Source organism: Oreochromis aureus, linkage group 13 (genome assembly GCF_013358895.1).
Source record: "Oreochromis aureus strain Israel breed Guangdong linkage group 13, ZZ_aureus, whole genome shotgun sequence".
NCBI classification, from domain to species: Eukaryota; Metazoa; Chordata; class Actinopteri; order Cichliformes; family Cichlidae; genus Oreochromis; species Oreochromis aureus.
Genome location: NC_052954.1, coordinates 10,739,212 through 11,315,927, shown reverse-complemented (window position 1 = coordinate 11,315,927; position 576,716 = coordinate 10,739,212). Strand labels below are relative to the sequence as shown.

The 576,716-nt window shown below is 41.5% G+C and overlaps 15 protein-coding genes across 47 annotated transcripts; 11 read left to right on the top strand and 4 right to left on the bottom strand.

The window, feature by feature from the left end:
• Positions 1 to 1,964: 1,964 nt before the first annotated feature.
• klhdc3 (kelch domain containing 3) lies at positions 1,965 to 29,790 on the top strand. 4 transcript variants are annotated; one of them, XM_031737580.2, is made up of 11 exons: positions 1,972 to 2,202; positions 3,766 to 3,990; positions 5,012 to 5,188; positions 8,172 to 8,287; positions 8,375 to 8,446; positions 9,742 to 9,955; positions 10,274 to 10,360; positions 11,715 to 11,823; positions 23,032 to 23,105; positions 24,775 to 24,853; positions 27,130 to 29,790. In XM_031737580.2, exons 2-11 carry the CDS (start codon positions 3,837 to 3,839, stop codon positions 27,194 to 27,196), a joined length of 1,149 nt encoding a protein of 382 aa, XP_031593440.1. In that variant the 5' UTR covers positions 1,972 to 2,202; positions 3,766 to 3,836; the 3' UTR covers positions 27,197 to 29,790. The 4 variants fall into 4 exon arrangements, with proteins under 4 accessions (XP_031593441.1, XP_031593440.1, XP_031593439.1 ...); XM_031737579.2 differs by having other exon boundaries at positions 3,735 to 3,990; XM_031737577.2 differs by having other exon boundaries at positions 1,973 to 2,202; positions 3,732 to 3,990.
• A 4,799-nt stretch (positions 29,791 to 34,589) lies between these two features.
• npas4l (neuronal PAS domain protein 4 like) lies at positions 34,590 to 44,507 on the top strand. The gene is made up of 18 exons (XM_039621472.1): positions 34,590 to 34,705; positions 35,673 to 35,836; positions 36,028 to 36,173; positions 36,277 to 36,376; positions 36,721 to 36,982; positions 37,062 to 37,171; positions 37,465 to 37,603; positions 37,693 to 39,127; positions 39,231 to 39,328; positions 39,618 to 39,849; positions 39,929 to 40,038; positions 40,332 to 40,470; positions 40,560 to 41,476; positions 41,582 to 41,687; positions 42,258 to 42,415; positions 42,607 to 42,752; positions 42,857 to 43,625; positions 43,731 to 44,507. Exons 1-8 carry the CDS (start codon positions 34,605 to 34,607, stop codon positions 38,909 to 38,911), a joined length of 2,241 nt encoding a protein of 746 aa, XP_039477406.1. The 5' UTR covers positions 34,590 to 34,604; the 3' UTR covers positions 38,912 to 39,127; positions 39,231 to 39,328; positions 39,618 to 39,849; positions 39,929 to 40,038; positions 40,332 to 40,470; positions 40,560 to 41,476; positions 41,582 to 41,687; positions 42,258 to 42,415; positions 42,607 to 42,752; positions 42,857 to 43,625; positions 43,731 to 44,507.
• A 118,342-nt stretch (positions 44,508 to 162,849) lies between these two features.
• LOC116318519 (transmembrane protein 121) lies at positions 162,850 to 164,580 on the bottom strand. Its single transcript, XM_031737534.2, has 2 exons — positions 164,497 to 164,580; positions 162,850 to 164,213 (listed from the first exon to the last, which is right to left on the bottom strand). Exon 2 carries the CDS (start codon positions 164,005 to 164,007, stop codon positions 163,057 to 163,059), a length of 951 nt encoding a protein of 316 aa, XP_031593394.2. The 5' UTR covers positions 164,008 to 164,213; positions 164,497 to 164,580; the 3' UTR covers positions 162,850 to 163,056.
• Positions 164,581 to 251,894: 87,314 nt separating this feature from the next.
• zmp:0000000755 (phosphofurin acidic cluster sorting protein 2) lies at positions 251,895 to 298,293 on the top strand. 3 transcript variants are annotated; one of them, XM_031737552.2, is made up of 24 exons: positions 251,895 to 252,229; positions 270,011 to 270,098; positions 277,508 to 277,597; positions 278,314 to 278,439; positions 280,146 to 280,308; positions 281,567 to 281,658; positions 281,846 to 281,926; positions 282,263 to 282,322; positions 283,692 to 283,843; positions 284,890 to 284,983; positions 285,888 to 285,971; positions 287,550 to 287,716; positions 287,863 to 287,995; positions 288,121 to 288,225; positions 288,494 to 288,600; positions 289,705 to 289,859; positions 289,944 to 290,054; positions 291,251 to 291,353; positions 293,608 to 293,650; positions 293,755 to 293,797; positions 293,991 to 294,129; positions 294,267 to 294,490; positions 295,228 to 295,341; positions 295,460 to 298,293. In XM_031737552.2, exons 1-24 carry the CDS (start codon positions 252,018 to 252,020, stop codon positions 295,573 to 295,575), a joined length of 2,802 nt encoding a protein of 933 aa, XP_031593412.1. In that variant the 5' UTR covers positions 251,895 to 252,017; the 3' UTR covers positions 295,576 to 298,293. The 3 variants fall into 3 exon arrangements, with proteins under 3 accessions (XP_031593412.1, XP_031593414.1, XP_031593415.1); XM_031737554.2 differs by having other exon boundaries at positions 251,896 to 252,229; positions 287,589 to 287,716; XM_031737555.2 differs by lacking the exons at positions 251,895 to 252,229; positions 270,011 to 270,098 and adding an exon at positions 277,305 to 277,423.
• On the bottom strand, positions 298,262 to 300,963 carry mrpl2 (mitochondrial ribosomal protein L2). The gene is made up of 8 exons (XM_031737557.2): positions 300,830 to 300,963; positions 300,407 to 300,497; positions 300,141 to 300,312; positions 299,257 to 299,398; positions 299,062 to 299,177; positions 298,870 to 298,980; positions 298,696 to 298,769; positions 298,262 to 298,613 (listed from the first exon to the last, which is right to left on the bottom strand). The coding sequence occupies exons 2-8, from the start codon at positions 300,476 to 300,478 to the stop codon at positions 298,404 to 298,406; spliced, it is 897 nt and encodes a 298-aa protein (XP_031593417.1). The 5' UTR covers positions 300,479 to 300,497; positions 300,830 to 300,963; the 3' UTR covers positions 298,262 to 298,403.
• A 1,926-nt stretch (positions 300,964 to 302,889) lies between these two features.
• On the top strand, positions 302,890 to 323,986 carry klc1b (kinesin light chain 1b). Of its 10 annotated transcripts, none has more exons than XM_031737599.2 (17): positions 302,890 to 302,987; positions 309,001 to 309,268; positions 309,625 to 309,855; positions 310,689 to 310,767; positions 310,991 to 311,219; positions 311,312 to 311,399; positions 311,976 to 312,077; positions 312,617 to 312,790; positions 313,412 to 313,511; positions 314,993 to 315,042; positions 315,302 to 315,369; positions 315,576 to 315,684; positions 315,787 to 315,795; positions 316,058 to 316,210; positions 322,144 to 322,268; positions 322,575 to 322,632; positions 322,725 to 323,986. In XM_031737599.2, exons 2-17 carry the CDS (start codon positions 309,020 to 309,022, stop codon positions 322,797 to 322,799), a joined length of 1,899 nt encoding a protein of 632 aa, XP_031593459.1. In that variant the 5' UTR covers positions 302,890 to 302,987; positions 309,001 to 309,019; the 3' UTR covers positions 322,800 to 323,986. The 10 variants fall into 10 exon arrangements, with proteins under 10 accessions (XP_031593459.1, XP_031593456.1, XP_031593461.1 ...); XM_031737596.2 differs by having other exon boundaries at positions 310,686 to 310,767; XM_031737598.2 differs by lacking the exon at positions 302,890 to 302,987 and adding an exon at positions 303,004 to 303,221 and having other exon boundaries at positions 310,686 to 310,767.
• Positions 323,987 to 325,502: 1,516 nt separating this feature from the next.
• Positions 325,503 to 398,797, top strand: ptk7b (protein tyrosine kinase 7b). Its single transcript, XM_031737590.2, has 20 exons — positions 325,503 to 326,114; positions 375,776 to 376,072; positions 382,244 to 382,346; positions 382,450 to 382,634; positions 384,180 to 384,327; positions 387,160 to 387,290; positions 388,920 to 389,186; positions 391,606 to 391,742; positions 391,861 to 391,996; positions 392,460 to 392,579; positions 392,896 to 393,045; positions 393,424 to 393,571; positions 394,031 to 394,158; positions 394,872 to 395,072; positions 395,365 to 395,526; positions 395,621 to 395,853; positions 395,948 to 396,028; positions 396,357 to 396,508; positions 396,605 to 396,783; positions 396,872 to 398,797. Exons 1-20 carry the CDS (start codon positions 325,994 to 325,996, stop codon positions 397,030 to 397,032), a joined length of 3,240 nt encoding a protein of 1,079 aa, XP_031593450.1. The 5' UTR covers positions 325,503 to 325,993; the 3' UTR covers positions 397,033 to 398,797.
• Positions 398,798 to 400,630: 1,833 nt separating this feature from the next.
• srfb (serum response factor b) lies at positions 400,631 to 425,091 on the top strand. 4 transcript variants are annotated; one of them, XM_031737585.2, is made up of 8 exons: positions 400,634 to 401,724; positions 408,580 to 408,846; positions 418,468 to 418,708; positions 420,965 to 421,129; positions 421,410 to 421,520; positions 421,970 to 422,167; positions 422,293 to 422,394; positions 422,909 to 425,091. In XM_031737585.2, exons 1-8 carry the CDS (start codon positions 401,074 to 401,076, stop codon positions 422,944 to 422,946), a joined length of 1,773 nt encoding a protein of 590 aa, XP_031593445.1. In that variant the 5' UTR covers positions 400,634 to 401,073; the 3' UTR covers positions 422,947 to 425,091. The 4 variants fall into 4 exon arrangements, with proteins under 4 accessions (XP_039477658.1, XP_031593445.1, XP_031593444.1 ...); XM_031737584.2 differs by having other exon boundaries at positions 400,635 to 401,724; positions 422,293 to 422,369; XM_039621724.1 differs by lacking the exon at positions 408,580 to 408,846 and having other exon boundaries at positions 400,631 to 401,724; positions 422,293 to 422,369.
• On the bottom strand, positions 425,030 to 437,278 carry fhip2a (FHF complex subunit HOOK interacting protein 2). Its single transcript, XM_031737583.2, has 18 exons — positions 437,211 to 437,278; positions 436,934 to 437,088; positions 435,868 to 435,946; positions 435,146 to 435,315; positions 433,481 to 433,585; positions 433,247 to 433,369; positions 432,911 to 433,120; positions 432,605 to 432,801; positions 432,320 to 432,434; positions 432,087 to 432,163; positions 431,794 to 431,986; positions 431,263 to 431,426; positions 430,524 to 430,670; positions 430,358 to 430,448; positions 430,059 to 430,202; positions 429,038 to 429,178; positions 427,991 to 428,094; positions 425,030 to 427,904 (listed from the first exon to the last, which is right to left on the bottom strand). Exons 1-18 carry the CDS (start codon positions 437,248 to 437,250, stop codon positions 427,793 to 427,795), a joined length of 2,367 nt encoding a protein of 788 aa, XP_031593443.2. The 5' UTR covers positions 437,251 to 437,278; the 3' UTR covers positions 425,030 to 427,792.
• A 430-nt stretch (positions 437,279 to 437,708) lies between these two features.
• ablim1a (actin binding LIM protein 1a) lies at positions 437,709 to 480,043 on the top strand. 12 transcript variants are annotated; one of them, XM_039621718.1, is made up of 24 exons: positions 437,709 to 437,749; positions 438,047 to 438,122; positions 459,218 to 459,355; positions 462,410 to 462,593; positions 463,202 to 463,311; positions 466,151 to 466,277; positions 466,401 to 466,494; positions 468,297 to 468,384; positions 469,676 to 469,740; positions 470,798 to 470,875; positions 471,073 to 471,231; positions 471,493 to 471,537; positions 471,642 to 471,677; positions 471,790 to 471,919; positions 473,333 to 473,437; positions 473,683 to 473,730; positions 475,695 to 475,780; positions 475,898 to 476,021; positions 476,185 to 476,246; positions 476,784 to 476,844; positions 477,093 to 477,100; positions 477,626 to 477,700; positions 478,661 to 478,741; positions 478,963 to 480,043. In XM_039621718.1, the coding sequence occupies exons 2-24, from the start codon at positions 438,110 to 438,112 to the stop codon at positions 479,074 to 479,076; spliced, it is 2,031 nt and encodes a 676-aa protein (XP_039477652.1). In that variant the 5' UTR covers positions 437,709 to 437,749; positions 438,047 to 438,109; the 3' UTR covers positions 479,077 to 480,043. The 12 variants fall into 12 exon arrangements, with proteins under 12 accessions (XP_039477652.1, XP_039477653.1, XP_031593467.1 ...); XM_039621719.1 differs by lacking the exon at positions 437,709 to 437,749 and adding an exon at positions 454,086 to 454,216 and having other exon boundaries at positions 437,887 to 438,122; XM_039621722.1 differs by lacking the exons at positions 437,709 to 437,749; positions 438,047 to 438,122 and adding exons at positions 450,148 to 450,371; positions 474,793 to 474,933.
• Positions 480,044 to 480,190: 147 nt separating this feature from the next.
• LOC116318518 (zinc-binding protein A33-like) lies at positions 480,191 to 484,561 on the top strand. The gene is made up of 5 exons (XM_039621725.1): positions 480,191 to 483,091; positions 483,178 to 483,411; positions 483,543 to 483,589; positions 483,690 to 483,832; positions 483,922 to 484,561. Exons 2-5 carry the CDS (start codon positions 483,277 to 483,279, stop codon positions 484,491 to 484,493), a joined length of 897 nt encoding a protein of 298 aa, XP_039477659.1. The 5' UTR covers positions 480,191 to 483,091; positions 483,178 to 483,276; the 3' UTR covers positions 484,494 to 484,561.
• Positions 484,562 to 485,640: 1,079 nt separating this feature from the next.
• Positions 485,641 to 489,851, top strand: habp2 (hyaluronan binding protein 2). Its single transcript, XM_031737595.2, has 13 exons — positions 485,641 to 485,793; positions 486,027 to 486,309; positions 486,487 to 486,573; positions 486,685 to 486,795; positions 486,914 to 487,030; positions 487,144 to 487,254; positions 487,338 to 487,509; positions 487,589 to 487,686; positions 487,773 to 488,250; positions 488,344 to 488,486; positions 488,579 to 488,713; positions 488,988 to 489,133; positions 489,251 to 489,851. Exons 1-13 carry the CDS (start codon positions 485,653 to 485,655, stop codon positions 489,416 to 489,418), a joined length of 2,190 nt encoding a protein of 729 aa, XP_031593455.2. The 5' UTR covers positions 485,641 to 485,652; the 3' UTR covers positions 489,419 to 489,851.
• Positions 489,852 to 489,969: 118 nt separating this feature from the next.
• Positions 489,970 to 493,241, bottom strand: LOC120443313 (E3 ubiquitin-protein ligase TRIM39-like). Of its 2 annotated transcripts, none has more exons than XM_039621659.1 (6): positions 492,342 to 493,241; positions 492,100 to 492,195; positions 491,771 to 492,004; positions 491,669 to 491,691; positions 491,423 to 491,556; positions 489,970 to 491,335 (listed from the first exon to the last, which is right to left on the bottom strand). In XM_039621659.1, the coding sequence occupies exons 1-6, from the start codon at positions 492,936 to 492,938 to the stop codon at positions 490,725 to 490,727; spliced, it is 1,695 nt and encodes a 564-aa protein (XP_039477593.1). In that variant the 5' UTR covers positions 492,939 to 493,241; the 3' UTR covers positions 489,970 to 490,724. The 2 variants fall into 2 exon arrangements, with proteins under 2 accessions (XP_039477593.1, XP_039477594.1); XM_039621660.1 differs by having other exon boundaries at positions 489,970 to 491,314; positions 492,342 to 493,208.
• A 71-nt stretch (positions 493,242 to 493,312) lies between these two features.
• On the top strand, positions 493,313 to 499,311 carry LOC116318572 (delta-1-pyrroline-5-carboxylate synthase-like). 2 transcript variants are annotated; one of them, XM_031737620.2, is made up of 17 exons: positions 493,313 to 493,351; positions 494,453 to 494,570; positions 494,701 to 494,852; positions 494,944 to 495,093; positions 495,217 to 495,321; positions 495,413 to 495,571; positions 495,719 to 495,809; positions 496,241 to 496,365; positions 496,466 to 496,610; positions 496,703 to 496,776; positions 496,907 to 497,006; positions 497,208 to 497,428; positions 497,521 to 497,658; positions 497,748 to 497,943; positions 498,041 to 498,162; positions 498,314 to 498,596; positions 498,683 to 499,311. In XM_031737620.2, exons 2-17 carry the CDS (start codon positions 494,474 to 494,476, stop codon positions 498,862 to 498,864), a joined length of 2,340 nt encoding a protein of 779 aa, XP_031593480.2. In that variant the 5' UTR covers positions 493,313 to 493,351; positions 494,453 to 494,473; the 3' UTR covers positions 498,865 to 499,311. The 2 variants fall into 2 exon arrangements, with proteins under 2 accessions (XP_031593480.2, XP_031593479.2); XM_031737619.2 differs by lacking the exon at positions 493,313 to 493,351 and adding an exon at positions 493,542 to 493,964.
• Positions 499,312 to 500,149: 838 nt separating this feature from the next.
• On the top strand, positions 500,150 to 554,319 carry LOC116318582 (arginyl-tRNA--protein transferase 1). Of its 3 annotated transcripts, none has more exons than XM_039621897.1 (12): positions 500,150 to 500,322; positions 507,093 to 507,156; positions 507,327 to 507,389; positions 507,571 to 507,680; positions 508,285 to 508,512; positions 512,924 to 513,138; positions 515,890 to 516,018; positions 524,289 to 524,321; positions 528,041 to 528,222; positions 531,713 to 531,812; positions 543,782 to 543,953; positions 552,931 to 553,068. In XM_039621897.1, the coding sequence occupies exons 1-11, from the start codon at positions 500,223 to 500,225 to the stop codon at positions 543,950 to 543,952; spliced, it is 1,395 nt and encodes a 464-aa protein (XP_039477831.1). In that variant the 5' UTR covers positions 500,150 to 500,222; the 3' UTR covers position 543,953; positions 552,931 to 553,068. The 3 variants fall into 3 exon arrangements, with proteins under 3 accessions (XP_039477831.1, XP_031593489.1, XP_031593490.1); XM_031737629.2 differs by lacking the exon at positions 515,890 to 516,018 and adding an exon at positions 517,156 to 517,284 and having other exon boundaries at positions 500,151 to 500,322; positions 543,782 to 543,902; positions 552,931 to 554,319; XM_031737630.2 differs by having other exon boundaries at positions 500,151 to 500,322; positions 543,782 to 543,902; positions 552,931 to 554,319.
• The last annotated feature ends 22,397 nt before the right edge of the window (positions 554,320 to 576,716 follow it).

Below are 576,716 nucleotides of genomic sequence, written 5' to 3'. Positions count from 1 at the left end.
CCAAGAGCTTCTCAACCAGACCCAATGAATAAGCTGGTCACAATATATGACCAATAATACTGGGGTAGGAACTGTACACTAGGGTATGACAGGGATTCACAATCTTTTGGGCAGGAGGCTGTGTGATGGGTATCTGTTAACCTTTGCAATTCAACAGTGCCATCTACTGCTCTAGTCACGCTACTGTGCATGTCACATAAATACTCGTCTGGGTCGCAACAGTATCAAAAACATTGGCGTTTCATCACTTTGCTAGTTCAATTTCAGTTGCCGTGTTATATTTGTTTAAAACAGCAATTCCACATCATTTGTATTTAGGACGCCTTAAATTATGAGCTAAGAGCATTTAAACAAAAATCATTCAGAATTTGAAAATTGTTCAATTACAAGGATTTCTAGAAGCCTTTTTATGAAAGGACAGATACTTGCTTAAAAGTTAAAAACAGTCTGTGACATAAATTTACAGTACTGTAGAAAGGTCTTAACACACCTCATTTCTTTATATATTGCTAGGAAAATGGGAACTAGATGCAGTATTTATCAAAATATGTGTAAGCATGCCGGGGTGTGAAAAAGTATCTGACCTGTTCCTGACGTCCTTTTAAAAAAAATAAATATTTGTAGCACTTACATGTTTGTGGCATGATGCGATGCTTGTTGTGATTTTGAACTTGCTTTACTTTGTCAGACAGGTTCTATTTAAGCAATTGCTAATCAGGCCTGGGTGTGGCTAGTGAACCTATTCACTTCAATTCAGTTTTATTTAAATAATAATTAAATCACAACAGCAATCTGTATATCATAAGACCTCATAAGACCTTATAATGCTACAGACAAAACCCCAAGAATCAAACGATCTCCTATGAGCAAGCACTTGGTGACAGTGGGAAGGAAAACCCCCTTTTAACAGAAAGAAACCTTCAGCAGAGTCATGTGGTTCAGGGATGGGCAGCTATCTGCCACAACCAGTTGGAGCAGAAGACAGGACAAAGGACACACTGTAGAAGAGCTTTCGGTCTGGCTCTTCTTTTGTCCTCCATTTTCAATTCCCTCAAAGTTTTAAGGACACACTGCATTAGTTTTTTTTAATTAAGTTATGTGTAGCCACTGCAGTGGTTCATCCCTTCAGGCTCCTTGGAAGTAAAATGTAAAGAATTGAGGGTTGTTTAGCATATTAGGAAGGTACTTCGTGATAAACAGTGATATGAAATTGTTTTTCAACCATCCTTGTTTGGACACAGTAATACAAGCCACAAAACATAGTTTCAGGAAGGTCTTGATTGTTTTGTTATTAGTGTTCAAATGTCAGTATGACTTTAAAGGAAGTTTTCTTACTTCTGACAGAGAACTTGCCAGTAGCAGGTTGAGTTTTGCTCGTTTGTTTTTCTTTTTCTTGTTTAAATTATTTCTCCAGCTTCCCTCTGTTGCACTGGGAGAATGGCCTAGATTTGTTTTAGCCCAAAAAAGGCCCATACTTTTACTGTTGGACCATCAGACTGAAAAACACAGTGAGTTATTAGTCAATACACATATCCATTGCTGTTAACGGGTATAGTAGATGGATACACATGAAAAAAATCCAGTAACTGTTTTACTGTTTGAATAGGAAGACTGCCTTTGCTGAATATATTTTATATTTCCGCATTGATGTAAATTTTAGAATGGTGTGTGTCAAACAGATATCCAACAGATAGTTTATCTTGACGAGAGAGCCTTTAAGCAGTGACTGCAATGAACCCTTAAAAAAAAGAAAATCAGCTTTCCTGGATGACATTGTGATTGCAATCTTGGCACATTTTAATTTACATGTTAAAAATGTTCATTGTTATAGTAACTGGTGACATTATTATGTGATCACGCCACGTGGATAGATGACAAAAACGTTAAGCTTCTGGGTCACCTAACAGGTTAATCCGGCCATTCTGCATAACATCACAGTTACAGCAAGACACTCAACTCTAACTTCTCTCTGTGCTGTGCAAAAACGGTGTCGAAAAATGCAGCCGCTGACCTATTTTGCACTTAGCACGGCAGTTAGTAAATCCATCTGTTTTTAAAGCAGAAAGACTCACGTGCGTGTTTTCCCAGGTATAAAACAGCCGACAGGGGGTGCTCGCGGTAACTTCTCATTCCATCACGCTTGGTAGGGGCTCTCGGGGGATAGCCCTGCCTGGCTGCCTGTCAACCACAACCGGCTCGAAGGTAGCAAAATTGAACATATATGAATGTTATTCTGTTTCAGTTGACTAACTCGTAACTTTGCCAAAGCTGGGAGTGAATGTCTTTGTGTTACAAGTTGTCTGTCGTTTGTTTAGAGTTTACGTTAGCTTGCTAACAGCTAAATAGTTAGCTTCGACTGTTTAGCTTTAGCCTAGCCTCTCAAAGCCTAGCATCTTGGCTGTCAAACAGCTGTTTGCAGTAGCACCATATTCGTTACTGTGGTGGTGATGTTGAGAGATAAGCGACCGCGGCGGCTAGTCAGTGCGCCTCAAAAGGTTGTTGTTATGCCTGTTAACGTTAGCTAAAGAGCAAAGCTAGCTAGTGTGTGAGGCGTCCACTGGGTGTTATAACTGTTACAGCTCAATGTCACCAGCTTTAGATTAGCTTCATCTATCAACAGTTTGTGCTTCAGTCAATCGAGATCTGTGCAGAAGTCTGCACCCATTTCCAAACAAGTCTTATTTACTTGATAGCCGCTGTGTACTTTGAAGCACCGTTGTTAGTCATCTGATGTCAACAGTACACTGTTCAATAGGACAGGGGGAAAGAAGGTGCTTTCTTTCTCAGCTCGGCTCTTGCAAAATGTTCATGTTGTCTAATTGTATAGCAAATTATTCGAGATGAGTATTAAGTATGTATAAAGGAAACTGTGTGCACTTATACTGCTAACTTTGAATAACCTGGGAAAGGCTAAATGGTTTAACTGTATTTGCATGTTGAGGTGTCAATTTGCCCATAGTGCACATAGTGCAGTCATCGAAAATATTCGCTCCAGTTAAGGTTCACATGCCTGGTGACTAGATTTGTGCTTGTGTTGCTCCTCATAGATATGTGGGCTTGAAATAGGTCTATGTTAAATGGTGCTCTAGGGGGTTTTATTTTTAACGGTAAACAAAGGTTGGAGGTCAGTGGTAAAGTGTGTCACAGGGACAGAATAAGCAAGAGGAGAGGGGAGGGGGTCAGTGAGGCAGGGTTACTTGTGTTTAACAAGTAGCGTTTTATATCACTTAAATTTCACTGTTCAGAGCTGAAAATGTCGCTTTGGAAATGTTTAATTTCCCATTGAGCTAAGAGCTGCAGGCGTACTTCAGTTTTGTCAGTCGTTACTGATAAAATAGGCAAATTATGGTTGTATTTGTTTTTAAGAAAAAAAAAAACAATAGAAACACTCACAAATATTAAATTGGCAAGATTTCAATAGTGTGTATAGATTGCTCAATCTCCTTGAGTAGTGTGGCACTGCTTTGTGTTCCTATAGTACTGCCTAAATGAGGCACATGTTTACTCTGACTTTTAACTCATTGTAGTGCAGTGGGTGGGCACAAAGTGAAGAGTGAATAGAAAGGCGTGGTAAGTGTAGGTCTAATCACCTCTTAAAATACCCTACAAGCTTAGATACAGGGGCTTGTACCCGTCAGCAACAGCAGAGCTGAGGTTAGCCCAAGGGAACAACAGTTACCCTTTGTTGTCCTTGATTGCCCCCTCACAACTTGCCCTGTTGTTCTCTTTAGCAGAGTGCTGCTACTACCCTTGTTGTGGTCACAGGTTTTAATGGCCTTGGTTTGATGGGAGCATCAGAGTGATGGTCTAAGCGCTCACAGTCACAGAAGTGGGGAATGTTGCGCTGGACTGTGCACCTAGAAGGAGGGCCACGGAGAGTCAACCATGCTGCTGTGGCAGTGGGTCACAAGGTGTACTCCTTTGGAGGCTACTGCTCCGGGGAGGACTATGAGACACTTCGTCAGATTGATGTGCACGTCTTCAACACAGGTATGTGGTAAATGTGTGCATTTATTTATTTATTTATGTATACATATATATATTTAGAGATCCATTGTTAGATTTCTAAAAGTTAAAAAAAAAAAATGAAATGAGATTCTGGAAAAAGACTATATTAGTGTTTATGTAAAATTGATTCATGTACTTATTTTTGTATCTTAAATGGGTGGAAAAAAATCTATTTGACAGGCAGGACAACACTTCTTTTTTTCCCCAGTTTATTGAGAAAGGTTAAGAAACTGTTGTAATTTGTTGAATGTGCACAACTTTACTGAAAACTCACTCCAGTTGGCAGTTAAACCCCAGCTTTTCATCGCGGTTTGCAACAATTTTTTTTTCCAGTTGTTGTTTTTCAGTTGCTATCAGACAAGCACAGCTGTTTTCTTTAAATGGGTTAAGAGAAACACCCTTAACTCATTTTGGATGGTTTTTCCCCATTGTGTGGTCAGCCACCTGTTTTAGGGTTTTACGACTTCCCAAAGTAGATGGAGCATACCTGCTATTGGTGTATCATGAAAAGATCTGTGGAACTAATGCTTTGAGTGTAATGGAGATGGGACCTCTTTAACTATAGTTTCCTGTCATCTTGCTTTGTCCTCCTTCCCCCCCCTTTGACCCATTTATTGCAAAGACTGATTCTAACTTTTTTCCTTTCTTGATGGTACTTTTTATTATTAAAGTGATGTTAACTCTACTGAAAGCTCACTGTGAGAGAGTTGTAGGCATGTTAACAAATTTTACATTTTTAGCATTTTAACCTCTCAGGGCAAGAAAGATAATAAAATAAATTACTGACTACCAACCTAATTTCCATTTTTAAAAAAAATATATGCGAATAACCGAATATGTAGAACTTCCTTTGTAACACAGTAAGTATCAAGTAAAACTTGGTGGGCAGCATTGTTTTTGTGTTTGTTTGTTTTTTAATTGAATTTTTAAAAAATGTTCTTTAAGTTTTTATATTTTATTTATTTTTTAATAAAAGGAAAATGTTTACTTTCTGTGTTTTTAGTGTCATTGCGCTGGATGAAGCTGCCTCCAGTGAGGATTACAGGACACGAACGTGCCCGTGAAGTGCCATACATGCGTTATGGCCACACAGCTGTGCTGCTGGATGATACTATCTACCTCTGGGGCGGGCGTAACGACACAGAGGGGGCCTGCAATGTTCTCTATGCTTTTGATGTCAGTAAGTAGACCCTTTCTTTTTTTTTTTTTTTTTCCATGGCCTCTCCGAACTCCTCCCACACCCGAGTTTTTGCTTCAGCCACTGCCTGAGCCGCATTCCGCTTGGCCTGTCGATACCTGTCAGCTGCCTCTGGAGTCCCACAGGCTAACCAAGCCCGATAGGACTCCTTCTTCAGCCTGGTGGCTCCCTTCACCTCTGGTGTCCACCATTTGGTTCGGGATTACCACCACGGCAGGCACCAACCACCTTGCGGCCGCAGCTCAATGCAGCAGCCGGCAATGGAGACGCTGAACATGGTCCATTCGGACTCAATGTCCCCAGTCTCCCTCGGAATGTTGTTGAAGCTCTGCCGGAGGTGTGCGTTGAAGATCTCGCGGACTGGGGCCTCTGCTAGACGTTCCCAGCACACCCTCACCACGCGTTTAGGTGCACCGGGTCTGTCCAGCGTCCTCCCCGCCACCTGATCCAACTCACCACCAGGTGGTGATCAGTTGACAGCTCAGCCCCTCTCTTTACCCGAGTGTCCAGAACATATGGTCGCAGGTCTGGTGATACGATTACAAAATCGATCATCGACCTGCGGCCTAGAGCATCCTGGTGCCACGTGCACTTATGGACACTCTTATGTTTGAACAAGGTGTTCGTTATGGCCAAACTGTGATTTGCACAGAAGTCCAATAACAAAACACCACTCGGGTTCAGATCAGGGAGGCCGTTCCTCCCAATCACGCCTCCAGGTCTCGCTGTCGTTACCCACGTGAGCATTGAAGTCTCCCAGTAGGACAACAGAGTCTCCAGGTGGGGCACCTTCCAGCACCCCCCAGGGACTCTAAGAAGGCTGGGTACTCTGAACTGCCACTCGGGCGCATAAGCGCAGATGACAGTCAGGACCCGTTCCTGACCCTGAGGCGCAGGGAACAAACCCTCTCATCCACCGGGAAAAACCCCAACGTGCCGGCAGCAAGCCGGGGGATATTAGAATACCCACCCCAGCCCGCCGCCTCTCACCAGGGGCAACTCCAGACTGAGACAGAGTCCAGCCCCTCTCCAGGAGACTAGTTCCAGAGCCCAAGCCATGCGAGAGGTGAGCCCGACTATATCTAGCCGGTACTTCTCAACCTCACGCACTAACTCAGGCTCCTTCCCCACCAGAGAGGTGACATTCCATGTCCCTATTGCCAGTCTTGGCAGCCGGGATCGGTCCGCCAGGGCCTCCGCTCCTGGCCGCCCCCGACACACATTGCACCCGACCCCTATGGCGCCTCCCTGCGGGTGGTGGGCCTGCGGGAGGATGGGCCCATGTCTCCTCTTCGGGCTGTGCCCGGCCGGGCCCCATGGACTAAGGCCCGGCCACCAGACGCCGCCCTCGGGCACCCTCCCGGGCCTGGCTCCAGGGCGGGCCCCGTAACCCTATCCCGGCAGGGTAAACTGTTCCCTCGATGTTCTTTTCATACGGGTCTTCTGAATCGCTCTTTGTCTGGTCCCTCACCCAGGACCAGGAGTGTGCTGGGAGAGTGCTGGAAAGGAGAGTTCGTCCGTTAGTCGAACCTCGGATACAGGAGGAACAATGCGGTTTTCGTCCTGGTCGCGGAACACTGGACCAGCTCTTTATCCTCTCGAGGATACTTGAGGGTGCATGGGAGTTTGCCCAACCAGTCTACATGTGTTTTGTGGACTTGGAGAAGGCATTCGACCGTGTCCCTCGGGGTGTCCTGTGGGAGGTGTTGCGGGAGTATGGGGTGTCTGGCCCACTGTTACGGGCCATTCGATCCCTATACAACCGTTGCAAGAGTTTGGTTCGCATTGCCGGCAATAAGTCGGACTTGTTTCCGGTGGGTGATGGGCTCCGCCAGGGCTGCCCTTTGTCACCGATTCTGTTCATAATTTTTATGGACAGGATTTCTAGGCGCAGCCAAGTGGCGGAGGGCTTTCACCGGTGGCCTCAGAATCTCATCTCTGCTTTTTGCGGATGATGTGGTTCTGATGGCTTCATCGGTGGGGGCCTCCAGCTCGCACTGGAACGGTTCGCAGCCGAGTGTGAAGCAGCGGAATGAGGATCAGCACCTCCAAATCTGAGGCCATGGTTCTCAGCCGGAAAAGGGTGGAGTGCCCACTCCGGTCGGGATGAGTTCCTGCCCCAAGTGGAGGAGTTCAAGTATCTTGGGGTCTTGTTCGCGAGTGATGGGAGAAGGGAGCCGGAGATCGACAGACGGATTGGTGCTGCGGCTGCAGTGATGCGGACGCTGCACCGGTCCGTCGTGGTGAAGAGGGAGCTGAGTGTAAAAGCGAAGCTCTCAATTTACCGGTCGATCTACGTCCCGACCTCACCTATGGCCACGAGCTGTGGGTAGTGACCGAAAGAACGAGATCGCGGGTACAAGCGGCAGAAATGAGCTTCCTCCGAAGGGTGGCTGGCCTCTCCCTTAGAGATAGGGTGAGAAGTTCGGCCATCCGGGAGGGGCTCAGAGTAGAGCCGCTGCTCCTCCACATCGAAAGGAGCCAGTTGAGGTGGTTCGGGCATCTGACAAGGATGCCCCCTGGGCGCCTCCTGGGTGAGGTGTTCGGGCATGTCCCACCGGGGAGGAGGCCCCGGGCAGACCCAGGACGCGCTGGAGAGATTATATCTCGGCTGGCCTGGGAACGCCTTGGTGTTCCCCGGATGAGCTGGAGGAGGTGGCTGGGGAGAGGGAGGTCTGGGCTTCTCTGCTTAGGCTGCTGCCCCCGCGACCCGACTTCGGATAAAGCGGATGAGGATGGATGGATGGATGGATAAGTAGACCCTCATCTAACTCGTGCTGCTGAGAGTTTCAGGGTGTATTTCCTTTGAGATGAACCTGTTTGAAGTTAAAATTGTGACAACAAAAAGTAGAGGAACTGTTTTATATTAAGAAAGCTGTAGCACCTGCATGCGTGTGATAGTTTTCCATTGCATGTAACGCAAGTGCTCTGATCTCAATATTGAACAACTGCGACTGCCTCACAGATACTCACAGATGGTACACACCCAGGACTTCAGGGACTGTTCCAGGGGCGAGGGACGGCCACTCTGCCTGTGTCCTGGGAAAGGCAATGTATATATTTGGAGGATATGAGCAGCTGGTGAGTTTGATTTTTGATTTATTTTTGCTTACACAAACTTTCACTGTGAACATTAAAAATGAATCATTTTTTATTTATTTATTTTAGGCTGACTGTTTCTCCAATGACATCCACAAACTGGATACCACTACCATGGTTTGGTCACTAATTAATGCCAGAGTGAGTTAAAAGTCACTAGCTGTTGCTTTTCAGCCGTTGTTGGTTATTCCTTGACAGTGTTTCTGTATTGAGCATTCAGAATAATTCTCCTAACAAACAAACAGGAAACCCTCTCTTAAAAAAACAAAAATGACACAGCTGAACATCAGCAACATAAGTTCCCTGTGGGTATATTGGCATGTTATAAAAGCACCGCAGTGTGGAATTTCAAAGCTTCTTCCTGCTAGGCAAGTTCAAAAAGCCTCACGCTGGATTATATACGGTCTCCTTTTGGCAAATACTATTTGTGTTTATGCAGTCAACATGCTCATGTGATTAAACGCTTGTAAAGTATATTTTAGTCATGATATGATGGAGTTACTGTGGAGGAAGTCAATCCATTCAGTTTTAGTTACAGCCATGTTGTCAGAAAGGAGATTGGACTGTGGTGCTTACAGATTTAGCGGTGCATGTGACTGAATAATACTTAGGATTGCATGCCTCTTTAGGAAAATGAAAGCTTCTGTGCTGTTACTCACTTGCTTTTTTCCCCTTTGAACTTTGGGATCATTTAACATTTTTATTTTTACATTTGCATCTGTAAAACTCACTTTTCAGTAATGATTCTGCTATTCTTTCAACCATGTTAAAGATTTAAAAAGCCCCCCTGTCTGCATAAAGTTCATGGTTAGACAATGGCAGCACATTCCTGAAAGGAAAGCTTGTGAAAGACTTTTGCATGACTACAGGGCAGTGACATGTAAAGTGAGTCGAGGTTTGCCTCTGTTAGAGTTGGTTGCAGTATGTGAGAGCAGGTCCCATTTCAGTCGTATTTCTGGTAAAGTTCATATATCTTGATTATGACTCTGTGTCTTGCTCCCATTAAATTGTTTACACTATCCCTATGACTGGACTGCGTTCTTTGAAAAGGGATGGTGGTGCCTGGGGAAGGTTTGGGATTCACTGTGGTTTTATAGTTGGAAAACTGATCCACTAGATGGCAGTGTTTACCTGAAATTGCTCTTTTTTCCTGGGTGAAAGGCCTGAGATGGTTGATCATTTATATGGAATGAATGAGCTTCAACACTGTCTGTTCTTATCCCAGGGAATAAGATCTGGAATATTTTAGGAAGATGAATTCCATACCAAGGCTTATGATCAACATAACTTGATGAAATGTTAGATGTAATAAAGACAGTAAATTAAGTTTTACCAAAAATGTTCTCAATAGCTATAACTGCTCTGTTCTCTCTTCACTAAAACTTTGAGTATGGAAGAGTGTAACAGTAACATCGTGTGTTGTCTTTGCTCTGCAGGGAACTCCAGCACGCTGGAGAGACTTCCACTCGGCTACCATCATTGGGACAAAAATGTTCGTGTTTGGGGGAAGAGCAGATCGTCTTGGTCCCTTCCACTCCAACAATGAGGTCTACTGCAACAAGATCAGAGTGTTTGACACAGAGACTAACTGCTGGCTGACCACCCCTTCAACACAGCCACTACCGGAGGGACGCAGGAGTCATTCAGCCTGTAAGGCACAAAAATACACACAAAATCGACTGTTATTAGACCAGTATCTGATTAAGTTCTTTTAATTTGAGTTCTTTGTTCCAGTATATTTACAGGCCAGTTGCTAATGTTTTATATACATCTAGATGTTAGATTAGTGAAGTTGTGAGTGCTGAAGGTTGGTACTGATGGGTTGATGTTGTAAGAACAGTGTTGTCAAATATTAATCTGCCAATGTAATTCGATTAAACAAATCCAGGTACTTTATCTGGGTCAAGTGGTTCCTTATAGTATACTTCAAATATCATTAATCTGGACTTTTTATTTATTTTTGTGAAGTTTCCTACAATGGAGAGCTGTACATATTTGGAGGATACAATTCTCATATGGAACGACACTTCAACGACCTTTGGAAATTCAATCCAGGTAAGTCTATATTTACATCATTTAGATTTGGAAAGCCTGTCCTGTTGCTGTAGAGCACTGCTACTAGAGGGTTTAATTCCTGGTAGCTTTTTTTTAAAGAGTTCTTTAAATTCCACCCTGACTATTTACCTCAATACAAGAAGTGCAGGACTAGCTTGTGTTGACCTACTTTTCTCATTTCTTCATAAATAACCTGTCCTCCTCCGCTGCATAATTGACATTTGCGTAATGGTGATTGGCTGCTTCCTTTTTCACCACAAAGTTGCTTTCTGTGTTTCATGTTTTGCAACACAGATGCTGGAATGACAGCCCATTCAGTTGCTGATGAATGTTACCTGATTGCATTTCAAATTGGTTTAGGAGTTTTTCTGGAAGAACGCCTCAGGCTCTTGTTACATGCTAAACATAGTCATTGATGAAACAACACACCTGTGGTAAACTCATTGATAATTTGGTGTCCTAAATGGTGTTAAATAGCACTATATTATCTGATGCTATCTTTGTGTCAGGAAATAAATGACAAAGGTAATACCAGGCACTAGCTAAAAGTCCATTGTTTTAATTAATTTATGTTTAATTGTCTCCCAACTCCCATTTCTAGTTGTAACTAGAGAAAACCATTGTGACAGCAGTTGCACATGGTGTTGAATCATATTAAAAGTAGATCATTAATGTAGTGATGTCTTGGAAAACATTGGCAGGGAATTTGGGCAAGGACAGCCATAACTGTTTTCTAAACTCTTCTCTAGTTTATTTGAGGATTTGGTCTTTTTTGTAGTGGATATGATCTTATGTGCCTGTGCTATTTAAAGCTGATTTCTTCAGTTACCATCTAAATGTGCTCTGCAGTCCGCTAGGTGGCAGCACTTTAATTTTAGTCATAATTATCTAAGGGTAGGAATGGCCTGTTGCTATAGAGATGCAGTGATGCTGTTTGGGTCTGAGACAGTTCATCCTTATATGGAACAAGTGAGTGAGCTTCAACATCGTCGCTTACGTTGCATGCACTTCATAGAGGATTTGTTTCTATTTTTGAAATGTAAGATTCTGTGTTGAAGGTTAACCCCCCTGTCTCTTTTTATTTTTATTTCTTTATAAATATTCCTTTATCTTACAGCCTTGTGGTTTAATATTTTTAGGAAGCTGAATAAAAAGCAGGCATAGTGAGAAACTCTTCTAGTTTAGCTGGTATGACGTAACCTCTTGTAGTCTAGATTTATTGTGCTGCAGATACATTTCCAAAGAAATCTGTCATTGTATCTATGCTCATTCTTTTTATCCATTCTTGTTTTTTTATATAAAATATAACTTTTAATATATTCAAATGTATTTTTGCCTTATGTGTATACACTAGAAAACTTCACATGGAAGAAAGTTGAACCTAAAGGGAAAGGCCCATGCCCTCGGAGGCGTCAGTGCTGTTGTATGGTTGGAGATCGAATCATCCTCTTTGGAGGAACCAGGTGAGGCACAAAATATTAGTACTTGACCTAGATTTGAACTTCAAGTATTTATTTATTTTTCAATTAAATGTTTTTTTAGTTAATTCATTGGTATATTCACATCGCTGCCAAACATTTCGTGTGTGCTGCACTCATTAACTCATTCCCTAACTCAGAAAGAAATGCATGTTCTCAAAGTTAGCCCAGACATTCATGTAATGACACAATTTAATAGACACATGCATGTCAGAGTTAATATGATGTAAACTTTGTATCGGTGTTAAGATTTTGAACATTTACAAAAAATCCCCCCCAAAAAACATAATGGTTATCTTTCAGTTTACCTGGTTCACCTGATAAACTCTGAGTTCACAAAAAGGCAAAAATCTGGGCCGGTAGCCTAGTATCTGAGAAATCCTTAATAATGATGTTTACACCATCTGCGCTGGTGAAGGTTTCCAGGCAAGGAGAGTCTTAAAAAAAACAAAAAAAACACATCTTACCTCTACTTCTCAGGTTCATTTCAGAAAATATACAAAAGGACATGAAATTAAGCATGGCTGGATGGATGGATAACTTCAGTCGCTCAAATTTCAGTTGTTCTTTCAGGAAAAATCACAATGGTTCCTCATTGCACTAAAGATGACTGCTTAACTGTTCTTTTGTGTCCTTGCCTTCACAGCTCTCATAAAAAACACTAAATATGGGCTCTTTGCACTCAGTTTTTTCAGTGATTGTCTTTGGGTGGGTGGAGGGGGGTGGCAACTTTTTGTGCATCTGACCATTTCAGGACAGACGACTGTCTTCTCTTTTCAATATGCCAAACACAGTCTGGATCCTGTAGATTGCTGTCTACAGTAGTGATAACCAGGGGCTTCGTAGCTGGTTAGGTGCCGCTGAGGTGGTGACGTTCTTGTGATAGGCCAGTAGCCGCTGGAGTAATGAGGTAGCTTACAGCATCGTCCAGGGTAGTGCATGTCCTGGGGTACTGTTATCAGCAAGACCCTGTTATCAGGAGAACTCCACTGGGATAACCTGATGGTGGGGATCACAAGGCTGTGGATAAGGCTACTTTCAGACCCTCTACGTCTACGTGCCCTGTAGTTTTTGAGCCACTGACTGTTGCTGGATGTGTTTTGTAAAGCTTCACTTGCTATCACATTGTGCTGTGCATCACACCCCAAAACGTGTACGCATGACACACATTTCAACTAATATGCAAAGGCATAATACAGAAGAGTTGTCTCTCTAAATTTGTAATCATTAGATATTCATGTAGTACTGAGAAGCTTATAATGAAAATGACAAGCTCGGGATGAGTCTTAATTTTTGAAGGTTATCCTTTGTTTAGGTACTCACTGGGATTAGTCCAGAATGGAGTCATGATTTCCTGTTCTGAGCAGATAGGGCTGGAAAAGGGAGTGTCACTGAGCTGATGAAGGGTGCAGAGGAAGAAATCAAACACCACATAATATCTCTGACATCCTGTTTAAAAGCCCAAGGGCACAGAGGTTAACATATTCATGAATCTATCTTTAGAGAAAAACTGCTTTGTCTATTATGTGCTTGGTGGTTGCTGTGTTCCAAGTCTGGAGAGGGGTTTTCTGTTACTGTAAAAATTGGAGCATGATCCTCACAGGCTCCAAGTAAGTTGGCCACACAGGTTCTCTTGGCCAGCATTGCTCATTATTTTGTTTTTGTTATTTTAGAGCACATTTAAGCCTCTTACACGCAGGAACTCCCATAAGCATTTGCACACAAACACCATCCAAGCAGACCTAAATTCTTTTTCGTCTTTTGACCTAATAAAGTTGTAATTTTAAGATTTGATCAGTGTTTAAGCTTTGTCTTGACTTGGATTGATAAAGACTAGCCTGATCCAGTTTCATTAACTAATTAAAGCTGCAAGCAGCGATATGAGGGCCCTCGCACCCCCGGCGCATCGAGCCAAGCCCAACACCTAAAACCAGCGCTTCCGATCTGATGTCACATTGATGGAATTCATGCATTTAACCACCAGCTAAAATTTCATCTCATTCAACCATTATTATAGTCGTCCCACTAGGTGGCGCTCTAACCATTACTGACAAATGGCATAACAAACATTTCCGAGCTCGAGTCTCATCACGCCTGCGACCTTTGGGAGAGATTGGACATTGTGTTTTTGAGCGACAGCAGGTTACTGCTTTTTGGCGAGGGATTGAAACTCCACGTGCCGCCATGACCACCCCGTTTCCCTGAACGTAAAAAGCTTCGCAATTTAACATCACAAAGGTCTTTAGATTCCACACACTGGAGATCGCGTAAATCTAATGAAATCCCTTGGAGGAGTTCGTCAAAGTATGAGGCCTGAAAGAGGGAAAATGTCACCAAATTTACACATTAATTTTAAAATGGCTGACTTCCTGTTGGATTTGGGATATTGCTCCAAGAGACTTTTTGTACATCTTGATATCTCCAATAAGCTTGCCAGGTTTCAAACTCATACATAAAACACAGAGCAGGGGCTGTTGTTTTGAAATTTTGTAGGGGCGCTGTGGAGCCTTTTTGCGCTGTTCAAGGAAAATGAACATATAAAAAGAAATCCTCATCACATTAGAGGTGTGCGCCAAATTTCAAGACTTTTTAAACTTTTCAAGCCCCTCAAAAGCCACTTCATCTTTCATGGTGAACTGCGTTGCCACCAGGGTGCGCCGTTCAGTTTATAGTCACAATTTTCTCACTGAAGCATCAAGAGGGACTGATGGTGATATTCACCGCTTTTGAGGTGGCCACGATGAACCTGTGAAAATCAGTACAACAAAATGAAAGACATGACATTTCCTGGTGCCACTAGGTGGCGCTCTACGTATTCCTGACAATGGGCATATCAATCTGTTCAGGGCGGGTCTGACATCATCCCTGTAAAATCTGGTACTGATCATACTGGATTTCATTGAGTTATACTAATTTGTTTCTTTATGGCGAGACATCAAAGTTCGCCATGCTGCAGGGCTCACACCTCTCGCGAAAACTCACAGTTTTCACTGTAACCCAAGACCAACTCCTTAAGGCTTTCCTGGAGAAATTTGAGGCTGCAGATGTCACCGATCACAATACTGTACCCCAAAGTGTAAAACATGACATTTCCTGCTTCCACTAGGTGGCGCTCTCCCTGATGTCAAATATGGCAGTTGAAATATGTTCAGGGTGGAGCCTTATCATATGTGTGCTCTTTGGTCCATGTCGGACAATGTATGAGGGAATGAGAGACAATAAGATTTTCATGGCGAGTCATCGAAGTCGCCGTGGCGCCACGTCCTCACCGTATCGCGAAAACTCAAAAGCTCCGCAATTTAACATGGCCCAGGTGTGTAGTTGGCACTGTCCAAATATGAAGTTTCTATGACAAAATCCCAAGGAGGAGTTCGAAAAAGTTCGAGGCATGGAAATGGCAAAATTGGAGCCAAAATGTCACCTTCACTTGAAATGGCGGACTTCCTGTTGGGTCTGCGTCAATGGTCCCATTGACTTTTTTTGTTCGTCTTGGCATGACACACATGTGTGCCAAATTTCATACATGTAGCTCAAAAGATGTGTTCGTAGGGCTGCATTTAACAACGCATAGGTGGCGCTACAGAGCCATTTCCCAGTGCTCATATATAAAACCATTAAAATACAAAATTTTTCACCAGACCTGGCATGTGTGCAAAATTTCATGAGTTTTTGAGCATGTTAAAGCCCTCAAAAAGGCAATTCATTTCAATGAAAAATAATAATAATAATAATAATAATAATAATAATAATAATAATAAACAGAGCAGATACAATAGGGCCTTCGCACTCTCGGTGCTCGGGCCCTAATTATGTTTGAACAGTCCCTTTAAAACCAGCACCTCTTGTGTTTATTTTTGCACGGCCTAACAACATGAGGGCCGTTAACAGGGCTAGAAAGTTATTAGTGTCTGTCTCAATGCAGTTGACGAATGCTTGCACAGGCTGCCATGAATTATTTGCTGGACACCTTGCTTGTGTTTGTTGTGGGGCTCCTCATTTCGGTAGATCTTCTGAGGAAATTGTGTTGAAATTTATAGTCCAAATGTTGTTTTCCTGAGTTGGTTGTCCTTGCAGGTTGATCTTAAACAGAACCCCTCTGATATTTATTCCCAGTTTATTTTACCTGCAGGAATTTGTTCAGAATAATTTATCACTTTAGTGAAGGACTGTTAAACCATTAGTTCAAGCATGACTGCTCTGCTTTCCAAAGGGTTGTGCTTCAGTCTTCTTGCAATATGCTAAAATGCATTTGTAAAATAAAATGTAGGAACAGCTGAATGAGACACACTGGTGTTAGCAGAACATGAAATTCCAAGTTTAAGTAAGATTTGCAGCCAACAAGCCTGGTTTACTCTAATTTGGTACTGTTAAATTTGGATTCAGATAATCCTTTTTAAGTGGAGGATACCTCTATTTTCATACACGCTTTCACTTTGAAGGTAAATGAGCAGACTGTGTGTGTGAAAGACAGGCTGGGCGTTAGTGGCAGTGTGTTGAGTACCACTTGCGTCAGTGTAAACAGGACTGCTGAGCTGCAGAAAGGCGCGAAAGTCTGCCCCGTCTCTGATTTATGACCTTAGGGAGCATTCTTTCTCACAGAGTGCAATTTGATATACCCCCAGTGCCTCTGCTACACTCATTTACTGAGTCCTGCTCACTGCCCCACGAAGGACGACCCGTGCATGACCAACTCCACCTGTACCGACCTTCACCTATGCATACAAGCAATGTATCTTTCTTTTTTTTTTCTTTTTTTTTCTTTTTTTTTTTTCTTGTTGCCCAAGGAGTGAAACGCAGCTCAAGTTGAGTTGCGTATGAAGGCAGTGCCACACAGTGCTAATGTTGTCATTGTTGGCTCTCTTCTCACTGTGTGTTTAATTTCTTACGACAAACCCAGGTTGAGCTAAATCAGGAAGCATTTTAAGCCTGGGAACAGGGCATCCTATGAGGGGCAGGAAGTGAACAAGGACATGACAGCTTGGCATGCTGGGAGCAGACAGCTCGGAATCTATGAAGGGAAATCTGGCACAGGCCTCTGAACTACTTGGACCTGATGTGCATTCATTCCATCAGTGCTTTTAGGGAATGCATTTTTACCATGACGGCATTCATTCATCTCTGAATGATGACCGACTTAAATCATCTGTGTGTTCAAATGTTAATCTGTGATTGAAGGCTTTTTGTAATTGCTTGATCCTTGTTGTCCTGTGCGCCTTTTCTGGTCCTTCAGCACCTTTTTGTGTATACTGCTGATAATTATTTTTTTCAAAAGCAGATATAGTTGGTATCATTTTCATACACCTAGGATGATATTACTGCACATAAGTAAGAGCAGGTAATATCTGACTCTTACATATTTCAGAGATTACAGAAACCTACTTATAATCTGTATTTACATTTACAAATCAAATACATGATGATAAATATAGTGTGAGTGCAACTCAAATGGTTAATAAAAACTAATACCAGCATCAATATGATATCTAATAAGATGAAAGTGAGGTTTTTGTTTTGTTTTTCTTCAAAAATAACTCCTTCATTAAATGAACTCTTTTGTGTTGATTGAGGAGAATCATGCAACTCCTGTCTTGAAACTGCTGGTCGTGTCTCCACAGTTGGGTAATATTGAGCAACTTGGGATATTTTAAGACCTTCAAAATCTCATTTTCCCATTAATTTACTTACTTATTTGCATCTGAATGTCAATGCTTAGATATTCTACTGGCTTATGTATTTGGACACTTGGTGCCTTTTCTGGTGGTGTTTGCATTTGTCTGGATGTCTTCACATGACTTAGTGAGTCACAGCTCTTGTTGGGCTTACGTCAGCATGGTACACAGACTCTGCTGTGCCAACCTTAACACATTTGTTCCATTTTGGCAATATGCAGAGTCACTTAGTACATTTAGTAAAGATGGAAAGCATGCTGACGCCATTTCTAACATTAGATGGAAAAAACAAACATTTTTAATATTTCTGGCTCTTCTGTCGAGTCATTGCACTGGATGAGTGGGTTGAAAGCTCTAAATATAAGACTCTGGGCTTGAATTACTTGATTGTAAAACTCAAACAAATCTGAGTCGTCTGATCTCCACTGAGAGTGAATTGCTTCTTTACGTAATTAGCAAGCGGGAGACCACATAGCAGGTAATCTCGCTGGTAGCCAAAACATTCCAGCTCCAAACCTCTAGTTTAAGCTACCAAAATCTCACCGGGATATTTAATCTGTGTGGAATTTAACAGCTCATTATAAAACTGCAATTTGCTGAGCCAGAAAACTTCTGCAAAGTCCAGGGGTTTTTGTTTAGCAGTCCAGGAAGGTCAGAAGCCTGGTGCCTCTATATCTCGCACACGGCTGAATTGCGCCTTTATCAATAGCTGAAGTGGCAGCTGTTACAATAGACCATCTGGTTAAAACGTGACTTGTTATCACCCTGGAACCTGCCTGCCTAAATGTTAGACTCAACACAGCATGGGACTGAGAAATGATAGTCCTCTCTTGCTGGGTATTGTCCCAAAAGCAAAAAACTCTGCTTGCAACTTTGATATTTTTAGCTTCATTAGGCTTGCTACAACGCTAACATAATGTCTTAAATCTGCCACAGTGGAAATCGGCTCTATAGATGCACGCCTGTCAGCACAACAGATTTTGATACCACACATGTTGTCTTTTGGCCTTTGGTGTCAAAGGGTACCCTGCAGAAGTTTCCTTTATTATTTGTCTGTGTGTGTTTAGTATTCCTGAGATAAAACCTGTCAAACAGCGAAGGTGACCCCATCAGGATATGGGGCATCCCGCGCGTGGCGGGACAAAACCTTGGGGGAGCTCAGCTACACTGTGATTTACTCTTCAAAGACAAGCTCATGATAGTATTTCATCTGCATCTTAACCCTCCTTAACCTGCTAACGGTCTGTATACATTATGGTGTCGTAGGGGTTGAGTGTTGCACAGCAGCTCAAATAAACAGCCTCACACAGATGATGCATTGTGATGCTGTTCTCCATGTCAGTTGACATTTCTAAATAGTAGTAGTTTAACTTTTGATTTAGTGCTGTCATTACAACTAAAACACCTCTGTGCTTTTTGGATTAGTAGAATAATGCAAGACTAGCCGATTTCACGCATGTACAACAACCCTTAAATTTAGACATTAGAAGACGAGCTTGCACGTATGTCTGCATCTGAAATTTAAATGGTCTAACTCTCTGCAGCCTAGTACAATGTCTGTTTGACAACACTGATTTGCACTCATGTGAGAGTGGTGCTGGGAGGAGGCCAGGGAATTCACTCGACAAGTGTTACTTGCCTCCTGCACGCTCTACTCGGGGAGGTCTGAAGCAGGGTATCTACTGCCATGTGCTACGTGTGAGGGGAAAAGACGACTCTGGACTGTGATCCTCCTTACATTGTCTGGAGTTTGTGCTGAAGCTGTTTAAAGTAGTAAATTACAAGAAAAGCCCACCAGTCAACTTATGTAGGTAGGATAATGTCTGATGTTTTAATCAGCAAGTCGTGTTTTAAACAGTGCTGCTTTACATTAAAATTTATATTTCCGGAAAATGGAGTACTCTTATAGCAGTACTATAAGAACTAATTGCTCAAGCAGTGCACTCATGGAAAGTTAACCAATGAGCTAATACATGTTAAAATGATCTATGAGAACTGTTTATTAGTATGTAAATGGCAGTGTATCAAAATCAACCAAATAACCTATTTTTCCAAAATGAATCTGGCAGTTAAACATTTGACAAACCCTTTGAGAACCAGTTATGTTGAGAGCTGTGAGAAATGTTTTTTATCAACCTAATTTTTCTAGGTAGCTAGGTTGATAAGAACCAAATTACCAAATTGACCAAATTACTAACCACTCTGGCTTTGCAGTGCCTTTAAGTATTATCACTAAGTGCAATTATATTTTATCTAGAGAGACTGAAATTTGAGTTGCATGCTTCATTAGGGGTTGGCATCTCTTCTTTCTAATCTAAAGTCAGTTATTTGTCTCACTGGGAGCCAACTACAGGTTGTATCTCACCCTCTGCATGGGGTATAGGTCTGGGCAGCTCTATGTCTTAATCCACTGTCCAGCCACTGCCCAGGAGGGGTCACAGATAGCTGGGTAAGACGAGTTGAGACAGCAGAGATTAAGCCAAAAGCATTGAATAGGAATCTATTGAGCAGTGATAACCAAAACCATTGCAAACTCTTGCTGGAATCTTAACAATCCTTTAAATTCCTGTTGGATAATGTCTATATAGATTGTTTCATTACATTTTAAATACTTTTGCTTACCTTGGGTAAGGTTAATAGACATGACCAAGCATTGTGTCTATACTCTAATATATTGAATTTTAATATTTTTTTAGCTTGTTATGTCGTCTGAATGACAGTAACAGTTAAAGCTTCTTTTTTTTCAATTTTTTTTAAACAAATATACCTACCAGTCAGGACCTGGGCTGCCCATCATATCAGAAGTAATTTGAAAATGTTTAAAGCGCATCACAAACTGTTCTCGCCGCTTTCATGTGTTTTCAGTCAAGGTGCTTCAGCAATAATGTGTATGTCTGGCTATCCTGATAAAGTCCTCTACAGGAAGTTGTAGTGCATGATGAGTTCCTGTGAGTTGGATGGTTCTGATGGACCAAAGTTCAATAGGAAGTGGAGAAAGGAAAGGGATGCAGATCATATCATTCCCAAGAATGAGGATATGCCCAATGAAGCCACTTAAAACATGCTTACGACAGGTCAGGTTCCAGGTATATTGTTGACTCTATTTGTTTTCAGATAGCAGAGGTGTCATGAATAGAATTTGTATCAGATCCAAATCTTTTCTTCGCCACTTCGTTTTCAGCGTTGGTTCTGAAAGTAAGTTGCAAAAATTGTGGGCAATTAACTTCTTCGACACTTTGAAATGGTCCTCGGCTCTTTGGTGTCTCTTCATTAGTTTTAGGATTGCAGCTCAACTCTTTGTTCTACACTTTTGAAACCTTGGTGTGTAAGGTAATGAAGTGGAGCAGGTAGTGCATTGCTAGAGAGGACCGGCAATTAGGTGATTAGACGCCCTCATTGAGTGTTGTTTGAAATAGCAGTCAGTGTTGTTTTAGTGGGGGGGGGGGGCGGCATCACTCAGGCCTCATTCAGACTGGGAACCACTACGCTCTAGGGGGAGGAGCACTTTCACACATAGTGATACTTTGCTGATCAAGTAACAAAGTGGCCCATCAAACACCAGGATGCCACATAAAGTCACACACTGTGACTTTCCCGTTTCTGAATAGTGCGTCAGACAGCCATTATTGCCGCTGCCTCCATAGTCTGCTTCAGCCCTTTTTCTCTTTGTTGTGACCCATAAAGTATTACCATTCCCTAATTTTCTGCTGAATTTCACACCCTGACTTGCATTATCCACGACTAACCAAAGAAGCCTTATCCCAGTGGATGCAATCTTCATCTCTGTGGTTGCTCGTGTTAAAACATTGCCTTATCTGTACCCTTTCACGCGTCCGCATCCAAGGCCGATACCCTCCCTACGGGTTTACACAGTAGTTCACAGCTACTGCAGGGTGCTCTTTAGATAGAGATGTTGCTTTTCATTACTTCCGTTGTGTAGCCAGGTTGCTGACATTTGTCCATTCCACACATGTGGTACCTAAAACTCCCAAGTAGCTGAATTTTTCTATATCATACAAATTTTTTTTATTTTTTTTATTTTATTTTTTTTTAAGTTAAACAACTGCTGTTAGCTGGCTTAATTTGAGAATGATGCACTTATGCCGATGCCACCCAACAGCATGGTTGGCTTTTTTTTAGGATGATTGAAAAAAACCAAAACAGCTGTATGACTGATTTAATGAGTCATATTGAAGCCATTTGTTTGGTTAAAATTAATCATCAATATTAATTCTCACATGAGGGATATTTGTGCTAATTTAATTCCTGTGGTAATTTTAAAGTTTCAGGTAACTCACATGTGTGTCATACATTAAAGAGTGAGTGTTTCTCACAACTATTGAAATGTACCCTTTCAATCACCACAGTAATGTTAGAACTTGGGTGAGTATTCTGATAAAGGCTCCCACTTTAAGCCCGGGTGGGTCACCTCCTGGGGGGCGGGGGGCGTAATGACTTCCCCAGCTGGCCCCCTGGGACGACGGAGCTCGTGCTCTGCATCTCTCCTGGCCGCTTTAAGCCACCGCCGTGTTTGTTTAGGGAAGATTAGCAACGTAAAACCCTTACAACATCCTGAACACGGAGCGAAAGGAAGATGCGATGGAGAAGACAGCAGGAAAGGGTGAGAGAGATTGATGGGTGGTGGCGAGATGGTGCATTGAGATCAGCAAGAGGATGGTTCAGGGCAAGATTGAAAGATGAAGAGACTGATGAAAATCGTAAATGCAAAAAACTGCAACAAATCTGTTGCCAACAATGTTTTTGTTTTTTTTCTTCCTGTGGTAATGTCTGGGTTGGTTGGACACATGCCAATAACTAGCTGGTCCAAAAAGCATCTTGATTTTACTCTTAAAACTTGGCTTTTGCATTTGTCACACTTTCTCCTTAATGGTTCCATAGAATGCAAATGGCTTGGTGAATTTAACTGTAAAGTGTAGTTTTGTCTTCTACATGGGTTTTATTGTTACATTATGAATATAAAGCAGTTGTGTGCAGAGTGCATTTGGGATATATATACTACCTTGCTATATGTGCGAATAAATCTGTACTGACAGCCTACATTACCTAAAAAAGGTAATTAAAAGAATGGTTTAACAGGTATATAGTTGGGGCTTCTTAAGCTGTGGTGCACCAGGTGTCACAGGTGTATGTGCTTAACTGTGGCAGGAAACAGATGTGCAATGATATCTATGGCTGTTCAGGTCTGGGAGACTATCAGCATTGGCCAGTCGGTCTTACAAGACTGCTCCACTTCCTGTGGACCTAAATCATGCAACCCATGATAAGGAGAACTGTGTGATAGCTCTTATTTAGGACAGTCTGTGGCTCCCTGATTATGGTCCCAACTGATTCAAGTAATGAGATAAATAACTGAGAGTCCAATGCTGGAATTCTGTGAAGTGTGTGTGTGTGTCGCATTAAGTAGTTGAGTAATGCTTACGGTCTTTGTAAGCTGTGTGAATTGTGCTCATGAAAACAGGAAGTTTATAGAATCGCTCTAACCCTATTACTTTTCTCTTTACAGCCCCTGTCCAGAGCAAGGAATGGGGGATGAATTTAACCTCATGGATCATTCAGACCTGTATATCTTAGACTTCAGTAAGTACTCTTGTCTTTATTGGTGTCTCTCTTAGGATTCTGTGTTGTTGCAGATATTACACCCCCCAAGCAATTTTTGACTCAATGACATAAAGAAAACATTAGGATGATGTCAAAGGAGTCACCGGAATGGATGAACTCTGTTATAATCTGAACCTGCACCTTCATGGTTTAGATGTCATATCTATTTTACTGCTTTAGTTCAGTCCTGCTGCTTTAATAGTGAATTATCTCACAAAATCCACTGTACTGCTTCTCAACAAAGGAGTTGGCAGCAACCGGCTGGTAAAGTGCAGGTTCTGCAGCTAAAAAGACAGTAGGTGGTCTCCACTAACTGTTACGAGAGTTAAATTTACTAGCCTGGCTGCGCACTTCCAGAGCCTTTACCATTATGAGTACTTACTCAGCTAAGGGTTTGTGAATTTTATTCATTTACTTAAACAAAAATCCTACAAACATATTTTGACATTTTTTTTTATTATACATATCAAAGCAGCTCAACAAAATAAAAGTTTAAAAAAAGGCAGATGTTGTAATTAAAACTGTTTTACCTGTTCAACTGATATTCATCCATTTATTTCAGCTAATTATAGATTAATTAAACCAAGATACGGTTTGTCATATGTGAATGAGATATGATGAAGAGTTAAGGACCTAAAATCCCGGGTTTTCTCTCATTACCCACTCTCGTGTGTACAGGGACATCTCTGCCAGACAGCTGTTTGGATCGATTTGTGATGCATTAATTAAGTACAACATTAATTAGAGCCCTACGGTTTTTGCCAGTTGAAGCTGCTGCAGTTAACATCTTTTCTGGCATAAACTTTGCCATATGGCCAGAAACTCAAATTCAAAATTGAGTAGAAACAGAAGCCAGTGCTGCTCCATAACTGTTGTGAATTGTACAGCAAATGTTTGTCAGGCAGCCCACCGATAACTTAAAAGGGAATCATATTGACTTTTCTATTAAGATGTCAGAAAAGCAAGCTAAACAAATGATTGTTTTTAAAATAAAATTTGGGATGGGCTTTTTTTCCCCTTCCCTGTAATAAATTATGAAATCCTTACACGACTGCTTTATTTCTGACCAGACCTAGTATGCTTGGCCTTGGCCCTGCACGGTGCTGTCAAATGCGGCACTTCCGTCTCTTGGACTACCAAATATGGCAATATCCTGCCTGCACTGGGGTAGCCTGTAATGCTGTCAGGTCACAGTTAGGGTTTGTGTAGGTGGGCTTACACAGGGACCTTATGGGGACTGGCAGTACCCAATGACAACCCCCGTGGCCTACGCTTCCTCGTGCCAGTCACGTGTGCCTTCACACTGTTTATCACTGAACATATGGTGGAACAGCCTTTGCCGATGATAGTAAATGAGAGGGAGTTTGTACGTATTATTAGAAATCTGGCTTTTAATAAGATGATTTGTGTACTGAAGTGACTTCCACACTCACGTCATCATGTCCTGCTTGTTCTCATACGTGAACACTTGCTTTATTTTTTTTATTTTTTCCAGCTATTGATTATTTTTGCACCCTTCCATCTACAGATTCTTTAGATCTGACCTGCCTGGCTCAATTTTGAATTCCCACAGCTGAAATTGATATTAATAGCTTGAGTATGATTAGTGCCACTGATCATCCTATGACTCACTGCACTCTCTTTTCAGGCCCTAATTTGAAGACTTTATGCAAAATAGCTGTCATTCAGTACAGTCTGGAGCAGTCGGGACTCCCACATGATATCAGGTCAGACGAGCATCCTCCTCTCAAACATTAGCACTGTTTTGTCATAGAGCTGACATATTGTTGTTCGTGCTGTTTTTATTATGCCAGTCATTGTTGCCACTACTCAGTCTCTCTCTAATTAGGTTGTTTTTCAAAAGAGGCAAATTATGATTCATTATCCTTCATTTAACTAGTGGCAAGTTTTACTCGGGCTTTTGTCCGACTTGGCTTAGGTCCTCGCATGTAGAAATCATAATTATAGATCTAAATGCATAAAGGTTTGGGTACAGAAGTCAGACAGCCAGGAACCATTTGTATAGTGCTGCTTTCAGTTGCTTCATTGTCTGTGATCACATGTACAGCTTTTATAAGATCCTGCCCTGTGATGCAGAAGAAAGGCCAAAATAAGATATGTTCCTCAGTTTAGTAGTTTAAGTAACAAATACAAATGCAGTACATGGTGTGCAGAGAGTACATATTCAGCCTTTAAAGAACTGAAATTAACCCTAAAGTGGACTACAAAAAGTATTTTAACTATTTTATCCTTGGAAATGAAATAAAACAAAATCTTAATGCTAAAACTTTATATCTTTGAGATGATTAACAGTTATTAAACAATTTCAGGTGTGGTTACAAAGTAGCCACATAAACTAATCAAGTGACAAGTTGGCTTTGACTTAAATTCTTGTCCGCCTGAAAGGTTTTGAAATGGTTTGGGATTGCTTAAAATTAATTTTAAAAAAAAGAAGAAGCTTAGACGGTTGTGCTTGATTATTTTAAAAAAAACAACATCCGACCGTCAAACAAGCTTCTGTGCCACTTCAGCCAGCCAGCATCCCAGTCACCTATGAGTCTAGTGCTGACTCGAGGTGAAATGATTGGCAATGTCCATAATCCTCACTGTGTAGAAAGAGATCTTTCTTATGAAAGACCCTAAATGGTTTAATTTAAATGAATAAAGCTTATGAGCCTTTGAGAAAATGTAGCGTCTGCTGAAAGTTTATTTTTGGTTCCCCCCTCCCACCGTATGTGCCCTGTTTGACTTGGTGATATATAGGAACGTCATAGTTACACCACATGTAGGTATTAGTTCTGGAATTATAAAATTTCTCTGTTCATGGAGATAATGACAGGATGAAATGCACTCGCAGTTCTTCTAGTTGAATATCCTGCACAGGAGTTGCCATACAAGTGTGTAAAAAGTCTTTTTTTTTTTTTTTTCCCCTCAGCATTTTGAATTAATAACGCATAATTTTCCCGTCTTGCTGACTGATATCAAATTGTTTTGACACATGACTAGCAAGAGACTCAATTTTGACAGCACGACTTTGATTTGTTGTGAGGTTGTAATGACAGGTTTGGGAAGTTTTGATAGCTACATTTAAGCCCATGTTTAATGCATATAAAGGTAAGATGCATTAAAATAGACTAGCTGTCAGAAAATGTGTATATATAAATTGCAGAAAAGCAATTTAAAGTACATTACTGTTCCCCTAAAACCTTAATTCGTAGATTCGGTCAAGCTGATGGAGATCATTAGGAAAGGTGTTTGTCTAAAATTGAGGACTTCCACTAAGGGGATTTTTGTTACACGTGGACCCCGTGCAACCTGATACTAATTACTCCTCTTAGCCTCTCATTTCTCTTGCACCGTCACTGCCACCTTGCATGCTCCCTACTTTGGTGTTTGCAGTTGTGTTTCTAACCTTTTAGAGGGTTTTCAGTTGGGGTCACAAGACTTTGGTTAACTCCTTTTGCCCCTCAGTGGCATCTCCAGGTCCTGTGCCAATCTCCCCTCTTAAACACACACGTGCACAACAAAAAAACGAACAAAGCCGTTTGATAGGGAGTGAGTGTGAAACCAGACCTAGTGATAACAATCTGGAGCTCAACCTCTGACCTGTCATCAGGTCAGCACTAGACCCTGTTGTCAGCTCCTGCTCCTGATGCTCATGTTACAGCGGGGGCCACGATGTAGCCCCTCACGTGGGTAAGGTGGGGTCAGGGGTCCAAATATAAACTACTTGATTTAAAATATAAAAGGATTCTGCAAATATAAAATTGTAGACAGCTTAGCATAAGGCTCAAAACTTCCCATTTCAGTTATTTTAATGACTGAACTATAAAATTGTGAGCTAAAGAGGCTTAAAAGCAAAAAATTAAATCCAGCATGAACATCATGCCTATTCATATTCTTCTAACTTTTGGTTTTGCACTGGTGCACTTTAGTAATCACCAGCAAACAATAAATTTGATTTTAAAGCTTTTTTGTGTTTTGTCTTTTTCTTTAACATCAGGTGGGAACTGGCAGCCATGACAACCAACAGCAACATCAGTAGGCCCATCTTCTCCTCCCATGGCTGAAGAAGCTTAAAAGTGAAGCAGAACCCAGACTCTGTTTCAGGACACTGGGCTTTTATCTTTCTAATCGAGGACGGTTTTTGTATAGTCTGGATCGGATTTATTTTACACATTCTACAAGTGGAAACTTTTACTGACCAAAACATCCCGCGTGAGACTCCCTTGGACACCATCGGCTTTGCCCTGTCTGGGGATATTTTAACCCTTAAGATGGAAATCGTTGATGCCTGTTCACCTTTTTTCTCTTCTTTCTAGCCTCTCTAGAAATTCAATCAGCCTATGATAATCATAGACTTCTAATCTTAAGCACAGGAAGAGACGAGAACTTCAGCCAAAGGTTTTGAGAGCTAACCTCTTTGAGGAATGTCATCCAGATGTCACACTCATACAAATGTGAACCTTCTGTTTCAAATGCAAATGGTTATTTCACTTGCAGCGTTCCCTTACTTAGCCATGTGCAACTATCAGGTTCATGGGCAGATAGAGCTGGTACATGCTGAAAGAAAGAAGATTCTTCACCACAATATTGGAATATGATCATTACAAAATAAGTTGGTTTTCAATGTTTTGCCATTTCCCTTCTTTGTAATTCTGTCAGTACCCTACTTAAGTGGCTAGAAGGTGATTTGCAAGGCAGCCAATGAAAATGTCCACTTGTACAGTGGAGTGCTTCTATCTCCCTGAACTGCATGCATCATTGGACCTTTAAGATTTCCCATACATTGAATCACTAAAGGAGGCGTTTTGCAGGGAGGTATTTGTGTTCTTCCAAGAAATGCTGTAGTTTCACTAAAGGGTTCACCTGCCACACCTCACCCATACCCCCTTGAATATGCTTTACAGTGCCAAACGTGGAAGGGACCCTTGTTGCAAAGTGTGAGTGTGCGTGTAAGCTAGTGGTCCTCGTCCACCTCATTTAGTTTACTTGTTGTTGAGGAGATCATCTGATAGGCATAATGTAGTTTCTTTTTAGAGACAATCCCATAGTTTAACGATGTGACCCTCTTATGTTTGCGCACAATGACAGGCAAAATTGCAGATGTTTTAAATGCACAAGGGCTGTTAACAGATTACATACCACACTGCTTGAAAATGACTTGGAAATCCTCAAATTGGACATTTATTTAGGTTGTGGGTTTTTACATTTTATCTGACTTTTCAAAACATGATTGGTGGTGGGCTTTTATTTCTTAAAAAAATAAATAAATAATCTCAGCTTCACCCACATTAGTGAATGAACAAGGCTGTTTCATTTTTTTTTAATATATATTGTCAACAAATTCCCTATAAAGACTAAACAAGCTGTGTGTCTGTGCGAAGCCTTTTCCACTGCATGCTCAGTAAACCCACATGGCTCTCATGGTTCTGTCACTGAGACACAAATATACATTTTGTAGGTTGGGTGATTTTTATTTTATTTTTTTGACAACAGTAGTGTCTCAGGCTTTGGATACACAGACAATCTTTGATTAAAATTGAATATATATTTTTGGTTTTGGCCTTTGTTGACAACATCAGACTTAATGAGCATAAATTCATAGGTGATAAAGGGTTAAGTTAGTTTAACCATGGTTTTACTTTAATCTGGTCCTGGGAAGGAAATGCCTGAGCTAAGGTGGGATTGGAAGCTGTGTAGCCACACACTCGTGAGGATGGTTTAAGTGCCGGTCCTTGGGACCAAGTGTTCTGTTGCTTTCAGTCTCTGATTAACTGGTTGACATTTAAAAACCAGCAGGGCTCTGGGTCCCAAATATTAGCGTTTAATAACCTACATCCTAAATATTTACAACTGTGTCATATAAAGCAGTGTTTTTAAAAAAAACGACAACAAAAAAACTCCCTAATCTTAAACATTTAAGTAGCCAGATAAGTGCACTATAGCCATGGCACGTTTGACCTGACAGAGAGGAGACATGTTGATGCTGCGTTTGCCTAAACAGACTTCAAAGTTTGGGGCATTTGGTTGCCCTAACCCCTTTACAGACCTGTGGTGCCACTGAGACTCGCTGACTCTTAGCCCCTGCACACACATGCATATTGACACACTCTTGATAGTCCTCAGATATTTCTTTTGTTTTGTGTAAAGTTTACGGGTGACATTTTTAGTAAGGACCTAAAATTAAATTGCACCATAGTCGGATTAAAAAAAAAAAAAAAAGTACCTGCATAACTTTCCTTGATAATAGCCACTCTCTTTCCTCCACATAATGAAGTGTCCTGCTCCACCACCCAAATATTTTAGCATCACATGTTTAATTGGTTACTTTGAGTTGGATTTACAAATGAGTGATAAGCTTCACGTGGTTACGCCTGCTTTACCATGATAACGAGATTGTATGCAGAAAATGTTTTCATACCAGTAAGTATGTCTTGAAAAGTTGTTTAATTCAAAAGCAACATGGTTTTAAAAACAGAACAAAATCTGGAGTGTGTTTGGATTCCTTTTACAACTGTGTGGGCTCCTGTTGCTAATTTGTTTTTATATATAATTTTTTTTTTTTTAAAGTGGGTCTCTGTATCTGGCAAGGTTGGTCAGGACTTCCTGTGCAATATGCTTTATAACTGTGTCAATAAATCTGAGACAGTCAAAGTGGTTACTCTTTGTATCCATTGATTTCTAAAAGTGTCCAGAGTTGTTGTCATTCATTCATATACTGTTCTGTGGCAAAGGTGTACTGTACACCCTTTTAATTCTAAGGTTTTACCCATGAGGACCCAACAAACCATTTGGTCCTTAGCAGGTCTTAAAATTAAGTAAATGCAACCTCAGATTAACAACAAAAAATGATGCATTATACTCCGTTCACCAAAAACTGAGCCAAAATGCCTCTCCATCACCGCGCTTGACAGCTGATAAGGTGTTTATGCTGATATGCCGTGTTTGGTGTTGGCCAAAACAGTTTCTGAGCATTGCCCGATCTGACCTTGGGGTAAATTTGCTAAGGTGTCCATTTCTTGGCAACTGAATGTTTTTCATTTGTGAAAACATTCACACTGATGTGCTGCTTTAATGCTGCAGACCAGCGAGCTATCAAAACATTTGCTTTTATTGAGGTGCTCACACTTCAGCGGCACCTGGCTGCTACATACTGTCTTAATTAAGGGTCCTGTTGATTTTTCAAACACTGCTTTGCATTTTGGCTTAGTTCTTGATGACCATCGCGTAGCACGTATAGTTGTTCACCTGAGACTGGTCTTTAGCAGGTTTTAGTTACATATGTTACATCTGTGTTTTTAAATGTCTTCCCTCATACAAATATTAGACTTAAGAGACGGTTACTTTCTTTTTCATATGACTGCACATATTGTGCCATGGGACTATAATAACGTACCCTTTATGCTTAAACTTTGTTACATCTCAAGGCCAGTATTTAGCATGTGGCAAGCTGCACGATGCAAACATGTGATCTAAGGCCCTCACCGCTCACCTTTGTTAAGCCAAGAGACTGATTTTTGGGGACCTGTTTCAGGCCGAGTGGACAATTTTGTCTTTTGAGATCATAGGATGAAGTGAATTTAAATTTACTGTTGAAACAAAACATAATCTTTTATGTTTGTGACCACTTCTCTGCACCAACAGTCCTTTGTCGAAGGAATGGACTTGATCACTAAATAATGAGCATTTCTACTCACTGGAAGGCAGAGCCATGTGTGTCCAGGTTCCACCTCTTTGTTCTACAGACTAATAACTCCCCTTTGAGCTACTGTATATGGTACTTAATAGTTAGCAGGACTTTGAAGCCTCCACTTCTATATTTTCTGTTTCCTGCTTAAAAACCATCCACATCTACCCCAGCCAGCCTGTCTGAGACCCCTCACCGTCTACTCGACTGGGTTACCACCTAACCCGCTCCCCCCGCACCGGTCTGCAGACTAATGGATTGTATGTGGTTGCTTTTTTGGTTTCCATAAAAAAAGCATCTTGCACTGAACCTCAGCACCAAGTTCTGCCCCTGCTACCAGTGGTGGCCTGGCAGTTTGTTCCTGTCTGTCACCAGCCCCCTGCTATAAAGCCAGTGTTATCTTCAGTGTTAAGTGCACGCCACAGACGGAGGGTCAGCTTAAAGTGAGGCAGCAGAGACACCCTGTCCCGCCTGGTCCCACCGCACACAGGAAGCAGTGCTTCGCTGGGTCCCCTTTGTCTGGCCCCGGAGCCTGCTTCGACCAGTGACGCAGGCGCTAATGCAAGGAGACACTCAGCCAAATTACGCTCTAATTTCCCCTCAGGACTCAGACGGTCCCACTGGCCCTTGAGAATTGGACTGAGGATTTGTTCAGAGTCATTTGTTTTGTCTTGTCCCTCCCATATCGATGTCCAGTTCGCTCACTCAAGTTCTAGTTCTCTGGTAAAGGCCACTAAATTGGGGATTTGAGAATAGAGGCATTCAAGGAGCATGAGTCCTTAGAGGATAGGAGGCATAGCTATTAAATACACCCAAAGAGAAACAAAAGCAGTCATTTCACTAATGAACACGAATAAACGTGCAAACTAATCTGCAGTTTCGTATGCAGGCATCACACTTGCCATCACTCTCATCTTAGATGAGTGTGAGGATTTGGTAGACTTCTAAGTTTCTAGTATGCTTTAGTCATGTTTTGTGATGCCCGTAATCTACTCATCTGCTTAAAGAACTAATTTTGTGTGAGCCGCTAAGACTGTGCGTCATATTTGCAGACCTGTAGCTTAGTTCTCTTCCAGCAGGGGTTTAATTGAGTGACTAATATGCACGCAGTCAAAGCCCTTTGAAGGCTGCCATAACTCACTTCCTCACAAGTCTGTTCACAGATTAAACAATGATGCACCAAACTGGTTTTCTGCTTCAGGTTTGAATGCCTTGTGACTTTGGGATTGTGCAAAAGTCTTAAGCCATTCCTCGTTTACATTGTGGTAGGAAAAATGAGAAATAGATGCAATGATTTATTGAAATGTACAAAGACACAAAAATACTGTATATGATGCACACACTATGATTTTAACAAGTCAATATTTAGTATGATCACCTTTGTTCTTCAACACAGGAAAGATTTCTTGTCATTTCATTCAAAGCTCTTCTTTGGATGTTGGCTGCCTTTTTTCTGTTTTCTGTCAAGATGATGCCACCGTGCTTCAATAATGTTGAGGTCCGGGCTCTGGGGAGGCCAATCCACGGCTGATATTTATCCAGGTGAGCTTTCACTGTGCTTGCAGTGTGTTTGGGGTCATTGTCGTGCTGAAAAATAAAGCTGTTGCCAATTAGACACTTTAATATTGTGTTGCATGTTGGATCAAAATCTGACTACTTTTCTGCGTTTATAATTCCAGCAAATTTGCCAAGATCTTCAACACCACTGGCTGAAATGCAGCTCAGAGCCTGCAGTGTGTTTTATAGATGGCTGGAGACGCTCACTGTTGTCCTACATACATACTGATGATCATTTGAAGCAAAAAAACACCCCCAAACAAATCAAATTTGGATTCATCACTGCATAAGACTCATCAACACTCATTTTCAGTCCAGTTCTTGTGTAATTTGGCATACCTCAACCTTTTCTCCCTGCTTCCCTTCCTTAAGAACGGCTTCATGACAGCTCCACTTCCACTGAGACCATTTCTGATGAGGCTTCAGTGAACAGTAGACGGATCAACTGAAGGGCCAAAGGGCATCTCTCAGGCCTTTTTTTGGATTCTCTCAATTTCTTAAAGACATGGCTTTCAGAAACCGTTCATCTGCTGTAGATAGTCCTCCATTTCCCAAGTTTCCTCAGTTTTTTTAGGACAGCACATTATGTTGAGAGGTGCCACGTTTTTGGTTAATACCTCTTTGAGAATCACCTTGATTGTGGAAAATTTCTTTTTTTGTTTGTTATCTCAGGTATTTTTTTTTTAAAGATTCAATGAAATGAGAACAACATGATGCGTTTTGTGACAGTAATACAAATATTACATTCTTAAGTGCTTTCTTTTATATTTCAGTGATTCATACGTCAGTGTTAACTGGCTGAATAAATAAATAAAGAAATTAAAATAAAGAAATAAAACGAAAATGGTCAGGTAAAAGGACTGAAAAAACAGCCCCCCCCCCAAATAAACCGTGGACGTTTCTAAAGTCTGAAGAATTATTGTTAAGGAGGACTTGATAAATAAATAAATAAATAAATAAATAATAGTTACAAGACAGTCTGATTCCTTGCAAGCAAAAGATTAAGAAATAAGGGTTGACCCAAGTCTTGTTTCATACTCTAAAGCAGCACACAAAACCATTAAATCCAATTTCTAATTGCATTTAATGCAAATGCTGGAGTGAGTTTGTAAAATCCAGCAGACTCAACCGCTGGTTCTTAATCTTTCTGTCCTGTGAGCGCCATCTGTAGTTGGGTCTCCTTTTAACCCTACAAAGCCCGAACCATGAAACAGTTCTCAGAAAATGATTTTTTGGGGGGCCTTTATTGAACCGTGTGACAAAAGTCAAAATGAAAAAACGAATCAATAAAAGTAAATTGCATATAAATGTACACGTATGACTCATTTTTGCGACAGTCGGTATTTTTGTGCATTTTATGGGGGACAAAAATCACGTTATACGGTTAACATAGCTGAGTTCCTGCAACACAGAAGCTAGATCAACACTAAATAATAATAGCCAATACTTTACAAAAAAACAAAAAACAAAAGTATTTTACAGTGTGGTGTTTTTATGTTCTGAATTTCAAAGCCATTTCAAAACACAAGTGCAGTGTCTGTGCCGTTAGACGTGTTCAGTGTGTGTTGCCTCACTCTGAATCAGTGTTTAATCAAAGCTGATCCAAGATAGATTATCAATTTTTCCCCTTCAAAAAAAACTAAAACAAACAAACAAACAAAAAAAACAACACACACACACACAAAAAAAACCCGGACTATTTTGTCCGGGTGCCAGGGGATGTCCTGATTGGCCAGAGAATAGCAGTTTTCTTAAAATACCACAGTGTCTGCACATGTAAGAGGAAAGTTTCAAACATTTTTTTTTTAATGATCGCCACTTTAATTCATCACAGCGCATCATGAGTCCAGTCTGACGAGTTATTTTTAGGGCTCTTTTCACCAAATATAACCCGCCTCGGTCGTTTGTCATCGCGTCACAACAGGTAACATTATCCCATTTAGTCTTTTCCTCTTCCTCATTGGCTGGGTCGGAGGAGAGGTGTGGGGTTTGGGGCTATAAAAGGAGGGACGGTCACAAGTGCCTGACACTCATCTTCGGTCTGCTGAGGTAAGAGATGAAGACGCCTTTTCTTTTCACCTCACAGGGGGCTGCTATAAATACTTAAGAGAAAACTTCTTTAAAACTTAAGAAAAAAGAACATTTTATTGCTTTTTTTTAAGAAAGCACGAGCAATGTCTGATCCTTTGCAACCAATGCTTATTCGTTAGGTGGAAACAAAGGCGACAAAAATGACTATTTGGTGCAACTTGTGTAAATGTCACGTCAGTACTCCTTGCACTTCCCACCATCTGCCCGCGGATCACGGGAGCCCAGTCTGCAGGAGGTTCAGGTCAGTGATAACTCTTCCTTTTCCCTCCTCTCTGCTCCACGTCCTCTAGTGGCTGAATCAGCGCACGGCTGCTGGGAAAATTTGGACTCAGTTGTGCGTTATAGTGCATGCACGACGGGGAGCACTTAATCCCCCCCATGTCTACAGCCTAGTAGCTTATTATTTGTGATGCATACTAATCCAGCCTTGCACATGATGCCGCCAAAATTATGCTGAATCAAAGAAAACTCTTTCAAAGTGATTTCTTTTATATACATATATAGTAAATATGACTCTGAATATCATATAATAATGGAAATTCATAGTGTGTCCATTTGAAAGGTTATAACACATAAGCTAAGTCCAGATAACTTGGTCTAATATGTGCAAAATGCCCTAAAAAGTCCAGTTGTGGATCTTCATGATTAACTCACTGGATACATTGTGATATAATTCTCCTTTTGTGGCACTTTCTGAGAGCTTGTGACGTGGGGCACCCCACTCAGAGGACACCCACTTTATAAGGCAATGAAGGGAGCATCAGAAGCCCAGCCTTCCCTGTGTGACGCCCACGCTGAAGCCTTGGCAGCTATAAAAACCCCAGGCTCTCTGTGGATGGGTCCAGACAGATACTGATCACGCAAAGTCTATCGAGAGCCCTCATTTCTGTTGGAGACGCACAACAGCCTCTCATATCAGCAGTTTCCATAGGAACCCTTGATATTCAAAGTCAGCTTTGGCTTGTGGGGAAGAGATATCAGGCAGGGTGAACTGTGGAAAAAAGAGGCAGGATCAGTTCAGAAAACTCTGTTAGATTTTTGTTTTTTTACTCTACACTTGCCACTTAGACATCTTTTTTTTTTTTTTTTTTTTTTTTTTTTTTGTTTGAAATGCAAGTGTGGAAATAGACAAAAGTTCAGGCTCACCGGATTTACTACTTTAGTTTTCAGTCCAGCCTTCTGACCTCAGTGACCATGGTCTCTCACAGATCCACCAAAGGGGCATCCAAAGCTCGACGGGACCACATCAATCATGAGATCAAGAACATGCGTGCTCTGCTGCCCATCACCCTGGAGGACCAGGAGCGACTCTCGTACCTTCACTCCATGGCCGTCATCTGCACCTACATCAGGAAGTCTGTTCTCTTCCAGGGTAAGTTTTCATACTGCAGTCATCCTTTAATGCCTTTGAACTTTTAATCTGCATTCAGCCTGCATCGCTGTCAAACAAAATGGGACTGAGCTTGAAGGCCTCTAGGGACCATATCAAAAAGTAACAGATGTGATAACCCGCAGAAATGCATGCTGTATAAGCAAGGCTGAACTCACTCTTTCCTCTCTAAGGGCTCCCAGCTGGAGAGCGATCACACTGCTCTCTGCCACATGAGGTCTTTCTTCAAGCCTTGCACGGCTTCATCCTCGTCTCCACCGCACAGGGCAGGCTGGTGTATGTGTCAGAAAATGTAGCCGAGTATCTCGGGGTTTCCATGGTGAGCCTTTTTGTTAGCAACATTGTGTTTTCAGGTGTAATGTTGCAGCCCTTTTACTTTCTGAATCTTTTCGTACTAATGGGAAATTGTGTAACTTGCCCAGGTAGATGTGCTGCAGGGAGACACGATATATGATATGGTGGAACACTCTGATGTCGACGTTGTTAAATCAAACCTGGACATTGAAAACAACTCAATGTCAGGTAAGAAAGATTTGGAATTCAGTTTAAAATGATATGTATGGCATTTGAAATGATTATAGTGTTATCACATGCTGGTTGCTGGTACTGTCACAGATATTTCTACTGTGAGGGGAAAAAAGTAAGCCGGTTTCCTTGGAAATTCAACTTGGTTTGATGCAAATCCAGTGAGAACACTAAAGAGGTTTCAGATCTGCAGAAAATGCCAAAATTGTGAAATGTGCTTCTGATGCAAAATGCCCCACAAAATCCTTATTTTAAGCCATTTTATTCATAGTGAGTTTTACATCTTGCCAACCTCTTTTTACAAACATGAAAGACTAAACTGTCGTGTTTTCTTTCCTCAGAGCGGAGCTTTATATGTTGCATGAAAACCTCCAAGACCTTTAAGTTGCAACATGGCAGCTGTTCCTCTATACTGGTCAGAGGAAGCTTCCAATTCTTCCCTCAACCCTATGCATGCTCCCCTACCACTACAACCACCGAGCCACTGTTCGTGGCTCTCTGCACCCCAACAGTGAACTGCCTGTGGAGCACCGACTCTCACTTCTGTCACAGCTTCAACAGCACACATGGACTGGATATGAGCTTTATGAAGCTGTCAGATAGGTACAATTGCACAACTCCCTCTGTGAGCAGGAATAATCAACGTTTTCCTGTTTATTGACATTTTGATTTTCCTTTTTAGTGTTTCTCCTTTGTTGGGGTATTCAGCAGAGGAAATGATTGGTCGATCATGGTACAGCCTCGTCCATCCTGAAGATCTGTCGCTGAGTGCAGATTCTCACAGAAGTTTGAGTAAGTGAACAACAGCCTTCAAGACAAAGACAGCTAAATGTTAAGATTTCAGTATTCACTGGCACATTAAATACCTGTTGTCATCTGTTCACAGCACACTGAGCACTTTAGCTTTCAGTTGTTGAATGATTGATGACTGATTATATGAAACCCTAAATATTAAGACTGTTTAGCATCATTCTCTTTGAAGACAGTTCTTTAGTTCAGCACGTTACATATTTATTCTGGTTTTGTTGTGTGCGATACATTTGAGATTTTGTGTGCACGGTTATAACCATGAACGTTTCCTCCAGTGCACTCGGATGACGGCTTCCAGGTGGAAATGGTGCTGAGACTCCAGCGCATGGATCTGTCGTGGTGCTGGATCTATAGTCGAGCCACCAAAGTCTCTGGGGAATGCCAGACCATCAGCTGCACCAACTTCATCGTCAGGTATTATGACCTCCTCTGGAAAAACTGGGCAAATGTTTCAGTGTTTTCCCAGTAAAGACACTGACTTGTTGCACGTTCTTTTCCTGCAGTGAAACTGAGGCCAGATTTCTTCAGAAGAAAATCAGCAGCACGGCCTTCAAACCAGCATTTCTGCCAAATTCCTACCACTGTGCTCAACACCCTCAAAGCTCCAACAATAAAAGGCAGAGGACATCCAACAGCCAGAGTGAGGAGCCTGGTGCCAGAGATACGATGGAGTCTGAGCACGACACAGACTGTGTGGTGAGCGGCTCTTCCCCGAGCTCACCTGCCCTCCTGGGTGATAGCCCTGCTGTCTTCATCCCTCCATACAGCCCCGCCTCCTCCAGCTCCTCTCTGCAGCAGGAGGAGCTCAGCCATGACATTCTGATGGATGTGCATGCATGCACAGATCAGTGGCTGTGCTCCCCTGAGGCCTCTCCCTCCCATTATTCCTACCCAGAGACCAGGCTCACCTGTCACCATTCACCCTCAGACTCCCTCCCTGCAGCCACTCAAACCTTTGACCAGCCATCCTTTGGCACGCTCAGTGGCCACACTCCACCCACCTCATCGCCATCCTGTGATTTCAGAGATTATACATCTGATGCTCGCTTAGTTCCAGACTGCCTCTCTGTGTCCGACATGTGTGAGAGCCCAGCGGACTGTGCTCTGCATCCAGATGATTTCGGCCTTCTGTTGCAGCCACAAGAGGGCAGCGTTGTCCAACTGCATCATGATGCTCCTGACTTATCCACACATACCAGTGTTTTTAATCCCAGCCAGTCTCCCACATCCCTAGAGCCTAACCAGTATAGCGAGAGTGAGCAGGTGGAGATCAGTATTCTGGCCCAGCAGATCTCCTCGCTAGCCAGCAGGTTTGACCAGCATCATACTGTGAATCCCTATCAGCATGTGGTCCAAACTACAGCCACCAACACGCTGCCCTCAGCCTGTGACTGGCCCCCTAATTCTCCTCCCCCCTCAGTTTGTCTTCCCAATCCTGCGCTGGTTCTTGATGTTGCCATGTTTGACAGCTTCATGAAAGATCTGAACATGTTCACAAGAAAAAGCAGCACATTGAGCGATACCAGTTACCAGCAGGGCCTAGTGTGCAGCAGGAACGGGCACCATCCCCATCAGGAGCAGCAGGAGCACATTGGCTTCATTGCAGAGGAGCTGCTGGCTGCAGAGCACTTCACCGTGGGCAGCATCGCCATAGATCCCATCAGCATGCAGCTGGGACGCCATGAGCAAACCACTGGGTTGCTTCAACATCATCTCTACTAAACAGTCCACCCTAATGAGATGGCACATGACAGTTGTTGGGTACAGATGGTGCTGAGACTCCAGTTCATGGATCTGTCATGGTGCCGGATCTATAGAGGAGACAAAGAGTGAGCGACAGATCAGCTGCCTTGCATGGCTTCACCCTCATCACCAGCACACAGAGGCAGGCTGGTCTGTGCTTCAGAAAGTGTAGCTGAATATCTCGGGCTTTCCACGGTGAGCCCTTTTGTGAAATACGTTGTCATTTTCAGGTGTAATGTTGCAGCAGTGATGGATTTTGAATCTGTTAGAGCTAACACCAACTATGTTACTTTCGCAGGTGTATGTACTGCAAGGAGACACGTTATGACATGGTGGAATGTTCCGATACTGAGATTGTTAAATCAAACCTGGACATTGAAAGCAACATATGATCAGGTAACTAAAATTTCAAATGATGGGTGGTATTTAAAATGATTGTGTAAAATTATCCCCCTCTTTTTGCTGTAATATTACTGAAATTGCTGCTGTAGGTGGAAAAAAATGAGCCAGTTTCCCCTGAAATCTGCTTATGAAATCCATTACTGATGCAGCATTGCGCCACAAAGCCCTTATTTTAAGTCAATTTCTTCCATTTAATTCATAGTTAGTTTTAAATTTCGGCAAAACTAGTCTTAAATGTTTTAACAAACATGAAAGACTAAACTGATGTGTTTTCTTTCCTCAGAGTGGAGCTTTATATGTTGCATGAAAACCTCCAAGACCTTTAAGTTGCAACATGGTAGCTGCTCCTCTATACTGGTCAGCGTTGAGGGAAGATCTGGGAGCTTCCTCTGTGTGCCCTCCCTTACCACCACCACTGAGCCACTGTTTGTCACTGTCTGCACCCCAGCAGTGAACTGCCTGAGGAGCACGGACTCTCATGGACTGGATATGAGCTTTATGAAGCTGTCAGATAGGTACAATTGCACAACTCCCTCTGTGAGCAGGAATAATCAACGTTTTTCTGTTTATTGACATTTTGATTTTCCTTTTTAGTGTTTCTCCTTTGTTGGGGTATTCGGCAGAGGAAATGATTGGTCGATCATGGTACAGCCTCGTCCATCCTGAAGATCTGTCGCTGAGTGCAGATTCTCACAGAAGTTTGAGTAAGTGAACAACAGCCTTCAAGACAAAGACAGCTAAATGTTAAGATTTCAGTATTCACTGGCACATTAAATACCTGTTGTCATCTGTTCACAGCACACCGAGCACTTTTGCTTTCAGCTGTTGAATGATTGATGACTGATTATATGAAACCCTAAATATTAAGACTGTTTAGCATCATTCTCTTTGAAGACAGTTCTTTAGTTCAGCACGTTACATATTTATTCTGGTTTTGTTGTGTGCGATACATTTGAGATTTTGTGTGCACGGTTATAACCATGAACGTTTCCTCCAGTGCACTCGGATGACGGCTTCCAGGTGGAAATAGTGCTGAGACTCCAGCGCATGGATCTGTCGTGGTGCTGGATCTATAGTCGAGCCACCAAAGTCTCTGGGGAATGCCAGACCATCAGCTGCACCAACTTCATCGTCAGGTATTATGACCTCCTCTGGAAAAACTGAGCAAATGTTTCAGTGTTTTCCCAGTAAAGACACTGACTTGTTGCACGTTCTTTTCCTGCAGTGAAACTGAGGCCAGATTTCTTCAGAAGAAAATCAGCAGCACGGCCTTCAAACCAGCATTTCTGCCAAATTCTTACCACTGTGCTCAACACCCTCAAAGCTCCAGCAATAAAAGGCAGAGGACATCCAACAGCCAGAGTGAGGAGCCTGGTGCCAGAGATACGATGGAGTCTGAGCACGACACAGACTGTGTGGTGAGCGGTTCTTCCCCGAGCTCACCTGCCCTCCTGGGTGATAGCCCTGCTGTCTTCATCCCTCCATACAGCCCTGCCTCCTCCAGCTCCTCTCTGCAGCAGGAGGAGCTCAGCCATGACATTCTGATGGATGTGCATGTATGCACAGATCAGCAGCTGTGCACCCCTGAGGCCTCTCCCTCCCATTATTCCTACCCAGACACAGAGCTCCCTGCAGACACTCAAACCTTTGGCATGCTCAGTGGCCACTCTCCATTTATCTCCTAATCTCAGACTAATTATTTCAGAGCGTGTACATTCTCAATTCTGATGCTCGCCTTGTTCCAGACTGCTTATTTGTATCCGACACGTGTTAGAGCCCAGTGGACAATTTTGACCTTCAGGTTAAGCCACAAGGAAGCAGCGTTGTCCAACTGCATTGTGAGTCATACATACCAGTCTCTTTAATCCCAACCAGTCTCTCACATCCATAGAGCCTGACAGCAGAGAAACCAGTATTCTGGCTTAGCAGCAGGGTTTAGTGTGCAAGATGTATGGGCACCATCCCCATCAGGAGCAGCAGGAGCACACTGGCTTCATTGCAGAGGAGCTGCTGGCTGCAGAGCACTTCACCGTGGACAGCATCTCCATAGATCCCATCAGTATGACGCTGGGACACCATGATCAAACCACTGGGTTGCATCAACTCAATTCACCAGCTATATGCAAAGCAGCATTCAGCAAGGTAATTTCTACTAAACCGTCCACCTATTTAACAATTTGCTGCTTTGGTATGTAAGCTTTAGAGATATTTAATTAATGCCTAATTTTATTTTCTGTCTCTCTTTAGGTGAAGCTTGCTGAAGAAAACCCGTCCTGAAATAAGTCTGAGACTTAACTGGACGACCACTTGTATGACATATTGTCATAAACCTCCACTGGATTTAAAGAAGAGTGTGAGTAAAGACAACTAAAGGACATCTTCTCAGATGTTATTTTCATATGCAACACTTTTCTATCCTGAAAAGCTTAGTTAAAGCTCATGTAGACATTCTTTTATTTTTCCATTCTGCAATTTTGTCAGCTGGGTTTTATGTTCCACTGATGTCTTAATTTGAGAAAAAGTACTTTTTAAGAATCTGACAGCATTTACACTGACATAGATCCATTCATCTTCTAATATTGTGACTACATTTTAATAATGAGCACCTACTGCCATCATCACTGCAAATATCAGCAGTTTCCATAGGAACCCTTGATATTCAAAGTCATCACCTTCCCACAAGCTAACGCTATAAGGCAGGCTGAGCTGTGAAAAAGAGGCTACATGAGTTCAGGCCAATTACTCTTTGTTCTTGCAATTTGATTTTCATTTAAAAAAAAAAAAGCACACTACACTTGGTACTTACACATCAGATTGATTTTTAAATGCAAGTGTGGAAATAGACAAAAGTTCAGGCTCACCGGATTTACTACTTTAGTTTTCAGTCCAGCCTTCTGACCTCAGTGACCATGGTCTCTCACAGATCCACCAAAGGGGCATCCAAAGCTCGACGGGACCACATCAATCATGAGATCAAGAACATGCGTGCTCTGCTGCCCATCACCCTGGAGGACCAGGAGCGACTCTCGTACCTTCACTCCATGGCCGTCATCTGCACCTACATCAGGAAGTCTGTCCGGGGTAAGTTTTCATACTGCAGTCATCCTTTAATGCCTTTGAACTTTTAATCTGCATTCAGCCTGCATCGCTGTCAAACAAAATGGGACTAAATCTTCAGTACCCTTGAGACCAAATCAAAAAGTAACAGATGTGATAACCCGCAGAGATGCATGCTGTATAAGCAAGGCTGAACTCACTCTTTCCTCTCTAAGGGCTCCCAGCTGGAGAGCGATCACACTGCTCTCTGCCACATGAGGTCTTTCTTCAAGCCTTGCACGGCTTCATCCTCGTCTCCACCGCACAGGGCAGGCTGGTGTATGTGTCAGAAAATGTAGCCGAGTATCTCGGGGTTTCCATGGTGAGCCTTTTTGTTAACTATTTGGCATTTTCAGGTGTAATGTTGCAGCACTTTTAGTTTCTGAATCTTTTTGTGCTAATGGGAAATTGTGTCTTTTTTCCCAGCTAGATGTGCTGCAGGGAGATACAGTATAAGACATGGACTCCAGTGCATGGATCTGTCATGGTGCTGGATCTATAGTTCAGCCATATGGAGAGTGCCAGCCCATCAGCAGGAGCAGGTCAGCCATGACATTCTGATGGATGTGCATGCATGCACAGATTAGGGGCTGTGCTCTACTCTCTGCTCAGAGACCGGGCTCGCCTGTCACCATTCACCATCAGACTCCCTCCCTGCAGCCACTCAAACCTTTGACCAGCCATCCTTTGGCACGCTCAGTGGCCACACTCCACCCACTTCATCCTCGCCATCCTGTGATTTCAGAGATTATGCATCTGATGCTCGCTTAGTTCCAGACTCTTTCTGTGTCTGACATGTGTGAGACCCCAGCGGACTGTGCTCTGCATCCAGATGATTTCGGCCTTCTGTTGCAGCCACTTTGAGGCAGCTTTGTCCAACTGCATCATGATGCTCCTGACTTATCCACACATACCAGTCTTCTACAGCCATGCTGTTGGCATGTTAGACAGCTTCATGAAAGATCTAAACATGTTCACAAGGAAAAGCAGCATATTGAGCAATACTAGCTACCATCTACCAGCAGTGTATAACAGGAATGGGGCCCATCTCCATCAGAAGCTGCTGGCTGCAGAGCACTTCACTGTGGACAGCATCACCATAGATCCCATCAGTATGACGCTGGGACACCATGATCAAACCACTGGGTTGCATCAACTCAATTCAACAGCTATATGCAAAGCATCATTCAGCAAGGTAATTTCTACTAAACCGTCCACCTATTTATTGATTTGTTGCTTTGGTATGTAAGCTTTAGAGATATTTAATTAATGTCTAATTTTATTTTCTGTCTCTCTTTAGGTGAAGCTTGCTGAAGAAAACCCGTCCTGAAATAAGTCTGAGACTTAACTGGACGACCACTTGTATGACATATTGTCATAAACCTCCACTGGATTTAAAGAAGAGTGTGAGTAAAGACAACTAAAGGACATCTTCTCAGATGTTATTTTTATAAGAAACTTATTCCTGAATGTAGAGCTAAAGCTCATGTAGATTTTGTTTTCCTTGGGCTTCACTCAAAGTATTGACAGGTGTCACAATCCTGTAGGTAGCAAACTGAAATGTCATATGTGCCACCAGCTACAGGCTGAGACATCCGTCATCTTCTATTCTTCTGATACATCAAGAAAAAAAAAAATCAGTAAAAGACATTTCAAGGAAACCTTCGCTAAAATGTCGTGTCTGCAAGCAACTTATGTGGGTTTTATACTGTCTCCAACACTATGGATAAAACCTGCTGTCAGCTGAGTTTTGTTTTGCTAAAGTCTTTTTTTTTTCCATGAAAATGTACTTGGAAAAAAATAAAATAAAAGTATGTGAGATCATTCACCCCGCTTTATCGCCATAGTTCTTAACACAAGTAGTTTTTTTTTTTCTTTGTATGCCATTAAAACTTTCATACTGTCATAGTTAAAGATGTTAGAGAAGATGAAGCTACCTCAGCGGTACAGCTAAATCCATTCAAAGTCTGAATTTTGTGCCTTAAATTGTGTTAATCCCTGCATATTCAGAACTCTGAGTCATTCCTGCGTTTTGCTTCAGAAATATTTGAAATGTAAATAAATCTAAAGAAAATCAGAGGCTTTGTTGTTTATTCATTATAACACAGAGTTAATACACAGGACTGCCCACGTTCTCAATAAAGTTTTCCTGAATGCAGTTAAGGGGCCTATATTACATATATAAAAACATTGAAGCTTTATTTTTAATGAGAGAAAGACGTTATATGCACATTATTGAGATGCCTTCTTACACATCACAGTTCGCCCGTCTTTATTACCAGAGCAGCCTGGTGTAGCTGGACGCTTGCAGTGGCCTGAGTGAACCAAAAGCTTTGTGTTGTGAAAGATACTGAAGCACCCTTTACAGCTGGAAAGACTGCTGATTTGGAAGTCCATCACTAGAAATGACCTTTCATACTACACTTTATTATGTAAGCCATCATTATAAAATATTGACTAGTGCAGGCACAAAACGCATCTTTATGGAATAACAGTTATTTATCACAAGAGGGCCTACTGAGTACTTTGTAGCCAATCAGACCACAGCACATTGTCTACTGGGCTCTTCAGGGCTCCATTGATTTTTACATCTCGTGGGCAGTGACACCAACAAGAGCACATAAACTGTGCACAGTGAAATCAGTTACAGATTTAGGTTGATGTGCAGAGTCGATGAATAAATGCGCATTTAGGTGACTGATGGATCGCGGAGGTTAAAAGCAGAAACGATTTGCATGGATGCACAAACGTGGGGGAGAAAGCTCGCGGGAGGCACTACAGGCATGCACCTAATACAGTGTTCATGTTTCTGTCATGAGACTTAGATTCACCACTAGATGGAGTGATAACTCCAACACCTTTGTCTTAACACAGATACTACGTGCTGTTGGTGTGACACTACTTAAATAAGCAAATAAAGAGGAGTGTGCGTGTCTCTGTGTGTGAGTGTGTATGGCAATGAGAGCACAAAAGGACATCAGTTCGGTCCATTCATGAGCAAAGAGTCCAGATGCCGAGCGTTATCCACGGAGACCCAATTAAGAGTGATGTCTGTTGAAGGGTACAATGGCAAATAAAGTTCCTAACAAGTCCCCACATCTGCTGTGCTCCAGTCTCCCCGCATCACTCAGCAGCACCTGAAACATCAGTGATTTCCCCGAGGCACGATGACACTAACATCGTGGCTTTGGCGCATTCGTCCACACCAAGGAGACTGCAAAAAATATAAACCCTTTTCATTTCACCGACACACACAATGAACACTCCAAGCACTCCCATGTCTCTGCAGATTACACAGCTCAGCAGTAAAGTCAGTTTGGCACTCTTCTGTCGCTGTGGTTACACACTTCCAATAAGCTCAGGCTGTGCGCTCTGTTATTTTTCCATCTGTAAAAATCAACACAAACAACATTATTATTAAAAAGGTAGATGCAGTTGTAATATTAGATTAGTGTCTCATTGTGTGAGGGGAAATAGCGATGCAAAGTAACGGCACACGCTGATGATGTCAAAGCAGAAGCGAGAGAGATGAAAAATCAAGACGCAAACACGCATATACAGACACGGGCTATAAGCAGGGACGCACTCACTTTATCTATAACTTTGATCACTTAATCACATAGGCCACCCTGCTATCTCTCTGATATTAAATTAAGATGAAGTGCGGTGAAATTAACAGAATCCATGCCTCACAGGAGTGGTGAAGTAATGTAGGTGTCTGGCAGTGGAAGTGAAAGATGAAACGCGTTCGGGTGATGCTGTGATTCATATCTAGGATCTGAGAGTGTTACTGAGGCTGGAGGTACCGCACGGTGGAACTGACAAAAGAGAAACGGAGGCAAAACTGTCATCTGCCTTACTTCAGTAGCTCATAAAGTGCTTTCTCAGGTGGATGGCTGGAGGGCGGATGCTTGGAGGCGGGAAGGCGCAGGGATGCATTTGAACAGAGCAGCGCATGGATGGGATTCGTCTCCAATCCGTGCCTCCCACAGAAAGCCAGTTTCTCATATCCCCCCTCACCCGTGCCTTCTCACAAATAATTGCCTCGTTTGCTTGCAAAAGAAAAAAAAAACTCTCCAAATTGAAACTCTAGCTGATTCCAGGAAACGGGGCCTCAGGTGGCACGGCCGTGTCTTCGTTTATTTACAGGCTTTATGCTTTTATTGTTGCTGCAACCAACACTCGAGAGCTCTGTATTGGAAGCTTATCTCTGGCTATACGTGTATTTTGAAATAGATGAGGATGTGGCGAGCCACCCAGCTACGATGATTTGTCCATTTTGCTCTGGGATTGTTTGGCAGATGGAAACGGTGACACAAACCGTAGCCACCAAGGTCACAGAGAGGTGCTGCAAGCTGTCTTGAGGGAGACCCGTGCCGTTATTGCGTGTTAACCCAAAACTGGCTTTTTATTCTCCACACTCTTTGCACAGTCTAATTTATTTTCTCTTCTCCTCCATGTACGAAGCAGCGCACTATTGTTTTGACTACATCACATTTTCATCTATAACAGTGTTGCCCCATATTTCAAAAAGAGGCAAAATCACCTGACTGGTCCTGGTTCAGTCACAGCACACTGACACTGTAACTGGGTTAAACAAAAATACTCAAAATAGACCGCAGCCTGTTCCTTCAGCACTCCCCTCCCGTTTGTCCTGTTGCTATGCCTGAAACCACAGCTCTGATTCAACACTGGATCCCAGTCATGAACAGTCAACATATCCTGCTGATATTCAACAGAGAAAGGCCAACCAACCGGGGAGCAGAATACAAATGGCGGCCTAATAGTGGATCCTACTTGCATATGAATGATTGTTTCAATTTCTACTGTTCTCTTTCAGGGAAGAGTTTGCTGCTCGAGGCAGAGCACCTGTCCTCAGAGGAGAGATAAGCATCCCACGGCGGCAAGATTTGATAAACATGTTATTCTTTGTTGATGGAAATTCTTGTGTACTAAAAAATAAAAATACTTCTCAAAAAAATTCCATTAGGGAATTTAGAGTACATGCATAGATAGTGTATAGTGCTTTACAGCAGTCCCAAACAGATTTTAACGGGTTTAAATTTAAGCTCTTTAGTGTGCAGAAGCAATACTACTGGTATTAGGCAGGTAAGGTCTCCTGGTATATTCTGTATTTACCTCCATAAACTCAGACTCAAGCATTCAGAAAAGCAATGATCTGTGCAGGAATTTCAATACACATTTGCTCATAGGTGGATCTCCACGATACAGTTTGATTTTCCTAGCAGCACTGTTGTCCTTGCAGTAATGTGGATGTTTGAAGTAAGCAATGAAGACGCTGGTAATGCTTGTAATTTTCCGCATGTGCACCACGCGGACTATATATGTACACAGGGCATGCATGATTAACGAGTTTATCCCTCTACCTCTTCACAATCTCAGGGGTCGAAGTAAATAAACATGAAAGGGTGCATTTTTTGCAGGGCTCACAGAAGCTTGAAAGATGATTTTAAAAGCAATTAAATGTGATGCAATTAGAGCCTTAACATGAGCTAGTTCATTTTTAATTGAGTTGAATGAAAAAAGGAGTCAAAGTAAAAAAAATAAAAAAAAATAACTCATGCATAGCTAAATGTATTTAATCCAATAATGCAAATCAGTTTCATAAAAGAGTTACTGTGGACAACTTTATATACTTAGAGTAAGGTGTGCTGATTAAGAGTAATCAGACTATTTTCAGTGACGTTGAATTTATTCATAAACAGGTGCAATGAGTTAGTATATTAAGCTGTACACAAAACCAGTGACTTTCCCAAGTTTGAGTAGCTCCTATGGCAGGTTAAGCTGTTGCAGAGATTGGGTGTAATCACTGTAAAATCTCAATTTTTGTGTCTGGGGTATCCAAGATAATCTGACTGATTAGATGTAGCTCTCTAACTAGGGAATGAAAATGCAAGAGTTGGGCCAAATATGGTAGTGTCATCACCTTTTTAAAAAGAAAAACACAGCCAGGGTTGATAATATAATTGCTGAAACACAAGTACAGGCTAGTTAATGAAGTCATATTGGGATGGATGGAAAAGACTGAAGTGGAAGCATGCTGGCAGCAGGAAAACTGATGGTGTGGATCGTGGGCAGAATGGGATCCAGGGACCTGGAAGTTAGACTACATTGGAGAAGCAGACGGGTACTAGAAGGACTGTGATTCAAGCAAACACAGGAGCAGAAGACAAAATGATAAGAGCTCAGATGATAGCAAGAAACGTGACAGACTGCACAAGCAGAGTCTATGTGCTGGTAGTGTGTAGGGGGAAGAGCAGAGTATTTGAAGCAGGCTTGATGATTGGGATGTAGTGCAGCTGCTGATTCTCTGCTCCAGCTCCAACACACCTGTCTTCACTCCTACAATCAAGCACACAGATGAGAGAGGAACTCTAAGCAAGCGTGGAGGAAGTGGAGGCAGAGGATGTAACAATAAAACCTTTAAATCAATCCTGAAACAGACAGGAAGCCAGCAGAGGGAGGATAGCACTTGTGTCTCATGGTCATACTCTTGTTGGAAAATGAGCAGCCATGTTTTGTGTCACCTGTAGACAGTAGGGAAATCGTTGCTTTGCACTCAAACATACAGAATTACAGCAGTCTTACTGAGATGTATTAAAGCAGGTGTAACTTTCTCAAAGTCACTGTGAGAGAAATGGGCGTTTACCTCTGTGAAAAGTCTTAACAGAAAAACAGCAGCGCTGACAAGTGATCGGATTTGTTCATTGACTTTGAAGGAGCTATTGCAAGATCATGCCAAGGATTTTCACAGAATATCGACTGCATGAGGCCAAAGGGCCAAAAATCAGACAATATATCAGATCAAATAAGGAAAAAGCTCTAGCTGTTGATGAACACAACACTAGTTTTAAAAAAGGTCATCTGGTTGTTTTCAGCTTATGTGTTTACTGCTTTAAAAGGCCATAAGCTAAAGCTGAAAACATCAGTGTTTGCGAAACAAAGCCCTCTTAGCTAATGTAGCTACAATAGTTAGAAGGTCCCAAGGCCCAAAAAAGCTGCACAGTGGTGCTAAAGTCAGCCTATCCTCAGTCTATACCCTATACTTTAACTTAAACTCTAAAACATTGATGGGTAAAGTTATTTTGTGCAGTTCACAAGAAGCATTAATACTGGCTCTTTCACCATCTCGATTTGCGCTCCTGTTTTTCTATCATAAGTCTCGCTTTCAGTCTCTTTCAGTCACGAGCTATAGCCTACCTCTTCCCTGACTCATGCTCTCAATCAGTTGCTCCTTTGGTTCTGGCTTGCTCAACTCTCATTTCCCATTATGTACTCATGTGTTTGTTGCAGTCATTATTCACTCCCATGTGTGGTTCAAAGAGGAAGCAGTTTTCAATTCGTATCTGACCATGGAAGTTAAAAAAAAGGAAAGAACTAATTTTTGCAGATAATATGTTAACAGATATGCTAACTCATTTGAAGAAATACTTATAAGCCCGTGGTGTTTTACCATTCATTTTTACACCCACATGTAACATTAACATTTTTATGATAAAACTGACCAATTTATTTAATCACGGTTTGTGTTTTGCTGTCCTTTGATAATTATTTTATGGTGTTTAAAATTTAGTTAATTGCCCCTGACTCAAGTTAGGGTGACCAACCGTGTGACATTTTTTCTTTCACCATTCATTAACCACACAGAGAAGGCATTGTTAAAGTTTTCTTTAGGCAACCAGTATTAATAAAGTTTTTTATATACTGCAGGGCTCTAGACTAACTTTTTGACATGGGCGCACCGGTACGCCTAACTTAAAAAATTTAGGCGTACCGGCACAAAAGTTAGGCGCACTCAAATTTTTCAACCGCTTCGCTTAACACCGCAGTTTTACATGTGCACCTTCTTTGGGGGGGAAGTCCATACAGACAATATTCATTTCTAAATTATTAACTAACAATCTTGTGCTTAAAGTGCTTTGTCAATATTGTAGAAAATGTTAAACTTAATCATCATCTTGGCCTCTGACGACCTGTTTGCTGTTGCATGCTGCTGAAAGGCAGTGGGGAGAGGGGACACTTGGGCAGTGCATTTATTGCAGCATAAAGTGTGTTTTCTGGATACACTGCTGCTTTTTCAGCATTCAAAGATTGATGGCACCATGTCAGAGCTGGCTATGAATTTCAGACGGATCAGTCCTTAACTTAACACAAAAGTTATCAATAGTTCTTTTCATCTTTTCTTATTACCCACAGCTACATCCACTTCTCTCAGGCCTAGGCTGCTCACTAGGGCTGGGTATCATCACTGATTTCTATAATCCATTTGATTCCGGTTCTCAAAGTCCTGATTCGATTCAGTTTAGCCTCAGACAGTCAGAAATATTATAATTCTGATCATTTATCAGTACTGACACTTGTGAGACTTCATCAGAATTGTGAACATCACAGCAGATGCCTTTGTGTCATAGTAACTGAGAATAAAACACAGAAAAACATGAAGGAGATTTTCCTGGTCTGGCTTTTTATAGCAGATAACCTTAAAAATATTCTGCAATATTCTGCAATTTTGCATAATTTTAAGAAGTTTAAATTTCTTCAGTATTGAACAGCAGAAATTAGGCTTTCTTGTCGGACGTCATTTACATGAAAAAGAAAAAGACAGCGCTGTAAACAACGGTAGACTGGTGGGTAATAAGCGAATGAATAATCCAGAAAACAGAGATTTGAGACGGAAACTGTTCTTGAAGTACACACAGGGAGCTGTGTAGGAAGTGTAATTTTATCGTGGTGGAAGCAAAACAGCAAAAGTCAGAGGGAATTCATGACGACATTGATCAAATGTGAAGCGCAGTTTGCTGCTTCTTTTTGGCTCGGCGAATTTTGGTTGGAGAGACAAAACCTGCAGCTCAGAATCAGCGCAAAAAGACGGAAAAACAGCGCAGACCCGACGCATCAGAATCGCTAAGCTCCGACAGCGTGTCCGTCTGCGGGCCGTCCGGTGAGAAAGCCGAGAAAGACAAAGCTGATTCTGATGCGTCAGGTCGCTCTGTGTTTACGTCTTTGTGTGGAATCCGTTAATGAATTGATATCGCCTTATTAAAGCTACTCACCTCCCTCTTCTACCTGCACTTTCCACTGGACCACGGCCAATCAGAGAGGTCCCGCCCCCGACTATCTCTGATTGGTTTAGTCCACGATAGGGGCATAATGTGTGTCTGTTGTTGACCACATGGAGAGTTGCAGAGATTTTTTTTTTGTTACCCAAACAGGTGCGACCAAATGTTGGTAACAGTTGGTCGCACCGGTGCGACCAAATGTTTTTTTTTAGTCGCACCACGGAAAAATTTGGTCGCATTTGCGACCAAATTGGTCGCACTCTAGAGCCCTGTACTGAGCCAAGTGTCCTGTTTTTTGGAAATCAAAATATGGTCACCCTACTTAAATGCACATATATTGTAGTTTCACACACAGTCTGTAAAAACAAACCGTCAAGAACTGCAGATCCCTAGGAGAAACCATTCCTTTCAATTTTTTCCTCCGGACTTCTGAGCAGTTTAAATATCTTCACAGTTTAAAGCTTTAATATAGGGATATGATGGTAGCATTCTGTCAGGACAAGAAAGACAACCAGAAAACGATCTCTCCTCTTTCATCTCAGACAGCGCTGCCATTCAACTTCTTGTCTGTTTGCCTTCATTCTTTACATTACTGCCATCTTGTGGCCACAGTCAGCTATTGTTGCTGAAAGCTGCACTTCTCTTGTGCTCATAGGAAACTGTAGCTGTCTCTGTTTTACAGGCGTGTCCTTTTCCCATTAACAATGAGCTGAGATGCTTTTTTTCCTGGTGGTTTGAGGATGTGCATCTCTGCTTGCCTTTCTTTAAAAGTCACCGCAGACCACTGGGATATAATGCTAAAGCAGCGTTAGCCTTTCTCAAGTAAGCCTTGTTATTATTTTTCATCTTTACTAGTTCTAAGACTATTTAGCCGCACAACTTGGGTTGCAGCTGAAATTCTATTGCATGACATATAAGCCCCCCCCCCACTTAAAAATGCATTAACATATATAAAATTGTAATCATAAGTCTTTATTTTAATGCTATAGCTTCCTCTTAATGAGAGAGATGTATTGTGAAGTCTGTTTGTATTCTTGCCAGTTTGCTTTGTTGTATTTGAGGAACCTACAGTAGCCTACAGTTTGTATTGTCATCTAGTAATTGTGTGACAGTGAATTCCATGTCAAAAAACACTTAAGTAGTGTAACGAGTAGTGCACTTACTTTCTCATGAGCGTAATTAACTAATATACTGCATTATTTTTAAGAAAAGTAACAAGTAATGTTTAATACATTACCCTTTAAAAATGACCCGATACTGCACGTTGTAAAGGTTTTTACTCGCACACTGATGCAGTTTTACAAGTCTAATCCTCCATGTTGCCGCTAGGCAGATTAGCCTATTTCAGCCTTTCTAAATAAAATGAGACACCCACATAATTAGTCAGTGTGCAGTGGGAGGGGAACTCAAATACTAACTGATGAAAACATTCACACAAAAAATCAATTTCACTTTCATTCAGATAATTATTTACAAATCAGTCACCATCACTGGGAAGTAAAGAAGTAGTTTCAAAAACTTTTCATGACACATCATCAAATATATTATAGGAAAGTACAAAAAATAAATAACCTGCATGTTACCTGGGGTAACATTGTGCTGTAATTGCAAAAGACCGTGGAAGAAGGGCACAAAGTTAGCATACAATGTAAAAATATATTGTATTTGTAAGGAAAAGTGCTGGAATTATCCAAAAGTATTTTGTAATGGATTTAAAATAATATTTAAATCCCATTCTCTACTCGCACATATTAGGAAATGGATCTGCACGTTATGGCTCTTCTGAAAGGTATAAAGACTGGCACTACCAGTTGATGAGAGTGATGATGAGATGCCATACAGTGATGAGGACAATAAGGTCACAGTGATCTGGCAGAGTGAGAGTGAAAGTGAAGATGGAAACGGAAGTACCACAATAGCAGGAAATCAACAGGAAGAAGTTCTGAATGAGAAAGAGGGAGAGATTCAGTACTAGAGTAAGATGATTGGAGACTTCATTGCATGTCATATTCAACTCTTTCTACATCATATTACTTTTTTTAAGTAGAATATTTTGTCCAGTACATTCAAACCAAGAATTTAAAAAAAAACAAGGGGTGGGGGGTGTTGGACACTAAAGAGGAACGGCTTGAAAAAGCATCCAAATATTGTATATCCAAACATTTAGAACTACAACAGTCAATTCTGGCTTGCTTTGATCAGAAATAGATAAATGATTAATATCCTCTGTTCACAGAAACTGCTTCCTGAACTTTTATAATCAGCGAGGAAGGTGATTTTTGTGTATATGCTCATGCAATTAAATGTTACTTTCATTAAATGTGAAATGTGCAGCACGTGAACAAACAGTGTGTCTAGTTTTTAATGTATTTGGTTAGAACAAAAAATGTTTTCAGTAAATAAAAATGTTTCTTCTGCATAAACAGATCAGATGTTTCAGTTTGCATATTATGGTATACTGTTGCCTTGAGGCAAGACATTTTAAATAAATGTAAATTTTTTTTTTTTTTTTTTTTTTAAATAGATAGATATTGTTATAATGTTATAGCTATTTTTACAACTATGTTTCCTACTGCTATTATTTGTATTGACAACATATAAGCAGGGAGCTGTGTGACTGCTATGTGATTGATATATGATACATAAGGAGTGATATATGGGGATTCTAAATATCGCGTTATTGTATTATGACTTTGTTATGTGCTTATGACCGTTTAAATACATAACAATTTGAATACATTCACAATGTTCCTGAATAACAAACAAATTGTGTTCCTTTTTCACAACTGTTTTCTTAACCTTTTATCTAATTGAAGGTCACTGTGGGCATGTCACGGGTGAGAGGTACATCCTGGGCTGGTTGTCAGTTTGTCCCAGGAGCAGAAGTGTAGATTTCCAGGGATGAAGCTAGCTCACAGAGTCACATTCACATTCCTGTGCTGTATTCCTGGTTTGCACCATCTCAAATGTCTGCTCCCTCTTTGCCATTAGTTTGTACTTTAAAGCACGTCTGGCATTTTATGAGTCATTGTCTCTGTTCTTAATCCGCCTTGACTGGCAAGAGCGTTCCTTTTTTTTTTGCCTTTCTTCTGTGTGACTCTGTGGGTGAGTGGATGATTCTTTGAAATTCATCACAAATCATGGGATCCCTTTCGACGCCCAGTTATCTTGGGTTTAGCTCTCATTAATAATTCTGACGGTGTATCTCACTCAAAGGGCACGAGGGCTCAGCTCATGCATAACGAGACAATATTCAAGTCAAATGTTTCCACATTCTTATTTTAGAATGAATTTTTGTGCATAATTCTTCTAGCTCCAGTCCTTTTAATCTTTTCCTTTGACTCTCTGGAAACCTTTTCATCTACACATTTGGATTTTTCTGAACTGGCACAAAATCTCTGACTTCTGTGTCCATCAGCTGAGGAGTTTTGTTATTATTGAAGACACACGGAGAAAAGAGAAATCCACGGGCTTTTCAGAAAACTGCATTCTCTGCAGGCTACTTTGAAGTTCCGGGAATTAACATAATGAATGTGTTGTGTAGATGTTAATATTTCTGAATGATTTCAGACAGTGCTCTGTAAAGTGTAGTGACAAGGTGAAACAAAAGGAGCCAAAGTCTTTCCATTACAGAGAAAAAAAGCCTCCCAGTGTGAGCGAGCTCGAATCAAACACGAGAAAAACTTTGGGTGGCAGTGGGGACAGAAGAAAGGTCGTGTGGTTTCAGCACTCTGCAAAACAAACTAAGCCTGGCGGGGGTCACTGTGTAACTGTGTGGGTGATCTGAGAGGTGCTGAGAAGACAACGTGGGGAAGAACGTCCCTGTACCATAATAGCACTCGTGCATTTTTTCCCCATTTTTTTCTTTTTTGCATCACTCGACCTTCTGCAGAACATGTAAAACTTCGCTCCACTGCTGCTCAGCAGGGCTTCATGCATCCATTTTTTATTTTCTCATTTTTCCTCTAAAACACACGCTGGGCGGCAGTGGATGAGAGACTCTCGTAGTGTTCCAGATGAACATTATTACCTTTTTACTGTATCACAATAAGGTATTTCATCATATTGCAATCACAAGTGTTCCTGAATTCAAACACAAAGAACATTGACAAATATTACCATGGAAACTGTAAAGCACTCAGACCACTGTATATACAGGTTCATAGACCTAGTCTTGGTAGCCTGGACAATAATTATTATTATAGATTATCCTTGATGTTATAAATAACCTGATTTTATTAAACAAGGGAAATAGAGAGGATGTTGACTGTTATTGCCTCTGAGCACTAAAGGTCATCTCTTGAGCCAGGACCTGCTATGAATTCTAACAGATAGTCTCTATAAAATGTGCACTACTACTTCGTCATCGGTCTTAAATCATAACTGCAGTTTTAATATGTACAGTAACCTTAATGTAACATGTAGAAGGATTTTAAAAGAAGAAGACCCGTCCATTTTGCTGATGAAGATTATGCTCACTCTGTCCCTCGCTAATGATGATAATTGGAAACAGCGCTGCCTGGGCGAGAGTTTGGCATTGTCCGCTCATTGATGCATTCATTTTACCCTCAGATTAATGCGCTGACTGTGACCCTGGTGACCTCTGGTCTGCAGGGAGCCCAGTCACCTGCTCAGGTCACGCACACCTCTTCTACGGTTCGTATAGTCGGCGGATAACTGTACTACAATCGAGGCTATGTGTAAAGAAAATAGAGTGAGTGATAATTTAGCTCAGGCCGGCTGCCAAATGGAAAATAAAGATGTAATTAGAAATTAAAACGAACATAGACTTGCTATAGTACGCATATTTTATTGTGCAGTCCCAGAGCGCACACTCACACACTCACACACACATGCACAAACGAATGGCTCCGTGATCTAACAAACAAAAATCAATAACTGTTTCACATAGCTAATCAAACACGATCTGTTTGGATTTTGGACAGCAAAGCAGTTGATTTAAATTGAGTAAAGCCTATCCAGTGTTAAAGCAGATGCGTTACCCTCCTCTCGCTTTCTGAGCTGCATCAGGATATCTAAAATGATTACAGAGGCTACCAGCCCGCTCACTTTTTAACATTCCTCCACGCCACCTTGTTGGTATGTTGTTGTCACTTTACTCCCTCCTTGTTCTCTTTCTAATCCGAGGTTTATGAGTGCGAACGCACCATTCGGACGTCTATTGGGAGTCATGATTATGAACACTGAGGCTTTGACACTAGGATGATTTATAGTACAGTAGTCAGTGAAGGTGTGCTCTGCTCGTGCCACCCGGGGAGATGCCTTCCATCACAGCTCATTTGCATTCACTCGATTTCTGCGGCGACGATGACTCATACCCACTAATGAGGCACCCACAGGACAGGAGAGTGCTCAACCTAGAGTTACACTATTGTTTCATCCTTCACTGAAAACCTGCACGCAGCTCCTCACCCTCCTCAACTCTCAGTTGTGGAAAAGCAGTCATAACCGTTCAGTTCAGTCTAACACCCCATAATACCTTTGCCTCTCTGTGAGGTGTGCTGACTGTTCCCAATAAAATTACAAAGCCCTGTGGCCCAAGATGCCTTGAAACGTTCCTTTGCCATATTTTGATGTCTCATTTCACCGCTCTACACGTGTAAAGTCACTGCACCTGATGTATTCTGTCACACTTTATTTATTTCCATTAAAAGGTGCAGGAGTATCCTTTCACTGTGCTAATTTATAACAATTTAATCCTCCAACCTTACAAGCATTAAAGTTCAACACAAATGAGAGGGGGATGTGTCGCCATCAGCGATCAAACCGTCCGCACTCTTTTAGAGTTGTCGACTCCAAAAACTATAATTGTGATGTGATTTTCTGCCTCCCAATGACTCGTGACCACGCCGGACACAAAGTTTTATTTTATAATAGTAAAAAAGCCACTTCCAGTGTAATGAAATAGAAAAGAAGTAATAGAGCAAAAGGAACACGCTTCTGTATATTGAGTATTGCTGGGCCAGTTAGAATTGAGTAACGTTTAAGTGTTTTTGCATTAAAAATCCCCCAAACTGTCAAATTTACACAAATTCTGTTGATTTTTTATTTTACTTTTTCGCACGTTCTGTTTGTGTGTTGGTAGACAGTCATATTCAGGCACTGGGTACACTTATTTCTTACTTTTCACTTGAAGGATGTCAAAATACATGCTGTAGATAATGAAAACACTGTACTGGCTGAGGTACATTTAATGGAGTCAGCGAGCTATGAGACCTGACTGAATAAGCGGTAAAGAGCTTGAATGTAATATTGTTCCCACACCAGAAAAATCTCTGTGCCGGCATTTTTCTTATAACTGTAACACCTTTGCAAAGAGGCAAAACTCTAAGTTTTTCTTTACTTTTCCAGAAAGAAAAATAAATATTTCTCTTTGTCATTTTTTTTTACAGGCACACAAACACTGATGCACGTCTAATTGTGTTTGTGTGAATGGAAAATATTTAATTGATTTTCAGCCACGTGTCTACGTGCAAATCTAATTGCAATATGATATTATCACTTTCAGTCCACCAAAGGCAAATTTATTAGTTTTAAATTCAATACGTTGGCTAAAAATAATTCATATGACGATGAGTGCTGAATTTGTGCGTCATTTTTTCTGGGAGTTGTATGTCACAAACAACACTATCAGTGATACATTATCTGCACAGCAGTGGCAGAATGAACAGTAGGAGACAAAAGCAGCGGTTTAATCACTAGAAACCTGTGCACTTTCCCTCTCCTTTGTTCTGTCTTTCTTTGAGCTTATTAAATTTCGCCCTAATTATCAACCAGCTCACAGCCATGAAAAAAACCCCACGAACTCAAAATGAGTGTGTAAATTTATATTTCCGAGTCTAATAACAATGCACTGCGTCATTTGAATAATTTCCTCCTCGTATTCTTTTTAGCAGTGATCCTCGGGTCATTCTTCACGGGGGAAATGATTGTCCTTCCTCTTTCTCTTTGAACAATAAACTCCAAAGGCGAGAGCACATTTTAAAGCCTCTCAGTGGGCATTACACATTTCCGTCAGTGATTTATCAGCTAATAAAAGTAATAAATCAAAGTGTTTAGAAGCATTTTGTTACAAAAAACACACACATGAACAACAGTCCAAACAAAAATGGATTTGCGAAGGCTTTTATGTTCTTAAAAAACCCCTCTCAATTTCTTCAAACTGTACATAGTTGGGTTGTCTTCCTAATTTAGACATCATGTACTGTATCTAAACTGATTTGTGCTCTCGTGCTGTGTGTGGCCTTTCAGTCACAGTGCCATTACTGGAGGAGAGCCGGCTGTGACTGACAGGTGTAGTGGGTGGTACAGATGTGTGTGTTCCCCCGAGTGAAAACTGCAGCAGTTGTCACCGCTCTCCCCCCCCTCTCTTCCATCGATCACAGGCAGTTAGAGCGTGTCTGTCCACACGAAAGGTCACAGGCTCCTGACAGTATTAGCTGCTTACATACATAAAAGCCTGAGGGGAAGCATGTGATGCTCTGGATGTTCACCTTTAGTGCTTTATACACCACCATAGGGACTGAGTGGAATGGCTTTGGATTGCCTCACCAACAGCGACTTATAAAAAGCAAATGGCTCCACTGAGAAAGGAAATACGGAGTTCATTTTACCCTGCCATGTTCTAGCGTTGATGAAATTACTCTGTCCCCTTCAGTTGGCAGCAAGAATCGAGTATTAATTACAGTTAATCAAACTTTGCAGATTATAGGGGAACGTAGAGAGGGTGAAAAATTGGACGGGTGCTCGCTGGCTTCGTTCGAGGCATGTTGGTGCATTTTAAAGTGCTGAACGGCCTTTTTTTGCTGAGGTTGAAATTTTGGAGTATTAGCAAGTTATTAACTTTCTCTAATAGGAAAATCCAGCTCTAGGAATGCAAATGAGGTGAAAGAGCAGTAAGGTGACAATGAGAGCACTGCTCAGCTGCTCATGGGATAATAATGATGTGTTCATTCATGCACAGGGCGAAATGGCCTCTGCGCCCTTCAGCGCCAGTCCAACACAGACTTGTCAAAAGTCAAACTAGAAACTTTTTCTTTCCCAATCAGTCTAGTTATATAATTGAATGTAACGGTCCATAAACAGTTGTTATTTATTGGGAAAACCACCAAGGGATTCCCATGTGAGGCTGACGGCAAGGAGATTAGATTTGGTGTCACCACCTGTATTTGTCTGATTCAGAGTAGTGCTTCTACTCATTTCTGCTTGCTTTATTATTAATGCTAATCAACTTGACTGTTCGGCTACCTGGATATGTCCCCGTACTCCGACTGTGTCTGTTTCAGGAGTTTGACCAGTGGTGGGTATACAACGTTATTGTAATCACATTACATTTTCTGTAACTCAGTAACGTAAGATGGATTCTTCAGCTATCTGCAGGCGGATAGAAAACCTGTTCACTTATATTACAGTCAGCTAACTTGAAGCCACGTGCAGAGAGAAGAAGAGAGCAATCTACAATTTTTGAGGAGTTGAAAGAACCCAGAGGGATGTTAAAGCTGAGTCAAGCCAGCCAAGAAGCCAGAGTAACAAAGGCAGTTATGAACAGCAAGTAGTACTGTAGTCTTCATTTCTATAGTAACATCACTGCAGGCTGGTTTTCAACATTGCTGTGGCTCTGTGTTAAAACCCAGACACATAAAGAAATATCCCGTGTCTGTGCGTGGGACTGTAGCCTAAGGTTTATATGGGTAAATACTAGGGGTGCAACAATACTCGTATCGATATTGAACCGTTTGATACAGTGCTTTCGGTTCGGTACGCATATGTATCGAACAATACAAATTTTTTTATTTATTTTATCAACTTTTCTTCTGACGATGCTGTCTGTGTTGAGTGCTCAGTGGATCTGCGTTCGACTACTCCGCCTAGGCTGCACTGTCGAGTGCAGATCCACTGAGCGCAGCGCAGGCTAGCAAGACAGAAGCTAAGCTCGTTGCAACATGGCAACTGCCTCAACGCTACCCGAAATTGAACCTCCCCCACCCTCATTCGGATCTGGCGTTTGGAACTATCTTGGTTTTCATGTGAAGCATGACCCTGATGTTAAGCGCGTCATGGAAAAAAGTAAAACAGTATGTCGGATGTGCCACGCAATGCTCAATTGGTGGGAACTAGTGCGTTAGCGCAGTTAGCTTGTTAACGTGTTGACGCCGTCCAGCCTCACGCACGGGGCGATCCGCGGTAACTTGTTAACCGAGATTTGCCGCGTTATGCCGTTAATGTCATTTTAACGAGATTAACGCTGACAGCACTAGTGGGAACACAACGAATATGACTGCACATTTACGCCGACATCATCCTAGTGCAAAGACAAGTGGAAGCAGACAAAAACAACAAGCACGCATGCTACAAACTTTACCCGAGTCATTTAGACAGCCGTCAGCACATGATTCTCCTTATGGGGACCTGAAATGTTTAATATGCTGCTGAGAATATACCCCAGAAGAAGCGTATAGTATAGCTTTTATTTTGGAAAGAGCCATTTCTCTGTAATAAACTCTTTTCCAAAGATGAGTGATTTCTCGATCTGATAGATTTATTTTTTATTATTATTTTGTTGTTTCAGCAACATTAAATTTAAAAACTGTACTTTTGAGTTAAAATATATATTTATAATTTTAATAAATGACAAATTAAAAAGGCATGAACATTTTTTTTTGTATCGAAAGAATATCGAACCGTGACACCAAAGTATCGAACCGAACCGAACTGTGAATTTTGTGTATCGTTGCACCCCTAGTAAATACATATAAAGCCAAGCTGTTAAATAGCACAAAAGTAATGTAACAAGTTACTTTTTCTAACTAACAACACTAACATGGGGTTTGCTGTATAGAACAAACTGAAACATCCTGCGTCTGTTTGGGGAATAAGTAAAAGTAAGAATATTAAATGAAGTCGCCACATCGATAAATTGCTTTGGATGCCCTCATATTTAGTCTGCTCCAGCAGCTGAAGCTGTAGATATTTAATAAAGTTAGAAGAAAGGCCTTTATGCACACAGCTAAAAGCACCAAATGCAACTTGATCTCTTGTTAACATTTAGTTAAAAACCCAGATCACACTCATTTGTGAGCTTCATTAATAACCTCTTGCAGACAGGTCTGTGTGTACTCCACATATTTTGTCTTTTACATGACCAGAATGTTTATTGTGTATATTATGCAATAATCTAATGGTGCCTATTGTAGTTGTGGTCCATTTTAAACTTAAATAATCCATCAATTGATGATTGATGATTAATGATCCTTAGCCCATTTTGGTTCCCCCCCTCCTTTGGGATCTGGTGCCCTACACACAGAAAATGGTGTGTGTGTTTGTAGCTGTGGCGTTGCTCATCAGGGTTGGGTCATCTTTATTCATGTTTTTATCGATTTTACAGGGATGATTTATTTTGTAATTGTGAAAATTTGCAGCGTCAGGTGCATAAATCACTTTCCTCCACACAAAAGACAAAAGCCACTTGACCAAAATACTTCTATTAGGCATCCAAAATCCTGCTGTCCTCTTGGTCCATTGTTTCATCTAAAAAAAAAAGACCCTTCTTAGAGGAGTTTAAGTGTTTTATATCTTTGTATCATACATGTAATTTCTTTTAAAGAAGCCCACCCTGAACCCCTCTTTCTACAGAGCCCTCAGGGTGTAATATATAGAAGCAGGTCGCTTTTTGTCTTGCTGCTCTGTGTTAGGCAAGAACTGTTAGTCAAGGCTGATTGCAAACAGTAAGCAGTAAAGAATAGCAACAGTACAGCTACTGTAGCTATACTCATAGTGTCAAAGTGTAGTGTAGATTCAACCACAAGTACAGCTATAGTCGTGCATCAACCACAAGCAGCTGTGCTTACAACATTGCTGCAGTTTGGTATTTTAAAAGGATGAGCAATAAACACTTTATGCAATGTGTGTCTCATTATCTCTTTCTATTGCATCTGCAGAGATTTTCCCTAAACTTAAAGTGCATTATAAATGGACCGGACCAAAGTGAGAACATTTCCTTTGGCTGAGGGAAATGCAATAAAAATACAGAACAGGAAAAAAACATAACATTGGATAAGGCAGCATTTATTAAAGTCGTAGAACATAAAAAGTTTTGTAAAGTAGTGCAGAGGTGTGTTGAGGTAAAATGTAGTGCCTGGGAACACGAGGTAATTTCACACTACACAGTGATTCTATGGGAAGTATCATCACTGATATTAACATTTATTTATGGTTTTCATCAGGTCAAAATGTTAAATTTAATAATCACTGTACCTTCGAAATTAAAGGTCTGTCATTTAATGTTAAATTACTCATATTGGTATGTTTATGCACTACGACTGTGAGTGTGGGAAATGCCAGTAAATGTTAACATGCTGAAATTAAGCACTTATATAGCTGCGGTATGGCGGATGATGGTTTTCTTTCAGATGTTTTATTCTGTGAATTTCAGTTTAGATAAAGAAGTTATAAGTCAGAGTTGCTGTATACTAGAGGTGGACGGATTGATCCAAATATCGATAGCATCAGTACCAATGCTGGTATCACTGTTGGATTTATCCTTTAAGTTCAGTATTAGCACACTAAACTGTGTTAAATTAATTATTCCTTGGAAATGAAAAAAGGGCATGTTTGCACTGTGAAAAATGACTGAACCTTTTTGTGTTGACTGTCATGCCTATTTTATTTATAGCCTAAAGCGCAATAAACAAAAGAAGTTGACCCAAAGTGCTTTGGAGACGGGCACATTTACATCCCAGGTCTCCAAAAAGCCCAGTTTCAAAATACACGAAAAGCTCAAAGGTGATTTAGTGGTTTTTAATAAAATATCTTTAAAATATCTTTGCAAACTGATGATTCATATCATAGTTCATGGGACACAGTTACCGGCAACACTGACGCTGTATTGACTTGGTATCAGATTGACACAAAGATTTTCAGCACTACTCTCTGCTGCTGAATATCTGCTGTTCAGTTGACAGAAATGTTCAAATAAAAGCATGTGAACAAATAACCTGACATGTTTTATTGACACCAAACACAGCATCCAAGACACTGAATTAATGAATCAGTTAATGCTGCAACTGGAAGCTCATCAAATCTGAAACAAAGCTGAGAAAATCAAGACCGTAATTAACGGGATTAGGAAACACTGTTCAGACATGATAAGGTGTCACTAAGTGTCTCTTTTACATGCCGCTTCAAATGTCTGGGAAATGAGGTGTATGACAAGAACAATGTGAGTGAGATACCAAACAAACACACAACAGATGGAAAGGGGGCGGCATCAATTAGCAGACATGTTCCAGTCCGCGTGCCGCGATGTTTTTCGAGCTTTCTGGCATGCTCGCCATGCATCAGTTGGCTCCATTACAAATCCTCTCAGAAATGTCATTAGAGTCAGTGACCTTTCAAATAGCAACCAGTGTGCTCGAACACAATCCTTTAAATGCTCAAAAGCCCAATTCACATACCTTTGCGACTGTAGATAGATGTTTTTTCCCTGCTCGACTACACTATACAGTAAATGATTTGCACTTCCAGTTATGCCGCCCTTTCGACTCAGCTAGGTCTACAAAGTGCTTTAGTGTGTTTTTTCATTCACCTATTCACACATGCAGTGTGTTCATCAGCCATCGGGAAAAACTTGGGGTTATTGCCCAAAGACCTGTCAGCAGGAGGGAGGCCAGGGGTGGGTGTGTGATGCAGTCACTGACCCTGGCTCAGTACACTGGGGTCAGAAAATAATCATCCCCCTTTTTGCACTCTTCATTGTGATGCATGCTGTGCTGGTTAACACACTATTGCTATATTGTGCAGTTTTTCACGGTGGCCCTGAGAGGCCAAACAGACTGCAACTTAAGAAAAAACGCTGCAAAAGCACACAAAGGAAATAGGAAAAACAAAAATAGAAAAAAAAACAGATTTCCAAAAGCACAAGGGAAGTGTTTCTGGGGAGACAATAACCCGACGGACCAGTTGCAGGAACCAAAATATGCTAGGTAAGCGTGTTTTAATCTCATGATTCATATAATACTGATGACGGATTTTTAGGCTAATAGTTAGGCTAACACACTTACCTCTCATCTTTTCTTTCCTCACAAAACCGATAGCTCCTCCACTTCTTTTAAGTGTCTCCCAGTGCAATTCTTAGGATATTTTGGTTCCTGCAACTGGTCCATCGGGTTATTGTCTCCCCAGAAACACTTCCCTTGTGCTTTTGGAAATCTGTTTTTTCCTATATCCGTTTTCGTTTTTCCTATTTCCGTTGTGTTTTGTGTGCTTTTGCAACGTTTTTCTTATTGCTGGTGTTTTCTTAAGTTGCAGTCCGTTTGGCCTCTCAGGGCCACTGTAGTTTTTGCTTAAACAGGAACTAGCTTTCTCATCTTTGCGGCCGCACTGTTTGCATCGTTAGTGACTGGAGTCCGCCTGTGCACATCTGAGTTGACTGAACATACAGCGTCACAGAAAGATACAAGCACACTTAAATATGAAACAGTAGTTAACACCTTGCTGTAGACCTCTGCAATAAAATGTGACTATCTAATTCTGGCTTTAATAAATGGTGTGCCAAACCAAGTGGATCTCTATTATTACCATGTGGGCATACGCCTGCGGTTTGGTAAACAACTAGAGTCTGCGTACCATTAATGGACATAACAACTGCAGTGCATGACTACTTCCTCTCCCATTTTAAGGCCCCAAAGCAGCATTTTTTAAGTCCTGATGCCACACGGGGGTGTTAATTTTATGAATAATTTGGTGTTAATGTGTTGCATGCTGGCTGTACATCCAGTTGCCTGCAGCAAATTACTCCTCTTCCATTTTGTCTGTGGGATTGCTTTTTAGTCAGCAGCTAATGTGTTAATAAACCTAGACTGCAATGACAAATAAATGCTTTGTTTAAAGTGATTCCTTTTCCTGCGGGCAAATGTTTTTATGAGGCGTGCGCCGCTCTCGCTGCTAGAGCTCACTGTTGCTGGCTTTTTCCCTGGAAAAGTAGCACATCCTCGGTTATGGTCTAGTCAAGGAAGTGACTAAGAACACAGCAGTCAGGTCTATGGTATCCCAGAGTGTGGCCAGAGTCAGAGGCTAAAAGAAGAAAATCTCTTAGATGGAAGCATACTTGAAATGTGACAACATTTCAAGGACTCTGAGAGCATGAAGAAAATATTTTCTCATCTGAACATACAAAATTTTAATCTTTTTTTTTACCTAACATTGTCAGCAGGGCTGGACTGGGACAAAAAATCGGCCCGGGCATTTTGACTAGAGACCGGCCCACCAGGATAGAGATTGAAAATGTGACGTCATTCAGGGGTAAAACCGCAAAGGATTCTGGGAACTTGAGGCAAGAGGTACTAGCTCACGCAGGCTTTCAATTGAACTCAGTTACACAGGGATAAAAGAAACCCAAAAATGGCAAGAAGCTGTTGTATTATTAACTGCAATAGCCGGTCGCATGACAGCCACGGGAAGCCGACGGGTAAAGAGATCGTTTTTTTTATCGGATTATGTCGTTGAAGAGAAATTTTTTAAGCCATGTTTCTGAAGTAAGAGCCGACGGATGGTCTGGATATACCAAATATAACGTCTCAGAACACTCCAGCTCACATGTTAGTCTGCTCCAAGCATTCCCACAAAGGTCAGTGTTTTGTAGTAGTTAATAAGTCACTTTTCTTAACATAATTGGTGATATAGGTTACAAGCAAGTCTGGCGCTGAACAGAAATTGTCGCGCTATGCTTCTTTGTTTAATGTGCATAAATAGTGAATTGTCCTGACACAATATTGCGTTTCGCTTCTGTTATTACCACGGCACATTGACAAAAACATATACTTTTATTCACAGGATAAAACAGTTGTTTTGTATCACTAATTGCCCAGTACGATTACAGCATACAATATTATTGTCACTGCTACATTTCTGTAATGCGTACCAGAGATTATTTCCACTACTAATTAATTACCGTTGAGCTCAAAGGTTATATTAATAAATGGTTAACGATTGTGTATTTATGACGACGATTTGTGAGACTGGTAAACTTACCTTTGTTTGTACGATGGTCTTTCGTTCTACACGGTGCATTTCAAGGTCCTGAACCCATCCGTCGGTAAACTGTACCTGGGCTTGTTGCAGTGACCTGAAGTTACTAAAAACTTCATGAGTGTATGCACTCACTCCAAGAACCGTATAATTATAAATCTGAGTGTGGTGAAAGTTGGGCAGCACGCTAACGTCTTTTGTCCACTCTGTGTGCTCCTAAGGGTCTGACCCTCTCACTCCTTTGATTTTTTCCTCGTATCTTTTCTTTGCCTTTTTGTCGAGTCTGTCTTTGTACGGTCCGGCATTGTTCTCCTTAGTTTTGTACATTCCTTTTTTGTGCGGCAAAGAAAAACCAAGAAGGTATTGGAACCGGAGAATGAACTTTTTGGTGCTGCAAATGCTTGCATTTGATGCGGTACTTGGATTGTTCTGCCTCGAGTTCCCGGCATGCAATGCGCGAAATCTGTCAATCGCTATAGGAAAAACCTTAAATTAAGACCAAGAACACTAGAGGTGAGACATGATCATTAATTAATATTAAAATTAATAAATGACAGATTTAGTGATATTTTCATAAACACCTCCTTTCCTTTTTTTGTTCTCCATTTTCTTTAGTTCGTCTATAAGTTTGCTAAACAAGGGGGAGGGTGCATCCGGCCTCCTCAGCTGTAATTGGTCCAGCCCAGAGTCGATCATGACCAATTGGCCAATCCAACACCTTTTCATTATATATACCCAAAAAAAAAAAAAAAAAAAAAAAAAAGTCCATCGGCCCATAAAAACAAAAAATCGCCAGCGGCCCACCGGGCAAATGCCCGGTATGCCCGATGGCCAGTCCAGCTCTGATTGTCAGGTATGGTGGTGACATGTAATTTGTAGAAACTGTGATCATTTACAATAACCTGAAAGTTATCGTTCAAAAACAGAATATATCCTAAAGCCAGGATGTCTTTGTTTCATCTTTTGGCAGAGGAGACAAAAATCAGATTTTGATGTCAAGAGACTGGTAACAGTTCCAGCAGAGTTAGCACAGTCTCATTCATTAATCTCTGCTGGCACTTGGTGTCCTCACCCTCAGCAGTACCTCAACCTGCATAATATTGTCTGTTCTCTCTCTGCCTGTGACTATTTCTCTCTGACCCATTGAAACTAGTCAAGAATAGCCCTAATTGGTCAGTAATTAGGTCACATCACTGCTTCATAGGCATGCAGACACACTGTCAAAAAGTGGCAGATCTTTTGAGCCTTAATTTCCCCCATCCTCAGACTTGCAGCGATTCTTTTGTATCACATGTTACTTTGGGGTTTCATGTTTTACCCAAGATACTAGCATTTTTATCCTTAACATCAAATGGAAAACTCAGGAAGCAGAGTTCATCATCTGTGTTTCAGTCTTAAAATGTGACATCTAAAGATGCTGAGAGCATGGAGAATCATTGTTGACCATGGGGACATACGCTCTCTTTGGTATTCCAAGCACAGAGTCTACTCACTTTGCTGCATCCAAACGTCCTAATGAGGACACACATGTGATCTTTCTTTTAGTATTTAGGTATGAACACAAAGCCAACTGCACAAAGCAAAGATGAAAACCAGCACAAAGACACTTTAAAGTGATCATCACTGTGATTCTACTGTAGAAACATGAACAATTAGAAATGAAGGCTGCAGCCTGACTGCTCATCACTGCTTTTGTTACCTGTTGAAGTTCAGGGTCTGGCTGCTGGGCCGGCGTTGGCACTTTGCACTCTCGTCCTTTTGTGCAATAAAAATAAAAGTAATGTCTATGAACACACTTGAGAATGCGCCACTGTTTTCCTCTTCCATCACATAAACTGAAATCAGCTAACTGTAGCGGTAGTGCAAGTGGAACCAATAAGAGGAATTTATGGCAAGCAGACGAACAATTCATCATCAAACCTCTCCTTTCTAACGTGCCAAAGGAGTTATTAAAGTTCCCGAGATCACCCACTGGCCCATATGTTTGGTTCCGTCCCACATCAAACACGAATCCCTACTTAGCCCCACTTCATGTCCTGCATTATGTTTAAAAAACAAGTATCTCAGTATCTAAGAGGAAACTGGCTCTATGTAGGTCAGTGTTTCACTCTCTGTGTTTAATATGGTAATTTTCCTTCACTGAATCTGGCAAAAGTTGATAAAGAGATAATAATGGTCTGTCCTCGTGTTAACGGCATATTTCACCCATGGATCAATTGATAGATTGCCTTGTAATTTCCATTCTTACCATGAGAAAGAAAGTGTGAAACAGAGAGGAGAGCCTCCTAATTTGCTCCAACGGGCTCCCTCCGGTGGCTTAGACAATGCTGATGTGTCTCTAATTGATTTCCATGGCATCCTTAGATGAGTTGCAGGAGAAGAGAAAGAAAAGCACACTGTCTGTTGCACATTTACAGGTTCCCACCATTAAAGGTATGATGATCAGGGACTGTACGTAAGTTGTCCTCTGTTCTCCTTCACATCTAATCAATCATACCAAAGAAAGAAAAAATAATAAATGCTATCATTAATTAACATTTTTTCCTTAAGCGTCTCCACATCAGCTTAGCACAAGAGTGTGAAAATCGAGCTTCAGTGGATACTGAAAAGAATAATGAGGGAATATAACCTTGTAATTTGCATGTCTCTAGGTTTTAAAACACACTGAGGCTGACTGATTGCACTTAGCAACTGAATCATCCTGCAATCATGCTCACCAATAGCAGATTAGATAGAACAAGTTATGACTTAATGATTGGAAAAGTTTATTTAGGACCAGGTTTTTAATGCTTCCAGTGTGCAAATGTTAAAATAAAACTGCAACATTTTTCAGCCTTATTTGTCGTCCCGCTTGACCATCCCCAGCCAAAGGACTGGGTAGACCTGGGTAGGTCCTCTTTAACCCTTACCAGTGTCATGCACACAGCATTTATCTCCATGTAGTGATTGTGGAGTGCAAAAGATTTAGGAAGGCTTTGCTCAATTCATCAAATTGCTAGAAGCTCTTTTTGAATATTAAAAAGGCTATTTCCTTGATCAAATGCTTGGGGTTTGAAACCTTGCCAGCATGACAGCAAGGGATGGATACTGTGTTATGTTTCATATGTCGGGTTGAGAAATGTATAGGAAAAATGAAAATATGCTCATGTGTAAGCTTGCCACATGTTCGCTATTTTTGTGTAGTAAGGCGAGGTCAAACACGTAAAGTCTTTTTTGTATTCAAAACGAACAGAAGGATTAACAACTAGCAGCTCTTTTTCATGTGGTTCATCAATAAAAGCATTAGCATGTTGTTGCCAATCAATAAGCACCAACAGACAAACCTTTTGGCAACGACAGCCGAATCAACAAGAGCCCAGGAGATTGCTGGAGTCTCACTTCAAATTAAACCTCTGAACTCTTCACCTTGCATTCAGCACGGGCCCAACATTTATCAAACATTTATAGCTGCAAAGCTATTTGCATCAGCACAACACTTACAATCAATTCTGAGCCTCGAGAGAGGCTTACCAACTGGAGGGCTGTCAGCTATTCAAAGGGTTCTGTGTGTAAGAATGTGGAGCAATTTTCATGAAGTAATTTATTTATTTTTTTGTATTGCTAGTGTGTAAAAGGATTGTCACATAACTTAAGAGAATAAGACTTTCTTAGTTGTAGACTCAGTGTCATCACCAGAAATTAAAGGGCAGTAGCTTAGAAATGGAGTCCACCGATTCAAATCAAGCAGACAGACATCTTGTTACGTATACTTTGATGGGTTGGACCTGGTTTAGCCTTTAAAACCGGCATCAGAGATTTTTCTCTATGTTGACATGATAGCTTCCCTGATTCATGATATGAATCCTGTTCCATCAAATCCCAAAAGTGAAATATTAGAGATCTGCTGATTGAGTTTTGTGGCATGGCGTGTTATCCTGCTGAAACCAGCCGTTAATGGACGGGCACACTGTGGTCATAAAGGGAGAGACATGTTTAGCAACAATACTCAGATGGGTTGTGGCTCAAAGTGTGCCAATATCCCACCAAACAATACACCACTGTTGGTTCAAGGCAGGATGGATGCATGCTTTCATATTGTTTACACCAAAGTCTGACCATACCATCTAAATGCCGCAGCAGAAATTTCCTGTTTCAAGCTCATAGGAGTGAATGGTGTGGTCTTTGGCTGCTATAGCCCACCTGCTTCAAGGTCCAACAGGTTGTATGTGCAGAGAGTCTGCATAGTTGAGATACAATTGCCTTCCCATCAGCTAATAGCAAGGCATGTCATGGTCTCCCTGTGCTTCTGGCTGGCTTGCTCATTTCACTCTTTCTTCCTCCTCTCTCTCTTGTGTTTGTGCATGTGTGCGTGTGTGTGTGTGTGTGTGTGTGGGGAGCTCACCTGGCTTCCTGCTCTTTTGCTCCACACCTGTGCGACATTGCTGATTACACATCTGATTGCTGTTGGGCTCATTACCGGTGTCCTACTTAGGATGGAAACCTTTGCCAGATTGTTGCAATGCTTGTGGTGAGAAGGGAACTGTGTTTTGGAGAGACGCTGAAGAGTGTGTTGTTTAGGAGCAAGAACAGAAAAGTGAAATTTGGGGAGTTGACGAAGAAGCCAGCTGGACACCACTCGCCTGCCTGCCCTGCCACAGCACCCCTTGGAAATCTATTATCATCCCTGCATTCTCTTATTACTCAATAAAGTGCCTAAACTTTTACTCCTGCATTCTGTGCTTGTGTCCAGGTTTCTCACTAGCGCGTGACAGAATGACTCCTCACTGGATATTCTCTCTCTCTCTCCTTAATCCTAAGGATGGTTTTGTGGGAAAATCCCAGCAGATCAGCAGTTTCTGAAACACTCAGTCCAATCCGTCTGGCGCCAAGAACCATGTCACGTTCAAAGTCACTTAAATCGCATTTCCTCCCCTTTCTGACACACACTGGCTGATTAGATTAGGCTTAACAAGCAGTTGAACAGGTGTACTTAACAAAGTGGCTGTCAGTGTATATTTTCAGTAAGATTTTAGACAGCATCCCAATAGTCTTTTGACAGTGGTTGTATATATAATTAATCTAGAGGGCTCTTAATTCTCCCCATTCAGTCTTGTAGCACTTCAATCTGTTCAGTGACATGTTTTTTCTCCTTTTTGTAAACATAATTGTTGTGTCATTCTTTCACCTCCCAGTGAAGAGCTACAGATTTATAGTCTCAGTGTATTTTTACAGCCCTTCTGCCATATTCATTATAATCATCCATAAATATACAGGGTGACACGCTGAGATGATGATTGTTTCATTACCTCTAAATAGCTATTACAGATAAATGGAGTAATTGCAAACTGGACAGTAACCACTTCACCACAAATAGGGTCATTGTATGTGTCCATGGGGCTTTTATTAGCCTAAATCCACTTTGTGTGCCTGATTCACATTTTGGCAGCCCTGAAGAATAGTTATATAGCCCACATACACCTATTATTCAGAGTGGTGCTCTTGCTGGCAGCGAAAAAACATGTAGGACAATCCCAAGAGTGGCATCAGCTGCAAAATGAAGGGATTCATTGAAGCAAATGGAATGAAAATGTTTGGCACTGACTGTACAATAACTCAGCTAGCATACAGTTAATTGTGAATAGCAATACATAACAGTGAGAGCCTGATGATTTTGGAAGAACACACACACAGATAAACCTACACAGTCACACACGAATCACTGTCATGGTCTCAGTGATGGAGAAGCTAGAGGGGGGGCGTCCTCAGTTAGGTGTGTGAGTCTGATACTGGTGTAGCTTCCATTTTTCTATTATTAAGACAATATTTCCAAAATACTGCAGACACACCGAGCTGTTTAATGACATTTGGTGAGAAAGTTCACAAAAAAGAAGGAAATAAAGACCCCAGAGCTCCGACTTTGAGAAGAATAAGTGCACTGATGTTAAATGCTGCAGCAGCTGCTGTAAAAGCCATCCTACTACACAAGGACTGAAATACATTAGTGTCATGAATGTTATGTGTTTCATTATTATCCTTTTTTTTTGTCAGGGACTGTTTGCAAATATCTCAGAGATGGGAGAGGAACAGTCTCTGTTCATCATCTGAACAGAGACTCGACCTGCAGGTCACTGATCGTCTGATGTAACCTCCAGTCTTGTCTCCATGTCTCAGCCATGGACATATTTTCTTTTACTAAATAATGACTAAAAACTAACTCCAAAAAAGTCAACTTTCTGGCAGTGTCCACTGGTCGACAACAGCTTTTGTTGCTAGGCAACAGGAGCGGCATTTTGGTGATGCATCATTTTGACATGCTAAAAACCTCAAAAAGGAATTGCTGACAAAACAGGAGGCAAGAAATGAGACTGAAAACACGAAGAAGGAATTGTTAGCAGCTCAGAAAGCACAGAGAGAAGAGAAAAGTAAGGAGGAGGCAACAAAAGACATGGAAAAAATAAAGAAGAAATTGCTTGAAGTCCAGAAAGCACTGGAAGAGGCAAAAAGGAGAAATTTTCAGGCAACAACTGAAACTAAAAATGTGAAGAATGAATTGCTAAAATTCCATGAAGCAATAGAAGAAGAGAAAAATGAAAAATGGGAGGCAACAAAAGAAACTGAAAATGTAAAGAAAAAAAAGAATTGCTCAAGGTCCAGAAAGTATTTGACAAAGAGAAGACTGAAGTGATGGTATTACAGACAGAAATGGTGCACTCAAACAACCAAAAAGGCAAGAAAAGGAAGCAAAGGAGATGCTTCAACAGAGAGTAAATCTGGTAAGGAAGAAGCTAAAAGGGCAAGAAAAAGATGCAGATGAGCAGCTGGAAAAGAAGCCAAAACATCTTAACCAAGTCTGGACTTTGACTCTGGACACTCCAAAACCTTTATTTTTGTTTTGTTTTGTGAGCTATTTGACACAGAGAGGAGATGATGTACATAAAGATACAAGAATAACAGAGAAGAAAAGGTTCCAGCAGGATGATGTCATGCAGTCAAAAGTCGTGAAGCAGGGTCTAGCGAGACCGAGCACACTTATGTTACACTGCTGTACTTCTACAGCCCAGCTCGCTCTCTCTGCGGACAGTTGGGGCTGGAAGCTAAAAGCAATTATATGCAAATTGGCTCATAACTTCATTGGGTGAACTTTAACAACTTTAACAGCTACACGCAGAGAAAAGCTGTGGAAGATAAAGAGACAAGAATAGCAGAGAAGGAGCAGGAGATGCACTCGGATCTCAAAGATGTTAACAGCCTCAATTTGATTGTTCCTTGCGATCATTTTGGTCATCAGGCCGGCGATCATGTTGAATTCGTGCAGTTCTATGAGATGTTACTCGGGCCTAATGGAACCAGCAGTCGTGCACCACAGAATTGAGTTTTGAATGTGCTGTGATGACAAACGGTCTAGTGAATGAATTATAGCCTGCTTTACTGTGATCTCAGTGAAGGATTTGTTGTCAGTTTAATGCACCACAAAACATCTTGTTGCTCTTGTAGAGGAGATCACATTTCAGCAATGAAAATCTCCACAGCATCGTTTCCCGTCTTTCCCCCGGAGATCGAGTTTAAATCAAATTTAACAAGGTCCGTTCTTTGAGGCCAACTTTTAATTAGTAGAGAGGGTCAGTGTGGCTGCCGGGAGTCGCTCCCTGAGATAAGCTCTCAACCAAGTCTGTATCATTATCCACTGTAAAAGTTCCTACCTTCCCTGGCTGGAGGGCTGCCAGCAGAAATGGAGCCGCTGTGTGTTTTTGGGATCTTCAGAGTTGTGCTGTTTAGAGGCAGAGCAAGTCTCTGGGGAAATGTGCTGTGTGCCTACATTGCAGATTCCATTTGTTACATTTTTATGGGTTTTATTTGGGCGTCTCCTTTGAAATGGACATACTGTGATTGAGTTTATGTATGAATGCGTTAAAGACACGTGGCAGAGAGGCAGAGAGCGAGATCACACAGGGATTTAGATGAAAAACAGAGAGAGGTGTCCCAGTCATCACCTCTGCTGCACGGTGCATATTTCCAGACGGCGCTGTCTATTAATTTTATGCTACTTTTATTTCAGAAGCTCTATAAATATGCAGAACAGTCAGATGATAAAATTCCTATCCCAGGAATTGCAAGGTAAGAGGAACCACGCAGTCATCCTGAGATGAAGACAAATCCTGATGGATTTTCTAATTGACCACGAGAGAACGGCAGGGAATCACCTCTAGCTTTTTAGATCCAGCCAAAGGGAATGAGGTGAAGCTCTTAGCTTGACAGTGTTAGTGTAATAGCAGATGACATGGACTACCTTAATACTACCACGGCATGCTCATCCATCCAATTATGTGTCTGCAGTGAATGAAACGGGTCGGCCATGTTTCATACAAATGTGCCTTCTTTTAATATTCATAATACAACACCCTCTGAAATTTCCCAGTGCTGTCTGAGAGTGCTGCTGAACAGCACTTAGATAAATATGCAAGAAGTTTCTCACTCCATAAGGAGGAGTCTAACCTTTACTTGACACATTTTTGCTCCGGAATCTTTCTTACAATATTGCAGCTCTTATGTCGCAGATTTCTGTGAACACTGTACATTTACTATGTCCAAATGCACTCACTCGGCTCCAATTTACTTTTTCCTTTTCGCCCAGAAAATGGTGTTTTATTCAGAGGCTTTTCCACAATAGAGAGGCTCGCCACCTTTACTCGTGCCTCAGATGACACTTAGGGCTGCGTATAAGTTTTCTTCGGTCGTTTGTGCATAAATTAATTAACAGTGACGCTAATTTCAGCAGCATTGCAGCAAATCCTCCTAAGGCGGGCAGCTCTCTTTCCATCTACTCAGCGGAAAGCGCATCAGAGTTGCTTCCCGGACTCAACTTCACAGCATAGGAGCCACAAATGTGATTCAATAACTTTGGGAAATTAAACATACATGTTTAAATCAAGTGAAAAAACAGACTCTTTCACTCTCTCTGAGATTCTCAAACCCACAGCAGTCGATATACTTCTAATGCTCTGTTTTCTCGACACCCTCTGAGGACAGCCTTTGCATGCCACTTGGTGTTTGCTGCAGGGATTAATATGGAACCTAATATGGTGATTTCAGCAGGGAATTTATACAAAGGCAGCACCATAAGCTTCCTAATACAAAGTGCAGGTGTACTAATCTCCTGGAAAATGCTAAGGCATGAAGCACAGAGATCTCTGCTTTGAATTGGCCCCTGTGAGTCACCATGGCACTCACGAAAACGTGGATTACACTCATGAAGGTTGCGTAACATCCCTGCAGTCTGTGTAAGCAGCTCTATAGAGCATAGTTTGCCCGAGTGCCTATAGATGTCTCTTAGGTAAGACGTAATTTCTCATTTTAATGTCATTTCCCAGCAGATTTGATTTAAACGCTGCAGATGCGTTCTACAGTTCTACAGCAATCTTTTGTGGCAGCAACAAAGTGCATGCAGTCTTTTGAATGCTAATTATCCTCTCAATCCCCCTTTCAAATCTTTGATCACAACATTTTTAATGAAAGAGCATAATGCAGGAATTTCCAGTTAATAAAGCACAATAGAAGGTTCAGAAGTCCCCGTTTCACTTTGCTGAAAACACAGAGGGCACAATGTAACCCAGAAAACTCTTTCTGCCTATTAGGAATGTGCTGCGCTTTTGTTTTTCGAATCACACCCAGTCTCACGCAGAGGATGTGCATAACAGCAACTGCAACAAAGAGTCTATTAAAGTCTGAATTCATGAACATTTAATTTCCACATTCCCTCAAATGCAAATCAATGCACGACACTCTTAAAACAGTGATATCATAAGGTTTATGGTTTCACTCCACCTTCTGGTGTCAGATACCCCTCTGGTGACAACAAAACATTATCCTTGTAAAGACAAGAGATGCATTTAACGTGTACTTAAACTTCCAGTGTTCAGGCTGAATGTCTCTGCTGATGAATAATATTGATTAGCAAATGGAGGCCTCCGGATTTTACATTCAGCTCATCATCGTGACTCATTTTGCTCTAATCGCTCATCAGTAAACGCTTCGGTCAAGATCCTCAAGCTTGAAAGAGAGGCAGGTCTGGGAATTCAGCAACACTCGCCTCCTCCCATAGAAAAGCGACACTTTTGTGGATTTTAGGAGTAAACAGTGTCTCCTCTGGCATATTAAGCCAAATGCGGCGAAAACTGAGGTCGGATCTTGATTTAATTATTGCCTGCAATTATTGCTGTCATCTTGCATTCACTCACTTTCAGCCTCATGAGGTGGGCGAGGAGGAGGCTGCGTGGGTAACCCATCTTTACAGAGTCATTTTTTAAACATTAAATGTTCTTGCCTGCTTCATATAATAAAGTCATTCATTATGAAATATTTAGCTAACTGTCTTCTTGAGGGCTTCTGGCTCTTTAGCTGAAGAGACCGTTATTGTGCTGTGCTTTTACACATCTTTAACAGAAATCACGCACGTTTAACACTTTAACAATAAACATGTTCAAACATTTTCTTTTACAGAACAATATGAAAATATTTATTAACTATCAAATATTCATACAATCTGTACATTTGTGTGTAGAATCTCAACATATACTGCTTACATGGATCAGTTATAACATTTTGACCACATGCCTAATATTGTGTTGGTCCTCCTTTTGCTGCCAAAACAGCCCTGATTCATTGAAGCATGGACTCCACCGGAGCCCTGAAGCTGCGCTGTGCTATCTTGCACCAAGATGGTAGCAACACATCCATCCATCCTTTAAGTCCTGTAAATTGGGAGGTGGGGCAACCATGGGCTTGACTTGTTTGTCCAGCACATCCCAAAGATGCTCAACTGGATTGAGATCTGGGGAATTTAGGGATCAAGTTAACATTTCAAACTCGTTGTTGTGCTTCTCAAACCATTCCTGAACCATGTTTACATTGTGGCAGGACACATTATACATGTAGTGGTGTGAATTTTTTTTTTTTGCCCCTTCCTGATTTCACATGGGGACATGTAGGTTTGGATTTTTTCTCCTTAATCATAAACACCTTCATTTAGAACCTGTATTTTGTGTTTACTTGTGTTATCTTTGTCTAAATTTTAATTTGATTGATGATCTGAAACATTTAAGTGTGACAAACATACACAAAATAGGAAATCAGGAAAGGGGGCAAACATTTTTTCACACCACTGTATATGACGAATGAGGCCACAGGGTTTCAATTACAGGGTCTACATAGTCCTCAACAATGCAAAGGTAGGTGGTACATCTCACGATAGATGACAGGGCCCAGTTTTTCTCAGCAGAACATTGAACAAAACCTCACATTGACTGGCTTGCTTTCTTCAAAGAGAGCATCCTGGTGCCAGGTGTTACCGTAGTAAGTGACACACATCTGGGATTCATCAGACCAGGCCACCTTCTTCCACTGCTGCATGGTCCATTTCTGATGCTCACATTCCCATTGCTGGTGCTTTCGCCAGTGGATAGGCGTCAACAAGGGTACTTTGACTGGTGACTAGTCTGTGGCTATGCAGCTCCAAACACAACAAACTGTAATGCACTGTGTATTCTGACACCTTTCTATCAGAGCCAGCATTAAACCTTCCAGCAATATGGGCTACAGTAGCTAATCTGTTGGATTGGATCCCATGAGCAAGCCTTTCTTCACCATGTGCATCAGTGAGCCTTGGACACCCATGATGCTGTCGCTGGTTCATCACTGTTTCTTCATCTGACCGCTGCTGACCAATGTAGACTTGTAAAACCCCTAAAGAAGTGCAGTTATGGAGATGCTCTGACACAGTCGTCTAGTTGGCCCTTGTAAAACCTGCTGAAACCCTTACGCCTGCCTATGTTTCCTGCTTGTAACACATTACATTTGAGGACAAAATTTTCACTTTCTCCACCAAAAAAACAACCCTTCATTCTTCAGGTGCTAACAGGTGCCATGATGAAGAGACAATCAGTGTTATTCACCTTACCGCTCAGTAGTCGTGATGTTATGCCTGATCAAGTATTTACCGATGCCATCATGACATGATCTAAGTTGCCAACATAAATTCCTCCTCTTTTAAAACTTGTTGCTTATTGCTCTTTTTTCCTCGGTAACTTAACATCATCTAATAAGTTATTATTATTGTTATTTTACTGAAGACTCAAGCTGCCCAAAAGCCTGTCTGTATTATTAAAGGACGAAGTTGACTGAAATCGATAAAAACAAATGAGAAAGTGACAAATGTATTCACTCCAAGCAGATGCAATTTACTTCTCTTCAGTTACAGGGTCAATAGAAAAAGTCACAAAAGGCAGAAATCAAGAATGTTGAACAAGTTTTGTCTACACCGAGTGTAGATCATCATAGAGTAACTGCAATAATGGATTTTGAGACATGATAAATACACCTATCAGCCACAATATTAAAACCTCCTGCCTGAGGCCTCCCTTTGTGTAGCCAGCGTGACCCAGCTGCCACTGGGCTGCTCACCAGTCGGCAGGGCTGACACAGAGAGACATCCACTCACCTGCAGCAAATTTAGAATCACCAATTAGCCTAACATGCATGTCTTTGGACTGAGGGAGGAAACGGGAACACCCAGAGAAAGCCAATTAGAAACAAATTCTTTTCTTTACAATGGCTGCCCAGCAAAGTCTCTTGAGGAAATGATGGGGTGAGGGCTAAAAGGAATTCTCAAAAATGAAATGAACAGCACATGTACACAAAAACATTTCAATCCACCCACTCCTGACACACCACCGCAACAAAAATAATGTGACAACAAACTACTGTAAAGGAATGACATGCAGTCTAAAACACAAAAGCAGCAGCAGCAGTAAGCAGGAAATGCATGGGATGTTAGTGAAAAGCAGGCAAAAGTAGAAAATGTAAGTGGGTCGTGTCATTACAGATGACATGGATTTTATTGTGTGCGTTGTGTTGTGTTGTTGGGCCATTACTGAGCAGTTTTTTAGGCTGCCAGGGAGTAATACTGTTGCAACGGGGGTGTGCGACAATGTTTATGTGTGTCGCATGTATAAGAGCCATACAAACTCCACAACTCCAATTTAATTTCAACAAGACAATCAATATTCAATTCATCTGTCATTTGTTTTAATGTCGTAGCTGATGTGTAATAAAAGAAAAAAACAACCCTTCATTCTTCACCCTGATTACATTAGCTGATCATGATGGACAGCTGACGAGATGTAAGGCTGCTCTCTCACTTCAGTGTCAACGTGTCAGACACACTAATTTCTATTCATTCATTCAACAAACGCAACTTCATCAATGTCTTAGAGTGCGATGGAGAGCAATCACAGAGCTTCTCTTATTCCACATTTTGCCATGTTACAGTTTTATTCCAAACTGATTCAAATTATTTTTCACCTCAAAATTGCACACACAGTACCCCAAAAGGACAAAATGAAAACATTTGCTTGAAATTCTTGTAAATTTATAAAAAATAAAAAAAAATATATAACATGGACATAGGTATGTACAGCCGTTGACATGACACTCAAAATTGAGCTCCTGAACATCCTGTTCCACTGGTCATCTGTCAGATGTTTCTACAACTTGACTGGAGTCCACCTGTGTTAAATTCAGTTGATGGGACATGATTTTCAAAGGCACACACCTGTCTATATAAGGTCACATCGTTAAAAAATCCATGAGCAGAGCAAAAAGCAAACCGTGATGTCTAATGAATTTTCTGTAGATGTCCAGGATGGGACATGTATTGAAGTGCAGATCTGGGGAAGGGTACAGTCTGAACAATTAGGGTAGACCGGGCTTAATCAGGTGGGTGACCAAGAATCCAGTGGTCACTTTGAGCTCCAGTTTTACTTTGTGGAGGGAGGAAACCCTTCCAGAAGGACAACCATTTTGGCAGCAATCCACCGATCAGCCCGTATAGTACAGTGTCCAGACGGAGGTGACTCCTCAGTAAAAGACGCATGACAGCTCACCTGCAGTTTCCCAAAAAGCAAATGAAAGACTTTCAGACCATGAGAAACCAAATTCTTTGGTCTGATGAAACAAATACTGAACTCTTTGGCCTGAATGCCAATCATCATGTCTGGAGGAAACCAGGCACCGCACATCACTTTGCCAATACCATCTCTACAGTAAAGCATGGTGGTGGCAGCATCTCCTGCCTAGGGGACGTCCTTTACCAGCAGGACCTGGGAGACTAGTGAGCGCCAAAGGATAGATGAATGCAGCAATGTCCAAAGACATCCTTCATGATAACCTGCTCTTGACCTCAGACTGGGGCAAAGGTTTATCTTCCAAAAGGACAACTACCCTAAACACACAGACAAGGTAACAAAGGAGTGGCTTTGGGAGCATCCTGTGAATGTTTCTGAGTGGCTCATCCAACCTGATGGAGCCAGAGAGATTCTGCAAAGAAATATCTGTGCCAAGGTTGTAGAGTCATACTCAGAAAGGCTGTAATTGCTGCCAAAGGTGCTTCAACAAATTCTTGAGCAAAGGCTGTGTATGTCTGCAGAAAGTTGCATGAACTCATACTAAATCTTATATTTTTATTTGGTCATCGAATACTCGTGGTTGTGTTTGTTTAAAAGAGGAATAGCATGTCACTATCAACCATTTTAAATGAATGTGTAGTGGTTTTAGCTCCAGTAGCTGCCTCTACATACCCCAAGACATTTTGTTTTGACGGGTTACACATGACCAAGCAAGCAAATCCTGCTTCTTGAACCATGTACATTTTTGCTGTATGATCCAGCAACTAATTGGCAAAGTTTGGGCCGTGCTGGAGAAAATCTGTAGTCAGAAACTGAGTATTTAGGCAGTGAAGTTAACATGATTCCAGTTTCCGCTAGAGTTAATTTATGCAGTGTTGTTTTCATTGCTGATGCTTCTTTTCAGGGTAGTTATAGTGTCATTCAAAGCTGGGAAATATGTAAGGACGCCATTTGCAGTGTGCCTTTCTTTTCTTTTCTTTTTCAGCCAGATTTCTGGGATATTCTGCACAGCTGTGCTTGCATGCTCCAGAAAGCATTAATATTATTGCGGTTCCAGTGATCCTACAGGTAGGGGTATACCTCGGAAGACTTCTCTGTTTAGTGAGCTGGAGGAGCAGATGTTTCATCTGCACACAAGGGGTATAAACACACATTAGTCTGAGCAGATGAGAAAATTGGTCACTTAAACATACTAATGGATTGATGTAATTAATTTGCCAGAGAGGAGGATAAATTTGCATCATTGTTGCCTTTTAATACTTTTTGAATTTGTAAAGTTAACGATCAGATGGATATTGATCCCAACCTTAAGTACTAGAATTAATAAAAGAAATCACCACAATGTAAGTATTTGTGGTGTAGATGATATTTTACTGTAGGTTTTCAGTGCAGTTTAATTGAAATCATCACTGCACCCAGTGCAAGGCAGAAATGTTTGAATCCCCATGATAATTCAGTCACACTGTCCATCTATTCAGTGATCCTTTAACTGCATGCTTTTTTTAAAAAAAGTGGAAGGGGACTGAACTGCAATCTGTTCATGGGCAGGCTGGTTTAATACGTTTCTGGTGGTTTCTGTAATTTTGTCTTCTTTCAACAAAAAGTCGCTTTTTTAGATTCATGGAAGGAATCGGGTTTTCTGACTGTAACCAGACAGCAGAGCGATTTTATCTGCAGCCTTTCTCGGGCTGCCTCATTAACAGAAGACACAAGCAGCTCTTTTAGTGTGTATCAGTAGAAATCATTCTCTTGGCTCCCGGTTTCATTTGTTTGTTTGTTTACTTGTATTCATTGATGTAATCCTGAGAGTGGATAGCAAAGAGTCTTCGTGAATGTTCATGGCCTGGATTATTTTCCTGATTTGAACTCTCTAACATATTCATTGCTACCATTTATAGCTCTGCACAGAAAAACCAAAGCCCTCTGAGGAAAGACTGGAAATGAAAGACACATCATTCATATCAGATGAATGGCAGTTTTAATCTTGTATGTGTGGATCTGTCTTCCAAGGAATCCAACAAGGTTTTTTTTTTTAAAATCTGCATATATGCATTAGTTCCCTCAAACTGGGAAACTGTATATTTGCTGCATGCAAAATACTATGTTCAGATTTTAAAAAATATAAAAACAAGCAGAAACATTTATTTAAAAAACAAACTTCATAGCTGCATGTTCATCAGAAAATCAAAAGATAGGACATGCAAAGTCAAAATATGCAAAGTCATCATCATAAAAATGACATATTCTGTCTTTCTACATTACTTTTACTCTTGTTGCAGAAGCAAAACACCACTGACCCTATGTGCACCTCTTCCAAAAGTATTGGAGAACTACTTTAAAAGAGTAAAGGAACAGAAGCAAGAAAGCTGATGGGGGAGAAAAGCTACATTGACTGACAAACAAGGAGAAGGGCAGAAGTAACTAACGAGGGTGGATCAAACTATCTGACGATAAGACAAAAACACTAAATCAGGACCTCAAAGCGAGGTGATAAACAAAAGAAAACGTCCAATAGCAGAAACTCAAAACCACTGAGTGTGAATGACCTTGCGACAGACTGACATGCAAAAGTTTCAGAAGCTCAACAAATCAAAGCTCACCAGAAGCTTTGCTTCAGTTGGCACCTTGGTTGAGAAGAAATGTTGAAACACAGTGAAAGTAATTCATGCCACTGCATGAAAACAGTATGCACCGTGCAATATTTATAATCTGTCCTCATCTTTCTGCGACTGATTCTGGATCATACATGTAAGGTTCACCAATACAGTACAGCCAAATTCACAAAATTAGTATATGGCATCATATTTCCTCTTTTAATGTGCCTACGTGTTTATATCATATTAATGTGTGGATTTTAAGAGACAGTTGACCTCATCATCAGTTATGTGAAAAATAGTTTTCACACAACTAGATGCAGTCCTGTGGAAAAAAATCTTACTGCTTCCATGCATATGAATGAAGAGGGCAGGTAGCAGCCAGGGCTGCTAATCAAATGCACCTGATTGACTGTTCATCAGCAAGTATGAGCAGCTATAAAAGTAGAAGTTTTGGCAGTTTGCTGATCTAGAACAATTAGTTGTATGATCTTAGAGAAACAACTGTTGCTGTCCATCAATCCAAACAATTCAAAGTCCATCATTCTACAATGAGAAAGATTAGATTAGGAGGCAAGTAGAAAACATACAAGATAATCGCCAATATTCCTAGGAGTGGGCCTCCTATCAAATTTACCCCAGACTGTGCAATGCTCAGAGAAAGTGCATTCAAGAGTTACATCCCCAACTCTACAGGCCTCAGGAGTTGCTAACCTCAGTTGCGAAATTTTAAAGTTGTTTAAAGTTGTTGGCTTGTTTGGAATGGTTACCAGGAGAAAGCCTCTTTTCTCTAAAAAGAAGATGCTAGCACTGCTTAAATTTATAAAAGTGCATCCAAGCAAACCACAAGACTTCAGGAGGAATGTCCTTTGGAGAGACCAGTAGAAGTTTGGCCATTATGCATCCACAGGACCTTGGTACCTTGCAGTCACTGAGTCAACCATGAACTCAAATATGAGCCATCTGTCAGGCAGCTAAAGCTTGGAAATTGGGTCATACAGGAGTACAACTGCCCTCATTTTTTATATATGTGTAGAAACCTTCTCACCCCGCACAAAAGCACAAGTGGCCAGGCAAAAAGTCCTGTCTGATTTAAGAAACCTGTAAACCAGCCTATTTTTTTCACATCTTCATGTTTAAGTCAGCAAGTCAGAATCATTCTGAACAGACAGGCTCAAGCAATCTACATACTCTCTGCATACATGCCACACTCCCATTACTCTATAAGGAAACACATTTGCCTCGACCTGAAGCTGAGAGAGTGAAGATGATGTTGCAAGAGTGAAGCCTGCACTTGTAAGACTGGCTGGCAGGAGAAAGCTCAACTGTGAAAGTCCAGACCTCAGCCTCACTGAAGTGCTGTGCTTCAGCAGAGCTGTGCATAAACAAATGCCCACAAACCTTAATGAACGGAAGCGACATAAAGGAAAGTGGGTCAAAATTCCACTACAACGATGTGAGAGACTGCTAAAGTCACACACAGAAAATGATAACTTGAAGTTGTTACTGTTAAAGTTTCTGATGGATGATAGGATGTGTTTAGTTTTTCCACACTGAATATATTTTTCTTTTGGTACATTTTTTTTTGTGTAGATTGTTTTGATGTAAACTGCTAAGTTTTCCTGAGGATGTTTGCCTTCTATTGCAGTTAATTAATATCGAAACTGTTTTCTCTCTACATGTATGTACATCTGTCAACCAAAAGAAGCGTGCAGCTAGCTCAGTTGATGAGGGCTGCATTACTAATTACATGCTGCTACTAGCAAAAGCCTCACATCTTGTTTATTTCTAGAACATTTCTACAGCGGATATCCAAATCTGGGCATGGGTACATCCAGGTCAGAGGACTTTTTTGGGCCTTTTGGTGACATGATGGTATATAACTTTGTAGGTTAGTTAGAAACAGGCTTCCACTTCTCCTGTTGGCCACATGGCATTCACTTGTCCACATCTAATGACTAAAAGGCAAATTAGCTCATTTCCATCAAATATCAAAAATATTGCTTCAAAAGCGTTAGGGAACCTGAATCTTTACTGTCATTTTTGTTGCTCTTTTCCTTTTCCGGCCTTTCATTCAGAGGTACACAGAATCCTAACCTGATCAGGATTCACACCAGGATGCCACGTCCAGAGTGTTGGGACACTCTGTAACAATAAATGGTTTAATTCATGCATCCAAATGATGTTTATTAACTTTCTCCCCACAGCAAAACACATGATCAACAAGGACATAAGCATGCTCAGTCTGAAATGAATTATCAATTAAAAATAAATACAATCCCAGGCTCCCGGTCGCAGTAATACATGTAATTGTCAGGGTCAGACAGGAGAACAGATTTGAGGAATGTGGAGGGACCTGATTCACGGTTATGAGGACAGAATGGAGAATGGACATGAGAAACAACGGTGAGCAAATGGGGAAATGTCAAGTTGGTAATTTTAGTTTCAGTCTTTAATAGCATCCTCTGTCTCAGTACAAATGAGAAGTGACAGGATGCCAGGCTTTTATTGACCAGTTGACATTTAAACCATTAGAGGATTCCCTGCCTTCTCCAATCATACCCTCTACAAACAAACGTTGCCATGCAATTCTCAAAACATTCGCCTCCCTCCTCCCACCCCTCGCCGAGCTGTCAGCCTTACCAAATATAAAGCGTTAGCACTGCTGACGTGCATGCACACTTTCTCAAGGGCAAGGACAAAAATTTGAATAAGGACACTTCTCCCTATATGCTGCAGGGCTTTAGTGGCATGCAACCCTGAGACGCACTACTCTACAATAGCGAGTGGGGGAAAAAATCATTGTAGACAAGAGAGATGGATTGTTTTGTAATGTTCGGGATAGACTGAATGTGCTCAAACAGGCGAAGATGCACTTTCCCCAGTCATTTCTTAAATGCAATCCAACACAGTGGTCTATCTCAAACTATGGGGCCTCAAATGGAGATTTGATTGCATGGCCACTGCAGTCATATTTATAATCACATGAAATGCATCACCACAAGATGAAGAATCTGCTGTTTACCAACCATACTGAGCAAGCTCCATATGGTTATGACGCATGAAGCAGGGATAAATTTGCAACATGCCGCGTGGCTCAAATTTCTAATAATGACAAAAACAGGAACTGTTGCCAGTATGCTGAAGTTTTACAAAGCTAAACAGATGGGCTTCAACAGACTGTTACGCCCTATATCTATGTCTTCACAACATTGCTAAACTTTCTTGCTCTTCAGTTATTACTGCTCGTAGTCTGTAAACATCTGTTTTTAAGCAACTACCCCCGAATACCTTGATTATGAAATACATATTTTTTTAAGAACTGTTTGTGATGAGAGTTTTGTTTAGCTTTAACAGGCAGCACAGAAGCATTTTGTAGTGTGTATCTCAGCTCCATACTAGACCTACTGAGCTCATCTGTTGCAGTCAGCAGACCACAGATTCATATCTTTTGGCAATATAAAATTAAGACGGAGCCACAGTTCATTTATCAGATTCCCTTGTCAATTTTTGGGCCTAACTTAATTCTGTTCCAACACACTTGTCATGTGGAGGAAGCAATCTTATTACTTTATGCTGTGTTTCATTTATTGTGTGACTTATCATTTTATTATATTATATATTTGCTTACTTTTATTTTGAAAGTTGCTTTAATTTTTAATTTGAGTGGTTATACTTCCTACCTGCCTCTTCCCTAATCAAGGAAATTAATCACATTTTCCGAGTGCACTCTTTTTTAAAAAGAGGCAGCAGCACGGGAATGCAGAGAAATGAATGGAGAACAATGGACAGCAAAGAAACATGGGACTGGGAGGCCATGGCAGATGTTTTCTCATACATGGCACAGAGGAGGAGCCAGATCCACCAGTAGCAGGCGACTTGGCAAGAGACAACTGAAGATGGAAAAGAGGACGAATACTGCTGCTCCTGCTGTTTGGACTGTTTCAGAGCGTTATGTTTTGCTTTAAGAGACTGCTGTGACCACAGGTTTTGTTTTTAGTTGCTCACATTTTTAAGGAATTTTAGGTATCTTACATATGTGGCATTTTCAATTTCACTGGAAACTATATTTTTAATTAATCCTCTGGTCTCTGTTGTCTTTGGTTACCATCCAGAAACTAGTGTTTATTCTCTTTTTAACCTCATTTTTAATTCTTCAGGCCATTACATACCACAAATTACCCATGCAATGGTTTTTCATGCCCAGAGGCACTTTAGACAAACCAGACTCATGCTGGATGTGCGTTTCACTGGTTAAAACTGGACTAACCATCATCTAATGAATGTAGTTGTGAATACAGCAACAACTACATTTTAAGAGGGTAACTTAGTGTTTCTGCACTCTTAGTTTGCAGCCAACAGCATGTGCTTATGAATCAGTTTGTTGCTTTTCTTAATTAGTTTTCTTTTTAAATTTTGAGTTTAAAAAAAAAAATCTTTCTCCATGTGTCTGTCTCCACTGTCTCAAGTTTCACTCTTACTTCTCTCTCCGCTTCAGCCTGGAATCACCAGACAAATGTGCGAATTAGTCTGAAAACTCTTAGTTCAGTTCAATTACCAAGAGCCGTTATCATCAAGCACAGACCAAAATACCTCTGGAGAAATTAGGGTAGAATACAAGCAATCAGAGAAAAAAAAGAAGAAAAAGAGGGGGGCTTAATCATGTGACTTGTGTTGCAAAAAAAAATGCAAGCAGGCTACAGAAATGTCTGTCACTGTATCGGACCTCACAGCTAATAAATAAATGGCGGTGATTGGCCTGGCAAGAGCAAGGGCACTTGGAAATGTTTGAATGGGAGCGGGAGGAAGGCCAGATGCATTCTACCACAGCAAATGAAACATGAGCCCTCAGATTTGTTTGGTTCCAAGGCTATCTTCGCTCTCCATGTCCACTCAGTCACATAGTGGGAAGCCTTAGGTTAAAAAAAATGCTCATTTTAACTGAGAAGTGGTTGGTGGGGTGATAGTTGGTACAGTGGTACTAATATGGGGACAAAGTTGTCCAGACATTGTGGACGAAATTAAACAAGAAAGCTAACTTGTATTGCATTAATTAAGTCTGCAAAAGAAAACTGTGTGAACGACGTAAACAACATCCAAGAACAGCAGAGAGAAATATTGCTGCATTAGTTCAACTGCTGCTCCAATTGATGGATCCATTTCAGTTTTTATCCACTAATATTTGTATAGATATTAAAAGACTGTGAAGTCTGTATATGGCACAACCACAGCAGAGATAATGAAGCCTACCCCACAGTTTACCTCTTACTGCTCTTACTCTTGTCCCCATTATGCTTGATCTAATGAGATACATAACCAACAGTGCTTTTCTACGCTAGTTCAATAAAAATTCAAAAAGGAAACCATTTAATCTTTTATCCAACCCTGACATCAGTCATGCAAGAGATGGGAGCAAATGCATTTTTCACTGTCAAACTGACTGACAGTCCTTTAAACACAGCGACTGTGTGTGACAGCTAATCATGTATTCTAAATTCACGTTACAGCTGTAAAGCATTTCAGTCTGCATTGTTTCAATTTCCCCTCTGGACAAAAAACCCATTTCTAACGCATCAAATATCACAAAATGTAAAAAGCATTTTCATCCCGACAAGCAGGATTAAAAGATAGAAAGAAATACAAATATTGGGGCTTTTAAGGTCATACGCGATATCGATTTTAAAGCTCAAGCCTTCCCAAATTGCACCCCCCTCCTGGCAGCATTTTCCACAAACTAAAATGAACCCAGCAAACAGCCAGGGCGGTCACCACTTTGTGGCTTTTTCTATTATTCCAAAATAGCATTAATTCTGAAAAAATACCGGCACCATATGGTGCATGAAAAGTGCAGAGACAAATGCTGCATGCCGTGACATTTTCCGAGCGAATGAATTAATAAATAAAAGAAAATATAGAGAATGCAGAATTTTAAGTTTTCCACGAGGTTAATAAATAATTCACCAGTACAATTCATGCTAAATTATGGCATGAGGCATGTAGGATATTTCATTTTTAAGAGCCTATTATTACAGCCTGTTGGTATTATAAAGGAAGCCATCAGCAGTTTCTAAACTCCTGTCCGTGCGATAACTAGATATCTTTCACATGAGCTATGAAACAACAGCCAGTGTTTCATACAAGCACACACAGATCGCTCTGTGATGCCTCAGGGATTTAGTTACTTTTTTTTTTAAAGAAAGACCCAAAGTATCAATTTATATGTGTGGCTTCTTGCCATATAAACTCTGGCTGTCACAACCTGTAAGCTTGGCGCATTTGAGATGCTGTTTCTTAAAGCCGCAGAAGCGCCTTTATTAGGCACTCTTGCTTTTTCTCTCCTGTCAAACAGTGTCACAGAAAAAAACACGGATGGCTGAGGGATTTTTGGCTTATTGAATCCAGCCATGGTAATTTGTCAAAACTGTAATTGGTGTTATAATGGGTGCATTAGATTTAGCTTTCTTTTTCCTTTTTTTTTAATACTGCAGGTGCAAGGCTGAGAAAATACCCCTTTTCTTTAGCTGCTTCTTTCTCAGTGACACACTCCCTTTGAAGTAAATACTAACCCACATGTTCGGGGTAAAGAAAAAGGGATCTCATGGGGAACGACAAACTTCACACTCGTTGGGGCTTATTAAAATGTCATCATTTTAATGAGGTGCGTTCGTACCAGCTCCAATAAGGCAAATATTGTCCACGTTTCCATCCACTTGTGGATCATTATGAGAGGATTACTGCCTGATGTTTGTTTCTTGCAACATCAAACATTCATTCTGACAGCGTCTGCAGCAATGTTAATACCAACAGCTTTACTACATCTGCATCCTGTACTTGTTTTTAACAAGGTTTTCTTTACAAGCTGATGGTGCTGGATCGGGATGCTCTTAGCACATGATGAAAACACACACCTTAAAAAGATTATGGTAGTCACTGTAGAAGCTCATTAGCTTAGAAAGTTTATTAAATGAACATTAAATGATCGTGCATTTTCTTGCATGCGATCAGTTTTGGCCACTTGGTCATAGTGGAGTATGCTTTAAATGTAATGTTGGAATATAAAGATGGCAAAAACATTTTCAGTGTGCTGTTTAAGTCTGTTAGTTGAAACGTGCTAAAAGGGTTTGCACTGAACACTGTCACTTGTGCATTAAGTTTCAGTTTGAATCTGCATTTTTGCTTTCAAACTTCTCAGTATGACTATAAATACCATGGGATGGTGGATTTTTGATCAGTGGCAATATGACATTAAAGTCACCAGGGGGTAAAATCAATATTTTCCCAATCTCGTAGCTAATTTTGCTTATGCTATACAGTATTACCTGACTTGACCCTCATATCAAAACAAATTCTTATGCAGTAACTTAAACTGTTCTTCACCAGCCGGTGAGTGTATTTTATGGAAAAATACAGTTGAGTTTGCACTTGGCTTTACCCCGTGTTTATAATGAGAAATCCATTCTCAGGAAAGTAAAACACAAAATTTGAATCTTTTCCCACAATGTGACAAACATCTTGAGCGTGAGGGAGTGCCAGTTAAAGATGAAAATATGACAGTATTCCTTCAGCCATTTTAAATGTACTCCAACTTCAGCAGAGTTTCTGAAAAGTGATAGATGCTAATGATCCCCTGGCAATGCTGAGATAAAATTGGGCCACTGTCTGTTGACATGTTCTGGCAGCTCCATTATGAAGCAGATGACTTGACTTTGTTGGAGGATTATACCGCGTGTATCCTGCAGCACCGAATGCTGTGCAGTGAAGATATCAATAAAGTGCAGCAGGCTACAGTTGGACTTGATACACAGAAATGTCGCTCTTTAGAAACTCGCGAGCGCCTTTACAAATCCAGTCGCCGCAGACTCGCTGTGCGCTGCTGATAAAATCTTACACTGATAAGAAACAGATGTATTTCATTGGACGAAACAGCTGAGCTGATATGGGCACTCACACTTTACTGACCCAATATTGCGACTGAGAAATAACCAGCCAGCGTAGCGTGTGTGGTGCAGGCAGTTTCATTTTTGTGGCTTATTTATCATAATCCATCTCTCTACACTTACTCTTCATCAATAACTCGAAAGACAAGTATGGCTTATTCTGTCTGTGAAGCTTCCTCGGGAAGGCTTGACAGGTTGTGTGAAATATCACGTCATGGGCCTTATAAAATATTGCCCTCTGATGAAACGTTGTCACCCTGTGAATCATTGGTTCTCCGTGCATTTGTGATGTGACCCCCAGCACACCAGTTACCCACGACTCACTGACCAAAGAGGAAAGAGCTTGCTGGCTCTCCGTGGTGTATGTGACAGCAGTGGCATGCATCATCTTGATCTGTTTTCCCTTTCAAAGGAAACTTGCACATTAGCAAGCTAGACCTTGCTTAGCTTGCATGGTCTGCCCATTTTTTCTGGTCATAAATAATAAATTGATTAAAATGAGTTGCATTATATGACTAAATGGCCGGTAAACAGTTTGAATGTAAACATCGGTTCCTGCTCCATTTATCCATTTATAAGTCTAGCAATAAAAAGCAAACACAACCCATGAGCACTCAGCTTAAAAAACAGTGCTGTGCTACAGAGTAATGCAGGCAAATATTCTGCAATGAACCAGCTACCAAAGCTTAAAGATGACAAGAGCTTTATAATTAGTTCAAGGCATAAAAACTGCATTACTGGTGTCTTGCGGTACGTTTCACATTACTTTGTAAATGCAAAACACTGAGGTGCAGGTCACACGGGAGCTCAAACAAGCTGCAGCAAATGCAGAAAACCATCCAGTGATTCATCTATTCTCCAGGAACATACAGTACATCAGGCTATTGTGGTACTTTTTGCACATGAAGATATTTTTATTGCAGCATCTTCAGGTGTCTGTCTGTAACGCGCATGTGGGCGGTTGAACTATGCTTAGGTCGCAGCAGCACTTAAACCCTCTGATGTATGAAGCATCAGCAACATGAGTCAATTATTTGCAGCACAATTTGAGGAGTGCAGGTGTTGACAGGAACTCCACTGCCTTCACTGTCCTCCCAGACATATTGCGTGCATCACTGTAAGATAAATATAATGACTTTATCTTTTTGTTGAAGAAAGACAGCAGTGTTTAGAGTCTGTGTATCTGCAAGGTCCTATTAAATGCCATCACTTGGGGTAAAAGGTTGAGAAGCTTGAAAGAGTTGTTCTTCTTTTTATATAGAGACATTTTTCAAAGTATGCTTCTTATATTAAAGCAATAATCTGACATTTGATTTTTTCAGTTCTGAAGGCAAAAGGGATCTAACTCGGTATTAGCAAGACATACATTTGCAGTCATATACTCATCATGGGCGTGAATGTCATGATAATTTGGGAAATTTTCATTATTTGTTTGAACTGCTCTCTTTCCAGGATGTTCCATCTTTAGTTACTTTAAAAAATTGGGTGCACTTGTTTCACTAATATTTGCCTAAATGTCCCTTAGCAAGTTACACTTTGACCAGGCACTTTTGGTAGCCATCAAGAAGCTTCTGGCATTATTTTAGCTGGATATCTGACCGCTCTTCTTGGTGTAATTGGTAGAGTTCATTTAAATTGGCTGGTTTTAAGACTTTTAAGCACAGTCCGCAAATTGTCCACAAATTTAGGGTTGAGGTCGGGGCTTTGGGAAGGGCACTTCAGAAGCTTAATGGGCCATTTTTAATTTACTGTGGAGTTCAAGTTATGTCATCATTCTGCCAACGCCTGGAAAAAGACCCTCTGGGAGCAAACTGGTTTAGGATGTTCTGGAAACAATCCAGGAACTACCAAGGCACTGAATCAGAACCCGCTGGAACCCCAGCGTCACTTTTTACAGTGACGTTTTATATTTTTACATCACCATGGATTGTGGATCAAGGAAGAAGTCCCTACTCCAAAACTGACACTTTCAAGCTCGATTGAGATTTGCAGCTGCCCACATGGACAAGCCAAGTGCCTTTTGGAGAAGTTTTATGGTCAGACGAGAGAAAGCTATTTGGTGAGGCTGTCAAAACCTAGTAACACTGTAACAACTGTAAAGCATAGCGTTGGTTACATCACGCTCTGGGGCCAGTGGTACTGGAACATTGTACAAAGCAGATGAAATAATGGAGACCTTAACCCTGTTGAATTTTCTGGACTGTGCTTAAAACCCATCTCTGTTGGAGTGCATGTATACTTTTGACCCTGTGTGGATTGGAGAAAATACAACATTATTTTAAACTTGTGCATCTAAATATTGTTTATTAAAGTAATTAAAGATGTATGCTGTACAATCGCTCCAAATCATTAAAAGCCAAAGATTACCGAGACAATCACGCCCATGATGAGGTATACAGACTCGAAAAACAGTTGAGTTTGTATAATCTTAAAACCTTTCCTTTAATAATCTTAACGTTTTGTAAGACTTATTATGATTATAAAATTTGTGAAAGTCTGCAGTATAGGTCATGGCCAATAACTGTGTGAACTTTTACAATAACATAATTTCTAAAGCTACCAAGCAGAGGTTCACAGGCACAATAATACATTCGTGACTATTTTGACGTGTACCAATTCACAGGTTTGGACCTTGAAGGTGGAAGGTGGAAGTTACAACCCACACGAATGTCTCTTATATGAAATATTTTAGTTGTTTTGGGGGAATGAAAAGGTGAAATCCCTGACACCGGTTCATATGACTAAGAACCGACTGAAGTGAATTTTTGTCTGAGTGGCAGCTCCTCTTGGCAACATGTTCCACTCCACCTACACATCTCAGAAACCACAGATCTGCTTTTGATAATTATCATGCATAAATAATCTGTAATTAGCAACCAGATATACTAATTACTGAAATCCCTCTATTTCCATTTCTCATTTAATTTCAATTCCCCAAACAAAAGCTTCATATCAGCCAGTGTGCGTATGACAGAAATGTTGCTGAGGTCCTTTGCTTCTAATCATGGGTTTACCAGTCGCAACAATAAGTAATGGAAGGTGGTTATGGTGCCGTGAGTGTGTGTTGGAGTGTATATGGATATAATTGACTGTTACAGCATGGCCCAAGGCTTCGCCTACCTCCTGAGGATTTGCTGCAGCGGTTAGTTATTCAGTACCACACCACAAACTGGCATCTAAGTCCATTTGACCATGAGGTGAAGGAATCTATGACTTAGTCCTGGCTGTTGCTTCTTCAGGTCCATGAATCTGTCAAACAAACATGTTTGGGCTAACATCAGGGGGGGTTTGGGGATCCACCTCTCTTGTATGCTTGCTGAAGTGCTCTCTCAGTTCCAGCAGCAGTGCTGACAAGTATGGCAATCTCTGAACTAAACAGCTAAGACAGGTTTGAGTAGCTGCACTCTGAAACACCCCAGGCTGTGTGTTGAACATCCTTCCTCATCCTAACTCTCTTTGGTGCTGAAGGGTGTGAGCAACAAACTTAAAACCTGAAATTAAGCGTGCTGCTGCTGCTGCTGCTGCTGTCGTACAGCTTGGCCAGGTAGCTTGCCTTATATGATATATCACAAGCTGTGCTTCTGTGCTGCAGTTTTTGGGTTTCTAGTGTCGCCAACAAAATCCCAAAGCTCGGGCAGACAAGAATAATTTATCCCAGACTGTCAGGGAGCATTTAGACCTTTAAGGCAGCTGCAGCATTCACTGTGAAGCAACGACTTCACTTCAGCACAGTAAAGCTGGGCAGGTTCTTTTGAGAATTCTGAGGTCGCTCTGAATTTCTATGCTGAGGTTGGTTGTTTGCTTTCTTATTTTCTTTTTATTGTGTGAGATGTCACAGTGTACACAGCAGCAGCAAAGAATGTAGGGCATCCTGCTGATGTCTCGATTACATTTGAGATTAAATTTAGCCCACCCAGCAGGGATGTGCTAGGGCCAAAGAGTTTGTACAATGTATTTATTCAGTGTTCATCTCACATAGTAAGACAAGAAACACTGAAATTTCTCCCATTGTGTTTTACTTCCAGTTCTGCCAACTAGGTGCGGCGTGCACAATTTTATAATAGTAATAAACAGTTTGGACTAAATGTTCACAGGTGGCGAATGTTAACTGTGGAGTTTTTCTTTTCAGTTGTTCGGCGAAGCTTTGAGAGCATTAGTACCTGTAACTGCAGCTGCTAAATTCAACGGAGCCATCATTAAATTCATTATTTACCCCTGTGCGTAGTTTGGCACTGATATGAAAGCTAGGAGAATCAGCTTGACGTAAAACAATTTAAAACTGACGCACAGCTGTCTCGGCTCGAGCAAAGAAATCAAAGGGAACACGCACGCAAAACAAGGCACACAACAGCATAAAGAAATTCTTACAGTGTCCAAGAAATGCAGGGAAAACAAAGAAAGGAGGCAAAACCAGGACACCATTCAGATGGAATCAATAACAGGCAGAGAAAACAAACAGGCTGTGGATGGAAGGCCAGACAGCACAAAGACAATCTGGTTGGATGGTAAAACTGTGGCGTAAGAATTCGTGAATCTAATTGAGGAAGCAGATGCATGGGACCAGACACTGGTCTGAAATAACAGGAGACTTACAAATGCCATGCAGACAACCATAATGAATAATGACAAAAAGCCAAACTGTGTCACAAACCACCTGAGAGATTCCAGGAGACCAACAGGGAAGCTGCTGCATTGTGCCAGAGACAATTCAACCAAGAGAGTTGTTTGATTTGTTGTTTTGGAGTATGCAGAAACTTGGGACCTTGCCATCCACTTTTTAATAAAACAAAAACAAAATCTGAAATAATTACATCAAAAGCAGAGTTGGAAAAGCCAGAGTGAAATGGAAACACTCGAACAATTATTATTAGTGTTTTAGGTGCAGGGCCTCTAACGATGACAGAATTTCTCTTAGCTGCTTGGATTTCATAGGGTTGGTGTTGCTCACACCACCATGGTTTCCTGGGAAACCAGTAGAAGATATTTTTCCTACTGTGGCATATCGAAATGTCTGTGGGTAAGTTTCATACTGAATTGCATTGGTGGCACAAATTTTGATGTAGTTTCAGTCCAGAGGGACATTACAGTGCACCTGATCCTGCCTGGTAACTTTAAAAAATGCCAGAAATAAAAGAAGAATAGAATAGCTCTTTATTGTCATTGTTCATGTACAATGGAATTATGGGAAAACGTTTACTAATTGAATTTCATTTAAGCTCTATTCACATAGTACCAACTCATAACAAAAGTAACTTCAATGCACTTTCTGTTTTTAAGTGCCTTTAAAAACCCCTAATCTTTCTGCCAGTTCTGCTGACAATTATTAGACTATTTCAAAATTGCCATTTATAAGCAAATTAATGGGGGAAAATTGTTGGAAGTCATATCCTTATTATGCAAATTACAGATTTCTGAACCTTTTCAATCTGGTTTTCAAAAGCAGCACTCCATTGGACCTGCTCTTTTAAAGCTCTATAATGATCTTTTAATGGCATGTGATTCAGAGAGCTGTTCTGTACACTGAGATCAAGTAAAATTGTTCATTTTACTTGATCTCATTGCAGCCTTTGATTCTGCTGACCCTAGTATGTTACTTAACAGGCTTAAGGTTTTGGCTGGTCTCAATAGCTCAGCATTAAACGGATTTTCCTATTATTTATGTAGCCCAGCCCATAAGAGACTATGGCAAATGAGCAAATAGTTTAAATGCTTAAATAGCTCAAAGTTGATTTTTAAAGTGATGCAAAGTTCATAAGTTGATTATATGTGTTAAAACAGTGGCTGACAAAATTATTTACAACATGTTAATAAAACAGATTACATCTTAGTTTATTTCTATGCACCTGAGAGTGATGTGCACAATTTATTACCTACCCTGCTGAGCATCAGACTGCCAGTCTTGATTTTGTTTATTGGTATTTCTTATCTGTGAATTTCAGACTAATTGGGGAATGTGAGGCAGGAGATGTGGAGAAAAAAACCCGACATATGCACGGCAAAGGTGCTGGGTGAAAACTGTTAAGAATACCAAAGAATAAGTGCCTACGATCTTGGTAAATGCAGAGTTTGCCACTTGGTTAAGGACTTTGAAGGCATCCGGAGGTAAAAAATTCAGAGATTTGTTTTGAACTGTTTCTATCAGATTCAGTGTATTAAGATGCTAACAGCGGATAGCATATTAGCAGCTAGAAATGTTAGCACATGTACCACCTGTAGCTGTGTATGTTACTATGTTACTGTGTGCCGATGTGGTAAGTCACAAAAAGCTCAAGAGAACTTGACATGAGTTTAAAAGGCTTTATTAAGTAAATGGACTGAGATGTTTCTGCATGCTCGCTAAAGTATAGGACCAGGAGGCCATCCCTGGACTTTTTTCCCCCCCTGGTTGGGAATAGAGGAAGTCAGATGTCTGCTTTCTCCCGTGGGATTTTGGTTGCATTTGTCTCATAGGACTTTCTCTGTTAGGGCAAGCCAGCTCTCTTCCACCACTGCTTCTCTAACCCTTGGGGTTCAGCAAGGTTCAGCCTTGGGCCCATTATTGTTTTCTTTCCTTTGCCTCTCCAACAATTACCTTGTTTAGGATTCCAACAAGACTGAAGCAATGATTATAGCTCCTCCAAGTCAAGCACTCGCTTCCTTCTCCTCATCTGCTAAATTCACTGTTTGTAATCATGGCATAATATTTGATTCTTCCCTAGGCTTTGACTCTCGTATAAAATCTGTTCCACATTCCTATTTCTTTCATTTAAGGTGTATTTCTAAATTGCACGCTATGGTATCCTCAACTGAACTGGAAAGAATTGTTCATGCATTTGTGCCATTTTGTCTAGATTACAGTAAAGCCCAGCATAGATAAATCATCTTTTTCACCCCTCCAAGCTGTAGAAAAATGTCGCTGCCAGACTGATAAGGCCTTCTACTAAGCAAGCTCACATTTCTCCTATTTTAAACTCTTTATATTAGTCTGTTGGATTTGTTTTAAAATCCTTGTGGTTGCTTGTAGAGCACTAAATGGACAACAAGATTAATTATCTCAGCTTCTTATTAGACGCTGCTGTTTGCAATCTTCAGTTAAAGGCTCTGAATTTGTTGGCTGTTCCTCCTATGAGTGTCACGGCTGGGGCAGCAGTCGTGTTGTGGAATGAAAAGGACCCAAAATGCAGGCAGCTGACTGATGAAGAGTGTGACGTTTATTTACAAGTGGCAGTGGCAGAAACAGGCAACGAAGCATGAGAAATACTAACGGAAACCTAAACTGGGAAAAACTAAAGAGCAAACTTGAAATCCTTGGGAAACGGGGTGAAAGGCAGAGAGACGCAGACCACGAATAGGACACCAAGAAACACAGAGGAACGCAGAGAAACGGAGACGAGCCGACAACGAGCACAGACCGACACCCACTAAATATACATACACAAGGTAATCGGGTAATCACACACAGGAGGGAAGAACAGCTGATCCTTTTTGATCACACGATGACTGGAGGACACAAGCTGAACACAATGACAACAGACACAGACCTTCAGAACAGAACAGGAAATCCAGAACACGAGCCTTCAAAGTAAAACAGGAAACACACAGACTGTTTTACAACGCAAACACGGGGACATGAACAGAGCACCGAGGACAGACACAGGCAGGGCTGATAAAACACTAAACTCCAGGTTCAACCCTCAGAATAAACACAAGGCACAAAATGAACTTCAAGGAAACACAAAACGCTGGGTCAAAATGACCCAGGATCATGACAATGAGACCGAGTACTAAGGGTGAACGAGCCTTTCAGTCTCTGGCCCCCGAACCTTGCAACAGTCTGCCACGCAAACTTCATTTAGCTGACTCTGTGGATTCCTTTAAAAATCAGTTCAAACCTTTTTTGTATAATGAGGCTTTGTATGGAGATTTTTTTCCCAGTTTTTCACCTTTTTAATTGTCTTCAGGAATAATTGACAGGTCTCCTTCTCTTGTAGATGAAACTGCCTCAGACTGAACCTCATATTCTTCTTATACATCATTAGACCTTTTTTTGTGTCTTTGCATGGGACCTTCACCGGACATCTTTGAAAGCTTAACTACATTTTAGCTAGGGTCTTCTTTCTGTCAGAGACGGCAAAACCTACATTCGCTGAAGCAAGAGAACAAAAAGGACAAAGACAAACAAAGATCAACGTGTAGTGTAACAAGCGTTATGTTGTGAAATTTCTTTCTTTTTTTTTAAAATTGCAAGCACGTGCATGTGACCTTCCCCAATCAAAACTAGTTTAGAGCTAATACCCTTTACCTTTCAAAGAGGGCAACATTTACCACAATGAAAACCCACAAACATTACATCCAAGTAGGGATGAAACATTATTAACAGGTAGTTGTGTGGTTTGTGTTATGAAGACACTTTCACCCTCATTAAAATCTCCCAAATCACCAGAGTTTAAATATCAAAACAAGGAGCGGTAATGAGAACCTATACGAGCTTAGAAATCCCAAGCGTGTTGAACCACAAACATGTAGGAAGGGATCAATCAGTGTTTGAGGTTCCTCTTCAGACAGCACATCCCACTCTCACCTAGGCATCACGGACACTGGGAAGCAAAGGCCACAACACCACAATAGCCATACAATCCCACTATTTCTTTCATTCTATTTTGTTCTGTGTTTAACTTGGTTTTATATTGCTGTTAACTGTATTTTAATTTTATATTATAGTATTTTGACTGCATGTCTGTGTATTTAGCACTTTTGTTGCAATTATCAAAAGTTACTAATGACTCTAACATTCATACAGTTTTCTCTCATCCATATCTGTCATTCAGTGATCAAATTGATCCATTATCAGATAAATGCTGGCACAACTCAGTATGCATTCTGCGGATTCATATGTATTTCTCCCTGTTTTAACTGAATGGCAGTTAATTTCAGGCCATCTGGCTTAAATGATTCTCACCAGCTGGTTCGAGCAATAAGACTTCAATCAAAAATCCATCTACGATCCTTCTAAGATGCATTTACATTTGGCTTTTTTGTGCTTAAATAGCTATGTGATCTGCGCGGTGACTAAGTGTAAATGGGTTCTAACCTGTTTCTCCCAGACATGGGAAACAAAATACAACCAGCTGATGAAACCGCATATTCTCACACCACATCTGCAACTCTCAGATTATTTGAACATTAATTCATACCAAAACTACACAATAGTGTTTGCAAAGAATTGGTCAGTTTTACACCATTTGGCTGTTGCAGCTGACTTAACATAACAATGGTGAGGTAAGCATAATGACAGTGAGTGCAATGACAACAAGTCAAACAATACAAGCCCAGTACAAACCACAGCTCTATAATGGTGTTTCTGAGCGAGATGGCTGCGCTCTGTTACAGTCCTAATGATTTGTTTCATTACTGGATCATCACTGGAATTACTGCATCGCATTGCTCCATCAGATTAGTTCTATCTATGATTGGAAAATAAAACATTTTGCTAAATTACACTAGCTTATGTAAGACTTAATGGTCAATTTCTTCCCAAATGTAATTGGAAGAGGCTTATAAGTTGCCACAGGCAGATTAACATAGAATATAATGAAGACAAGCGATGATGGCAAACTGTTCAAGGAGGTATTTTACAAACTGAATATCTGAGGCTGGAACAAGGAAGGTGCTTCATGCATTTACAGCTCTTAACACAATGCATTGGAATTCTGTTTGTTATTCCTTTTTATTTTACCCTCTCGTTCAGATCTTATGTTTTATGGATTTTTAAAGAACTTTCCCTCAGGTCTGCTTTTCTGTCTTTTAATGCAAGTCTGATCTACTGATCTAAAGATTTACTGTACAAAACTGGTATTTGCTTCTACAAATTTCCAAGAGTAGCTATGTTACATGAAACACATGTCAGCATAAATACAAATTCAAGTGGCTGGTTTATGTCTTGACTGTTTTGATTTTAGTCTATCCCCCAGGGCTTTACTTTTGCTCTCCTTCTTCCCTGATTTAGTAAACATAAAGCAGAGCTCTGTATCACCCTCAGCAGTGATAAATAAGATGGATTCAAGGAACTACTAGCAAGCTACAAAGAAGCAAGGCTTAAAGGGGCAGATAATAATGAAATGTTTAATGTTTGAGTTAAATGGCTCAGGATTTATTAGACCCGAGTGAACTTCTGCTTTTGTTTTTGTTTTTGTTGAACATCCAGAGGAAACCGCATGAAGGCTTTTAAGTATGGTCTCTAGAAATTTAGTGAAATGAGCACAGGGACTTGAAATGCAAATGCTTCTTGCACAAATGTTAACAAAAGACATTTGTTCCACCTCATAAAGGATTCATGAGCCAAAAAAAGTTTGCAGTCTGACAGTGAACTCATTTGAGAGAAAGTGTCATTCTTGAGATAATGTCCTGACCCCAACGACGAAGTTCTGTCCATTGATTTAAAACGTCCACAAAACAACGAATGAGACAGCGTGTATAGTTGACTTTTAATGAATGAGCATCCCTCAGGTAGACAGTCCTTCAGCGAAACAATCATATCAGCCTTTTGTTCCTACCATCTGCTACAATAAGTGTATTAAAAATATATGTGCAAGCATTTAACAAGGAAGAAAGTATGCATAACAATGTAGGAGAGGCAGACTGAGTACAAACTGAGCCAACTCTTGGCCGAAAGACTAGAGTTTGAATGTTATCTGGAGGAGAAGTGGTTCAAGTATTCTTGCTATGCTTTAAGCAGTGATGCCAGACTAGTTAAATAACCAGTTGGCATAAAATGTCTTTGAGGATTGTTCTGCCTCGAGCATCTCCTTTCTGTCCAGATTAGACCATCAGACATAAGCAACAAGACACAAAGCATGCACAGAGCCCAGGAGCTGTCAGGCTTGAGACAGCACTGCTGGAGTCCTTTGGACAAGGTGCACCGTTAACCAACAAAATGAAAGGAGGCGCCAGTCAATACCTTTAGCCTGAGGTGCAAAGACAAAAGGGATGTTAGGGAAGAGAAAGAGTGCAGCTTTTATTCATCATCTGCCTCCAGGTATTTCCTTGTTCTCCCTCCTTTTTTTAAAAGGTTAAACAAAACAGCTTCAGTGACTAAAGCTGTCATCAGTCATGGACTTTTGTGTTCACCATATTATGGATAATCAAAAGACAAGTTCTTTTTGGGCCAGACATGTTTTAGCAATGGCAGATCAAAATTATCTTGAAATGTAGAATTCAGCCTTGATTCAGTGATTCATTTCCATCTACCTGCTGGCTGTTGGCCCCTGTCACTCACAAAAATTGTCTACAAGGTAATATTATTGATATCTAGGTTGTCATGCCCTGTGGGAAGGAAATAACCCAATCAGACGTGGTATTTGCGACCAAAATGAAAAACACAATTTTCTCTCCGTAGAATCTCTGCACTGCATCACTGTGTTTTGAAGCCCTCGGGTAAACTTTACTAGATTGCTCAAATTGTCTTCAGCTGTTTCTTTCATTTGCATTCATAAGAGGGCATCTGATAGTTAAAGAGGAACTGATAATCTGAAAACTTAATTAATAAATCCATCTGCCTGTTAGAAACAGGATGTGTCTTGTAGTGCAGAGCTCAGAAACACATCAGTCATGTTTATGCCAATCTAAAATACCATATTACAAACATGAAGTATCTGACATTTTAAACTGGCTTCTCTTAATGTTAGAATATGTCCGGGCCTTTTTGTTTCTCCAAACCAAAACAGCCCAGAAAGTTTTGCAATTGACTTTCTGGTCACTCTACCAAATGCTTCTTTTTTGCTCTGTCATGGCCAAGGCATGCAAACAAAATATTAAATAAGATCAGCAGTGCTAAACAGTTTTAAAAGGTTTCTCAAAAACAATTGTATGGCATCCCATTAAGTTAAATGATGAAAACCTCTGATTTTTTACATGCTTTAAAACCAGGAACTACTCTAATACTCTTATTTTTGGCTGTATGGTTTCTCTAATTTCTCTAAAGATGGCAAAGTTTAGTTGTTGCTTGGTCAAATATTTTCATAGACTGAAATGTTTTAAAGAATTTCTTGTATAAACACAGCCTCCACAGAAGCAGGATTTGCAGTGATCACTGGCTTTTGGTGTGGTGCCGCCGTGAGACTGCCATGTGGTTTAAGTGAAATATCTCTATTTGGATTGCTAAGGGATTTGAAATATGCATCCCACTCATGTAGAATTCTAACTTATCGCCTGTCATTCAGTGCCATTATTGGCTCAAAACTGACGAATTCCTTCTTATTATGACAAAACACATTTATGAATTTAACATCAGCTGTACTTTAGACTCAGTGATTTTTAGCATTTCAGCATGTCAGTGTTAGGATTCACATGTCTGTGACTATGTCAGGGCTGTGTGTCGGACAGGGTTGTCTGCAGTACGGGGGCCCCACAGGGAACGGTTCTGGCTCCGTTCCTCTTCACCATCTACACTGCAGACTTCTCCCACAACTCCACCCAGTGCTTCCTGCAGAAGTTCTCTGATGACTCTTGTTACGGGTCCGAAATTGAGGACGAGAGTAAAACAATGATGGTCCAGAAGAGGTCGGTCAAACAATTGATTTTAATGAATACACGCAGCGTGGGGAGACGTAAACTGCAAAACATCAGTTGTAAATCCCCACCCAAAAATACACTTCAGATTGCTTTTATAACATCAGGGTATTATAACGCCCCCTCTTGCGTTTACAAGCACATAATTTGCATCTTAAGAACATTATTTGCCTCTTCTACAGATAATGATCAACTTTAAGAGATAAATGCAGACACAGAAGTTCCCCTTTCTGGCATCCTCTTCCAAATATGGTGATGAGGTCAGGCCTTTGAGGTCCCCATGGACTTGTCCTCCTTCTGTCACCTGTTGCTAGGCAAACTCAAATGCAATATGTTGCTGAATACACTGAGGCCTTTGCTCAGCTACTATTTTACTGTAACAATATACTCTGCATAAAAGCTTTTAAGATTATAGATTTAACTCAACGATTTAAGTGGTTGTAACTGCACCTGTAATAAACATGTTAATATTTGATTATGATAACCTCTGTAATGCAAATTATAACATAATGCCAGCAACTTCAATAAATGCTTGGATGAAATGATAATTAATACAATGATAAAAATGATGGTTATGTAAAATAATCCCTGTAATTCCACACTCTGCAATAGTCGGCCTCATCACTGATGGGGACGACAAGGAGTACAGAGGACTGACTCAAGACTTTGTGGACTGGTGCCAGCTGAACTACCTCCAGATCAATGCCAGTAAAACCAAGGAGCTGGTGGTAGACTTCCGCAGGCACAAACATCCTCCACTGCAACCACTGAACATCCAAGGTATGGACATCGAGGCTGTGGACAGCTACAGGTACCTTGGTGTTCATCTGAACAACAAACTGGACTGGACTCATAACTCAGACGCCCTCTACAGGAAAGGGCAGAGCAGGCTGTACCTGCTGCAGAGACTCAGGTCGTTTGGAGTGGAGGGCCCACTCCTGAAGACCTTCTATGACTCTGTGGTGGCCTCAGCCATCTTTTATGGTGTGGTCTGCTGGGGGCAGCATCTCTGCTGGGGACAGGAAGAGACTGAACAGGCTGATCCGAAGGGCCAGCTCTGTTCTAGGATGCCCTCTGGACCCAGTGGAGGTGGTGAGTGACAGGAGAATGGTGGCTAAGCTGTCATCCCTGATGGACAACATCTCCCACCCCATGCATGAGACTGTGTGACGGCACTGAGCAGCTCCTTCGGTGGGAGACTGCGGCACCCACGGTGTGGGACGGAGAGATTTCGCAGGTCTTTCCTCCCCACTGCTGTCAGACTCTACAATAAAGACTTTTGCAGCTGATCAAACACACAAACCCACACATGTGCAATAAGACTGCTATATGTGCAATTCTTCTTCTGACGAAGTTGTGTTTTTGTATTTTCCTACTCAGTTGTATATAGTATTTGTATTTCTATTTTATTCTATTGTATATATTATTCTATTCTATTTTATTCTATTGTATATAGTATTTTATTTTATTTTATTGTATTTTACTGCATTCCAGTGTTTTCTAATTTCTGCTACATAACTTTGCACTTTTGCTGTAACAAAACAAATTTCCCACCTGTGGGACTAATAAAGGCCATCTTATCTTATCTTATGATCATACTGGCATTCCCTTGAAGAAGTGAGAAGCTGGAAAAGACCGTCAGTAAGCTCTCTGTGCTTGACTACATAGTCACGGCTTTTGAAATAAACACTAAACAATGTTTAGAATTTAATCTGTTTCCCATCAAAAATACTTTGGTGGGAAATAGTAATAAGCAATAATAATGCGCTTATTCTGAAAATGTAGGAGAAAAACCAAATGACAAATAGAGACTGAGCAGAGGAGTAAAGCTTTACTGTATCTTGCAAGAGTCGAGATGAGAATTTTAAAAGTGCATTTTCACTGACATTGTGGTACTTATTAGCTGATATGCTTTCAGCATGTTGTCCACAAGCTCAGCATAATTCCCCCTTTTGTGATTGCCAAAAAATTCTGGACAGCTTAATTAATAAGCACGAATGTCTCTGATGCTGCAGATTCAATTGGCTTCAGTTTCCTTCTGAACTCATCAACAAGCATCAGGATTTCAGAACCAATAAAAACACCTTCTTTAATTTTGGCTTCACTTTCCTGGAGACCAGACTCTGAATGTGCTGTGGTCTGTGGCTTTTGTTTTAATTCTCAATTATGTATTTGAGTTTGAGTTTCTGTTGTTTTAACTCTTGAAGTTTTTGATTCTTAAGTTTTGGTATGTAGAATTTTTGAGTACCCTGTTCTTGTTTCGCCTGTTCCCTGTAGGGTTGCCACAATGCATCATCTGTCTCCATCTCGCACTAGCATCCTCTTCTGTCACGCCAACCCTGTGCATGTCTTATGGAAGTCTCATTCTTAATGATCCACATATTTGATATGGGAAAGATTCTACAGGATCACTGTAGAAATATCCAAACCTGGATTCCTTTATTGTTTTACACTCTGTTTGCTTCTTTGTAATATAATTAAGGCTCTGGTTCCTGTGCTTTCTATATTCTATTGATAGCTTTGGTTAATGTTTTTTCTTAATAATAATATTAATAATATTGTTATTATTACTATTAGCAGTCGTCATCATTTTCCCACTATTACTGAGTGTGCTTCCCCCATGTTCCCTTGCCCTGGCCTCTTCTATATTGTTTTACTTTGAGAGTTGTCAGTTGTGTCTGGGTGTGAATTTTACTTCCCTCCTTGTCATTGTCTTAATTATATTCAGATTTTGTTTGTTCTCCACCTGTTTCCACTTTCTTAATTAACCCTCAGTTTATGTATAAATGTCCTTCTTATGTCTGTTTGTCCTGGTTTTAATGCCTGACTGCAGATGCTGAATTCCACTTTTTGACTTCCTTACTGTGTTTCCTGGCATCATGTTTTCTGGAACTTTTATCAGCTATTAACAGCTCACTTTTTGTGGGACACTCCGTCTGCATCTTAGGTCGTCTCAACACAGTATCTGTGTATGACGGTCCACAAAACAGCTTCTTTTAAGATAAGTATGTTTAAAATTTGTCCCACTATTTGATGTGCCAATCTAAGGGATGGTGGCTGTGGAAAGTTTTATAGAAATGTTCTCAAGTTGCTAAAGAGAATGGGGCAGCTGTATCCACATACAGGTGCCGGATGACCTGAAAACAAAGAAATGGATACAGCCATGCCTATCACTTTTGTGCAATCAAAGAAAGACAAATAAAAGACCATTTGTGAGGAATAGAGGTTTATTTTTTCAGATAAGACAATAACTGTATAAAGTTTGAAATACTGTCAATTTAAAGTTTCTTACAACACAGTTACATACCCTTTGCCCCGCATACACACACGGTTTATTTGGAGAACTTTTGCTCTAGATCAATAAAAGTTCTTCCATATAAACATTTGGATTTCTGCTGTATGGTCTGTCTGCCCTCTTTCCAGAGGGGGGTGATGTTCTTTGGCTCATCTGTATTTCTGAGCAGCTTGTTATTTAGCACCATGTGGTCCAGTCTTACCCTTCTCCTGGATGTGGAGAAGCACTCTTCCTTCTCACTCCCCCCCCCCGTTCGCTCTTACCACAGATGGCTGGGAACAAAGGTTCAGTAGCGTGCACCTACAGCTGCCTTATGCTTATTGAGGATTTTATGGACGAGACACAGTTTTACCCAAGAAAATATTTCAAATTATCTGCTGTAGGTCACCAGCTTTACAGACGTTGTCATCGGTTCGTATCTGTGATAAAACAAAAGTAAGGGACTAGAGAAATTTTTAATGTTTCATATTTGTTTTGTTAAAAAAATGCATATTTTTAATAAGCAGAAAATGAGAAGATTTTTAATGCTGTTTTAAATTTGAAGTTGCACTCACTGGTAAGTGGATAAGGAATAAATAAACAGCAGCATGTTTGATTAAAACCACTGTTGGGGAAAAAAACATCAAATTTTTACCTAAATAATGTGCCAAGACTATGACAGCAAAATATCTTATTTCATATTATCTTGCAAAACATTAATGAATTAGTTTCTAGGATGAGATCTGATAATTCTACACTTAAAACGTTTTAATCTTTAACACACATCAATCAGAGAGTTGACAGTTTCTCATCTTAAGTATTGCCCATGCTCTAATGGTACATCTGACTAAATGAAAAATCTGAAGGTTGAATGGAGTTGAATGGAGTATCTGTATGTATCTGGTTATAGGGTGTGTGTGTGTGTGTGTGTGTGTGTGTTAGCAATTGTTTATGTTGAAATTTTGCTATGTACTGTACATTGATATGTTGTGTTGTAATGCAACGTCACAGGGCCCAGGAAGAATCACTGCTGATGTAGCTAATGGAGAACTAAAGTAAATACTGGAGGAGTGCTTAACACCATCTGCCAGGCATGGTTTGAAGATATGTGGTGGTGGTAAACTTTTTGTGTTGGTAAACTTCATTTTTGCAAGGCCCTAGCAAACCCAGTGCATGCTTATTTGGAGCCAGTGACACAAAAAGTAGCTCCACGCTATTCAGACAAGAAGCACCAGGCTTATATTCAGTCCATCCACTGACAGAATCTCAAACCTACTGAGCAGTCTGGGAAACAGCTTGACTGTATGATACATAAAAGTTTCCATCAAACCAATCCAACTTCCAAGAGGTGCCTCGGCAGGTACGGATTGAAATCAACAAATTCAGATAGAATGTCAAAGGTCTCCAAGGCTGTGATTGCTTTTCAAAAAACTGCAGCAAAGTTATTATTGTCTGACCACTCCAGTAACCACTCAGTTGCATGCATTCAGATAAGAATGACTTATGTCACCAGGCAGCTTCAAATGTTAATTAGATGATGTGTTAAAGAAAGAAATGAAAGATTGCAAAAGTAGTATTGAAAGCTTCGTATTAAGTGTGTTGTATTCCTCCGCTATCCTTTATACATTAAACCTTCACTAAACTAAATTATACACATTGTAATAGTATTCAGCCCGTTCTGTCTTTCATTATTTAAAGCATGTAAATTGAGTTCACTGCGAAGTACGCTCTCAAAGTTCCTCAGCAGGGTGTATAAAACTAACTCCAAAGAGCTAGAAAACCAGTTTGTAAAAGGTCACAGTCAACTTGCAAGAACACAGTGCTTTCACTGGAAATATGAAAAAAGGAAAGGTCATATTCTGTGACACCACAGATGAACTCTTCTGATTAATATGTTAAAAAAAATTTCCATAACAAAAGTGACAAAGTTAAGGTGTTTTTAATTTGATAGTTGCATATGGTATTTGCAATGTATTATAATACAGTCCCACTGAGGAGTTTGAGTATGTATACTGTTAGGAGGATTAATTATGTTGATTGTGCGCCAGAAAAGTAGCTAAGAGTGTCCAAATTAAAAAGTTTAAAATCCTGTGCAGCATATCTAATCTTCCAGACAGTGAGAGGATGCAGCAACACCTTAAATTATTGGTTTGTTCAAAATGTCATATGGTCATTTGTGCCATCTGCTACATGTCTACAAGATGCCTCAAACAGTATCGGCTACAGTCACAGTCCGACAGAAGGCAGATGGTACCAGCTTAGATTGCACTATCCACTCCATGTGTACTGCCCAGGCCTGATGTGCACATCTGCCCTTCTAGAAATGGTAACAAATCACATCTGTGTTGACTCACAGTACACCTCAGTATAGCTCATTCACATGTATAAGCCAGTGCATGCATTTGATAGATTTCTCTGTGTATACAATATGTCACCTGCATCTGTGCAGCCCAAACAAGTTATCTCCTGTTGCTTCCAGGACTTCAAAAACAAAATATTACCCTGAAGTTGATCTCAGAATATAATAAGATATTCTAATAGGGGAAAAAATCACAGCGAAGGAGTCATATATCCTACAGGTTAAAATCATTACCCGGTAGAACTGTGTTGCATGAAATAGCCTTGACATGCTTGCTATTAACGTCATTAATTCAGAAAATCTTTCATCCCAGCATTAGCTTAAGGAAGATGAATTCATGCGGTGATCATCTCTTTAAAATGAATCAAAACATTTCTAAAATTATCTTCGATATCAATTACGCATTATCAGTGTTAATATGATATGTGGGCACATGTTTTGAATCATAGATGTTGTGCTGCGAGGACCCCACCCGCTGCTACAGCTGCAGCATTCTTGCAAACCTTTTATATTATGCTGATGTTTTTTTGTTTGTTTGTATTGTGTCAGTTACTTCCATCCTATTGCCTTATACATTAATATATTATTGATATTATTCCATCAATGAACAGTGGATCAGGTGTACTTAAAAGAGGTGCCAGTTATTGTATTTTGTACAGAATGTGGTGTTTTTATTACAGCCAACTGACAATTCACTGTAATTGTAACACAAATGTTGCAAAATTATATAAAATTATCACCTGAAATGATAACACCTAGTCTATTGTGGTAAGTTAAATCTTTTCATTTTTCAAGCCTTATTCTAAAATGTAATTTTATGCCTGCCTTTAAGGAAAAGTTTACCTGGTGCTTTTGTTTTATCGTTCAAAAAATCAAATATGAAAACCCAACATTTCAAAGAGCCAAACATGGCTGTCTAGACACTATTTCTAAGGAAATATGTTTTAACTTTTTTATGGTACAAAATGGAATATTTTTAATAACTAGCACTGGAAGGCAACACGTTGCTTTGCCCTGATTTGGACGACTTTTAAGGAATAGCTGAAGAAATAAAAACAAATAGGAAAAATATACTTGGTTTAGCATGCTAAACAGCGGATCAGAGATATTTCAACTCACTGACTGCCTCCCACACAGATTCAGTAACCCAAAACAGCCAAAGCAATGTTTTCAGCCACAGGCAAGTCCGAAACCAAAACCGTTCTAAAACAATTCTAAAAGTTGGTTTTAAAACTTTCGCTGTGATCTGATGGTGTTACAGATTATAAATTTGCAATGTAACATCCCCTCTAATGGGATGTTGGGTTAGAAACGGGAATACTTGTTTTGTGAAAAATTGTTGTAATTATTTCTTTTTATTATATATTTTTTATGAACCCACTTTCTCTCTACTTGCCTTGTCCATTTCAATTCAGTGAGTGATTTTCTCTACCAGTATATGTCTTTAGAACAGCCACGGGGATGGAAAGGGAACTTAATCCATTTACAGTAGCTGTGACTGCAATATGAATGAACAGTGGTTGATTTTTAATGATTGTGAGGCTAATTCAGACTGCCTTCTATTTCTTTGGCACTGTCAAATGTATCATTCAGTATGTAATTTATATTGAAATTTGCTCAGTCATATAAGGAATGGAATCATTGGCAAAATAAATTCCTAATGGCTTGCCATTTCTAACAAAATCAAAAAGAATATGGATCAAATCTGAGAACAAGAACAATTACTCTCTCCACCTGCTCATATAACTCACAGCTTCAAGCAGCAAAATCCAGCTGTTCTCAGAGCACAAAAAAAAGCTAATGAAGTAGAAGTAAACCAGCCAGAGAGAACCTGACTGCATGAGTAGATGATATAAAAAGAAATAATAGAAGTCTTTGAAAGAGTCTCTGATTAGGTGTAGCATGTGGAGGTGAGCCAGTGACATGTCAGTGTCAGTGCAAAATACAGCAGAAATTTCTACGGTGATATCTGTCTTAAAAAGGTCTTTAAATTACACTGAGTCACTTTCTTCTCACTGTGCTTCATAAAAGATTAATGAATAACTGGCTGAATAATTACAGAGTACAGATGTAAGAAGCTCTACAATCAAAAATGGCAATGTAATGTAAAATGGCCTTCTTGGAGTCCCCAGGTGGGGCGCTTGAGAGTGCTCCGCCAAAGAAATTTGTCGTCTTACTGGGAGACTTTAACGCTCATGTGGAAAACAGGATTGAGACCTGGAGGGGTGAGATTGGGAGGAACGAGCTGCCAGATCTGATCCCAAGTGGCGTTTTCTTACTGGGCTTCTGTGCAAACCACAGTTTGTCCATAACAAACACCATGCTTGAACATAAGGGTGTCTATAGGTGCAGGTGGCACCAGGACAGCCTAGACTGCAGGTCGATGATCGATTTTTGTGATTGTGAAGGGAACCATCAGGCTGAAGAAGGAGTGCTATCAGGCTTGGTTAGCCTGTGGAAGTTTGGAGGCAGCTGATAGGTAGCAACAGGCCAAGTGGAACATGGCTTGGGCCGTGGCTGAAGCAAAAATTGGGTGTGGGAGGAGTTCAAAGAGGCAATGGATAAAGACTTTCGGACTACCTTAAAGAGATTCTGGGAAACCGTCAGGCAATTCAGGAAGCAAAAGCAGTGCTGCAAGATACTAACCCCAAGATGCTCTCTGATGCATCCATCAGAGTATGAATGTGTGTGAATGTTAGCTAGGAAGCACTTAAAAGCATAGAAGAAAGTGCTTGTGTGAATGTGTGTAAATCAACACGTTCTCACTTCCTAAGTGTAATATTTTACGCTAGGTGACAAATCGTCAACATTTTACGCTTTCGGGTACCCAACACGTTCCTAAATGACGACATCGGAAAAAGGATAACACATGAGAACCGTTTGGACATCTACACATGTTCGTTCATTTTCTTAAAATCGCTTTGGAAAACACTATTTTACGTCATTTAACTGCTGGTACGGTTAGGAATAAGGTTAGGTTTAGGGCTGAAATACATGGCTGGAACGTCTATTACCGCGGGACTGTCATTCCACTGGAATTCACCAATAACCCAGCCCGGACCATAGCAATGCGGAAGGTCACCTTTCGCGTTCCTCAGGAACACTGCGGGACGTGACAAAACTTTGGTATACTATACTACGAGTGAGAACGGGCTGGTGTAAATGGGTGAATGTGGCATGTTGTATAAATCGCTTTTGAATGCTCCTGGATTAGCAGACCTGGGTTAGTGGTTCCCATCTTTAAGAAGAGGGACCGGAAGGTGTGCTCCAATTATTGGGGGATCACAATTCTCAGCCTCCCTGAGAAAGTCTATGCCAGGGTGCTAGAAAGGGGAGTCCGTCAGTTAGTCGAACCTCGGATACAGGAGGAAGAATGCGTTTTTTGTCCTGGTCATGGAACACTGGACCAGCTCTTTACTCTCTGTAGGAAACCTGAGGGTGCATGGAAGTTTGCCCAACCAGTCTACATGTGTTTTGTGGACTTGGAGAAGGCATTCGACCATGTCCCTCAGAGTGTTCTGTGGGAGGTGCTTCGGGAGTATGGGGTGTCTGGCCAATTGCTATGAGCCATTCGATCATTATACAACTATAGCCTGGTTCACATATCCGGCAATAATAGGACTCGTTTCAGGTGGGTGTTGGACTCTGCTAGGGCTCCTCTTTGTCACTGATTCTGTTCATAATTTGTATGGACAGAATTTCTAGGTGTAACCAAGTGGCAGAAGGCTTTCACTTGGGTGGTCTCAAAATCTAAAAATAAGGCTGTGGATTTACCAGTGGATCTATGTCCCTACCCTCACCTATGATCATGAGCTTTGGGTCCTGACTAAAAGATCAAGATTGTGGATACAAGCGGCGGAAATGAGCTTTCTCCAAAGGGTTGCGGGCCTCTCGCTTAGAGATAGGGTGAGAAGTTCAGCCATCCTGGAGGGGCTCAGAGTAGAGCCGCTACTTCTCCAAAGGAGACAGTTTAGATGGTTTGGGCACCTGACATGGATGCCTCCTGGGTAAGGCATGTCCCACCAGGAGGAGGGCCTGGGGCAGACCCAGGACACGCTGGAGAGATTACATCTCTCAGGTGGCCAGCCTCGAGCTTGTCCGGTGTTCCCCTGGACAAGCTAGAGGAGGTGGCCTGGAAGAGGGAGGTCTGGGCTTCTCTATTGCCCTCAGACCTGGCCCCATATAAGCAGAAGAAAATGGATGGATGGACCTGAAATCAACAGCTTGACAGTTGGGTACTCCAACTTATTCCTTGGCTTCTTCTTTTCTGTTGGCTACAAACAATTTTACCATAATTTTATTGATCCATACTACAACGAGACACTATTTGTACAAGTGCCTTATGTGAAATTTGCAAGTACACTATGCCTACATTCAAATTCTGTTTTTAGATTTTTTTAGTTGCACTCAGATCAAACATCTGCCTTTTAAACATTAATTTCATTAAATACTTAATTATAATCCATCAGAGTCTTCCATGTTTTAATGATAGGGGTGCGATGCTGATAAGTATGGGCAGAACTTTGTGCCATCAGAAACTGAATTTGAAAAAGTTAAATGAATAACAAAATGTAAGGAAACTCAGATCCAAACTAATAACAGCCACATCAAGAACTTAACATGCCTTCAATATACCTAAGAAAAGAAATATGAGTCACAAACCCAGCCCCTGACATATTGACATATTGGTAACTCATTGAAGTGTTATTGGGTATTCATAACCAGCCACTTTGCACATACAGTGAGTGAAAGCAGTGGGTGAACTGCATCAGGCTAAATTAAAACAATAGAACTGAGTGGACTCGTACTGATCAGAGAGTTAAACAAATAAAAGAAACTTAGATTAATCTTAAAGGAACTAAAATAGGTTAACTTCTTCTTTTATTTAATTCCTTCTGGGATTTGGATCCAACAAGTATGTATATTATGCACGCACAGAACACACATGCAGCTATTACCCATACATATACAGTGGAACCCCGACTTACGAAATTAATTCGTTCCCGAGGGTCTTTCGTAAGTAGAAAATTTTCGTAAGTCCAAGCACCCGTCGCGCCTTTTGAGTGAACGATAGGCTATAGGCTAATTGCTAACTGCAACAACAATACGTCGTTCAAGTGGAACAGCGAAGCGCAAGTACGAAAGCCAAGGGGTTGTCACATGATTCGGAAGGCATTATGGGAACTGTGGGCGTTCTGGGCTCAGCCAATCAGGGCCAGCGGATTTCGTTACGCGGGCATTTTGCCGTAACACGGGCAGAAATATTGCCGTTAAGTGCCTTCGTAACTTGAATTTTTCGTTAAATGGGGTATTCGTAAGTCGGGGTTCCACTGTATACATATGGAGAGAGAGAGAGAGATAAATATAAAAGGGCCTTGACCTGAGCAATTCAAATTCAGTTTCTGATGGCACAAAGTTCTGCCCACAGATAAGTCTGTTAAAAATCACAATCAGCATTTTTTTTTTTTTACTGCATTAAACTTTATTTATATAGTAGGTTTTATCCAGTTTTTCTGAGTGAACACACATTAATACAGTGCTTTTAATACTAAACTACTGTGACTCTCACTCACACTCAAGCACTCCTGCTTTCAGTCTGTATTTAGCCTCTTCATATTTTTCTATATCCCTCCTCCCTCATCAAATCAGCCTCCCTGCTGCCAGCACATTTATCCATAACTGTGATTTCTCAGATGCTGCCAACACCAACCCTTTCACATGAACGTGCAGGAGAAACCTTGGGTTAACTTGACGAGGTCATATCAAGTTTTTTGTCAGTACTTATCTCAAATGTCAATGTTAGAGGAGGTGAATCCAGATATTAGCACAATATGCTGAATGTTTTGATAAGATAAGATAAGATGGCCTTTATTAGTCCCACAGGTGGGAAATTTGTTTTGTTACAGCAAAAGTGCAAAGTTATGTAGCAGAAATTAGAAAACACTGGAATGCAATAAAATACAATAAAATAAAATAAAATACTATATACAATAGAATAAAATAGAATAATATATACAATAGAATAAAATAGAAATACAAATACTATATACAACTGAGTAGGAAAATACAAAAACACAACTTCGTCAGAAGAAGAATTGCACATATAGCAGTCTTATTGCACATGTGTGGGTTTGTGTGTTTGATCAGCTGCAAAAGTCTTTATTGTAGAGTCTGACAGCAGTGGGGAGGAAAGACCTGCGAAATCTCTCCGTCCCACACCGTGGGTGCCGCAGTCTCCCACCGAAGGAGCTGCTCAGTGCCGTCACAGTCTCATGCATGGGGTGGGAGATGTTGTCCATCAGGGATGACAGCTTAGCCACCATTCTCCCTGTCACTCACCACCTCCACTGGGTCCAGAGGGCATCCTAGAACAGAGCTGGCCCTTCGGATCAGCCTGTTCAGTCTCTTCCTGTCCCCAGCAGAGATGCTGTCCCCCCAGCAGACCACACCATAAAAGATGGCTGAGGCCACCACAGAGTCATAGAAGGTCTTCAGGAGTGGGCCCTCCACTCCAAACGACCTGAGTCTCTGCAGCAGGTACAGCCTGCTCTGCCCTTTCCTGTAGAGGGCGTCTGAGTTATGAGTCCAGTCCAGTTTGTTGTTCAGATGAACACCAAGGTACCTGTAGCTGTCCACAGCCTCGATGTCCATACCTTGGATGTTCAGTGGTTGCAGTGGAGGATGTTTGTGCCTGCGGAAGTCTACCACCAGCTCCTTGGTTTTACTGGCATTGATCTGGAGGTAGTTCAGCTGGCACCAGTCCACAAAGTCTTGAGTCAGTCCTCTGTACTCCTTGTCGTCCCCATCCGTGATGAGGCCGACTATTGCAGAGTCATCAGAGAACTTCTGCAGGAAGCACTGGGTGGAGTTGTGGGAGAAGTCTGCAGTGTAGATGGTGAAGAGGAACGGAGCCAGAACCGCTCCCTGTGGGGCCCCCGCACTGCAGGCGACCCTGTCCGACACACAGCCCTGAGTCCTCACATACTGTGGTCGGTCGGTGAGGTAGTCCAAAATCCAGGTAGTGAGGTGATGGTCCACTCCAGAGTTCTCCAGCTTGTCCTTCAGAACCGTGGGAAGAATGGTGTTGAAGGCACTGGAGAAATCAAAGAACGTGATTCTCACAGTGCTCCCAGCGGTCTCCAGGTGAGCGAGGGAACGATGTAGGAGGTGAATGATGGCATCATCCGCCCAATGCCAGGCTGGTAGGCAAACTGAAGTGGGTCAAGTGATGAGCTCACAAGGCGCCGAAGCTGAGCCAGGACCAACCGCCCAGGGTCTTCATCAGGTGGGATGTCAGAGCCACCGGCCTGTAGCTGTTGAGGTCCTTGGGCGTGAAGTCTTTGGCACTGGAACAACACAGGAAGTTTTCCAGAGCTGTGGGACTCTTCCCAGCCTCAGGCTCAGGTTGAAGAGGTGCTCCATCACACCACACAGTTGGTCCGCGCAGGACCTGATGACCCTTGAGCTGATGCCATCTGGACCCGCTGCCTTCTTGGCTTTAATCCTCCTCAGTTCCGTCCGAACCTGGGTGGTTGAGAGAGACAGGCTGGAGCCTTGTGTTGAGTGTGTATTGGATGCTGTTGTTGGGGTGGGAGGAGTGAGCAGGGTGAATAGAGGAGGTGTGAAGTGTCTGAGGTGTCAGAGGTGGAACAGCAGCAGTGGGGGTGGGTGAGTCTGCAGCCGATGTTGGAGACTGCCTCATGGCTGAATCAAATCTGTTGAAGAAATGATTCAGTTCATTTGCCCACCTCACATCCCTCCCAGGCAGAGAGTTCTGATGTTTGTGGCCTGAGATGGTTCTGAGGCCTCTCCAGACTTCACCAACATTGTTTTGCTGAAGCTGGTTCTCCATCTTCTGCCTGTAGCTGTCCTTCCCATTCCTTATCAGTCCCCTCAGCTCTCTCTGCACCCTTTTCAACTCCTCTTTGTCTCTGGATTTGAAGGCCCTCCTCTTCTGCTTGAGGACAGCTTTAATTTCTGAAGTAATCCAGGGTTTGTTGTTGGAGAAACACCGTACAGTCCTGGTAGGTACGGTGTTATCCACACAGAAATTAATATAGTCAGTAATGCATGTAGTAAGGCTGTCGATGTCCTCTCCGTGGTCGTCACAGATCACCTCCCACACAGTCGACTCAAAACTGAGCTTGTAGTACAGGCCTCTGTTGCATCCATTTCATCCCAAATGAAAGATCCAGTCTCAGGATGTTAACAGAGATAAATGTAATGTTGAGAGAAACGAAACACAGAATAGGACTCAGTGACATTAAGTTACACAACAGTACTCCACAAAAGGTCCCTCAGCTACAAGCAGATGCTAGTGTTGCTGAGGATACAGGAACATTTGGACTAAAGTAAAAACTAAACCATCATTTATCCAATTTCTCGCACCAGAAAACTGGCTCCACGCCCATGTCCACGTTAATCACTAGGATTTGGGACCATAGGTACATTGTTAAAAACAACAGTTAAATGAACACATAATGGTAAGTTTTAGATAAACCCAAAGATAAGCTAAATTTTATTGGAAGGGAAACTGAAAGCACAACAGAGTTGTCTGTAATGTGCCCGTCTACTGTACACAACCTTCACTGTTTAGAGTGACTCTCAGATTTAATCTAGCATTCCTCTTGGCTATTCCTCAAAATAAAGACTCTCACAGTAATTTTCCATAACTCGAGACAATAAAGCCCTAAAAATGTCAAAGGTAATAGTGCTTTTTAAAAAATATTCATTCATAACATTTTACTAGATATTGAATTTATTTAATATGACATGACCTGACATGGCATCCTGAGCTTCCCACTAACACCTCACCTCTGCTGCAGAAAAGGTAGGAATGATTGAGTATTCGATGGCTGACATAGCTGTCTTGAGAAGAACAAATGGACGCTGGAAAGTGGGAAGATTATCACCTGAGGCACTCACAACAGTGTTCACAGCTGTGTGATGAAATTTGAGTGAATGATTGTTTTTGAGTAAAACCATGTGAAAGCTTTTCGGGTGGCAAACAAAGAGATTCAGATAACAAAGAGTGTGCCGGTTATTTGCACTCCAGTGGGTCCTACTGTGATAAGGCGGCACCCCAGACTCAAAGCAAAGACCAGCAGAGGGGATTTCAGTCAAAGCAAGAATGAACGGCACACTAATGAAGACTGAACAGAAGGTGATAAACTCCCTTTAGAATTAACTTCTTTTACTGGTACTGGTTCCAATTGAATTTTAAATTAGATGCTGTGTAGCTTTTATCCATTGTGATTAACAAAGTGGGATAACCCTGAGTATACAAGATTTTGACTGAATTCAACTATCTACTAGAGATGAAATAAAAAAAATATATTTTTTTTTTACTTGAGCAAAAGCAAACCCAAGAAATTCAGTGTGTTTTTAAGCATTTTTGAGAGTTTGATCTGAGAAAGACTATAAATACATCTAACTCTTGAAAAATTGATTGAAGTACTACTTCATTTAACACAATACCCTCATGTTAAATGGAGCTGGGAGGCAGTTAGAAAGAAACAGAGGAGAAGAGCAAGGATTGCGGTCTTCTAGACTCTGTTTAAGCTATCTAACATTTCTCAAAATCATGTTTATTTAACCAAAGAAAAGATGTTTTGGGGGAATTACAGCTGGCTGCTCTGCAATAAACTACCATTCACCAAAAAATGGCAGTGGAGTATTCCATAGTTCATCCCAAATAAGACACACAGTGTGGCAATAAAAAAAATAATCTTTTTAACTAATCATCAGCAATTAAATGTTGATTGCATGGTGTATTGGAATAATGATACAATCAATGTTTTGATTTGTTCGCTATGAGCCTTGATGTCACTGTGCTGGGTACAAAACCTCACAGGAAAACAGACGCTTGATTACATTTACCACAACTAGAGGAGGTTAGCAATTGTGTTTTTGGTAGCAGAAAAGATGGACAGTGGAACAGCCAGAGTGGCTAAACTATGTCCCACAAAAGAAAAGAGAGCTTGTTTTGGTTCCAGGAAAAGAAGGCGTGAAGTGAGAGTGAGGGAAACCAATAATAAACAACCCTTCAGAAATAAGTGCAAACCTTGAAGGAGAAGCCTCTGGGACAGGAAAGGGTTCAAAGGCAATATTTAGCTGGCATTATTTCTCCCACATCAGTAAGTAACTAAGCCTGCCTGCGTCCAGTCTTTTGCGACAGTGGCATGGTATAAGGCGGGTGCAGCTAGACTGCTTTTAATCTTAATGATTGCTTAATCGCTGCCTAATCTCCCAGCCCCATCTCAGACATGAAAGTGGGATCAGTCTTGTGAAGTCTTGGAAGTAAGTGTGTGTCAAAGTGTTTAAAAATTGTTTGATGGTAACAGTTAAAAAGATTTCATAATGAAAACTGTTTCTGCAGTTTAATGGGTGATTAAATGTGTTCTTTTTCATGCTTTCTTGTAGAGAGAGACAAAAAAACCTTGGAAAAAAAATAGTGTTTACAATAATAAACAGCAATTTAGCAGCACAGGCGATGCTTTTGTTACACCATGTCTAACTTATTTAGAGCACAGGCTCGGCTCAGTTTTCCAGGAGCACTTAAGCCTTATCTCTCTCACTGGAGAAAGCATTCATATCATCTACTTTTTCCTCCCTTGCTTCCTCTCTTTTTCGTCTTCGCCTCTGTCGTACTGTTTATTTACATCCCTCTACAAAGCCGTCTCAATATCCCCCTCTCTGTGCTCCACACGCTGGCGAAATGACTTCATTTTCTAGACCTCAGAAGCCAAAGGGAATCGATTGCATGACTCAGAATCTCTTTCAGCCGCAAAACTAACACAACTTAAGGTCCTTAATTTAATCAAGGGGACGGAGTGATTTTGTTATGTGTGAAATGCTGGGGTTTATCTTCTGAGATATTCATGGGCTTACAGTGTGTACTCTGCTGGGCTGGGCGTAGGGGTCATAAATAACCCATTTTCTTTTGTGTCATATTCCTCAATGTTACTGTGTAGTGCAGGACACCGAGGCAATTTTATCTATGACCTTAAAGCCTTACAGTGTCAGTTTCTAAGTAGTTTGAAATATTTTTTATCCTTTGTAGAGTCAGTGCTAAACACTTTAGGTGAGATCTACTCAAGGTTATTTATAAATTACTTGTTTTTGATCTGGAGGTAAGATGCTACTTAGCACCTGCACCATCAATGGCTAAATGCAATTAAATTGTCATAAACCGATAAAGTTTTGGACTCTGAGGCAGGACCCAAACCACAGTAAGTTTTTAAAGGGTTTATTTACAGGCACAAGAGTAAAAGTCTACAGAGTGAGAGAGTTTGGAGCTGTGAGTGCTTACAGGATTGCAGACGGTCTTCTGCCAGAGTGTAGAAACAAGGTTAATTTGGGGTCAGAGTTGCACAGTTGAATACTGACGCTGATTTTTTACTTTGAATTCATACTTGAGTCTTGTTTCCAGAACCAACAGAGGTGGCAGTGGAAGGCCAGAGTTTTACAAAAGGCTGATGCATTAAAGGGTGGCTTGCAGGTGAATGGCAGGTAAGTGTACATAAAGGAAAAGACCAGCTGGGAATTCCATGATCTTAAGTGACATCCCATTCTTAGTCCATAAGGTTTAATCTGACCTCGGCCCATTCTTTGCAGCTACGGCAGTTTCAACTCTTCAGTGAAGGCTTTCCACAAGGTTCAAGAATATGTTTATGAGAGTTTTTGACCATTATTCAAGAAGCTCATTTGTGAAGTCAGACACTAATGTTGGACTCCAGTGAACATGTCTCCACTGCTCCACTGGCAGTGTGCTTTGCACCGCTGCATCCAATGCTTTGTGTTGCACTTGGTGATGTAAGGCTTAGAAGCAGCTGCTCGGCCATAGAAACCAGTTCTATGAAATTCCACAACTGAACTTGTTGAACAGATGGGATCCTATCACGATGCCGCACTGGAATTCACTGAGCCCCTGAGAGCATGCAGAGAGCAGTCTGCATGCCTAGGTGCTTGATTTTATGCACTTGTGGCTATGGAAGTGATTGGAACACCTGAATTCAATGATTTGGATGAGTGAGTGAATACGTTTGGTAATATAGTTTCCTTCAGGAGAGTAGAGCTTCAGCCAACCAGAGAATGTGAGTGTTTCACAAAGGCAGGGGTGTCAAACTCCAGTCCTCGAGGGCTGGTGTCCTGAAACTTTTCATGAGTCCCTGCTGTAACACACCTGAATACAATTAGTAGGTCATTAGCAGGACTCAATAGAACTTGACTGCATGCTGAGGTTGCAACCCCTAACCCTTCTAAAAGTACTTTTATTGCACCGTGTTCATTCACTACTACTGTAACCTGAGTCAAATGGCTGAATTGCCACCGTAGCATGCCATCAAGTCTATAGAGTCTTCAGGACACCGGCCCTCAAGGACTGGAGTTTGACAGCTGTGCACTAATGCAACAATGATCTGACAGAGTGATAGGCTTGAGCTGGTTTTGTGTACAAAGAGGAGATGAGCTGATGGGAAAACGTGTGTAGGCGGAAGTGTGGGAAATTGACAGAGGGGCGGGCCTTCAAAAACTCCACCTGAGAGCAGAGCGAGGATCAGATTGGAGAGTGAGAGCAGAGGGAGAGAAATCCAGCCCTGCAACGGACCATGACGTAATTATTAAAGTTGTTAACCATATTAGTCTATGAGCTTCAATATTTAATTTCATTCAATTAGTCATAGATTTCATGAAACACGATCAAGGTCTTAACTGTCACCTTGTGTCTCTTGTACTTGTCGGCATCCCTTGCATTTAATCGGTTAATGGGGCTTCCAGTGCGTGCTGATTTAAATATCAGTGCAGAGTGTATGAACAGAAATAATAAGTCATTAAGCTTTCTTTATCATCTTGGATTAGACCTTGTTCTGATTGTCTTGCAGGAATGTTTTTGAAAGTAGAGCATAAATAAATTGGGTGATTAACATCAGCTTCCCAGGGTGCTACGTTACCAACAATGTGATTGCAGGAGGGAAAGAAATCGTGACGTGACACAGCACAATCTTGAATAATTAATCCGAAACAGAATTTATTCTTAAAAATCCATCCACATTTATGTACTCAAAGGGTAAATGGGAGCAATAATTACCTAAATGAAGTCTTAGTAGCTTTGATGTCAGTGTAAGTGGTGCAGGGTGTAATTGAATGTCAGCTACAAGCTTTGCCATAAGGTTCAGTTTGTATATTTCACTTTCTGTATCCATAATTTATGATGTCTAAATAGCTACTGGCTATTCTCATCAGGTGCCCGTATTTTTTTATTTTTTTATTTATTGTTCACGTGGCTGAGAAAAAATAATGTAATTATAACAGTTCAAGGCTGATATTTTCACCTCACAAAGAAAGGCTTCCTCATGCGATGATTAGATTTCTGAAACACACTAGAGGCTTGTGAAGGTGCATCTTTCTGAAGTGACTCGCTTGAATGAATTAATTTAAAACTTGTGAACTTTTTTTCCCCCTCAGGTTTGCTTTTGAATAACAGCTTGCATTTTGTTGTAGCCAAAAGTGTTGTTGCTGTGGCTTTAAATATGTTCAATAAATGAAGATGACACTTGCTTGACTTTATTAAAATAGTTTCTCATGTTCATGGCCAAACGCGCTGCTTGCCACCCAGCAAGGCAAGACGACTGCTCGGCTGGCTCGACAGCTCTTAAACTACGGCAATGGTGATGTCAACGTCGGGGAGACCTGACCTTCTTTAAGGAGGCCCCAACTGACTCCAGTCACTCCTGATGAAAAAGGTGTGCACGATTCTGCTTAAACAATCCGAATGCCGACAAAGACAGTGGTGAAATTAAATATAATGTTTAATAAGGACTTGCTACCAAAGATACATTTTAATAACATCATTTGCGCTAGTGTTACATAATTTCTAGTGTTTACTTTGATGTTTAATATTAGTTCCTTAGCTAGCAGAGCATTTTGTATCCAACTGTTTAATTTGATTCGAGTGTGCATGTTTTCTTTTTTGTATTGGTGTCAGATCACAAGACAATAGTGAATAGTAAATGCTGTTTGGAAGAACCCCCTGTGAATTTGTCCCCAGGGCCCCTGCTCATTGTGCAGATGTAAACTTTTTCTTTGCAGTTTGCAAAAATAGTTCCTATCATGCACCTACAGTACAAGAGCCTGATCGGAAGATGTGCTCAGTATCATGCTGAGCCCCCCTTAATTTTAGATTACGTTTCCTCAATAGTCACTCAGAAGCACATCCATATGTGCAGAGGTGCTGGAACACCTGGGATAAGTGGACAGCTTCTTTCTGGGGATAAGGAGCAGAAATGGCTGGAGACCTCACAGCTCGTGCACCTTTACAGGATCCCATCGATTGCGAAAAGGCGACCAATGCCCAAAATTGACGTTGAGCGATTGGAGCCATTCTAACTCAGCTGGCCCTCCAAATGGACCTCATAATGTCATACATCCCAGCAGGACACAATCACCTGGCAACACACTGATTGATAGCAGCAGGCGGCACTCCAGCCCATCAGCTCAGGCAGATTTATCCATCACCGAAATTTGGATTTGATAAGCTGGTTGATATGAGAAAATACCATTAGAGTGGCAGGAAATGCAGCTGGGTGGGTGGTTGGAGGGAAGGTCTCAAATGCAAAGAAAAAAAAGGAAAGGGGTTTGTAAAGAGCAGCTGATATTGATGAGTATCTAATGGGAAAAGGACAAGTGCGCATAGGAGTACATCGACATATTATCTGTAGAAGCTGACGATGTGTCGCGTACAGTCTGCAGTCCATTCAGGAGATTTTTCTTTTTGTCATACATTTATAATCTCACAATCATATTCACCAGCTTTATTGCAGAAGAAGAGGAGTGCTTACTGTGTTGAAATCTGCTGAGGTTTGTCTGCCTTCGAGGCTGTTTGCTGTGGAGGGTGACAACTTAAATGCCTGATATAAAACCTGACACAACTAATCTATCACACATCCCCTGCCTGTCTGCTTGAAATTCCTCTTTTTAAAAGATGGTTTATTGTACAGCCATAAGTCACGGTCTACAATATTGCTGGCTGCGGCCTTGTGTGTTTACAAGATTGCATGTGTCGTGTGGATTTAGACAGCACATGCAGCCTGGAACATGGACATATCGGATCCTATTTTGAAATGCAGTCTTTGTTTGGATAGCTAAAATAAAAGGAAATCATCATGCTGGGTTTATTTACAAAACAGATTATAATATTCAGTATTTTTGAGGCATAATTTCCAAAAGTCTAGTAAGAAGAAAATAAAACTTTAATATGTTAATTATACCATCATTATGGTTGGCAGCAAAAATGATCCTATTTAAACACACAAAAAATGTCTCCTTTAATTAGACGTAATGGTAATACTGACGCTAAAAATTCTTAAGCGCTTATAACGAAGAGCAGGGCACCCACATTCTGTTTAACAGCTTATCAGCAAGTTGAATAAAGCAAGCAAAGCTTTGTAGGAAGTCAGTACAATTCTATCAAAGGCAAGTCCTTATCTGTGAAAAAGCCCCCAAAATTGTCTTTAATTTAGTGCAAGCACTAAAGAAACTCTCTGCAACCCAAATGACACTTTAGGCTAGTTGTTTTTATTCCCCCCCTGCCTTTGACAAACCCATTAAAACAAGTTAATTGTCCATTTTTATTACACAAAACATCAATTAATCATCTTCCCCTCCAACTCCTTTAGAGCCCCATTAAAGCATAAATATGAACGTCCGTCACCAGAACACTTTCAAAGCAGTCCACAGACTTCAGCGAGAAGCAGGGAAAATGAGAGAGAGATGCTCATCTGGGTCATGTTCCAGCTTGATAAATTAAAAGCAGCAGAGTGTTGGGGTTACATAAACGTACCAAATCTTCCAAATCCAATCACAATGATTTTTCATTCTGCTGCTGCTATTGAACTCCAATTTGAAACTGAGTCAATTTGTGTTTTGCTCATTGGCGTGATGCGATGCTTTATCGTTACCGGAGCAAAATAGTTTTAGGAGTCTCGGCACCGCTTGTTACCACATACAGTTGCGAATGTAACGCCAGGTCATTAAAACGAACCGACAATCACACATCTGTGTTTCGCTTTATGTCCCGCAGCATTTGCAATTTACAGCGTGTATCAGCATTTACAGATCTGTGCTAGAAATAAGCCGGTACATCAGCTAGGATAGGAGTCCCATATTAAGACATCAGGGCAGCCACGGCCCTTCACTGTCACTCCCCTCAACACAACCGTCAGCAGAATGTTGAAGCCTCTGGTCTGCATAATGCAACACCCACCGCCCTGTCAAACACAACTAACCTTGTCAGGTAATGTGCATTGCCATGGTTACAGTGGTTTAATCCCGTTCGTGTGTCTGCTGTCCGTGTGAGCAGTAGAAGAAACCTTTGTTGCAACATCAATTAACATTTAAGATGTTCTATTTTTGCCCTCTAATGAGTTCATCTCAACAGTCTGCTTTGAAATGATAGCGAGGCTGTTTTCAGCACTGTAGAATACACTGTTTTCTCATTCCTTCTCTTCTCGTCTGGGAACCAAATGATGTATCGCGTCATCAGTCTGAGATTTGCTTTGACTTTTTCCTTCTAGGAGAACATTGCATTGGCAATGCAATGATTTAGTCTATCCCTGCCATTACACTCCAACTGAAATTTGAATTCGCTTCACTTTTTGTGTAATGAAAAACACAGAAATGACTAATGATAACTAATTATTATTCATGCATGCAATTTCTCAATACGTTTGTGCTTTTTTGAAGGGGTTGCCTGCATAATGTTATAGCTGGCCTTGCTGGTGCTGTGTTCTATAAAAACACATTTCTTACCTTTTTAAACATTTTTAAAGACATACTGTTGACTCCTGTTGGCCTTGGTTTAATATTTTTAGCAAGTAAAATTCCAACTGAACGGAAGTTTGCCCACCTTGCTAACATTACCAAAAAAACCCTTGTAAGTACCCTAACAGAGCGCGCTCTGTGTATAAGTACAAATGGCCCTGAGGCTGCATACCTCAGTGGAAAGTTTACATTGGTCAGGTGTAACTGACCATGAGATCAAATATTTTCCTGACAGTATGAATAGTTCATAATGCCATCTGTCTCCCCAGCCTCATCTCCATCTCTGCCTGTCCATCTGCAGACATGACATATTCCTTACATCTCACTGCTCTCCCTAGACGTGTCCTCTTTTCTTTCTCCCACCGAGTGGGATGGTTGCCCTTACTCTTTTTCTGATGCCCTCAGTCTTGCTTACTTATTCTCTGGTGTGATGAAATAACGTGTGAATTAGTAAAGATCTTAACGTTCCAGCTTTGCATATTCCACAAAATGTTTCTGCAAATGTCTTACTGTAAAAGCCTTGTTTAAAAATGAACAGTTTCTGACTTCTGAAATACATGAGTGCTTTTTATTTGAGACATATATACAATGTGAGTTTAACGAGAGATTTTCTTTTCTTTCCTAATGCAGCTGTGGCTCAGGAGTTGGAGCGGGTCATGTACTAATTGGAACGTTGGTGGCTTGATCCTCAGCTTCTCCAGTCCACTTGAAGTATCCTCCGGCTAGATACTGAACTCCAAGCGTCCACTGGAGAGTGAATGTGTGCTGGATAGAAAGTGCTGTATAAATGGACCTCAAATTCACAAATTTGTGCTTGGAAACATTCTTACCCCAAGCAAAAAAATGAGGCCACATCTAAAATTATGGTTGGATTTATGACACGTTTGCACTGGTCAACCGTGCTGTTAGTGTTGTGTGCATGTTAGTTAATTAGACTCATTCCAAACCCACAGGCTTGTGCTCACTCCATGCAATCTGCAAACTATCTGCATAACACTAAACCCCCATTTATGCATATATGGAAAGTTTACCTTCAAAATGAAGTGAAAAGAACAGTGACAAAAACAAGCCTAAACCACAAAGAGAAGGTAAGAGTCAGACTGAGGAAACTTAGTGTCTGAGAAGGAAGCCAGAGAAGATCCAACTTTCCAAAACCACCAATTATAATCAGGAGTCTCTTTCCTCAGTAGCTGAGGTAGTAGGACTATTCATTTTATAAATGTGTGTAAAAATGTTCTCAGACAGCCAGACCTTCACGGTTGTTTTGCATGCACGGTCGGAGGGACTCCTAAATTTGATTGTAAAGTACAAACAGATTCAAGTATAAAATATGGATGAATCAGTGATTTGTATATGAAACATCCTTCTGCAGGGTTTACATGCAGATTTGTGAGTAGGTTTTGTTTGTATGTGCGGTGGTTTGTAGCTTTGAGTGCTCAGAAAAGCTGAAAAGCGGTATATGAGTACCAATCCATTTCACCATCTATTAACTGGGCGGCACAGAGCTGCAGTGTTTGTGTGGAGTTTGCATTTTCACCCCGTGACTGTGTGAATTTCTATTTTAGTACTCCAGCACGTCAGGTTAACCAGCAATTCTAAATTGGCTGTAGGTGTAAATGTGAATATGTCCATCTCTCTGTGTTAACCCTGTCATGCGAATGGCTGCTAGTCTAGGGGGTACCCTCCCTCTCACCCAATGATTTCCTAGATGGGGTCTAGAACCTCCACCCACCCACACCGTTTAACTGTGTTGCTGTATGCTGCTCAGTGAAACCTTTGACAGTTAAGGCTGTTCTCGTAAATAGGGAAAAGCAGCAGCAGCAGACAAATGACAGTGTAAACAGGATGTATACTCCTTTCTTTGCACAGATCAATTTTATTATCAGCGTGATCTTAATGTGGCAACAGACAAGCTGTTGGAAGGAAGTGGAAGAGGAGCAGCTGCAGAGACCTCACCTGGTGAAAGAAAAAAAAATTTGGCTCAAAAGGTGCAGGAGGAAAAAAATAAAAAAGTAAGACAAGAGTGAGCCTTGGACAGACATTAACTCAATGAAGAGAGCTCTGAGACTTGAGAGTGTCAGGAGCCTTAGCTGACATCGGGCAAGAGGCGAGGTATACCTGCAGCCAGTGTAGAATCAGCAGTTAAACTCACACACATTTCTTTGGATGGTAGGACATACAGGCTCCACACTTGAACCCAGAACCTTCTTGCTGTGCCATATCGCTCCAATATCAGTAAATAACAACCAAAAAAGACAAAATTCCTGCCCGTTAATCAAATACTAGTAATCAAGGTTGGCAAGTTGAAAAGCCTCTATTGCAACTTTAACTGAGCAGTGCTTGGGCACCCATACATTTATTTTCTTCTTAGGAAAGCAAATTATATCTGAGAAGGTTGGAAATGAAAGTTTGGGATGGCATCAATTTCTGCTGAAGCCAAAAGCATGGCAGAGCATTTGATGAATCTCTAAAGCTCACAGCGGTCCCAAAGTTGAGCAGCAGCATATGATTTCTTCAATCTCTCAGTGCTCAGGTCAAATACATCTCACAATTTCTCCCTGCTCTTGCTGCCCTCTGTTGCTCTCTGAATTTCATACTTTTTTCCCCATTTCCCATGGTGCCTGTTTCCCTGTATTTCTCAAATATAGCCATTATGTTGTCTCATCCTCACATTCTGTCAGTCAAAGCCATGTGTAAAGCTTTTGTGTTGAAAGGAAATCTCACAGAAAAGCTGAGGTAGTGTGCAGACTTCAGGAGAACTTTGCATTCTTATTTACTCGTATGGGAGGAATCATAAGGATTCCCTACTCCAGCAGAAATTGCTTATATATATATGTCCCAAAAGAAATATATGGCTCATGCAATGATTTACTAATAAAATAGGCTGTTCTTGCAAAAAATATAATGTTTACTTGATTCATATTTTATTCTTATTCTCTCCTGTATTCTTGCAGTATATAGAAATCCAAAGTTTCTTTACAGAATATTAAATCTGAAAGCAAAATTTGTAGCTTGTTTTTTTATTGGACAGACCTGTGCTGCTTCTGGTTAAGCTCCGGTTATGGTCCATGGACTGATCACTGCTCATGCAAACTGTGTCATCAACACATTCTCCCAACCAGTAAAACCATTTACTGTTCATAAGTGACAAACTGAGCCTGTCTCTAATGGAATAGGGATAATAGGGAGTCAAAAAAACAAAGACAACGCAGGTACTTTTTCCAATTTTCTGCAGAACGTCTCAACTTGATGCTTGCAGAGATGAACCTGAGAGACTCGTGACTTCAGCTTGTCTTTGCCGACGGTGCTGCATAGTGCTCTAGCACTGACGTCACTATTGGCGCACGCTGACGTATGCACAGAAGACAAGGGGCCTGTTAGAGGTTGCATTGTGGAGGATTTCTGCAAAACTTGATCCCACCTAAGAATTGTGGTTGCATTTGCTCTCTTGTGTGCATATCAGTTACCAGCATCAGTCCAGATTGTGGTTTGCCCTTTATTCATTAATGCGGTGCTTTCAGACAAGTGGTTTAAAGGCTAAATATGAACCTACCGGAAACACACATACCATTTAATAGCTTTAATGTGAACAAATCTCCATGTCATACACGGTCTAGCCTCTTTGTAGTACGAGTTTACACAATCTACCATCTGTCACTCTCTTTGGAGGATTAGAGGTATTAGAGGTAAGAGAGTTTTGACTAGCTGTCTGCAGGCAGCTGAGGACTTGCTTTGTTTTCAGGAGCTATGAGCTCCAGTCTTAAATGTAGTTTGAGTCACATTCAGGATGAATTCAACCCACAAAGATGACACAGACGCATTTTTAAACAAAAGCGCGACTGATCCGAGCACGGAGATGACAGTAAAATGTATGAAACATCAACATAATCTACAACATCATTATAAACCTCTAATTTTAAAATATCGTGTCATTGCTAAAAGCGCTTCGGGCCTTTTGCGTCATGTGTTTTTCTCCATAATGGCTGAGTCCATTGTGCAGCACATTTGTTTCATTAAAAAGAATAAATCAAACACGGACTGCACAAACAGGCATATGAAATAACAAAAGCACCCAAGAAGAAATGTGTTCAGCACCACAGACGCAGCAGTATCTCATTCATCAGATCGGCACGGCTTATAACGCCGTACAAGCCGCTTCCTATTTATTTGTCCGTTTATACATCATGCATTGTTTATGTAATCTAATGCAATTTAAAATAGTTTCGCATTCATTTCAAGCTGCAAAATGAGTTTTCTGTAATTAAGTAATCAGCAGCAGTTTTATTGTTTGCGTTCTTTAAATGCAACTATGAGGCAAACAAATTGCCTCAGCACGCCATTCACCACTTTGTAGTTTTATTTGTAAGAAATCTTATTTCATTCACCATCTGCTGCGTGCTCTTTGTAAACCATCCAGAAACTTCCAAATGTCTGATGTAAATCCCCTCATTAAACCACTGCCTGCACTCGGTTTGTAATTTTATTTTATTATTTTCTTCTTCTTCTTCTTCTTCTTCTTTCTTCTTCTTCTTCTTCTTCTTCTTCTTCTTCTTCTTTTTTTTTTTTTTTTACAGTACATTACCTTATCATTATCATTAGAGCATTATTCTTACAACACTTTGGAGGCCTCAGAGCAAAAACTGTGCAGAGAGAGAGATGAGTGTGAAGCTACAGTGTTAGTGTGTGAGCATCGGTTTGGCTCGCAGCACTGATTCAGAACTTGGCACAGGACGTGTGCACAAACTTATCAATAAAAGGCTGCAGATTGCCAGCTCAGAACTTTCCCTGGCGAGTTTTTATATCAATAATTCAGTTTAGGCTTGTGATTTCTCTATAGCTCTGGCAGCTGAAGTCAAGGGAAGGCCAAGTGGGGTAATGGGTAACAAGCGAGGCTTTTGCTGTGGCTACCAAGTTATTACTTTAATTACTAGTCTGCCACGACCCTAAGCAGTGCAGCCTTTCTTTCTTTCTTGTGAAATTTAAAAAGTATACCCGCTTGGATATTCATAGAAATGTGTGTGACCTCTTCCATAAAAAACACACAGCATTTTTTTTTTCTTTTTGCTTGGTTTCATGTCTGTGTCTCTCTGGGACGTAGCCCCAACAGACACAGAGGGGCAGGCATGAACCTCAGAGGACATGCCCTTTAATGTCAGGGAGAGCTGGGGCTGGAGAGAAAGACATGGAGGGAGATGGGGAGCTACGCTACAGCAAGCCAAGCTAAATCTCCACCCTACTTTGTATGCATGCCGATGCTCCACGTCTATGCATAGTGCAGGAGGAAGGAAGAATTTGTCACCCGGCTCAGGAAATTATTCCGAATTAGACATGTTTGTTATTCTGGGATGCACCTGTCATTTATATGGTGTATTTACATAATGAAGTTGAAGACAGGTAAAAAAAAATTAAAAAAGAAAATCTGCAAAATATGTTTCTGAAATAAGTGTCATTAAAAAAACAAAAAATCGGTTAATTTGTTCAAATGTAAAAAACAGAGTATTTAATTTTGCTCCCATATTGCTGCCTTGTTGGTGCATGAAATATTGCGTGTTTCACTCAGATATATTAATAATAAAGAGTAGCTGGTTGCAAAACAAAGATTGCAAGCACAAAATTAACCTAAAGAGTTTTATGGACACTTGTTGCTCATGTAAAACATTTTTAAAGATCGTTTTCAGTAAATTCTTTCATCAGTTCCTATGAATGAGCCATATATTTGATATATATTCATGATACAGGGAGCAATTTACATGATTGCATCATCAGCACTGAGGTTCAGCCACTGGTTATGAATATTTATTAGGCTCTCTAAAAATACATAATTGTCAATGCAACTTACAGCACTAGCAGATCATTGGAATAGGTGTCTCTCTTTATTTAATTCAAAAGGTAGTGAAGGAGGGAGTTGCGGTATATAGTAATAAATATGTAGAACATTTGGTTAATGGTAAAAGTGGAGACCTTTTTTAATTATATAGATATGTTAGCAGCATCAGATAATGAAAAAAATACTTTGTAACCCACTGATGCGATGAAATGTGACTTTAAATCAAAGAAGAGCAGGAATAGGACATTGCAAGTGAGTCCCTAAACCAACCTACCTCTTAGCTGAGTCTGTGCACTGTGTTTTTATGAGGCGGCCTCTTTTTTCTTTCTTTTTTTCCCTCCTAAAAGGTCTGTGTTTATTTTTCACAGTGAAAATGTGTCCTTTAGAACTAACATGATAGACCAGTCATCCTGGACAATGGGCCCAACAGTCAGCAACGCCATCAAACGCTTTCTGCAATGACTTTCTGCAGCTCTTCAGCAGATAATGGGACACTAAGGGCAGCACCAGGGGTGAATTTCTGGTGATAAGCACACATTTGCTCCTTTAGAGCTGTTATCATGAAATACTCAAAGAAACATTTAGTCCAATAAATCAGACTCCTTTTTTCTATTATTGGTAATGTTGCAGAATCGAACATTTCATTTAAGTTATTTATTTATTCATTTAAACAATGACTGTTGTGTTTGTGGGGTTCCAAACATGTGTGTTACCGACAGGGGAGTTGCAGACCGCCCCGTTGTGTAGTTTGTGCCCGCTGGTGAACAAACTACAACATCAACACTCATAACATGTTTGAAATCTGTTTCTTACTTTTTAAATTTTATCCACTAATATAAATGTAGATAACGATGGATTGGCGAAAGGCTAATATCAGCTTGACTCTCATACAACCAACAGTGTATGTGAGGACTCCCCTAATAGAGATAAAGTTAGCCAAGCTTATTGGCAAAAAAGCTGTCAAATCATCATTTTTTCCTTCCATAAATTTACAGTTTGTAAAATATCAGCAATTAATCGAATTCTATTTTCTTATCCCTTCATTTTCAAGTGATTGATGTTAGCTATACTGGAGGACAAACATGCTTTAGTCAGCCAAGAGAGTTCAAAAAGATTACATTTAGACCATATTATCCCCCGAACAGCTTCAGCTAGCTGCTATGTGTTTTCCCACAACTGCGGACCCTACAATGACGTGTTTTTTCTACTGTTTGTGTAAAATTTTTGTGCATACTATGTTTCAACATATTTGAATAATAACAACACTTAGAAATCAATCGGACTGATTGTACCTTTATATACAGAACAGGGCAAATCAGGAAATGGACACATGGATTCAGCAACCACAAATGTTGCTGTCTAACACAGCCACCATGTAACAATAATATATGATAGTGCCGTTCAGGAAGCAACTGATTGCAACGATTGGCCAGTCTGTGTACTGTAGACAAAGAAATGGAGACAACATTGTGCAAGTACACTAGTGGCATTGCTATCTCCTCAGATAAGCAGCTGCAGAGAGATACTATATATACATCAGTGAAACCAGGCTGAGTCAAGAGCTAGAAAGGAAAAAGTCAGTGTTTGTGTGAAGACAGAGCAAACCTCTAAATCCTGTAATATTTTAAACAAAGAAAAATAAACATGATCATGAAGTTAACCCATCCAACCAATCAGATTGGTATTTGGTATAATTTTTCAGTAACTGAACCAAACAACAATCAGTGTCAAAAAATGCTAAAATTTCTCAAATTCTTTGGTGTTTTGAAAGAAAACTTTCAATTGAACACGAATGTGCAAACTTGTTGCCTAATCACCTTTCGTCCCTCGTGATCCAGAATTATAATTTGACTTTGAAAGTAACCTTAGAGCAAATCCATCTAGACTCGGTGTGCTGAAATTGTGTGCTTATAATGGACTGTAGCAGTACCAGTTTCTTGACTGACATGAAAATCTACCGTGCAATAATGAGATTATTTTTATATTGTACAAGCTTTCTGTGGTGAAATTGCCTCCCTTCACTGAACATGGAGGCTGTTTTTTCCCAGTATGCAGACTTATCAGGATGACGTGTTCCAACCCAGCAGTCTACTTAAATTTCAATTTGTCACAGACGTGATACACAAATTGTCCTAAAAGAGAAAGTTATATTTAAATTAAATATTATTTCATTTCCAGCAGATAAGACTTTTATTCCTTTGAGTGCTTAACACCCTTGTGCTTTTGTTTTTTAATTCAGTCTCACGATTCAGTATCATTCCTGTTGTATCAGTTTATATTACTAAATACCATTTTAAGTTGATAAGGGCTTGCTTGATAAACTTTATGTTCCATTATTTTTATATTATACCAATTAAAATGCGATCTGATACTATAACTGTTGCTCCATACAAAATTAATTCTTAGGGTCCTCTCCACTCTCCTACTTTAAATGACTGTTTTCATGCCCTCTGTGTACCAACATCATTATAAGGCAATTTATATAAAAGCTAAATAATCACAAATGTTTGCCATGCTTTAAAATAAATCTCCTCTTTGCTTTTGCTTACCAGAAACAAACCCAGCCTCGACTCATTTATTTTCTTAATGCTCAATTTGGCTGCAAAGCCTCAATTGTAATTACACAGGAAGTGCTGACAAATGTGACCATACCCTGTTGAATTGAGCAGTGTTTACTTTGGGCCGACTTCTAAAATACCTACAGCCAGCGAATATGAAAGCAGGAGACGTGTTCGTCTTTCTTGACACTGTGCGAGACGCACGGCACTGTAAAGACGTATCACTGAAGGGGGAAAACAAAGCAAGGTTATGGTCAAATGTAAAGTGGTGCAGGGTGCTTAATGTTGGGACATCAGTCTCTGTCAGAGTTTGGTTAGAGGGAGTTGTGTGCAAGGCCGCGCTACCTGGAGACGATCCAGCCATGTCAGCAGGGTGAGTACAGGCTCATTTACCTCCGGTCAGCTGCTGCATTACATCACAAGGCTTCACTTAAAGCTTTGGAGGACTTCAACTCTGATGACTCTTGTGTTTTTGAGGAAAAACGCAGACGCAGTCGACTAATGATATATGGTAAAAACCTTTTTACTTTTTAATCAAAGTTATATTTTCATGCGTATCAGAAGAATGTTGTGGATCAGACAAAGGATGTTGATTATGGAGCTGGCAGGAAGGAGGAAAAGAGAAAGACCACAGAGGCGTTTCATGGATGGAGTGAACGAGGACATGGTGTAACAGAGGGCGACGCCAAGGATAGGGAAGAGCTGAAAGATCACTCAAGAAGTGGCGTACGCTTTTTTTTCTTGACTTTCCATCTAATATTGCAAGATTTTGAAATGAAAGATTGGGATTAGGAGCGTGTTGCATCACACACTCAAGATGGATAATACATCTCTAAGATTTCTCTGAATTTATTTTCTATTCACATGTGATGTTTTATGTATGATATGGCTGTCACTTGTCAGCCAGAGTTCACCTCCTCTCAGACAGATTTATGCGCTGCACTGTTGGTGTGTTGCTTGAAGGGTTTCCACTGTTCTCACCCGAAAAATATGTTCTTGTGTCATGCAAATGTTCTGATTTACATCAACTGGAGGCCATAAACTGATGTACTCCTTAGTGTCAGGCTTCATACCTACGGTGGTGCTGCCTCATTCATTACAATCAGTTGTGCAATTGACTTCTTTATGTGTTTAACCTTAATGAAAAGTCACAAAGAGATGAAAGAGTGAAAAAGTAACACAGTATTGTTTCGTAATCAGCCTTTTATAATTATATAGTTATGTAATGAACAGTAATGTGTTTATCTCCCGAAACACTTCAAAAGCCTCAATGTAGGACATGTCCCCTCTATTCTAAAATAAACCAAGTGTTTGGATGTAAATTGAAGGTAATTTTGCTGTCCAAGACTTTGGTTATTTCTTCTATTTCTGTCTCTGCCCTAAAAGCACCTCAGTTATACCATCATAAGATGCACATTTATCTGAGGTATTCTGGAAAATGGAGACGACAGATCCAGTCAGGCAGTCCAGTTCTAGTTTCTGCTACGCTACACATTCAGAGCTGGTATGTTTGTTTATGTTGGACTCCAACACACCATTTTTCTGGCATTTGCTTTTCAGTCGTGGCCACTGTGAACACTCTATGAATCTTAATTTGCAAACTAACTAATTTTGTCTGTGCACTGGGAGCTTTTGCTTTAAAAAGTAGTTAAGAAGAAGGAAGCAAGTTTCCTGCACAATGCCTGTGTAATAATGGCCAGTTTGTCTTTGAGTGCCCACGGTCATAGTCTCTTTGTGGCCGGTGGTTTTACCCTTGCCACCTCTTGGGTGTCTATTTAGTGTGAATACAAATGAATAAAACATAATATTATAACATTTTGCTAAAATGGTGCTTAAATCTTTTTCTTCCAAATAGAGTCACACTCTTCTAATTAATGTTGTTGTTTTGGTGTTAGCGGATGAATTAATTATGGTAGAACTCTTGGGAAATTAAAAATTCCCAGTTACAACAGGAACTGTTTACATGCAATGCTGCCTTTTTGTTGAGAGCCACAGAGGCAAATACTGTGAAAATCTGTATTTTATTGGCACATTATTACTTTTCAGTCTGCTGGGAATATTTGAAAAGTACCACCTTGTCTCAAAAAAGCCAGGACAGACCTAATATTCTGTATGTACAGTACTGTGCAAAAGCCTTGAGCCACCCCTCGTGCCTTTATATTTTGTTAAGGAACTGGGAAATGTCTGCAGTAATCTACTGGAATGTGCAAACATAAATAGAAATACAGTATTGGAGGCAAAAACTGAGTTTGTAACCAGCTTCAAAGTCAATATTTGGTATGACCGCCTTTATTTTTCAAGACATCCTGAACGCTGTTGTAAGTTAAGTAGTCTTCAGGAATCATTATCCAAGCTTATAAAAAGGAGAAAAAAGCCTGGAGAATTCTTCAAAACCTTTCTTTGAATGTTGGCTGCCTGTTGTTCTGTTCTCTCACGCGGCTTCAATAATGTTGAGGTCCGTGCTCTGAGGAGGTCAATCCATGACTCATGGTGTTTCATTATGTGCTTTTCTATCCAGGTATGCTTTTACTGCATTGGCAGTGTGTTAGTGATCATTGTCATGCTGAAAAATGAAGCCTTTACCAATGAGATGCTTTACAGATTGTATTGCAATGTGGATCAAAATCTGATGGCACTCTTTTTTGTTCATAATTTATTCATAATTTGACAACATCTCACTACTGGCTGAAATTCTCCAAACCATGACAGAACCTCCACTGTGTTTCACAGATGTCTGTGGACACTGTTGTGCTGCTCTCCTGACCACCTCCATACATAATGATGTTTCACTGACACTGCTACTGTTCATGTCTCAGCTCCTGTGCCAGGTTTTACTGGATTTTGTTCATGTTTCAAAAGGACATGACTTTCAGATACTGTTCATTTGCTGCAGGTAGGTTTTCTGGCTAGCCACATTTTCTTTTGCCTCCCAATTTTTGTCCAGTTTCCTCATTTTTTTTAAGACACACTGCACGCCATTCCGAGATATGCCAGGTTTTCAGCCATACTAACCTACTCAAAGTCTCCACTGTTGCGCGGACCTTCATACATATTTTCATGCCGAGTCAGCAAGTAAAGTCAGCAATGAGGGGGAACAATTGGGAACCTCAGTTTTCATTTTTATAGTGCCTCGTCCTACCTTCTACACTTAAGTCCACAAATATTTAAACAATAACACAATTTTGGTCATTTTGCGTCTGTACAGCTCTACTTTTGGCCTTTAAACAAATAAAAGATCTGGACCTGTTTCCAAGTGCCGAACCTCTATTTAGTAGCTGTTCACTGGAACTCCCAATGTGAGGCCCAAAGAGATGATTGCAGAATTCTTTCCTTGGTTAATCAAGAGACTTAAATGAATGGAAATACAGAGGGTTTACAATAAGTAGCAAACTACTGGTTACACTCAAGAACAAGAAAGCCACATTAGACTTTGCCAGAAAGCATCTAAAAGAACCTGCACAGATCTGAAAAAACATCCTTTTTACAGATGATTTCTTTTAATGATGAGTGAAACATGTGGAGAAGCAGAGAAATCACTTTGAAGGATACCACAACATTTGTCAAACATGGTGAAGGCAATGTCATGGCATGGGCATGTATGGCTGCCAGTGGAACTGGGTCACGAGTGTGTATTGATGATGTGACTGCTGATAGATGCAGCAGGATGCATTGTGAAGTGTACAAGACTATGTTCTCTGCTCAGATTCAGCAAAATGCTGGAAAACTGATCAGACAGCACTTCACATTGCAAATGGATAATGACCCAAAGCAATTGCAAAAGCAATCCAAAGCAATGAGTATCTCAAGGAAAAGAAATTGGATATTACTCAAAGGGCAAGTCAATCACTAGATTTCGGTCCAACACAGCATACTTTTTAGTTATTGAAGACAAGACTCAAGGCAGAGAGACCCACAAACGAGCTGCACTGAAGGCAGCTGCAGTAACGGCCTGGCAGAGCATCTCAAGAGAGGAAACAGAGCAGCTGGTGATGTCAGTGGGTTCAAGACTTCAGGCTGTGACTGGCTGGATTTTCATCCAGCGATTAAAAACAGTCCTTGTATTTATTAATTATGGGCCTCTGAAAATATGGAACTATGTATAAAAATGGCTGTAATTCCTAAACAGTTAATGTCATAAAAGCTAAAAGTCTGCACTACAATCACATCATGTTTGATTTTACATTGTCGCCGTCAAAGTGTCGTTGTCCAAAGACTTGTGGGGTAAATTGTATGATTAACTCCTTGCAACCAAATGGAATTTGCAGCAATCGGTTTATTGGTGACTCTCGCTCTGTTAGAGTGCCGTCTAATTAGCTGACACAGGAGTCTTATCACAGCAGCTTCCCTGAGGTCAGTGTGCTGTCCTTGTCATTTGCACATACACTTTTGCTAATGTACATTGCACTTAGGTGTTGCCATGTGTGGGTGTGAGCATGAAAGCATGAAAATAGTCTTGAATTTTTTAATTTTTATTATTTTTTTTACCAGTAGTTGGAGATTTGAGCTATCACCATGAGTGCAAATAAGATACCTGTTATCCTTATAACTGCTTCAACACGTGGATTGTTAATTCAATTTGTAATTGATTCTTCGGCACTTCGTGTGGATAATGACTATTCCACTTGCTCATAATAGCTGTCATGCTGCACACCCACTGCTAATGTCTTCTTTTTTTTTTTTTTTAAATCATACTTAATAAGATTTTCTCATTCAGAGTCAGAATGTCTTCTTAAAGAGGTCCACTGCTTCCAGGCACTTAAGTGTACTTTATTTCTATAGATAGATTTAATTACTTTGTACACTTGATTCTTTTAAAGTGCCTATAATAACATGAATGGGCACGATACGATGATCTTAAAGAAGTAAATACCATCAGATTAGGTACAGCTTAAGTGCCCCCAAAAACGATTTAGAAGGCAAGCAGAGAGCAATCTTAGTATCACGGTGTAGTGATTTGCAGTACTATTGTAACTCCGCGTCCATCCCATCTGAATAAATCCATAACTGACCATTCATGGAAATGGGAAGCCCTCTATTAAAGCCATTTGACAAAGTGGATGCTTGCCTGAATTCATTAATTCCAGAGGTTGTTCCTTAAGAATACTGATGAACCCTGGCTTAATGTTTAGACTTTGTTAGTGGGCACAGAAAGCCACAGATATTTATTTATTTTTTGCTTAGGCTTATTAGAATTTAGCAGCCAACTGAGAATGTGTTTATTCCTCATAAATGTGCCTCTCTGCATTATTTAAATGATGTGCTTGTTTTTGGTCATTAATAAACTGCAGTGTTGTTAAAAATATTCCAGTCTAGACGCAAAGAAACGCCACACAGTATGATTCTGACATACTGCTGGTATTATGTTTTTAAATGTGGCATCTTCCTGGTATTGACCAGCCCCTTTGTGTGGCCGCTCTAGTGAAGTTAATTTCTTCAAAGCAGCTTTTATACCTCCATACGAGCTGTCAAAAGTGTTTGGCCTTCATAGTCTGTTTCCTCCCTGGGTGCTCATGTGGCTCTCTCTACAGAGCAGTGAATTAATCCGTTGGTAGTGAATCACCACGTTGCCCACTCCCTGGCATCAGTTCGCTCTAATACTTAGTTCAACATAGGTTGCCTGACGGGAAGAGATATGCTAATTCAATACCCTTTTTACACATCATAAATAAAAGTCTGAGTTTGTGAAAACTTTATAGCCGTTCTCTAGATAGTTTCTGATTCTGCAAGCATCCTATTCAAATATTGCTCCACCACTCATGCATTAGATTTGACCATCCCACAATGTGTGACGCTGCAAATGCACAAAACCACAGATGACTAGCCAAGCTGCACTTTAATGTTATCTGGCTCAACCATACAATATTTTCAGTGTCTCTTATGATGGATGTCAAATTTCAGCTCATCTACTTAATAAATGAAAGCATAAGAAAGAGTTGTGGAGGATGATTATTTTGGGGCGCCTTTATAGCTCTCCCCCTTCGCCTTGCCTGCGTGGTGTGATTTGTAGAGAGATTGAAATGAGGCTGGTTGGTCGAGCAGAGACTCGCTCTTGATTTACACACACTGTTAAATCACACAGACAGCTGGCTGCCGGCGCTGCCCACCACCCCGCCTCAGACACAGATCTATCTCCGTGCAGGAGCTCCTCTGGATGCTGAACCTTGTGGCAGCTTTAACACACAGCCCAGTGCAGAGTCCCAACTCCAGCCTGCTATTGACAATGGTGGATGCTGTGCAGCGACTGCCACTAAATGATTTCCAGCCAGGACTGCTTGAGAGGATATTGGACCAAACTTTAGAAGGCGAGGGAGAATTGGTGACAGGAATAAAAAGAGAGGTTCAGAAGGATGTGCTGGTCAGGTGGCCATTGTGGTGGGACGGATAAATCTGTGACTGAAAGCACAAAGATTCCCTGCAGTCCTCCAGGAGGACTATGGATGCATTTCTTGCATGTGGGAAAACAATTATTTGTTTAAATGCATCTGCTATTTGTTTTTGTGAACGTTTGGATGGACAATGCAGAGCGCTCTGTGCAGAAAATCACAAAACAGGAAATTTTCATATAAAACCATGAAGACAACGCTCTTATAAAATTCCATTATGTTGCAAATTCAGTCTTTATTCTCTGTCACAGTGTGCGTACCTTCTCAAATCATTTAAGATTTTTCAATAACTTGCTCATATTTAAAATGGAAAGGAGACTGGAGAGAGACATTGGGTAGACAATAAAGAATCAGGACACTGCATGAGACAATACTCGAGTAGTTAACAAGCACATCAATGTCAGTGATAATGAGTTGTACACACAAAACAGTCAGGGTGACTCAACTCGTTAAATTGCAATTTGGCACAGAATGCACGACCCATTAATTCCACTGCGCACACCGCCAAAGAGCACAAGATTAGCTCTTCAACTGTTTTTGTTTTATTCAAACGGGGAAAGCAACAACACTTGCGTCCAGAAACGGCAAACAGGAGGCAAGATTGTGTCTTCTGGCCAAAGATTTTTAGACTGACTCACCATGACTAAACTTCCCTTTGAATTTTTCCAAAAGTGTGGAATGAAAAGGTTCTTGCACTTAAAATGAACCACTACAGACATCCCTGTAATATCAAGTTGTGCTTGCATCATTTCCAGTGTTTAATTTGTAACTGCTTTAAGATGAAGCCCTACTGTATTTATAGCAGTGTAACGCACTTTAATCATTGTGCTCTCACTGTGCTGAAACATCTAACACAGGTTGTCTGCTTTGAACTAAGATGAAAATTTAATACACAGCGTAGTCACAGAGTAGTCACCAAATTATTCTTTAAAGTTTGCAGTATTCCCGTCTGATTCGCTCACGGCGCGGCTTAATTTTATGTAACGTGTTGAAATATAAGTGATAAAAACAGCTTAAAAAATAAAATTATTTTCCGTCTCCCTCGGCGATTAACACGTCTCATCAACCGCTGCACTCGAGTGAGGAAATAGGTCATCTATAAGGTAGCAGTATATAGACAGAAAAGGAGCTCAACCTGCCACTGAAATTCCCAGCAGTAAAAACACTTGTTTTTATGCCAGCGATGCCGAGGTTGTCACTGAAACAACAAAGCCCCCTTTCTACATTACAAAGCCGTGAAAATGCCCTTATTTACCAGATACCATATTGAGATCACTCGGCGCTCTCTTTATACACGTAATCACTGTTAAGCACAGTGAACCAAGGAGGAAATGAGTTTCTGTCCAAGAGCCAGCGTTTACATCCAAACATAGCTTCGCATCTCTTCTGCCAACATAATCATTCAGTACCTTATCAGAAGTATTCTGGCCTTTGACATGGGCTGAAATTTCATATTTGACATGCGTCTCAATCTGGACAATGATCTGTCACATCAAGGCTCATCTCTTATATCTGAAATGTTGCAGCCAGCCATATTTTTAATACAGGCTTAGTATTATGGTGGCTTATTACCTTATGTGCTGCATGGTTGGCATGAAGAAACTGCTGGCAGCTGTACTGAGGCTGCTGCTGCAGACTTGTCTGAGCTTAATCTCATTAGTGCAACAGGCCTCTTTTCTTGAGGCTACTCTATGTTTCCTAAATAATTCCATGTCAGCCCTGAGTGACAGTGCTTAATAGACTTTACTCAGAATGACAGCTACCTGTGTTAGTACACACAAGATATTTATTGCATGTGTCAAAACTCACTGCAGTTACTGCGGGGGGAAAGTTCTTTAAATATTATTTTCCTTATTGATGTTGATGTTCCGCACTTTTAAAGGGGGTCTATTCATGCTCATTTCCAACTCTATACATTTATTATTTGGCTCTTCTGGAGAAGCCTTGCATGAGTCTCCTTAACACAGCCCCCCCTTTCTTTAATGACACAGTCATTTTCAAGCCAACTTACAATATTAAGGATGGATTTTGTAGATTGCTTGCACATCTAATCGTTATTTTCGACTTTGGCCAATATTAGCATTTACCATTTTAACAGTACAGGAAATAATTAAGCATAACTGGTTGATTTGAGTTATTTGTTTGAAGAAATAGCTTAACATTTTGGAAAACCAGGGTAATTTGCCATCATACAGAGATTTGGAAGATGGAACGACACATTCGTGTGTAGTGGTCTGAAAACTAGAAATGGGGGTTATGCTAGCCAGCTCGTCTGAAAACTAAATATAGAGGGATATTAATTAACTGCGAAAATGTGTTACCATAGAGTAAAAATAACACATTGCTGTTTGGGGGGGAAGATGTTCAACTATTTCTTCACTGTGACTTATAAGCTCATTTACTGGTCTATATGTGTTACCTGGCAACTGCTAAAAGCCAAGAAGTAGTCAGTCACATAAGTAGTTTCACATTTTTAATGTATCAGACTATAATGTGCTAATTGGTGAGCCTCTGAAGAGCTGCTAGGCTCCTAACTCTGGATTGAAATAGGCGAGATTGTACTTTATGCAAAGCTAAGCTAGCATGATGTTAGCTAAAATCGTGTTTTTGCTGGACAGATTTGCATGTTACTCTGCAGCAGAATGCAAATAAGCAAACTCCAAAAATGTTGCAGTAATTCTCAGTCTCACATGAGGTCTGTATGGCATCCCGTTGCTCGACTGGCTCGAACAGAGATAGAAATATCATCAACAGCATTTCTAAAATCATCTGCATAAAATTTCCTTCTGGTTTCGATTTACATATGAGCTCTGAGGTTTTGGTCTCTGACCTTGCCTCTATCACATTATGTTGTCAACCCTTACCCTCTGATTCATCTTGATTTGCTACTTTACTTTCACTAATCAGGTTACGCAATCATGGGTTCATGGAGGAGTTGTCAAATAGAGCGATTCAATCTTACAAGGTCATGTTGGTGTCAAAGATAGAAGTGAATGACTTCTGGAGAAAAAGCAGTCGACTGCCTGCTAGGACTTCTACATAGCCTGCTGTGATCTGGAATATATATTGCTCATCAAAGCATGAGGTGCATGATTGCCTCCTTTTATCTACACTATTTTATCAGCTTGGCAACTTGGCAGCTTAATATATGCCTCCTACTCATTGTCCAACACTGTTTCAGAATTTATGGTTTAATAAGCTTATAAATAATCCCCCTTGTGTCCACAGACACAAAGAAGGTTACAGAATGTCAGTACATAGCCATCGATACCGAGGCAGGTTCAGCCGTGGCAGGCAAATGGCTCCTGCCCTTTCCCCGTCTTGGCTAAACTTTTTCCCAGGAGACATCTCGGCAAGTGGGGTCATTCCTGTTTTGGTAGCTCGTGACTCATCCTCCGTCTGTTCCCTTCATCCCGCTGGCCTGAAAAAGCTCTGCTTGCTGTCTCCATGTATACAAGTTCTTTGGTCTGCCTTCTGTGAACACCAGCAGCCATCATTCCCTTTTCTCTCAACTCCTGCACTGAGCTGCAAGCTGCCCATCTTCCTTTATCTCTCTCTAAGCTGTCCCAGCTCTCTCCTGAGGACACTTTATCTATACCACCCTGGCAGTCTGACGGTATATATTATAGCCATTTACAACTGGCTGATACACCTTTGACTGTTTCACCTCACATTAATAAAGCTCTGGTGATCAGCAGATCCCTCATCTCTTATACAGAGGTCAAAAATGGTGTTTACCATTAAAGGACCAAACCTTCCTTAATCTGTTTATAGTTACATATTTGTAGGTGTTTGTTACTACTTGATGACGGAAATAAGTTGTATGGAAACATAATTCAAAGGATGGCTTATAAGAGTTTTCTAAAATATTTATACTGTACAATTTTATTAGATTCTTACCCCTTTTCTTACATATCCAGTGCACTAAAGTTAAAAAAAAAAAAGTAATTTCTGAAGTTATTTAATAGAAAAAACTGCCATACTCAGAAATATACGTTAGTGTGTAATAACGTTTTCCAACATATTGATGCAATTATCATAAACTTAAAGTTAATGCATTATAAAATATGTAGGCGCGAGTGCTGATTCGTGGAAGCTGCCACGTTGCCCCACCATCTATAACAGGATGGCAGACTTGGATGTTGCTGTTCTACTTAATAACCAGCCACATATGTACTATGCCTTCTAGGTTACCTTTAGTTTTAGGATTAGAAATAGCTTTTTCAAACCAAAAGCCAACATTATATCAGCCAATGTTAGGGTTGAGTGCTCTAAAAATCACACTTTCCCTCTGATAAACAGCTGTTGCTGTCATTAGGCAGAAGTGAGCTTCACTGACTCAACAACACATATTGGACTCAAAGTTTTACAGCCTCCTCCGGAGTAAACAGACACGGACGCCCAACTGAGGCCAGACTACAAGTGAACAGTGGCAAGAGTTGTTGTCCCACAGCAGCTGCCGTACTGTAGATAGGTTCACGCACTTCAGTTGTGAGGATTAAGAAAACAGAATTCAGTATCCTGCAGTCTGCAATCTGCTGGTGGTGCGATTGTACACATTGTACCTTTTAAGGAGTTTTCAATCGTTGGGCAACAATTGGGACTTCCACTAAATATATTTGTTGGTTTATGGTAGTTTGCTCTTCTGAGCAACATGCCTCCACTTTCTCTCCTTAGTTTAGTTATAGTTTCATAAGTAGAAAGGTACAAAAAAGCTGTGTACAGTAACGTGTCACCAGCTAGCATCTCCACACTGATTTTCAGCTCCCTAAGCTTTGGTGTTTTCATCCCTGACACTGATTAAGGTAATTGGAGAGCTGCTGAGTATGCACCTCACACCCTGTATGTTTGAGACCTCCGGATATTGCGGTGAACCTCAACACAGCTTAGCCTCGCCACCTTTTCTCAGTGAAAGCCAACGAGTGTTTTAGCTGAAGAAAAAGGGAAGAGCCAGCCTGCAGCCTGGCAGTAGTCTTATTTAAAGAAGTATCTTCAGCAAGGAGCATTGCAGCAGATGGTACGATCCCCTGTGGAGTACTCAACTCAACATCATGGAAGAGTCCAGATGCTTTATTAGTATCCTGAAACATCACGGGCTTAGCCCAGCCCAGAAATCTTTAAGTTTTCACCCAATAATTTAACAATTTTCTCAACATGCTTCCTCATCACCTCGTGTTCCCATCTCCTTTCTATAGTCCTGGTCAATCAAACAACCAAACACACAAAAAAAGCTAAACTAGATGACAAATCTTATTGTTTTGTTTTGTTTGTTTCTAGAAGTTATTTGAAGACATTGGCCAGTATCAGATTATATGAAAGCATTTTTTTCCTTTTTTGCTATTTAATTCACCTGCAGTTGTCTTCATAACCTCATCCTCTCTTATTGTACAATTGTTGTTCAAGTTTTTATCCTTTGGAAAACATTCAATTGCTGTATCATTTGAAAAGATACCAATGATTCACATATGTGCTTCGATGAAACCAAATTATCACTTGAGGACCTGCAAATGAAATCCTACAAAGGGCAGTTTAAGGACACGCCACTTAAGCCTTATTCCACATTAACATCACAGTGAGTGCCACAGCGGTTCTCAGCCTGTGTGCTGTGCCCACTGGGATGGATGTTTTTTCTATTGATTCACACAGTTATAATCCTATGTAAAGGTGCACTTTGGAGATACCTATTTTCATAGATTGTGTTCACTTGATCAAAAACATCTGAGACCCACGAGCTAGCTAACTCACCAGCTCTTTTCTCACCAGCCTTCCTGCAGCTGAGACTGCGATAGCCGATTATCCAGTTCTGACTCATCTGCTGCTACAGCAACAAGAGGCAGTTCTTCCTCCACCTTCACTTCTCTGCCCACACCTTGTCGCCTTCATGCTTTTTTTAAAAACAAGATTTTCTTATATAGCCTTGCTACTGTCATATACCAACAGCGACAAGTCCTCTAATCCATGTGCTCCTTTCTTTCTTCTTATTTCTCGCATATAATTTGAGTGAACTTGAACCAAAGTCCTCAAAAGGGGAAGAGTTTCTCATTAAAGTAACCAAAGTTCAAAATGTTTTTTGTCAACTAAATTAGTTTTTTCTACTTTAATGCATGACAGGAATAGCTGATTATATACCTTCTTAAAACCCTGGATGACAAGCCTGAGAAATGTTTATGCCCAGGGCATCAACTCGGGGTGAAAACTTGCTTTTAGCTTCCTGTATCGCCCAGCCCCTCACTCACCAAACTAATTGCGTGGAGTCACTATGAAATTGCTTAAAGATAACTCCAGACAGCCGTACTATAACTGCACCAAGTTCTGCAACTTATTTGGAAGGCCAGCTGGAAGAAACCAAACTTGCAGTAACCTTGATAAATGTTTTTTATCCTGAAACTTTGCAAGTGCTAATATTTCCCATTAAAATATGTGGCTAATGATATGACAGGGGTCAGATGCCTTGTTAGGTTTGTGGATAATTCGAATCCAACCAAATTCAAAGTGCTATTTTCCTTCCTGTTTTGCAGTAAAACATGTCAGTGTGTTACATCTTTTAAATATACATCAAAAATAGTCTGTCAAATGCACTTTTTCCCTGTGCTAACAAACAGACACTTAAACAGGGAAGTGTACTGAGGTTTAAAAGAAAGAAAACATGAGTTTAGTTAACAGAGCTCTTGTGAGGTCCTGTGGGGCTTAGCGGTGCTGCTGCCGTAGGCCCCGATCTGGATGGGCCTGGGCTCCCTTGCCTTGGTGGGTACTAGAGGACGGGGTGCCTACTGGGGTCAGCCGGGAGTTGGCCCTAAGGAGGGCATCTTGCCCTCCTTCTTTTCCTCCCCATCCCCGGCTGCCTCCCTCTTCCCGCTCCACCACACCCACCCACACAGGTAGGGCCTTGGGGTGTGGGTGTGTCACCAGGGTGCAGGGGAGGCATTCCCCTCTGTCCCCTTCTGGCCACCTGTGCCTCAATTTTATTTCACAACTTAGACATCCACATTATTCACACTCTCATAACACACACACACATATACGTATATATATATATATATATATATAGGGCCTTGAGGGTGACCACGTTAACAGCGCCCAGAGGACGGTCTGTGTATTCAACCCTACCTCTGGCGCCGGTGCCCACCTCTCAATTTTAAATCCATGTAGACATTGAGGGTTCTCGGGAGGGGCCGTGCTAACACCTGCTGCTCTCTGGCAGCAGCACCATGCCCTCCCTTGTTTTAAATGCACTTTAGAACAACACGCAGCAACACTACACATGAGCGGGAGGAGGGAGGTATGGGGTCTTCACACACCCCGTTCTCTACTAGCCATCGGGGCGGGGGCTGGGAGGAGGTGTTGGCTGTCCGATTGGCCTCCTGCTGCTGCGTGCGGAGCCTGGGGCGGTCTGCTTGCCTCCACCCGGGGAAAGGGTCACATCTCTTGGGTCTGGTGCCATTTCCCCTCTGGGGGCGAGGGTACCTGGACCCAAGGCATAGAGTATGTTTGGGGAGTATGATTGTGTGTACATGTCTATGTATGTCTATCCCTACGTTGGGTGAGTGCTAAGTGTTTGTATATGTGTGCATGAGGGTGGGAAAGCATGTTTATGTCTGTGTGTGCCTGTTTGTCTGTGTCTATATGTCAGGTCGGGTCTTAGACTCCACCTCCCTGGGTACTCCCAGGCCCTCCAAGTGTGGAGGCCTATCTCCCCTCACCACACTCCCTGCTGGTAACTGATGCCCTCATTGGTGGTTCTTGGTGTCCGGGGCTGGGCGCTCAGGTATGCACCAGCTCACTCCCGGTGGCTACTTGGCGGGGCCCGGTGCCTGTCGCTCGGTCAGGCCTCTTCCGGGGCAAGGGGCCCTCGGCCTCCGGCCTCAGGGCCTGCAACTCGGTTCACTCTGGCACAGCTGGCTGCCGGCAGAGCCGGCGGGCACGCCGGTGCAGCCCCTCTGGCTTCTGCTCCGTGGCTGGCTGGGTGACCCCTCGTCTGGGGATCCCTCAGCCCTTCCCAGGAAGGTGGCACGGATGCCCCTCCGGTGGTACTCCTTGGGCTCTCGCACTCTGGGTCCTCTGGATGTCTGGAGCCTGGATCTCCTCCATGCCTGCTTCATGCCCTGGGGGACGGGGCTATGGGCCTCCACACCCTCTAGCAGACCGTTACATGGGGAAACCTTTTGTATACAAGCTGCGTTGATCCACACAGGTGTGCACACGGGTGTTCACTGTTCGAGACATAAACTACACCTTTCTTAGCTGCTACTTCAAAGCACATTGTGCGCTGTCTGTCCTGCGTGCTGCACAACAACTTTCAATATTTAGTATTTACTGCTGTTCACACTTAGCTAGATTAACGTGATGGTGTTATGTTTAGTATGTTGCTTTGTTTTTGTTTGGTTTTTTTTGCTTGTCTTTTCTTCTTTTTCTCTCAACAGGTGATCCAGGAGATTTTTGATTTTTGATTTTTTCTTTCTCTTTGTCTTTGTAAGTGCCCTTTCTCACTGTCCCTTTTCCCTTCTGTTTTTCTTTTCCTTCCTCTCTTTCTTTCTCCCTTTCCTATCCCCCCGTCATGTCTGTCCCATCTGTAACAACTGAAAATAAAATAAATAATAACAACAAAGTTTGATCAAATGGACCAATACGGCAATGCCACGATGATCCATTTGGCAAAATAAATCCATTTGGTATCCTTGTTGGTCTTCAGACAACAATTCTGATGGCTTAAGAACCAAATGGGACAGACAAAAAAAAACAAAAAAAACAGAGCTCTTGTGGAATAAAGACTGCCTGATATTAAACAGACTGACATTGACATCTGCAGCTGCATCTTTAAGCTGTTTAATTTTTCTAATTGATCACGTAGCCTGCAGATTGGTGTTGGTCCTATACATTTCTCCTGCTGGTGTTCCTTTTAGCACGACAAGGAAGACGAGGGCAGGCAAGAAGAAGACAAATTACTTTTAAGCCCTCCATTTACATGGGCAGTAGACCACTGACACAATAACCAATGAACCAATGGCTTCTGGGTGTGTGTGTGTGTGTGTGGCACATGGTATGGGATTCACAAAGCAAGTATGTGTACTATTGCAGAAAAATACTGTCACAAACTTTTATAGCGTGATACTTAACCTTTCAAAATCTACACAGAAATAAAAAACACTGTTAGACAATATTACTGTAAACTCAGTCGCCCACAAGAAGGGAATAAACACACTCCAGAAACAACAACCGATGTTTACAGTGATTGTGTCATTAGCCTCCAGCCATTATATAATGTTAAAATTAATTCGATAATAAAATTCAACAAATCACCCATTTTCATTTGCTCTGTTATTTCATAACTCTGCTCCAGGGTGGAAGAGGCATCACCACATCATTGTGGATTAATTGTAGAGGAGGATCAGACCAGTGAGAGCTGGAATCTGTTTTTAACAATTATTGGTTGAACCAGGCTTAAACATTTTGAATTACTACTCCATGATTTATTCATGACATATTTTCAGCCTGTAATTAGGGATTCGTGTGCTGTGCCAAACCTTTGTTAAAAAAGTAAAGTAGTTCTGCTGACTTTAAAAATGAGAAATGGTCTCTTCATAGTTCATGTAGTGAAGTGAAAATTAAGGGCACGGAGGTTTAGGTGCAGTCCAATATTCACTGACCTTTTAGTTCTGTTTTGGTCTTCACCAGAGAAAAATATCAGGGCCTGTAGATGGTGGACGTTTTTCCATCTGCCACTAGTATGCCTCAGCTATTCTGTTGTTCCACACAAGCGGTCTCGGCTTCTCAGTTCTGAAGAATTAGCTTGTAGAGTTCAAAAAGTCAACAAATAAATCAAAATACAAAGAAAAAAAGAAGACATTAAAACTCCACAGAGCTCCAATATTAAAGGGTTTTTCACTGCAGACACTTTGATAGCAGATAAGGAAAGGACTTTCAGAGATCACTTTAGTCCCTGTTGAATGGATGCTCCACACTTCACTCACTAATCAGTCAACATTTCTGACGCTACTTGTCATCAAAGCTGTAGATTTGTGTGTTTGTAAGGCCTGCATCTCACATAATACAGAGCATCATGCCAAGGACTATAAGGACTATAAGGACTATGCCTTTATTGTTCCAGTGTGGAACTTGGGAGAGCACTTTACACCAGATACATGCATCCAGTCGCAATTTTTTTGAATATCTGGAAACAGTGAAGAGTAAAGTGTCTGTTCTATGAGCAAAAGTAAGTCAGCGTAGTATTTAATTTAATATTTTGTGAAAAGATTAAGCAAGTTCCTGGTTATTACTTTCCATATTTGAAAACCAAACTGTCACCCACTACAGCACTTCCTGTAATTAATTGGAACCTTTCTCATTTTAACAATGTTGAACAAAAATAAATTTGGGAGCAGAGCAAAGCTACTAGGCCCATACAAATAGACTGTCTAGTTGTAATATATGAAATCTTACACATAAATTTCATCCTTCTGTCGAGATATGACGTTTAGTTTGTGAGTATTTTTAAAAGGCAGGAAAAAAACAACTATGCTCATCCAGATACAAAAAATGAGTCACAAAACACACGGTTGAGAACCACTCAAAGCAAGAGGCATGCACAGTTTAACTGATTTTTCTTTTCACTTTCAAGTTTGCCTGCGACACACCAAGTGGCAACCTCTGGAGCTGAAAAATGAATCAGTTCTTGGTTCAGTTTGTGTAGAGGCTACTTGAAGCTGATTCCAACAGTTAGACCTGTGTTAAAATGCCCAATTTTATAGTATTGAAAAGCATGTTAACAGCCTGCTACAAAACATATTTTTGGCCTTTATGAATATATTTCACATTCATAACAACTCTGGGGGAGCGAATTCTTTTTATCACTCCTCCATTTGGATACTGGACTTCGAGGCATAGCTTTTGATTGACAGGTAACCTGACATAGACAGCTGGAGCTGAGCTAGTGCAGCGGAAAGCCTCCCAAAATAATTTAATATCCCTTACCAAAGGTAGAACAAAGCACAACAATGGAATAATGGAAAACATGATGGAAGCTCTCATTCGTTTAAAATTGGATATCACAATGAATAGTACCTCTGCAGAATAGTACCTCCTTTGAATAAACAGAAGTTCACTGTTTTGATTAATTTAGTAGAAACACTACAATCAAATTAGCAAACTAGGCAGACATTTCAAATATGAATCTGTGATGACTGTATTCATATACTTTTCAACATTATTTATGCATGGATTGTTGCAGAAACATCAGACATGGTTTGTTGAAAAGGACTGACTGTGCTAAATCTAGCAATATATTTTACCGTGTTATTATGTTTATGTGATTATATCAGGTTTTGCCAGTATAATAGTAAGTGTACAACCTGTTCCAAGCAAAATAAAGACAAGGGTGTAGCTATCAATTATCCACACCCTACAAAGTAACTTGTGTATTAATAGTGTGAAATATATTTTACTCAACAAATGACTATATAATATTGGTCCAAAGTCTTTAACAAACTACATATTGTCATTGTATTGGCTATATAGACACAGTTATGGGCTAGAAAATGTTTGAACCTGTTTGGCCATTAAAACACTTTCAAATTCTGATCTGACCAATCAGCATGAGATATATACAAATATATAGACATTCAGAGACTTATGTCAAAGGTAAGTGTCTAAATAAATTATATAATTTTTAAAAAAATTTATTTGGAAAAGACAAGGAAACTCATGAGTTGGTTGCATTTATAGCAGGGGTTTGGAACTCCAGGCCTCAACGGCCGGTGTCCTGCAGGTTTTAGGTCTCACCCTGGGTCAACACACCTGAATCAGATGATTAGTTCATTACCAGGCCTCTGTAGAACTTCAAGACATGTTGACGATGTAATTTAGTGATATAAATCAGGTGTGTTGGATCAAGGACACATCTAAAACCTGCAGGACATCGGCCCTTGAGTCCTGGAGTTCCCCCACCCCTGATTTATAGGGATGCTGCTTCTTTGACTTCAGCTAACAGCAAATGACACTAACTTTAATCACCTGTTTTGTTCATGTTAAATAACTTTGTGTTTCTGATCTGTTAGCTATTTTCTTTTTCATCAAACGTCCTGCATTTTATTTCATGTGAGCTGAATTTGTATCCCTGATTAAAATAGACCAACGCGTGACAGCTGTTTAAACCATTTAAAACTTGTCCAAGTTCCAACTCTACCTATACCCCAAACAACAGTCTTCATGTATGTCTTCTTACCATCAGCTACTATAATGCAAATTACAGGCCATGAAAAGATCAATAATTACAGTGTATGATAAAAATAAATCCTGCAACACTTTTTCAAAGACCAGTTGTACAAAGTAGCAGTGCTCTCAATGTCAGATCTTAAACATGTATCAGCTGCAAGGTGCTGACAAATATGAAAATAAACAGTACAGACGGTGCACAGTACTGACTCCTGCTGCAACCAGATTTCAAGGTAAAGTATGTAATAGACACACTGGTCCACTGTGTGGATGTCACACTTTGCCTGGAAAAGCATAATTAAGTTGCAGTACCAGCAGAGGGAGACTACATTTAAAGCCAACAAGTCACTAGTGACCAAGTAAGTTATGAAGTACCTTCCAGGCTCCTTCTATGTCAAGTGAAATTAAGCTAGGTGGCTCATATGTATTTGCATGTAAATGTGTGAGTAATGTCTTTTTGAACATTTTTTTGCTTCACTGCTAATCACCTCAATGCCAGGTACTGTGTGCACTCTTGGTGCGTTGGAGCATTTTTAATGTAATTATATGACAAATAACATGAAGGCAGTACAGACCAACCAAGAAGTGCTTCAGTTTTTAGAGTAAAATTCTGGAGTTTTATTAGTTACTTAGAACATATCAACTGATGTCCGTGCCTGTGCATTGCAGTGTATTGCTAATAGAAAAAAATAGAAAAAAAATATGACAAAGAAGATCCAGGACTGTCGAGCAACTAAAATCCTCTATCAGACAAGAATGGCTCGGAAGCCCAGCATCTGGTCTCCCCACTTTACAGATGTTTATAAACCGGATGGAAAGGATGTTTTTTTTGCCAAAATCCAATTCTAAATGAGATATAAATTTTCATTTCACACATTTTCTGTGTCCTATTGGGAATAAAACATGATTTGCAAATCATTGCATTCGGGTTTTATTTACACCTTACACAGCATGACAACTTTTTGGGGGGGACTGAAGTTGTATTTCCTACTGTGAGATGGTAAATCATCTCATGCATTTTTGCATAAGATAACTTTTCAAAAACGTTTAAATGAGTATGATTCCAGTGAAAAACATGCTCCTTTTTGTGACACGGCGCTGCTCTACATCCTGGATGAATAAATATATCTGTCAGCAAACGATTTGTTGATGTTTTTTAAATGAATGCACAGTTATTAGATTCATGCAGTGTGTTTATGCGTGTAATTAAGTTTTCCTTCCATCTCGAAGGAATATTTCTGAGGTTTTAAACTAGGTGCTTTCTCACCAGTATGGCTCAGTAGATGATGATACAGTCTTTTGTAAAGCACGATGTAACATTGTTTTGAACGGTGCTGTGGGTATCAACTACAGTGCTGCTGTTATTACATTCATGAGTTGGCATTGTGCGCCTTTACAAATCAGTAAACAGTGTGTTATAACGACATGAATGAACAACAGTAGCACTTTATAAAAATGTCTCCATGCACCCAAAAGAACAATGTATTAATGACTTAAGCAGGCCACATGCACGAGACCGACATCCGATGTGACTAAAAGATTTAACCCTTTTTACTGCAGTTCTTTAGACCTCATCCTTTATTACTAATAGCTTCACCTTAACTGAGCACATTAACATTTTTAGTTCACACTTCGAATCGCCAGTTCTTTCATTATAAGTAAGATCCCACCTTCTCTGCGAGGCTCCATTTAATCTTTCGGGAGCCAGCTGAGAACTGCCCCCAACCAAAAATGAAAGCGCCGTCATAACTGCCTCGCTGCAGCTATCATTCCAGCTGCATGCTGTGAAAAAAATGCAGTGGCTGATTGGGCTTATTAGGATGAACATAATAGCAAATATGAGAAAACTCCCTTTAATTAAAATGCAGCTGGGCAACATGTATCACATGCTAACTAGCTCAGCTGACCTTCGTGCCAGAAACAGCCCTCTGAACAAAAACCCCTGTCTGCTTTGGGCTGAAAGCCATTTGCCGTGGGCTGCTTTGTGGCCATGTAGCACAGAGTGGTCACATCAGTGGTCGACTGAGGTAAATCATTGTTGTTACTCTTAAAACCTGCCCTCGCCATCTCACTCACCATCTGTTTCATTAAAGCCTGAGGTGACTTTTTGATGCCATTTTCCTCAGCCTTGGCCTGGATGCTGTTTCAAGGTAGACAGCTTATCAAAATGATTGACAGAGCAAGCTTTACCAACTGCAGGGGGTGGAACTGACAATATGCTTCCTGCCAGAACCAAGGTGGACACGGAATAAAAAGCCACTTCGGTGTTTTTGAACAGTATGTTCCCTTTGAAGCTCAGGTCAACGATAAATGTGTTCCAGTAGTTTACAGCAGTGTTTCCCAACCTTTTGGAGCCACGGTACATATTTCACATTAGAAAAATCACACGGCACACCACCAAACAAAACCACCACAAAAAGCATATTGATCATTTCACCAGGTATAGCGGAACTGGCTTGGTTTGTCCCCAGTATACCTTTTTTGCTTTCTTCTGACCACTACTCATGATAGGGCCTTCATCTGGATTGGAATTTTCTCCAAGACTCAGGTCAGATTGACTACTTTTTCTTTTCAAATATTTATCTATTGCTATTACGCGCTGCGTCGTCTCACAGCATGGCTATTAAGTAATTTCTTCTTTGTCTTCTTCTGTTTTACTGGCAGTTGGCAATCAATTTAATTAGAGCAGGTAGTTGTACTGCCCTCTAGTGGAAGAGAATGTAATTGTTCTGCCCGTCACTCCCGCCTATCGTTTAGAGCAGCGGTCCCCAACCCCCGGGCCTCGGACCGGTACCGGTCCGTGAGTCGTTTGGTACTGGGCCGCGAGAGTTGAGGCTCAGGTGTGAAATTTATGTTTTTCAGGGTTTTTATCGGTTTTCAGCGTTATTTTGTTATCGTTTTTATCGTTAACTCGGTTTTCCTGGGTCTTTTCACATGTGTTATGAATAAATCTTCTTTTTTTCGGTACCGGTACTAGTTTTATTTTGTTGTATTTATCCGCGACACCTTAAAGGCCGGTCCGTGAAAATATTGTCGGGCATAAACCGGTACGTGGCGCAAAAAAGGTTGTGGACCGCTGGTTTAGAGTACTAATCAGGTGGAACCAGATAATCTTCCACGGCACACCTGATCATTTGTGGTTGGGAAACACTGGTTTACAGAATAAAGAAATCCATTACAGATATGTGTATTACTTAATATTTACTTTAAAGGGACGGGTCACATCAACATTAAGTGTACAAGCCAAGTACCACTTGGCTTGTAAACAGGCATTTCTAGGGCCAATATATCTCACAGCAAAACAATATGGATGGATATATATCATCACTAATTCCTAGAAAAGAAATCAAAAATATTCTGTTAGCAACACAGAGAGCTGGGTTGAAATTCGAAAACTGCCAAGAAGTTGAAAAATACTGAAACAGCTTTTCATAATTCACATTTACATTCAGCACTTCACAGCGCTCGGAGCGACTGGCTCTCATTTCCGACACCTGGCTTCCCTGTTGGGTCGACTGAAAGTTGCTGGCAGTCCAGCAGAGTGACCTGATTATTAGAAAGATCATACTGTAGCTGCGAGTCACAAGCTTGATCCTCTGCTGGGTTCACACTTCACAGCTGTTGTTAATCCTCGCTGAACTGTGCACGAACAAGATAGCGAAACCTTCCCTGTTGCAGGGGCATTGCGAATAGCAACCGTGCCCTCGGATCTTCCCTCGTAAAATTCATGCATGCGTGGCTGAGGGGATGTGTGAGGAATCTGTTTTGTAATTACGCTGGCTGTAATCTGGTGATTGAATGTGCTGAAAAAGATAAGTTGCACGAGTGTGTCGAGTGAAGAGCAGGTAATTACGACTGTTCAGCAAAACTGTTGGAGGATGTTGCTGACAGCTAATGTGCATGAGCTCGGAAAATCAGAGCGCGCACATGTGTTTAGCGGGACTGGGATGAGTTCAGACTGCAGACTTTGTGACCTTTCTTTGCTTTGCTCATGTGCACAGCATCTAAATTTTAGATTAAAGCATCCATAATCACGTGAACTGACTGCACCACTGTTTGGTTGCAGCATCACAGAGAAGCTTTAAATACACACGGTATTGCAGCGCCTCAGTAAATCTCCTGCATCTAAATAACATCCCCGTTATTTGTTTTGGGAAAGTGGCCCTTTTTAAATCTAATATCAGTTACCCTCTGCACAGCATAATCAATACTCGATGACCATTCTTTTTCTGCGCCACTTTGTCCTCCTTGTGCTCAAACATGCATCCAATGGAAAAATACATTTGTTACCCGCCATCCAAGACTGACGAAGGTCAGGCTGTGAATTTACTGCAGCTGTTTGTCTTCCCCGCTCGCTCGCTTGGCATGGGCTGCTTTGTCAGTGTTAATGTAGTAAGTGTGGAGGTGCAGCCTTTCCAGTTTATTAACATTTGAGAGTGCAAAGCAAATCAAGAAAAAAACCCCACAGTCATCTGGATGAATGTAACGTTCATTCAGGAACTGGCAGTGCAGGACGGGTGATGCGCAGTGGTGTGTGGGGGTTGATTGGGTTGGGTGAATGCCCAAAGGGACAGCCGGGCTTTCAAGGTGTAGATAATCTTCATGCTTTTAAAAACATTTTAAGGTAATAAACCTAGGCATAAACACTAGTCTTAGTCTAATAGTAAGTGCTTTGCCGATGATTAGAAGAAGTTTAAAAAAAAAAGAATAAAAGCTTTTTTGTAATTTGCCAGATGTGCAATTATATAGTGATAGCAGAGGAATAGATATACTGTGCCGCCTGATATTCTATTTATGTTTGATTTAACACTCTACATGCTGTAAGCAAGTAGAGGCTTTTGGAGCGAGCCAAAATGAGCTCATTATCACTTCTCCAGCCATCTGGTTTTGCTGTGTGACTGTACTACATCATCTGGTCACACTGATGGCAACCCACCATTGACGATATGCATAATTTTAAATAAATAAAAAAATCACTTGTTATTGTGAAACAAAGCATAACCGTGTTAAACATGCCGCAGTTGGTCTGTGCATGAAGTTTATTTGGAAGGAAGGAGAGTGTGCTTTGCTGGGTGTCAGAAGGGTTCAGGTGTCACATCACAGCAAGAAGGACCTGAGTTTGAATCTTAGCATTAATTTGCATAACGTTCCTCAGCACAGTGTGTTCAGTTGTTTCTTCACACAGTCAAATGGCACGCAGGTCACATGAACTGGAACCTGGATAATGCAAATGAGTGCGCACATGCGCAGGTGTGGAGCCCTAAACTCTCCAGTTTCTCTGTTCTTTATACATTGCACTCATCTTTCATCCTTTCAAATTTGTGACTATACCTTCTCATTAGGAAGCAGGAGTCCTGAAATAATCTTGGTACTGCAGGATGAATGGAAGTTGCAGAATGCGTTCTCTCCGTTTACATTTTTCTTTTGTTTTTACATAAAAGAAAAATGAAATTAATTAAGTACATAGTGTTTGTAGCCTGTGTTTTCAAAATTGGCCAAGATAAGTGGTAAGCTTTTTGTTTACAGTACAATTCTAAAGTCAGTATTTGGTTTGACAACCTTTATTCTTCAACACAGCCTGAACTCTCTCAGGCAAGTTTTCATGTCATTTCTGACACAGTCTTCAGAAATAGTTCTCCAGGCTTCTTGAAGGACATTCAAAGCTCTTCTTTGGGTGTTGGCTGCCTTTTGCTCTGTCATTACTTATTACTCCATAAGGCCTGTTGTCACTGACAAGTCTAGTTCTTGTGTAATTTGGCATACCTCAGTCTTTTCTCCCTGTTTTTTCTTTCTTAAGAATAGCTTCTTGACAGCCACCCTTTCACTCAGACCATTTCTGATGGGTCCACAGTAGGTGGAGTTTTGTCCTCTTAAAAGGGAGTTTTTCCTTCCCACTGTCACCAAGTTCCAGTCATCTGTTTTGGGGTTTGTTTCTGACTTTGTAATATTGTAATAGTGAGTGTTGTTGTGAATTTGAGTGATAGAAATAAAACAGAATTGTATTGAATCAGCTCAAGGGTCAGATGTATCTGTGTATCTGTGCTGGATTTTTCCCCTATTTCTTAAGGACATGACTTTCAGATACTGTTCATCTGCCACTTCTTCTTTTGTCTTGTACTAGCCCAGTTTTCTCCATTTTTTTAAGGACATACTGTAGAACATACCAGCGTATTTTGTGCCTGTCAAATTGTGTTATCTTTGGCATTTTTCAGATTACATTCAACTAAAGAAATCAGAACAAATCATCTGTTTTTGTGACAGGCTGCAAGTAACAAAGTGCCTAAAGATAGAATTTAAATTTGGTTCTCTGCTAAGTTCTCTGTTATGTGTAGAAACAACACTGGTTCATTCCTTGAGTTAGATGTCTTTTTTTATCCTTGAGTGAGTCATAGGTCTGTGTTAAGTAGCTTAACAGGCCTCTAAAATGGTCAGAGACAATAGGTTTATAAAAAGTAGCCAGTGTCCAAAGAACATGTTTGAATAACATTCAGAAAGCTTATAGAAGCTTATTGCTCAAATGCACTTTAAAAAATTATAATAAATTCTGGCTCCTTGCAAGCAAATTTAAAGAAATAAGAGGTGGATCAAGATGTCTGAACAGTACTGTATTTTCTTTAACATATACACTCACTGGCCACTTTGTTAGATACACATTGGTAATACTGGGTTGCACCATCCTTTGTCTTCAGAACTGCTTTATTTCTTCATGGCATAGATTCACGGTGGCATTTCACAGATTTTGGACCATATTGACATGATAGCATCACACAGTTGCTGCAGATACCGAATGACCCCTGCTGTGGTCTTCTGCTGCTGTAGCCCTTCTGCTTCTGCATACCTTTATTTATAACAAGGTATGCAGAAGGGTTCATTTGAAATACTGTTGTTTTCCTATCAGCTTTCCTATCAGCTGACCATTCTCCTCTGACATCATCGAGTGATTTATTCTAAGTAGATATTTTTTGTTTTTCACGCCATTCTCTATAAAACCTTGATATCGATTGAATGAGCAGATTCTGGAAAAACTAAAATACTGAACTACTCAGGAAGTTATCTACTAATCAGAAGGTTGATGGTTCAATCCCTGGCTGCTCCCAGTCTGCATTCCAAACATCCTTGGGCAACACACTAACCCCAAGTTGCTCTCTGATGCATCTCTCAGAGTGTGATTGTTAGATAGAAAGTGCTTATGTAGAAAAAAGTGTTTGGGTGAATGGAAAATGTTGTATAAAGAACTTTTAGCGCTCAAATGGAGTAGAACAGCACTATATAAGTCCATTTATCATTTATTCAGTCCATCTGTTTGGTATCAACAACAATCCCATATTCAGAGTTGCTTAAATCACCTTCCTTTCCCATTCTGATGCTCAATTTGAACTTTCCCTTCCCTGTAATGTCTACATGCCTGAATCTGCTGAGCTGCTGTCATGTGACTGCCTGATTAGAGATTTGCATTAATGAGAACTGTAATAGCCCTGTGATAAATTTGCAATCTGTGCCCCACCCCTCATTCTAAAATAGCTGGGATGGGTTCCAGCCCAACTGCGAAACTTAATTGGATAAGTGGAAGAAAATGGATGGATGGATGGATGGATGGATGGATGGATGGATGGATGGATGGATGGATGGATGGATGGATGGATGGATGGATGGATGGATGGATGGATAGCTTGAACTGGTGTATCTAACAAACAGGCCGGTGAGTTTATCTCATGCAGTGGTGAATGTTTATATTTCAAATAAATACATCATAACTTTCAAATAAAGAGATTAATGTATGTAAAAATGCAGTTTTTCCTTCTCTCAAGTGTGTATGATGTTAATGAGGGGATCTCCTCATCCACCCGCTGCTCCAAACTTCTGTTTGAAAAGGGCAGAGAGTCAGAAGAAAGTAGTCCTAAAGGGAAGGGAATGGGGGGTAAAACTTCTGGTTTCAGAGAATGGATGAAGTGAGGGGCTGTGTAAGAAATAAGAATTATTTTTGACCTGTGACTTATGCAAAGCTACTGTACTGGAGTCAAAAGATGAAAATATGGAGCTGGACATGAACACAATGGCCCCCCTTAATATATGGAGTAGAAATAATTCAGTTTAAAATGATTTTCATGCTTTGATTTCTACAACAAACTATTTGCTTTGGGGTGTTTTTTGGTTTTTTGTGTGCAAAAATGGCAAAGTTTTCCTTTTGTTTGTAGAACACAATAGAATGGTATTTCAGCTGTTTTGTGGTCCTCCATACAGTGAGAGATGTAAGGCTGCCAGTTTCAGAAAACAACACTTGATCATTGTTTTAAATCACAAATACTATTTTAAAGGATGAATTCTTTCTTTTCATTGCTACAGTTCTGCAAAAACAATACAATTCAATAGTGTATTATAGTCCATATTGCTGATGCTGTAATTTTACAAGCCAACAACACTGACAAAATAATGCTGGCTGCAGCAGTCTTAATGCAACAGCCTGTTTTGTGCCACCAAACGCTGCTACCTTCCTGTAACTGAGCCTTGCATAGATTAAAAAACACTGGTTTCGATAATCAGTGTGCTTTTTACATTATGCACGCAGTGAGAAAGATTATGCAAAAAAATAAAATAAAATAAAAAGAACAAGAGCAGGAACCTGTTGCAAAAACATTGTTCACATTTTTGTGGCACCTCTGCCAGTGTCATTTGTGCACTGCATCAAATTAAAGCACCTGACCTTCAGTTTTATGTTTCGGATAGATAGCGAAGGCCCAGTAAAAAATATTCTTTGCAGCAAATATGTCATTCCTAACATTTTTTTCTGTCTTGGACATTCATATTGAGATTTAGGAAAATATTTAAGCGTGTCCATCACTGAAATTGGAAACAAGCTCCAGCTCTGACTCAACTGGTGGCGGAGAGCTGAGGGCCGAAAGAGATTTGTCATATTAGAAGACATGATGTTTTCTTGGCTTGTTGTGTGGATTCACATCACTGGACCGAGGTATCCATTTTGTCTTTTGTGTGAGGAAGAAAAAGACAGTGCTCAGAACTGCTGCCGCCACGAAGCGCAAGCACAGATAGTTACTGTTTGCCTGAGGAGGATATTAAACGGGCTTCCTTATTTGGGAATCATTTATCCATCTGCAGTGCCGGCCCTCGGCTGTGTACTTTATCCTGTGGCTAACTGCATCTCAGTGAGCCTTTTGCTGTGATAAAGCGGTTCATAACTGTGCGGATAATTCATTTCAAATGTCCCCCAAAATTGCCACCCTGGAATGTATGATCGCTCTCAAGATGAATGACACTGCAAAGGCACCACTTTGCCAATTAAGCAGCCTCTAATTGTGGATTGAACCAGAGTGAGAAAAGGGGGGGAAAATCATTGTCTGTCTTTCTTTGTATCCCAGGTTAATTAAAGAACATTTGCTGAATTTTAATTAAAAGGTGAAATATAGTCGATTGGTCCAGTAACTTTCAAATGCCTTTATGAAAAACCCCTTTTACAGCCAGTGAGAGCGCAGGAGAGCCTTTATCTTGTACACAATACTTTATCAAAGAATCACATATAAAAACACTTCTTTCCAGAGAAAGCTTTTAACTGTTTGATTCTCTCATTGGTTGCTCCCGCTAAATTGGACACGTTGAAGCCCTCGACTACAAGGAACATTCGAGCAACAGAAAATGCACACCACAGCACACAGACCCTTAAATTTAAGATTAGAATGCAACACACACAATTCAAAAATATATTCCTCTACTCTTGCAATAGTTGCAATAGCTTGTTTTTCTTTTTTCTTTCAGTTGTACAATTAGAAAAAATACACAGGTAACTGGATTTACTGGAGGAAACGCTTTAACAAAGTCACAAATAATACTGTATTTTGCACCAATGACAGCTTTGGATCCGACGCTCTATCCTCACTAAGTGTCTGCAGTGTTCTCTGTGCCGTGAAGCATCAGAGGAGATGTTGATCTCCCGTGTGTTCACATGAGTGTTCGCATGCCCTAAAAGGTGTGGAACACTGTGCCCCGCCAGCGTCCTGAGGGTCATATACACTTGTATTGACATTTCCAAGGTTCGCCCCGCTGTTTTGTCATGTGTGTTCACAAGTAGTCACCTCGGGGAGGGGTGTCTGGTCCTGCATTACCACTTGAGGAGGGGTGGGGGCAGGGCGAGCGTGGGCCACTGAGTTTTTCTGCAGCTCGACCCCGAAGGCGGGAGGAGCGTTCTGCAACTGTCTCCTGTACTGCACAAAGCTGCAGGTCTTTAGGATGATGGCCAAGATGTTCTTTCCTATTAGGATCCCAGATACCCTGGCGTCCCTGTACAAAAGCATGTTCCCCCCACGGATGAACAGAGTGATGATGTTAATGGTCACAAGGCTGAGGATGGGGTACAGGAGCATCTTGTGGGGGACAATGTTGATGCCCTGCATGCTGATCTCGCTCAAGGACACGCAGGGCAGCACGAGCAGGAGGATGTAGCAGTAGAAGAACATCAGGCCCTCGGCCCACAGAGGAAGCCCTTTCTTTTGTGGCTCCCACAGGTTGGCTTGGATGTCCAGTATGTCCAGCAAGTCCACCACCACCCAGAAGAGGCGGTTACGGATCTCTTCGCGCTTCTTGAAGGCTCGAACATACTCCATGTGGTCGATAGCCACCAGCACCACAAACAGCACTGGGATGCAAATAGACAGCAGCAAGGTCAAGGCTTTCCTCGCGAGAGCGTCCAAGCTCTTCCTGTCTGCTTTGTAGTTTTGATACACAAAGTAGACCTTGATCTCCAGCACGAAGATGTAAAGGAACCAGAGAATCATGGCGTAGCCTCGCTTCGCTGTGCGCACCTCGGCGCCCACCCACACTGCCACGTAACGCAAGACAATTAAGAAGCAGATGTCTCCCACCATCACCATGATGCAGATGCCGATCTTGCGGGGGCCGTGATTCTGCTCCACCAGGTAGGCATCAATCAGCGCCATGCTGCTCATGATCAGAATGGTGGACAAGCACACGTGGGGTTTGTTGGTGGGAGGCGGGGGTACCATCCTTGCCTGTCTGAGAAGAAGAGGAGGAGGAGTGTCGTTGAAGAGGGAGTGCAGAGGGTCCTCAGTTGTCCAGTGAGAAGCAGATCAGATAGCGCTGCTAGACAGCGGTGTTCCCCTCCATTGCTTCTTTCTTGGCCACAATCCAGGATGCATTAATAGGATTCACACAGATCACTTCAATCAATCTCCGCCTGTGCCCAAGCCACCTGCCGGGTAGACAGCACCCCTCATTTAGTAAATTATGTTAATTGGTAAATGGTCTGTAAACATACAGCTTCACTTGTCTGTGAATTAATATCTCAGGATGTGCCTACCTTTTTACGCTCTGATAATTATTCAGGGAACACAACAGTTTAATCAGCGAGTTACAGTTTCTCTTATTAAAAGAGAAAAGCTGCTGCGATGTGCTCTCGTTACAGATTCACTCTCGACACCCTTGTTTTCATGCAAGCTTAAGCTGGAGAGATAAAAATCCAGCTGAATACTCACTTGTGTCCCTCTTTGTACTTTATCCTAATGACTGGCAGCGAGCGATCATCCATGAGACTGCACTGGGAGATCACAAAGCCCATCTGTAATCCACAGGAGAAGAGAGGAGAAAAGGCAAGGGATCCTCTCCTTCTCTGACAGCCATAAATCCACCAATCATGGATAGGTTTCTGTCGCTCCTTCCTTCTTTCTTTCTTCAGGTGAAAGAAAAATCCCCAAATCTTGCCGTCATAATCCACTTACCGATCAGACCGAATCAGGAATAGACATCTTGATGGCCACAAAGACAGCTCTCAATTTCTGCCTCTAAGAATAGAGGTTGTTTAGTTGTTGTGCTTAGACGGAGGCTTTAAAATGCCCCAACTCCAAAAAGAAAAAAACAGGGTGGTGGTGACAAAAGTTGATTAAAAAAACAAAACCTCAGCAGTAAGTCCTGCTTCAAAGACAATTTCCTCTCCAGAAGTTTTCTCCTTCATCATCCACCATCCCTGGCCGAAGAAGATGAAATGTTTTGTGTTGTTTTCCTGTGCAAGTATGTGCGTTTCACAAGAAGAAGGATTTTTGTGGCTCTTTTGAAAGCACCGTGAGCGTCCCTTTCCGCTCACACTCGCTGTTTGCGTGTGTGTGTGTGCATGCGCGCGTGTGAGGGAGAGAGAGTGTGTCTGCGCGCAGGTTTCAGCTGTCTCCACGCTTCGTTGTCGCTGTAAAATGCTGCCCCCCTGGCGAGATCCTGGCTGCTGCACCGCTTTCTGTCTCCTGCTCAAGCAGTTTTTTTTGTTGTTGTTTCTTTCTTGCCAGGGACACCAGGATCAACAGCGCCGGTGGATTCCCCTGTGTCCACTCAGCGTGCTCTGCCAACACCACCAGCACTGTTATACTCCAACGCCGCTGCTTGTCTCTGCCCGTCAGTCTCTGTGCGCTCCTCAGCCCTCTCTGGAGTCAGAGGGATGCTCCTCTGGTGCGTTAAGACACACTCCTGAGATTTTTTTTTCCCCCTTTCTCTCCGTCCGTCTCTCTCACAGCTACGCTCCTTCTCCCTGTTCTGCCCAAGTAAAGGCACTTGCTGTGTGGAGGTGACGCTCAGCAGACCACAGCTGCAGAGAGGAGAGAGAAAAGAGGTAGAGGGAGCGAGAGAGAGAGACAGAACACTTTTCCAGGGGGTGGAGAAAAGCAGGGTGGGAAAGGGGTTGGGGAGGGAGCCAGCGTTCTGCAGCTTAGCTGAATGCACAACTTCTCTCTCTTTCTCTCATCCTGTTTTCCCTTGGCTTTTTCTTTACCTCTCTCACTTCCCTTTCTGCTTTTCACATTGTGTCTTGCGCTGATATCCTATTTTCTCGGGCTGTTTTCTGTTTGGCTCCCAGAAAAAGCCTCCGGTCTCCGTCTTCTTTAAAAAGCCCATTATGGCGCCGTGCAGTTCTACCTCTCCCAAGTTCGAGGTGAATGGAGATGAAAAGTGATCCGGAGAGGAGAGGGGGGGAGATGCTCTCCAGTATGGGATGTAGAAAGCCAGCTTCCCAGGAGGATGTGTGTCTGCAGTCATCTGGGGAGACATGGGGAGGTTGGGGTGGGGGTAGGAGGGGGATTGAAGAGAGGAAGATGGGGGTATTGGGGGGGTGGGGGTTTAGCGCCTCTCTTGACAGAGAGCCTTTCTATTGATCTACCAATGGAGCACTGAATCAGGAGACTAAGACAGGGCCAGTAACCCAAAGAGATGAGGGGTGAGAAGAGATGGGGAGGTACAGACGTAGAGAAAAAGAAAGGGAGCGAAAAGCGACGAGGAGGAAGAATGACACGAACTGAGGAGAGGAAAAAGGAACACCGGGAGATGTGCTGGGTGGGACCAAATGTCAAAGGAAACATTTTTATCCCCTGAGATGTAATAATGCCTGGCTTGGAGATAATACCTTTGCAAAAAAAAAAGTTAATTTTTTTAGAAAGGTAGGAATAGGTCGGTGCGTTTGCTTTGCCATGCAGTATGCTAACACCACCAGCTCTGTTTATCCAGCTGGGCCAATTAGGGATAATCCTCCCTCAGAGGAACCAAACTGCTTTCATTAGTACAGTATGAAGCCATTTACTGCTCACTTCATGAATTGCAGTTATTGAAGAGTCAAAAACTATTGGTTTTCTATGCAACCGTGGCTGCACTTTTCATCCGACTCTGGAATGACAACAAAACATAATTGCAATCAATCATGCTGATTTTTTTTTATTTGTTGTTTTTTATTTTTTTGCACTCAAATGGATATGGTTACAGAATTACCAGCTGCGGATCAGCTGACACCTGCAATCACGGCTGTTTATGACTTCTATCATGCCTTTATCATGGAAGCATATGGAGGTCTGAAAAAGAAGTCAAGTGCAGCAGCCATTTGCCTTTCAGCGGATTTCTTATTGACTATTTCCTCTGGATTTATCGACCATAATTGGGCCATGATGATGAATTATACCCTTCTTTGCAAACTGTAAAGTTGATGTTCCATCCACAACATTTTAATGCATTTTAACAATCACAATCAAACACATTGCAGTCATCAGTTTAATACCAGCTGGTATGAAATGCTACTGCAACATATTTAACTGATTATTAAAGATGTCTCCGGGTGGTTGTTTGAGAAAAAGGTCACAAGTCTGATCCCCACAACAGGCAGCAGACACACACTAACAGAAATGTGTCCTTGAGCAGGGCACTTAGAGTAGGTGCTACACCTGCTACACTCTTTCACTCAAAGTCACATGGGTATCAGTGTCGGCTAAACGCCTGAATTGTAATGTAAATTAGTAGATGGTTTGCCTATACCGCTCAGGAACAGCCCTGTGATCTTAATAGTTTCACTCCCCCTAGAATCAGTATGGAGATTGATACACCTCGTGTTCTCCTCTTTCTTATTCCTTCCACATCTCGTCCACTAATATATAATTTATATCTTCATTTACATGCCTTTTGTGATATATATAATGGAGTCCAAGACTATATAACTTCTCCATTAAACAGGGCAGTTAACCTGGGCTCGGAGTCACATCTGCTCTGTGTCTTCAGTTATAAATGCTCAGCATTTATGTATTGTCATCTTTAAATCTGTGAGGAAATCACATCACTGTCTCTTTTATGGAAAGCTGATTTACACACATGTTTATGCTGGAGGGGTTTTTTTGTTGTTGTTTTTTTTACTGTCAGCTGCTGTCAAAGATCTCAGTCTTGATTAATGTAATTATACTGTTATACAAGCACGATGCTATATTTGATGCCAAGAGTGCTTCAGAAGTCTTCTGTCCTCTTGTGCCCTCTCTCCTTCGTCCATCAGAGTCTGCTCAGCCTCTTGCAGAGGACTGTCCTTGGCTCTTGGACAGGGACACTGCATCATCACAGTTCAGCTCCAGGCAGGCTAACACACCAGATAGCAGACAATAAACCCCCAGTCACATTCTCCATAATATTGTCTAGCATCAGCGTTGACAATCAACTATCAGAGGACACAAAAAGAGAAAAGCAATGGAATGGCTACAGCAGGGGCCTTGTCATCTTGTCTTTTGGACCTGCAGTTCAATCTGTTTGTCTCTAAACATGGTATTTGGCTTTATGCAAATATTTGAGCATGCTTTCTCAGAGCATAACACTCCATTTTTCAGAAATGTTCCCTTGACAACTGAGTGCAGCAGCTTGAGAAACGTGTTTTCTCATCTTGTCAAAAGAGATATCATGGGAGGAATTCACCGCTGCACATTGTACCTTGAACTCAGCTTAAATAACACATAAAGTGTGTTTTCTAAACAGTGGAGGTATAAGAAAATGTGCTTTCAAGAGGAGACTCTCCTTATGGCTGGTTGCAATGTGTAGCTCAAGAAGCAGCTTTACTTTCTTTACTTTCCCATTTGTGGTCACTGTTTGCGGACCCCTCTCTCACCTAATTCCCCGACAGTCGATGGGCAATATTAGGATATTTTTGCAAGAAGAAAATATCTACAAGGTTTTTAATCAAAGTTATTACAAAGATACAGCACATACGTCCACTTGATTAAGGTTTTATTGTCCGACATTTAAACACAGTATGCCGTTTTCTCACACAATTCATATTTATTGCATCAATGTTCCCCCAGAGCAACACTGAAAGAGGGTATTAATGTGCACCTAAGTGCTGCAGGTAGTGGCATAATTACAAGGGTATGCATCACTGAATGAATAGGCTGATTAGATTTGCTTTGTGTTTCGACTGCAGATGATTTACTTAAGAGTCAAGAGTGGGGTATGATTAATTTCCCTGTGCTACTCTGCACCGAATCCAAATAGAAACACCTTCCCATTAACGTGAGGCTTAAAACGATGTTTCTGCAAGACGTGTGGGTGAAATCTTTGAAATTTTAGCTCATTGTACATAAAGATGAGTGATAAGGGGCGACTCAAGTTTCACTGTTACAGCATGTCATGATTTGCAGATTGTTTAAGTGGAAAAAAACGAAAGGACCTGGACACAAACATGGATTAATCGTTTGGGTTTGGCAGCCGGTATTCAGTGTCAGCAAGCTGGGAGAAGATTGGGGAATTTACTTCACCAAAGACAATTTGTACATGAAGCATAACAGTGGAAATAGGACACATAAATCACATTAGCTGTAACCCTGAGTCTGCCATCGATTACCTACAGGAAAACAAATGGGGACGTTAAGCCTTAAACACCCCCATCAGGGTTCTAACCACCAAATGGGAATCATGAAGTGGATAGCCTAAGCAGGTCCCTGTGGGGCGATTAAATCAGAAGGGGGGAAGATAGAGCAAACGGCCCCTGCCCCCTCGCTGCCCACTAGACATCCATACCGGAGCAGATACAGGTCACTTCAGCACCTCTAGCTATGATATAATGGCTGGTAGAGGAAATGCAGCAGCGTTTGCTGGCATCTTTGCGTTATTTGACATGACATCAGGTCAAATCTGAGACAAAGCAGAGTAGACAGAGAATTCATTACAACAAAGCAGACCTGGATCTAACAGTATTTGCATTTGATTGATCTCGCTCGCAATCCCATGTGGGTGGGCTTTACAGCCGAGAGGAAGAGAGTGATTGCCACATTATTACCACAATCAGGAAATCAACAGAAAGACGTTTTAATCAGCGCGTTCAAAAGCCTTGACTTACAAACCTGTCCACCTCACCTCTCCTCCACAGAGCAAAAACAAACATTGCAAATTATTTGCAATTTTCTTAACACATCCACGGAAGAGAGTCGAATCCAGACTGTAAGGGATATTATGCAGTGTAACAAGGTGGTTGTTTATATCTCTCTAAACGATGCCTGACACAGAAAACACAAGTGACAGGGCCTATCATCCCCGTTCATGAGCATAGATTTGTTTTTATGTGAGCCTCCCACCGTGTGAGAACAGGTGTGTGTGGGTGTGTGTGTGCATGGCAGAACAATGCATCATCATTCATGGCTCATAATGCCTTTAGTGTGAAGCACAGCTTGGGACATGTGAGATGAAACACATGCAAATAATATTTCCCGCTGCGACCCGTCCAGCACAAAGCCCCTAGACAAAGAAAAGAAAGAAGGATTCACTTGACATTAATAATGAATTAGATCTTAGAGGATAAATGTCAAGTTTTTTTTCTTTTCGCAGTTTGAATCAGCTTTCATCAGACATCCCTTTTTATTAAAAAGTAAAATTATAGATATGTTCTTGAGAGTTTTATCCCTGTACGAGGTGTTTTAAAATCTGCTGACACTTGGAACAGCAGCACAAATTTTCACCCTTCACTAATAATGACAAAGCTTGTGGTGGGCAGCATGTGACACAATCATCCGTCACATCCTCATATTATTACAGTAAAGATAAGTAAGTACGCTATCAGTGTCAAGGTCTGACATCATTTGTAAGTGAGTAGCTAATGTGATGCTGCTGAAAATAATAATGTATTAATAATAGTGTGTACAACATCTGGAGACCAAAATGTTGAAGGTGGGTGAAGGGATGAAAAAAAACACACACACAAAAAAAACTTGATGGACATAACCAGCAAACAATCACTGACATTTGCTACAGTTTTTAGTAAATATCTCTTTATTTGGTGCAGTCACTGAAATATTTGGAAAATCAGAATTTCAACTCTAGCATTATAGGAGGACATTAGAAGGTCAATGTGGTTAATATAAATGGTCCCTTAGATATTTAAGGCAAAATAATTAAATATGACATTAAAACAGATATTTGTTTATGTTCTGTAATGAATAATTCACCACTATGTGCACGCCTTTAGATCAAAAATGATATTTTCAATGCTGTACTGGCATTCCTGAACACAAAATTTGTTTTAAATGTTAAATGGACAGATACTAATATAGTGCTCTTCTACTCTAACTAAGCACTAAAAGCAATTTTCACAACAAGCCTCACTCGCCCAGTCACACACATATTCACACAAGTGCTTTTTTTATACTTAAGCACCTTGTCTAATATTCATACACACACATACACATGCTCTGTTGGATGCATTGGGAGCAACTCAACGCAATTCAGTATCTCGCCCGAGGATACTTCAACACGCAGACTGGAGGAGGCAGGGATCTTGCTCCCGATCCACTCCACACCTCCTGAGCTGCAGTGGTTGCTTCTCAGAGAATTCCATTGTATGCTTTTGGGTATGAAAATATGAAGTCAACTTGTTATTTGACTAACAAATAACAATATAATTTTATCTTTTTTAGGTTTTAACAAAGTTTTGAGAGATCTCTACAAAATCTGTATTTTCTTGTTTTTAAGACAGGTGGTTTAATAAATTTGTTAAGCACTCTGTGTCATATAAGTATAATATCAACTGCTGAGGTCATAAAATTAAGGAAAACAAATCACACATTTCAGTTTAAGGTCTCTATAAATGAATGTATTTCTTATTGGATCATTGTGTAATGAACGTTTAGTGTACTTTATAACTACATTATGATGAATGATGCAACCACTATTCTACCATATGTGTGTTTAATCAGCATACCATCGTTAATCACAATGTCATGACTGTAGGTGTCGTGATGTGAGTAGGTAGGGGTGCAAAATGAGATTTTGAAGTTTCAAAACAAGTTTGAAATGCTCCTGGCTACTGCTGATTGGCCAGATTCAATAAACTTGATCTTCACTTATTGGCTGGATAGAAATCCAGGTGTTCTACAACCTCACAGAGAGGTCAGTTTGGACGTCTGTTTAAGTTACCATATATAGCTCAGGATTTTATTGTGTTTTTAATGTCGATGCAACCTTCAACAGAATTTGTAACATTATGAATATTGTTTGTGTTTCCCCTACGAGCAATTTTCCTTATTTACAGCCGATGCTCGGATGATCGTGGCAGTAAAGTTTGTGTCACTCTGGGATGCTATGTTTTGATGAGCTAATTAGACCACACATTTTCCTAAAAGGCTTTTTGTTAACCTGTCTGCTCTGGAATAAATTTTGATGGACTCACACACGGGGTAATATTGAGCCACTAAAACAAAACAGATTGCAAGAAATAGAAAATAAAACTGCAGGAGGTTCTAAGTCAGCGTTAATGACTGTGATTCTTTCAGTAAAACGAATGAGGTTAGAGGTTCCCTCACTGAAAAAAAATCTATTTTTTAATAATGGAGCATAGAGCTGAGAAAGGAACATTGTATTATGATGAGTATGAAACTAAAGATCATACCGTTAGCCAGTGTAAAACACTCTGACTAGGACAGTGATTTGTCTTCACTCTTATTAGACTTGAAATTATTGATGGCTTTCTTTGTTCGCTCTTGCCTCTCTGTGGTTTCCTCGGTCTGAGTAATCGAGCACAGATATTACCCATATAAAATATTTCTATACCCCCTTGAGGTTACTTCTGTTTACAGAAACAAAAGCCATTAATTAAAGTGCTCACGGTCTTAACTAAAAGACAAGGTTTCGTATGCATTGTTCCCCTGTGAAGGTCGCTTTGTACGCAGCCCTCTTACTTATGAATTGTTCTGTGTTCATGCTTCTGTGTAGTTATCTTTGTAAATTGTTGCTTTTTTATACATGAGCTCTGAGATGATTACAAATAACTTTGTGAAGTGAGTATCGAAACTAAAGCAAAAGCATCACGCAAGTGAATAAGACGCCCTATCTGGGATCATTAGTACTGTTCTGAGGCCTGAGGGCGACTGCAGGTGTACAAGACAGTACAGTAATACAGTCTCCACAGTCGTCCGTTTCTTCCTTTTCAAAGACAGTGAGCTCGGTAGATTCTCCATCCACACATACAGTAAGTATCCAGTGCCATGCTTCCTCATTCTCCTCACAGGGGACCTGGCTAATTTGGGGAAGTCGTTTATAAATGGCAGAAACCGTACAGCCCTGACTCACCTTTCTTCGTGAGGACTGCTGCTTAGTTAGCTTAATGAGGTCGGATTGTGTGTGTGTGTGTGTGTGTGTGTGTGTGGGTGGGTGTGTGTGTGTGTGTGGGTGTCTGTTTATTTCTGTTTGCTGAGAATAGAGTGGTACAACTTGATGTGATAAAGTTTGCAGAGTCCACTGGGGAAAACTTTCTCTTGCATCCTGCTATTATTATAAAAGTATTATCAGCTATTATTTGGCAGGTAGTCTTCGCTCTAGTGCGTGTACAACAGCAATTTAAACAACTCGGAAACAAGATACTTGTGATATTTAAGTGCCTGACAGTACCTTACAGTGTGAGAGAGCCAAATAGCGTTAGCACCATGTGCCATCTTGTCTCAAGAGCTCTTAGGGAGAAACAAGCTCTTGGTAAATGGCTGCACTAATATTGCACCATGAGTGACAGCACCCATTAATCATTCAGTGTGCAGAGGATGGTTTTGTTTTATTATCATTACAGCTTTTACCATTGTACAAGTATTTCAAACCCTATGCATAGCAGTAATGAGCTGAGGTAGATGAGGAACATTAACAGGGTCGTAAATCAACTCTGACTGACTGGACATACAGAAATCTCGACCATCGAGGCTATCGAGATGTCCTCGGTAAGGAATTCCAGCGAGGACAACTATGAGAGCACTGGAGAAGATTCAGCTGTTTATTTTGCAGCTATTCTCTATGTGAATAATGAGTTTGATGAATTGCATACCGGTATGCAGAAGATAAGTGATTGTAATTCCAACCCACCAGTCTTTAGCAAGAAGGACAATTGATTGTTTGCCAACCCTGGCCTCCCATACTGATACTACACCTGTCAAGGTATGTTTATACTGATAAGAGGTGCAGATTTACCACCCAGGAATTTAAATCATTGAGACAATGTGTCACAGAGTTTAGACTAAAGAAGGTTTCTCATTTTCAAGCCAGCATCCATGGATTTTTCTACTCTCTTGATCCTGTTCTGGTTGACTTCTCACTTTCTTCCAGGTAGACTGATGCCGCTTTTGCTTTTGATCTTGTCCATGGTGAATGTCCCGCCAGCTCCTGTCTCCTCATGGATTGCCCAAAATCTTTTCAATCTCTGATTCAATCAACTCAAAAACTATTCCTGAGTCCAAATCATCTCATGTTGCCCCTGTTCTTGAAACTGTGTCTGAGTTGACCGACGTCTCTGTAGAACTGGCTGACTCCACATCTTTTTCTTCTTGGCCTATAGCTCTGTTGCCCCAGAATCGACTGCTGTCTGGTTGACCTCCTGCCAAATTCAAAGTCTTCCCTCCTGGTTGACCCCCTGCCGGCTCTGTCAGCCCAATCTGTTATTACCTGGCTGGTGTCTGACTGCTCTGATTTACAGCCTTGTGTCTGTGCTGCTTCCTTCCCGGCACTCCAGAGTCCTGATTTTCCACCTCTGCCGCTGCAAGGACTAACTAATGTGAGTGGTAAACAGTGCTGTGCATGAACGCTTTAAAAAGAGTTTTCAGTGAACTGTGAACTGAATAAATAGTGTTTGCAACCAAACCATTAACAAAGGCTAAGGCCATGAACAAACACCAGCAGCGTTTCTTTAGATCTGTATTACATTAGTACAATAATCTCCCATGAGTTGTCCTGCAATATGAGACACATTGTTTAAGTGGTAGAACATATACTCGCATTTCCCTGGCTTTTAAAAGTGGTCTGTCTCTGACCATTATGTATGCAGTTCATTAAATCTGCTTACTGTCGATGACTGCGGGCTGCAAAGATAGCTGGAGGAGGATCGACTGAAAATAGACCAGTTCAAAGCAGCTTTATTAAAAAAGAGCTAGCTCTTTCTAAGTGTGAACTTGCACAACAGTGGTAGTAAATACAATGCTATACTGGCATTCACAACACTTATATGTTGGAATTATTTGCCCCTTGGTCAAGAAATTGAGATATTAGTTATTTAACTTAAACATACTGTTCATTCCTTACACAGTTTCTCCAACAAGTATGGGTATTACTCCTAAATATGATGATTTATTGCAACATAGCCTCATACATAACACGTTAACATGCTGAGAAATGTGAACCTTCCCAGACCTTCCATGCCTACGAAGCTATGAGTTGACATAATCAATAGTGCTGCAAATTAAAACTGACTGTCTTAATTTCCTATCTTTCTAAAATAAACTGACTCAAATAATTCAGCAGTAAATATCTTCACCTCCTGCTGGGACATTACAGAAGAGGGTTCATTTAGTTTGGAGATTATCCCCTTGTCTTCATCTGTAATCTGCGATGGTTATCACCATCAATATCAACTGGGTTCCGGTTAGTGATGGTTAAAATAACAATGAATTTCTAATTTGACGTACAAGAGAAATGTGAGGTCATAATACTGTTGAGATATTTTCTCTTTCATGTGCTTTTTTGGCTGGAGAAAGAAGCTCGCTGGCTCGCGCTGCACCACTATCCTCCATCGTTAAGCTGAAGAAGATGCAAGATGGTTGATGTGTTTTTTTAGGGGGTGGGGTTGCAGCTCGGAGAGATTGAGAGCGCTTTGAAATTCCAATGGGCTGGGAGATTCAGTTCCAAAACAGTAGTAGTCAGGGGCTTTTTGAAAAAAGCTGAAATTTCTGTTGCATAAATCCAGCAAAGGAGAGAGGGAATACAGGAGAGAGGATTTGTTCCAAAATGAAGTACAGACTGGGGAGTGATATTTGAAAACCTAAGCAATATTAATCAAGTCTCAGCAGGTGGTTTCCAATGAAATGCCAATCATAGAAAAAGTTCAGAGGCCTATCAGATATATATCATGTTCATCTGTGAGCTGTGCGGTATGAAAATTACACTTGAAAGACCTCATAATAAGAATACAGTAAACATGAACGTTGTCCTAAATTAGCTTCACAAGTAAAACATCTAATTTGGCTCTTGATGCATGACTCACTTTTTCAGTGAGAAATGTGCTACCGCTACTCCAAACAATGTATTTGGGTCACTCAGTTCTGGCAGTCCTGCATGAGGCAGAGGGACGCCACCCAAAGGCACGAGCGCTCTGAGGCATCCATAAACATAAACAGTGTGTATTTTGGCTGCTGTACAGCTCTGGTGCATATTTAAATAAATTGAAAACAAGACGGGTGCCAGGCCAATGCAGTGATTTCGACCACCCATTGCAATCTCCATTGTCTTGCACTAGAGACTTTTGGTGCTGGTTAGGTGGGAGAAAACTGACAGATTCACATGGAGCCCCAGAGAAGGAGCAGTTGCACTGAGAGATTTTCTGTGTGAAGAAACCTGCCTTGAGTAGGTGTTTTTTAATCTATGTGCTATGAGTGACAAGAGATTTAAAGGAATTATTCACTAATACAATTTCTGCTTAAGCCCTCCTTTGCGAGAGAAAGATGCCATTGTTTCAGCTTTGTGTGTGTGTTTGAGTTTTGCATAGGCATTTAGTCCTGCTTTGCTAGGAGAGGAGGAGATACAGAGGAAAAGCCCGTCGTATTTCAACACCTCCTTTTAGTCCAAAAGATGCAGAAAGGGGGGAGGGTGGGTGGGATTGTAAAGGAGGTCTGTCTGCCCTACATTTCTGAGCCTAAAATGCTCAAAAAGGATGCTGAGAAGGAGCACAGGTTATTCTGCCCTGCATTTAGAAAAGAAACCATTTCCCAATTCCGTGATCCCTCCAGCACCAAAAAGAACCTAATTTTGGTCTCATTTTCTTGAAAATAAAGCTTTATCAAATCTTTATCATGAAAGAAATAGAGGCATCTGAGTGTCTACTCAATCCAAGTACCCTCAGGGCACTGCTCTACTAGCTGATACTTTGTAGTTTTTGTTGGATCAACTGCCCTCAAGGGAAGGATTCTCCCAGACCACAGAGCAGGCAGGCGCTCTGTGTCTTGCTGGACTCCCCGGCTTTTACATATTCTTTTTAATGAGTGAATTGATGGAGAAAAGTCAGTATAACCCCCCCCAAACTCTGGCATCACCTTGACTCTTAGACAGAGACAGAGCGTAAAGAGGCATGCTTATCGCGCAGCCAGTCGAGGAGAGCACTTATTAGATTTATTTCGAGGTCTTGTTTCTCTCTACAGAGCAGAAAGCTGGAACTAGTTTGGAGAAACTGTTTGCTTTTCACTCATACACTTGACTTACTGTCAACAGCATGAGATTTCCACCCAATAAAATCTATATGTTTCTCTATTTCACATAACGTTTAGCAGTTGTTTTATAAATTATTAAGACATCTTGTGTTATAGACCTCTTCAATTACTTTGGCAATGATATATTAAGACTAATATCTTCATGATTCATAGCAAGAGAGAGGTGTGATAAATTGACTGAAAGTTTTGAGTCAAAAACTTGAGCCCCTCCTGCTATGCATCATCTATAATGTGCTCACCTCTGCTCCGAAGAACTCCTTTTGCCAAGAGTGCATTATGCCTATCTAAATCACAAACCTTCACAGTGGCTTTTAGCCCTTTACCATCTGCTAATTCTCAAAGTGTTGCTAACAGCATTACATACAGGTGTATGTAATAGAATGACAGTTTATTTCACACAATTAAACACCAGATTGATTTTGAGCCTATATCTGGCATTTCTTTTCCAAGTAAAAAGTTTTTTCTTGCCATTAGCTCCAATTTCAGTGTCCTCATTTATCCCCACAACCTCTTCACTACATCTTAACCTTCTCAAGGGTAGTTCAACAAGCTCAGATTCATTCACTTCTTGGAATTAATCAGCTTGGTGCCACAGTTGCCTCCACAGTTATTTGCCCACCATCAGAGTAAATTATAATCTACCTTCATCAGGCTGCCAGCCAAGAAACCAAAATCAGGTTGTAGTTTTAAATAACAAAGTCTGGTCCTAAGTACTAATTTTTAAGGATTTATTTAAGCTGCTTGTAGATTGTTTTGTTTTTCAAATTTGATCTCTAGCTCCTGTAGATATGCTGTTGAAACCAAAATGTATTGTAAATGTTTTTACATCAGGCCAGTTAAGATTATTTATTATCTTCATAACAGTGTGCCTAAGAGTGGCAAGCAAGGCCAGTACTGCTTGTCCGTTAAAATTGAGTAATCTCTCTCCTTTAATCTCGGATAGCATTCTGTCATAAAGTGTCTCACCTGTTTGCATCCATTGTTTACGTTAATGCCATCTTGTGGGTGTAGTTAGCTACTGTCTCTGGAAGCAGGCTTAATACTGCTTGTCTTTGATTAGAGAAGTGTAGGACCACCACACCCATCGGCGTAACTTTGGCTGAACATTGGGGGGGTCAAGATCTCTGTCTAAATAAATAAATAAATCTGGGTAAATTCCCAGATGATTAAACATGCAACTATTTTGCTGGTAATACCTGAAATGAGTAAAGAAAATCAACAGCCTATTTATGCAAGATAATTCATAATTTTATTGGGGGGGCGGTTATATTGGTTGGGTCTGACTAACCCCTTGGAAATTACACCCCTGACCACACCAATGGTAGCTTAAGTCTCCATTAAGATGCATATGTGCATTTTGGCTTGCCTTTCTGCTAAGCGTGCTACTGGTATTTACGTCTGTGAAGGTTCTCAGTCATCCAGGTCATCGTAGTCTAAGGAGCTTGGAAAGAAAAGCGTCTGGACTTCTTTAAGTTGCTTGAAGATGTTTCACCTCTCATCCAAGAAGCTTCTTCAATTCTAGGGTCAAATGGTGGAGAGTCCAAGACTTAAGCCCTATAGGAGTGTCCCCCCAAGAGGGGCATGGACCCCCTAATGATCCTCTTCAACAACAAACAATCACAATCATACAGAGCACAACATGTAGGGAAATGCTTGTGTCCAAGCTACAGACAGGCTGCAGACAGCTCCTTAGACTACTGGAATGCCACGCCAATCCAGGGCTTGACTTTAGCATGGGGGTGTAGCCCAGACCCTTACTGGATACCGAGTGGGAATCAAACTTGCGACTCCCACTCCAAAGGTGTGTAGTCTTACCACTACACTATCTATCTACCTAATCACATGAGCCTAGGTGTGAAAATGGGTGGGACTCTCCACCATTTGACCTTAGAACTGAAGAAGCTTCTCGGATGAGAGATGAAACGTATTAAGGAACTTAAGTCCAGACGCTTTCCTTCCAAGCTCCTTAGACCACTGGTATTTACCCATACTACATCATACCACAGTTTTAGCATTTGCAAAGGCAACAGCTTACCTTATTTTCTATATTCCTCATGAACAGTGTTGGTCAAGTTACTTGAAAAAAGTAATCAGTTACTAATTACTGATTACTTCCCCCAAAAAGTAATCCCGTTACTTTACTGATTACTTATTTTCAAAAGTAATCGATTACTTAGTTACTTAGTTACTTTTTAAAAACACGATTTACAACCTGAATAGGTGATAAAGCGATAGATCTTTCAGCCCAATTCTACTTTTTCTGCATAATTCATCATACAAAATGTAATCAAATGGAAAAGTCTCTTTTTAAAACTTGTTTTATTAGTTTTAATCTTTTAACTTTATGCATCAAGCAAAAATTAAATTATATGCAACATTCTCTGACTGGAAGAAATTTGTTTAACATTTAAACCTATTTTCTGCACATTCCAGCACATAAAATAAAATATATTTTTTTGTGTTTACACTCACTCTTTCAAATAGATGCAAGTAAAACACAGCAGAAAATAAATAAAATCAAAGACTAGCGGTCCTGTTGCTCTATTTTCACCTGTAAAGCAGGACTGGGGTAGGCGGAGGAGGTTTACCCTGGTGCAGGTGTGCCGCAGCGGTCAGTGGAAGAATCCGCGAGTTTCTCTGTGAATTTCACATTACGTCGTAGTACACTCGGTGCTTGCTTGGAAGTTTAGGGGGTTTTTTCGCTGTAAAAGAAGTTTTCTTCCCACGCACAACGGACACTAATGTTTTTGTCACTTTTATGGAATCAAACTCAAAATAAGGTCAGTACTTCCACGCTTTAAACGCTGCATGCTACACTCTGTCCCGCACTCGATATATTATGATCTGCAGACAGCTGTTGTCACGAACGTCGCACTCGCTTACGTCACTGTCATGAGACGTTCTCGCAAAAAATCACGGTTTTAGTAACGCAGTAACGCAGCGTTCCTACGTGAAAGTAACGGTAATCTAATTACCGTTTTTGCAATAGTAATCCCTTACATTACTCGTTACTTGAAAAAAGTAATCAGATTACAGTAACGCGTTACAAGTAACGCGTTACTGCCCATCTCTGCTCATGAATACATAATAGCAGAGCTGCAAGCAAGGTATTAAAGTTAAGTCAAGTGATGCAAACACTACTGAACAAGGTGTCTAGCTGCTGGTGATTTCAGCTTGCTCTCCTACAGGTGGAGCCTTTTTCAAACTGTGAGAACTCAGTGGGCTGTGTTCTGCAAGATCTGTGGATGAAGAAACATGTTATAGCACACTGAAGCTCTTCCCATGGAAAACATGGTGTTTTCCAACTTAAAAAAACACTATTTCTAGTCATAGCAATATTATTATTATGCTACTAGTCAGTCTTGTCTCATTAAAATGTTTCCCTCAGTGTCTGAGAGAGCAGACAGTCTGGTTGAGCCAGTGTATTCCTTTAGAACTAAGACATGAAGTATTTGAATGACAACAATTATGCAGTATTTATGCGAAGGGCCTGCCAAAATTAATCCCCTCTTTTACAAGACTATAAATGCAGAGTCAGATTAAGGCCAGACAAATCTCCGCAGATGGGGGGTGAAAATTGACTCAGTTCACTGACAATAAATGTAGAGAGGTAAGTAGTTCATGGGAGTGCATCCAATTTGGCCAAACTTGTTGGATATTACAGCAGCCGCAAATGAAGTAGGGGCCCTTTCCACTCTGGGAACAAATAATGGAGCGTTACTTATTTTCATTAACGTTAGCATTATTGTTTACTGTCGTCTGTTGGGTGTATTAAATAGGAAACTAAATAGGAAATAAGCTACTGCACATGTCCAAGTCATGCATAAGCAATTTTTAAAAAATCTGCAATATGGAAAATCATTTCAAAGAAGAACTTCACTAAAGCAGAAACAAGAAGTGAAACTCTACTTGAAAACACGGGGACGCAGTGGGAAGATCAAAGTAAGAGTGCTCATTCATCTCATAATCCAGGAAGCATTCAGTACTCCACGTCAGGGTCAAGGAGTGCAAAGTTTGTTACTCCATCCCTGTTTTTAGCATGGATGTGCCAGCCACTGTTAACCTCTCCACTCGTGGTCCTGGTCTATTTACATTTTTCAGTTTATTTCTGCTCATTACCAGGATATATAGCCTCAGGCAGAAGCAACTGAAGCACCTATAATATAAAGCCCCCAAACTCATTTCCTGTCACACTGCTTTGGTTTTGAATTGATGCCATCAGCAATCAGGGGAAATTGAACATTTTGTTTTTGCTGTAGACACAAGCAAATATGGAAAAGTGATGAATAATATTATTGTACGATCTCTGTTTTTACTGACTAAGTGACAAATGATTAAACATGTGTAATTCTTTTGTCCAAAACAATTAAATATTCAAAATGCACTTCTTTGTCTACAGAAAAATGACAGATATGCATATGAATGGATGATTAGGGTTTGGATTAGTATTCCAAGTATTATGAGTCTGAGTAGAGGGATTTCAGTAATCACATTACATGCACTTATTTATTTTACTATATTTTGAATGTGAGTTTATAAAAAGGTTTGGCTAAAGCACACATACAGCGCATTTACACAGAGATACAGCTTCATTGTGATTCAGGCCATGATAATAGTGCTGTTAAAATTGTAGCTCAGGAGCACTGACAGAACCTGGCAAATGACTGAAGCATCTTAAAAGCAGAAGTGATGTCGACATTTACAAAACAAACAGTGAATGCGCAGCTGGTTTTCTTTATGGATGAAGAGCAAAAAGAGTCTGAGCCTAGTACTTGGATTTCTCTTGGAGTTCCTGTCAAAAGTCCTTTAGACAGATGAAAGCAGTTGATTAAGCGGCCTTGTCTTTGATCAAGGTCTACACCTTTTGAGCCAGCTGAAAAAAAACGGATAAAACTAACCTTGTGCAAGCAAAAATGTGCAACACAATAGCTAACGTGTTTACTGGCTTGATAGTGATGTGATATGTCAAAGAAATATTTACAAACAGAAAGTACAGCTTCCATGCAGAGGTGATTATGATGAGTCTATTGGAGCCATAGGCAAAGAGGTCATCACCATTATATTATAAATAGAATAGAATAGAATAGAATATAAATTTAAGCCTGAGTGTGATTTCATTTTATGATTTTGAAAAATGATTCTTATAACAGGAACATTTTAAAAACGTTAATTTCAAAATCTTTCACATTAGAGAATTAGAATTCCTGAAATTCAAGTCTGAAGGTTGCTCTTGGGTGCAGCTGTCACTAGACGGTATTTACTGTTTCATTTCATTCTTATTTTTTATTTTGTTTCAATTCATTTGATAGAAGCACTGTAATATTTCCAATACTGACAATTGATGTGCTGGCGCCTGCACTGGCACATATGGGAAATACAGCAAATTACACACCACATGGTGTTAATTTACACCTTAGAGAACTCGCCCAAACTGTCTTGCATCTACATTTCATAACTTAGCATTCACAGCTTGATAGCTATGGCTGTCAGACACAGCTTTTAACTACAGAAAACTGTTGTCAAAGGTAGAAGATTTCACCTCTGTTACCGCTGTTCTACAAGGTGAGACATATTATTTGATAACAATGCCCCAAACCAAGCTGGGTGGTTATGAAGTATTAATATTTTAACTACTAGCTTTTAGGCCCGTCTCACATTTGCCAAAAATCATCCCCAAGCTGTTGGGGAAATATTCTGTGGACTGACTAGAGAAAAGCTGAACTTTTTTGAAAGGTCTGAGTCCTGTTACATGTTGTGTAAAACTAACACAGCATTTTATAAAAAGAGCATAATGGTTGTGGTTGCGTGATAATCTGGGGCTTTGCTGCTTCAGGACCTGGACAACTTGCTGTAATTGCTGGAACCATGAATTCTGTTCTGTCTGTCCTGAAGGAGAATGTTCAGCCATCAGGTCCATCCTGATGCTCAGGAGCACTTGGGTCCTGCAGCATTGATCCAAAACACACCAGTAAGTCTACCTCTGAATGACTTAAAAATAAAGTGAAGGTTTTGGAGTCAAATTACAGACCAAACAGGTTGAGTTGCTTTGTTAAGCAGGTCGTTCGTGCTGGAAAACCCTCCAATGTGGCTGAAATAAAATATTTCTGCAAAGAATAGTGAGGCCAAATGTATCTCCAATAAAAATAAAAGACTCCTTGCTAAATATGCTTGATTGTAGTTCTTGCTGCCAAGAGTGGTGCAAACATTTATTACGTTTAGGAGACGATTAGTGAGGCCACGTAGGTTTGGATAGCTTTTTGCCCCTTTACAAATGAAATCATTATTTAAAAACTGCATTTTTTTATTTACTCGTGTTACACATTTGTTTTGATAATCATGCAACTGGAAAAATGATATAAACACACCCTACTCAATAAACTGATGTTAAACGTCAGTATACAAAAGAAATAATGTGATCCTGCTCGGAGTTACATTTACTCCAATTATTTAGCAGTTTTTTTAATCATTATTATACACGTAACTTATCACTGTCTTACTTTTTTCTCATGTTTCCATTTCTTTGTCTTTCTATTTTCAATCACAGGAGAATAATTCCTCTTCATTTTCATTTTCCCTCGATGTCACATTAGGGAGGTCAAGTCTCTCTGAATGTCACTGCAAATTTTGCCTTTGTTGAAGTTTAAAGTTTGCCAGCCCTCAGGCACCCAGCACGGGCCAGGAGCCCCAAGCAGTGGCCTGCCTTGCCCTGGTAGCATGCAGCCCGTCTTCTTCTGTGTGAAGCTATGTAACTTAAAAAGATGAATATCTAATGAGTCCATCCAGCTTTTTCACTTATCCAGTTCAGGTGAAGCCTATCCCAGCTGTCACAGGGGCAAGAGGTAAGGACAAGTCACCAGTCTGTCGCAGGGCTAACAAAGACAGACCACATTCACACTCATACCTACAGAGAATTTAAAGTCACCAGTTTAACTAACCCCATGTCCCAGAGAAAACCCACAAGAGCACACAGAGATCACACAAGCTCTACACTGGTGGATTCAAACCTAGGCTATACTGTCCATAACTAAAGTACATTTACGGCTCAAATCATACTTTTCTTATTTTTTTAATGCCATGTAAAATGAGCTGAATGTAACATAAATATGTATATCCTACATTTTCTCCATGGCATCTATCACCTGAAAACTTTGAATGGTCTTTTGAGAGTGTTTTAAGTGGCCCATTTTTAAGCTATTTCCTGGCACAGAAGGTAAATCTGTAAGTACTTTAAAGGAAATGAGACTAACTGCATGCCTCATGTAGCTTCGGCTGCAACAATTTCTCCCTTGGCTACAGATCTATTGAAAGTGTAAAACCGAGTGTCTTTCCCCCCAGCTTCTCTGTTGTCTGAAATTCCTTTTTTCCTTCCAGCCAAAAGCCAACTACTCCACCAGATAATAACCTGGACCAGCTATTCAGACAGTGCTAGGGGAGCTGATAATGGCCACTGTCACGGTCTGTCAGCAAGAGCAGGTAACGCCTGTGTGTCACCTTATTGTGATACTGGTCAGTTGGGGCTGAAGCCATTCCAGGGTGCGACAGATGGGCTGCGAGCAGACTGAAACTGAAATGGCCGGCTTTTTTTTTTGTTTATACTGAGAATAGCAATTACCAAACAACTCACCTGCCAACTCCTCCTTTTAAACATCTGCACCACAGAGGTAAATATTTGTACAGTGCTTTGAGTGTTTGACTGTTAAATAAAAAAAAATGTCAGTGCTTTCATAACAGGCAAACTGAAATGACTGCACTGCTTATCCTGCGTTATATTTTAAACCTCTTTTCCTTGCATGCACTCTTCTTCATGTACAACCTCTTGTTTTGAGGGGTTTTTTAACCCACACACCAGAGACAAACTGCTTTATATCAAAAGGAATTGCTTTAGAGTGCAGACATCGCTCTCAACTTGCAACCAGGCTCTGCGATACACATAACTTCTACATTTCACCCTGCCTCTGCTGCAGCCACACTGCATGAGTCCACGATGCCTGCTGGCTTCTGCCTAAATTGTAGTGACTGGATGTAGAGAAATATGAAGGCTTCTGTCAATCACGCAAAGAAAGCTCGCATTCCTCATGAAGTGTGGCTCTAAAAAAAGAAACACAAATACTTTTCCTCCCCATAACCCCTCAGTAAACACAGACTGACAGTGTTGGTTAATCCTGCATTTGCATTTATTATATCCTGTCTACATAATCTATATAGTGTCCAGTCATCTCCTTTTGCTATGGGAGGGAGACCTTCACAGGCGACCTCTAATCCATCTCATATGCTTCCGCAGCAACAAACCCGGCGGATCGTTTAAGACTTAAACGTACTGTAAAATTAAAAGAAATTGTTCTTGTGGGACAGCCTGAACAAAGTCTCATCGTCAGAAGGGAACAGAGTGCAGAGATGTACAGAGACAAAATGAGCAAGTTAACACCGAATGACCTGAAAGAAATGAGATGTTTTTTCAGCAGATTTGACATTCGCCCAAATTTCCTCCAGTCCTGCGAGCTCCAAATGGCCTGCGGAGGATTTTGGAAGCCAAAATGTACCGACTCTGCTTGATTTCAGTGGGCAGAAAAGGAGTTAACTAAAAGAGAAACACTGAAGAGTTACTATAATCTACACACATGCAGGTCACATGGCTCCCATGTAAGTAATGCCATAGATTTGCATATTTTGAAGCAGCGCTGGCTGAGCCCATAATCCCTGAGCAAGAATCCTCAACTGAGTAAACTCATCAGGAGTGGGCTACATATTCATGACACTTCACTTTTACTGGCCACCGTCAGCTACTGCTTTCGCTGTCTTTAAAGGGACAGTTCAATGCAAAAAGTAGATGTAAATATTCTACCTCTGGCCTGTAGTGCTATGTATTCATCTAGATTGTTTTGGTGTGGATCCAATGGCTGAGCTGGCAGAAGGGCTGAGTGGAAAGGCAGTGCATAATGAGCAAGCAGGCAGGAGTTTGAAGCTGAACATGGTCAGTGGAGCTGCAAAACAGGGTGGCGGTGAGCGTGACAGAAGGTCGGTTTGGTTGGCAAGCAGATGGCTGTAGAGTAGAGCAGGCTGGCGAGTCTGACGCGCGGGGAGAAGCGGCCTTAACACGAGGAAAAACACGAGGAACAACGCATAGATTTAATGCGGGCCCGAGAGTTTTACTACCTCTTTAAAGGAGCGAGCAATCTGGCGGCGTATGGGAGGAAAACTGGCTTGATACTCAGCGGAGCAGCGGCTGCACCCAGGCTGAGTGGCTAGGAATTGTGTTGATGCAAGCTAATAACACTTGGCTCCATATAAACACAAGTTATCAGCCTCCACTCTTCAACTCTGTTTCCACATCAACTTCTGGGCTTCGATACTTTCTAAACTCTGATCCTGGTCTGCTTTGGCACCATTTGCTCTTTGCCACTTTCTCTCGGTGATGGATTTTTTTTCCTCTCTACAATCAATTTCCACTTTCTGGGTCTGTTATTTAGTTTCTTTGAGGTTCACCTCAGCCAAGACCAAGGTCTGCATGACCCTGTTGTTTTCTTCTTACCTTACAACACCCCTCTGTGTTTTATCTGTTGCGCTTAAAGAGCTCCATTCCCTTAAAAACTAGATCCGGTTAACATTTCATCCTCTCCTTCTTTATAAATTGTTATGCCTGTCTCCTGTTGAAACCTTATTCCCTCTCTAGAGCAGTAGCACACTGTGAATTGTACCCTTAGACAAATACAAAGGCAAAAACTGATCATTCCATTGTGTGTCTTATGCATTATCAATGGTAACATCAATCTTACCTCTGCTTTGTAAAGCAAGTCTTTATATGCACTCCAAAGCTGCTATCACACCCAGTCTCAAACCTAAAGCTGCTCTTTATCTGTAATTTTCATGTTACCACTATTTTCTTTTGCAAAGATGAAACACCTTTACAGTTTTCTTTGTATTTCATTTTTTAATTGGTGCTGGAATGCGTATTCTTGCCAACCAGCACCTCCAAAGCACACTGATTAACACACTCATCTGCTTAATCTTTGTAAATGTATATGTAGAAGAGGGTGAATCCATCCAAATATAGATAGTATTGATTCAGTAGCAATGCTGGTATTGATATCAGCTCGATACCAGTGCTAATATCCAAGTTTGTTAAGTAGCGCACTGAGGTGTGTTAAAGAAATTGGGGGTTTTTCGTTTTGTTTTCATTTTGGAAATGAAAAATATACCTCACACATGCATTATATGAAATATCTGAATCTTTTTGTGGTAACTGTTGCGTGCACAGCACATTAAAACAAGAGAAGTTGACCCAAGGTCCTTTAGAGACTGTAGTGATTCATCTCATAAATCATGATATACTGCTCTCCCCTATATAAGCCTTTATAGGTTAAAAGTATCGGTATTGGTACCAGTAATACTGGCACTGAATTTACTTGGTATTGGATCGATAATATTTGCAGTATCACACAGGACTAATCTACAGTTTGCCAGAGGGGATACTGCAAATCCACAACTTGTGGTTTCTACACTTTAGGTTTTGTACTTGCTATGTAATCAAGTCTATATAATCTCAGTTAACAAGCTTTAGAGAATCTGAATGGCAGATTTTGTTTCAACTGGAAACACGAGTTAAAAAACCAAAATGAAACAAGCAAAAATCAACAGCTCATGCTCTGCGGGGCTCCAATGTTATCTATTCTTTGCACTGAGAAAACAGATTACTCAAGCACACCTGCTCTTCAGACTCTGATGTTTGGTCTGATGGACTGCAGATGTGCTTGGAATGTCAAAGTTGTCCTGGTTTGTTATTGGCCCAGCATCTGCATGCATTTTTGTCTGCCTCTGTTTCAGGGCATAGCGCTAAAATAATCAGTAGCTGACAGCTATGTCCTTAACTTAAAGAAATGGCTTTTAAAGAAAAACAAAAAAGAGCATTTTACCCGGTACGTTAAAGTAGCAATAACCCACTTTGATGTGTGTGTTTCCAGGTGGCTAGGCTGCACCCAAAGTTGCAATTCAACCTACCACAGTGGGGTGGATCAAGATGGATAGAATACACGGAAAGCGAAAACTGGAGCAGAGCTGACAGCGTGATACTAAAAACAAGGTTTAGGATCACAAGGAAAATAGGTCTGAATGAAAGATGATCCCATTTCTTTCCCATGTGTCCTCGTCCCCCTGTGCACTCTCAAACCCTTCGTGGGTTTGATACTCTTATACTATGCTGTTGTACTCATCGGCATCCAGGACCTGAAACTGGCACTTGGCTCGTGTTTGTTTGTTTATTAATGCAGGAAAAATGGAAATAAGCTAAAGATGTGTGATGAATATTTAGCAGGTTTGGGTTTTAAGCAACACATGCATATTCTTGTATATACATACATAAATTAGTATGTAAATGTTGAGCACTTTTGCTTATGTCTCACTTATCTGCTTCATTACCAGTTGTTCAGTATCTTCATTATCATACTAAACATTGTCCTCCAAATCCTTCAGAGGCATCTCTCAGTTTGGATGGAGTTTTGCTTCACAACCAACTATGAGTTTTGAAAGAAATGCCTCAAAACAAAGAAGTTCCATGTTATCTTATATATTTTATCATTTTTTATTTACTTTATTTATTTTTTTTATTTATATATGTATTTAGAATATGTATTTCGGCCAGGAGAAGTGTTTTTTTCTCTCCTGTTCAGCATTGTTGTCCATGCCATCATGTTGCAGGCATTCAAAGGTCAAAATGGCATAAAATCTGGCATCAACCAATTCATTACTGACCTCAAGGCCACTGACGACAGCATCATCTTCGATAAGTATTAAAATGAGATACAAGTGTGTATCAGCCACACAAAGTGAAACATGGCTGTCGCTAATTGCAAACATTTCAGTCATTTTCTCTCACTGACTTTCTCTGACAATTTACTCTTTGACAGCTTTAAAGGTAATAAAAATATGACATAGAGACATATTTCAATCAACTTCAACACCCTGGAGGACTGCAAAGAAGACTTGGACAGTTTGCAGAATTTTATTGCCGAGTGTTTTCGAGCGCATTGTTATGGTGATGAGAAACCCCTTCACAACAGCCAATCAAGTGAACAACACTCTCCGGGAGGTAGGCGTATCCAAGTCTACCAAAAAGAGAAAACTACATGAAAGTAAATACAAATGCTTCACTGCAAGGTGCAAGCCACTCATAAGCCTCAAGAATAGAAAAGCTAGATTGGACTGCACAGTTCTGGAAAAACATTCTTTGGATAGAAGAAACCAAGATCAACCTCCACCAGAATGAAGGCAAGAAAAAAGTATGAAGAAAGGGTTGGAACAGCTCATGATCCAAAACATACCACATCATCTGTAAGACACGGCGGAGGCAGTTTGATGGCTTGGGTGTGCTTGGCTGCCAGTGTCACTGGGACACTAGTGTTTATTGATGATGTGACGCAGGAAAGAAGCAGCCAAATTAATTCTGAGGTGTTCAGAAACATACTGCCTGCTCAAATGCAGTCAAATTGATTGGGTGGAGTTTCATATTACAGATGGACAATGACCCAAAACACACAGCCAAAGACACCGGGGAGTTTATTAAAGCAAAGTAGTGGAATATTGTTGAATGGCCAAGTCAGTCACCTGATCTTAACCCACTTGAGCATGCTTCAGGTGGGTTAAGATGGGTTATACTTGTTGAAGACTAAATTTCGGACAGAAAGGCCCGCAAACAAACAGCATCTGAAAGCCGGTGCAGTAAAGGCCGGGCAGAGCGTTAAAAAGGAGGAAACCAAGCATCTGGTGATGTCCATGAGCTCAAGACTTCAGGCTGTCATTGCCAGGAGGGTTTTCAACCATGTATTAGAAATAAACATTTTATTTTCAGTTATTAAATTCAACCAATTACTTTTGAGCCCCTGAAATGAAGAGATTGTGTAAAAAATAATGCTTTATTTTCTCACATTTTTTTTTTTCATCTCAATTAAAGCTGAAAGTCTGCACTTCAACTGCATCTGAGTTGTTTCATTTAAAATTCAATGTGGTGATGTACAAACCAAAATTAGAAAAAAAAGTTGTGTCTGTCCAAATATTTATGGACATAACCGTATGTCCTGTATGCCTGTTGAAACCCAAAACAAAGAGACATAGCCATATTAATTAGCAGAAAAATAAACTTTACTGTTGACAACACTATTTTCAGATCCAGAAGGCAGATTTATAATACTTAAATTATGTATTCAAAATATGGATCTGTGTATTGCTAGTATATACGGTCCAAATGTGGATGACTCCTCCTTTTTTCATTCCTCCTTTTCTTCCCTTTCGGATCACTCTGATACCACGCTTATAATAGGAGGAGACTTCAACCTAGTCTTTAATCCAGAACCTGACAGGCTCAATACAGCAGTGAGTCAAAGGAACTGGCAGTCTACAGATATTCTTAAACAATACATGAGTGATTTTGGTCTTTGCGATGCTTGGCGTTCAAAACACCCCACTCTCAGGGATTACACCTTTTCACCAGTACACCACTGACAATCTCACTTATACTACTTTTTAGTTATCGGCTCCATTATGAGGGATGACACAGACACTCAAATTTATCCTATCACTGTCAGCGATCATGCACCGGTACTGCCCCCTCCTGAGCCTGGTTCTCACTCACTATATGCGCAAAGTGGCTGGTTATGAATACCCAATAACACTTCAATGAGTTACCAATATGTCAGGGGCTGGGTCTGTGATCCAGCACTTTGAGTTTATTCTGTTGTTAGTTTGGATCTGAGTTTCCTTGTATTTATTTTATTTAATCTGAGCAATTCAAATTCAATTTTAACTTAATTTAACTTATTCAAATTCAGTGATGGCACAAAGTTCTGTCCATACATGATGCCTTAAAGCACAGAAGAACATGGATAGAGTCCAACATCCAGTGGCACCCACAGGAGTGTATTAGCTGTGAGGAAGATATTGCCCTCCCATTGGCAGCTAGCGTTAAAAAAAAAGTAGAGTGAATGAGGATTTTTTTTTATTGGCTTGTATAAAGATGCATCTGTAGTCTCTCCCTTTTTAAAACTTATTTAGCTCAGCCAAACAAGTGTTTAATCATTCAAAGGTATTTGAATTTTGCACCTACGGCATTTAACCTTGATCTGTTAAAATATAGGACTTTTGACATATTACAAAATCTAGCCATTTTTTCATTGGTGTTCGAATTGAATAAAGTCCATAAAGACCTCTGTTCATCACTGGTTTAAACGATGCAAACATTCTGATAACTTCATGTTATTTATATGTAGTCGCTGATGTCCCATGAGGTTTTTGTGCACAAGATTTAAATGGACAAACCTACCATGTAGTGAAAGGACGCAATGGATCCAGTTTTAGCTCCACCTATTTCTGTCATCATGCTCTTACATATAAATGATTTCAGTAAATGTAGCAAATTATGTCTATATACAGTATAAAAGCAGTGACGCTTTAACTATTACTTTATTAACTCTCCTTTGTCTTAAGTTGTTCAGCCATCCTAGTCAGATCCCCAAACAACCGCAGCTGGTTCCTTTTGATGCAGAGGACGAGTGGCTTTCCTCCATCTGACTGAGCTGAGGCCTAAGGACTGAGGTGAGGACTGAGCTGAGCTCCTCACCGCTTTGGTTGTGCTGTGCACGTCATTGCGACCCTGCCACTGTTTATTCAGATGCCTATCATTCAGGCTGTCCTGAATGATAGGTGCTGCCAGTAAGAGAATCAGTGTTGGTATAGGAGGAGAACAACTTAAAAGTTGAAACTAAAACTTGCTGAGGTTTCTCTTTTTTTTTAAGTTTTCTCCAGAAAGTCTCACCTGTAACCAAACTCTTGCAGCATTTCCTCCATAATCTGTAGATCTCTGACCTCTGTATGGTTGTATAATTGAAATGGTGGTAAAAGTCAATATGATCACATGCTTGCGTCTTCAACTCAGCCATGCCACAACAGCTGAGGTGCAAAAGTCAAGAGGTGTACAATTGTACTGCATACACCTTTAATGACTTAAAAAAAAAATGAAGCGCATTAAGTAGGTGATACAATGTCATTTAACTTGACAAGGTCTTGGTCAGTTAATTTTCTCAATGGTCATCATGATTTACTGCAGCTAGCAGTTTCTATTTGCCAGACTTGAAGAGGATCTGTTTGAAAGGAATCACTAGATTGACCAAAGCTCAGAACAACAGGACAGTCCAACGAACTCAGGATCTCAGAAGAAGAATTGTAGATGTAGATAAGTTGGTAAGTATCTTCATGAAGACATTTCTGAACAGTTAAAACAACTGTACATAAAGTAGACTTTATTCTGCTTTATCACCACTTTTCCAAAGTCTGAAAAAGACCCAAATTGTCACCCTTGGATTAGAGAAAACTGGTTGTGTTGTTCAGGAAGAACCCAGGAACCATCAAGGCTCCAGCCTGATATTTAAACAAAACTGCTGAAACACCAGTGTCACTGTCCATGCTAGAGAAGGAGGAGAAGGAAGACTACCTCTAACTTCCCAAAAGGTACTTACCTGGATGATTGAGCATGCATCAAGACATAGCTCTAACTTCCTTAACTTCATATCAAGTCAACTGCTAGATATTAAAATATGGACACAATTGGGCGTTCCAACAAGACAGTGATCCCAAACATACATGAAAACTGGTTCTGAATGGTTAAAACAGACTATTGAAAATTTGTGGACTACACTTAAAAACTGTGCTAGGACACCAACAAGTTTTAAAGATCTCTACCGATTCTCTCAAGAAGACAGATGCTTGTTGATGGCTAACATCTGGTTGAGGTGCAACTTGCTGAGGGATGTTTAACAGTGGTGATTGTAGGTTACCAAAATATAAAAAAACAAACTAAAATTTGCTCAGTCTTCTTTTACAAGGCCCACTGATTTGTTACACATTTACACCAGAAATGAAACCGTTAACTGATGTTGAAATTTTTATTCAATATCAGTACGAATGGTTGTTCTTAAATCTTTCTATTTATTTGTAGCAATTACTGTTTTATTATTAGTAGTAGTAATAGTAACAGTGCTGTTTTCTAACTGTGGGGGTATAAATTTGAGTCTTCAGTAGTTGTAGTCCATGTTTTCTAATTGCAAGAAGCCTAAAATCCTAATCAGGGACAAGGTCTGCATATACAAATACAACCAAAAATTAGTGTATTTTTGAGCCTTTATGTATACTTTTGATCCTGTGTGGATTTGAGAAAATCTCAAATAAATTCAGTGTGGACCCAATTCTTGTTTTTTTTTAATCATTAAAGATTTATGCTGTACACTCTTTCGGGGTTTGGGCAGGTGCAAGGATCCTCTGTGTTTTCTGTTCTTCCAGATCTTTTTCATCCTGTATCTTTGTCTGGACTTCAGGCACTCCGTACCTTTTTTTGTTTTTGTATTTTCTTTTGAAGTCTCCACACTTCAGCGCTCCTCAGTACACTAGACCAAACCCTCAACTAATGGTCAGGAACCAGTTGAGGTTTAGTTGTAGCCAACCCCACAAATCTAGTAAGAAAAAATGTCATACACTTGACCCAAAAGTAACAGCCTGCAAACAGAAGCTTTCATTATTTATATGCAGTGCGATTTGGACTAAAAAAGCAGGAGAAAGTGGTGAGTTTGGCCCTGGAGGGACAAGCGTGGTGTAGCTTTCTGAGCAGAAAAAGAGATGAGCGAACTTGAAGGCATAAAATTGAGAGAGGCTGTAAAACTGCACATATCAAAGATCAAATTTAATGGCTGTTAATATAAATTAATATCTACATATTTAATGAAGTTGATTTTGCATATCAAAGTTCAAGAGATAAATATTTAAAAAACCTTAAAATGTAGTACAGATTTAGGTCAAAAGAAAATCCTATTTTTGTTTAATTAGCCTACTTTTCTTTGCTATTACATTATTTTGCTACTACATTTTTAACTAAGGTAAATAGCGAGAACTTCATTAAGAATCCCAGTGTAATTTTATGCAATATTCATAACACATATTTTGACAACAAGTTGTAGTTAAATGCTGCTAGTAATTAAATTAATTAGGGCTCTGTATTTAAATCAACAAGAACCCTCGCTGATATCATTAGTATCACACCTTTAGTATCACACCAGCTGGGACATATATTCTACTTTTACAAAGCCTGCACATTTTTAGCTTATAACATCAGAAAGGTGATCATTCTGATATAAATGTTGTTATTAACATTGCTTTGGTGTTTGTATGGATTGCACTTTACTGAGACATGTTCCTATATTTTGCACAAGATCGGTAAAGCGTCTGCATCGCTGGTGTGTCCCTTGAACAATGTGGAACAGATTAAACAGAGTACAGAGCCGCCTGTGCACTGCATTCGCTCCTTTTTTCATCTGTCTTGAATCAATAATTTCAATCAGTGCCGTCAGTGTTTCTCCTGACAGTGATTCTTTGTGACCTTGACATAAGTTTAGCAGACAATTACAGTTTCACACGCTGTCCGGGGAGGAACGATCATTATCATTGACAGGCTGTACACACGAGTCGTGAAATGAACATTCACAAGGGCTTGCCTTTCCTAACAGCGACTCAATAATATCTGCAAGACAAAAGTATCCATTGTAGGCTATTTCGACCTAGTAAACACCCAGCCCCCTCTGTCTATCATATGAACCCACTTTAATTTACAGCTGTGCTTTTCAGCACAGTTACTGATCAGTATGCCCCAGGTGGCTCCACATAGCAGCGTACGGGGTTTTCGCTATATTGACCCTGTTGTAATGACACCGCTTAGAGCACATGGGAAGCTGGCTGCGCTGCGTAAAGGCAGGGAGGTGAAGCCGACACACTGAGCCTTTGCGCTGACTGGGAATCCAGCAGCTCCAATTTGACAGGCTTGATTTGGTTTGGTATGTGCGGGGTAGTGGCCTCCACAAAACTGCTTTGAGATGCAATTCTCAGAGACGACACGACTCAGCCCAGGCTCCTTTATGTCAAAGTTCTGGGAGAATGTAGAAGTCTGAAAAGCCTTTGTAAAAGTCTGCTCGGCTATACACGACATCCTAAGAAAGTTTAGACTTTTACAACTTGCAGTGCATCATCACTGGAGCCCACCAGCTTGGTAAGACACACACTGATATGAATCTGAAATATATCTTTTAAGGCACGGTTGCTGCTTTGTTCTTGGCCGATGGAGATACAATTTGTAAGAAATAATCAAAAACGAGACAACAGTTGAGCCATGGATCATAGCGCCCAGCGTGGATCGCTGCCAGTAACAAGCGGTCTGAGGCCATCTTGCTGAAAGTCTTAGAGAAGATTGCAGATAGTGTGAGAAGAGACTGGAGACCAAGGTGCAGCATTTTTAGCTGTATTAGGTGCCTGTGGGGTGTGTGTGTATGCGTGTGTGCATGTGTGTGTGTGTGTATTTCATTGCTAAGCTCTTACTTGCTACAACACTTGATGGCGAGCCAACACAGTTACTTTAGCCAAAAAGAGGATTTGTTGTTTCTGCTGTAGCTCCTTAAAGTATCTTAGTGGAATTTGAAGAGGAGTCATTGTTTGGGCACCCATTACATCAGTTTTCATATTTTCATATAAGCAATGACATGTCACATCACTGCAGATGTAACTTCTTGACGATTTTTGTAATTTATAAGCTGACAGAAAAGCTGCTTTCTTTTTTGGACAGTGGAAACTACTTCACCATTTTCATGACAGGCTGGATGTGTCATACACAAAATGTATGCAGTTCGTTTGCAAATGTATCCCTCCACCTTCTATTTGTGCAGGTAAATGACTTTCAGGATTGTCATGTCATTTGAAAGCAATTTTTGTTCCCAACCAACAGTAAAGTATTAGTCAGGGTCCACTGAGAGCAGCATTTTCAATGTGGATAAGAACATTTACTTACTTTGTGCTTTTTGATTCATTTTCTCCATTATGCCTATTTTTAAACTGTAATTTTACTTCACGCCTTGCTGCTTTTATTTACTTATCAAGTAGGAAAAATCATCTTCAGCAACGCAAGTGACTGAGACATCTTACCGATCTGCAGACTGAGCATCAACTCGATGTAGACTGATTTCAGGGCACATACTCTAGCCATCATACTGTGCATCTTATTCCAGCAGGATCAAATCAATCAATCAATCAATCTTTATTTATAAAGCACTTTTCATACAAAGTGTAGCACAAAGTGCTTTACATGGTTAAAAGCAGCCCACCCCACCCTCCCACTCATTCCCCGCACTGTCATTAACAGAAGCGGTCATGATACACACATTCCCCCCCACCCCCCACCCCCCCACCCCCACACACACATACACACACATACACACACACACATCTAAAGAGTAAAATTGGGCTGGGTACGTATTAGCCAAGTGAGGAAACACTATCACAGGAAGCTGTCTGCACCGGGAGCCGGTCACAGACCGCAGCCTCCAGGCTGGGCACACAGCAGGAGGGAGGCAAAGAAGCCCCCCAGCCAGGCTCAGAGGACCCACAGGGCCCCAGCAGCCACGGTCGATCACAGCCCCGGTGCAGAGAGCCCCCTCCGAGGAAACACTGGAGATATGACCTAATAAGGATATAAACAGGATAAAAAGATAAAATTAATAAGAGTGGGATATAATATAAATATAAGTATAAACAGAGTAAGAAGATAAAAAATGAATAAGAATACAATCAATAGGTATTAGGTAAAACTAAATGAATAATATAAATAGAATAACAGGATAGAATAAATAAGCATTAAATAAATAAGCATTAGTTAAAAGCTAAATTAAAAAGGTGGGTCTTGAGCCTGTTTTTAAAAACATGAACGTTCTCTGCGGCCCTGAGCATAAAGTGAGCATAAAGATTATTTAGTGCAAAAATGTCAGCGACAGCCAAGTTGGATTTCTTCCAGCAGGCTGAGGTAGTTGCAACATAAGCACAGAATTAAGAGTGATGACCTTTTTCCCGCCTTTTAAACTGTAAGTAGCAGCCCCTTGAGAATCTTAATGACTGCGCATACAAGTGCTAATCAGTGTGTCGTTTTCCTCACATTACTTTTCATGGCGATGCTTGTTAAATAATGAAAGGTAACATTGAAGAATTACACTTTGGAAGAAAATTGGACAAACATTTTTCACTTTAGACTATGACATTTCCATTTGGACAAGGTATGTTGCTTCTTGTCATCCCCTGCTTAATTATATATACTGTAACAGTTATGGAGCTTTTGTTGTTGTTGTTTTTTAATTGTCTCTTAACCTGAGTATAGCTACTGTATTTCTGGACATTTAAAAAAAAAGAAGAAAGAAATCCTGCAAGGATACGAAGAGTTATGCATTTAAGAGTTCCAGCTTTCCAGAAAAAAATCCTGGGAAATGATCTATGATTCCCTGATAGACTACATTATAAAACTTCTTAATTGACGCTCACGTTTGTTCTTTTCACAAATGCATTTAAAAGAACAAGACCATTGACCGTGTACTTATTGACGTTTTTCAGGCACGTAAGCACTAACCACAGGATGTAAACTTGTCCACCATTTTGGACATGCGATATTCATGGTGACAGTTTAAGGTCAAGTGATTATGGTAGTGAGTATAACTAGTCAGTCATATAGGCCTAGAGACCAGTCAGTGGCCATCTGGCAACCACCATATTGTAAGGGGTTAAACGTTTATTTCAACTAGTTCCTAAAAAATCCCTTGGACTCACGACTGGCCACCCATAGTTTTAATGGAGCCTAACACCTTGTCTACAAACACGCATCAACTACACTCAGAGGAGTAGTGAAACTGTAAAAACTCAAACTACAAATGGAGACTGTTCACTTTCAAAGTAAAAGTTTTTCCTTTTGGAACATGTTGGTTTCACTGCTGACGCACAACTTTTACTTTGAAGAAGAATATTCTTCGTTCAGTTTTACTATCGCTTAGCTAGCAGTTAGCAAGTATTAGCAGTAGCAAGTAGTATCATCCATGTAGACTACAGCTGACCATGGCAATCTATCAGCGCCCCCAACCAATGATGATGCCCAATATGACGGACAACTGATAAGCAATGTGTGTCTGACTTCATATGAGAACTCTCTATAAAGAAAGCTGAATATAATAATACCTCTCAGCCGTGCTGCCAGTTTTCCCAGTAGTCATTGGCAGTCCTGCAACAAGTAACCCCTTATGAATGGTGAGGCTACTTCCTGCTGCTAGCATTAGCATTAGCATTTTACTTTTACTCATTGCTTGTCACCAGGAGTCACTCCAGCAGGTCGCACCACAGATTTGGGGGAGTGTTATGCCGGATATCCTTCCCATCTCCAAGCTTATTTATGTCTAAGGACTGGAAATGAACCAGCTCACCAAGGAAATGTGTAAACCACTACTGAGTACTCTGGTCAAATTCCACAATGCGACATAAACTAGCTATCATTTCAATGATTCATTCAAATACAAGTTGCCCAAAGAAGTTTCTTTTTACTTCCTTTGTAACTCCACTTTTGACAATGATGTTTAGGAGCTCAGGTAGAACCTGTGCAATTCTCACCTGCTGTATAATACTGCCAAGCTTGATCTTTGGAAGAAAAATGAAAGCAAAATACTTCAAAGAGTGCCGCTGTCTGATGCTACTCGCATCCATAGGTTCCCTGGGCAGGAAGAGGCAAAAGATGTTTGCCAGAAGTAGATTACAATCTTTGGGCTGAGCCAAATGTGTGAGCATACCTAGAAACGCGCATTAGAAACACTAATGCATGCTCAGTGGGCCAAACAACAATCAAAAGCTGAAGTTCAAAAACTCTTTAAGCTTATGCAAAGTGCAAGTCATTTTCATTTCAAAGTAGTGGCCACCATTTTTGACTTTCAGGTGTGGGAAAATGAAAGGTATGTTTCTGCAGCAGTGCAAAGGCACTACAAAGATTATGCTACAGGATTACTGCTGATAATATCACCATTTAATGCAAAAGAAGATCTGAAGCCTTGTTTCTGGTTTCATAATGTCAAGATTTTACATTTTCAACACTGTCTGCTGAAAAAGTTTTAGCTGCCTAAATTTTCAACAGATCCCTCCAGTATAATTGGGGTAGCAGATCAGAAAATGCTAATGAGCCATTTTTGAAACACCGTGGCTCATTTTGGAAAGCGTTGACAAATGACTTGCTGAATTCTTCCCCCTCCCATCAGAGGAAATGTCACCATAGCAACATCAGCTAGGTGGCCGTGAACTAGGCTTTCAGTCTGTGCCAGCATCCATCACAAAAGTTTCCAGAAGTAGTCGTGTGAAAGTGCAGCAGAGTAAAGTGAACACATGTCTGTACGTAGCTTAAAGAAACTTAGAGAAAATATTTGTGAAACTTGGATGATTAATGTGTGTGAAGTCAAAGTAATCCAACCACTTGGACCCACTTAGAATAACTTGTATGTTTTCTCTGTATCCACAGAATCCTGTTAACTTCTTCTTGCAACTCTTTTCCACCCATCGTCTAAATATAGGCGGTCTGCTTTTTCTCTTTGAAGTCGCTCTGCTGCTTTGCGTTTTTAATGCAATCGATCCCAAACTGAACTCGCACGGTTGTATTCCCTGTGTCCTGCTCTCCCCACTAAAAACTTGGTCCAGAAAAAAAGAATGGCTCTGCACGGCTTCAGAGGAGACTTCAAATACGCTGTTATTCCTCCAGACAGGCAACATATAAATAAATATTTAGATGGGACTGAAGCTCATAACTTGTCAAAAAGGCATACTGTTAGCGCGATGATAAATGTGACATCGGATCAGAACTGACCAAGAGACTGTTGCCTTAAATGCCTCAGCATAAATACTGGAGATATATTTCTACCAATTTGTCTTTTTCATAAAGCGCCAGCTCCTTTCCTCGGCTATTGTTCGTCAGCTTTTATGTCTCACTTTGCTGCTCTTTTAAACCGAAACCACCTCAATCAATTCTGCTCGTCAGCCCAACACCCTCTGAATGAAACCTTACAGCAGCAAATCCCCCCTCGAGCAACGCAGAACCACCTGACAGCTTGTATTACGGTGAAATTGTGCAAGCCACTTCTCAGACATGGCATTTGAAGGAATAAGCAGTTGATTATCACTTGCAAAAATGCTTTTCTTTCAGCTTTCTTATCAGTGAGGAGGATGACCTTCAGAGCTGTGTGGAAGGAGGGGGGAGCCATCAGATTAAATTACAGGCTGCTGCCCTTGTCAGTGAAGTCCTGCTGGTGGTTATGACATGGGGGTGTGATCCCCCCCCCATCTCTCATACACACACACACAGTTTCTTATAAAATGACACCCAGCACTAAAGGCTATAATTATCACTGTATGCTAGGTAGGCAAGTACTAGATGTAAATGAGACAGAATAAAAGATTACAGGTATAGATTAACTCATAAAATAACTGAATACATCACCCTCAGAAGGACACCTGAATCTATTTTGCATCTATCATCCATCATTTAACAAAAGGCAGAACAAACCGGGGGATGAAAAAAAGTCTGGGTGATTACGCCGCCCACTCCAGCCTCCTGACACACCAGGTCACAATCTCCCTCGAGGGAGCAGGGAGTCAAGGCCCGCTTAAAACCCCCAACCTTTCCTTTCATAATTCACTCACATCTCACTCACTGTCTGTCACATCCACAGCTCACAGTCACACCGAGTCTATGAGAAATCTTTCCCCTCCTCCTCTGCTCCAGACCCAGGGAGGAGATGGGCACATTTTAAAGAGCAATAACTAAAATTTTTACTGGCTCCCGAGCTCTGAATGACCACCATCAATCTAGAAGGGAGCTGACAGTGTTGTTGATCAATACCAATGACTTTAGGATCACTTCACCACATGCTGACATTCCTCACTTTCCAAATGTTATGCCCTTATTTTGAAAACTAATCACATTTTTCAGCTGTTGTACGAAGGGAGGACGAGGAGTCCGTTGCAAAAGGCTAAAAAACAACCTTGAAAGATGCCGGTAATGAAAGGAGTATTTTAAGATGATTTATAACTTTATAGGATGTATCTGTCTGTGGAAGCCTGCAAATTAATGCCTGATCTGACCTGAGAACACATCTGTCAAGAAGAGAGCCCCGTCCCACCCAGAATCAAAGATGTCATCACAGTCAGTAAGAGAGTGCAGACAACAGTAGTCTTTGGTCTGAACATCACTGGCTGGTTTTACAAGAAATAAACATTACAAACTGAACTTCATGTTTTATTCACTGTTACCTGCAATTTGCAATTGAGCCCATTAAGTTATCCCATTAAGTGTTTACTGAGGTCACAGGGCAAGGCAGCTAAGAGCTCTTTTCCTAAGAGAAGTCTCAGGAAAAGAAGTCATTTTGCAACCAGAAGAGTCTCCGCCTCTGGAGAGTAAAAATAATTAGGTTTAAGACGCTGGCTTTACATCATCTGTCATTTATATACAGTCTTAATTGTTAGCCAACAGCTTTCACGAGCCTGTGACAGGGTTGCCCATTTAATCAAATTTTAGTCTTAATCATGAATTTGGCTTTGCACAATTAAATGATCATGATCTAAGATTGTGTTTTAAATAGTGGAGCATGCAGTTTGAACAAAGTAAAAGCAAATCAAGCTCCTCAGATCATGCTCCTGACCACATGCATGAATCACTCTCAGCTGTTCCCTGCACCACGCAGCTTAAAATTTCATGGACTAGTCTGGATCTAACACTACATTAAAAGACACAGTTACTCAACAAAAATCAAAGGTGAAGAGCTTATCCCTCGAAATCATCTGTTGTTTGAGAATACTTTGGATTGTAGCCCAAGTGATGTTAATGACAGAGAAATCACATGCAGTGCTGCAGAGTTTTGTCTGCAGCACAAAGCAGCACAACTAACTTATTTTATTGCTTGAAAAGACACCACAAACTGCAGTGTAATTAATGCATGAACAGTGCAATGCTTGTTAACACAGCCTCGCTTTTATGGACAACAACTCAGATGTCCATAAAAGCGAGGCTGTGCAGTACGCCCGTGTATCTTTCCTGCTCAAAGAGAAATTACGGCACAGCGATGGTAGTTCGTTGGCAGTCCCCTGACAGCTTTGGACTGCCCTTCAGGGACAGTGTCAAAAATATGTGTTGCAACTGGTCTGTGGGCTACCCTTGCTTGCGCTGTTGTTGGTCGATCAGCTAGCTGCAGAGGAGGACATAGTTATAACACACCAAGAAGTGAAACTTCACAGCAGCCACTGTCTGTGCTTGCATTACTGTATTTTTTAATCCTTGATGGTTTCTTCATGCTTCTCCCATTCCTGGTGAACAACAATTGTGATGAGTATTTTTGGCCATGGTTGTGCAGCACGAGTGACAGGTGTCCCACTTAAACTAAATGGGACTGCACAGCGTTTTTATCATTTGTCCTCCCATCCCACATCCTACACTTGTATTTGTTCTGTTTAAATCAACAGGACGCACAGTGTAAAAGGCTATTACATAAGATCATTTGCATTTATGTCTTAGGTTAGTCACAGTTGCCATTAGTCAGAAGGCAGGGTGCATCCTGGACCAGTTTCCTGTCCATGACACTGTCACCAGTTAACCTGGCGTGCACATCTTTGGACTGTGGGAGGGAAACAGAGCACCCAGAGCAAAACCACAGGCACACATATGACATAATGAATACTAATTATATGTAATGAACATGTGTCCAATCAATTGGAAGTCAACTGGAAATATTTTAAAAGATGACTGGAAACATATGGTCATACCATATGTTTCCATATTCATTTGTAGATAGATGTTCTTCCTCATTTGTGATTATTTCGGTACTTGATACTTGCCGTGTCAGAGTATCATGTGATCACTGTGCAGACGAAAGGTTCTGACAGACACAAGTCATCGCTGCTGCACCGCTGCGTTTCTCCAGTAGCCAAATATCTTGTATCTCATTTCTGGTGCTGTTACACTGGGCAGGAGATTTGAGCTCATGTCTAATGGGATCAACTGCAAACATTATCCGTGCACGAGCTAATCCGTTGTGTCTCATTAACTCGCTGTCATTCAGCATCAGAGAATGATTCTGCCATTTCTTTGTCTTCCTGCAATTTCCCAGAAATTCTCTTAAAATTCCTTAACAGAGTTTCACCTTTGGCCTGTAGAAGGAAGTCTTGCCACTGGGCAGCCATAATGAAATGCCTCTGGGAGGTTTTTTAGGTCAGTTATTTTGAAGCGCTATCTAAATGTACTTAACTAACTCTAAATTAATATCAAACTGAATGTTTTATAAAATAAGGAAAGTGTGGCTCGCTGGTTCAGCTCTGTGCTTTGAGCTAGCGACCGCATACCATATGGCTGAGAGTTCCTCTGCGTTCAAGTCTAACCCTTTGCCGCATGTCTGCCCCTGCTTTCCTTTCTTCACTGTTTCTATCAAAATAATGCTGAAAAAGGCCAAAAAATAAATTAAGGAAACTGTGACATTGTTGCAAAATTAGTTTTAAAAAACCACTTTTATCCCTAGAAGGCATATTTTACCATCATCCTTGTTTCTGTAGTTCTCAATTCAGGATTCATTTCTCTATTATGATATCTCTGATTTAGTCTGATATGCTTCATACTTCTAAGAATTGTCTCAGAATTTCATCACAAGGAGCAACTCTTTGTACTAGCGAGCTATATTAATACAGCCATAACTATTTTACTAGGACATTCACGTAAAGATTGAGTAAAATAAATAAATAAGAGAGAGATATTTTTAATTAGAATAGGTATGCCTTTTGGCAAAAAAAAAGGTCAAAATGAAAGTCAAGAATGAAATAATACCACTTCCTACTCAAGTTGCTTTCTTACCTCGACACACCTGGGCAATCACCGCAAGCCTTGAGTTATCAAAGCTGTCTCAGGCGGCCTCTCTCAAATTCCATTGTCCTGTAGAGGGGTGATTTCTGCCTGCTCTTCAACAATCTGCCAGCCACTTTGAGCCCCTGAGACTTGTTAGCAGCCCAACCACAAAAGAGGCAGTTATTAAAAATTACCATGCCATGTTTTGATAAGAACTCAAAAGCATCACATAACTTCCAGTAGCAATATGGTGCAATATACCAACTGAATGATAAAAGAATTGTAATCAAAAAAGTCTAGCGTCGGCAGTGCCAGAGCTGTCAGCGGTGTTGCAAAATATCTTAAAAATCTCATGCGGCTTCACAGCGTAAAGCCTCATATCTTTTACTGGAGACAATACAAGTAACCAATCTAAAAGGTATGAGCCACAGTGCCAACAGTACAGAGGAGTAAAAGGGAGAAATAATGTGTTTCATGTGAAAAACATTATTTGGACATAATTAAATTGACATTCCAAACATATTCTGCTAACAAGCAGCGACATAAAGAAAGCAACTCCAAAAAAAAAAAGACTCTCAGTCATTTCTCCATTCACAGCAAAAGCACAGTCTCACGTTTATCACTGCATGCAGAACAGTGAACTGCTCTCCAGTGAAAGAATTGGAGATGTCCTTGTGTGTCCTTGTGTGCTTGGAAGGACCAGAGTGACTGATTCATCGACTCTTGTCTCCTCTGAGAAGGTTTTGATTAATTCCCGTGGAGGTAATTTGACAGCTGATCCAAATGAATTTAAAAAAGAGACACATTTGCCAGCTGATAAAGGAAGAGGCAGCATTATCAGCATTTTGGTTGTGCAAGTGAACCTTTTTTTCAATCTGATCGAAACAATAACAAAGTTTACAGTAAAAGATGTAATGATTACTGTTCATAGAGATCTCATGAGGACAACGGCAGAGTGTTATAACAGAAGGACTAACGTAAGAGTTAAGGACATCTTTTTCAGGTGTCCAGAAGAACCATGTACAAGGGATGATGTCAGCAACTGGTTAGTCCCAATTTGAAGCCTGAATTCTGCATTTTCACAAGCCAGTGATGGATCTTATCGAGAAACTGGCGACGGTACATCCTCCTGTGGCAGCGACTTGTCAGTGAAAAGGCTGCTAAGTCCTAAATCATTCTGTTTTTTGTCTATTTTCATTCCAAATAGGAACTTAAAATAAGTATCTTTGAATTAGACTTGTAACCAGTAGTTCAGGTCATGAGTTCAATAAAATGGAAGGGGTTTAACGATACTCCAAGTCCACAGTCTGGTTCATACACAGTTTTATTAGTACCAATTTTATCTGGTAAGGGTGATGTGGAGATTAGACAAAACCAGGGATAACATCAGCAGGCTGTTTGATTCAGGAAATCCACCTTAAACAGGAGCAGCCTTTCTTCCCACAGTGGGTGGGGGGAGTATTGCAACATAGGGAGACAACACAAGACTGTTGACGTTCATACACCGATTCGGATCTCAGCTTCAGATCTTTTACTGTCAGGGTTGAATGTGGAGAGAACCCAAAGGCGCGGCTTACTCACAACAACAAAAAGGGATAGAGTCTAAAAGTAACAAAGTCCAAAAAGTTAAATAAACAGAGAAGCAAAACCACAGGAGGGAGTAGCATGACAGGACATAACAGAAACTATGATAAAGACTAAGGGGAAGATACACAGAGGGCTGATGAGGGGGAGACCAACAGCGTCGTGTACTATGAAGAGAGCGCATCTTACCCAGAGTAGCTTTCAGTTATCTGGATTAATTTACCCTAACAGTGGTAAATCTGATTAAGCATTCACAGGAAGTTGCTTATCATCTCGCTTTAACCCCGAGTTTCTCCTGCTTATTCATCTGACCAATCTAAAAGGAGCATTTTGTGCATCATTTGACTCTCTCCTCAGAAAATGATCCCTTTGAGGGCCACATACTCCAATCACCAACATTATTAGATGATGATAAAATGGTGACCAAAAATCTCTAAAGAACATTAAAATGCACTGTTGCAAAAAGGACAAGAGATTAAAGCTGCAGAAAATCATTAATCTGCTGATTTTTCCCACGGAGCAGTAAAATAAACATTTTAATTCCAGTTAATTATTTTATTGGTGAGTGCACTCTCTGTGCTGTTGTTTATTTGTAAGGTGACGGCTGCATATTAGAGCTCAGAAACTTTCAAAGTGATCCTTTTAAACAGTAAAGACTACAGGCCCATAGCCCAATAAAGGAGAGATGGAAATCGCTTTATTTTGTCTGCAGATCAAAATGAAATCAGCTTTACTGATCGGTTAAGTATTCTTGGTGTTGCTGCAGCTCCAGCAGTGTAACACAAACTTAGCAGCAGATTTTACAGAACGAGGCACAGTTTGTGCTTCATTCTGTGGTTTTAGTAATGTACAGCTTAACTCCATGCACATATAAAAATATTTCCTCAGCACAGAATCTATGATACACTTAAAACATGCTGTAAATAAAAGGATCAATGAAAACATGATGCATTAAACCCAAACTCTGAACATAACATACTCACAGTTTGAATTTTCGCTCTTTCAGGGTTTGAGAGTAACGATGAAACATTTTTAAAAAGAATTCAAACATTCAAATTTCATATGAGGTCTGCAAGTACAGTACATGTGTCCTGTTTCAGGAACATGTATTAATTCTTAAAGAAGCAATAAGCATTACAAGTGTTGTAAATTGTTTGCTGTCAACAGAGGGAGAAAAATCAAGGAATAAAGAGGAATCTAAGATTCTATATTTATTTGTATATTTATGACCCTCCTACCCTGAGAAATCTTCTAGGTATTGATTTCTGGAGCATTGATTGGTCAGTTATGATTTCATACATGGTGATTTCTAATCTAGAATCGAATCTGCTCCAGAGCAGGTTACACACCATAAGTTACCAGCGAACCACCTTGATGGTCACAGGACAAGAAACCTTCAAAGTAAAATGTTAATACTACAAATACGGTGGAAACCCGAACAGAAGATACCACAAACCCTGAGAAACTGAAAAGTAGCAACACCAAGAGACTCAAAAATACTACAATAAAAAAAACCATAAAACTATGAGTACTCAAAAAAGTGACAATAAATAAACAGGAGCTGAGACTCACAATATCCTGAAGAAATCAATAATAAAACAATGTAGAGCACCAGGAAGGCAGTGAAAGCATCCAGGAAACACAGTGAAAAACTACGAATCCAAAAACTGCAAAGCAACTTAAATCCCTGGGAATAAAACCAGGTTCCATAACACTTTACATCCCCAGGAAACAGGCAAATAATATGTCAGTATGATATATGTTTTCCCATTGTTCCACTTCCCCTACGTATTAAGAAAAAAATCAATGACTTAAAATCTGTTTCACTGAGTTACCTGAGTGGAATAGTTTGCTTTCCCCAGCTAATAAAACAGTGATCAGATGCCAATACTGACACTGGTGGAAGATCCAGACTGTGATACTGCTCATTAGAAAGGAAGCGAACATAATGGATGCCCTTTTTTTCTCCAGTCTAATTCGCAAGATCAATGTTCGCGTCTCTAGTTCAGAGTTCCTATAAACCTGTGATTGATCCCATACCTTCCTGACAGCCAACTAGTTCCCTTCGATTAAATGATTTTCCCTCCCAGAATTTAATATAATATTCATTTCAGCATTAAAGTTGAGTAGCATGAGAATTAATTGCTTAATTATTACCAGTTTAAGATCAAGGGTCTTTCTATATTAAGTGAGACGCCTTTCCCAGAGAGGAAGCCCAAGATCCAAATCACACAGCTCGCTTTCTATTCATGTACTAATTTTTAGCTTCAGTAGCTATGTCTTTTTTTTCCAGACATGTGAAGAGCCAGAGTGAATTGGCTGAAAGTGTCGTTATGACTGATTAGTTTAAAGGAGATGGAGACAAGCACTAAAGCTTGTCCTAACAGGCTTCCTCCTGTTTTGGGGGGGGGGGTTGTGTTTTTTTCTTCTCAGCACATCAGTAACCCCGCAGCATCCCAGATCTATCTGCACTCACTCTGTTGCTCAGCTTGTCCCCTTTCTTTCACTCATCAGATAGCGTCCTCCCAGGGCTCCCTCGGCGAACAAGTTATGTGGCTGTTTTGGGCTCCATCCTTTATGAGCAGTTATCAATCTACGCTGGCATCTTCCAGTGCACTTGTGATAAAGCAGAGGAAGAAAGCTTCAGAGAACACAGAGTGATTCTTTTTTCATATGTCAGATGCTCGGTACAATATATCAAAGCTTTGCGGGAGGAAGAGACGGTCATGAGTGGTTGGTGAAATTATTTTTCATTCCAAACATTTTCCATTTGGATCAGCCTGCTGCCGACTACAGATTTAATATGCCTGTTTATGAGTAAGACAGCCCATTTGTAGTGCCGGCCAGTAAAGAACGGAAAAGCTTTTTTTTCCTATGCATGCAGTACACGTACTTCCCAAGTAAACACCTGCAAATTATGTGTGTTTTCATCAGAATTAAATAACTAAGACAAACTGCTAATTTAGGCTTGCAAGAGGGGAATAAGATTAGATCGTAAATGTTCAGTAAAACACCAAGAATCCTTAAAAATTCTCAAATAAACAATTAATATGATCTTGTCTTCCTATTATGATTTGCAACTATTGGCTGTACATCAAACACAGACGCGGCTCCCAGGCCTCAAATTGCAAAAGTGGTTTAAACCTGCTCCACGGAGGATAAAGCAGGATGTTCTGTAGGATGGGCCTGCCTCGTGGTGAACAAGTCGCTACCATATGAGCGTGCAGTTTCCCTCAGTCACATCCAATCCTCGCTCTTTACATCCAATTTCAGAACTAAATGCAGCGGTGAAAATGCTCACCTCAAGGTTTCACAATGCAATTTCACCAACCAAAGCAGTGCTGTCACAGTCCCAACCAAACACCAGTGTTGCCTACAGTTAGGCTGGCTGTGATGACTTCATTTTGCTTGTGCAAGGTGTTGCCACTGCATCAGCTCTTTTACTATATTTGACAGATGTTTGCTCGGGTCAACTGAGGCTTTAATTCGTAGGCTTCCTGAAGCATAAATTATGTTGAAATGTGGTTTTAATTTCTGACATTTGTCAAGGTTGTTTCCAGCCTTTGTAACAAATGTGTCCTATCAGCTCCGCCCTTCCCTTGTAGAGAATATCTGGAAATGTGATTAGATTCCTAAACAGAGCATAACCTTTGGAAAGTAAATCCAGTACTGCATCTCAATGACATAATGTAATGGTTTTCAGATTTAATTCAAAAAGGTAATACATTCTGTATTTGTTACACGTAAAGTGAACTATTTGTTTTGATTTTGATGATTGGGGCTTATATGTAGCTCATTAAAATCAGAGAAAGCCCAGTATCTCACATTATTAAGTATCTCCTAAAATGCATTGAAAGGATTTACGATACACGAATGTGCATCTTCAGAATACTCAATACTTAGTTGACCCCTGTTTACTTCAGGTTACTGCATCAGTGCAGCGTGTCAGTTGGCATGGAAACAATCAGCTTGAGGCTCTGGTCAGGTGTTTTTGAGACACAGGTTGCTTTGGTACCGTCTCTCAGCTCATCTGTATTTTGGTGTCGGGGTTTCGCATCTTCCTCTTGACCCCCTTTGATTCTCTGTGGAGTTCAGGTCAGGTGAGGCGAGATGGCTGACCAGTCAGGCACAGTAATAACATGGTTATCCAACTATTCGGTGGTAGTTTTGGCATGGTGGGCAGATGATATCTTGCCTCGCCACTCTTCTTCCACACTAGGACCTTGACTTTCAAATGTAATCATAGTGTGTGTAAAAGGGCTTCATCCCCCTATTACTAAATGGAATGTCAATGTATTTTATTTTAAACTACAATCTTATTATATTTAACTACAAATACTTAAAGGTAGGCACACTAACATAAGAGGTGTTAGCAGGAAACAAAGAAAAAGAGACAAATTATACTGTAAGTAATTTAAATACTGCTGAGTTTTTTGGTAAGACAAACAACATTTCCCATCTTACCGGAGCAGTCTGTTACCAGCACCAGACCTAGGGGAAATAGCCAATTATGAGAAAAACTATGGATTAATAGAGAGGAGACCAAAGTTAGCGTCTTGCTCCAGATGTATTTTGGCTTACCTAACCCTAACTGAAACACTTTTCCATTCACACAGCCATGAATAGCTTGCTGTTTTCTTATGGTATTTCATTATACAGTACTCTGTGCCCAATAGTATTTTGCTGTCTTTATAATTGTTGTGTTTTAATGTTTGTATTTATTATATATTATATGGATACTGTATGTTTTTGTGTGTGTCTTTAAAGGTCGAATTATACACAGGTAATGCAAACTAGCATAGGCTGTAAATGCTGTGGTGTGTCGCCTGGTTTTCGTCCCTATGTAAAAAATAAACTAAGCTGAATCACAAAGCTTACTTTCATCTGCAAAGCAGACTCTGGACTGAGAAACAGTCCAAGTCTTTATCTGTTCAGCCCCAGGTTAGAAGCGTCTGAAGCTTTGTCTGGTTCAGGAGTGGCTGAGTGATACTAAGAATGAGTCGGTCAGCCTCCTTCCTGGAGATGTCTGTGGGTGGTAGCTCTTAATGCCTCAGTCCACTACTTGTGAAGCTCTCTCAAGTTAGGTCTCTTCTTGTCAAGGCTGGTTGTGCACGTTTTCCTACCACACTTTCCCCTTCCAGTAAACGTTTCAAAAATATGTTTCCAACCAGCGTTTTCAGCAGTGACCTCACACTGACTGTAAAATACAGAGTTATCCCCATGTATTTCTTTCTGTATTTTAAATACTCTTAGAGGGACATTTTCACTAAAACGTAGTGTGCAGACACAATTTTTAAAAATATTTTGTAATGCTGAATGCAAAATGCTCTATTTGTAGACACTATATTAAACATTTGCAAGCCAGGTTTACAAATCTGAAGAGTAATGAGTAAGAGATTTAAAAAATAATACTAAAAACTTCAGAAGAACTTTAGTTGTAAACAGCCATCCCCCGCTCTTGTCCTTGAAGCTGGTAGATTTGAAATTCTTTAAGAGGAAAGCAGATTGTGTATGTACTATTATGATGAGTTAAGGATGTCTGTTCATGAATGAAATGCCTTTTATTTAAGGCAGAAATGATTTGGCGCACCCACTGTGTGACAGCGTGAAGTGGCTGCTTAATTTAAACTGCAATAAGTTAGTAACCAATTTTTGAAACACTTGAAAAAGACATCAGGTTGAATTATATTTTTTTTTGTATTAGTCAGTTATTGTCAGCTATTTTGCTAATGACTCCACGGCGTGGAGGTTGATGCGGGCAAAAAGATCCTTCAGGTTGATCCCAGACGGAAACAGGAAGGACATCCAGCATAAAAATCTGACAGATCAAATATGTGGAGCTGCCTGCTATTGCAACACCTTGTGAATAAATTGGCTCCAGTTCATTTTGATTTAGTTATTTAATATTTGTACAATAATATAATCTTATTAATCATTTATATTTGAAGGTTATAATGATATCCAGATGTTTGCAGTGCTCGTAATCACAACCTTAGATCACCTTTTTAAAGAGCCAGACCCAAACCCTCATGTCGAGAAAGCATAGCTTCTACCTCATATCTTTTTCATCCACCTAATGCAGGACGTGTGTTTTCACACACAGATCCAGGCCTTAAGGGGTGTTGCATTTTTAAGCGAGTGTGTTTGCACATGCAGCATGCGGTAAATGCAAGTGAACGTGTGAGGCGGCACACCAACGTGAATGCGCCCTGTTTGTGCAAGCGTGAAAAAGTGCAGTCAAATAACTGATATCCAAGGAGATCTAAAGACAAATAGCTGCACAGGTAGCAGCACTAGCATGACAAGTGTAGATAAGCGATTATGCGTTGGGTCTCTCAGTGAAGCAGGTGATCCCTCGGGCCCGCGGGCGGGGGGACTGGGGGGGTGAGGCATTTCAGCAGCATGGAGAGACCGCGGGAACATCAAAAACGCAGCGAGCTACGCCTTCCAAGATCAATGATAGGGGTTACATCTACAGCTGTTCTCACAGGAGGTTTTGTTGCTAGAAGTGTGAAAAATGAATCACAGCACTGATGCGGTGTGTTCATTATGCCCACTTTTGATGTGGGAAAAATGAAATTCATTAGTAAACATGAGAAAAGGACCTGGGAGAGACTTGGGTCACCGAAAGAGCAGTTAAAAGTTCAAGGGGAATAGCTGATTAATTGCAGAGAACACTCATTCATGTGGTTTGTGATTGAGAGTGTCAAAAGTAATTACAGACTCTGTTTGTTAACATAACACACAAGGTCTGTAGTTCTTTCTAGCTGCAGTACCTCACCGCCGCGTCCTGTTGATGAAGCCACAAATCTGCTGTCAGCATGACCGTACATCCTGTGTCCTCCCACTGCGACAAAACTTAAGGCTCACATGAATAATTTGTCCTTCTGGGAGCTGTCTGTTTAGCATAACTGACTCATCTATTCAGGCATGAAGCGCAGTGCCAGTCCTAAGACTGCCACCAACACACGGTCCCAACTTTCTGCACATTTTTCTGGACGATTTTACACCAAATAAATTTCACAGAGAGGTTCTGCTTTTTTCGCCGATCGCAGCTACATCAAACTGTCGGCGAAGATGCCACCCCCTGATGTATGAACAACTGAGCCATTTCGGGATGAAAGTAAGATGTATGACACTCAGTTGGTTTCCATATGGCAGTGATGCTGGATAATTATGCCATAATTACCTTGAATGTTTGCACTCTGGACCATTTACCTCACCAGCTGTCATCGCGGAGGCATCTGCTGGATATCGCGGTGCACAGGGGCTCGCACCTTAGTCCTCTTTTGACCACCCAGAGAAACACGCTCATTAACCAACGCATTAAAGCCACCGGCAGCAGTGTCTCTACCTCCCTTTGTGGCCTATTTGTTCCTTCACTGCATTGTGCGCTCAATAAATGCCACATCTTCATGACTTAATAAGAGCTCCAGCCGCATTAAATCTCAGTGACTTCATCTTTAATAAGCAGCAGCTACTACTTCTTCTGCCGAGCTCCCACTGCAGATGATCAACAAAAGATCATTTACATCACTGAACGTTAACGAGTTACGTCCTGTATTGTTGTTATTGTTGCTTTAACAAGTTTAAAGAAGCTTCTTTTCACCTTGAGGCAGCTCTTCAGTGCCCCGCCGCTCTCTGCCCCTCTCTGCTGGTCAATGTCCCGCCTTACCAAGTGCCACTCATTTTGACAAGCTCTCTCTTATGAATGCATCTAGCCTGAGGCTGAGGTAAGTGCCATCAAAAAAGGCACCACAGGGATTGTCTGTGAACACCGCTGATCTGCGGGAAGTGAAGCAATTCTGATATTCGTGTGGCTTGTGAGCTCGGATTCCCACAGAGAGCATCGTGAAAAACATTAAAGAGAGACTTGGGATTTATGTTTTGGCACACGGGGACATACTGTATATTTACTCAATACAGACTGTCAGCTTTAATTTTAAAAGTTGCTTGTCGCACCTGTAATGTGGCCTTACAAGAACGAATGTGTAGCTGTCTGACAGACAGAGAAATATTAACCGCCTTCTCCGCTTTCGGCTGCTGAGTGATCTCGGAGGCCTTCCTGGCTTCGTATCTGACAAACACATCTGATTTGTGTTTTGAAGAGAGCGCCGTGTTCTGGGGGGACAGGTGTAATTAGTCTGGATCTCTGAGAAACCGGGTCTGCATTTTTAGTGTGCTCATTTTTTAAGAAGGTGGAAGACGTTGGATTTATTTCTGCTTGTCCTGCTTTGTAATGTGGAAGTGAGTTATTGCAAATCTGTTGGCCTGAAAATCATTTTGACCTCTGAAATGTTCCTAAATTTCCTATGAAACACATTTTTGCATTCTTTGTTATAATCCAAAGAGAAATTACTACACGATCTTCTTATGTGAGGAACATTAGACAGCGTGCGTCATTTGACATGATCAGCTACTCTTTCTGAGTAATGTGTTTGTCAATAAGTCACTCTCATCCGCCACTTGGCAAGAGCATTTATTAGTGTTTTGTTTTTGAAATTTTATCAAAGAATCAGTGGGAATGAAGTGACATCTAGCCTTTTTGTGAAAGGCTCTTTCTGTTTGAAAGAGCTGACGCACTGCAAACAGCGTTTATGCGGCGGAAGAGTCTCATATTTGTTCTATTGATTCTCAATTTGTGAGGCTTTACATATTTATGCAGTCCGCAACTGCACGCAGCTAATCGCTCAGGCTGGGAATCAAACTGCCAATCATAGCACTTGTGTATTGTGACTATCCTACACGTTGTTGCAGGAAACAGTCAATGTGCCACAGCAGGCGCAGGGCACGGCTAAAGAACTGCAGACAAACTCCTCACTGTGCTCCCAGTGCAGCAGAGGGATGTGCAGAACAATATCATTTGATTTTCCCACAGTGCGGCTCGCAGGCATGTCAGACTGATTCTCCACACTCCCTGAAGATCAATACTCCACGGCTCCTCAAGCCATGTGACTCTATGCGTTATCCACCATACACTAAAACCTTCCTGTATCTTCGGGAAACATTCTGGGGCACCGTTCGAAAACGTAGAGCAAAGCTTCATACCACTAATGGCAAATGTCTGTAAGCTAAGTTTGAAGACAGAGTGAGCATGAACCTATATTATGTCCCCAACTCCAACAATGTGTAAAGTGCTGAAAAAAGCAACCAAACATGTACAACTGCATATGTGCCTCTTTTAAATTCGATTAAAGCTGCATGTTTAAGTAAAAAAATAACTGCTGTCAAACACCGAAACAGGAATATTGTATATAATTACATTCCCACCACATGCATGCAGAATTAGGTTATCATATAAAGCTGAAGCAAGAGAAAACAGTATATTTAAAGAGCATGCCCGAAGGCATTTGTCATTTTTCTTATTAGTAGGCTCATATCTTTTTTAATCAAAACAATGACAATACTGCAGGAAGTCAAACAAGGCAGGAAATTCCTCCAAAAGGGAACTAACGCTATGATTTCTTAGACGTCTTTTTTTATTATTCCTTTATAAACCCATTTCTGGGGAATTTATTGAAATGTGTAAAAACACATGGAAATACAGCATATAAGGCAAAGACTGTCTGTACAATTCTGAAGTCAATATTTCATGTGACCACCTTTATTCTCTAAGCCTGAACTCTCTTTCTTGTAATTTCTTTAAGTAATCGTCAGAAATAGTTCTCCAAGCTTGTTGAAGGACATTCAAAGCTCTTCTTTGGATGCTTCTTTAAAACTCTTTTAAGATGATCCCACACTGCTTCAATAATGTTGAGGTCTGGGCTCTGGGGAGGCCAATCTATGATTGATAGTGTTTTTTTAGCCAGGTTTGTTTTTACAGTATTGAAATGAGATGAAACGAAAGATTTCAAATTTGGTTAATCACCTTTCTCTGTTGTTCTTGTGTAATTTGGCATTCTCTTCCTTTAGAATGGCTTCATGGCAGTCACTGAGAGTACCTCTAATGAGGCTTTAGAAAGCAGTAGATGGAGAAGCATCTCAAAAGTCCCGTGTCAGGTCTTCACTGGATTGTTTTTCTATTTCTTAAGGATATGACTTTCAGATACTGTTCAATTGTTGTAGTTGTTTTTTGCTCATCTCCTTCTTCTTTTATCCTCCACTTACCCAGTTTACTCGGATTTTGCTGCACACCATGCCGAGATATGCTAAACGTTCACCTAATAGCTCTTTGGGAATAACCCTCTTGATGCAAAAATGCTGTTTTATGTCTATTTGTGTTATCTATTTTTATAGAATCAACTAAAGAAATGAGAACAAATCACGTTTTTATGGTAACAAAGTGCCAAAGGTAAAGATACAATTTAAAACTGTCTGTTTTGTGTAGACACAGCACTAATTCCTTATTTGAGTTGGGTGTTTATTTATGGTTGAATTAGTCATAGGTAAATGTCAAGTGGCGTGGAAAAAAACAGAAAATGAGAGACCCAAAATAATGAGAACGATGCTTTAAACAGAAAGAAACATTTAATGAAGTGATTTTACTAACATGAACTGACTGAGACAGTTTTGATGAGGATGCATAAAATCCAATCACCTTTACTTTCTGGCAGAAGACACTGTTCCAGAGGTAATGGCATAAAAAGCAAAGAGTCAAGGTCAAAGGTGCTGCAAGTAATCATTTTGACTTCATGTGCTAGACTGCGTAGAAAAAGAAAATTAGCCCAGAAAGAGTCACTGTCTGGAAGAAATGACCACTAAGGCCTCTATGTACTCAGTGGTTCCAGCAAAAATACAAAGAAATCCATAAGGTCCCATAATGTCAGGTTTTAAAAGGAAAAAAAACTGTTGGTGGATATTCATTTTTCCACCACTCCCCACTGGCTCCATACATGGCTGCACACAGTGAACTTGGCATAGAGAAATTAGAGGATTAATGGTTGTATGTGGAAGCTGAAGGTTGTTCTGTAGAGCAGAGGTCAGAGTAAATTACATATAACATGCTGAATGAAAATGTGAGGCTATAATGAAAGAAATTGTAAGCCACACCTGAAATGAGATGAAGAAGAGGTATGAAAGGTAATTATAGTTCATTAGAAACGTGCTTTTGGAGCAGAACTCTGACATTCCCCTTTAGGGGAAATTTCAGGGAGCATTCAGAGGAGCGGCATGACTGGCTTTTGAAATGGTTTCTGTGGTTTTGCTTTTCTGGTTTAGCTTCTCCGGGGGAATGAATTGAATGATGACATTTTATGTCTTGTTTGGTTGTTCTCAGACGTCTTGCGTTCTGCAGCAATAATGCTCCACTAAACATTGCACAAGTTTGCTTTGCTTCTCATTAGGAATTTATGCACTACTAAGCACTGGCACGTTAATTTGACTGTCGAGAGAAAAACTACTCGTCCTGCATTATCTGTACAACAAGCATCAATACGAGGATAAGTCTGGACACCGTGGGCTACGAAATAACCACTTGTTGACAACTTAACCACAGGCGTCCACTTTAAATACTTCATTGTGACGGCATTAACGCTGGGAAATTATAACAAATTTTGTGGTGCTCCAGTGAGATCGCTCATATTCCACTGGCTGTTGAAGGTTCATTCATCCGTTTGATTGCATTAAAACAAAATGTGTAACCAAATATAAAAAAGGCATTTATGGATTTGGAGGCTAAGAAACTGATCTTATTCTTCTGCTAAGCAGCTTGGCTTCTAAAAAAAAGGAAGAAGAAGAAGACTGCAGACTACAACGGGCAAAGATGCATTTAAGGGAGGAAAAGAGGTTTCTTTTGGATACTACTAAAATCAAAACATCTTTTAGGGGTAACATTAAGTATATTAGAGATTGTGGGATAGCAATGGGAGCATAAAGCAGTCTTTTATTTCGCCTCTTTGGAAGGCTTTTCTTGGAAGCTGCAGCATCAGCAAGACTCTGCACATTAAAAAGGGACATAAAACAAATCCATTAAGCAGAAGAGCAGTCTACTGAAAGAGAAAAAATATGAAGTTGATGCAAAATTTAAATATTAGAATCAAACGCAGCAAAATCCACAGGGACAGGTTGTTTTCGAGTATCAAACCCATTAAGAACAGACAGGATGATGAAAGAAACACAATCAGAAAAAAAACAGGCAAACAACCTGACAAACTGGCACCGCTCCTTCCTCTAGGCTCCTTTGACAATTATTCTGACCTGATTTCACTATTATTCTTGTGATGTGTAATAAACACTCTTCTCGGTACTTTGTGTCTCACGAGTCAGGTTCGTCATGTGTTATATTCCACCGGCTTGCTTTGTAGAAATCACACCTCAACTGTGCTTGTCTGTAAAAGTTCCGGTCAGTACTGATGCCAAACTATCCAACATCAGCATTATTTCTGAATATCCTGTCAGTAACTGCAGGAAAAGATCTCAAGGTTCTTACTCCTAAATCTGCACATTGTGGGACTTGTGCTCATCAACAAAGTTGAAGCGTGAGACTGCCTTATGAGGCATTTTGCTGTTACGCAGACAGGTATGATTCCTTTTGTTTCCATAAGTCGTGGAACAATGAGCATTGCTGCTGAGTATCAGCATGTTTAAATGCATGAAACCATTTTGTAGTAATTTATTCAAATGAATGTATTAAAAAAGGGAAACATCAATTTCATTTTTTAATCTAGAAGAAAATCTGTAGCTGTAAGCGTCATCTTGTTAACAGGTAAAAAAGATTTGCACGAATATGCGTCAATGCATACATGATACAAATCCTTTAATACTACAAATACGAATGTTTTTATATGTAACGGATTTGACAATGATGAAAGATGGTGACAAATTCACCCCAAGGTCAGATCAAGCAAGGCTTAGAAAACTGCAAAAAGCCCAGGAGCTACATCTCAGAGTCTACAGGCCTGTTAAATGTTAACGTTCAACAGTACATTTAGAAAATAACTGAGCAAGTATAGCTTTTTTGGACAAACAGGAGAAAGTTACCTTTGCTCTAAGAACATGCTGGCACAGATTAGGTTTGCCAAGTTGCATCTGAACAAACCACAGGATTTCTGGAACAACGTCCTTTAGGCAAACAAGACCAAAGTGGAGACGTTTGCCCCTAATACACAGTGCCATATTACAGAAAAGCCACATATTAGCCACAAATCAGCACAGACTGCTCATACCAAATGTCATGCACGGTGGTGGCTGGGTGATGATTTGGGCTTGTTTTCAGCCACAGGCCCTGAGCCATGAAGTCCTCGCTATACCAAATTATGCTGGCGTGAAATGTAAGACCATCTGTCTGACAGTTAAAGCTTAGCTGAAATTGGACTCAGTATCATGGCAAAGTGTGAAATAGACACAGATTCAGAAATTGCAGTAAGCTGCAGTACCAGTAGAGGGAGCAATTTTATTTCTGGCATAGAAAGACCCTGGAATCTACTTCATATATTCCTTGGTCTCTAGCAACTTCTTGGTTCAAATATATTATCTCGCCCTGCTGGTACTGCAGCTTCTGCATGTGGAAAGGCAAAGTGTGAAATGGACATGGTAGACCGGCGTGTCTATTACACGCTTTGCCGTGATATCGCGTTGAATTGGATCATGAAAGAGGACACTGATCCCAAACAAAATGGCTAAAAATTAAAGAATAAAGGTGTTCAATGGCTCACTCACAGTCCAGACCTCAACTTGATGGAAATGCCGTAATGGGACCTTAAGAATGCAGTTTATGTGTAAACAAATGAAGTAAAGCAACGCTGCCAAGAAGAGTGGGCAAAAATCGTTCAACAACAATGTGAAAGACTCATAAACTCAGAGACAAAAACATTACTTCAAGTCGTTGCTGCAAAATGTGCTTCTACAAGTAAATCATGCATGCTTAGTTTTTCACAGTATGGCTCTGTGAAACTTTTTTCACATGACTGTATATATATAAAGAATCGGTGAAGAACAGGACACAAGAGAAAACTAACCTTCAAAGAAACAAATGAACAAACCAAAGGAGACACATACAGGGATAAATATTAGCAACAACAATGGATGCAGAGGGTCACAAGCATCGAAACAAGACTACTGACATTAACAGACATGACCAGCAGTGTAACATAATGCAAAACTAAATTCATCGCTAAAGAGACATATACACAAACATATACACAGACTTAATAATATTGCTAGGAATCTATCTCAAAATAAACTAATAAAGCAATTTAAAAAATAAACACATTTTCCATCACTAGGACAGAAAGTCTCAGGAGAAACTCAAATTTAAATACATTAACTAGGAATTAAAAACAGGAAACAAGGATGCCAACTGGAGACGGTGACAGATAATATCATCATTTCTCAGTGGTCAGAATGTAAACACTGCTAGCATGATTAATACCAAGAAGAAGATTTTCCTCAAACAGATGGAAGAAAAAAAAACTATGACACTCCATCTTGACTTGGTTAGACAGGAAAGCTGCCAATAGTGTCATCCAATGGAACCAGTTTCACATTTGGCATTTTTATTTATTTATTTATTTATTATGAGGTTTTAGTGTTCTTACATATTTTGCATGCTTATAATGTTTCTGTCACATGCTTTTATTGGAAAATTGTTCAGAATTTTAAATCTCCTCTCCCTGATTCCTCAGTTAAGGGACTAAACAAGTAATAACTGCTCAGTCTGCTCCCGTGACAGACCCATGATTACCAGCCAGAGAGACTCTCACTAAAGCTGGAAACATTAGCATTCCTGGGAGGTGGGAAAACCATATGAGGGACAATGGAAAAGTGACAGAAGAGAGAGAGGAGGGAGAAAAAGAGCATGAGTGAGAGTGGAGAAGAGATTATGGATCGAAATAATAAAGGGTGACTGGAATTATATGGAGATGTTTTGCATTTTGGTAAGTGCCTGGCAAAGTTGCACAACAAGCAGCAGCAGTTGCAGCATGGGGCAAATGGAGCACAAAGAAGTCTGCAGCAGGGGTGTGTTATGGCAAAGAGAGCCACAGACTTATGTGCAGTCGGTGGTCCCCATTTTAAGAACCTGCTCACAGTGGGAACGACCATAGTGAAGGAAATGCCACTTGGTTCTATGGGTCAATAAACTTGGAGGCCACAGTTTTAGATTTATCAAAATAAAAAAAAAATACATTTTGCTCAACTTTTGGATTTGATCCTTAAAAGTCTTTTTAGAATTTATAGTGTCATCCCCTCTGTTTTTCATTCTTCAGTAAGGCCACGATCCCTCCTATAAGATGACTATAAGATGCCCTCCCTGACAGTTACACAAAATGTGAGGTGTCATGGTAAACAGCAGACTTCACAATAAAAGCATGCAAAAACATCAAGGAAAATTAAGACCATGCAAAATACACAAACAATAAATAAATAAATAAACAATCCAGTACATGTCTAAATCTAATGCTAGATGGAAAACAGAACTTTTAGTCTAAATGTGGTATGTTGATTTTCTTAACCAAAGAGGCGTTTACCCTGGACAGGTCCTCAGTATTGATATTGATTGATATTTAGAATGAAAGTCATTGTTTTATAAAACTGTTTAGTTGTGCTGGTATCAGTTAGTTGATTGTAGCTTTGTTAGTGTTAGTGGATATGATGGAGCTGTTAACGCAGATGTTGTCACAGCTGGCGAGGCAGGCCATGTGGAGGTAAAGTGAGGACCCAAGTGCAGGCAGAGGTTGGTATGAGGAGTGAGTTTATTTAAAGTGGAGAAGGTGAGGACAGGAACTAAGAAATAACTAAACTGGGAAAACCGAAACACATGAAACCAAAACTCACGGAGTGGCATGCAAAGGAACACAGGAAGGACAACGGAGGAAACACAGGGAGACTCGGGGAAAATATCACAGACAAACCAGCAACCAGCAGGAGAAAACACAGGGCTTATATATTCACAGGTGCAATCAGGGAACGGGAAACAGGAGGGAAACACAGCTGGGAGAAATCAGAACTGACGAGACAAGGAAGCAAAACAGAATACACTATCACGAGACACAGACCTTCAAAGTAAAACAGGAAGTACACAGAGACAGCCTGGAGGGAGAAAGAGAACATGGAGGAGCACATGACGGGATGAGGAAACACAGAACACAAGGAGTGGGATCACGGCACCAGAACTAACACCACAATATAAACACAAACACACAGAGGGAGACACAGAGGTCAACTATGCGAGAGGAAATGACTAAATACACAGAGAACTAAACAGAATACAGGAAACCTAAACTAGAACACTGGACACTATGAAATCATGATTCAAAGATGAATCTTTTAGAATTGAAATCTAACCGCAGTTTATGGCAGCATCTCATGTGATTTGTTGAATGATCTCTCTAACTTAGTTATATCGTCAAGTTCTTTGCATAATATTACAAACACAGATTAAAGAACTACACCAGATGAAACGACTCCACTGCAGCAGTTCACACAAGTGATATGCACTTATTAGGTTGAGGGTGTACTCACACTAGGCTTGGTTGCCTTGCACCGTGCCATGATTGTCCCTCCTGTGCACTCCTCCTCTTGCACTCACACTGCGTTTAACATTCTGCGCCCAAGTACACTTCAGTTTGTCTCAGCATCTCGACTCCTCTCTCGCACACACACTCACACACACATACACACACTCACACTTTTGAAAAGTGCTCTTGCAGGGCATAAGGTTCATGATTTTATGCATTTAGAGGCTTAATTGGAGGTTGTTTTTTGGGGGGGAAGCGGTGACACGCTGTCCTCACCCATGCCTTATAGATTTGTTAATTACTTAATACGGCAATTTTCACAGAGTTCTGTGCTTGAGCGCAATTAGCAATCACGCTATATGCATACCATGCCCAGATGAATGGCCCAGCTCACCTCATCAAGCTTCCCAGGGCTTAGTATGCAGCGATCACATCAGCCACAGAAACCAAACTTCAGGCACGCTGTGGATCCTCTACTTTGATTACACAGGAATAACACAGTTTGCACTGAAAAATAACTGCAAGTGACCATCTGGAGGTTCACCTGCTGATGCATCCTATTTTTACCTATCTAAATCCTTTGTAAAGGTATGTTTTAAAGGTACACTGCGTAAAATCTTACAACTAGATACTAGCATAATCCTGGCTTTAGGACAAACATGCTTTATTCAGCCAACAGAGGCTGAAAACATTAAATTTAGCCTGTGTCTCGTAAAGCCCACAGCTGGCTTTACTGGCCGTCTACAGCTTTGCCTCAGATGGGTGTCCATGCCTATTTACTCTAGAGGAAGCTGTAAAACTTTGTGAAAGGATCTGATACTAGCCGATGAGTCAGCGAAGCTCGCATCTGTCCAATGACCGCGATACTGAGGTGAGTTTTTGAAGATATCCGGAACTTTCTGTCGGTAAGTGCTGCAGTTTTTGGCATCAGTGAAACTTTCTTTGGAGTGGATCTATCACTGTTTGACTCAAACATGAAGTAAATAAACTCTCATATAATGTGCAAATGTAATCAGACTGTTTATCAGAGGGAAAGTTAGATTTTTAGGACACTTGGGTCTAACATAAGTTCTCATAATGTTCGCTTATAACCAGCTGTTGTTGTTGTTCGTTGTCAGCTCTCCAGATGTCAGATGGGAGAGTCGATTGTCTAATCTGCTTACAATAAGTCAATGCAACAATATTGGAAACAAATAAGTGTGTTTATGGATGCTTTCATGTGTTAAACCTCTGACTTCAGTGCAGGAGGTGAGGCTTGAGGTGAAGAGGAAGAGTATGAGATGGAAATGTGGGAGGAGGAGCCAGATGAAGAGTCATACTAAGAAAGACGTGATGAAAATATACATGTATAAATGTTAACTGGTCATATATAAAGAGCTATTTGATATTCAACATCTTCAAATTAAAAGAAGCTTATAGAGCTTACAAAGTATGTGGCTGGTCTTTATCCACATACATAAGACATGACAAGGCTGAAGTCTTCCCATGATGTGATTATTGTACATGCTCATGTTAGTTTCAGATATGTACCATAAAAGAAATCAACCCACTTGGAGCAATATTTCAATAAATGATTCAACTGCACATGCGGTTGCTATGTAGCAAGCTTGTTCCATCATATTTTTTTTTATCATCCTTTTACCTGAGGCCTAGTTCAATTTTCAGGCACGCTGTCTGGTCTCTGAGGGGCTCTTCTGCCTCGAAGCTTTGCACACATCCCCTGTTAATTTCCTGTGTTAATCAAGGTGAAAAAATCAACCGGCTACCAGACAGATAGATCCCGGCTAAACACCTTTGCTTCACGGAGCTTTTTGTTTCTTTCCCTTTTCTCCCCATAGTCACTCTCCTCTTCCTCTTCCTCCCTTTTTCTCATGTCAGTCCCTCCTTCATGTGAGAGACTTTTCCTTCTGATCTCATGCCTGCAGTTCTAGGCCCTGGGCACACTTGGCCACAGCAGTCTCTTGGGTCCCCTGTACTGTCAAACTCTCACTGAGCCTTTCTGCTTCTTATCCTCCTTCAACCCACCGCCGTTCAACAATGCTCATTTGAAGGAAGTTCATTCATTATGTAATGCTGTCTTTAATTATTTATCCTCCGCCGAGCTTCCATTAACATGCAGCGAGCTCATCCGTTTCCACTGTGTTCAACAGTGGTGATTTGTGTGGTTGCCACCTTAAATGCTAATAGTTGTCACGCAGTTTGTCACACAGCTCCCTGCAGACCAAATACAAGACTTACAATTCACACCATGTGTAAAATCTTTTCGAAGCTTTCCCCTTTCCTGTGTGTGAGCTTGTGTGTTTTAAGAGGTTTACTATGTGTGAGAGTCAAATAAATGCCAGCTTTTGCATCATAATCATTAACCCTTGTGTATTAATTACTTGTGCATTTAAAAAGCCTCTGTAGCCTCTTAAGCTGGACACCCAGTTCCGTTATCTGCCCAAGTCCACGGGTTTAAGCACTCTTCTGTGCAAGCCAATACTCTGTTTATAGGATGTGACCTTAGCTTTCTCTTTAGACTGCTGTCTGCTCATAATTTTTTGTGTCAGAGCAATTTGAGCCAAGTGATGTGGTTAAGTGTTGGATTCCCTCCAAGAAGTGGTCCTCTATTGATTTGAGTCTTTTATTGTGCCATCAGTAGCCATTAGTTGTTTTTTTTTAACTGTGTTTTTATTATATTTCTTCATGAAATGGTTTCATCTAAAGATGCCTTGGAACTAGAACTAGAAATAACTCAGTTTTGTTAGAAGTTGGATTAAATGTTATTGTTTTTTGGTTGTTGTTGGGGTTTTTTTCAATAAACTGTCCTGTCAGCTGTACACACTTGGATCCTTTTCTTTTTCGTTAGTCCAAAGGCGCTATATGACTGAATTCAGTGTGAGCACTGTTTAGTTTGCACATACAAATCGAACGCTGTTATCCAGTGAGAAAGTTTACAAGGGTTGGAGTTGTGTTTTGCTATTTTCTTTGTCGTAAAATCAATATAAAAATTGTCCCAAAAAGAAGTTAAAATTTGGCTTGAAGGAATGTGAGACTGTTTGATGTTGGGTTAAAGAAACAATAAAGAGAGAAAAGTGTTTTTCAGGTTTTTGTCTGATTATTTTCAGCTGAGTTTAGCATCTCTGTCGTCTGTTGTCTTTTGTGTAAGGTTCCTTCTCACGCTTTGTTGCACTGTTGTCACCAAGTAAACTGCTTTTTATCATCCGGCCTCTGTTTTCTTTTTTTCATCGTTCAAATATTCCTTTTAGTCGTGTCTTGCTGCAATTCCTTGAGTCTTCTCACTTGAGACGTTCGCTCTTGACAAAGAAATACACATTTTCTCATGTTTAAACGTTACCTCAGCAAATAAATATGCTGCTTTGAGCTGCCTATCAGGTCTTTGAAGAAGCCTATCTCGATGTCATTTTACTATAGAGGCATGAAGAAGCTAAATGCAACAGAGTTCAATGACATTAATAAAGATCTTATATAAAGAAAATTCTCAGCAAGCACCTCAATGACTTAAGGTATTCCTATTATATATTGAGAACCTACCATATTTATTGACAAATAATGAGTGTTTTGTGGTCATGACAATAATTTCTTATAATCTAATCCCTGAGAAAAATCATACAGACCACATGCATTGTAAGGTTTGCATTTTGTATGCTTTCTACAGAACTTAGAAACATTTTCTTTACCCCAACACTAAAAGATATGTCTCCAACGTAACTTGTGCCTTTGTAAAGTCAGTAAGAGAAAAGTTTGGGATTAAAGCCTTCTGTGTAGAAGGGGTCAGGTGAAGAGTACAGCACCTGGGCCAGAATGAAAGCTAGAATGTCATGGGAGATCAAGCCCTTTTCTGTCAAGGTCTCTAGCCCAGAATACCACAGAGTGGGCCTGTCATGGAGTTACACAGTGTAGGCAGGAGGTGCTTTCGAATGCATATCTAGGGACCTCTATAGGTCAACACTTTAAGATTCAAGCTTCTCACTTTTAGTGAGGATCCAAAGGACCTTGAAGTGCTAAAAGCAAACACAGGCGTTTGGCTCTATGGCCTTGGGCAGGAGAAGCATGAGAATAACATATAGAGTCTGACAGCAGCCTGAAACTGTCTGATGGCGTGGGACATCCTGTACAGCACAAGAGCACACCTGGGGCCAAAACTAACAGTTTGACATGTTGCTCCAGCAGGAATTGATGTGCCCTGGAATGTGTGAAAACCCTTCCTGAACTGTCTGTTCTGGTGACCATTAGCAGGAGTTGGTCCTGGTCTGATGACGTTTGAGGGGACTCTAAATCTTGGTCTACTTAAAAAGTTATCGCTAGATAAACTGCAGTAACTCTTTTATTGTCAATGAATCTATCCTGGCAAACCAGGAGGTGGTAAGCAGAGCAAAGACCATCTTACATTCTCTCTCTCACACACACACACACACACACACACACACACACACACACACACACACACACACAGTTTAAGTGCAATAATATCATTTAACAATAACACTCATTTATAGATTTCCTTAGATTTGGTTCACTGACCCGATTAGCCTGTTGAAAATTACAACTATCTGTTGGAGGTCACTAGTCACGGTTGCCTGGCACTTCCAAGGAGGTACTTTTGTTTTATTGTTATAAAGACATAATTAATAGCATTACTGGTTTCAGCAAAAGTCCAGTGCCTCCTAGTGGCTGTAAAAATGGCATGAAGGGTTGGGTTGGGATGGATTGTCACTAAAATTTGGGATTTTGGCCTTGAAGGTTCTTGTTCACTCCCACTTACCCAATGTTTACCTTTTAAACATGAGTACCATTCCCAAGGACCTTAATCAAGTGGTTCTTTTTTGTTACTCATTAAGATAAAGGTAAAAGTACAGTTTGTTCCCTAGCCTTATCCAATGTTGGGATTACTACTGAAATAAGAGCTAATTACTCATTACATTTTATAAAAGTAATGCTCTATGTAATTTAATCCTTCCAAAAAGTAATTCAATACACCGTTTGTTATATTACTTTTCTGTTAGTGTTTAAACTTTAACGCAAAGTGAACAGCAAAGTTGAAAACTCACAAATTATTAACAGTGGAAATCGTAGCTCCAATCGAACGAATGCTTTTCCCCCCTTTTTTTTTACCTGCTGAAAATGAGCCTTTGGTTTGGGGCTCAGCAGCTGCTCAGCTTTCCCATCCTGCTTTGTCTGCGGTTCTTTGCTACTAGCTTTGTGTTAGGATGCTGTCTCTGCAGATGCTTGCAAAGATTCAATTTCACATTAGTGCAGAGGTGTTTCTAGCCTGGGCAAGATCTGTGCTTCACCTTTAGCTCTTCGTCCTTTTGTGCAATAAAAATGAATGTAAAGTCCATATCTACAGTCTTTAAAAGTTGTAAGGTTTGACTACTTTTCTGCTCCTTCCACGCAACGAGAATCCCGCTGACTGTAGCACAAGCGAGCAGGGTAAAACAGTAGATAGGTGATTAACCATAACTTACAATAATCCCAATTAACTGTAATGTGATTACTGAATTTTAGCATGGTAACACTTTCCATTTTTACTTTATAAAACAAATGTTCCTTTGTGATCTGTTATACCCAAAAGTGCCTTTACCGTGGAGTTTCTAGACTTGATTATCCTTTGAACTCAAGATGAATATCATATGTCAGATCATAAATAAAGTATTTTTGTCTTTTTCTATCAATTAACATTTTACTCAGGAAATGAACCTCTCACTCTAGTGTTACAGAATTATTAAAAACCATGATAAAATATGTATCTATATAGATTTTAAGTTACTGACTGACAAAGATGACATTTTTTAAAATGCCCAAGTTCCTTCAATGATTCAAAGAAGGAAGTCAGAGATTGTCAAGAGGAATCAGCAGGGGGACATGAAGTCATGACTATTTTTCTGTAACTGGCAGTTTTGCAAAGAATAAAAATAATGTAATATTTCAGAACCTTGTGGTGATTTCTATCAAAATATCAAAATACCTAATAAATTAGGTATCACAGAGCGTAGACAGGCTCCCTTCCTACTGGATTCATCCATCAGTCAGTCCATTGTAGTGAGTTACTATGAAGACATGCATGCGGCACAGTGGCCAAAAGAATCCTTTCTTGAACATAAAATAGATGTCCTTAAAGGTCCCTGCAACATCTGAGAAAGACTTCTAAAAGCGCTGACCCCCACAGTCACCGCAGGCACTTAAGAGCCGAGGTCACCTCTCTATATCAGAACAAAGTTGTCTGGCAGGCAGTGCCAAAAGTGAAATGGATTCCGAGTCCGTTTAATACCCAGCTTTGACTCCGCTTTGTCTATGATCTCTTCTGAGTGCCTTGAAGCCATGGGCCATCATCGCAGGGTGAATGCAAACTTTCAGATGACAGGGATGGATTTGATATATCAGGAGAAAGCACTGAACGTTAAATTTGAAGACCTGTCTCATCTATCAATTCAAGATAGGCATACGTGAGTTAACGATAGCACACCCCTCTTTTCCTCCTTTATGAAATACACCTCCGTTTTTCTTTTTTTTTTGATGTGTATGAGATATATCTGGAGGTGACTTTTTGGTGCAGAGAATAGTAGGGGGATTCTTTTTTTTCTTCTTTTGAGAAAATCAGGCAGCAGTTAAGAAACTCTATCCCTTTGATATGAGCCCAGGATAGACAGCTCTGAAGTAAAAGTAAGCTGCAAAGTATGGTAACTCTCCCAAGTAGTCGCAGGGTGCCAGGGAAAGAGAAGAGTTTGTTGAGGTCATTGTTAAACCCTGTAGTATAAGCTTCTCAACAATAGATTAAGTGGAGGAAGGGGGAAAAAACGCTTTACAGGCACAACACTTAGGAAAACTGCACACACGGGGGAGAACTCTTGTTGTGCTTTAAAGTGCTAAAGATTTCACAGATCCCCATTTTCCGGACAGACGTGTTCAAAAACAAAAAAGAAAAGAAGCAACTCTAGGCTGTTATTATGTCTTTCACGAATGGTGCCTATTGTTCGCTCTGCTCTTGCTAACAATGCGGCTATACAGATTATTCCAAACAGCATCACCAAATCACAAACTGTTTCCACCTCACCTTCTCTCCACCTCCTACCTCACTCTCCTCATCACTGTAAACATGGCTTATTAAGGGTAGAGCGATGTTACATTTGAATAATTAACGCAAAACCCATCTCCTTGCGTATTGTGTGTTTTGAAGGGTGAAGTCTTAATCTACTGAGCCACATTGTTGCAGAGTGAGCCGCCTGTATGTTGGCAGCGACTCGGTGTCAGTCAGTCAGTGTGAATTCTGCTGACTTTGTTCTCCCGGTGAGCATCAGAAGAAGCAGGGGAGCGAGAAGATAGAGACCTCAGAACTTTGCACAAGCAGCCAGCCATACAAAATGGGGAAAGCAGTCTGCAGGACCTTGAGGGAAAGCCCTGATAAGAATTGTGTCTTATCATAAACCCCACAACTGAATTATTCATGTGCTGCAATTATATTCTATCTCTTATTTGATTCGCAGTAGAATGTGGGCGTGAAAGCATTTCTTTGAAGTTTGGAAATGTTGGCCGTTGGCTTGGGAAACAAGTTAACAAAAAAACATTTTTGCATTAGCGGTGGATGCTACTGTAGCCTGCTTTGATTACAAATGACAGCTCCCACTGATTGTCTCATATTCATTCAGGACGCGCTGTTTTTCTAAAACCAGCAGACGAAATGACAGATAGTGACAGATAGTTCAGGAGTTAAGTGATTTATTTTGTTGTATTATAAAAACACCAGCAAAACATGGCATCAGTGATGTTATCAGCTGTTGTGTGCATGTATTCATGAAGCTCAGTCTACACAGCTTTTAATGTAGCGTGCCGTTAAATGTATGACACGTGTCTGGATACATATGCACCCAGAAAAAAGCCACATGGGAGAAAAAAAGCAACATTTTATGACAAGTTCCCAAACTTTATTGCATTCACATTAGATAAATTCATTTGAGCGCACCATGTGATTATTTCATTCCTACATTTCACTAATTTGTGAGCAACATATTGTAACAACCCTTTTGGGTTATAGCACCACTAGAGGGGGTTGCCCTACTATTGTAGTAGTTGTGGGAGTCTCCTAGTGGGTGTGCTGTTGTTAGCGGCAGCCATTCCATGCTGCTCATGTTCTTTTCTCTAAAAGGAAAACCTTACCGTTGTGACCAACTGGCGACGGCGACTACCGATCCCCGCACATGTATGTACGGACAGAGTAGAGCCGTGGAGACCAGGCTTGTATGGTCTTATGTTGCTGTCGATGAATAAAGGTCTGTTATTGGATTTAACCGACTGGCTTCGGGTAGTTCAACTAACCTCCACACCACATGCCCGCTGGACCTGCTAGCCGCTCCCGCCTCGCCAGACTGCTGTTACAATATACAGTTGGTAAAAAGTACATCATTCAGTGCTAATTTTCACATATGCATCAGGATATGATAAAAAAAAATAATAATTTGGTTGCTATTAGGACTGAAAATCAAATTAATACAACCGCAGATGGACAACTACACATGATGGTTTTATTATTTATTTAAGAAAAACTAAGTAAAAATCCAGTAGCAGTGTATGTTTCCATCCAGTGATTCAGTAGCTTGTAGAACCACCTTCAGCAGCAATAACATAAAGTAATGGTGACTTCATCAGTCTCTCAGATCAACATGGATTACATTTGGCCCACTCTTGAGGTTTGCAGGTTCATTTATGCACAGCTCTCTTAAGGTCCCATCACAGTATCTCAGTGAGATTGAGGTCTGGACTCGCCTTGGTTCTTTTCTTTTTCAGCCGTTATGTTTTGCTGCTGTGCTTGGGATCATTGTTCTGTGATCAATGACTGCAAGGCATCCAGGTCCTTTGGCTGTGAAACAAGCCCAAATTATCACCCCACCACCACTATGCTGACAGCTGATATGAATTCCTTGTGCTGATATGCTGTTTTATTTTGTTTATTCCAGCCAAACGTCTCCACCTTGTTCTTATGTGTCAAGTGGATATTGTTTCAGAAGTCTTTGTTCATGTGCAGGTTTGCAAACCTAAGTTGAGACAAGAGGCTATGTCCTCGTAACCTTCTAACCAAGCCCTACTTGTTCAGCCTTTTTCTAATTGTACTGTCACAGGATCTAATATTTAACATGCTAACTGAGGCCTATAAAGTTTGAGATGGAGCTCCCAGGGTGTTCACAGCATTTTTTTTAGCATTGCACAGTCTGACCTTGGGGGAATTTGCTGGGATGTCCACTCCTGGGAAGATTGGCAGCAGTCTTGAATGTTTTCCACTTGTGAAAAATCTTTCTCACTGAAGAATGATGGACTTCAAATTGTTTGGAAATGGCCTGATGTCCTGCCTATTAGGCTTTGAGCTTCCACACACCAGAACGCTACAGACCAGCAAACTGCCAAGACTTCTGCTTTTATAAAGGCGCTCACACTCACACTGATAATCAGTTATTTAATTAGGAGCGCCTGGCTGTTACTTACCCTATTAATAGCTGTGAAAGCAGTAAGGCTGCACATAGTTTTTAATTAAACAGATATTTACACAGTGTAGAGTGCCATGTTTTGTTGTTAATAGGTTGAATTTACTTCATTTTAAGACATGCTGAGAACCAAATGATTTTTCATGTATTTGATTTTATTAACATATGACATTCATATAAATATTTACGTATTTATTATTTCCTCATACATTAAAACTTAAATAAGAAATCAATTAAAGTGTACTTTTTTTATAATGAAGAAGACTGATGGATAGATGGATATATATGGAGCTCAGCAGCAGCCATGAAGGGATTAAAAAACCCTGAAGATCACAGTTTACTATAGCATACAAAAATACAATTCATACATGTTATTCGTTTTAGTATGACTAATTAATTCCCATTTTCAATTAACCTGCTTGCATGATGAATGCAGATGAGTGCATATACAGCTGATCCAACTTTCACCCTCACAGCCTGTTCCAAAATACAGTGGAGCCAGGGGAAAGGGGCTCTTTTAAATATTTAGAGTATACTATTTTTGTCATACATCTCTACTTTTTGCAGATCTTGGGGAAAAAAGTCAGGAATAAAGTGCTCTACATTAAATAAAGTCTCTCCTCTTCCATTATCCAAGCCCTTCTGACATTGAAAGAGCAACGAAGCATCTGCTTTTCATTTGTATTCCTAATCTTATGATCCATATTCTTACTTGGGGCTTCATTTATAAATTAAGAGGTACCAGAAAACAGAGATGATGCTGTTGTGGCAGGTCAGAAGAGACGACAAGTCACAGGAATGTACTGAAAAATAAAATCTGCAGCGCCTGAAGAACCAGCCGGTGAAAAAAAAACAGATAAAAAAACTGTCATCAAAAGCAAAATATTATTTATTTACATTTAGTAATCAGAGCATTCACAAATATCTCTCGGAGTCAGCGGGGGGGGAGGCGTGTAGAAACAATTGTTTAGAACTTGTGGCAAACCTCTCTCTCTGTCTCGACGGTGACAAAGCGAGAGAGCTGCTATAGTTGTTTCTACAATCTGTATGATCCCAGTCAGCGCTAACCTCACAGACAAACACTCTGTGTTTCCTGTGGCTTCTTCACAACTGAGGACTCTCCGTGCCTTTTGATGTGATGCAGCAGGTGTTGAAAACGTGGAGTTTACTGCATTAGCAGTAACACAGCTTTGAGCGTGTGTAAAGAGGCTGCGCTTTAACTCTTTCACCCGCAGTGATGACGCTTGACAACCTCCTCTGTACCGTTAGCGACATTTTGACCACCATTAGAATAGTTTTGGGGTATTTCCAAGGGCAGCTACATAGGCAGAGACCATACTGGCTTCAAGGGTTTCTCCAAGTAAGCTTTCAAGGGGCAAACAGTTAAAAGGAGATGCTGATCAGTGGCACAATATCACACTGGACTGCAATTCATGCAAATTCATTGTGTGCATCTATAGCAGAAAATGCACTGATCGTCATTTTATTCCACTATTTGATTAAAGTAAAAAAAGTCAGACTTTGCTGCTTTCATTTATGAGCTCAAGCTTGTTTATTCACACAGAGCTTGATGACGCTTTGAGATAAAGAAGATCAGTTACACTAGTTTATTCTGGATTTTAGCTTGTTGATTATGAGTGTTAGGAAGGATTATGTATTAGACGCCCCTGAGCAGAAATCTGCCCAACGGTGCTCTGTAGTTCACGTATTCACGTTTGCTGTTTGCACTGATTTCTTGTATCAATGTAAACAGCAGTTTCTACTTAGTTATATTCAGCCGTTATTATCTTATGAAAAGAGCAGTAAAAGCCCTGATATCATTAAACTGTAACATAGTACAAATACACACAGTAGGTCAAGCATTTTTTCTCATCTCATCTCAGAGGCTTCCTTTATGATCTTAAATGCATTTAATATTAAAGTGAGCTCAAGAAACATAATTTCAGTGTAACTCCTTTGATATTAGAATACTCTTACTGTCCAGCATTAAATTAAATGTATTAATTTTGTTAAGGGTGGACAGCACAGCTATGTTTTTGAGAGAGTACGTAGCCAGATTAACCTTCTTACCTTGAATTTGTTTTTATTCTAAATGACCTTGAAAAGGTGCATCAAAAGGTGCAAGGTCATCACGCTGAATGCTCCATATTGTGCACATTTTCAGCAAAAGCAAACAAGGACATTCCAGTTTCTCTAACCCCCTCATCACTTCCCTTTCCAAAGTGGAATAGGTGTTATGATATGTAATAGTGTAGCACCCATTACACTGAGAGCCTGTACAGTCTGAGCCGTCATCTGTCCTCATGACACTCAGGTTATGAGCGTGTGCAGAGTCTGATTGCGCTTCTTAATATGCAGCTCCAGTGCACTGAATTCCTAGGAATGAGAAAACAAATGGAAAGCCAAAACACCTGCCTCGCTGGGACAAGAAAAGATATGCACCGCAAATGCGAGATAAGATCACACATAGACAGCTGGAAGCCAAATACATAATATCCATAGGACTGTAAGGATCACATGTGCAGATTCAGCCTGCTAAAGCTGTGGAGGCAAAGCAGATTTACTTTGTTTCTGAGCAGCAAGTTTATATCTTTGGCCTGAAGGGTGGAACTAAGACTCCCTCTGCGAGGGCCAGTCACAGCAGCACAGTATGGCATCATAGAGTGGAATGAGAAATAGCTGGAGAATTCAATGCATCTGCTGCGTGGTGATTTCAAATCGATTACTGAGTTCTGTAGGGGGAGTTATCCAATTGCTGAAAAGTCCCCAAACAACCCACTCCAATCACATCTAATAACAGGCCATTTGTATTGATCCTGTATATCGTTAGCTTCATAGCATAAGTGCCTAAGTCATTGTCTGGTCAAAGTGACTTAGGCAATTATGCTATGAAGCTAACGATATGGAGGTTTTGTCACCACCTTTGAAAATCTGGACTTATCTGACTCCATGTGGACAACGATAAAATAAAAAATAAAATTTTTTTTAAAAAAGCTCTGGAGGAACAGGAGCTATAGCATAGCATGTGGCAAAAATTACACACTCTGTTATACATGCTAGGCCCTTTAAGGGGAAAATATGCACACAAGACCGAGGTTTGAGCTCTGCAAACGGGGACAAGCTTTGCTAAGCTTGTTACTATGCCTGTGTGAGGGACATGCACAAAGTTTGACACACACACACAGACACGGTAAAAGGCTGTGTGCTCCGAAAGTCACTCTGCTGCATGGTCTGTTTATCTTTTACCACGATGTTTCTCTTTGCTGAAACATTTTGGATTTTCAGCAGCCCCACTGCCACTCAATTTGGACTCTGTGCAAACTCTCAGAAATGTCAGCACTGAGAATTCTGCCAGTGTTGCACACGTTTACTTCACCTGCACCGTGAGGTCTTTCATTTCTGTTGGGATTACACTTTGAAAGTAAAGATGGGCTAAATTGTTGTAATCGTGGGCCAACAGTAGTTTTGAGGTATGCCCTTGTGAATACAATAATAATTTTAAAAAGCATTTAAAAGCATTTCTCATGGTGTTTGTTTGCCTCTTCGGCATATATGAGCAAGCAAGTACTCGATCCTCTTTAAAAACCAAGCCATAGGATAAAGTTAATTTACTAAATGACACATTAGACTGACACTGTGTAGTCACTTTCATAAACAAATGAGCAAATCATTCTAACAGACAAAGCAACTGCATTAAATTAATCACAAAGTCAAGCCATAAATTTGAGTCAGAAGCTGCAGATTCTGTGCCAGCAATTAGGGAGTGACAGATGAACCCTGTTTTAATTGAAGCTTTCGCGTGTCCGCTCCTTTCCTTTCCATGGAGGCGTGCGGTGTTATAATGCCAAGATTTCAAGAGCTCTCTAAAGTATGGCTGAATGGCTGGGAAGGGTTTTTTTTAAACGAATCTTTGTACTGACAGAAAAATCTTGCATTAGATTCCAAATGACTACAGATTGTTCAGCCCCAGCAAATTCAGCCCAAGAACAAAATGTTTGATGTGAGAAGAAACCCACACGTTCAATCCTGGATCTGCAGGTAACTCTTACTCCTGTTTCTGTCAGAGTCTATATGTCTACGATCACAAAGAGAGAGCACAGGTTTGAGGCCCCCAAAGAAGGTGGCCAGTGAAAAGGAAGAACTGAACATTAGAGCAAAATGAACATTTGCCAAATACATATAAGCAGTCCAAAATGTTTGAATAATGTCCTCAGATGGACAAATCAAATATAGAGTTGTTTGACTACAGTCAGGGTAGCCATGAGTGGTGCACAGGCAGGACAAGAAAATCCTCAAATACCATTCAGCCGATGAAAATTGTATGAAGAAGAGGTTAAAATTCCAGTGAGCTAATGTTGGAGACTGTTGAACAGTTATGCAAAAGAATACGATATTTTTTCTCTGCAAAACATCTTTTGATCGTATTGATCTTATATACAGTGTATATATAAATTGCCCAAAAGGAACCTGAAAAGTAAATGATTGCCTTTACAGAAAAGTAAAAACCCTTTTCACAGGCTAAGTGATACTTCATGTGTAAAATCTTCAGACTGACCTTTTTAGCACAAACCTAATTAGGTATAAACTGAAATAACTGGGGATTTAAAACAAGGCTTTACAGTCAATGGGAGGTCTACACAAAGGGACCTCAGAAATTTCAAAATTACAGACTAATTGCCACATGGTGAACCGAGCCTCAGGCAGCCCTGAGGATCATGGGCCCCAGGGTAGCTCCCCAATTTGCCTGCTTAGTAACCCAGTCTTGACTGTAGAGTCAGTCACTTTGTTCTGATTTGTGGACAAATACTCTTGACAAGTATACTCAGCAGCCACTTTAGTAGGTATACCTGTTCAACTGGTACTTAAGGCAAATATATAATCAGCCAATAAGGGGGCAGCAACTCAGTGCATATAGGCACGTGGTCAAGAAAACCTGCTGAAGTTACAGTTCACAGGAGCTCACCACTATTGGACTATAGAAGATTGGAAAAAACATTACCTGATCTGATGAGTCTTGATGTGAGAATGTGGCATAAACAACATGAAAGCATGGATCAGTCCAATGGTTTTCTCTGGTTGTGTTGTACTGATGTGAGTTTTTTTTTCATGGGACGCTTTTGTCTTCTTAGTACCAAATGAGCATCTTTTAAACACAACAGCCTGCCTGAATATTGTTGCTGACCATGTACATCCCTTTATAACCATGACGTACCCATCTTCTGATAGTTGCTTCATGCAGGATAATGAGTCATGTCACAAAGGTCAAACCATCAAAAACTGGTTTCTTGAATGGCCTCTACACCAGCGGTCCCTCAACCTTTTTTGTGCCACGGATCGGTTTATGTCAGACAATATTTTCATGGATCGGACTTTAAGGTGTCGCGGATAAATACAACAAAATAAAGCCTGTAATGGTACCAAAAAACAGAAGATTTATTCATAACACACAGGAAAAGACCTAGGGAAACCGAGTTAACAATAAAAACGATTAAAAAATAACGATAAAAACCAATAAAACCCCTGAAAACAATACATTTCACATCGGAGCCTCAACTCTCGCGGCCCGGTACCAAACGACTCACGGACCGGTACCAGTCCATGGCCCGGGGGTTGGGGACCGCTGCTCTACAACAAATCTCATTCCAATAGAGGACCTTTAGGTTGTGGTGCATCCAGAGACTCACATCATCGATGCCCATGATGGCAAATTTACAGTAACAATGTGATGCTATCGCAGTGTTTCCAGCACCTTGTTTATGCCATGAAGAATGAATGTAGTTCTGAAGGCATAAGGGAAGTCCAACCTCATACTAGCAAGGTGAAGCTAATGAAGTTGCTGGTGAGTCACAGCATTGGTGAAGCACTATCACTATTTATGACCATCTTGAGAAAAAGTCTTTCTGTATTTCTAAGTTGAAGCTCACATAACCTCACAAAAAACTTTTCAACCTTTAAGAAACTGCTCTAATTACAAACCTTCATATAAAATAAATGCAAATGTAGTCTCAGTGACAGACATTTGGCCTCAAGTTCACACAAAGGAGTTCAATCAGTCAGTGGCTGCTCCGCAGGTCTGAGGCTTTCTCTTCAATAATAGATGATAGAAAGGTTCTGCTGGAGTGCTGGGAAGTGGGCTGGCAGATGGGTGTGTGCAGTATGGGGCTCAATAGGGGATGGTGTGTTGGTTTGTTAGATCCTATGGAAAGGTGCTTTGTATTTGATCTCATACACACACACACACACACACACACACACACACACACACACACACGTGCATAGAGGGGCAACAGTACAACACTAGTTCTTTGTTGCTGTCTTTTGTTTGTTTTTTTGCTTTCTTAAATTATGTAATTTGAGGTCTTCCAACATTTTTACTGGATAAAAATATATTTGTGACCACTCTGAAACAGTTTGAACAGCAGACATGCAATAATAAAACACTAGTATAGCGTTTGGGCCTCCGTGTATTTCACACAGCTCTCTATAAACTGTTGTTACTTCTGCTACACTTCACTTTAATTCCAATAATCTGGGGCTTTCATTCACACGGTTCTTTTGTTTTGCCATATTTGGCTCGAACAAAAGAACAGAAAAGTTTTTATCTTCAGCACCTCTCACATCTTAGTTTTCAACTTTCTGTATTGACAAAAATGACACAGCAAACTGCTCTAAATAGAAGTGAAGCATGCAGGGACAAATCATTGGCTTTTATTTATTTATTTCTTCTTTTCCATCTATTCATTGGTTGGTATTTACGGAGTGAAATATCTGAACAACTTAGAGATTGAATGAATATCCATGCAATTCTGCACTGGCATTTCACTTTGTGTGGTTCATGGTCCTCGGAGGACGAATCACACACAGATGTTTGGTGATGCTCTGACTTTTCATAGTCAAAAGAGATTCTTAGTACACCAGATCATTATCAAAGCGTTGTCATGTCTGAGCAAAAGGCAGCCTGTGGGGCTGAATTGAAGGCAGCACAAAAGTGCCAAACAGCAGCATTTCCTTCAAGGGCCATTGGAGGATAGCTTTTAAAGCAGGTAAATCACCACAGACGTCCATCCTGAAACTTTACAGTAGAAATAAATATGTTCACAGCCTAGTAGAAAAAATAAAACCCCACCAGCAGGCGGCATGGGCACCCAAGTTTGTGAACACAATAACGCAAGAAGAAGGCAACGTAGAAGGCCTTAGATGTATCTACTAAAAATCTCAGAAAAGTTTAAATATCAGTGAAAAGGTCAAGTTTTCTAAAAATTTTCTTGAATAAGATAACTCAAGAAGATATCACCTAGGATTTTCAAATTGGTACTATAAGCATATCTATTAACAATCTTGGATTATTTAGAATCTTAGTGGTATCGACTTCTAAAGGAGATCAAAGGTCAAGTTTTCTTTAAATCTTGTGACTGTGATATTTCAAGAAAATTCACACCTTAAGTGTGTCTACTAGAAGGATGAGGGGTAGTACTGGCGGCCATTAGAATATCCACTATGTGATTAAGAACTTTCAGCTTTAATTAGTGTGAATGCTTGAAAAGCATTCACAGTATTGTTATTCAAATCTTTATTATTATTATTATTATATCATATTCCGTACGTTTTTGTGCATCTATCTCCTTCAAAACCATTCAACTTAGAAAAACCATTCAAATACCGTTAGATTCCTTTTCTTTTGGACATGACTGCTTCTATTTTTCTCATTTTTAACATTTATATTTTTAAAATTATTCAACTTTTTTCAACAAAAATTTCCCATGTATTTCAATGGAGAGACTCTTCAAATTCTCACCATTCAAACTTTAAAACGAAGACAAGACATTCAACTATTCAACTTGTATTTATCTTTTCAATATCTATTATACTTTTTCTTCAGTTCCAGTTTAAGTTTCATGATGTTTTTCAGCCGTTTCAGAGTTTATAATGGGTGTGTATGGGACGGAATGTTGGGGCTAGAGTGAGACAGCTCAACTGCTAGAGTGAGAGGAGGGGGGGGAATTAATCTTAAAATCTTTTCTTAAAACTGCTGCTGTGTCCACAATGTTCACTCTACAGCCATCATTTTACCCTCAAAACGTAGCCATCGCTGTCCTCTTTCGTCCAATGTGTTTACTATTGTAATAGGTGTTATGGTTCTTTCATAAATGTCACCAATGCACAGCCTCCTCCCTCCAACTCTTCCATAGACTCCAATGTTAAAATGGCTCAGAAAGTTTGTCTGAAAATCAGAAGTACAGGCTGTCTTTACACTGTCACCACATCCATATAATGAACTCTACAGGCATGAAAATTGAGAATTCAGTAGACTAGACATTGCTGCCGCTCACTGTGAAAGAATTTTGTCCATACGACTTGTACTTTTCATTTGGGAGCGATTTGTTTCGGGCTGACTTTTCTGTTCATTTTAAGCAGCAAAAGTGAGGTGCATGTCTGTGTGCGTGTGTATGGAGCCATTGGGTGCAGTCACTATAGCAACCAGGCTCACACCTGCCTACTTAAGGAGCTCTGTCTCTCACTCTGCCAAGATTCATCTTAAACACTTCTCTTTCAACTGCTGCTGTGTCCACAGTGTTTGCTCTACAGCCATCATTTTACCCTCAAAACGTAGCCATTGTTCTTCTCTTTCCAACACCATGTCTTTCAAAGCTCAGATATTTAAACTTTTTAAACTGTGTAGATCCAAGTGGAGGGATCACATTTTAGTCATTCAGTGATTTAAAGAATATGAACTTTTAATATTCATTCAGATGTTTTCTGACTCTAAATTTTCTTTTCTCATTTCTTAGGTTTTTCTAATTTACATTTAAAACTTTTTCAGCTATTTTCCAACTTCTTCTGTGTGGATGTCAGCTTTTAGCAGTTCAGCACTTTTTTTTTTCAGGCGAAAACTTCTGTATTTTTCATTTCATTCAAAATTTTTTACTTAAATTCAGCAATTAATTCATTTCAGTGCATACATTCACATTCAAGCATTCACACTGCAGTTTCTTCAGAAAATGCACTTTCTAGTTTATTTAATAATTTTAATTATTAATACAACTTGCTAAACAAACTAGCATGCTAGCGCTACGCTCTTTCTCCAAATATTGTCGTGTCTGATTTGATTAATTTGATTGATTTAAATAAACCACTGGTGCAAACTAGCCCAAATGATTTATTGGCCAACTGATATTATCTGTATAGATATTAGCTATTTAGCTATCTTTGGTATCTTCATTTATATTGACCGATGAATGAAAATGAAAACAGTCAACAAAAACAGGCGAGAAACAGCCATGAATGTCGATTTGCATTGTTTCTCCAACAGAGGGAACTCTGCAGCTTCCTTGCTGGCACCACACAACAGCTAGCTGATCTGAGTAGAATCGAGCAGAGGAAAAGGAAGTAAAGAAACAACTATGCATAACAAATGTTTGGGAAATGTGCTTATATATGGGAATGGTGTGCTTTAAAAACACCAATATCATCAAAAATCCCATATCATCCAGGCTCTAGTGCAGATCAAAATGCCAAAGTCCTTCTAAATGAAAGGCCACAAAGTAATGGCTCCACTCACAGTGGTTGGGTCTATCTTTTATGTGCCTTAGTAGAGCCTCACAGGGCTGCTAGCATGACTGCAGACAGTTAGTTCTGTTGAAATCATAGAATACATGTCAGCAGAAATCTTGGAGATATCAAAGAATTAATATCTGCTATATATAGGACTGCCTTTTTCAGAAAGCTCCATATTTTTGGACTTCCGCTTTGGGATGATTACCCAACTAGAAATATCAGGCTCTCTACTTATTTGACATGACCCCATTTACATTTGTGCATTATGCGACGGCTCCCAGGATATACAGAAGTCTAATCCCAGTTTATTCCCTTGTTGTTCCCCTGGTGGCTAGAGCAAGGACGGAAAATAAGACGACACCAGCTCTGAGAATTATCTAAGTCGTCAGCTCTGATGAAGGCCGTACTGATTAAATAATTGGGGGATTTAAGGTGTTAATGGTTGCACGCATTTGTCAGATATTTGCTTTCTTATGTGACAGTGTGGTTAAATGGCATTTTGGGTGAATACCAGCTAAATGTACCAAACTCAATAAAGCCTTTAGTTTGTTTTTGCAGCTTTGTTGCTTTATCTGACATTTGACTCACTACCCATTATATTATTTGATAGGTGCATCTGTCAAACCATTCAGAATCTCCCACTTAGGAGATAAAGCCAAACAACCATTAACCATTTCTTATCCTCAAAGTATGGCCAGATAAATTCCCCATCTTCCCATCAGCTTTAGAACTGCAGTATGAAAGTTAATAACCGGAAAGTCATTGCTGGAATTCAGTGATATGTTTATGGTGATAAGGAGTTATGAAGATTGGTGTGAGAGGGTAAATGAGGTGACGGGAACTAAGCTGCTTTGTGACTATGCATTGGGCTGAGGAAGAAGCTGAGTCACTGAGGTGACAGTGTGTGGAAGAGATAATGAAAACTTCCGTAATATCTAAGAGGGAGAGAGAAGGACAATAAATCTGTAAGCTGTGACCCAAGATGTGATAACCCATTACCCACATAAAGATAACATCTGGTCCCCACACTCCTCCCTGGCATGAGATAACAGACCATTTTACATTTGAGTTTATTCTTTTCTAATCCCTCAGCATCGCCAGTAAAAGCCATCCTAGTAATCATCTGCACAGCCACACATAAACAAACTCCTAATCCTCTCCAACCCAGAACTTCTGAAAATTAATAAGGCTCGTTTAATGTGAGCGTTCAGGTCATTTTCGGTCATTTCAAACCACAGGCGAACCGAGACACTACTCCAAACCGGAGCTGACGCATCTTGAAGCAAATCTGGAACCCAAAACCTCACCTCCTACTTTGACACCCTTTCCTCTGTATGTTTTGGTTTAAAAAAGGTAACCCTGCCTTAAAAAAATACATTCTGATGAGTCCATTCAACGTTTTGCGAGAATCTGAAATAGCTATCTTTCTTTCACAGCTCCCAACTCTGTAGTTGCTTGCCTTATTTATACACTGCCTTCAGCAAAAACCTGAAGTTGAAGTCATTTTAAGCAGCAGTGTAGGTGCACACAGTAAAAAGAAAAACATTCTTGAAGGTGAACTTTGCAAAAGTTTTGTTCCATATTGTGAGCTTTTTATTTGTCAGAGCTAACCAAGTCAGCACAAAATAAATCAAGACGAGAACGGTTACCCTTGATGGGAGAAGAATCTAGCCTCCAGCTGGAAAGGCAGCAACCTTGCAGCTCCATTGTACCATGTGATGAATTTCGTGGGTGTCTCTATGAACAAATACACAACCCACTCAAAACTGTACTGCTGAGGACTTTTTTCAATTCAGTTATGTGCAGGATTAACAGAATATGATTAAATAATAAATGCCTGGGACTCGTGCTTGACATACCCTGCTGCTTCAGATATTCTGTTCTCATATCTAGGTCAAACATCCCACTGAGAAGCTACCTAAGTTGTGGTTTCTGACAGATAGGGTTCTTTGATTTGTTTGGTCTGTTTCCTTTTCAGGTTTTTGCACTGTTCAACTTCCTGTCACAATATGTGTCAGTGCATGTGACTTCCAGATTAAACATCATATACAAAGAAAACCAGAATTTTTCTTATCAATTGCTACAACACAATAGCAACATATGCTGTCTTAAAATCTTATTCATGTTGTAGAAAAATAGAAAAAAATTCCACTTAATGTGATGCATGAAGGCATGTGTATAAAGTGCAGGGTTGCTTTAAAATTCTACTCAAACTTAGCTTTGGGCACCATATATGTATTGACCACCTATACTCTCTTAGCATTATGTCTGTATTGTATTTCACCGGGGTTGCCGCCTGACAGTCGATGCTTCAAAATACCAAGGACCTGTCATTACTGTGAGGGTTGCCAGGGGAGTCGACCCCTCCAGGAAGTCTTTGTGCGCAGCCAAGAAATAGTTCCAGAACAAAAAACACTCAATAAAACTTTGTGTGAATTGAACCAACAGCAATAACATATATTGTGCAATGTCAAGTAAAAGCAGTGCTTTGGCTGTGTGGTCCATTTTACTGTCTACTTTGACAGCTACGAGATATTTCTACAGTTTATTTCCAGTTTCTATGGCACACACCCTAAAACATAACTCTTAGTTAAACATGTGCTTTCATTTTCCCTGGATCTAATGTCGAGGCTTACAGGTCACACACCGAAGCACAGCTTCACTTTGACGGCGTTTAGTTTTGACAGGGGTCAGGGAAAATGCTCCTGACATTTAAGGCTCGCCGACAAGATAAAGCAAGTACTGTTTTTCCGTTGTAGCCCTCGGGGCAGTGTTTGCAAAGTGATCCCTTCCCCGTTTCTGTTCTGCTCTGTCTGTGAAATTCAGATATCCTAGTTTTTCCATGTTGCCTTAACCTGTCCACAGGCAGAGCGGTGAGAGACGTCAGTGACAGGTTAGGGCAACAGTGAGGTCAAAGCATGGCCTGCTGACATTTTGAAGGTACTGCATGCTTCCTGTCACAGCTCAGTGCCTTCTGAAGGACAACGTGAAGCAAGGACAAGCAGTGCAATAACAGCTTTATCTGGTAATAAGGACCAACATATTCTCTCGGAAACAGTGGCACTTTTATTTCATTACTGGCAGCTTGGATAAAGAGATCATATTTACAGCACAGTGTGGGTGGTATTGAAAAAACAGCAACATCTCATCAGGCTTTATCACAGCTAATTTTTTTCTTGTGCCCATCCATCCTTTCTCCACAGTTCAGTAAGAATGGACACATGATCAACTATTCGTTTAATAACACAGCAGTGTTAGTTATCGTCCTCTCTATTGCTAAAATCTTAAAGTAACAAGCGTGAGTTCTCTGACCTACAAAGACATAAACAAGGCACACGTAACTGAGGACCGAACCCAAGCCTCTCTGATGATTTGTGATTTGTACAAAGCAAAGTAAACGTCTGCTGGTCCTTAGCTTCTTCTTCTTCTTCTTCTGCCACAGTGGATCATCTGTATCCACCTCATCCTGTTTCTAGCTTCCTTTTACCTCGCACCAACCCTCTGCATGTCCTCATTCACTACATCCATAAATCTCCACTGTGGTCTTCCTCTTTGCCCCCTCCCTGGCTCTATCTTCAGAATATCCACTACCCCTCCTCTCCGCATATCTAAGCCATCTGAACCTTGCGTCTCTAGGTTTGTCTCCAAACTGCTCAACCTGAGCTGTCCCTCTGATGTACTTGTTTCTAATCTCGTCCATCCTGATCGCTCCCCATCTTCACCTCTGCCGCCTCCAGCTTAGTTTCCTGTCTCTTTGTCAATAACAGCGTGTCCAAACCATGCATCTTAGCAGGACTCATCGCTGTCTTGTAAATCTTCCCTTTCACTCTTGCCGCTAATCACCCCTGATGCTTGTCTCAACCCACACCACCTTGCCTGCATGCTCTTCTTCACCTCTCTTTTTTACTGCCCCCTTCTTTGGGTGCATTTAAGCTTATCCACTTTCACTACCTCCACTCCTCTCCATGTTCACCTTTTCACCTTGGTCCCTCTCATTCACACACGTATCTTGTCTTATCTACTGACATTTATGCCTTTTCTCTCCAGAGCATACCTCCACCTCTCCAGCCTCTCTTCTACTCTCATTTGCTCTCATTTTAGATCAGAGTGTCATCTGCAAACTCCTGCCTGACCTCATCTGTCATCCTGTCCAACAGTAAATAAGAAGGGGCTCAAAGCTGCCCAGTTGTTGTCTTGAGTAGTTAGAAAATCCCCTTCCTTATTTTTCTTTCTCAAAATAAGCTGCAGTTGTATTTTTAAGGATTTTATGTCTTAAATCTTTAGCTGTACTTTTGAAATAAGGTTTCCATGCAGTTGCTCTTTTTTAGACGTATCAGACAGGCCATTGAAGTGTGTAGTTTGTAATGCATACTTTAAACAACTACAATTGAAATGCCGCTGTTCTCGGGGGGAATGTGCAAGAAAAATACATTTATTCTGAGTAAGTTGCCATCCCAGCATCACAAAGAAACTCTGTCTGCCATCACAGAAAATAGTCATACTGCACAGAAATTGATCTTAGATGAGTTTTGACAGCTCATTTTTTGAATTGAAGTCTATCTTTGGATGGGCATGATAAACAATGTGCAAAGACACAAAAACACACACACACATAAACAACACTGGCTGTGTTAACCACATTTCGGACAGAGGGAGCGGTTGCAGCGATAGCCTCTGTTAGCATCTCAGTTTGCATAAGGCATTTCAGGACTTGTTTTTTTCATGGTTTGCGTCTTCTCATCAGGTGGCTTCAGGAAGTGCTGTGATAGGCAGATACCTTTTTTTATTTAACAGTAAAAAATAGATGATTTTTTATTTTTGGGGGGTTGTGTGATTGCAGTGCAAGTTCAAAGGACCGAGGAAGAGCAATCAAATGTACCCCGGGGCTGCCATTTTAGATATCTGGGTTAAAAACATGGAAAACACGCGCTAGCAATTCCAGCTACGATTCAAATGCAGAAAAATAATCAAGCGAAGCTTAAAAGGACTCGTTAGGAAATGTTTTCTCTGCGAGAAACACGTCGGCAAGCCGGGAGTTTCCCTCTGTGCCTCTTGTTTTACCCTGGGAAATATAAATGCAAAATGGTTCCTTTCAACAAAGGTTCCCATCTGAGCATATTAAGAAGAAAGGAGGAAGGAGAGCAAGATGGCAGGTGCATTTCCTGCTTCGACTTAAATGGTAATCTTAATGGCTGCAGAACATTTCCCCACGTGTTGGCCATTGTCCAGAGTTGCCTTTTGTAAGGCTACCTGGCTTCAGACCTTCTAGGCCCTCACATGAGATGCTGCAGGTCTTACGCACTCCGACAGGGCTTTCTGTCTTGCCTGCTTGTCTATGCAGCCGATATTGATGCAAATGGATTTTGTAGCTCTCTGCTCTCTTGTCTTTTTAGGCTCTATTGTCCACAGTGGAAACACAATATGCATCAGGAGGGGGGGTCTGCTTGTGTATTCAGTGAAGCTACACTGGTAACCACTGAGAGACTTCATGTACTGCGAGTTTTGAAATGAGATTTAAAGCCGGCACATGATGTCTCCCCTTATTTGCATATTAGTAAGATCCAGCAAGATCACGTTTTCATTTTCTCCTTGGCCAGCTCTCTTCGTTTATCATCTCCTACTATAACTCTGTTTCTTAAGTACACTGTTATCACTCTGAAGAAAAAAATGGAGAAAAAAAATGATTTTATTCTGCTCGAAATGTTAATGCGCCCTGCGTAAGGAGGGTTTCCATAAACAACCAGCGCAAATGCATCTTGGCTAGATGGAATGGGAATGTCTCTGTTATTCATGTGCAAATACACAATAAATGTACCGAGCTGTTAGGAACCTCTATTCACAGATGCATTCTTGCCTTGGTTTATTTGTAAGATGATGAAGGGCTTGTGTTAAAGAATCTCATTTCACTCATAACCTCCAAATGGGATTTTCTTTTCAGTGGTAAGTGGCGATATGACGTATTGAATCTATCCCTTTTTTCGCTGGGTTGCAGTTTATTCACAACTGAAATTAAAATACATTTTTTGAGAGTATTTGAGACGTTCCAAAGATCTGTTTTGTAAATTTGATGACGTGTTCTCTTTTCCGAGGATGAGGATGTGTAACCCCTGGAAAATGGCATCTACAATAGTGGTTTCATTACTGGATATCCATCTACATACAGGGAACTCTTATAGTTCAGTTTACAGTTAAAGCTGCCTTTGTACAGTGTAAAGATATCAGTGTTGTGTTTGTTAGACTTGCCAGTGTGATCTGCTTGGTTGGTGTTGATGGATCTCACATAGCAGGGTCTCCCCACACAACATTTGCTCTTTTTCATCTTTTTTATATATATATATTTTGAAACTATTTTACAATAATGGGGCAAAAACAACACAGTAAAAAAAGGAAAAAAGTGGGGTTAGCCCAAAGTTAAATCACTATGTAGAAAAAAATGGCACCCTTTAAATCTTGGCTAATGTACCTATACAGCTTTTGCACAATGTATGTAATTTTTTTCCAGAGGAGTATAATGTGGAGAGGGCAGGCAGATCTTAATGTTGTTGCAATACGTTTCCTAGCTATGCATAAGGCGACCTCTAAAAAGTTTACTTGGTGTTTGTTCACAGATCGACTGACCTTTTTCAAGTTTCCCAGTAAACTCAATTCAGGATATAAAGAAACAGCGATTCCTGTGATATACTCAATATAACTGAGAGGTCACACCAGAAGGGGGCCACTTTTATACAGAGCTAGGTACAGTGTACAAAGGAATCGATATCTATACAACACCTAAAGCACATATGAAGAAAGTGAAGACAAAAGAGGTGTTTGTCAATTGTTATGTTCCAGTCTGACTCCCACATCACTCTGGATTTATGCAAATCTGGTTTGAGGCTCTGACTCTGTAAAAAAAGGAAAAATGTTTCTTTTCTTAATAAATGTAGAATCTGCTTTCCTCCTTCTTGTCGCTAATCCCTAAGCAAAGATCATAAGTGAAAGACAAGGCACAGCAACAAAGATCTTGGGAACATATGGGAAATTAGACGGGTGAAATGTAGATAATAATGTTAAAGATGAAACATTCATTTGAGGCTCCTTTGAAGGATAATCAGTCAGTCACATACTTGCTCTACTGGGTTACACTCAGTCATAAGACTAGTCCAAATAAGTGCCGTGAATACCTGATACTCCTAACTCCTGTAGATTACAGAGAGGTATTCACATCACATGTAGTCAGGCAGCTAGTTTTTAAAGCAGCACACTATAGTATGCTATAGTATGCTGCTATAACGCTATAAGGACGGATTTTTGGAAATGTTGATTTAAATGAGCTTTGCCACTCAGGTTTAAAATCCTCTGGTGGTTTAGTTTAGTTTTTTAGGGAATTTTTTTCAAGTTTTTTTCGTGCCGTTGACAGATTTCAGTCATATTTTCTAATTTGTTTTCAGACTCGATGGGCTTCAGTTTCATCCCCCTTACAGATGCTTGCAGCACACAAACTCGAACCACGCACAGGATTCGTGATAATACCTGAGATCAATCAAAAATTCTGGAAATTGCACGTCAATTGTGCTTGAACGGAGGATGTAATCCAGGAAAATAATATCCTTAATGTGCTGGGATTGCAAAACCTTAATTAGATCAGCAGCTTATCTGCAGCTGTTAGTGTTTTGAAGTGTTATTAGTAGCGAGAGGTGTACAGAGAGCTCATGAAGACGAAAGAGATATGCTTTGGCTTTATCTGCTCTATACACTGTGTCAGGCTATGCGATAATGTTTTCAGCAGATTACAAATAGACAAGGTCTTTAAATTGGGCCCGACTGCTCACCAAAGACCAATCACCGCGAGCCGACACCGGAGCCGGCTGTAATATGTGTGTGAAATGAGAACCATAACGCTGTGCACAGCTTCCCTGATGAACGAGACCCCCTTTAAACTAATGGTAAATGGGCTGGCTTTGATAGAGCAGAAAGTTAACCCTTTTTTCCTCTGCAGAGCTTTACACCGAGCACTTCAGTGAAAGCACAGATAACAAACTCGGTTAAAAACAACCTTTTTTTTAAGATCCTTTCTGTTTTTAAACGGAACAAAACACCTCTGAAATGTGCTTGGGTGCAATTAAAATTAGAAAAGATGGAGCTCTTTTCATCTGTCTCTTTTGATTGTGTCCACTTAACATCTTTATAAGCACAAACTATAAAGTGTGTAGGAAGGCAGATGCTGACTCTGCCTCCAGAGGCACAAACTCAAATAAACACTCTTTGCTGCAGGTATCATGCTGCTCCCACGCAGTATGTTGTGCTGCAAATGAGTATCCATACTCATCCGCAGCACCACGCCACTGCGCACCTCGGGGGTCAGCATATGGCTGGCAAGAATTTATTCTATGCCCCTCAGCGGGCCCTAAACACTTCTAATTAATGCACCAATATGGTCCAAATTTTGCTGCATACAGGCACCCACTTGTGAACAGATTGACAGTGTTAATATATTCTCTCCCTCTCTCTCTCTCTCTCTCTCTCTCTCCATTTTCTGGAACAATAGCCACATTATCAGATTTGATTCATTTGCATTGTATAGCCAAACTGCAATGAGATTTTTGCAGATATTTAGCTTACTTCCTATTAACCCCTCCTATTCATTAGAGGGAAAAACAGCAACAACAACAACACAAACTGCTGGCTCCCATTTCTTGGAGAGAGATACAAAGTTTCCTACTAGTCTTAATAGCTTTACAAGTTTTTGCAAACACTAGGAAGAAAAGAAAAAAAAAAGACCGATGCCCTTGAAGTTCTAAATTTAAGCTGGAACATGTGTGACTGGAGCCTGTGCAGTGATTGAGGCGAGTGCTGTTTTTAGCTTCTAATGAAAGGCTTGTTCATTAAAAATGCCTGACTTTGATGGTGTGGAGGTGGTACGCAAACAATGTCACAAGTCTAGAACAATAGCTCACACACCTAAAAATAAAGATGTGCTTGGAAACATGTCTTTGCTTTTTATCACTCTGGAATTATGAAAGATGTGTGATTTTTATTCAAGGAATAAATCAGTGTTGCCTAAGAGGCAACACGTTGTTCACTGCCTACAGTATAGTGCTGACGTCAGAGAGGTGCAATGCTATGTTCACTTTCCTGTCCTTGGTAAAGCCTGTCAGCTGTCAGTGCACTGCAAGATCTCTCCTTTCCCAGATATTTGTTCTCCTGATATTAAAACCGGAACAATTTCTTTAATTTTGAGGGCGTACAGCTGCCACTGAGCAGGTGTTTATGTGACAGTCTAATGGCTGAGTATTCTAATTCTTGTTGCTGTAACTCAATAAAGGTGAGAGGCTTGGTAATAAAGTGTCAGACTGTCGTGTTGTGGAAACATCAGCAGTGTCACAGTGTCAGAATATATGCATCCACCCACTCGCACTTATAGGAGGAGGAGGTTCAATCGAGAGAGCGAGACAAAAAGAAGAAGAGGAGAAAAAGGCACAGCTTTCTTTTAATATTTATTTACCATTTTAATATTGACCCATAAATGCAGAAAGTGCACCATCTATTGGGTGAATTTCAACTTGCAACCATAGCTTTTTAAAGTGTCCAGATTTTTGCTGGATGTAGAGCTCTTTTCAAACACTAGGTGGCGATGCACTCATTCAGTAATGCATTTTTTTGAAAAACTTTTGTATATATGTTGTATATGTTAATCTTAAAATTATTCAGTGGCAGGGAAAATTGGAAAAAACTGTAAGAAACAGAAATTAGGATTTATTGGAGATTCTTAATGACTGCTCCATACATATCCAGACACTTTGTTATGCTGCTGAGAATCTGCTTACATACTAAATAGCTTACTAGTTTTCTTTGTTTTTATTCAGATTTCTATAAGCACACTGCCTTAGGGTGGAAGATTAATTCTACACTGTTTTATTGTAATTGATCAGGATTTTGACATGTGAACCATAACATATTTGACACTGTTTTATGTTTGCTACCATCAGTAAGAGATGTTTCTACTGTCAGGTGTGATAAGGTGCCTAGCAGTGATTAAGGTTTGCGGGCAATAAAGAAGAAGGTCTTTCATTTAAAAAATTTACATTTGTTTATCTGTGCGAGCTCTGACAGTGGCTCATTGTTGTAGTGAAAGACTAAAGCTCTATGAAAAGTAATTAAATCAAAGTGAATATGCCCGGAATGATCGATCAGGAAATCCAGAATGACGTGTTAATATTACAAAAGACCACAGAATATTTCAAAATAGAGAAAGGTTTGACAATTTAGGGTGTGTGTGTGTGTGTGTGTGTGTGTGTGTGTGTGTGTGTGTGTGTGTTTTCCCGCAGCTTTAAACAGGCTGTCACACTCGTTACCCAACCCTCCTGAGCATGTTATGTCAAGTCAGGTTTCTAGAGTCTTTAGTCACAGTTACACTCAGTGCGTTTCCCAACAACTGCCTTATGAGAACAATAACTGAATCGGGTATCATGTACCAGGTGTTATTATGCAATAACTGACTCACGGTAATAACTGATGATAAATCTTGAATAACGTTTCAACAGTTATTTGAGGAGGAAAAAATGTGCACCTGAAAGTGGGCAGATTTTGAATTAAAGTTTGAGTACTGAAGAAAACTGAAAAGATTGAGTTTGTGTCATTAACGCGCAGTGCTTTGATATTAATAACTCATTTAAACACATTCACATGAAAATAAAAATAAAAAACAAGCCTAATCAGTTTTGGTGGTATTTAGGCTGTCACGTGCTTGGTTAAGATTCCGTAGATATTAAATCAGGTAAAAGGCTGTTACCTAGCTGAATGTTTATTTTGATCTTTATTTTACTCATTATTTGCAGTTTTTCGAAAATGTCAAAAAAAAAAATAGATAAAGGACAGTAAAGAACTGGATTAAATGATAGGATAAAAAGACTAAAAAGTGCAGGCTGAACCTGTAATGTAGGCCAGCACTGTTACCCAGCTAAATGGAAACACTAATTAAATTTCACCTAAAACAAGGCCAGAGATAGATTAGTATTTTTCCTCACTAGAATATTTTTTTTAATGTGTCTGTCGTGTGTATGCTAAATTTCAGTTTAATAGTAAGAATGTCCCACCCTGGACGCAGCGACGTGCTCTATCAGTGGTGACAGGCCCCGCCCCGACTATCAGCATCTCCAGTCAGTGGGGAGCAGCTGGGAGTCAGTGTGGAGGAGCAGGAGCAGGCAGCAACGGAGTTCAGCGGCTCCCGCGTTCGTCCGACACTTAGCTAGGGCTGCTCCCCAAGCAGTGGTGGTGATGATGGCGGCGGCTGTAGAGAGAGGGGGCGTCCGTGCCGCTTTCCTGAACCCGAGCAGCGGTGGCGGTGGTGGACCAGCGCCGACGAGCCTCCCGACCGGAGCGTTGGCCGGGGCTGTGGTCCTAGGCTCGGGCTCCGGCAGCATGCCTGTACCCATGAACCTTTTTGCGACCTGGGAGATAGACCGATCATCTCCAAGCTGCGTCCCGAGGTAACGTTAACATTGGCATGTTAGCGTGAAAATACCACAAATCACAATGTTTGCAAACCTCCATATCGCTTAATAAATCTTTGGCTAACGTTTGCTTTAACAACGCCCTCGCTGAGTGGAACGTTAGGCAGGACGGACGAGTTGCCTCACATTTCCAAAACACAGTTGGGGAGCTAACTAGCAAGGTGGCTAATGCTAAAGCTACCTAGCAAATGTTTTGGAGTTACTATAATGTTTTGTGCTAAATGCACATTTGTTTTGCCACGTTAAGGTGCAGTGGGCCAAAAGTACCGATGTTAAAATTTCCAATTGTATCTTAATAGCTTAGACGAATTAACAAGCCTGTAATAATTTATTAACACTCGGTGTTTCTAATGTATTTCGACCGTTATAACTGGCTAACAAAAGTTCAGCTAACCAGTTCATCTGTTAGACGGATTCTACTAGGTTTCCTTTATGTTCTTTGTATGGTGATGAAGCTTTGCACATAATAAATGTCCGGATAGGCCTGTAGTTGATTAGGTATAAGGAATGCTTGCCACCCAATAGCGACATAACTATCTATAAATACAGTGGCATGGATGCCGTTCGTCTCATAAGCAACAGACATCCTTTTTATCCTTTGCAGCCCTATGTGTCATGAGCTGCCTGAGCAAACGAGCAGTTCTGCAGCTGCCTGGCGATTTGAAATTCCCAGAATTTTTAAGTTCTTATGCTGTGGGTTGTGTTGTGATTACGTCTCTATAGATCGGAGTCGACTACCCCGTCATAGACAGCAATAAACAATCACAAACAAAGCGGCTCACAGTAATGACGAAGCAGCGGATATGACAAGAAATTAAATACTTTTGATTGTTTAATTTTATTGTTTTACTGTTGTGTTATCGGTTATCTTCTGCGACACTTTGCGTTAGTATTCTTCAGCAGTGAGCAGGCATTGCTGCCACCTGACCAGATCCCTCTCGGGAGCTGTGGGCACATTAATCAGCTTTGACCTAGATCTGCTCCACTCATTGGGATAGAAGTGGGCTTGGAGGGGAGGGTTTCCTCTACAGTCAATGTGCCGTATGTGTGTATATGTGCCCGTGTCTCTATAGTGCCTGCATGAGCATGTATGTACGAACGGAATCATTGCATGTGGGAAAATTCCTGATCTTTCAGATCCCTGTGTGAATGTTGAATATTGTTCTGTTTGGCTGTTTGGATGTTCAAACGATTTAAAGCCAGCTGGAATGAGAATGAATCGTCTTTGAAGTGACAGCACTGCTTTCAGATTCAACAGCTCCCTGCCCTTTTTCATTGTAGTCCTGTTTCTGAAAATGTGATTTCACTATTTATTTAGTTGCTGGACGGGCCACAGCAAATCCTGCACTGTGACTAATGCCTGACATTATTTTGGATAGTTGTATCTGTTAAGTTTTAAGACTGGATTGCAGAAAAAGCACACAGCATATCGGTGCATTCATACAACACGCCATACTCGATACGTTGATTTCCCACGTCTGTCATTACACTGTTCTCTGAAGTGGATGATGTGCAAGGCACTGTATCCAAGATGAATATGGGTGAGGATCACAATGAATTATTAATGAGGCTTACAATGAAGGTACACTGTTACTCGACCCACAGCTTTCTTGTTGATGAATGGGATACTTTGTTAGATCTGATATGTATGGAGAAGAACTTATCAGGCATATTAATTCATGACACAATTATTTATTCAGCCTGAAAAGTCTTTTTGTAATTATTGTTACATGCGGTGGCTTTGAGGTATAGTGCTCACAGGCTATTCTTCCTTATGTGCTTTCTGACCGTTTATTGTAAGCTAGTGTGAAAAGTCCTGTATGAAGCCCAACCCAAGGCTTGTTTTGGGGATTCTGCCTTGGCATTCTTTCAGGGGTTGGGCCATGTTGTGTGCAGCTGTTTGCTCTTCGACTGGCCTTTAGCAAATGTGGGTGTCCAGCTAAGTGGCACGGTTTCAGATGAGGCCACGGGGCTGTTACCAGCTGAGTGTTTTTTTTATTGTGGTACTCCAAAACATCACACACAGCTGTTGTTTGCTAATAATTACAAAATGGTAAATAATCCTAAGCCCTTCAGCTCTATTGAAAGCCATTCTCAGGAAAGCATGTTTTTGTCACAATGGAAAACATGTTGTTAGCTTTTATATGCTATTGTATTAGCACAGATTTATGGTTTCTAACTGTGGAGCTGGATGAAACAAAATTCATATTTTAGAATCTTGCGCTTGTTAAATTCTGGGTATATCCAAATGCAAATAGAGTTTTATTGCAGTGCACCATACAGTATTCTGGCTCCTACCTGTCGGACGTAGTGTTGTGACAGCTCCATCCTTAACAGGCCTGTTGGAACAGTAAGAGAAGCATTGTTTTGATTCCAGCATTGCCATGCCTGCCAGTCTGCCACCCTCCAGTGAAATACAGCGTGCTGTTCGTATTCCTGGTTATTTCATATAAGCTGATATTTTTTTCCCTTGTTTTTCTTGTTTTTATAATTGTTGCAAAAATCAGTGGAGGGGGGAAGTGCAGAAGTCTAACCTGTTTTCCCTTAAGTTTTTTCCCCTCTTAAAAGAATAGATAACTGCTTTGGTGATGTTGCAGATTTACCAAAGACAGCTGAGGGACATATTACCCACATTATTCATCTTCATGTAACCTGCTTACTGGACATATTTAAGTGTCTCATTGATATTTTGGGAAATTGTGCTGAATATAAAGTTATGCATGTAAAACTAAGCTTTTAAAAAACTGGGGTATTTTTGTACTAGAGTAAATTTAAAAAGAATTTAGTCAGTGCTCTGCATGGTGGATGATGTGCTTTCTTAGCTGTTTTGACCCTAACAGTTTTGGTGGAGTGGTTTTATTTTTACCAGTATCCTTTCCCCTTTATTTAAGCATACAAGAATAATAAAGAAACAGGTGTAGCTGCGGTTACACAGCAGAACTAAAGAAGTCTAGTAGCCTGTTCAAAAATCCAGCTGAGTTGTCTACAGGCAAGCAATTTGTTGAGGTAATGATGTGGTATTTGCAGGAATGGCACTAATGTGACGGTCAAAATGTGGTCCTGTGTTTATCTTATTTTGATAAAGAATTTTCAGCAGGATGAGAGCATTGGCTTCTTGCCAAGTTCAAAATAGAGGACTTTATCAGTGCAGATGTTTATGAAAAAACCCTAAAAGACCTGAAAATATACTACCTGAGACTAAACCGAGCCCAGACATTATTTGAAAAGTGGCTACACATGAACAAGCAGCATGCTAATGTGTCCATAAAAGCTCTCCAACCTCCAATGTGTCCAAAGTTTTAGGTGCATTATGAAGCTATAACTAACTTACTTTCAAGCTGACAATTTGTTGGCTTTCAGAGTAAACATCATCCTCATTGGGTTGCTAAATGGAAAATGTTTTGTAGATCTGAAAATGTTTGAGTGCCCTTGATTTTCTTTTTTAAATTCTCTCCGTATAAAGATCTCTCTATTACATTTCTCTGGACTCAGAAGTGAATACATCTCAGTTGGCTCACAAGCTACGAAAAAACGTCTTCCTCTTCCCGTCTGATGTTTATCTCTGCCGAGTAGTACGTCCTTCTTTCTGTCTGTGTGATTCATGTGAGTCCCAAGATGGCTTTACTCTCTCATGAGTGGCAGAGCCTTATCTTGATAGTAATTGAGTGTACTTTGCAGACTCTGGTCAGATGTTTGTATCTTCTGCCTCAATCTGTAGTGTATCAAACAGATTTATGTTGTGTATGGCAGATATAGATGATAAACAAAAACAAACCCAGGCACAAGGAGAGCAACATTATTGTGTCATATTTGTTCTGGGTCAGCAGAGATGAAGCCATCAGAAAGACATTTTATACTTATCCCTTATGCCCTTATGCTGTGATGCATAAGGGATATGTAAAAATATCCCTTATGCATCCCAGCATAACCGTTAGCGTGCAGTTTTTAGTATCATCCATGGCTTTAATCTCTTAGATTTATTTTCCAGTTTTCTGTAAATTCAGTGATTAACCCTTTGTTGAAACCATTAAATATGGATACAAGTAAAGAACGCCTGACTGTCAGATAATATGATCTTAATTCACCCTTTCACCTCCTCAATAAGTCTTTCATCTCAAGGCATGGGTATTGTTTCTCTTAGCAGGGGAGCTGCTGTAATCTGATTTCATAACAGGAAAAGAGGACCTAGTAATCTCATGCTGCACACACACTGTCTGCTTAATCCTCTGCTTCCTTTTGGAATCATATACATCAGCTAGCTCCTGTGCTCTCAGGATTGTGACACAGTCGCCACATCTGTTTGTACCATGTTTACAATCTTTGTTTGACACCTGATGCTAAATGTTCATATTTGATACAGTATTTTAAATGCTGTAAATGAAGCAAGCTTTTAGGCTGTAGAATCATCCCCAAAGAGCATGTTGTTGATGCACTGTTACAGAAGCAACATTTGACTTCATGGCCCGATACTTGGCAAGATGCCCATGCAAAATATAAACAACTCGGAACAAAGGTGCATTTAGAGGGATGACAGCTCTATTTTTAAAGCAGATACTGAAAGTAACAATATGGAAAGTACCCTAACCCTAACCCTACCATTTACCATTAACAATATTGCTAATATAACTGGATCATGACGTTTTTATTTTTCTTGTTAGAGAAATAAGAATACATAATGTGGCCTTCTTTTAAGACATGTTTCATATTTTAGTCACATTAATAGTTAAACTAGTTCCCTTTTGTTTTATCATGTCTTCAAATAAGATTTCAACTTGGCTCCATGCTGGCCATGCTGTTCACACACTTTGCTGACAGTAGACCAATCAGCACCTTCACGCCCCTCTTTTTCGTGCTTACTCCCACTGCTTGATATGTGTCAAAATTCTCTTGGTTTCCTTCCCTGCTTTCCTGGAGGAGGAGGAATTTCCTTGGGAAACATTCCACATTCCTGGCAACTAGAGAGCTGCTGGTGCAACTGAAATCAGCCTCTTTCAGTCTGGTTTTAGTACCCTTCTCCCTTCTGTTGTTGACTAACAACCTGCTCTCTGGAACGGAGCCAGGATTTGAGCTGTGGATTGTCCACTCTATTGAAAAGTTTTGCTGAACTGGCCCTGAGCTTTATGGTGATCAGGCATGCACTGAATGCTCATGTTGAATGTCTCACAAAGGGAAGAAAGGTTTGTTCCCCCCGCGTGGACCTCAGTATGGGAGCGAGGCCAGATTCTTCTGTGGGCGGATACTGGGGTCTCTGCTAGTGAAGAGATCCAGCTTCCTGAGCCAGCAAGCGAGGCGAGGAAAGTGTCCTCTGATACAGGGAGTATCCTGTCAAAATAAGCACACTGGGGACAGCGTCTCTCAACTCATATTTTCTCTCTTGTTCTTGAGCTGTTTATTTCCCACCTCTCCCAGTGAGGCATTTCCTGAGCTGTATATGCCAGCAGCAACACAGACACCATTATTTCAGACACAAAACATTTATGATGTTGATGAATGAGAAAACATGACAGACCGTTTTAAAACATGAAGATTTGTCATCATGGCAGTCTGAAATCCTGTACTACATTTCTAGCAGAGTCTTCTCTTGTAAACAAACACAGGCTGGCTGTGCAGTTATATTTATCCTTAGTAAAATCACTTTACCTCACACAACTGTCAGCCATACTCAAAGAACTTTTCTTTCATCTTACTGAGTCTCATAAATAGAAGATTTTATCCTTGCTTTGGCTAACAGCCCCAGAAAAGAATCAGCATCTTTGCCTTTTCTGTCTGGATGAGGACATAAAAGTCCCTGGAGTGACAACTCTCCGATAACATGGAGCTGGATGCCCTGCTTGCTTGTCTAATCACAGATTAAGGAGGCTGAACTGTCTGGATTCCAGTTTCTGTCCATGCGCCTTTGATCAGTTGACCCACACTGCAGTGATGCCACCTTCTCTTTTTCTTTGCATTAAATTCAAGCAGCTTTATCTTAACAAAGAATTAAGTTAGATCTGCACTGGGGTGAAATTAAATTAAATATGAATACTTACTTGGTTAAGGACAAAAAATTGAATGTTACTGTTTTAAATCTAGGTGCCGCAAAGCATTGCACATGGGAATTTTGCATTACATAGTCTAAGATTAATATTAAAAAGATGGAGCATTAACATAGATCCAACATCTACCATCTTCATCTCACAAACTGCATTAATTAACAATTCACATGCTTATCTTAGCTGTGGAAAAATGACTGTGTGCTTGTTACTTGGCAGCAAACAGCGTCAGCCTAATTGGCCTCACCTCTCTATTTTTACTCACCTTGCCATCACTGGTGTTAAAATTACTGCTGAACTGATACAAAGGAAAAACATGATCTGTGTGCAGAATCTCTGAAGAAGCTGGAGCATGGATACAGTTATTCCATTAGTCATTTGGATGTATAAAATGTGGGGTGGGGTTGTGTCAGGTTTTTAATCACTTTAGGGGGAAAAGTGAACTATTTGCTGATGCTGACCGTTGTATAGTTGTTTGCACAATTCCCAGTTCAGTGTCCTGATCATTTTTCTTTCTTGAAAGTCTTGTCTACTTTGCAGAAAATGGTACGAGTCAGTGCAGGTTTGGAAGGGTGTTTTTGTCAGCTGAAGTCCTTCTAGCATCATTAGTAATGACAACAGGCAAACCTTGCTTCGTCAGGCAATATTTTCTATACTTGATTTATCATACTGCCATATCTGGTTCAGTTACCATAGAGCTCAATACAGACGCGAAGCATCAGTAGGACCTGAATAAAGCCAATTTCTTCTTGTTTCTTTTCTTGGGAAGCTGAGGGTGTTTCTAAATTCCCAGATCATTAATGAGAGCAGACAGATTCGGTGTGGTGGATGCAAGAATTAAAGGGCAGACCTAATCCTGTCTGATGCTCAGCAGAGGCACCATATGTCAGTATTAAATATGTATAGTAAAGCTGCACTGATCCTTTAGATGAAATGTCAGCAATGCTTAAATGTAACTGAAAAATATCATCAAGTTCATTCAGTTTCAATGTCGTGTCATTACATTGGAGATAGGAGCAGCCATATACATCTTTGCTGGCTAGGTTTTACAGCTTTGAAAATTGATTCTGCTTATTCATATTCATATTAAAGGTGGTAGATTGTCAGGCTGCATTAAACAGGACTAGGGACTTCAGATTTCCTGTACAATATCATGAAAACTCAGCTGGGGTCTATTCTGACGTGGAGCGATGGATGTGTCAAAGCTCCCGGGGTCAACGCAGCGGTCTGGCTGGCTTTCCCTTGCCAGCCCTTTCATTGCACTTTCATCTTTTCACAATGCAGCCCATTCATCATGGCTTTTAAAGATGAATCATTGGTGGTTTTTTAAAAAGGTTTATATAAGCTCAGTGTGCTATAAATCCTAGTCTCCTACAGGCTGTGTACATTTTAATATATTCATGCTGTTTAATGCCATTCCAAACATTTCTTAGCATGTATAGCTATAGAATAAGATTTGCATTATACTTCTTTGTGGATGTGCACATGGACTGCTTTAGTCACCAGGAATCTATTGTCATCCTTATACTACTTTCTATTTGGCTTTGAGGGCACATGCTCACTTGGTGTCCTTGTTAGTATAGTAGCAGTCATGACAAATTGGAGGGGTACAGGAAGATCCTTATGGAGCCTTGTGTACATTCACTGATCCACTCTAGCATCAGAAAGTGATACTTATATAATGAATAAAATGATATTCAGTAATATTGTGTTTTACAATTATCAAATAATTGATAATACAATTATCTCTGGCAACAAATAACTGTCCCAGATTTAGAGGAAACTGGCCTAATGTTAGCAGTGTGCCCTGCCTTCTTTTTTTAATTTAAATCCTCCATTGAGTTTTTTCAATATTTTGTTTCTTCTTTAAAAAAAAAAAAAAACCTTGAATTTTCCTGGTCACTAGGCTGGACAGAAAGAGTGGAAAAAGGCTTCGCTACTAAGCGTGTGATCGAACCAATAGAACACTTGCAAAAGAATATTTCTGGCAGGAATACCATTCACCTTTAATAGGATTTTAAAATTTAGCCACAACATTGTCAGTGGCAGTTACCATTCACCCGTATCTATTGGAGTAGGGAATGAAGAGTCACTTGGAAGCTATTGGATAAAGCAGACAGGAACTTAAAAACACTTTTACCTTTATTAAAATAATCTATTATCAGTATCATCTGCATGCTAGCAAGATACTGTCTTCCTTGTTATATTCTGTTATGATGTGCTGATGATCTGGTCAAGGTATCTTTGGATCTGATATTGCCTGTAAACATGCCATGTCTGATCTTGTCTTGTCTTGCATTTCCTCTACAAACATCGGGTTGCTGACCTCACCAGTATGTGTTCAGGGCAGAGACAAAAGAGCTGTTTACCACTGCAGAAACACAACAAAGGATGGCAACTATTTACTGAGCTCCTGAAAACTACTGTCAGATCACTGAGGTGTCACTGCAACATGGAGTTGTATTTTTAATTAGTATTAAAGAGGCTGGAGAGTTGAATAAGAAGCTAAAGTAGCCTGAAAGATCCCACTGGGAGTGTCTGCAACTGAAAGCTTTTGTTTCAAGGATTCATACTTGTTGACTCACAAATCATGTTACTGGGTTGTGTTAACCCAGTTTAGGACCAGTTTGGTAATTTGGTAGATTTCCAGTACAACTGGGAAAAGTGCTTTCTCATCATGTGGTTTACTGGATGGTAAAATATAGGGCCAGGTTAGATGTAAGCATGCATTTCCTCTTGTCATTTAACAGCAAGCTTTGCATTTTTTGACTTGCCTCTAACAATGGTTTTCCCTTTGACCCATATTTATATCAGCCAGGAATATACAACTTGCTACCCGTCATTTTCAGAGGAGTCTACCAGAATGTCCTCACAACAAGCACATACTGCTTAAACCTCTGATTCACACTCCTCAGACATAAATCTTTTTTCATCTGAGTATTTGAGGTAAAGCACTGAAGGCTTAACTCACCAAACTTAAATAAAATCTAGCACTGAGCTGCAGTGTACCACTCACTTGTAAAATACATAAAATGTCCCGATAATCCCGCAGTCATATTGTACCACTGCTCAGGGTAGCCTCATGACCAAGAATGGTCATAAAGGTCTTCATAAAGACCTCATTACAGAGTGTTATGACCAATCCCTCCCCTACCTTTTTTTAATCACATCTGCCAGGGTGCTTTCATACCTGACTGATGAAACCAATGGAAAGTCATGCATCAACTGGCTCTAGAAAGTAAAAGTTCAATTCAGCAGTGACTGAAACTGTGTATTGAATATGAATGCTTCCTAAATGGAAGTATTTCTATTTTGAACAGTATTATTTATAACCTATACACTGTTTGTGGTTTGAATTTGTGTAAGATTTTTTTTAAAGAAGTATTTCCTGTCTCTTGGGGTTTTCCCAGTAGCCATGTTCCTCCAAAAATCCAAGGAAATTGTGCACTTAGCCATAGTTTGTCAAAATATGATTTGTTGAAATAAACTGAGCATGCAGCTGGAGAAGAGAGAAACCAAAGACAGCACCCTGTAGGAAAAGTCTGTGATGTTTCACTTGGAGCTTGATAAATGGAGCCTGTGAATCAGCAGTTGCAATGCTATCAGCACTTCCTATACTGGAGTATGCATCACAACTGAGCAGACCTTGCTTCAGAGTTGAATGTTGGCTTCATGTTATGTTAACAGTTTCCAAAATACATTAATGAACAGTACATAGAAAGATTGAGTTGTTTTAGTTTTCAGACTTATGGCTGTTATGTTTTACTACCATAAAAACTGGGCAGTAGATTTAATCACAACAGGAGTTGACTTGTTCTCTGCAAGTTCAAGTATTTGATATTGAAAAGATTTAAGCATTTGATTGCATTGTAAGGATTCTATCAGACTTAGTGAAGTAACCTCAGAGGGGTATACTATGAAGGTCAAGACAGCCAGAATTACTTTGTGTTAGCTGGCTTGACAAAGCCTAAAATCTCAGTTGGAGATAACAGTTATCAACTTTTCTGTTAACCCAGGCTTTCTGCTTAGGGCCTGTGCACACTCACAAAAAAGGAGTTTCACAGATTATATGAGTCTTCTTACATGAAAAACGATCCCTGTGAGTGCACCAAGCTCCAATCAGGGATGTTTAGTTGAGCAGATGATGGTGATGATGATAAACGTGTGATTAAAATTCTATCAAGATCTTTAAAATAATATAACGCTACGCTGTTGTAAGTAAGATGAGATCAATGCTGCAGAAAAGTGTTTATCTTGAGATTTATGACACCGGGTGGTAAAATAAACATTTAAATTCAAGTTAATTATATTATGGCTGAGTGGACTCTTGGTGCTGTTCTTTATTTCTACGGTGACAGCTGCACATTAGAACTCTGAAGCGTTAAACTGGATACATTTAAACATTATATATTACTGTCGCAGCGCCTAATAAAAGATGTGGGAAGCACTTCAGTTAGTTGGCAGATCAAAGTAAAATTAGTGTTAATGAGGGAGTATTCATGGTGTGTGTTCTATGTTCTAGTAGCTGCAGTTCCAGGGGTGTAAAAGATACTTAGCAGCTGATTAGCCTCAAGTGTAATATGATCAATACATTGTCTGCATCACCATTTGTATACATGCATATTCCTGTGGCAATGCAACAAAAACAGTTTGCACTTCACGCAGTGGTTTTAGAAAGGGAGGGCTTAACAGCCATCCATCCATCCAGAAGAAAAAAAAAAAATCTATAATTCAGTTATAACATGTTGTGGATTTAAAAAAAAAAATGGGTAGAAATGTGGTGCTTCACGATATATGTTCTGCATAACTTAACCAGGTAAAGAGAGACGCTTTTGTGACACAGAAAACTCAGACTTTAATCTTGACATAGCTCACTAAGTCATTAATCTCGCTTTGTAGTACACCCCTCTGTTAAGGGATAAGCTGCCATCTCTGTAATGTCTGACTCAATTCTGGCCTTTTGACATTCAGCAATGTGCGGGTAAAAAATGGACAGACAGCACGGTCCCCCAAAGCCTATGACTGCAGCTTTAAAACCTCTTTGGCACCATACACACCACCCTATGCAGATACAGTCTTATCAAAGAGCTGTTTGCTTCCATTTTTATATTGTTATGGCCACGTGTGTTTTTCCTCACACAAATACTACAGAAATCAGGTTTTACCAGATTAATCGTTTCTCTTGTTCCCTTTGTCTGGTCAAAGCCTCTTCCTGCTCTGTCACTGTGACCATCAGAAGATTTCATTCAGGGAATTAAAGCCCAACCAGCATATGGCCATCTGGCACAAACAACTAGATATTTGGGGGCTAAAATAGCTTTTGCATGCAAGCCTAAGTGCAGGCTAAGCTCTCATGGCACATTCTACTTTTTGAACTTGCTTAAACTGATATATTTGGTCTCATGTATTAGTCCTCATCAATCATAATTTACATTTGTATTTTAAAAATACTCTAGCAACTTTCAAATGTCATATCACACTTAAGTTTACCACTGCTTTGCAGCCTCTATTGCTTTGTTATATTTGTCTAAACTTTAAAAAATGTGAAGTAGAACTTTTATGTGGGTGTGTTGGAGTTTAGATCAGCGAATGCAGGGCTTTGTTTTGTGCTTTTTCACTTTCGATGCAGTTTGATTGAAAGATGATGAATAAAATATTAAAAAGACAGAGAACATAAGTGGTTTGTGGCCCAGACAGACTCAGGAGTTCTGTAAGCAAGCCTTCCAATGAATAGACTTTTCCTTGTTTTTGCTGTAAGTGAATGAAATATTAAGTAGAAGTAGCTTTTATACTAGCGCAACTTTTATTTGGGTTAAGTTATGCAACCAGACATGAAGAAATAATAGTGTTGTTGAGGAATGCAGTGCTGTAGCTTTTCTCTTCAGGGACATAGACTGCAGAGAATTTTGCTTTTTGTCAGTCCCCCATGTATAAGCTGGTACCATATGCAGCCTTCTTAAGAATTTCATGCACTGCATTATGCTCAGGGGTGCTTTATTAGAATGAATGCAACCGCATTTACATCTCAGCCAGAGAATACGTAAAATAATACGTTAAAACCACTAAAAGCATTTTTCCCCCCTTATCTGGAAGCCCCCCAGCACATATCCAGCATAGACTGTCTTTTTCATTGAGCGCTCTGTTACATCACTCATCCTCCATCCACCACTTCCCTCTGCTTTGTGCCACTGACAATTGCTGTGCAGTGATCTGAGGGCATGGAACTGGCAAAACATCAACTAGAATGCTGACCAAGGGATTACAGGATGAATTACAAAAGTGTGTTTTTGTTTAGGCAGCATATAGTTAAATTCAGAGGGTTTGTTTGCCTCCCTTTCAGCACCATGCACATTTGCACATTCATTTATGTAAAGAAGCATGTCCATATTTGCACAATAAACCTTTTGATGGTCCTGTATATGTTTAGATATTTTTTTTGTTCACTGGAAAAAACTGTCCAAATTAGAAACCATTGAAAAGCTACGGGTGTTTGTCATTTCAACTGAGACGAATGTGCATTGGAAAAACGTCAAGAAGCTGAGAACCCAGCTTTAGTCATCCTGCGTAAGCACCGTTATCAAAATAGGGCTTTTATTTTTCTTGGAATTTTGATTACTTTAGCTGCTGGCTCTTTGTAGGCTCTTAAATTTCGAAGTGTTCTTATCACCTGTGACATGCAAATACAGATATCCAGGAATAGTTTGGTGATAGTAACTGCATGTACTCCTAAGGGGCAGTACATCTTGGGCAACTAGTTTTCAAAGATGTTGATGTAGACAGAATGAACGCCGGTTCACGCCAGAAATACACTTAACTGATGTTGTGATGATATATTTTTCTGTAGTAAGCTGATTGTTGCCAGCCTAACAGTGGAACTGCATACATTGGAAATAATAAATACTTTCAGCCCCAAGATTTCCATTAGACATGCACTAATTCCAGTTTTTGTTTTTTTATTTTGAGTGATTCAGTTTTTCTTTCTAAGACGGCATACTCAATCATTCCTGTAGCTTATCTTTAATTGACTGATGACTTAAGTTTAGTAACATTTATCCTTTGATGACTTGCGCTTTAAATCTGCACCAGCCTGAAGGACTATCTATCGCTACCACTCAATTAAATCTGTGAAATCATAGCATTAACTTAAATTTAAGTACAGTATATCTGTCTTTAGCTTACATGTTTTCCATTTCAGAGTTGTGCTATAATCACACCTCAAAACACAGTTGGTGATGGACCATGCCTTTGTGTTGAGCTTCTTTAAGCTTTCCCTGAGTTGAACAGATTGTGTTTGAGTTTAAGCTAATGAATGTTGAACAACAGCTACCTTGACTGAGATTCTTGCAAAAAGAGAGGAGACTTTGGAATGAATTAAGTCTACGCAGAATTCTAAGAATGATCGAAATGAGGAATCAGATTATTGACCAATCATAAGGTGCATGTCCATTTCCAATCTTATAATGGGAAGCTACGGCCCCTGGGGTTCCAGTCTTGAGTTTTAGTTTCTTTTTTTAAATAGCTTTTGAAGTCAGTGAAATATAGAGTGTATGTGACATAAGCAGTCTCCACACAGTCATATAATTTTACTAAAGTGTCAAACTCAAAGAGCTGACTCCAGAGGAACCTGTGTCAGGCCTCCTCGTGAAAGAAAGCCAGCCTGGCTGCAGAGAGTAGATAACAAAAAGAATTATTAGCAGTGCAGAATATGTGTCTGACTGACTGCCACTTTGCTGTCCACCGTTTAATCCACCTCTCAAAATTGATTTTCCTCTGATGTTCATACATCTCTTTGATAAGGGGTGAACCGAAATATTCAGTCTTTAGAGGTAGAGATAGATTGGCTTGACTATGACTCTGCAAATTCTGTTGTTGTTTCCTTATTCTGGGACAGGGTGAAAGGATTATTCTTATGCAAAACTGAACTTTTAAAACTTCAAATGCTTCTTTTACTTCTGTACCTTTATTTGTTATTAGCAGAGAGGAAAGATAAGATGATATGTAAACCCTTCCACAACCCACAATCACAGGGCTCTTATCTGGAACCAAATATTTGGCCACAACTGTTTGAGTGTACTGCCCGATAAGTTGTTTTGTTTGTCCAACACAGATAAAAGTGAAAGGATTCAAGTGTAGCTACAGACAGACCGTCTTTTACAACAGCAACTTCACAGTTTATTTTGCATCCGAGGAAAATTAGAAAAGATTGGTTAAACCTAAAACCAAATACAGCAAAAAGAAAGATTTGATCTATAAGGCACATTTTTTTTCTGCCAGTTCACAGCTTCCCTCTGTCTCATAAGAAGTGTTGATTACATTGGTTTTTATTATTGCAGTAATACAGTTTTAGTTCCATGGTTAGCCCAGAAAAAATTGATGACTGGCAATAAACTACCAGAGAAATGAGGTTGTGTTTATAGTTGGCAAGGTTTCTTGTGTTTGCTCTTTCAGCTACAGAGATTTCCATACAAATCCTTTATCTTTCCTCTGCTTGTCTGAACAGTTCCTTGCTTGTCTGGATAGTTTTACTTGCTTAACACAAATGGAAACATTTGCCACCTCCATAGTTTTGATTTCCTTGATGATATCTGAACGTCGGCTTGATCTAAAAGGCGGAAATGGCCATGCAATCTAATGACCTTGCTTTACTTTAGAGGCAGAAAAGGTTAACAGTTAGTAATGGTGCAGTGAGTGACTTGGGTGCACTAATGGACTTAGATGGAGAAGCATTACTCATGCAGCTGAGTGATGACATACCAGCCGGGCTGAAGCAGCCAAAATGATACCAAAGCCACCACGCTCCAGCAGTTGTGACATCATTTTTGATGTGCCATTTGAAAGGAAGTCATTGGTGAGCTTAAGCGTCCTGTTAGGATTTGTATAGTCTTTACACATAGCACTATTTGAACTTAGCATTCTTAGTCCACTCTTCTCTGTTGAAGGTAAAAATTTACTGTAGGTGATGCAAGGACAGTTGATCAGAGTGTGATGTATGGAGTTTGGATGCCAGGTCAAAACCGTGAGTTCTTGCTTGTGTTTCTTTAGCTGTTTCAGAGCAGTTTGTGTGATGTGACAGGGCTCATTAGTCTACCAGTGAAGGTCACTGCTTTGGTAGATACACAACAAATGTATAAATTCTTTCCCGAAAATTCAACTTTTATCAAATAACTGTCTGAGCAGGTGTCGATGCAACCTTCCAGTCATTTTGTAGGCTGTAATCCCCTCTCAAACTCAGCCTGTAAAGACCTTATAACCAGGATTCTATGTATGTATCACAATGATAACCCAATCAGAAAAGCTTAGCAGGCAGTTTATTGGCTGAACCAGCACAAGCATTGAAATTGGAAGGAATTTCATGGGCTCTTATCAACTGGGAAACAGAAAATATGTCACTTATCTTTCCTTTCCACTGCCTGTTCACAGAACTATTGAATTGGAGACTGTTTTATAAATTCTGCACTCACCCTGCCTTTCCTTATGGATTGATAACACTGTTTTGCTTTGGTCCTATTTGGCACAGAGAGGCGTGCTATGATTCCACCCCAGGGTCTCTCGGGAAATGTGGGAATGTTGGGAAAGAGGAGAAAAAAAAGGAGGATTAATGCAACTTGTGAAGGGCTCCTGCAAGCCCCTATTTTTATGTTGAGCGTGTGCCAGTGTCTACTAAGTGGAAGGGAGACCACACACAAATAGCAGCCCCCCCCCTTCTGTTAATAAAAATCACACACCATCACAATCCTTTCTGAAACTAGTTAAAATGTCCTTGAACAATTGTGTACTACTTATTTTACCACAGTGCTTTTGTGCTACACCTGGTTTGTCACTGAAATCACAGTTTGAGTGGCAAAGTAAACTGGCTCTATGTAGGAGCACAGGGCCAGCCTGGCACCAGGCCACAACAGATGGCCATGAGTTTCACTTACAACACAACACACTGGCAGGCAGGAGCATGATAATACTTCTAAACATAATAACAATAATAATAATAAAAAAATCCCCAGTACCCTAGGTGACCCCCTTCAGCGCCTGAAGCCGTTTTGATTACATGTGAATCAGAGTCTGCAGAGTGAGTGTGTGCGAGGAGAGATAGCTGTGATGGGATAGAGATGTTGTTAAACCATCAGCCCTACTTTCAGTCTCTCTCTCTCCCTCTCTCTCCTTGTGTCCTGACAGAGAGCTATGGCCGACTGATGAGTCATCCTCACAGGAAGGCAAGCTGAATCCGTGCATTACCTAGAAGATTTAACATTTAATTACTCCAACCTCAAATAGATTTGCAACTGTTATTCCAAGGCAGATGAGGTACTTTATGCAGCCAAGTGGACTGTCATCACTAAGTGGGCCTAGAGAGAGTCATCATAGGAACACAGAGTTCCTGACCTGTTCAGATATATTTTTTTAATTCATAACTGAATGTGTATAAATATTTTGGGACACTTGGAAAAACCTCCCTTGGAATTTAGTGGTCTTTATCTCATTTGAAGCTGTATAATAAAATATAGTGTTATTATACAATTTGTTCTTAAAATCGTATTTTAAACTGTTATTTTAATTGTTAAAGCTATCTTTGAGCCTTTAGCAGCAGTAAAAACACAAAAACAAAAAAAACAAACGGTGTTTGTCATCCTCCTGTGTGGAATAATAAACAACCACTCCATTTTTGTCATCTGCAACACCGCATTTTTCTTTGTACTGAACAGTATGAGTCTTTGTGAATCATAGTCGTCTAGCAGGAAGTGCCTGGATGAAGTGAGTATAGCAAAGTGGCTCTTGAAAAAAAATTGAGTGATTGGATAGTTATTTGCTTGATTTGTTTTTCTTTCTTGTCTGCATCTCTGGCTCAAGCTGATCACAATTTAATCCAACAGGGCTGGTGGGAAAAGTGGGTCAGGAGGAAGTTTAGTAAACTTGGCCTGAGAGTTGTTGACTTTTTTGTGGAGTATCTCACTGCAGAGGGAAGTTTTTTTTTGGGGGGCTGGTGTGGGTGAAAGGAAGCAGAATTGTAAAATAGCTGTATAGCCGTGAAAGAGGAAAGGAATTTTGTGTGTGTGTTTGTGTGCATTTTCTTTGTGTGTGTTTGTGTGGGGTTTTTTTTTCTTGTGATTAAACATTATATGTTACTGTATTCGATTGCTTCATTGTACTTCACCCATCCTGGATCACAGCTTAACAGCTCCCACTTAAAAAAAAAAACCAACAAATTTTTCCTCATCTTATTTAATCATAAACACGGCAGTGAATCCCATAAGCCTCTGTGCTCAGCATTTTAATGTGTAGCATCATGCTCAAACAGCATTTGCAGGCTTCACTAATGGTACTTTACTGCTTTGTGGCTTGTCAAAGCATCTGTGCTATGCCATCTTTTAGAAGGAATTTGCCCATTAACCAGACAGTATGAATTGTAAAGCAGCAGCACTTTTGCGTGTCATCTGTTTACAAAAAGGCCATAGATTTTTCCCTAAGAGGACACAAAGCTGAATAGAAGTAGGCTTGAACACTTAGCTTCTTGCTTTGATTTCTGGATATTGTCTATTATTACTGCCATGCATGCAGACCAAGACAAGAGAAGACTGTGGCAGCAGTGAGCACTGTCATGTGGGCTGGGTGTTTTTGTGTTTTGTTTTGTTTTGTTTTTTACTGAGATTCCACATCAAGTAATGAAGGTGCTCCTGTACTTGTGCCTTTACTCTGGTCTTTTTCTAAACCTCTGTTGTTTTCTTTTCCACAGGCTCTGCACCCTCACACTGAAAAAGCTGGTCGTCCTCAAAGAACTGGATAAAGAGCTGAACTCTCTGTCTATAGCCGTCAAAATACAGGTGGGTGGGTTAATCTCCCTAGTGTGATTGGAATAACAGGCTCAGTTGTAAGATAGCGGTGTGTCACCATCTGGAGTCTGTGCTTCACTGCTTCTGAAGTCTTTACTTTATGCTGTTGAATGTAATTGCAAAGCCTAGACACTGAGAAGACAAGCTAGTAATCCTGCTGGTTGATTAAAAAGAAAAAACCTCCCTAGGTGAACAGGAAGCTGTGGTGAGTCACGTGCTCTCAGGTTCCTTAAATGGCAGACTGGCATTACCATGCTAAGCAGTAGCATTAGCACCTTAAGACGGATTGTGTATCTTTCATTGATTGCTTGTGCATGCATGCCTCGCCTAATCTCGGTGTTATTCAACATTTGCGTTCAACATATTGTATGGAGGTTACTTTGTATGTGATTTTACAGGGAGTGCAGAATTATTAGGCAAGTTGTATTTTTGAGGAATAATTTTATTATTGAACAACAACCATGTTCTCAATGAACCCAAAAAACTCATTAATATCAAAGCTGAATGTTTTTGGAAGTAGTTTTTAGTTTGAGCTATTTTAGGGGGATATCTGTGTGTGCAGGTGACTATTACTGTGCATAATTATTAGGCAACTTAACAAAAAACAAATATATACCCATTTCAATTATTTATTTTTACCAGCGAAACCAATATAACATCTCCACATTCACAAATATACATTTCTGACATTCAAAAACAAAACAAAAACAAATCAGCGACCAATATAGCCACCTTTCTTTGCAAGGACACTCAAAAGCCTGCCATCCATGGATTCTGTCAGTGTTTTGAGCTGTTCACCATCAACATTGCGTGCAGCAGCAACCACAGCCTCCCAGACACTGTTCAGAGAGGTGTACTGTTTTCCCTCCTGGTAAATCTCACATTTGATGATGGACCACAGGTTCTCAATGGGGTTCAGATCAGGTGAACAAGGAGGCCATGTCATTAGTTTTTCTTCTTTTATACCCTTTCTTGCCAGCCACGCTGTGGAGTACTTGGACGCGTGTGATGGAGCATTGTCCTGCATGAAAATCATGTTTTTCTTGAAGGATGCAGACGTCTTCCTGTACCACTGCTTGAAGAAGGTGTCTTCCAGAAACTGGCAGTAGGACTGGGAGTTGAGCTTGACTCCATCCTCAACCCGAAAAGGCCCCACAAGCTCGTCTTTGATGATACCAGCCCAAACCAGTACTCCACCTCCACCTTGCTGGCGTCTGAGTCGGACTGGAGCTCTCTGCCCTTTACCAATCCAGCCACGGGCCCATCCATCTGGCCCATCAAGACTCACTCTCATTTCATCAGTCCATAAAACCTTAGAAAAATCAGTCTTGAGATATTTCTTGGGCCAGTCTTGACGTTTCAGCTTGTGTGTCTTGTTCAGTGGTGGTCGTCTTTCAGCCTTTCTTACCTTGGCCATGTCTCTGAGTATTGCACACCTTGTGCTTTTGGGCACTCCAGTGATGTTGCAGCTCTGAAATATGGCCAAACTGGTGGCAAGTGGCATCTTGGCAGCTGCACGCTTGACTTTTCTCAGTTCATGGGCAGTTATTTTGCGCCTTGGTTTTTCCACACGCTTCTTGCGACCCTGTTGACTATTTTGAATGAAACGCTTGATTGTTCGATGATCACGCTTCAGAAGCTTTGCAATTTTAAGACTGCTGCATCCTCTGCAAGATATCTCACTATTTTTGACTTTTCTGAGCCTGTCAAGTCCTTCTTTTGACCCATTTTGCCAAAGGAAAGGAAGTTGCCTAATAATTATGCACACCTGATATAGGGTGTTGATGTCATTAGACCACACCCCTTCTCATTACAGAGATGCACATCACCTAATATGCTTAATTGGTAGTAGGCTTTCGAGCCTATACAGCTTGGAGTAAGACAACATGCATGAAGAGGATGATGTGGACAAAATACTCATTTGCCTAATAATTCTGCACTCCCTGTAATGTCAGGTTTAAAAAAGCTGAGTGTTTTAGACAGTTTTTTTAAACAAATTAATTATCTGTCAAAACAACGACCCCTAAAATATATGAATATGATGAGTTTGTTTGTTTTTTAGACCAAATGGCCTCAACAGAGACCTCACTTAACATTATAAAGCCTGGGTTTACATGGAGATTAAAGTACAAAGTTGTACTGTCATGTTTTTTACTATTTCCAGTTAAATGTATAATTTTTGGAATATAAAAGACACTTTATTTAAAAAAAATTCCACTCTTAGTTGTTTGACTTTTTTAAAAATTCCACTCTCAAAACTAACCCCCCCCTTTTTTTTTTTTAATATATTTAATTGAAAATGGGTCTATGTAGTGCTGGACTGGACAGTTCTGTTCTAGGAGGAACAAATCATCCTCTCTTTACTGTCATCCTGAAGGAGAAAGAAAGCAACCAAATGTGGCTTTATCCATGAGCTATACCGTCTCCAGAGCGTGAAATCTCTCCATTTCGGCTGAGCTGCCCAGAGGACAGCAGAGCAAAGCTCTGTTGACGATGGCTCTGGAACTGGAGCATTAAATGCAATTTCTAGCAGGTTTGGTTAGAGAGAACAGAGACACTGAGGGGATAAAGAGACAGTCAGGGAGGATGACAGAGGAAAGGAACGGCTTTGTTTTCAGTCAGTAAATGACAAAGCTTCATTACTGCATGTCATCGGGTTGTCTCTTCAGCACGGTCTGTGGCCTTCTCTATTCTTTCTCTGGGCCTCATTAGGTTAAGTGGCCTGCATGCACACACAGAGCCCATGTAAAGACTAATCATCTGGATCGTCTGCTTAAACTCAAGCAGAAAGAATGATGACATTGCATTTTAGTCTGCAAAAAGTTTTTTTGTTTTTTTTATTTTTGTCTGGCTCTTTTCAAATAGCTACGTGTAATACATATTTTTCCATATGTTGCTTCTACATGTGTACTCTATGATCCCAAATTTTTTCCTGTCTTTTCTGTGTATGTGCAAAGCTGGTAGAGACATACCCTAAAAGACTGGCAGCTGTAATTGCAGCAAAAGGTGGTTCTACAAAGTATTGACTCAGGGGGCTGAATAATTACGCACACCCCACTTTTCAGTTATTTATTTGTAAAAAATGTTTGGAATCATGTATGATTTTCGTTCCACTTCTCACGTGTACACCACTTTGTATTGGTCTTTCACCTGGAATTCCAATAAAATTGATTCATGTTTGTGGCTGTAATGTGACAAAATGTGGAAAAGTTCAAGGGGGCCGAATACTTTTGCAAGCCACTGTATGTGTTTGTGCATGTCTGAATTGCACTGTGTTGGGTGAAAGCAGAAGCCTCAAAACCTTTAAAATCTATTTAATACAATTTCACATTGAGCTCTTATCCCTACCCTTAATCCTTCTCATTACTGCAACAAAAAAAGGGGGGTGGGTGGGGGTCCAATTAAGGGAATTGAAAATGTTTAAAAAGGAAACCTTGAGACGGTGTATAGTTGAACTTGTTTTCACAGGCTTGTAAAGCTTGGGAGAAGGTCTGTAACATAGCCCATCTGGCCCCAGAAAGACAGTCAAAGTTTGCAGCAGGGGAGCGAGGATGAGAGAAAGGGAGGGCCAAAGGACATTCAGTACAAGCTTTCCTTGCCAAGGCTCTGTATTGTTAATGCATGTCATGCAGTTTCAGAGTGTTCTGCTTTTGTGCCTTGATTCATTGTACTAGCCAGTGAGCATGAGGGTGCATATAAGGCCTCTTTGTAGCTCAAGTTAGTGACAAGGTCAGACTTGGACAGAGATTTGACCTTATTTTTTATATAAATATATCCATACTTAACAAAAGCTGCAGGTACTGTTGAGGCACTGGCAGCACGTTCCTCTCTGGAGCATATCGTGCCATTAGGTTAGATAGAAAAAGAAATGAATGATTGTTAAGTGTCAGCAACGGTTAACATCCTTTAACTCTCAGTCCTTATAAGTTTTGTATCGGTTCTTTAATGTCTCACCTTCTGCTTTTGAAATGCACATTGTTCTCTATCACCTTTTGTGATTTAAGCTAGAACATTGCATTGTGTTCTTGCTGCATTGAATTTTAAAGACATAGAAGTACTTAAACCAGTTCTGGATGTGGACAGTGGAGTGCTTAACAATTATTTTATGAAGCTAAAAAAAAAGAGTTCTTGTACCCCGAGGCAATGTCATATTAAATATGTTAAATACTTACATAAGTGGTTTTCCTATTGCCATCCCACATTGTGTCACAGAAAAAATGTTTATTACCCTTTATTTTCACATGATTGCTCAGTACTAGAAACATAACAAAAGGGTTTAAGTTTGTATAATGAAATATATGTGTGTATGCATGTGTGTGTTGTGGTGATACATATCTGCACCATTATATTGATAAAACTTTAAAACGATGAACGAACAATCCGATCATCTAATTACTCTTTTTTTCTGGGTTGCCAAGGAAACAGTCAAAGTAGGTTCTTTGTAGAAACCTAATTACTTCTGCTTGTACCTAAAACCTTGGTACTTTCTCACTACTAACAGGTTTTGACTATGTGAGAGGATGTTTTCATAGTTCATCTGTTAAACTGTGAGTTTTAGGCTCAGCTCTATATTCACTGTTACAGCACCTGCAGATCCCTCTGTCAATCTCTAACTCTATTCTTTCCCACCTGTGAACAAAACCCTTGAGTTACTTTTACTACTTGACTTGAGGCAACTACTCTTTCCCAACATATGGCAGGCAGTCCACCCTTTTGTAACTAAGGGCAGTGGTATCAGATCCGGAGGTGCTAATTCTCATTTGACCTGCTTTGCAATCAGCTGCAAACTACTTCAGTGTCTACAGTGCCTATAAATTTTATGCCTAAAAGCTGCAAATAGAATCTGTGACAAAGCTAGGTCCTGTTTAGTTCAATTTGTCCAATTTGCCAAAGAATGCCTTGAAAAGGAAGCCACTTAATCACAAGGACATACAGACAGATCCACGCATTATCACTTAGAACAAGATTTTACAAGCCATCTCACCTGAAGTATATTGCAGTGTAAAGTGAACCCTCTGGTGTCTTGTGATGATTCCTCAGCACACATTCAACTATTTTATTTGGTATCTGTTACATGATTTGGCAGCTCTTGCAACAGTCAGATCCAATGTCGTACCCACTGCATGGGACTATTCCATGAGTTTCTCTCCTGGGTATTAAGACAGACACTGGATATCCTCACTACTCCATACTGCTCACCAAGTCTTATTTAATTCTATCATCAGATAGAGCACATACCTGAACCAAGCTTTGAGTATTTATGAAAATTTTATAGCTGTCAATGGGATGACACAGCAGTGCCACTCTGGCAAAACATCAGGAGCCAAAGGCTTGACATGCCATTTATTTCCTCGTAATCACACTTTAGTTCCCACTTTTAAGTTTATAAGAGGGAGAAAAAGACGCTTAGTTGTGGAAATCTGTAATTTGGCAAGGAACACGAGAGGCTTTAATCCAAGGCATATCACAGAAATCTAAGGAATTGCTGAGGGCTGAGACAGGTCATCTGAGGACACGCCGTGTGTTGCTGTCTTTACATTTACACTTACGGAAGAGGCGGCATTCAGCCTGTGCCATTTAAATCCCCCGAGAATGTTAGGTCGCCATATCATTGTGCCAGAACCCAGTATTAGCTTAGGTGAAGAGACTTTCTCAACCGGATTAACAGACAATTCTCTACAAGAATAGAAAGCATTAGGTAATGAAGCTAATTTTGGTTTTGAGTAGTAGCTTGAATATCAGTTGAAATAAAAAGTGTAATACAATAGCTGTGTGAATGTATTTATACTAATAACTTTCTTAGTGTTATGCTCTTAGTTCTGTGTGAAGTAGAGATCGCTCTATTAAGAATACTCACAGGTGTTTCCAATATGTTGAGTATAGCAGGCTTTTGATTAGAGAGTTGCTGGTTTAAATATATTAGCACAAGCTATTTAACTTATCCTAGTAGAAGCAAAGGAGTTGAGGACTGTTTGTACTAGGCTACCACAAGGCGCGAATCTGCATAAATGTGTGAATGTGAAGGAGGCTGGTACTAAAATAGGGTATGCACACTCACTCACTGTTGTCTGCATTAATAACCGGTTAAGAAAAAACAAAATGTGATTTGTTTAGATTTTTTAATTTTTATTTCAGTTGTTCTTTGATCTTTGTGTCGAGGATTTTTAGTCAATTTATCAACCAAGTAGCATCTAATGATTTAATGTCTCTGATCTTTTGTGTTTTTTTAACTGTTTTTTCTTTGCCCTGATGAAAACCAAACAAGTGCTTTCAGCCTTTGTTTTGGATATCTGCCAGTACCAAGTACCTGTCCAATACCAGTGTTAAAATAATACGCTCTAATTCTCACTTTCAGGATGAGACTAGGAATTGCTGTTTTATGTCCTCTTATGTCCATTGCTTTCTTAATGCTTTATGAGATAAACTGTAACAAATAAACGCATCCAAGAATAGAAACTTACTGAGTTTATATTTATTAGTAAAAGAAATCCATGCACCCCAGATAAAGACAATGAGAAATGGGAATGTTTTACAGTATTCACCTAATTTATTTGCAGAAGTCTCATTTTGGTTCATTGCACCATTTATGGTCTTACTAGTTCCAATTCTGTATCCTCAGTTTCACTGTGGGTGCATGACTTCACACGTGCATTACTTATATAGTATAGCTGTAAAGCAACAGCCAAGTTGAGGACATGTCATGTTACAGAAAAAACAATAAATCCTTCCAAACAAGTTAAACACTGACAGCAAAACAGACAGAAAAGACATGGTCATCATGAACAGAGCTTTTATCAACTCACATAACTGCTGTTGATCATAAACTATGCAAACAAATAAAGAAAAGCTGATGCCTCCTACATGCTGTTAGCTCTCCAGCTAGGAACTTGTGCACTGCTTCTAATGAGTGGCTGCAAACAAAAAACAAATTGAATGGTTTTGATCAGTCTGTTGTCAGCATTACCTGATATATATTTTTTTGAGCCAGGATTGGACCACTAGTCCTTCCCAGTGTCTCATTGGAACATCCCGGCCATGACTGTAACTCTAGCTGTGGTTTTAAGCAATGAAGAAGGGCTGTGAGGCAAAGGCCCCAGCACATGTCCACAGGAAAGCAGTGTTTAAATAGCTGTGCCGAACACTGACCAGGTGTTTCAAATTTCCACCAATTTCTCTCAGCTCCGGAAAGGATCCCCCGCAACACAGAACAGACAGTCGCGCCGCAAGGGGGCTTGGGAGTGTAACAGTTCCCAGTTTCAACAGCAAACACTGTCATTTTTATTTTTAGAACAGGCTTATGATGTTTTCAAGTAAGAGTAAGTCACTCCTGGAAGTCCCTGGGTGTGATGAGTTTTTGTCTAGCGTTTTTGTGACATTTTGCTTTGCTTTGTCTCCTACAGGGTTCTAAGCGTCTTCTGAGATCAAATGAGTATGTCCTCCCACCCAGTGGACTGATGGAGACAGATCTGGAGCTCACATTCTCACTGCAGGCAAGCGCTCTGACATTATACTGTGAATTCTCACACAAATATGGCAGTTACTTGAGGAGCAAGAGCGTGTGGAATCTGTTGTCTACCCCATTTATAGATTGAAGTTGTGCAGCATGTCCTGTGTTGTTCTTGTTGACACTTTTAAGGCATTTGTAGACTGCAATAGTAGAATGCAGTTTATAGAGGTGAAAAATTAAGTGAATGAGTTTTATAAAGTTAAATAAAAGGTAAAAATGCCAAAGTTCAGAAGAGTAAGAACTGGCTGAAATTACAGTGATGTTGAGTGAAGGCTTGATGCTGGAAAGATGGAGATGACATGTAAGGATCTGGGACGGTGTGACTTCCGAGGGAGGCGAGTACATCCTTAGCACAGTTAAATGTTGAGAAAAAAGTGACGCAGTTTGCTCATAAATGCATTTATGGGCTCTAGTTGTGAAAATTTAAATTCTTCAACGGCACTCCAAGGAGCACATTGGTTAGTAAAATACCCGATATATCTGATGACTTTAATAATATGCCCATTGCCACAGTATATGCTGCGTTTGATGGCAGTTATGTGTTGGGCATCTAAACATTTGTCAGATCAGGATAAAATACTGCCTGGAAGTAAAAACAGTCAGAAATGTTTTATAAGTATGCAGCAAAAGCTCTTACATTTTACAGGACATAATGAATTTATTATTTTGCTTGTCTTACTTGATTTTTCTTATTTTCAGTACCCCCATTTTCTGAAGCGGGATGCCAATAGGCTGCAGATTATGCTGCAGAGGAGGAAACGTTACAAGAACCGAACCATCCTGGGCTACAAGACTTTGGCTGTGGGAGTTATCAATATGGCAGAGGTACTGGACAATGGCTTAACTAAGGCAGCTATTTCACTCACTCACTTTTGTTTCATTGTAAGCTGTTCTTGAGGAACATTTCATTTTGCTTGGAGCCTGCGATGGCATTCTTCTTTCACAGTGATTGACATGGCTATTTGCTTCTGTTTATCATGTCTTGGTTGCCAGAGAGAGAGAGGCCCTCCTGTGATGCACATTTTTTTTCTCTCAGATGACTCAGTCATCACACATATTGCCGTATGAGATTATGAACCATCTGGATCTGCCTTCATATGCACTTGTATAAAAACAGTGCAATCAGGCATGCTGTGCAGAAATACCTGAGTGAGAGCTGGATGTTTGTTTGAAGTGGAATATTTTTTTTGCCTTGATTGCAGTCCGTTAATGTGAGTACAGAGCTCAGCTGGATCCTGCACGCATCTTCGGCCATCAAACTGCTATATTTGACTATCAAAACGGCCGTATTTGTTTTTCTGTTATCAGTGTTGATATCAGACGTTGAAACTTTTGGTTGCTGTCAGTCGTTGCACTGTATTCACTCTCTGCAAACAAGCAAAGATCACTGATCAATAACTGTCATCCCCTCAAAACTGTACAAAGCCGAGTGTGCTCCATGATTTGGGTGTTTGTTTGGTTTGTTTTTTAGGAAAAAGTCTTTGCTCTGGGCATAATTAGTTTGTATGTGAGGCAGATAGCTGTAAAGGCAGAGGTTTAGACATAATTATTGAGTTCCACGTTTATCTGTAGAAAGAAAAAGGTGACAGTCATTACAGCTGCTGATTGACTCTCCAAAGTTATTTTCCAGCAGGAGCCCCAGGACAGCAATTGATGGACATCTGGAAGCCAGACTAATGCATTATTGTATTTTAAAATACCACTCAGCTGTTGTGCTGTTGGTGTTTGCTGCAATGAAGCAACTCCCAGACCTCTATGAATAAAGCTAGATAGGCCATTATTGGATGCTGTTGGGTAATTACGTTGTCATCTGCTGTGGCGTAAACCCTCTTGTGCCCTCATTCTGAAACTATCGAAGCATTGTGTAGGAGGAAGTCGCTTATTGGACTTTGAATGGAACATTCAAAGTGCACCCCTGTCAGCGTTTGAGCAAAATGAGCCCACTCTCTGTACAGCAATTCATCAAGTGAAATATTGAAAGCACCCCACAGATGGAGCTCGGAACGAAAGCTCATTCCTTCTCATCTGATTCAAAACAGTTTATGTAAACTGTGTTATTCTGTTTGTCTGGGTGATATGCTGAAATTGGCTTGGCTCCTTTAGACATTCAGTTTTTGTGCTAATGAAGATTTATTTAGAGGTAGCATAGCTGTCTGCTTGTAGTCAGTTGGTAAATCTCTGTGAGTGTAAAGTAGTGTAGTCGAAGCCATTTTGATCTCTGTTGGATGGTTATCTGCTCTGTAAAGAGAAAAATTCTTCCATCCTGATTGTCTGCTGCGAAAAACGTTTGTATTTTCAATATTTGATCCCTCCTGCTCCAGCGTAGCTCCAAAAGATTGATATACACAGCAAGTATAGACGTCATGAAGTCTCAGCAAAAACGTTAATAAAGGAAACATATCAGGAACTTTTCAGTGAGGGATAAAATAAGATTAAAGTGGGGTTTTTTTAATACCTCAGTTTTTAGCCTGTTTGTCATTTGAATGCATTCTAAAATATTATTCCTGGCCTCAATGTTGAACTATGTCCAGGTGATGCAACACCCAACAGACGGAGGACAGATTCTGGGTCTCCATAGCAACGTAAAGGAGGCACCAGTGCGTGTGGCGGAGATCAGCGTGTACTCTCTTTCCAGCCAGCCCATCGACCACGAGGATGGTAGCGGCCAGGCTGGCCGCAAGACCAAAACCTCAGGTGGGCACAGCAATCTCTCACCTGCCTGTGTTGGGTCTGTTAGACAGGCCTGCACCCATGCTGCCCAGCCAAGTTCTGCTTGTAATTTTAGCCAGCTCACCCTACCCAGGCCTCTTTCTTCCCTCCTTCCACATGGCTCCTATTTCCCAACTGAGGACAGAATAAACTCTATTAATCCCAGGCCATGCTGTGGCCAAGGATATGTTATTCTCTTCAGCTATGGTTGTAATGTTGATTTGAGAGTTGAACAGATGTAGGGCCTATTACCTTACACCACTCTAATTCTGGACTGAGGAGAAATACTGGGCCCTATTCGGACTCCGTGCCGTTATCCCGCTGTGCTGATCCGTCGCTGTTCTGGATGTTATTAGGGAGGCCGCTCTAACATAACAGATGAGCTCATGCACCAAGTATTAAACTGGTGTCACTCTGAGGGAAGAAAAGATGTTTGTCTTTCTCTCCTCTGCAGTGATCTTTAATAGCATCCATCCCACCTAGGAACACAGAACAGGATGTTTGACGGGCAAAAGGAAGTCTGCATTAAGAGTTACCAAAAAAAATAAAAAGTAAAGATATTCCATCACCTGATTTGCCCTCAGCTGTCAAGCTAAGAAACTGCCTCTTTAAAATTATGTCTAGTTCAGATAACACAGAATTTATTAACCATTAGACATTAAAACTAAACAAAAAGAGCTTTTCCGTGCATTTTTGCATTCCCATATATTTTGCCCATTATTCTTGTCCTGTAGCCGAAACAGTCTACTATTAACACACAGAAGAACATTAGGCAGAAAATTGAAAAACTTTGCCCGCACAAAATGTAAAACTGCCTTTGGCCTCACCCTGATATGTGTGGAAAATAGACTAAACATTTAATAACAGCTTGATTTACATCTTATTAGCATTATGCAGTTTGGTATGTGTGAGACATTGTGCTTTCCACTGGCAGGGTAAGAAGAATATTTAGTGAAGAAAACCATGTTAAACATTAAGTTTAGGAGGTTTCACTTAATAAATTCCTGACCAGAACAAGTTTTAGAACCAGAACCATTGTTTTATTAGATATTGCAGTCATCTTGGATTATTGTTTCCCCCTTTGTATTTCTGTCTTTTAAACGTTTAGAAAAGACGTGTCTTTTCTAAATTTTTATTTTTATTTTAACCTTTTTGGTGTAATGCTGCTAATGTAAGTCTAAATATATTCTGCTAGACATATATTTTAATGTTTTTGTTTGTGTGTGTGGTTGGCCTACCTCAGACCGCTCCCCAGATATGGATAACTATTCTGAGGACGATGACGACAGCTATTCGTCAGAGCAAGAGGCCAGTGATGACGCAGTTCACGGCCAGGTTCGTGCCAGAGAGTGTTTAGATCCAGACAAATGTATAGTACATACACCAAGAAATAAAATCTCTCATATAAACAAAAGAAGTCTACATCAAATGTTATACAAGAAGTTGAGGGGTTTTGTAATGATGTCTTTTTCTGTGTTTATAAAAATATAAGAGATTGATTTTTATCATTTCTCTATTTCAGGATCTTTATGATGAAGACGACGAGGTCAGGAAGCCAAAGAAGGCCCGCAGGAAAATGATCCGAACCACTTCCATGACTAGGGTTAGTAGCTTTCTTTTCCACTATATGCAGTTTTCCATGCTCAGCAGTCACTTTGTGAATAGCTTAAAACCTGTGTTTGCTTCTGTACAAGCTTTTAAGGGAAAGCACACACTGTGTTCCTTGTTCAGGCCATTAAGACAATGTGGACAAATGTGTAAATGAACCCAGTGAAGTGGCTAAAATGGCCTTTACATAGAACAGCTCTGAATATGTAATCCAGTGAACAGTTACCTGGAGCCGAGCTATCGTGCTTATTTAGCTGTGACTTGGTATCCTCCTATTCTGTTAATCCTTCTCTCGTAACTGCATGAGGTTTTTTCTGTTTTTCTGTTGCAGCAACCTAACTTTAAGCAGAAATTTGTGGCCTTGCTGAAGAGGTTCAAGGTGACCGATGAGGTGAGTTGCGAAAAAAAAAGGTAATTGCATTTGTTTGAAATGACACCGCATAAGAACATGTTCAATGTCAAAGCAAATGAGGGATACAGCATCCTCCTCGCTGTGCCCCCAGGAATTTCTGTCCTTCTCTTATGAAATCTTCTAGAGGTCAGCTGTGAAACTTGCATTTAGTAAATTACCCTCAAGGCAGGACGGAATAATCTCAGTATTGACTGTCTAAGCAGCATTCTGTTACATCACTGCTAATGTGCTCCTGACTAGAGGGCAATCACCAGTAAAGAAATCACTGCCACAACAGGGTTACAAGCATCATTACGCTGCATTACATTTCTGCTCACAGATGCGCATTTCCATTAGCAGCGATTTATATCTGGAATCCATTAACCATCTTATTTTTTACTACTTAATGCAATACAAAATGTATTATTTAGATTTGCACTCTTGTTATGAATAAATGTCTCTCAGCATAATGCCTTGTAATCAGGTCATCAGCAGGACATTGACAAATTGTATGCAGCAACCCCTACATGTCCATTAGTGCATAATCTGTGTTAAGCCGTTTGGATGAAAATAATTATCCTTGAACTGTAAGAATTCTATAGGGAAAACCTGGAACATGCATTGCCTTGTTTGTCGTCTTTCTTCCTCCTAGTGTCGCAAGAAATCCAAATCCATGTTCTGAAAAATCCTATTCAAAAAAAACAAGTTATGTAGGTTTTCAGACTGGATGGGGATTCGTTTATATGTGATCTAGATCTAAAAAGTTCTGTCTGAGATATTTAACCTAGTGATGCTTTCACCAGCATTATTGCCATTGTATGTGGTTTGTGTGTGTGGTGTTTTTTTTGTTTTGTTTTTTTTGTTGGATGGTTCTGGAAGCTCCAGGTGGCCCAATGATCTTTTATCACGTTCCCTGTCGCTAATCTCTTCCTTGTGGCTGCGGCTCTATAAATACATAGCCGGGAGGAGGAGAGGGGACAGACTGTGTTTGTCTGCTCCCTGCCAGCTCCTGCACTTATGGAGTGGCATTAATCACCTGATTAGTCCACAAGCCTGGCTGTGTGTAGTTCCTATGATATACATCTCCACTGTGCAGCTGGTAGAGCAAGACTCAGCATCTTAGCACTTCGCTAACGCTCACTTTTTATTAGCTCTTCTTTGAACTAAGGCAGGAATGTGTATATTACATACGGTTTTTCATTTTACAGCTTTCAGTGTTCTCATCATTCTTGAAGCTCCATTACTCCAGCTGTGAAAGTGATTAGCTTATACACAGCGCCCAGTAACACCCTGCCCTTATTTAATCCATGGCCATAATTACAAATCCCTGATTACAGGATACTGATGATGTGTGTATCCTGTGTGGCAGGTCCTGGACTCTGACCCAGTAGACCAGACACAGGAGGTTGAGGAGGATCTGGACTTACTCTATGACAGTCTAGAGGTGTATAACCAGAGTGACAGTGGGCCAGAGATGGAGGACAATGAGAGTGTCCTGAGCACTCCTAAGCCCAAACTCAAGTATGTCTGTCTTTCATATTTTTTTCCATATAAAATGTTTATATATGTAATTTGATCTTGAACTTATTCTTCACCTTTAGCAGCAGTAACCACAACAGATACTTCGTGTCTGTAGGTCAGACCAGCACAGCATTTTAATCATTCTTCTTCTGCAACCTGTTTTCAGTTCAGTAATATATTTTTAGGATGTCCAGTGTGAGTGACTCTCTCTACGTCATTCTACGTAGTAGTAGTTTCAGTAGCTCTGAATGGGTCACTCTAAAAATCAGATTTTGTTTGAAGCTGTTCTGTTGTAGATTTACTGCAGTGTTTAGGGTCATTGTCCTGCTGCAGTGTCCTTTCTGATGCCCCTTCATGGAGATCATCCCTATTTATGAACAGATATGTTCACCATCTCCAAGGATTTGGCTGAGAACATGAGAATACTGCTCGCTCATGTGGTACTGACCTGCCACATCCTAAGTCATATGCTGCTTTAGTATTTATGCTATATAAAATAAGCCTTTAAGCTACATCCAAGACCATAAACTCATGAGGGAAGTGTTTGAGTTCAGAAATAAAGTGAGAAGTAGCATTGTTTCCCATTTGACTTGTATGCAATTGGATGCCTTTGGGTAACCGGAGAAGTTGCCCTCTGCAGGCTGTAATGAAGAACAAAGGGGTGAGGCTTGAACTGTGAACTGGAGGCTACATCAATTTTTTTATATATATAGTCGATGTTTACAGGGACTGTTTGACATCAACAGATTATTCTTGTGAATTGCCAATTTATATGTTATTGATTTATAAATATGCTTTGGGCTTTCGGACTATTGACTGCATGTAGCTTTGAAGGGCCATAGTTTTCTAAACTATACTGTAATTGTTTGACACGTGTAGTATGGACGAGCGATATGAATTTTGTTTTATTAGTTCAAAAATGTTTTTTTTCTTACTTTGATGCCCATTTTACTACATCTTAAAACAAGCGTTTCGATCATTCCAAAGGCTTCCCCCACTTAAACTGTTTGTTCTTCTCTAATTCAAATGTTTGTTCTTGCTTCTAGGCCGTTTTTTGAAGGGATGTCTCACTCCAGCTCGCAGACAGAAATTGGAAGCATCCACAGCCAAAAAAGTCAGCAGAGAGAGATGTCATGCCCTGTGAGTTGATCAGCACGAACTCTATGAACAGACCCCTCTGATGCCTTTGAGTCGCACTGTTTATCTATAAAGTTCTGCCTCGCAGTTATTTTAGAGGTCCTTATAAACAGTGTTACATAAAAGACTTTCCCCTGTATTGCCCCAGTGTTTAAATTCCTGGCAGCCCTCTGTTCATATTGTGGTTCAGGGATTCCCAACGATACTAGAGAGGAGATATTCTTAGCATGTCCGCCATGTGGACCCTAGCAAAAAAGGACTGGGTCCTGAGTCCATACCCCATTTCACCTCTGTAGTCCTTCAGGATTTATAGGGTCTGACACAAAATGACCTTTTCACCACCATCACTGCACACAAATATGCTCCCATGCTCGGAGAGAAGATTGGATGGAGCAATCGTGAACTCCTACTCAGAAATTTATGGCCCATCTGAACAACAAGAGAGACATGTTGAGTGTGATGGCGAGAGAGCGAGAGCTGTTTATAAATATCAGGGAATCCATTTTAGCTTGTAATAAAATGGCCCAGAGCAATTCAGGCTACTCAGTCAAACGTTCTAGTCGAACTTCATAAACATGTCTTGCTGCCAGAATGTAAACTCTTTAATCTAATATTTAAATAAATCACACTTTACAAGATCCGTTCAAACAAGACGAGAATTGAAAACAGGAATGTGCCTCTTGCACTTCTGGAGTTTATATATATTACACCGAGCAGTAGTGAAATGTACAGGCGCTATAGGTGAGATATTTATATATACTTACCCTGTGAAACGGGGCGGTTACAAATCTTGCAATTCATTAATTATGACAGGAGCACTTCCATTTGGAGCTTTTATTTTCACCAGAAAGGTGAGCTTCATGGTTAAAATGATCTAATGTGTTGGCATGTGTGTTTTACCCCCCAGAGTGGAGACTTTCTCACTGTGGACAGATGTAAAGTACAAGGGGGGCGATATCAGGATGACAGCGTCACAGACCCAACCCTTGGGGTATGTTTTTGCAACAGTCATACATTTTTTTTGTTTTGTTTTTTTTGTCTCCCTTCTTTCCTCCTTCTTTTTTTTTTTTTTTTTAACTTAATACCCTTGAGCATCCCTTTCTCACATTTTTCTTTTCCAACCCCCTACCCTCTCCACTTGAGTGCCCTTTTGCTCCCATGGGTCTTAGTTGTTTTCCGGGAAAAAGAAAAGAGGGGCGGGAGCGTGCAAGGGCAGGCAAACTAAACAGCATAGTCATCCATTATGGATCAGCAGAGCAGGCAAGGCAGCTTCATGCTGGATAAATCTTGACTGATGAGGATGGAAAGAGGGGTGTTTGTGTTTGTTTTTGTTCTTGTGCTGTCGGGTCGGTCTAACCTTGTTCACCGAGCTCCAGCTCCCCCTCTGAGCCACTCAGCACACCAATCCACTGAGTGAGTTCAAACTGAATATCTAAGCTGCAGGAGCAGTGTTTCCCCAGCCACCTGCTAAGAGACCATGACTTTTTTATCTCGTATGTCATGGTCTGCTTACACCATTATCTCAAACCTCAAAAAAATGAGCTCAGTTATTCACCAGGCCAGTATCTTTCTACCTCCTCACCCTCCACCTCTGCTCTTTCAACTCTCGTCTTGGCAGCAGGAGGGCTTCACGCAAAACCACAGAAAGAGAAACTGATGCCGTTTGAATTGGAGATGCCATGCAATACCTGCGAGTGGTTAAAAAAGAAAAATTATAAATCGGAAATATTCATTTTTAAAGGTCTTGATCTTTTAATGTGCATATGGAAGTGTGTATGCAGGAATGAGTGTAAGACCGTATGTTTGACTGTATGTTGGACAGTTTGACACTCATCTTTAATGTGTGGTTTTATCCAAACTTTGAAGTACTTTCTAATTGTGTGTTTTACTATGCAGACACATAGAAAAGAGTTACTGTAGACACACAAATAAAACGTTAGGTGAAAATTTCAGTTGCCAGGAGACAGTTGCTGGGAAGCTCATTGGCCCATGGAGTGCATATGGAGCTTTTTTCTGACAGCAGCAGATTTGACATGAAACAGTTGATAAACAAAGCTTTAATTAGCAACACATGCTTACCTGCTCTCGTCACGTTGCAACGGCTGCTGGGAAAAAGCTCTGTTTCAACCAAATTGTAAAGTGACAAATGGCTAGACTCAGCCCTGCAGGTTGAAAGGTACTTTTGTATCTTTCTTCTTTTTCTTTTTTTGGTCTTGTTTTTCAGTCTTTTAAGTATTTTAACTGAGCTCTCTAACTTACAGAAGAGACAAATTAGCTGTTATTTTCCATAGGCCTGGGATCATGGAGCCCTGGTCAATAATTAATGCATGACTCCAGCTAATATTCTTTTTAATAGAAATGAACTGTCATAGTGTTTTATACAGTTTTGAAATGTTGAAAAAGACGTGACATTAAATACACCTGTGTTCACTTACACTTTATTTTTTGTTTTCCACTAATCTTGTGGTATGACTGAGTTGGATTTTCTCTCTCAAATTGATTGTCTTGAACATTTGCAAACCTGCAGTGCCTGTGTTGTTTGATAAACATTAGCGTTGTCCTCTTACAGCCCTCTTGGCTCATCTTTGCTCCCCCCCTTTTGGTTCAGGAGCCAGAGACTGACGACAGCGGGCCAGGGCCTGGGGAGGTGAGCAGCTGGGATGTTAACACTGAACGGGTGCCCTGCTCCGTTGGCAAGCTCTGCAAGACTGAGTCCCAAAACCACATGTCTCCCAGGTAAAATGCTGATGACTACATCTGGGAATAAGCATTCAGTAAAGATCTCATGTGTGTCTGCTTTAATTGTTAATTTGCTTTTCTTATAAACCTTTTCTTCCTGACTCTGTCATATATTTTGAGCTCTTCGCTTGTTGTCTCCTCAGTAAAGTGGAAAACAAGCTGCAGAGACGACCTCGCAGCACCTCCATGAAGGACAGGCAGAATTCCAAGGCCCAAAGCGACAGGACCAGCAGCATGGAGTCTGAGTGCTCCCCAGACTCAAGACTCATAGCGCAGGTAGACAACACATCCAGGATCGAGCATCAGCATCTGTTCTTTACACCTTTTTTTTTTTTCCAGTCAAGTAGAAATATGCTGACTTGTATCATTGTCATACTTTGCTGTCCTAATTTTTGTCAAAGGTTCCCAGGAAGTCTGTGTATGACCAACTAAACCAGATTCTCATCTCTGACGAACGCTTACCAGAGAGCATCATTCTCATCAACACTACAGAGTGGCAAGGACAGGTCTGTTTTTCTATAAGTAGCATTGAATCATGAATTCCTTTATCTTCATTTGTTCATACATGCGATAGAACCACATGGATCATACAGAACCGGGCTTATTTTTAGCCATGCTGCAGACATCACATTGTTGCAAAAAGACTAAAATACCAAAAAGAATGTGTGTGTGCTTCCTAGTAGCATTTTTTTTCTTTTTTTTCCAACCCGATCAACCCTGCCTCTGGTATATCCATTAACTCATCGTGTCCCTCTCATGTGTGTTTCTGTGCAGTATGTAGCCGAGTTGCTCCATGAACAGGGCCAGCCCATTGTGTCCACCTGCTCTGCTGCAGATGTTCAGGCTGCCTTCAACACCATCGTTACTCGCATCCAGAGATTGTGAGTCACATACATGCATACATACACACGCATTGGCTGAATGACACAGCCCATCAGATGGTGTGATTTTTATTGTTTGTTTATTTATTTTTATCTCATTATCTTGAACCAATCTTCACCGAACTATATGTGTTTGATGGCTACTCGCTAGATAATTCCAGGATGCTATTGCTCATGCTGCTAAAGCGCTCACTGTGCGTGAACCCATTCTATCAAAATACGGCCGTTTCCTCATGAAAAGCTTAAGTTCAGCTGCCTTCTCCGTTTCCTGGATCCATCTGCTCGGCTGTCATCTCCTCAGGATGTCATGTCAGTGGGAGACGAGGCTCTCTCGGTTTGCTGTACTGCTTCTGTCTAACATGTTTTTCTTCCTTATTCAGCTGAACTGCAACTTTTTAGCGCTTTAGACACCTGCTCCTCAGTCAACGCGTTTACTCCAGCTGGGGCAAGGTCACGCAGAGCCGCGCATGTCTGTGATGTTAACGTGCTTGCTCAGTGCTGTGCCACCGCTAGCAGAATGATTGTTTTCTGAGATGTTGTCACTTGGAGTAAACACAACTTTCTTGTCTTTTTAATACCAAATGTATCAACATTCTCTTCTGCTTTAATCTCTCTTGACATTACCTAGAAATTCTTTAAGATGATTCATTATATGTATGTCAGTACTTTTAGGGTTTGATTGCTGCTTTAGAAAGAGCTTTGTGAAACTTGAAATTATTTACGGGTTTAAGACCCTTGTGATGAATTTTTCCTGGCTAAACTGAATTTATTCTTCTTTCTTTTTTTTGTCGTTTAACTTAAAGATGGAATTGGTCTTTGGTTTATTATTGTAGGATTAGAATCTAAAAAATGTTGCGTCATTTGTTCTAGAAAGGCTTGTAGATACTCGCAAATACCTAATAAATTATAGCCTATGACGTATTTTGGCTTCCCAAAAAGGTAAGACCGGTTTTAAACCAGACGGATCTTATTGAGAAATAAATCTCTGCTTCAGAGTTCCGTCACTTCTCTCACACTCATGCTCTGACCCATATTTCTAAGAAGTTGGATCTTAGTCTTCCTCTTAATTACTCATCTGTTGTCTCCATTTTTTATCCCTTGCAGCTGTAACTGTAATGCACAGACACCACCGACGATGAAGGTGGCGGTGGCAGGCGACCAGAGTTACCTCAGCACCATCCTGAGGTTTTTTGTGGAGCAGCTAGCCAACAAGACACCCGACTGGCTGAGTTACATACGCTTCCTGGTGATCCCCATTGGTAATTCATTGATTTATACGAAATCCATGCAGACATACTCTGTACTTTTAGCGTTTGTTTTATATATAAATATCCTCTCCACAGGCTCTCATCCCCTGGCAAAGCACGTGGCTTCTTTTGACAGCCGGTTCAACAGCATCTTTATGGACACTGCGTGGAGGGAGCTGTTCTGCAGGACAGAACGGCCCGCCTCAGGTAAGACACACAGCTCTGGTGGTGCATTTCTTATGTGCAGCCAACTTGAAAGGGAAAGAAATTGGGCGGGAGCAGAGGTCAGGGGCTGATGAATTGGAGAAAGAGGTTTCTTCCAATTGCAAAAGACAGCTACATCCTGTTTGAGATCATGGCATTATTCCTTCTTCCTTTAAACTGCCTGCTGCTGATTAAAAAGACCGCCAGACTGTCAGAAGTCTTATTCTCATTTTTACCCCGAAGCTTCTAACACATTGTAATATTAAAAACAGAGGTTGTTGTTTTTGAAAAGGTACATCATCAGAACCTTTTTGGGTTTGTTTGTTTCAACTTTTTCTAACATCTCCAACGATTTTAGCTTTAAACCTCCCAGCTGTATGCCAGTTATAGCTAATTAGTCTGAAACAATAAAGTAGGAATATGTAGGATTAATCCAAGCAGCCAAATCGAAGACATTTGCGTGTTTGATGTTTATTTTAGGATTTTCTTGTTAACTTTAAGCCTTGAATATATTTTTTTTTACACTCTCACCATGTGAGAATGTTACATAAAATGGCTCACATAAATCCATGCTTAAGCCTCTATTCTAATCCAACTCCTCCATTATCACTTGTTCTGCCCAAACATGCCTGATAATCTTCACCCATCCTCACCTATTAATTCCCTCTCTTTAATCCCCAAAGGTGCAAGAGTCACAATGTTACACATGGTGTTGAATCATCTCAAAGCAGTTGGGTTGAACCAAAAAACAAAAAAAATCTAGAGCAGAGGTCTTTTATTCTTAACATAAGGTGTGATCCCGCCACTGAAGGCAGTTCGTAATAGGACTGACTTTGAGTGTTCTCAGTCGATTAAGTGCCGAGAAGCTACGGGTCAAAATGAATTGATTAAAACTCAAGTCTATATTTCAAGTTGCCAAAAAAAATTGCGTCCCAGGATACGAGTGACCCCCACATGCATTTTGTTTGACATATAATTTATCCCGTGTGTCACACGGTCGACTTCACCCACATTTTAATGACATTTTACACTCAGCAGCCCCCATCTCCTTAATTCAGTGGAATGTGAATGATGAATGCACAGTCCCCTAGCACACTGCTCTATGTGAAAATTACCATTTGCATCAAATGTCAGCTTGTTAGCAAGACATAAAACAGGAGAGGCTTATTGTTAACAATCTATCTCTTTGCTCCCTGAAGATAACATAGATGTAGCAGGACGAATCATTCAGTATCTGGCCGGTGCCAACGTGTCCCACCAGTTTCCCATCTCAGAAGCCATGCTCACCTACAAGCAGAAGAGGTAAAGTGACCGTGCTTAGTGAAGCCGAGGCTTATTCATCCAATGTTTTCTGTATGTGAGCATGCATTTGTGCTTTTTTTGTGCTCTAAGCAAGTCTGTGTTGCAGTTATTTGTAACTGGTAGTTCTGATGTTAATTTTCTTCTATGTTTCTAAAAAATGAATCATTGAACTAATGTTGCAATGACAGCCCATCATAAACTAGCACTTGTAGTAAATATCAGCTAAAACTGCATGAGGAACATAATTAGATGAATGCGCATGTAAGCATGCAGCTGCAAGAACATGCATTAAACACACAAAGCGAGCATCAGCGCAGTTTCCACACGAAACTCACTTCTGTTTATTTTGACTTGAATGAGAGCAGGACTTGTAGGTTTTGTATGATTTAATAAAAATTAAAAAAGTCCAGTCTAGGTGTCTCACAGTCACATCTGCAGACAGAGACAGTCCACTGCATTTCTCTGTGCATTTGCTTGTTTTCTTTCTGAGATTTGACCAAACCCCTCCCCTCTTTGTGAGAGTGGCTTCCTATTGGTCAGAAGGTACTAAATACAACACAGTTTTAACGCTGTTGCATTCCTTCTCCTCCCCTTTCCCCCCTTTTTGATTTGCATTCAAGGAAAAGAAGTTTGTATTTTGATTTTTACATCAGGTATCTAATTCAACTCGTGTTTTGTCCCCCCCCCCCCTTCCCTATTTTCCCTTCTCCGTTTGGCTTGAGCTCCTCTTGCTGTGTCTTAACATTTCCCTTTTCACTCTCGATACTCACTGTAACTTCACTTGGCACTCTGTCCCAGCGTGTGTCTTTGGTTTGCTATGACTTTGATTCTTACTTTGTCCTCTGTGTTGTTGCTGTGACGATTTGCCTAACAACCTTAAAATAAATATTCACAGCGTGGATGGTTTGCTGACTCACAACATCTAACAGTATATATGTAGATATGATGCCACACTTAAAACCACTCCTTGTTTTATTATAGATGCAACTCTTACTGCAGGACCAAAAGAACTCCATATCAGTCACATGATCAGCTCTTTTGTCACCTAAACACTGTTTCACAACATTTTCAGATTATCTTTTAAATCTTTAAAATGTACCAAAAATGATGATGATGCAAACAGAGATAACACATTATAAGTTAAATTACATTCCCATTCCAAAAACTAAAACTGGACTCTTAATAACACTGATAGTGTTCTGAATTGCATGAATGATAGTAACTACTGACAAATGCGTTTTGTGTGCACAACAAAGTAAAGCAAAGCCTGTATGCAAAAGCTTGACAGTTAAGATTAATATGTCATTTCCTTTACATAATTGTTATTTTTGGAAGTTTATTACAGCTCACAGTGCTGCTCAGATATCTGAATGTTGTGCTTACAGTCGAGTTGTTTTCTGTTGGGCAGATGTTTTTTAGAAATAATACATGGGTAAAGTCTTTATGAGATGATACACTTCATAAGTTTTAATGGTGCAAGTAGATTTAGCATGTCCATATTTTATAAGATGCTTTTTATTTGGATCTTGTGAATGACCTGACACACAGTAAAGAGCTGGTGCAGTTCAGTCCTGATGTAGTTGTGCGATAATGTTACTGGAATTCTGTGTAATGAAGCAAGGCATTAAAATTTCTGGGAAGTGTTGTCCTGCATATGCACATGGGAGTGGGTACCAGCAGTGCTTGTTTTGTTGTTTGATGTGGCAGCAACTATTTTTGTAAGCTCATTAAAGACTAAGGAAGAGTCAGTGATTTGTTGTGCCACTGTTGGACACTTGCAGAACTATGGTGCTAACTTTTTGCGCTCTGATCGTGGGCCTGAGCGTGCCTCCAACTTTACAGGATGTTGACTGTCATCCTGTTTTTTTGTTTGTTTGGATAGGCATGTAATGTTGGACATACAGCAGCCACACAGTTACTGGACAGATCCAAAACAGTCATGTATTTAAAAGCAGACACTTGTTGTTATTGTCCTGGTTGACAAGAGAGACCCCACCTCCCCGTCTTCTTCTGGTTGTAAGGAGCAGGTCCTCTCATTCATCTCATTGTATCGTGACTCCCCGAGATGATCCCATTCCACCCAAGCCAGTCATGTGCCATTTCCGCTGTGATGGGACATGGTGCAGGCCATGCCACAGCCATCTTCCCTCCAGGACCATTGAGTGTTCATGTGCACCTCTGGAGTGTTGAAAGTGTTTCAGACCCACCGCTGGTCAAACTCACAGATTCTTTTTGTTCTCGCTCTTTTTCACAGCCCTGATGAGGACTCCTGTCAGAAATTTGTGCCATTTATTGGGGTAAGAAACGCATTTGTTTACCATGCAAACGTGTCCTGCACTTTTTTAAAAATTCATTCTGTATTGAATCTTTTCTTTAACACTGGCTCTTATTTTTCTTGCAGGTAGTGAAAGTTGGGATTGTGGAACAAAGCCTCTCGACCTCAGGTAAGAAAAGCACATTTTTAAAGATGTGTTATCAGTTTAGTGTCATTGGGATTTTACTCACAGGATACTGACGAGGAAAATAAAGAGAGAAGCACTCTTTTCCTGCTTAATTCAGTTATAGGAAGAGTTGGCATAATCTGGAAAGCATTAAATATCTTTTCACTCACAATGATTTTTCCCCCCAAATCTGCAGTGGACTCAGATGATGCCATGGGAGGCAACACGAGCATCTTGTCCTCCCCGACGCCTCCATCGGCCGGTCCGTATGGAAAGGAGATCGGGGGCACGCCCCCACAGTCCCCCTCTGTGTCCACCACCCTGTCTGGAGCTGGGTATGAAAAGCCCACGTCTCTTATTAAAACAAATACTCATAATTGCCCACATAACTGTAGCTTTCAGGGTAAACAGATGTGGAAATGAACAAACCACAAACAAACCAAAGCAAGGCCTTGTTTGTTTCCCTTTGTAGCTCTCCATGTTCGGGCAGTGAGGTGATGGGGCTGCAAGTGGACTACTGGACATGGCAAGGCCCAGAGAAGAAGAAAGAGGGCGAGAAGAGAGACATAGGACTGAAGAACACCCTGAAGAGTAACTTCCGTTCACTACAAGTCAGCCGCCTTCCCTGCGGCGGAGAACTCACTCCTCCACCCAGCATGGCTATGACTGTTGTTACTAAGGAGAAGAACAAAAAAGGTACACTTGGAGGAGTAGCACATAGAAGTTACTAAAAAATCTTTTTCAAATTTGTATTTTTGGTTTCATTTGCTTATTTTTCTCCACTCTTTGAAATTTTAGTCTCCACTCTTGTAGTTACAATGAACAGTTAAAAAAAAATAAAGCAGGCAGAACCAGATAGATTACCTCATTTATTCCACATTTTCTATTTCTTTCTCCAAATTATAGCCTTGATTACTGAAAATACAATTATATTCAGTCAGAGTCACATGTGCTGTACACAAAAAGATTGCCGGTTCAAGGAGGAGGAGGCACAAATCGAGCCTCAGGGGGGTCACAAGCATAGATAAATGGGAGGGTTTTGTCAAGAAGGGCATCTGGACTGAAATCTATGCCAAGTGAAACATGTGGACACATCCACTGTGGCGAACTCTTGGGAAATAAGGGAGCAGCTGAACGTAGCTTTATTTGGGTGTGTTGTACCAGAAGGAGCTGATGTCAAATCAAGTTTGTGGTTTCCAGCAGAGATGTGAAGCAGGCTACAGAGGTCCAAATGTTGTAGTGTTCAGCACTCTCTGATGCTGATTCAGGCGACGTTGGTTGAGGCAGTTTATAAGGCTTCTCCCAGCAGGCTCTGTGCAAGTAATGCAGCAGCATCCTCCATGACCTGTGAAACCAAACTTTGTGGATTTCTCATTATTAAAGTATTTCTTTAACTCTTTTGTATATGACTTTGCTTCTTCCTCCCTTCCCAGTGATTTTTCTCAGCAAGAAGCCGAAGGAAAAAGAGCTGGACTCTAAGAGCCAAGTGATTGATGGTATCAGCAGGTTGATCTGCACAGCCAAGCACCAGCACACGATGCTGAGAGGTGAGACAGAGCCATAGCCCTGCCTCCACCTTGGAGCTCCACTGCCACCTTGTGTCCATAATACAGTGTAGCCATCATGTTTTTGTCGTGCATTTAGCTCTGTCTTTTCTGCCCTTAGTAACTATTGACGGAGTGGAGTGGAATGACGTCAAGTTTTTCCAGCTCGCTGCCCAGTGGCCAACGCATGTCAAGCACTTCCCGGTGGGAATCTTCGGTTACACAAAGCCCGTGTGACCCCGGCCACCACCAGAATCTCTCGGCTCTACCCGTCTCAGCGAGAGGCTGCAGAAAATCCGAAGAAAAGCCGACATCCTCCTCGTTCCCCCCGGCAGTAATAGTTTTCCTGTGGAAATCTTACTGACAAACTCACACGTTCAAGACAAAATTTCATGTTGTCTATTTGATGTTTTTGATGTTGTTGGGTGTTGCTGTTGTTTTCTTTTTTTTCTTTTCTTTTTTTACACACTACAAAACAGAACAAGTACTAATTTGTAATATTTGCGCTACAGCCTCGGAGGTATTTTGAGGTTTTTTGACAATTTGCCACATTTCGATAATGGCAGCTGTGTTTGCACTTTGTTTTTGTTAACATTTTATTATTTCTGTGAAATCCTACATTTATTGTTACTCTATAGACAATGGAGGAGTGTGATGGTGATGTGCAGTGGCGTGCGTGAGATTGTTGGAGACCGTGTTTGTGTTTCGTTGTTGAAAGTTGGAATATTGCTGTGAATCTAGATGGAATCCTTTTAACTCACTGCTCAGTTTTCTTACTCGTCCCTTTACTTTCTCAGAAAGGTAAAGCTTTTATAGGAAGGAACAGAACGTTCTTTGCCTCATTGCTTTGAAGCACACTGTATACCTAAAGCAGGTCAAAAAAAAGAAACCCAAGTCGAGCAATGTATTTGAAGGTAGCTATAATGAATGTAGCTATGACGCAGTTGTTACATGTAGGCAGAATATCAAATCAGTTCATTATTATTAATGCAGATGTTGTCCCTTTGCTGTTGGTGTACATGCAGACTGTACAGTAACTAGAAGCAGGGTAACTACTTATTTCCCCACAGCTGAAATGCCAAATTTAGTTGCGATTGCATGAGCTGTTGTGCTGTTTTTCATACTTTCCACCTTTTCGTAATTGGACCTTCCAGGAGGAATTTGAGCATTTCTGTGGTTAAACGTGGTCGCCCCTGTGTTCAGCTTTACCTGAGCGGACCTCTCACAGACCTGCAGTAACTTAGCAAAAACTAGACCGTGCAGTGATGTGCCAAAGTCGAGTCCTTTTATTTTTTTAACAGTCCAGTCGCAGGAGTATCTTGGCCAGGCCTAACTTCATAGTATTTCAAAGTGAAAACTCGAATTGTATATGTGATGTGTTTGTGGTCTCTGCGGAGATCAGTATTAAGATTTCTGAGATAAATTCACCAGTTAGCGCTCCACATTTAGCCAAATCTAAACAACATTTCTAAGCGATTACCATTGTGTCCTTTACTGCAGCTTCACTGTGGCTGGATGTGCACGTTACTGACAAGGTTCAGTATTGCATAAGGCTATGGAGGGAATATTACAAATGAATCCGTCTGACTCCGAGGAGGAAAAAAAAGGTTTTGACAACCAAGTACTGACTCGCTTTGGAAATATGACTACAAGTGTATGGAGTCTTGCCTGACGTCCAAGTCACTGCCCCCCCCGTGTGTCTGTGTAGGTGTGCTCTATGTTCGATGGTACTTCCTGAGTAGTGTTACGTGAAACCTTTGCAATAGGAAACCTTTGGACAAAGGGCCTTCTCTATGAGGTTGTTGCTTTTTATAAAGTGAAGACTTAACAAGCTTTGATAGGCTGGCTTTTTTTTTTTCTTTTTCTTAGTATTGTATATAAACATGTACAAGATATACTATTGTGAATCACAAACTCCCCTCCCTCTTCCACTAAATTGAAAGCACAAATAGTATACCTTTATTTCTTGACATAAATGCCAAATATATTTCCAGAACTCATAACTATGAAGTACAATGCAAACACTATTAGGTATGTTTTTTTTCCTCATATACATTTCCCTGATGCACTTTCATATGGGTTTATACACGTTGTAGCTCAAATTGGGACATACTTTGGTTCTCGAGGTAAAGTGTTAGGTGTTACTTTGAAATTTAAACCACTACCTGTAGTCAGGAGAAGGCTCTTGATTTCTTTCTGTTTTAACCATAGGGATGTGTTACATTGATGGCTTTAAGTGCCATGTTTGGTCTGAAAAACCCATCATGGCTCATTTGTTACGTAACCTTTTTGCCACTAAATGTTGAGGTCTGTTTTACAGCTTCCACCGCACGTGTCTGCCTGTGACTTGTACAGTCAAGTTATTCCGTCTCCTGCTTTTTGAAGAGTTCACTCTCTTTCAAGTCAGGAGCCCAAACTGAACCTTAAATATTTCAGCATTAAGTATTAACAACGGCAGAGTTATTTGAGGGGAATTTGTCATGCGGGTTAGCCTTTCATATACTAAATGACAAGTGTATTTCAATGTATGTAACCTCAAGACTTTTTTTTTTTTTTTTTTGCCCGAAATCCAGAGGTAGCATGGGGGCATTAAACAAGGCTGGATCAATGAGCAGGCATGCTCACTTTGCCACCGCGATTTAGCACCGCAAACGTAAAAGAACGCATCATCAGCGTTGATCCTTTTATTCCTGGTCTAACTAAAGTTACGTCATGCCATCTCATTGCTCCGGTTACTTGAAATGCCACCCAGTGTCTTTGCACAAACCCTATTTTAAATGACATGACAGTATTTTTAAATTTACCACTAAAAAAAATCTAAAAAAAAAAAAAAAAAAAATATGGGTTACTTCTGCATGTTTTACTATAGATGTAAATATGTTTTGGATTTTTATATTGTTTCTTTCCATGCTCTCACAAGCAGTTGTGTTTAATAAAAGTTTTTAATCTTCTGTACAAATGGCTCGTCTTTATTTAGATTCATTTCCCAGAACAATGTTAGATTTCATCCCGAGGGATCAAAGAAACAATCTACAATCCGCTAAACATGTCCAACATGTGCCGCGTTAGCTCGTTGAGACTGAGGGCAGGTTGACGTAGACCTTCATCGGAGGCAGCGGTTTAATCTTGCGCCCTGCCCAGCCTCCCTTCCTCTGCCACAAGCCGCTGGAAGGGCGGATGCCCAGCCAACGATTGCGCCCGGCTTTGCCGATGATCCGTTTATTGTGGTCGATGTTGGAGACACGTCCCACTGTGACAATGCAAGTCTCCAGCACCTGTGTGTTTACAAGACAGCATTTAGCAAAACTGAACGGGTTTTCAACATGACGGCTATAATCATATTCCAGATGACCTCACCTGAACCTGCTGCTTTGAAGGAAGCTGAACGATTGCTGTTCCATTTACTTTACGAAGCAAAACGCCGCTCGTGCCTGAAAACCAAATGAACCACAGCATTCACTTTAGTAGTTATTCTGAGCAACCTCGCCTTCCAGCAGCTTACATAATGAAGGATACAGTATAGTAGGTTACCTGCAGCCCGGATATACTCTGATCCCTTCCCAGGTCGTACCTCCAGGTTGTTCACCAGCGTCCCCACAGGAAGAGCCCCCAGCGGGTAAGCATCTCCCTCATTGGCCGAAACTGCAAAATTAAACAATTCTCATTAGATATACAGGTTACGAAGGCCGACGAACCTCCAACTGAGAAACCTGGATCCTGTACCTGCCATGCGTCCAATAACTCCAGATGTTTTAATGATGTCTCCAGCCTGCATGTTCTCTGTTGCAATGATCCATCTTTTTCGCTCACCTCCAGCTACCAGGGCGATATCGGCAGACCTGCACGCAGACAAACCCGGCTCAGTGTTTTCAGTACTTTCAGCATACGCATTAGACTCCGGGCAGTAAGTGATCTCACCTGCACGGGTCGTATCGCACTTCAACAACCTTCTCCTCAAAAGGCTGGCCCTCTTTGTTGGCTTCATACCGTAGACGATGGAAGTCTACCCACCGGTATCTTTGTTTGTGACCGCCGCCAATGCCGTGTGTACGTATTCTTCCTGTAGAAGGAAGTAGGGCGGCAAACGCATGAAACAAAGCCACAAGCCTTGAATTCTGAGGCTGAACAAGAGTTCAAACTTTTATCTTGAGCACAATTTCATACTTTACCTATACCACCATGCAGGTTTCTATTAAAAGGTGTTTTACAAAATGTAACAAAACCTTTCCTGAAATAATGCTAGCAGCCTATACGCTGGTACAAAAAAATAATAAAATCACTGTGTTTCCCTGTTAAAATTTAACATCTACTTGTTGAATCTAATCTGTTCTTTTGAAGGCAGGTCTCTTTGGTGCATTCACACTGCAGGCAAAAGTGACTCAAATCTGAATTTTGTTTTTTTGTTTTTTTTGCAGTGTGACCTCGGTCTGAATTCACGTGACTTTCACTCCACTCTGAGTGTGAACCCCCTGCATCCACCGATGTCTCTGTACAGAGGGAGCAGGCATTAATGGGCCATTTCACCATAAAAAGCTTTCTCTGTCCTCATTGATAAATTAGAAGATGCCACCATAAACTCTGACTTCAGTGGCATCTTTGTCATGTTTTAAACACAGTGGCTACACAGTGTAGTGCTTTACATATTCGCAAAACAAGGGAAAGATCCCTGGTTCATTATGGAGAGGAGAAACAAACCCCTACGTGGTTGTATCTCAAAAACCAAATGGAGGGGGAAATCAAACTTTTCCTCTTAACATCCTGTGAACACACTGCTATATTTTTTTTACCACTGCACTTTTTACCTGTGTGATCTCTGCCTCCTGTCTTTTTCATTCCGATAGGCCTGATGGTGTACTTCTCCCTCTGCTTCCATCTGATCCTGTTCTGCTCCAGAGAGGCTGTGGTGAGGAAGCCTCTCCACTGGATCACCGCACTACTGGGCACCTGAGCTCCCAGGTTACTCCGCGCAGCCGCCTGTCAGCACCAAAAAGAGCCGCTCAGATTGTTCCTGATGTCATGTTTACTGTCTAAATATGGTTTACAGGACCTGGCCAGGAGGCGTTTTTACCTGAGAGGAGAGCAATGCGGGCTGGGAGAGGGTCAGGGAACGCAGGGCTCGAGTTAGACATGACAGCGCCATCACAACAAGGACCTGCTGACTGATGAAGGGAGACACTGTGTTTAAAATCGAGCAAGCGCTACCATTTCTCCTGCTTTCAGTCCCGATTGTAGCTGACACAAACCAGTCACATAGTTCAAAACTATGACTTTTATCGGTAGAAGCATATGTGCCTCAGCACTGCTGTAACGTATCTTCAGTTACCAAATGACAACCAAACGTGAACCACCGCTAGCTTAGCGTCTATCTACAAAGACAGCTCCATAAGCTCAGTAACGTTTCTTTTCTGTTTTAATGAACCGATCTTATTTAACCCCTAGTCTGAGGTCAAGTGTGTGATATTACCGAATCTAACCGTAGCATTCAACTAACCTTTTATATTTTAACTTATTTCATCCCGAGCGTCTCTTCTGCGTCCTTCGCAGTCCTGCACGCGATGTCGCGCAGTGATGACGTAGCCCCCAACTCTCCTTCAAAGTCTTTTTAACAGGTAGTCGGAGGTCCCCTTTCTACCAATTGTTATTTTACAGTTACAGCGAATAAATATTTCTAAAAGTTAAAGCTGAACCTTTGTTGCATTTGTAGCTTCTCTTATTTAAAAGCTTATATTAAGGACAGCTAAATTAAAATTCGCCACTAGAGGGCAGGCTTGTCTTCATACAAATATCAAACCATATGACAAATATGCAAAGTTTTGTTTAATACATTTCTCTGTATCTGAAGAAAATGGAGTAGACATTCCTTGCCCTTAAGTTTATTTTTAAAGCACCTAATACGCAAAAATAAAAACAGAATGAAGTAAAAAAATATATATATATATTAAAGCAAGAATTAACAATACAAATAAGATTCTGAACAACAAAGAAGTGCAAACAATGTCAGCTGGCATTGGTGTCAGAAGCCTTACCTAACCAACTGGCCTCAGTCAGTCCCACTTGCCCCCCACCCTTCACCCTACTGCCTACTGTCACTATGCACCAGATCCCTGCAGGGCCGCGTTCTCAGCCCTGTACACCAACCCAACCAACCAACACCATCATCAAGTATGCCAATGACACCACCCTCTCTGATGGAGATGAGACAGCGCACAGGGCAGAGGTAGAGAACTTGCACCACTGGTGCTCAGAAAATAACCTAATGCTTAACATCCTTAAAACAAAAGAACTCATAATGGACTTCAGGAGGCACAGACAGGTCCACTCGCATTTGATTATAAATGGAGAATGGGTAGAATCTGTCTCCAGCTTCAGGTTTCTGGGCACCCACCTCTCCACCAATCTCAGCTGGACCCACAACACCAAAGCCCTGGTAAAGAAGAGCATTGGTGCTGCTGCTGGCCTTCCACTGGTCCTCAGTGGAGAGTGTGCTCTCCAATGCCTGGGTGTTTGGTACGCAGGGGCCCTAGTGAGAACAGGAAGGGTCATTAAAACCGCCCCAAAAAATCACCGGCTGCCCACTGCCACCCCTGGAGCCCATCACCAGATCCTCCTGTCTCAGAAAAACCAGGACCATCATAGGTGACCCCTTGCACCACGTACACTACCTGTTTGACCCACTGCCCTCTGGTCGACGCCTCAGGTCAGTCAGGTCCCACACCTCCAGACTCACTAACAGCTTCTTCCCCTGGGCCATTCAGTCTGTTAACGAGCGATATTCCCCACACCTCACCCCTGCCCACCCACCTCACCAATCTGAACCTTGGTCTGAGTAACCCTAATCACTCAGGCCACTCACGGACACACGGACTCTATTCAGGCCAAGTCTTTTTCTTTGCACTACCTCCAAGCACTTTGCAACTTTCCTCCAATGTGTGCCTTTCTATTGCTTGTATATATCCCTCTTGAATGTATATCTCCTGTATGCTACTTATTCTTGCTGTCTGCCAATTATATTTAATTCCAACATAGTTGGTGTGGAGCAACCACAATTTCGTTGTACATGTACAGGACTATTCTATTCTATTCTATTCTATTCTATTCTATTCTATTCTATTCTATTCTAAAAGCTTGGGAGAGGAACTGTTCATCCATTCTGACAACACACATATTTCACATATTTCATATTTCTATGTCAATATCCTTCATACTGTGATTGAAAGAGTCCTATTTGTCTGTCTGTGTGTCTTTTTCCTCAACAAATTCATATTTTCAGCTTCATCATCTCAACAAAAATATACTAGAAAATGTTTTCATACTATGCTACGGTTTAAATGCTCATATCCACCAGGTGGCGCTACATGCTCATTTGAATTCTGCTGTAGAGGCATTTATGGGCTTTCATAGCGTACTGGAATTTCTTTGAAAGTAAAAATTAAGACGAACAAGCCACACTTATGTCCATTTGTTGTTCTTGGGGTTATATGGGTCACTCTAGTTATGTATTAGATAGATAAACGAAAAGTGACGAAAAGTAAGCATGACGTCACTCTCGGTCTGGCCAGCCGCACGGCCGCAGAGGCTTCTGGGTAGCTGCCGTGTCGGAGACATTTTGGATTTAAAGGGGCTGAGCTAGCCGTCAGTCCCAGCTCTCGGTAAGTGAAAAGCTGTATTTCCTCCGTGAAACGTTAGTCTTGTGTGAGCTTGTGTGTGGTTGTGTGCTTCGGGAGCATGGATTTTAGATGCTGCGTATAGAAATGAGCAGCTCTGCGCTTTGAACAGGATGAACTTGCGACATTTAGCCGGGGAGTGGTGACGCTATCGCTGGCTAGCTGAGAGCTAGCTGGGCGCTGAGCGGAGCTCTACACAGATCGGGCAGCAAGTAGGCAGTAAGAGCTTTCAAAACTAAAGAGTCTTCGATCATTAAAAAAACACAGTAAACCCATCAAAATTCAAATGTGGCCTTAGAAATCATAATGAAATTGGTAGGTGAGAGAAGAAAATGTCATGGACGGCTAAAGCTAAATGAAATTGTGTTATTCTAGTAAAGCGTCAGATGTCAGACTACCTGGTGTGTTTTGCGCTTTGAAGTGATGTCAAAATGTACACAGAGCTCTCTGTCCACGTTAGCGGCAGTGCAGTGCCATTGCTACTACCATGACTTTAGGATGGCGCCTCTGTTTTCAGCTGTTTCCCGTCATTATCGTCTCGGCTTGTTTGTGGGGAACTGCGATCTCGTCACAGGTGTCTGATTTTCCTGAATAATACTCATCGGCATGGCACGATGCTGAAGTGAACATCTCTTCTTTATTCCTAGCAATATGCAGGCATATTCATTTGTCAGACAGCCATTAGTGGGAAGCAGCCCTCCAGCAGCTGGTTTTGTGCAGTGATGAATGAGTGAGGACAGTCAGTGGCACCTCCCTGCTGGTTGTTTCCAGGCCCTGCCACACCCTCTGGGTTGGCTGGCTCTCCTTTGTGTCTCTCACAGTGATACCGACACTGTGTTGGATTGCTGTTTTGTTGTGCAGGAAATAAGGATTATTAATCCGGTGGTGTCAGACTTCACCAAGTGGACAGGAAAGGCGTCCCCTTGGGAGATGGCGTTGGCTTCTCCCACTGGTTTGGCTAGGAAGTTGCTGACTCCTCTCTGCCCCCCCCCCCCCTCTTTCCTCTCCCAGTATGCATCACACCCTTTCTCAAAAAGGGTAGGCCAGTAGGATTGTTTACAACTAAACACAGACGATTTTAAAGAAGACTAGAGCATCTTCTTAAGATGACAGTTTTTAATCCTGCCTTACAGACAAAAAGACTGAATATGAAATTAAAGTTGGCAGCAGAGCGTGCACATTTATGCCAGTTGTGGGTTATTGCGTTGATCCACTGTTGTGATCTCAGTGGCAGGGAAAGCACTACCTTCACAAGTGACGGTAGTGATGATAGATGGGTTAGGAGAAAAGATACAGAGTGAGGATGGTGTTGGCCGAGAAGTAAAGTAATAATGCGAATCTTAAGGCATCCTGGGAGATGGAGACAAATGAAGGCTGTAGCTTCTGGATGACGGCACTAGGCCCAGATTTCCACTGGTTAGAGGGGAATGAGCCAGTCAATACGTGGTACGCCGACCTCTCTGTTGAAATTGTATTTCATTCAATACATTGTTCCCTGCTCTCATACTGGCCTCGTGGTGGGAAGTGCTGTAATTGCAGTTGTATGACCTTTGAGCCTTCTTCAAGAATGACTCATCTAACTTGTCTTCCCGGTCCAAGTTGGGTAACAAGAGCTAAATCATGCCTGTTCTGTGATTTGTATTTTTCAGATTATTTTTAGGCCACTGTCTGTATATATATATATATATATATATATATATATATATATATATATATATATATATATATATATATATATATATATATATATATATATATATATATATATAACTGGTGTGAGTCACAGTTAAAAGTCCACACATCACATCTGTTGAGATCCTGGAGTTTGTGAATTATGATTTTCTTTAATCATAGTATTCAAACCATCCAGTGCTCAACTGCACACCCCTGCTGCACGAGTCAGCCTGTGAACATCGCTCGGGCGACTGTGTGAGTGACGTATCATGGCAGTGTAAATATTTTCTGATGTGCTGAAGGTAAACAGTATGTGAGGCATTTCATTCTTAGTGCCATGATGAGTATTATATGTTCAGGAGCTATATGTAAATAAGCTCAGTATTGATATAAGAGCTCCTAGGATGCCAGACCATTTTGAGCCTGTGTCATTGAGGCTGTTCTGTTGTGCCTCATTAGGTCTCTTCCTTTGTGTGTGATGAGTATAGAGGAGAGGAGCAGGCTCTAGATCGGGATGACTCCCTCCCCCATCTGACCTGCTCCTCTGCACTCTTTTTTCGTCCCTCTGTGGGCGGGCCCGTCTCCCGACGTGCACCCAAGCTGATGCTGGTTGTTCTGACGAAGCACTGGGGAAGGTCACATCATCCCGCAGGCAGTTCCTCGTCCTCATCCTCACCAAAATTAGCATTCGTCACTCTCATTACTGTCCAGCTTCATTTCCATTCGCTTCATTTTCACACTGAACGTTTGTGGGTTTTTTGTTTTTTTTAAAAAACAAAACAAAAACAAAGGATCTCTCTTTGGATTAGGAGGGCAGGGTTATGATGCCGTTTGCTGGTGTGTAGCGCTTTTCCTCAAGGAGGAGGACGTTATTTCACCAGCTTTTCCCCGGGCCAAACTGTGAGGTTCTGATCTGCTCCTGAAGCCCAGGTTTGTTTTCTGGTACAAACTGTAGCGGCAGAAAATATGATGAATGGCTTTTAGCCTTTAGCAGCTATTCGTCGCTTTGTTTAATGACTTTGTCGTGCATCGCTCTGATATGAGGTATGTTATACCCAGATTTTTATTTTCCTATGGGGGAAAAAAAACAACTTTTTTTAAATATTATATTCCACCTCAGTTTCCTTAAAAACTCCATCTGCTTTACCATGGAGCAACATGAATGTCTGTTAAAGCATCTAGTCTCATGCGTGTCGTGTGCTTATTGAAATGGCAGGTCATGTAGCTGTGGGCTGGCAGTTTTGTTCAAAATGCTTTCCTAGTACACATTTTCTAGCAACCTGACTCAAGCTGAAGAACCTTCGGTCATACTTGACCCTCATCATTCTTGAACCCAGTGATAAGGTCACTTGTATCAAAGCCTGCATCGAGTGAATGTATACTGCTGCGCATGGTAACGTGTGCATCATGAGGGCACGCAAAAGCACTGTTGGCCTTTTTGTTGGTATAAGAGGTCATAAACTAGATGTGTTGTCTTTCATTTATTTTGCTAGCATACTTCATTTGTGTGTTTCCATTTGATGATATCAGCTATTTCCCTCCCACATGATCTCGTAAAACAAAGTAAATGTTAAAGATTAATCCAAGGGCAGAGAACAACAGGACTGCTGGACTTCTCATATACCTCTTTAAACACTTGGGGAAATATTAACTCTAGCCATCTGAGGAAAGAAACTCGCTGATTGGAGTGCTTTATTAAAAGTAAAGATGCTGGCTCACATGAAAGCACTTCTCTTGTAGACCCGGCTTTCATCCATACAGGTGTTAAACAGCTGAGACTCGGAGTAGCTCTACAGGGTAATAAGCTGTTTGATCTGCGAGCAGTGTTGATCTTTCAAAGAAAACATTTCATATCGTGCTCACAGGAGTTAGGCGTCTCACAGCCAGACTTTCAAATGACTGCAGGCACAGATGAAAAATATAAAGCTGTCTGACACGCCTTCATGCAAAGTAAGGGTTTCTGCAACTTTTCCTTTGACTTTAATGAAGCCTCAGTTCTTTGGCATCTCTTTTGATCGTGCAAATAGAAGTTCTAGTTGATTTGTTTTTGGCATTTGAGTTTCATGGAACTGAATAAGGGTTTTTGTTTTTTGTTTTGTTTTTGTTTTGAGTCTTTTCTGTTCGCTTTCATGTTTGCTTTGGCCTTCTAAAACCCTTATCTTCTAACGGCTTATTATTAGATTTTATAATGCGTATTATATAATGTATATTTGAATATGAAAGCAGTTCTAAGCCAGCACCAAATACAAAACTACAGAGTCAATATTTCTGTTGGATTGCTTTTGTACTTTTAATCAGAGTTCAGTCAGTTTGGGATAGAAAAGGGGCTTCTCTTAAGAGATTGACTTTCTCTTTGAATTTTCCATTGTACTGCTCCCTGATTAGAATAAGTATAGAGAGGTGGTTATATATGAAGTCGAGCGTGCTCCCCTCGTGGTACCATAGCTAATAAGCTCAGCATTGCTAAATACCATTGTTGAAGTGTTTTAACAGCTTAAACAAATGGCTTCCTGCTTTACCTGGGCTGTGCAGAGAGTTCAGGCATTTAACAGAAAAGCTTATCCCTCTCTCCCTAGAGATAAATTTTGCTTTTTTTTTGCATGTTTTGAATTTGCAAATTAATTTAATCTGTCGGATTCATGAGGATAGCAGATGTTTTAATTAGAGAAAAATGGGTGGTGGGGAGAATTAAGACCGTTCTGTGTCCTCCCATAACATATAAAATAGTGTTAGGTCACCCGTCTCTTATTAACCCCTGCTGCTCTCCTGCCCAGCCGGAGACCCCAGCAGTTGCTTATTTTGTTGCTTTCCACAGGCTCATTGGCATTCAGTTGTCCACTAGGCAAGTACAGCAGCTGGCCCCTGGCTGGCTGTTCGGCGTGGTACATATTAGTATAATGAATAACACCCCCATGACAGAGCCCAGCTGCAGTTACATGATGTGACATGCATAGGAGGGACATGATTGCCCAAAACTAGCAGTAAACCAGCTGGGTTTGTTTACCATGTTTGATTTAAAGCTGAGTCAAAGTCCTCTGAGAATATGCAAGCAGATAAAGTCATCTTTACAGGAGGTTTAAGGGCATAAGAAAGCAGCGATTAGTCCACCAAGAGAAATTAATCAGCAACTATCTTGATAACTCATTAATGGTTGTGCCTGAATTAAGCCAAATACGCCCCCCGCCATCATGCTTCCTGTTGTCACAGTGCAAAATAAAGAGCTCTTCACTGCAGTTCTTTGGGCCTGTTTTTAGTCTGTTTATTTTCTCTGCCGCTTTAAAAGACAATTGGAAGTGGTAAAGAAGGGAGTGGCTCACTAATGGTGTATTTTTATTTATTTATTTTTTTAAGGCGGATTGGTTTCAGCTGGTGTTTTTGTTACTGCAAGCCCCCTTTTTTTCCTTAACTATTTCTCCTCAATGCTGTTAAAATGCAGAATGCAGTAGTTCCAACACTGGCTGCACCCCAGCTGGAAGGGCAGGGCTGCGTTTTGCACTGACATTTGCATGATGTAGCCAGTAGTGATGTGGCTCATTGAGTCATAAGTTATCTTTATGTTATTTAGGTAAAGTGTTCCATGGACTCGCCCGAGGGCTGACATTTCTAAAAACGACCATCAAATTACTAACTTGCAGAGGTGTTTTTAAAATCTGTCGACTTGGCCAGCTGCTGTGTTGCTGAAGCTTTTGCTACATCATTCTCTCCTTCAGTCGTCAGTGAATCATGCATCCAGCATGGCTGGCCTCTGTTTGGGTGCTGGCACCAGAGAGAAACCATACTGCAGCATCTGTGTGCCCTGTGTTACACAGCGAGCTGCAGCCCTGCTCCCAGCCTGAGCTTATTATAGGTGCCAAGTCCCAGCAGTCACTCCATCAGCATGATGTGTCCCATGGCTCTCAGCTAGGCACTATATGTATGTTTTATGTAGCCACCCTTCTTTCTTATGTTTAGCTGTATAGATTCTATTTGTGTTCAATTTGTGTGCTTATACAACTGCTGACGTACTTCTCTTATGAAATTTGAATCTCTAATCTGAGCTGTAGCAATAAACATGCATTCATTTCCCCTTTTATGGCCATCACCTTGCTGCAGGATGATGCCGTGATCTTATTAGCAGAGTAGATATGATGTGGCATCTGTCAGAATTAGGAAGGCCTATGAAGGTCAGACATTTATGATTTTTAAACTGAAACAATGTCTGCTTTCCTGTGACATAAGCAGAGAATGCCTTAAATGCTAATTGTGCAAATGATCATTAAAAACTAAAGATGCATTTGGTTAAAGAGAGGAACTGTACTGAGACTTTTCCTCCCGTCTTTTCCAGGTTTCCCTGAGCTAAAAAGATGTCCACTATGGTGTACCCACGGGAAGAGAAGCTGGAGAAGCTTTCTCAGGAGGAGATCATCTCGAACACAAAGCTCGTGATCCAAGGTCTCGAGGCCCTGAAGAATGAGCATAACTCCATCCTTCACAGCCTCCTGGAGACCATCAAGTGCCTAAAGAAGGATGAAGAGGCCAACCTGGTGCACGAGAAGTCCAATCTTCTCCGCAAGTCAGTGGAGATGATTGAACTGGGCTTGGGAGAAGCACAGGTATGACTGAGAAGTTACGAGGATTTACAGAATTGTATGTTTAAACCTAAAGAGCAGATTCAGTTTAACCACACTGATGATATGAGTGAAAGAAAAATTTGTGTGTGAAATAAAATTGGTTCCAATTTCTAATATCAGAGTTGTCAGACAAACAGAAGGGTTTCTAAAGTGGCAGATTTGTGTTATTATCTTCTTTGGCTGTTCCTTCTTCCTCACAGCTTCCTCATTCTATACTGAGCCTGTGCTGTGATCATGATTCACTGAAATTCAGACCCAGTTTATACCCTGCCGCCCCGTCACCGTAACATTTTGTCCTTGATAAATAACGCTGCTGTTCAATGTTGTCTCTATCCCAGGTGATGATGGCCCTGTCCAACCACTTGAACGCGGTGGAGTCGGAAAAGCAGAAGCTGCGCGCACAGGTGAGGAGGCTTTGCCAGGAGAACCAGTGGTTGCGCGATGAGCTGGCCAACACCCAGCAGAAGCTGCAGAAGAGTGAACAGAGCGTGGCCCAGCTGGAAGAGGAGAAGAAGCACCTGGAGTTCATGAACCAGCTCAAAAAATACGATGAAGATGTCTCACCCACTGTAAGTAATGGTTATACAAATATTATAGGCCTTAATGTGGGATTAGATTGGTACATTTTTGTGTGTATATGGTCTGTATTGCAAGAGGAATGTAGGAAATATATTCGTCCTTATTTATCTTGTTAACGAGAACATTTTCAGCTAAATAGATTCAAGTTGGATTTAGCCTGAGAAGGGAAATGGAAAAAGACTTTTGTTTTTCTTATAATTGCTGATATAACTCTGAAGGACGCGAAACTGTCAGCATAATTGGCCGCAAGAAGAAAAAAAACCTCACTGTTTTCGTTACAGCAAGAAGACTTTGCATTCCTTCCTGGAATGAGCCATTCTGGTGTGGTCCCCATTGATCTGGTGTCAAGGATAAATCTCTCTATTTTCTAACCATATTGTTAGTCACAGATAGTGGATACAGATTATTACAGCCTCTAACTGCTTAACTCAGCAGCAGCCCATCCAGCTAGAGCTGGAAAGTTTGGTTTTTTTTGTCTTCCATTTTCCACATTAAAGCAATCTTTTAGTGAACGTGGATGAGTACAGTTTATCCTTAAAATCCCATTTATCCTTTCAAGGGGAAATAATTCTTGAATAGTCTGTTTAATGTTCCCATCCCAGTTGTTGTTCAACTTTGAAATTTACTCTCTGTTTGTGAGGTATCATTAAGGATGACAGTAAATGAAATCTTCTCCACTCTGAGATTTACAAATATCAGGCTTGCCTCATCTCTCCCTGTTAGACGTCAACACACATTTCACATGTCTGATAAAGGCAACTCTTGAATTATACCTGTTGTTTGTTAGAGAGTCTGAATGACTGGTTTTTCATCCTCTCAGCAGGAGGAGAAAGACAGAGAAACACCAAAGGACTCCCTGGATGACCTTTTCCCCAATGATGAGGAGGAGCACGGCCAAGGAAGTAAGAACCAACACCAACCACAACTCATCAGATTCTTTGAATAAGAGCGAGCTGTCTTTCTTGGTTTGCTGTCGGGATAATATTGAATAAATTGTGGCCTGCATCATCTCAGAGTAAAATAACCTGGCTACCTTATTCCAGGACAGTGGTGTGTGATCCACTTTTCTACTCACTAGAGCCAATCTGACCTTTTGATTTTGCATCTTTCCTTTCTCCCCCACAGTGCAGCACCAACATAACAGTGCAGCCGTGGTTGCGGCCCAGCAGGGAGGCTATGAGATCCCAGCCCGTCTGAGAACCTTGCACAACCTGGTCATCCAGTATGCCTCTCAGGGCAGGTACGAGGTGGCCGTGCCCCTGTGCAAGCAAGCTTTGGAGGACCTGGAGAAGACCTCAGGGCATGATCACCCTGATGTGGCCACCATGCTCAATATCTTGGCTTTGGTGTATAGGTCAGAAAACATATTGTGTTTGGCTTTTCGTTGCCATGTATCCTGTTTTATCTGTTGAGCTACACATGGTGTTCTGTTTCTCCTTTGCACAGGGATCAGAATAAATACAAAGAGGCAGCCCATCTGCTCAACGATGCTCTATCCATCCGTGAGAAAACTCTGGGCAAGGACCATCCTGCTGTAAGACTTCACGGTTGCCATGGCTACCATATCTTCATATGGACTCATCCATGTTTAGACAGATCAGATTAGTTATCTTTTGTTTGTTCATAACTCCCAAAGACTCAATAGGAAGGCAATATTCTTTTTACTGTCCTACTCAATCAGCCTGTATAGATTTTTCCGACTATTAAAGTATGGATTTTTGACCATGTGCCTGCTGCAGGCTTGAAGAGATCAGTCATCAGTGTTCAGTGTCTGCCTGTACATCCGGCATTAACCATTGAATCCTTGCAGTTTTAATACAGCAACCAAAAGGGAAACTTTAGAAGACACAGTTTCCTTTTTGTGCACAGATTTGTAAGACTACTAACACCGAAGCACTAAAACTCCCCACAAAGCCTAAAGGAAGCCTGTAAAGCTCTGCTGCTCTGTGGTCTTTGCAGTTTGTCACAAGGCAGTTACTATCTAGGTTTTTCTGAGAACACTGAACAGCATACATTTTCGGACTATGATAATTCCTTGAAAACAGTGAATTTTGAAATCTAACCTGCCAGTACAGTCATTCCGGTTTTTATTTATTTATTTTTTTTCCAGGTTGCTGCGACCCTGAATAACTTGGCCGTGCTGTATGGAAAGAGAGGGAAGTACAAGGAGGCCGAGCCTCTGTGTAAGAGAGCTCTAGAGATCAGAGAAAAGGTAGGCCATATCCCTGGATTGCACCAGCAGGGCACTGCTATCGAGGTCTCATCTCAAGGCTAAACCAGTGAACAATTAGCCCATTGTTATAAAGTAATTAACAGTGGTAACATTTCCAAAATGTCAGTCAAAGCTAGTGTAATACCAGCTACTATAAATAGGAAAAAGAGCAAATGATTTTCTTAAATTGTCTGTGAAGTTTCCACTGGGGGCCATTCCTTTGTCAGCAGGGAATTAGGGTTTAATTGAGAGCGCAGCTGAAAATGGATAGCAGGCGTTGGGGGAGCGAGGAAGGAGATGGATAGGAGACATGACAAAACTACCGAGCTCAGCATGGTACAAAGAGTCTCTCTTTGCCTGAAAGCTCTATTCTGTAGCCTCGCTATTGATCGGCCAGCCTTTTATTAGATCTCCTGAGTGCCTGCAGCAGGCTGACGTGCTGCCTGGTGAAAGCAGCAACAGGATTTGGAGCTGTAGAAAGGAGAGATGCACTGAGGTAGAAAGACAACCTGAACATATACTTTTCTGATATCCTTCAGGTCCTGGGGAAGGACCACCCAGATGTGGCCAAACAGCTGAACAACCTGGCCCTGCTGTGTCAGAATCAGGGCAAATATGAGGAGGTGGAATATTACTACTGTCGTGCTCTGGAGATCTACGAGTCCAGGCTGGGCCCAGATGATCCAAATGTGGCCAAAACCAAGAACAACCTGGTGAGCGAGAAGTTGACACGAAATCCACTCGCATAGTCCTTTTTCTCGTCTTCCTTTCAAACCTTTCACTTCTAATGCTGTACTTGTTGATAAGAACCGCAGTCTCTGTTGAGCTGTGAGTGTAACGAGGTAAACACAGGCAGAGTCTGCTTTGATTGCCAACAGACTCGATCATTTGTTCTGTCAGCCTTTGTCTCTGCGGGGGTGTTGAGCTTGTATATTGGTGCCAGCCTGCAAAGATTCCACTTGAAATGTCTTTTAAACTCAACTGATGATTTTTTTTTTTTTTTCCCTCCCTTTTTCTTCCAAAAGGACACTACTTACTTCAGCACAAGCTTTTTATAAAAGTCAGCAATCAATTTACTCTTGCAGCATAAGATTTGTCACCTCAAAAGGTGTTTAAAGAACTGTTTCGTGTCACTTAGCGTTGCTTAAAGAGCACAAGGTTAGTAGTCTTTTATCTGCTGTTCTGCTGCATCTTCAAGGCTTTCCTTTTCACTTATGTTCTCACTGCCTCACTGATGATGGAGAGAATTTATGTACAGCTAGGGAGGCAAAATCTGAGCCAGTAAGCCCATTTGGTTCAACACTAAAATCCCCTTTTACCTCTTTGTTCTTCAGGCATCCTGCTTTCTCAAACAGGGGAAATACAAGGAGGCTGAGATTCTCTACAAAGAGATCCTGACTCGTGCTCATGAGAAAGAATTTGGATCTGTTGATGGTAAGGTCATATAATGGCTACTGGAGCTTGCATGTATAGCAGTAAATGTTTAATTCTATTAGTACAAATGAGAATTTTTATTCTTACCAGTGAATGACTATAAAATGATCCCAGGAGAACTGCAGCTCAGTAATTCAGCATTATTTTGTTGTTGTTTTTCACTTTTCTTATCCATCCACTGTTTGTGCCACACCAGCGAGCAGTGATGGACAGGTGGTTAAAAAGTGGACTTGTGTCTAAGCACGGTACCAAGCTTCACCATTCAGAGGACTCGATCTTTCTGAAGAAATAAGGAGTTTGCTTTGAAAGATGAACTCTTGCAATTTTCTTCTCTTTTGGTTTAAAGTAAGCCTTTTTGTTGGCTTTCCTCCATGGATTAGACTGACTGCTTTGAAAAAGGAATAAAAGTCACTTGGCACAAAGCAGCGCTCTGACGCCTTTGACAAAAGCATCCAACTTTTTCAGAGAGGTTTATTCTTTGTGTGTCACTTACCTTGATAATATTGTAAGATTTTTTTTCTTTTCTTTTTTTTTAATACCGAAGTGCTTTGAAGGTTAAGGTGACGCAACTTGAAGCAACAACAGTTAACGATAAATATTCTTCTAAAGGTGGCAGCACTTTATGCAATAATCATGTTTTATCATCTTTGTCTTTATTACCTCAACAGTAGTAACGTCTTTCACTCTACAACAAAACAACTTTAATGGTGCTTTTGTACTGTCTGTAATTTGTTTGGGGACGAATCTGCAGTAAATTTATTAAAGCTGTTACGCTCTCACTCTACTGTATTACTAAACCACCAGCACAGCAAGTAGGTGCAGATGTTTGACTAAACCAGTAATTATCTTTTAAATGATTTGCAAGTTTGCAAACAAAATGTCATAAATAAATTCCCTTCTTTATACCACCTCAGCCCAATATTTGATGTGCTCGCACATGCACAGAGTTATAAGTATAAGTAACTGCCCCAGGGTGTCAGCAAGATGGCTGCTAGACTTTCCTCAGAGTCATGACCTCACTTCCTGTTTCTGTTGGCTTAAATGGTTAAAATGCTTGACTTTTTCAATGCTTGGTCTGAAGATCTACTGTGACAGCAGTCTAAAATCGTAGATGGATTCTGGTGAATACTTGGAAAAATATGTAGCCTCAGAAATGTTATAAAATCCACTATGGTAGTAACTGGAATAACCCATTGAACCCACATTCAGTTTTGACCCACTGGTGGCGGTACAGCACTTGAATACTTATTAATTCCTTTACCCCATCGCAGCTCTGCCTCCTTCTGGAATGGCTCAGTCACATATGTTTCCAGGTTCACTCTTTAGCCAAAGCGACACACGTTCACTCTTCCGCCGCACGGGTAGATTTGGCGCACCTATTAAGAAACCCTTGTCACCCAGTAGCTGATTTCACTTTTCCAGGCATGAGGCTAATTATTTCAAATCCCAGTGTATACACCATCTCTCCTGTCTGTCTGCAGCTGACAACAAGCCCATCTGGATGCATGCCGAGGAAAGGGAGGAGAGCAAGGTGAGCGGCTCTCTGTAACCGTCCTCGCGTGAATTTGAGTAAAAGCTAAACAAACAAAACCTGTTTCAAACAGCTTTTCTAACACAAGGCTGAGAAATGAGGAAAGCATGCCACTTCGTTATAAAAGAAATGCAATCCTTGAACTAATCCCCGGAAGTTAAATGATAGTTAAAAGTAAACACAGGAACACAATATTGCTCATTCATTTGAACCACACCCCTTCACGTTTTTCTTCCTCTTCTCTCTTATTTACTTCCAGGGCAGGCACAGAGACAATACTCCATACGGAGAGTACGGAGGCTGGTACAAGGCCTGCAAAGTCAATAGGTGAGGCGGAGACTGATAAGAGTGTTTTTTACAACATGGTCACGTGACAAAGACAGAAATTAATTATTTTATTTGCTTTGTATGTCACTAACTTGTATCGGAAGCTTTTTTTGTAAAGAATTATTATTTTAGACTTGTGTAACTTATGTAACTTACTTTATTTGCTTTGTTCAGATTCAAATAACGAAACTTTCCTGTGCATCCAGCCCTACAGTAAACACCACCTTGAGGAACCTGGGGGCTCTGTACCGCCGCCAGGGCAAGCTAGAAGCTGCTGAGACTCTGGAAGAGTGCGCTGCGAGGTCTCGCAAGCAGGTCAGCATCGTTTTCTAAGTGAAAATAGTAATATGTTCCCCATGTTAGCACAGTGAATCTCATGATATTTCTTTCCCTTTCCCTACATTGCTATGGATCCAGAGCAACACAGTAAGTTGATTTGTCTCTAACTAGAGCCTCCACTTCTCTCCCCTAACATCACCCCCATCTCACAGTCATTTAAAACGTGTCCCAGTGCTTTGAAAGCATTAATAGGGGAAAGGAAACATGAAATCACGTTTAATTCCTCCATTTAACTTTGCACTCCTGCCAATATTGACATGCTGACGGCTACATCAGTGCTACTTCTGACTTTTTTTTTTTTTGTTTTGTTTTGTTTTTTCTTCTTGCATCTGTGTGTTGCACCCATCAGGGCATCGACCCCATCCACCAGACACGTGTGGTGGAGATCCTGAAAGATACAGAGGGCGACAGGCGGAGGAGCAGGGACAGTCTCACCAGCGTTAAGTATGAGAGCGGCTCTGAGACCGGCGAGGAAGTGAGTATGGGCGTGGAGTGGAACGGGGTGAGTACAAATCCACTACGGTTGAGTCAACATGTCCACTGGCCTCTCTGGAAAAAACGAGGCTGTGTTGGTAATATCACAGAGAGGGTGTACTGGTACAGGACGCTCAGAATAAAGGACAAAAACGTGTTATGTGTTTAAAAGGAGAGCCAAGAGGATTCCTTTCTGTTAGTGCAGTGAGGACACCGACTCCGCTGGCTCAGAGCCAGTCAGGAAGTCCTCAATGAGTCGAGACTGTTCAAAATCACCTGGATGACCTTGTAAGCATGTGAGTCATCACATTGAAGCACACTTTATTTTGATTTAGTGGATTACCCACTCAAAAGCCTGTTCTCGATTTTTGGCTACACCCAGTGAGCTATACCTGTACCAGTCCATCATCTCCCTGTAAATATACCACCATGAGATTTAGCTGCAAGTTCAAAGTGTAACGCTGATTGAGTGTCTTGGCATGCTGACCCACTCTTTATTTTGACAGCATCAAAACTCAGTTTTGGACTCCATGTTAACCTTTTTAATAAGGCTGTTTTTCTGGCGATGCTTTTGCACAAGTGAAGGAGTAACTATGAGGCACAGGTTTAGACTGTGGCACCCTGGCAACACATTAAACATTCATATGCTCAGAGATATAGCCTGTCTAAATTTCTAATAGGATGTGTCATGTTTCCGCCATTAAGCACAACTGACAAGGTTCCTGATATCGTCGGTGCTTGTCCCTCTGCTCAGTAATCTGAGTGGCTGATATGTAAGAGTTCATCCTGCTGCTTTATTGCCTCATTGTAATGTTCACTCTGGCTGTTAGCTGCACTTTTGGCCTTTTACAGTTAGAAAATAGGCTATAAAACATGGCGCTCTATGCAGTCAAATTGGCACCGCTGTTGCTGGGGCACAGTTCACCCCCAAATAATGAGACTTGCATAAGGCATGAGAGCGTTGGCAGGGATGCCTCATCTGAGCCTGTGCCTCACCCTCACTTAAGTGCAGCCACGCCCTCCACTGCACCAACCCAGTCCAAACATGCATGCAGCAATGCCAGCCCGCTGGGCCTCCCCTCCCCTTAACAACACACACTAACGCACGTCATGTGTTTAGTGTGTTTTCACTTGGTTGAGAAGTGTCTTTTCGTTTTTTTTAACCTGATGTCTGCTGCTCTGCACATGTTCATAAGCGTAACACGGCTACTCCACACTGCTTCACGGCGCACTGCAGCAAATGTTAACGGCATGTGTATCTGCATCTGAGCGTGCACCTGTCTGTCTTTGAAACATGGCCTGGCATCCAGAGAATTGCGTGTGTGCGTGTGTTTGTGCGCCTGCATTTCATTAGCCAGCGTGTAGCTATAGCAGCAGGAGTTAAACTGACTCAGTTCAGACAGAAAATATATTCATGACATTCTCATGCTTTTTCTGACTATTTTCTAGTCATGTTAACTTCTGCTTTTCAACTAAGCAAGTTTTGTTTTTATTTATAACAAATTCCATCCATCCATTCATTTTACACAGCTTAAAATGGTTATTTTGTCTTTCAAAGATTAGTGTAGGAAAGAGTCTACTTTGCCGCGTGGTGATGTGGTTCACAGAGCTGTCACTCACCTACTTTGCTTAAAGTCTCATCTCCTCTTTCTTCTGCACTCAGTCTGCTGTGTCATTAACGTTGTGGAAGTTGTTTACATGCTTGAGATGTCTGAAAAAGCACTTCCTGTTTTGCTATCAAAGTGTGCCCTTGTCTAGGAAGTAACAGTGAGACGACAGCTTATCAGCGTGTTTGTGCTTGTGTACAGGTTAATTACTGACGTGTATGTGTGGCTCTTTTTTTTTTTAAAAAAAAAATGCATGATTCCACTTCCTGTGTGTCTGCAAGTGGTCTGCTTTAATGTGCTGCCTTTTTAGTTTGCATGTTTTCCAGATTTCACCTTCTGACTTTTTTTTTTCTCATCCCCCCTCCCCCCCTTGTGTTTGTCAATAACGTGCTTCCATGTTGATTCCTCTTGCCATGACAACCAATCAGCCTGTCAGTCAAATTTGCTCTTCTCATTCAGTGGATTGTACTCTCCCCCTCTCCACACAATAAGCTTGGGTGGGTTGGTATTTAGGTACTCGATGAGTAGAATAGATCAGTTTGTTAGTCAGGTGAGGACGTAGGTGGAGGATCGTGTGTTAGATTCAGCTTCTGTGAAATGTATACTACTTAGGTTTATTCATGTCCCAACATCAGTGTGATAGTTATCGAAGTATTCCCATTTCGGTGCTGCTGCTTACGGATGTCTCACGTCTGCAGTGCACAGTCACCGGCTGGGCACTGTGTGCCAAGTTCAGCCTTTCTGGTACCCCAAGAGGAAAGAAAAACAGCTGAGTCACGGTGACTGCAGCCAGCACCTACTGCATCGCTGACCTGCTAGTGTAGCATCTAAGACAGATGTAATCTTTCAGAGAGAATCAGAGCCTGATGCTCCCGTGTCATTTACTGTTTACTAAATTAGGGTTTAGAAAAACTATAATCAGCCTCCAATCTGCAGGAAGTTACTGAATCTAGTGCAGGACAGAGGAAATTTATGAAAGCGTAGATGTCTAGAGTAGGAAGCCCAACCCAGAGCTCTTAATCTTACCATGTGTGCCTTCTTTTTTTCTTTTTCTTTTTGTCTGTTTCTCTCTTTTATCAGGCCTAAGCCATCAAGACTATTCCTCCATCCTTCTCTCCTTCCCCAACACAATAGCAAAAGGATGTGTGTTGTCATTCCCTCTGGCCTTCTCTGTCCAACAGCTCCTCTGCCATTCCTGATGCTCCCCCCTCTCCTGCGGCAGAGACTCAGAAAGCCCCCCTCCTGGTTGTCACCTCTCTCCCCTGTTCAACTGACAGCTGCTGGGACGTTTGGTCTTCTCACCTCTGCTCTGGTTTCTCCTCCTTACTTTCTCTCTCCCTGTCCTTCCCTCTCACTAACCTGCGTCACCCCTTCCCCATGTCGGAGCTTCAACTCTTTCTGTCAGAAAAAAGAAAAAAGAAAAAAAAGAAAAAGTCATTGTGTGTAATCTTTCCACGTGAGGAAGTAACTCGCACATTTTTCCTCTATTCGCACCCATGTGTATTTACCACAGGGGCACAGCAGATTTATTTATTGGCTCATAAGAGGAGCAGCCATTTATTGAAACAAGGCAGAACAGCAGAATAGCTCCAGACATCACTCCAGCACATAACCAGATAAAGCGCTACAGATAATGAACTTCCACGGTTACTCTGCATTGTTCTCACTCCAAATTTGTTTGTTGCCTTGAGCACAACAAATGACAGCTAACATCAAAGCTAGCATCCAACCCGGTGCCTGTATTTAGCCATAATTGTATCTTTTTGGTTTTTTTGCCACTGTGTATTTGACAGTTTGAACTAACGCCTGCGATCAAATGCTTAACAAGTTTTAAAATGAATGGTACTGTATAGTTTGACTCGTTGACAGTCAGCGGGAAGAGTAAAGGGAGTGTTGCCAATTTTGTTTTGGGTTTTTTTTTTTTTTTTGTGTTTATAGATATATTTGCTATTAATTTTTTGTTTTGGTTTATTTTGTATGAAATTGTTTACATTTTCTAAATACTTTATTATTATGTGGCTCAATATAAAGGCAGTAGTATGTCAACATTGCGTTGCCCGCTGTGACGGGACCGGAACAGGATAGAGGCCAAAACATGATGGCAGATTAGCCAGATCACAGCAAGCTGTTGTGTCGCCATGGTAATTTATTTTCAGCTTCTGCTTACTAGCTTCAGTGTGACTGTTTCAAGCTTTAGCAAAGGCTCTACAGTCACGTGCATTTACAAAGGGAATTGGCAACATTGGCTGACGCTGTAAAGCCCATACAATAGCAGAGACCTACTAGCACAAACACTGGCCACCTGAGTGATCTCTATATAGTTTAATAAATGGGCATAAATGCCCACAATTGCCTTGATCTGTTGGTGTAGGAGTAGAGGCTAGCATCGTAAATCAACAGAAACCTGGATCCTACAGTAGTTGTAGTGTGTATTCGTGTGTATGTTTTCGGTGGTACAGTCGCAGCGCCCACTCTGGCTATGGATGCTGTATTTTGAACACAGAGTTTAATGGACTTTTTCTCACACAGTTGTTTGCAAGTAAACAGTCGGTGAATCATGTTTTTAGACACCAGGAGTACAGTGCGAGTGTTTCCTCGAGATCAACATGTTATTTCAGATGTTTAACTAACTGAATGTAAATGATTTAACATCTTGGAAGTGTAATAGTAGGCTGTATTTATAGTTGACAAGTGCATTCACTATATGGCTTTTCATCATGCTACTCGCCTTGATTCTTCATTCCTTCCCATGCGAACACCTATACTTCTAATGCAACTATGAACAAAATAAATAAATAATAAAAGACTGTGTCCATCACATAATTATGGCAATATTGTTGTGTTAGTGGAATGCTTATTTATTGAACTGTCTGTTCTCGACATATGTAGTGTGACTTTCAGTTTCCTAAAGAACATAAATGGAAAAGTCTATAACGCACTTAGTAAGTAGGATTGCATTATAATTACCATTCTGCATTGTGAAGGTTATTGCATCGACACTTGTTGGTATTCTCAAATAAAGTTTTTCCATTTGTGAAGTCTGTCTTTTCTCTGCTTCTGATGCAAACAGACACACACTCCTGCTTTGAGGTTTTAATGTCAGCTGCTGAGCCAAACAGGCAACAGAAATCTCATCTGTACACACAGCTCCCTCTGCTGGTGCTCCTGTAGTAGTGCATTGTGACGGCCACTTTATAGAAAAAGTTCAGTTTTGTTTATATTGCACCAAATCACAACAGCAGTCACCTCAAGGAGAAAAGGGCACACTGGGAAAGCAAGACAAGTACATGTTGTATTTGCTGATTAGAAATTAAAACAGACACTTTACAAGTTGGTCGCTATTACACTTAAACACACACGAGAATCTAATAAATGAATGAATGGATGGATTATTGCAATTAACTTTAAAGTCATTTTTAAATTTGAATAGAACCTCTGGATTTTTATTAGTATGCTACTGACAAAATAAAATAGTCATATTTAAGCAAAACATGCAAGTAAAGCTATTAATTTAAGGCAAATGTGACAAATTAAACTGGTTACACTGTTTTCTATTTGGCTTATGTAGAAGTGTTTCACAGTTTGGGTATGAAGACCATCAAAGGTTTGCTGTGTTACCGAGTCCCAGAAACCTAAAACTGCGTATCTACTCCACTCGTGTAACCATGGTTACATATGTTCTTAAAATCAATCTCTGCTTTCTTTTTTCTGAAAATGAACTTCAGATTATTCAATTTATCAGACTGCAAGGTTGCCGATTTCCTTCCAACACGAAGTTTCATGTTTGTTTTCCTAATGAACCAAACCAGCGACGATACAACAGATCTCTATATGTGGGAGTGAAGTAATGAGTGCACAGGTGTCACAAAATGTAAAGAAAAGCAGCAAAAGCCAATTGTCTCAATGAAAATGTTGTGCCATGTGTTAATAATGACTCTCTCTCTCTCTCTCTCTCTCTCTCTCTCTCTCTCTCTCTCTCTCTATCTATCTATCTATATATATCTATATATATATAGATATATATATATATGGCACTCAGCACAACCTTTGGATCAAACTGTATACTACTACTACTTATAAAGATTTGCATGTAGATGGAAGTTGACTGATTCTGGATAGATGTTTCCAGCTCCGTGTGAACAACTCTGTGACACCTAATTAAATTGTGTGAGGCACCACGAACACGTCGTTTGGCTGGGAGCAGCTGACTATAACGCGTCGTGATGTGCTACATGACTCAAGCGAAACACAAACATGCATCTTGATAATTGATGATTACTGGTTAATGATAAGAACAGGCATGTTTGCAGCTGGGAGTGTGGATGAGCTAATGAGCATCTGTGTGTGTCTGCAGGATGGCAGTGGAACCCTCTATCGCAGCGGCTCTCTGGGGAAGCTCAGGGATGTTTTGCGTCGCAGCAGCGAGATGCTGGTGAAGAAACTGCAGGGCAACGTACCGCCTGAACCTCGCAGCACCAAGTAATAACTCAAGCTTATCCTCTCTTGTGATGGATGTTTTGCTTTATAAATGATTCCAAAGAAATGCACTGCTACAAGTTCTCAGAGGGGTTTTCTAGTCTTAATGACACCACAGAGCCCTTCACTTGATAAGCCATATTAAACCTTTCAACATATGTTCTTAGTGCAGTTTACCTCCACTGAATTTAATTAGCAGGTCACAGTTTATTGGACATTTACTCCCCAAACGTGGTCAGGCCTGGATTTGTGTGTGTGCTCTCCTCTCAAAGAAACAAATACCTAATCTTTGTTTTCTTTGTCCATCAGTATGAAGCGAGCCTCTTCCTTGAATTATCTGAACAAATCCAGCGATGAAACGTTCCAGGTGATGATCAGTTTTTGTAAAGATTTGCATTTTGTTGTTGTATTTATTTATTTTTGAATGCTCCACTTGAACCTGTGTTGTTTCCTTGTCAGAATCGAGGGGGCAGTTATTTCAGGGAGAGCCGAGGGCTCAGCTCCAGCACTGTGGATCTTTATTCTGGAAACTGAGCAGCAGGCGGTTCTGTTCACCCATCCAAAGACACTACTCCCCCTCCTCCTCCCTTTGGCCTTCGGCAACAGAACTGTCGGACAGTGTCGAGTCCGGCACGCACTTTGTCCACACGACTGACCCAAAGACCCTCTTAGATTCCCACTCATCAGGATGAATGCCTACGTAACCAGTCTGATATTTTTCCTGTTGCCACATTTCTGCATTTCCCTCGTCGTAGTCCTAATTTCTTGTTGCCTCTGTGCCTCCTAATTGTGGCCAAGAAAACCTACCGTACCTCATCTCTGCCCTTAATTCATAATCACTGACTCTGCACTTTGAGTTCGCCTCTCGCCATAAATGCCACCTTTTGACAGTAATAACCAATTTTTAGTTAAGATTAAGTTTTTCTTACATGTAAATAAAAGATACTTTGTAGTCTGTAGATTTATTTTTGCCTTCGACGGTAGATAAAGATGAAAAGGTTTGGGGTTTGAAATGACGTCATGTAACGTTTTCCTTTTAATGATTTGCCTGTTGAGATTTATTTGCGATGTTAGGGGTGTAGCTTCAAACTTTGGGAAACAGGGTGAAGATGTTTGTTCTACTGACGTGACTGTAACTGAAATTATGGCTGCTGCTTTAACCACTACAGCTGATCTCTTGCATTGCAGAGAAAGACACAGGTGTAATCATAAACCATGGAAAGCACTCCTTAAAAAAAAACAAAAACGTGTATGTATATATGTGTGAAAAGTAAACCAATCAGGACTGAACTGTTCATCCTGAACAGCCTCTGGTGCCATGCAGGACTGGACTGCTGTACGTTAGTCCACTCTGCAGGTTTGAGTTGCCAACTCTGAGCACATCTTTCTGTAATGCTGTGATTGGGGATGTGTGACGATGGGAAGATTTTTGACTGTCTTGTTTGATTGTGTTTTTAGTGTCGCTACTCAAAAACAACTGGAATGTCTTTTTTTTTTCTAATTCCCTTATTTTGCCTTTGTTTTCATTTCATTCTATGTAATAAATATAAAGGATAGAATATGATCAAGTGCTCAAATTTCAACAAGTAGAAAGCGTGTTTCATTTAAGGGGACAGTTGCATACACATCTGTTTTGATCTGATACTTAAAACAACCCCATGTGTCACAGTTGGTGTCTGATCTTGATAAAAGAAATAAAACCATTTTCTACTCAGAACTGAGTTCGCTTGAATGTCCTCGTCTTATCCACTTACCCACTTCCACCAAGCGAGATCTTACAACATCAGGCTCCAGTGTGAGTTTGGGAACTCGGGTAACATAGATGTCTTATTAAGATGTGACTTTTCTGAGTTTTCCTCCTCCCACCTGGTGCAAATCAGCCTGGAGGGGGTTTGTGTGCTCTCTGCTAATCTCTCAGGATGTCAGGGCTTTAATGTGGAGCTTTAAATGAACCCATACTCGTGGTTTTGGGTTCTGGCGAGAGCTGTCGGATTCCCTTTTTTCCTGTTTCTAAGAGGTAAGTGACTAGCAGCAGAGTTCATTAGTGCATGGGAGCTGACACCATGCCCTCAGACACTTCAAATAAGAGCGGGACTACTGCCTCTCTCTCCTCGCCTCAGGAATTAATTTTGTGAATGAACTTGTTTTCTATATCTACCCTCTTGAAAAGGATTTACTAACCCTCTATTAATCCTCTAAAGTGTTTCTGTCAGCCACAGTCATCCGTGGGCCAACTGGACCAGCAACGTGGCACCGGGCCCACACACATCACCAACAGTGGCGCCAGCAAGGGGCCGTCACCTCGTGGTCAGAGTGATGTGAACTCACAGAAGGTGTTAACTAACAGGGACATGCATTCCTGCTGGTACAGCTGATCTGTGAGGTCCCCTCAGTATTGTAGAGTCTCTACTTTAAGCTATAAAGTCGACTGTTGTTGTGAATGGATGCTTTTTGTATGCATAACACTGAACCGAGAGATAGTACAACATTAATTAGGTTAATAATATGCAAATGCGTTAAAGCTTGCAGGAATTACAGAGGGGAAAAATCTGACGTTAAGACGTGTTTATTTAGGACCAATTAGGGTCATTTGGTAAATCTTCAGCATAAAAACAACTTTAAGATATTTAAACTATAAAACATTTGAATAAAAATCTGAATTATTTGAATGATATGTAAGGTTTCTGTATAAGGTAACAGTGCTCAGGTTGAACCAGAGGGTCGCGGTGTTGTATTCCTTATCCCACATCAGGCACGGCCACCGGAAGCTGCACCCGAGGAAAAAGAGGGAACAACACGTGAAGTAACCAGAGTGATACGGGAAGTTTAATTTCAAAATAATATACATTTGTTTTTCCATGCCGATTACTTAATGGCATCAAAGGCATAGAAAACAGTATCTCGATAATATTGAACACGTAATTATTTAAAAACATGAGTAAAGTTATTAAATAATAAATGTAGTAGTAGTAGTAGTAGTAATAATAATAATAATAACAATGATCTATTGGGCTATTACTGGCCTCACCCAGCATGAAAAGACTGATAAACTAAATTAAAATACATGAATTAAAGGTTAAAATATACAAATGAGAAAATGTGGATTTTAAATGGTGTAAAATTGGGTTTCTAAAGTCGTCCATCAATATTACATTTATTTTGAAAATCCCGACAGGAACTATCGTGTGTTGTTTCCGCCCACTTAACTCTGGAGTAAAAAAATCACCCAGGCGAGTGGGAGGAAGCCAACTTGGAAACACGGCGGAGAGAAACTCCCTCTTGTTGGAGAGCGAGGTGGTCCGGCGGCTCTGAGAGTAGGCACACGGCGGGCAACACAGACCGTGCTGGAATGAACCACCGCAGCCTAAATTCACAGCATCCCTCCCACTGCGAGCCACCTGGAAGTTTAAACTTCGCTTCAAACTTTCGGCGGGGCATCTCAGTCTGAACTCGTTCACTCGTTTTGTGTGAGCAGCCTGAAACCCGAAGCGTCCGCCCCACATGTTTCTGTTGTGCTCTCGCTAGTCTCCGGAACAACCAGGTGAGCAGGCCGTCTCGCTTTTCCCGGGAGGAGCCGCGCAGGCAGCGGTGTTGGTTTACCTGTAAGCACACGGTGACGCACGGATCTCTTTGACGCTCACCCCCCCTGCTCCCGTGTTTCGCGCTGCGGCTCTCCCGTAGCCGCCGGAGAACAGCAACCCGGGAAGCCGCCGAGCACCGGGACGGTCATGGATCAACGAGGAGGGAGCAAAACCCGGCGGGGGGAAGGCTGGAGAAACCCCGCTGCGACTACCAGGAGGAGAATGCCGGTGGATATGATGTATGCTGTGGGCTTCATCTGCCTCCAAGGTTGGTAACAAGCTCCTCTACACTCCTACTACTAGCAGAGCACATATGGGTTTTATTTACTCCAGAGCATCCAGATACTGTAACTCCAGAAGAAGGAGTTTAAAAACATAAATTAGTGCTGGTGGAGCCAACATGGACTTCCATGCTTTTGTAACTACTTATGTAGCTGGTTGAAGTTGGTGCACTGTTGGAACTCCGTGCATCCTATCAGTGAAAGAAGGGCTGCTACAGAGAGTAAAAAGTGATGCTTCCTGGCTTTTTCATTCATGCAAGGAAAGTTTTTGTTGCACGTGGTGGAAATTTAAAGAAGTTAAATTACGTTGGGCAGGAAGCGGGGTCAGTGAGGAAAAGGGGGATACCCCTCCCCCACTGAGCCCGTTTTTTAAGGGGGGGGGGGGGTCAACTGGACTTTTATGAGTTAGAAAGGCAGATTGTTCCAGGACAGAGAGAAAACTTCCAGGGAATTTAGAGCAGCGGGGGGATGAAGAGTACAAATGCTTTTAAATTGAAAGGTTTGAAAATGTTAAACAGTTTCTTTTTCTCACAATGCAGCAGCTCTTCTGTTTGCATATCACTGTAATTACGCAGTGATTAAATTTCTCATCTGCAGCAGCAGAGGGAATGATGGGATGATAGCTGGTTGTAATCTATCACTGAAGCAGCCCTGCCATGTCATTATGTGTTCCCTTGAGTATACTTCCACCCTCACACAACACACTGGATACGCCATTCCTTGATTATCATATTCATAACTCTGTTTTGGGTGTTTGAGCTGCCTCCCAGCTTTGGCACGCTTTTTCATGGGTGCCGGTGGAGAGGAGCTACAAAAAGTGGGGTAAAAAAAGAGAGTCACGATCCTTCTCCACGGCCTCCCATGCTGTGAAGCCTCTCCGGAGTTCATAACCTCAGCCGCAGAGCGAGAAGAAAGCCGCAAGAAGATCCTTCCCGAGTTTGTCCAGAGGAATGCTGCGATCCTGCCGGGGGATCGGGATCAGAGACTCGGTGTTCCTTGTGTCAAAACCGAGTCAAGTTTTATCTGATCTGCACAGATTGGGCTTTTGCTCGCTCTGTCGGCGCAGCAGTGATGGTCAAAAGTGGCTGAAAAATTCCTTGAAGTTGAAGTGTGTCTGGTGCCCACCCCCCTCCCTCACTCCGTCCCTCCCTGCCCCCTCTTTTCCAGTCTCCTCATGGTGCCCGCTTTGGGGGATGAATGTGTCCTCTGTGTGCAGGCAGCAGCAGGGGAGACGGAGGCAAGCAAGGCAGTGGGTTTGTGTTTATAAAATGAATGAATAGAGCCAAGCCAGGTACCTTCACGACAGCCGTGCTTTTTTAACCCAACCTTAGGAATGCCCTATTTTTGTATTTTTTTTAAAAAGGGGGCCTCTGAATGGGTGAAAGCGCTACAGAGATCTTTACTCCCCACATGAAGCCGTCCGCACCAAACACGCCGTGTTCCTGTGGTCAAATATTTACTGAGATCTGTCTTTATTTTGACTTAGCAGTCATAACTCTTTGCTCGGCTCTCTGCTCCTCTGTTGATCTGGTTTCTATTTGTAGCCGACGTGACGTGGCAGCCCTCTGGAGTACATGAAAGCCACTCATCCAGTCAATGTCCATAACGTTAATGCAGCATCTCTCCTCTTATCTGCTCTGCTGTGGCTTCATCCATCTATGGTGTATTTTTCATCATCTTTACCTCTCGTGTTTCTCTCCCCGTCCTGAAAGATTTATGTGAAAAAATGACTGGGCTTATTGCAGAGGAGCGGCTCTTGTCAGGCCCTCGTCTTTGATCTTTCTCCCTCTCTCTGTCTCGGGCAGCTGGAGAAAATCACGCTATCACGCTAATAATCATCATTTTGCGATGATTAATGCACATCCTGTCCAGCTTCTTCTTGGGAATCACTTCTGAGTTTAGACTTTGTTTACTGTGTGGATGTTCTCTCCGGCTTTTCAGAATCTGCTATAAAACAAAACGCTGTTGCTACACTGCGCAAACCACAGAGCACGCCACTGGATCTGTTCATCTCTCAAAAAGGGGAAGAAGGTTTCAAGTAGAAGGATGCAAGATGTCAGTATTATCCCAAAGCTCTCCTAACCTGGAAAGTCGACCAGTGGCTGTGAGGATGCCTCGCTGGCGTACCCACTTTCTGTTGCTCTATTTTAAAATCCGTACGCTTGCCTCTTATTAACCCTGCTGGGGGGTGAAGGCTGTTTGGCTGCACACAAGGCGGATTCTCCAAATGCTTAAAGTCAGAGGGGATGGAGGGATGTAGACTAAACAAAGACAGAAGTGCATTGTGTTGAATTTGGAATTTGTCTGTTTACTATCAGAGGCGCGTGCAGCTGTTTCTAATAACCGTGTTGAAACTGAGCTGTTGACTGTGAAATATATATATATATATATCTTTGATTGGATTGCAGTACAGACCGCAGCATGATTGTCTTCATGCATTTTGAAATTTCATCATAAGATGATATTGAGAAAGACCGGAGAACATCTGTGCTGTGCAATGCATCACCTAACAGCAGCCTTTCTACACACGTTCTACACACATTCCACTTAGTTCATGATCTGATGATAAATTTTCTTTTCAGTAAAAAAACCCCCACAACTCCTCATGCCTCATTTTTTAGCTGATGGGTGTTTCAGAGTTCGGTTGCTTAGGTGGCCTTCTAATGTAATGTAATTACCCTGCTTTTTATCATCTCTATTAACAGTATCAGTCACGCCTACACAAAATTGCTTCAGTCACTTGCTTGAAGTTTAGAAAGTTAAAGTTGCGTTGCCAGTGGCAATTTGGGCTGTTGTCGTTGAATGGCACTGACTTTCTTTGGGTCTCTGGGTTGTTTAGTTCAGTCCCCTGATTTAGGATTTTTAAGACCCATACTGATATTTCTTTCAGTCACACTTAAAATGCACAGAGTTCCCTAACATTTATTAAGTGTAGTTATTTATTTACTTGTTCACACTCTGTTGATCAGCCTGTTGAAATTTCCCAGTGTCCATGGCTGACCTTTATCTGCGTGCTTTCAGTTTTGCAGTTAGGTAAGATATGATGAAAAGATTAAACACTCAAAAAATTTTCTTTTTTTTTTTTTTTTTTACTCTGTCAGAAATAAATATCAGCAAAAGCAAAATAAACACAGAAAATACAAATATTTCATCTCCTTTTTATCATAATTGATTTTTGAGAATCTCCCAAATACCCCAGTGACAAAGACAAATGATCCAGGTTTCTCCTCTCCAATTTATGTTATTTATTGAGCAATATAAGCTGATGGTTTTCAGTTATCAATACCTCGTGTTAATATTGGCCACAATACAGCCCCAGCCAGTTTACCGGTTAGTCAATAAGAACAAGAATCAAGAACAGGTTTGAAATGGTTCAATCTATAAGATTCATATGCCTGTAAGTGTTATAAATGCTGGCGTGTCACAACAGTGAAGCTTTTGCTCATCTGAGTCACACTCGCACCTTTTTTTTCCTACTATTTTCAGTTTCTACTGTTAATTAAACAGTTGTGTTGACACTGAAAAGCCTCAATGATTCCCGATCAGTTTTCTGTGAGGGGGTAAAGAGAGCAGCTAAAGTATCGATACACAAATGGACCCATAAGCAGACTTGGTAAAACCCCTTGGAAGCAGTGAAATAGCACCAACCATTCCTGTTAGAGCATAAACCAGCGTTACAAACAAAGCAAAGAGGAGAGGAATGTCCCAGCAGCCGTTTAGACCTTTAAAGAGTAGGTAAACAAAGGCGTGCAATGAAAGTAATGAAAGCTCTGCTGTATTTAGCTACCGGGCCTTAATGAATATAATTAGTAACACCTGTGTTTATCTACGCTCTCGTATCAAAATGTCTTCCGTGGATTTTGTCTGTACAGATCGGGGTCTCGGCGTGTTTGTGGATATGGGAGACTTTAACTGGTAGCACTGGTTGTGTGAACATGGGGGGAGGATTTCTCAGCGTCTTCGGTGGCTCTTGTTTCTGGTCGTTTATCAGCCGTGTTTATTCAGGTTTAGGTGAAGCCTTTTGAACTCCACGGTCCCCTGTTTTCCTAAGCCGGCTTGCATTCACTCCCATTATGGAAGGCTCTTTTCCCAGGGGGGAGGATCTTCTTGCACTCTTGCAGAGGCTACACTCATGGCAGCCCACTGGGGTCCATGTCATTTTTAAATTGATGCGTCTTCATCATCTCGGTTTTCCGTCCTTCCAGCGACCCCGAAATCGATCTAGGTGTGCCAGCTTTAAGGATGCTGGGAACTGGAGGCACACAGCACTGTCGAAGATTTGTCAGTTGGCAAATGCATGTCACTGTGATGCCTCTGCACATCGTCTCTTTTGTGTCAATAAAGGCCGATCGTTAAAGATTGCAAGGAAGAAGAACATCCTTTAATCTCGCTTCCTTCTTTTTTTATGTTCTTATTTTTCTTATGGGGAATAAGCTCTTTTTCGTTTTAGTTTTCCTGCCAGCTAAATGAGTTGTTTGGAGTCATTTTGAAGTTATGGATCAGTGGTTGCCAAAAACAACTCTCACCAGCCCCAGAGGGAGATTAAAGAAAGAAAGATGGATGTGATAGCTTATAAGATGTAGTGTTGACTACTATTTTCCAGGCGCTGACATTTAACGTTTGGTATGTGCACCTAAGGAAGCTTACCTGCTGATTTGTGCAGGTTTATTTTCTTTATACTGACCACTGCTCTTTGCTGCCCCTGTTGTTTCTGTAAGATGAATAAAGCAAAGTAAACAAAAGGCTCCGAGCATGTGCACTAGTCTCTTTACATGGAGATTATTACTCCACCTAATGACCCACTGAGTGCTGCGTGCATGTCTGTGTGATGCTGTGCATGCGTGTGGTTGCGCTGGCTCCTGCTGCAAGGCCCTGTGGTCGTGATTGGAATCAACCCTTGTAGCTCTCCCGTCTCCGTTTCCTTGTTTCCTGTTGCAGTTGGTTTGTTGCTTCTCGTGCTTGACCGTCTCATGTGGAAGGATCGCTCTTGTTTATCGACTCAGTGCCTTTACGGCTTTGTCTTCTGTCTGGACTGGACTAGCGGTTAACCCCCCCTTTACTTTTTTTGTGTTATGCACAAAAACTATAGCGTTTTCAATTACTTGCCTACCCGGTTGGAAAATTTATCAGAGCTCAAGTGGTGAAATCTTCCAATCAGATGGTTTTTTTTTGTTAATTTAAAAAAAAAAAAAAAAAAAAAAATATATATGTATATGTATATGTATATGTATATATATATATATATATATATATATATATATATATATATATATATATATATATATATATATATATATATATATATATATATATATATATATATATATATATATATATATATATATATATATATATATATATATATATATATATATATATATATATATATATATATATATATATATATATATATATATATATATATATATATATATATATATATATATATATATATATATATATATATATATATATATATATATATATATATATATATATATATATATATATATATATGTATGTATATATATATATATATATATATATATATATATATATATATATATATATATATATATATATATATATATATATATATGTATATATATATGTATGTATATATATATATATATATATATATATATATATGTATATATATATATATATATATATATATATATATGTATATATATATATATATATCACCTAGAAAGCGGTGATGAGTGATTAGTCACCAATCAACAATCAATAGACAGAAAATAAACTGCAAGTCTTTGGATAATTGAGTTATTTTCATTGGTCGCCATTGACTTGTTATAGATCCTGTAATAAATGAATCTCATTTTGACTTCTTTTATTTGTGTAACCAGCAGACATCTGTTTGGGCTGTGGAAAATAATCAGTGAGCTCTGCTGTTAAGTCTGATTAGCCAAAGCAACACTTGTTAAAATGTGTTATTTTAGAGGATTGGATCTAAATTACAGGTTTTTAAGATTTAAGGTGGAAAATCTTTGAGTTTGAAAAGGACAAGCACACACACACCTACTCAGCCACACTTTTTTTCCGTCTTTTATGATAATTAGGCGTCATCGGGAATCAGCTTTCACAGCCAGTCGAATTCCTTCACACATTCCTGGAGAGTTACTTTATAACAAGAATGCTAACTTAAAGGGAAAGTAGTCACTGTTGTGACAGAGTCTGGAAAATCCACCTTATAAAAGTAAAAATGTGCAGGGTTCTTTTGTTTTTTTGTTGAAGGTTTGGCCTACATGAGGCCTGCTAGAGTTGCATTGAGGGTGTTTAGGTTGGGGTGTTGTATATTATCTTATCCCCTGATCCTTTCCCCAGGTCCGGTCTCACTTGCAAGGGAAAAGGTGAACAACTAATCTAATAAATCAGATCGGGTTTCCTTCCCTCGTTCGCTTGATGCCTCACTAATGTGACTTTATTATTCTGTTATCAGATGACGTGCGTGACATCTTCTTGCCATCCTTCACCTCCACCCTGTCTAATCTGCCGTGGCTGAAATCACCCTTCTGCTTTTAGTGATAACCTATAGTATCACATTTACCTTAAAAGATGAAATACATGTGTTTTTACTAGCCTGACACACTGCAGCTGTAACCCGCTCAGACGGTTGTAAATCCTTACAACTTTTCCCCCTGCAGGGCAGGTGCGAGGCCCTGGCGAGGGGAGGCTTCGGAGTGAAACAAAACCCCTGTTTTGTTCTGGCGTTGGTGCCAAAGCATGCGCGGGGCTAACGTCGCATTCAAATGCATCTGATTGAAACGTGCAGGAATGCCTAATTTGGCTTGCGCCCCGTTTGAAGGGGAGTTGGGGAAGAAAAAGGAGAGGAGAAAAGGCGTCTGGGGTGCCATTGCATAATCCCAGCAGCCATTAACTCTTTGCGTCCTGAGGCTGAATGAACTCATCATAGCGATAGGCCACAGGCAGAGTGACACCAGTCACCCCTCAGCTCCTCCTTGGTAACGGCAGCAAATTTAAACAGGCTGACGAGGCCACTGGTGTTTATTGAGAAAGGCCGTTAGCGATGTTTGATCTTCAGATCTCCAGCTGGCTCCCACTGACCCTACAGGCAGACCAGTTGTTGTTTCTAAAGAATTTCTTTTCTTTGAGTAGATTGCATATTTTTGTTTTCTATCCTAATTTCTCGCTTCGTCCAGCCTCCTCCTGCTATTTTTGGCCGTGTTCCTGCTGTTGCCGTTTCATCTTCCTGCCGTGGCTTCCAGGAGGGCCACGTCTGTCTCCATGGCAGCATGTACAGTGTTAACCTCCTGGACCCGGTACCTGACTAAAGCTGAGCAGCTGGGATTTACTGATGTAGCCAGCATAATGTATGAGTGAAGCTGGTGGCTTTATCAGCTCTTGGCGCAGGGTGGCTGTGAATGTTTTAGAGCTCCCTGGTTCCTTTGAATCCGCGCTCGTACATTTTAGATGCAAACCAGAGTACCGCTCATGTTCTCGAAGCTTTGAAGAATAGAAGAATATCTCAACACAGCAGTGTTTCTCAAAAGTGTTTTCTTTAATATCGCACTGAAAGAAATATGGGGACAAAGTTGGGGATGTCTCAATTAGAGATTTGTGTGTGTGTGCAGACGTGTTTACCAATTAACTGTAAGAGTTATTGACCTAAAGTGACAAACGGGGACAGCTGGTACTCCTGAGCACCAGGGCAGTCCTTGTTAATTGAGTCTTTGAGAGCTGAAGACATTTAGATTATATTACCATGCATCTGTCACAGTTAGCGCCAGCTTTGCTTTTATTTTCATCTCTGACTTTGTTTTTGTATTAGTTTCGACTCCTTTTCCTCTCTTTGTCATTCAGCGCTTTACTGTTACACACTGAGGTTTTTAATGCAACCGGTTCGAGTTTCTTTGCAAAACAGTGGCGACTGAAACTGAGCTGATCTCATTGAAGCTAATCGATACTGAGCAGTCACAGTGCTACGGGAGCAAGAAAGACACATGTGGCTACATTAGCAGGATGATGGCTTGCATTAGCATCGTGCAAGCCAGATGCAATTACAGCCCATTACACATGACTATTTTGATTAAAGGAGGCATCGCATTTAATATGCTTACCAAGTGGACCAATCAAACCGACTGAGGTCTTTGTTGCCGCGACTTGTATTTACATTTCTGGCCGGCAGACTTCAGTCTGTGGCGTAGGGCGGAAAAAAAATCCAGCTGCTCAATTCTGTGTGCTTATTACTGTCCATCTGTAGCTGGTTTAAATATTGCAGTGGATAGCGGAAAAACTAACTGGTCGTTGCCTTTGTTTGCATCTTCTACCTCCAGCCAAAGTTCTGCTTAATATATTTGCTCATGGTTTAACTTTACAACAAACTCTTTCTTAGTAATTGACCTCTTTAAGTTTGTGTCGTGTTAGTATGAAAAGAATTGGTTTGTATTTTGCTCATAAAGTCTAGCTAGTGTTCAAAAGAAAGATGACTTTTAGCCAGAAGTGTAAGAAAACTTTGTTGGCTTTAAAGCCAAAAATCAGAACAGCCCCCCCTCCACCCCACCCCACCCCACCCCACAGGCCCTGTGAGTAATTCATTCATTTGCTCTCTTGCAGTTGACGCCTTTAACCAGGATTAAACCCCTGCTCTTTGCACTGCTTTGCCGTGCTCAGTGGTTATGACACTATGGACTTCTTAACAGCGTGAAAATACTTCAAATTAGATTTAATCTTTACTCTGTTAAGGCCTCTTTTTCAGGATTGCACGCACTCGATTAACTTTTGTTCATTTGCGTGCCATTTGCCCCGTAATCAGACCCTTACAGCGAAGGCGGTCGTTCACTAGATTTATTTAATGGCGACATAATCGGCCAGTGAAACCTCTGCTGACCGGAGTCTCGTTACGCAGGCGTGCATAATAACGGCCGTGCATCCCCTCTCCTGCAGCCGTGCACGCTCAGGCAGCATTGGCACATTATGGCCAGCATTGTTCTGTATTAGTAGACAGTAATTGTCACCGCTAGTGAGAGAAGCTCATTACACAACAAGCGTAGTTATTTTGTGGTTTTTAATTATGTTAAACAACCTCCCCGGCATCCCCAGCTTCATCTCGTTCCTGCTCTGCTGCTACTGCTGCTGTACCGTTTCACCCTCCTCTGCCCCTTTTCACTTTTCTTCCTTCCAGTCGCACAAACTATGCCAAATGCTGAAATCCCTTTAAACCCCTGTCCTCCTTTCTGCTGTCCTCTATCTGAACCTCCCTCCGAGTCTACGTTAAGCCAGACTTCAGTGCTTTTTTTTTTTTTTTTTTTTTTTTTTAATCGGCTCCGACAGAGGGATGGCACAGCACAGTCAGAATAACTGAGTAGGTTTGCAGCATGAGGGTTTTTTTCCGCCTCCCTGTAAAACTATGCCTTTGTTCGATGTTTCCTCAGCTGAAATGAGCGTGCAGCTGTGTTTTATTCAGACAGCTGCTTTGGGGATGTTGTTTTTTTTTGTCCAAACAAATTGTCTGTATTGATTCAAAGGCGTCTGGTTCCTCACTCTGTTTCGGGGCGCTGGCTCATGTCCTCCTGACCAAAACACCTCCAGGCTGTACAACAGCGAGGTGTCATGTCAGGAGCGGAAAATTCAGTCGGTTCACTTGTTTTCTGACTTGTTTTCACCAATCTGGAGCATCTGTTGCAGGAACATCCTTCCTGTTAGTCTTCATTCCCTCCTTCCTTCCTCACTATTCTAGCTTTTACTGAGCAGACTGTTGTGATGAATGGGCCAGCTCTTGAAGTTTTATTAAAATTTAATTCTGTCTTGTTGTCGTACTGTATATTTAATGAAAAATACTTGTGTTTTCAATGAATTAAAAACATTTCTGGGTTTCCCTGGATGCCTATTTTTCACCAGTCTAAAGCTGTTTTTTCCACTGCCAAGAACAAAATTCCTCAGGGGCAAACTTGATCCGAGTATCCTGTTTTTGGGGGGGGGATTGTGCTGCATTAAGAGAAAATAAGAAGTATACAGGATCTCTTCATACCTACTCCCAAATACACCAAAAATTCATAAAAGCTTTCCAAGATAAATTACTTCAGTCCATCTCATCTCGGTTATCTACACTTGGGGTCTTAATAGTTGCATCGGAAACCTTTTTTAACAGGTAATAAGTACTGCAAAAACATAGTACCCCTTTCAGCAACATGCTCCGTTATAATTTCACAGCCCACAATAAATGGTTTAAAATCTCATTTTTCTCCATAATACTACAAAACATTATTGGCTTTGACAAAATGTCACTATGATTTTCTTTTTTTGGACTTATAACTGTACAAACATCAATGTAAAATCAACGTTTCTTCAATTAATTTCATTTTCATGATGAAAGCAAATATTAAACTTTGCAATTTCCCCCAAAGCTGCAGGAGGTTACAGGATCTTCTCTCAGTTGTTTGTTACTGTGCACCCACCTTTATGCTATATATGTATAAAAAGGTAGATTTAGAAAATTGCTGCTTTGGTCTGATGTAATCGGATTTCTTAAGCTTCTTTCCTCTAACTACAGAGAACAGCTTCTCCTGTAGGGCCATGAATTCGAAAGTTTTCCTCATAATTGTTTTGGGCTTATCAGTGCTCATATCAAGGGAAGACAGCAGGGCCTGCTGGCTTTTGTCCGTCTCTGAGCTCTGGCTCTCCTTAGCTACAGCCACTTTCATGTTTTAGCTTCCTCAAACTGAGCATATTCAGCTGGTTGGTGGTGTTTTAAGTGAATGATTAGATTTGTTGTCCTGGATGTTTTTGTGGCAGTTCCCTCCTTGAAAACTTGCACTTATTACAAATTGCAAACTTTGTGTCTTTTAACAACATGTTGGTGTGCACGGACTGTGACGTTGCTAGCGTCTCACAATCGTGAGATATGAGAAGATGAGAAGGTGCGTGAGACTGACCGCTCAGTCGGGCAGAGTGCCAGCTAGGGCACTGAGCATTGACCCTGGCTGGGCAGTCAGTGCATCTCTGTGAAAAAGGAGGATTAAAGTTATCATTTGTAGGGTTGGGGTGGGGAAAAAAAATCAGTGCAGCATTACTGGACACTTTCTTAATTCGCTTAGCTTGACAAAGCTAAGCTAATTCAGTGCAAGCTAAGACTGAGCCACAAGAGTAGAAATTGGACCGTGCAGCTGGCCTGGTAAAAACCAACCTTTCCACAGACAGTTGCAGTCTGACTTGGACTGACTACAGTCACCCTCAGAGATTTTTGATGCTGTTTTAAATAATCGAAGTCTAGTTTATAAATGCAGACAGACTGCCAACGTTTGTCAATGAACACAACTCGAAGGGACTCGACTCAACTGGCTGCCAGCTGGTTGTGTTCTGGTTATATTTTACAGGGCAGGAAGTTGCTTGTTTCTGTTAAATGTGAATTTCTGTCTATGCAGACAGCAACAGATGTGCGGTTTTTGATGATTTATAACAGTTAATTGCTCTATTATTAGAAATGGATCTAATTACCAGCATGTAATTTCCAACTTGACCCCATTTAATCGCAGACTGATGGCAGACCTTTGCAGCAGTCCTTGCACCTTTTAATAATGTCAAGCCCACATGATGAATGCTGTGCATGCACTAACAAATCATCCAATCTGCAATGTACCATTATGTGGCCATTTAATCGCAGACTGACGGCAATGCAAGTGGCAGTGTTGTGTGTAGGGATGGGTACCGGTGTCCGGTGCCATGATGGCACCGGTTCTGACATAAACGGTAGTAACCAGACCGAAAAGCAGCGCACATTTCGGTGCTTTATTTCGTGCTTTTTTTCCTGAGCCAATTCTAGCCAATCATTTTACGTTTCCGAGGATAGTAGGCGGGGCCAGGTACGTCCGTTCCTTTAGAGCAGAGCTACAGATTAAAAATGCCCAAGGCGAAGCGGTCAAAAGTCTGGCTGTACTTCACAGCAAAAGATGCAAACTCAGCAGCCTGCAACAAGTGCTTTAAGCTGATACTGTGATACTGTCAAAGGAGGTAACACCTCAAATGTGATAAAACACCTGGCGACGCATAGCGCTTTTTTTTTAAAGCCGAGAAATGCGCCGTGTTTGATAGCTTGCTGCGAGACCTCACACCGTGCAAATCTACTGCGGTGTGGTGCCTGTTAGCGGACCTGGAGTTAGCAACATCCCCCAAAAACCCGAAGAGTAGAGTCCTGGCCCCTAGCCCTGCCAGCGTAGCAGAAATGATGACGGATGATGATGGCAGCAGCAGCCGTTCTCTTCTGCGTGAGTAGCTTAATGTTGTTCGTGTGTAATTAACGTTGAGTAGGCTAACCACATTATTACATTAATGCATGTAAGGTGAACTAGCAAACACCGTCGTAGTTACATGCGGCTGTCTTCTTGTTTGATGGCAGATACTCCCTTCACCCTGGCCAAAAAGGCTAAAATGACCAAAGAAAAAGTGGAAAACAGTTAAACGTGAGAGGTTTTTGGACAAAGTTTGTGTTTTTTTCCATTGTTTAAGCACTGCTTCCAGCCAAGAGTGAGAACATATATGCCCTAAAGCTGCAGAAAAGGCTAACATTGTTATCTTTTTACCAAAAAAAACAGCTAAACATGAGAGGTTTTTGGACAAAGTTTGTGTTCTCCATTCTTTAAGCACCGGTTTGAGCACCGTTTAAGCACCGGCACCGTTTCAAAAGTACCGGTTTGGCACCGGTATCGGATAAAACCTAAACGATACCCATCCCTAGTTGTGTGCATGACAATCTTATTTTGCACCAAAAAAACTCCAAGAATTGAAGTGAGATAACTTTGTCCTCTTGGATAAAAACCCCAATAATATCGTATTATGAGTGAAGTGTTGTGATAACATTGTACCATGTGGTGTCTGGTGACTCCCACCTTTTTATTTATTTGGTTATTAAAGAAGGTCAAAACCACCCAGTTTATCATGAACACCTGCAAAACAGTGCTGTTATGTTCTAGTAGAAAATATACACTAAATATTTTGGCACCAACTATTCCTTTGTTCCTTGTTTGTCAGCTGTCTGTGGGTGAAATGAAAATGGAAATCTAGACATTGTTATTACCAGCCTCAGTCAACAATATCTGTATTTGCCCTCAAAAACCCCACACCACTCAATCCCCACAGAGGACAAACATTATACACACCACTACAATAGGCTGCTCTGTGCAGGTGCAGCCAGCCGACACAACCTGGCCGATTATGGAGAGCAGGACAGCGTTTCCTGTCCTTATCTGTAGAGGTGAGGATAGACAGAAATGCCCATGTTGTGTCTGACAATTGACAATGGTCCCGGGTCTGTGCCAGATAGCAGAGGAAATAGATGTTTTGTTGTGGTTGCTTCCTCCTGGTGTTGCGTCAGAGCGGATGAGGATCTCCGCAGAGTCCTCCCTGTCCCCTGCTACAGCTTTCACCTTTGCTTTGTGTCCTCATCCAGGTTAGGACCCAGACAGAGGACCAAGGTCCTCTCTTTCCTCGCTGAGCGCTGTGTGGCTTTGGGTTTAGCCTGTGCATGCGTGTGTTGTCAGGGTGGCGGGCAAAGACTGCAATCTCCCTGCGGGTCTGGTCAGCAGCCGTGGTGACAGGAGAAGGCCAGCGGCTGTTTGGCTGTTGACTTCCTGTGGTGCAGATGGGGACCGTGTGCTGTGGGGTTTCCACTGCCACTGGAATTTTTAAACTATGTAAACACAGACAATAGACTTTTTGTTTAAGTGTGTGTTTTACATCACCGCATTCATGTCGCTTGTGCACCTGCGAATATTTATCTGTATGTTTACATCAAGAGCTTTGTTTCTGTTGAAGCGGGTCGGCGGAGGAGCTTAGTTCAGACTTGCAGTTTTCAAACTGGACACCCACTTTGCTCTTTTTTTTTTGTTGCACTGAAATGATATGTTCTCAAATAATCTTTTAGACCTTTGCAGCAGTCCTTGCACCTTTTAATAATATCAAGCCCTGATGATGAATGCTGTGCATGCGCTAACAATCATCCAATCTGCGTTGTAGCATTATGCGCCCTTTGCTTTCTCCTGCTCTCTGTCTTTGTAATCGGTTGCTCCTCTCACTCATTATTCAGAGATGGAGCCGTGTATTTCTGCCCGTTGCGTTTTTGCACCATGACTTCACCGGTGCTCTTTCATCTCCCCGTGGATGGTTTCCAGGCAGACATCTTACTCCGCCATTGTGTGCACACATCCCCCCCCTCCCTCCCTCCTCTTGTCCTGTCATTTTGCAGGAAGCAAAAGAAAAGGTTGTAGTGAAAGCTACACCTCTGCCTTCCCTGCAACCTCCCGGGTCCATCTCAGAAATGAGGTCAGATGACACACGAGCCCTGGGTGAACCTCCTTTGCTATCCCTTGCTCAGGCTCTTTGAACATTCACATGGACGGCAGCATGCTGTCAAGGGATAAAAACTGGCCTGGCTCTGAAACCGTGTCTCACGCTCTTGATGTAAAAACGGCGAGAAATCCCCTGGCGTGCTTTCAATAAATGTCATGTTCGTACTGTAGGTGTCTCGCAGAACGATCAGAAACGCCCCGCTGAAATCTTTCAAAGTGGAAAAAACAGAGCTGTAGTATTTTCCTGTTGCGTGCTCCTTTTCACATACAGTGTTGTTGGGATGTTGCAATCGCAGCTCCCTCATGGTGATTTATACAACACCTCAAGGGGAAGCTGCCACACCTTTCCACTTAAATAGTCGGGTTTGACAGACTGTCGCGCTTTAAATCGATTCCTTTAAATGTTAAAGCGCGGCAAACGCACTGTATCCTGATGAAACCTCAGCTATCTTTACATCAGCTTCACTCATTAGACAATCAAGGCTTCAGATTTTCAGCCTGCCGGGGCCGAACTACGCTGCACCTTGCAGAAAAAAACGAAGCTAGTCATGAATTAAACAAGCACTGCTATTCATAGACACACAAATGTTTCTCATTTCTTAGGAGAGAGAGGGAGAGCTGGATGTCCTGCAGCTTTTTTCTCCACCTCACATCCTTTGTTTGATCTTTTTTCTGGCATTGTAACTCTTCCTAAAACTCTGCGCCTTTTCAAAAGGCATTAAACATGAGCGAGTTCCCCAAGAGCAAGGAAACATTAAGAGATGTTCAGAGAATATGCTGAGTGGATTGAAGCCATACGACGGGGCCCAAGTCTCGTAGAACCTCTGGTCTGTGCGCCCTGTTTATTTCGGTAAGCACACATCTACAAACTCACACTCAGGTTAGTTATTTTAAGTCCAGCCTTGTACACAACATTTGGAAATATGAATTTATTACACAAATGTTTAGAGAAGGTAGCAGAAACCCCCAGCAGGCTTGGGTTTTATTTTTACACCTAGTGGGAACACATTGAGAAACAGTTGCATAAACAAAAAGGCTTAAGTTTCTGCTTAAATATGTCTCATTTTGTGCAAAAATACATTGTGGAGAGCTGGAAAAAGCACTGATTTTGATGTAAATCTGGATATAGTTTTTTTTCCCCTCTGAAATAACAAGTGGAGCCTTTTAACTGACACTTCAAAACCAGACAGCCACAAAGCAAAGCCGCCGCCGCCTCCTCCTTTTCATGCCACGCATGGAAATCACGGTGAATCACAGTGAAAGGCGTTAGTCGTTAGGCCATAAATTCAGACAGTGTTTTACCGCGCTCCTGTAAATGTCCTAATGAAGACTTTAATTTGTGGTAGGAGTGTGGGCAATCTGGCCAGCCGGAGGATATCAGGCCACGAGAAGGTGGAGGGTCAGGGAGAAGCCGAGGTTGCACCCCTAAAGACCTGCTCAGGTTTCAATGCAGATGGACTCTAATGAGCATTACCAGCTTCAGAGTGAGGAAGAGCTGCAGGTTTTAAACCACCACAGATGGAAGTGGGAGCTCCCGAGTGGCACTCTGGAAGTTTAAAAAAAGTGTAATGAATGATTAAAGGTCGGGGGTCACACACCGGGGGATCCGCTTGCTCCAGATTCACTTTGTTTCACAAATGGCTTCCTGAAACATCACATTTCGGCGGGCGCTCTTTGGTTAGGCGGGCTGCAGAGGAAATCCAGAGCAACTGGTCAGCGCAGCTGTGAGCTAACGATAGGGGAGCGATTGTTCCTTCTCGGATCAAGGACTGTCCCAAAAACACGGACCTGTAAAGGGAACTAACCTAATCAGTCCCATGAAGGACTGCGTGTGTGGGTCCGAGTTTAGGAGGCAAACAAAGGAAGTCACTCACTCCGCCGAGGCGATCGTCCTCTTGGCACTCGCCAGCTTCGTCCTGTGATCCTGATCTGATTTTCTCTGCGGTCATGCGATGTGACAGAGATAGGGCCCGTGTTTCTGTGCTCACAATTAAATTTGTTAAGTACAGGCTGGAAAATTAGCCCGCTTCGAGGTGTTTTCACGGCCTTTTTCTCTGTATTAACTTACGAGAAGGGGGAAAACTCAACCGTACAAGACGAGAAGCTTCATGTTTAGTGTCGCCATGATATCATGTTGCTCTGCGGTTACAGCGTCATAAAATCACAGTACTAATTTGTTCATTACAAGAGGCTGCATGAGTTTACTTGTTGTAAGTAAAAAGAGGACATCGCCACACATTGCAGGGTAGCGCGCTATAACTCGGCGCTCATGTAGAACTTGCATGCAGGGTCTTGCAGTTCTGCTTCGGCTTTTCAGACGCAGGCTTGTGTAGTTTTAAAGCACATGTGGGTTAAAAAACAGATTTTCATTCATAGGAAGTCATCTGTTACTAATCCCACGTTTTCATTTTTATTTAAGTATTTGTAAGCCGACACTTTGTTTAGGATTGGACAGTAAAATGCAGTTGTGATTTATTGCCGTTTTTACAGGGAGCTCAGCGGGGATTGACTGTCCTCGCTGTGAGTCAGACTTCCACACGATTTTTTTTTTTTAAGTCTTTCTTTTTTTTTTCTGCTATATGCCCACAAGCACTATGTTTCACAGGATCTTGCGGTGCGTCTGATGTCCCTTTAAGGTCTGTTTTTACGAATGAGGTCTGCTTTAAGGTGGCTAGTTCCTGAGGTCGCAATGGGCTGTGGTGAGATGATGCCTCAAGATGTTGTTTAGTGGAGAACAAGTGGTTCTTTTAAAATGAGAGCTGGAGAGAAAATGGCAGTAATTGAATGTGAAACCATATGCTTCTTATTTGGTAATTTTTTTTTTAAAGATCTTGTTAAAGTTAGTGCCAGCACACACTACTCCTATAATAAACAGAGGCCTTTTTTTAGGATGTCATGGTGGAATATGAAGACGCTTCAGTGAATGAACATGAAACAGTTGCTGATTTTTCCACTTTGTGATTTAAGTGTCCTTTTAGCTCTGTTCACTGGCAGTTTGTGCTGTCGGCAGTCACAAATGTCATCACTGCTGCTGTGTGCTGCACTTTGGTTCTGTTCGAGCTTGCCGTGCACCTCCGTGGTTTTTGAAACCTGGCATGCGCAGTGCAGTTACAGTGGTGAATGATTTAGCTGACCTTAATAAGTGGACATATGGGGATGGGAGTCAGATGAACAGGTAAAACAGGTGTTGATGGTAGATTTGGTTCTTTATTCCATTCATGTGTAAAATAGTTAAGAGGAACTAAAAGCTAACAGGATACATTACCAAACTCAGCAGTTTTAGCTTTTGTCTTTAAAAGAATTGGTGTTTCAGCAGGTCAGACCTCTGGGTTTGTGGACACCATTATATTAAAAATTCACTTTATAAACCTATAGATTTGTATCCATCCATCCATTTTCTTCCCCTTATCCAGTTCAGGGTCACCAGGGTGCGGGAGGCTATCTTGCCTTCCACCTTAGAGCTCAGTCATTTGTGAGGGGCCCAGAGCGGAGCTGCTACTCCTCCACATTGAAAGGAGCCAGTGAAGGTGGCTTGAGCATCTGGCTAGGATGCCTCCTGGGAGCTTCCTAGGTGATGTGTTTTTAGCATTTGTGCTGCTGGAAGGAAGCCCGGGGCAGACCTGGGATATGGAGAGATTACAACTCTTCGGGGTCCCTCCTGGAAGAGCTGAAGGAGTTGGGAAGAGAGGTCTAGCTCAAAATGCTGTTATTTTTTTCTGTAGTGTAAAAACGTATTTATTAGACATTTATCTCCCCAGAGTATGAAAGTTTCCAGTAGCACTTGCCTTGCTGGATTGATGTCAGCAGAATAACTAAAGAGCTACCCCGGAAATGGGGACGAACATTTTGGTGCGGATATTCGGATCGCCAATTTAAAACTGAACATCGGCCTTCACAGACATCTGCTCTTAGCTCGCGCTTGGAGTTTTCATGTGACTTTCGTCCTCGCAGCACACGGTCTTATCAGACGTTTTTCATCTGCACTTTAACGTCGTTATCATCCTTTCAAAGACAACAACAGCACCTTTGACTGTGCTCCATTCTTCAGACCGCAAACAACAGCAAATTGCTCGCAATGCCATTTTCTCTTAACTCGTTTAGCACACGGAGCGGCGAGCAGGTGGCCGCGTGAATGTGGAAACAGGCTGACTGAAGGTATTTGAGGAGACTGATCTCCGGCGTGCTGATCTTCTTTTTTTTGGTTTGTTTGTTTTTGGCCTCAATCCAAGAAAGCTCTGCTAATCCAGATGGAATCATGGCTTCATGCAAAATCAACAAAACATCACACATACCTTTCAGCCAGCCTGTAGGTTTTTTTTCCCTCCCTCCTTAATGTCAAGTGTTTTCTTTGTAATTTGTCCGTTCAACAAAACACTGATGTTGCAAGAGGTTTACATTTTCTTAGCTTCAGGAAAGAGGCGGGTTCTTGTAATAGAATTCAGAATATTGAGTTGCAAAGCTCGGATATTTTCCTTGTTGTAATCCACAAGTGGCAGAAAGCTGTTTTTAATGAACTCACGCAGGGAGGCTGGGTGTGCCTCAGAGTTTAGTTTGTCTTTGTTACAGCACGGGAGAAAACCATTATCCTGACCCTCAGCTGTAAGCCACAGCAAACGATACCAGACATGTAAGCCAGAGTCGGAGTCTGTGTAGTATAAGATGACCTCTGACCTTTAAAACGAGGCAAATCTGCTCCTTACAAGATCATTATCTGATATTTTTACCCTCTTCCCCACCTTGTTATTTCACACGGGAAACGCCATTGCAACAAGCTGCATCCCTGTTGTGTATTTAACAAGATTTTAAATTCTGACACAGTGTCACTATTCTGTAAAACGGTCTCAGCTGCTTTTAATCGTCCGTGTACTCGGACAAAAGCCAGACTGTTGCAGTGTTGATAACTCTCAGGATGTAAATTCTTGGGCTCTTTGTGCCGGGGGGCAAAAGCCTCTACAGAAATTGCAGTTTATTCAAACTTTACAGAACGAACGGCGCGCTGACGCAAACGCTGTCAGCCCTCTTTGACCCTATCTCTTTCTGTTTGTGTGAAACTCAAACAGAAGCCGTGTCACCTTGCACACCTTTGCGAAGTTTAATTGATTTTTTTCCTTCTTTTTCTTTTCATCACGTTGTTAATAAAACACATCATTCTCAGGGCCGAGGGAAATGAGGCAGAGGTGAATTTAGGCGGGGTCTACTCGCTGTCCAGTCACGCACAGCCAGTGGAGAAGCTCGGTTCGAGCGTAATCCCTGGCAACGTGTTAGTCTCTCCCTGGCGAAAGGCAGCTTTCCTGGGCAGCTTTTCAGCGTGGCGGTGTGAGTCGGGGAAACGGGCAGAAAAACAGGTTCCAGATTGATAAATGGCAGGGCTGCTTTGGAAAGTGTCTCCTTTCTGACAGAGGATTGAGCTTTGTCTTGAAATGCGAGCTGCCTCTCTGCAGCCAGTGCCAGCTTCTCGGGGGCTGCGACTTTCAGCAGCTTAGAGCGACGGGTGGAGGGTGGAGAGCGAGATTTATGTTACAGGGGGATGCCTCGGGGTGACATGGAGGGATGAAAAAGATTTGGGTAGCTGTTGCTGTCTGTTAAAGGGGATTACCATTTAATTAGAGCCCAGGTCAAAGATATCCTAATCGGTGCATTTCAGCATGAAGAGCTGTTTCGGTGTCCTGTGCTCAAACTCTGAACATGCACCTTTAATGCATCCACAGGCTGTAAAACCACCTGGCTAGCTCCAAATTTAATAACATATAACATTTTCTGTTCTCCTTCAACAATCAACAGCATCCAGAGTCCTAATGTGGGAAATTTTCATGCTATGATTGAGATGTATACTGTAACAGCTGCTGAGCTTAAACTTGCCAGGCTTCGCCTGAATTTATGACTTTTTAAAACTTTTCTTCCCCCCATTCTGTTTTAGAAATCCCCTTTAAAAAATTTAACTAATCAAATGACATGACACAGATTATAGAGCTGGGAACAGTTTTCCTTTCTTCTTTCACACAGCTACACCATTTGGAGGAACTGGAAATTCCAGGGGCTTAGGAGCTTCATCTGTCACTCAGTTAAAAAAAAAAAAAAAAAAAAAAAAAAAAAAAAAAAAAACTACTCTTGCCTCTTTTAAATACCTAATGTGCAGAGGCCAAGTCGTCCATTAGAACTGGCAGTTATTATGGGCCACTTGGTCCTTGCAGGAGATATGTTGAAGCAGACATTTGTAACAGTCTTTTGCGGATGTCTCTGTGTGTGTTTAAATGAATTATTCGGGCAGGGAAAGGCTGCCCTTTCGTGTCTTGGGATCTGCGATTTCCCTGATCCCTGTCTTGGCTCATCCTGTGCAGCTTTTTGTGCACGGTGACTATACATGTGATGTTCTTGCATGCAGGTGATGGTTGCCATGCCAAGTAACAAATTGAAAAAGGGATTTAAAAAAAAAAGTTTTTTGGCAGCGACAGGCTGGGTACACAGCGTCCCTTTTCATGGGTCACAGATCTAATTTTCTAGTTCCTATGCTCACAACTGCCCAGAAAACACTCACATATGTACACACAGAGGAGGGAAACTGAGTGCTCCAGATCTGGTTTCCTTGGAATAAAGCCTGTAGGAATAGCGTGCATTGTCAGGTGATGGATGCAGTCCATCTAATCCGCCCCCTGTGTGTTATTGATGGATGCAGATGACTGGTAAGGAGATTGTGTGGGCTCATTACCAAGTGTCAAGAGTGCCTGGACTCAAGCCTTTTGTGATCCATGCATGCACATACATGCATGCATGGAATAGCATTTGTTTGTTCTCACAGCGGGCTTTCATGTGCTAAATGCATGACACGTAGGTGTTAGATCCGTCTTTGGAAATGCATGTAAGCTTAACAGAGGTGTGACTCACAGGATTCAGTGATTTTCATTTAAATGCCTTTTCTGAAGCCATGACTTGTTTTTTGGTCACTGTGAATGTTTACCCCCCAGCGCGCCATTAAAACACAGACAGAATGAAGCATTTAACCTGTGGCTGATACAGCTGGGAGATCTGGGGGAGCTGTGGGAGATAGAGGCATTGTTTGTCTGAGATTCTTGCCAGTGGGAGTGTGGTTTCCTGGGCCTATTAATATTAGCTGTGAGGTTAGAAGATTACAGTCTCAGCTAGTAGAAGACTTTGATCAGCCAACAAGATCCAAGAGAGAGTTTAGCCAAAGTGGATCTTGACTCATCAGAGCTTTTAGTGAGTAAATCCCATTTGCACTAACAGAATAGCATGTTGCTGGCATGTCACCACTCTGGGATAAGTGAATTATAAACTTCCTATAGGAAAATATGCAAGGTTATTGGGTTTAGCTATGCATGCAAAGGAAGTGTGGGCTTTCTTCACTGGAAGAGGAATAAAGAGACTGATATGTAGAGCTAAGCCAAAGTTTTCAGCAGCATTTTTTAAAGTTTTTTTTTCAGACTCGCCATAAAATCTACTTTTTCCCCCCTCAATAGGAAAAAAGCACTCCATAATAAAAATGCAAGAAGAATAATTTGTAAAGATTATTAAGTATAAAGTCCTTCCACTTGGTTAAAGCTCCTTTAGCAGCAATGTAACCTTGAGATTTCTTGGAAGTGATCCTACGAGCTTGGCACACCTTTGTTTTGGAGGTTTTTCTCGTCCTTCTTGGCAGAATTGACACAATTCTGCCAGATGGGGTGGGGAGCGTCAGTTTAAAGCCGTTATTTAGTCTTTCCTATGTGCCGTGTGCTGTGTGGTGACCAGGTTTGGATCTATTCTAGGACTTTCATAAAGATTTTCAGAGGCACTGTTTTTGGGCTGTTGTCTTGTTCAAATGTTAACTTTTGTTCCAGCCTGAGATCCTGAAATATTTATACCCTAAAAATATTTTCCTTTTAGTTCTGTCTTTTTTGCATCCATTGTAATTGTTTTCCACATTCCCTTTGAAGAAATACATATATTACCTCAGTGTGAATGTTCCTGTCAGTATAAAAACTCCTCTCAGGCACAGTTTAAAGATTGCACTTTGATTGTGACCTTTGTGCTATATGTAAAGTTGCACCAAATGCTATCCATCAATCAAATAAGTGTTAAGATATTTATGAGAAAACTACAAGTAAAGGGGAAAAAGTCAGAGATTTACCAGTGTTTCATCACATGGGTTAGCTGTCCAAAACATAATGGAAGTCATGATACATTTTTCTGTACAATCCTAGATTCAAAAATGTCAGAACGCTGCATAAAATGTAAAGAAAAACAGAACAAGAGAGGCAAAGTTTCAGAGAAGTACAGAGGCTCACCAATTTGCAAAAAAGCTGTTGCAGATTGTGGAAAAATTTCAGAATAATGTTTCTCAATGTAAAATTGCAAGCAGTTTGGAAAGACTATCTCATCATCTACAGTTCATAACGTCATCAGAAGAGTCAGAGAATGTGGAGAAATCTCTGTGCGTGAGGAACAATATTTGATATCCACGATGTTCAGACCCTCAGACGGTGCTGCACTGAAAACAGTGACGACTCTGTCATGGAAATCACTGCGTGGGCTCCGGAAACACTTCCACAAATGATTGCCTGTGAACACAGTTTGCTGCGCCACCCACGACTGCAGGTCAAGGCTCTATGATGCATAGAAGCAGCATGATTCAGAAATCACCATCTTCTCTGGAATAAATGAGATGGTTTATGAGATTTGCATTCTGTTTGTAATTCACTGGAAGAAGAATAAAGCATCCCAATATTTTTGGATTTGGGTTTGTACAAGTCAGTCTCATTGTTTTCAACAGACTGAAGGAGTTGAAAAGGGGCTCCAGAGCTAATGTGGCTAAAGGGTGGTGCGATTTAAACTAGAGTGGGACCATTAATAATGGGCTGCTGTATAATAATCCCTACTAATCCACATTATTCACATAGCAACACACACACACATGCAATTTGTGAGTGAGCAGAACATCATCATAACATAAGTATTTAAATGAACCATCAGCGCATTTTCCCTCATTAATCAGTACTGGTGATAAGAACGTATGATCTGATTTTGTAATTACAACTTTAATTTATTCACACGATTTTACGTGTGTACTCAAACCGACGGGGGTGTCTGGAGTGCTGTTTAATTGAACTATTTCATTAGTGCTCGCCAGCCTCGTTTCCTCTGTGCTGTTTTGTTTCTGTCATGTATGTTGGCCGTCCCACTCTAAATGAGTGGCTGCCCATACTAATGTCGAACGGATTTTAGCGGAACCGCTGCAGAGATCTCATTCAAGGCGGGTTTTTTAGTGGGGTTTTTTAGGGGTGGGGGTTGGGGTAGCTGGGTTTTTGCAAGCCTGTCACTCTCTCATTGAGGAGCCGAGGAGCGCGCCTCAACACATCTTACTCCGATACAAAGAGAGGCTGTGATGTACATACAAATGAGCCCATAATAGGTGGTTTTGTCACTCAGTTCCTTCTTAGTTTAATCTGACAAACAGCCCCTCTGTGTTCCTGCGTCTGTGTGTCATTCCTGTGTTCAAGCGTGCACATTTCAAACACGCATGTTTAGGAGTGCGGTCATCTCACGCTCCTCGGCGTCTTCATCACGTCGCTGCTGAGCTGGAATCCCAGGAAAAAGCAAAAACATTGTTCATTCTCTGCAAGCATGACCTGCAGGAGATGGTGTGTGAAGCAGGAAGTCATTAGAGCTAATTATTCTGCTTTAATCATAGTGAAAAACTCCACGATTGAGGCCTTACCGCTGTAGCGGGCTAACCAGCGTCTTCACCATATAATTATTGCTCATAAGCGGTTCATTGTTCAGTCAGAGGCAAAGGCACAAGATGCCCTTGGTTTACAGCCACTCAGTCTTCTGAAAGAGTGCCAGAAATCTCAGATAAACATGCTGCTATCAGATGGCAAATAATTTTTACATCCAGTAATCTTGTTGTTCTTGTATTTGTCTGATATTATCCAGAAACCTGCAGTCACAGTGCATGTGTTAATAAATCTATAGGGAACATTTCACTTTCCACATTGTTTAATTATTGTTTTCTTTTCATGTACTTCCCTAATGGTATTATCTTTGGATCAGCTGCGCAAAGGTTGCCAAAGCTGTTTTTCTTACTAATATTGGCCTCCTTTACTTCCTGTTGTATCCAAGTAGTGTAAGTACCAAGGAAACAATCCATCATGTCCTAACGCCCTGTAGACAACTAGCAGACGACAGGTGGAATCTTGTCCTCGTGCCACGGCTCAGTCGCAGGAGTGTCGGCCCCCACGGCTCGTTCGCGAGTACCTGGGGGGGGGGAGTGAGTCCTAATTGCCAGGGGAAATGGGACGGCCTTACAGGGAGGTTTCTATTGTAGCCAAGGCAATTAAGTTGCCTGCTTTTATCTGAGCTTCTCCTTTGAAAAGAGACATTGTATTGAGCTTCTCAGTGAGCACCGGGATGGGACCGAGCCGTTAGCAGCTACATTCCACTGCAGTGCCAAAATGAGAGGTGTGTGTGAGAGCGAGAGAGAAAGAGAGAGAGGGCGGGGGTCTTGGGATTGTTGTTGGGACGCCACAGACTTGATGTCCCTGATTGCCTGAGCGTGTCGCGTCCCTTTGCTAAGTGAAAGAGACCTCCAGTTCTTCAGAGCTGTCAAGACCAATCTGCTTTGTGATCCCTTAGTTAAGTCTGTTTTGGCCGTGGGCTGTATGTTTGCTCTACAGTATTTCACCTCGGAGCAGTTAGCACAGAGTCTGAACTCACTTTATAGGCCAGTTGTTGCAGTGCACTGCTTGATCTTCTGCCTGAATTCTTATTGCTCCTTTTTGAAGCCAGAGAACTGTTGAAATGATTGGATATATGCCTGCAGGGACTTGGCTTACTGTAACGAAGCCCGGACCAAAATCTGCCCAGCTCTTTACAGCTTTGAAAGAAGTAGATGGTGTGTGCTGAACCAGGATTGAGCTGGTACTAGGGGGGGTCTCTGCACATCATGCCAGACACTAAAACCAGGTTAACAGAACAATGGAGAGCTAAGGAGGAGGAGATGAGACTGCGGTCTGTGAAGTCTTGCAGCCAAGCATTTACGATAGTCCTCTGCATGTCTGCTTCCCAGTGGAGTGGAAAGGAGGCCATGCAGGGCTGAGGGGGAGCCAAGCTGCGCTGAGCCAAGGCATGTGGAGGAAGCGGTGGGATCCAAGGAGCGGTGGGGGAAGACGCCCCACACCCTGAACGCTACACTGTGAAAGAGAAACTGACAACCACAAATTAATTCCAACTTTTCACTGAATCATCTCTTCATTTAGTTTCACTAATCCACTGCTCCCTTATTTTTCTCCCCCCTCCCTTTACTCCCTCTTCTATCAACCTCCTCCAGTACCCACGCAACCCTTTATTTTTTATTTTTTTTCACACCGTTCCAACTATTCAAACTCCTAAAGCTCCGGGACCCCCGGAACGAAGATTGCTGCAGTGTTGCATATCTTTTTCTTCCTCCTGCTCATCTACATTTAATTAAAACATCAGAGACAACAGACAAGAGTTTAGGAGTGTGAACAGTGCTGATCTTTTGGGAACATATGGCACTGTAGTCCTCTGACCTACTTTTTCATTAGCTGGTATACCCTGCAGGAATTTTATATTACTTTTGGATAGATACTGTAGACAGAAGACTGATTAAGCTTTTAATGTGTTTGGAATAAAGTTGGGATTTTGACTTTTTCTGTAGAGATCTCCCTGCTGTTTGGCTGAAGTGTTGCTTTTGAGAAATAAAGTGACTTTAAAAAAGATGGAGTGGGAAAAATGAATAATTCTCACCAGGTTTTTAGAAATCGGGATAATAAAACGTTGCATAATTTATTTATTTATTACTAAAACATTAATCACCTTAGCAAAGAGGCAAACTGTGAAAATGTAAACAGAACAGACATCAGTAGGTTAATCTAACTCACTAAAAACAGATGACTGCCTTTTTTTTGTGTGCTGAAATGCTAAAAAAATACCATGCCAGAGACGACTGAAGGCAGTTAACCGAAGGATGTACATCGTGGGTTTGTTGCCTGGCTGGGGTTTGTGCTTGTGTGGCTGCACGGTGCCAATATATATGTCGGAAGCGTGTCTCTATTGAATGCTTATGGCGGCCAAAGTGGTTCTTTAGACCTCTCCTACCACAGCCTGAGCCGTCTTCCTGCTCTTATGCTGCTCACTCAAGGAGAGGAGCTTGACGGTCCAGTGCCTCTCCCTGTGAATACCTATCATTGTCCCCCTGGTCTGAGGGAACTCTAGAGGCTGGCGTTGGACACGCTGGCTGGGGTTCAGGAACTCTGCAGGGCCAGAGATTAGCAAGGCATGGCAGGATCCCTGATAACTGACACCCTCCACGCAGGCATCTGAGCCCCTCTCCCATCCCGCTAAAGACTACAGCCACAAAGACGCCTTTCAGCGCTGGGCACGGTGGCGCTAATCCCCTAAGCACAAAGACCCGAGCCACCGATAGCATCTAAATAACTCTTCAGTAAATGTCATTTGCCTGAATTAGCTGTATAGTATCTCATGATGTTGGTGGATTGTGCTGCAGGGCGTGCAGAAATATTTGTGCCTGTTGTGATTTTTCTTGATGTGCTGTTGAGCGCTGGCGGTTTAATACGCCTTGCATACGGGTCGCCCACTGAGCTGGTCGGCCGCTGGCTGCTCGGCCCGGGGCTTTGGGTCAGTTTAGCTCTGCGGTTTTGTTTAAAAGCAGCCTTAGCATTCATGTGGCATCCAGGAGTCTTACTGTTGGCCCTCACTGACACAATAGCCTTTTAACCCTTGAAGAAGTGCGTCTGGATGGGGCATGCCCGTGTGGGTGAACACTTAACCTCCATACAGTCGATACCGCCGTAGATTTCTCATATGTGAAACGGCCTCTGGGCATCGCTTCGACTGTGGGCTTATTTAGGTCACCGAACATGGTTAGATTGTCCTTGTAGTGCTGTTGTCATAAAATGGGTAAAGAAGTGGTGATGCCCCAGAGGAGATTGAGGGCTAACAGTGTAAAAAAAGGAAGCTGCCCTTTTCTGCTATCGTTTACAACGTTTGTAGTACAGGGGATTTGGGGAAGTATTAGGAAACCAGCATTGTATTATGCACATATTTTAAGGAAATTTGGGAAATGCGCACTGAAGCAAAAGTCAGTCTGCTGAACCAGAGGGCTTCTGGGTAATGCTGCTGTATTTTATTGAAGCAACAAAATACAGCAGCCAAAGAAATCAGTCACTGGTGGATGTTTGAATATCAACACTCCCTTTCAAGTGAAAGCATGCTAGTAGGGTGGCTCGTTGAAGATGGAAAGATTATTGATTTTTCTCAGCAAAAATGTATTAACCTTAATTGACCTTTGACCTCCGGCGAGGCGTCTTCTCCACAGTTGCCATAGAAACGCCTGTTGAAAGATGCAGTTCGACACACACACACACACAGATAAATGAGGGATGTTTTGGGTGCTACGCATTCTTCACCTTTCTTGCTCTCACAGACGAACCACCACCTCCTTCTCGTCTTTTCTTGCAGAATCTACATATATGATGTATTTATGTGGAAATTTATCACTGGTAGTTCGCCGGCAGGAGGATCTTTCCCATCTCTTGGTAATGCCGCTCACATCCCGTCCTTGTCAAAAGCTCTCAACCCACTGCAAGGGCATGTCTGGGTCTCTGTTAGACAAGACCTTCAGCTGCACGGGGTTGCGGATCAATACATGCCATCGAAATGAAGAATAAAAACAAACAGGCTGTGTGTACAAGTCTACAAGGGTTGAACGATCCCTATCCTGGTGGTTTTGTTCTCCTCCCCTGCTGTCCCACTGGTCCTGGATCTGTTTCAGATTATGAAAGGCGGCGGTGGCCCGTCCCGCCTGGCTTTATTTCAATAGGACTGACACCTGAGAACTAGACCGGGGCTGTATTAGCCCCTGTAGGCTGGCTTCTGGGTTTAGGCCAGATGGAAAGATGGATCAAACTGAGGTGGGTAGGTTTGAGAGCTGAATTTAAGCATGCACATACTCCTGTGTTTACTGTGTAATTCGATCCATTATTGTTTGGCATTTGTCGGTAAAGCATGGCTGTTTTTCTGCTGGGAAAGATCATTTTGGTAGCAGCAGGCAATTTAAAAGGCCAGGGAGGGCTCAGTTACTGAAGCTCACACAGCCTCTGAAGCCTGAGAAAAATCATTAAATCACTAGGTCTGGAGGCAGCGGTCATCATTGATGTGAAGAGAGGCAGAGCTGCTCTCTGGGCTACTGATGCAAGGGGTGGGGAGCGAGCCAGCTGGTGATGATGCTCGAGAGCAAGAGTTTCCTTTTCACCTTTGAAAAGCTGGCTGAGATTTAATAGACATCCTTTCTTTGAAGATGCGTAAAGACGGGGGGGGGGGGAGTGGGACCAGAGTTGAACTGGGGACAGTACGGTTCACTGTACACCGCCTTCAACGAACTCTACCCAGACTTCATCCAAGGTGAAGGTCACGTAAGGCTGCATACATGTGCTGCATTGTCCCTGTAACAGGTCCTCCCCCTGAGGCTGTGAGTGCTGGCAGAGACCAAAAAACCCTCCTGCTGTCCGTCTTTCTTTACTTAATCCTCTTATAAATAGGCCACTGTGTCTATTTTACAGGCAATAAAGCAATGTGTTCACAGGGTGAGCAGAGGGGCATGGGGTCTCCCATGGTGGCAAAAGGTCTGGTCTTAAAGAGTCTTCAAAATGGATATCCATGCATGTCTCACTTTTTGGATCTGCTATCTGTTATGTAGCTTTTGCTTCTTTCTTTTTCCATCTTCCTGTGGTGTTCACACTGAGCCAAGATGAACCCAAAACAGTGGGGAGAATATAAATGTGGAGACGGAGCCAGTGAAGAGGAAAAAAAATGGATTTATGTTTCAGTGCTTGTGGGGGCTTTCAGTACATAGTCAGTGCACCTTTTTATAGATTGTTCCTTTGAGGCTGAGAGAACTCAAGAGAGGAAGATGTGTTGACCTGAAACACCCCCCAGCCCCCCTCCCTCCTCCCATCAACCGCCCCTTCTGCTGGTTGAAAGCATTACCCAGAAGCCCTCTGGTTCAGCCCACGAGACCACTCCTGTTGTTACTGCCGAGGTTTCTGCCGCCAGCGAAGATCAACCGTGAATCCATTGCAGCCGTTCAGTTTTGTGGGAAATGGATGAAGGATGAATAGATAGCTTTATGTTTACACCTGGATTGATTTATTTTGTCCTGCTTTCCATTTAGGCGCTCAGGGGGCTTCTGTGCCAGGAGGCTTCACGCTGTTATAACAGTGTTTCTGTACATCGTCTGAGAATGCTTTTATATTTGTGTACTTTTGATAGAGCTACAGTGACAAAGAAAGGGGCGAGACTATGGTACGCTACATGCTATACCAGGAGAGCGCCTGAAAAACACACAAAATATTCTGGTTGCCTCAAAAATGAACAAAATAAATCAAGAGGAGAAAGTAGAAGCGAGCAGGCTGAAACCACCTCTTTATCGTGCTGTTAAGTCTGTTGACATTGAGCCCACAGTTAACATTCTTCCTTTCTTTCCTTCTCTCCTTATGTCTGCTTGGACATGACTGATGTTGGCATTTCCATCAAAGGTAAGCTTAAATATATTCCCATATTTCCACTACTTTTTTTCGCACTGCAACCCAAACACATTTACTTTGTGGTCATGGGAAATGGCCAGCTGATTGCTTCCCTGCAGAACTTGATCAGTAGGATTCCCATACTCTTGAATAGAAGTACTGACTTTGTTTACTTGCAAAATATATGAGTTTTTTCATATAATGAGTTAATGATTAGGCTGATTAAAACCCTAATTAGATGTGTGTCATGTGATTGGGAATAAAAGATGAACTTAGCCATCATACTGTCACCCAGTGGTTAGTGAAGGCTTAATTTGAAGCCTTGAGCTGAGCGACTTGGCTGAACTTGGGGTGATTAAGGAATACAAACAACATGTTTACATGGTAACAACTTGCCAATTGCAAGGTAACCCCGCCTTAAAGTATACCCACATATATTTTAATCTCCTATTTAATTGTAATGGTAACCATAATTTACCAAATGAACAACATAATGAATTCAGTAAGAGATAAAGCTAGTGTTAAAGTGTTTATTGGATAAGAGGAATCTGATAGATGGGTTTTCCCTTAAGCCTGGATTATACTCTGATATGGACACAGACAGCTGCAGATCCGACGGCTGAGTAGCCATTCCTGTTTTACTTCTTTGAAGTTGGGTAAAACTCATTTAGGCAAATTGATATTTAATTCCCTTTTTTTTCTTTTTTGTAAGAAGGTTCAATAAACACTGAAAAATTTCAATTTTCTGGCACTTATTTCATGGTTCAGGCTTTAAGACCTGTACATCTTATGTATACAGTCTGTTGATTTTAGGCAGTGTTGCTGGACTTACAGAGTTGATGCTGAGTAAAGAAAACTGGATTTAAAAAACAAAACAATAACTAATCGCCGGGTGACTCAGTGGTTAGGAGTGCATAAAACATGAGTGCCAGTGCCCTGAGCAGTAAGTCCTCAGCTGGACGCCCTGCGTGTTCTTCATTTATTCTCTTCCCTCATATTTCCTGACTCTCCCCCACTTTACCGTCCATAAAGAGGAAGAAAAATGCCTAAAAATGTAGCAAGTAAAATGAAATAATTAAGAAAATAAAATCGAAACATTCAACTTAAAAAAAAAAAAAAAAAGTTCTGCAAATGACTAAACCCAGTAGGTTTATATGCCAAAATATTCTCAACTGGGTAAATAAGATGACACAATAACAAGTCACTTGTCATTGCGAAACAAAGCAATTACAGACATGAGAGGCAGCAACATTTTATATGCAAATGAAGCATCTGTATTTATGGTAGGGGTGAATCTGTCCTTGGTTTTGATTCTGGGCTTTCTGAAGACACTTTCTGACAGTCTGTTCCATCTGTGATCTTCCCTTCAGCTAACTCAAATGATTGTGTCTTTGCTCAGAAGTTGATGATTTGATATTCATTAGTTAGCACCTCCGCTAATAAGACTTGTAAAGAATTCTTCAGAGTCTTATTTCTAGCATTTTTCTCCCCCAATATCAAAGTAGCAGCTACATGTCTAATCATTAAAAAGAGCTGTTTTTCTTTGCGCTGTGGAGTGTAGCTCAACTCTTTCTGCCTTGGATGGGATTTCTCTCATATTTAAGGCCTGCTTCCAGAACAAAAAGACTAGATGTGAATGGGAAGTTAGTGAGGGTGATCCTTGGAAAAACCCAGAACCCAAAACCCAGAAAGTTTGCAACGTGTTTTTACGATTAAATGAGGAAAATCATTCACCCGTTCTCTTCCGCTTATCCTCGTCAGGGTCCCGACTCCGGTTGGTGGACCCCATCCCAGCTATCATAGGGCGAGAGGCGGGGTACGCCCTGGCTATTACAGAAAGACAGACAACCATTTACGTTCCTATGACCAATTTAGAATCGCTAATTAACCTAATCACACTAACTGCATGTGTTCTGGTCAGGAAAACCATTCAAACCTATATTACACATGGACAGGGCACTTTTTCTCTTCCATGATGTCAGACTGTCGCTGTTAAAAAGGGGTCAGAATACACTTAGGTGGCCATTAATATATCTGGGCAGTTCGCCCAGCTCAGTCTGTATGTGGAGAAACTCAAAACGCCACTATAGTACAAACTGTCTCCTCTGTAAAAGGAAATGAAAACAGACTAAAGAGGCCAAGGAAACAAAATGATCCAAATGCACTGATGTGGCAACGATTATGGGATAGCAGTTTGACCGTGGTCTCCCAGGCAGTCAGGAGAACGCAGACAGGAAGCGGCATTGTCCAATCGCGCTTAAAGACGAGACGAGCTCTGACAGAAAGACAAGGGAGGGCTCCGGCTTCTCACACAGGTAATTGGCTGTCGGCACGGGAGACAGCACAGCGTGACACCAGATTCTTTATTCCTCTCACACACAAACTCTCTCCCTTCCTCTTCCTCTTCTCTTCCGCCCTTCTTCACCTTTGAGAGAAGTGCCTATAACAACAGCTGCTGCCCCGCACCCAGTTAGTATTCACACACCGCCAAGCAGGCCAATTAGGGGCCTTATAGCATATAATTGCGTGTCTGCGACTTACTCCAGTGTGTGTGTGTGTGTGTGTCTCTGAAGGTGTCATTTCGTTAAGTCTCAGGGGGTCGCGCCACCTCCTGCAGCGAGGTGTCTCTCCCCAGAGTGTGAGTGACAGTACACTCGGAGGGAGGCCATTGTGGCAGTCAGGCCTGACTGGTTTCTAATGCTGTTTACATTTAGGGCAAGAAGAAACCAGTATGTTATCTTTGTGTGTGTGTGTCTGTGTGAGTGTGTGTCTACTAAAGACTCCACACTCATTCCATAAGTGGTGGGAAAGTTAACTTTTATGTTTCAAGTTAATGGACTTGAGTCTTTATTTTCATGTTTTAATAAAAATTTAAAAACCAATAAAATGCTCCATGCTGACCTTGATGACTTTCACAGTTTTGTCGTGGTTTACAGAAACTCCCTTTTTCCCCTCCTTTTTCTACACCCTCCTTCCAACATGCTATATTTCAGCAGCTCTTGCAATTTCCTCATTTTCTTGTTGTGTAGTAGGATTTGTGAGCAAATTCTGTCTCTTTATTATCCGGGAAATGATATAAAGAGGAGTGCTTCCGGTACTCAGGAGGCAAACACGTCTCTCCATTATGAGAGGAGAGAGAGCTGTGGATTAGATGTCTTGTCGGAGACATTAGACTACAGGGCTTCCCTCACATATTATTAGGATATTCTTCCTTAAGTAAAGTGGCTGCATAAACCATTAGATATCTAAATTAAGCTCAGCACAAATCCTTCACTAATACCATTAAAAGCAGGCACTAATGCTTTTAGATTCGGAGCTCTCGCATATTTCACATTAACTGTATTAATTTTTCAACTGAGTAAAACACAGGACACAGATTACTGTGTGGGAATTTAATTGTGCCCCTAAAAGCATCAACTGATAGCTGGCAGCGACAGGCAGGGTTTAAAAAGTGGAATAAAAATCTGATCATGTAGAAAAGAGGCATTTAGATGCTTTAGACTATGATTCTGTTTAGGTTCTTGTGTGAATGTAATAACATTTAAAGGAACAGTTTTTAAAAATGCTACAGTTTTTGACTGCTGGTTTGCAGTAATGCATCTCACAAACACAACATCTCAGTCATCCTGTGATAAATGGGAGCTCTCACCCTCCATATATATGTACTTTATGCCTGTGTGGGTGCTGAAATATTATGTTTCTGAGATGTGAAAGAGAGGAGGGAGGTCTAGTTGAAGAAATGGATTGACTTGAAGCCAGAGGTGGCTCACGGTGTGCCGTGCGGTCAACATGTTTGTTTACCACTTACATCTGCGTGAAACCGTCCATCCTGTTATCTCTGCTAGACTACTTTCAGATTTGGAAAATGAAAAAGCAAATGTGATGTATTTATAGCGAGTGACTCAGATGATTTTTCTTCACTCTCGTCTGAAAATGGAGTTGTGAATCCCTGCTGAGCCTGGAAGGAACTCGCGTTGGCCGGTCGGGATCTCGGTCTGTAACTCCACACACTGGTATCCTCATCAGACGTGAGCCTTGAGGAGAACCTGTACATCTAGCTGAGAGCACGCTGTCCATTTGATCCCCGGGGCGCTACCCTGAATCATCCCTGAAAACCGCCAGCGTCCTAGCTACGACCCAACAGGCAGACTGGAAAAGCTTAAAGGCAAACACTTCCATTTTTGTTTTGTCTGTTTCTCTTGAGGTCGATTCATCCTTCTTGCTCGCTCTCCAGAGCTTTGGCTCCCTCTCTTCCTGTCTCGATCAATCTTTTTTTTCTGCCAGTGTCAGTACACTCACTCAACATTAACATTTGTAGAACAGATGTAGCGATGGATGCCAGCTGCAGTTCCCAATTCTGCTCCAAGGGCTTCTTAAGGGAGTCCTGTACTTCTGCAGCAGACAGATGGAAACCTTGTCTGTTGTCTGTATGTTTTTTTTAAGGTCTCTCAGTTTGTTGATAGCTTTCTATAAACCCTTTGCTGACAGAATGGCGCCTTTTAAGCTGTTTGAGCTGAGAGGTCGTACATTGGTCCACTCGGCTCCGTCGTCTTAGGCCCTTTGTGTCTTTGTGTTGGCGCTTATCGGTCACGCTTATCCCAAAGGAAGTCTGACTTCCTGTCATATCTTAGATCTTTGCTTAAAGATCGCCGTGTCTAGATGCCTATCAACAGGTGCGGTACCTGGACAAACACTGCACACAGCCGCGACGCCGAGAGATTAAGGGTCCGGGGATAGGAAATGAAATGTTTAATCTGCAGTGCGTACGAGGCAGTGAGCCTAGAGTAATCTGGTTTTGGTTGATACACAGCGCCTTATTTTTTGCGTGCCAGCAGTGGGAACACAGAGCTGTTCTTTTTCTTAACACAGAGGTGTGAAGGGCGAGTGCTGAGCTGTCGAGTTGTGCGCTGAAATAACATAATCACCTGAACTGTGTTCAGCTCAACCTGAGTGGGAGGAAACATGACAAGTGGCTTGTGTTGCCAAGTAACACAGTCAGTTAGCGGTTGTGTGACGGTCCGTACTAATGGTGGCTGTAAGTGCTTGAATAAAGCTACCATGCTGGGCGACAAGACATCTAGCGCGCTCGTATCCAGGATTTGCTGTATTTTTGGAAAATTGCAGTAATTTATTCTTCGGTTTGATTCATGTGCTGCTCTCCTCGGTGTTTACATCATGAGCTGTTGTTATCCCTCATCAGTATGTATTCTGGCGCCACAGGCAGCACACACCTGAGTGTCTGTTAATGATTTCAACTAAATGGTACATAGATTATACAAAGGCTTGCTACACTGGAAATTCATTCAAACTGTGTGGCAGTGAAGGATACATTAACCGTTAGTGACCGATTCCCTTTTCCTCTCCTATTTGCTTTCGTTACTCACATTTCTTCTGCCATCTGTATTAAAATTCTCTCTATGCAAATGAAAACGTTGACATTGCCTTTAAATTCAAAGCGAGCCTCGCTGGGGGTCTGCTGGATCCTGCCCATTCCTCTGTTATTCAAATAATCAGAGTCACTGCAAATGTCACAGCCCCCCTTTGGCTCCTACAAAGTCGTCACAGGAGATTTGAAAGTGGCGCTTATAGCTCAGTGTCCTTTAGAGGCACTCCACTGTATATGAAGCCTAACAAAAAGAGCCTCTCTGAATGTTTTTCTTAAACTCGCTGCATACAAAGATGTGCACTGGTGATGCATTCAGTCTCGCATAACTTATTATGTCATTGTTCTTTGAAGGTAGATAAAAATCTGCTCCCTTGTCCAAATCATTTCTGATTGTTTTTGTGTCTGTATTTTAAGATAAACTCCAATTTGAATTGTTAAATAAACAACTGAATGTTTGCACCAGCCATGAAGTGGAGTACTGGTGAACTGGTGATGTATTTTCTTTAGCACAGCACCTCATAAACAAATGCTCTCTAAGCCACAGTTGAAATGGATTGTGTGACCAGGTGTGATCTGCAGTAAAATGCCATTTGCATCCAGACTTAAGACGGCCTCACTGTGTGTGTAGAAGACAATAAGACTGAGCAGCCGTAAGAAGCAAAGATTTAGTGCACAAATGGGTTTTTTCTAACCCCCCTGCACTCCTCCTCTTCGTGGCGGTGCAAGCAGACCGCCTGCTGTTTTCCAAACATGATGTCACAGAGAGGCTTGCTTAATTAAAAGATTATACAACCTAATTATTATAATTTAGGCTGCAGATGCATGAAGAACACTGGGATCAATGCTGGAACAACACACTCACGAGCTCTTTGCGACTCATAATGGGATTCTTTTGATGTCAGATTTTATTAAGATGACACACGTTCTCATTAAGTGTACCATTAGTTCCTTGTTTACTGTGTGCGCTTTTAGCTCGACTTCTTTCCTCTCTGTCCCGGTTGCGTGGTTTCAATTAGTGAGGCAGAGGAAGGTTTTTCACTGTGTTTTTTTTGTTGTTACTGCTTATGCATAACTACGTTAGTCGTTGTATTGCAGCGATCTGCTGTTATGGGGTATTTTTGAGATTTTTTAAATTGTTAGTCTGAAAAAAATTTGATTAAGTTCAGATTAGCTGTGTTATCTCGTGCACTTCAGCATTTACAGTGTTGGATTTGTAGAAAATAAAGCAAAAGCATCTTTGCGTACTCTTAAAGACTACACATGGAGCTCTTCCATTAAGACTTCCTGCTGTAGTGTTTGCTGAGTCAACATATTTCTAAAAAAGCACATTCTCGCACCCATGTGGTCCAGAGTCACAGAGGCTTTTCTTACAGCACGAGAAACGCCAGTTACTGTACTTACAGTAGACGTCTGTCCAGGAAGGTTGTGGCTAATTAATTTGTGGTGACTGCACTAATCCCGCTCTGGAGCGCCAGCCAAGCTCTGCCAGGAAACCTACACCACAGAAGCTGACTGGTGCTGCAAACAGCCTAGTTGCCAGGTTTGTTTGATTCCCTCCTGCCAGCATCAACATCTCTGTGTGTGTGAAGGAAAGCAAAGAAAGGAAGATCCAGAGAAGCCCACGGGCCACCCATGTCCTAAATCTGTTTTTGTGAATGAAATAAGAAAGGTAGACACACACTATGTGACTCTTTCCTCTGTCTGCTTCACTCAGGCATGTGAGCCCACGTGCTAGAACCAAAAAACCCACGAGGATAATGCAGATAGCCTTTTTCCAGAAGTATCCGGGAAGCTTTTAAAATACAGCTCTGAAGGTCAGTGGCAAATGTACTGTAATAGTGTGATGGAGAGAGACAGCAAAACAAAACAGGAGAGAAACTGAGGTTTAATGGAGTAGTTATTGTCCTCTGGAGCCTCATTGAGCGACTGGAAGAATCCGACTCTTAAAAGTGGGCATGCTCATTCATCCATCTATCATTATGAATTCCTTCATTTCGTCTCTGCAGTTTGCCTCATTAGATCATGTAACTGAGACTGCCATGACAGAAGAATCTAATTTCAAACCTCTTTTTTTTTTTTTTTTAATTGTCATGCTTAGTATATTAGCAGTTGGACGTCGTAGTGGAATCTGAAATTGAATTGACCTAGAATGAAATCGTCAATCGTCAAGGGGACTGGGTTATATCCTCACACAATCTCCGGTCCTCCTCGAAGCGAGATAGAGTAATGACTGTAGCAGACTCTGTGCTCTCGCCTTTATGAAGCCAAAAGTCCCCAAAGACTCCAGGCATAATATACACTGTCAGCAGATTGATGGAAAACAAGCGTTCAGGCCCTCATCTTCTCCTTTTTAGCACGAAAGCCTTCTTATCTCAGCTCGCTCTCATCGGCGCTGGGGCGTCTGCCAGCGTACCGAAGAGCGCCACCACCACATTCCTGGCTGGCACGGATGTTTGGCCATAGCCGAGGCGCAGGCATCAGCCAGAGCCGCCTGCAGAGGACGGGGCTGGCACAGGCAGTCGAGAACTCAACGCCCATCTGCTCCTGGAGCCAGCAAGGGGAGCCATCGTTTATTACGGCTGATGTGAAAAGCAGCTCCTGTCAATCTGGAGACATATTGTGTTGTTCCTGCACTATATAAGATTTCTGCACCAAGTCTGCATGTTTGGCTTTGGCCTGTACAGTCGGGGGGTATTTTTATTTTTTCTTTCCCCTCTTCTCTGGTTTTAATCCGCCGAGGTTATCCTTCATCACAGATCACATTTCAGAAGACGGAGACTTGGAAAGAGCATCCCACTTCTTCAAACTCTGTTTTATCTCCTATCTGTCACATCACTCTGCAGAGGCTGCATCCACAGGCCTGCAGACCCAGATTTAACCATGAAGCCAGCTTCAGCTCTCAAACTCCCACCTAAACAGTGGGCTCTTTTTGTCTGCAACGTCTATCAGACCTGCGTGTTTAGCCTGGCTGCAAAATGCCGAGCTCCTCTGTTCTGCTGTGACTTAATCTTCCATCTTTGGCTCATACATCTGGAAAAATATTCACGGTGACCCCAGATGTTTGATATTACCGTTGCTTTGTGTTTCGCTTGATAACTCTGTGGTGTTGTTGCCCATGACCCCTGCGGGATAGTTTGAGGACTTGTTGCGTAAACCGTTAGCGGTAGGCTTTCACATGCTTGCGTGGAAAGCCTTTTGTTGTGTTTCAGTACTTAAAGTAAAGCAGAAAAATTCCAGCACGTTTCAAGTTTTCTTTTAAAAGTGTTCTTACTGGATTACCGCCGCGTTTTTCAGGACCAAAGAGACAAAAACGGCCCAGCCTACTTTACCTGAGCAAAGCCTAATCCGTCTTAATCTAATAATTGCTCCCATATTTTCTGTCTCCTAAGAGCACAGCTGCAGGGGACAGCTGTGGCTCCAGGTCGCTGTGCACCATGGGTAATAACACCCAAGGTCGCTTTCATGGTCACGACGAGATCTGTGAACTGTCTGCGAGGTTTTTTCCCCGTCGTCATCATGTGGGCGTTGCAGACAGATTGTTTAAAATCTTATCACAGCTCGTTCTTTTCTTCCCCTCCCTCTCTGCTGGCTCGCGCTCTGTCCTCGGTAACGTGTGGGTTACGCAGAGATGCATTAGGCTGCCTGTGTTTCAACAGCCCGCCTTTTATGAGTGGGTGTTGAAAATTGGTGAGAGCTGGCTGTGCTCAGATGTCTCTATTTTAGATGCAGCATGACAGTTATGAAGCCGGGTGTCGAGGGATGAAGTCGAGGGGGGCGATGAGCGACGTGGCACACATCATCTTTGAAAGGCTTCTTTGCATACTGGAGCTGCATCTGCTATAAAGCAAACCGATCAGTCTCAGTCAGCGGCTGTTTACACATCCTATGATAATGAGGAATTGCTTTACAACGTTATACTGTGGTAATATTTAAATAACCTCAGCAGTGGAGTGGGAAGAAGACAGGCCTTTGAATTCCAACACTTTGTTTTAGTCCTAGAACTAAACTGTACTGAATATGCAATGCTGTGCAAAGCTAGCCATCATTTCTTTATGTTTTTGCAGGAAAAGAATAATAAGGGCAGTAAATAAGCGTATAAGGCAAAAATAGAGTTGGGGTGACCTTCAACACATTCTGAACTTTTTGCACAGCTTTCTTATAATTAAAGTAGGCTTCAGGAATAGTTTTCAAGGCTTCCTGAAGGTTTTTGAATGTTAGTTGCATTTTCTTGTGTCCTGTCAAGATAATCCCACACTGTTTCAATCATGATAACATCTGTGTTACATGTGGCTTGTTTTAAAAAGGCTTGTAAATTCAGGTATACTTTTTTGTGTGTTTGTATTTTATGTATAAGTGGTTGGCATCATTTGCAACGTTGACCCTGGGCACTAGCAATAAAGGTCAAAGCCAACCTAGATACTCCCATGCCCCTAGCATATTATTGGGAAGTTTGAAGATGATCCATGAAAAAAAAAAAAAAAAAAATTGTGGGTAATATAACATTTATATTGATTTTTCACATTCGGTGTGACCTTGATCGTGATCTGACTTTCACCAAAATGAAATCCGCTCGAGCTGTTATTGGTATCTACCATCACACGAAATTTGAAAATGGTATCTTGGAGGCTAGACTGCTAACAGATAGACAAACAAACAGAACCAATTCCCCTTCCAGGGGAGAATTGGGCTACTTGGAAGCAAAATATAACAAAATGAGGTCTGGCTCAAGATTTTTGCACAGACACACATTATGTTTTCATTGATTATGTTTCTTTTTGCAAATGGAGCGCCGCATGATGCCCCAAACTAGTCCGCATCCTCTGTCCCAGTCTGAATTGTGCTTCAGGCCTCCTGGTATGACTAGTAATGAGGCAGTGGTGCTGTGTGGCCTATTAAAACACTGTTGGAGTAATGTTTGGGTGGGGCATAGCCAACACTTTGATGCTGCTGACCGCCTCCCAGTGTGCTTATTAAGAGATTTATGGCTCATGCACCCCCCTCTCTCCTGTTCACACTGCCATTTGAGTGTTGTTTTTTCTCTCTCCTGTCATGGATACCATATGGAGTACTTCATTTGAAAGACCGAGTTGTGTTGGCAAGCAGCGGCTCGTTAGAAGTGATGAGAGAGCTTTTCATTACTGCATAGGAGAGGTGACATACTTCTGTCAAGCCCTCTTTTTTTCTCTAAGAGAAATTAATTTCTGTCATCCGGAATAATTTGATGAAAAAATATTCTCGAATTTTCAAAATGGGAATCAGTTCAGAAGCTTTTTTTTTTTCCTTTCTTTTTTTTAAAAAATATAATGGAGGGAGTGAACCAAGTCTACCTGGCGAGGTTGCATCCCGGTTGCCATGCCAGTGTTGCCTGGTAATAAGTTGGGGAAGGGGGGGGTTCTTTGTGTAGTTGGTGCCGTGCTCGCTCCCTGCCGTCAGCGATGAGATGGAGTGAAACGCACACGAACCGATAGGGATCTCAGCGAGGTTTCTTATAATGAGGCCTCTCTTTGCACACGAGCAAGCCGCTTTGCAGAGTGAGACCCTTTCCACAGGGCAATTACCCGGTACAATAATGGCAGCGATTGAATTTAGGTAGCGCGCGTGCATATGAGTGTCACCGGTAAAAGGGCAGGCTGGCTTGGCTGCTTGAAGATGGGTTTTCAATTAAAGGAGATGAATAAACGCAGGAAAGCGCTGTGCTGATGTGCACCTCGCAGAGAATAAAACACTACCTGGGGTCACTTTTGTGGATTTAATGGAAAGAGTCAGCAGGGTGTTATTCTTTTGTATTACTTTGATTCATTTTGACTTGATGGAGTTCGGGAGCCTCTGTAATGACTGGGGTTGAACACTGAAAGCTGCCTTTTAAGAGGCTCTGATATCATTTAAAAAACGTGATCACTCTGAGGTTTACGGCGATGAAACCAAATTTATTGTGTTCACGTTGAGAGAAACATTATGGAAAAATAAACTGCTTAACTTGTATTTAAATTGGCTTTATCTGCAGGGTCCAGTTAATCAGATGTTTTGTGTCACTTCACAGCAGATCTTGAATATATTTCTTGAGCTTGTTGACCTTTTTTGTTTCCTCGTTTCTGGATTTTTCTGCATTAAATAAATCCGGGACATTTACACCCAGTTAAGTGTGCATATGTGTCACTCGCATTTCAGTGAGCTGACAGGGACGTCGTACCTGGTCCGACTCCATCTCGTTTATCGTCTCTCCTGTCGAGTTCAAAAAGGCAACCTGACCTCTTCGTTTGGCGGCGTTTCTGCTCCGTGTACGGGCGATCGCTCTGCGTCGCTCACGCTGGAGAAGACGAAACTGTTGCTGACAGACAGAAATGTTAAAATATTGGCCAAGAAATCACTGAAGCTGAAATCTCCTGGATCACCGCAAACAAACGCCGGTATTTGTCCGTGATCAACATTTTCCAACCCTGCGATGCATGACTGAGACGTACAGGGAATTTAAACTGTCACGATATAAGTCACAAGAACACACATTAATCACCCTCCCTTACCTGTTCCATGCTCTCTCTTCCCTTTTTTCCACAGCACTTATTAAATCATAAAGTCAGTTTTTAGGGAAAATCTTCTGCCAGCTGGTTTTAACTCAGGCAGCCAGTGGAAAACTGAAAAACACACCCACACACACATAGACACAAATCAAGTAATTTGTTGACAGGCATTGAAGGCTCTGTCAGTGGGCGTCAGAGCTTCCCATGACTTTGCCACTTATTCTCCTTTCCATTTGATCGTTCTGACATCTCAGTCCACCCAACCGAGGATGAAGCTATCACGCTTTTCCATCTGAGGTTTTACTACAGCTTGTAAAAACACACTTGCCTGGCCTCTGATAGATGGTTATCAGCATGTGTGATCCCAGCATGCCAGTCATTAATGAGGTCACCTGAGATTTCTTAAAGATCTGATTTTGCTTATGCTCAGGAAACGTCAGCTTTTATCACTTGGTGCTATGGATACTTTAAAAGGTGTTTAGGTTCAAGCCCAGAGGCTCCTTCCAGATACTGTATGCAGGTTTCTGCTTTGTGTTTGCCACACTCTGCATCTGTCTTTCTTCTCATAACAGTGAGGAACATCTCTGTTAGCTTCTTCCTTTGCTCTGTTTGACATTCAGCCTATTAGGAAAGCTAATCTTGTTAGTTTATCACTCCAGTGAAGCAGTAGGAATCTGCAGCAGCTGCTAAATTTCAGAGCAAATAAGGTATGGTCTTCTCCCCACTGCTGGCATGCATGTCTGGCTGGTTTAATGGATTGCTGTAGGTTTGTATTCATAACCCCAGCTTGAAGATGAGGACAGTTATCCGCCTCTGATTTTGATTCTGCTTTTTTTTTGTCCTGTAAAAATGACCACAGGCCCGACACCCCGTGTGGAGCATCGCCATATTTACTCGTAGCCATGGCAGGGCTGCGGGGACCGAATCTGCTAAAGTGGATGCTTTTAAAGAGGGAGTAGTTTGCATCAGCGTGCCATCTTTTGCATCCTGAAAAATTGATGACATCTTTTTCCAGTCTGTGCTTGTTGCGGTGCTGCTTGTCTTACCTCCTGACTGACATTGACTAAATAAGATGTTAAACCTACTTTCAGATCTTATGTGAACTTTTGGAGTCATGAATTATTAATCAGACGGAGTCTTATTTTATTTTTTTCCCCCTTTTTTTGGTGTACTCTTTTGAAGTTTCACTGTTTGTTGTCGGCATGTGCTGTTTGAGCTGGGAGGGCTGATGTTATCAGCAGTCTTGCAGGTCTTATCCTTAATTGGGTTATGTAGATATTGCGATTTGGGAGAGGATGGAGTAATGAAAATGGAGTGATCACTTTAGATAGTGCTGTTTTCATGGGTTATGGACTCTTTGTTACCAAGAGTCCATAACCCATTAGTTACTCGTAGTGTGAAGAAGTGCGAGCATTGGGCGCACCTTTAATTTCCAACTACAAAACCTGGTGCTCTGCTCTCTGCAAAGGATGCTCAAATATTGCAAAAATTATAATCACAGGGGTTTTTTTCTTTTCAATATTAAGACCACAATTATTGCCATGGCAACCCAACTTTGAAGCCTTAATGCATTTGTTGGAATCTTAGAGGAAAAAAACAGGAAAAAAAAGTGTCCAGTTTTATTATTTGACGAAAGCCTCTCTCAACCTACAAAAAAAACTATTATTATTATACATGTGATTACAAATAAAGTTTATGTACACAGCCCTTCTCTCCCTTAGTCTCCTGTTTAAAACCCATGCACAGCTTTCAGCCTCCAGAAGAAGCCATACTATATGTACTAAATTCTATAAAGTATAGTGAATCTGAGTGTTAAAAGCTTTGTAAACTGTCAGCGGCAGCCTTTGTCTGTGCTTTTCTTGAGTGCTTTTTTTTTATCTTTTGAGGTTTTTTCATACTGTTCCTTCATGCTGAACTCTGCTTTCACTCCTTTTCCTGTTCAGGCCAGTTCTTAAACATTCAGTGTCACCGTCAGGCTGCGCACACATTTGATTTATTTATTTGAAGACTGCACACATGCGTGCCCACACTCCTTCGCCCTGCATAGCCAAATGCACAAACAGACACAAACATGGCACCATTAATTTCATTTCCAACGTGGTGAAAGAAAGAGCAGAGGAGAGACAAAAACATTTGGGACTCCCACGCTGTGTTTAAAAGAAATACGTGCACATAAATAAGGTTTGGAAAGAAAAGCATAATTAAAATACTTTAAATACTAAATAATTCATCACCTGCTGATCACCTTTGTTTACCTTCTTAATTTTTTTAAATTTCTGAGGACATATTCACCTCACTGTATATTTTAATAGCAAACAGGCTGAATTACAGAACCTTTAACCTCTTAAATATTTATCAGTGTTTTGCTTGGATACAGCGTATCAGCTGCAGTCGAATGTTTGAGACTGTGCGATATGCGTGTCACTTTAAGGATTGAGATTAATGTCTAATGTCAAACGCTCCAATCACTGTCTCACGCTCCGTCAGCGGCACTCATTTCTGCGACTCCAAGGCTCCTTGTTCTGCTGTCCTGTCATTTGCAAACATTTCAGCGCAGCTGTCTCGCTTTGACACGGTCCACTGAGAAGTTGTTAAACCGCACACATATGGGGCTATTCGAGCTCCCACAGTGGGTGTGTGTCTGGTGCCACGTATTTGTGGGTCCTGTGTCTGTCTGTGTGTGTCTCTCTTTAACCTCATGGAGCCTCGGGCTCGTGTGTCATCCTTGAATGTCGTCACCCTGCAGAGGCATGTTTGGGGAAACTTTCAGAGATAACATTGTGGTGTGTGTGATGGCCTGGTGGAAACACACAGTGCTCATCGCAGGTTTTTTCACTGATAACATCTCTGATGCTGCTTATCTCAAAGAATTCATTTTTCTTTTCAAATGCAGAAATGTGAAATCTTGTTTGTATTCACCAATCAGATTGTGTTATTAGAACACTGATTTTGTTAACGCACATGCTTCTGTCTCACCTACCCACACATCCTCCGTCTGCATCTTGCATCTGTTCTTGAAAACTGAATCGGCTTGGCCAGCCCTGCCTGTCAGTGCCAGCAAACAAAGTTGGGAGAGACAGAAAGAAAGGAGGCGGTGAGTTTCAGATGAACCTATTATGGTGGGTTCTGGCTGTCAGGCTGACTTAAAGGGGACTCCCACCTGACAGCCATGACAGCCGCGCCAGGCTTAATGGGGTCGGCAGTGCAGTGAGCTGAAGAGGCGAATCCCCGTGTGCAGATATTTCACCCTCTCAGCAGTTTCCTGCTCTATCTTTAACCCAGTTTCTGTCTCGTCCGACTTATTTCCAGATACATCAGTTGAATTCTGAGGAATTGTTTTGAAATGTGTCAAAAACACCCATGTGCTGTGATTGACGTGAAATATTAACAGTGCTGCAAGTTTTTTGGGCTGCTGATTGGTATCGAAGCCGAGGCTTTTTTTGTGGATGCGGGCTGAAAGACATTTCACTGTTTTAATGGCTTTCTAGCTTAAAAAAAAAAAGTATTTGAATAGTAGAAACTTTAGGTATCAGTTTTTCAACACTGTTTACGCTTCTCATATGTCAGGACATGCAGAATTTGTTTCACTCATACACCGCAGCTCCTGAGCTCCGAGGTTTTCCGGTCATATGGGAACGCAAATGCGTGACACGTGTGATCTCGATGTGATGACAGAGCACCAAATATTCATCCATTGTTTGTGAGTGAATGTCACGTGTGCTGCTGATCAGGCAGCTCCTTCAGCTGAGTGTTTCCAGTAAGGCGAACATGTGTGAAGTGGACCGTTTCCTTCTGTGTGATTCATATGAGAAAGAATTTCGTCGAAAACATCCCGGCTTGTTTGTACAGAAATTGCACAAACTTTGGGAAAAATATCCCAAACTATTTCTCAAAGATTGAACAGAGTTCGTGAGTGAAAAGAACTTTTATTGATGAGCAAGTTTTAAAATGAAAACTTGAGTATAAAATATAGTTTTTTGTTCAAACAAGCGGTCTAAACCAAAATAACACACAAATGCATCGTTAATGGATATATTGGTTTGTTAAAACTCGGATTATTTTATTTTTTTAAAGGTAGACAAACTTCTATTTCTACCACGACTAATTGCATCTTGAGTAAAAGACAATGCTGCGTTGTTTACTTGCAGGTTTGCTACCGTGTGACGGTCCTTCTCACTGCTTCTGATGGCACATTGCTAGTCGCAGCAGTCTTTGTGTTGAATGTTTTTTGTCATAAGAACAGTCCCGTCCTGTGTTCCTCAGTCTCATTCTCTGTTTGCCTTTTATCTGCAACTCTCCCTTTCAACTGCTCTCTCTTTGAAGGGCCCTCAGTCTGAGTTTGGATAGCATTTACCCTGCTTATCTATCCCAAATGCCACACAGCGAATATCCGAGCATTCCTCTTTTCTGCAGCCCTCTTGTGACTCGCTGAAAAGCGTGACCTAAATTATCTGTGTCGATCTGGCCAGACTGATACAACTTCAGTGAAATTTGGGTTCCTGAGTGAGTAAAGTGAAGGTAAAAGACAAGAACAGGGATGGCAGTTGTGATGCTTTGTGTGTATGACTGTGTTTATACTGTTTGTGCACGTGTGCCCTTGAAGTCTGCTCTTCTGCGCCAGTTTAGAGAAGCAGGATTGGAGCGCGTTTGATAGATGTAGGTCACGGTATCTTCTCTGTTTGTTCAGTACAGTAAACTTGGCAGACTCGCGCGCCTCACTCTACCCACCTCTCTCTCACGTCTGTCACTCCGTGGAATGTGAAAACGCCTTATCTGTCTGTGCCGCATCTGCCGGGACTTTTTCCGGAAGTCGTTCCCTCTGCGTGGTTCTAAACTATAAAAACTTGCCTTTTTTGTCAGCGAGCATCTCAAATGAAACCATCAACCGCGTGCCTCCACCAAAGCTCGTAACATTGCTGCGCAGAGGAGGTTCGGTGTGATGGAAGCTGGCACGCTACCTCGCCACCCCAGCTGTAGGCTTGGCATGGAGGCGGAAGGCTGTCTGCGAGCATAGATTGTCTGAGGTGGATGGCGAGGATGACTCCGCTGGTGTTTCCAGCCCATCTGCTACCTTTTATCCCAGTTTTGCACAGATGGAACAAATTCTCAGTCCCACAGGAGAATTGCTGGAGACCATTTGCTTATACAGACGAGGAGTTGTTACAACCCTTTGTGCAATAAATCACGGGGAACTTTCATGGTAGAGCTCGTTTCCGAGGCTGTGGGAAAGGATTTATGAATTATGTCAAAATATTATTAATTGTTAATCAGTGAAAAAGAAGAAATCATACATTTCAGAAGCTGAAAGAAATAGAATAAAAGTATTTTTGCTCAAGAATATTTGTATAAGAGCGTGACTTATGATTATTATGTCTGGCACAAAGTCATGTGGAAAAAACTGAAAAGAAGATGTGATCATATATCAAAAACTGAGTGAAAATTATGCAGAAGCTGGTCATGGAGGCGTGATTTGAGGTTTGATTCGAGGTAAAGTAAAAGCCAATCCTCGGGCCATTGTTGTCTTTGCTAGAACCGATGAAGTCGTCTATATAAAAATAGATTCCCCAAAGAAGAATAAAAAAACAAGTCTGTTCAAATTAAAAATGATCAAATTAAAGCGTACAGTCACTGAGCCCTCCATTCTTAGCTATTTTAACCAGCTGATAAAGGTGTAGCCAGAGCCGAGATTTTCTGGCGACTGAAAGGGTTTATATGATGGTCTCAAATATTCAGGTGTTTTTCTCTGGGTTTTATAGAAGTACTGCTTCAATTTATTTGATGTCAGTGTTGAAAGCTGTTGCTTAGCATTTCTGCGAGTAATCTTTTCTCTGCTCACTCCCATCTTCTGCAGTGCTGTGACCTTGTCAGAGTCGGCTCGCTTGAGCCTTGGAGAGACAAGTTTATTTTCCTGCGTGCTTTGCACAACCTTCCTAGCAATTGAAGGCTTAGGCTGATCTATTTGCCCACCTTTCATGTAACATTTAGATGGAATTTTCTGATTTCGGTCTTGCTGATGCAAATAAAAGTCCATGACTCAAGCTGACACACACATTTTCTTTGAAATGCTGCCTGTCATTTCCTTTTGAATGTGTAAAGTAATATTTGTGGCCATATAAGGCAATCTGATTTACTCTGAACCTGAACCTTACCGCAGGCTCACCAGAATGGAAGTCTTGTTTGACCATCCTTTCTACCTCGCTGTGTCTTTTCCCGCCTACCTGCCTGTCAGCGCCAACCACCTGCAGGACAGGAGCAGTGGCATGCTAGAGGGTCAAAGATGGGAGCATTTCATTGGCTCATTATCAACATCTCCCGTGATTTAACTTTATTGAAAGATCTCCCTTTTTGTTTCTTGCCAGACACAGGCAGACACGCACACCGTCACACAGGTGTAGGTATGGTTAATCGACTCTGGTGGTGGACCGTTACTTATCATAACAAACCCCGACATCAGGCAGGATAACATTGTATTACACGGGGCTCACGAGGGCCTGCCTCGACAACTTTTGCAGATGGCTATTGATAAGTGTTTCATTATGGTGGGTGTTCAAACTAGTAGGCAGCTGCTGAGTTTAATTCAGGTGCACTCTGATAATGTCATCTGTATGTTTAGACTTGCCAACAATAAAGAGCGTAGTTTGTCATAAAAAATATATTAGTGAACCGAGATTTACAGTATAAACAAACCTGAATTAAATGAGAGGGAAAAAATACTTCCCATGATGTTGGTACTCTGAGGTAGACACAATAGTCTGGTAAGGATATGCATGACTGTATTTAAATGAGGGTAGAAACTACCAGCTGTGGGACACAAGTTTCGTGATCTGAGTCCGTATAAAGTCATAAAATTTATATTTGTATGTCCTTAAAAAAATTTGAGGAAGCTGGACAAGCAGAGGACACAAGAAGCTGTAGGAGATCTAAACAAATTTTTGTATCTTTAGGCATTTTGTTACTAGCAGGATGTTACAAAAACACTTAATTTGAAGAAATAATTTCAGGAAAGTGGGTGACCTAAAAATATCTGCAGCATCTGAAAGTCGTGTTGTTTCAGGACATGAGAGATCATTCTGGCCCTTTAGTGTTGGTCCATCTACCGTTGACTGCAGCCACATCAGGAATGGCTTCAGTGGGAGGGTGGCTGTGAAGAAACCACTGCTAAGGAAGGGAAGCAGGAAGAATAGCCTGTTGTATGATGAATTACAAAGAAATGGACTAAAAATCAGAGGCAAACAGGTCTTATGAAGTGATGAATCCAAATTTCACATATGCTTCATAACAGTATACAAACAGTGGGTCCGCTTTGTCTTCTGTTTCCTCCGTCTGTTTGGCGGAGACTTTTGTGATTTGTGCTACAACTGTACTTTCACGTTTAACTGAGAGCACGAAACAAAACCGAACGGACCGATAATCTTCTGAGACGTGGATTAGTAGAGCATAAAACATGTCTCACATAAATCTTGTCCGCAGCACCACGAGGGACAATAAAAGATTCAAGTGTACGTGAGGTTGTGTCTTTGTGTCTGTGTGCGCGAAGCACATCACGTCTAATTTGTGGGACACGTCTTCCTGAGCCGATGACAGCATGTGACCGTGGGCGCGTGATGTTTGAGTGTCGGAGCACCCACTCACATCACAGCCTCCCTAACAGGGAAGGTATTTTCCCCCGGCGCAGAGGCTGATGATTTTACGAGAAAATAATTCACAGCTAGCCATTATTGTCTAAACATCACATTCCTCCACAGGGCTAAGTGGTTGCTATGGCATACACTTAATGAACGGAAAAAGCAGTAAAACGTTAACAGCAGCCCCATTCTAATCTGACTTTCCCCTCTTTCTCCCTTTTCTCCTCCTTTCCAGTTCTGTCCATCCAGGCCGCTGCCATTCAGTTCACCAAGGAGCCCAAATCCCAGGATGCCTTGCACGGCCGCAGCGCCATGCTACGCTGCGAGGTCAGCGATCCGACCGACATCAAATACAGCTGGCTTCACAACGGCCAGCCCCTGGAGAACAGCGAGAGGCGCTTCCAGGAGGGCAGCAACCTCAAATTCAACGCCGTGGATCAGCGGCTGGACGCAGGAAACTTCGAGTGCGTTGCGGAAAACACGGCCACAGGAGAAGCGCTCCACTCCAACAATGCCTCCTTCAATATCAAGTGTGAGTGTTGAGTTTCAGGCCATTTTCCCTTCCTTTGAGGGAGGAAATAAAACAACCCTCTTAAGTGAAAATTACCAACTGACAGGGTTTCATAATGGCAACAAGGGTGTGCATCCAGTTTCTGGATCAAAAAAGCCAAACAAAAGTTGCAGTATAAGATGACGGGGTAGTGTAAGCTGAAGGAATGTTTCCACCTTGTTGCCTTATTCTTTGTGGCTTCTCCTCTCTATAGGAAACTGGATATGTGCGCCACCAAGCATGTGTTTCTTGTTGCTTGTGTCTTTCCTCTCCGTTGTGTAACACTCTCTTTCCCATATACTCTCAAAGGGCTTTTTGTCAGGAAATTACTGAACAGTCTAGTTCACCTTAAAGCAGTATAATTATTTCGGTTCAGATTAGCACAGGTCTGTCTGCTCCAGTTTTTTTATTTGTGTCATGCTTTTCACATCTTCACCTTCTAAATGTGTTGTCAAATTAAGGGGAAGCACGCTAGTGTCTTTAATTTTGTTATTTAGCCTCATAACCAAACCTCAGTGACCCGCTTAAGTTTCAGAGCAGAGGAAGCCGGGGAAATTCTGCACAGCTCTGTTTGGGATAAATAACAACCTTGTTTGGGTCTCGTCAGAGGCCCTCAGGTACCAGTTGTTACTGAAAAGCCTTTGTGTCATACAAACAGAGTTTTCAGTGATGGTAGAAGGAGGGAAAGAAAAAAAAAAAGCAGGCAAAGCGGGCGAAAAATGATTCCATCTGGAATATGTTCCCCTCTCTTGCTACATTCAGCCTGGAGGTTTGTCTTTGCTGTGATGGTACTTGTTCAAAGGGTGATTACAAGAACAGATGAGTGTCCAGACCTCCTAGTTGTAAACTAAGAGACGGATGGAGGGAGAGAGCAGCGGTTTAACTCCCTCTCTATGATGTGTCTCCACAAGTGGATATTTGAGGTGTGTGATGTCGAGCACCGTCTCTCTCTGAGTGCTCGCACTTGTAGCCAAAAGACCAAAGAGGCCCATCGGTTTTTCCCAAACCCTGTCCGATCTGACGGGAACCGCTCACATGTGTTGCAATTGAACATGATCTAGTGTGTGAATAAAGCTCAACCGACTTACTCCCACAGACTTAATAGAAAAGAAACAAGTTAGACATGAAGCACCAGTTCTTCAGAGCAGAATAAACTGCATTATCTGCCAAGCCATTAACATTCCCACGCACTGGAAAAGCAAGGCATGGTTTTCTTGAAAGGAAGGGCATGCAATAAAAATAGGCTGAACTCATTTAACCGTGGAAATGTTTATATAAGAGTGGTCGTACCTTTTTGATCGGTGTAGATAGCAGTCGGGCTCACACAAATGTGCCCGTTCTTTGACGTGATCGCTGACGCTGCACAGTCTGGGCCCGGTTCATGACCCACATCGATCGTAATAAACACCACTTTGCTTTTGTGCCGTATACAAATAATGCTAATGCTAATGGTACCAAGCTAAGTTAGCAAGCTACATCTAAACTGCCATAGAGTGTTGAGCAACGGACCAATTAAAGACCTGAATTTAGCTCACAAAAACTGGGGCACAGACTTGTTGGTACCAGTCTGTAAACACGTGATTTTAATGTAAAGTTAAGAATGTTACAGGAGTCATTATAAGAGTATTGGCTTTCTGTTGTTGACTGCCACTGGGGGCGCTGTTCAGTCAATAAAAACTAGAGACACAGCAGTCTCTGGGGCACTGTTGCCTCACAGCAAGGAGGTCTTGGGTTTGAATCCAGTCTGGGCCTTTTCTGTGAGGAGTTTGCATGTTCACCCGGGTCTGTGTGGTTTCTCTGCAGGCACTCTGGCTTCCTCCTACAGTCCAAACACACGCATTTGGCTAAGCTAATTGGTGATTTTTAAATTGACCGTAGGTGTGAATGAGAGCGTGTGCGTGATTATCTCTGTGTGTTGGCCCTGTGACAGATAGGCGACCTGTCCACGGTGTCCCCTTTCACTCAGTTTGATGCATGGATGACAATGAATGAATGGATTCTCAGTGGTTTATGTTGGAGCATCATATTAAGCACTTTTTACAGACAAGCTAAGAAACCGGCACACAGCTGAGATGCTGGTTATGAAGTTATTGATGCACCGCACATTATCATTCCTGTAAAAATGGTAATAGCCTGAGTCAGCTTGATAAGAAATCACATAAGTGGATTCCTCAGGCATAGCTTCAGATAACAAACATCTATGAACAAGAAACAGGGTTATTTAGGAGCTTAGTGCACAGTTTTCTCAACCAGATGCTCAAACTGCAATAATAAATCATCCCTAACTACTTTTGGATGCTACGTCTGTCTGTGCATATCAACACGTTTACCTCTGCATCAGTATGTGCGGTTTGGCTGTCCGGCTCACTTTAAGTGGATCAAACTACGCTATGGTGGCTCTTGTCATATTTCCAGTTATATAGTTTTAATAAGCAGTCAAGCTCGTGCAGCTTTAAAGTAGACGTCTTCTGGCATTAATCTTGACTGTGCACCCACTCATGTGTACGCTACTTTGCGTGCTTGGTAGTGAATGTGGAGTGTAGAGGGTGGGGGTGGGGGTGGGGTATTCCATATGTACTGTATCAGGGACATTTCTGGAGTTCATTCGTCCACCCCTCCCCCACTGACGAGAGAGGGTTAATTTATTTTTCCTTTCAATAGTGGGTGGGCAAGTCCTGCCAGCTGAGAATTATTCAGAGTAATTATCCCCCCTCTTGTTTTTCACCAATAGAGGTTTTAGCCCCCCCGCCCCCTTCACCCTTTTGTCCCGCCCGGTCACTGGGTCTCCATGGCGAGACCGGGCTCAGGCGTCGCTTTCGTCACCATGCTTGTTGCTCCTGGAGGCACGGCTTTCAGACGACACAGACAGACTGTGTTTCTGGATGTCAGTGTCATACAGCAGCACGCAGGAATGAGGAGAAGATTGAGTAGAAACACAGCCGGGCACATTTTCCTCCCTATTCAGTCACTCGTGCATGAGTAGGCATGCGCACGCCGTCTTGGCTTAGTCACACAGCATGTGTCCTTAACCTACATTTGTTCAGCAGACACATTTTTAAAGAGTCTGTACAGACCATGAGTACAGCTCTACTTCTTCCCCATTTCGTTTCTCACAGTTCCTACTGAAGGATGTTTTTTTTTTTTCTTGCTGTCTTTTGTGAGCTGACAAAACGCAGCTCTTCATGTTTAATGACCCGGGCTCCATCCGTCAGCTTCTCTCCTGTAGAGTGACTTTGCTCCTGTGTCAGCGTCTCATTTTTCCTCCTCCTTCCTCCTGTCTCCGTCTTGTCGCTGCAGCAGCATCTCTCCCCTGCAGTTTGCAGCCTGGCCTGCTGACCCCTGTCAGCCACAGCTGATAAAATCTGACACCTCGTCTAACACCGAGCTGGCTCAGTTAACAATTTTTCCCAGGAATCTGCCACGCCACTGTTTTTTTGAGGAGTTTTTTTTTGTTTTATAACGATGTTTACAATACGAGGACACTATGCCATATGTTTTGGTTATTTCCATCCCCATATGGTTTTGTCAATCAAATGAAATCCCCTGCCGTTTTGCAGAAACCCTTCTCTATGGCAACAAATCAGCTCACTGAGTGAAAGAGACGGACACACATTCAGCTGCTTTTCAGAGCGATGACTGAACAAGCGGTCCGATCATCTGTCTTGATGATATCCTCACGTTCATCCGTTATCATCCCCGTGTTGATAGCGCTTCCTGTTCTGCCTCCAACATAATAATTATAGGCTCCTAATTATGCCGTTAGCTGCCAGGCCCGCTCCAACACTTAGTCATGCATTCTGAGAGGGATTATGGGGAAGCATTTGCCACTAATAGGTTATGAAAGAGTGCCTTCTGTTTGTCGAGCGGACAGCTGGAGAAACTTGAGCTGTGAATGGAGCTGTGAGCGGTAAGAACGTGAGGCTGGTTTAAAAAGAAAGACAGAAAATCCAGGTCAAATTGAAAATTAAGTGGGTAGCCAGAATCGGTTTTAACATGCCAGAGAAGAAAATAGGTCAGGACTGGTAGAAACTTTAGACACACAAGGCAGAGTGTGTTGTCTGCTGTTGTTTGCGAATCTGTGTTGAAAGCTCTGATCAGTCAAACGGTGCGTCTGGTATTTCTCCTGCTGCTCGCTGTTTTATTCCTGAACATGTAAATGAGCATCTGATACATGAATTCAGATGACACCCTCCCTGACGCTGAACCCAGCCTCCCGTTCCTCCAGCCGAGTCGATACAATGCTTCGTTTGCAGATGACGTTTAATCTGACTGCCACTCGTACTCACACTTGTTATTCCGTCAAACTTTTTCTTACGCCCTCGTCTTTAGTGACTCATCGTCTCCCCGTCTGGTTTTGTGGGTCGCTTTTTGCTTTCAGTTCGCTAATAACAGGTCTGAGCGCCGGGCCTTAGGCCTCGATAGCGGAGTTGCCCTTCATTACCTCCTCCTCCTCGAGTTAGTCGAGCTATTGCCTTGAATGAGACACACAACTAATTTGCATCTGCTGAACTGTCAGATATTTGAGGACACATGCACTCACGCTCGCAGGCAGAGCATCGTCAGCTGTGTTTCGCATACACCATTGCGTGCACAAACAGACGTATAAATACACGCACACACTTGCTCCGCTGCTGAGCTATGCTCCCACACACACACACACACACACACACACACACACACACACACACACACACACACACACACACACACTGTTGTTGGGCGTCTGTTGTAGGAGGGAGGTAATGAGCAGTGCACAGCTCAGATGGGATATAAGGAAGGAGAATGGAAGCCCTGTTGCTGTAGAGATGGTTTCCCATGATCCCCTCAGGCTGCACAGCACCGCCAGTTCCTGAGTAATTCATTGTGACAGTTTTCCCTCTAGCGCCCCTTCTGACCTCACAAGGGTGCTGCGTCCTTCCTCCCTCCCTCCCTTCCTCCCTCTCCATCGCTCTCTCAGGTGGGCTCATACCATGCATATTTCATACATGATCCACACTGCAGCAGCACTGTTCAGCCAAGGGCCATAGGAATGGCGCAGCGTTAGTGGGATGTGTTACACTAATACACGCACAGCATACATACACAAAACCCCCACAGACTCATGTAGAAATTGGGGGCAACCGAAACAAACATGCTCTCTCAGTGAGTTTACCCACTAACCGCACAGTGTTTACACAGTCTCTGCACATCATACCTCAGCCTTTATACTGTCACGTAAATAACAATTAGCCCTTGTTCTCATTCAGTGTAAACACCAAGTGTTTGTGTAGTCAACAGTGGGAGAAGGGGAATTCCAGCAAGGTGTGCTAAGATGGTACTACAGCTAAATCTAAGCTATCACTAGCTAGCTTTTGTCTTTCTATGTAACAAATTTTATCTGTCTCGCCACCCTGAACATGTTGAAGAGTCTTGGACTTGAGCAGGATGAAGGAAAGCTTTGTTGATGTCAGGTTTGACACACTATCTGCACATGTGTACTGGGCGAAATCCTTAATGTGCTCTTTGTTTCTGCCTGCAAAAGCCTGCTTCCATGAATGAGACTAATGGGGATCACTTTCCCACAATCTGTTGTTCTTCCTTTGTTCTTTTGTTCATCTATCACCAAGACACAAGCGATCAGCCTTCTTGTCTTTCATCGCGTTGTTGTGGCATTCGTTTCTCCCTTGATGCAATAATGTAAACACACATAATTAGTTTTGAAGAACTGTTTTTTTTGATGGGCGGACAATCGAAGGATTTCTAAAATTATAACTAGCAGGTGCTTTGTCACAACATGTTCACTGCTGCCTGTTTGTTTCCCTTCTACCTCATTTCATGGGCCGCTCTGACAGCAGAGTGTTACTATTAACAGTTAATGAACTTTTCATTTGAAAAGCGCCTCAAGGACTTGAGTTACTGTGGCGAGTCCAGGACTGTGGTATGCTGATGTAAGCTGACCCACTAATGTGGTAGATGTGGAGTCATAGTGCTGTCACAGCGATGTTCCCCACTCTGCCCTCGTCCCTGCTGCACTCATTAGCGTCGTCATGTGTCGCATGAGGACAGGACGACCACTTAACTCAATTTTTCCTCCTGTCCCTCTCCTCAGCTGTTCCCCCTCTTGTGCTCCCTTCCATCACTTAGGGGATTTTTCTGCCTCTTCTGTCACTGCAGGGTTGGAGAGCGGAGGTGTGATTTTGAAGGAACCCGTCTCCGACGGGGAGATGGAGAGTTCTTCGGTGGTCACGTTGCGCTGTGATATTGATGGACATCCCCGGTGAGTCTCCTCCCACTTCAAGATCAAAATTCACAAGGTTTATGAGACGGTATTCAGAACGATTTCTCTTCCTCTTTCTCTTCCTCATCCTGCTGCTTCTCAGGCCGACATGCCAGTGGTTCAAGGACGGCGTGAAGCTGACGGAGAAAACTCATCAGATCAACAATAAAGAGAGGACGCTCACCTTCAAGAATGCCAGTCCGGACGATAACGGGCTGTACTACTGCTGCGCCAAAAATGCAGCTGGGCACGTCTGCAGTAACACCAACTACACTCTTAACATTATAGGTGTGTGTGTGACCTTCTGCAACAAATATCAGATCTGCAAGAATATAAAACTGACATATGATATATTATAAAGAAACTCTAGGGCTGTAAGATGATACCATATTGATTTTACTTTGCTGTCAGGTGTGCTACCCGATCCACTAATTGATTGTAGGTCACTAATCAAAGGTTTTCAGGATGTAGTGAGTTTCCCACATTTCCGCACCTGGAAATGGAGACGACCACGTGTGTGTGGTTAAAGACCATTAGTGATGAGAGAAAGCAGGAAGCAGAACAAAGTTACAGTGCGTGTAATCTGATTACCTTTAAGTCTGTTAGCAACTTCCTCCCACACCACCCACACATACAGAACAATATTGTAATATGCCTTAAAAGAACAATAACAGCAGCTCCCTCAGCATCAGGGTCTCCTCCGTGTGTCTAACAACAACTACCTCTGCTACAGTTTATTCTACAGGTAGGCTCGTTCCTACAAGCTCTCGTCGTGTTGTTTACTCTTGTGTTTCTCCCCCGTGTATAAGGTTTGCTGCACTGCACCCAATCAGCATTAGAAACCCGACGCCCCGTTCCGCTTCACATAGCCACCTGCAACACAGAGACATCGGGTTAGCACCTGGGTTGAGAAAGAAAGGATAATTGTTCAGTTTCAGGTTACGGTGTCACCACCCTCTGCTCTTCTATAGGGCTTCACCTTAAGGAAAAGACTGACAGATTTAAACTGGTTTTCAGTGCACGCTCTCAGATCTTAGGCTGAGGCTTCCCGTTGACGTCCTGGGTGGGCCAGGTGTGCTCTGAATGCACGCCTTTCTTTATCTTCACTCGAACCACTCGTAATGTCCTAAAACTGCTACTGGCACCATTCCTTCAGCAGCTCTGCTGATACTCGCGTGTTTTCCCGTTCTCTTTCTAGTGCGTGTGCGTTAACTCGACGTCCTTCTGCTTTGCATCTGGAGTGTAACAATTTAGTAAAATCTGTGTAGCAATTACTCCTCCTTTAGGTTGTACCAGGCCTAATCTGAAGTTTTGGCAGGTCAGAGCAGTGTTGGCTAACAGCGAGGTCTGCTTGTGGCTGGTAGAAAGGGCCAAATGAAAGTGAATATAAGGAAAAATGCAGCAGCTGAAGCATTTTGCAGGTCATTTAAAACTCAGTGCAAAATCCACAAACCCCAGTTTTAAATTACATATTAAATCAATCACTGAGTTTTTCTTCTTTCCTGTGGAGCTGATTCTAACCCTGTTTTCCAGGAATAACTAGTTTATAGACCATTGCAGAAAAGAAAAGGATTATCTCTTAAGTGAGCAAAAAAAAGAGAGAAAAGGCAGGGAAGCTGCCGGTTCTGTTTTCTGACCTCATTAAGTCTGTCCTAGGGGCCCCTGTGGTGTTGACACACTGCCACCTGAACACTGCTGGCTCACCAGCCTCCTGCTGCTGTTGGCAGCTTTTAATAAAGCCGGAGTAGTTTGGTGTGATGCACGAGCGTCCACGCAGATGGAACTTGATGGTCCGTTGCCTGTAATCATACAGATGTTCTACCTCTCTATCAGATAAGAGCTTCCCGCGGCCGGTGGTCACTCCTGAGGACCAGGTGGTAGTGAGGAACGGGGAGGCTGTGTTCCACTGCCAGTTCACTGCAGAGCCGGCGCCCACGTTGGAGTGGTACCACGAAAACGAGCTGCTGGCAAACAAGTCCAGGTATGTTGAGTGCTAAATCTTTCCCTCTGTGTCACTTTGTTTCTCATCATACGGTATTGTGTAAAAGTTGTGAGTCACTTTTCATTTCTTTATTATTTTTCCTTCAAGGAGCCAGACCTTGGTATAATTTATTAAAGTGATCTTGAGCAATAGTTCTCCTGACTTTCATTTTTCTTTCGACATTGGCTCCTTTTTCACTCTTTTTCCTTGTCCATGGCTATTTTCAAAGGAAGGTTTGTTTCTTAAGCCACTTAACACTCTCATATGAATCATTCAAGCATACAAAAGCCACCTAATTCCAGGGATGAACCAGTGTAGTGTCTATATATAAGAGATAACCTAGCAAAGAAAAAAAATGATAACAGTTTCAGGGATAAAATAGTGTTTCCACACCAACAAAGTCAATCCTTGAAGAGCTGTTGGCTAAAAGTTGTCATATCTCAGCACAGTTTGATGTGTGTTCTTAAAAATTTGAGGAAACTGGACAGAAGGAGGAAAGAAGTGACAGGACCTGAGAAATGCATCTGGCCCTTCTGTTGATCCATCTACTGTTTACTGACGCCTCATCAGAAATGGCCTCAGTGGAAGTGTGGCTGTCATGAGTGCCTACAGCCATCTGTAAAATGTGGTGAAAGAAAGCCTGAACAAGAGAGTACAGGCTTTGCAGCATGATTCCAAACACACTGCCAATGCAGTAAAAGCACACCTGGATAGAAGAACACACACTGGAACACTGTCAGTCATGGATTGGCCTCCCGAGAGCCCAGACCTCAACATACTGAAGCAGTGTGCGATCATCTTGACAGAGAAAAGGCAGCTGACATCCAAAGAAGAGCTTTGAATGTCCTTCATGAAGCCTGGAGAACTATTACTTAAAGAAAGCTTGGCTAAGAGAATTCAGACTGTGTTGAAGAATAAAGGTGGTCACACCAAACAGTGACTGATAATTTGATAAATTGGACTGTTTTCACCTTATATACCTTATTTCCATTAATGCTTATGTATGTTTAAATAAAACACTGTACCTATTATATATCTTTTCTCAAGGCCCAAGGCTCTTGCTGTACGTGCTGTACGTCTAACTTCTAGGATTCCATCCTACATGCACCCCCTTCTCCTTACCATTATATAAGCATGATTCCTGTGTGTCTGAGTGTGCAGCGATTGGTATTCCTACGAGCCCGATGAGGTGGAACGCCAGCATCAGGCTCCCTCCTCTCTATGTGCTGTTTCAACACAAAGCTCAAGATAAATTGCACATTGAGGAATGTTATTACTGGGAAAAAAGCACGGTAAAGTTTTTTTTCTTCAGTCTGCACATCACTGGAACAAACCCATTCTCTGTAACCTATCAGAGAAGTCTGCAGGTCTCCAGTGTCCACGCTCTGAGAGGAAAAGACCCTCGAGCTACACTCAGATTACCAGCATATCCCCCGTCTTTATAAATAGGACTTCATAATAAATTTCTATATATCATGCCAGCTTTCATGCTTATACATGAGCCCGTTCCACACACAGAGTACAATCCTGGTTTTTTATTTTGAAGTGATTACTGAGCTCATTGAGCTAGGGGGGGTGAATGACTCCAATATCAATAGTTAGTCATTTGTGTAATGAGCCTGTCAGAGGCAGGTTTGGTCACCTAGGCAGTGATGATGACTCAGCAGCAGCTTTGCAGCGGCATCTGTAATAAGCATGGAAGCCTAACCTCTTTGTGGCTAGGTTATTCCACAGCAGCCTGGTGTTTTGTGTGATTTAGTTTATTGATCTGGGCTGATTATAGTCCCTAAGTTACGCTGCTCTCTGCAGTGATATCATCTGTGTCTGCACTTAGGCTGTTTAGATAACCTCCCCTAGCGAATGAATGAATAACTAGTGTAGACTGTTTTTCCAAATGTGTGAAACCAAGAAAAAAAATCCCCACACACACCATCTGGAGCTTAAGGCTATTTTTTTGCAGCCAGTTTCTGCTCCACGGGTCAAACGTGTGAAACCATACTCGTGATTGCCTTTAAAAATCGCTCTTTGCTCATTTTGTTTTCTAGTTATTTTGGCCTGTTTCCACAGACTAGTTCTCCGTCTCTCAGGTGGAAATGTACACCAGCTCCCAAAGCTCATTTCCCTCTTTTTCCTAAACAAAGAAGAAGGGATGACACAGAAATCTCACTTTTCCTGAGGGAATCCACTGTGGAACTAGATATTCTTATATGAATCCCCGCTTTTGGAAAACTCTTCTGAGGGAATGCAGATCATTCTGCAGTGGCTTTCCTTTTTCCTCGCCGAGTATTTGTTTTTCCCGTGAGCTCTGCAGTGACTTGGGATCTTCTGTTTTTGCTGTGCCGGATGCTCAGCTCCTTTTCTGTCAGCCCCGAAGCTGGCTTAAGGTCTGCCTTTAATTACTCCTCATTCTGTCCATCACTGACACTGATACTCCCATCGGCCTTACAGACTCCAGGGGCCAGCTGTCAGGACAGGCCTCCTGAAGCACGAGATTTTTTTCTTTTTAATTAACTCAAAATGTAGGACACATTTGTTTCTTTGTTTTCCGTGGACAGATTCTTAGCATTTACCTCTACAGATTTAGAGCAGCAGATGGCTTGGGTTTACTGAATTGGGCCAAATTAGAATGGAAAGTCCAAATTTTCGGGCAGTTGACTTGCAGGTCAAAGCAAAACCTCTAAGAAAGGTTTGCAGATGCAGACTGAGAAAGATTCATTGGCTGTATTTCTGCAGAAATCTTCCCTCTGCTGTGGTTTTCTCTGCGAAGAATGTGCGAAATATTGTTTGTGGATCAGTGATTGAGAGAGATTGTTTCTTTCTCTTCCTCTACAGAGTCTTCCTTCTATCCAACGGGACGCTGCTGATCACCCAGGTCAAGCCCAGGAACACGGGGACCTACAAATGTGTCGGTCGCGGCCTCAGAGGATCACAGGTTACGCTGGAGGCCTCCCTCCTCATAGCTGGTACGTCAAACACGTACACACATACAAAACTCGAGCGTAAACAATTAGAAACCCCTGTTATCCTCTAATCTGAGTGGAACGGGCTACATATGAACACTGCCCTCCATCGCTCCTGCTCTAATCTCCTCTCCCTCCCTCCTCCTCCTTCTTCTGCCGCTTTCACTTAGTGCCCAGATCTCTCCGATGATAATCACATTCCTGTATTGACATCCGGCCCAGCTGCATCCACTACCACGCGCCATACAGAAGCATTTTGCTGCTTCCCCTTCATATTGTTTCCTCTTACCGTCCAGCTGTTTTCTGAGCTTTTTTAGCCCATCAAGTTTCCTCCAAAGTGAACAGCACCTGGCACTCGCTTTAATCAAACAGTAGATGTTACATTAGATAACTCATCAGTGTGACTCAAACAGGGTAATGAGCAGTGTAATTAGGAGGTTGTGAAATGCCGAACGTCATTAAAACACGCTGCAGCTTTCCTTGCATGAAATGACTGTTTCTAAAGTGTTATAAATCAGTGTAATGTGAAAATGACATTTTAAGACGACAACAAATAAAACTCTTTGGTGGTGCAAAAAAAGAAGAAGTTAAAAGGAAGGGGAACCAAATTATATACAAGTCCAAACACAGTGAAGCTGTTTTAATATTGTGCATGCACTAACAAAGCCGGCTCTTTTCCTTGCGCCGCGTCTTCCCAGATAACCCCTTGAAACGACTTTAAAACAGCTCATTGAGGTTGAAACTACAACAAGATGACTGTAGTGTCTTCTCATCTTACTAATCAGCCAGCTTTTTGAAATGCAAGTGCACGCACGTCAAATATTTTGAATAAGCTCAGGGCTAAAATTTCTTTGCATTTCAATGTCCCGGGCACTTTTTCTCCCTTCCCCTCTCCAGCAGCCCCTTTTCTCCCCCCAAGGGTTTTGGATTAACAAGGTACAACTGTATCTGCAGTTTTAACCCAGTGAACCACAGCTCCATTTAAATACCTTAATTCACTTAATCTGATGCTAATCCCTGCAGGCATTATAGGGGATTGTGTCACAGTAGAATTCAGTGTTTAGGGACAAGTTGAAACAGTCGCTCCCGTCGTGGCTCCGCCTCATTCATTTCAGTGCCCTCCCTCTTCTCGCAGCTCTGCTTCTCTTTCATCTGCTGAGAAATGTGTTTTCTTCTCATTAATTGATTTAGATCTTAGGCTCGTAGAAGGTCGAAGCCAGCCGACCAGCTTTCAGAGCGCTGTTGGCCGATAAAGTATTAATGACTTCCATTTGGGAGACCTCACGGTAGCGGGAGGTCTTGTGAGTCTTTGCAGCACAGATCCCATTCCATGTAGAGGCTGCCAGTATTGATACGACCCACCTCACACGAGCCTGAGTTAATTCCCGAGCTAAGAACCTGTATTCTTAGTCCCCCTACTGTGCGCTTTGTTCTTTAATTATTATGACTCGCTCTTCAAGTCAGAGGACTTACTTTAACAAGACAGGAAGTCTGCTTAATAAAGCTGTAACGCTTCGCTGGCTTTGAACACAGGTTGATGATTATTAGCGGCCCTCTAATAAATCAGAGTCAGCATTTGAATTGCTAAGTCAGTTCGTAACATTTGCTCGCTCTCTCTGGTTCCCGCTACAGAAATAGAAGACATGGTGCCCCGGGCGTCGAAGGTTTTCACAGTGGACACCCTGCAGCAGGTAGAATGCAACGCCCCACGTGGCAAACCTCCGCCAGAGGTGTGGTGGGAGAGAGAAGGTCAGCGGGTGCCCACAGAGGGCCGAGTACACCAAGATGGGAAATATCTGGTCTTCAGTCCCACGGAGAAGGGAGATTCGGGCACCTACACCTGCGTGGCCGAGAATAAGGCTGGACGCAGGATACAGGAGGTCACCTTCACTGTGGCCAGTAAGTCCTACAAAGACCACTTTAAATGTACCCTAAATTCACTTTAACTAAGTACAAAGTTTCAAAGTTTAGAAGTAGAATTAGAATTAGAATTAGAATTCAACTTTATTGTCATTGCACATGTCACAGGTACAGGGCAACGAAATGCAGTTTGCATCCATCCAGAAAGTGCTTTAGTCGTGATATAGATATATTACAATATAAATTAGCAATAATAGAGATGTGTAAGTATATTACAGAAATGGGTCTATTATGGTATGTTATAATGTACACAGTGTGAAGTATGTTATGAATATTCTATAACTATAAGTATGTACAGGCTGTAGTGAGTACAAGCTATGTACAGGCTATGAACAGGATATAAATATGAAATAAAAACTATACAGAAATCTGAGATATACAGTTATACAGAATGTGAACTATGTAAGTTATAAACAGTTGTGGGATTAAAAATTATCGTATGTACAGAATGATTATCTACACAGAACTATACAGTAGTGGTAAAGTGCTAGTGGTTGTGGGTGTGTGTATGTTCAGTCCATGAGTTTAACGTGGGTCAGATGTCAGGAGGCAGAGTTCAGGAGTCTGACAGCTGTAGGGAAGAAGCTGTTCCGGTACCTGGTGGTCTTAGTCCGGAGGCTCCTGTAGCGCCTCCCAGAGGGCAGGAGGGTGAAGAGTCTATGTGATGGGTGACTGGGGTCTCTGATGATTTTCCCAGCCCTTTTCAGACACTGCTTCCTGTAGATGTCCTTTATGGCAGGAAGTGGTGCTCGGCGATGCGCTGGGCAGTTTTCACGACCCTCTGCAACGCCTTCCGGTCCGAGGCAGAGCAGTTCCCGTACCAGACTGTTATACAGTTGGTCAGGATGCTCTCGATGGTGCAGCGATAGAAGTTCACCAGGATGTCTGAGGACAGGTGGTTCTTCCTCAGAGTCCTCAAGAAGAAGAGGCGCTGGTGAGCCTTCTTGACCAGCTTGGAGCAGTTGGTCGTCCAGATGAGATCCTCGGAGATGTGGACTCCCAGGAACTTGAAGCTGCTCACACGCTCCACAGCCATCCCCTTAATGTGGATGGGTGGATGTGGGTCAGCATTCCTCCTGTAGTCCACGATGAGCTCCTTAGTCTTCTCGGTGTTAAGCAGCAGGTTGTTTGTGTCGCACCACTCAGCCAGACGATCCACCACCTCCTCTGTAGGCGGCCTCATCGTTGTCACTGATGAGGCCAATCACCGTGGTGTCATCTGCAAACTTAATGATGGTGTTGGAACCATCAGCAGGTCTGCAGTCGTGGGTGAAGAGGGAGTAGAGGAAAGGGCTCATCACACAGCCTTGTGGTACACCGGTGTTCATTGTGATTGTTGATGAGCAGCGGTTATCCAGTCGGACATGTTGGGGCGGTTGGTCAGGAAGTCCAGTAACCATTTGCAGATGAGGGAACTGATGCCTAGGTCTGTCAGTTTCCTGATGAGTTGTGAGGGTGGATTGTGTTGAATGCTGAACTGAAGTCTATAAACAGCATTCTGGCGTAGGTGTTGTTGTTGTCCAGGTGTGAGAGGACAGAGTGCAGTGCGATGGAGACTGCATCCTCTGTGCTCCTGTTCTGGCGGTATGCAAATTGGTGGGGGTCCAGGGTGGGGGGACAGGATTTGAAGTGTGCTAAGACCAGCTGCTCTAAGCACTTAGTGATGATGGGGTGAGGGCTACTGGGCGGTAGTCATTGAGGCCAGATGGGTTGGAGTTTTTGGGTATCGGGACGATGGAGGTGGATTTGAAGCAGGCCGGTACCACAGCGTGGGCCAAGGACAGGTTGAATATGTCTGTGAGCACTCCTGCAAGCTCCCCAGAACACGCTCTGAGAACACGCCCGGGGATACCATCAGGACCTGCAGCCTTGTGGACATTGATCCTGCTCAGCACCGCTCCTACATCGGTGGGGGAGAGAGTCAGAGGTCGGTGGTCTGGCGTCATGTCTGTTATGGTTGTGGTTGTGGGGTTCCCTCGCTCAAAACGAGCATAAAAGTTGTTGAGCTCGTTGAGGAAGGAGGCATCAGAGGATGTGGGGGAGGGTTTGGTGGTCCTGTAGTCTGTAATGGTCTGGAGTCCTTGCCACATGCGTCGGGGGTTGGAGTTGGAGAAGTGTTCTTCTACCTTCTTTTTGTAATGGTGTTTAGTTAGGTTGTAACTGTGGTGATGCAGGCATTTGAAAGGAAGATGGGATCTTGAGATGGGAACTAAAGGATAGAGTGTTTTTGATTGAAATGTTGCTGAAGTACCCTAAAGGTTGTTGTAATAACACTGTGAACACCTTTAGATCCTGGCCTGAAAAAGCTAAGAAGCATTGACGCCAAGAAGTGATTGACACATTGGATATTCCTTCAGGGCAGCGATATGTAGCTGAAGAGTTGTCTCTTTGTCCACAGCTCCCCCAGTGTGGGTGGACATGCCTAAGGACAGCCATTTAGAAGAAGGTAAACCCGGTTACCTCCACTGTCACGCTCAGGCCAACCTCCAACCTGAGGTCACCTGGTTCCGCAGCAGCAACATCATTCAGCCCGAGGTAGGTTTTCACATTCCTTGCTGTCTTTTTCTTTTAACGACATACAGAGGAAAGCTGGTCTGTTTGTGCCTTCACAGTTTTACTACAACTTTTTTGTTTGTTTTTTTTGTCTCACCAGGACATCCGGTTTAAGATATTCCCTAACGGGACCCTCAGGATCAACAATGTGGAGGTCTATGATGCGCATGTGTACAGCTGTCAAACCAAAACTCTGGGCGGACAGCTGACGGGACATGCTAAGGTCGCTGTGCTCGGTAAGATGCGTGGGAATCACTTAGCTGATCAGTATATACAGTGGATTATCCTTTGTTTGCTCCGAATCTATTTGAAGATATTTCCCGGAGATAAAGATGATGTGTAATGAGCGAGGGAGTGATGAGTAATACAGCGCTGAGATGAAAAATAAATGCGATGTGGTCATGGCTGTGGGCTTGTGTGTGTGGTTTTCTATAACAGAACTCTGTGTTGTGGATCTGGGGATCCTGCAGGACACCCACAGAGATGTAAAATATGACTCACACACAGCAGCTTTAGCTTAGCCTCCATTTGTAACATGTATCTCCATGATCAATTCCTATCTGATCTCATAAAACGCTCATCAGATCTGTGTGCTCGTCGTGCCTGTTGACACGTTTTCCCAAATATGTCTGAACATGATTTGCGTCAGCTTAGTGTCATCCGTGTGTGATGTGTGCTGTGCTTTTACTTATGTTTCAGAGAAACTAAAGTTCACCCCAACCCCGCAGCCTTCCCAGTGCTTGGAATTGGACAAAGAGATCACCATCCAGTGCTCGGCTAAAGGCAGAGAGCCACCCACCATCCGCTGGTCCAAAGCAGGTCTGCTGCCACTGACTCTGCTTGCTATAGCTTCTGATTTGATAAGGAATGGCTGTTGAGCAATATTTCACCCAGAATCCTTTAGCAGGCATCAATTCTTCAATGCTTATGATGACAAATGCTGTTTCCGCAAGAATATGTAGCAACCTTTGTAGAATAAACACAGCGTGAGGGCGATTTATCACCACAGATCACTTCCCTCCTCCATCTGCAGTAGCCATAGTAGTCTAATTAACCACTTGAATCCCACATGGATAACCAGAGCAGCCCTCCCAACCCCTCTTCTCCCCGTGTGTCTCTCTGTCTCCCCCTGCAGATGGAGGAGAGCTGCCGCCTCACGTCAAGCAGAAAAACGGCCAGCTCCGTTTCACCAAAGTCACTCGAAGCGACGCTGGCAACTACACCTGCATCGCCTCCAACAGCCTCCAGGGGGAGATCCGGGCCTTTGTGACCCTCACCGTAGCCGGTAAACCACTCTCTCATCGTCATGGAAGCAGGGAGTAGTGAAAGAAAGGGTCACGCTACTGTATTAGTCATCAGCCCCACATCGGGAGGACTTGTGGTCTTGGTGCATGTGAGAGTGGTTTTATTGCAATGCGGTCACTGATCATTGCCATTAAGTTTCAAACACAGCAGCATTTATTGTGTAGTTGGTGGCCTTTTTACAGTCTGGTTAATGAATTGCGTTTGGGTTGTAGATTATCTGGGAGGACGGTGACCACAATCAGCACAAGCTGTAAAAGAGGCGCTGTCGCCCCAGATGTGGTTAAATTGTTGTATTAATACGATTTGTTTCTTTCTGTGCGTGTTTGTGTTTGCGTGCGTACTTTTTGTGCACAAACAGTGTACGTTCGCTTCAAGGTGGAACCAGACAACACGACGGTGTACCAGGGTCACACTGCAATCCTGCACTGTCAGGCCACGGGCGATCCCAAGCCTCACATCCACTGGGTGGGTAAAGACAAGCCGCTGGACATCAGTAATAACAGAAGGTAAACGAAACACATTTGTCTTCTCCACAGCTCAGCCTTCATGGATTAGGATTACACAGTTGACACGACTGATTATAGCTCCATCTCCACACATTCGTTGTGGATTTAGCTTGTGCTAACATAGAATTATAACCTTGGAAACAAACGAGTATGAGAGTTCGCGTTTCATTTGCTCCACCAGAACGTGCCAGAGCAAATAAAGCTATTATTTAAACAGACTTTCCCCACTTGCATGTGCTGGGCCAATCATAGCTCTGATGGTCTAATTTGGTAATGTTAACAAAATATATTAATGTATTTTGAAAGCATTGCATTTCTTGACCCTGAATTGCACAATGTAGCCCGAATTATAGCCATTATCTTTAAGTCAGAAGATGTTTTTTAATGTCACTGATATAAAATCAGATTCAGATTGGACACTGAGACCTCTGTGTTGTTCTGTCCCGCTCCTTCTTCCAGGTTCCAAACGATGCCCAATGGCTCCTTAGTGATCAGGGACGTGACTACGGATGACACCGGCAAGTATACCTGTGTGGCCGGAAACAGCTGCAGCATCAAAGACCGCATGGTTCAGCTGTATGTAGTGGGTGAGTTTGGCACACTCGCACATACTTACACAGGCTTTGTTTGATCAGGAGCAAATGGGCACACAATCACAAGTGTTGGGTGAAGGCTTTAATTAAACCTTGAGCCTCTGTCTGTCATCCGTGCGGACAGGTTAATAACCACAGCCATGTCTCTGACGCCACGGCTGTCACCGAGGTGATGGGATCGGGCAGGCGCTGGATCTAATAAAGCTTTACACTCTGTGGCTCCTTGTGTGCCGACTAAAGCTGAAAATTACAGTCACACACTAGCACTCGTGTCCCACATCACCTCATTTTCTCCCAAAGTAGCAGGATGGTACTCCAGCTTTGCTTTTTTGTTTTGGAGACAATTAAATTTAGATGTTTGTCGCGCCTTGTAAAAGGCAGACAAGTAATTGACTCTAACAGGGCAACTCAGACAAATGAAAGGACCATATTTATGTTTGTAAGTAGGTTTAACTGTGTTAAAATTCAGCACAAATACCTTTTTAATCATCCGCTTGTTCCAGTCTTATTTTTAAAATCCTGTTCTATGAAACGTTTACGCTCGTGTTTACACTAAAATTGATGCTTAAACATTCCTTTTACCATCAACTGTTTGAAAGATTTAGCATACTGGCAACACAGTATGCAGTGGTTAAGACTTTAATCCATGTACAGTGTACTTCTTAACCACGTTTTAGTCACCCCCAATTTTCACCTGTGCCAAACAGACAAACCAGTGCATTTCCCGAGTGAAGAGGAGGACAAGGCTCCTTACAAGATGATCCAAACAATCGGTCTGTCGGTGGGAGCGGCTGTGGCCTACATCATTGTGGTCCTGGGACTCATGTTCTACTGCAAGAGCAGACGCAACGCCCAAAGAATGCAGAAGGGCCAGGATGGAGAGGAGCCCGAGATGGAGTGCCTTAATGGTATGATTGCTGATAAAGTTATGGTTGTACAGTTACACAATAATCCTGTGTGCTACTCCAAGATCTTTGCTGCCACCTTGTGTTTGTTGTATTTATTGCACTTAACATGTAAAAAGGCAAAAAAGTGTTGAGCCGAGCAACAAGTATCAGTTTGTTTTCAGCGTTCTGTATCCTGTATATACAATACATTTTAACATATTATATAAAACATGTTCTAAATAGATCAGATGTATTCAAATTTGTGCTACGTCTGTGACCTTTGACCCAGTGGAATATTTGTTGTTTTCATCAGGCGGAGCAGTTCAACAGAACGGCCACACCACTGCTGAGATCCAGGAAGAAGTAGCGCTCACCAACATGGGTACCATCGCAACCACAGAGAAACGCCACAGCCACGTCAACAACGATAAGCTCCACTTTCCCCGGACAAACCTACAGACCATCACTACTTTAGGTAGAGTGGTCTATGCATCTCTGTTTTCTATGAAAAAAGTGCATTTTGCTTCTGCGCTCACATTTTGCTGTGTGTCATGTGAATTGTTGCTCAGGTAAAGGGGAGTTTGGGGAGGTGCTGCTATCCAAAGCTAAGGGAATCGAAGAGGGCGAGGAGGAGACGGTGGTTCTTGTGAAGAGCCTGCAGACCAGAGATGAGCAGCTCCAACTCGACTTCCGCCGGGAAGCAGAAATGTTCGCCAAGCTAAGCCACCCCAATGTCGTCCGCCTGCTGGGCCTCTGCAGGGAGGCGGATCCTCACTACATGATCCTAGAGTACTATGACCTGGTAATCCCACACTAACACACACACACACAAGAAGTGCAGAATTGTTGTTTTGTACCTGACACACTGCTCTCTATGTCTGTGTTTCTCATTCCAGGGAGATCTAAAGCAGTTCCTGAGAATTTCCAAAAGCAAAGATGACAAAGTCAAGAGTCAGCCTATCAGCACCAAGACCAAAGTAAGCAGTGATCTGTGCAGCATGAGTGACGTATAACAGCCTTCTGCACACCAGAAGCCATAGAAATAAACGGAAATGGAAATAAACTGTTATACAGAGCTCTGTATTTTTGTCTTTGGGCTCTGCTGCAGTAGCTCTGTATCGTGTAGGTCATCTTGTCTGAAACAGGCCATTGTAGCTTGACCTTTAACCTTCTGCACTCATTACTGTTAAGTTACAAGTTAACCATTGAGGATTGATTGTTGAACTTTGCTTGCTTTGAACTTCTATGTTTTTATCAAAGTCTCTCTACCATGACCACCTCCCCCTCTTTCTCTTCCCCCTCCAGGTTTCCATCTGCACTCAGGTGGCTCAGGGCATGGAGCATCTTTCCAATCACCGCTTCGTTCACAAAGACCTCGCCGCCCGAAACTGCCTGATCAGCAGTCAGAGGCGTGTCAAAGTGTCGTCACTCAGCCTCAGCAAGGACGTTTACAACAGGTCTGTTCAAAAACATACAATAAAGTCTCCTATCAGTAGAATCATCTGCTTAATATTTCCATCCCTTTGTTATTTCTCTGGTGTTCACATGTGTAGTGAGTACTACCACTACAGGCAGGCGTGGATCCCGCTGCGCTGGCTCCCAACAGAGTCTGTGTTTGAGGATGACTTCTCCACCAAGTCGGACGTGTGGGCCTTCGGAGTGTTGATGTGGGAAGTATTCAGTCATGGGGAAATGCCATACACCAAACTGAGCGATGACGAAGTGTTAGAAGGTGAGTTTGATGCTGCAACACATTACTGTCTGTACCCCAGGAAGAGGGGATCGCTCTTTAAAAGGCATCTCATCCCATTTTTCTGCAGGTCTGCAGGCAGGAAAGCTGAAGCTACCCCTTCCGGACGGATGCCCCTCTAAAATCTACAAGCTGATGGTGCGCTGCTGGGCGCTGAGCCTCAAAGAGCGCCCCTCATTCACCGACATCGTCCATGCCCTGGGAGAGCTGCCTTCTGACAGCAAAGTCTGAAGTGACCAATCATCTCACAGCAGAAAGGAACTGTTACCAACTCTGCCCCGCCCCCCTTCCCCTAAAATACAGACAAGAATGCTGGATTATTTAGTCTCACACATTTCAGGGAAGAGGGTTGAGGGGGAAGAAAAAAGAAAAAAAAAAACTTTAATTTTTTATGCATTTCAACAATTTTTTGAGTGTGGATTAGACTTGTTTGCTATATGAGTGGAACTGCACTCACCTTTGTATGAATGGCTTCGTGCGAGCAGTGCCAGGAGTTTGCCTTCACCGCAGCACGGACGATCCTCCCCCACCTCCAGCCTCCAGCCTGTGGTTCCACTGTGACCCCGCCCGTCTGCGGCCGTTTTCGTTTCATGGAGCCTCACAACCTCAGTGCCTCTGCCCCTCCACACACACACGCACACACTCACGCACTCTCTAACTTTGTAGGAATGATGGTGCATTGGCTGGCTCTGATTAGTGCGAAGGATTTGCCTGAAATGTCACGTCACCACTTAACTCCTTGGAGTTTTCTCATTAATCTAAAGAGGATATTGAAGAGAAAGTGGGGCACAGTGGGACTGCAGTGGAGCAATGAAGCCTCTGTAGATAATCAGCCACTTTACGAGTGTGCCGAGTGAGGTCGTTTAAACTGGTCTGTTCCCCTCGCAATTACATCGAGCTGCATCCTGAGTCCGCCACCCTGACCCCACAGATGTCTGCTCTCTCTCCACCGGGTACAATCCCTCAAATTGTTTGCTTTTGTGTGTTTGAGTGAGTGTGTGTGTGTGTACATGCACTGAACTGTTGTCCCTACAGACAGATAAGGAATGGGGGTTTGCATGAAGGTTTGTGGAAAACAAGTAATCCGTGTTACGGTAACACTTCAGGAACAACAGCAACAAAGAAACAAGTTTTATAGCCAAGGAACATGTTGAACAGATGAGATCGTGCCAGTGTGGGCTTTATACATTTTTATAAGTGTGCTCTGTTTGTCTGTTAACTTTGAGGTGCTTACAGGTCACTGCTGATGGGTAGGAGTACTCATTTTTACCACACAAACACCATCGTGTCCTCTCAGCTGCAGGAATTGAACCCGCCGCCACGTTTGACCTGCTTTATTCTCTCCAGAGGTCCAATCACAGTTTCTCTCCTGGTCCACCTGTTTTGTGCAATGCTGCGAAGCGGACCATCACACCAGGCAGTGTGTACATAATGTTAGAAGCCTTGCACTAACTTCACTTAAAAGATTATCCTTTTTTATATATATATATATATATATATCATGTTGTGTAGAAGGACATGCAGGTGCCTGGTTATTTATGATGAAGGTCCTGTTTTTTTTTTTTAAACTGTAATAGAAAGGTACTTCTGTGAGGTAGTTTATGCTATGTATTCATTCTCACGGTCCATCTCGGTGTGCGTTCAGTCTGGTAACCGTCTGGATACGCTAACACAAAGTACAAAGGAGGTCAAAAGAGTGACTGCAGGTCACCAGTGCTCGTTTAAGTGCCTAGTAAATGAAGGATTATCTTAACCGTTTCCCTTTTTGTTTGTTGTTGTTTTTACATCATCTAATCAAATGCGATGGCCTTTGTTTATGAACATGTTTTTATACGTTGTTTTTAGTGTAATATTTTGTTTTTATGAATGCTAGGCACTCACAACTAGACCTCTTTTTCTTTTTTTTAATCTGCTTCAGCACATGTTCACAGTAATCACAGATATATACAAAAGCATACATGCTGCTGTCAATAAAGGTTCACAGTGTTTTTACCCAGTTTGTTGTGACAGTTACTTTAACTTCTTAATATTTTCAGGTCAGTGTTTATGCTGAGGTTGTAATTCAGCTGTAACAAGTTCATCCAAATAAGGTGTTTGATTTGTGAGAAGTAAATGCCTCGTTTGTGTATTCAAGCGAAAATATGTTGTAAATCGTGGAGCTAGTGACTTCTTCACTGATACAATAGTGTTGTGTGACACTCTCTTCTTGCAGCCTGCATTACAACAAAATATGAGGTTAAGAATAAGTGATGAAATCTTCAATGAGGTGGATTGCTTATCTCTCGCAAGTCTCTACAAGTTATATACACACACAGATCATTAAAGTGTGTGTGTGGTAGTGGTGGGGGCGGGAGGAGGGGTGTGTGTGTGGAAGCAGAACTAGAAGTATTTGTACTTTATAGTGTTGGGCTGTAGTTTGTTAAACCACTTGTATGACCTTGTAAAAGTACATCCAGCACTATTTTCTTCTTTATCCAAATAAAAAGTCTCTGTTGTAGCCACTAGAGGGCGCTGTGCGGTTAGGATTAAACCTGACCCTTGAGGCTTGCCAAACATTTTTTCCCCATTATAATTTGTTTACAGTTTAATGTGGTAACTAGCTTTTAAAGAAGTTTCCTCAATGGGTCTACGTGCTCATTGAGTTTTAGCACTTCCTCAGTCGTTATGGGTCTCCTCCAAACTTTGAGCACTGTGCACTGTGTGTGTGTGTGTGTGTGTGTGTGTTGGGGGGGACTTCGCTTGAGATTTGCACACAGCACCGTGCGCATGTCACTTTTTGGGCCTCGTTCGGTGCGCGTGACATGCCGAGAAGCAACACTGAATAGAAATGAGTCTGTTAACGCAATAAATGTCTTTCCACTGCGGTGATATTATAACAATTTTCCGAGTAAATCTGCGTTTCACCGAACTTTCGATTTTGTAGTTCACTTGCAATAAAAATCCCCTGAGCATCCTGCCACTGAACCATCTTCAAATGCCTCAAAACTCTGGCGTTTGTTTTAACTTGCCCGTAAGACCAGGTGGGTGGAGGTTGTTCCATCGTTTCAAACAGCACACCTAAGTGCCTCTGACTGATTTCCCTCTGATACTTGTTTTTTCTTTTAAATGAATACGGATTACACGTTTCAAAGAAAACCTAATGATGAATGACATCAGTTTAAGCTGGTTTGTCCTTGCTGTCAGGTCTACTTGTAGAGGAGGAAGCCATCTCTGACGACACTGGTAACACATTTTACTAAGAGGGCTGGAATTGGTGCAAAGGTGAACAAGATGAAGCAAACAGACAGAGAATGCACCTTGCTTAACAGTGGCGTTATTAAAAAGTTGGTAGGAAGCAGCAGGCTTCATACTCAAGGGAACTTGCTTATTACAGTTACATTCCCTGTGCAAGTCGGTGTGCGATAATCTGGCACCTTAAATTATCTCATATTGCTGAATTATCTACAGTAACAGTGCTGCACACATGCGCTTCAGATAAAAGGAGATTATATAGTTCAACTTCCGGGAAAATGGGAGTTTGCTGTGTGTTATAGGCGCTACAACCTGTGGGTAATTAAGATAAATAAATAAAATAAAAGTTGGATGTTTTGTTATGTTGGTGCCTTTTTACTTCTCCACGGTGACGTTGTCAGTTAGCGCAACCATTTTGGTATTTATTCTAATGAGTGTGCTTCGCTGACCAATGACAGCACTACTCAGATAATCCTCAACCAATCCGTACACGACGCTGTGACTCACCAAATAAGGAGAGACAGCACCAAATAAGGAAACATTGTATCTCTTTATAAGGAGGGAAGTAGTTCCTCGGCTGAGGTATTACTCCGCTATCGCTTGCGCTGTCTTAAATTTTGAGGTTTACGTTCGTTTGTGACACGCGGAAAGAGAAATACTGTAACATTATCTGAGAGAAACTTCGATTTGTGTGCGAGCAAATCGACACTAGAGCTATTTTCGGTTCACAGGGCGGACTAGGTGACATGGCGCAACAATATGGTGGTCGCTCTTCGCGCTTTCCTTTTTGAGAAAGTGCTCAGAGTTTTGGAAATAGAGGAGGAGGGTGAAGCAAACTGAGCCGGGGTTGAAGGGTCTTGGGGGCAGCATCACTTTCGAAAGTTTGTCTCGGTAATTTCCTGGAGTCTCTGAACCATCATTTGGTCGGGTTTGTTTACATATCGTGGCCCGGACGTGTATGCGTTTTATCAGTCATTTACGAGGCAACCGAATCCAGCTTTCTTGGCTGGTGTTTAAAAAACTCGCTCCAGTAAATATATAATGTTACCGAGCCAGGTTGGATCGGCACCATCTGGAAACGGCTCGGGTTCAGGCAGGGGTACAACACAACACGGCTCGGGGTTGGTCGGCAGCGGGATTCGTCCCGTTCTTGTCAGATCAGGGCAAGCTCTACCGGGGGTCAGCGAGAGTACCGGTGCTGCAGGGCGACAGGGGGACAGAGATACCATTGGGATGCTGGGAGCTAATGGTCCAGGGGGTCCGAGAGGTGCAAGGCCGGGGAACGGGACCGGTGTAAACCCTCTTCAGACTTCCGTTCAAAGCAGCATGGTGGGCTTAAGTCCAGGAGTCATGTTGCCTCACGGAGCCCGCTTCGATCCGGACCGGGAGAGTGCGCCTCTGTGCAGCGGCTCAGATAACGACTCGGACTCCGGAGATGATGACGAACCCGTGGGTTCACTTGGGGACAGCAGGAGAGGGGTGAAGCGGGAGAGAGGGGAGATGGAGGCTGCGGTGTCGGGACAGGAGGTAGGAGTATCGCCCGGAGGTTACAGCATGGTGCCCGGAGGGGTCGCCGGGGCAAAACCGGGCAAGAAGACACGTGGACGCGTAAAGATAAAGATGGAATTTATTGACAACAAGCTGAGACGGTACACCACATTCAGCAAGAGGAAGACGGGCATAATGAAGAAGGTGAGTCAGGTGATGCGTCTGGATCTCATCCAGCTGCGCCAGCGTTTGATTTGAGAGTCTCTTTTAGCTGTTGATTGGACTGGAAGTACAGCAGTGTCACACTGTAGGGTGCTTTGCAGTCATTCATGGAAGTGCACTTGTTAATAACCTTTAAAAAAAAAAAAAAAAATCACAGCACCCAGGGACAGTGTGCATCTGTTATTACAATAACCACAAGAAAGACTTTGGGTTTGTTTTTTGGGTTGTTGTTTTTTTTTTCATGTGAGCCTACATGCTGCTGACCTGATGTCAGTCTTGTGTCAGTGTATTTCTTATGAAAGACAAAGCCATTGTGGTCCAGAAGTGACTCAGTGGATGTGAGGAAGTCAGAACATTCATGACAGCCACTGGGCTTTAAATAGAATAGAGCAAATGACAGGTCTATTTATGACACCTCCAATCTCAACTATCACACACAGAAACTTATAAACTGACCCACTCATTCATGCATGCATACCTGCACACATACCCCCACACACCTTCACAGACATCCTTGCAACTATTAGAGGTTGTTCTCATCACAAGTCACAGCCTGTTCCCTCTGTCACTGCTTACAGGCGGCAGCCATGTGGCAGTAAGCAGCAGTCGGCCTGTATGTGCCAACAGCTAACAAAACCCCAGGGAAACGGACCAAAGAACGGTCAAAGAACACTGAGACAGAAGCGAGAAGCCTGGGTTGTGTGGTGGTGGGGGGTGCTGTCTGTCTGTGCATGCATTATGGTGCTGTACATTACACAGACATCCAAGTCTCACTGATGACTTGTCCTGGTTTCCAGTTTTGTCAGTTGACTCTGGCTCATAAGCAGGCGACATTAAAGATGACAAAGCTTGCTTCTCAGTCATAACTGCTCCCATTACTGTCTCCTTAAAGCAACATTTCTGAGGAAATTCACAGCTCACCCACACGATTTGATGCCACAATAAAACACCACAGTTTGGTATAGAGTCACGGAGAGTGGATTACTTGAGCTGGGGTCAGCTGTTGACCACAAGCCCAGCAGTTATTGTGATGTGGACTCGGCCACTTTTCATTATGACTTTAAATAAACACTTGTAAGCGGTGCTTTATTGGAGTCCAGGAGTTTTTTTCTCTTTCCTTTAACTTGTCCCTGTGTTTCTTCGATACGGCTGCACCATGCGCTCTGCTGTGTTTCTCTCTTTTTATGTATCCCAGACTGTTGTCGTGGAAACTGAGGTGTCTTTATGTAGGCTCTTGGCAACATGAACACTATTTGACACAGTGTGGGGATGGTTTTCTTTTCTCTTTTCTTTTTTTTTTTTTTTTTTGAAAAGGTTGCCCACACTATGCCAGCCATCACAGAAAATGACAGGTGGGTGGAGTGGGAAGATTCATAGATTGGTCTAGGATGAGCCCACTTTCATTTTGAAGGATGCCGTTAGTGTAGCACAGGCCTGTTTGTTCTCTTCTTATGTGTGCCTCAGCTTGCAGCCAAACACACCCTGTTAAATAATTACGTCAGTTTGAGGTTCAGGGTTACTCAATTAATACTAATATGTGGCATATATGATATGACTTTCTATAGTGGGAAAAGCAGCACAAGTGGTATGAAGAACATTAGGTGCGACTCAACTCAGGTGCAGTGCTGTGGAATGGCCTCGGCTAAATGGAGCGCGTCCATATATTCATTATGCTATTTCTTACACCTAAAGTTTTTCCTGCTTTGATGAGTTAAATGACGAATCATTCTTTCATTTAATTGAAATGACATTACATTTTTTTTAAATTGCTTTTGTGCCTTTGAGTAATGACTTCATGAATTTCTTCACAAATAAAATTGTAACCATTGGAGAAATAATAACTTGTCAGCGTCACACACATTACTTGCTCCAAACCATCAACGTCTTTTAGACAGAATTCATACAAGACTGCTGAAGGAAGGATAAACCTATATCTATTTATCGGCACAGGCCGTCAGGTAGTTAAACCGTTACTTAGAAAGCCACCACTTGACTCAGCGTCCTTAGCAAATTGCAGCCCAATCTCCAAACTTCCTTTTATCTGCAGAGAAGTGGTTTATTTAAAGAGTTTCAGTCAGGTTTCAGAGCTCATCAGAGCTCAGTACAGAAACCACTTTAGTGAAGGTTACGAATGATCTTCTTATGGCCTCTGACAGTGGACTCATCTCTGTACTTGTCCTGCAGGACCTCAGTGCAGAGTTTGATACTGTTGATCTTAACATTTTATTACAGCGATTAGAGCATGCTGTAGGTATTAAAAGTACTGCGCTGCAGTGGTTTGAATCATTTCTGTCTAATAGACTCCAGTTTGTTCATGTAAATGGAGAGTCCTCTCCACACAGTAAAGTTAATTATGGAGTTCCACAGGGTTCAGTGCTAGGACCAATTCTGTTTACATTATACACGCTTCCCTTAGGCAGTATCATTAGAAGGCGTAGCATACATTTTCACTTCTATGCAGATGACACCCAGCTTTATCTATCCATGAAACCAGATAACACACACCAATTAGTTAAACTGCAGGAATGTTTTAAAGACTCTAATTTTCTGCTTCTAATTTCAGATAAAACTGAGGTTATTGTACTTGGCCCTAAAAATCTTAGTAACACAGTTTCTACTCAGATGCTTTCTCTGGATGGCATTACCGCCCCCCCAAAAGCCTTCAGTTGATCCAAAATGCTGCAGCAAGAGTACTGATAGAAACTAGAAAGAGAGCATATTTCTCCTATATTGGTTTCTCTTCATTGGCTCCCCGTTAAATCCAGAATTGAATTCAAATCCTGCTTCTCACACACAAGCTCTTGAATAATCAGGCTCCATCTAATCTCGGTGACCTTATAGTACCGTATCACCCCATTGGAGCACTTTCCTCTCAGACTACAGGTTTACTTGTGGTTCTTAGCCTTCAGTTTTCAGGCCCCTCTCCTGTGTAACCAGCTTCCAGTTTGGATTCAGGAGACAGACACTGTCTCTAGTTTTAAGATTAGGCTTTAAACTTTGATACCTTTTTGATAAAGCATATAGTTAAGGTTGGATCAGGTGACCCTGAATCGTCTTTTAGTAGTTACACTGTAGTTACACTGTAGTTACACTACAGTTCAAGGCTGCTGGGGGATTCCCAGCACTTTTTTAACTCACTATGTCTTTCAATACCTCTCTGCATTTAATTATTTGTTATTAATCTCCGGCTCTCTTCTGGTTTTACTGGAGGTTTCTTCCTGTTAAAAGGGAGTTTTCCCTTCCCACCGTCGCCAAAGCACTTGCTCATAGGGGATCATATGATTTTTGGGACTTTCTGTTTTCTTTGTATTATTTTAGGGTCTTTAACTTACAATATAAAGCGCCTTGAGACAACTGTTGTTGCAGTTTGGCGCTATATAAATAAAATTGAGTAAAGAATACATTTTTCTGCTTCCTTTTCTTATAACTTTGGTGATTTTATAAGACTTTTAAGGCACAGTGTTAGGTTTCAGGAACTTTCAATTAGTATTTTATTTATTTCTTGACATAGAAGGTGAAGGACTGCAAACTACTGTGTGTCTGGCAGTTATTCATTTTTCCTTAGGAATACACCAACATATGATTGCATTTAGTCTTGGCTGAATGGCTGATATTCATCTGTTGTGATAATGATTTTAGTTTTTTTTTTTTGTTTTGTTTTTTTTAATGGTAGCCTGAAATTAAAAAAAAAGGAGAGGCATTGGCTTTGGCCAAATTGAAACTTCAGTATGGGCTCAGAATTTCACAATCGGTCGATCCTAGATTTTTCAGCTACACGATGAATCATTTAGTCTACTAAAGGTTGGAGGATTAAAGGATGGCTGCCAATTTCACAGAGCCCTGCTTCTTATCTTCAAGTAGCATATTTGGTTTGAAAAGAAAATAAATCATTTAGTAACACAATCACCAAATCCTTTTGAGAATATCTTTCTGAAAAGTTAGAACAAATATTATTTTCAGCACTTGAGATAGCTGCTGTACACAAACTGACTGCCCACTGTATTAGGTACACTTATTCAGTTACTCTTAAAACCCAGATGTGTAATCAGCCAATCACATGGCAGCAGTTCAATACATTTAGGTCTGTAGCCATGATCAAGACGACCTGCTGTTCAAATGGAGCATCAGAATATACAAGAAAGGAGATTTAAGCGACTGAAGCCTGGTTGTTGACAGGTTGGTCTGAGTCTTTTAGAAACTGTTGATCTGCAGGGTTTTCTTCACAACCATCTAAAATTTACAGAGAATGCTCCAAAGAAGAGAGATGAGAAGCAGTTCACGGGGTGAAAATGCCTTGTTTATGTCAGAGGTCAGAAGAGAATGACCAGACTGCTTCGAGCTGATAGGAAGGTAACAGTAACTCAAACAGCCACGGGTTACAACCAAGATATGGAGGAAAGCATCTCTGAATGCATCACATGTCAGACCTTGAAGTAGATAGTCCCCAGATACAGAAGACCACACCGGTGAAACCTTATCTGCTAAGAACAGGAAACCGAGCCTTCACTAAAATCAGACTAATTTTGCTTGGTCTGATGAGTCTTGAGTTCTTCTGCAACATGCAACTAGTCTGGTTAGAATATGGTGCAAACAACATATTGTGGGCGATTAAGTACCAGCTGTTAAACATCAGTTAAACAGCACAGCCTACTTGACCATGTCCATCTCTTTATGACTGCAGTGTAACCATCTTCTGTAGGCTGCTTCCAGCAGGATAATGCACCACGTCACAAAGCTCAGATCATCTCACTGATTTCTTGCACACGATAAGTTCACTTTACTCAGATGGTCTCCACAGTCACCAGATCTCAGTGCAATAGAGCACCTTTGGGATGTGGGGGAATGGGAGATTGACATCATGGGACAGTTCCACAAAGACGTTTCTGAAGGTGAAAGGGTTCATCCTAGTATTTGCAAGTTGTACCTGACTAGTGTATGTCAGTTAAGCCAGCGTCCCCAACCCCCGGGCCGGTCCGTGAGTCTTTTGGTACCGGGCCTCGAGAGTTGAGGCTTGGGTGTGAAATGTATGGTTTTCAGGGGTTTTATTGGTTTATATCGTTATTTTTTTTTTTAGCGTTTATATGGTTAACTCGGTTTCCCTGGGTCTTTTCCCTTGTGTTATGAATAAATCTTCTGTTTTTTGGTACCGGTACTGGTTTTATTTTGTTGCATTTGTCCGCGACACCTTAAAGGCCGGTCCGTGAAAATATTGTTGGACATAAACCGGTCCGTGGTGCAAAAAAGGTTGAGGACCGCTGAGTTAAGCGATTGATCCTTACCGTGCCCATCTTTGTAAAATTGAATGCGCCTTTGCATGAGAAGGGAAGGCCTTTCTGTGAGTCACACCAACCAAGACTTTCAAGGGATTTAAACCCACAGCTGACTTCTCTTAAGACTAAGTTTGGGACTTGCAGCAAGAAGACAAACCCTGAAAAACAAGGCCCTGTTTTTTCTTTTTTTGGGTGGGAGCGGGTTAAAACTACATTTACTTTCAGTTGTTTGTGGATGTGTCTTTTCTTTTTTTTTTCTCAGTTATTTGATAAATAGACCTGGCTGGCATATTTTGTGGCACAGGAACCAATTACAGTCAGAGGAACACCACCGCCACCAGCAGCAGCAGCACCACACACATGCCCTGCAGTCATAAATATTTATGTGAAAATCAGCAGAGCAAGGAAACTTATTAAAGCACTGTGTAGCTTGTGTTGCCACATAGCACTCTCAACTTGATAAATTATTCCTTTTCTGTCATGGATGTTGGCCAAACATCGAGCTCTGTTGTTAGGGACCCCTCCTCTGTAGGCAGCACACGGCTAAGTCGGAGTCGAAGCGTTCAGGTTAAATAAGTGCGGCGTGCCGGAGAGCCGCTGTAGTTGCAGCTGGTCATCGTTAGCCTTTATGTTCTCTGTCGTCATGTTACTGCACACAAAAGGTGGTTATGTGGTCAGATAGTGAAGACGGGATAGATACGGTCCATAATGAGCACACTATGGTGGAGTAGACTTGGACAGCGACATGGGTTTTATAACTCCTCAATAAAACGCTTTAATTTGAATGTGATTCATGTCCTCCCCCTCCCCTTTTTTGCTGCGTCTGACAGTGTGTTGCGCTCCACCTTGCAACGGCACATCTGTCAGCTCGGCTCTGGGTACGCTGTGCTTGCCAAGGCGATGGTAACGGCACTGTGCCTTCGCGGCACCAGGAGCATCCTCCAGATAACTGATGACTCATGTAGATAAAAAGGCTTTCTCAGGAGTTCACACCGAGTGCAGCATCAGGGTGCACTCGGTCGTGTGTGTGCGTTGGATGGAGCTGAATCTCGGTGTGCTTCTCCCTTCACTCTGGGGAGCTTTAATGCGAGTGTCTGCAAGCTGTGCGATGAATGACGAGCCGGCGGAGTGTGATGGAGGCCTCGTGTTTTGCAGGCAGCCACCTCTGAGTGTTTAAAATATTCCTCCTGTCAAGACTCAGTTACTACTATTCCCCCTGTCTATCAAGCTTCCTGCAATCAGTCTCTCGACTATATCACACTCTCTATTCTGGGAAGCCTTATCTTGTGTTATTTTAGTTTCATTTGTGCTATACGTCAGAGTCCACTAAATAAGTATTTATAGATTCTAGTGTTCTCTTGGCTGTTTTCCCACAGATTCATTCCCTCCCCCATTTTTAGGGTTAATTTGCACATGATGTGAAGGTAATCCAAGCCCTAATTTGGCGAACTAGCTCTTTTTTTTTTTTTTTTTTTTTTTTTTTTTTTTTTTTCATGTTTGGATTTCTAGCTCGACTCTTGGCCCATTCTCTCGGTCGGTTAATCACATCTTCTTCTCACTTTCTCAGGCCTATGAACTCTCCACCCTGACGGGAACCCAGGTTCTGCTACTCGTGGCCAGCGAAACGGGTCACGTGTACACTTTTGCTACTCGCAAACTCCAGCCCATGATCACCAGTGAAACGGGCAAAGCCTTGATCCAGACATGCCTCAACTCGCCAGACTCTCCGCCGCGCTCCGACCCGTCCACAGATCAGCGCATGAGCGCCACCGGGTTTGAGGAGACTGACCTCACCTACCAGGTGTCGGAGTCGGAGAGCATGGGCGACACAAAGGTGAGTATCATAAAGTGAAAGTGGTTGCAGGCCGGTCCTCCAGCTGGCCAAGACAAAAAATATAAAAATTTAATAAAAAATAAGACATGCGCTCGCTGCCTCGTTTCAAAAGAGCAAAGGTCAACTCTATTAATAATTTGCACTCACTTCTGTACCTGTCTCCAGAGCTCATCTCTCCTGCGTTCAGGTACTAAAGTCATTGTGACTCACTGTCTGTTCTCTAATGGAGACATGAATTGCAGTGCAAATTTTAAAAAAACCAAAACCCCTCATAAAGCACAGTAGAGTCGCTAATGGATATAATGGGAAATCTCTCCAGAAAAGGCCAGCGTACAAGGAGAACAAATAAATCAAACCCACAAGCAGCTGTGGAAAATAATCTTTGTCCTATTGTAAACACAGTTTTGAACTTTTGCCCGTTAACATGTCAGGCTTCTGGTTTGGGCTCGCGGTTTGGTTCTGGGCACCAAATCGTTTTTTCAGTGCAACCAAGAAGTCTTCAGTAGTCCTTCAAAGCACTTCGTGCTGAAGGGAAAGCCGGATAAGATGTGAAGAATTTATCCCGCTCCACCAAAAAGAGAGCCGTCTTCACTTTTACCTTTTTGACCCCTCATCCAGGAAAACCTCGTAACACTTGTGAAGATAAATCACTGCAGGCCTGGGCTGTGTTTGGATGAGAAACACGCGGTCTGCTATATGGAGGACTTTTGCTGTTTACATTTGATTTTTGGGACAGAGACGTCTGATATTCACGGCTAAAACTTGTTTAGCAGAACGTGCGAGTCTTAAAATATTTGGATGTTGCGCATTTTCACAACTTGCGTCATTATAGAAATGATAAATAATAATACAACAGGTGACCTTTCACTTAATTTCTCCCAATTATTATTTTAATTTTGAATAAAAAAGTTTGGTTTCTGTGTCGTTGAACTTTAAAACATCTAAGGGTTTGAAGCGTTGAATTGATCGGTGGCTGTTGTCAGCTTTGTGCGATCACGTGCTGGATTCCCTCGACTGTTTACCCAGCTTAAGTATTCCCCTTTGAAGACGCACACTTCCAGGCCTGTTTGCCCGCATGCTGTTTTCACAAGGCGCTAACTAACACATGCCATACATCGTCAGGGATGGGAGATCAACCTTTGCATGTTAAGCCACTCTCATGCCCGCTCTGCTCATTGATAAAAATTAGATTCTGCCTCTGTTGCCATATATGGTATGGTTTCCCTGCCTGCACTCTTGGCTGAGGCCCCTCACATTCCTTATAAGCTGCAGCTGTCTTTGGAGTCCTGTGATTTCCCCCCCCCAACACACACACACACACACACCCTCCTCCACCACCAGCACCACCACCTCCTCTCATTTTAGTGATATGGAGGGCAGAGGGTGGGGGGTAGGGGGTGGGTTATGGAAGTAGATATGAGCGGGTGTATTGGAAACATTTTTCGTCCCATTTCATGTGACAGCTATTTGGGTGACTGGCTGTGATACTGTGACCTCTGAGCGTCCACCCCCACCCACCACCCCCAACTGCAGTTTTGAGTGTGGGAGGCTAGCGTGAGACCTCGTGAACCCCTGCGTACAGTGGGACGCAGCAGAAATCGTCAGCGGGCGAGATGTTGTCAGGCGGTTAGGACAGGGCAAGCAGGTGGATCGGATCCCTCGAATGCGAGGGATCGTTTTATGTGTGTGCTTGCAGCGTGAACTTCTGCCGAGTCTGGACGCTGTTCATCAGGAATAGTATGTCATGAATACACTCCACTGTAGTCTAAACAATCCGGGTTTTGGAAAGCCTGGTGGGGGAGCGGATAACCTTTTGAAGAAGCAAAAAGGAAAAACTTAGGAGATCGTTGAAGTAGATGTAATTTGGTGCCTTTAGCGTCGCTCATAAAATCAAATGACAAAATAAACTGATAGGGCTTAACAGAAACAGCGTAATAGCTAGTTCACTGATTGTCTTTCAATACCACTCTTGAGGCAAGCACACAGCGGCTTAGTTTAGATTAGCGAAAAGCCTGGAAAACAGAGGAAATGGCTAGAGTAGCTCTGTCTCTACTGGAGAAAAGGAAGATTTTATGCCTGAAATGATTCCTTGGATCAGAGGAGCTCAAGTCTCCCTAGTTTTGGAGCAAGTACAGTCCTTTACAGAGTAAAAGCCTTTATTTTTTATTTATTTGTATGTGAGAACTCTTTCATGGCATGCATTTTTTATTTCTCTTTGCTATTTGGACTGATTGGGACCTGATGAATGTAAAAACAAAGAATAACCAGATTTTGTTTGTTTTTTTTTGTTTTTTTTAAACCTGATTTTTGTTTCTGAGAAAAATGAGATCCACATATGAGGACATTTGCTTTAAATTTTGATAGAACAGTGGCAGTATAACATCCTCCTAAGTGGATATCAGGTCCTTGTAGAGCAAATTTAAGTATTTTGGGCTAGACAACCCAAAATGTCATGTCCTCATATGTGGACACCAAGTCCTAGGAAGTTAAAGGAGAAATGATTTGGTCTGCAGTACATTTGAGTGGCATGGTAGTGGAGTGGTTAACACTGTTGTGTCACGAGCAGGTAAGCAGGTTCTGCGTTTGAACCCCAGCTTTGGAGTCTGCATGTTCTTCCTGTATCTATGTTCACTTCATCCCAGAGTCCAAAGACATGCATACTGGGTGCAATTGGTGGCTCTAAATTGACCATGGATCTGATGCAGATCAAGTAGTGGAAGCACACAGAATAAAGAGTAAGTGTGACTTGTAGTTTAAAACACTTTGTGTGGTCAGCAGGAAAAGTTCAATTCAATTGTATTTATTCATATAACACCAAATTGCAACAGCAGTCTCAATACGCTTTACATTACAAGGTTACAATGACACAGAGAAAACACCAACGATCAAACGACGCCTTTTGAGGAAGCACTTTGGGAGGGTGAGAAGGAAGAACTCCCTTTTTAACAGGAAGAAACCTCCAGAACCAGGCTCAGGGAGGTCCATCCATCAATTGCTATGGAGATGTAGGCATGTTGCACATTTCACAAAGTAAAACCTCAGTTCTGGTAAAGTTGCAATGCTGTGTAAAATAGGCTCTGGTAGTGGGATCTTATCCATTTGATTTCCTATGCAAGAAAGCAAATGAGTCTATTCACCAAGCTGTGCACTGATAGATTGTTATTAAGCTATAACCTGAAAAAGCTACACTTCACTGTTAAACATAAAACATCACGAGTAAATTGGCATGATGGGGGGGGGGGTTCATCATTTCAAATAGTTGTTTATGAAATGATGGACAGCTCCTTTCTGCCTCGCAGCACAGTGTCTTCTTTCCATCTGACTGGACCGATCCATCACTAGCTGGGCTGTCATTTGTCTTTGCCTCTGATTTCTTCTTTGTGGTAAAACGCAGCAGCTGCTGTGGAAATGTTCTCACATTTTTTTCCTAAATATTTGTCGAAATTAGTCGGCACAGACTTCTTTCCAGAAGCATCGCTTTGCCTCCACGTTCAGCAGTCTTCCAGTGCAGGATCAGTTTATTATTCCCCCTAAGAGTGTCTTTATTCGAGCCGAAAGGAGTCCTGAGACGATAAGACATTGAGATTAGTGTGTGACTCACTTGTGGAAAATCCTCGCTTTTTTGTTATTATTGCTCTGTCAGCACACATAAAAGCAGCAGTAACTTCAAGACGGTCCTCTCAGGACTTTTGAAAGGAATTGTGGGAGAGTGATGTGTGACGTAGAGGCGAGTGAGGCATGTTAAGGGGAAAAGGTGGAATACACAAGAAATGAAACCACATTAGAGGGTGGATTTGTTGCTTTTTGCGCATTTCTTGCATTTTTTTTGGAGATAGTTTATGACTAATACTACGTCCCTACAGTCCAGATGTTTGTTTTTTATGCTTTTTGGGTTATTTTTGGAAGGGGATAGCAAATCCCACAACTTATGCTTACTTAGATGATCTATCTTGGCATTGAATTCTCAGTATCAGAGCCGGCTCTGGTTTTTCCCCTCCTCCCACCCGCACTGTTTCTTTCCCCTTTTCTCCCGTACTTCATCCCTCACTCCCCCCACCCCTCTTTGGTTCTGGTTGCTGCTGTCACTGCTGTTGTGCTCCTCGTGAAGTTTATTTGTTGCTGCGCTCATTATCACAGTTCACTTTGCCACGCAACACTGACCAGAAAACTTCCAGAGTGAGCTCACTTGTCCTGACTGAGCGGCGGGGTGTTTGTTTTCCCCGGCAGCCCCGAGCTCTGGAGAAGAACAGATCTGACAGCTTATATCGCACATCTGTAAACATGTATGAAGCATGTTGATCGTGCTGGAGGTGGTGGAAAGCAACGTTGCAACAAAAGCCATGTCATCCACCCCCCGCCCCGCAATCCCTTCCTCCACCTCCCTCTTAAGTTTGCAGCAAGCAACTGGACAGGTCAGCCGCCATTGGCTGCACCTCCTCCACTTGGGCTGCCTTGCCTTTTTTAGCAGTCCCAAATGGAGCTGCAAATTCCATGTTGCTGGCAGGGTGACAGACTGGGAGATGGGAGCCAGCAAATGGGAGATTAGACGAGGGCCAGCCACCATTAAACTGTACAATGGGCTCTCCAACCAACACTGGACTAGCCTGCCAGTTGTCACCTTCAATTTGGAATGATTAATCCCTCATGAATAGAGAATCATTTGTGTCCTTCCCTTTTTAATTACTCTCTCATTTCCTCCGCCTTTAAAACGGCTCCTTGTATGGTGCCTGCGAATGTTGGGAAGCTTTTATTTTTATTTTTTTCCTCGTGTACACAAACCTTAAGGATGCAGAAAATTTAAGAGACTGACATGAAGAAAGAAATGAAAGAGCTACAAGAACATATTCTTGATGTGCGAATTTCTTTTTCTCTCATATTTTGTGTGCCCTGTTCTTTTTTTTTTTTTTTTTGTATCTCATATGTTCACCGTGCATAGAGGAGGACCAGGATGTATAATACTTGAGATCCCCCCATCGCCGGGGAAAAAGATGTTCCTGTCTTGTAAAATAGATTGCATAGCAAACTAAGGAGGGCTGCGCAGTCTGACTCCAAAAGGTTCATTTCTTACTGGAGACGACTCAGCCCTCCACTGCACAACTATAAATTTTGACTTCATGTGCTGCGTTGGGGTACCTCATTATACTAAGCTGGATGTTTTACAAGGTCGTGCTTTGGTTAGGTTTAGTTTAGTTTTTCAGTGTTCTGAGCCATAGTGAGGCTGATTTGAAAACCACAAATAAAAGGTCGACTGTAGTCAACTTTTATTTAGATGAGCAGTTTACATCCGGGTTGGTGTGGCTGCTGCTACTGATGGATGTTAGTGGTTTGAAGCTGTGGCTGGCCACCTCCTAAATACATCAAGGTTCGATCCCCGACTCCTCCAGTCTGCATGTCAAAGAGTCCTTGTGGGGTCTGTGCGTGTGTTGGGAAAGATAGTTTAGCATAGAGCAAAGTGTATGGATGTGCTTGTTAATGAATGAGCTTCAGGCTTGTAGTAAAAAGTGGTTTGAGTTCTCTATTAGTGCCGTCTCTATTAAAATGTACCCATAATTATGCTGAGACTTAGAACATAAAGCCTTAAACACTTACCATTTTAAGTAATATTCATTGTAAATGTAAACATTAATTAGCTATCAGTCACCGTTTTGGGCAAGTCACAGTTGTAAAAGCACATTGTTGGTTTTTTTTTCCTAGTGGTATTTCTTCCCAAACTAACAGATCATACCTGGAAGATTGATGTAGCTTTCTCCCCCTATGAAAGTCACAGTCGGGATTGACCACCAATGAGAATTTGGTTGGATAAGAACAAATAGTTGAAGGTACGGTCTTGGTACCTTTTTATGTTCACCATTACCCTTTAAACTCATGCAGATATTGCAGCCATGACTGAGTGTTTTCTCAGCTTGTATCCAGCGATTGCAATGATGTAAGATTTCAGTAATTGTGTATATGTCGTAGGATGTAAGTGGGCAGGAAAAAGTACCTGCTGAGATTTCCATCCACCCAATAATCTGAACCAAGGCGGCCGCTTAATAGCATCTGCAGGCAATACAATAGAAAAGTATAACAATAACTTACTGACTAGTTAATTCAGAGCCAATATTAAGTGTTATCTGCTATTCAGACTGTTGGTATGTTATGGTAAAAAGGGGTGGTGGAGTTCATGCTTATTAATATGCTGTATCATTTTGTAACCGTGTGCTGAGACAAGGAGGAGATGAACAAGGCTTAAGCAGGAAATGACAGAGCTGAAGCGTTGGCTACATCACAAGAATGAGCCTCTGCTCTCACTTCTGTTCTGAAAGAATGCATTACACCACCGTGGCCTATGTTTACTATGCACCGCCGTGACTCTGAAATGAAAGCCAGCACCGTTTATAGACGGGCCAGTTGAACAGGAGACACAGGGAGATGGTCAAACAAACCAGTAGGTCAGAGGAAACTTGGCTATGTAGGTCACAGAGATAGTGGGGGTAAGGCTAGACTGTTTGACTAGCACAAAGGCTAATTGCTCTATTTGACCCTCTGAACGCCAAACCCCTGTTCCCTGTTGGATCTCAGGAGGGACAGGAAGCAGGAGAGGACACACACGTCTCCACTGAGAAGTATTTTTTTTTTTTTAAACTGAGCCGTTCTTCAGAGCGGCGTATGATTGAGCATCTCTGTCTGCTTCAGAGTCGTGTTTTGCGACCTGAACGGTGAGAGCTGCTTGGTGTCAGATGGCAGCCGTCTTTACACGTGGCCTCCTGCTGCCTCTGCGGGCCCGGAAAGGGTTAATTCCCCCTCAGAGGTGCTCAGGTTTCCCGCCAGCTGTCTGTGCCCTCAGCTGTTTGTACTCTGCCCCTGTCCTGTCCCCTGTCCCAAACCTCACACACAGGTCTGACTCTGCTCAGTCTAACCCCCCCACACACACACTTTCTACTGCTACTGTAGCTAAAACCCTACAGTTACACTTCAAGCTCTGTTGGCTTTCATGAAATACTTCATATCTCCAGTTTTATTTTTGGTCTCATTGTTTTTTTTCCTCTGCGCCGTCAGTGATACCTGTGGCCCGTGCACCAGTGTAGACCCGGTTACCCCCCTTTGTCTAGTTTAGTTTAGTTTCATTGTAAAGCCTCCTGGGAGAAGGAAGCCGTGATGACAGCTGTGCCTCGCTCTGTCAGCAATCACTCGCTAATGAATGACAGTTATAGTATAGCAAATGGGCGACGGGCTGTTGTTGTGTGAATTTATTTCGTTTTCCTTTTTGGTTGAAAGGGCAGAACAGCGCTGCGAGGCCCTCCCCCTCCGACTTTCCAGCTGCTGTTTAACTAAAGAGGTAAAGGACCTTGAACTGTCACAGCCCCTCAGCAGAGCCTGGAGTTGAGTGGACCGGCTAACTAAGAGCAATTCAAAGTTTTGCACTTGTAGATTGTTGTAAGCGAGCAGCTTTTCTCAGACTTGTGTATCTGTAACTCCAGAGTTAAAGAGGGTGAAGTCTGGAAGACTCTGCGTTAACTGTGACACTTAGAGGAGTTTATAGGCTTTTAAAGAAAATGCCTTTGTTTAATGATTAGTCGGAGCCATGCTAAAAGACTGTTGTAAATATTACTATTTGATTAGACTGCAGTGTGGCGTAAGACAGCGAGCTTGTCCTTACAGTAGCTCCATTTATGTGTTTGCATGGCTAGTGTGTGGTTGGAAGGCCTTATCAGTAGCATGCTGGTTTCTCCACCTCTCACCCACGTTATCAGTTACATATAAAAGCCAATAGGACTGAGAGAAGAAGGCTTCGCCTACTTCTATATGATTTTCCTCTTATCAATAGCAGGTGCACACTTACTTTTTCTTTCTTTTGGAATTTCACCCCTATAAGATGCAGTACACTCGATTCACTTGCTTCCTCATAGTCAGCCGGAGTGATGTTGCAGGCAGATGTGTTTTCCAGACATTATTCCTGTTATTATTCACTCACTCTGCATCTTTGAAGGATCCAGCTACGTAACTGACCACCTAAATATGCTCTAACGTGAGGTGGAATTAATATTAATATTTTTTTCCAGCTTCTAACATCAAATATTTTAATCGTTTATCACCAGGAAGTTGGCTGGCCTCAAACTGCTGACACTGTATAAATGACACTGGGGAAAAAAAGGGGCCAAGTTCCAGAGTTCATAGGCAGCCGACAAATAGTGCAGCAAGTTAATGGTAATTGTATTATATGCATGTATTATTTTATTGTGTATGCAGCTGAAAAAAGCAGACGGGGTGATATATGATGCCTGCTTCTAACCAGACTAAAGAGAACTGATATGAATGCGATTGTTGGCCACATCAGGGTTAGCTTTTGAAATGAAAAATCCTTTCTTCTCTTTCTTTTTAAATCCTCTGTGGAAATGTTAAGAGTCGGAGGATCCCTGTTGGATGTGCATACAGCTCCCTTTGATTCCCGACACTGTTTCTGTATCCAATCACCTGGACTCAAGCCCTCAAAGAACACTGAACCCACATAGATGTGCCAACTATTAAATGCCTTCTAATGTGTAGGCTTACTCCCATTGTGCTATTAGAGATCATTAGTATCATGTGAATAAGAGCTTGTGCGAGTGTGTAGAAATGGGCACGGTGGGTTTCGATGTACTTTATAGTCTCGGCCTAACGCCCACTCTGCTCTTATCATGCAGCCCACTCGCCAACACATCCTGCTCGGCGGTTCAATGGATGTTCGCATTAGCTCTTTGGTGCGATGCTACATCTCACCTCCTTTCATCTCAAGTTTGCCTCATCTGCCTTATTTCTGTGCCTTTTTCAAAAAGGTATTATTTTATTTTTGCAAAGCCGTCGTGTTACGCGGTCAGTTAGTTGTCATAGAAACTCAACAAAATTAAAAAGCGGAGGCAGATCGGGTAGAGCTGGATGTTAATTGCAGGAGAAACGGCTGCAGATGATGAATGGCTGATGCGGAGTAGTCAGGTGTTGCACAAAAGAGGATGCACAGTCATGTTCCTCGCTCTCACTGTTATGATTTTAATAGGTTTTTGTTTTTTTTCTCTCGCGGGTGTTATGGAGTTGCATTTTAATGGGGTTTCAAATGTTTTTCCAATTAGTCTGAAGTTGCCATCTCATAATAGAATCTCTGCGTTCGGAGCTGACTTGAGAATCCATCTCGCTGCTCTTTGCAAGGCTCCATGTCGTCGTGCAGAGAAATGCTTCCCTGCGCTGCTTACTGTTTTACATATGGATGCAATTAGAAGGGTCCCAGGCTGTTTCGTTAGCTTGTTTATGCCATTTGCCCTGTGATTGTTAAAACCTGCTTTGGTTTATGTCAGCCATCCATTGATCCCTGAAATGCTCCGAGAATTAAAGGCTTCTCCCTTCAACCGTCCCCGTGTTCAGCTGCCCGTGGAGGAAAACCCCATTAATGGTGTTGTTTTAGGTGTGCAGCTGTTGGAGTTTCTGTTGCTGGAAATGCTAGCCTCAAAAACGCCACCTTAAACAGTTACTGATTTAAGCTGAAGTTCACTTTACTCCTTTTTAATTTGAGGCTTTATTAAGTCCTAAATTTCCAGTTTGGAGCATGTTTTTAGAATTTAGACTCGAGCCGGGAAACGTCAAACTAAACCCTCTGGTTTCTTCCCGCAGGACACCCTGAAGCCGACATTCACAGTAGCGACCCTGCCAGGCTCGGCCAGCAGCGCCCAGTCCACAGTACCCACCACCTCCACCACCATGCAGGTGAGCAGCGGATCTTCGTTTCCCATCACCAACTACCTGGCCCCCGTCTCGGCCAACAGCAACATCAGTGCCAACGGGACTGTCCTCAAGACTGCCAGCGCCTCCACGGGGGTCATGCAGCTGCCCGGCGGCTTCACGTTCATGCCCGGTACGTTGGAGAGCAAACACCCACCCGGGCTTCTCGTCCTCATCATCCACAGCTCAGTTTTTATACTCCTAATGATTTGTTTGTTTTGACCTCATCCTTTGGAGGAGACACTCCTGCTGGCCTTCATGTTTTGTTAATGTCATCGTGCTGTCTAGCTTATTAGCTGATTAGAATGAAAATGGCGCTGCGGCGTGACCTCAGCCGTCATCTCAGAGTGCTCGTGCCCCCCCTTCTCTCTCTCTGGGCTGTTTACATCACACAACAGCTCTTCACAGCCAACACTCGGGTTTTTACAAAGCCCCCAGTATTCAGGGGAGCCACGTCTGTTGGCGACTGGCCCTGCCTTTGATTGTCACTTAGGGACAGGAATAATTAGGTGAGAGGGACACAATAGACCTGGCAGCGAGGGCTGATGAACAAGGGCCATAATTAGTCATGAATATTCAATGAAGGATCGGTGGCTTGCGCTGACATTATATATGAGGATGTGAGGCGGACTTTGTGGAGACAGTGGTCTCGACCGAGACGTGACCCTTCATTTAGGGGAGACACTCTGAAACCCAAGGGAAGTCGGTGAGGACTTCAGGGCTGCAGGCTCCGATCGGAGGTCCCCCCCAGAGTGTCTAAATGATTAATTGTTAATTGTTCATTATGCTTCCCCTTTTCATATATGGGTCTATAGGGGGACTTCAAGAGGATCACAGTTGCCCATCACGCCATTAGAAATATTAAAAATTAAATAAAATATATTTAAAATGATTCCTTCTGTATAGGATGCTTTGGAATATTTATTTGCTCTGTTCACAGTTCCCAGGATTGTTAGACAGTGGGGGCAGTCTTTGCCATGTTGTCTTCTGTCACAGTAGTGTCGCTACAGCTGTGAAGCCAAACATGCCCAGCGCCCGTCAGAGTTGTATTATCTTAGCACTGACAGTAATGTCACTCGCTAGATTTTGCAGTGCGATGGTTGTCTGTGCTCCGCCGCAGCGGCTGACGGCGCAGACACATGATGGCCTAATGGGGACTATTTGTTATCTTGGCTGACGTGTGAAGGACAGCCAGGCAGTGCCTCTGTCCTCCCCCCTTTTTTAAAAATGTTTTTTTTCTTCTTTCACCATCTTACTCTTCCTTCTGCAACCTTTACGCTCTCTCTCTCTTTCTCTTTCTCTCTCTCTCTCGCTCTCTCCCCCCCCAACCGCTCCCTCTGTTGCTTTCTCTCTCGCTCGCTCACCCGCGCCCTCTCTCCTCCTCACCACCTGTCTGGCACATAGCAGCAGCGCCAGGTGGAACAACACACCCTCCCACACTAAAGCCTCCTCAGCTGACAGCTTGAAGGGGCCTGCCCCCACCCTACTCCAGCAACTGTCTGTGGAGCATATGACCAAACGTGAGGGTGTAGCTCCAGAGTCACGTTCTAGAAATGAAATAGCTGCCATTAGTTCACTTGGATGGAGGAAGATGAGAACAAGTTGTGCAGCAGGTGGATGGTTTGGGATTTACAAAAGGACAGTTTCACACTTAGTATTTATGTCACATGACCTATCACACGCCTCCAGATTCAGGTTTTACACCTTTTTGAACGCACACCTTTGAGTGCTGAAAGCAAACACCAATGCCTCTGCTAGGTGACCCCTAATTTGCCATTTACTCACTTGGCTATCTATGAAATTTCAACTTCTGCGTTATTTTCAGTTAGTGACCTTTTATAAAAGTGTCACTTGCAAACCCAAAGCACGCTGTGGAATTTTGACCTTGTAGGAATGTGTAGAAGTAGATAGTTTTGTGCACGCAGGTGGCACAATTCACACCATGCCATCGGTTTCAGGCTATTACGCCAATGTAAGAGCATCAAGCATTGTCAAGGAAATGACTACATTTAAAAAAATCCACAGTTTAAAGGATTCACAAAACACGCTTTTCAAATGAGAAACTCGCTCACAGAAAATCATTCATTCTGTTTGTTTGGTTGCCGTCACGTTATCAGGCCAGTGTTCTAAACGTTAAAAAAATATATTGATTAAAGTCCTGGTAAATGTTAAAAAAAGAGAAAGTGTGTTTCCAGCCTAGAGTGCTGCCAAAGTGTTGAGCAACTGAAGGTTGTAAACAACTAACAGTGACAATGAACTCCATGTGAAATGAACGTATTAGCTCTTTCTCAAATTGCATTCTCCTTTCATATTTAGACTTAACCTTAGTGTGTGTGTGCGTGTGTGTGTGTGTGTGTGTGTGCGCGCGTGTGTGTGCGCACCCTTGCAGCAGGCACTCCTCTCCCTCCTGGTACCCCCACCATTCCTCTGAGTCAGTTGCAACAGCACTCCTTGGCCCTCCAGGGGCAGCATGGTCAGGCCCTGGCCGTCACCCCACAGCCACAGCAGGGACAGCAGGCTGTCTTCCGCTTCCCTGCTGCTGTCTCCCTCACAGGTGACATGCTCTGCATGCTGCCACGACTGTGCGTGTCCTGTGCTAATCACGTCTTCATAAACCTTCTGCTGCTGCCAGCACTGCTAACGCTCCCTTTTCTGCTCTATAATCATGCACCTAATGCTTGCAGATGCTGCTTGCATGACTTCTACCTCAGCTACCATTCGCTGTCCTCACTGCTGCACCCCTCATCCCTAACATACTGCTGCAGCCCTTCTGGGCCCGGGCGAGGTGTTTGATGACTTACCGTAGTGGCTTTTTGCCCGCTGTGTCTCTCCAGGTCCAGGGGTACCCCAGCAGCTCCAAGCTATCCAGGTCCATCCTAACGCCCAGCCCACCTCCAACAGTGACAGCAGCCCTGAGATCTCCCATACCTCTACAAACTCCACCGGTAGGTCAACCAGACAGACACTCATGTCTCTTTCAGGCAGATTTACATGTTCCAAACAGGGTTTGTAGATTTTCTTAGTGAACCAAAGTTTAACAAAAACTACACTGGTCCCACAACATTAAAACTACAGTGTACATAATTATTCACATCATGATGGTGAGTGGAAATGGGATCCCTTTGTGTGTTTTTGATCGTTAATTTTTAGTAAGAAAATCCTTTAAGGTCATAATATGTTGTATTCTTACTGTGTGCACTGTTTGTTTTTGCTCTCCTCTTGTTTGGATGAGTTGATTCCCAGAGGATGGAGTAATATTGCCTCTCTACATTGCATGAGTAGGAGTTAGCGGTTGAATTTGGATAGATATCAAGTGCCATCTGCTGGCCAGCGTGTGTAAACACCACTTAACCCATTGAATGACGCTTCTCTCCCTTTCTGGCTCTTCTTGCAGCCACGGTAAGTCTCCCAGCAACCATTGTCACTTCGTCAGTGCCAACGTCTGTGGCAGGTCACATGATGTACCCCAGCCCGCACACAGTGATGTACGCCTCCACGCCCGCGCTGGCAGACGGTGGGCTGGCTGTGCTCAACGCCTTCTCCCAGGGGACCTCGGCAATGCAGGTGTCCCACGCACAAGCCCAAGACACAGGTGAGGCTCCGAGCACACACAGCTTACTGAGTGGCTCATGTGGATTGTGTTGTAATTAAAAAAGTGTAATCAATTCATTCTAATCAATGTGTCTTTTACTTTTTTGTTTTTCTTTCTTCACATAGGTGGTGTCCCTCAGGTGTTCCTCACAGCACCTCCAGGCACGGTGCAGATCCCTGTCTCAGCAGTGCAGCTACACCCAGTACGGCAAGATCTGCATTTTACAAGTGAAACTCTCAAATTCCCTACGCAACCAGCATGCCATGTGACCGCACTAATGCATCCTAACAGAGCACTGGCACTCAGGAGGCCACAGGCTCTGTAGAGCCCTGTGGCCCTTGTTTTTTGAATGAAAGCTGGCATAGTGTCTTACTTGTTTTCTACACATGCTATAGACTCAAAACCACCTTGTCAGTGCATGGAAACCAGAACTTGAATATTTAGGAGTTTATTGATGTCTAATTAATCAGTATTTTATACTTTATACAGATGGGAAAATCCCCCCCACTGAACTGAAATAGGTGAAATAGTCCTTTAATTGGATCTAACGTCTCCTAATAGATAAGATTGCAGCCTACACACATAATGAGAGAAAACATCAGCATCTGTTGCAGCATCACTCTGTGATAAATGGCATGCACTTTAGCGGGATCTCCATCTGCGCTGCGCGCTGTGTGATGTGATGACGTGCGACTGGCTGTCTGATGTAGTGTCTCCTGACATCGCTCTGTTGCCTTCCAGATGGTGATTGGCCAGCAGTCGAGCGGCAGCAGCAGTAACCTGACGGAGCTCCAGGTGGTGAACAGCACAGAACTCAAAGAGTGACTGACAGACGGCTGGAGCTGTTTAACACGGCAGACCCAGGGACACACACACACACACACACACACACACACACACACACACACACTGACTGACATCTCTATTTATTGATGCCTTCCTTTGTGGGTTCACATCACACTTCTGAATGTGACTTTATAATACATACATATATACGCACACACACACACACACACACAATCAAGGGCATATGTGTGGCAGACCCTTACACAGTATGTTTTGGTATATATATATAATATATATATAAAATGCATAGGAGATATAGCGCTAAATCCATCATCGGAACCTATTTTCTATGCCGTTTGATGGTGTTATTTTTGCGCGTGTGTGTGTGTGGTTTTTTTCTTTATTTTGACATTATGTAATTACATGTGCACACACACACACTGCAAAGTGCCACAGCTTCACACCAGCCAAAGAGACATTTGTTTGTCTGAATGTTCCAGTGTGAGCAGTTTGTGCACAAGCATGTGTCAGTGTGTGCGCACATATCTGAGATTTGTAAATGGGCGGGGAGATGCTTATCGACTTAAAAAATAAAATCGATTTGGAAATGTACATATATTTTTTTTTTTTTTTTTTTTTTTTTTAAATTGATGATTTGTATTTTTATCCTGGTTAATTTTGTGCAACGGCATGTAGTTGTTTTTTTTTTGTTTTTTTTTTTTTTAAATGTAGTGGTTTTTGTATGTACATGAAATTGATTTGGATAAAGAAAAAGAATTATTTACATGTCAGTGTAAATTAATTTAATGTACCATCATATGCTGGTATATACTGTCACGCTGTTGGGAGTTTTCACTACAAGATGGAGAAAGAACGCTGGATGTTTTTTGGACTTTTTTTTTTTTTTTTCTTTTGTGACATTTGCAGGACTGTCCTTCAGACTCTGGGTAGCTGGGTCACAAAGTACATCATCATTTTCATTTACTCTTCACATCCTTTTTTGAGGGAGGGCGGGGCTGGGAAACTTTCCATTTGGTATTACATCAGTTTCACATGTGAGGTTTCCAAATGAAGCCGGACCTGGCACTTCTAGTGCAGAAGTTATTTAAACTATGACAATCCAGTGGAAACAATTTTCCTTTGTCACAAATCTGTATTTTTTATTATTATTTTTACATTTTGTGTTCACGCTTAGAGACATAAAGGAATATTTAAGTGACATTAGATGGAGATTGTTCACTTATTTTTGTAATGCCACCATATTTGAAAGACTGGCTCGTCAAAGCAGAGTGCCAATTAGCATCTGTTAACTGTAATGATGCTAATAAAGCCGCATCAAGGCACCGGGCACCAAACTCTGGTTTTAACAAGGGCAGGTAATCGCACTGTACAGACGTTGCATTGCTCTTCAGCACACAATCAAAGCACTGTTGCTCAAGTGATGACTAGAATTATTTTTCTAAGAATGAGGATCTCTTAATTTGGCAAAGTGACGTCAGGTGCTTTATGTTATACTCCCTTCAGCTATAAGTGTAAGACCCTGTTTGACTGCAATCTCAGTATGTACCTCAACAATCATTAAGAATGAGAGTCATTAGACTGAGAGCCTTCTTTCTGCACCATAGTGCCTCTCCTCTTCCATGGCTGATTTTAAAAAAAAGAAAAGAAAAAAAAAGTCAATGCACGGCAAAAAGGGAGCTTTACTTATTTCCACACCACCTCACATTACTTTGGACCTGTCATACAATCCATTGCTGTGCCCGGAGAGTGAGATTTTTCACTCATTTCTGCAGAATTAGTTGGACGACTGAGCATAGCAGGCTTGAAGCCAAAGAGAATTTGACAGAGGCTAAAGTTCCCATGCCCACTTCTGTTCAGCTATTCGCTGGCAAGCGAGGTCATTTTCATGCCCGATGGTTTCTCTGTTCTATTCATGCTGTCATGTCGTCCTGCAGGGCTGTTTGCATAGGAAAAATTACATGTTGCGGGCATTCAGTTCTCACATTGGAAATCTTATTTGAAAGGGGATTACTGAATAGAATTTGTGGTTTTAATCATGTTGTTGAAAGAAAATGGTTATTTTGTGTGTTTTTGTTTTATTGTACAGAACTTTTGTAATAAAACAAGATGAAACACAACGAACTGTTCAAAGAATGACCACATCTCCTGCTGAGGAACTTTGTTTTTTTTAATTGGGACGGAGAATGTCAAAACCATATTGTCCTGAATGAAACCTTTTGTGTGTGTGTATAAGAGCAGTGATGAAGACAGCTGATGAGGAATAAATGAACCGATGCCTCTGAGTGCGCACGATACTGCAGTGATTGCTTCTCGTTATTCTGAAGCATTGGGAGGCGCGAGCGTGTGCCTTTTCCTGTTTAAATTAGCCATCGCACAATCACAGAATGAAACCCCAATGAGATAGAAGTAGAACACTCTTCCTATTTAAGAGATGAGCAGTGATCAACATGATACAGTGATTGGTCTAAGATGACAAGACATGAAATTAACTGGCATCAGATTTTTGACTACACAGAGTCCTGTATATCTTCACAAACCAAAACAAGCCCACGTAACATAAGAGAAGCATAGTAAGATTACAACAGACTGCAAAGAAGCAGAAACCCCTTCCACACTGATTCTAGGAGCCCTCAGAAATCCAGTGTGAAGTACGGCGTCTTATTTCCCAAGACCAAAGTGCTGACAGCAGAGAAATCGTCACAGATGGCTGGACTGCCTTTGAAAAATAATGTAGAAGCATGCATTTACACCAGGTAGTATATCTATTGCTATTGTACACTTACAATATACAACTATACAGAAAGGGTTGGAAACATAGTTGATTAAAAAAATGTGAACAATTAACAGGTTCAAAAACAAAAAAAGTTTAAAATTAAAATAGAAATGTTACTCTCCTGACATCCTCGACTTTTCTTTTTTTGGTTCACGCAACAAAATATTTAAAAGAAAGAAAAAGCTTTTTGATGTGTAAATTTATATTAAAAACATGGATGAAGACGATGTGCAAATTTGATTCATTGCAAGCAATTGCATAATGTAGCTTAAGTGATGGTTTCGAGGTGGGGCCAGGAGGAAATGGGTGCAAAAACAAAGGATCAAGACCAGCGAGTCATGGCTTCAATGAATGATTCTCCACAGCAAAATTACGCAAACAAATCAAACTCAGTGCTCAAAGACCATCCCATAGAACGGAAACATTCACACTGGGAACACACAAGCAACAAAAGTTACATTAAGTAGCATCTTGATACAGACTAATTCAAATCCTTTATAATTCATAATTGATCTGTGAGCCGAGACGCTTAATTTCACGTCCCGAGAGATCCGCACAACATACGAGCACATAATCCGCCCCAACAATACACAGCACCGAGTACATTTCCTTGTCATTCAAGATTTGGATATAAAAGTAACACTGCAAGTAAACGCAACACATTGTAGGAAGTCATGATAACCTTTGAAGGAGCTCAGAGCTCCTACAACTACTCCAACAGTTTCCTAACTGGAAACTGGACTCCTTTTAAAGGGTTTCTTCCAATCTAAATTATCGTGGTTCTTGGGAATCATTGGACAAAAAAAAGGAAAAGTTAAAATCCAAATGTGGGTGAACTGTTTACAACAACTTGTAGATGCAAACAACCCAAAAGAAAGTTTTAAATGTAATAAGCCAACAAAAGGAAGAAAAACATCGTGTTGCATGGCCAAAGTCGTATTTAAGACACTGATAAATAAAATCAATAGGGTTGGTTTTGCCGCGTTTTCCCTTGAATGGATCAAATAAATTAATCGATAATTATAGAGAATGCGTGCAAACACAAATAAAACAAGCATGTCTTAAAATATATCAAACACTGGTATATGAAAATTCCAACACTGGATACGCAGTCTGCACAAAGACGTCTCGACAAACTAATGAACTTATAATGTAACAAGTGCAATGAAGGTCCATGTGCAAATTGGCAGAATTTGCAAATTCACCATTTTCATTTAACAAAAAGCGACGGATGGTGATATCTTTGGATGACGGTGATTACAGATGAGCTTTCAGAGCGAAGCACAAACTGAGGAAAGAAAATGAACACTAAAGAGGATCCTCTCAGTCAGTCATTACACAGACTGTCTACATTAGTTAAAAAAAAAAGGCAACCTGAAAGCAGACAAATAAATATGATGACTTGGCATTTAAAACACGAGCGCAGCATCTTCAAACACTACAGCTCATTATATGTAACTACAGGTACACATACGCGCATGATGATTCTGCTTGTCTTCAAACAGACAACAATGCGAGGGGTAAAGATAAAAAAAAATGTTTCAAAAGGAAACAGTTCTCTTTAACTGAAAGGTGTGAGTCCACACTAAGGCAATGACATTTACAGATGGGTGGTAATGGGACAGAAAATAAATACACAAACATATTTTGTCCTTGATGTAGTAAATTACAGGGCTGTCATCTTTTGGCTGGTGAAAAACAAAGATGGAAGGATGGGGCTGTGAGAAAAATTGCAGAGGCTCAAAAGAGTCCAGTGAACATTTCTCTGCACCCCAACCTCTCTCCTCCTCCTCTTATTCCTCTGCTGGCTGGGCAGTGTCTGTCTGTGCTCAAAAACAAGACCGAGACATTTTATAGTGAAGCCCGAGAGGTTAGAGGAAGGGGAGTGATGACAACCGTCGTGGGCTTTAACAGTCTGACAGAGATGAACAGTTAGTGGTAATATTTTGCCGACCCTGTGCCACCGGTACTACGGCACCTCCAATAGCCCAGTTCCATCCTGACCTGTCTGCCCGGTTGAGGCAGATGGACGAACAGCAGGACGATTATGGCGAGGACGAGGCAGCTGCGTGGTATTTGACGAAGGCGATGGCTGCCAGCTCTTTGCAGAACTCCTCCAGCACAATCACCCCCTCCAGCAAGGTCATGTGGTCGATACTAAAGGGAGGGCAAACAGAAAGGTGAGAATATCCCCTGAAAATCACCTCAGAACATACGACCCAGAATCATGTGGAAGTACGTACGTGATGCCCTCTGGCTCCAGGCCTAATAATCTCTTCCTCACAAGCAAAAGTTTGGGTGTGAAGTCTGGGATACGGTGAATCCTCAACATGAGATCGCCAACAACCTAACACACACACACACGAATGCAGAGCAATTACAACAACACAGCAGCTAATTTGAGCAGTAAATCACATCTACTACTATCTAAAACTACTTTTACATTGTGTTCCACTTCAGATTTAATGGATTTGAACTGATTCCCAGAATAAAACGACTTGGTGTTGTAGCTGGTAAGAAGCAGGGTGAGCAAGATTACTAGGAAGCCCGATTCAAAATGGCACGCAGTAGCACTAATCAATCAAGAAAAGTAATAAATCTCCCAGCACACAAATTAAAGTTGGGCTTTGAGCTCTGGGCAATGAAGTGTCTCCTATCAATGATGGATAAGATAATTACACTCTAATGGATCAGTCACACTGGGATGAAAGATGACAGCTACCTCCTTGCAACCAGGAACATTGCTAGTTGCCCAGGGGTTGCACTGAAATCTTTTTGCATTTGGGGTCCAACTGCAAGCAGCTGCAGTGACCACTTTTTTTTTTGTACAGGGCAACTACTGGGAGGCAAACTGTCTCCAAACAATCTGACCTGAGCTGAGTCCAATCACTCCCAGACAGACTGACAACATGTTGCCAACAATCGTTTCATCTGAGACATGTCTCCTTGCAATAGGGGACTCGACTGAACTGGTTTCCAACTGGTTATGTTTATAAAAGCAATTTTGCCAAACATCTTTGTCATTCTGCAGCAACTATGTCAATATTTGAGAAATATTTTCACCGATTAATTGCAGTTAATCATCGTATTTTCACAAAGAGATTGCATGTAATTCCCGACTCAATCCCATTCATTCCCAAAGTGACAGAGTCCATCGAATCGCCGTCTTGTGCACCAAAATTCCTTTGAAGACAACAAATGACTCCGAGCGGTCACATCCTGGTCAACTATTTTAAAAGGCAACAAGATTGCAAGTTGCAGCTGTAGCGCAATCAAGATGGGCGCCTTACCCTGACGATGACAGAGAACAGAGACCTGCATCCAGGGGCCAGGTTGATATAAGGGTCCAGCAGGTATTCATGCAAGTGAGGGTGTGGCAACAAAGACAGTTTGGACAGCACGGCGGTCACCTGCAGGTTGACATCATAGGGCTGGAAGACAGAGAGGCAAGAAGATGTAAATAAACAAAAATGATCTGATCAAGAGTTTTAAAAATTTTCCTTCACATAAAGTAACAACATGAAAACAACACAAAGTGAGAGTTTATTTACATAACTGACTGACTACATGCGTCATTCTTTTCATTCATTTTCTGCTTGAGCATCTCCGATTCGCAAAATCAATGTCAGTTTTAAGTCCGAACATATATAAGACATGCTGTAAAATTTTAAATCTGGAAAAGTATTTGATATGTGAAGCTAATTTATTTTATTGTTGGTTCTGTGGTATAGCTTGTTATATTTGCTCAACCCAGCATGAAAGCGGCATGAAAATCACATTTTATTCATTTTTATAACTCAGAATTTGATGTTAAAAGTAAAGCGCACGAGCAGAAGGGCCGTGTGGATTTGAAACAAACCCGTGTTCCAAAAAGTGAATATTTCCTTTGAATCTTTATTAGTCATCTTCACAATGACCATAAAGTTCTGGCCTTCACTGGTCATTATTAAGCAAACAAAATAGAATATCTCTGTAATCTCTGTAAGCCCAACATGAGAGGCATCACTCACAGTAAACTGCAAGCAGCAGTGTTTAATTTTTTTCTGACTGCAGCAAATCTAATAACCTCTGGAAGTGTGGGAACATTAAATCAGTTTGAATAATCTACTAGTTTCATTTTAATTTGTGTGAAGCTCACTCGACAGCTGTATTTACACTACTTATTTAATTAGAACTAAAGCTAAACTTTTTTTTTTTACCTTCTCTTGCTTTACTGGAATGGAGGAGTAAGAAGGAATCAATGCATATATCAACACTACAGCAAGCACTTGATCTGAATTATGAAAATACGGCAGTATAGATTACACTCACTTGATCTAGGATGCGACCCATCCTGTCGAAGAGAACCTTGAGGAAGTGGCCCTCAAAGAACGGGATGTCCAAGTTACACTTCTCAAAAGGCTTTGGATTTCCCCTCCAGTCCCACCGCTGGCAGATGCCACAATAGTCCCTGAACTGAGAATAACAATGAAGAAAAATAATGAGCAGCAATACAGAAGGAGCTGCTGCAGCACTGTCAGGGGATCAAAACAGTGCCAGAGAGCACTGTGACAGATTTTTCTCTATTCGTTGTCCAGTGTGTCACAAGCAGTAACCTACAGCACTCTCACCTGTCTGTGTGCATCTCTGAGGTAGGTGTCATATCCTGTGCCTTCGACGTGATATGATGACTTGGCCTCATCGGGGACCAGACACAGGAAACTGCAGGTGACAGAGTTTAACAGTGAGAACTGAGCTGAGCGATGCACGGTGCATCACCATGAGCAGACTGCGCACCTGTTCACGATCTTGTGGACTTCTGTCTTCCCCTCAGACTTTGAATGGTCAGGACTTTGTGGTGGAGAGGTGCTGAGCCAGTCAGACCCAGACAGCTTCCTCTCTGGAGAGAGGTCATCACCAAACAGTGGATCCTCCTCAAGATCTCTGCAGAGAAAACATTTATTCATAAACTGATTTGCCTCAGACCCCTGCACATTTGAGAAAACCCACATCTGCATCACAACATTTTATGGCCCTTTGTGTGTCTGTGGCAGCTTGGAGCGTTGTATAATTTGTCAGTGAGACTGAAGTCTTTCAAGGCTTTAAATTGATTATTTGAGAAAATATATTAAAACACTAATGCATCAAGCAACTGAATGCTTTTATATGGAAAACAATCAATTACCAAGTGAAAGAAGCCCTCATGAGAGTTCGTCTTAATTGAGATTTTCATTACTGTGCACAAGAAGAAACATGCAAATTATTTCTCATTATGTTTCAGTCTCGCACAACCTTGATTTATGCAAATAATTAGCTGAGTTGCATTTTTGTGAGCCTACATAATCAAGGCTCAGAGGAATTTGACCAATTAAAACACACACTAATTAATTATGCATGAGAAGTAATGAGATATCTTGAACACACAGCTACTTCATGCATTTGTTTTATTTCGAAATGTCTGCGTTTGTGCAGAGGATCTTCAAGAATGTAAATCCAGCAGCTCAGGGGAGGTTAAAGGTCATAGGCGGGTCCTTACACAGCATCATGAGGCTGGCCATTTTCCAGCGGCTCCCGCTCTTCCTGTGGTTTGTTCTCCAGGTAGTTCCTCTCCTCCAGGCTGCGCAGCACCAAGTTGTGGAGGATGTGCTGGTTGGGCTTCTGGATTAATTGCTCAAATAGCCGCAGGGTCATGATGCTGATCTGAGGCGGGACAGAGAAAGGAGTAAGGCTCTTCTCATTCGATAAGTGTAAAGAAGCTAGTTAAGTGTTTTCTCACTAACAGAAAGGTAGGCAGCGACTGCTGAAGAATCAAACAGATGATTCAGCCGCCTTTTGTTTGATGAAAAAGACTACAATGGCTCTTACAAATACTAATTAAAATTCATGGGCTTTGGGTTAATCATATGTTTCGCTGGAACTCAAAGTCCTTGAAAGGCAGATGGCCATTTATGCTTTTTAAAGATGTTAGCTACAATTCAGTATACACAAGTGTAATAAAAAGGCCTGAATGAGTTGGGTTTGCAGAAATAAACAGTGGTAAAGATGCATGCATTAGCAGTATAATAACCTCATCTGATAGGTGATCACAGTGCTCGATGAGTCTGTGTCTGAGTGGATTCTGAGCGATTGTAGCTGAAGTCTCGGGTTCTCTCTCCTCTCCGAGCAGGAAGTAAACCATCTCCTGCAGCAGAGCCTCCGATGTCACCTGCCTTATGATTCTGTTCAGCAGAGCTGTGGAGGTCAGGATGCCAACCTCAGACCTACATGAATACACAAACCCACAGCAGCAGTCATGACAACCCCTGTAGCACACTGACAGGACCACAAACATGATGATTGATGATTCAAAGAGGGCCTCACGTCTGCATAAGCTGTGGTTCCATCACAGAAACAAAGAATCTTTCTCTCACTGCTTTTGCCATCACTGCAGCTGCTGACTGCAAGACAGTGAAGACAAGACAAAAAATGTTGTTCAGCCTTTTGTGTATTTAATTTATTAAAATAAAAAAAACTTCTTTGGAAAGACTGTCTTTTATTCTGTCTATTCATGATATGAGTCATCAAAATACAGTGAGTCAGCACTGGGTAAGAACCTTCTGTGCTTCCTTGATGAGCTGATCACAGTAATCAAGCCAGGACAAGAAGGAGATGAGAGCCCTCTTCCCTGTGAAGACAGCAGCATCCTCCTTCAGGTTATATACATCTAGACTAAAGGAGGGAGAGGAAAAAATACAGGTATTAAAGGACTGATTCAACGCAGATAATACAACCACTAAAAATAGCTTTCAGCAGAGCACACTATTTCATTAATAATCAGATCTGCAGATAAGTATTTATGAGTCACTTTATTTAATATGAAGTTTTACTGAGAAATTTACCCCCAGTTGACTGACTCTACAGTCTCAATGTCCAAGGGGTCCATAGACTGTGGCAGGGCTTTATAAAAGGAGACCAGCCTGTCGGTGAGAAGCTCACAGAGCTCGGTGTTTTCAGTCAAACACTTGGCAGCAGCAGGCTCTGGTAAACTGACCAGCAGCATCAGGCCCTCACAAGCCTTCACCACAATCCTGCCATCCTGTGGACAGGAAAAATATATGACACAGCTCATAATTACAAACTGAGAGCTTCTAAAGAGAAAGACTTTACATATATAAATAAATCATCTTCATACAGGGAACACTTACAGGACTCTTTGTGAGGTTGAGCAGGGAGGTGACCAGATTGTAGTTGTTGCTGTTGTTGTTACTTGTTGGACTGGATGTGGAGACAGCAGCTGCCGCCTGTGGTTCGTCTTGGTGGTCAGCTTGTTCCTCTGCCAGAGACTGACCAGTGTCTGGAGACAAGGCGCTCTCCGTTGCCACAGGACTCTTTATCTCAGGTCTCTTTGACTTATTCTAACAGACAACGTCAGGAATAAGACATACTCTCTGAATGAAGTGCTTAAAAAAAAAATAAAAAAATCATATTTGCTTGTGAAATATTTCCCAATTGTGCAGATCTCTGGTGTCCTAGCAGCCTACCTCTAAGAAGAAGTTGACGAGATAAGGGTCCTGCTTCAGTTTGGCACAGACTATACAAAGGAACTGGATCTCTTCGTTTTCTGTAGGAGCAGCAAGCACCTCACCGCACAGACGGATCAGTTTCTGACAGAGTCATGTCACAGTCACAGGGGAGAAAAACAAGATCCAAGCAAGTTACATAATGTGTCAGTTAGCAGAATATTTTTAGGAAATCCAGACTGCAGCACTTCTCACCTGTACAGGTCTGTGGACGTTGATGTGTGGCAGGAGGGGCTGTCGAATGTGTGCCAGCAGCTTTGTGTAGAAGGTGAGCACCTGCTGCTTCATTCCAGGAGGACACTGGTGGGAAATCACATAAACACCATATATTAAACTTTATTTAGTCCAGTATATCATGATTCCAGTGACAGTTTTTGTATTTACTGTTACTACTCGTGACAGAAAGTGTCAGCCTACACCAACCTCCATAGACCCAGTGCTCACAATTGAAATCTCAACTTTGCTATTCAACAATAGAAAACATACCAATTCTGGCTCCATAAGTCTGTGACAGTGACAGCATAATGACATCCAGACACAGAAAGCTTTAACCTTGACTGTTCCCCACAGCTTCACTCAGACGTTGACACAACACTGACAGAAAAAGTCTATTTATGTACTGCACACCAGTTGTGACAGTCAGGTTACTTAAATGGGCGTCTATATTGTGACAGTTGTTTCTTGTTAATCTGACCAGTCACTGACACCATCTTCACGGCAGTAAGGATTTACTGTAAATTTGTATTTTACAACAACAACACGTCAGTCTGAATGAAGGACATGTGAAACTTGCTTGGCAATTTTCGGGAGTTTTATGTGCACCTCCAGCAACTAAAGGCTCAAACTGTCTCTTTAATGTTTATGGACTAATCGTTAAAGCTGGAAAGTGAAAAAATCCTTAAGCTTAGATTTTTTTTTAAGTGAAGAGAAAAAAACGGCTTATCATATATTTAGGAACAATAATCAAACAGACTATTGAACAACCAAAGTAACTGGAGATTTATGCTTTAGCAGGATATCTTTACCACAGCTATTTCGTAACAGCAAACACCTTTGAAACCCTTCAACATAACCTGACCTCCACCTCACTAGAAATGTAGCCAAATGCTGTGCTAACGCAGCCGTCAACTATTTTAACTGGCCTGTTCAGTACTTTCAATTCCACCTGTATATTTCCTGCTACTTTCTCGCTGAAGTTTTTTAATTTATCAGTGAGAGAATTAAAATCATCAACTCATTATAAAAAAACAATAGTCATAGTGTCAATATAAGGACTCGCAGAACAACTTCAGGGACAAATATATGGAAAAAACAAGAGAACGCTGACCTAGACCTAGAAGACCTAGAAGAGGAAAAAAAGCCTGAGAATTGTATTTGTTTCTATCGACAGCAACTACATATAAAACATAGGGATACAAGGTAACTAATACATAATGCGCCATCATTATGACATCAGCCACTTGTGTATGTAGTAGCCTCTACAGAGATTCAGTGCGGTAGTGTAAATCAGCCATAATACAATGAGATAGAGACTGCATCGGCTTTCTCACACCACCCCCCACACCACCCCATGTTATTGCTAACAGCATTCTCCACAACTATCTCTTTTAGTGAACAGAGCAACTTGAGACATACACACAGTCATAATCTTCTGTGTGTCTATTTGTTTACACGACAGCATGGACTCAGACTTGTGTCATGCTGAGAAAAGAAAAGACGAATGGTGCTCATTAATATAAAAAGCTGACACATTTAAATTAGATTAAAGGAGCATGCGTGTGAAAGGGGCTTATTAGGTATAGCTAAAATCTTATATGTTTACTTTCCTGTATGTAGTTAGCAAAAGTATGAGTGCCTTACATCTGCCTTGCCCAAGGTGTAGAGAGTCTCCAGGATCTTATGGTGTAAGAGATACTCCATGCAGGGTCCTGTCTCTCCAGACTCCCTTTCGGCTTCCTCCTGGGTCAGGATGTCCAGCATCTGTTCCAGGTGGGATGGGATGTTCGTGTCTGTAACTGGCGCTTTGTCATCTAACAAGCAAATTCATAGAAAGATATGAGAAATATTAAAAACATGAGGGGAAAATCCCTCACCAATCTTTAGCAGTCCACGCAACAGCTTCATTTGTTGTTCACATTTTTTGTTCACATACAGAAGCACAGCTAGTAACAACATAACTCATTTGTAGTTGCATTTATAAAATATTTCAGTCATCTTTCTGACACAGTGCATAATTAGGAAAGTTTGATCTTTAATTTATCCCACGGGTGTGGAGAGTAGAAGTTAATTTTGATGGCAGCCAATATTTCTCAATTTGACTGGACAGTAAAATCCAGTTTTTCCATTTAATCTTCTTTTCTATTTGTGCAGTAAATGACAGCATCAAACATAAGAACATCAGGCAAAACCAAACAAAGCTACTTGTGACAAGATTCGAAATACAACAATATTATGCATAAGAAGTCTTTGATGAGTTGAACCACTGTCAAATCATTGGAGCCCCCCCCCCGAAAATATCACCACATCAATCTGTGTGGATGTCAAGATATAGATTCTAACTTATTATTTCAGACAGTCCTTACCAGAAGTCTCAATGTAATAATGTGTAATGGCCTTCCAGTGATAGACAAAGTCTTCCTGTAATGGCAGCGAAGGGGCAAGCTGAAAAAGAAATTTTGAAAAGATGAGCTTATGATAATCTAGAGACTAATGATTATAATTAAATTTCTACATATATCACTCACTTTCAAACAGAGACATTAATATATTCTCGTGCTAAATGGTTCTCATGTGCAGCTACAAGACAACTTGATTGTGATGTGATCGCATTTCAAGCCCAGCAGTTTGCAAAAACATTTATAATGGCGTAAAAAATTTCGTTGTTAGGTAACATGAGAGTTTTACTATTGGAAATCTACTTAAAATACATAAACAAATATAACAGTATGTCCCAGAGTTGTAAGTTGATCTTGGACGTTTACTCAGTAACTGCTTTTTTTTTTTTTGATACTCTAACCACATCTGAAGCCAGAGTTATTCACTTTGAGCTGCCTGTATGGTGCGTCGTTTCAAACAGCTGGAAAACAGAGCTGAGGCACGTTATTACTGGTTTCTAGCTAGTTGTCTGCCTGGCTTGATAGCATGCTAATACTGAGTTCTTAAATACTGCTGAGGAGGACAACTCACACACGTTCCCTTTGGTAATAAAGTTAAGGCGTTTGCGCAATATCAAACACGGTTACCCAATTATTCTGACACCACTCCTGAAGACGAGAGCCTGCTGTTTGAAACGGGATAGCTAGCTACAATGTTAGCTTAGCATCTCGGTGGTATTATAAGCTAACTCGGCATCTATCAAGCTCAGTTTACCAAGCTACATGCAGACAGATGACGTGCTGCAATTACAAAAAAGGCTACTTAATACTTTGTCATGGCACTTACTCAGGCACATTCATAGGTAACCAGAATGAGCAAACTGACAACAAAAACACAAAGCGCTAACGTTAGCCGAAGCTAATTGGTTAGCTTAACAATTAGCTACGATAGCCTTATGTTTGGCGTAGTGATATATGGTGTCTGGAAAACAAAAGAAAGACGTAACACAAAAGCCAGGCAACGAAAAAACCCCAGCGTCGGTTAAAAACTTACCGCTTCTACAGCGTGCTGGAGAATGGACGTAAATTTGGAGAACATTTTGTTCTTCGACTGGACTAGTTTCTCTCGAGAAGACCTAGAGAATTCCTCTATCTTCTTCTTCCTATTGCTACTACCTCGATCCAGATTGGAGGTTTCATACAATGACCCTTGTAACGAAAGAAAAAAATGTAAGCAATAAAACACGTAGCACGTTGTCGACAACAGGACTTTACAGGCCTGGCACAGGTACTGTAAACAAGACGTCTACAGAGAGTCAACGTAGGCTCACTTTGGACACGGTGGCACTTCCTTCGCCAAACGCTTGTCATAGAGACAACCACCAGGGGGCGTGAGAGCACTAAACAAGCCCTTCTGATGGTTGACAACTATCAAGGCATACTAATTGAATAATAAACCAATACACTCAATAACAAACTGTGATCAACATTCAGTTAAACAAGTTCGCTTCATATATTCAGTGGCACAGGTTTAGCTACTGATAAGCTCAAGTGAAGTGTTAATTAATAACTATAAATACTCTCCCTGATAATGCACTGATTTCCCATCTGAAATTAGGCGTTTTTTCCGCTGCAGGACAGAGTTTATATGCTTGCTTAAAGTGTCACTTTAAGAGTAAAGTTTAGGAGTTTACGTGAGGGAGGAGTTTGCCAGATATCTCGGAGAAGTAGTCATATTAATGGGAAAACGGGGAAAAACAACAGTCACATCTCCGGAGTGCCTGTCAACTTTATGATTTAGACCAACTCACGTCCAGAACAGCACAGTCATCCCCGGCAGAAAGTAGGCTATACCCGGTTTAACGTTTAGGTGAGCCGACAGCAGCTGCAGGCAAGGAATTTCAAGCATGATTTAATTTATTCCTTAATAATTCCGTGATATTAGGTTCAAATATGGGCACAAACTTGTTGGAAAATAAGAGAGGGGGGAAAAGGGATGCTGTCTGATCCAGGACACGCCCTGTCGCTGGAAAGTGCCTCTTCACCGCTCGTTCTAGTCTAGTCCACCAAATCGCAGGCTGTATGTGTGTCCCTGCGCTCAATCCCAATAAATGACAGGCTCAAACTTAAAGCATCAGAAATATCACACTGTCAACCTTCTCCACAGCTGCACCGGGCCATCTTCTCCCGTTCATCTCGGCAAAGAAAGAAGAGACTCTACCTACCGGGCATGTCTGCTAGAGGTGAGTATCTTTTGCCGCAGAAGCCTTCATAACAGTACATACAGCGGGGGGAAAGTCTCTTGGTGTTGGAGGAGGTGGTGGAGGAGGAGGGGATCTCGGTTCGAGGATGGGTGAGATGGAGAAGGGAGTCCCGCTGCACCGTCTTACGGAGGATCGGGCTGCGGTAATGACACTGATATTGTAAGTAGGTTACACCGGTGCATAGCTGAAACTACAGCTTCCACCGCTGCAGTCTTTCTCCCTTTTTTTCTTTTTTTTAATAGCCTACAACTTACTTCGTTTCTCTCCATAAAACCTAAAGATAGATCTAAGCCTTAAAAATGACAAGCAGCTCTGTGATTGCTCATTGATTGCTCATTTAATCAGGGAGGTGCGTGTCAATAGTTCAAATCTGCTTACTGATGGTGGAGAATAGTCAGGACACAGCAGGCGATTGATAATCATCATTTGGTAAGGGATTAACCGGTGAGATCAGGTGATTGAAAGTGCCTTTTTTAATTTTATTAATTTTATTGTTTTTAGAAAGTGCATGCTAAGTGCACACTATAACTCCTTGCAGTCTGAGTTGTCCAGATGTTTTTGCAAAATTGACATTTTTTGGCTGAGTATGAGCAAACAGTTCAGGCAGGTGGATAATAGGAGCTTGTTTCCACAGGCTTTTATGCTGTCTTGGATTTCTGTCAGGTGACCTTGCTCTCAGGCACAGCATCCAGCTGTTCCTGCTATAGGCTGTGATCAGATGGCCTGACTGACCGAGAGCTGAATAAAAAGCAAAACATGGCATCGGGGTTATTATATCAAATCTGCTGTTTGATTTATTATGATGGGTCTGATCCATTTAGTGGGTAAAACAGCAACGTTTTTGTTTTTTGTTTTTTCTGAAGAAGCTGACTGTACAGCAGATCTCTCCCCTCCAGACTCTATATGACAGAGCCTTGTATAGCAAGATGGCTTTGAACTCCCCCCCATTACTGATGTGGGCTACTGTATCTGCTGGTGGAGATCGATGAAGCTAAGAGCCCACTGCTTGAAAAGTGCCCCTGTGGAACATAGATGTGATTAGCACACTTAAGCTCCTGCAAACAGCCAATCACCATTCCTGAGAATTAACTACATCCTACATCCTATGGTTGTATATGCCAGCCATCTGCATGCTGTTTAGATAAACATGAGGTTACTAATATGTGGATAAATCAGGCACAAACAAGACCTTTTTCATCAATATGTCACATCAAGTCATCTGACATTACATGTTTTACAGTATAAAACAATATACATGATTATTCCTTTGTGTAACAATCTTTCTTGGCAATAAATCCTATACCGCTGGAAAGCCTGTTTATTTCTCCTTAAATGCTTCCAATTTATAATAAATATGCATTTGTGGGTTGAGCAGCAGAGTCGAGTATGTGGGTTCCGCCTATGTAAAATTTGCCAAATCTCTTGTCAGTGCCAAACAGCTTATTCTCCTTTTGACTCTTGCACATGCAAGCTTGGACCCTGGTAGAGCGGTCAGTTGTTGTCTGCTCCAAACAGGCCACATTTGACAGATCTGGTTAGGGCTCGCATCATAGGGTGACTTCAAGCTGGTGTTCTGCAAAGCTAAGAGCCCTAGTTCCAAATGGAAGGCCAAGTTCTGTATGATGGTGATGACGAGATTCTGCAACCAGTGGACAATACCAATACCATATTTCTAGAGAACTCTATCCTCCAAGATAACAATGCACATCCCGCAAAGCGGGGTTTATAAGAGACTATGACCAGAATTTGGGAGTGGAGAAGATGAAGTGGCCACTGACCACTTGTTTGATCAGCATAGGCGTGCTGTTCGTGCCAGAGTGACCAACACAACCACACTGGCTGACTTGTGACAAAAGAATAAGACACCATCCCACAGGACTGTGTGACCAGCACGAGGAGGAGATGCCAGGCTGTTGTGGCTCTGCATGGTTCTTCAACATGCTGCAGAGGGCTCTGTTTGTTAGATGAATAAATTGTTAAATGGCAAGTTTGTCTTGTTTCTTCAGACTTCAATCATCCAATCCAATAAACGATACCAAACAAGAGTCAATGGCAGAAATCTGTTTGGCAAATATTTCATGGGTGCTGCCCACATACTTTGATGCTCAACACACAAATGCATTTGTCTTACAAATGTGGCACCATTTAAGGACAACTAAATAGAATTATTGCCATGAAGTCCAATCACAACAAAGAAATAATCGACCAACCACAAATGTCTTTACTTTGTAACAAGTTTGTATCAAATCACGTGACATGCCATGTCTTGGTATGGTTAGTTATCATAATATGATTGCGTTCTTTTTCTTTACTTTGTAAAGAATCTGCATATATGTTTCAATATCTTGAGGCCTATCAGAATATATTTCCACAGATTTTTTTGCCATATTTTAAGTGTTATCTAATTTTTCAGAAAACTATTTGCAGCTATTTTGCTTTCAGCAAAGTCACTTTTCAAGCAAAAAGCTAAAAATTTCCAGTTTCTCAGTTGTGAGAATTTGTTACTTTTCCATATGTCTTATGACACAATATATAGAGAGTAATTTTTAACAGTATTTTTTAAAATGTAATCTGCAAACTGTAACAGCTGCTTTAGATGCAGTTCCCTATTGTGTGTAATTTAAACTAATGACCACTCTCCTTCGAGATTTATGTTCAAGATGTCAATATGAAGTGTCTAATGGTCTGCCCGGTTCATGTTTTGGACCTCTAGTGGTATCATTATCAATATTTCACTGTATACAGGAAAGAACTAAAGCACGTTTGGTGATTGATTTTCATCCAAGAGCAAAAAGGAAGTTTAAAATCATCACAAATTACTACACTTTCTCCTGCCAGTGTCCCTTTATGATCACGGGCCTCTCCTTCAGTGGTCCAGAGAGTATAAGCTATTATTGTGCTCTCAGCCTTGAAGTCGCCCACCCCCCACCCCTGTTATCAGCACAAGGCCATCGGCTTTTACCTCAGTAGTAGCAATGCCCTTCCATTAGTCACCCCACCTTATAAAACACCCTCGCGGGCGTGCTGCTCTCTCTGGGCTTTTGAGTCTCATTGTATTTCCTGTCCTTTTTTTGCTTTTGTCTAGAATCTCTTAACTCAATTTTTATTTATTTTTCATAAAACCATTATCCTGGTCAGTCGTACCTATGAGCTGCTCTGTGTGCATCTGCTATTAATGGCCATTGAGCAGTTCAGCCAGAGCAAATGGGGCTTAAGTGCATTGTTCAAGGTCACATTGTGGTGGTATTTGAGAGATGAGCATATCAAATTTCTCCACCGACCGTACATTATTGGAAAAATCAAGTAAAAAAAAGAAATGAACTAGCAGCTATGCTATTTAGCATAATCACTTTTTTGTGCTGGATATTTGCTGTCAGTTCTTTGCTACTTTACAACATGTTGGACTATTGAGCTTTGATATGTGGGGCTATGATGTTTTCAACTACACCCAGGGTGTCGTATAGGCTGGCATGTTGGATTTTATATGTGGTTTCCTGCTTTGTAGTGCCTTAAATTGTGTTGAAAATATGCCTAATATGTTTTTTCCTAAAGAATTTTTCAGTTGGGTGTAATTAAATGTCTAATTACACCCACCAAGCGAATTAAATGATCAGTTTAGTTAGTATGTTAGCAGGATTTGTGAAATAGTTACGGATGTATTTAACTGTAGAAAGGTTTTTGGCCACCCCTCATTTCTTCATATTTTGCTTCTAAGGAGCCAGACTGTCCTGTCACTTTTTTAAAGTGGTCTTGAGTAATAGTTCTCCAGACTTTCTCAGGAAACCAATGTCCAAAGAAAGTTTTTCTTTAGACACTGAGTGTGTTTTCACTCAGTTTTTAACTCAGTACCTGAACATTTTCAGACAAATGTGGGGGTTTTTTTGTTTGTTTTTTATTAAACCTCTTAAAACTTCAATTCAATTCATTTCAGTTCAGTTTTGTCTGTGAAGGTTCTCAGTCATCCAGGTCATCGTAGTCTAAGGAGCTTGGAAAGAAAAGCATCTGGACTTCTTTAGGTTGCTTGAAGACCACCTCTCATCTTCAGTTCTAAGGGGGGAAACTCCCACTGGGTTTAAATCTGGGACTCTCCACCATTTGACCCTTAGAACTGAAGAAGCTTCTCGGATGAGAGGTGAAACGTCTTCAAGCAACCTAAAGAAGTCCAGATGCTTTTCTTTCCAAGCTCCTTAGACTCAGTTCAGTTTTATGTATATAGTGCCAAATCACAACAACAGTCACCTCAAGATGCTTTGTATTGACCCTAGAATATAAAGCAGTTATTAACACTGACCTGTGAATCATCCAGGCATAAAAAATGCACTTAACTTACGGCGACGATTCAGTGTTGTTTCTACACATAACAGAAAACTTGCTGAATCTATGAAAAATGCTACAGCGAATGATATTAGCTGAAAAAAAGCATTGTATCCATAAAAAAAATTGAGGAAGCTGGACAAATGGAGCATAAAAGAAGAAATGGTAAGCCTAAAAAGCTATCTACAACCGATGAATATCTGGAAGTATCAGAAAAATCCAGCAAAGAGCTGACACAGGACCAGAGACATACATCTGGCCCTTCAGCTGATCAATCTGCTGCCTCAACAGAAATGATCTCAGTTGAATTGTCACTGCCAAAAAGCCATTATAAAGGAAGGGAAACAGGGAGAAAAGCGTGAGGTGTGCCAAATATGCAAAAGCTGCACTGGAAATTAGTGGCAACGGGTCAAATTTGAACATTTTTGGTTCAAATCATTGTTACATCATATGTACAGATGTTGGGAGTGAGTTACAGCAATGAGTCTCTAATACACAGTGGAGGTTATATCATGTTTGGGGCTACATTCCAGCCAATGGTGTCGGGGATTTTGTCAAAATTCGATGGAATTATGAAAGAAGAAAAATAACATTTTGATTTGATCCACCATACCATCTGGAAACTGTCTGATTGATCATAAACAAAGTGCCAGTGAAGTAAAAGCGCACCTGGATAGAAACACAGTGGAACACTATCAGTCATGGACTGGCCTCCAGTCAAGTAATCCTGAAGATTACTTAAATAAATTAGAAGAATGCTTTCCTAAAAAAAGTATTCTTTGCCTTCAGTAAACATGTAGCAATAATTTTGAGTAAAATGCAACTGAAATCAAAATCAAAGCTTTTTTATTTAAATAAATAAATCAAATAAAATTCATCATTGAGGAAAATGTGCCTGGTATAAACCAATCAAGTAAATTTAATTTGATCAGATTCCATTAAATATAACATTTACAGTCTACTTATGTACCCAAATTATTTTTGTAGCGTTAGAGAGTTCAGGCTGTGTTGAAGAACAAAGAGGTTCATATTTCAAGCTCTTTAAAATTGTACCAATTCTTTGTTTTTCTCATTTACTGTATTTCCATATATGCGTACACATGTTTCAATAAATCACCGCACTTATTTCCCATTTTCCTAGCAAAGTATAATGAAGTGAGTGGTGGCTTAGGACTTTTCCACAGAAATTAGGCATGGTGTTAAGGGAAGTTTCTCCCCTGCCTGAGGTAATGTTTTTGTTCTTTCATCACCATCACTGTGAAGAAATGCCGTCCTGTTTTCCAAAGAATTTTTGTAACTTACAAACTCAGTTCTGCGTTTTATTACATGCTGTTTATGTGCACTAATGAAAGTCACAAGAATTTTGTGGGCCTGAAAAATTATAGGTAACTTAATTTGTCCTGAAAGTAATTTCATTATGCAGGACTTCAAGTTACTATGAATAAAGAAAGTGTGCCTCATAAACCTTAGTACATTTGTGATTTTCCTCCACTTCCTGCTTTGCCCCGCCCTTTCCTTGACCAGTTTGCACATCCTCCACAGCGTACCTGTCTCAGTGCAGTGTTATCTTGATGATCAGTGGTGGATGAAAAAGGAGGCACGGCTCCGTTCTGCAGTAACCCAATCTGATGCCTCCTTCTCATCCGACCACCGGAGAGGGCTGCTCATGCTGCAACGGCACGACCCTCTGCCTCAGCACTTTTCTCTCTCCCAGTGTGTTTGTGTGTTTATGTACTGTACGTGCGAATTCCGAGGGTCGGCATGCGCGCGCATGCATGTGTCCTGGCAAAAGCCTGAATAATTGATGAGCAGTGGAAGGAGTGAAAGCACTGCCGGACGGGACGGTGTGTGTGGGAGTGTGTAGAGATGGGGGAGAGGAATACAGTGAGGCAGCAGCCTGGCTACGATGGGCTCTGCAACTACGCCCAAAAAATCACCTCCTGCTTCGGACTAGATGGTAAGAGAGGGGGGGTGTTTGTCTTGTGTTGATAAGGATGGAGAAACAGCAGAGGCTGTGCGAATGTGTGTGATGCATTTTATGTGCTCTACTGATTTTCAGCTGCGCAGGGACAGCAGTCTTGTTTTTCTAAGCGTGTTGAGTTGCGAGTGTGTGGGTAGTTGTGGCAAAGATACCACAGACTGGATGACGATTGGAGGGCAGTGCCACATTGCAGCAGAGTACTATGTCCTCAGCTACTCTCAGGTACATGTGTCCTCGTGTGTGGGTGTAAGACTGTACGTGTTCTTTCACTGTCACACTTTTTATTTTGCCTGTAATGAAAGTCTAACTGTCTGCATGAAGGTGTGGTTGCAAGCAGACTCCAGAGGAAGTAAAAATTAGATAAGTACCTGATGGTAATAGCACTATACGCAGCCAGTCTACCTCCAGATATCCTGTCTGTGCACCCTCTCAGACAAAGAGGAAATTCATTAAATTTGAAGTGCAGGCCAAGCCGGGCATCTCCAGACTAAAAGGATACTTTGTGCTTTGTCACTGTCTGCTATGCTTTTCATCAACTGTGCGCTACTCTGGTTTAATTCTTTCGTGACACGTGTGATTTACTCTTATCTGCTTGATGGAATTAAGATGTCAGGAGGGAGTTTTCTGTTTTATTGCACTTAGTTGATATTATGTTGAAATATGTTTGATGACTACGCAGCAATTTCCTAGCAACTCTGTGTCAACAAAACTATCATATTTTCAGTTGGTTTAAAGCATTAGTGGGTTATTGTCAGTGGATTTTACCTCATGAAAAACTTAGATTTCCAAGGAATGTGAATGGATTCGTGGCTCGAGGAAATGAGCCAAGAATGAAAAGACATTGTGCAAGTCTTTGCAGAAGCAAATTTAACTCAAACCCAGAACATGTGTTCTTACTGCGTTGTAACTTAGCAAAATCCTATTGATGTACTTGTCAATTTCAATGCTAATGGAGGGATAACTTGTCTGCATTTCAAGTTTAACACTAATGTATTCACAGTGTCTTTAGATATTATTGATCCTGCTGAATTTGTGCGTTCTTGCCTGCTGGAACGACCTTGCTGGTTGTTGACCTTGTAAGGGACTGGCAGACTCCCAAGGCAATCCAACCTTGAAAGAATGCTTTGGGTCAGTGTAATGCTCTACAATGATCCATTTGTTCTTTCTGTGTGTGAACCTAACTTAATGTAAAGTAGATTAAAAAAAGGATCTTGTTATTTAGCAGCGTAATTGAACTTAAAACGTAAAGACAAATCAAACCCCACCCAGAAGATAATCGTGGCTCGACGTCAGCCTTAAGCAGCTTAAGGCACCAAGCTGGTTGGGCTGAAGACACTCATAATGTAAGCTTGTCTCCTTACGTCTTACTCTGCTCCACCTAAAGCAGAGTGTTGGTCTTACCTGCTGCCTGCATGCCCGCCTCAAGATGGGCACCTGAAGCGATGGATGGAGGGACCCTAACCAAAGGCGGTTCATCGGCTCTTGAAACCGGGCCAAGATTTAATGATGCGCTCTTTTGAATTTACCCTTCAAGCTTCCTTTGTTTCGCTTTTGTGCCTCTATGAGCACCCCTCACCCCCGATGTCCAAGGCTGAAAGCATTTCAGAGCGAGTCTGAGTCCAACACTGGCTGACGTCTACCTGCAGTGCTTCGCCCTTCTCTGTGGGACGGTTGAAGGAGAGCAGGGCACCATGCCTACTGTGCCCAACCTCAACAGCCTGAGCAAACTGTGCAGCTCCAGCCGCAGCCAAAGCGTCAACCGCGTCCGAGTAAAACGCAAGAGCTCGGTAAAACGTATGTCCATCATCGAGGATGGACATGTGGCAGAAGTCCTGTACCTGATTCCTAAACAGTACATGGAGCAGCTCCCGTACCTCAACCCTAATGACTATTATCTAAGCGAGAGGCTGAACGATGTCGCTACAGGTAGGACAGGTTAAAGCATATGGATCAGCGTTTATTAACTCAGCTTCTGTTATAGGCTTTCATCCTAGATGTGGCTGAATTGTCCAAATAATAAAAACTAACTGTAGTGATATTACCTTACCTCAGTGCGAGCAATAAAACATTCACAATAAGATGCAAAAAATAGTTTAAGTAGACTGTGCATCTACTCTAAGACACTTTTAACTGAAGTTACATTGGAGTTCATAATTTTTCTTCCTGTTAGCAGCCCTTTTTTTAGCAGTTGTTTTATACAACAAAAGGCTCTTATTTTAGCCCTCTATTGCAGTCTGGCTGCTCTGTTTGTGAGTAGGTGTCTTGAAGTGAATTGATTAGTTGTTGCTCAGAGATCACTTTGTTCTAATTGGATGACAGCGTGTGACTACACCTCCTGTGGATTTCCACATCTGACCTGTGTTTCTGTCTGCGAGCCTCCCGTGCATGAGTTATGCAATGATTATACCCCGACACTGAAAAAGTCTCACGGAAAACGTCAGAAAATTCATCACCCTCCTCTCTATACTTATATAATTCAAAGCCATATGCGAGGGCAATTCTGCTGAATTTTGCCAAGCCAACGGTACAGCAGTACATGAGGAAGTGACATGGTGGCTTACATCAGGATTAGAACATGGGCATTAATACAGATTGAGATTTCCAGACCTTATGCATTCTCTGACTGCATGCCAGGCAAAGTAGTAAAAAACATCATTGCTTGGCGCTGAGTTGTCCTTAAAATAAATACTTGCAAACCACATGGCAGCAAGTTCCTTCTAATGTTGGTGTCTAAAAGTGATTTTGAGCTTCCAGCTTGGTTTCTGAAAAGTGACCCCAGATAAAAGTTCACAAAAGTTAGCTGTCAGCTAAGATCAATCAGAGACAGTGACATTCAATAAGTGCTTATATTCAGTAATATATATGCATTTTTTTTGGGAGACTATGATTTTCATGAGACTAGATGTTTGTAAAAAGCACTCAGAAATGAACGAATAGTCCTTTTATTCAGCCATAACCTCTCCCGAAGCCTATTGTTGCCTATGATTGCTGAACCCGACACAAGCTCTGTGTTCCCACACCATAAACCCTCCTGCATTATTCCACTTGATGATTGTTTGTTTGAATGTGAGTGGCACTAAGCCTGCTCTCCAAGTGCTGTTATCCAGGGGTCAACAAATATTTCATCGATTCCTCAAAGAAACATGAAAACAAGTTAAGCCCCGTGTGGGTTGTGGGTAAAAAACAAAAAAGGGGGAAAAAAAAGTGGTTTTTATGTTTTGGTAAATTGTTAAAACATTTCACAAAAAATGCCAATGATGTTGTTTGTAGGAAAAATAAAGCTTCGTGTGTTCAGAGTGGCTACGTAACAGTAATGTTAATGTGGAATGGGTGAAATACGCTTTAAAGAAGTGCGCCAGGTTGCACAGGGTTGGTGTTCAAAAGGTTCTCAGTGTTTTGTAACCTGTTTTAAAATAGAAGCAAGCCGGTGAAGTGCCTGTCATTATCCAGCCAGAGAGAGTTAATTAAGTCTGTCTGTGCTCCAAAAGAGTTTAAGAGTGCATCCTAGTTATTTGTCTTCTCTGTCAAGTTTATAAAATCTAGAAATCATCATTCAGTCCACAGAGTGTTTTTCATGCATTTATGTGTATGTGCGTGTGTGTGTGTGCAATGTGTGTCTCTGGTGTCTTGCAACCATAATTATAAAGCCGGAGATAACTGTGCAGCCTGTCCTCACTCTTTTTTACTCCACGTGTGACTTTTTTTTGCAACATAATCACTTTTGCCAGTTTGGCTGTGGTCTGAACCCATAAGACAAATTACTATGAAATGATCGTGTCAGATGATAACAGCACTTAACCAGCTAATTTACAGGCTACGTTATTAATTGACAGTCAGACATGGATCATCCATAGGTGTGCCAAATACAGCAGAAACCTTTCATCCATGGATAATAGGCTTTGCTCCTCAGGAATTGCTCCTGGCAAGCCTATTGTACCATGATTGTCCTGCAGCTCCTACAGAGATTATTAAAAGAGTCAAGATGATAATAGGTCGACTACAGCAGGAGCAGTAACAGGATGTCTTTGTGCTGCATTTAGCAGTTAATAGGTGGACTGTAAACCTCGTAGTGTTCTTTTAGTTTTTACTGGATTTTATTTTTGTTTTAATTATCATACACTTATAACATATTTCCCTGTCTTTACAATAAAAAAGGGTGGAGTGCTCGGAGCAACGTCCGCTAACTATTTATACCATTTGCCTCCCTGGCATGTCGCCCATTTGTTTGATGAGGAGAAAACGCCCCTGTGGAAACTGTGGTACGATGATTGGTTTCCAGAAGGTGGCACAGTTTACACTGCAGTGGGCGAATGCATTCTGCATGCATAATAAGCTGCCTGCATTAGGAATTACAGTGGCAGTGCTGATGAAAAGCTGTTCCTCGCACATAGCCATAGGGATACGGATTGATCAGTAACCAGATTTGGTCCCTAATTTCTGCTGAGTTACTTTTGAAGTTATAATCTTTCCACGCTGTTGTTTCTAAAAACACTGACTGGCACCTTGGGCATCAGTAGAACTTTTTAAATTCTCCGTAGAGCGAATAAGAAACTTTATTAATGCATTACACCCTAGTTTGTCAGCTCTGAATGAAATAGTATTCCAAAATAATTCCATATATTTGATACAGTTTCTTTTTAGTTTACTAAAACACTGCCATATTCCAAGCAGCAAAATAAAACAGGCAACAAAACGTGTCACTTCAGTTACATAACACATGTGCATGCATTTTTTTTCTTGTTTTTGCATGTTGTCGCATCTCTAGCAGATGGGAGTCTTGTTTATTTTGCAGCATTTTTTTATTTTTTTATCACAGAGGTGCCACTTCATTCATAGAGTCATTTTTTTCATATGGTTACTTAAGCGGCAGATGATATAAGAGCTGGTATGTTCATCTAGCTAGAACATGCTCTCCTGTGCTCTGTGTAATTGGATTCCAGGGGACTGGAGCGCCGAAGATATTAATACAGCGCTCGTGTTCGCGATCACAGGAAGTTTAACCTTCAACCTTAGATGTCCCGTCTTGGTCTTTGCATTGCTGCCTTCATGATCACTGAGATTTTTAGCAGTTAAGGCTCTCACTCTAATTAAGGCTGGCTTTACTGGTCCAAAAACATACTTCCAAAGAAGTCAGCCTTTTACTTAGTTGCTTTTAAAGCTGTTGTGGTCTGCTTTTTTTAATACATCTGTCAAATACTGAAGGTTTTCAGTGAACCACTCTTTTAGCACAGCAGGCTAATTGCCTCGCTTAAAAAAGTCATTGATCACCACCTGCTGCCCTGTTGTACTGAAACACAGTCTTTGCTGAAGTGTCTGTTGTACAGCACAGTGATAAGGGGGTGCTTTTTCAGAATAATTCAATGTTGAACTTCTTACTTGTGGAATAGATTTATTTGCGTTTCAGGGTATTGATAAATCGCAGTACACCACCCACTTTGGAATGGAGGACAGTTAGAAATAAGGTTTTGCATCTGGAAAAAAAGAAGAAAAAATCTGTGTCATTACATGTGAGCAGGTGTGGGGATTTTTTTGGGGGGGGTCACTGTTTTGGTCACACAGAGGCATCAGCAGCCACCTGGTTGCTGCAATGAGGAGGCGGCTGACACAACAGAGAGGCTGAGAGAGGGAGCAATAGGGGAAGAGGAGGGAGGAGGACGTATGGAGGGGGGGAAAGGAGGAGGAGAGGGATGGGAGGAAAACAGGCAGTCGGGAGGCAAACCCCACGCTGTAGCTGTTTTTGAGAGGAGCGCTAAGCAGCGCCCACACCTCTCTCTCTCTCTCTCCCTCTCTCTGGTGCTTTGGCTTTCTTTTTTGTGCTCCAGTCTTGACTAAAAAAAGGGAACTAGCAGCTCGGGTGTTTCTGGTGATTGATCCTCAGAGCCTTTTCTGGTGCAGATATACCTGGATTCCAATGGTCATGGTCAAAGAAAAAGGTATTCCAGCGGTCATGACTGTGTGTGTATGTGTGTGTGTGGTTGTCATGAGTGTGTTATTACAGGATTTGTTTTGCCTGTCGTGCTGTTGACTGTCTGCAGTCCGTATAGACGTGCAGTATGTCCATTTGGCTTTAAACTCCTGTGTCTGGCTGAATTCGATTTGACTGGACTAAATTTCTGATTTCCGATTTGATTATTTTTAGAGATTTAGACATATGATGTGGTAACATGGGGGTGGTTTTCTCTATGTGGGTGTGTGTTGCTTGGAAGAAGTATGACTAACAGCTCAGTCTAAATGTGCATCTCTAGCACATCAACATGTTCCCTCAGAGAAGCAGACTTGAACATGCTACGCCCTTGTCGATATTCTCTAGCTGCTGCTGCTGCTGCTGCCTGGGTTGGAGTCTGCTTAATTTGGCTGCATCAGGCTTTATGTAAATGTACAGCATCTGGCTTGTCATATAGGAGCTTGTCACTTAAAACCTTCAGGGTCATAGTTCTGGGATTAAACAGTTCATCTTTATAAAGAGGCTAAATAGCGAGGTAACGTAGAGAGGAAAAGTGGAGCACTAGTGTAGGGAGGCACACTGCGCAGAGCTGTGGACCTGCACTCTGTCTCTCCCTCCCTCTCTCTCTCTCTCTCTCTCTGTCTGCAGCCGTTGCCATGGTGACCATCTAAAAGGTACACTCCATTGTTGTCAGCTGTGGCCCCATTCATAGTGTCCTGAAAGAAAGAAAAAGTTGATTGTTTCCACCTATAACCGAGGTCGCTCGGCTGTGTGGGCAGAACGAAGCGAAGTCAGGGGTTGTTGTTTAGAGATATTAACATTCCCTGCAATTTGCCGGGGCATGCGCTCGTGAGGTTGACCGTTGTCAGCATGACTCAAGGCGAGCAGCAGCGAAGACAGCTTTCTAGAGTAAAGAAAATCTCCTGTTTAAAAATATTTAGAGGAGCGGTGAAAGCTCTGCCAAGGAGCAGATGATTAACTGAACTCAAACTGGAGTAGCTTTTGTACCGGGAATGAGTCTGTAACTTTCAAACGCAGTGTATATCCATCACACTTCATCACTATACTAGACAAAACAAGGTGTTATACTTTAAACCTAATGGACTGGATGTTAAGATCATAGTAATAAGTCACTGAGGCATGTCTCCAGTTTTTCGTGTGCAGTGCATGCTTGTGTAACCAAACATAGTTCATCATAATTCTGTCTTTTTTCTGAAAATATTTCTACCACCAAAACAAAACATGTGCAAAGACTTTTTCCTTTTTTTGGTCAGATGTGAATATGCATCTGACAGCACATTGGTGGCTGGAGGCGGTGTCCAGCTCTGGAGCTGTTTCCCTTCATGTGGATTTGACTGGGCCACGAGTAAAACGGTTCTCACCACCAAGTCCCCGTGCTGGCAGAACATCCGTAACCTCTGGCTGCCACGTTTTCATCTCCCTTCTGAAAGTTTTTCCATAGACTTAACTCACTACCTTCCTGTTCCATTGTGGGCTTTGTCAGTGACAGAAAGCTTGTCCAGGGTCCTCTAGCTTTTCATTCCTCTTAAGAGGAAGCTATCGGAATGTTTTTGCAACCCAAGCTTTCATCGTGTATTCTCCCGGGATCTCATAAGACAACCTGTCTGACGCCAGGTGGGCTCGGTACCATCAGGACGCACAGCTGAGCCAATACTGAATTACACTGTATGCTCAGAAAGATGAATCACAATCAAGGGTTTGCAGTGTTAGCGTTTTGTCTGCTTGCAGGCGGCTGCCCTATTTTCAAAGCCAAAAATACCCTTGAAATAGTTTGTAATTTATTGGGTCCATGTGTACCTTAGATAGTCTGAGCTTGAGTTACACGTGCCTGAGATTTGTGTACATTTATAGGCCGAGCTGATTCTTTTACCCTCATCCTCATGCTTCCTGTGCCAAATTGCGTCGGAAGCCCGGCTGACTGTAGCCATCATCACATGTACGTCACCTGGCTCGTGAAACGCCAACTCGCACCACTCTTTCTTACACAGTGTGAAGATTTTCTCTTGACATGAAAGTCTAATGTCATGTGCCTTTGTGGCTGCCTCTAGTGATTTTGCAGAGTGCTGCTTCTGCTGCAGACAACTGCAGTGGTGCCTCATCTTTGAAGCTTGCCAGTGTCTAGCCCCTGAAAGAGGAGCTAAACCCTTTCGCAGGCATGAGTGCAGCACACGCTCTCACAGACACACGCTGTTTGTACAGCTGGCACACAAGACTAGAATATACAGATGAGATAAGTGGTCAGCCAGGAAGAGACGGCTGCTGACCTAAAATATACACACTGAAACAACACGAGTGATGTGGGTGTGAGTGACATGAAAGAATGCAGAGTGTAGTCATATATTCTGCCAGTCAACAAACATCCTCCCTGCTGCCAGGCATCAATCAGTGTGATTATCCCAGGAAACAGGACAGGAGTGCGGGGCCTTCGTGGGCTGTCATTGAGAGGCAAAGACCCAAAGTCATCATCAGATTCACAATCACGAGGGGCTTTGAAGTTTATAAAGCCTCCATTGTCTCCTTCTTGATAAGCAACTGTGCTCCGAGTCTCTCTCTATTTTTATTGTGTACCTGCTCAACAACAAATGATCTGCAATGAACTGCACTGTGGCGTTCAACCACAGAGTGCAGATCATTATTTCAAGCTCAGGTCCCTGAGGATTAGTTATTAAAGGTTTAAGGAGGGGGTCTGGTGGAGGCCGATAGGACTCCCCCCCCCCCCGCTGCAATTTGTGCCCCGCGTTTGAAGTGCTTTGTCTGGGGTGCTGATGGTGGGGCAGAGGGGTGTGGAGGTGCTGGATACCACCATACATATTCATGGAGGGGAGGGTTAAGAGCTCCTTGTTATGTCTGAGCGATAAAGAGCCCCACATGCCCTTCCCCCAAACAGGCACACGTCCCACCGCACATTGGTATATTTTGTGCCTTTGATGTTAATCTTGGGTCATACCCCCCCCCCAGAATATTCCATCCAAAACGGGTTGTACCCGAGGGCACTGTGTGTGTGTTTTTGTTGCCTATGAAGATCTGGGGACTCAAGTACTGGCATGGGCACAAGGAGTGGAAATGACTGCCTTTGCCCCCCCCATTGGTGTGTCCCTCTGAGTGTATGATACTCTACAAACGCACACACTTTCCCTTATGGCTGCTGTTTCTCTCTACTGGAAACTCTTGTGTCTGCGAGTCTTACAGTAACAAAGGGAGAGGGAGCAACTGAATATTCTATTAGATCTTTTCATCTCACTCTCTCATCTATTGTTTAATTCAATTCCCCCTCTCCCAGCGCACTTCCAAAGTTCTACTATGGTTTTGCATACCTCAGGGTCTATGAAGGCAGGAAATGAAGGCAACAAAGTCTGAAGCTTCTTCAGCAAATCCTACGCTCTCTGTCAACAGCCCTGCTCCATTATTATTAGCCAGTGAGGCCAAGGCATGTGTTACAGAAAAACATCTGTCCTCGGGGGATTCATGAGGACCTTTCTCACTTCCCTCCTGAGTATAATCTTCAGGCTTTATTATTGCCAACGCAGCTAGACTTAGCTTAAATGGGCTGGGGTGGGGGTTGAATATAGAGAGAGCAGCCCCCTTTTCTCTGGGCCTGGCTTTGGGATGCTCTGCTGGTTATTGTTCCCTCACTACTGTGTGTGTGTGTGTGTGTGTGTGCATGTGTTCATTGTGTGTTTAGGCTAATATCAGTCACTTCATCCTCTGGTGATGAGGCAGGACAGCTCACCCTGTCAGCACAACCAACACATCCAGCCCAGAATGAGGAATGTGATCAGCAGTCGGAAAAATTGTACTACTATATATTTTACAGTAAGTTGCTCTGTGCTGAGGTTGCTTCATGTACTGCATACTTACTTATTTATAGCATTATATAATATATATTCTGGCAAACCGAGCAGCATCTTGCTGCTGTCACATGAACCGCTAAAGACTCAATAATGGATCTGTTAAAATGCCAAGATACTGAAGTAAAAGTGCTTGAACTCATGCTTTTATAGACTTGGAGTTATGAATGTATACAGGACTGCTAAATGTTTGAAAGAAGCCCCTCAGTAAGGCGCTTTATGTCCGGACAAATCCTGTAAATGAGCCAATCTGTAGCATTTCATATAATTTAGCAGCCTTTTTTGTGCAGGGTTCTTCAGTTTGATGAAATGCCATGTAGAGTACCCGTCTCTGCTTCATTTTTTCCTAACCCCCTCTGTGCAGCCACTGCTCAGGCAAAGGCAGTACTTTACAGAGCGGGGCAGAGGCGGGGCAAAGTTGGAAAAACACAGCGCTTATGGATTCCCATCCAAACCTCAGCGTTTAGATCCTCTGTGCATGGGATTCAAACATCTGTCTTGGATTTCTGTCAACCTGTTATGACGTTAGCAGTGTTGACTTTTCCGTGCCGGGCTGTCTCCCACTGACAACGCAACACTATGAAACGTTAAAAATAGAAACTGGCATCAAATCAAAATATCTACTTTAAAGCTGCTCTGTTGAATATTTTTATCACCACGCTGGTTCAATGACTGTGTAATGTGAAGGGTCTAACTTGTATTAACATATTCAAAGAATTATCACCATCCGTAATCCTTTTAATCAATAAGTACAGCCCCAAATGCCAAGGTATAATAGTTTAAGAGCCACGTGTGTCGTTTCCCTTAGGAGAACAAACAGGAACTTAAAGCAAATCTAATATTGCACCTTTTTGTCAGCCTTGATGTATAAAAAAACATAAGTCAAAATTCAATGATGTACTGCAGTTGCATTTATAAAGTGGTATTCACAGTCTAAGCCACAGTCATAGCCACATTTTTGCCATGCAGTCATTCAAGACTATTCCATACTCTTTAAGCAAGACTCACAAATTAGCCTAGCGGTCATGCTAACTGGTGAGGTCAGTGTTATCCACTGCACCATTTTACCCTCCATTACACCAACAATAAAAGGCAGCAATACACAGATTAACCTGAAGTAGTACAGACACTTTTTGCTGAAGTGGCTTTTTGTTGGAGTTTGATTGAGAGTTCAGAACATTTTAGTGTAGGTCTAGTAGACAGGCTACAGGCTAGCTTGCTAATGTAGCTTGACTTTGGAGAGGTAGGTGCTCTCAGGTAGGGATTCTCAGTAACTCCAAAGTTAACTTCTTTCCACTTTGGGTGGTCTTAGCCAGCTTGCTAGTGCTAGCAGTGATTTAAGTCATTATAAAGTGTGTGAAATATTGGCTTTGTTTGAAGGCACCTTTAATATAGCTGGGATAGGGATTGAAAAAAAAAAGAAGTAATTAATTTGTTACAATTTAACTACTTGGCCTTTATCCAGAAAATGCTAAGGTAGTCAAGTACGTTAATTGTTGAATATTAACTTGGACGATGTTTGTATGACATTTCTGTGTTTACAGCTCGTTGTACCTTTCTTAAGTTATTAATGAATCAAGTTTTAAAGGTTAAGCCCTTCTTAAATCACATGACATCTTGCTGATTTACTATTTTGTTTTGTAGCAACATTATGAAAGTTGTTTTGATTGCTAAAAAGAAAGACAGTAACCTGCTGTGCTGGCACAGTCAGCAACCTCATGTACCAGCACTTTGCAGAACACATTTTCTTATCTTCGTTTTTGACACACATTGCACATGTGAGGCTTCCGGCAGCTAAGGTCATGTGTCAAATAAACAAAAGATGGGCCTTGGAATGTAGCAATCCCAAACACTGGAAGTGCTAATGGGGGTGTTTGGAGATGCAACAATGTTAAATGTTTTTTTATTTTGTTCATTTGACATTTGACTTAGGTATTTAAGTTATTTTTGATTTGATTACCGTTAAGTTAAAGTATTAAACTAGCTGTTGGTTTTGTGTCATTGTAGTTACTTCATTTGTCAGTTTTTGTACAAGTTGGCCTGATCAGCTAGCATTTAGACCATCGTTAGAAATATACAATTATATATACAATTTCCTCCTCATTTGATTTATACTACTAAAACTTGTCCGTTTCCTTTATGAGCACAGTGTTATTACTACTGGTACGAGTAAATGCGACCAAAAAATAGAAAGAAAAGGAAATGGAATTGGCCTTTAAGTTGTTCCAGCATGTTCCTGAGGCTGACTTGTTGGATTGGATATTTTTCATGAGGGCGGTTACCCAGATGGCCTCTGTTTTTCCATCGAGGTGCAATGTCACATACAGAGCTGCTGGGACTCCGCTTACTCTTACAGTAGTCTGGTTCGCCCAGAAATTAGTCATTGTCCTGCTGAGTGTAATCAGAAACACCAAGGAGAAAGATCCTCCCCTCATAGTCCACCTTTTTTTCTGTTATCTCACAACTACTCTGTAGCTTTGTGTTTCAAAATGTAAATAGAATAATGTTATGTTGTTGTAATTCCTTTTAGGAGTTGCCACAATAAAGGTTTAGTCAAGTTTAAATCAAAAATTGCTGAAATGCCTTTTAAAAAAATTGGACTTCTCTTTCTGCCATCTTTCAACATTAGTAAGCCAATATAAATGTAAATAATAAGATGTAAGGTAGGGCAAGTCACCAGAAGTCCAGAGTAATCTCTTTCTTTGGTAGACCATCGATTGTTCGTGATACTATTTCAGTATTCCCTATTTTGGCGGTGTCTTATTTTAGCCTTGCAGACTAATGATCTACTGCAGAGCAAAAAGAGGAAAGAGCCTTCCATGTCTGTTCTCACTGTGACTCTGCATATTTGTGTGGGTATGTCTTTGTTTGAAAAAGAGACAGAAAGAAGAAATAAAAGAAGGAAAAGCAAAAGCCTCCTTGTCAGTTAAAGCTCCCGACTGTCAAATAATCTGCTGGTTTCAAACAGCTGATAAGCTGTGTGCAGTGCGGCACTGCAGCGGTATTTACGTTCCGTGCAGTAGTGGCAGATTAACGTCTGTCTTTAAGAGGGATGCCCAAAGTGTTAAGTGAGGAATGCCACATGCTGATACATCGTGGATCTAAAAATAATGCCGGTGCTGCTTGCCAATAATAGCCTAGCCTTATATAATTCTAACGATGGTCAAAATACCTCACACCAAGAACGTGATGTCTAAATGTGTTTGTACATTAAGATCTGAGGCTGAAAAACAAGTATGTTATAGCCATGTTAGGCTGTGGTTGCACTACTTTAGTTCAGACTGAAACATCTCAATCTGTTTCTCAGTTTGTTCCATTGCTTTGAATGTTGGTATAGACATTCATGCCCTTAAAGATGAGCTTCACTGAGTTTGGTTATCCTCGGATACCATCCCAATTTTCACGTCCACAGAACCAACTTCTTTTTGATAGACTGGCGCTTTACTTGGTCTAGACATTCATGGTTCCCATAGGAATTACCTATGATTGCCCTGACTTGCGTCGCCTCAATGTGTTTTATATTGTAAGCTAAAGACTTGGCAACAGTGAGAAGGAAAAACTGCCTTTTAACAGGAAGACTCTCAGGCAGAACCAGGCTCTGGGAAAGGCAGCCATCTGCCACAAATGGAGGTGAGGAGACAGGAAACTATGGAAGAGAGCCATAGATTAATAATAACTATTAAATGGAGTGACATGAAGTCTAGTTCCAACAGTCTTTTTTCAATTAATTTTTAATTTTTTTTATATAGTTTAATCATTTGGTAAAACTTCAATTTGAATATTTGGTGTATACTGCATAAGACCTTCTTGTGTTTGTGATCGGTAGTAATTTATATTAATTACCACCAATGTATTTGAATACGTTAACAGCTAATAAATCTAAGCTCGCTAACATAGTGAGCAATGCACCTTCATAACATCAGCAATGCTGACAGTGTCATCTTGAGCGCAATAGTATGCTGACATAAACATTAAGCTCCAAGCGGCACTAAAGGACTCGTGTCCTTTATAAAGTGGCTCCACTCCTATCATTCTCGCTTTCCCCTCATGCATGCACACTGTCAGTACATAATGGACATGTTTCTGCCTTTATAAAACTGTTATTTGCTGCCTACCATTGATTTCATTCATGGCTTTTACAGAATGAGTTACTCAGCCACAGCAAACGTGATGTCTCTTCTGTTTTATTGTAGGCTGGTTTTTACTTTGTGAGTCTAAGCGTGTACGTCTGTGTTTTCATTCAAAAACGTGGTCCTGAGGACATCTACTGGAGCAGGTGGTTTTGTGTCAGTGTTTATATGTCTGCCAGTTTGTCCAAAGATTTGCCAGTGCAAAAATGTCGCAAACAGGAAAGATGCTGTCAGCAGGCAGAGTTGTCTCAGAAGTCACTGGTTCTGCAGTTAGTGTGACCCCATTGCCGGATGGACTCTAGCTTTATTTGCGCTTACATGTCAAAAAGAGTCAAATGATTATTGGGACGATAAGCTAGCCAGAGACAGTAAATGGCCCGTAACTCTAAATTATGTTTTCCTTTGAGGATGAAAGTACATTAAACTCAATAGTGAAACTGTCTTTATCAATACCCTTTTAGTGCTCTATTTACCAAGCCTTGCTCCCCTCAGCATTTTGACTGTCCATCCTCAACTGATGGAGACAGACTATATTTAGACTGATGTTCTCCAGAGAGTCTCTCTGGCCAAGAACCCAAAGTTGCGCTGTCCTGCTCAATGTCATTCTTTTTCTTTTCTTTTTACGCTGACAGGCTCTGAGCACTTGTTCTTCAGCTCTGGTGTTTGTGAGATGTTGCAGATTCAGGTCCTTGTGCAGAGCATGCTAATGTTGACTAACTGTTGACTGTAAGAAATGTCACAAAAACCGTATTGACTGCCACGTCTAGCAATTCCCGTGGCTCATCAGCATTACAGCTCAGCAGTAATGTTGATATTGTGTCTGCTTTCTTTTGCAGTGGCTCATGCGCAGGACACACGCCACCACTCTGCAGAGAAGCCCCTAATTCAGTGCTACAAGTGTGGGCAGCCATGTAAGGGCGAGGTGCTCCGGGTGCAGAACAAGCACTTTCACCTCAAGTGCTTCACATGTAAAGGTACAGTATACAATCCAGTGCTCAAGAATTCTGTGCTCTTTATAATAATATAATTAAATAAAATTGTAAATACATTTTCAACATATTTTATTTGAAATTATAATCAAATTATATTTTCCTACAAATACTTAAATTAGGTACGCTAGAATATGGGGGTAACAAGTCGGGAAACAAAGAAATAGTAATACTATAAGTAAATTTAAGTAGTGTGTAAGTAATTTTAAGTATTGCATAACTTCAGGTATTTTACATGAGAAGGAAACACAAATTATGTTGTAAGTAATTTTGAGTACAGTGGAAGTATTTTGTACATAACTTCATAGTAATTTTGCAGAAAAACAAACAATACTTTCCTCTCTTAGATATTATCTTGCATTTTTACATGCTTATTTTTTTTACACCTTTGATGTTCATTATGATCTTTATTTTTCTCCTCAACCACACTTCAAACATAACCTTCAAAAGGATTGTATTTTTAAAAAGCTGGCTTGATGTGAATAATAAAGATGGAGATGTAAAAAAGTAAAGATGTAAAAATGAAAGATTAATCCACTCTCTAATGTGTCCCAAAAAGTATAATGTACTTAGGATGGAAAATAAGGAAATATTGTTTGTTAAAATTAAGCAGTTATGCATTAATTAAAATTGCTTACACACTACTTAAATTTATTTATTTATAGCATAGTTATTCCTGTGCCATATTATAAAGTGTGACCAAGAATTCCAGTAAAGAGGTAAACTGCTTTGGGGATTATATATGAATAAATATCTTTACTAGTATTTACTGCATGTGATTTCTCTCACCTTTATTCCACATCAGAAAGCCTTTAAAATTAATATACAGACCAGTTGTTAGTAAATAAGTCATGTGTTTACAATTTAAAAATGATCTTTCATACCACTAAGACTACACTGGAGAAGAAAAATGTGGGAGTTATGTGAAAATTGGCAGCCAAAGTGTGAAGTTTTAAAATTCTCTGCTAATTTGAACCTGTCACAATATAAGACATTAGCTGCCTTTCATTCAGTCTGTGCTACTTAATAAACTGGTTTGATTTTTTTTTCGTTATGGAGAATTTTCCTCGCTGTTTGTACTCAGGAAGCACGATAGTGCAAATAAACAGTTCTTTCTTCCTTGGCTGTCCCAGAATGCATCCTGTCCATACAAAGTTTGAACTATAGGACCAGTCAAGTCCCTTAATGCCACAATGTCCTTTCCGTGACCTTCCGACTGGACGGATGCATGGTGGCATGACTCGTCTTCACTTCTCAGACCTGCATTGTTCAATTAAAGTGCCATCCTGTCTACTATGACAAGAGACAGTGCAAATCCTTGTTCATTAAGCTTTATTACCGATAGGTTTCTAGCACTCCGGCGTGAGTACTATGTAGCCGCCCACAGCTGACCAACCCATCTCACTTCGGGCCAGCTCAGGTCTTGCCCCGCTAAAACCTTTGTAGTTAATCCAAGACTGGAGTGTTAAGAGTTAGCTTACTTTATCGAGAGCCTAGAATAACACAAGCAAACGGTGAGATTAGTACCTAATTCAGTCCTTTACATGTGCATGCCACAGGAGTGATAAAAGCATGATAAGGATAATGAGAAGGTTGCCAAAGTAGACACTAGTACAGCTTTAGTAGCCAAAAGACTCGGTGTCCTGGTCCTTGCTTTAATTGGATGTATGCTTTTATCAGTCTCCAACCTCACTAGTAGTAATCCTCAGGCTGACTGAGCTCTGACACTCAGAGATGCCTTTGCAGATGGATCCCAAATAGCCTCCTTTTGTACACTGTAATTTCATTAAATGCACAAAAGTTTTTGTTTCATTGCAGTTATTTTCATTTCAATTCAATTAGTCGACCTCACTGTTCTAAAAAGGCATTTTACATAATGGCATGTATCTTTTGAAAAGCCAGGGCAGCTGGACATCAAATCTCCACTGCTGGTTTTCCTATTGACTCACTTAGTTTACAAGCTAATCTCATCATGTATGAGTCTTAATGCAATTAAATCTGATTCACTCCCTCACCCGCTCCCATTCATCCCCAGGATTTAGCGTCCCTCATTGCATAAGAATGATTAGGTGCAGTTATCTCAAACATCAAAATATTTTCCCTCTTAGCTCTGGCGTTTCCGAAGGGCTATTAAATGCGCAGGCTCTGTCTTCGGTGCTAAAATGGTGAACTGCATGAATTGAGTGATTATTATGGAGGCTTGAAATATTCCGTACGGGCAAGCTGATGATGAAAATGTGCAACCTTCTCTCATTATGTTGCAATGACTGATGTTCTGTTTAATGTAAAGTGTAACATTTGGAATTCCTAAAACAAAATCTAATAATGTTCTTTAATAAGTGAATACTATGTTCTGAGTACTATATGAAAGACAAGTACTTACTTTAACTGATAGTTTTTATACACACAGATTTTTTATTACACACATATGGTCATTTAAGTCAGTTTTAATGCCAACACAAAGGTCAGCAATACAAATTCCGAGTAGTAAAACTATTTCATTTGTCACACAAACACCAAAACACCTCAGTTGTTTGTGAACTTCTACTTCTTACCTTGTCAGTTTTGAATGTTTGTGTAGATGACAAGGTTACATTTGAATAGAAGGAAGCTTGTTGTAGGCTATCAGTGTAGTACCAAACATTTTGAGCAAGTTATCTTCCAAAACAGATCAAAGTTATTTCCTGGGCTGGACAATTGCTGAATTGTTGTTGCATTGAACCTTTAAAATGAAAAAAGCCTTGCCAGAATAATGCTGACTGATAGACATGAACTCTAAATGCAACAATGTTTCAAAGGGAGAAGATTTTTTTTTAATAGCCTGACTGTGAACACTGCTGATGAGAGGATTTTTCGTTCTGCTTCCCATTGTATGTGTTTTTCAGTGATTTTCCAGTCATCGTCCATTTCACACACTCCAGGCTAGCAGTTCTTAAGAAAGCCACTGAGCCATGGACAAGTTGTGAGCCTTGATGGTTGAACGCCTTAAAGCATTAAATGACCTGGCTCACTGAGTGCCAATTTGTGTGTCTCCTATAGTATGTGGCTGTGACCTTGCCCAGGGGGGCTTCTTCATGAAAAATGGAGACTATCTGTGCACGCTGGACTACCAACGCATGCACGGTACCCGCTGCAATGGCTGTGGGGACTTTGTTGAGGGAGAAGTGGTTACTGCTCTGGGCAAGACCTACCACCCTGCCTGCTTCGTCTGCACCATCTGCAAGTAAGGCATTCAGCGCTTTCACCAGGTTGGCATGTGGACTGCAGAAAAAGTGTGATTGCATTGGAAAATAATAATGAGCACCAACAAGCAGCAATAAGTTCTTAAAATAAGCTCTAAAATATAAAAAAATGGGATGTGAAGTAGGAAAGATTGCTAATTGCAGTTGCATGATATTCTGAGTTGAAAATGTATCTTCTTTGAAATTTAAAGCAAATCTTCTCCTCTTTCTATTAAGTTTATATTTGGTTTGAGCAAAATCAACACAGGTGCTTCTCTTTAACGCTGCTCATGTCTTACTTTCTTCAATTCATGTGTGACTCTCCATTTTAGCTACAATTAAATTTTCCGTGGAATGATTGTCATGGACAAACAAAGTTCATGGCAGGAGTAATTCCAGTAGACAGTTTACAGTAGCATGCTGTGTGTCATGTCTACGTCATCTGACTAAATGAGCTCCCCAGGCTGACAGTGTTGACATACATCCGCATCATTGGGCCCTGTCATCTTCAGCACCGTCAAACAACCTGCAAGCCACAGCTAATAAACTCTTACACTTACCATGGGACCGCAGCTTTGTTGACTGGTTGTTGATGTCACCCCGCTTCCAGACGACCGTTTCCTGCCGGGGACAGGGTGACCTTTAATGGGAAGGACTGTCTCTGTCAGTACTGTGTCGAGCCCATGTCTCCAGGACCAAAGGACATCCTGGGCTCCAGCAGTGAGTAGCCATTGTCTGTTACACAAACAGAAAGGAATTAACCTTCACAATGATAGTTTGATAGACTTTGCACTTGAACCGAAAGTGAATTATTGGAACTGATTTGGTTTTAGAGAAACGAAAAGTCTGGAAAAACGTAGCCTCCACATCTGATTCATACGTGGCATTTAATGTAGCTGTTGACCAGTCAGTTTAGTGGTAATATTTTGGCTGTGAAGAATAATTTTCAGGTCCATATCAGTCATCTTGCCCACACATTATTAGCATTAGTTTAAAATCAGTTCAATTTGAAAATCTATAATAAATGTGGAGTTGTGCCTGTCCGTGGGTCATTCATTACGTACTCATAAACTTTGTACCCACAGACTTTATAGTCATTTCTATCCACATTGTAGTTTTAAAGTATTTCAGTTCTTAACTTGAGAAGTTACATGAACCAGTAATGACTTCTGTAAAAAGTGTTTCTCGGTTTATTTGGGATCTTAAACAGTTGTGAGCGATTGCCCAGAGACACACTGGAAAAGCTCTAAAGGCCAATGTAGTTAGCACAAGATAATCAGCAGCATGCTGGATGGCTTTGTTGTTACGTCTACAAAGCCACGTCACCACAAGTGCACACTTTAAGCTCCATATACAACTGTAGGGACTTGCAGGTGCTGCTGCAGCTTGGCTGTGAGGAAAGCTGCATGTTCAATAATTCGTTGTCTAAATGTGCTCGATGTTTAACTGTGTGATAGTCGGTGTTGCTAGAATCAGGCCAAGCAAGTTCAAGAGTAATGCTGAACCGCAGATCAAAAAGACTCAAAAGTAAAGAAAAACTGGTGTTCATCTTTGATTAAGCAAACAAAAATGAATAAATAAAAGAAAAAAAACTTTTAGAGAGAATTTGAAAGAGAATATTTGCACAGCTGTGCCTGGGATCAGCAGAGCCTGGGATCATGGGGAATATATAGTATATATAGGACTGTATAGTGTAATGAGTAGGGTCCGCTCTGGTCAAGCACTCTAACATTAAAATTCTTTTTAATGATTCTTTTTAATGAATCTAGAGATTTTCGATTTAAAGAACTGCTTGTACGTAACTGTTTCCGGCATTGAAGCCAAATAAACTAATAGTCTGATATTTTGCCTTCCACTGTATTTGATATGAAGTTATAGCTGTAAGTTAGTTAGTCAATAGTTTTCACTCTTTTGTTTTCATAATGATTAAACAAACAAGTTTTTGTTTTTTTTAAAAAAAAAGGTTAATTAGTGAGAAGTTCAGGTACTGTTGGGAAAATACTGCCGGGAAGGTTCATATTTGATAAATAAAGATGATAAAGTGGTATCAACCGATCCTCAAACCTTTGACACAAAAGTAAATTTCCCTACATGCCAAACTGTCAGTTCGATTCCCTTTTATTTATATAACACCAAAACACAACAACAGTTGCCTTGAGGTGCTTTATATTGTAATATTAAGACACTATAATAATAGACAGAAAACCCTGACAAACAAACAACCCGCTCTGAGCAAGAATTTGGTGACAGCGGGAAGGAAAAGCTCCCTTTAAACAGGAAGAAACCTCTGGTAGAACCAGGCTTGGGGAGGGGCGGCCATCTGTGGTGACTGGTCAGGTGTGAGGGAAGGAAGGCAGGACAAAGACACACTGTGGAAAGAAGCAGAGTTTAATCATAACATGATGATTAAATGCAGGTGAATAAACAGAGAGAGTGAAAAGAGACGAGTGAAGGGGAAACACTCAGTGCATCTGGGGAAGCCCTCAGCAGTCTAGGCCTTTTTCAGCGTAACTAAGGGAGGGTTCAGGGTCACCTGATCCAACCCTAATTATAAGCTTTTACAAAAAGGAAAGATTTAAATCTGATCTTAAAAGTAGAGGGTGTCTGTCAACTGAACCACAAGTAAGCCTGCAGCATACTGGAGTGATATGGTGTTATGTTAAGATAAGACTGGGCCTGATTATTTAAGACCTTGTATGTAAGGTGAGCAGAAGGCAAAGCAGAAGTGAAATCCTAAGGGGTTAAGCAGGTTTAAAAATGGTTCTTTTCCACATCACAGTGCAGGAGTTCCCTTACAACCTAGTTACACTTGAAGTAAAAATAATGGACTTGTAGCATTCAGGGAGATCCTCCACCTCTCCCAGCCTCATGCGCCGACCATCCGTGTTCCTTTATGTATAACACCAAGGACAGGTCTCGCTAAATAATGCATGGCCGTGCATTTCCTCTGGGATGTGTGGCCCTCAAACCCCCCCTCCTCTTCTGGATCCTCTTTCTCTTCCTTCTCTTCCTCTTCCTGCTCTTTCTAGCTGCCTCTCTCCCTCCCTCATCCCCCACTGGTGTCTCTGTTGGTGTTTCGAGAGCTTTTAGACAAGGTCACCTATAAATAAGGCATGCTGATTCTGCTCACGTCATCATCCCAACCTTGTTATGCCTCACGTAGTTATCATCCCCTGTGGTTGCTGGTCGGCTCTGCGTTCCTTTCATCCTCTATTCATTAAAGAAGAGACGACAAGAAGATTGTTCATTTAGAAACCAACCTCTTACACTTTTAGAGCCTCGGGATCCTACTTGCTTATGGATGGAGCTTTTAGAGCCATGATAGGAGAGAAGTGGATGATAGGAAACGGCAGCTGTCAGAACGCTGCTGGTTACACTCTATCACCATCTAGTGTCTTGGGTCAGAAGTGACAAGATGCCTCAGCTAGTATGTAAAGGCTGTGTTTTTATTTTAAACAAGCCTTCAAACAAAGTATTAATTAGATTCTTCCTTCAACTATTAACTCATGTTCTTGTTGTGTGTGTGTTTTTTTAAACAACGCGTATTTTGCTTTCGTAGATTGCGCAGGCTGTGGCCGAGACATTAAGAACGGACAGGCTCTCCTTGCTTTGGACAAACAGTGGCATCTGGGCTGCTTTAAGTGTAAAGCCTGCAACAAAGTGCTGACCGGGGAGTACATCAGCAAGTAAGGAGCACATATCTGCTGTGATTATAGGCTGCTTGCTTGAATTTAGGCCTGCACAGGGTTCACGCTCCGTGTAATATTTCACTGTCAAGCGTTTCCACGTGTGTCCCTCTCGCCTCACAGGGATGGCGCCCCCTACTGTGAGAAGGACTACCAGACCCATTTTGGAGTTCAGTGTGAGGCGTGCCATCAATTCATCACAGGGAAGGTGCTAGAGGTAAGGACACACACACGCATCCATATCACATTTAACTCTTAGTATGCGCAGATGTCTCTTTGTGTGGCTGACCTCTGAGTTTCCTGAGAACCTGCCTTAGGTAAGTTTGAGGGAATCCTGAGCGTTTAAATCCTTAAATCAATAGAATTTAAATGATTTTTAATCATAATTTTTGAGAAAGTACAATTAAAGTTTAGATTGTTTGCACTATTTTGGATTCAGATGTCTTTAATACTTGAGAGTGTGTCTGCCTTTCTGCTTCTCATGCAGACACATACAAGGGATGTTGCATGGAGCAGAATTGTGAAATGTAGTTTGATAATCTCTGGTGTAATCTCCTCTGCACCGAGCCAAACAGACTCTTGACACGACTGTATTCAACTAAAAGATTAACTCTTAGCAGATTTTAGGTCTTCTCAACTCCTGCCTAAATACACATTTGCAAAAACACGCTCAGGCATAAATTATATAAATATTATATAAGAGGGAATGTGATCTGACATTTAAAAAGTGACTGGTATCCCCATGCTATCACCTGTTATGAAACACTTTTTAGGCATTATTAGAACTGTGCTTAAAAACACACGTCCTTTACACTGTGTCTGTTCACTAGTATCTCCAGCATATGCAAGCCTGCTTGTTCTGCAAACAGTGATCCGGTCAGACACTGAGTTATGTGTCATTTAATGGTATGAAAATGTCACTGCTAGCCAACCAGGCTTACAGTAATCCAACACTAAGGCAGGCCTTTATGACAATAGGAAAAGGCTGCTGGGTCTCATCCCTGAGCCGCTGCCAGTGGATCAGTGAAGCCAAAGCCAAAGTCTGAAAGCCTAATCACTGACCCAAGACCCAGGCCAAATACTGTAAAGCCATCAGCAGGTTGCATATAGTCTGTTCCTTTTGGGAGTGCAGTGCGAATGGCTTATTAATGTAGGGGTCATTAACGGTGCTGTTAGAGATAGAGAGGAATCGGGAGTGTCTGTAATGGTGTGCTGCACATGTAGCAGAAGTACTTTTATTATAGCTGAAAGGGAATTGAGTTTGGCAGAGTGCTGGGTAGAAGGCACTATAAAGTTTCTTCTACTGTCATTTTTTCTCATGCAGTAAAATGCAAATATTAGTCTGTGGCTTCATATCTTTGAGTGGCCACTTGCCTGTTAATGAGGGTTGTTATACAGCAGGCGATTCATTTGGATACTTATCACCCGTGGTCAAGGTTGCTTGGGCTTTTTAATAGAACGCGCCACATGCAAAGTGGTACGTCAGTGTAGACGGAAGTTTGGGCGCTCTAGCTGTCAGACCATTTTACTGGAGCACATTATGAAAGGAAGGTACAAAGCCGGACGGTCGGATACTTGAAAGCAGGTTGACTGTGCCGTTTTGAACCACCCTATTCATCTTTTTAAAATAGTAAGATGTTTGACTGGAATACATTAAATGATTTCTCAATATGTGATGCAGTAAAGTCACACAGATCCTCACTTGACTCCATGAGCTACTGAGAAAAATGTGAAAAGATGCTGAATGGCATTTTTAGGGAAACTTTTTTCACCCGCTGCTGCCCATTTGCATGTGAAGCAATCCTTTAGAAAGGAAACTACTGGCACACTGGATCTGATGAAACGCTCTCTTTCCTAACATGGGCTGTTCGAGGAAGCGAGCGTAGCTGAGAGCAGGTGGGGCACAAGGTTTACTGCCTAGAAATCATAGCTCAGCTTCACCTGTTCCACTGCAAGCTTCATTCGTCTTCATTTTTCCCCCCACGATGCCAAGTCTGTTTTGCGCTCCGTGTTTTCCAGGCAGGAGATAAGCACTATCACCCCAGCTGTGCGCGATGCAGCAGGTGCAATCAGATGTTCACAGAAGGAGAAGAGATGTATCTGCAAGGTGAGCGGATCTACATGTGCTGCTGCTGCCTCATCAAAACTTTGTTCTTTTTGCTTCTTTTTTTGTGTGTGTGTTTGTTAACTGACACTGATAAATTGAACACTCCTCTTTGGGTTGAGTAAAGTTTAGCATTATGAAATGGATTTTATTCAACTATTAGAGCTATAAAGGAGGAAATAGTATTAGGAGGTAGAAAATGTAAAGAGAATTGTAGTTATTTCTGCCATAAGGGTGTAAATTATAATAGTCTGACATTCATATAGGAGATTATACACTAAAAACGACACTCACAAAGCTCTTTATTCTCTGCAAGCTGTCTTTTTAACTGCCACACACCAGTAGATGTATTCAGATTACCTTCCTGAGCCACAGATGTATGTTTGTGCTGCTGTAAACCCAGAGACTGGTTCCGCTGCAGTATGATGGGAGTGAAAAGCTGGTGAACACGAGGTCAAAACAGACATTTTTTCAACATTCTTTAAGTCTTGAAGTGAAGAGCAATACTTCTTTTGTTGTTTTCCCAAAGATTTGAAAAACACCGTGAAACACATCACTCTAAAATCTCTTAGATGATGGGATTTGGTGACCGTGGAGGACATAAGAAATGATTTGCGTCACTTCCTTTCTCAGACCATTCGGCGTCCTCTCGTAACCGTCTTTGTCTTCTTACTTATGTGGATTTTTATGTTTAACTTGTCAAAGATGAATCCCCGGCACACTGTCAGCTCTGGGTCTCTGCAGTAGGAAATCTTTATCCTAGAATCAATAAGAAAAAGATGTGCGATTTCATCTCAGTTCTTCTCCATGATAAAGAAATGTTGCTACAGTAAATGAAGTATTTCTGTCAGCAAGAGTATAATTGTGTAAATAAGTGTGTAAAATTACAGTTTGTTCCTTTTTTTTCTTTTTTTCACTGTGGAGCTATTGTGAAAAAACACAAATTTCTATAGTTAGGTAATGAAAAAATAGGACTTATTTAGGCTATTTGATTGTTTATTATTACTTAATTACTTTGGTGGATTAGGAATGGCCATATTGAAGTCTTTATCAATAGAAAAAAGCTGTAAAACTTGTGAAAATACAGTTAAAAGTCAAAACGTATGCCCTTCTTCACATTTTCCAAAGCTACCCAGTGGGCCGAAATGGAGTCTTTGCTGGGCCAATTCTGGCCCATGGGCCTTATGTTTTACAACCCCTGATCTAGAGCATGAGCAGCCCTTATGAATAAAATTTAATTTATGTGTTTAATCATTTTAACCTGAATCTATTCTCTCTGTGTCACCCTGCGCAGGGTCAACAGTCTGGCATCCTGGGTGCAAGAACACCACGAGAACAGAAGAAAGGCACAGGGAGCGGGTAGGAATCTGGGACCTTTTGGGGGTTTTTATGTCTCACGGAAATGTTTTACAGGAAAAGATAGAGTTTGGAATATTTAACTAAACACACTGTTATCACTCCCTTGCTGTTAAAATTTAACTTACTGTGCTGTAAAATAATTTGCCTGTTGAAGCAGCTATGTGTGTGTGTGTGTGTGTGTGTTTGCCTTTCCATGTGTTTATGTGTGTGTATATAAATATTTGTTCATATGCATATTTACGCGTGGCCACGTTCACCTTGATGTATGTGTGAACTGTGAGTCGGGCAGCGAAGGTACAACCCCTGTGTGATGTCCTGTGAACCCCCCCTCCCCCTCTCCCTTCCTCCACAGCTAATGCCTCCGTCCCTCTTATTCCTCCAAAAAACAGAAAGGCAGGTACTGTATTTCGCTATTGGCTATGAGATGGCATCATCCTGTGTTCCACCATGTCCATAGGACACAGTGCACTGTATGCTGCCATCTGCTGGAGACAGCCTGCAGTGCCCTCTCTCTGTGTGTCATACGGAGCCATTCAGTCCTGTCTTTGAACGCGGCTCATGTCGACGGCGCATGAGACAAAGATGCTCGCACATTTAAAGGAGCAGACGAGCTGTCACAGACGACTAATGTGGCTTTTGCCTAAAATCAACATTTACCCATTCGGCGAAAAGCTTCAATTATGCCACGTGCAGACCTGCTGCTGCCATTCAGACAGTTCATTTCCCATAAGCAGGCATGAGGTCCTTAAGAACATCAAATCACAGCACTAAATCACTCATTCACTTTGCAAATTTGCAAATGAATGACTTAATCATGAGATGACATGTTAGTGTTCCAAAGTACTTCATATAATTCATGAAACGTAAATACAGGGGTTGCCGTTCCCTCTCATCCCTCATACAGTATAAAGACCAACCGTGTACTAATAATGCATAATATCCAGGCGACAATCCTGGGTAATATGCACATGCCAGTGGGCTGTGGATCCTGGTAGGCTAACTGCTCTGACAGGTATTGATGTGACTAACAGCCACATTTGTGTTTTCTTTTTCGTAGCCGACGAGGTCGTCGTCTGAGAGTATTTGTTCCAGACCTGGTTCAAGCATACCTGGCTCACCGGGTCACACTATCTATGTAAGAAATGTCACAAAGAGAGCTACAGTCTGAATAGATTCTGTAAATACTGTCAATGATATGACCCTTCCCACACCTTTTTTTAGCATAACTGCTGTTTGACAGCTGTACCTTGCACAGCAATAGAATTTTCTGCAGTAGTAATCTCCCTTTACTCTTGTGTATGTGTGCATGTTTGTCTTTGTTTGTCTCCCTAGGCAAAAGTAGACAATGAGATCCTTGATTACAGAGACCTAGCTGCCATTCCAAAAGTCAAAGCCATTTATGACATTGAGCGCCCCGATCTTATTACCTATGAACCTATGTACACCACCTCCCTGGATGAGAGAGAGGAGAGACGAGAGAGTGTGGGAGAGGTAAACACACAGACTGCGTGCTTCTCATTGTGCGCACACAAAAACGGTCCATGAATAAAACTGAAATGACATGAATAAAACTCAAATGAGCCATGATTTTCCTCTGGAGGGATTTTTTCTTATGCAACAACAACAACAACAAAAAAAAAAAAAGAGAGAGAGAGGATATAATAAACACAAAGGACTCTATTACTGATTAAGATATTTTTCACTCTGCAATAAAAGATCTTTTGCCTCACTGAACTTCTGGGTCCTTCACAGCTCCACACTGCCAGGAGGGAACGTTCCCCCTTGCCGGATGACAAGGTTAGATGCACGGCTAAAAAGGAAGCACAGTTTAATTTGTCTTTTCCTTTGATGTTCTTGTGAAAATCAAAGTTATAATTCAGAGTTGTTTGATTTCTTTGCAGTCCTCAAGAAACATGTCGCCAACCCCATCTGGTGAGGTGAGCGAATCCATCAAACTCACTGTCCTGCTCTAGGCGACAGTAAATGCAGTCCAGTGTAGTGCGCTCTCGTTCATCAGCAGCTTGTGTAATCACTCGGTTGTGTTGACAGGGATCTTACGACAGGAGGGAACGCATCCTTCAGAGGTCCACCAGTCAGGGCTCCATAGGATCACCAGTTTATAATCGTCATGGATACACCCCCACTTTGTCACGGTCGCCGCAGCATTTTCACCGGCCAGGTAGGTCCTCGAAAAGACTCGTTTTGTGTATATGTGTCTGTGTGTATTACTGTAGTGATTTCAGGGTTTTCATAAAGTGGATCCAAAAAATCTTTGATAAACAGGTGATGATGATGGTTCAGAGTTCGCTCAGCCTTAGCGTTTGCATTTCCCTCCCTGTGTTGTTGAACGTAACCAAAATTGACTTGAGGTTATTTTGCCTCGCTTTGATTTACGTGACAGACAATCCATTTGCAGACTAATTACCTTCAAGTCAATTTTGCCCCTTTTACAACACAGTTTGAGTTTGCTGTTCTTTCCATAAAAAATTGCTTTTAGAGTGTAAAAAATCTTCATCTTGAATACTCCTTACGTCTCACTTTGGGTGTCTTTTATTTCTTCTTTTCAACATTTGACCCCTCTGTATTTCCCGTATATCGTTTGCCCCGCAATGTCTCACCTTATATCTCCTTCCCCCGTCCTGTACTGTCCACTTCTGTTGCCTGGTCCTGGGGTTTTTCTCCCTCCCTCCCACACTCTTTCTCCCACCTGGCAGAGGCTCTGACAGGCATGCAGAAGCTCTGCTCCTCCCTGTGCAGTAACAGTGTGGGCTCCAGAAATAGTGACTCCCGCCCCACCTCCCCTTTCAGACACCACTTCCTCCCCCATAGCCAAGGTAAGGGCCCCACTCCGCTGTTATCTGCTGCCCCCTCTCTGCGCCCCCCGCCCCGGAGGCAACACATCATCTCCATCATCACCTGGATAGCGACTCCCGTCAGTGCCCACTCTGTCATTCTGGATCCATCAACATTTCTCGCCTAAATGTTTCGGTCAAACCCATGCTTTTTTAAGCCGCTGACATGCTCTCTGCTCCTCTTCTGCTTTGACTTCACCTTTGCCAAAGTAGCTGTTAGGCTCCTTGTGTTTGTGCTTTACAGCTTTGCATGCACTAGAGAGATATCAGTAATCCAAACCCGACATCCTAACTAATACTTCTGTGTTTGCTGAACGAAGGATATATATATAAATATTTCTTTTGCATTGTATTGCATTGAATGAGTCTCCAGACTCCAGTAAACTGTGCGGCTGAGATAAAAAGAAAGGTTTTACTGTTTTATAATGTCGATATGCTGCTGCATGCAGGGTGGTATTAACTTCTTAACTCTGAATTCATCTTATAAAACAGGCTAACAGACATCAAACTTCATTACTCATAACACATTTCCCAAACATTTAATCTCAAAATTCAGAACGCCGCTGCTCTGCTTCTTCTCGGCTCCATTGATCGCATATATCAAAACTAAAAAAAATGCGCCCCATTCATTCAGAATGACTTCAGCTGGTCCCGTTGGTCCCTGTGTGTTGCACCGTTCAAATTGTGGTTCCCCTGCAGTATCCCTGCTTACCTTCTGTTCTTGGTTCTTCTCACTGGAGGCACCGACCCGCCGAGTGGCCGGAGCTCTCCCCTACCACTCAGGCCCGACAGCCGGCCGGTCACCCCGCCTCTCTCTCAGACCCCTAAACATTTCCACCTCCCAGGTAGGAGCTGGAGCGCACCCTGTCACTGCTCTTTCTTTCTTTCTTCTCCATTTGGGAGCTATTTTGTTTTTCCCTCTCTCTTTTTTAAATAAAAAACACATAGAGCTGTATCACAGGTCACGTTTTAATGTAAATCCCAGTGTAGCATGACTTACTGTCGTTTGTTTTTACACTAGATTTTTTTTTTTAACCATTTCAAAGCATGGTATGGTTTGTAAATGTCTTTTGCACATGTCTGTTTTCAGATCAGGGGAGCAACATCTATCGAAAACCACCCATCTACAAACAACACGGTACCTCTCCTGTTATACTATGATCTTTTTTGCAGTATAAACTAAATTCTGTCTTTTTGATGATTAATTTGTGTCAGTGATTCCCCACCGGATACCTGTTATGAGTTGTGTGAAAAATACATACGAAGTGGAAACAAAAATCCAAAGATGATGAAGCTAAAACTAACAAAAACTAACAAAACATGAAGTTGTTGTTACGGTTGAAGGCCACAACTCTGGCAGTTGTATGAAAAGCAATTAAAAAAACCCCCCAAAACCCAATAGGTGTATAAATTAAGAAAAATATGAATCTCTAAATGAGTTCCTCATATTGAAAAGGTTGGGAAGCACTACTGTAGTCACTACTCTATATGTTATTGAGGTCAACTGGAGCTGTGTATTCATCTAACCATAGCCACCGTCAGCGTCAGTGTACAAGCAATGTTTGAAGTCTGTCTCCAATCCTTTGGTCTGACCTGTAGCTTGTTTTACTTTGTCCGTCTTAACAAGTCATAGCAGTAATAGCAGCGCTTGGCCTGTACGTGAAGCGAGGCTGTGCAGCGTTGGTGGAGTGGTGACAATTACGGGATAACCACTCTTCATTTTCCAGGAGTCAAGAGTGAGGGCAGTGGGTACCACAAGCAAGACCTGTGGCACGTTTCAAAGTAGAGACTCACAAAGGGGGATGAGCGTTACTGTTAGTGGACTGAAGCCACTACAGTGTCTTTCTCCGTGTGCTATCTATATTACTTAACAGTAAGAGGAAATTCCATAATCTGGCATTAAAATGGAAATTCACGTGTACACTTGAGGCTTTTCTTTAATTATACGCTTAATACTCACAATGAGTCTTATCCACGACCAATTTTCACTTCTTCTATGATAAGAAAAAAGGTCAAGCTTTTTCTGTTATGGAGTGGCTTGTTAAGAAAGACTGTATATTTATATATATTTATGAAAATGCTGATGACCCAGGATTAAATGATCATTGAGCCTGACGATCAGATGGTGCAAAGATGTTTACTTGTGGTTTAGGCTGTGACCCAGACACTGATAGCTCAGTTCCCATGGTTACCAACCTAGATACAGCTTCCATAGCACGCCAAAGCAAGTCTGCTGATGAGATCATCAGATCTGCCACCTTCCCCGCTGCCCATGCTCCCTTTCCAGATGACAGCTCACGGAGTGAGGGTGACCGCTGGCCCTACTCGCTCACTGCGTTAGGTACAGTAGGCTCCCGTTGGGCATGTTCGCGCTGCTACCTCATAGTAGTACAACAGACACCTTACTGCCACCTAACTCTCCTGTTTCCAACCCTATAGCTGCCCCCAGAAGCTTAACTGCATCCCTGCTTTACCCCAGGCTTAAACTCTTGTTCAGACATAGCAGTATTTGCCTTTTGCGTTTTTTGTGTTTTTTTGCTTGCGCAAAACCGAAGAAGCGTTGTTTGGTTTCTGTTGCTGTCATGTTACTTTGTGCTTGAGGCAGCATCAGTTTCTCCATTTTACTTTCCCTTACTGCACACGACGGGTCCTTTAGCTGTATGCAATGGAACCACAAATGACTTGGACAGAGATAACTGAGACTGACTTCAAACTTCTGTCTGTCTGTCTTACATTGTGCTGTTCTGTGTACTTGACATCTTTAAACCTCGACATGAGCGGCGAAGTGTAAACTTCTGCCATGTCGGTGTAGTCAAATATTCCAATGAGTCCCTCTGTTTGTCTGTCTCGTCAGCTCTGTCTCACATTTGCGTTCGACCCGCCATCATTTACTGTGTGTATTTCTCCCTGCTCGGCGCCCAAACAAGGCGGCCATATCTATTCTCTTTCTGTCTACGTTTGAAATGTGAATGAAACATTGAATGTGGTCGTACTATTCAAGAACGTTTGAAGCATGGAATCCTGCAGGGACGTGTCTTTGTGACTTTCTTTACGCGTGCTTTTGTTCATCTGGTTTTTTCGTCTTGTGTTTGGCACCTGTAGGTTCAGAAGGGAGGAGAAGATCTAGAGAAGAGGAGGAGGAAGAGGCTTTGAAAAGAAAGCAGCTCCAGGAGGAGCATCTCAGTAAGGTCAGTCGAGTAGCTTCACCGTCAACAAACACACATCGGTCAATAAAGATGCAATGCATCTGTTTTTCCAAAAGCTTTCGATAGCTGTGTAACTTTTTTGAGTATGCATGTTTGTAGATTCAGTCCGGTTTGGGGAAGCTCATTTTGAAGGAGGAGATGGAAAAAGAGCAGATAAGGGAGCGCCATGCACGAAGCCTCTCGGCTCAGCGCTACGATCCCAAACAGACCAGCTGTGATGCAGGTACAGAGCAGCTTTGTCAGCCTAATGCTTGGAGATCCTTTTTTTTTTTATAGCTTAGAATATACCATGTCCTCTAACATGGTATATTCCTGATTTTCTTTTTTTAAAATCTAAAAACAAATATAAGTAATTAATTATTAATTGGCCAACATTTATATTTCAGATCAGCCTTCTCCAACCAAAACTAACTCTCTGCCTGGCTATGGAAGAAATGGGCTACATCGGGTGAGAACATACTTTTATATGAATACCCACTACATAATGAGGTTAATGGCTTGGGGTGCAGAGTTCTCTGAATCCTTGATTTCCAATGTTTTGCCAACTACTGACATCAGAGTTGCACACATTTTTCTTATATGGTCATCTCGGGCACGGTTATAACTGTGGGGCAGGCCTTACAAGCACTATCATGTGTTTGCAAAGCCAGGCGAGGGGCAGCCAATTGGAGTAAAGTGGGCCTTAAAGAGACAGAAGTTAAAATGGTGTGTTTGAGACCTAGACTGAACCAAGGGGTTGCATAATGGGCCTGTAAAAGATAAGTAAGGACTTTTTTCTTTTTTTACTTTAAATTATGCAAAGCTACTTTACTGGAGTCCCAGAATAAAACATGGAGCCGTTGCAGTCTGTCTTGACATCAGAAGCAGAAACACTCATTGCTGATGTGCCTTAAATATTTCAATTAAAAATTGAATGAACTTGTCCCAGTTGAGAAAGAAAATGCCCACATGTTAATGCTGATGTACTGTTCGTGTGTTCCTGCAGCCTCAGTCCACAGATTTCACCCAGTACAACAGCTACGGGGACATGTGCGGAGGAGGCAGAGGTGAGAGATACTACCGAAAAACAGCCACCCAACAAATCTCTTGTCAGTTTTCACCACAGCTATTCAGCAGCAGTATTCAGAATCGGCTTGCTACGTGTACATAAGTAGACATGCATTTTGAAATATTTGCACAATGATTCGCGTGTGTCATCAAAGGACAGCAGTGTTGTAAATAGTAGCTTGGCAGGGGACTTGACAGCAAAACCATTAACTGTGAGTCTCATTTTCTGTCCCATTTTGTCCTGCAGAGTTTCAGGTATGTCCCTCATCTGCTTTTTCACATGGCATGCCTCCTAATCTCGCATCACACATTTTGCTTGCACGTGGGTTTAGTTTTTGCCCTGAATGCACATCGCCCACTCCTGCTACATGCTTGCATCACTGTTGGATTATTGTCAGCTACGGGGCATGAGCGATTTCAAATTCCTCGAATATGAGAATCAAACATGCACAGCCCGGTAGCTGAACCAGTGTACTAGAAGTCCATTATACAGTCATTGCCTCATGCCTTGTTCTGTGTGTTGTGTTATCAGTGTTATGACTCAAAGCTAAACTCAGTATGTAGCTGTGTCATTTTAAAACTCACCTGAGGGAACGTAGTCATTCAGAAAACATGTAAATGACTGCCCATCGTAAATACTACTTAAGGTACCGAACAGTATCCAGGCTACTTGCTCCATCCAGTGAAAACTGTGCCCACTGTCATTAGTGGACATATTCATGCCATTATCCCTGCAGTCCCCTTCCACTATATTACATTTGTGTATGTTCTGTTCTTTAGCACATTAAGGATGGCCGTGCAGCACTTGCAAGGATGGACAGGGGAGTATCTATGCCTAATATGTTGGAACCGAAAGCAAGTATCTTCTTCTTTTTGTACTGATGACACTGTAATCTACATACTGTAGATAGAGCTCTTTTTTAAATTATATATTGTTCACTTCTTCAATGGAGTTTTTTTTACTGTAATAAATCTCATCCGGATAAAAAAACCAAACGTCCGAGGCGATATGGCATAAACCCTGTAGTGTGGGGACATTGGTGGAAGAAATACTTTTGCAGGAAGTGAAAGGCTCACCTTAGCCGGGTTCAGCATGCTGCTTTAGGAGCTGCCGAGTCACTCTAGCGCTTAGCATGCCGGCTTCTCCATGCTCATCTGCACATAGCTTTGATTTAAAGTGGCTGGATACTGTATGCACCATACAGTAAAGAATCCAACGCCCAAATTGTCATCCAAACAACTCATATCACTATATACTGTGTAGTATATAATGGCGTATATGCATTACTGTGTGGATATGAGTTGGTGAGAGGCTTCAAAGAACTTCTAGTTGCTTATCATTGAATGTGATCAATTTCTTCTTGCACCAAAGGAGTTAGCTATTTAAAAAAAAAAAAACTACAAACACCTTAGATTTCCAGGACAGTCATACCCATGTGGATTTACTTGGCCTACATTACAGTTTTTTTTTTTTTTTAATTTGCTTTAAATTAATCTAAAAATTACAGCCTGTTACGTAACTCTGTTTCCATGTTTTCCCCCTAATCTGTTGCACGTTTCGGCACCCAAAGTGAAAGAAAGTGCACACGTCATAGCACCTGCATTTCCCCAGTGACTTAAAAAAATACAACAACCCAGTCAGCCTCCTGTCACATACCTGTTCTCCCACCCAGTGCTCCCTGTGTCGCAGTAGAATTACTAAAATGTTCCAATTTTATAGTTTTGTTTCATGAAAATGGTTTGTAAATTGTTCTGGAGCTGAACTCAAAGGCTTGTAAATCTGACTTGTCCACTGATGAATGTCTCCTCCTGAAGGTGTATCCCTATGAAATGCTCATGATAACCAGTAGAGGGAGAGCTAAACTGCCCAGGGATGTGGACAGAACCAGACTGGAGGTATCTGTTTTCCACCTGACCTTCTGCAATTAATACTGCATTTCTCTGCTTTGTGTAAAGAGCATGTTACACAAATACGACCGTAGCGAGGAATATGCAGTATCCATTTGCTTCTTGTTGTTTCTGTTGTGACCTCTTTTTTTATGGCTTTGGTGCTAACTGAGAACACCCCCCACCCTCCCCTCCTTTTGTTTTTTCTCCACCTTTGTTCTCACTTCTAGCGCCACTTAGCACCTGAAACGTTCTTTGACATCTTTGGAATGGAGATCCAGGAGTTTGACAGGCTTCCCCTGTGGAAACGCAACGACATGAAAAAGAAGGCCAAGCTCTTCTAGCACTCAGAGCCGCATGCATTTTCTGTACATTCAGATAGCACACAGCAGCTGTAATCTAGATGTAGGTTTTGGTTTATTTCCTTTTCTTCTATATATTTTTTTTGTTCTTTCTTTTTTTTAAATTTGTTTGTTTTAACCTGACATAATCACGGAAGCCATGAACTGGACTCTTTGCTCTGATGCTTCCTGAGACTATGTACTGAAAGACTTGTCCTGTTAGACTTGCACTGTCAACAATGAACGGGAATCTCTTCCGCGTTCAAAAATGACAAAGAATGAGACTGGACGATGAACAGGGTCATGTTCTTTGGTTTGAATGCGCTTGTTTTACTTCTTGCTTTGCTTCGAGTGGAACCGCTTTCCTTTTCTTTCTTGCTCGTTTCTTCCTACTATTTCTCTCGCTGTTGATTCCTGTGGAACTTTGTAAGTACAGTAGAACCTCATGGCGCTCATTACAAAATGTCCATGCTCGTAGCTTGAACATGTGTTAGCTTTCCCTCGCTTGGGCTGAAAAGGTTTTAGTCCAAAGTTTGCAAGAATTGGCTCAGTGAGTCTTTGAATTAAAAAAAAAAGTCACTGGGAAAGCAGTCAGCTTACCCAACAGCTGTTTTACTGCATCTACATGGAAATGCATCATCCAAGCACACACATATCACTAGTCTCCTTCCCATGGCTACGCACTGAACATCCGTTTGACCCTGACAAAAAATGTCTCTCTTCTCAGGCTCTCATAAACATGGCCAGACACTCTCCCTTTACATGGATTGGAAGTACAAATCATATTATATTTTAATGCCATATCAAAAGCAAAGTAAGTGACAAATAGCTAAAACCCCTAATGTGTTTGAAAGTACTGTTTTATATAAAAAAAGAAAAGAAGAAAAAACCCCACACTGCCATTTGTTGTATTGAATTCTAAGCCAATAAAGCTTTAAATCACCATGAAACATAATGATCCTCTGCTAAACCAAAGGTACCCACCGCCTCTTTTCTGTTTGTTTTTCTTTGTTTGCATTTCACCAATAAACACACGAGCTCAGTGATGTAACGCAGGTTAAGAAGTCATTTTTGGACTGAGTCGCTTTTAATCAGATGGTGGCGTCCACTGACCTAAACGAGCACTGATTAGCTAAGTCTCTGTTGGATTACACAAGCTTTGACTTTGACTGCTTTACTGGAGGGGTTTATATATTATTATGGGTTATGCACTGAACAGATATACACTCACTGGACACTTTATTAAGTACACCTTACTAGTACTGGGTTTGACCCTCTTTTGCCTTCAACAAGCTGCTGGAAACATTCATCAGAGATTTTGGTCCATATTGGCATGACAGCATCGCACAGTTGCTGCAGATTTGTGGGCTGCACATCCATGATGTGAATCTGCCATTCCATCACATCCTAAAGATGCTCCATTGAAGTGAGATCTGTTGACTGTGGAGGCTATATGAGTACAGCACACTCATTGTTATGTTTAATAAACCAGATTTAGATAATCTGAGCTTTCTGACATGGTCTGTTATCCTGCTACAAGCAGCCATCAGAAGATGTGTACACTGTGGTCGTAAAGGAACAGTAAAGCAAAAATACTCAGGTAGGCTGTGGAGTTTAAACAATACTCAGCTGGTACTAAGGGGCTCAGAGTATGCCAAGAAAATATTGCTCACACACCAGTAAACATTCACCAGCCTGAATCACTGAAAAAAACCCCAGGATGGATTCATGCTTTTATGTTGTTTATACCAAATTCTGACATTAAATCCAAATGTCACAGCAGAAACTGACACTCATCAGACCAGAAATCATTTTTCTGTGTGAACTGTAGCCTCTTTTTCCTGTTCTTAACTGACAGGAGGGGCACTCAGTGTGGTCTTCTGCTGCTGTGATCCGCAATTTGATTCTGCAAAATTTGGTTATAACAAGTATTTGTGTGCATGTCAGCTTGAAGCAGTCTGAACATTCGTCTCTGACATCAACAAGGCATTTTTACCCAGAGAAGTGCTTCTCACTGAAGAATTTCTCCTTTTTGGACCGTTCTCTGTAAATCCTAGAGATGGTTGCATGGGGAAATGCAGTAGACGAGCAGTTTGTCAAATACTCAGCCAAGCTTGTCTGGCATGTCATGTTCAAAAACTCACATAAAACATGTTTCTTCCTCATTCTGATGCTGTTTGAACTTCAGCAGGTCGTCTTGACCATGTATACATGCCTAAATCCACCAAGTTACTGCCATGTGACCGGTTGATCAGATATTTGCGTTAACGTCCAGCTGAGCAGGTGAACCCAACAAAGTGGCTGGTGAATGTATTGTATACATTTCAGAATACCACATGGTGAGAAATGGAATCCATCAAAGTATAAAAACCTATTTATCAATTGTTTCCTTTCTGGGTTTCCATCATGTCATATTGCACTTATATATAGCTTATCATGACTGACTTCTTCTCGGAGGCCTGTATGTTCACATTTAAGGTGAGAAGTTTTCCATTTCACCACAGTCGAATCACTCTTCTGCTGTCAACCCGTCATCATTCAGCACAGTAACCAAACATCAACTACACCGTTCTTCAGGAAACACTTGTGCACAGCACGGGACAATTTGTAGTTACAAATATTGTAAACAAATCAAACAAACGTCAAAATGTGTTTTTTTTAAATGGCATTACACACATCTTTGAATAAATAGTTTATAACAAGAAGAATTTCAGTCAAACAGTATAACTCTTAAGTATTAATGCATCCCTTGTGCAGCGCATACATTTGAAAACTTCAGTGTGGCCTCATTCAGTCAGAGAGGGAAATTATTGTGGGATAAAAATGAAGGATTGCAGTGTCACATGCCACAGAGGAGATGTGTATTTTTTTGAGTGATATTTACATAAATTTACAAAAAATTGGCACGGCGAGGGATGGCTGAGCGCTGTAAGCAGAAATGAAGACCATTTTCCAACAGTCACAACAGTCCGAGTCCCTTTTGATTTTTGTTTTCTTTTACAGCACTAGATTAGTGACAAATCCTAAACGAAATATAACAGCCAACTCCACCAGGCTATATACAGTATGTGTACCTTACATTAAATAACAGCTAAGTACTCAGTTAACCAAAAGCTGTGCTCTTCTACAAAAGACAGTCATAATAAGTTAACAGTGTAAACATTAAGAGAATGAATGAGAACATAGCACACCCCCAGGAATTTCATCATAATCGGAGGTTTGGCAATTCTGGGTCTAGACCAGAGGAAGGCCAAATACAATCTGAAGGAGAGGTGAGAAACAAATGAATTAATCAAGTCTGACATGTTTATATATCAGATGTTCCTTTGAATTTAATGTGAGGTGGCAGCTTACAAACACTATATGGTGGGTTTCGAGGTCATGGGGCCTCCCAGTGACGACTGGGAGAAAACTGAAACAAGAAGCTACTATACAAATTTAACATACCTGAAATCATCCATGTAGGAGTGACAGAAATAAGCAGAAAGAAAAGAAAAAAGGAAAAGTAGTTCAATTCTTTAAACAAATAATGGTGCTAATAATGGTAACAATTACTTGGACCTTGCAGAGAACTTCATTTTCTCTAATTTATTCAAGAAAAAGAAGCAATGAACCCACTGTGTGAAGGTACAGTATGTGTGATGGCAAAACTATAACAAAGGTTTGCCAAAGCACATGATAAGCATAAAAGTAAGTCACCAGCATATTGTAAAAGTTCGTAATCCTAACCCTTTCATACAATGACTCATACTATAACAAGGCTATCAGGGCTGATAGAAGTATTTTCCTGTCGGTCATTGCTTTGTTGTCGTTACCATTGCATCATAATGAGCTTCTGCTTTTGCAGCTGCACTTCACTGCCAGATCCACTTTGTTAGCTTCAACTGAGGTTTGCTGAATATGTGTGAAACCCTCTCTATAGGAGACACTGGGAAAGCACCAAGAGTGTCTAAAGAAGCAGAGAGAAGCAGTCAAATATAGGCTGAAGAAACTCGCAGCACGACAGTCAGAAATCACAGTGAGTTTCGTTCACAGAACAGGGAGGTGAAATTCTTACTCGTGACTGGGCTACAATTAACTTCTAAATATTTATGCCTGACTCAGAGAAAGTCCTCAGTGATAAGGAAGAGTATCATTCGGAAATATCAAGAAATCCAAGCTGTCCTGGATGAGGACCTGAGGATTACCCTGTCCCACCTGGAGATGGAAGAGCGGGCTGCTGTCTCTGCCTTGGATGGGCTCATGGAGAGGAACTGTTCTCTGATCCAGGAGATAGAGCAGGACCTGGCTAGACTCACTTTGGCACTGGACCAAACGGACACAGAGCCTGATACAATGGTGAAAAAGTTGACAATGGCAAAGTCCAGTGGACCAGATATGACTGGAAATGTTATGTTTCCTGTCTTAACAAAAATATAAATCTGATCAAATAAAAATAATCTAGATTATTTTTCTGCTTTTTTCCCCAGTCCTTCTTTTCATACCCTGAACAGGAAGACATGGAAACAGCAGACAGGTAGGGAAGTTAATTATAATCTATTATAGAAATGAGCTTCATTATTGTACGTACCAACAGATGATATATATGTTTTTTACTTACTGTGTGCCTCCACTAGAGTGATTGATCTGCTAAACCAAACAGACCCAAGCAGTGTGAGTCTGGATGAAGCTAAAGCTGAGCAGATCATCAGCCTCACCAATAACATGCTCCTGCTCATCTGCTCCCAGACCCCGATGATCAAGAAACTCATCAAGAGCTGTCAGTTTACATATTTTTATATTATTTATAATTACAATCAAACATTCAGTTAAAAAATTGTTAAATTCGAAAATGTAAAATGTCTCCAGATTCCAGCGAGGTGTGCCTGGATCCGGAAACAGCCCACCCAAAGCTGATCATCTCTCCCCAAGGCGATAGTGCCACATATACGGACACCTGGCAGCAACTTCCTGACTTACCTGGACGCTTTGACACTACCCTCAATGTCATCAGTTTGCAGGGCTTCAGCTTTGGTCGCCATTACTGGGAAATCGATGTAACTGGGAAGACTTACTGGGAGCTCGGTGTCACCTACCCCAACATTCCTCGAAAGGGCACAACTGAGGACTGCTGGCTCGGCCGCGGGCCTGAGTCCTGGTGTGTGGAGTTTTTTGATGGCGAGTATACGGCCTGGCATGGAGGCGTTCCGCATCAGCTGCCTTTCACGAAGCGTTTCTGCCGGATTGGTGTTTTGTGTAGTTTTCCTGCAGGGCTGGTGATGTTTCTCGAGGCGGACAAAATGACACCCCTGTTTGCCTTCTGCACGGGAACCTTCTCAGACTGCCTCTACTTAGCTGTCTGCCCTGGTCATGATCACAATGGCAACAATGCAAAACCTATTGTTATCTGTAACCCTTCATCTGCCAACAGGGATCTCTGATTTACTTCACAGAAGAGCTGTTGAACGGTTACTTTCTAAGCTGCTACTCCACAATAAGGCAAAAATATTAAAGCTGTAACTAACGACTTTTTAAAATAAAGAGTTTATGAAGTTTGAAGCGACTCTGTGAGGTTGTGCAACACTCTGACAGTGTTAACGCTCAGGCTGTGTAATGCCTTCTGTGCTCTCAATAATATTTTAGTGTGATGCTGTTACAGTTGTTACAGTTAAGGCTGTGGGAATCATGCATGTCCATCACTTAGACTTTGAGACTTTCAAATTAAAACCAGGGTGTTACTAAAGCAAGAGCATCATTCTTTGTGAAAGTCTAAGAAAATATATCAGGTACTAATCTGTTTAGTAACTGTTGGGGTATCGCATGAGGTTTTGATGTAGCAGGGGAAAGTCCTCAGCATTACTAACACATTATAGATCAGCTGGATTTGGCAGCTATTTCAGTGAATTATGATTTTAGTAAAAGCTCACTGGTTTTTATCCTGATATGAACCTATGTGTGGATCCAAAGTCTACATTCAAACAAACAGTCAGTCCTAAGCAAACATGCTCTCTGCACCTCGGTGTGCTTGGCGGATTATCTTTTACTTCACTTAAAATGTTTTGATGTGAGGAATTTTTTCAGGCTGGCAGACACAGTTACTATTCTCCATTAGACTAAAAAAAAGAAGATTTTTTGCCCTCAATAAACATTAAGACAATTCTTAAAAAAAAAAAAAAATGCAGCTGAAATGTATACATTTTAAATGTTCATTTATTTAAACAATTAATAATTAAGAAAAATATGCTTGGTATAAACATGAATGTATACCAATCAAGTAAATTTATTTGACCACATTTCCTGAAATGTAATTTACACTGTACTTATGTAATCAAACTACATGGAAAACATTCATGCAGATATAGTTACTTAAAGTCAGCATTTGGGGGAAGATATTTTTTGACTGTAAATGTGTTTGTCACAAGCGATTGGTAAACTCAGCTGAATTTTTCCTATTATGCAGTACCATAAAGGTAACTAAGAGCTCAGTTATAATCAATACAACTGACGCAGCAACATGGATGGATGCCAGACAAAAAAAGAAAAAAAGAAAAAAAAAGGACAGAAAGAAAAGGCTAACTCAAAGGTTAGTGTACTTACCAAATGTTTGGAAAAGTGCGAGTGCTCCCCCAGTCAGCTCACTCTCATGTTACTCTCCTAGATGTCTTCTGGTCAACTGTCATCATGAACCTGAAGCTCCTCTTCCTTTGTCTCTTTTTAGCGGTGCTCTTCATACCTGCTGAAGTATGTATTAACTGAATTTAATAATCACATGCGTTGTATGTTATTTACATTGTGGCATTTACTGTCAAAAAACACAGTAGATCATGTTTCTGTTTAAGAAGGTTAATTGCTTTAGACACATATATAGCTAGATAGACAGATAGATATGAATATATAGCGTGATAGAGATAGTTATTTGGATGTGTACATGCGCTTATGTTATGCTGTCATCTGCAATTCCTTAAAAAATGTAGTTGAAAAATAAACACGACAAACATCAGGACTCTTCACATCCTGGAAGACAAGACAGACATCGGGACTCTTCACATCCTGAAAGACAAGACAGACATCGGGACTCTGCACATCCTGAAAGACAAGACAGACATCGGGACTCTGCACATCCTGAAAGACATGACAAACATCGGGACTCTGCACATCCTGAAAGACATGACAAACATCGGGACTCTGCACATCCTGAAAGACATGGGAAACATGAGAAAAAGAGACACAGAGGAAGGTTTAAAGATATAATTGAGGGTTAGTACTCCTTTATGTTACTTTTGTAACATATATAGAAAATTGATTGATTGATTGATTGATATACCTTTATTAGTCCCACAAGGGGAAATTTCATGTTAATGATTTAATAAAATGATTTGAAATGTTGTATTTAAAGAATTAAAACTCTAAATCTAAAGGAAAGTATTGTTCTAGATATCTTCTTTAAGATCGTGGATGAGGATGATGAGGATGATGAAAATGATCATTCAGACTGGCTTTATAAGATGATAGACCCAGACGGTAAGATATTAACAAACGTCTCATGCAAATCTGTGGCATGTTTTCTTCCAATGCTACAGAGGAAAGGTTTAATTTTGACATTACGGTGTGTTTTCATTTTTTATTTCTCAGGCCAGTGCATCCCAAATCCTTGCCTTAACAATGGTGTGTGTAAGAAGAAAGGCAGCAGAAAGTTCGAATGTGACTGTCCCAAACATTACAAGGGAAAAAAATGCGAGAGAGGTGTGAAGAAAAAATCCCTTCTCTCCATTCTTTTGTCAAATTGCATATATATACAAAGTGTAAAAAACCAAACTGAATTAATGTTATTAAAAATGTCCCAATGGTGTTATTCTCTAAGGTCCAAGAATTTGTAAAAGAGGTCATTGTGGGTATGGCGAATGTATACTGACTTCAACTCCTCCACACTATGAGTGCAAATGCAAGCGACCCTTTCAGCCTCCAGACTGCAAAACTAGTATGTTGATATATATATATATATATATATATATAAAAAGCCCAAATTCCTCTTTGGTGAGGATTTTAGCAGTTACTGAACAACAGCCTAATTTTTTTTATTGTTCTCCAAAGTTTCAGTTTGTAATCCTAATCCATGTAAAAATGGTGGCACATGCATCAGAGATGAAAATGACTTTGACTGCCACTGCCCCGAAGGGTTCGGAGGACGTTTCTGCAATGTTGGTAAATAATTCATTCTATTGTCTTTCTTCATATATAGTTATCATCATAATTTATTTACTCACTGAGTAATTTACATTTCTCAGGTCCAAACGACTGCTATGTGGACGATGGAGAGTCATATCGTGGCAATGTGAGCGAGACGGATGATGGTGATGAGTGCCTCTACTGGAACTCCCACTTCATCCTGGCATCAGGTGTTAATCCCTTCACCTCCTTTGAGGACAAAGACGGCCTCGGCCCTCACAACTTCTGCAGGTCAGAAGTAACTCCATTTATACAATCTGCAGAAAACACCTATAAGAGGTCTGTCTCAGTGACATGTTTTCTGATTCAGGAACCCTGACGGAGAGTCAAAGCCCTGGTGCTTTTTCAGAAGAGGCCTCAGGTTACTGTGGGACTACTGTGATGTGCCAAAATGTCCTAAATCGACGCGTGAGTTTTAAAGTGATGGGCAACATTTTGATCTTGAGTGTTGCCAGCAAAACATCCGTGCCATCTTCTTGGATTTGTGTTTTCAGATGAGCCGCCAACTAAGGTTGCTCCTACACAGCCTAAACCACCGCACCCAGAACCGACACAGCCTAAACCACCACAGCCAGAACCGACACAGCCTAAACCACCGCACCCAGAACCGACACAGCCTAAACCACCACAGCCAGAACCGACACAGCCAGAACCGACACAGCCTAAACCACCGCAGCCAGAACCTACTGGTAAGCTGCCAACACCTGCCATACCATCAACTGGGAAGCCAATCCACCCTTCTGCAACACCTCTCCCTCCGACTACCGGACCAAAACAGTTTGCCACCTGTGGCATACCTCAGCCAAAAAAGGCTCTTACCCGAATCTTTGGGGGTCTGAAAGTCAGTCCAGGAGCTATACCCTGGCAGGTTTCTGTGGAAGTGAGGCCAACGGGCTCCGCTCAGCCATTCAGACACGTCTGTGGAGGAATTCTCATTGCAAGTTGCTGGGTGCTGACAGCTGCACACTGCATGTAAGGCTACAAGGTTGAAGAACCCAATTAATGGAAGATTACAAGTAAGACAATGTAATATTGACTGAACCCTTTTGTTTTTTATTTGCACAGTGAACCAAACAAGGACATGCAGGTGCTGGCTGGAAGTCTCTCACTGAGTAAGCCAGACCCCGGAACTCAGACCATACCTGTCCAAAGGACTATTAGAAATCCAAACTACAGGGAGACTAGTGAAGCTGTTTACAATGATATAGGTGATACTTGTCTCAAATGTCTCTGTCATTTTTTTCAGATGTTCTTTCTTTGAGTTTGTGGTGACATTTATATCTCACACGTATTCCTAAAGGCTTGTTGAAGCTGAGTGGGACTCCTGGTTTTTGTGCCAATGAGACCCAGTTTGTGAAGACAGCCTGTCTACCAAACGCGCCACTGCCTGATGGGACGGAGTGCAAAATCTCTGGATGGGGTGCTACTGAGCAATGTATGTAAGGTTACAAAAAGGTTGCCATTTTTCATGTACATAATTTGGCTTATTTGATAAACACTTGACATTTTCTATTTTAAATGAAGCTTTAACTCTTTTCCAACATTTGATGGAACATTTTCCAGTGGTATCCATAGCTAGCTTTACAGGCAGAGATCACCTTCAGTAACTTTTGATGAACGTTCACTCATTTTGTTCTGGAAGTGGGCATGAAATATGAAAAAAAGAAACAAGGGTTACCCCCTAATATATTTCTGCATTATCTTTGCAGCTGATTATGGTTCCAGCCACCTGCTGGAGGCCAATGTCCTGCTGATCAACCAGGGAAAGTGCTCTGATCCTTCTGTCTATGGGAACATCCTGGACAATTCCATGTTCTGTGCTGGCTACCTGGAGGGAGGGGTGGATTCCTGCCAGGTTAGGACATTTGATGGTTTGATGCTGTTATAACAAGTATATTACTAACGCATCTACAGAAAGTTATTACATTAGTTCCAGTAGTAGCATATAGTCAGCTGTACAATTTTGTTTCAGGGGGACTCTGGAGGACCACTGACGTGTATGCAGAACAACGCTAATGTTGTTTATGGAGTGGTGAGTTGGGGAGACCAGTGTGGGAAGAAGAACAAGCCTGGGGTCTACACACGGGTCACTAATTTCGTGGACTGGATCAAGGCAAATACTGAAGGAGCAATTCCTTGAGCAACCTTTGTTTCTCATTAATATGCCCGCCAGATCTCCAACCACTACACACTGTACACTTTTCCTAAAATGTAATCAAATTATATGATTATTCAAACTATTCATAAATGTACTGGACATTAGCTGGAGTGTCTTATCAGTTACACGTAAAAGATGGAAAAACCTGAAATCCCCTGTTATAACATAAATGATGCATGAATGGAAAAAACCCAAAGGCTTGAATTGTCTTTTTAATTAAGCACAGTGTGTTTCAGTGGCTGTATATGTGTGGAATGCAAGAAAGAAACAAAGAATGGAAAAGAAAATCTCACAATATAAGTAGCTATACCATGTTTCCCCTGGAAAATGGGGCAAGTTGCATCACTGAACTGAAAATGTCCTAAAGTTGTGGCAGAATTATCACATGATGCAAATAAATGCTTCTTCTTTCTGATGTGCTGTGTTGTTCCTGTATGTCCTCACCAAGCCCTAGGGTGGCTGAACTTGCAGCAAAACCCTGTGATGGGTGCATAATGTTACTGTTTACAAAAAAAGAGAGAGTTATATTTTCTAATTGTGTTGAATGTGAACTTTCAGACTTCTTCTTCTTCTGCAGAAAGGTATTTATTTATTTACAATGAGCAAAAGCGTGATGCACAAAGAATTGTGTAAATCAGACTGTAAAGTGTCTTGATCTTTTCTAGACATATAGCATTACTGTTCGTGTTATTTGACCTCAGTGTATTGTTTGCTGCAGGGCAACAACTCTGTAGGCCATTGACATGTGAGACTAAAGGCATGCATGTCCTCCATGGTCTGATGAGCTGAGAGGACGGTTGCACAAAGAACAAACCAGCAGTTTACACACGGGTCATTTACTTTATGAACTGCATCAAGGCACACATGAGAGCTGCTAAGCTGCAGAAAGAGATCGACTTTGCCACAGAACAAATGCACTGTTTGAACCTGATACCACTTAATGAAATATTTAGCTTACATGTCAACTGCAGAAACGGCAGTGCTGCAATGATTACGTAACTTTAGTCTTGATATTATAAAGTCACGGTGCGGATATGTCTGCAGATGTGTCTTCTCATATATTATCATATAACCTAATTTTAGCAAGAAGTTAGAGGTAGGTATATTCGTTGAATGCCGTTGTAGCTTTACCAGAGTCAAAGCCAATCACGGAAACTTGGTGGTAGTCAATATTTTTGACAACCTAGATACGTTGGACATTTGCACAATGTAATTTCATGTGAGCACAAATGGAAAATTACACTTAAAATAATTATTTGATCAGTGACTCTGCATCCCACAGAGGCAGTTAAATGGTTCCTGTGAGTTCACTTTTCTCCTCACGTGTATGCCAATCCCAGGGGTCCTTTATCCAAAACAAGGTAAGAGGCTGTGTGTTGACTCCGTTCATATCAATGCATGGGTTAAAAATGGGATAGAGCGGTTCTGTCCACTGCACACAGAAGGAGTGAAGCAGCCTCATAGCGTCGGCATCATAGAATGACAGCTCCCCCTTCTGGAGGTTTGCAAGTATGCCTAGCTTTCTGACTCTCTTTCCAACTGACAGCTGCTTTTCCTGAGTATCGTGGCACGCCAGGTACTGTCCGTCTCCATAGTAGATGCACCAAGATGTGTTATTTACACCCAGACTGGAAGAACTCTGGCTTAAACTGGCTTTTTTATCGACTGACCCCGTGGTCACACCTATCATCCAGAAGGGCTTGTCTTGGACAATGACTTCCCAGTAGTGCTGGCCACCTGTAAAACTCTCCTGAGCAAGGACGCTATACTGTGAGTCATATGGCTGAGGGCTCTGTCCTTCACCGAAAGGTTGGCGCCTCCAGTAAACTTGTTTTCTGTCTTGGGATAACTCCAGCTTTGGATGAGCTGTTTTGAAGTCTAGAACAGGAGAACTTAAGTCTGCAAATATAAATATTTACTTAGTACACAGTTATAATGATAATGAGAGTTGGATTTAGAATGTCAAAGGAAAAAAGCTTTACTAACATGACCACATTCGTGGAAAATGTTGTGACAGAGCCACCGAGAGTTCATCCACCAGCCTCTCTACTGTTCTCAGCTTCTCAGGGTCACAGAGGTCTCTGTTTACTTCTCGGATTGGAGCAAAATCCAAGGGATCACTGCAAATAAAAATAAAAATCATAGCACAGGAAGGCTCAGTGAATAATGATTTGGAGCAGCGTAAAGCTTGGGCAATTTCAGGTTACAAACTGGACTCAGCAATATACTCACCAAAGATTCTGTGATGTGATTTGCTGTTTAAAAACAACAGGAAACATTTGAGCTATATTTGTGCTACACTTTTGGTCAAGGTAAGTGATCATGTAAACCTACCTGCAGGAACCGGAGATCATTGGTTTCCTGGAGAAGGGATTTGCTGGAGGCTCTGAATGCATCTATCTCTTTGATCTGAGCCTCTACGATGCTCCTCTGGGCCTCCAGCCACTCTGTCATGCATGTCTCCTCTGCGTCTATAATCTGCATCATCAGACGCTCATCGCCATTCAGCACGACGTGGATTCTGCTGTACTTGTCGGAGATTCTCTCTCTAAACTCTGCAGCAGAGGTCTATAAGATAAATGCATTGATAGACAAACAAGAATGGCTTCCGTCAATTAAAAAAGTTAAGCAATTTAAGAGTGTGACTTCTGTATTTGCTGTACCACTGTTTGTGTATACAGTGACTCCAGGTCTTTGATGGCATGTTCGGCTTCACTTCTCCTCTTTAGTAGTTGGTTCATTGTGGTCTCAAGCATACTCTAGAGACAGAAATACAACATGCCTCTGGTAAAACAAACAAGCAAACCAAAAAACGCCAACCAAACAAACAAAAAATAAAAAAACAACAGGAGAGAAAATAGATAAATATTCCTCACAAGTAATGAAAAGAGATTATAACAATCACCTTAAAGTCTGCTTTGGCTTCGTGCAGTTGAGAGGCTTTGTGATGTTTGTGCGTGCCAACCAGGACACACAAACAGCACACAGGTACCTTTTCCTCCATACAGAAGAGCTTAAGCTCATCGCGGTGCTCCCTGCACTTCAGAGACAGTGGATCACTGGTCACCTCCACCACTGTGTGCTCCCTTAGAGCAGACCTCTGTTGGTGGAGCAGGGCGTGAGCCTGGCACAGCGAAGCATCGCAAGTCAGGCAGGTTCTTATGGCTACTGATGGCATCTCTATGCACTGGTCACAGCAGATAGCTGATGATGATTTAGTTTCACTAGTTGAAGCTGCTGCTTGCTGCTCTGCTGCTGACAGCGTCTTAGTGGTGAAGTCCTTTACTTTGGTCTGAAGGTCTGCATTTACCTTCAGAGTGAGGTCAGAGGGGAGAAATATCTGACACTCTGGGCAGAAGAAAGGCCCCTCATCAGACAGATCGGTTTCCCAGACAGCCTGTATACAGGTGAGGCAGAAGTCATGTCCGCACTGCAGCGTCACAGGATCAATGAAGAAATCCTGGCACACAGGACACTTCAAAGTTTCCTCCATGGTCCCCATAGCTCTGTGTACAGCTGTTGTGGTGGCTCATTGTGCACTGTGCTTCTGACTGTCCTGCTCATTAATGTTTCACAGGTCTGTCCTGGCATGCACACACGCCACTCACGTGCCTTTAGTGTCACATTACTGAAGACTGTTTGTTTTGTTTTTTTGCTTCACTAGCAGGTTCAAATGGTTGGCACACAAATTAATGGCACAGTTTCAAAGAAATTGATTAATTTACAAGTCAACAGTCCAAAATGCAGGGTCATCTAATAAAAAAATGACAGGAATCAATTTGGAATGGAATCAATTTAGTGTGAAATTTCTTTCGTTTGAGCACAGGTGTGTGATTAAGTAATCTCAACTTGAGATCTCATAGGACGCTTGCTCTTCCGGGTGTAAAAAGAACCGGGAAGTCGCCCGGAAGTCACGTGGGTACCTAAGCGAAGCTTGTTTTATTTTGTCAAGATATAATTTCGAAAACAGCGATATTCGTTGTTTACAGTCGCGCTTGTTGTTGTCAGAATTACATTACAAAATATTTCCCTTTAAAAAAATATGTTATTGCGATGTTATATTGTCCGTAGAAGAAACGACATTTACTTTTTAATATATGACTATTACTTGTAATTATAAATAACAATAATAGCATAATATATATATTGCAAAAGCCTGCATTCTCTGTGATGTAGATGGTGCTTTTAAATATATATATATGTAGGCTGATAAAACTGTTCTGCACTCTTTACACAACCTAATCTTCGTTTCAGCGTGAAGTGTCTCTGTATTTGTGCAACCCGTGCTCACTCACAAAAAATAAAATAAAATTCATGCCTACGTTAAAATTTTCTTGCGTAAGCCAACGTCTTAAGCCATTGAAGTTTCCTGATATTTTACGTACCGGTCGTTTGTGAATAGCATTTCGGCACTTCCCACACAACGTGGGCTGTGGATGTGGCAGTGAAGCGCTGCGATTCTGACTTCATTTCGCCGTTCACTTACAAGTGTAGCTGTGGTTGGCTTTCCAGGTCTCCATCTCGCTGGGTAAGGAGTCTTTTATAAAAAATCTCTTCCGCCTGTTCTGTCGAAAACCGAGGCAAGTGAGGCAGCTCATAACAGCTAAAGCTAGCTAACATTAGCTAACCTAGGTATGTTTTGACAGAAGTACTCGACACGTAGCTGCTATAGTCTGATAAACTACCATGCAAACTGCAGTTAGTTCATATGTATTACAGGTTATACAAGTGAAAAGCGCCCAGTCTATTGCCCTGCCTATTATTGCTTGTATTTTTCTAAGCTAACTTAGTGCAAAACAATCTTTAATGGGTCAGTGTGTCAAGTCCAAATATCGCATAACACTGATAAGAAGAAGACACATGATGCAGAGCTTTCAAGCGACAGCAAAACTCCATATATCGATTTAAAACGTTGGCGTAAAGCCTGTTTGTTTTACCCAGAAGCTGCTTATTTAATTAATTTGACGCTATTCCATTGTTAGACTAACCATGCATTGCTTTCTGTGCTCATCACAGTGGTCCTGAACTTTCAGTGCCATGTTTGCCAGGTTGGCTTCCTGCTCTCCTCTGCCATTCAGAACACGGCAATCAAATGTGTGCCCAGTCTACATCAGAGCCTTTTCCCAGGCTAAATGTAAGTGATCAGCCAAGTGCTTCATCATACTAGGCTTGTACACAAATCTCAGAATCACTTTGATATTTGTTGGTTCTTCCTCGGCTGCATATGCCTGTTAAAATGTGACTGTTTTCTTTAATCCCCGCAGTCTCTCTCCCTCGACCCCATGGGAAGTCCTTTGCACACCGCAGTGAGTTGAAGCAGGCCAAACGCATTGTAGTGAAGCTTGGGAGCGCTGTGGTGACACGTGGAGATGAATGCGGTCTGGCACTGGGACGACTGGCTTCAATAGTAGAGCAGGTAATAATGTTGATACAAAGTGTCTTTTATGGAGGAATGACTGCTCCTATGAAAAGAGATCTTAAATGTTATTGTTTCTGTGTTCCATCAGGTGGCCATGCTACAGAATCAAGGCAGGGAGATGATGATTGTTACGAGTGGTGCTGTGGCATTTGGGAAGCAGCGACTGAGACATGAGATACTGCTGTCTCAGAGTGTCAGACAAGCTCTGCATTCTGGACAGAACCAACTGAAAGACATGGTGAATAAGCTTTAACAGAAGGAACTTAGACCCACTATTTTGTAAATGTAGACTGAATAACAGTGTTCTGATTTGTTTCTTTCTAAATCTTGTTAACTTTGTTTAAATCTCATTGTCTTTCAGTCAGTCCCAGTTTTGGAAGCAAGAGCCTGTGCTGCTGCTGGGCAGAGCGGTCTAATGGCGCTGTACGAAGCTATGTTCACCCAATACAGCATCTGCACTGCACAAGTATGTGCTCTACGTTTGGCATAGAATAAAATACCTACAGCACCTGACTAAAATGTCACATACTTCTTCACATTTCTTTCCACCTCTTTAGATTCTGGTCACCAATCTGGACTTTCACGATGAACAGAAACGCCGGAACCTGAACAGCACGCTACATGAACTGCTGCGTATGAATATCGTCCCGATAATTAACACGAACGATGCTGTTGTTCCACCCCCTGTTCCCAACAGTGACCTACAGGGTGTAAATGTGGGTACACCTGTTTGTGCATGCAATGTTTCCTTTGCACCTGAGTGAGAGAGGGAAGCTTTTGAAATGTAGTAGCAACTGAAGTTGTTACTGACCTGCACAGTGTTTTTTGCTTTTTGTTTAATGAAATATTGATTTGTGTTTCAGGTAATAAGCATCAAAGATAACGACAGCTTGGCTGCACGGCTGGCTGTTGAAATGAAAGTAGACCTACTTATTGCCCTGTCTGATGTCCAAGGTACTGATATGACTATTTAAATAATATTTTCTTTAATTTGCATTTAAGAATCACAGTAATGGCCAGTATGTTATTTCTGTGAATGTGTAGATTATGTTTATGTTTGTATGTATAATAAATGTGAACCAGTTACCTAAAGCTATATTAAAGATGCATGAAATGAAAACAAATGACCAAATTAACCAACAATTTCTTTGTATTTGTACAAGTGAAAATGATTTATATTGATAATTCTAATCTTTTGTATTATTATTATTATGCATAGTATTACAGCAACTGCCATACTGCCATTGATGCTTTGCTTTTATTCATTAATGAATGCCAGGTAGTCAGACATTAATAGAAGACTTTACAAACAGGCAGGTCGTGTTTTTGTTAAATGAGAAGATATCCATATATGTGTGATTTATTTTTTTTAATTTTTTCCTCAGGCTTATACGACAGTCCGCCAGGAACAGATGATGCCAAGCTCATTGATATATTCTATCCCGGAGACCAACAATCCATCACATATGGGACTAAATCCAGAGTTGGTATCGGCGGTATGGAAGCAAAGGTCAGTGTGACAGATAATAGTTCATCTCACTATATGAAGAGGCAGAGTTGGTTCAGTAATGAAAATGTTGCATTACACTAAATCATGTTGTGTGGCTCAGGTGAAAGCAGCCCTCTGGGCACTGCAGGGTGGCACCTCAGTAATCATTGCCAATGGCACAGATCCAAAAGTCACCGGTCACGTCATCACAGACATTGTGGAAGGGAAGAAAGTTGGCACCTTTTTCTCTGAAGTGAAACCTGCAGGTACTGGGTAAAACCCCTCAGACAGAGCATTTGAATCTTTTTGTTGTGGTTCGAGGATTTATGCTTGATGTTGGTGTTATTGACACCACCAGGCCCAACTGTGGAGCAGCAGACAGAGATGGCACGACATGCAGGCAGAACTCTGGCCTCCCTGCTCCCTGAACAGGTAAATGGGGAAAAATGTATCCTAATTAGTTGCACAAGGTCACCAAATTAAATAACTTCTACATCGTAGTGACAGCAGTGTCAATTAATTTTGAATTGTGTTGATCACATCTATGTGTTTATTTTTCCAGAGAGCGGAGATCATCTGCTGTCTTGCTGAGCTCCTTATAGAGAAGAAAGAAGAAATTCTTAATGCAAATAAGAAAGACATGGAGCTAGCAACAACATTAGGTACAGAGGCAGAGAGCTGGCACACGGATTAGCGTAATCCATACCTGAATGTAGATCTGTGACTCAGATACCATTGTAGTCTAGTTTGGTAGGAGTCATTGTGTGCAGCATAGCGTAGCAGAGCAGTTATTCCTGCTTGGCAACACTTTGCTCTTTATTGATTGATGGGCCAGCATTTTTATTCATACTTTACTCTTATAGGTCGTCTGTCCCAGCCTCTGATCAATCGCCTGAGTCTGTCAACTGCCAAGCTGAACAGTCTTGCCATTGGCCTGCGTCAGCTCGCTGTTTCCTCCAGGAACAGCGTTGGCCGGGTGCTGAGGAGGACTAGAGTGGCCAACAACCTAGAACTAGAACAGATCACGGTCCCCATCGGTGTCCTGCTGGTCATCTTTGAGTCTCGCCCTGATTGTCTGCCACAGGTCAGACCATCTCTAGGCAGTCTGATATACTTTTTTAGAGTCTGGTTTTATATGTGTTCAAAAAGAGTGAAATTTTACATGCTGTACTTCAGGTGTCAGCACTAGCAATTGCAAGCGGAAATGCTTTGCTCCTGAAAGGTGGCAAAGAAGCTTCCAACACCAACAAAATTCTACATCAACTCACTCAAGAAGCCCTTTCCATTCATGGTGTAGCTGATGCCATTCAACTGGTAAGACTGAAAATCATTATAGAAATATAATTTTAGTTTCCTGGTAGTATTTTAGTTGTTGTGATAAACTAAAAGAGTTTGTGCTGTAGGTGAGCACACGTGAGGAAGTTGAGGATCTGTGCAGACTGGACAAGATGATTGACCTGATCATTCCAAGGGGCTCGTCTCAGCTGGTCCGGGAAATCCAGAGGGCAGCCAAGGGCATTCCTGTTTTGGGCCACAGTGAGGGCATCTGTCATGTCTACATCGACAGTGATGCCAGCATTGACAAAGCTCTTGATATCGGTAGGTTTTTAATCGCATTCAGCTCCAGTCTATTGAATTTATCACTAATGCAAACTGACTGGTTTTGAATGGTTGTACAAACTGTGTTTCTTTCCAGTCAAAGACTCTAAATGTGACTACCCTGCTGCCTGCAATGCCATGGAGACTCTTCTTATTCACAGAGATTTGCTGCGTACTCCTGTGTTTGACCAGATCATTGACATGCTGAGAACAGAGCAAGTAAGAAACAGGATTATTTGGGTGTATGCTTTGAATGAGGTTCAGAAATAGGAAAAACAGCAGGAGAATTTAACACTTTACCACTTTATAGTAAATAACATTTGTTTGTTTTTTATTCTTTAACAAACTATTGGTTATTGCGTTCTCACAGGTAAAGATTCATGCTGGTCCTCGCTTCGCATCCTATTTAACTTTTAGCCCATCCGAGGTCAAGTCTCTGAGGACAGAGTATGGGGACCTGGAATGCTGCATTGAGGTGGTTGACAGCATGCAGGAAGCTGTGGACCACATCCACAAATACGGCAGCTCCCACACTGATGTCATTGTTACAGAGAATGAAGAAACAGCCGAACAGTTTCTGCAGCAGGTGGACAGCGCCTGTGTATTCTGGAACTCCAGCTCTCGCTTTGCTGATGGCTACCGCTTTGGCCTTGGTATGTATTTACCTTCAAGTGAACCTAAGCCACCACTATGTTGAAAATAAAATAAGGTATTTAATTTTACTTTGTTTATTTTGCAGGAGCTGAGGTCGGTATCAGTACAGCACGGATACATGCCAGAGGACCTGTAGGTTTGGAGGGACTTTTGACCACCAAGTGGGTCCTTCGAGGGGAGGGACACACAGTGGCTGACTTCTCTGAGCAAGGCAGCATGAAATACCTTCATGAAAACATCCCTGTGCCCCAGGGGAGTTTCAATTAGAAACCACTGAACAACATAAAGTCATGTGTTTATTTAGAGGTTTGTGTCTGTCTGTAGCGTTTCAACTCACAAGCTGCTTCACAATCCTGTTTAGGTCTGTTTTGTTGGGTGGTTGGAAGAATGGAGGCAACTTTTATCAGACAACAAATATCCTGGTTTTGTGAACCTATGAATCCATTTGAAACCCAAGAAAATTGACTGGTGGCTAAATGAGAGAAAACTGTAAAAGTAAAACAGAACTTAGGACTGGACAAAGCTCTTTTCACTCCAAGGCCATTTTGTAATTGCGTCAAACTAAATCATTGTTCCAGCTGTAATTTTCTAAGTTATTTTTCTACATGCAAACTCTTTCTTGGTCTTGTTTATGCAGGATCTTGTTTTGGATTTACTTTGCTGTCTTTCCTCTTTGCACAGATAATTTAATAAATATGGTGTACAGTTCTTTAATTATGACTTGTTGAATTATATCTGTCACAAAGCTTTTGCTGAAAAATCTGCCCATTTCCCCCCCAATGAAGGTCTTTATTTTTTTATTTTTTGTTTTAGTTTGCTTAATCCATCCTATGTTTAATTCAAGAGTGGGAAAGCAGCTGTTGGTGTATAGCCTGGTTTTAGTTATTACTTTATTTAATTGATAGAACTGAGTTTTTAAATAATCTTCTTTTGATCTCTAATGTTAGGACCACAACTGATCATGTGCCTCCCTCTCATCCTGTCCCATGCATCCTCTTCTGTCACACCAACCCTCTGCATGTCTTACTTCACTACATCCATGAACCTAGTCTGTGGGCTTCCTCATTTCCTCTTACCTGGCTGTTGCATCTTCAGCATCTTTTGTCCAGTATGTCCACTACCCCTCCTCTGCACATGTCCAAACCATCTTAACCTTCTTCTCCAAACTTTCTCTAAACCTCTCAACCTGAGCTGTCACTCTGATAGACAGGATTGTAAATCTGTATATCTTGGTCAGTGAAAATCTGAGCATTTTCATCTGCCACCTCCAGCTTCACCCCTTGTCTTTATGCCAATGCCACTGTCTCCAAACCATACATTCAGAACATGTTCAGGCCTCTGAACATGCCTTCATCCTCTCCCCTGCCTCTGTCTTCTTAAATATGAAGTTATAAAGTAATTTCTACAGAATGTACTGCAGTGCATTATGTTTATTTTGATCCAAAAAACAAAAGCTACCGGTATTTCATTATTTGGGAGTGTTACTTGTAACACTTAAACACTTATTCAGAACTCCCACGTGTTTTACGCACACCTGATGACGTATTTGCTGTGGGCGGGGTTACATGTCGAGCAAGGCTTGCCCGGTCACCTGTCTCAGCTGTCAGCTGTGCTAGATCTTAAAGATGGCAGGAAGTAAGTCTTACACTATAGTAGAATATTTTGGTGGAGAAGACGGCTACCGCTGTGGTTACTGTAAAAGCCAAACGGGAAACTTCTCTCGTGGTAAGTTGGGGATGAAGTGTGTGTATGTGTGTCTGTCTGTGTGGAGGATAGCCGGGGATCTCTCAACTGGTTTGTGCTAATGACCTAGCTCCGTCTACATTCTGGCATAATAGCCGGCTAGCTGTTTTTTGCACTGCACCTATCCCTATTGTCAGTGTATTTGAGTATGTTACATAGACTGTACGCACACTGCGAGTGCAAATATTATTTAGCGTTAGCCTAACATCATTTAGATAGGTTTAAGGTTATTGACCTAGCGCAGTTTTTAGCCGTTAGCTTCTAGCCTAGCTTTTGCTTTCTGGGAAATGGAAGAAGGCTTGTAGAATAAAATCAGTTAAGGTTATTGTTGAATGGTTTTTCTGTAGGACAACAATGTTTAACTTGGGTGTAACAATGCATTTGTAGCATGTTAGCAGTAGATTTTGCAGTAGCACCAAGCTAATAGGTAGTCTCTTAAACAGCAGGACGGAGAAGCAAGGCTGCTGCTCTTAGAAAGTGCAGCTTTCTTTTTTTTTGTTATTCGTGATGTGACGCTGGGTTTAAAGAGTTTAGGAAATCCAGGATATTGTATATTTTAGGTGGTTTAAAAGTCGTATAATATACAATAAGTGACAGCGAACGGCGCATGTGTTATAGTACTTTCTCACACTTTGTTTTGGTGTAACAGGTAATGTAGATGGTGATTGGCATTACTTTTTCTTGCTAACTGTTCTCTAGCTGGGAGTGACAGAGGGATAACAGTGTACTAGTTGAACAGCCTAATCATAAATGTTGACATGTGGCTATATTTTGGAATATTTAGTAAAAATGAGCCTCGATGATGATGATTCATTGTACTCTTACTTTTTTAAAAGATCTGAGTTTCACATAAAAATGAAAAATGTGTGAGAAGGTAAGAAGACACACCGGTGTCACTGAGTTGATCTGAGCAGGGCTGAGACAGGTTGACTATAATTAGGGAGGTCCCAGTGTAGTCAATGAGCAACTGGGCACATCGCCTGCAGACAAGAGCTGATGTCTAATCTAAGATAAGAGTGTTAATCTGGTCCTGTTACATCATATGGATAGGACAGCTTGCAGTGAAGAACCGAGACTTTACTACCTGTGTAATTCTTGTAACTATGTAACAGTGTTACAGGGTTGGAAGTGGATGCAGGTCACGCGTTATCTCATGTTATATTCTCACTGGCATTATTTTATTTTCCTGGAAAGATGTGTAGCATCTTATGCTGTAGATGCATGGATTATGTGATATAGTAGCAGTGCGTCTGTACTGTAGACTTTTCTGAACAGGTGCTTCATACGATGTTTTCCCTTGGTGTGATTGGTGCAGTGATATTATCAACAATGTTGTCAGATACAAATCAAGCACAACTCCTCACAACAAGAGCACAACATCTGCTCTCATCTGTGTTATTGTGTCTGTCATGCCTGAGTGAAGGCTGAAGAAGGGATCTGGTGTGAATGGTGAAAACACACTCCAGGTGTGTCGTGAGCCACTGTACTCTTATCCCGCCTGCACATGGAATCCATTCTTTGTATTTTAGATTTATGATTCCTGCCTAACAAATTAGCAGGGCTTTTTGATGACATGTATTATGTTCAAATAAAAGGAGTTAATTAATCAGCCTAATTTAAAGCCTTTTAAGTTCATTTTATATGCTATTATTGGTTTTAATGCACATGTATATGAGAATGGGACATTTCTGCAATTTCAGAGGGCGTGGTCATTTTGCAGTCATTGGCTAGAAATATCTGAGAGACTAAATGTGTAGGCCCTAAACCTTTTGTATTTAAACATAACTTCTCTGGGGTTTTAAATAGAGTGAATTTCAATGCTCTTTATTTTACCACTGACAGATAAGGTAACTGAAGATCTATGTAACAGGGGGGACAATGATTTGAATAATGCAACATAAGAAAAAACAAAGATTTTGACATACTGTTTACATGTTTATTTATTCAGTTGTATAGACATACAGTCTAGAAAGTTTTCACAGGAGCTTTATGCAGACCTGTGAAAAACTAAGGGCACGTCATGATTCACTTGTAGAATCATCATATTGTAGCAGTAGTAACTTCAAGGAATCATTTTCCATAAGAAAAATTATATAATTTCTTCTCATTTTTTTTCCACATTGTTTTGGAGGAATTCTTCTTTGCAACATGTCTGTGAAGGTTCTCAGTCATCCAGGTCATCGTAGTCTAAGGAGCTTGGAAAGAAAAGCGTCTGGACTTCTTTAAGTTGCTTGAAGACGTTTCAGTCCAGTTTTGAGATCCCTTCCCAGACGCCTTAACGCCCACTCACATCCTGGGCCATCTGACCTCAGGAAATCACGCGATAGGGTGGGGCCAGGTTTCAAAATGAGCTCCCCCGAAACCTTGGCTGATTGTGACCCACACCCATTTTCACGCCTTGGCTCATGTGATTAGGTAGAGGATCATTAGGGGGTCCATTGTCCCGCTCGGGGGGACACTCCCACAGAGCTTAAATCTGGGACTCTCCACCATTTGACCCTAGAACTGAAGAAGCTTCTCGGATGAGAGGTGAAATGTCTTCATGCAACTTAAAGAAGTTCAGACGCTTTTCTTTCCAAGCTTCTTAGTCTTCTTTGCAACGTTGCTTCAGTTCACTGAAGGGAGCATTAGTTTATACCCAGGCCCCTTTAAGATCCCACCACACAGTTTGAATTTGGAGGTATGGACTGTAACTGGGTCACTGCAATGCTTTGATTTTTTTTTTTTCTTTGTCAGCCATTCTGCTGCTTATAGCTTTGCATGACTCAATTGCTACCAACTTTTAGCTGGTATGTAGATAGCTTCACATTTGCCTCTCGAATACTTCAGTATACTGAGGAGTTTATGATCAGCTCAGTGATTGGAAAGTAACCAGGTACTGTGGTTATAAAAAACCAAACACCACTGCAAAACATTCCCTCCATCACTGTGCTTGACAGCTGGTATGAGCTGTTTATGCTAATACCAATGTGGCATTATGCATTATGACAGATATTTCCACTTTGGCCTCATCATTCCAAAGGACACTGGTCCAGAAGTGTTGTGGTTTGGCCAGATGCAACTTTTCAGACATAAGCTGTGCTGCAACATTCTCTTTAAAGAAAAGAGACTTCCTCCTAGTGATCTTTCCAAAGAAGCTATACGTGTTCAGTGGTTTTCCAACTGTACTGTATTGAACTTTAATCAAAGGAGTTTGCAAAGAAAAGCGTCTGGACTTCTTTAAGTTGCTTGAAGACGTTTCACCTCTCATCCGAGAAGCTTCTTCAGTTCTAAGGTCAAATGGCCGAGAGTCCCAGATTTAAACCCAGTGGGAGTATCCCCAAAGAGGACAAAGGACCCCTGGTGATCCTCTAATCACATGCGCCAAGGTGTGAAAGTGGGTGTGGGACCTAATCAGCCAGGGTTTCGGGTGAGCCCATTGTGAAACCTGGCCCCACCTTGTCATGTAATTCCTGAGGTCAGATGGCCCAGGATGTGAGTGGGCGTTAAGGCGTCTGGGAGGAACTCAAAACTGGATTATAGATGGCAGACAGTTGGTGTCGTAAACCACCGCCTCTGTTCAAAGATGGTCGCTCACAGTGGACATAGATGGCCTCTTTCACTCCTCTTTCAAACCATCTGTCCCTCTGTCCAATATGTGAACATTGGCATCCTCGAAAGAGTGACCTTTATCCTTAAGATGCAGATGGACTGCTGAGTCTTGTCCTGTGGAGGTGGCTCTTCTATGTTGTGCCATGCGCTTGTGGAGTGGCTGTTTGGTCTCTCAATGTAGAGGTCTGGGCATTCCTCGCTGCACTGTACAGCATACACCACGTTGTTCAGTCTGTGTTTTGGAGTTTTGTCTTTCGGGTGAACCAGTTTGTGTCTGAGTGTGTTGCTGGGTCTGAAGTACACTGGGATGTCGTGCTTGGAGAAAACTCTCCTGAGTTTCTCTGATACACCGGCTACATAGGGGATGACAACGTTGTTGCGTCTGTCTTTCTTATCCTCCCTAGCTGGTGTCTGATCTTCTTTCTGTGCATCTTTGCTGACTTTATGAGCGCCCAGTTAGGATAACCACATGTTTTGAGTGCTTCCTTTACATGTGTGTGTTCCTTCTTTTCCCTTCAGGCTTAGAGGAACATGTTCTGCCGGTGGTGTAGGGTCCTAATTACTCCAAGTTTGTGTTCCAGAGGGTGATGGGAGTCAAAGAGGAGGTACTGGTCCGTGTGTGTGAGCTTCTTTCGGTAAACTTCAATGTTGAGGTTGCCATTCTCTTCAATGTGCCAACCTTACAGTGGAGGAAGGCAAACAGTTATCTTGGTCTTTCCTGGTGAAAGATGTACCCAGCCACTGCGTTACAGATATGTGATGAAGGATTCCACTTCTTGTGTCTTGATTTTGACACAAGAAGTGGAATCACATCATCTGTACCAGTAACGCTGTGGATAAAACTCAAGTTCACCAGGGAAGACACAAAGGATAACTTTGTTTCCCTTTCCTGGACTGCGCTGTTGTGCACATTGAAGAGAATGGCAACCTCAACATTGAAGTTTACCGAAGCCCACACACACGTGACCAGTACCTCCTCTTTGACTCCCATCACCCTCTGGAACACAAACTTGGAGTAATTAGGACCCCACACCACCTGGCAGAACATGTTCCTCTAAGCCTGAAGGGAAAAGAAGGAACACACACATGTAAAGGAAGCACTCAAAACATGTGGTTATCCTAACTGGGCTGCTCATAAAGTCAGCAAAGATGCACAGAAAAGAAGATCAGACACCAGCGAGGGAGGATAAGAAAGACAGACGCAACAACGTTGTCATCCCCTATGTATGTGGTGTGTATCAGAGAAACTCAGGAGAGTTTTCTCCAAGCACGACATCCCAGTGTACTTCAGACCCAGCAACACACTCAGACACAAACTGGTTCACCCGAAAGACAAACTCCAAAACACAGACTGAACAACGTGGTGTATGCTGTACAGTGCAGCGAGGAATGCCCAGACCTCACATTGGAGAGACCAAACAGCCACTCCACAAGCGCATGGCACAACATAGAAGAGCCACCTCCACAGGACAAGACTCAGCAGTCCATCTGCATCTTAAGGATAAAGGTCACTCTTTCGAGGATGCCAATGTTCACATATTGGACAGAGAGGACAGATGGTTTGAAAGAGGAGTGAAAGAGGCCATCTATGTCCACTGTGAGCGACCATCTTTGAACAGAGGCGGTGGTTTACGACACCAACTGTCTGCCATCTATAATCCAGTTTTGAGTTCCTCCCAGACGCCTTAACGCCCACTCACATCCATCTGACCTCAGGAATTCACATGACAAGGTGGGGCCAGGTTTCACAATGGGCTCACCCGAAACCCTGGCTGATTAGGTCCCACACCCACTTTCACACCTTGGCGCATGTGATTAGAGGATCACCAGGGGGTCCTTTGTCCCTCTTTGGGGGGATACTCCCACTGGGTTTAAATCTGGGACTCTCGGCCATTTGACCTTAGAACTGAAGAAGCTTCTCGGATGAGAGGTGAAACGTCTTCAAGCAACTTAAAGAAGTCCAGACGCTTTTCTTTGCAAACTCCTTTGACTACGATGACCTGGATGACTGAGAACCTTCACAGACATATTGAACTTTAACATTTAACACATTAACTGAGGGCTGCAGACTTTGAGATGTATTGCTTGGTTGTTTGCATTTTCTCTGACTTTGGGATGAATTTTTTGGGACTTCCACTTTTGGGACAATTAACACACACCTGAACACTCCAGACAAGCAAACTGCCCAAATCTCTGCTTTGATAGCCTTGGTCACACTTCCTGATGATCATTTAATCAAGTGATTTGTATAGCAGCACTTGACTGCTACTTCTCACCCTAGATTCTATGGAAGCAATAAAGGTGTACTTAGTTTTTCACAATGCTACAGAGAGTCCTGTGAAAAGTTGTGATGTGTGTCAGACATAAAGAAAACGTGTAGTCTTGCCGCTGTCTGTTGGAGACTTCTCTGTAGTTTTGCTTGGACTCTAAGCATAATTTTTTGGGACATGGGAAATTATACTCAACTGAGAGGTTGGTGTGTGTTGTGTGAACTTTCTAACAGTTAATTACCTTGGCTGTTTTAGATTTAAATGGATTGTTTTCTTGCAATAGAAGCTTACGTTTTGGTTTGTTTATGCAGGCTCCAAGAGTGATAGGAAGGTTGAAAGTTGAAAGGAAGAGCTCAGACCTCGACTCTGGGAAGAGGGAGCTGGTCTGGCTACAAATGATAAATTTGTATATTTCCATTGGGGCCTTAAAGTACTGTGGGAATGACCCTTTGGAGACAGTGTTTTAAACTGGAAAAAAATGTGGACCTACCACAAGTCTCTCAACTTCTTGACAAACTATGCCTTGTTTGTATACATACCTCCTATCACAGCTGTTTTAGTTTTACTCACTTGTGAAGAGCCTGACTCTTTCTCCTTGTTTCCGGTTCAGTTTATCATCAATTTAAACACAGAAGTATACTCTCATTAACAGTTTCTTCCCCTTCCCATTCGCCTTTTGTGAACAAAAGAAAAACTATCTTATGAGCTTAGGCGTTACCACTTTTATGACCTTAAGCCCGATTGGGCTTAAGGTGAAGACACTTTTCATACATAACACTGCCGAGGCGTGTTGCCATATTTTCAACGATTGCCACTATGTATAAAATTGTATTTAAATCAATTACACATTTTAAGGAAACAATTTGATTATTTGTTTTGTTTTGATTGCAGGGATGTGGTCCCACACCATGACAGTACAAGACTACCAAGACCTCATAGATCGAGGATGGAGAAGGTGAGTAGCTATTTTCTGGTTTCAGCCAGTAGCTTCCTACTTCCATTTGAAACCTTTTCTCCTGAATTCAGTTTAAAAATGGAGTTGTGACTACTTCAAATGAAAATTAATAATTTATTATCATACTTTTTTTTTTCTCCCAAAAATCTTGTCCATGTTTTCATTTTCAGAAGTGGGAAATATGTTTACAAACCCATAATGCAGAAGACATGCTGTCCACAGTATACCATCAGGTAATTTTATTAACTTGCTTACCAAAATTTCCTTTTATGAGTCATGCTTTAAGTAACTTAAGATCTGATAAGACCAAAAAACCTAGAATACACAAGGGTTGTTTGATCTATGTTGAAAAAATACTTTAATTAAATGTTTGCTTTAACAACCAATAACCTTTACCTTGTATCCTCTCTCAAGATGCCACGCTCTGAAATTCCAGCCTTCCAAATCCCACAAGAAAATCCTGAAGAAGATGAACAGATTTATATCCAAAGGGGAGCTGCAAAAGGGGCAGGAAGATTGTGCAGGTATGTATAATATATGAGGTATTAACACATCAATCCATAGTCTCTATTGGTGTATAGTTCATGGAAAAAAATGTCAATACTCTTTGCAGTTAGTGCTCTGCGACTGCATATGTGTTGTATTTTGTAGTGTGAAGCACTACACAGGCTTGACTTGAGTTTGAAAGTTAATAAATATGTGAAAATGACTTGACTCTGTAATGTGTTCATGGACCACAGGTTTTAATATAAATGATGCTGCGAACGGCAGGCAGATTAGGATTTATGGGTTTACACAGGAGTATGGCTGTTCCTCTCTATCAGCTCATAAGAGCTCCATCAGTTGCAAAGCCCACAAACTGTGCACATAACATTTCATCAGAGACCCCTTCACAGCAAGGCTTTTTAACTGCAGGATGTCACAGAGAGCAGTCCTGGTGCATGACTGCAATTCACTCATTTCATATTCTGATGTCAGTGATCAGGCGTAAGTAAGGGCCCATTCCCTCTGGCGAATTGCACCCTGGTTTAAAGTACAGTTAGCGTTGGGTGCTAATTCAAAACAGAAGAGAAGGGTCATTTACAGTGTGCTGTCTGGTGTAAGCAATATTAATTTCCTGCATTATAGGTGAGCCAATGGACTCTGTGTGTGAAGAGGCAGGACCACAGGAACTGAGTAAAGTACATTTGAAGTGCACCGCTCTCACAGACATTCAGAAGGATGCTACAGAGTTTCCATCTACCACAGAAGTTCAGAAGGAGGCAGCAGATGCCACACCTACAGGCTCGCAAACATCACAAAATGATCCAGTGTCTGTCCCAGCTGGGAGAACAGCATCCACAGCTCCCAAACCAGGTAGGAGTCATCAAAACTAGTGCTGTTCTTGCCGTTGCTGGGAGGGAAAAAAAGTTATGTTAGTACTATAATTAGTAAGCTCATTCTATTCTATGTGATCTATCAATCTAAACCTGGAGCGGCAATTAATCAGATGATCATAGAAAATTAAACTAACTAAACTTTTAAAATGATGACATAAATCCCTATATGAACGGCTCAAGCAGCTGTACTATGAAGCCTCAGCAATAAGTAGTGCAGGGTTTTTACCCCTCTCTGCTCTTGGCTTTGTTGTGTGTGCACCTTCTTACACATAAACAGGCTGAAGGTAATATTAATCGAGTTGACGGGGTGTTATTATTTATTACCATCAATGCAATGAAGCTTCCCAATAAGTGTGAAACTGAAGTGAATAATTTCACGTTGACTTTATTCTAAAGTTCTAATAACCCACAAACTTTGAAAGGCCTTTCTAAACAAAGGATAACATAAAAGCATGGCTACTTTTGATTGTTACAGCCTAGGGTCTGTGTCTACTAACAGCTGTTATTGATATGGAATGACCCATGCTTTCAGTCTTGGAGTGCTTCTCAGAAAGCCGCGTTGTTGTTACATTACAAAAATACGGTGAAACATTTTTGCCTTCATCTGTACCGAGTGCTCCGAGTCTCCACAGTCTACTCCAGAAAGGACCTAAACACAGGATTGGATCAGTCTGAGATCCCAAACAGTTTGGTTGTCAGTGACAGCTACGGATTGACAGTTTTTGTCAGGGACAAAGAGGGAAGTAATGCTCTTAAACTGAAAAAGCTGTAAGCAGAGCGTTGTTTTTTTCACTGTAGATGCTGGGCTGTCAACACTGAACTTCAAATGCAGAAAGCAGATCCTGCCACCAGAAAAACAATGGAAACAGACCTTAAAAATGCACTGATCATACGAAGTATTAATGTAGCATTTATGAGGTGAATTTTTATCCTGGCTTGCTATTATAAGTAGTTTCCCTTTAGTGTTTTTGGAATTTCTTTGCAGCAATTAAACTTAATTTGGATTTTTTTTAAACATTGCAGCTAAGACTATTTGAATACATGATTACTTATTAATTTGTTTAAATGTTGTCAACTACAACTAAGCTAATAATAAGCCACCTGTTTCTAATTGAGGAATCCTCAGCTGTTTGTACTTAATGGCTTCTTTGGTTTCCTGCTTAAATTTATGCTCTCTACTTTATCCAATGTGGCCTCATGCTGTGCTCTGCACTAACTGAAGTATCAGATCTTGCCAGAAGGTGTCACTGTTCACCTTGTAAACCAGGCTTCACACTGCAGCATGTTGGTGAATGAGGGCACTGTTTGTTCCCTGTTTTGTAGGAGTGTGTGTCTGGTTTGGAATTATCTATCATGTTCTCCTCCTTATTTTCCAGCACAGGATATCCTCTCAATAATGAATTAAAAACACTTATTGTGAAGAGATAATAAACTCCCATTAGCAGGGGAAGTGGCGTTTTAACAACCTTTCATGTTTCAGGCTTCAGCTGCTTTTTTTCTCTCCAACTCTGATGAGAACACCATCCACCATCATTAATTAAAAGGCAACAGAGGATGTTGGAGAAATATTATTGTGCAAAATTTTTGTGAATCATGCTATGATTTATGAGAAAGGCTCAAGGGATGAACCAGTGTGGCTTCTACACAAGATCAACATCTTGGTAATGAAAACGCATAATTTGTTCCCATTTTTTGTTGAATCTATGAAAAATGTCAAAGATAATATAGCTTGACAAGAATAAAATAGGATTTTTAGACCCACAAGGTGAGCCATTTACCACATTTACCAAAAACCTGAGAAAACTAGGGGGCCAAAAGAGAAAGTGGCAGACCTAAAAAAAAAAAAAAAAAAAAAAACCTAAAGCAGGAGAACAGAACTGAACTTCCTTAAGAAATGGGGGGGGTGGAATCCAACAAAAACCTTGCACAGGACCTGAGAGATGCATTAGGGCCTTCAGTTGTTCACTACTGTTCACCAAATCCTTATTAGAAATGGTCTCAGTAGAGGTGGGGCTATTGTGAAGCCATTTTTTAAAGGAAACCTGGAGAAAAGGCTGAGGTATGCCAGATTACTCAAGAACTGGACCGAAAATCGGCGAACAAAAGTCACGTGGAGTGATGGATCCAAATTTGGGATTTTTGGTTCAAATCATTGTCAGTATGTACAGAAGTAGGTCAAGAATGAGATGGAAAAGTGAGTGTACAGCTATTTGTGGAGGCTGTGTCATGATTTGGGACTATGAACACAGAAATGTATCACCAGATTTTGATCCAGCGTCTGATTGGAACGGCTTCATTTTCCAGCAGGAAAATGAAGTCAAACACGATACCAATGCTGTAAACGTGTATCTGGATAGAACACCACTCACTGGAACACTATCAGTCATGGATTGGCCTCCCCAGAGCCCAGACTTCAACATTTTTGAAGCCGTGTGGGATCATGTTTTTCACCGTTAGCAGAAAACAGCTGGACTTCTCTTTCCTCTACTTTTATGACTAGTGCACTTTATAACTTTGGGGAGTTTCCAGTTACCAAAAACTTAAGCGGAACTAGTTTTAATTACAGCAGAGAGTCTAAGTTGGTAGTTTCTCAAGGGTTATACATTGCAATAAATGCCACTGCACACGCAGAACAGAGACGACAGTATCCTCCAGCCACTGTAAATCAATTCTGACTCGTGTTTTGCATGTTTAGACATAGGAAAGCAGTATTTCACATTTCTAGACAGCTTACACTGAGTGTATCTTCTGAAAGCCATATGTGTGCTCGGGGAAGCATGGATAGAGAATGTCATAGATTTTATGAAGCGCTAACTGCTGGAGAAAGTGCATCTGTCTTCCACAGGAACTGATCTGTCAGACTTTATCTTCACCACAGCTGCATATCCTGTCCTTGGGAGTACCTGTTTTTTTGTGTTTGTGAGGCTAAGAGAGAAAGTGTGTGTCGATGCTGAGAGTGTAATTACTGGGAGAGAGAGGCACATGGACAGAGTAATCATGGATAAGGGTTGCTGTGTTTGTGGTTGAGTCAGTGTGATGACCTCGGTCCAGGCTGTAGTTCCTGTTGTCTGCGTGACCACTCTTCCTTGACATTGGTTTGTTTATTCTGAAAGAGGTAAACTATGTGACCACGCTATCACAGCCACAGCTCTGTTTATACCAGAGGTGATTTCTTGCAAGTGCAACCTTCCTTTCGCACTGCTTTTCATTTCCAATAAAACGCTAATGTGGCAATCTTGAGATTAAATATTACGCTGTTAATTTTCTTAGTCACTACATTTATGTGCTCCTATCGCCCCAGATGACTCGACAACAAATCATTTACAAGAAGAACACAGTAAGCGATAAATAAAAAAATATTCCCTCTGGGGTTTTAGTTTAAGCACTGCAAATGTCATTTCATGTTTTTAGCATATTTTATAGCATAGCTTGAGGTCTGTACAGACACAGGACCTTGAGACAGCTAAAGCTGAATGCTGTCAGTGATTCTTGGCCAGGATCAGTTTCTCTCTCCTCTGTCAGGATCAGGCATCAGGATCTCTCGCTCGCTCTCTCTTCCTTGTGATGTCACCGGAGGGGAGAGTTGGTGAATGAGCTGATGGTGGCAGCTGGCAATATGACAAGCAGGAAACGGCTCTCGTTTCCTTATTGCTCCAAACAGGATGTGGGCGTGTAAACTGTTGACATGGGATGCCCGGAGAGCTGAAGGGCTTGGCAAGAGCCCAGGAGGTGGTGGTGGTGGAGGAGGAGGAGGAGGGGCAGCAGGATGAGAAGAAGGGACAGGCAGAGATTTAGTAATTTCAGGAACTGTTTCTGTCAGTCTTGCGGATAGAAGGAAAAAAAATGCGTGGGTTGTGTTTTATTTACGATGTACGATGAGCTAGTCCACTCATTTATTTTCCCACACCAGCAGACCTGATTGTTTTTATTATTAGGTTTTGTTTTTTTAATCGTCTTGAAAAAAACTTTCAAAAAACATGGGATAGCTGCCCATCACTTTGACTCAAGTAGCACATAGAATATTGTTTCATGGCTGCCAAAGCAATGATTTAATGTAAAGACTACTGAGGTAAGGATGGTGATTTTCTCAGTCCTCTTTGATTTTTCACTGAAGCAAGCATGGTAACCTATTTGCCTACATGGTCCAATACATTCTGCCCCACATTTGAGCCTCATCAGTTACAGCGGCTCAAAGTTAAAGCCTTTGTTACTTTTGGTTTATTCTTACTGAAAAAGCAGTCTGAAACTGAAAATGATCATTCGCCCCGAGTTGAGTTTTTAAACTGCATCTTTTACGTCCGTGGCATATACTCACCATGTCTTTGCATGAAATTAAAGCGAGAATGCACATTTAGGAAACCTTTGACATTTCTCCCTCTGTCTTGCAGGGAATGGAGCCGATCCTAGCCGCCCGCTGTGTAGGAAGGCCAAAGAGTTGAGGAAAGAGCGGCGTCTTCAGAAAGAACAAATGAGGCAAAATGGCGACGGTGTTTCTTCCACTGTCTCTCCTACCCAACCCACTCCTAGTCAGAACAACCAATCAAAAACATTGGAAGACTTCATCAGCGAATCATTGCCTGAAAACTCTGCTCATTGCCTTGAGGTGAACACAAATATTGTGGAGCAAACTTTTGTTCCTCTGTTTTTTCTGTAACTTTAAATAATCATTAACCTATTTTGATGATTCTGTCATTAAGAAATAGTGTTCTTAGTCTAGCTTTCAGGCTTTGTAATGTTTGGACTAAGCTAGCTCGAACATTTGGTCTCACAGAGCTCTTCCCCAGCTCCAGTGACTTCACATGTGTTTATGTGTACGGATAGGATAGCTAGCCAAAGCGGAGTGGAAAAACCACCTCTTCCTACTTTGAATTCAACCAAATGACAGGCACACCACACAAAATGGGTTGCATTACCCTGCTGATGACATTAAAACCACAGCACCCAGCTCAGCCAGTATGAGAAGACATGGAAATGAACTTTTGGCAGGCAGGAGAACAATGTAGAAGAGAGATCCCTGGCAAAAGCCTCCATCTGAGGTTGGTAGAGTAACGTCATTCCTGGTCTTGACCAAGATTTAAGCCAGATGCAGTGATGAACCAGGCAGTGTCTGTCTTTTGTCTCCGTACCCCGTGAGACTAGACAGCTCTTTTCAGTTGGATTCATTTGTTTGCTTGGAATTATAATTCAGTTCTCTTTAGAGGCCACGCACACAGTGTTATCCGATGCAAATGGAGGTTAATTATATGTTTTACAAGTCATACAATTTGGAGAGGCTTCTACTTGACCCATTTAGCTCTTTATTAAAGAACATAGAGCAGGGCTGCAACAGATTTCTGGCTAAGGAACATTTTGAATCATTAGCAGTTTTTAGCAAATCATTCTGATGTTGTCAGTTGGACGTGTCTTGTGTTGATCCTTAAGTGTTGTCACACCAGTACCAGATGATTATTGTGTTTACACTAGAGCAATTAAGTGTAGTCAAGCTCAGTTTCTTCATAAACACATCTGTTAAAGATGTCACACTCGAGAATACACTGCAGGATACATAAAAAAAACCTGCAGGGTCCATATAAAACATGAAAATAAATAGAGAGAGGAAATGGAAATTTGGTGATTAAGCATCTTCACTTTGGCAGTGCCGTAAGATCACCGTCGCTTTCTGCAAAGCTTCATTGTTTATATTTCTCTTTTGCTACGATTGATTCTGTGTCCTTGGACGAGCTCATTACTTCTGCAGATCAGAGAGATGAGTCATAGGGACAGGGAAGACGAGTTTAGATGACCATGCAGTGCAGCCGGGGTTCTGTGTGCTGCCACTTGGGGTCAGTGTGACAACATGATACAAATCCCCTCAGGCACCTCTGGAAAGTGTGGAACTGCTCTTCCCCTTAAGAGCGCCTGTGTACAGTCTCTACAGGTTTTTCATATTTCCATAGATGTTCTTTTATCCCATTACTTAATATGCAGTGGTTTGGCAGTCAGTTTCCTCGTCTGTCCTTTTACTTATAACAGTGCAAAGAAAGGTCTTGAGGGTTCATGACAAAATATCATTAAGATGCAACACTTTTCTTTAATATATTTTAATTAGCTAAACAAAGTGCAGTTGTGTTGTTTGGCTTTATTTGAACATTCTTAAGCAATTTAAGTTGGTTTTGAATTTCAAGCCTGTTTTGAGAGCTGGAAATTTCATTTCCATTTCATTTTCCTGCTAGTGGTGCGAGTTCCCCAAGGTTTTGTTTTTTTTTTTTTTTTTGCATATCAAAAATATATATCTCCAGATTAAGAACAATATTAAGACGAGCAAACTTGAGACGTTCAGCATCTCTGTTTGACTAAAGGATGCTGATGCCAAATGTTCATATGAGAGGCCTAAGAGTTAAGTTCCAAGCCAAACAAACCCCAAGTTCAATTCATCTGTCGTGTCCTTCCAGGGGATTTATATGGCACAGCCTCTGTGGCCAACAAAAGCTTCAAAATGAGGAGACAGTTAATTAAATGGGGCCGGACGATGAGAGAGAAGGATCCTTTAGTTTGTGTAATATTAGCAGCATTGGTCAGTTTTTCTTTCCCCGTCTTTCTATCAAAGACTTTTCCTGATCTTCTCTGTTGAAGTTTGAGCTTATCATATATGTCTAGTTGGATTACCTGCTTCATAAGTACACATGTGATGGATGCATCATAATTTTTCTATGCACCTGTCATTATTGTATGTAAAAATGAACCTATTATAACTTATTAGGACACTTAGGTTGCCTAATTGTGTTCTTATACTAGGTTACCTGAACTTGGACTGTGGTTTTAATGTTTGTCATGCTTTTGATGACTCCGCCATTTATCCCCATTTATCCCAAAAAGCACATAAGCAAACATGTTAATGATTATATTTAGAGCAACTTGTTTGTAATGTTCTTGTGTCACAAGAAAGATGGACATAACACACCCACTTTTATGAAGCCACATCTTACACAAACCTCTATTAAAAACGATATTTGTGTGTGTGATTAGATTTGCTAGATTATATTTTATGAAATAAGATTTTTTTTTTTTCTCCAAAGGATTCACTACAACTTAAACTTAAGGTATTGTGCAGCTGTCGTAGGTGAAAAGAAGCCTTTGATTAAAATGAAATCATATCTTAGGAATTGTAAGTGCTGTGATTTATTTGCAAAAGATGGTTTAAAGAGGGTGTGCTTATGTCAGTCTTTCTTCCCTTTTGTGGTCTTTTTTTGTTTTGTTAGTTTAATTTTTAGTTTAGTTTTTTTCTTAATTGGGCATTTTCAATCACCACTTATACTTTTCTCATTGCTTCTTACATTTTATTGTTAACTCTTGTTTGCCCATATTCTTTTTGAAGGTGAGGCTAGTGCGCTCCAATCCCCCTAGCCCGCAGTTCAAAGCCTCTTTCGACGCCTCCTACCAGGTGTACAAACTCTACCAGATGGCCATTCACAAGGACCCTCCTGACAAACCCACCGAGAGCCAGGTCAGAGGGTGGGAGGCATAGGTCAACCTTTTCTAGGGGTACCCAGGGAGGGAGGGAGAGGGTCGACAAATGTGGGGACCTAGAAAGGAAATAAAAGGCTTTGATGTATTCCATTTTTATACTTATTCATACAGGAATATCAATCAATTCAATCATTTAAGCATCATTGCATTTGTATAACTGGGTTCGGTCACTGTGAAGTTTTAGAATTAGACTTGAATGGATAAATAATTTGTGTTGGAACTTCTGCTTGAATGGGGGGAAAGTGAATTAACATGCTAGTATTAAAGAGAGAGGCTATGTGTATAAATGCGAAAGTCAAAGGGAGAGGAAATGGAGGGGAAAATGTTTCCATACGCCAGGGTTGAGAGCGGTGTTTCTCCAGGTGTCTGACTTGGCCCTTGGTCGGCCAGCCGGGTCGTTAGTATTGAGCTGTTTTAGTTTGGGGCTTGAGGTAGTTTGTCAGCTGACCCCTCCCGACCTTCACACATTTACCCTGTCTGTGTTTACTGTCACCCTGCCCTCACGATAGTTTCAGTGTCTGAACTAGAGTATGATTTGAATTTGGAACTCGAGCTCGTAGTGTTTGTGTGGTTTTAATTTTCTTGCGTGCGCTCAGTTCAACCTTGTTTACCTTTTTGAGGAGAGTCTGCGGTGTTGGACAAGAATCTGTACGCATCCCGCTTAGATGATCCACTCAGACAGACTTCTGCTGCTCTGGAGCTCGCACGCACTGATGCTGGGTTCAGTCTGGTATTACCAGTCCTCTTCAGCCAATCTGTGGTAATAGCTGGGCGGTGCACTAGCCTCATCCTCAAGTTTCTCATTACGTTATTACTGTGAAAACACACCATCAGTCTCCTAGATGCCGAATGTTTGCTTGCGCTGATATTTGTGTGCCCGGCAATCTGATTTGAATAAACCAGTAACCAAGTGCTGTGTTACCAGCTTTTCTCAAGGGCTAGGAGACTGATGCCAACGCTAAGATACCAAAGTGACTGTATAACGCACTGTTGATTCCAGCACTGTCCACGTCCTCCGCCCTCCCATTTCTAGCTGCTCACTGTCCTCGTATGCATTGTTAATCGTTGTAAAACCTCCCTTCACCTCCCCTCCCCCAACACCCTGTGCTTGAAGGTGAGGCTAGTGCCAGTGAACTTTGAGGACCCTCAATTCATGGCGTCGTATCAGCAGTCGGCAGCGCTGTACGCCCAATACCAGATGGCCATTCATGGTGATGACCCCAGCGAATGTAGTGAGAGTGAGGTACTGCATGATTATTATTCAACACCTGGTTGGGAGCTGCTGCACACGCTTGTTCAACGTTCTTGCTGCTTTTTGACATTTTTTTTCTTTCTTTGTCGTTTACATGTTTAGATAAAACAGGCACTTTGAAAATGCTGCCTTACAATTAGTAGTAATAGCAATATTCATTTTTCTACTGTATTTTGTGGATTTCGTGGTCTAAATGAATAGTCGGGGGTGTACTGGGATTTAAAAAATGACACTAATAATGGAAATAATAACTAGGTCCAATTTTATTCTGTTCATCACCAGAGCATTGACTGGACCTTGTAAAAACATTAAAAAATGTGTCTGTGTTATAGTTTTTAGATGTATATATTGTAAAATTACTGTAAAATATATAAAAGGGCATAAAAAGAGTTTTTCCCTAGTTTTTTTTTTTTTTTTTGCAGTGAATGAGTAATGAGTAGGAATCAGTGTGTGTGTGTGTGTGTAAAACCTGACCTAAGCAGAGATTAAAAATAATTAATGAAACGCATTAAATTATATGTATGCACACCTAAGTTTCTCCACGTTCTATATCAATAAACGAGGAGAAAATAAAGTCTAGTCAGGATGCAGAAACTGCTGGACAACCTGAGAGGGCCTTTTGTCCCTCTGGGCTGGAAAAACAGCCTCCTCCTCCCTCCTGCCGGCAGGCCGCAGTAAATTACTGAATTCTCCAACTTGTAAAAGTAAGGTAATTAATAAATAATAAAAGCTGTCAGATTGGGCAGACTGTGGCAGATTCTTTCCTAGTGCCATAACCTTAGCTCTACCAATAGAGCGCATGTGTTTGTGCGCAGTCTTAGCTCAGGGTAATAACTGTAGTGTAGTTTTAAGAATTAGACTAATAATATCTTCAAAATATAAAATGAAAATGTTGTGCTAAAAACTCTGATGTCTGTTGAGTTTCCAGAAATAAAGTTTTTTTATTTTATTGGTTTTCCATGTTTGATACCCACATGTGTAGTGTACAAGCCCAGGGTCACATAAGATTAGGTAATTACTTTCAAATGCAGCCTCATTAATTGTAATTTACCTTCACATCTGTAGTTTAGAGTGGTAGAGAGATGCCTACGCTTTAGATTGTAACAACACAGTTATTATATGGGCTGTAATTAGTATGAGAGTATGTGTGGAATACACTGTTTTCTCTGCTTCATGGCAAATCTGTAGTGGTGGACACGAGTCATGTTCACACCACAAGATGTATGAAATATGGCTGTGGCCATATTTGTACAAGACGTTGGAGTGGGGGGAGGGCTTCTTTGATGGGCTGTACCACACAGCACGCCATATTATTGGTGAGATAATTTCAGTAAAAATGCTCCAAAAGACAATGGTATCACAAACATGTTCAAGAGATCTGGCTCAGTGAATCAAATTAGCTACAGTAACACCTAGTCAGCACCCACCTGTCACTCAAATGCACCACACTCCTAATTATGAATATGTTATAAAAAATGCATCTAATAAAGAGAGGGGATTGGATACAGAGTCTAAAACATTAAACAAGTTAATTTCTTCTGGGAGAATATTTGGGATTGACCAACTGACCTGGCTTGAAAAATGATCCCTGTATGGAAGTGGTGTTTCGTCCATTTACTCCAGTGTTCAAGAATTGATAGTGTGACATAAATAAGTTTGTTTTTGTAGCTCTTTTATCCCTTTCTGAAAACTTGTCTGAACTGAAGTAAAAATTAAATTAAATTTGAAAAATTAAATTAAATTAAATTAAATTTTCACAATAGCGTCCACAATAGTGTTTTCAGTCGTTTTCACAGAGTTGCGCGTCCACATTGAAATGGCCGAAAACGCTTACGTTCCAGTACTGCGCATGCGTGAAACGCAAGACTATTCGACCTGCCTCATTTCTGTCTGCCGTTTATTTACTTTCCGGCTCATTGAAGCGTCGCGGCAAAATGTTGAGGAAAAGCACCAAGTTTTTTTAAATGGACTAACAATGAGGTGGAATTGTTGCTGCGAGCAACACAAAAGTACAAAGTTGCAAAAGCGATTGAGAATTAAAGAATTTGAAGAAAAGCATCTGGAACATGTACAGACTGATATTAATCTTTAATAGGGCTGTCAAAATTGAGCGCAAGCAAAACGATTGCTGTATAATGCCCTCCGCTATCTTGGTTGAAGTGGTCACATGACTGCATCATATGACTAACATGCGTCATCGTTTTAGAAAGTCTCCGTTTTTGCTGTTCACACTGCGACGCGAAAGCACTGGTTTCAAATTTATGCGTCTTCGAGAGCGTTTTCAAAAAGTTTGGACGGGAGGCCAAAACGGAGAGAAAACGATGCGTTTTCAAACGAAAATGCATTAGTGTGGACGTAGCCTAAGAGTGAATAGTATTAAATTCTCACTAAATTAGATATTTTATAGATATTTTTCACAAGTTTCTAGATTCCTTTTTTTTTAAAGACTAAAACTTAACTTTATTTTTCCATGTTTGGCAATGTTCACATTCTGTTTAACTTGTTGCTTTTTTGAATAAGTGGTGCAGACTAATGAAGCAGTCTAGTGACAGAAGTTACAAATAGTTCTTTGAAATGAAAGGCTTTTAAAACAAAAATTACTGAAGAATTCATTGTGAATTAGTTTATTATCTAAATAAAATTGCAGCTAGGCTTTTCTGTCATTGTTTTGTTTAAATGGGGCGTGAAAATATTTCTTCCTGCCATGTAGGGAATGATGTAAAAAGTTTGAAAACCACTGGTCTAGGGGATTGACTCAGATTTGGAGCCTGTGTCAAGTGGTCACCGGAGGAACTGCAGTTTTTGTAAAATCCACTTTGGCTTCATTTTTCAACCCCCGAAGTTGCTGCTCGAATAGGACAAGTTTTTGTCTTCGGCTGCTTTAATACCAACCCTGAAGTAAAGCTAGTCCAGGGCACCTTTGATTGAACCTGAGCGACTGTGGTTTGTCGACTTTTCTCCAATCGCGCTACAGTAATTTTATATACAGAGCCAGGCCTTAATTGTTTCCACTCAAACAAATTTGACTTTATTTTCCCCCTAGTTGGAATACTGTGACACCCACTCCTGAGCCCATAACACTACTGATTTTATTGTCTTGCCCGTCAAGCTCCTGGTAAATTCCTCTTATTCCCAGAATCTTAGACCACCCCCCATCTCCCTCCACCTATTGTCCTGAATAAGGGAAATTCGTTGTTGATGGCACATTTTGGTGGAATGCCATTTGCCTGCTGCTGCTGCTACTTAGGAAGTTGGTCCATTTAGCATTTGTTTAGGTATTTATTAATCCATTAAAGTATTCCCTCGGGATAGGATCTAGATTGTTGTCAGCCTATGTTTGAACCAGGTGATGGGAGGCCTTCTGTGTGCGTGCAAGCTGAATTACCTTGCCAAGATTGTTCAATCATTAGACAGTAAGATGTCCTAGAGGGTAATTACTTTGTTTATTTTAGGATGTATGCATTTCCTGTCATGCCACAAGTGAAAGGCAGCCACACGTTTTTCTTTCCACGTCCAGTCATTGTTTCCTGACAGAGTTGAAGCCCACACTGGCAATTATTTAGATGCATGCACATACAAACACTCTCGCTGGCACTTATTGGTCTTAACTGTTGTGCTGAGCCATGACTCTCAGTTCCTGCACATGTGGCTTTCATTTTCAAGAAAACAAACCCTGTTAAATCTGTATTTACTCTGCTTGATGGCCAGGACGTTTACCAAGACACTTGGACAAAAATATACGGAAAAAGCTGAGACATGGCAGTAACAGTCATCCGTAAAATGGAAGAAATGATTGAAATTTTGGCACGGACTATGTCAAAGCTATTTGCAACATGGTTATGCATAGCAGAGGTATTCAATAACACCATCTAAACCACATTACCATTGTCCACCAAGTTCCTCGTATTATCTGGAACTGCTTTGAACGCCTTTAAAATGAACAGGGCCGCATGTTAGTGAAGGAAAAGAGAGTGTTAGACTTTTAAAGGGTGAAACCTTGTTGCTCAAATAAGTACAGCAATTTTAGAGAGTACAGAGCACAATGACGAGAGGTCTAAGTAGCAATTAGGCTTAAGCAGATGCGTGTGTTTATATGCAATCTGTGTGTGTGTGTGTGTGTGTGTGTGTGTGTGTGTGTGTGTGTGTGTGTGTGTGTGTGTGTGTGTGTGTGTGTGTGTGTGTGTGTGTTTTTGAGATGGCTTCTTGCACTCCTAATCGTATACAGATGAGTTTTTGCTGTAAGAAAGGGAGAGTTTGAGAGGAAGTGATGAACTCCATGTGTTCAGTCATTGCTCTGAATAGACCGTAGTTGATGTGCTGTTGTATTAAGAGATGGAAGCACAGGAGTAGCTGTAGCTGTTTTCATATGTATTCATGCCTCAAGTGAGTGCGCTCACACTCCAGCCATCTCCTCTCGTGCGAGTTTGTGTTTGTGTGTCAGCCTCACAGAGCTGTTGTTTGTCAGAGAACAAACATGGGGTCAACCCTGCTTTGCTCCAGGAGAGCGATTTCAGGCAAACCAAGCTACACTGCACTATTGGTTAAAAGAAGAATTAGAAAGAGGGACAGGAGGTATTCAGAAAACACACATATGCAAGTTTGCATACATGAGTAAAAGATCATGCATATTATATTTTCTATATTTTCCTAATCAAATCAGGATTTCACCACAAGGTCAGTGTGAGATTCTCTCTCTCACACACACAGCAGCCCATGTTGTAGCTTGGCCTCTACAGATGATGTCATCTAATAACTGCAGCTGTTGTTCACTTGCTAAACCGTTTAGTTTAGGTTTTTTTTGCGAGGTTTTTAACAAAAGTTTCATTTGTGCCCTTCAGCAGTACTGCACAGTGGGAGTCTTTGCTGTTGGTAATTTGTCGACTGGCAGAGCAGTAGTCACTGCAGAGGTAGGAGTGGAAAATTACATTCTACTGGCATGGCTACACAGGCGAGGAGATTTGACAGGCGGGTTTTTTGCATGAGCGAAGATCATTGTTGACTCAACAGATCTTGTCATTGCATTTCTGTTGAAACATGTTAAAAAAACTGTGCAAAATACTTTTCTGTTTAGTAGGGGAATAGGAGAAAAATGTGTATAAATAGAAATGCATAGTGTCGTCCAAAGATTAACCTAAGCGTATAGGGTTGTGTAGTGGCTTTGAAGAGGAGACTGTAAAGTTCCACTAATATTTGGGAAGTTGCAGGGTGAGAATCATCAGTCCATAGATTTCTGTTCATCCCCACTTCATCTTGGTGTGAGGTTGGGTCCAGGGGAAAGGCATCTTGTTGTAGTATTCAGCACCGCAGGGGACAAGGTTTGTGAGAATTTTATAGCCCACATCAACACCCCTCTGCAAGAGCTGTGTGCACCGTTGCAATGCATGAATAGTTTTGTTGTTTTTCAGTGCTTTATGCTTAAGTCTTTTCTTTTTTTGCAATCCTTCGTTTTAAAGTTTTTGCTTATTTTTACGACTTAAATTTCTTATGGATGTCGTCATTTTTCTGATGAGTCCAGTTTAAGTGAGGGAGTTTAAAAGATGGTAAAAATGGTTGTTGGTGTCAGTCAAAGGTAAAATGGAAACAAGGATGACAGTTCATCATCCTTTAGCTGCGCTCTGCCAAAAACATCTCCCATGCTGGTGACACTGCATTAGTGTCACCAGCACTGTGGCAGATACAGGGGGAAACGCACACTCTGTTGGATGAGCTCAGGCTGCTGGCTGGGTTTGCGAGGTGCACCAAAGCCAGCACTGCCCCACCTAGTGAACCATGCCTTGAGCAGTCATTACGATTACTAGCTTTACTGCTGTGCACATACTCAGTCACTTACTCACAAGCAGAGCATGTTGATGCGCTTCTGGGAAATTCTGGTAACTCCTAGAGAACCTACGTGTTAATAATAAGCAAAGACAGATAATCTGTCTCTAAATGGCCAACACAGCCTTCAGTCACTCCAGATGCTATAAAAACAAAATAAGTAGACTCATTTCATTGTCAGCAACTTTGATGGAAATAAAATTGCAAGTGCTAATTTTTATTGGCTTTTGTTTACACTGTTATTCTTCAGAACATAATATAAAGAATTAGATTACTTTGATATACGAGTTAGTCATTATAATGACGAAATACAATATTTTCAGCACAAATCAAATGGACTGAAAATTAGTAACAAAGTTTAACAAGAGTTCAAAGACTATCTGGAGTCTGGTTGGATAGAATCAGAAGCAACACAAAATAATTATCAATGGAAATGCATTTGGTCGCGGATAAGGGTCATCGTGCAATACAATGTGTATCGTTGTTTATGGAATCACATCTGGACCCTCACTGTCCATGTTTACAATACTTTGGTGTTGATATAGATCTATGTTCTGCTCCTCAAACAGTGGACCCCAAGGTAAACATATCTGCAAACGAATGACACAGCTGGGTTGTAGCATGTCTTTGTAAAATATGAGCAAGGGTCTGTGTTATGTGCTCATTGAGTAAACTTAAATCTGTCAGTCATCACTTTGGTGTTCTGGTTGTCATTAAAAAAACGGTTTTGGACCTAAACATGGACACCGCTCTCAACCCCACTACTAAAAATGAACTCCAGGAAATGGTAGAGAGAATGGAAGAAAAATGACATATTTTCCACCCCCACCCCAGTAATCAATATCTGGTGTGGTGTTTTAAATAAGAGATAAACTATTTTGACATTGGGAGCACTGCTTATTTTTGCTGTCACGGTGTCCTCCCTGTAGTGCGAGCTGCAGTTGATAGGGTAAATGTTTTCATTTGTATAAATACAGTTTTCCTTTTTATGCCCTGTAGTGAATGGAGGGCTTCATTTGAAATGTGACACCTGAGTAGAGCGAAAACAGGGAGGGATAAGTTATATAGAACAGCAAAGGAGACATGTATGGTTTTCATTTATGCCTTTTTCAAAAGAGCTGCTGACCCAGAGAGCTAACTGCTTTTCTCTCTGTCCCCCCCTCTGCTTTCCTCCACAGTTCAAGAGATTTCTCTGTGATTCACCACTAGAGGTATGTATTTCCTTTGGCCTGTTGACAGTTTAATAACCCCCTGCTTTTAAATGTCTCTGTTCATCCAAATGTGTTACCTGGAATGATTTGCCCCAACCAGTAGAGGGTCTTCCTGAAATTACTGTCATGGAGATTATGATAATGACTTGAAAAATGCCTGGGGTTTCGGTTTTTAGTTCCTCATCACATTCACTCAAAAGACAGAAAATCTAAACTAGTTGCCCTTTTTCAGCACATACCAACCCTCTACCTTTGGTCTGCCTCTTAGAGAGCCCTCCAGCTGGATTGAGTGGAGCTGAGGGATTTGGGAAGGGGGTTTTGTTTCATATCGGAGGGGTTTTAATTTAGCCCTGTGTTAGTGAAAGGGGGTGCCGAAGGAGGAAAATGGTAAATGTGGTGTCCAGATTGCAACTGTGTTGAACATAAGGTCTTCAGAGCAGTCCTTCCCTCCGGCTTTGACGGGATAGGACATACCACATTTATACCACTGCCCATTACTTTGCGTGGTGTGGTACAAATTACAGGCTGATGAGGAGGTTGTGTGGGCCCACTTAACAAGAAGCAATTATTCAGGCACCATTAGAAATTTAATGGCAGCTTCTGGTGCATTAATTAGTGAAATCTTGCTCGTAATCTGTTTACTGTGTAAATTTTTACATGCTTTAATCTGTATACAGAAGGATCTGGAAGAGCATTGGTGGTTAATCTGGTGGTGTTTGCTGTGAGGTGCAAGTTTGCAGTTAGGCATCATTGAGCACTTGTCAGGCCTGTTGAGCTGCAGGCTTCAGAAATACCACTGGACCTCTTGGGTCAGGACAATTACACCAACAATTAGACCCAGGATGGGTACTTATAACAGCCACTTTAATGGGATTGAGGTCCAGAGCACACGCAGACTGACTGACACAAACGCAGTCACTCTCTTTTGCCCCGTGGGCCCCCTCAGGTCTCCGCTAATGAACATCATTAGTGTTTATAGGAAACAAGCTTTTATCACCTCGTCAAGGCTGGCGGCCAGGCAGCTGAATTACACAGTTCTGCACACATGTGCACACCAAAACTATGCCACACTACCTCGCATATTTTCCTGCCTTCAGTGTCCCCTCCTCTCTGATGGTTGAGGAGGCAATCTCTTTTCATTCGGCGTCCTCTCGTGCAACTTGTTTTCCTTTCCTTCTTTCTTCCTCTCATCTCAGTCTCCCCTGTCTCTCTCCAAACGCTCTCCATTTCAGAATTATTATACATGGATTTCTGCTGTAGCTCTGCGTGTTGGCCTCCATCTGTGTCCAATCAGAGTGCTATTAAAATACACAGACACTCACCACATGGACCAGCAAACTCTGTGGTTCATCAGCTCACATATAAGCCTGCATTTTTATAAATGTATGAGAAATGCATACTTCCGAATTGTAATTGGGACACAGGTAGTCTAATTGTTTCACCAAAACTGCAGAGGATTCATGCCGAAACTAAGTGGCAGTTAACATAATGTGTCATAGAGTTTTCAGATGCTTTTACACACAAATGCAGAAATGTAAACACATTGGTTCTGCCTGTCTCCAAACATGATGAGCACTTCAGTGCAGGGGAAACACGGTGTTATGTGTTTTGTGGGATTCGTCTCCTCATTTAGTTTTCCTTTTATGAATAAACAACCTACACTCAGTAACAGGGGTACAGGACTATGGCTTCTCTTCTGGAAAGTTTTTTTCTCTCCGTCTTTATTTTAGGCTTCTTCCTTAGAGCTAGCTTAACCATTCAAGTCTGAGATAAAGTGTCTATAAAGGCAATATAAGCTCATTTTTGTCCTTGAAGGGTTCACAAAATCCAATTATTCTAATTCAGCAGAAGTTTAACTAAATGTCTCCCTGAGCAGGTTGAAATAAACAAACAGTATACCACCTCATGGCTTTATCAAGCATGCTACACACATAGCCCTGTATTTAGGCCATATGGGAGTGATTTGGGGCTGCTGGGAAGCTCTGGGGTGGTTCGAAGTGTTCCAGGGAATGTTTAGATTGTTGTCACAGTTGCAAGGACACAACCATTAAGCTGTCGTTTGAGGTGATGCACAGGTCAGTCTGACAAGATTAGTCTTGAGCGCGGTACGAGCTTATAAACAAACACACTCTCATACACACACTCAGGCAGCCATTGCATCTCTTGCATGAGCACTCACATTGATAATAGCACTCAAGTGTGTATGCTGAAGGTGCGTTACGAAAAATCATCTTGTGCTCTTTCCTTTTGACAAAGCCTCTGGTGTTTTAGTGGAAAATGGTGCTAGAACATCAGACCAACAGTTTCCCCCAGCTATGGACACACACACACACACACACTTAGATGCACTCAGCTGTTGCATCGGGCAGTGCTTTATCGAGTTGCGGTCATTGTTGTCCTCCACCATCGCCAGCTGACTTTTCGCCAAAAATGTTCATTTTTAATTCTTAAATCATCTGTCGGTCGCAGCTAAAGCTCAATAAAACCTCATAATCTACGTCTAACGTCATGTGGCCTCTGTTATGGAGCTGTTAGGTAATTTAATTATCCTTTCCTGCACACACACACACACACACACACACACACACACACACACACACACACACACACACACACACACACACACACACACACACACACACACACACACACACACACACACACAAAAATGACCTCTGGTATGGATTGTGTCAGGCAGTTAATTATACCTGGGTACCCAAAGGCCTGACCTAAAGGGATATAACTTTTATTACTAGTTCTTCTTAAGAAAACTGTCAGTCTGCTGGGGCACAGAGCTGCAGGGAGGTGTGTGTGTGTGTGGGAGTGGGCGAGAGATTCTATTTGGTCAGGTTTAACTTTGTCAGAGCGCGGGCCCAGTGGCGCACTGGATTAGTGATCTAGCTCTCTCAGTGTTGTGATAACTAGCAGCGTCTGCGCCTCTTAACTGCGTCCAGATGAAGGCTGGAGAAGGAGACGGATCCTGTTACTAGTACGCTGAAGAAAGACACATACACAAACATAAACCTATACCCTTGCTTAATATGACTTTTAACCCCAAACCCCAAGCCTCTAGATTTAAGCCTCTGGGATAAAAGAAGTCCGCTGACTTGATTGAAAAACCCAGCATGCAGGAACCCTGTGAGAAACGCAACGTGTTAGAAAAACTTAACAGTTTCATTAATGGAGGGAGGCCCGGGCGCATGGGTGCTCACTTACACCCGCATTCTTTCGTGCCGCAGGAGGAGTGCAGACGCAGACATATATAGGAGGAAAGCTTGGCAACACTCCACTACCGCCTGGTGAAATGGATTTTGCTCATGCAGGGTCTTTTTATTAAAATCCTCTCCCGGAGTGTTTCTGTGGCCAGTGCCCCCACTCCTCCCCCCAACAGCCCAACTCCACCCCGCTCCTGCTTTCACTCCACATTTGGGAGCCATTAGCAGGCCGAACGTGAGGCTACTGTACACCCCCACACATAATGCGTGAGGCCTGGCAGGGGGAAGCACGGGCTGTAATACAACATCATACAGGTGTGAGTGTGCAGAAAAGAAAGTGGATCGGTGCAAGAAAGCAAACGAGCGCTATTAAATACCACATTCTCGTTCCTCTGTGATTTATATATTTTTACATGCAAACTATACTGTGCACTAGAGTACTGCTATTGTTCTGACCAGTGACTATTTTCTCTTAAACTTTTCACTCTGTTTGCTTTCCCCCAGGCAGAATACGCTCCAGATGGGCCTGAGGTGGGCTACGGCTCCTTCCACCAGCAGTACTGGCTGGATGGACGTATTGTGGCAGTGGGGGTGATTGATATCCTGCCTACCTGTGTGTCCTCCGTCTACTTGTACTACCATCCCGACTTTAACTCACTGTCTCTGGGCTCCTACTCTGCTCTCAGGTTTGTTGTCAGGACTCAAACACAATGTGCTTTCTGTTTACGTGAAAAACTGCTGTGAAGACAGAAGTAAGCCACTGGGACATGATGCCAGTTGTGTTTTTAAAGGGCTTGGCGTAATAAAACCTCACCAGTGTGCACATTACTCACGGCAGCACCATAGAGTGCATTACAGTTTGTCTTAAACGACCACAGCAGTGATTACGAAATGCAACATGCGGCTCCTTTTAAGAAGGAAGTTTCTTTGTCTCTTATTCCTTTCATTCTTTCTTCCCTAATGTCTTTGTTCTGTCTTTGATGCTTTCTCACTTTCCTTCCTCTCATGTTTGCCCTCCTCTTAACCTCTCTCTCTCTCCCCCCTGACTCTTGGTCTATTTGGCTCCTCCCACATTTTATCTTTAGAACTGTATACTATAAGTGCCACAGTACTCTAGGTCAGAGAAAAATACCTCTTTCTTCACACTTGATTGGTTGAGGCAGTGCTCTGTTTTGCGGTTCAGCTGATGACAGTTCTCTCTCCCAGGTTGAAATAAGAGAACTCACGCATACTCTATAGGTGCACATATCTGCCGTTTCCTGTTAAAATGTAACCCAGTAATGCGAGAAAGGCTTTTAAAAATTTCTCTGCACATATGCAAGGGACCGGGTGATCTTCACTTTAAAGTTGGTGTGCACAGGTGTTAAAATGGGAGTTGTGAGCGTTTATGTGCAGTCGTGCACAGGATCAGACTTTTCTCATATAGAGGGAACACCTCGGTCATCCTAAGCACACAGCCTACCCCTCCATCACTTATTATTTTAAGAGTCTGACTCCAAGAGTAACACAGAGTGCTCAACGTGTGGAGGAGGCCTTGGAGAAGGGAGCCAGCGGGACTGAAATCCTCCCACGTGTTTACAGACACCAGAGAAAGGTCTTTGATCAAGTCTTGAACACTCCCTAGTCTGCTTGGACTGGCTGACTTTGTTCAAAACTTACTGTACAGAATGCATGTGACCCTCTCACCTTCTGTCCGGCCTTCTGATGCATATATTCATTACATTAGATGGCGTTTCTACAGCAAGCCCAGTTGGATTGGAAGCTTAACTTTTCAGCCACAATCAAGTTCATTCTAGTGTTTAAAAAGAAAATCACAGAGGAATTATACGTTAAAAAAAAATGTTGGTAATTTTCCTTTCTTTTTCTATTTTTTTAGCAACAAGAGTTCATGGAAAGTTCTGGAATTTTACACCATTACCTCTTTGGGAGTCCTGATTTGTGTATTTACTCACTTATCATTTTACAAATCACGTGTGGCGTTTAGATAATGTCAGAGCTGAAATAAGATATGCATGGACGTCAGGCATTACAACAATACTAAAACAAGTACAGGACTGTGCGCGCTGTTTAGCTGTGTCGGTATGCTTGTATGTGCGATTCAGCAGGAGAAACGGGAGAGGGAGATGTTGAGGAATTTCTCGTAAGAGTGCTGCTCCTTCTGCCACAAGCCCCCGAGGACAGAAGGAAGAGGGGAAGAAAAGAGGCGCATAATGAGGTGCCTGAAGCACTGTGTACAGGGAACACAGCTGGTGTTAAACCTGGATCTCTCTTACGAGGATGTCCTGATTATGTTGTGTTGCCAGTGATCCCAAACCAAAATATACTGTATTTCTTAATCAGGCTTAATCTGATTCAATGTTTATATTTTTCTGCACAGTCTTGCAGTTGAATGCGCACATAGTCTATGAAAAGTAAAAATAAAATAAAAAAAATTCTAGATAACTAAAATATCCACTTTTAAAATACTTAAACATAATATATGTTTGCAGTATTTTGCAACAAAATTGCAAAAATTGCCATTCGAGTCCAATCAACAAGGACTCGAATGGCAAAAATTCCTGCAGTGGCCCCAGTTTTAACCACATATATATTATATAGATTACACATGAATGCTGACAGAATAAAATAAGTATCTGTGTGCTTCTCATCACTAGAAGCTCAACACAGTTCTCGTAAGATTAAGTAACGAAATGTTTCCACGTGCATGCAAAGCTGCAGAAAGCACCTCATAGCATGCACTATTATGAACCGTGTGCTTGCGTATGCACATCAGTATGAGGGAAGCTGTGCAGGAGCAGAGGGCTTGATAATTGGCTTGTGCTGGAGTGTCAGATGGCTGAAGAGGGGATAATGGCGGACTCAAGCTGCTGCCATGGGGGTGGTGGTGGGGGGTGTGAAGGCCTCAAGTGAAGGGGGCCTATGGCTTTTTGTGAATGGGCCCCTCGCCTCTCTTGACCCCCCCTTCTTCCCTGATTCAGGCCTGCCGGGCCCTTTTGTGGTGAGGGGATGGGAACCCAGGAACCTGGCAGCAAGCGGGTGACCTTCTAGCACCTCTCTCTTGCTGCCTCTCTTCTCCGTCCCTTTCTCTTTCTTGACCCTCCTCTTTTATATTCTCCTCCTGTTCCCTCTCTCTCCCCGTCTCCCCCCCACCTCCCTTGCTTGGCTTGCTTTGTCCCATGTCTTATTTTTCAGTGCATCTATTTTATTTTAAGGCCTCTTTCTCTGTCTGTTAAGTCTTGTAAGAATGGGAATTCTCCCACTTCATTTAAGCGAGTGAAACACAGAAGTGGAAGGAAGAGTGAAACAAAAAGGATAGGGGGGGAAAAAAAGAGGAGCTGGAATTTAGTTATGGAATAGTGAAGGAAACGGCCGAGAGAAAGGAGAAAATAGGCTTTCAGTAAAAGGATGCAATTAAGGAAGAAGCTATTGGGGAAAAATAAAGCAGGCGAGACATTTACTGTATTTGGAGAAGGTGTATAAATCCTCCAAGTTCTAAATCTTTATTTTATACACTCTCTTCCTCCTTTTTCAGCACCGTCTTCTCTGCTTCAGGGCTCAGGGCTGATAGAGAGAAGGCAATTGTTTTTGTGTAATGACATGAAACCAAAAAGAAGGCAAAAAAACCCCTGCCTTTTTGAGTGTGGGTGTTTACTTCCTCAGCTTAGGCACTGCTCTAGACAGAGCAGCAAGTGCCATTTATATGCTGCTGATGGACTAACCTGTAAGTGAAAACACATTTTAAGTTAGTTGGTGTATTTTTTGATGTAGCAATTTGAATGTTTTATTAATTCATTTATTGTTGTTTTGTTATTAAAAATTGCTACGTTTTTTGATGCAGCATCCCTGCATATTCAGTTAAAACTGTGCGAAACTTCGAATCAGCTCATCATAAGTGTTCATATTTTTCAGAAGAGTAAACACTGCAGTAAATTAACCTGACACTAAAATTGCTGTGTAAATTGCAACCATGATTTTTCTACATGGGAAATTGAAATTGGTGCTCTGTGGTGCACAAACTCCAGCTATGAGGAAAGTGATGTCGGATTGAGCCATCCGTTTCAGACGTAGTGACACTGTATGCTGCTTGAATACAGTATGTGATGTTTCAAAAAGCATGAAGCCTTTTCCTTACACTTAGCTCTCTGACAAGGTGCATTTGTGTGTTTCCTGCCACAGGGAGATCGCTTTTACCAAGCAGCTGCAGAAACAGTCTCCCAAGCTGTCCTACTACTACCTGGGCTTTTACATTCACTCCTGCCCCAAGATGCGGTATAAGGTATGCATCATCTCACACGTACAGCACATTTATCATGGTTATCACACTTTATATTAACAATATATTTGAATTTCAGCACTGAGGTCCTACATTGTTAAGGTTTTGTGAACTAGAATTCACATATCAATGACTTTAAGTGTTTTATATTGTGATCTAAATGCTTATATATTTTAAAATTTCGGTACAACAGTAAGAGGCCTGTTACGACACTAGTATGCTGGAGATTTGCCGTCTTGTAATTCAAATGTACCTTTTTGCTCTCCTTTCTTAGGCCTTTTACATCTCAGATCAGATCTCTTTCAGTTTTGTCTCTCTTGCCCATCATGTCTCAGGCCAGTAACCAACATGCTGTAATGTCTTTTGTTTGTAAAATACTAATAAAATACCAATATTAAGTACTAATATAGTTTTTCTTTTGCTGCATAATATTTATAGCTTTATAATATAATCACAAAGGGCCCTGTAGAGCTCTTTATATAAAATCCCAGCACCTGCCTTAATTTACATTCAGTCTAAATTACAATTTGGAATTCATTAAGCATAAGTTTATCTGAATTAGCAACATTTATCAGTGATGGTTTGATTATAACACAAGCATGAGTATATACTCAAATGCTCCTGTTAGAGTTTATTCATACACAGTCAGTATATTTGATGGAGTGAATAGAGCATGTGAGGGAAACAAAGTGATAGTGAGGACATCCAGGGAAGTAAGAGAGGATAAGGCTGCTGAAGACATTAAAGGTTTAGCGAGAGGTTACACTGGTGACAGCAGCCATAACTCAGCAGTGAGAAGAGTTCAGGACGCATCCACACAAATCTGCATATTCTTACACTACAGTTTACCTGCTGTAGAAACTGACACAAATAATAAATGTGGATACACAGAGGAGCCAGGACTCACAAACATAACCCCGGTTCACACCAGAAGCCACTGAAATATCTATAGCTTAGGAGGATGATGAAAGAAAGGAGTCTTTCCAAGTGCTTTAGTTTAGCTAAGTTTTTCCCATTCTTTCTCTCTTTTTCTCATTCATCTGCTAATTCCTCTATTTCACTGTCATTTCATTCAGATGTTCCCAGAGCTTGTTCTTGCCCATGGGAGACTGATGTCTTGTTGGGGATTATGGCAACGTGCCACATCTTTTTATCCATATACATCTTGCTTTGGATAGTGCTTTGTCCAAATTCTCAGTTTGGGACTCTGTATATGGAACACATGAGTGTGTTTGCTCTATTTGTGTGTGTGTGTGTGTGTGTGTGTGTGTGTGTGTGTGTGTGTGTGTGTGTGTGTGTGTGTGTGTGTGTGTGTGTGTGTGGAATCTTGATCACAGTGTTTGTCTGTGAACTCTGTTACCACAGCACCTAACTCCTCCTGGCTCTGGTATTTACTACCCCCAGCCCCCCATATCTGCTCTTGTGTGTTTGCCACTGCAGCGTGTTGTTCACAAACTCCCCACTTGGTCCTATTTTACCCTTGGGGAGGAACACAGAACGAGGGTGAGAAGGTTGCCCGGTTCCCACCTTTGGGCTTTCCCGATCCCACAGGAACACAGACACATTCAAATGTACTCTGAGCACATGCACGCTGTCTTGTGTTGTCTGATTTGCATATGAGCCTCAGTAATTCAATAATGCACAGAGATGCTGTGGAATTGTCGCTTAGATGGGGCAGTGCCTACACTGTTTTTGTGTTTAAGATTTACTGGTTTCTGGATCTCAGTGCTGCCTCTCCAAAGCACCAGCTCCTGAACTGTGCTGGACACCACTCACGCCCCATGAACACAGCTTCCTCTCTCTATTTTGCACACCTTTCCCTCCCTTCTCTTCATCCTTGCCACTTTTTCTTGAAAGCCTCTGTTCCCATTACCTACTGTGACTTTGCCCTTAGTTTTTCTGCCCCTCCATTTGGGTCTTTGTGGTGTTTTATGCTGAGGTATTGTTTTCCACACCCTGAATCTGAGCTTTTTGAGGTGATATATGATTATCATTTATATGATCTTAATATTGGTTGTTTTTTTACTACGTACCTAATAATCTGACAGATCTAAGCATTTCCCATTCCCATCTCATGCACTGTCTGCATGTGGTAATGATGACATAATCAGAGTGTTAGTGCAAGCATAAAAGGCTCTACTAAGGCAGGTCACTGAGACGAGTGTTAAAATATTGTAAAACCAGTTTGTTCTGTATTAAATTTCACACTTGTTGACGCCATACTCCCATTTTCCTGAGGAGTAGGACTGTATTGTTTATATTGCACTGGGGCTGGAAACCTCTAATATCAAAAGAGACATTTTTTTAAGCAAAAACATCTGTATGGAGACTCAAAACATATTTGAGGCTTATATTAGCCCATTAGCCCATTCACATTATTAATAGTTGTAAGTAGTTTAAATCTTTTAACACATGACTATTTTGCAGGAAGCTATTTATTTAATTGATTCTTTGGTATTGCTATGAAAGTATTGGACTAAAATTAGTTTAAAAAATGTTGTTTTTACCAAAAAACTGGAAAAGTTCCACCATTTTTCCTGCTTCAGAATAGGTCTTTGGAGGGTGATTACCCACCTAAGCATGAGTGGGCCACATATACTTAAGGCAAAGATTTAGTAACAGTAACTCAGTCATCAAGGGTGTTTTTAAGCCACAGGGAGCCACTGAAGGCAGGCAGAAGAGCCCCATGTGGCTCTTTTTTGTGACATGTTAGCGATACCTGTCTTTTACCCTCATTCTTCATCACTGTAATGGACTTGGCTGTCAGGCTACAAACTTTACTGTTCTGCAGGTTTCAATTTTGCAGGAGAGTTTTTTTTAAACCAGGTCACATCTCTGCAAAGGAAACGCTGCATGCGAAATGGTTTGAAAACTCTTAACAGTGCCAGAGACTGGGCATGGTCCTGCAGAGTAGCCTTAAAGGGTCCTTGAAGACTTGGAGTCCAGCCAGGAACAGAGGGTTGCCTGGCCAGTGTCAGACCCTCTCCTTTGTTCTCAAAGCTGGGACTGAGCGTCCCACAGAGTCTTGCTGGTTTGGCTGGTGGGTTCAGGGTTTGACGTGACATCCTGCCCCTGGCTCCTGTCCCTGGTCCTTTGGCCCTGCGTGGCCCTGTGATGTCGAGCTGTAGAGAGCAGAAGGTGAAGCTGTTGGAGGCTAAATGAGACCAAAGGTCTTGGCCCTTCTGCCACTGTTCTTCTTTCACAATGCTTCTCGTGTGTTAACGCTAACATTCATCTGAATTATGTTGCTTTCACGGCTTTAGATGGACTGATTATATTCCACTGATTCCATCCAGTGTTGTCAGTGTGCCTGATGACAGGAGAGCATAGTCACATTTATTAACAAAAAAAAAACAAAAACAAAAGAGAAACTTGTCACTGGATGCATGCATTTTGCAGATTCTCACAGAAAATATACAGCTTTTCCTAAGCACTTGAGTTTGACTGTGACCGTCCAATTATCTGCTAAAACCATAAATAAAATCCTTAATGTGCAAACCAGCTCAGGTTCTTCTCGCAGCATTTCATTCCTTTCTCTTCAATAGCTGCACAATCCAGCTTCAGCTGCTCGCAAGATTTCATTAACTTTCATTTGATATCTTTTCACTTTTTATTTTTGAGCTTCACCTGAACAAAGAGTCGATCCTGCACTGTAGTGTTTTTTTTCCATTTTTCTTTTCCAGAAGTGTGTATATGCCTGAGCACTTGTCTGTGCAAGTTACTTTTGAGTAGTGAATAAGCAGACTTTGATGATAACAAATGAGGCGCTCACCCACTTGGCTTAACCAATCTAGTACCTGGTCTTAACATTTCAAATGCTTTTCAAGTGTGGTGTACATGCTTATACACAGAAACACACTCAGCCTTACAGAATACACACCCAGTTATACCCGCTTGGCGAGGGAGCGAGAGAGTTGTATGAAGTGCCTCTTATTCTTGTTATTATTGTTCACAGTGAAAGAATGTCTCGCTCTGAGCCCAGGAAACCATTAAATTTTCCACAGAGAAACGAGAAAGAAGGAGTGAGTGAAATAAGTGAAAAGAGGGAGGAAGAGGACAGATGGAGAGAAAGAAAAGAGTGACAAAATGTGTGCCAAATGAGAAAAGGAGGCAAGATGAAAAGCGTTATTCGTTTTCCCGGCGGTACTTCGCCGACTTTTAAAGAGCCCTTTCGCAGCAGCTGCACCTCTGTTTTCCTTTTCAAACCCAGCTCCTCCTCAAACAAACAACAAACACTGTCAGAGAGCCGGTCACTCCTACAGCAGCAGCCAGAAGTTTCTTTTTGGGTTTTTTTGGTTTTTCACATGACCAAAGCTTTTGAATTCAGTGGACCTGAAATAAATCCATCCAGGTGTCAGCCACTGTCTGCAAGAATATGTCGGGATACGTGCAATGAACAAATTTGATGTTGGTTTCAGGGTGCAGCGTTTGCCTTAATCAGCGCACGCCTGCAGGCTTTTCTGTCACCTGCTGCATCAGTTTAGCTTTCAGGATATCAATTAGACATGACAAAGTGACTCCCAGCTCTGGTATTAACACAGGAGCTAACTTTCACCTGCATACAAATGGTTTGAAAAGCAGTAAACAGTCATCTGTTTTTAGATTTTCACTTTAGCAAATCATAGAAATAGCTGTCCCCAAAAGTAAAAATGGAATAATCTGTATTAAGTCATTACCAGAAGTGTATATTAATGTAAATATTTGGCTCTCGAACACTCTCATCCCCTCTTCAGGTACGCAGTGGCAGGTTATGACATGCTAAAAGCCTCCAAGCGAGCCGCAGCTATCAGGACTCTGCATGTGTGTTATTTTCACTCGAGGGGCCCAATCAGACACTATGCTATGCGTACGTGTGTGACCTCACATTTTTTGTGTCACTTGTTGAATGTCTTGGTAGATTAAGAGTGATGGTGAGTGAACCTGAGGCATCTCAGGGTGGGTGTTTCCCTACAGTAGCCCTCATCCCACCCCCCCACCCCTCCGGTGCACCCGTGCTACAGTACACGGCTTCGTTTTGAGGCAGCGTCAGATTTGTTGATGAGGGCATCGCTTTCTTACGTATTCCTGTTTATTATTGTTGAGCTCCTGGCATAAACATTATCCCGCTTTGGTAGGTTTTGATGAGTGGCATTGAAACGGTTTACAGTGAACAACAGTGTTTATGTTGAACTGCCGTCTAACACTGTAGGCCCAGAACAGCGCCACGCCCCCCTTTTTCTCTTTCTTTCATTCTTTTTGTTTCTGTCCTTCTTGCAACATTTCTCAACAAAAAAAGGAGGGGAAACAGCCGCCATGCTGGTCGGGATGAAAGATTGAGAGAGAGTAAAGAGATCAGATTGAAGAAACTTTCAACTGATTCCATTCGGATGAAAACATGGCAACACGTTTTGCTCTTTTAGTCTAATGTTATTACAAGCAGAAGTGATATCTACTCTCGCTGTGGTGAGGTTCTCATTTCTCAAATTGTCATCTGTGTGCGAATGTGCAGTAAGTCATGATGAGGTGGTATAAACTTACTGTTCGGCGCGGTACGGCGTGGATTGGCCTTTCTCACGCATTTACTGTAATAGTTTTATGTCTTTAGCCCCCTCTTTAATGTCTGCCTGTGTTCTTTTTCTCAGAAGAAGCAATATTCTCTTGGTTCGTAAAAGCTATTATTCTACTAAGCCAGCAGCATTACCTTCCAGCAATCCTCAAGTTAAAAAACCCTGTGCCCATCAAAATAAGATCAAATCCAACCGGGTCCATTTTCACCCTGTCTGTGAAGTTTATAAGCTAAAGCTTAGCCATTTTGCTGCCTTCCACTTCTCCCCCTTTTCCCCCATATTTTTTTTTCTTTTTTAAATTGGAGCCTTTCTGACAGAAACATTGTTGTTTGATTTAGCTTGACAGGAGACCACCAACAGCGCACCTCTCAGCAGAAACATTTGTTTAAAGTTTTGATAATTTCTCTTCTCTGCTTCATCATCTCTCTTCTGTCCTGCCACACTTTGTGTTTTTAACAAATCATTAACAGGTTAGAGCATGGGCTTGGTCCAGCCACTGCTTGGCACCCTAAGAAACGGTTTACGGTGAAAAACAGTGTTTATGTTGAACCGTTGCTGACAGTCTCTCACCCTGTCAGTGCTGACAGGGTGAGAGACTGAGGGAGCAGAGTTCAGGGGGGTCGGGTTAGAAGAGTCAGTGTTACTGCTGGTGGAAGGACAGAGTTGGGAGAGGGCGGGTTGCTGGGAGAGTATAAGCAAAGGGGAGGTCTGAAGGTCATAAGGGCAAAAATGAGAGTTTGGAGATGGTGTCATGCTGAGCAGATCCAGAGCCCTCTAGCTGCCAACGTGAGGTGTTTGCCTTACCATTAACTTCACCTCTATTTATTTTCAAAACCTGGTGCAGCTGCGCCACTTTGTCTGAAAGTCTGTTTTTTGTTTTTTTTTCTTGGCAAGAGACCACATTCAGATCTTTGATAAGCCCTACTCAAGAGAATGGGCTGCTTTCATAAATGCAGTTAGAAACGTAGACTTATAGTGTGGGCGGAGGCCTTGCAGTTAGAAATCTGAGGTGGGGTTTTAAGACGGAGATTAAGGGCTGCAAGTCGGTAACCTGTGGTCTGTGTTAGACATTCATAAGAGTTCGCCTGCCCATAAAGACCCGAGAAGATGAAGAGATAAAAGTGCCCAGTCTGAGAGCTGATGCCCATAAAAGCGCTGCCATTGGTTCTCAGGGTTTGGTCGAAATGTGATCCTGTAAAAATATTTTTTCCTCATTAACCTGTCATCCGTGGAGCCGTGACGCACAAGCCAGGCAAAGGGAGTGCTGGGCCAGAATTGACTTGGGTGGAAGGGATTGGTGGTGGTTGTCCAGGGGCCCACAGGGGAGACTTACCAGCCTGGATGCTTTATTTGAAGGCCGTCCTGTGGTAATGTGTTGAGTAGGGTGAAGAGGGCTCGGCGGGCCCCTGAGTGTTTAAACAGCAACAGTTAGCGTAAACCTCCCCTAATGCAGACTCATTTCTCTGGGCCCTCACACACACACCTCAACAGGCACAAATGCATACGTATATCATGTCAAAGATTATGGTGAAAGTATGATCTCATGGGCCACTATTCTGAAACACGGCTTGTTTGGACATGTCTTTCATTGGTGCTGTTCATTCAGCCTGCTTAGTTTTGTATGCTATTTTTCTAGCTGCGTGTGTGTTTCTGTGGGTCGTGCTGTTTATGTGTGTCCGTCAGCAGGTAGAGCTCCCCAGCCATGCCGCCTCGTCCTCTGGGCACAATATATGCATGTCAACAGTCGGAGGACCACAGAGAAGGGTGTATTGTGAGGGCTGCATTTTGGGGGAGAGTAGAGTCGTTGTGGGTTTCAGGACCTCTGTTTATTGGTTTTTGACTAAAATTGGTTGAGAGTGACCCTGGGTCAGAGTGCTGGCCTCTGCCAGGCTAGGTTAGGTTTGCCTGGCTTTGGGTCACACTGCTTCTTTGTACGTACTCCAAGTTCAGGCTTGTTCTGCACGAGTTCAGGCTTGTCCTGGGTGACGGCCAGCTGCAAAGAAATGTGACTTCTTGACCATATTTGTCTGCTTGGGTTTAATGCCCATTTCTTTCTGAGAGTGCTTGACCAACATGTAATCCCAGCATAATATCCCATTCACTATTGTGTTCATGCTTGACCTAATATATTATATAAAACAGGGTGCTTTTTGTATTGCATGTTATCTTTGGATAATATATCTCTTGCCAGTGCCAGACAGACTAAAGTCTAACATTAGTGACCTCATCTATTCTATGACCACTCTTACATCACACTTTTGGAGCCGCTCTGTCTCATACTGAGGTAGGTGTTCAGTTAACCAACTGATTACTTTATAACTTGATGTTCTTTCCTGGGTTGGCTGTATCAGTTGTTTTAACAAGAAAAGTCTCTTTGAAACTGCATGCAGACACTGTGCACAGTGTCTGACTCGTGCAAACACAAACATACAGTGATACCTCAGCAGGGGTAGGGGGTGTGTAAAAATTCAGCTGGAGATATGAGCAGGAAATTAGCTGCAGATGTGGGTGTAAAGTAATGCAGATGGAGACAGGGAAACCCTCTTACCATGACACTAAGTCCACCTCCTGTCTTTTGGTCTGGCAAGCCTGAAAGGGGATCGCTTTGAACCATGACACTGCTGTGTGGCTACAAAGCACCAAATGATCTCATCCTCAAAACTCTCTCTGATGCAACATGTGATCGTATCTTTACGTTTTTTGTTTTGTTTTGTTTTTTTTGCTCAATAATATTCCTCACAAACCCATTTCCCTTTTTCTAGCTGCATAAAACTGCCAAAGCCCTATAAAATGTATTAGTAGACACTGAGCTGGTCTCCAATGTTAAAAGGTTAATGAGCTACAATCAGGGCTTCAAATTTGTGTTTAATTGATTAAAACTGCTTTTACAATTTGTGACACCCTGGCAGGGGGGGGAAAAAGAAGGTGAAGAAAGAAACTCCTGTTGACAGTCTTTTGTTTGATGACGGTTGTCTCAGCTCAGCACATACCAAACTCATTTGTCTGATTTCCTAGTCAGACTGGGAGGAGGAAAAGAAGCAGGAGGCAAAAGAGGTGTAGATTTTCATGAGGATTCCTTGGCTGCGGTGAAGCACTCCATTTATGGCTCTGATTAATTGCTTTTTATATAAATCATTGGTACAGGCCTGGGGCATTGCTCTCTACCTCGCGGTGTGTGAGACAGGAGTGTGCACAATTAAGGGAAGGAACAAGGTTAGTGAACTTTATTATGGACCCAGTGACTCTGACAGAAACACACAAATCTGTGTGCATGCAGTTGTGTGGCCTGAAAAGAGTGAGTGATGCTGTATCATTGATGGGCTGGGGATGATAATAGTTCTGCAGAGTATTGTGTAATTGTATGTCAGGCCCTGTGGAGATATGTGTTTATTTAGTTTAGATGATTGAAGCTGCATAATAGTTTACACTGGGGCAGCTTGTTATTCAAATGAGGTTGAGTAATTGTCCTCTCCTGCTTGTTAAAGTTTGGGTTCACTGGGAATGCTGCGCTGTAGTAGATTGCTTTCGTATAAACAGTGACCTCTACACATTCATTAACAAACACAGTGCAAAACAACAGATTAAAATGACTCAGAGCCTTTTCTCACTTGTACAGTTTACATTTTGTTGAGGTTCTCCCTCGTCATCACATTATTACTGGACGCACCTCTTAGTTTGTCCACTCATCTCCTTGTTTAGTTTTAGTTTTTCATCTTGATCTACCCATTTATATTTCTTTCCCTGACTTTCTGCTTCTTCTCTGGCTTCAGACATTCTCTCTCAGAGCTGGGCCCCTCCATGCTGGCATCCAGACTGCTCCCCCCACCAGCCCCGCTGCAGTCAACGTCTCAAAACATTAAATACCATCCTTTTGCTTCATCTGCACCTAATTTTCTTTCACCCCTCCCTTTCTCCCTCCTAACGCCTCTCATTTTTCACACCTCAGATTGCAGCCAAGTCTGTCTGCTGAAGTTTGTATGCGTCCCCCCCTCCCCTTCCTCACTTTTTTTTTTTTTTTTTTTTTTTTCCTGATCCCTCATCTCTCTGTTTCCAAACGAGCCTTTCAGAGATTGTCAGTCATCTGCATCACCTCCTTTCTGCCTGAACATGCAAGCACGGAAAGGAGTGAAGGATGGAGGGATGGTGACAGATTGGTTTGTGTGGGAAGTTTTAAGCAGCTACAATGGAGGGAGCAGGCTCTGAAAAGAGGGTGACTTAACCTGAAAAGATTTATTTTCGTCTGAAACGTCTTATTCAGGCCTACCTGGCAATTTGCCGAGCAAAAGTATACACATATGTACAGACAAACCTTATCGCATGGCTTCTTGCCATTTACACTATCACTTCCTGTGGCCTCTTAGTGAGCTAAGAGCCACTCAGGAGCATAGATTTGTTGTAGGCCATTTCACTTCCTGTTATTAGATTGGTGGTAACCCTCTCAAGAATCTACATTGCAGGGAGCCATTACTGGATTCTAGTATCTGCTTTTAGATAAAGATATGGATAATGTGAGCAAGCTGATGCAAAAGACAGAAAACGAAGGACGAGCCAAGGAAGCTGCAAGGGTATCTATGCATTACATGGCCTTCTAGCCAACCTGGGAAGAGAAAAAAATATGAGGGAGGATAATGAAAGTCAGTGGTGAACTCAGTATTCACATTCAGTTCAGTTTATTTAAAAAAAAAAAAAAGAAAGAAAAAAGCTGACAGATAGAAAAGCAAAGCCCAGTTTGCCATCACCTCGCTTCTTTATTCATTTCTCTCTCCTCCATCCAGACCACTAATAGCTGTGTCCTTTCATACTCTTCATCGTTTCTCCTTTTCAGGGGAAGAACTGAGGAATTGTCTTTGTGCCATGACCAGGCTCTGTGTCTCATTTTGGTCAGACAGTTCTCTCTTTCTTAAGGTTTACAGCAAAGGCTGGATTTATCATTTACAATTATAAACACAAAAAGTAGACCTGCATAAATCAAGTTCGCTTTATTTCTATTGCAAAGACACACTGACATACAAAAACAGTTGTTTCTGTTCCTTAAATATGAGCTTCTGGTTTCTGGGTGCAGAAGGCTTAAGTGGGGAAATATGTGCATATTGTTGTGTTTCCGCTGTTAGCCAGGTGTGTGTTCTGCATGTAGAGGTGTGTGTCAATGCGGTGTTGAAGGAGTCTATAGAGGTGTGGCAGAGTGTGAGGGTGTCAAGCTAGCTGTGCTGACAGTTGCAGGAGGCTCTAGGTTGTAGGGATGTGGCCGATGATTGCGTGCATCCACTGCAGCTCCGGATGCAGAGCATTCCACCTTCATCTGTCTGTTAGCAGGAGCACTTAGAGCAGGCTGAAGGCTTTTGTGAATTCCTTATTTTTTTTCCTTCTTACAACTTGATATTGGTTGACTTTTGGAGTGATTGTATGATTTTAGTGATACATTTTGGCTATTTGATGGCCATAGATGAGGACCCCGCTTTAGTTGGAAAGTACGACTGTCTTAGTATTCCACAGAATCTTCTGTTTTTCATTTTCAAAGCCATAAAACAAACTAGTTCTTTGACATAGCATCCTATCTTGCATGTGAAAGCAGCCAGTGTATTTTTCATACATGTCCAATGACAGATGGTTCGTGGTCAGTTTGTATAACAGTGTGCTCCAGCAATGCTATTTCCTTTGTCTTACTTATTCCGATGTTTTGATGACAACAGTGTTTTTTAAATCATTTAGAACATTTTGACCTTCTTGTGTTTAAAAATTGCATTCCTGAAATCCTGGACTCTTTGTCCTATGGTTTAATGTCACATAAACTGTAAATATTGGTGTGGGTGTTGAGGCAATGCACCGGGCCTTTTGCAGGCCTTGTTTACAGAGCTTTCTCAGCAGTTTGTATTTGTTTGGAGCCATGTGATGGAACACAGTTCCCTGATAATGGCGTCTCTTTCTGTTCATTCAACCCCTCGCTCATTTTTTTTCCCCCCTTGCAGCTGTTTTTGTTAAGCTTAGTTTTCTTTCCATCCAAAATGTTTGGTCAGATACAGACTCGTACCCATTTCACAAGCACACATTACAATGCTGACGTGTTTACATTTCCTGCTAAACGTGCAGACAGTGTAACACTCATGACATGGAGACACAGCTCAAACAAAGACCCTTAACAGAGAGGGGTTTGATCCAGGTCTCAACCCTCATCTTGACCCTGGGGTCAGTTTACAACTTGTCAAACCTTTTAATTCTAAAGGGTCACTAACACTAGAGTAGAAAGGCTTTTACCAGGCTTGCAACATATTTGTAAGTATTTAGTTTATAAATGTTAGAAAATGGTTTTAAACAACAAAGAACCAAACTGATGTCCTCAAGTTAATCATTTACTAGATAATGAATATATGGCAATTTAAAAAGCAGGAAAATTTGTAACGTTTTTTTCTTTTCTCTTTCTTTTACCAGGGGCAGTACCGGCCTTCTGACCTCCTGTGCCCAGAAACCTATGTCTGGGTATCGATAGAGCGATGCATCCCCCTTCTTGACAACTCCCGCTACGCTCGTTTGAACCAGGATCCTGATTTAGGTACTACTGCACAAAACTACTGCTCGACTGATGGCATCACATGGATTTAATGTATGAAACTACATTAATTTGTTTAACATGCAATTCCATAAACACAGCACTGTAGAAAAGTCTTACGCCACCCCTCATTACTTTATTCCAAGTAGTCTTGAGAAATAGTTTTCTTTGGAAATTGGTTGCTTTTTTACTCATTTTCAGTCCAGTCCTTGTACTTGACCATTTTCAAGGTTTGTTTGTTTTTTTTTTAAACACTGACCCGTGAATCATTTAAGCAGAAAACAGGCTCCAGACTCCTGACACAAAATCCTGGTCTTGTGTAGACAAATTGGCACAGAAGACATTTTAAATTGTCTATTTAGAAACTTTCTCACTAACAGCCTGCTGTAATTTGTTCCCAATTCTTTAATAATAATCTGTAAAAGTTTCCTAACATATCATTGTTTGACAGGCTTAAAATAGTATTTTTGCACCAACACTGTGATGCCCTGTGTGTCCTTGAAAAATTTGAGGAAACTGGACAAGTAGAGAACAGAAAAACTGAAGTGTCAAACCTAATATGGGGCGATCGTGGCTCAAGAGTTGGGAGTTCGCCTTGTAATTGGAAGGTTGCCGGTTCGAGCCCCAGCTTGGACAGTCTCGGTCGTTGTGTCCTTGGGCAAGACACTTCACCCGTTGCCTACTGGTGGTGGTCAGAGGGCCCGGTGGCACCAGTGTCCGGCAGCCTCGCCTCTGTCAGTGCGCCCCAGGGTGGCTGTGGCTACAATGTAGCTTGCCATCACCAGTGTGTGAATGTGTGTGTGAATGGGTGGATGTCTGGATATGTAAAGCGCTTTGGGGTCCTTAGGGACTAGTAAAGCGCTATATAAATACAGGCCATTTACCATTTACCATTTAATAATGATCTACAGAAGAACAACAGTATCTGAAAGTCATATTCTTACAAAATATGGGGGAAAAAATCCAGCAAAGACCTGACACAGGAGAAACACAGCGGTGTTGGGGATTTTTCTCAAAACTGATGGAATTATGGGCACAAATAAGTACCAAAAGCCATCTGATTGGCAAGAGATTCAATTTTTTCCAGCATTACAATGATCCTAAACACACTGCCACTGCAGTAAAAGCATACCTTGAAATTAAAACAGAAAATTGAACACAATCAATCATGAATTGGCCTCCCCAGGATTATTGAAAATTACTGAAACAGTAAAAACTGAATTAAATTTAATAGAATATATACAAATTAAAGAGGGCTGGGCGGATCCTACGGTTTTCTCATTCCTCATCATCATTTGGTATGGTCAGAGCAGACTTGTATGCAGACATGTATGCAGTGCATATATAAACGTATGTATACGTACCACTGATGCACTCACTACATGATTGACTGTTTTGTTTTTTTTCCTCTTCGGTTTAATTTTAAAATGTTGGCATACTTAATGCAGTTCCAAGAACATGAGTGGTTGAAGGTACAGAGAGCCAGCCATGTCCTGTTTACTGTGGCCCATTAATCTGCATCACCAAACAGGCACCAGACAGAAAAGAGCCACCGATCAACAGTAATAGGAGATGTGAGCGGACATGAATTTGATTGTCAGATAGATGGAGACTGATACATGGAGGGGAAAGAGAGTGAGTAATAGAAGAATAGATGGAGGGAGAGATGGGGGACATGTGATAAAAATGTTTTTACAGCAAAGGCAATTGAAATGATAGGCTGGTGGCTGTATGCTCGCACCCAGAGAGAGAAAAGTGTAATAAAATGGAAGATGGATTGATAGAGAGGTGGAATGAGAAGGAGCAGTATATGAATGTTAAACAACAGACGCGGGGGTTTGTTGTAGTGACCTCATACTTGGAGAAGAAAACCAACACAATTGATGAAGGAATCTCAGATTGTGTGATGAGGAAAAGTTTCCGAGCAGTGAGTTCACACTCTGTAAAGACAGTTAATCGAAACACATTTCTTAAGGAAATAAGGATTTACTTGCTAGCTTTGGTCGTTCAGTTATATAGTGAAAACAACACGCTTGGGGTAAATAAGAGTATTTAAATGTCAATTAAAATGTTAAATGACAATGTCTGGACAGGTCATTTATAACACTGCAATTAACATCTTAGCCAGCGGTTGATCTGACCTTTTGTTTTGTTCCCAGTAGTCCTCGGCCTTGCACAAATTACTGAGGACAAAATCAAGGTCTTGGCATTAGCATTATTCACAGTGACCAGTTTACGTTTGTGTGTCTGTGGTTCTTGTGGTGCCTGGATTCCTGCGTGGACTGTTGATGTTGGACAGGACTGGGCATTATTTCAGGCCTAGCTGTCCAAACGCAGTGTCATTACATTTCAGTGCTAGCTGTCTCGATGGTTCACTCTCAGGTCTGGTGCCAAGCTTTGTGACTAAACTGCAGTAAAAAGCCAGACTAACAGTAGTGTGGAGGGTGCTGTCTTCTTTAGAAATACATCCAAGTGGCGAATAAGTCAGCAGGTCAACCTATTTTGTCGTTGTCACTTTAGCAGTATGTCACACAGTTGAGGTTTGTGGCCCAGTTCTTTGGCTAGTTCTTGTTGTGCGATTTGATTTTTGGACACAAATAAAGACATGCTGCAAATAGTTCCTAAGTGTTGGGAAAGTCTTCAGTGTAATCATTTAGGAATCTGCTGTGGCAATTTATGGCAGCTGCTGGGCCACAAAACTAAAATATTTGTGCGTATGTCAGTGATTGTGACATGTACTCTGCTCTGATTGATTCATCTGCTTTCACACAAAGCAAGACTGATTACCAAACTATGTTTGTCTAGTGTGATGGTTGAGCAGTCAACTGTCAATAACAGAGGGTTCAGTGCACAGCCTCTTATTTATATACTGGGAATACTGAATTTGTCACCATCAACACTGGTGTCACATTCTGCCAAAAATAGATATGTATAGCAATATAATTTCTCTGATAAACTCACAGAAATTTGGTTTTAGCCTATTCACATGGAGATCTGTTTGCCATTACAACTCTCCTTCACTTTATTTACAGTTAGTTTGGTTTATTCATTTAGTGTCAAACAATGAGGTCAGTTCCTCTCGATGACGGTAAACTAACACCAACTAAGCACTGTCAGGAAATCAATATCCTTAGTATTCTTATTTTCCTATTATATTGTTTTATGTACTTTAATAATGAAGGCTTGTAGAGCAAGGCCACCTTTGACTCACAAATAAGTGCTCAGCCAGACTGAAAAACAGGAAGTTTTAGTGCACAGGTATATTAATAGATAAGACACAGAAAAGAGGAACTTTCCATATAAGCAATGTTCGAGCCTGTGTGACGTGTAAATTACCAAAATAACACCTATATGAGACACAGCTTATGATTCTAATGTTAGGGCTCTTGCAACTGGCGTTTGAGCTGTGCAGGGGTCTCTCTCTTCTGGAAGATGATTGAATAAAAAGAAATATCAATGTTTTAACACACTATGAGTCGGTTTTCTCTGTTCTGTCATAGGGGAAAAAGGATCGGGGTTCAATAGCACTAACTTGATGTTATTGCCCCAGCCATCTTTATTAAGGACCTGTTTTTTCCAGTGCCATTATTTTATTCTTGGTCACTACTATACAGTAATCTTGTCTTTAAAGCAAACCCTCCTATAAGCCGCCTCTGTGGTTGGTTGCTGCTCGGAGACAGAATGTTTGAACTGACATCACACGGAGACTTGAGTAGAAAAAACTAAAACGGAGTACATGGAGCAATCAGCTCTTTCATCATAGGGACTGTTTGCATCACACATGCTGACCTCATTATTTTAAGCTTAACAGTATAAAGACAGAAATAAGATAAAATAGTTGTAAGTCCACTTTGAGAATGCGGTCAAAACATCCTGTCTGTAAATGGGAAGGTTATGATAATGATATATTACATTTACTATTAAACCAATAATAATAGTATTATAATAATAATATACTATTATTATACTTATGAAGTGCTTTTTTTACTCTAACTGGGCGACCCGCTCTAACTCCTGAGCAACCAATACCCAGACAGCCCAGGCATTTAATTTTTTAATTATTTTGATCTTTTTTATACGTATTTTATTATTACTATCATTATTATTATTACATTTGATGTCCTATCACCACCACCATACAGCCACCCATGACTTAACTATTAGACAAACGACCGAATCATGAATTATATCAACTACTAATCAGGTATAGCTCTTTAAATTTTATGACAATCTTACTAATGAAGTTTAAGAACGATTTAATTTTCTTTTTTAAATCACATGGATGAATTAAAATGGAACATTTGTGAAACAAGCATGGCAAATATTAAGATTATTTTCAGAAAAAAAAGTTAGAACAGCAGATGGTAAAAATAATGTGTTGCTCGCTTGTTGACTAGAATGTGCTGGTAGCTGGTTAAAATCATGTTGCTTGACTTATTTCCATACCTTTAAGGAGTCGGTGGAGAAATCTAAAAATCAAGTCTCACCAAAATAATCATACTCACAGTGTAACCTCTCTATATAGCTTCCCATTCTTGAAAGCCAGAACCTTAACCTCCGGCCCCAAGACAAAGATCACTGTTAGTGTGCTGGATGTGTGTTTAGACTGTAAAATGTGACCAGGTTACAGTGCTGTACTAATGAGGTGTGTAAAGACAGCTAATCTAAAGTTTACACAGCTCTCTTCACATCAGACTCACACTGATGCCTGTTGCTGACATCTTGAGGGCCCCGGGACCTGGGGCGGGTTGGCTCTTAAAATATATGTACACACACATACACAGAAGCTCACTGTGTGCAGCACATATCTGTGTCTCACACACTTGTAATCCGTGTTTGCCTAACAGCGGGAGTAGTAGGGGCATTGGCCGCTAAGCAGTATAAATATTTGCAAAAATACGTGACCCAAGTAGTCACCCCTTGAACTGTAAGTGCGCCTGGCAGCCACTAACCCACATGCACAAAGTTACACATTGCATACACAAACCCAAAGTTGTGATAAGTAAAGTGGCAGCTGGTATTTCACAATGTACTATTCTCTCTCTTTTTTCTTTTTTTTTTTTAACCTTTCGTTACATCTCTGACACACACATTCACAGCTTTGCATCAAACTGATAGTCTCTGTGCTTTTGGTGCAACAAAGTGAAGCTAAAACATTAGCTAGAGGCGTGCATTCTAGCCTGATGGTAGCCAGCCATTACCCCCAAGCCTCTTGTGATTTACATGATATTTCTAGCTTATGCCACACGTTCATATCTTGTCTCACTGTCATGGCCACTTTGCTCTGCTCTTAGGCAGGCTTTCTGCTCCTTAGCCTGACTAATGCACATGTTTCCATTCAGATTACAGACTTTTTTGTGCAGCAATGCAGGAACTTCTCTTCCCGGAAGCCCTTCTTTTGCTGCTTTAAAAGAATATTTAAGTCTTTTCATTAATAATAATAATAATGGTAATATCCTTTATAATGGAAGGATATCCTATTGTTGCTTCGCTTCCTGCGATGGACAAAATTCATGGTCACCGGCAGGGATTCAGGGTCAGCTGCTAACACAAGGGCTTGAACCCAGGTCTTACAGTCAAAGAGCAGTCTTCTCAACACACTACAACACCCTTCTGGCCCTTTCCTTTTCAACCTTTAGATCTTCAACATTGGGTCAGAAGACGTGGTCATAACCTGATGGCCTGCCTTTGACCTGCATCCGGTGTTAAGCAAGTGTTTCGAAAGTTTGAGATGGATGGGAAGTGAGAGAGGAGCGTGGCGGGGTGTCAAGGCCCGTAGCCTCAGCCCTGACCCTCGCACTCTCTTATCCAACCCTCACCACTCCTCTTCCCCCTGACATTTGAACTCCAGCCCGAAGGAGCTGTGACCTCAGAGTGGCGTGTCACTGAACGTCCGGTTGGCCTGACAGGAACAGGGTCTGGAGCCACTCAGGGAGAAGAGACACTGATGCAGCCAGAAGTGAGTGAAGAAGAAAAGGAAAGTTGTTTATGTGAGGAGCGGATGTTTGGATTGCCTTGAGTAAGAGAGAAAGATAGGCTCTCTGCTCAGTATTACTGTTTCACTTAATAGGCCATCTTCAAGCTTCGTGCTTCTCTCCATGTTTTCCTGTTTAATGTAAACTCGTCAGTATCTTCACGAGGCGACACTGTTGGACAAGTGTAACTTTGTAATAACTGTAGTGTAAGTGGACTGTCACCGTGATGAAGAACATGAGGAGGAGGCGCATCGTGAATGGCCCGAAGGAAGCCGAAGAAGCATCAGATGTTTAAATCTTTTCACTTTGATTCCATCGGGACACAATAATCCTTCACGGGCCAAAATGTTGTTCGTGAGGAAGTTGCATAACATGTTTACATCCTTCTAAAATCAATTTTGCCACCCGCTGTGTTAAAACCTAGAGCTGGTATCCTTTATTTAAAAGTTGGTATCAGCCTTCCTTCAATTATGTGACTCAGCAGTTTCTGGAGAAGGGTGGAAAACACAGTAGTTAGGGCATTACGGAGCAGGGAAACGAGGCTAATAAATAAAACATGAATCCACTGTGTGGAAAATTCTAGCTGAAGTATGAGAATATCTTTATGGTGATGGAGTTTAAGAGCTAAGAAGCCTCGGGGCTTTATGCTTCTAACAGCTCTCTTCTTTCCTTTGGCTTGTTTTTCAGGTAGTCTGTGTGCAAGTTAGACGCCAAAGTTGTAGATAGATTGACATTTGGATCTCTGTACGCCACCACAATGGACTGAAGTTAGGCAGTTGAACTGAGAGGCACTTCAGTCAAGAGATGGTCCAAAATTCCTCCACTTTGTTTTGCACGCTACTCGAGCAGCTACAGGAAACATCTAATGGACATAGTTGCTGTTAAGAGGTTCTACAAAATACAAAAATCTGGTAACTTAACATATTAATTTTACATTAATTATAAATACCAGGATTATATTTAATACTTGGATGCAATTAATTTGGTTCAAGTCTAGAAGCTAGCCAAATGGACATCATCAAGTAGGCCTTTACTGCAGGTGCCTTCAGTTGATGCTTGTTCGCGCGTCTTACGGCATCAGGTTTTGTTTCCCCCGATGCCCTGTCCATGCAGCTTTGCTTGGAAATACCCAGAAACTATTTTAAAGATCGTCAAACGTTGATTGATTAATTGAATGTGAGCATATGGTCTTTGTGTTTTGTTTTATGTTATTTTTTCCTTAAACATTTTGGTTTTGGTGCACTGACCAGTAGATTCCTTCTTTTTTTCTGGAATCTGCCAAATAGGTCTGTAGGCCCGTTTTGTTTTTCAGCCCTAATGAAGGCCGCCTTCACTCTACAAGTCATTAGACCACATGTTGAACATTAACCAGAACAGCCACAGAATGCAAATTCCAGCACTTAGAAACAACTCTAGACATATTATTACCTTGATTTGACCCGAAAGAAATAACAACAGTCCACACCTGGCCTTGAAACCGCTTATCAATGAATTGTCCGATTACTTACGAGCCTGTATAAACAGACGGAGAATTTAAACAAATGACTTTAATTTCTAAACAGTTAATGTGGTATTTTTGCTACGTATTTGTGATTTTCACTTATTGTTTATCCATCTGAAGTTATGCGAATATTTAAAATGTCCCACTGGTGAGTCTTTTTGCTTGAATCTTAGACTTTTCCTTTGAATCTGCTCTGCCGATTAAGCCATCATCTGTCTTGGCAGCGGTTTAGACCTGAAACATTGTAACAGATTACTGCAGCTGAGGTTGACTCGTGTTGCTCTCAACAAGTCTATCATGTCTAAACACATCCGAGGTCCAGTTACAGTGCTTTTTGAGTTTCCTTTATTTTGTAAATGTAAGATTTCTTTTAAAGAAAAGACTCACTTTGCATTTTTTTCTCCCTGTTGTTTTGTTTTTCCAGTTGTTGATGTGATCAGGTTGTATTTGGCTGTATTGCAAATATTTTAGAAATTAGTCAGAGATATGTGCGCTCCCATCTTCTTCACCAGCTGCTCAGCTGTGAGCCACATGGATGATGTCAGTGGAGTGAGTAATTGTGAAGCCCTTAGTTTATCTTAATACAACATCTACTTAGGCCTTTTTGACTGATGTGCCTGACAGGGGAGTGCGCTTCGCTCTGCTACCTGCTCCAGAGTTTTTCATTCTTTTTTCTTTTTCTCTAGGTTTCTGTTCAATGTGTCCTGCTTCAAGCAGGACACATTGAATGGTTCAGTTGTTGCATGCAGAGTATTTAGGGGGGATATGCATTTCAGAAGACAAAATAAGCATTTTGCAGTTGTTTAACTAGTCGACTACATGGTGTGATAATGGACTAAGAAGATAAATAAAAGCATTTAAGAGTGCTACTTGAATGACTGGAGCATTTATTGGGTAGTTTCTGACACAAGAGACTTGTAGATGTTCCAGTGCATTTAAAAAAAAAAAAGTCATTTTCTGACTGAAATGGGAAGTTTATGAGTGAGGCTGAGGTAGAGTTGTACCTCTGTACAGTATATTTGGCTTTGCTTTGCTTAGTATGTACTCCCTGCTGTGCTTGGCTCAGTGTCTCACTCCTGGAGGCGGCAGGTTTAGTGTCAGAGTGAGGGTCAGTGTATTTCAACCCTTTTTTTTCACATCTGACTCTCCAGAGAATCATTCTTAGCTTCTGAACACATACACTTTAGAGATTAGTAGTGTTTTACTGGTCCATCAGAGCTGTAAAAACACTGCTGGCAGTGTATGACACCAGGACCTAATGAGATGCTGAGTTTGGCAAGCCAGCAGGGAGCAAGGCCCTGTAAACAAGGCCAGCTAACTAGCCTGCTCACGCACCACTGTGACCCCAGGTTTAGGGCACAGAGGAATTAAATCTGAAGGAGGGGGGGAAATGTTTTCTGCTCCTCCAACACTTTCTCGGAATAATGGTGAATTTCTGCCAAGACACTCAGAGGTTAACTCAAACGAGCGAGGGAAAATAAGGACATTGTTTATAGCGCTTGATGTGTCTACACTGGTCCTCATTATGTTCTCATATGTGCCTGTTTTCGTCTAGGAGATGCTCGGGCCGTGAGGGATTTGGGCAGAGCTCTGGTGCTATACAGACGGACTGTCATGCCCTATGCAGCCTACTCCCGCAAACGCAAGGGCTCCAGCGACGAGATGGAGGTGCAGCAGTACGCCAGCTTGGTTGGCCAGGACTGTGCCGAAAGGATTTTGCTTTATCGCTCGTAAACACAACGCATCATATTACCTTTGAATAAACGTAAATACATACTCCCTCGTCTGTTTCTGTATGTCGCTGTTTATGAAAGTGCTTTCTGCCGCCTGTCCACGTAGTCTCACCGTGCTTACCCTCCTGTATATGCTGACCATGCAGCAGCCGATGGCAATCTACTGCATGTATGGCCTCATTCACTTATTCATTTATGAGTTATATTTTTTTAATCTGTGAACACTGCAGCACTGTTCTGGGTTCTTTCTTTTTTTGTGTGCACCATTTTTGATTTACTACATGGACAAGTTTATTAAATGGTATTTTTACTTTATGTAGCAGGGGTGCAAAGGTACACAGAATTCAGTTTTGTAGGAAACTATTTGGAATAGATTCAGTGTATTTGCAGTACAGCAGAGAACAGAAAAAAATGTTATTCTTTTATTTTCAAAAACTTTTCTAAAATTTCAACATAAAAATTCAAAAGTTCCTAATTTGCTGTAACTTTTTTAACAATTTAATGTTGCATATGGTCAATGAGAAGAAACTCAATTAGAAAATAGCAGCCAGCAGAGTAACTGCAGCTACACTGCTGCCTTTCTCTCTTATGTCACACCGTGGGACGCAACCATCTTGATTAATAAAAACAGTCAGTTTAAGCTCATCTTGTAATAAATTTGCTTTACATCTGCTATAGCTGAGGTACAGCAACTGGTGCAATACAAACAAAAAGGAAAAAAAAAAAAAAACGGGTCTAGACATAAACAGATGAGCCAAAGAAAAATTCATACTGAACAGACTGACTAATGTAATCATATTCATGTACCCTTACGCCCCTATCACATATCCTCCCTTTGACTTTTTTTCTTTCTTTTTGGCACCTCTCTTAATTGTGTATGCTTCAGTGCTGATCTGAAAGAGTGTTTGACTGCACCCGGGTTTGTATCAACATCGCCACTGACACTCGCTAAGCATGCTCTTTTTTTTTTTGAATGCCTGGTGATTAAAACATTTTCTTTTATTATTATTGTTATGATTATTTGCATAAACTGCGTCCCAAAAAAATTCACCTCAGCATTGTAAAGATTTTATCACTTGAGTTCATGCTTGAGGTCAAGCAAACAAGACATTGTTTTCAATACTTTTGATTTTAAGTGTTGCTTTTCTTTTCCTTTTAATATTGACTGTTATTTTTGATTAAGTTGAATAAAGGAGTTACAGCCTCCCTGATTGGACTTGATGGCTTTTCTTTGCATGCAAATTATGCAACACAATGCCAATTTCACTGGCCGAGGGATTTTTGGAAACATGGCAGTAACGTGTTGAGTCCCTTCAAGTCTCTTTCTAAACGGTGTTAATTTTCACACATACAGTAGTTCATGTGTGAAAGCTTATATCTCCTGAAAAGCACATGCATACCCAGAGATAAGCGCTTCAGTTGGACTTCAATTAGGCAAAGCAACAGGTGTTGGATACATGAGCTGGCAGAACGCAGATGTACATGGCTTCTTACCGCAAAAGAAGGTTTTAGCAGCAGTTTGACTCGTGGCCTGACCTGATAGCAGCCAGGGATCTCGTCTCACAACAAACCACGTGTTGTTGTCTGTGCTGTAAACACAGGAATCTTAACTTGATGCCATGGCACGGCAGGTTTATCAATCTCACTTAGTTGGCAAGATCTGCTGCATGTAAGGCAGGAAAGGTGTGCAGTAAGAGAATTTGCAGATCTTCCTACAATTTTAATACAAGTCTTTAATGTGAGGATAACAAAGTAGTGTGTGTGCTATCCCCATAATCCAGATAGGTAACGGTCCTTGTTCTAGATACTCACCTAGTGTCACATAATCACTCAACTGAGTGAAACTTGTAACCTTAGCCCGTAAGTGTCAGCTTGACCCTGCCGTGGAGCTGTGTGCACGCAGCTCTGCTCTCCAGTGCAGCCCGACACGGCCCACATTCAGCCAGCCCGCTTGTCTGCACCCAATCTTGAGAAAACGATGTAGAGAGTCAGTCTCTCCAGTTTAAACTCAACCTGGGTTTAAGAGCAGCCTGTGTCCTAAGGAATTAAACCAGATTGACAGGCTAATTCTCCAAGAAGGGAACACTGACGCTGGCTAGTTGCCACTTTGGATTCACTGTTTCTCTCCCACATTAGGCATGCTCCCCCCCACCCCCCTGACCTTAATGTGTGCGCACACAGGCAGACACACACACACTCTCTTGGCACTGTCATAAGTACTTAGTCTTGGTGGACGCCACACATAAGGACATGTGCCAGTGCTGTGGTGTACCTCTTTCTGTCAAAACAAGTGGCCTAGACCAGTTGGCTGTTTTATAATGAGCCCATAATACGCAGTATGGCAGGGTTTGGAGTTTGTGCTAATATATAATTGTGTCACTGCTCATAATTCTTATTAAGCACGAGGTTTGTACTGACCACGCTCTGCTGCTGAGAAACTGTTCAGCCAAAGGTCAGCATTCAAAGAATAAGGTCTGGAGAGAACGCTTTACCTTCATGTCAGACCTGAGTCACAGTGATGGGTTAAATACTCTATGGTTTATTTAAGACGCTGATGGTGCCAAATGGTTTTAGGTTTGTCATGCCGGAAAATACAGAGAGTTCCAAAAAAGTCCCAGAACGGAGAATATGACCCTGATATAAAGATAACATTTAAACTGGAAAAGGCCACAAGGCTGAAGAAAATGGAAGTGGCTGTAGACTTCAAACATGAAACTGAGCAGAAATGTTGTAAACGGCAATTTCTGATTAATGAACCTACACATCATAAATCGTTTAAGACTTTTAAAGGAATATAGTTTATTATCATACAGCAGTCTTTCAGCACCCATCACTCCTGTGTTCCAGCAGCAAATTATGACACCCTAATGTAAATTTTTCACATTAGAAACTTGGCTGATTATGTTAGAACAGCACGAACATGGTCCAGATGACAACAACACAACTGTTGATGGTTACACCACAGTGGATTTGAAATTTAAGACTTTCAGCTTTAATCTAAGGCGTTCAATCAAAGTAAGTTGTTAATGTTTTTATACATATTCTCCCATTTTCTCAAATTGAATTGGCCAATTAACTGACAGGCTGTTTCCCCATTCATTCATGACAGATTAACCAGATTAAAAAAAACTGGAGTTGATTCCCAGTGTTGAGCTTGTATTTGGTAGCTGTTTACTGGAACTCTCAATATTAAGTCCAAAGACATGTCTGTGTAAGTGAGGGAGACCATCTTTAACCCGAAGAACAAAATAAACTTAAAAAGAAGGAATGAACTGGTCAGCTCAGCAACTTCAAAAGGTGTGAAAGACCACAGAGGATGACTAAACGATCACAGTTTCCATGGGTAACAAAAGCGCTTCATAACATCTTACCAAGTCAAGAGCGCTCTCGAGGAGATAGGTGTGTCATCGTCACTGGTTACACTCGAGAGACACCTTCATCAGTGGAAGTACAACAAGCTGTACATTCAAGAACAAGAAGACTAGAGCAGACTTCCAGTAAACATCTAAAAGAGCCAGTACAGATGTGAAAAAAGGAGAAAGAATGATCTCGGGCTAGAATGATGGAAAAAGTGTGGAGGAGGAGAAAACTAGATTATAAGCCGAAGCACACCACATCATCTGTCAAACATGGTGGAGGAATTGATACAGCATGTATGGCTGCCAGTGGAACAAAGCTAATAGAGTTTACTAATGATTTGACTGATGATAGACGTAGCATAAGTACCATACTGCAAACCCAATACCTGCAATCAACCCCAAAGAGTAATGACATACAAAGCTGAAAACAGAAAACCCAGCAAACAAGCAGCACTAAAGGTGGCTGCAGTGAAGGCCTAGCAAAGCGTCTCATTGGAGGAAACGGCACTTTGAGATCTCTTTTGGGTGCTAGACTTCACGAGGTCATTGACTGCAAAGAGTTTTCAACCAAGTGCTAGAAACAAACTTTAAATTTAAAATTATGTTAGTTTCTCCAGTTATTTGGATCCTTGGAAAATGGGGGTGTAAAATTCCTGAACAGTTAATGTTAAATATTTGTTAATGCCCTTGAATTAAAGAGAAGAGAGCACTTCAATCATATCTTGACTGTTTGATCTGAAATCCAATGAAGCGGTGTGAAGAGGCAAAACTGAAAAAATGGAAAGATTGTGCTGGTTTGTGAATGGAGCGGTAGTCACGGGTGTATGAAACATCATTTTTCCTGCATTGAAATCTTCTTTTAAAAGGTGGTTAGCACTGTCGCCTCTCTTTTTTGAGACTTTAGACATTCAAAAAGCCTAAATGAATCCCTTTGCTATTCATTTGTTTGTTTTTATCATTTTTTTTTAAATGATCGATTGGCCTTTTTAATGTAGAGTATACCAGCTACATGCCAACGTTGATAGTCCATGAACCTTTTAACTTGTGGATCCCTTCATTAATCATTAATGTCATTTACATGCCTTTTAAAAACGAGGACATTTCAAAGTGACCGCAAACCTTTGAGCAGAAATGCCAAAGATGAAAACAACTGTAGCTGAAGTTGTGGGACCAGAATTAGTTGAAAGCTGTGCGCCGTCCTTGCGTTACGAAAGCAGTGGCCATACTTTGTATGTTAGTTTAAGCTCAAGTAAATCAGTATTTATTAGACGTTTTTTTTGGCGTCTTTTCCGCAGGAAAACCGTCCTACTTTTTTCCACTTGCCGCTATTGGCTGTTGGTCCCTGGAGGTATTGTGGTCAGATGAAAGAGGATGTGTCAGCGTGAAATGGTATGGGAAGGAAAAGCAAGTCTGAAAATGTGGAGAAAAAAAAAAGAGAGCCAATGCCTAACCTTTTCCCTTTTTCCGATTGTCTATTCCAAAGTTGCGTGTGGAATCATGTCAGAGAAAATGGAATAATATCCTTCAGCTGTTTACGTAAATGCCTCTCAGTGTTATTTGCTTTTGAGGTAAATAAGAGGGAAAATGTGTTTAGGAAAAGAACAGATTTGATCTTTTTTTAAGCGATTCTTTTCCCTTATGGCAGGAATAGAAATGGCGCCAGGGGATGGAGCAGGGGTGGATCTAAAAGGTTGGCATGGGGTGACCCCCTTGAAGTCTGATTTGATGTAAAGTAATTTGATGAGACACATCCTCAGAATTCTTTACAGTCTAACAAGTTGCTGTTATTTGGTTTTATTTTGTTGTTAAAAAAAGAAAGCACTATAAACAATTTGAAGTTGCTATGGTAACTTGGCAGTTACTTGCCATAATTACATTTCAGCACTTTATACCGACATTACTTTCTGTGGATACATGATCAGCCTTTATTACAGGATGCCAGCTGTATGTTTCATCCAATGGTTGATCATCTTCTGCCTTTGCAGTGCACTTAATTAAACTGCATCATGCGATTGTAGATCTTTAGGTTATGCACATCTACTCTTTACCTTAATATAGTGTTTCTTGTTACACCTTTTTGCATGTACTTTGACATCTAACTGTAAGAAGTTGTCTAATGTCCTGACTAAGGCATCTTGGAAGTTATTCTTTTTCCCCCCGAACCCCATTAAAACAAATTGCAGAAATGTTCCAGGGATGGAGATGAAGCATATCCCTCTTCCACCAGCATCTCCTGCATGTATGAGTAAACCAGGACTGTGTGTAGTATCTGAAACAGTTATTATATGACTCTGTCTTCCTGTTTGTAAATTTGAGACTATCTGTAGGCAGCTAGCTGTTTGATCTCTCGCTTTTTTTGGTCCCTCGCTCAGCTAATCTTTCTACATTGCATGCAAGCTTTGTTTCGTTGTACCGGGGACAGAATGTAAACACCGCCTCTGCCCACAGTATGTAGTGTGTGTGTGTGTGTGTGTGTGTGTGTGTGTGTGTGTGTGTGTGTGTGTGTGCGTGCGCTGTGTTTACTCCTGATGGTCCTTGTGTGTGTGGGCTGCTTGTTTAGATTGGCTCCCCCATTAGGACAGTGTGAATTTATATGTTACATGTTTTCATAGTCCAATCTGTCCATCATTTCATGTGCTGTCTGTGTGTGTCTTTGCCTCTTTGTTGTTCCATTGTAATGCAATCATGTATTATGAGAGCGTGTTTGTACTGGCACCCACGCTAGACTCACCAGACCAGCGGAAGCTCCCAGCCCAGAGGAAGTCCAGGGCTCCTTTGTGAATGAGGCCCCCTCCCGGATTAAGCGTATCGCACCCTAAATGCAGGTCCTTTCTCCTGGGGATTATCTAAAGGCCTGGGGGGGCGCCCACTCCCACTGGGGCCCTGTCACCCAAATTCAACACAGTGTCACCGGACCGCTCCCTAGCCTCTTTGGAAGGATACAGGACATGAGGGGAGACATTGTGCCCCAGGAGACAAAACTAAAGTGATTAGAGTGTGTTATTAAGGGACCATAGGAAATGCATTTTGACATGGGGGCTCCATTTGATCCAAGTTGCTGTTGGACATGGCAAAAATATTCACAAGCATCAGGTTGTTGTGTACATACAGCATGTTTAGGAATTTTGGTGCTGAGAGTAAACTGTTTAAGCTCAGGTGTTTTATTTGCAAACTAGATGAAATTCATTGCATGTGTGAGGCACTCTTGTCGAGGCAATGTGCGCCCTATAATGTTATAAAGGAAAAACATAGGCACGTTACAAAAATAGTTGATTGCTGGCTAAAATGGGACCATTTGGTTGGACAAGAACACTAAACACTTAACCAGATGTTCTCTGTAACTTTAAATGCAAATGACATTCTTTTTGGCAGGAATGTACTGTAAGAACATTTTTCAGGTACAGTGGGGGAAATAATTATTTGATCCCCTGCTGAATTTGTAAGTTTGCTCATTTCCAAAGAACTGAACAGTCTCTAATTTTTACGGTAGTTTTATTTTAATGGCGAGAGAAAAAAAACACATTACATAAAAGTTACAAATTGATTTGCCTGTCATTGCCTAAAAAACATAATTGATCCCCTACAACCCAGCCAGAATTCTGGCTCACACAGATTGGCTGTGTGCGCATGTACGTATAGATACTCCTGATCTCTGTTCGCTATGTGTATAAAGCACACCAGTCCACAGAATCAATTTCTTCCATTCAATCTTCTCCACCCACATGCACAAGACCAAAGAGCTGTCAAAGGACATCAGTGACATTGTGTAGATCTGCACAGGGCTGGAGTGGACTACAAGACCATCAGTAGGCTGAGATGGGGACAGTTGTTGGTGTGATTATTCAGAATCGCCATCAGTCGCCCTCAGTCAGGAGCTCCATGCAGGATCTTGCATCATGTATTGAGGATGATCATGAGACTGTCATGTGAGGCTGTGTGCAGGCAGGAATGGTGGACTCAATGTGCAGAACTCAAAACAACTTTAATGCTGAACTCGAATATAACAAAACTGAAAATGCAAAATAAACTTTCACAGGATGTCAGACAAAACACACCGCATAGGATGAGGGGAGATTGCGACACAGACAAAGGAAAACACAGGGCTTAATGACACAGAGGGAGCAATCAGGGAATGGGAGACAGGAGGGAAACACAGCTGGGGCAAATCAGGGCTGACGAGACAAAGGAAGCAAAACCAGATAGTTTAACATGAGACATGGACTTTCAAAGTAAAACAGGAAACATAACACAGAGACGTGGACTTGACAGGGGAGAAAGAGCCACTATGGAACACAGAACAGAAACCAGAAGGCAGAACTCTGACAAAGAAACCAAAAGACCAGAAATGATAAATAAAGGCAAAATCAAAGTACGATAATAAGGAAAATTCAAAACTCTGGGTCGACCACCCAGGTCTCCTAACAGAGACAGGTGTTGGATCAGCCCAAAACAATGCAAGAGAAGCTTGTCAATGATCTGAAGGTACCACAGTCACCAGGAACACCACTGGTAACACAATACGCCGTAACAGACTAAAATGTCACAGCACCCACAAGGTCTCCCTGGGCAGACCCGTCTTAAATTTGCCAGTGTACATCAAAATGATTCAGAGAACTGATGATCAGTCACACCTTTAGCTCACACACTAAATTAACAGTTTGAACAGCCACTGTCATGACATGACCTGCTCTCCTTCTCTACACATTTTACACTTTGCAAAGACATCCAAGTTTGCAGGACTTGACAATTTTCAGCCACAGGGGCCTGTTTCCTGCAGAATGAGGCTTTTATTTTTTATTTTTTATTTTTTTAAGTACATTTTGCTGTTAATATTTTGAGCACATGCAAATATGTTTGATAGAACAAAGGATTCATCAAATCATTGTCTAATAACAGTTAATCAGTGTGCACTGGCCTGAGAGAGAGAGATGAGAGAGGCCCTCTGTTCTTAAAGTGCTGCTGTGCAGTCGTGGAGACACAGATAATGACTGCAGGGAGATAAACTGTCATCATATAAAACCCCCCTGATATGTTACTGTTTTTACTCTACCCCCTGTTTACCCCTCCCTCGCTCCCTCCCCATCATTGTCTTTTCTGTTCTTCCTCTGGCACAGAGCTGTGCATCTCTTTCTCTCCGAGAAGCAGTCATACATATTCCCACTGGCATTAAAATACTAATGCATCAGTGTGAATAGAGGAAAGCTGTCGGGTGGTGCTAAGATTCGACCCACCTCTCAATATGTGCGCTGTCTCCTGTGGGGAATCTAAATCTTCTTTCCCTTGCTCTCTGCCTGCCGACTCAATCTCATTTAAGTCCACTTGCAGAAACTTCCCTCTCCGTGTCAGCTGCGCTTTATTATTTCTAGAAGTTTAGAGCAGATAGAGCTGAAAGTCCCAACTAACACAACGCCTCTTTTAAACTTTGTTCCCCTACCTTTTCTTGGCTCATGAAAAGCTAGCACAGCCAATATTTGCAGAGCTCTAAATCTTCACCCATTGAATGCTGCTGTTGTTGTGGAGGGCAGCTCTTGGCATAGTCACGGCAACCTGCCGAGTCTGGCGGGTTTCGGGATGGGGGCTATAAAGGAGATCAGAAAATAAAAATGCACATATGTACTTATAGAAGTCTTAGCAGCCAAATTGAATCCTGTGACAAAGTTTCTCCTGTTACTGTTATTCCCGATGGAGGTGTGGCAGTAAACTATACATCTCACACTCCACCACTTCCATGCAAGTGGTGCAGAAATTCCATGTAAATATCTGTAATTATTTCAACTCACAAACCAGGTAAGTGTTCAAACTGTCAGCTTACTTTGGCTGCACAACAAACACCTCATTCCTGGACTTTCCTTACCTATTTAACTTACACCTCATTTCATGCTCTAAATGCAGTTGGCACTCAAATCCAACCAATAAAGAGTACAGCCTTTCCATCGGCCTATAATAAGCCTATAATATCTTTATAAACCATTTTCCACTATTAACAATTGTTTTTATGAGTACGTTTTGACTAACTATGCAAGTACTTATTGTCAAAATGGCAAAAATTGGTTTTGTTACAGTACAAGTATAAAAAACAATACACACTTGGATACTTGTGCTTGACCATACCCTTATGTTAATCATAAAATTCTACAACAAACACCAACATTTAAATAATGAAATAAATTACCAGCATATTATTTGTAGGAACCAAAGTGTTATACAGTTATATAACTGCAGGGATCACCTCCCCCTTTCTTTCTCCTCATCTCCTCCAAGTTAAAGAATCCACACATGAGCAGCCATTCCTGATTAGCCACACATTCAAGAAATGTCAGAAATGTTTCATGGGCCTTGTCTAAGCCCAACTGGTGCAGTCAAACGTCAGTAAAGAGCTATTAAAGCTGTACCACATGCACTGCCAAAGTTGGGTTTGGAGGATGAGCCATCTGCTATCTTCTACTATATATTTTATGCATCCAGGAATCATGTGTAGATGGAGCAAATTGAGTCTTTTACTGAGAAATCACATAACAGAGCTGAGATCAGTCCATCATTAATAGTCTGACCACCTGAACTCCAGTTGCCCGACAGCCCGTGGAAATTTCTGCAAATGTTGACATTTGCAGAAATACTTAACTGAACAAATATTTTTTTTCTGGGTACAGGCTGGCTGTTAAACTTCAGGGCTCAGGGTAATGGTGGCAAAGGGTGCGGTGCCCAGGAGGAGAGACAGGCGCACACAGGGCTGTTCTCAGACTGAGTCTGGAAAAGAATTCAAGCTCAAAGTCATAGACTGTAAATCAAAGATGGGAGAAGAAACCAGGCTGTCACCCATCTGCGGACTTTTGTTAGAGGCTTCAACATGAATGTTACTTTATCTATTTATTTATTTATTTTGAGCCATAAGTTATTTACCATATTTGGATGAGAGTTGGAATTCTAAGTTATCATCGAAGGGTGGCAGGTGTGGTTAGTGAGCAGCGATGGCTGGGTTGCACAAGCAGAGATACCTGCTAATTACATTTAAGTTCATTCAGTTCAGTTTTATTTATGTAGCACCAAATCACAACAGCAGTTGGCTCAAAGTGCTTTATGTTGTAAGGCAGAGACTCTACAATGGCACAGAGAAAACCCCAACAATAAGACAACCCCATTTAAAGCAAGCACTTAGTGACGGGGGGGAAGGAAAATGTCTGTAAGCATGTTACTTTCATTGCTGATATTTGGGCATTTTAACATAGGAGTTTAAGGGGACCGACTCGCTTTTTGGAACTAGCTTCAAGTGACCGCTGGAGGCACTAAAGTTTTTAGCACGGCTGTGTTTGCTTCACTTTCAGCCCTGGAGGTTGCCCCCTGATTGGAGAGCAGTATTCGCATATAAAGATTCTCTAGAGACAATATTGGGAGTAAAGAGTCATTTGGAAAATCTGCTTTGAAAGGGCTTTGAAAACTCTTCAAAAAAAAAGTGCTGGAGACTGATTTGAAACAATAAACATTTATTTAAACTGTCCACTGCTGGGAGCTCAGGTAACAGCCAGTGCATCACTATAAACCACCATAGTATTAAATGCTTTGGTTGATGTGGTTTGCTTGGACAGTGTGTGCGGAGAGAAAATTTTTGTCTGGGTTTTGATTTTGTGGTCGTTACACGGCGCCCGTATCTCGAACCAAATATGGACCCAGTGGCCAGAGATCGTGCTCACTCTAAAAGTCAGAGGCTCTCAGCCATACTTAGATAGAAGGAGAGATTCACTGATCCCAGAAATCCCCCGTGGCATGCAGCCTGGCCTGGTCTCATCCAGCCGCTGTGGCCGCTGGATCGGGGCCCATCAGTGGCTCGCAGAACTGATCAGCATAAACTGTTCCACACTGCTGGAGTTGTCGAGTGTGCGTGAGGGTGCCGGCTTAAAGCGCTTTCTGCAGGTTTATTGCTTACTTTGCTGATGCATGATGGGAGAATCGCAGACTATTCCTTCATGCCAGAACTCATCCAAGTCAAAATGCGGCATTAAACAGAAATATTTCTCCACTACTGACTTAAGCCCCTATGTTCCACTGTGCTAAACAAAGACAGCATGGGCCAAAGTCTCGTTCAGCAATGTTTCCAAAGACCCTTGCTCAGGTCAGCATATGAAGCCACAGCGAAGAGAGCTGTTGGCAGAGGGGATTTCTCAGAAAATATCCCCTCCGCTGGTTAGCAAGCCACAAATCCAGGCTTTGGCACGAGAATGTTTTGCTGAGCATGCGAAAAAAGATGGTAGCGGATGAAAAAAAGGGAGGAAAACAGTACAGTGGGCTACAATTCAAATGAAATGCAGATTCTGTATGTATGATTTGTGTGTGTGTGTGTCACAATTGAAGAAAAAAAAAGGAAAAGATGAAAAATGGAGAGAAATAAACATCACTGGGCTGGCCGGCCTCTTGTTTCATTTGGCGAACTGAGACTCAGCACCATTACAGCCCAGTCATTATCCAGGAATCCAGAGTTAGGAAAAAGAAAACCAGGCCTTACCTTCCCCCTTTTTCTCCAAGTCCTCATCACTTTCACTCAACTTCTCTTACCTTCGTCATTGTGTACTTCGTTTTGGTCTTTTCTGTTTCTTGTGGTTCTCCTTCTCTGTTTAGTCACCTCTCCCTGATTTGTCATGTGCATTATCTATTCTCTCGACAGTGCTTTAACTCACTTAAAAAGCCCTTAAAGCAGCACAGCGTTGCTGCGTTGATGGCTTTTTTGTCAGCCTGTTTGGGGTTTAAATAAACTCTACTGGTGGTGCAAGCTTGGATAAATGTAAAAGTTCACCACTTAGTAAAGCACTAGATAATTTTAGGTTATTGTTCACGAGGCCCTCTGGAGCCAAACCGTAATATGAAGAATAGTATAACAAAAACCTGATCCGCAGTTCTGCGGGAAAGGAAGTGTTTTGGGCTTTGGTCGTGTTATTAGTATTATTCTTCGAGAAATGAGTTCCTTTCTCGTGGAAACGCGGAGCCTCAGAGCGAGCCCACATTGGTCTGTGGCCTCTGGGTTTTACCATTCAGTAAACAGAGAAGGGAAGAAGATGGTCTACGCCACACATGTAGAAAACCCTGAAAACTTCAGCGCTTGAATCAAAAACGTCTGTGTGGAAAAGCTACCAAATCCCTGTGCCAGCTTCACCACACAGGATACAGCGGCTTAGTGTGAGAGTGGAGGAGAGGAGAGTCGGACAGATGGGGTACAAAGCTGAAATATGGACGATGTGTCCCTTTAACCTGTAATAAATTAAAACCTGATTTAAGACTTATTTTCATTATAAACAATAACTATGATAAAAGTAATTGGTGTCAGTTGACACATTTGGATGGAGGCAAAAATCACAGAGACAAAGACAGAGGCAGTCACCCACGCCCTGCATTATCCCTGGTCACCACACTGGAACCAGGCTGTCACTGCTCAGGAAATTACCCTCACAAACTCAAACTTACTCACAGAGGAAGACATATTCATTATACCTTTAAGATAACACCTCATGTGTCTCTTTCAAAACACTTTTTTGCCATAGTTTTTCCACTACATTAACCAATGTGTGTGTGTGAGTGCGTACTCGCTGCTCCTGAGATTATCTCATCTCCTGACAGAACGCTGCCTCACTCCCTCCCATAAGACTCCTCTTAATTTTCCCCCGGTTCTTTAAGGCAGCTGGCTTTAGACAGGGTGAGATGAATTCCTGGCCCGCTAGGGTGACTTTCCATCACACTGATGCGTGTACCTCCAGACAGAACTGGCCTCCAGTGGCTGGGATGCTCACCCCCACAGTCTTCAATCTAGGAGTAATTTATGAGGCTTCGGTCGAGTGCCTCAGATCATAACAAGCCCGGACAGATTGAAAGAATTAGAATATTACTCGCGGCTAATCTGGTTGCAAATAGGTTAAAATGGGAATTTTGGCAATTGCACAGTTTTAATAAGACAGCGGACCATAAACTAACCATGGGAAAACAAAAAAACTGATGCATTTCAGAGAAAATCTTTACTATTTCACAATTAAACTATAAATGTGTCTCGGAACTTTTACTAGTACTGAAAAGATTTCCAATCATAAATCAACATATCGCTGATAACATGCTGCAGTTTTTAAGATTATTTATACTTATACAGGAAGTGAATTTGAAGAAAAATGAAGTAAACCAGTTGTACAAACGCCTTGAATCTGAATTACACAAATTTAAGTTCCCTGTTTTTGTAATTTACATATATCTAGTGTTTGTGAGCTAAAGGGGCAATCTTACATTTTTGGATCTGAAGAACTCCACCTACACTTATACCTTAAACTTAACAAACTATCAGTAGCATCTACTCATTAGATCTTTCTTTTCTGGTAAATTCATAAATATATATGTAACCCTGGTTTTCTATTATATTTGTAGACTCCAAGGTAAACCCCAGTGACAACAGTTGAATTATTCACTATTACCACCAAAGTTTCCACAAAATTCTAAAATTATACTTTACTCACACCGTGAGTGCAAAAACATTGCACTAATGCTTGTAATGTGATGTAACTGTAGTTCAGCTGCAGATCAGAGATCGTTTAAGGATCTCACACACACACACACACACACACACACACACACGAACACACACACACACACACACACACACACACACACACACACACACACACGAACACACACACATGGTGCTTACAGCAGATGCAAGCTTCATAAGAAATCCTTGTGCACTGCATAGTCAAGTTTTTTTTTTCCAGTTTGATCAGCGTCCTTTGCAGTTGTTGTGTTTCCAGTTAGCTGTGCACAAATGCGCAGAGAGCAGCTTTATGCGGAGTTTAATGTGGATACAAGAGGGAAAGACAAATGAGAACAATCAGCAAAACTTTTCCAGAAAAATCTGTCAATGTTACAAACTATGGCTGCGGTTCTCAAAGTGGGGTCTGGTGACCCTTAGAGTAATGTCCAATTAATCATTTGTTATTCTGTATTATAAAAAAGTTCAAATATGCAGATAATGCTTTGTTTACATCAATAAAGCTTATATATTGAGTGTAATACTCCAAACAACATTATCTATGAGCCATTAGAAGCGGCTAAGACAGAGACATGTTATATCAAGCACAGCAATGAGGCCTCGGTGGGTACCTGGTAATTGGTTCTAAAAAGTCTATAAATAACTGGTCTGTGCTGAAAATGAGAACAATTTTTTATCCAACTTGAGTATTGTGCTGAAATGTATAAAAAACACATCACAGTCTAATAGCCATTCGCCAAATTACCACTAAATATCCTTTGATGTTGCAGGACACAGGCTCCTAACATCCTGCCAGGAGTGTTGGTGTCATTGTACAGAGGGAGGGTGGCATCGGTGTCAGCCTTTTCACACCACCCACTTTGCAGTGTGGGCAGATTTAGCATGGTGCATTCTTGCTTTTCAAAGCGTCTGAAGGGCCAGAGGAAAAGACAGAAAGAGGCCCTGTTCACGACTGTACGAGGTGGAGACGCTGGGCACGATGCCCGCACTCTCTCCTCCCCTCGTCCAGTACTGACGAGGGCGAGAGCTCGAGGGTGAAGGTTTTGTCACTCATATTAATGAGTGCCAGACCAGACCAACTGATGTTTCGTGTGTTAGGATTTTTTGGGGGGGAGGTGGGAGGAGGCGGATGTAGTTGGAGTGGGTGTGACCCTCGGGGGTGGGGTGGGGTGACAGGGGCCTGTCAGTCAGATGTGCTGACAGACAAGCGGGCTGTGGGAACGGGTGTCAGAGGCCAACCAGGGCCTTCATGGGCTAAAATGGGGGCCTTTTATTGGTTTATCAACTTGTTGACCCCCCTGCCCCCCAAAATCACTCCATGCAAAGGAAACGCTCTAGCAGATGAATGGAGAGATCATGTCATTCAGAAGGATGGGGCTTGGGACAAGGGACAGGGTGAAGATGAGTCATGTGGAGGGGGGGAGATGAGCAAAGGGGAGTTTTGGGTGAACTTGGAGGGGGGTTTGGGGTGTGTGCATTCAAATAGAAGGATAAAACTCATCTCATCATATAACAACATAAGAAATATATAAATATATATATGTTTAACTTTCTGTTTGAGAGGTAGAAAAGTATGAAACTACAGCGAAGACGAAGACTGGAGAGTTTTAACAAAAAAGTACAATATATAATAGATTTCCTTTAGGTGGTAGGAGCCACACTGCAAAACAAGTGAAAATCAAATGAAGTTGAAAAGAAAAAATGTTGTGCAATGTTCAAATCTTCCTTTTTTCCAAAGCCATCAAATCCCCCTTTTGTGCTGCAGTCAGATACTGAGCTTCAGGTTAACTGCAAGTTAAATCCAATTCCTTTCAAACAGCCTCTTAGTCATGTCTCTCCCTCTACCCAGCAGCTAAAGCCAGTATTGGTAAACAGATCATGTAGCATTGCAGCAGTGAGGTGAGCAGACAGATCAGCTTTTAGATAACGGAGGTGGCAAAAGTTAGAGAGAGGAGAGGAGGAGTTTTGACCAGACAAAAGGAGAGAATGAGAGTTTTGTTTTTTAAGTCTTGAAAAAAAAAGAAGATTTATTTATTGAAGAGGAAGAAATTGCATTGCGGTGAGGTTCTTAATCTGTACCTGCCTTTATGGTTCATCCCTTCAAAGATCTGTCCACTGTAAATCCACTATGAACATAAACCTCTCCTTTTTATCTGGCTTGCTTGCAGGAGATACCCAAAGCATATCTCACCCCGAGACATAAATGTGAAAGAATAACGTAAAACGTCCCTGTGAAGAAGAGCATCAATCTCTTCTTCAAAGCTTATGCAGCTGAACACACTTACACAAAGCTGACCTGTGGCCTGTAAGCAGACCTTAGGGGCAGTGAGGGTGAACCGTGTGTGTGTCTGTGGTTGGTTTACTCCACGCTGGGCCGTCTGGATTTAAAGCCAGGGCCCTTACTCTGCGTCTGGTTGTCTGGGCTTGGCTTATTTATGACCCGAGCCGAGCCCGGTCCAACAGCCACAGACAGAGACGAGAGGAGGGATCGAGCTCTGCACAACCCCGTGAATTCCTACGCACACAAGACCTGACTGACACACATTTGTGTGGTGTTAAAGCACCACAAACACACTGCAGATAAGGAGATGGAAATATCTCCCATGACCTCACATCAGAAACTGTGAGTGCAGGGCTCCTTTCCCTCCCTACTGCATGTTCTCTCACTCATTTTTACAGCCTAATGGAAAAGAGGGAGTGTTGTGGTGAGGAAGCAGGGCCACGTAATTTATACAATTAGCTATACGTGTGTATTTGTTACTTCAGACGAGGTAAAAAATTCAGCTGTCTAGAGTCTGCACCGAGGATCGACTCTGTACTCTCTGGTTGGGGTGAAGCTTCATCAGATTGAACAGCATGATGCCTCAGACTGCTGCCCATTTTAGTGACCTTTGTGAAATGTTCCGATTGCTTTGCATTATGAGTGCAGACTTTCTCAGTTGGTTTAAAGCCAAAGTCAAAGTCCTAGAAGAGAAAAAAAAAATCTAATATTAGCGCAAAAACCTTTTCTGCTCTTCGGTATTCTTTATTTCTTCCCTTCCTGATGTCTTGCCCCTTGTATTTAAAGGCCAATCACTGAATTGCATCACTTCTTAGTCATCTGAGTGTCAGGGACCAAGGAGGTTGTGTATGGTCAGACACATTCAGGCATACAAAACCATCTGAGCAGCAAAACTGAGCTTCTGCTGCTACTATCAGTGGTGGGCATTGTAAAAGAGAGGAGATGAGTTAGAGAGCGCTTTACTGCACCTCTCTTTTTCAATTTCGCTCTTCCTTTTTTGTGGTTAAATGCTGTGGAAAATTGGACGGCCTAGCAAAGCAGAGGTGGTTGTTTCTCCGAAGCAGAGTGCGAATAGAGCACATTCCAGGGGAAAGCTGTGTAAATCCCTCCATTGATTTGGTGCGAAACCCTCCTGACCTCTGGAATACATTAGCAGATTAGGCATGGAGGCCGTGTGCACACGGCTCTCTTAGCCCGGCCGCCAGCCTATTTAGGCTGCACCCTAGCAGCAGTCTGCCCATGGGCCCCCCAAAAACCCAGAGTCCGGATACCACGGGCAGATGGGCCCCATGCCCGCTCTTATTCTCTCAAAGCCCAATTACAACAATGTGTGTACTGACTTATTAGATTCACTTGATTTTATGTACATGCGATTCGCTTCATGTATTGCTCAGAGTGGTGCAGAATGGAGGCGTTCTTTAGGAGCTTTAAGTACACCGTAATCTTCGTGCAGTCTGACAAAGACAAAAACAGAAACAGAGAAAGTTGTTGAAAGCCAGGTCGCCACAACCTCAAGCGTCTGTAACTGGTTTCATTTACAAACTGACTGCTGCTGCTTCTTTACATCGTGCTGTCTGGAAGCCAGGTCAGGACAGCCTCAGCTGTCTAGTTTGATCAAAATTACCAGTGTAAGATAGAGATGACAGTGACTCACACTGTGAATCTGGTTAAAAAAAATAGTCCTGCTTTCTGGCATTTGAGATATTCTTCTTATCTTCCAGTTTGATAACACCAGTGAATATAAGCTTCCTTATCTGAAGTTTAGTCCTGCATACAAATAGGTCGGACACATTATTTTTTAAGTATATATTTTGTAGTCTTGATGTAAATTAATATAGGGCATCCTGATGAACAGAAGGCCAGTTGCTCATTGTGTTTTGTTTGCTTTGTGCTTGTTTACTGGATGAAGAGAATATTGGCATCACTAAGTGATACCAGACCCTCAGTGTGGATCTGGACGCCAGCTTTTCCATTGTATCTCAACCTTTGAACATGTGCTTTTCATAACATTGTAGGCTCCTATAAAAGCTAACAGAGTGTTAATGGATTGAGCAAGTGGTCATTGACCTGGTATTGTGCGTATGTGTGTTTGGATGCGTGCGTCTTGTTTGGGGTGGGGAGTTAGGGGGGTTGCTCTGGGTCAGGGGAGCAGGCATCATGGTCACAGGCTACAAATCCCATCAGGACCCCTGCGCCCCCCCTCAGAGGGGACACATGGCCAGTCGCCTCCCAGCTCCCCCACATCGCAGGCAGGGTTTTACTCGCCAGCAGAGCAGCCTGACACCCAGATGGCAGGCAGCTCGGCTCACTGTCCATCTTCTCGCATGAGGCAGGAGAAATTAAATCACCTCATTTGTCATCAGCGAGCTCTCTGTTTGTCTTCAGCGATAACACAGAGCAAACCTATTCCGCTTGACTGCGCTCTGTGACTCTAGCCCACATGAGAGCAGTGGAAAAAAACACAAAAAACGATGGTGTATAAGAAAATTAAAAGTATATATCTGATGTTCCACATAACAATAACAGAAACCACAAAGCCAAACATCCCCTCTGCTCTGTCTCATTGCGGCCAGCTAATTGTCACTACTAACCACACTGAAAATGTTACAGATGGGAGAGTTTGCTTGCATCCATCTTGGTAGTGCTGCAATCGAGTAAACAAGTTCCCGTCGCAGACTCTGATAGTCGAGTACACAAGGCTTCCAATGAAACGCACATGCCGCCACCACAACTGGAAGGAAGTTAGTTTGCCGCAAAACATCCTTCCAGCAACGATGTTATAATTTACAGAGGATACAACAGAGAGTCTCAAAAGAAAAACTTGTTTCAGCTGAGAGAAAATCACGTAGCTTGATTTGGGTCAGCGAAAATGCCGAACAATTGGACTCAGAAATTTCATGGCAAAGCTTTATCTGTGTGAAAGAAATCGTCTTTGAGTGTTCACATTTCTTCAGAAATAGCTGGCATTCATCACAGCTTATTGACTGGATGAGCATGAGAAACTGGAGGAGAGGCAAATGACAGTAACAGAGGTGGGGGAAAAAAGTTCTGCCTGCCTCAGGGCTTCTGTGAAACAGCTGAGAAAAAATCCAGGTGAAAAAACAAAGTTTTTTTTCTTAAACCAGTTTTTAATCCATTAAGACAAAAGAAAAAACAACCGACCTCACCTACTTTTTTCCCTCCTCACTGTCTCCCTCCCTTACTTCTCTGGGCCTCTCTGTACCTGGTAAATATTTAGTCAGTTCCTCATATTCTGTGGGAACTTCCCGTTAAAGCGATCTAAAGGTTAAGGACGCCTTTCTGCACTAACTGTTTGCACTCCTGGGGCATTCGGTTGGGAAGTCACCCAGTTTGTCATTCCGTGTGTCGGTGCATTTCCTCATTTTCCCTGAAAGACTTTTCCCGCCTTCTGCCTCTCCGTACCCTGGTTAATGTTTATACCTTGACTGATTTGGCTCCTATTGCTAATGCTAGATAAACAACAACTGATCAGTGCCATTAGCACATCAATCCTCACAAGTGACTCCTCTTTGCAAAAGAACAATATGGCTCCTCAGTTTGATTAATGCCCAGACTTCAACTGAACCTGGGTCATGTTCCCTTTTTGCTTTTCTCTGTTTTTTCTCCCCAGCTTCTCCTCCTCCCTCCTATTTTCAGTTCACCCCTATTTCTCTGTTTATTGGTATTCTTCCTGTTCCTCCACCTCTGCCTCACAGGGGAGGAAAATGCTCCACAAACTTGTACGAAACCTCAAACTGAGTGTTGTTATTGACAAGGGGTGTGAAACTGAAAACTACCCACCTTTGTCTTCTTTTTCCTTCTTTGCCTTGGAGTCAGAGGTTACCAGCTTACTATTCCTCAAACTATCAACCCCCTCTGACAGGACTGTATTGACTATCAGCGTCATTGTTGTCTTTCAGGACCAAGACAGCCATACAGGAAAAATATTAATTATGGGTTTTTACGCTGCAGGGCGTCACAGCAGGACTTTGTAATGTGTAAGAAAATATTGAAAAAGGCTTGTGAACAGATATGGCAGATAGTGGGTTTGTACACATCTCTGTGCTATAGCCCACCCACCCCAACTCTCTTCTGTTAGGGATCATGGGTGATGTGTAGCATGGCCAGTTGTTTGTTGTCACTGTGAATTATGGTGACATGCTGAAGGAGTGAAAACTCACGCTGGGCAGCACTTGCAAGGAACAGTGAGGGTGTGTTTGTGTGTGTGCAGGGGGATGGGTTGAGGGGGCTTTTATCCTGCCATTTATACCCAAGGTTAACTGCACATGCCTGGGGAAGGGACAGAGGGGCGGAGCTTTTGGTGAGAACATCGGCGTTCTCAGGGATCAGTTTACAAGGTGTGTCTCGTTGACTTTCACTGTTACAGTTATTACAAGCTGAGATTTTCCCGCGGTGACTTTAATTACTACAAACACTCCGATTCCACTGGATGATGAATTGTGTCCAGGCTGACGAGTCATATTGTCTGAGCACAAGAATTTCTTTTACAGTTTATCTATCCTTTAACAGCACACACGCACGCTACACACATTGGGCAACATTAGCGAGACAGTGACTATTTTGTTTTTAGTCAACTCAACTAGAAACCTGATGAATTATTAGCGTGTGAGAAACCAACAGCTGTTTATTAATGACTTACGCAGATTTATAATTGTAGAATTAATCGCTGCAAAGCATAGCGGCCTCCAAAACAAACAGCCAACGGAGTCTGCAGTTGTAAACTGTACTTTCTAACTGAATGCATGGTTAATTCAACTAATTTATTGCTTCAGTTAAATGATTCACATATAGGTTAAAGTATAGCTGTTTTAAAAATGTAGTTATTTTAAAGTTAGTCATTTATAAGCTAAAGTGAAGCAAACTCTTCAGTGAAAACGTGGCATTGCATCTCAGCTCCCAGATGGATTTTGGTGCTTCTTTTTCTAACCACGCTCTACTTTTCACCACTAACACATTTACAGTTCCATCAGTCTTTGCTAAAATGCTTCCCTGCTGGAACAGCTCTCCGTGCTGGCCCGGTCCCATTTTTCCACAGTGATTTGATCATGATTGATGGATTACATGCTAACAGGGCACCCAAACTGCGAAGCTCTAAAAAGGAATGAGAATGAATGAAGTGCACGACAGGCGCCCGCGTGTTAAAGCATACGTCTGTTTACACGAAGAAATTATTCTAAAGACTTTTCCTGGCCCGTCCCCAAGGTTTGGTGCCGGAATGATCTTTCTATATAAATGAAGCAGTCAAAAGCTCTTTTGTCTCGAGGAGTGTTCACTTGTGCAGAGACGAGTCTATCCGGGTGCCTTTATAATTGCACGGTTATTCTATAAACCTTGTAGGAGTTTTTAATCTGCCCTGCTTTGCCCAGCCCAAGGTTTCTATTGCATTGCTGTGGGCAAGAAGGCTGAAGAAAAATAAAACATGCACATGCTGAGAGATGGTTTTTTTCATTGCTCAACAGCACAATTAGAACTTGCAAGTGCAGAACAACATGGTAGACGACAATATAAATCTGTCAGTCTGTGCTCCAGAGGTGGGCATGCTGCAACTTGAACCCTTAAGTCTCGCTCGCAGTCTTTCCTCTGTTACTAAGTACAGGAAACCATATAAACAGTAGAGAAAAATGTATTCAGGAAGGAGCACAGAAAAAAAAGGTTATTTAATGCAAGCATTGTACTGTCATGTATGCACAGGAGTTATTTTCCAGGATGCAGGCTGAAGAGATGCTTAAGGAGACATATATCTCTGTCACTCTCTCTTGTTCCCTCTTTCTGTTTCTGTCGATATAGCGCAGAAGGAACTTGGGGGCGGGGTAAAGGTCAGGGCCCCGGTGAGGAGGTCGCGCCTCAGGAGCACACTCAGCTCAAATTAGGTCTCAGATTGGCATTCACGGTCAAAATAGTTAACCTCAGCTCACCTCACCGTCCCTTAAGAAAACATATGCTTTACCTCAGCGCCTTAGGTTCATTTTAACAAACTCTTTCACCCACACAAAGGTAAACGTGCTTCGCTGCGAAGCACCGCTGACACATGTCTAAACACCTCCTCGGTAAACCGTCGCTTTCCGACGCCCATATTAGCACACGGGTTGGACCCAGGCTGTGTTTTCAGAATCATCTGCTGCCCTACTACTACAGCAACTAAGAAGTAGGACCAGAAGAAATATGTTGGACGGAAGTAATTTACTGCTCCCCTAACTTACAATATCTTGTGCCTCCGCCACTGGACACAGTGGTAAGAAGAGACGCAGAGAAACAATAAATGTGGTTAAATGTGGGAGTGGGGAGTGGGAAACGGCACTGAGCCAAGGTCAAGTCTATAACTGCTGCTGCAAGAATGATTTAGGTGCTATGGCCAGGGGGCTAGACCAATAGCGGCTCGGCAGAGTGAATCAGGGAGGGATGGCAGAGGTGTTGAGAGCCTTGGTGGTAATGACTTGCTGATGACATCAGGACATAGCACAGAGTCTTTTCTCTGTGGAGGGGTTAAAGTTCAGACAGCCCATTCAGTGACCCTGTGATTTATTCCCGGGGCCTCCTTTAATATATAAACACAATGAAAGCTGGGTCTTTGCTGGGAATGCACGACTGTCTGTGAGGCATAGTCCAGAGAGCTGCTAAATACTTTTTGTTTCTTTCTTCAGCCCTCTTTAGTGCTTACTTTATCACCATCTGTGACAATGAAAGTTTCCCAAAAAGAAATAAGTCAACAACCAGACAGACTGGGCTCATCTCTGAATGTTGTAAAGACTCACACCTGCTTTCAAAATGCAGCGAAAGTCTTTCAAAAGCCCCACTGCCTCAAAGGAGCGTCCCCGAGGACAACCTCGAAGATAGCATCAGTTCAGTTCATAGCAGCGGATAATGCTGCTGGTAAGAGCAGTCGATTATAAGCACTACAAAGCACACATCCTGTGAGTTGTCACTCAAAGCAGCTGTTAGTTCAGGGGAACAGTTTGGCCCTGATGCACAGTCTAATATTTAACCTGACTTCCTGCTGCACCACAGAAGAACTGCAGGAATCACCGCAGTCAGCAAAAAATACCTCACTCCCTGCCAGAACTACGAAGCAGCAGTAAGGCTCAAAATGATATCAATTATACGCATTTAAATAAATCACGCTGAGCATTTAAATAGTTTTTCATCCCACAGATAAGATTTTAAAAATGCATTTCTTTAAAAAAAACAACAACTTTTAATTACTTTAAAACTGTTTATGTTCACTTTCTGATGGAGAGTTACGGGAAAGAATGATAGCTCTCTAACGCCTGTGTGTTCGCTAAGGACCTGCAGCCATCAGCCAGTTAAGCTTGGAATGAAGACTGCAAAGAGTAAACACCTACCCCGCGTCTGTCCAGGGGTGACAAAATCTTCCCCACCAGCCCCGCAAAAGCTCATTAACTAAAATCTACAATTTGGTGTAAAAACATTTTCTTTTTC

Bases quoted from the DNA above. Each gene is read 5' to 3' on its own strand.
- klhdc3 (XM_031737580.2), top strand. From the start codon at position 3,837: ATGTTGCGCTGGACTGTGCACCTAGAAGGAGGGCCACGGAGAGTCAAC. The intron at 8,447-9,741 runs GTGAGTTAAAAG...TTTGCTCTGCAG, and splicing joins GGTCACTAATTAATGCCAGA to GGAACTCCAGCACGCTGGAG. The intron at 9,956-10,273 runs GTAAGGCACAAA...ATTTTTGTGAAG, and splicing joins ACGCAGGAGTCATTCAGCCT to TTTCCTACAATGGAGAGCTG.
- npas4l (XM_039621472.1), top strand. From the start codon at position 34,605: ATGACTATTTGGTGCAACTTGTGTAAATGTCACGTCAGTACTCCTTGC. The intron at 34,706-35,672 runs GTCAGTGATAAC...GGTCTCTCACAG, and splicing joins CCAGTCTGCAGGAGGTTCAG to ATCCACCAAAGGGGCATCCA. The intron at 36,174-36,276 runs GTGAGCCTTTTT...TAACTTGCCCAG, and splicing joins AGTATCTCGGGGTTTCCATG to GTAGATGTGCTGCAGGGAGA.
- LOC116318519 (XM_031737534.2), bottom strand. From the start codon at position 164,007: ATGGTACCCCCGCCTCCCACCAACAAACCCCACGTGTGCTTGTCCACC.
- zmp:0000000755 (XM_031737552.2), top strand. From the start codon at position 252,018: ATGATGGCGGCGGCTGTAGAGAGAGGGGGCGTCCGTGCCGCTTTCCTG. The intron at 278,440-280,145 runs GTACTGGACAAT...AACTATGTCCAG, and splicing joins GAGTTATCAATATGGCAGAG to GTGATGCAACACCCAACAGA. The intron at 280,309-281,566 runs GTGGGCACAGCA...GGCCTACCTCAG, and splicing joins CCGCAAGACCAAAACCTCAG to ACCGCTCCCCAGATATGGAT.
- mrpl2 (XM_031737557.2), bottom strand. From the start codon at position 300,478: ATGGCGCTGTCATGTCTAACTCGAGCCCTGCGTTCCCTGACCCTCTCC. The intron at 300,313-300,406 runs GTAAAAACGCCT...TGGTGCTGACAG, and splicing joins CCGCATTGCTCTCCTCTCAG to GCGGCTGCGCGGAGTAACCT. The intron at 298,770-298,869 runs GTAACCTACTAT...TTTGGTTTTCAG, and splicing joins AGAGTATATCCGGGCTGCAG to GCACGAGCGGCGTTTTGCTT.
- klc1b (XM_031737596.2), top strand. From the start codon at position 309,020: ATGTCCACTATGGTGTACCCACGGGAAGAGAAGCTGGAGAAGCTTTCT. The intron at 309,856-310,685 runs GTAAGTAATGGT...TCATCCTCTCAG, and splicing joins ATGAAGATGTCTCACCCACT to CAGGAGGAGAAAGACAGAGA. The intron at 311,220-311,311 runs GTCAGAAAACAT...TCCTTTGCACAG, and splicing joins ATCTTGGCTTTGGTGTATAG to GGATCAGAATAAATACAAAG.
- ptk7b (XM_031737590.2), top strand. From the start codon at position 325,994: ATGGATCAACGAGGAGGGAGCAAAACCCGGCGGGGGGAAGGCTGGAGA. The intron at 382,347-382,449 runs GTGAGTCTCCTC...GCTGCTTCTCAG, and splicing joins GATATTGATGGACATCCCCG to GCCGACATGCCAGTGGTTCA. The intron at 393,046-393,423 runs GTAAACCACTCT...GTGCACAAACAG, and splicing joins TGTGACCCTCACCGTAGCCG to TGTACGTTCGCTTCAAGGTG.
- srfb (XM_031737584.2), top strand. From the start codon at position 401,074: ATGTTACCGAGCCAGGTTGGATCGGCACCATCTGGAAACGGCTCGGGT. The intron at 401,725-408,579 runs GTGAGTCAGGTG...TCACTTTCTCAG, and splicing joins AGACGGGCATAATGAAGAAG to GCCTATGAACTCTCCACCCT. The intron at 408,847-418,467 runs GTGAGTATCATA...TTCTTCCCGCAG, and splicing joins AGAGCATGGGCGACACAAAG to GACACCCTGAAGCCGACATT.
- fhip2a (XM_031737583.2), bottom strand. From the start codon at position 437,250: ATGACAAGCGTTTGGCGAAGGAAGTGCCACCGTGTCCAAA. The intron at 433,586-435,145 runs GTAAGGCACTCA...ATTTCCCACCAG, and splicing joins ACACCTTGGGCAAGGCAGAT to TGTCCTCCTGGAATGAAGCA. The intron at 431,427-431,793 runs GTTATTATACTG...GTCCCGCCTCAG, and splicing joins GTGATCACCTATCAGATGAG to ATCAGCATCATGACCCTGCG.
- ablim1a (XM_039621722.1), top strand. From the start codon at position 450,350: ATGGTCATGGTCAAAGAAAAAG. The intron at 468,385-469,675 runs GTGAGCGGATCT...CACCCTGCGCAG, and splicing joins AGAAGAGATGTATCTGCAAG to GGTCAACAGTCTGGCATCCT. The intron at 471,232-471,492 runs GTAAACACACAG...GGTCCTTCACAG, and splicing joins GACGAGAGAGTGTGGGAGAG to CTCCACACTGCCAGGAGGGA.
- LOC116318518 (XM_039621725.1), top strand. From the start codon at position 483,277: ATGGAAGAGCGGGCTGCTGTCTCTGCCTTGGATGGGCTCATGGAGAGG. The intron at 483,412-483,542 runs GTGAAAAAGTTG...TTTTTTCCCCAG, and splicing joins ACACAGAGCCTGATACAATG to TCCTTCTTTTCATACCCTGA. The intron at 483,590-483,689 runs GTAGGGAAGTTA...TGCCTCCACTAG, and splicing joins GACATGGAAACAGCAGACAG to AGTGATTGATCTGCTAAACC.
- habp2 (XM_031737595.2), top strand. From the start codon at position 485,653: ATGTTTGGAAAAGTGCGAGTGCTCCCCCAGTCAGCTCACTCTCATGTT. The intron at 488,487-488,578 runs GTGATACTTGTC...GTATTCCTAAAG, and splicing joins AGCTGTTTACAATGATATAG to GCTTGTTGAAGCTGAGTGGG. The intron at 488,714-488,987 runs GTATGTAAGGTT...TTATCTTTGCAG, and splicing joins ATGGGGTGCTACTGAGCAAT to CTGATTATGGTTCCAGCCAC.
- LOC120443313 (XM_039621659.1), bottom strand. From the start codon at position 492,938: ATGGGGACCATGGAGGAAACTTTGAAGTGTCCTGTGTGCCAGGATTTC. The intron at 491,692-491,770 runs GTAGGTTTACAT...GTTTTTAAACAG, and splicing joins ATGATCTCCGGTTCCTGCAG to CAAATCACATCACAGAATCT. The intron at 491,336-491,422 runs GTTAGTAAAGCT...TTATATTTGCAG, and splicing joins TTTTCCACGAATGTGGTCAT to ACTTAAGTTCTCCTGTTCTA.
- LOC116318572 (XM_031737620.2), top strand. From the start codon at position 494,474: ATGTTTGCCAGGTTGGCTTCCTGCTCTCCTCTGCCATTCAGAACACGG. The intron at 495,810-496,240 runs GTACTGATATGA...TTTTTTCCTCAG, and splicing joins TGCCCTGTCTGATGTCCAAG to GCTTATACGACAGTCCGCCA. The intron at 498,597-498,682 runs GTATGTATTTAC...TTTATTTTGCAG, and splicing joins TGGCTACCGCTTTGGCCTTG to GAGCTGAGGTCGGTATCAGT.
- LOC116318582 (XM_031737629.2), top strand. From the start codon at position 500,223: ATGGCAGGAAGTAAGTCTTACACTATAGTAGAATATTTTGGTGGAGAA. The intron at 507,390-507,570 runs GTAATTTTATTA...TCCTCTCTCAAG, and splicing joins TGTCCACAGTATACCATCAG to ATGCCACGCTCTGAAATTCC. The intron at 508,513-512,923 runs GTAGGAGTCATC...TCTGTCTTGCAG, and splicing joins ATCCACAGCTCCCAAACCAG to GGAATGGAGCCGATCCTAGC.